Raw genomic sequence first — 576,716 nt, 5'->3', positions numbered from 1 at the left:
AGGTTTTTGCTTTGAAGCCTTTGAAACCATCCTTTGCTCGAGTCCAGCAACACTCCCAAAGAACTCATCCAATGACAAAGCATGCAGTCATTCCAATCTGTCAGCAGCAAGAATAGAATGTCAAAAGCGAGTTCCTGTGAGTTCCTTGGTGATAATAAATAAATAGCACCAGTGGGCGGGGGGGTGTGGGGGCCCAGCCTCTATGGTTTTGATTAACACATGCAAGTTTCTAGAATTGCCCTTTCAACATGGTGATGGGAAATTGTCAGAAGCAGACCTCCCATTATTTTTATCACCTTTGAGCTTTCATGGTGTTGAAACCACGAGCGATGCAGAGCCCAATCTCCCAACTAGAGAGTTTAATGAATGTCACAGGCACATACAGAGTTGCTGGTTGGCCTTCTAAGGCCACTTCCTCAAGGTTGCTTGGTGTCGAAAGACATTTAAAAAGCTATGCTTCTTATGAACATTTTTTTTGCAGTCTTTATCCTACGTCACTCCAAGCCCCATTCACACTTTGTCCCTGTGCTCCCCGACTCCCAATGGTCCACAGTCCAGTAATGCTTCATCTTTAACATTTTCCTCCTCCAGGGCCTTCGATCACTCCTCCATTGCCAGCCATGTCTTGAACTGCTTTGGCTTAAAGCTCTGCAATTCCTTCCCTAATCCTCTCTACTTTTCACTTCATCCTAAAGTCAGTCCTTCGAACCTACATATTTGACTAAGTGTTTGGCAATCTATCCTGGCACTATCTCCTTTGTCAAACTTTGATTGATAATACTCCTTTGGGACAATTTATTACATTAAAGATACAGTATCAATATATTTTGTTGTTGAAATAGACATGCCTGAAGTGCTTGGTCCAAATGAACAAGTCAGATTTTTAGGATTTCCTAAAATGTAACAGAGCGTGTAGCTGTGATAATTCTTCCGTCTTGTCTGTGCACCATTTCCCTGTGTGGGACATGCCTCCCATGCTGTGCACATCTGGTGAACAGGAGGCCTCATGTTTGATAATGTGGACCTCCCAAGCACAGTGTTTTGGGATCTCTCCAACATTTATAATCATATTATTGGTTGCAATAATATTTGGACAAATATTTGAAAAGAGTTGATACCTGGAATGTTCTGTTATATTTAACAAAGGATTTCACACATTGTCTAATCTGGTGGCTCAACAGGAAGGCCCAAATCCTACAGACGCAGCTCACTCCTGGGAAATATTAATGGACAATATTAAAACTGGGGATAAATGTGTAGTTTGTTAATTAAACAATCAAGATTTCCAGTATTGGACAAAGAAAAGCTTTTTTTTTGTTAGTCCCCAACGCTTAAAGCAGCAAAGAACAGCAAATATAAACCTGAGGTACAGTACCAAGGGGCCTGGGCAAAATTGCGATCAATACAGAGCAAGGGAAAATCCTCCAGTGTCTGGGGTTATATCTGACTCAAATGAAGAAGTTATTTGTTGAAGGATAATCTTTACATTCCCTGGAGCTCCTTGAGGCAATAACCTGAGGAAAAATGTTTACAGCTGTGAAATCAGCAGTGTACCTCCAGGATAAAGTCGGGGTGGAACTGTTCACTGATCAGTGTTCCACTCCATTCACAACTCCTTGATAATGAAAACAGCGCATGTCAGTCTACAGCAGGGCCATGGACAACTTGCAGGTCGAACTGGTAACTGACTGATAACATAGGCATCAAGTAATTAACCTGCAATGACTGGTCACAATATTAAAACGGCCCAACTAACTCTCCCTGACAGTCAAACACCCAACATTTGCCAGGTTCCTCCACCATCAATATCCTGGGTATCCCATTAACCAGAGGCTGAACTGAACCATCATTATCAGCAGAGTGGCTCACAAGAGCGGGGCGGTGGCTTGTGACTCCCTTCCTGATCTTTCCAACTCAAAATCAGTCTGTGACGGGACGTTCATCACTCTCTCGGATGGGTCCAGCTGCAGCAACACTCAAAAGTCACAGCACCTGTTTTAGACATGCAACAATTACATAATGAGATTAACAAGGCAACACTGACTTAAAAAGCGCAATTATCAGAATTCAGGCCTTCCTGTTGAGCCACCAGATTAGACAATGTTCGAAATCCTTTGCTAAACATCACAGAACATTCCAGGTATCAACTCTTTTCAAATATTTGTTATTTATTTATTATTGCAACCAATTGCTTGTTCCAGAATTTATCCAAATGATGATAAGCAGATCGGTTATTTTATGTTTGCCAGTGATAATAAGTGACAATCCTTCTGGCTTTATACAGAATATTTTCCAGCATTACATCTATTCAACACCAGAAATAAATGAGCGTTGTGTTCCTTTACAAAGTGGTAGATGGAATACAATGTGGGAAAGTGAGAGATTGGGCACTTTGGTAGGAAGGATAGAAGCATAGACTATTTTCGAAATGAGGAAAGGCTTCAGAAATCTGAAGCACGAAGGGACTTGGGAGTCCTGGTTCAGGACTCTCTTAAAGTTAACATTCAGGTTCAGTCAGCAGTTAGGAAGGCAAGTGCAATTTGAGGAGATGGAATACAAGAGCAGGGATGTACTTCTGAGGCTGTATAAGGCTCTGGTCAGAACCCATTTGGAATATTGTGAGCAGTATTGGGCCCCATACCTAAGGAAGGATGTGCTGGCCTTGGAGGGAGTCCAGAGGAGGTTCACAAGAATGATCCCAGGAATGAAGGGCTTGTCGTATGAGGAGCGGTTGAGGAGTCTGGGCCTGTACTCGATGGAGTTTAGAAAGATGAGCGGGGATATAATTGAAACTTACAGAATATGGAGAGCCCTGGATAGAGTGAACGTGGAGAGGACGTTTCCACTAGTGGGAGAGACTAGAACTCGAGGGCACAAGCTCAGAGTGAAGGGACGCTTCTTTAAAACTGAGATGAGGAGGAATTTCTTCAGCCAGAAGGTGGTGAATCTGTGGAACTCATTGCCACAGAGGGCCGTGGAGGCCAGGTCATTGAGTGTCTTTAAGACAGAGATAGATAGGTTCTTGATCAGTTAGGAGATCAAGGGTTACCGGGAGAAGGCAGGAGAATGGGGATAGGTTACCCATCTTTGGATGCTAAGGGGTAATTTGGCACGGCCAATCATCTAACCTGCACATATTTGATGAATCATTTCAGAAGAAACATTCAAAAAAGTTGATTCTGAAATTAGCAAGGTTAATTACACACCTCTTAAAATAAGTCTGTCTCATTTATTCCCACTTCCCTTCCCTCATGGCCGTTCTAATTAATATTTAGAGGAACAATTGCTGTCAAAATCATTCGAGTTTCAGACAATTATTCCACAAAATAACGGGGAAGGCAGAAGGGTAAGGACTTTAAACCATGAATTGTTCAAAGCAAAGGTAGCGAAAATGAGCAGCAATAGTTTGTACACTGATACCTTCCTTTTGAATTTAACATCATGACTCTCACAGAAGGCTACCCACTCCATTCTGTGCTTATCACTTTATAAAACATTTCCACGTATTGTTAGATGAAATACAGGAATTATAAATGACTCAAAACCATTTTGCCTGTCAACCAAATATGTTAATAAAAATGGATTCTATTGTCAGACTTTCCATTGCATATTCCAGAAGCTTTGCCGAGTATATTACATGCATATTAACAGCCACTTTCATACAGTAACATCACTATCATCGCTTTTAAATGTATAATTTTTACTGATGGTTCTTTGGTGCTGGAGCTGTTAATCATCTTGTGGGTGTGCTATTTTCCAACTTGACAATTCTACAGACCGTATCTATCCTTCATGAATATCTACATCTACTCTACACATTTGTGACTCCCACAGTCTGGGTTAAGGCTTTAGCGACAGTGAAAAGGTGTCAACATTGAGTTCAAATGGCCCAGCCTTTGTATTTAATAATTTGTATTATAATATTTTATTCTGAGAATTTTTTTCAGCTGACCTCCTGCACCTGGAGGACAGGAGGTTTTTTTGTGACTGTTCAGCTTTCATGTTCATGTCCAGCTTTTAAACTATGATCTGGATAGATAACCTCATTTCAGAATTATCCTATAAACTTTCCACTAATGCTAATCAAGAACCATCATGCAGCAATGTCGAAACGAGGGGATCAATCAAGTTTGGATTGCCGAGTGGAAGTGTAAGAGCTATGTTTGGGAAGACAAGTTTCACATTTCGGATGCAGGCCGATCACGCTAATCCGGCCCACTGAAATCTCCCAGCCAGCTGCATTAAAATATCAGCAGAGTGGGATGGGAGAATCGCACCCAAAACGTTTTGCACGATCCCAATATATGTGACAAGCAATCAAATCACGTCCCCTCTGAGGGGGAGAGTTGACTGGTCATGATTTTAAGCTGAGGGTCACTGCCCCAAAGGTGAGGGGCAAACATAGAAACATGGAAGATAGGAGCATTTGGCCCTTCACGTCTGCTCTGCCATTCATCACGATCATGGCTGATCGTCCAAATCAAAGAGATGAGGAGGAATTTCTTCAGCCAGAGACTGGTGAATCTGTGGAACTCTTTGCTGCAGAAGACTGTGGAGGCCAGGTCATTGAGTGTCTTTAAGACAGAGATAGGTAGGTTCTTGATTAATAAGGGATCAGGGGTTATGGGAAAACCGCAGGAGAATGGGGATGAGAAAAAAAAATCAGCCATGATTGAATGACGAGCAAACTCGATAGGCCAAGTGGCCTAACTCTGCTCCTACATCTTATGGTCTTATCCCTGCTCCTGTACTCGAAACCTCTCGCAATGAAGGTCAACATACCATTTGCCTTCTTTACCGCTGCACCTGCATGCTTACCTTCAGTGACTGGTGCACCCTGGTCCCGCTGCACACTCCCCTCTCCCAATTTACTGCAAGGTTGAGAATCATTAATAAAAAACTGTAAATAGCTGAGGCCCAACACTGACCTTTGCGCCAGTCTATTGGTTATAGAAAATGCACGATTTATGCCTACTCTCTACTTCCTGTCTGTTGGCCAATCCTTCAATTGTACTAACTTATATATTACCCCTAATTCTATTAGCCCGTATCTTGCGCACATCATGTCCAGTCTGGAAATTGGAAGTTTAAAGGTAAGGGGTCCGTCATTTAAGACAGAGATGAGGAGAAACAATTTTTGTAGAGGGTCATTAGTCTGTGGAATTCTCTTCTCCAGGGAGCAATGGAGGCTGGGCGAGTGAATATTGTAAAGGGTGAATTAGATAGAAGCTTGATTGACAAGGAAATCAAAGGGTATGGGGGTGGGGGTGGGGGTGGGTTATTGGGGTAGACAGGAAAGTGGAGTTGAGGCCACAACCAGATCAACCATGATCTTATTGAAAGGTGGGTAAGGCACGAGGGGCTGAATGGCCTGCTCCCAATTCGTATATTTAACTATATTCGGAAATATCAGATGTCGGGGTTATTTTTAGCTGGTCCACGCAACTTGCCACACACGGCACGGGAATAAACATAGAAGAAAGGAGCTGGAGGAGGCCATTTCACCTTTCGATCCTGCTCCACCATTAATTACGATCATGGCTGATCGTCCAACTCAATAGCCTAATCCTGCTTTCTCCCCATAACCTTTAATCCCATTCACCCCAAGTGCTATATCCAGCCGCCTCTTGAATACATTCAATAAAGCGCAGAATAGTGAAGATGATGATCTTTTGTAGCTATTCTAATTATCTTACTTCTATTGATCGAAAGAGTAAAGGTCTCTGAGTGTTCAGTGGGAGCACAAGCCGGATGATTGAGAAAGAAACGTCAACTATTAGATAGGAATTAAAGTTCATAATCTTTAATACATTGCTAATCTGTTTGGGAAAGGAAATGCTGCTTTTGACATTAAATGTTTTGTAAATAATTATTCCCAAACTGACCCCAGTATGGGCTTGTTGCTGCTTCTTGTCCTGGGTCACCTGTCCCCTCACTATCTCCGCATCATTTCACTTCAGTACTTTGGAAGGTGAAAGGTTTTGGGTGCAGACAGGGGTCGTACCGTCAACGGGACCAGAGAATCCCATCGGCATGAACAGCTAGAGAACTTCGGCCACAATATTTGGATCAACAGAACAATGTTTATGAGTGCTTTATGGTGTTTTGTCACTGTTTTATGTCTCAGCTACAAATGTATTTGTACAGGCATTCTAATGCTGTTGTATAATCCAGAAAAATCCCAAAATCCGGAATTGTCTTGGTCCCATGCATTCTGGACTGGAACAGTTACCATGCATCATCCTTTTATCTGACAGCTCATCGAATGACTTTAGGAATCTAGGTATGCTACATTGACTGATTCTCTCAGGAAACTAATACATTTGTAAAATAAAGTGCCCCTTTTGTTAAAGCATTCTGTCTCTTTCTGATCATACGATGATTTAGGTGCATTGTTAAGACTTCCTTAATTGTAGATTTTCCTGATGTCTGCTGTCGGGTTAACTGGCTTATAGTTCTTTATTTTCTCTCCTTTTTCTGTCTTGAACAGTAGTGTTAACCTTCAATTGCTACTTTTTGGGGTGGCACAATGGCACAATGGTTAGCAATGCTGCCTCACAGCGCCAGGAACCCGGGTCCGGTTACCCGGCTTGGGTAACTGTCTGTGCAGAGTCTGCATATTCTCCCAGTGTCCCCGTGTGGGTTTCCTCCGGGTGCTCCGGTTTCCTCCCACAGTCCGAAAGACATACTGGTTAGGTGGAATGGCCATGCTAAATTCTCCCTCAATGCACCCGAACAGCCGGAGTGTGGTGACTCAGGGATTTTTACAGTAACTACACTGCACTGTTAATATAAGCCTACTTGTGACACTGATAAATAACCTTTAAACCTTTACTTTCCAATCTGTTGGGTTCTGGAATCTTGGGAATTTTGTAAAGTCACAACCAGGACATACACCATCTCGACAGTCTAAGTGCACCATTTTCAAAAGAACATCCATCTGAAATCTCTTCAAATGCTTTGTAAATTAAAATAATCACAACAGGTATGGAGCCCATAGCCCATTATGAACAGGGTGATCAGTCAGGGCTAGGAATACAGGCTTCAATACTGTCTACAATAGCAGTGACTATACTTCAGAGAGAGTATGCTGATAGGGTTAGATAAAATACAGCTGGAAAAGTCTCTTGTGGTGCATCAGTAATGGCACAGATCATCTGAGTTGAATGGTATGCTTTTGCAGTGTAAATTCTCTGTCACTAATAGGGTAATACACTGCATTATGTTGAACTGTGACAAGCGGTATACAAATGTTAATATTGAACACATTTCTACAAAATTTTCAAGTCTAAATAGACAAAGGAACTATTTAATAAACAGCTCAATAATAATTTTGTTTCATTTCAATTAAGACACTAGCTTTTGTAAAGGATTGCCAGAAGTTATCTTCAAGAATTATAATTTGTTGGAACCTTGAATCTTAAACAGAACATCAGCAGCATTAACTTTCCTTGATTGTCGAAAATGTTTGTGTTGATAAATTATGTTTCAAAGAAGCGAGAAAATGGGACATATCTAATTATACAATATTGATGGTAATGAAAAATAGCTTATCCTTTACTGGTAGCAAGGCCAGCTGTCTGAACAATTTCATGCTGCTTCTACACCTTATAAGTCCTCTGTGTACAGTGTACATCCTCCTGGGTCCCTGTCAACAGCTCAAGGTGAAGGATTCATCTTCACATACAAGACACAGCAGCACCGATGGAAATTTATGGTAAGCTCAGGTTTTCTAATTTATTCAAGGTGTCTGAAGTATTTTTTTCTGTGACTGAAACTGTGAAGAAATTTAACTGCAGCAAATGGCCAATTCGGAGAATCGAAGCGTGCTTTGAGTGTAGCTCAGGTAAACTGCTAACTAAAACTATTGGTGCACACATTAATGGTTTTTTTTTGCAGCAAACAAGTATAATTGATTAATTTCGGGCCTGTAATTAATCCTTCAGCCGTACATTATGTTCAGTGAGAAGTTTTCAGTCATCACTTTTGTGGGGAAAATGCGTCGACTTTGCTTGAAGCTCAACTTTGCTTCCAACCTCTTTTAACATAGGTTGAAAGGGTTCATGGTTGGGATTGGAGAAACAATGCTGCCCATCTCATGATGTAAGAAACACATGACTAAGAGTTGAGAGGGAGAATGCCCATGACTTAGACTGAGTAATGTCTGGTCAAATCTATGTGGTAAGAGTTTTAACAACACCAGGTTAAAGTCCAACAGGTCTATTTGGTAGCAAATACCATTTGCTTTCGGAGCGCTGCTCCTTCGTCAGATGAAGGAGCAGCGCTCCGAAAGCTAACGGTATTTGCTACCAAATAGACCTGTTGGATTTTAACCTGGTGTTGTTAAAACTCTTACTGTGTTCACCCCAATCCAACGCCGGCATCTCCACATCAAATCTATGGGTTTTGTTATATCCAATAAACCAACCGTCGTTCAGATATACCGATGTCGCAAAAATCATTCTTTAGGCAGTCACAACCAGTATACAATAACATGTACTGCACATTGAGTGAATTTACTTGTCATTGCAATGGTCTTGTCTATGTCGTGAAAGCCAGTTGCAACCCCACCTTGGCCATTTCTGAATGTCCTCCAGTGGGATTAATCAAGGGCTTGACTGCCTGGGGGAGGCCCTGGAGCAGCAATCTCGGAAGAGAGGTCATAGGGAAGGCCCACAGATCCTGGCAAGTGGAGTTGAAAGGTCTGCTTGTTTAGTGCAGTTTTGATCAGGAAGATATCCACACCTCCACTTTGAGCTAGCAGAGAGACAGTCAGGGTATATCCTGTATGGCAACCGCCCCACTGTTGGTAGAATACCAGTAGCTGCAAATAATTGGCCATCATTGACCTTCCCCACTGACTTAATCATGAGGAGTTAGGAAGACAACGAGCTCTCCCCTGTCTCCCTGTTTCCACAGTCTCGTGTGTCTCCCAACCCATTCCCAGCGCGAGAGCTAAATGTTGGGCATCATTTTAAATTATTGCTCTTTTGATCAACACACACAAGAAAGTTCTTAACTGATCAGAACAGAAGCAAAGAGTTATTACTTTGTATTTTGATGTGCATATTTTACAACACTGCATTGACCACAGCGTTTAAAATAAAATCTTATTTAATTTTCTATGACTAAGTTGCACTGGCATAAAAAATATGCACACAATTTTTGTACTCAGCTGAGTAAAACTTTTCAGTTACACTTTGAAGTGCTAGGCTCATAAAAAAAAACACCGCATAAATATGGTCTAAATACTAGATGTTCCAGAACCCCTAAAAATCCACAAGAAGAGGGAATGTATTGGGATCATGGGTGCAAACCCACATCCTTACACTGAGTAGCATTACAATCCAGCAATATTGTTTTGATGATATGATTGCTCACTCCACAGCTTTGCTTTAGCTTGCTGAGGAACAAACTGGAAAACAGATTATTTTCAATCTAGCATTGTGCGATTAATAATTGCATTGTAAAGGATCTATTGGGGAAGTATGACCATAATATGGTAGAATTGTACATGAAGTTTAAAGTGATATAGTTCAATCTGAAACTAGGGTCTTTAATCTATACAGAGGAAACTACAAAGATATGAGGGGAAGGTTGGCTGTGGCAGATTGGGAAACTATGTCAAAAGCTATTATGGTGGCAGGGAATAGCTAATATTTACAGAATTAATACAACAAATTTACATTCCTTTATTTTTAAAAAACTCAGCAAGAGAAGCGATCCAACCATGAAGAAGATAAGGATTGTAGTAGACTGGTTCAATTGTCAAAAAAAATTATCTAGGTATCTAAAAAGGGAAAGATTAGCAAAGGCAAATGCAGACTTATTACAGGCAGAGACAGGAAAAGTTTCAATGGGGAAAAAGTGAACAAATACTTTGTGACTGGCTTCACAGAGATAAAATATCCTTTGAAACAAAGGGATGAGTGAGATTGAGGACCTAAAAGAAATTAGTTAAAAAAGTAGAAAGCAATGTTGATAAATCTCTTGAAACTGCTTATCTACATCCCAGAGTGTGAAACGAGGTGGCTATAAAGATAATGGATTATTAAGAAAACAAATATAATTTTAAGGAATTTATACTTGCTTTGGTAGACATTAGAAATAAGATATAGCTTTAAGTGTGCTTCATTTAATGTTTCTGTGCCTGGAAGGGCAAAACCTATAGTTAGATGGAAAAGTTCAAATTGTGGGATTTTCCAGTTCCGCTGATGTCTACAGGGCTTGGCATGCCCCATACCCTCTGCCACTGGAGATTGCCACCGGTGGGACTGGAAGATCCTGCCAATGGTGAGAAGTGTTGGAACATTTCGGCGCACATATAACATTTAAGTATCTTAGCCATGCCATAAATACCATTTGCCTGCTGCGTATTGTAAGTAACCCTATTATTTGGGGAAATATGGGATTTATATGAACAAGTGTACAGTTTTGGTCCCCTGACCTTAAAAAGAATACAGTCTTTGGAGGCTGTCCAAAGGAGATTCACCAGGCTAATTCCTGGGTTGAGAGGTTTGTCCTATCAAGACAGACGAAATAGTTTGGGACTGCATTCCTTGGGAGTTTAGAAGAGTGAGGGGTGACCTTAAACATCTAAGATCCTGAGGGGGTTTGACAAGGTGGATAGTGAGACATCTTCACTTGTGGAAGAGTCCCAAACAAGGGGATAAGGCTACAAGATAAAGGGCCGGTCATTTAAAACTGAGGTGTGTAGAAATTTCTTCTTGCAGAGGGTGGTGAATCTCTGGAATTCTCTGCCCCAAAGGGTAGTGGAGGCTGGATGATTAGTAGTATTCAAAGTGGAGATGGGTAAATATTTGATAGATTGAGGAATAGAGGGCAATGGGGAGTGGCACAGAAAGGAGCTGAGGCCGACATAGATCAGCCATGATGGTATTGAATGGCGGGGCAGGCCTGAAGGCCCTGGTGGTCAGACCTGTTTCTATTTCTTGTGTTCTTGTGCTCAGTAGTTTAGTGATCCTCATTCCAATTGTAATTCTCAATGATTTCACCATTACTCCTGAATTTTCTGCTGGCAGCGATTTGGGTTTTGTGATTTGGCAGATAAATTGGATGAATTTCTTTCCTCTTTGCATTGTGCTTCTGAAATATTCTCTGTCTACACTCTATACCCTTCTACACGTCCCGCTGCCTCGGCAAAGCAGCCAGCGTAATTAAGGACCCCACGCATCCCGGACATTCTCTCTTCCATCTCCTTCCTTCAGCGCACAGCAACAACACTGGTTGTGGAAAAAGATACAAAAGTCTGAGGTCACGTACCAACCGACTCAAGAACAGTTTCTTCCCTGCTGCTGTCAGACTTCTGAATGGAATTACCTTGCATGAAGTTGATCTTTCTCTACACCCTAGCTATGACTGTAACACTACATTCTGCACTCTCTTGTTTCCTTCTCTATGAATGTTATGTTTTGTCTGTATAGCGCGCAAAAAACAATACTTTTCACTGTGTTAATACATGTGACAATAATGAATCAAATCAAATTCATTTTTAATTTTGGGGGGGGGGGGGTGGCTGGAAGGGGATAGGCTCCCTGATCAAAGGCACTCAGTGACTGTTTGAAGAACTGGACAATGGAACGGGGTTTGCTGAGAGCCACCACCCCCCACCCACCCCCAAACTGGCTCCCAGCCCCCAGCATCCCCCATCCTAAAAACCACCCACCCCCCACTTTCCTGACCTGTAGCCTGGGTCGCTCTGTGATCGTGGGACTGTCTTTCTGGAAGCAGCCACAGTCTCACCAGTGTCATTGCTGAGCACTGAATGTCTGGCAGCTCTCACTGGGTGAGAATTCTGCCCACTGTGCCGCAATTCCTGGGAAAGGCCCAACATCTGGCCTGGATCACAAGGCCTTTCCAAAAAGTGGGAGCATGGATCTCTCTCTGGCTCTCCAGCTGACAAACAAGACCCTGACGGGCCGGAAGAAGATTTTGTCCAGTATTACAGCGTTAACTATGCTGAAAGTGATGAATCATTGACATCAGAATAAAAGTACAAAAATGTAATGCAGATCAGCTCACAATTTATTCCAATCAAAGCTTTCTCTATTTCTTGGTGTCAGTACTTGCACATTGACATTATAAATTACGTTGATGGATTTCATGGCACCTGGTAGCTGAACAACTATCAGCTGTATTAATGATGAAAGAGGCAACACTTTTTCATTATCAAACTGGCATAAATGAGATGTAAACTCATGCAGACTGTGCGTCCCCACTGCAAATTAGATCAAGTTTCACATTAGTATCGCACACCTTCCCAATTTGGATATCTAATTGCTTTTTCATGGAACTCCCAATCAGCAACATTGATGGAGAGCACCTGTACAAATACGCTTACCGCCTTCTCAATGACAAGACTTTTCTTGTGATCTTGATTTGATTTATTATTGTCACATGTATTTACAGTGAAAAGTATTGTTTCTTGCATGCTATGGAGACAAAGCATACTGTTCATAGAGAAGGAAACGTGAGTGTGCAGAATGTAGCATTACAGTCATAGCTAGGGTGCAGAGAAAGAGCAACTTAATGCAAGGTAGGTCCACAGTAGACTCCATTTCCCTGGCCAGGGTGGACAGAGTGGTGAAGAAGGCATTCGGCATGCTTGGTTTCATCGGTCAGAACATTGAATATAGGAGTTGGGACATCTTGTTGAAGTTGTACAAGACATTGGTAAGGCCACACTTGGAATACTGTGTGCAGTTCTGGTCACCCTATTATAGAAAGGATATTATTAAACTAGAAAGAGTGCAGAAAAGATTTACTAGGATGCTACCGGGACTTGATGGTTTGAGTTATAAGGAGAGGCTGGATAGACTGAGACTTTTTTCTCTGGAGCGTAGGAGGCTGAGGGGTGATCTTATAGAGGTCAATAAAATAATGAGAGGCACAGATCTGCTAGATAGTCAATATCTTTTCCCAAAGGTAGGGGAGTCTAAAACTAGAAGGCATAGGTTTAAGGTGAGAAGGGAGAGATACAAAAGTGTTCAGAGGGGCAATTTTTTCACACAGAGGGTGGTGAGTGTCTGGGACAAGCTGTCAGAGGCAGTAGTAGAGGCGGGTACAATTTTGTCTTTTAAAAATCATTTAGACAGTTACATGGGTAAGATGGGAATAAAGGGATATGGGCCAAATGCGGGCAATTGGGACGAGCTTAATGGTAAAAAAGGGTAGCATGGAAAAGTTGGGCTGAAGGACCTGTTTCCATGCTGTAAACCTCTGTGACTCAATGAGTAAAATCATCATAATCTTCAATTGTGACCTGATTAAACTGAAGAACATACATGGACACCAAATCTTGCCCTCATTAGTATTTCTTTTACAACCAATATGTGAACAGGCAATTGGATCCTTCAGGTTGATCCCGCTATTCTGAGATGCTATTCTGCTGGTACAACCCCACCAGCTAATCCATCACATCTTACAATCTCATTTGACAGTATCTGTTATAAAACAGTCATTTAATTTAATTGCTTTTGAACATCTTAACATGTTAGTATAGCCTCTGGTACAAGCTTGATTCAAATGTATGACAAGCATTTGATGTATTAAATTACACATTTTACACCAGACCTGTGTTGAGATTTGAGATTATGACCTCAAGAGGCTGGGAGGAAGTGTTCCTGTTGTTTTTAAGAAGCTGTGTTGGTTTTGGGTAAGATGTTCACACTGTGCCTGATGATGTGGATCAATTATTGAGCCATTCCATTGCCCGTCTAAATGGCGTGGGAGGAACAGAAGAAGGACACGGCCTATTTTATCTCATCGTAACAACCCAGCAATGATTCTCAAACATTATTAACATGGTGAGAAATGCAGTGTGGGAAAAAAATGAATCCCATTATGTAAAGTCTCTGTAATGCTGCCTGTTACATTAATGAGATTGAAAAGGCTCTTAGAGCGAGATAGGGGAAAATATTGATCAGTGGCAAGAACATTCTTTTTCACCCAATAAGAAATACACATTCTCAACTGGCATCAAGCTTACTAAGTTATTGACAGCTTGAACCCTAGCTGCTCATGAAGCTGCCTGTCACATTCATTACTAAATATTCCTGCCAGACACTATTATCCAAGATAAAAAGATAATAATGCAAAAAAAAACTGATGCAAATATCCGATTATCAGGAACAAGGCACTTAAGGAGCAATAAATAGTGATGCACAAAAAGTCAAACAACAAATTAACTGTACAAGTTAATACTTACAATATATGAAAAACTAATGTGAATGTTCATTTATTAGTCACAAGTCGGCTTACATTCACACTGTAATGAAGGTACTGTGAAAATCCCCAAGTCGCCACACTCCGGCACCTGTTCGGGTACACCGAGGGATAATTTACCATGGCCAAGTCACCCTAACCTGCACACCTTTGGACTGTGGGAGGAAACCGGAGCACCCGGAGGAAACCCACGCAGACGTGGGGAGAACAGATAGTGACCCAAGACGGGAATCGAACCCAGTTCCCTGGCACTGTGAGGCAGCAGTGCTAACCACTGTGCCCCTCATAAAGCCTTCCATTTATAAAGGCTAATGGAGAGCAATGCACGCTATAAACTGTTACAAGACACTTGTAACAAGTTTGCTGTTAGCAAGAAGCTAGATTGTGGATTGGAAAAAAAAAACATCCAAGGTATTTAATACATGTTTTCAGTGATGTGTGCGGCTGAGGTAAGTTTAACTCCTGTCCAAACAGCACTGTGTGAAGTGACAACACATTTACTGCAATGGATCACAAAGGCCTCACACCTCCACTAATTTGGGAGAATTAGCATCAAACAATAGATGCTGGTCTTGGCCGTGATGCTCACATTGATGAACAAATCATTTTGAAAATGGCTGTGCAGCAGACTGCTTTGGAATTGAAACAGGGATAAATGTGAAGGAGAAACAGTTCCTCTTTATTATTTTCTCAAATATCCGATATCTGTGAGGAATTCTTTCACATTCAAATCTAAAGCTGATAACCTCGCAATGAAATGAAATCCATGCCTATATTTTCCCTTGAAGAAAATTGGTATTTTATTACTTCAGGATGAATAATGGTCATCAATTAGTTATTTCTGTGCCCATTTTATTCCTCTGTTGGGATCATAATCTATTCCATAAATGCATTCAGCAGAAAGCAGACGAGCAGGTTGCATTTGCCGTGAGGCTAACTTTCTATTTTTACAGAGAAACATAGAAAATAGCAGCAGGAGGAGGCCACTCAGCCCTGCGAGCCTGTCCCACCATTCATTATGATCATGGCTGGTCATCCAACTCAATAGCCTGATCCTGCCTTCCCCCCATATCCTTTTATCTCCTGCGCCTCAAGTGCTGTATCTGACTCCTTCTTGAAAACATGCCATGGCTGGAATGTTATGGCCGTTCTTGCCAGTGGGATTTTCCCATCTCGCTGCAGTGAACAGAGAATTGGCTGGGTTCCAAATTCTCCAACTTCACTGCAACAGGAACGTGGTGTGAACGGCTGATAAAATCACACCACATGTTTTAAAAACATTGTTAACAATGAAAACATTTTAAAAATTGTATGTTTTGAAAACATACAGGGCGAGATTCTCTGGCTTCTCAGCTGTGTGTTGCCCGCTGGCGAGAGGTGGTGCGTTGTTTGCTAGCAGCAGGATTCTCTGGTCCCGCTGCTGTCAATGGGAATTCACACAGGCGGGGGGTGCGCTGCCTCGAAATTCTCGTGTGGTGAGAATCTGGCCACAATTTTTAAAACAATTGAACTGGTGGACAAGTGAGAAAATATGTACCTCCATGGTGGAGCTAACAAACTGGAAGGAGAGCGAGTTTGTACACTCTGATTGTCCAGATGTGAAATGCACAAAGAATTCCGATAATTTTTGTCGCCCACACCCAGCCAGCCAGAAGATGAAGCTTAATGTCTTCTGAAGCTCAAAGCTGTTATCGACATTCAGATCAAATTCCCAGCTTGAAGCAACAACGTGCATTTATAGAGTGCCTGTCACAACATCAGAATGTCCTAAAGCAGTTACAGTCAAAGTACATTTGAAGTGTAGCCACTGTTGATAATGCAGGAAACAGGCCAGCCACTTTGTACACAGCTAAGCCGCCAGTGAGATCCTACACAATGAAATGAAAAAAGTTACGACTGACTTTGGATTCTATTTCATTTCTATGCATGAGCTATTCATCCGTGTAATTCCTATGTTTCTGATAAGATAACACTTCAAAGTAACTTCTTCCTTTTCAGTGACAGATGACAAGTGAGTCACTCTGAAAGGAAGAGGACAACCATAAATGCTTTAGTTTCAAGAATACAGCAATGAGAATACTGATGGCACACTGTCCAAATTGGAAAATCATCCAATTGTAATGTCCTTACCAAACGTAGGTAAATTATGGGAACATTTATCTCACTCATGAATGACAGCTATATGAATAAATAGATCTGTCCATGTTTCAGGGCAATACACAATTTTTATATGTGATATTAAATGCACAGAAAGTCTTATCTGTTTAAAGTGTGAGTTTTTATAGTGAGTGCCAAGAAAAGTAAATTTTAATTGCAGATCAAACCAATTTGAATTATTTTATTCATCCAATACAGTGGCACAGTGGCTAGCATTGCTGCCTCACAGCGCCAGGGACCTGGGTTCAATTCCTGCCTTGGGTCACTGGCTGTGTGTGGAGTTTGCACGTTCTCTATGCATGGGTTTCCTCCGGGTACTCCAGTTTCCCCCCACAGTCCAAAAGATATGCAAGTTAGGTGGATCGGTCATGCTAAAAATTGTCCCTCAGTGTCCAAAGGTATGTAGGCTCGAGGAATTAGTGAGGTAAATATGTAGGGTTACAGGAATAGGGTTGGGGGGAGGCCTGGGTAAGAAGCTCTGTTAGAGAGTTGGTGCAAAATGGCCTCCTGCACTGTAAGGATTCTATGAAATCCCTCAGATGGAATGTGCAGTATTAGCAAAAACTTAATTTAAATTAAACATTTATTCCATCAAATTGTTTATTTTGATTATTTTAAATAATGATATAGGACTTCCAGGATTTGCCATTCCTAAAACAAGAATTTGTTTGTGCTATAAGTTCTTTGATCCCTCAAATACTCATAAAATTTTAAAAAGCAAATTAGGACAAAATAGAAATTTAGCAATACTACAAATATTAATGTGTACATTTTTATTTGCTGCACATATAACCTGCCATCTTAATTAAATAATCATTTGATTATAATTTATGCAGTTTTACCACAGGGAATGAAAGTTGAAAACTCTTCCTGATGTTTTAAACATTTAAAACAAGCAAATTACCATTAGTGCTTCTCCTGGCTGCGAGTGTTTCTCCATCACTGGACTGGAAGTGTGAGGAACAACACACTCTGTAAAACGAAGACAAAGCAGCCTTCTGAGAGCTCAAATCCATTGCCTCACTGAGCTAACAAAGCTGACTATAGTACCTCTGGTAAGTTCCATTAACTCAACTCCAAAGCTTTTAGTGATGCATCAGCCTCTCCGGGAGAAAAACGTGATTTATTTCAAATCCACAAAGTGCTGCATCGAATTAATTTATACCTGGTGCCCCAATATTGGCAAAAACTGATTTTCAGAACCATTCCTTATTCTGGATATCTAAGTTAAAACAACATAAAATTGAACTTCATCGTGTTTCCTGGTGCTTTTTATTAGTAGATCCTGCAGAAGTTTTGTTTCTAAATGGTGCTTTCATTGGTCATTGAAAATAGAGTCATAGAGGTTTACAGCATGGAAACAGGCCCTTCGGCCCAACTTGTCCATGCCGCCCTTTTTTTTAGAGCCCCTAAGCTAATCCCAATTGCCCGCATTTGGCCCATATCCCTCTATACCCATCGTACCCATGTAACTATCTAAATGCTTTTTAAAAGACAAAATTGTACCCGCCTCTACTACTACCTCTGGCAGCTTGTTCCAGACACTCACCACCCTCTGAAAAAATTGCCCCTCTGGACACTTTTGTATCTCTCCCCTCTCACGTTAAAGCTATGCCCTCTAGTTTTAGACTCCCCTATCTTTGGGAAAATAAATTTTATAGACCTCTATAAGGTCACCCCTCAGCCTCCTACGCTCCAGAGAAAAAAGTCCCAGTCTATTCAGCCTCACAAAGAACAAAGAATAGTACAGCACAGGAAACAGGCCCTTTGGCCCTCCAAGCCTGTGCCGCTCATTGGTCCAACTAGACCATTTGTTTGTATCCCTCCATTCCCAGGCTGCTCATGTATAACTCCTTATAACTCAATCTATCAAGTCCCGGTAGCATCCTAGTAAATCTTTTCTGTACTCTTTCTAGTTTAATAATATCCTTTTCATAATAGGGTAACCAGAATTGCACACAGTATTCCAACTGTGGCCTTACCAATGTCTTGTACAACTTCAACAAGACGTCCCAACTCCTGTATTCAATGTTCTGACCGATGAAACCAAGCATGCCGAATGCCTTCTTCACCACTCTGTCCACCTGTGACTCCACTTTCAAGGAGCTATGAACATGTACCCCTAGATCTTTTTGTTCTGTAACTCTCCCCAACGCCCTACCATTAACTGAGTAAGTCTTGCCCTGGTTCAATCTACCAAAATGCATCACCTCGCATTTGTCTAAATTAAACTCCATCTGCCATTCGTCAGCTCACTGGCCCAATTGATCAAGATCCCGCAGCAATTGGAGATAACTTTCTTCAAATGTTTTGACTCTAAGTTTAGAAAATGATCTTCATCCTGATTTTGATTGGTATATTGCCGATATTAGTCAATGCTCCCTGGGTGGGGTGTGTAAGTGGGCAAAGGCCTTTCTTGGGCAATTGTGGAACAACATTTGATGAAATATCGACATGTTGAACACAAATAGCTAATTTCCATTTTCCAGAATTTAGCTGGTCAGAGTCCTCAAGTTTTAAATGTTAGATTTTGTTTTATAATGTTGAAATTGCACTGTCCCAAACTTTGAAGGCCAGCTGAGTTTGGTGAACTGGTTGTGACATCACATTACTACTCTCTAGGAGGCCTGACATGATTACCACGCAGTCAGGCATTTGCCCACACAGCATCGGATGGATCCCCACCCCACCCCCCCACTCAATTAAACCCACAGTGAGGCAGAAATCCCACCCCAAGAGCTACCAGACAATCAGAGGCTAGCACCTCTGCCAGCATGGTCACTGCAGGTACGCTTTGGGCGGGGGGGGGAGGGAAGCGGGGAGTGTGACATGCAGGGCGGTTTTCTCTGTGTCTATAAGGTGCTGCAGATGCAAGAGAGAGCCAGTGAGGGTTTGGGAGAGGGCTAGCAAGCGAGAGGGAGGGGAGAGGGATGGTGTGGCGATCGTCTCTTTATGGGTCAATTTGCGGAGTAAGGGTCACATGACCTGGGGAACCAATTGAGGAGCAGGTTTGGGGAATCATTCTGGCAAGCAGGGGTTCCTGTTCCAGAACCTTCTCGGGAGCTGGCTGCAAGCCCCTGTACAGCCTTTCTCTGTAAATAAACATGTCGTAGATTTTCCTTCAACAGAAACAAAGTAGTTGGGAAAGAGGAAAGGGGTGGTGAGAGGTGGCAGGGGCAAAACACAGGGGCAGACAATCTTTTTGACTAAACAATTAAACAAAATCAAATTAACTGAGGGGCAAATTAAAAAAGGGCAACCCCCAAAAACAAGGGAGCCGCCCGAAACAAAAAACAAAACAGAAAGGAAACTTAAAACATCAAATTAAAATGTGATTAAAGGGATCGATAATACACCCCAGTCCCTGTGGTGCCCAATAAGCACAGAAGGCCTCGATGGTGCCCTTGGACACCGCATGCTCCCTCTCCAGGGTCTCCCAGCCGCAAATGTAGCCACGGACAAAGGGACAGACAGGGACAGTAATATTAAAGTGATCAACCCGATCACTGTGCAGTTCTGGTCACCTCATTATAAGAAGGATGTGGAAGCGCTGGAAAGAGTGCAGAGGAGATTTACCAGGATGCTGCCTGGTTTGGAGGGTAGGTCTTATGAGGAAAGGTTGAGGGAGCTAGGGCTGTTCTCTCTGGAGCGGAGGAGGCTGAGGGGAGACTTAATAGAGGTCTATAAAATGATGAAGGGGATAGATAGAGTGAATGTTCAAAGACTATTTCCTCGGGTGGATGGAGCTATTACAAGGGGGCATAACTATAGGGTTCGTGGTGGGAGATACAGGAAGGATATCAGAGGTAGGTTCTTTACGCAGAGAGTGCTTGGGGTGTGGAATGGACTGCTTGCAGTGATAGTGGAGTCAGACACTTTAGGAACATTTAAGCGGTTATTGGATAGGCACATGGAGCACACCAGGATGATAGGGAGTGGGATAGCTTGATCTTGGTTTCAGATAAAGCTCAGCACAACATCGTGGGCCGAAGGGCCTGTTCTGTGCTGTACTGTTCTTTGTTCTATGTTCTATGTTCTAACCCACTTCGTGTGAATTAATCAACACACTTCCTTTGGCTCGATCAATCCACTTCCTGTGAGTGGATCAACTGCTCCATCCCCCTATTTCACCTGGGTTAAAATTGAAAGTGATTAGGGTTTGAGGTTGGAAGCAGAATTAGTTCCTGACCAAGGCAGTTAGCATTTTAGCCTGACACATCCTGCAATCCATCCAGTTTTCAAAATTGAAATTCATCCATACTCAGACACGTATAAAAAGATATATAACGTGCATAAAAGAAAGCATAATTTATTTTTTTGTTGAGCTAAACTTCCAAATTAAATCCAGTCACAGCATTGTTAAATATCGAGGCACTTACTGGCTTGTTTCCATTTCAATTTGGGCATTGAATATCTGGGACAAATGGAGATTATTTAGTGATTTCCTGCAGTTGGAGACTATAAAACTTTAATGACAAAGCTCTGTGCAGTCTGACTGGACTAACACTCATTCGATTAAATATTCATTGCTGGAGATATTTGCATACCAGGAGAGAGAGGCTAGGGAGCGAGAACCGATGGAAAGGAGATTGAGAGAGAGGGGGAGGGGGCATCAGGGAAAGTTTTGGAGAGGTAAGGGGGGAGGAAAAGGGTCAAATGAAAAAGGAAGGAAGGATGGATTGGGAGACAGGAAAGGGAAGAGAAGGGAATGTGGGGATGAAGAAGGCACAGAGTAAAAGGAAGGGAAAGGGGAGAGGAGAGAAGGAAGGTAGGAAATGTTGTTGGAGATATAAAAGACATTGAATTCCATAACATCTACACCACAGAACCACAAGTGGTCTCTGCTGGAGTTTATTCTCCACATGAGGCTGTTCCTACCCCTCTTTATCTAACCCTATTAGCATATCTATCTATTCCTTTCTCTCTCATGTACTTCACTAATTTACCCTTGAAAGCATCCATACTATTCCTCTCTACCAGTTCCCCTGTGGGCAAGCTCCACACTGTCAGTACTTGCTGGGTAAGAAGCTTCTGGTGAATTCCCATTGAATTTATTGGTGACCTTACATGAATATGTCCTGAGTTTTGACCTGCCCCACATCTTCTCTTTGTCTATGCGACCAAATGCTTTAATAATTTTTTTAAAACTTGAATAGGTCATCTCTTAGTCTTTTCAAGAAAAAAGCAACAATCTGTCCAGCCTTTCTAGTTAAGTATCTCCTCTCAGGTCTGCTGTCATCCTTGTGAATCCTTTCCACACTTTCCCTCCTGTGCCTCTATATTCTTTTTATTACATTCATAGAAACCCTACAGTACAGAAAGAGGCCATTCGGCCCATCGAGTCTACACCGACCACAATCCCACCCAGGCCCTACCCCCATATCCCTACCTATTTTACCCACTAATCCCTCTAACTTACACATCTCAGGACACTAAGGGGCAATTTTAGCACGGCCAAACAACCTAACCCGCACATCTTTGGACTGTGGGAGGAAACCGGAGCACCCGGAGGAAACCCACACAGACACGAGGAGAATGTGCAAACTCCACACAGACAGTGACCTGAGCTGTGAAGCAGCAGTGCTAACCACTGTGCTACCGTGCCGCCCGACATGAACATATCAAGGTCCCATACAAGTTAAATATACAATTACTTGGTAGTCCATAACGTAAAGTGAAAAGAAGAAACATGCTGTGAAAACTTTTTGTCTTGCACTCATCAGGACAGGTGCAAGAAGGCCAAATGTCAAAGAGAACAACAATTTATACTGCATGTGAAAAAGTGTGTTGATTGGTTGGAAACTCAACTTTGAATGGTCACAAAGGCTCAGAAGCTCCATTCCCCGACTATCCCCCAAACCCTGACTGTCGTCCCGACCAACCGACCCCTCAACCCATCCAACCCCTTGACCCCATCCTATTCTCCTCCTCCCCCTCTTCCTACCCCCGTCTCCTCTGACTCAATTACCCTCCCTCATCCTACCCACTTACCTTACAGACTTACCTTCTCCACAATGGCTGGGACCTACAAACTGACCTGCTTCATAGCAGCAGTGCTGTAAAAAAGGGATGTGGCATCACTTACCCCGATGCTACAAAATGAACTTCTTGACAGAAGCCAGAGGGTGGTTGTCGAGAGTTGTTTTTCAAACTGGAGGCCTGTTACCAGCGGTGTGCCTCAGGGATCAGTGCTGGGCCCACTGTTATTTGTCATTTATATTAATGATTTGGATGAGAATATAGGGGGCATGGTTAGTAAGTTTGCAGATGACACCAAGATTGGTGGCATGGTGGACAGTGAGAAAGGTTATCTCCAATTGCAGCGGGATCTTGATCAATTGGGCCAGTGGGCTGACGAATGGCAGATGGAGTTTAATTTAGACAAATGCGAGGTAATGCCTTTGGTAGATTGAACCAGGGCAGGACTGACTCAGTTAATGGTAGGGCGTTGGGGAGAGTTACAGAACAAAGAGATCTAGGGGTAAATGTTCATAGCTCCTTGAAAGTGGAGTCACAGGTGGACAGAGTGGTGAAGAAGGCATTCGGCATGCTTGGTTTCATTGGTCAGAACATTGAATACAGGAGTTGGAATGTCTTGTTGAAGTTGTACAAGACATTGGTAAGGCCACACTTGGAATACTGTGTGCAATTCTGGTCACCCTATTATAGAAAGGATATTATTAAACTAGAAAGAGTGCAGAAAAGATTTACTAGGATGCTACCGGGATTTGATGGATTGAGTTATAAGGAGAGGCTGGATAGACTGGGACTTTTTTCTCTGGAGCGGAGGAGGCTGAGGGGTGACCTTATAGAGGTCTATAAAATAATGAGGGGCATAGACAAGGTAGACAGTCAATATCTTTTCCCAAATGTACGGGAGTCTAAAATTTGAGGGCATAGGTTTAAGGTGAGAGAGGAGATATACAAAAGTGTCCAGAGGGGCAATTTTTTCAGAGGGTGGTGAGTGGCTGGAACAAGATGCCAGAGGCAGTAGTAGAGGTGGGTACAATTTTATCTTTTAAAAAGCATTTAGACAGTTACATGGGTATGATGGGTATAGAGGGATATGGGCCAAATGCGGGCAATTGGGATTATCTTAGGGGTTTAAAATAAAAGGGCTGTGTGGAAAAGTTGGGCCGAAGGGCCTGTTTCCATGCTGTAAACCTCTATGACTCTATGACGCTCCGACACTGGATAGAATGCTTTGCTGCACTGTCCTTTTCTGCCGGACGATACAGCTCCCGACTATCGTGGGGCGTTGAGTGGCAATCCGTTTGTGATCACCACTCCTCGGATGAACTGGCCCAAAGTCTGCACTTACTGAGCAATACTGTGTGAGCTAAGAATGACACTGACAATCAATTTAAAATTTCAATCAGGTCTCAACGTGGCTGACTTATGCTTGTTAGAAGCAGCATCTATTCATACACGGAGTTGGCCTTGGCAAGCAGCATGTCCAAATATTGTGCCCTTTTTAAAAATAAATTTTTTAAAAAGCATGGGGATCAGTAGCTGACTGTTGCCTTCTCCTTGGCAACGTCTCAACCAATCAGAACTGATTGGCCAATCACCTTTTTCTCATGCAGAATAAATTGTTGTTCCCTTTGAAATTTGATATTCTTGCATCTGTCCTGAAGAATGCAAGACAGAAATCTTCAAACAACTCACCTCTCATTCACGGTGGCACTGCTGCCTCATAGCACCAGGGATCTGGGTTTGATTTGCAGCTTGGGTCACTATCACAGAAACGCTAGAATCACAGAATCCCTACAGTGCAGAAGGAAGCCATTCAGCCCATCAAGCCTGCACCGACAGCAATCCCACCCAGGCCCTACCCCCATAACCCCAGTATTTATCCTGCTAATCCCCCTGACACTCAGGAGCAATTTATCATGACCAATCAACTTAACCCGCACATCTTTGGACAGTGGGAAGAAAGCTGTGCACTTGGAGGAAACCCACGCAGATGCAGGGTAAATGTGCAAATTCCACACAGTCACTCAAGGCTGGAATTGAATCCGGGTCCCTGGTGCTGTGAGGCTGCAGTGCTAACCACTGTACCACTGTGACGCCCTGTCTGTATGGAGTCTGCACATTCTCCCCGTATCTGCGTGTATTTCCTCCGGGTGCGCCGGTTTCCTCCCACAGTCCGAAAGACGTGCTGGTTAGGTGCATTGGCCATGCTAAATTCTCCCTCAGTGTACCCAAACAGGTGCTGGAGTGTGGCAATTTGGAGATTTTCACAGTAACTTCATTGCAGTATTAATGTAAGCCTACTTGTGACAATAATAAATAAACTTTTAACTCATTCAGTAAAATACCCTTCAATATATCTTTGTTACTTTTCAATTCTACCCCCCCCGCCCCCCCAGCTTTATTTGCTTTAATTATGGCCTTATAAAGCAGCGTAAGTCCTTTTAGTGATTTGTGTATCAATACCCCGAGATCAGCTTTCTTCTCGGCTATTTTTGGACTCATTAATTTAAGCATTATGTGAAAACTACTTCATGTTTTCAGCTTAGTATTGCATCGTATTGCATTAATAATTAATTTAACTCTTTGACTCTGAAAAGGATTCTACTCTATTATGCTATTGAATTAGTTCACCTCCCTGACCCGGTAACGAATGAGACTTGGTGTTATATTAGGAACTTACTCAACTCTCTGACCCAGTAATGAATTATATTTGGTCTTCTATTATCCCATTACCTCAGCATTCTGACCCAAGTCATAAATTATGCTAGCTGTTGTTTTATTAGGACTGGTAAGCTGAGAGTTGGCTCACGTGTGGTTCAGAATGATGCTAACGGTAGACATGGGACCTGCTCTCCTGTCTTGCGCTGGAGTGTTGAAGGCAATGACGAACCATCACTGGCAAAAACTGCCAAGAGAAACAGCTCGGGATGACGCATCAACGGGCCAAGGATCTGCCTTTGGGCAGAGCAGAAGGAATGAACTGCTCTATTATAGAATTTCTTCTTAAAAAATTACCAGCAGCATAGCTTTCAGAAACAGATTGTGAAACATTTAAGAGGCCAAGTGGCCCAGAATGGAATACAAAAGCAGGTACAATCGGCTACAAATGGTGAAAACTGCTCAGAGCGAATAACAAGTCCGCAAGGTTGTGCACGACATTGGGAAGGAATCAGAATAGCCAGAGGAAGGTCAATTGGTTTGTGAGGCATTGCAACAGTGACTGAGAAAGAGGTGAAAGAAGCACTGACCAATCGGGAGAGGAGGGGAACGGAACGGACAAAGATTAAACAGTAACAATGTTGAACTTTGAAATATGAGAAACGAACAAAGACTGTTGGATAGACTCAGCAGGTCAGGCAGCATCTGTGGAGAGAAACAGAGTTCAGGGGCGCGATTCTCCGACCCTGCACAAATTGCGTTAGGGCCGGAGAATGGCAGGGAGAGGGACCATAGTGTCGTCAACGAGGGCGCAAACCAGATTGGCATATTTGAATATTAATATAAATATGCAGGGTTAGTTTGGAGCCGGATTCTCCCAATTCCAGCAATTCTCCGAGCCTGGGGCATGGCGGGAAACCAAAGGAAACCACAGTCATCGTGGCCACGTCATGGGGCTCAGAAATCATTGAAGCCCCCGGGTGGGTGGTGACCTCGTTCCATGTCAAAAGCGATCTTCAGCTATTCCAGGCTAGAAGGGGCAGTCGAGCTGTGAGAACCCCATTCCATGAGAGAGTGCTGAGGTCAACACTTTGACCCCAGCCTGAGCCTATCCAACCCCTTGCACCCTTGGAGAACCCTCTGTCTGCAGTGTGGCAGTGGCACACAGGCACTGGACTTAACTCCTTGACCCACTTCGGGGTCGAATGCTCCTGGCCAGGGTGTCACTGCTCAGCTGCCGGGGGCAGTGCACCTCCGAGGGGGGTGGGGGGGGGGGGGGGGGGGGGGGGGGTGGGGGGGGGGGGGGGACCTAAGGGGAGGGGGGTGGGGAGGGGTGGTGGTGTGGGTCACTCTCATGCCTGCATGGTGCTGGTGAGGGGTGGGGGGTAGGGTTGACCCGGGGTTTTTGGTGATGGGGATGGGAGGATGCCCCTCTTTGCTGAGGGAGTGCTCCTGCGGGGATGTGGAGCAGGGTGCGGGGGGGGGGGGGGGGGGGGGGGGGGGGGGCGGTGGGAGGGGGTGGTGGAAGGGAGTTATCATTTCCTATGCGTGGGCGAGGGGAGCCTATCAGAGATAAGGGTGCCGGATCTCTGAACAGCCAGGCTGGCAGGGAATGTTTCACTCTCTGCATCAATTTAAATAGATAATGGAATCCTACAGTGCAGAAAGAGGACATTCGGCCCATTGAGTCTGCACCAACAATAATCCCACCCAGGCCCTATCCCCATGTATTTACCCTGTTAATCCCTCCAACCTATCAGATCCTGGGACACTAAGGGTTAATTTAGCATGTCCAATCACTCTAACCCGCCCATCTTCGGACTGTGGGAGGGAACCGGAGCACCCGGAGGAAACCCACGCAGACATGGGGAGAACGTGCAAACTCCACACAGACAGTGACCCGAGTCAAGTCGGGAATCGAACCCTGGTCGCTGGAGCTGTGAGGCCGCAGTGCTAACCACTGCGCCACCGTGCTGCCCTGAAATGGTTAAGATGGGTGGATTCTCCCTCTCAGCCACTGCTAATACCAATGGGAAAACTCCAGGTTTCCCCCTGGCAATGGGCACTTAGAGGCCAATCGGGTGAATCGCGTCCTAGGTGTGTGTGAATTGAGGACTGGATTGCACCAAGCGGGAATCTCACCGATTTTCCTGCTGGAGATAACAGTTAAAAATTCTTTGGCAGAATTCCGCCCAAAGTTTCACGTTGAATCGTCCTTTAATTGAAACGGATTCAAATGCAGAAGCAAGGGAGGCAATGTCAGAGCTCCAACAGAAATCAACCAGTGAAGAGAATTATCTGTGAGAAGGGGGAAATAACAAATGGTTATGTATATAAATAAAATGTTCATAGAAATATTATCTGTATATACTCACCTTGCACAGCAGGAATCCAACATGAAAGTGATTTAAACAGTTTGATTCTCAGGAATATCACCCAGTAAAAAGGGACTGCAACTACACCCATATCCAACATAGCAAAGTGTATTATTTGATTTGATTTGACTTATTGTCACATGTAGTGGTATACAATGAAAAGTATTGTTTCTTGCGCACTATACAAAGCATTCCATACATAGAGAAGGAAACGAGAGGGTGCAGAATGTAGTGTTACAGTCATAGCTAGTGTGCAGAGAAAGATCAACTTAATGCAAAGTAGATCCATTCAAAAGTCTGACAGCAGCAGGGAAGAAGCTATTCTTGAGTTGGTTGATACGTGTCCTCAGACTTTTGTACCTTTATCCCGACGGAGGAAGGCGGAAGAGAGAATGTCCGGGGTGCGTGGGATCCTTAATTATGCTGGCTGCTTTGCAGAGGCAGCGGGAAGTGTAGACAGAGTCAATGAGTGGGAAGCTGCTCTGAGTGATGGACTGGACTTCGTTCATGACCCTTTGAAGTTTCTTGCAATCTTGGGCAGAGCAGGAGCCATAGCAAGCTGTGACATGACCAGGAAGAATGCTTTCTATGGTGCATCTATAAAAGTCGTAGTGGACATACCAACTTTCCTTGGTCTTCTGAGAAAGTAGAGGCATTGGTGGGCTTTTTTAACTATAGTGTCGGCATGGGGGGACCAGAACGGGTTGTTAGTGATCTGGACACCGAGAAACTTGAAGCTCTCGACCATTTCTACTTCATCCCATTGATGTAGACAGGGGCATGTTCTCCATTGTGCTTCCTGAAGTCAATGACAATCTCCTTCATTTTGTTGACATTGAGGGAGAGATTCACGCTTAATAGCTTCACAGTCCATCTGTTGAATGGGAAAATCCCATTAAAACTCTTACAAGGCAGACTACGCCAGAATAAGATGCTGGAAATACCATGGGCAGAATTCTGCAGGCCTTTGAGATGGCAACTTGAGACAATAAACACAAATTTAATGTTTAGATTCATCTCAGTTGCACAAACGCGTTGAATTAGCTGCAGTTAATTTATTGAACACAAACAATATTTCTGCTCCTTTGAATGCACTTTGAGTGCGCAGAAGAGGCAGAGGGTGAATCCAACATGATTGAGGTAGGAATACTGGAAAGATAAGAAACATCTCTTTAAAGACTTGTTATTTGACTTTATGTAAATTAATTAGATTTAACCTTTACAATTTCCATAATGAGCTATACTGCTACTATTAAAGAGTAGGTTTCAGAAAGGATTAGCAGAAACATTAATTAACCTTTTTGTATTCACTTTGGTTAAGTGGGCGCGGGCACCCATTTAATCTGAATGAAGACTAATTAAACAGAGGATGCTGACATTCAGCAACAGTTCACAGAACTCTTGCTTTTCAAGCACAGATTGTCTTTGACAATGTTCAGCTGCATACATATCTGCAATTACTAAGTATCTCTCAGTGTGAATCGCTCAATAGACCAGCAAACTGGAACTTAGCAGTGGTGTGGCCAACCAAAATCTCAGTATTTAAAATTATCTGTTGATATTGTAATGAGATTGTGGGAGATGGGATGCATTTGGTGGAAGCCAAAATATCTTGGCTTTATTGTGCGTGACTGCGCATCAGGATTAAACATCCTGGCCAGAGCTCCACCACCTCGTCTCCCCGGAATCGGAGCAAGCGAGGGTCCGGCACCGGAAATCTCCACTGTCCTCGGGCTGGAATTTCCGGTCTCGCCCGACTGAGGTTGTAAAATCCCACCCCCTGACTTTTGATCAAAATCAAAAGCTAGTAAAATAATCAGTCTCAGATAAACAATGCTAAAAACGAACCAGGTTCCCCAGCCGAGCTGAAATGATAACTAATGTGGCTCGCAAATTATGGCCGGTATTTTATGACCTTGCTTGGGCAAGGCTCGTAAGATCCCACCCGAGGCCAATGGAGAATTTTGTTCTGCGAGCCGCACCCACCCCGTTTCTGGGTGGGCGTGGCAGTAACATTCTGGCCTATATCTCGAATCAATATAGTTTGAAGTTTATTTATTAGTGTCACAAGTAGGCTTACATTAACACTGCAATGAAGTTACTGGGAAAATCCCCTAGACGCCACACTCCGGCGCCTGTTCGGGTACAGTGAGGGAGAATTTAGCACGGCCAATATACCTAACCAGCACGTCTTTAGGACTGTGGGAGGAAACTGGAAGAAACCCACGCAGACACGGGGAGAACGTGCAAATTCCGCCCAGACAGTGATCCAAGCTGGGAATTGAACTCGGATCCCTGACGCTGTGAGGCAGCAGTGCTAACCATTGGTAACCATAGTTACCAGTGGTAACTATGAAATAAAGTGTTAATATCAATGATTAAGAATTTTTTTCATCCGAAGGGAAGGTGGTACTTATTTAGGAATTGGAAGAGTAACTTACCTTTCACACATGGTACTGGCAAACCTGCTGAGGTTAGGTAGAGCATAAACAAGAAAGAAAATTATTTCCTTTTTGCCTCAGCTTTGGATCTTTACCTTCTGCCTCACTGGAAGCCAAAATTCCAAGTTTCATTTTTCATACCAGCTACCCTCATTAACACTCCAAGAGATAAATGGCATTGAAAGCTGAACTGTGCACTGGATTCATGCACACCTGGATTTCCAGAACCTTTTACAGCCCGTACCATTGTCAAAGAAATAAGATATACATTCCATTAATCATTCCATTTCCCAGAAATATGTGTGTTTACTATTCCAATCAGTTCCCTGTAATTATGTAAAATCTCCTGTGACATTGCTGACAGTAACGTGGGACCTGGAATGCACTTTTGATGTTTATCATGATCTCTCCACAATGTAAATGTGACAATACCCACCAGTGTAACACTGCAGATTTAGCAATGAATCATACATAACCAACATTACTTCAAAAATGAATGCTTATTTCAGCCAATCACTATACATCATGTGTGACAATCTGAAATACCATGGACTATAATGCCGCTGACAGGTATGGCATATGACGCACACACGTGACACGGAATCAGCTCACTACATTCAGAACAATGTTAGATAAACAACAACTTGATTTAACAAAAAATGTCAGAGAATCCCTACAGTGCAGAAGGAGGTAATTCGGCCCATCAGTAACAATTCCAACCAGGCCCTATCCCCATAACCCCACATATTTACCCCGCTAATCTACGTATCCCGGGACACAAGGGGCAATTTAGCATGGCTAATGCACCAAACCTGCACATCTTTGGAGTGTGGGAGGAAACCGGAGCACCCGGAGGAAACCCACGTCGATACGGGGAGAACGTGCAAACTCCACACAGACGATGACCTAAGCCAGGAATTGAACCCAGGTCTCTGGAGCTGTGAGGCAGCAGTGCTAACCACTGTGCCACCCACATGTAATGTCAAATAGCGAGGGTGGATCATTTTGAAAGATAATCTATCCCAGTTGTAACTCTGTATCTCAATGGGCAGTAAGAAGTTTCGCAACACCAGGTTAAAGTCCAACAGATTTATTTGGTAGCATAAGCTTTTGGAGTATCACTTGTACTACCAAATAAACCTGTTGGACTTTAACCTGGTGTTGTGAGACTTCTTACTGTGCTTATCCCAGTCCAACGCCGGCATCTCCACATCATTATCTCAATGGGGACAATAGATATGACTCGGTCTGGTTTTGGAAAGCAAGCTATTTTGACTGATCAGAAGAGAGAGCACAGGGAGTATTTTGTAAATACTAACTGACTTGTACAAGGCCAAAGCACTTGCGGTTACTGGAAGGAAATGCAAACACTGGAGCATGAAGCACTTTCATGTTTGATGATATGGGAATGACATTTTGAGGTGTCACATTTTAAAACAGGAATGATTTTTAAAGATGTTGAGACGTCACTGAGGCAGAGGCAGGTTTGACTTGCAAATGAACAAAACCATCTGAATTGTTCTTTGCAGTGACTGATGTCATTAAGCAATTAGTCATCTCGTTTCTGATGACCTAGCAAAATAAACACACCAATTATAAATCGGGATCATTCTGTTCCTGGGAGGCTTACGCGAGGAACCTGCTGAGAGCGTGCTCGTGGAAGAGATGGTAATTGGTATGCTTGACAGGCTTACTGGTGAGTTGCTGAATGTGGGAGAAGTTGAATGCACAGCAGTCTCACTTACTAGAACCACAAAGAGAAAAAAGTTACCACTGCAGGCAACAAGGTTTTCAACAACATAAGAAATAGGAACTGGAGTAGGCCATTCAGCCCCTCAGGCCTGCTCTGCCATTCAACAAGATCATGACTGGTCTGATTGTGCCCCGAGCTCCAGTTTCTTGCCTATACCCCTATAACTCTTATCTAACTCAGCATTGAATATATTCAATGACCCAGCCTCCAGTACTCTCTGGAATACAGAACACCACAGGCTAATGACCATCTGAGAGAAGAAGTTCCTTCTCATCACCATTTAAATTGGAAACTCCTTGGGCCTGATTTTACCAAAGCTTCGCGCCCAAAATCGCGGTAAAGTTGGGCGTCGAGCCTCTACCGCGATCTGCACCCGATTCCGAGCAGATCGCGGTTTTATCAACACCCGATTCAGGCGCGGATCTGGCGCGCGCCCGAATCGGTTGGCCCGATGATTTAAATGCATTTGCATACATTTAAACTGACTTAATGAACCGCGCGCCCAACCCTACCGCCAAATCCTACTTTACCTCTTCTTGCCCGTTCCACGTCCGTGCTGTTACCGACCTGCAAAATAAAAGTCTGAAGTCGCCGCTGCAGCCTCCGAAGAGCGGGGTCAGAGACTGCAACGGCTCTCTGACCCAGGTCATCCTCTGGTCGGGGTGGGAGGGGGGTGGGAGGAGAGGGGGTGTGATGTCTCATTCCCTGGTTGGGGGGGGGGGGGGTGGGGTGGGGTGGAGAGGGGGTGTGAGTGCAGAGGGGGTGTGACCGATCATCCCTGGGTGGGGGGGGGGGGGGGGGGGGGGGCGGTGTGGACAGGGGCTGTGACGTCTCATCCCCTTGGGGGAGGGGGGGGAGGGGGGGAGGAGAGGGGGTGTCATTCTCTGGTCAGGGGGGGGGTTCCGCTGCCTGTCTGTGGCCGATCACTCCTGGCACCATCACTGGTTCACTACCAGCCACAGATTCCTCTTCCCTGCAGGTGCGAGAGAGCGGGAGAGATGGCTGTGGCTGGTAGTGAACTAGTGATGGTGCCAGGAGGGATCGGCCGCAGAACCCTACCGACCAGGGGATGATACGTCACACCCCCTCTCCTCCCCCCAAACCCCCCCCCCGTCCGTCCGTCCGTCCCCGAGGATGATCAGTCACAACCCCCCCCCCTCCCCTCAGGGGATGATCGGTCACACCCCCCACCCCCTCCCCTCCCACCCCCCGACCAGAGGATGAACGTCAGAGATGAATTGCCCTCGAGAAGGTGGTGGTGAGCCGCCTCCTTGGATCACTGCAGTCCATTTGATGCAGGTACACCCAAAACTGCTGTTAGGAAGGGAGTTCCTGGATTTTGGCCCAGCGAAGTAATAGATTGGTGGTACATTTCCAAGTCTCGTTGGTGTGTGGCTTGGAGGCAAGTTCGCAGGTGATGGTGTTCCCTTGCATCTGTTGCACTTGTCCTTGTAGGTGGTAGAGGTCATGGGTTTGGAAGGTGCCACCAATGGAGCTTTGGTGAATTCCTGCAGTGCATCCTGTAGATGCCACACATAGCTGCTACTGTGTGTTGGTGGTGGTGGGAGCGAATGTTTAAGGTGGTGAATGGGGTGCCAATTAAGCACCTTAAATAAGGAGACCATTACTGTACACAGTACTCCAGATGATTGTGAGGTACAGGCCCATTCCAACAGATAAAAGTTAAAATGCAGGAGGTCAGTCCCTCGAGTTAGAAGTGGGCCTCCAAAAACAAACAAAGCAGCTCATGGGAAGGACAGCGCAATGATTTCATGTTTTCCTAATTGCTTTGAAAAAGAAAGAATCGAATCAGAAAAGACATTGGCCGGAACATCACCATCGTTCACACTGGCGGGATTTTCCCATCCCACCACAGTGAACGAGGATTTGGCTGGCTTCCAAACTCTCTGACTTTGCTGCAGCAGAAGCGTGGTGTGAATGGCTGGTTAGGTCGCGCCCAATGGAATTTATCTTATCCATTTCCTGTGTGTTAGCATGGTGTTTGGGCGGCATGGTGGCGCAGCGGTTAGCACTGCTGCCTCGCAGCACCAGGGACCTGGGTTTGAATCCCAGTTTGGGTCACTGTCTGTGCAGAGTTTGCACATTCTCCCCGTGTCTGCATGGTTTCCTCCGGGTGCTCCAGAAACCTCCCATACTCCGAAAGACGAGCTGGTTAGATGCATTGGCCATGCTAAATCCTCCCTCAGTGTACCCGAACAGGCGCCAGAGTATGGCGACTGGGGGATTTTCACAGTAACTTCATTGCAGTGTTAATGTAAGCCTACTTGTGACACCAATAAATTAAGGAAGTGTGCAAATGCCCCAACATTGCTGCCTCGTTTCAAACATATAACAGAGCGAGAGATCGTCTCCAGAGAGATTTTTTTACCAATTACTACAAAGAAAGAAATAATATTGTAGGTGTTCCTTTTCCATATTCATTTTCATAAAACAACTTTCAGATTTCACTCCAATATGCCAAACCACTTGACAGTGTCTGATGAATGGTAATTCTGCTGAGGGCAAATCTAGTGCAGCTTTTATCAGAGAACAATAACGCTCTTCACTCAAACATTCATTGTTGTAAGAAGAATGGAAAATCAGGCTCCTTAACTATTTAAATATTACCAAATAAAATATTTTCAACCTCATACTCAACTTTCGTGAAGATTTCAGGTCTCCTCTGAGAATCTTGATAACATTCACACTTTTCAATCTGTTACAAAACATCAATCTAACACAAAATAACCAGATGTTTTTTTGTCCTTGATGTTGGAATTCTTGAGCCTAATTTGATTTGATTTATTATTGTCACATGTATTAGCATACAGAGAAAAGTATTGTTTCTTGCGCGCTATACAAAGCATACCGTTCAAAGAGAAGGAAAGGAGTGCAGAATGTAGTGTTACAGTCATAGCTAGGATGTAGAGAAAGATCGACTTAATGCAAAGTAAGTCCATTCAAAAGTGTGACAGCAGCAGGGAAGAAGCTGTTCTTGAGTCAGTTTGGTACGTGACCTCAGACTTTTGTATCTTTTTCCTGATGGAAGAGAGTATGTCTAGGGTGTGCAGGGTCCTTGATTATGCTAGCTGCTTTTATGAGGCAATGGGAAGTGTAGACAATGTCAATGGAATGGAGGCTGGTTTGCGTGATGGATTGGACTACATTCACAGTCTTTTGTAGTTCCTTGCGGTCTTGGGCAGAGCAGGAGCCATACCAAGCTGTGATACAATCAGAAAGAATGCTTTCTATGGTGCATCTGTAAAAGTTGGAGAGAGTCGTGGCTGACACGCCAAATTTCCTTCGTCTTCTGAGAAAGTAGAGGCATTGGTGGGCTTTCTTAACTATAGTGTTGGCATGGGGGGTACTAGGACAGGTCATTGGTGATCTGAACACCTAAAATCTTGAAGCTCTCAACCCTTTCTACTTCGTCCCTGTTGATGTAGACAGGGGCATGTTCTCCTTTACGCTTCGTGAAGTCGATTACAATCTCCTTCATTTTGTTGACATTGAGGAAGAGATTATTGTTATCGCACCAGTTCACCAGATTCTCTGTCTCATCCCTGTACTCCATCTCGTCATTGTTTGAGATCCAGCCCATGACGGTGATGTCATCAGCAAACTTGAAAATCGAGTTGGAGGGGGGGAACTTGGCCACACGCTTAATTTATGTTAGTTTTTAATTCCCATCAATTATTCTTCAACTAATTTCATCATATCTGAGAGGCAAAGCAATAGATTAAGAAAAGCCTCAATTCTGATGATTGGACGAATCAAACATAACGCACATTTCTGGCTCTCTGAGCAGATAGGAGGAGGATTTTCAAAGTGTATTTGCCTTTCGAGATTGCAAGTGAACCTGCAGTTTCCTTTTAAAGAGTTCAAAAACGTCTTTCAACATGTTCAAATGCATTTCTGAAAGCTTGTTACTCCATCTTTCTATATGCATTATTCTAATGAGAAATATCCTGAGGTGAACCAGCTAATACATGAAACAGGTGAGGATTCAACTGATCATACAATGAGTTGAGCACTCAGAGTAGCAACAGCAAAACACATCAAAGTATAGCTAATACAGCAGTTAGAATATGCAGCACTCCGAAAGCTAGTGGATTTTGCTACCAAATAAACCTGTTGGACTTTAACCTGGTGTTGTGCGACTTCTTACTGCAGTTAGAATACACAGAGGAGGGCCCGATTCTCAGCCAAATCTCCATTCACAGGAACGTGTCCGGAGAATCCCAGCCATGGGTGAGATTGGAGAATTCTGGCCATTGTCTAATCAGTTATCCAGTCCATAAACCATTAAGTGCTGTGTTTGGCTTTTACAGGCCCAAATTTAACTCCAGGCAAGTGGAAGGGTTTTGATTGAGGGTCAACTGTGGGCCAAGACCAATGGAAGCCCGACCCACCCAACAGAAGCAGACTGGGTGGTTAACAGAACAGTTGAGGACTTCATGCTGTGTTCACAGTGTACTCAAGATTGGCAGCTACATTTAACCATTTCATTTTTGAGATCACTAAGGTGTCAACCAGAGGTAAATATGGCCTCATGAATATATGGAAATCTGGTCCAATTAATACAATTAGGCTGCAACAACACTTTAACTGCAAATCTCAGCTATCCAGCCCAATGCTCAAACCAACAGTCAAACTCTGTCAAAGCCCCAGAAGCTCTCAGTTGCTCTTTGGAAAGCCAGCAGAATTTCCAATGGTGCTGATCCCATGGCATTTAATGTACCAGTCTCAACTCAGCATTGTGAGTTTGCAGAGGATTATTATGAGCCATATCTGAAGGCAGTATCCCTCGATCCCCAACAGCAAGGGTTGCTGGGGACTGGTAGACAGCCACAGGATAAATGCGACAATGCAACTACCCTCATACCTTGCGGAAAATTGGTGTTCCTTTGACCTGACACTAGTCACAGTGATGAGGGCTACTTGCAGCAGTATGGTGGTACAGTAGTTAGCATTGCTATCTCACAACGCCAGGGACCCGGGTTCGATTCCTGGCTTGGGTCACTGTCTGTGCAAAGTTTGCACGTTCTCCCCGTGTCTGCGTGGGTTTCCTCCAGGTGCTCCGGTTTCCTCCCACAGTCCGAAAGATGTGCTGGTTAGGTATTGGCCATGCTAAATTCTCCTTCAGTGTACCCGAACAGGCACCGGAGTGAGGCGACTCAGGGATTTTCACAATAACTTCATTGCAATGTTAATTTAAGCCTGCTATGACACTAATAAATAAATTTTAAGCTTTGCTGGTATTCTGCTGTCCTGATGGCAGCATAATTGTGGAGGATGGTGCCTCAAATGAGGCAACGGGAAGCCTCGGAGCTCTTTTCTGTTGGTTGCTGTGTTGAGTGGAGAATGGAAGAAGTGAACAGGGTGTGTCAACGGGCTGCTTAATAGAACAGTACGCTGCGGGTTGGGTGATGGCAGATTGGCTGATATAGCTGATGTCCTTCATCACTGACAGAACGGAACTAAGGGACGAAGTCCAAAGATGTGCGAGTTAGGTTGATTGGCCGTGCTAAAATTGCCCCTTAGTGTCCTGAGATGTGTAGGTTAGAGGGATTAGTGGGTAAAATATGTGGGGATATGGGGGTAGGGCCTGGGTGGGGCTGTGGTCGGTGCAGACTTGATGGGCCGAATGGCCTCTTTCTGTACTGTAGGGTTTCTATGATTCTAAGGGCTGTGGGAAATGTTGCGCAATGGGCAAAGGATGGCCTACTGAGGGGATGGACGGACATCGACAACAACCTGCCTTGGGAAACTCAAACTTCTGCGATAAATCACAGGAAGTGACTCCTGACGTCCACATCCGATGTGCTGGGAATGGCTTCCTACGAGTTTTCCATCCTCGAAACTTTGTTCTATTTTTTCCAACCAAATTGACCTAACAATCGAGACATCTGTGCTAAATATAGAAAACTGTCAGGGGTTGGGGTGAGATGCTTGCAATGACAGAATGTCAATGAGTAGAATTCTCGGGCGGGATTCTACAGCATTACTCATCCCAAAACCGTAAAATCCTGCCCGAGGTCAACAGACCTCCCACTTCCTGACCCACACCTACTCCGATTCCTGTGGCAGGCGGTATGGTAAGATTCTGGCTATCGGGTCGTTAGAGGCACAGAAGGAGGCCATTCAGCTCATCGGGTTCATTCTGGATCGCCATAAAACAACTCACTCAGTTCCATAGCGCCCCCGTCCCCATTCTCTGCCTGTAACCAGACAGAGTTATTTTCCTCAACTGCTCATTCAGGTTCCTCTTGAACTCCATCATCTCTGCATTCACCACCCTCATGGTCAGTGAGTTCCAGTCCATTGCAACTCGCTTTCAAAGATTTTATTCCTTCCATCCCCTCTGCCCGATTAAACAAGAAGGCTGCAGAACATTCAACCTCACAACCTGAGAGGAAGTCCTGGGGCGCCGAGGCAGGCCTTGAAACCAGCTCACTCCAGCATTCGACAGCCTGTGTGACTGCCCTTCCAGGAGAACCGGTCCTGACTCCAGTAACACCCACACCCCAACTGGAGTGAGGATCAGGACACATTTTCCCCCTCGAGGCAAGTCTGGTGAGCCAGAAAATTTCTTGACTCTGCACACCATGGGCAGCACAGTGGCACAGTGGTTAGCACTGCTGCCTCATAGCGCCAGGGACCCGGGTTTGATTCCTGGCTTGGGTCACTGTCTGTGTGGAGTCTGCACATTCTCCCCGTGTCTACGTGGGTTTCCTCCGGGTGCTCCGGTTTCTTCCTACAGTCCTAAAGACATGCTGGTTAGGTGCATTGTGGGAGAACTTAGCATGGTCAATGTACCCAAACAGGCGCTGGAGTGTGGCGACTAGGGGATTTTCCACAGTAACTTCATTGCAGTGTTAATGTAAACCTACTTGCGACTCTAATAAATAAACTTAACTCATTTAAGCTACTTGTGGAGCAGAACCCCAGGTGTTTCTCTGCAGGGTTGTGTTGATCTGTGTTGAGAGAGACAGGGAGGAGAATGGTTAATTGCGGTGCAGCATGCATGCAGTGTAGGTGTCTGTGTTGCTCAACACTTGCTGATGCAGCCATTTTCTGGGCAACAATCCCGACCATGTGACTGTGATGTGGTGAAGCATTCAGCTCAACAGGCTCGATTAACAGCGCGTTCTGCAGAATTTTAACTGATGCTGAGGATAGGTGGCAAGCATTAAATTCTCCACGACAGTCCGTCTGCTCAAGAAGCAAACTGGAATTAATGGCCACTGACTTATTACTGTTTTAGTCGATTTAATTGGACTTTTAACATCATAATCTGTTGGCAGAATATTGCACCATTGCTGCTCCTTTTTATATCGTTTTGATTTCCTGCACTGTCCAACCGTATAATTTGAAAACGTTCTTTGCCTCTTCCTCCCTTTTCGACAGAGAGCCCGGCTGAAATCCTTCCTGACAGCCAAGGCGGCCGTTAGCCCGCCAATCATGGAATGAGATGTGCATAATAAAGAGCTTTGAATCACAGCACCTACGTGTCTGAGCAGGCAAATGAGGCAAGTGTCTGTCGCTGCCGAAATCCACGCCACAACGTAAACTGCACTGACGACAAAATCAATGGGGCCAAATTAGTTTTGCACATTATGGTTGGACAATAATCTGCCTCCAAAATCTCCATAAACACCATCAACCCCCCCCCCCCCCCACCCCATGTAAAACACAAAAGCTTCCAGGATTTTTTTCAGGCTACTTAACCCTCTTACTGAGGAAAGGAAGTAATCTGAATATTTGAAAATGTCAGTGCCCCGGGAAGCACAGAGCATTATTACTCTGCTGATGTCAGGGTAGAACAGGCGTGACAAATGATCGGCTCACGTCATGTTGAATGTACTTATTCAAGCATGCTGGGTGAATAATGATGGGTCAATGTCAAACTTCCCTGTTGCACCAAAATATTATTGAGCCAATTATTATAGTTTTATTTTTTTCTTTCCTGGAATGTGGGCCTCACTGGCAGCATCTGGTGCCTATCCCTAATTACCCTTCAACTGAGGAGAGGCTCACTAGGCCATTTCAGATGGCAGAGATTCAGACCCCGGGTCAGGTCAGGCCCGGGGGGGTGAGAGTGGGACTTAGCAGGTGGTAGGGAGGAGTCTTTGTGGGTGTAAGGAATCTCGTGGATTTTGGGGGGTGGGGGGGGGAGTAGTGGGTGTGGTTCCTGGGGGTAATGTGTGGGAGAGTCCTCTTGGGTGGGGTGTTACTCGGAAGGCTGGGGTAGACCTCTAGGCGTTGGCAGGTTTGGGGGTGTAGGTCTCGTTCCTCTATAATTTTTCACAGAAGTCGAAAGTTATTTTAATTCTTCAGACTATTCTGTGCTAGATATATTTATTCTACTCACACGTGCTCGACCATGACCATCTCCAACAAAGAGAAACTGCCTCTTCACATTCAAGGACATGACTGAATGCCCAACCATCAATATCTTGTGATTGGGCAGCAGGGGGGTGCGGTGTTACCACTGAACGGTGATGTAACAGGATGAAGGTCAGAGGTTGGGAATACTGCAGTGAGTATCTCACCTCTGACTCCCCAAAACCTCTCCACTACCTTCGTGGAGTGTGATGGAATACTCTCCACCTGCCTGGATGAGTGCAGCTCCAACAACACCCAAGAAACTGACAGGACAAAGCAGCTGGTTTGATCCCATTCACCACAACCTTAAACATTCATTCCCTCCACCTCTAGGGCACCTTAACTGCAGTGAGTAACATCTACAAGATGCAACTCACCAAGACTTTGTCCACAGAACGTTTATGACCATGACTTTGATCAGTTAGGACACCAACACTGCCAGTAATAATGGAAATAATCAGCAGGTCAGGCACCATCTGTCACTGGAGGAAAATTTGGCTTCAGGGCTGGATTTTCTTGCTCGGGACACAATTATGAAATCCATCTCAGTTCAAGGTTTGGAACAGAATTGGTTGTGGTAGAACATTGGATGCAATTTGCCAAGAGGCAGAAACTTTTGGAAACTCCATGCAAAGGACTGCAGGTGGACCAGAAAGGAGGAAGTTCAGTAAGAGGGAGCTGGACGTGGCCCTTGCGCCTAAAGGGATCTGGAGAGAAAGCGGGAATGGGATACTGTGTGATTAGCCGTGATCATACTGAATGGTGGTGCAGGCTCGAAGGGCTGATTGGCCTATTCCTGCACCTATTTTCTATGCATCTAATGCCCTTGTCCTTATAGGTTGTAGAGGTCACGTGTTTGGATGGTGTTGGGAAGGAGCGTGGTGAGTTGCTGTACTGCACCTTGTAGATGGTACAAATGGCTGCTACTGTGTTCCGCTGATGGAGAGTGAAAGTTGAAGGTAACAAAAACAGAAAATGCTGGAAAATCTCAACAGCTCTGACAGCATATATGGAGAGAGAATAGAGCCAATGTTGCGAGTCTGGATGACCCTTCATTAGAGCTGAAAGCATTCAAAGGATCATCCTCCGCCCACTCCAGCATGATGCCAAGTCTGAAAGGATTCCTGCCCAAAGAAGGGATTATGGAGACGAAGGCAGCAGAGGAAGAGTTCAGCATAGCCTTGAGCCCGAAATGGAGTGAGAAAGTGGGAAATATTTATACTGCAGGGGGAGGGAATGAAAGATGAGTCATAGCCACAGAAACCAGGAGAAAGGCTGTCAGACCTGCTGAGATTTTCCAGCAATTTCTCTTGGTTTCAGATTCCAGCATTCATAGTAATTTGCTTTTAAACAGTTTGAGTATCTCAATGCTAAAGTTGGACAGACCACTTTACATTTTTTTTCACATTTTTAAAAGGAATTGTTAGAACAGCTGATTACATTATTTTTCTGACGTGCGTGTGTGTGTGTAGAGGTGACAAGGGCAGAAAATGTGTCTGACTATGCTTATAGCTGGGATTCTGGAAATATATAGTCATCTCAGATAGAAATTGGAGCTAATGCACCCTGCAGAGGGAATAGATTAGAATGGAGAATCCTTCTCAGTAATGTTATGAAAATATAAGCTCTGTACGAAGGCAAGTCCTCCACTGAGTATGGCACGCTCAGCCTGAGAGGGGAAGGTCAGAGGATATGGTGAATAAGCAGCAAGGCTGGGGTTAGAAGGGATGGGATCTGAGGATCAGGAGGAGGTACAGGGTCCTGGATTGGTTGGTATCGATGAGTTATTGGAGCTTGTGTCCCTAAAACCTAAAAGGAAGACAAGAAGTTTCTTGCTGATGCATTGGAGGAGAGGAAGAATAAAGTGAAACTGGGACCAGGATAGCTCTGAGAAAGAGTGAGTCTGTGCTGCTGGAGAGAGACAGTGATTGAAGGAGGTGAATTGAAGCTGGTAGACTGAATGCCAATCAAGCAGGGCTGCTTTGTCTTGAATGGTGTTGAGCTTCCTGAGTGCTGTTGGAGCTTCACCCATCCAGGCAAGTGGAAAGTATTCCATCACACTCCTGACTCGTGCCTTGCAGATGTTGGACAAGCTTTGGGGAGGACAGTAGGCCACATAATTCCCAGGCTCTGATCTGCTCCTGTAGGCACAGTATTTATATCATAGAATCCCTACAGTGCAGAAGGAGACCATTCAGCTGATCAAGTCTGCACTGACTCTGTGACAGAGCATCTTATCCGGACCTCTCCCCCACACATTTCCAATGGTTAATCTAACCTAGATGTGGAGATGCCGGCGTTGGACTGGGGTGAACACAGTAAGAAGTCTCACAACACCAGGTTAAAGTTCAACAGGTTTATTTGGTAGCAAATACCATAAGCTTTCGGAGCGCTGCTCCTTCGTCAGATGGAGCGGAAATGTAATCTAACCTATGCATCTTGGACATTAAAGGACAATTTAGCATGGCAAATCTACCTAACCTGCACAGCTTTGGACTGTGGAAGGAAACCCACATGGGCACAGGGAGAATGAGCAAACTCCATACAGTCACCCAAGGCCAGAATTGAACCCGGCTCCCTGGTGCTGTGAGGCAGCCATGCTAACCAGGAGCCATGCAGTTTCTTGTCAATGGTTATCTCCAGGATGTTGATCATGCTAATGTCACTGAATATCAAGGGGAAATGGTTAGATTCTCTGTCATTGGAATTGGCCATTGCTTGGCACTTTTGACTTGAACGTTACTTGCCATTTATCTGCCCAAGGCTCAATATTGTCCAGCTCTTGGTGCATATGGACATGGACTGCTTCAGGATCTGAAGAATCCCAAATGGTGCTGAACATTGTGCAACCATCAGGGACCATCCCCACTTCTGACAGGCACGTGTGTAGCCAGCAAGTGAAAAAAGGGTAAAGCTGAACAGTAATTACTTCCATTGCCGAGTCGGATGCCAACATTCATCAAGGGGCAGGGTATGGGTGGCAGAGATCTGGGTGAGCTGGACTTACACAGATGATGGAGGTGAGAAGTGGATGATACCACTGAAGTAGAGGTTTGTGTTCCCGATTATAGATAGTCACCATTTCCTATCATGTTGCCTGAACAACTCTGTCAGGGGATATTAAATTAAAATCCTTAGATTTAGAGAGATGCTGAAACACTCGCTTTGCAGAACCAATTCCCCACTCACTTATGAAACAATTCAAGTCTTGCCTGGATAGACAGCCCAATTCATAACAAAAACAACTGGACATCCGCAGCATAGATGGACAGAGCTTATATTTCATTAACATTACTGAGAAGGATTCTCCATTCTAATCTATTCCCTCTGCAGGGTGCATTAGCTCCAATTTCTATCTGAGATTACTATATATTTCCAGAATCCCAGCTATAAGCATAGTCAGACACATTTTCTGCCCTTGTCACCTCTACACACGCACATCAGAAAAATAATGTAATCAGCTGTTCTAACAATTCCTTTTAAAAATGTGAAAAAGAATGTAAAGTGGTCTGTCCAACTTTAGCATTGAGATACTCAAACTGTTTAAAAGCAAATTACTATGAATGCTGGAATCTGAAACCAAGAGAAATTGCTGGAAAATCTCAGCATTTCTGGCAGCCTTTCCCCTGGTTTCTGTGGCTATGACTCATCTTTCATTCCCTCCCCCTGCAGTATAAATATCTCCCACTTTCTATGCCTTTTAGCTTTGACAGAGGGTCACCTGGACTCGAAACGTCAGCTCTTTTCTCTCCATACAGGTGCTGCCAGACCTGCTGAGATTTTCCAGCGTTTTCTCCTTTGATACTCAATTTGTTTGTTTGCAGGATTGCTTGGCGCATCTGAACACACACATCTGAAATGAGTGATAACAGTTAATGTTATTTTGTTGAGCAAAACCAGTTACAGGAAATTTGTCATAGCTTTGGGAATCACGTTGCAAGGTCGACAATAATGAGCAAAAATTTTACTTCATTCCAGTTTGTGCAAGATCCTTTCCCTGTGGAAAAAACAACTCATGGTTCATGTTAGATGTTACTCGTTAGCTTTCAGGTAAAACGTACAGCCAATAGTATAAACTAAATCATTCTTCGTCATCTGGCTCACTGATGATTATCAACCAAATAGTATGCCTCGAAGCTTTATTATGGGGCGACACGGTGACAGTGGTTAGCACTGCTGCCTCACAGCGCCAGGGTCCTGGGTTCGATTCCCAGCTTGGGTCACTGTCTGTGTGGAGTTTGCACATTCTCCCCATGTCTGCGGGGTTTCCTCCGGGTGCTCCAGTTTCCTCCCACAGTCCAAAGATGTGTGGGTTAGGTGGATTGGTCAGGGGGACTAGCTGGGGTAAATGCATGGGGATAGGGCCTTGGTGGGATTGTGGTCAGTGCAGACCTGATGGGCCGAATGGCCTCCTTCTGCACCGTAGGATTCTGTGGTTCTATTTTTAATCACCCGTGATTGACGACAACAACTCAAAAGTGTCATTGGAAAGGTTAGAAATACGTTGAAAATTCCACCAAATAGCTCGGTGACCCAAACTACTGAAATATAAGTAGTGAATTAGCGATAACTGCTTGTGTCAATTGAGTATACATCAGAGGCTGCCATCTACACAGAGGGAGTGTCAAAATCTGTATTTGTCCCTCACATTATGCAGAATACATCCTAAAGCAAGGGTAGCTCAAAAAAAAACTTGGCTGACAAAATATGCTGTTCGTCTCCGAGCCATCACTTTAATCAATAATTAATTGACATTTCTTCCCTAACAGAACTCGGTGGTAATCAAAAGGTTTGTTTTCTAAACTCTAGCCAAAGATTTGAAAAGTTTCCGAATTGAAAAATAAAATTGAGTTTACATTGTGCTGGGATTTTGAATACATTATACTTCAAAAAGTAACAACTTTGAGTGCGAATTGCTACTTTAATTTTTGAGTGCAGGATTAATTGCGGCATGGCGTAATGCAGCCATTATTTTGACTGCAACTGGTGTCGCAGCATGTGTCAAGAAAAGATAAAGGACAAGAATGGACAAGCTTCAGACGCAGCTGGAAAACTCTGCTGCAGCCATTAGTGCATAGGTAATACTTGATTTCAGATCCATTCTTCGAACAAGGCAGCATGCAGCCTTTTAGGTGTCTTTCATTTCAAAGCCTGCAGACTTTTAGTTGAGTAGGCATGAGATACATTTATGTAGCTTTGGTACTGCCGCATTTGAGAAACAGCCGGTAGATAGATCCATCAAGGCTCCATTAGCTGTACGAATCCTTGTAGAATTTTAATAAAACCTTGTGCCACCAGCAATAGGACATTCAATTATTACACAACCTGGATTCGCTAATACACATACATGCAGCTAGTCTACCGGGACTGTTCATTTTTATTCTGTCTCACTTCCTACCAAGTTAATTCATTGCATTTTATGGAATAAATAATACACTTTCCCTTAGTCATTTATGAATTATTCAGCGAATTCAGCAGAATTGATTAAGTGAAGGGCTTTTACAATTTGTGAAGTATGGCATATTAAAGTTTGTAAATCACAAACTGTCTTAGTCACCAGGAGTAGAGATCGAAGATCGCAATGATATCACTATGAGCACTAACTTACTTCCACTTTTCTGTTATTCATTCTTATTTGTGTTTAAATGCAACAGGTAATGTCCACCAATGAGCACTCACTTCAGAGTAAAGCAGATGATTGCTTCCTGCATTGGATATCCAAATAGATCATGATTTGGTTGATTATCTGAATTTCCTTTGTTAACCTGTTGACCACTTTGCAAATTTAAGTAACTGTTTTCAGAGGTGACAAATCTCAACAAGTTACCTGCAATAAGAATATATAATCGAACAAGCGGCATTCTGGCTCAGCAGAATTCACCCCCCATGAGCTTTACCTCTGACTAATCAGATCAGGAGTTGAAGCCTCAAAACTGCAACATTCTGAGGTAGATTTTAACATTTACCACTGGGTAAAAAACTGGCAATAGCAGATCATTCACTCAGTCTCCAACTCAGCCAACCTAAAGCTTGTTGGATGTACAATCAGTGACCAATCCGTTTACTGAGTTCACCACATGTTGGTAGAAATTAAAATTGTTCTGATTGCACCCACAGCTTAAGACAAAAACTACCTCCTCATCTTTAGATTAAGAGGCAAGAGTTGTTTAAAATTAACAAGGCTTAGTTACATCTATTTTGCATTTGAAATATATTACTGGCCAAGAATTTGCAGAAGTTGGGTATCTCATGCAATGCCTGGTTTCGCTCAACTTGCTCCTGAACCCTTCAGATCCAAAGCTTCTGTCCACAAGGTTACTGGGAGTGCAGGCTGAGGTAACAAGGTATGTGTGAATCTGGTGAACATCAAGACAAAAAGTGAATTTTCTTATCCAATGAGATTTAGAAATTGGGAAATGAAGGGCTGGGAATGAAGGTGAATTAAAATGGGTGAATTCAATGTCAGATCAGGTGGTGATGGTGTTCTGTTGCAGGAAAGCCGGGCTGCTGTGTCAACACACACCTCAACATGCGTGCTGTAACATGGAGCTACAGAGAGTGATGGCAGAGATCCAAGTTTCCTTCCATCATGTAGCTGACTTGGAATCTCTCCCACTCTTGGGGTGGCACAGTGGCTAGCAATGCTGCCTCACAGTGCCAGGGACCCGGGTTCAATTCCGGCCTCAGGCGACTGTGTGGAGTTTGCATGTTCTCCTCGTGTCTGCGTGGGTCCAAAAATGTGCTGGTTAGGTGGACGGGCCATGATAAATCACCTCTTACTGTCCCAAGATGTGTAGATTCAGAGTAAATGCATGAGGTTATGGAATGGGATAGGCCTGAGTAAGATGCTCTGTCAGAGAGTCGGTGCCGACTTGATGGGCTGAATGGCCTCCTTCTGTACTTTTGGGATTCTATGATTCTATAAAAATACATGTTCACAAAGCAGCTTTTTTATATTTTCCATTCAGAAAACAAAGCTCCCACTATTCAACCCATACACTTGTGGCATTGCTGATGCTAAGTGTAGAGTAGGATGTTCTGCATTATAAAACCGAAAACAATAGCCAGCACAATCAGTTGAACTTGATTAGGGTCAGTGATACTTAATACCTGTAAAGTAAACAGAAGATACTTGTAATAAAAAGCAAAATATGGTGGATGCTGGAATCTGAAACAGAAAATGCTGGAAAATCTCAGCAGGTCTGATCACGTCTGTGGGGAGAGAGTAGAGCCAATGTTGCGAGTCTGGGTGACCTTTCATCAGAAATACGTTGTAATTTTTACTGAGGGTGCTACATGCACAGATAGCAGGTTTGGGGTTAGAATCCCAGCCTTATTTATAATTCGGAGATTATCCATCTCACTGTGAACTTTTATATAATTTCATTTAATCCACCAGAAAGTAGGTTAAACACTATGTCCAGTAATTTTTTCCATTTCAAGCCAAAAGTTGGAATGACATGGAATATATATGGGCCATAGCGCACACATTGCCTAATCATCAATTTGTTACATTTGCATTAGTGAGCATGATCTGGCCTTTTGTTCCGTCGCTGCATTTCTTCCTCCCCCCTGAGAATGTTTCCAACAGTAGCTGAAACCTGAATGCACTGCCTGCCCCCCCCTACCCCTTTAAGAGGATGAGTGGACTTTAAGAAGTGCAAGTCACACTGCCCAATGGAAAGGTGTGACGACCCTGGAAACAACAGTGTAAAGCCATTCAGGAATATTTAAATTGATGGTAATCAGGTCCTCGCCTCCACTGGGCATGAACCTGAGCACATTGCCGCTGGGGGTTGGGGAGATCCCATTATGACCCTCTCAGGAGTTAGCAGCCAGAGCGGGATTTGTGCCCACAGTGAATGGGCCCAGGAAATTGCGGCCGTTGAGATATATGTCCGAGGTGGATACAGCGAGACCGCAGTCTACACTGACAATAATCCATCAAACTTGGTGAAAAAATTCAAAACTCAGAGCGAAAGGCTATTCCATATGAGTTGGTTTCTCCAACCACATGGGATTCCATATTCCACTGGGATTCGAACACCACATGTGGGGCGGCACGGTGGCACAGTGGTTAGCACTGCTGCCTCACAGCACCAAGGACCCAAGTTCAATTCCCAGCTTAGGTCACTGTCTGTGTGGAGTTTGCACGTTCTCCCCGTATCTGCGTGGGTTTCCTCTAGGTGCTCCAGTTTCCTCCCAGTCTAAAAGATCTGCTGGTTAGGTGGATTGGCCATGCTAAATTGCTCCTTAATGTCAGGGAACTAGCTCGGGTAAATGCATGGGATTGTGGGGATGGGACCTGGGTGGGGTTGTGGTCAGTGCAGACCCGATGAGCTGAATGGCCTCCTTCTTATTTATTTGTCACAAGTAAGGCTTACATTAACACTGCAATGAAGTTAGTGTGAAATTCCCCTAGTTGGCACACTCCGGCGCCTGTTCAGGTCAATGCACCTAACCAGCACGTCTTTCAGAATGTGGGAGGAAACTGGAGGAAACCCATGCAGACACGGGGAGAACGTGCAAACTCAACACAGACAGTGACCCAAGCTGGGAATCGAACCCGGGTCCCTGGTGCTGTGAAGCAGTAGTGCTAACCACTTCTGCACTGTAAGATTCTATGATTCACATCACCTCAACCTCACCCACATTGTCAGGAAATCAAATGTGATTGAAGATGCTGAATTTAGAAACCCTGTTAGAACTGAAGGAATAACACAGACCAAGGTTAAGAAAGCGCAGTGGTGAGTATGTTGCTTTATTTTGCTCTTTTTTTGTACCATGTAATGAAATGAAAGTGAATCTCATTTCATTTCTTATGATGCCGAGGTGTCACCAGGCTGTACTCCATTTTTGAAAATATGATTTTTTAACCTTCAACTGACTGGAAATTTTTCAACCCGAGTTGAGACGGGGCAAACCGATGACAGTCCAAGGTGAAGGTGAGAAACCAACCAACCAATCACCCTCAGGGGAGTGTGTGAGAGAGACGTTTCCTATCTGTGTTAGGAAGAGACATCAAAGTGCAAAGTACTGGTTGAAACAAAGGCTGCCACAGGCAGACTCACAAATGCTCTTGGAGATACACAATGGGTGGAATATTTCCCAGCCAGGCTGCAGCAACTGCAGGGATTTCAGAAACCTTTCCCTCAGAGGAAACAAGCTGAAAGTTGGGTTCGCTCCATCTCTCTGACTCTTTGAATTAATTACCTGCTTCAGAAGGCAACTTTTCCAGATATCAACCAATGAATCGAGATCTCAATAATTGTGACAGCGACATCTAACTGTATTCAAGAAACTAGCCAATACAAATCGACTGCAATGTTCAAAAATCTACACCTCCAGGACAATCAAATGACAACCAAACATTCTTCTAACTTGTTTCATTCAAATCTAAACTTCCCTTATTTCTAACACCAGTGTGTGGTGTGCTGCTTTATTATCTATCTTGCATTTAGTGATTAATATATTTGACTCAAGAAAATCTTGTTTGATTGCTTAGTGCTTATATAATTGAATATATTTGAATTTATTTATAGTCTATTTATTTGTCACAAGTAAGGCTTACATTAACACTGCAAAGAAGTTACTGTGAAATTCCCCTCGTCGCCACAGTCCGGCGACTGTTTGGGTCAATGCACCTAACCAGCACATCTTTCAGAATGTGGGAGGAAACCGGAGCACCGAGGTAACCCATGCAAACACGGGGAGAATGTGCAAACCCCACACAGACAGTGACCCAAGCTGGGATTTGAACCCAGGTCCCTGGCGCTGTGAGGTAGCAGTGCTGGCCACTGTGCCGCACCTTCCCTGTTGATTACAACGCATTTCTGACGTAGGGTCATCCAGACTCGAATCATTGGCTCTATTCTCTCCACACAGATGCTGTCAGAAAAGGCATGTCCTCATAAAAAAGATCAAACTTATACTTTTGTTGTGGCCAGTTGAGGAGGTTGAATAGAGAGGAGCCTATTCACCCCTTCCTATCTGGTCATTACAGTTGCAATGGATGAACTTACCAAGAACAAACAAGAAAGAAATGTACAGCACAGGAATAGGCCCCTTGGCCCTTCAAGATTGTCCCAATCAAAATGCCCTAACTAAACTAAAAAACCTGCTGCCCTTACTTGGTCCATATCCCTCTATTCCCTCCCCATTCATGTACCCATCCAGATGCCTCTTAAATGTTACAAATATGCCTGCTTCCACCACCTCTAGTAGCGCGTTCCTGGCACCCAGCACTGAAAAACCTTCCCCGCACATCTCCCTCAAACTTTCTTCCTCTCACCTTAAACCTGTGCCCCTATTTTGTTCAAACATGGCTGATGACTTTTTTCCCCTCAATACTAACATTGCTTTTCAATCAAGGATAACATTGTTATGGTTCAGGTCAGAAACTCCACAGTGTTTTATGAAGCCTGTCTGGATCATAAGTTTTTACATCTTGAATTTGGTTAGGATAAGCATATGTTTCATTTTAGGTATGATTCAAATAACCCATTATACAGCGTTTATCAAACAAAGTGTATTTAAGAATATAGTTAACATGCATGGAAAAAAATGAGCAATAACTTTTATTAACAAAGAAAACCACCAAGATAGTGTATAACCTTAAATATATCTAAAATGTTCCAATCAGACAAAACACTTGAAACAAGTTCAACACAGCAAAGACTAATACACACGTAATACTGGTTGGAGAATTGAAAACTCTTAATCTTCTAAGTTCCAGCAGCCCCCCTTGATACACCCAGCACAGCTTCCCAAAACACCAGGGAGACTATCTGGTTTAGTCATAAACAGCAGATTCTCCACTGAGGGAAGGCAAGAAACCTTGCATCCAATTAACAGCAAAAACTTTCCAAAACCAGGGAGAGAGAGAGCCACTTATTTTCAGGTTGATGCCCCTTCTAAAATTAAACAAAACAGCAACTCAAAACTGAAAACAAAAAAGAGCTCCTGTTATCTGATTTGCCAGCCAGTTTTTCTCCTAAAAGAGTCATAAACACCCCCATGAAAATAAGCAAACCCCCCGTTTAAGCAGCAATAAAAAAAAGGACATCCCCAGACAAGCCGGTGCTATAATGAAAAAAGCAACTGAAGCCAAAAGGCTTGATTACAACTGCAGAAAACTTGACGTGGAAAAAAATCTCTTAAAAGGTACACTATCACAATATGCAAGCATTTAATTCCTCAGCTCACTTTTACATTATTCCCAGCTTCATTCCCACACTCCATTCCTGAAGGCATCAACTCCAGCACCTTCAGTAGTTCAGCATGATATCTGAGCTCAGTATTGTCCTGAGCTGATAGCAAACACGTAGCAGTTGGCTGATGGATGTCAATAGTGAGAAGTTGTGACTACAATTCCCTCTGTTTAGGGTAGTTGTAGTGCCCCGAGCTCATAGGGACTCATGGAGCTTATTGACTTTCACAGTTGAACCATTCATTGGGGAAATGTGTTGAGACATTGCAGTGTCATAAAATGTTGCTCCAAATCTTCTGCTCGCCGGGTCATCAGGGACATATGGTGCTTGCCAGGGTCCCTCCAAAGTCACAGCACACTGACCTCCACGGGAATTGCTCAGGAAGTTTCAACTTCCAGTGGAACATTCTACTGCTCCCTCGCACGCTACACAAATCTGACACTAATCTGGAGTCAGAGGCTGCAGGCAGTTAAGCAGTACTCGCTTGGGTAGTTACCCAGGAAACATTAGGCAGATCAATCTTAGTCGAATACCTGGGTAACTACAGAGCTGTCCTCCCAAATCACTCCCACTGACCCACCCCAAACAAATACCCAGCTAATCCCTGGCCTAACTAGCCTTTGATCTGACTACCACTTTCAACCTGAACCCACCTACTGATAAGCACACCTAATTACCACGCTCCCCACAAAGCATCCTACCCACACACCCATCTCACACACCTACCACCTTATCTTGTCATTTCACCCAAGCTACCCACCTGCCCATTTACCTTATCCACCTACCCACCTCATTCATTAACCCATTCGCTAACATTCACCCTGCACATGCAAATTTATGACACAGCAGTCAGTACCATAAAAAGGAGGCATGTCCTGCCTTCCCCTGACTCGGAGAGTTGCTGCACTCTGCATTTCTGGGAAAGCCAGGCTTGAAGGCCCAACAAGAAATGTGAAGCAGGGTCGAGGCAGTGCAAAGTTCGAGCAGAGTAGCAATCCAATGACGATTGTGTTCCTTGGAAATTCCACTTGAGTAAATGAGCCCGGGGCTCAATCACTTAAGATTCCTTGATTTGTCTAAATCTTTAATGTGTCCGGAAGCGGGTGAAGTACTCGTCAAAATTAACAGACATATTCAGGTTAGAATTCTCTTGCACAATGTCCTTTAAAGAATAAATATCAAAACCGTTGTGGATGCTCATTCTTCAATGTGAAATTATGCTGTACCACCCAGCAAGAATTAAACTGCACCATTTGTATTGTTGCAATGCACAACTACGCTGAGATCTGAGCCCTCAGCAAGCCAACAGGAAAAACAATTAACAGCCCAGATACAACTATATTGTCACACTACTCCACCAGTAATCACTTTAATTGGTGCGCATTGTGTGTATAATAATTGTGGTTCCAGAAAAAAAAACTCAGCTCTCAGCTCTGCAATCTTGTTGCTTTGCAAAAATGTCAAATGTGATGCCGAACATACATCAGCCACGATGATGGGCTGACAAATTAGCAAGCGGAATCCCTTTGTTTCCAACCGAAAGTCCTTTTAGTTTCTCCTTAATTATATTACAATGATGAAATATTTCACTGTTGTGGACTCGCTCCGATAGGAGCTTCTCTCTTCATTAGCATTCTTGATAAAAATGAGAAAGCATGTCGCCTGTTTTTGTTCAGCCAGTAACAGTCATTTTCCTGGCTTCCTTTTATTCCCTTTTGTTGGTGTTGTTGAGACAAGGTCAAGGGTGGAGAGACAGCACAATCCATCATTCCTTTAGCCGAGGGGATGCCAGTTTTTGTTTACAGGCTTCAGGCAAATAGTCATGGGGAGGAACATTGCCACTATTCATCTTTATTGTTCCCCAGAGACTCACCGTGCTGATGATTATAAGGTAGGTGCCATGTGGTTGAAGGCCCTCTGGAAAGCTATTTGTGCTATTCAATGAATAACATTCATAGTTTTTTGCCATTATGCAAGCAAGGATTAATATCTAGCACAAAGGGACTGCAGGCCGAGAATTTAAATATTAATCTTGGGCCACAATGTTTCTACAAAGAATCCGACTCACTATAAATTATATTTATTACAGAGCAGTAATAACTGAAGGAAATGGTGAAAGATAATGTAGCCATAAGTCTCAATTGCCTAACATTACCATATACGTTATACACTGGGTAAACAGTTTACTAACCAGCTTTGGAGTGTAATTGGCCCAGCAAATTCGCATGCCAATTTTTCACTCTGCCTGACCCTCTCGACAGAAACTCAGGATTGTTCAGGTCCCAGTGTTCCTTTTATTTGATTGGAGATTAAAACTTTAGCGATATTTCCCAAGTTGATGGGGAAACAAATACTTATGGGGTGAAAAATCAGCTGCGTATTTCCTGGGGGCCCATGTCACATGACTGGCATGGAACAATTTCACCCTCATTATACTTAAGCCAAGACTAAATTATGTTGAAGTGGGAGATCAGTCACTGTGCATTGGGGGAGGCGATGGCCTAGTGGTATTATTGCCAGACTATTAATCCAGAAACTCAGCTAATGTTCTGGGGGATCTGAATTTGAATCCCGCCACAGCAGATGGTGGAATTTGAAATCAATTAAAAAAAAATCTGGAATTAAGAATCTACTGCTAACCATGAAAACATTGTTGATTGTCAAAAAATTCTGTCATTAATGTCCTTTAGGGAAGGAAATCTGCTGTCCTTACCTGGTCCGGCCTATATATAACTCCAGAGCCATAGCAATATGGTTGACTTAACTGCCCTCCAAGGTCAACTAGGAATGGGCAATAAATGGTGGTCAGGAAGTGATGCCCGTGTCCCATGAACGAATGAAAAATTAATCCAGAAACTCGGCTAATGCTCTGGGGACCCGGGTTCAAATCTCGCCATGGCAGATGGTAGAATTTGAATTCAATAAAAAACATCTGGAACGAAGAATCTACTAATGACCATGAAACCATTGTTGATTGTCACAAAAACCCATCTGGTTCACTAATGTCCTTTAGGGAAGGAAATCTGCTGTCCTTACCCAGACTGGCCTACATGTGACTCTAGACCCACAATAATGTGGTTGACACTCAGGCATCCTCCAAGGGCAACTAGGGATGGGCAATAAATCATAGAAATCATAGAAACCCTACAGTGCAGAAGGAGGCCATTCGGCCCATCGAGTCTGCACCGACCACAATCCCACCCAGGCCCTACCCCCACATATTTTACCCGCTAATCCCTCTAACCTACGCATCCCAGGACTCTAAGGGGCAATTTTTTTAACCTGGCCAATCAACCTAACCCGCACATCTTTGGATTGTGGGAGGAAACCGGAGCACCCGGAGGAAACCCACGCAGACACGAGGAGAATGTGCAAACTCCACACAGACAGTGACCCGAGCCGGGAATCGAACCCGGGACCCTGGAGCTGTGAAGCAGCAGTGCTAACCACTGTGCTACCATGCCGCCCTAAATGCTGGTCAATGCCCATTGCCCACAAATGAATAAACAAAAAGACATCTCAGGTGTAAATCTGGTGTCTAAAACTCTATGCAGTATTCTTGCGATTAAAAGTGACAGATGGAAGTCTACTAACATTCGCAGTAAATATAACTATACTCCCCTTATTTTGGATGCAGCCCAACGTAGAGTAATGAAACCAAATGCTTGGACAAACAGTGTAAATGTCAGTTCTGCGATGCAGCATCCTGACAGCCGATGGGGAGAATGAGATAACAGAATATAGGAAATCTAATGCTCATACCCTTCCTTCCCTTAAGCAGCCATTGTTTCACAAGGCCAAGATGGTAACAGCATTCTCTCTGGAGAATCTGTGAATCTGAGATACTTGACCTAATTTCTTGACTATTATTAGTTTTAATTTCCGACCAACCAATCCCAATTTTTCTCTCCGGATCCAGAGGAACCATTTGAATCACCACTATTGAATTTTCGCGGTAGCTCACTCAACACAAACCTGCTGATTAATGCAGCTCAAACAAAAGGCAACATCAAGCATAAACTTCCTTTTAAGAAAAAAAATAAATTGTTCTTTGCTGCCAAATGCTAGTGAATGCAATTTGATTTAAGATAAGGAGTATACATCTAAGGTACAAAAATAAGTACATGCCGAATTAAAGAAAAAAGAATTTCATTTGCACAACATCTTTCATATCCACAGGATAGCCCTTAACAATTCACAGCCAATTAAATACCATTGAAGGGCAGTCACTGTTGTGCTATTCACAAATATAACAGCAAGTCCTACCGTGTGAAACTGAGCTTTATATCAAAAAATTGTGATTGGAAACCCCAAACTGATTTTTTAAAGGCTAAAGCCACATTCCAGTGAGTGGAATCACAGTAAAAGATGGCTGCACATTTGCATCACAGCACTTTCTGCATTCCAAAACTATTGAAATGGAGACAACCTATCTGTAAACCCACATCAGGAACAAGTGCTCTGAAAGAGATGAATGGCACCCCCCCTCCTATCCCATTAGTAAAGCATCCAGACATTCATCTGGATGCTCAACTAGGTGCAGACAAACCATTAGACATGGGCGGCATGGTGGCACAATGGTTAGCATTGCTGCCTCACAGCTCCAGGGACCCAGGTTCCATTCCTGGCTTGGGTCACTGTCTGTGTGGAGTCTGCATATTCTCCCGCGTCTGCATGGGCTTCCTCCGGGTGCTCTGGTTTCCTCCCACAGTCCAAAGATGTGCGGGTTAGGTGCACTGGCCACTCCCTCAGTGTACCCAAACAGGCGCCGGAGTGTGGCAAATTGCCCCTTAGTGTCCCGGGATGTGTAGATTAGAGGAATTAGTGGGGTTATGGGGATAGGGCCGAGATGGGATTGTTGTTGGTGCAGACTCGATGGGCTGAATGGCCTCCTTCTGCACTGCAGGGATTTTATGATTCTATTCTATGATCACTTAGACAATGGGAGTCTGTCTGAGAGAACAATTCCCAGTCATGATCTAATCAAGGTGACTGGACTACAGTAGCAATGACCATATTTGTGCCATTGAGCAGTTGGAGAGAGAAGGCCATGTGACAAGACAATCCTGTGTGTGTTTAAACACCTCTGCAGAACAGAAACAACTGAGAGGCTGAAGGATAAGGCCATGAGTGGGTTCCTTGCCTCTCTCTCTCTCTATCTATCCAACTTGTAAGTGCCCCACAAGGCTGTGTTCTCAGCCCACTACTATACTCCTTATACACCTATGGCTGTGTGGCCAAATTCCCCTCCAATTCAATTTTCAAATTTGCTGACGACACCACCGTAGTGCGACAGATCTCAAACAATGATGAGACAGAGTACAGGAATGAGATAGAGAATCTGGTGAACTGGTGCGGCGACAATAATCTCTCCCTCAATATCAACAAAATGAAGGAGATTGTCATCGACGTCAGGAAGCGTAAAGGAGAACATGCCCCTGTCTACATCAACAGGGACGAAGTAGAAAGGGTCGAGAGCTTCACGTTTTCAGGTGTCCAGGTCACCAACAACCTGAGTTGATATCCCCATGCTGACACTACAGTTAAGAAAGCCCGCCAATGCCTTTACTTTCTCAGAAGACAAAGGAAATTTGGCAAGTCAGCTACGACTCTCACCAACGTTTACAGATGCACCATAGAAAGCATTCTTTCTGGTTGTATCACAGCTTGGTATGGCTCCTGCTCTGCCTAAGACCACAAGGAACTACAAAGGGTCATGAATGTCGCCCAATCCATCACACAAACCAGCCTCCCATCCATTGACTCTGTCTACACTTCCCACAGCCTCGGCAAAGCAGCCAGCATAATTAAGGACTCCACGCACCCCGGATATTCTCTCTTCCACCTTCTTCTGGCGGGAAAAAGATACAAAAGTCTGAGGTCACATACCAACCGATTCAAGAACAGCTTCCCTGCTGCCATCAGACTTTTTAATGGACTTACCTCGTATTAAGTTGATCTTTCTCTACACCCTAGCTCTGACTGTAACACTACATTCTGCACCCTCTCCTTTTCTTCTCTATGAATGGTAAATGGTATGCTTTGTCTGTATAGCACGCAAGAAACAATACTTTTCACTGTATGTTAATATATGTGACAATATTAAATCAAATCAACGTTGAAACTTGTCTGTTGATTTTGACTATCCAGGAAGCACAGAGCTTTTGAGGGGAACTTAACTCAGCTTTGTTGTCCCTGAGAACACCTACATCATCCATCTACATCGTTAAACCTTCTTGATGCTGAAAATACACAAAAGAGCTGTGTACACATTTAATTTTTAATGGACTCTAAATTGCTTAATCTATCCTCTCCACCTTGAGTGTGAGAGTGTGCCTATGTCTATGTTTGCTGAACATTGTCTATTCTGTTGCTTTCTGAAGGATAAATGTTGATCTCTAACCTGAGAGATCAACTGTGGCTTCAGTTTAATGATTCATACAAATGCTCGTCCTTCTATGGGTGCAGCAGTCCCTCGGAATGAATTCTCAGTTGGGAACATACAGTCAAGAGTTCAAGCACTGAGTCAGTGCAAGGACTGGCCATACCCTTCAAAAGTACTTCACTGGCTGGTAAAGTGCTTTTGGAATCTTGAGGTTATGAAAAGCTGTATATAAATATGAGTGTTTCTTCCTTTGTGTTGGTGACCTCATCAGGATACTAATAAACATGAGGTAGGAATTTGTAACGGTAATGTTTATCCATGAGCAGTTAACACACTCAAAATTTATAGAATTAGCACCTGTGCTCCAATCGCACTTACAGTCATGTGGTGCAAGTTGCTTTCCTTTGATTAGTCTTTAACATCAGTGTAATATCATCAGTGTAATGTTAACAATATCCTTCAATGCTGAGCTTTGTAATGTACACTTCAATGTGGCCCACAAGAAAGATGTCATGATAGTAAAACAACTCAGCAATCTCAGTGCAGTGTCTTAGAAACAGAATCAGGTCTTATTGGTGAAATCAAGCACAAATTAACATTTCAAAATTAGCAACATACAATCTCCATTCAGTGCAAATGTAGACATGTTTCAGTAATTCCTTTATATTTTATGGTCATCACTTTCACACAATTTATAGCACTGCTGTCTGACAGCACCAGGGGCTGAGGCTTGAGGACTTGTTTGTAAGAGTTACGATGCCACCATGGTGGCTTTGGCGGATTAAACAATGGAAAGAGCAGCCAAGAGGATTAGAATCATAGAGTCATAGAGGTTTACAGCATGGAAACAGGCCCTTCGGCCCAACTTGTCCATGCCGCTTCTTTTTAAACCCCGAAACTAGTCCCAATTGCCCGTATTTGGCCCATATCCCTCTATACCCATCGTACCCATGTAACTATCTAAATGCTTTTCAAAAGACAAAATTGTATCTGCCTCTACTACTACCCTCTGAAAAAATTGCCCCTCTGGACCCTTTTGTATCTCTCTCCTCTCACCTTAAACCTATGCCTTCTAGTTTTAGACTCCCCTACCTTTGGGAAAAGATGTTAACTATCTAGCTGATCTGTGCCCCTCATTATTTTATAGGCCTCTATAAGATCACCCCTCAGCCTTCTATGCTCCAGAGACAAAAGTCCCAGTCTATCCAACCTCTCTTATAACTCAAACCATCAAGTCCCAGAGGATTTGGGTAAGGGAAAAGACACAGATTTCAGTCAAAGACAGGGTGTGAATGGAATAATTGGCAATGAGATTGTGGATGGAAACGACCCTGTCCACATGTGAGCAGGAGAAATGTGGAAGGGGCAGTGACGTGTTATGTACTAGAAGGGTCTGTGGGATATTAGGTGAGCAAATGGGGCAGGAAGGAGACAGATGAGGTCAGCTAGGATGGTGGCAAGAGATGGACTTGGCTCAGTTGAGGTTCATGTTCATTAGTAATGGATAGGAGCCCCGTCAAGTGATAGATTTGACTTTTGAAGAGTGGGAGAGGCATTTGATGTCTCAAGCAGCAGTGGGCAAGAAAATTCTGAAAACATCATTGGAAATCTCTTTCCTGAATGTTATTGGCCTATTAATCAATCATTTACAGCGTAAGGCACACAAATAAACCACGCTAATGAATCAGCCTGCTGTGGACATCCAAGCCATGATGCTGGAGAACAATTATTTTATTCATAGCATGCAGAAAAACACTAGATAGTGAAAATCCAGCAAACATTTATGCCTCATCAGTTACACAAGTAGGCAAGTTTCTCAGCAATTATCAGTGACAGCTCACAGTCCAGAGAAACAATTCCAAGTAATTGGAGATCCCAGTTACAGATGCTGTAATGACGCCAATTCAATTCAACATTGCTTAGCAACATCACACGGATATATTGCTATACATTCCAAATATCAGATGGCTGCTCAGCACAATGCCATTTGGTTAATTATTGATTTCCTGAACACTGTTTTACATAATGCATCCCTAGAAATGAACAAAGTATTCACTACATCTTTAGTCATGGAAAATGTACAATTTCTGGACTGGACTAGTTGTGTGTATGTCCTGGTGCCCCTATTTACATCAGAACCACTGATAAGCAGACTAATTAAGCAGATAAAGCCCAAATTTTCAGAGAATGGGCACCATTGGTACAGGGTCGCAGACTGTCCTTCAACACTGGAAATTGGAAAATCATTCATGGTCCAACATCGGTTATGTCCACGTTACTTTGCTACAGTTTAGTGAAATGGGAAATTATACAAAGAGGGGAGGATGGTGTACACACCAGTGCGGGTTCCAAACGTGAAAGTAAGATGAGGGGGTCTTCATCATGCACAAAAAAACAGGTGCAAGGTCACTGAAGGCATTACAGGAATCCACCACCCTCTCAAAGGCAACTAGTGATGGACAATATAGGGGTGGTACGGTAGTACAGTGGTTAGCACTGTTGCTTCACAGCGCCAGGGACCAGGGTTCGATTCCCGGCTTGAGTCACTGTCTGTGTGGAGTTTGTACGTTCTCCCAGTGTCGGCATGGGTTTCCTCCAGGTGCTCTGGTTTCCTCCCACAGTCTGAAAGACGTACTGGTTAGGTGCATTGGCCATGCTAAATTCTCCCCCAGTGTACCCGAACAGGTGCTGTAGTGTGGCAACTAGGGGATTTTCACAGTAACTTCATTGCAGTGTTAACGTAAGCCGACCTGTGACAATAATAAACTTTTTTAAAAATGTAAACTTATGAATGCTGGACTAGCCAGCAATGCCCACATCAAGGATGAATAAAAAATAATCAGTGACCATGAGAACTACATCTGCAGTCTTCAGCTACTCAGTTCCAGAAGACAGGCTGCCACTGAGCTATCTGTTGTCAATCCGTGATAGGGATAGCTTCTTCCAAAGAGTTGAAGATAAGTATCGATGAAATGCACAGTTGAAACCATCCCCATCCTCACCCACACCCTCTTGGACAACCCGCCCCGCCACTCACAACCTATCTGGGAAGGTAACTTTAAAAGAAATTTATAGCTAGATTCATGTTAGACAAAGGTGTTTGTATGTGTGGGGGTTGATGTTTCAATTCCAGCCATTATTCTATTATGCTTAGGGAGGGTTATGACATGAAGAGTAAATAGATGCATGTCATTGCTTAGCAACAGGAGGCCACTTTCCTGAGGGAATGGCTTTTCCTCAGGAAAGCCCAGTTTTAACTGGAAGCCAGAGCAGTTGGAGACAGGACACTGAAGAGTGAACAGTTCTCAACTCTGCCAGGAGAAGCTGGACGGAACAATGGAGTTGCAAAGATGCAAGATACAGTCCAGATAACCAGGGAACTGGGATAGAAAGAATCTCTTAAGATGACTGAAGTTAAGACAACAGAGACTAAGGTGTTGTTCAGAAGAATTCAAGGAAAATTAAACAAATTGTTCTGAGTTAAAGAGACAATTGCAGTAGCTAGACTTAAAGTGGGACAGCAGATTTTGGTGGTAAATGGAGCGTTTGAGGTCATTTTAATACAGTCTGGGTATTGAGAGTTAAAGTAATTGTGAACAGTTTGCACAGCAATCAAAACAAAGAAATTGTAAAGGCGTTGGTGTACAATTCTGGACTGGATTCACTGTTAAAAGTAAAGTGGAAGCTATATTTTAAACTGACCCTTGGAAAACCTGGTCTGGATTTCGGAATGCAAACTGCTGCAGCGAAAATGTAATTAATTGAATCATGGAATCACTACAGTGCAGAAAGAAGCCATTCAGCCCATCCAGTTTGCATCAACTCTCTGAAGAGCATCTTTGCCAGACCCCACCCCCCATCTTATCCCTGGGCATTTACCATGGCTAATCTATCGAATCTGCATACCTTTTGACTGTAGAAGGAAACCGGAGCACCGGGAGGAAACATACACAGACACCGGGAGAATGTGCAAACTCCACATAGACAGTCCCCAAGGCTGGAATTGAACCCAGGTCCCGGCACTGAGGCAGCTGTGCCAACCACCGTGTCACCATGAGAGATTTTAAAGCATGTTTTTGGAAGTGGGGTTAAGAAACTCTCATGTGACAATCATTTGGGGAGATTCTGAGGAGAGATACACAGAAACTAAGAAGTGTGTATTTGACCACAGTCATCTTGTGGATTTAAAAGGAACCCTGTGTGAATGAGATCATTGTATTTTAAGATGTATTTTGTAATTCGTGTTCATCCTAAAACCCATGTGTAATCCTTAAGCTAAAGGGGGAGTAAAGGTGTACTGTATTATAACCCATTTTTCACATGTTTAGCAATTAGTTTTCTTGTTGTTGAAACTAATTAATGGTCTTGTGATTATGTTCCTCAACATTTTATAAAAACAGTTACGCCAGGGTTCCATATTGGATCTTCCCATCCAGTTATAGCATCAACTGGGATCAAAACACACCCTAATTGCCCTTGAACTGAGCGGCTTGCTAGGGCATTTCAGAGTCAACCACATTGCTGTGGATCTGGAGTCACATGTAGGTCAGACCAGATAAGGATGGCAGATTCCTTTATCTTAAGGACATTAGTGAACTAGATTTTTTTTTAGAACAATCAATGATAGTTATCAAGATCATCATTACAAAGACTGGCTTGGTTATATTCCATTTTGAACCCATAGGCCCTATTTTACCATTTTGATTCTAAGTGCTGGGCAGACTTGAAACTGGGAGTGTTTCAGATCCGACTTGTAGACCCGCTCAATGCCACTCCACCCCCCCGCCCCGCCCCCACACCGCTCCCCCCCCACCCCCGCCACCCCCATACGCCCTCTGCCTGAAAAAATATCAGCAATTCTGAATCACGCTGCACAAGCTTGTGGGCGGGGCTTAACGTGCCCGAAACCCTGCAGCTCCGATCGGCGCCTCCAACTGCGCATGCGCAGAAAAAAATGATAGCCTGCTGCTCTGCTGCCACATCGCTCCCGGGCTGGATAATGCCTCCCCCCCAGCCGCCACAGACATTACCACCCCCCCACAACATTATTGACCCCCTTATCCCCCCCACCACCCAGACTGATCGCAGGCCCCTCTCCCCCTCACCAATCTCAAGCAGAGTGATCTACCCTTCCCCCACTGATCTCAGGCAGAGTGGCAGCAGACCCCCCCCCCCCCCCCCCCCCGCTCCCCCACCGATCTCAAGCAGAGAGCCATTGGATGCTCGGCACTTACCTCCTCACTAACTGGAGCGCCCGAATCGGACTTTCATGGAGCATGTCTGTATCACGCCGATTCTGTTTAGGCGAACGCGATGGTAAAGTGGGAAGTGTGGGTAAAGTTGGGCGTGCAGCCCATTAAATCAATTTAAATGCATGCAAATTTAAATTTGCGCCCGTTTTGGGCACGGTCCCGATCATGACCATTTTCGGGCCTTGGTAAAGGGGGAACCGGCATGGAGGCGGGCGTGGATTGCGCTACTCGCCTCACGCCCAACTTTATCAAGTTTTCGCGCCTGAAAAGGGTGCAACGTGATGGTAAAATCTGGCCCCATGTCTCCACAGCATGAGCCTGGGCCTCTGCATTACTAGTCCAGTGACATTACCACCACAACACCAACTCCCCTACTATTACATTCATAAGGTGTTATATAAACACAAGTTGCTATTGTTATGAGTTGAGACCTTTAAATTACTGGTCAAGTAACATAAGCACTGAGTTACTGTAACCTGTAAGTAGCAGTGATAGAGTGCTGTGTTACGTAGTATCAACACAGTACGCATTATTGTTTTGTGTTATTCACTGGGGGAAAAGGTAAAAAAAAGACTACAAAACAGAACAAGGGCATCACTTGTCACCAAGTTATGCAAGAGAATGTTCTGTGCCATACTTTCAGTGCACATTATCCATCATGTTTTTCGATGCTGCCTTTGGCTTCAGAGGGTCTGCCATTGTATTTCAGTCAATCTCCTGAGATACTCGAGTTAATGGAGTCTCACTCACCAGTTAAAAGCGAGTGAAGTACATTTATTTCCTTCCAAAACATTTGCTGCAGTTTGAGTCTCAAAGACCTGGAAAAAGGAAAAAAAAATCCCTCAGCAAAAGTTGTGACTAACAATTTCAGCAAAGAGCACAAAATAAAACATTCTTTGAACTGACATATGTAAATTACACGAGAAAATAATGATCAGAAATTATTCTGAACAAAACAGAGACAGTCATAAAAATATTCATCCCCTTATTTTAGTATCACTGATTAGTTTCTGAACAATTTTGCCATTGAAACAATTCCTAAGGAAAAAGCTTATTTTCCTTACTTTAAAATCAATTTGTTTCCTGCTGTGTTTAACATCAACTATCATTTCAACAAGTATTTGAAATGCAGTAAAGGCATCTTCACTGCAGCACTGGGCTGAGTTCAATGAATGTCACCATCATCCCAGATGACCACGGGCTGCTCTCCCCTTTGAGGGGGAGGGCTGACTGGTGTTGATTTAACCTGAGGATCACCACACCTCAGATGGAGGGCAAGGTTGAGAAGACAGGGCCTTCATGAATAACCTCAGCTGGCACAGGAATTGAACCCACACTGTTGGTACTGCTAACCAGCTTTCTAACCAACTGAGCTAAACCGACCCCCGATAAGGAATGGATGGAACCTGTGAAAACAGCTTTGTTTGGAAATTATGGGCACAATTTTCCATACAGCGCGCCGTGTGTTTCATCGTGGTGGAGGTTGCCTGCCATTGGCTAGCAGCGGGATCAGAAGCTGGCAACAGGGTTTCCAGGTCTATGCTACCGGGATACTGTGGGATTTAACTGTGGTTTGCCCAGTTAAAAGGCTTGATTTTACTGTATTTCTGCTGAATGTAACTAATCATGCTTTGCTTTAAAGCGAATTTAAGTTAATCTGGACAAATTTTAAAACTCAGCTTGGAATTCTGGGTTCAGCATAGAACCAGCCTCCCATCCATTGACTCTGTCTACACTTCCCGCTGCATCGGCAAAGCAGTCAGCATAATCAAGGATCCCCACGCACCCCAGACATTCTCTCTTTCACCTTCTTCCTTCGGGAGAAAGATACAAAAGTCTGAGGTCACGGACCAACCGACTCAAGAACAGCTTCTTCCCTGCTGCTGTCAGACTTTTGAATGTACCTACCTTCAATTAAGTTGATCTTTCTTTACACCCTAGCTGTGACTGTAACACTACATTCTGCTCTCTCTCCTTTCCTTCTCTATGAATGGTATGCTTTGTCTGTACAGCGCGCAAGAAACAATACTTTTCACTCTGTTAATACATGTGACAATAATAAATCAAATCAAAAACTGGCTACATTCTTAGAAGGTACAACATAAGTTAAACAAGCTTTCATAGTCATACAGCTGTGAATTGTTTATGACGCTAAGACACGGTCTGTACCAGTAATTTCATAACACAAGAGATTAAGTTATGTTGTGGACACAGATCGATGTTTAGTTAGTTCAATCCAGACTATTATTTTTGAGTTTTTTGACCAGCACAATGCTGGCTGGCTTTTGCTGCTTTCACTATTTCTCTCTCTTAAGTAATCCGTATTTCGCTTTCTGGAAAATGCTAATTATCAAGGACACTTAATAAAAGAAGTTTCTATTTCAAACCAGTTGTTCGTCTATTCGGAAGGAATGAACGGATCCTCCAGATACCCATGGCAAGGATCGCCATGGCGCAACCAGACATTTCCAGCTGATTTTTCAAAAAGCACGCAAAAAAACATGAGATTAATATTCAAATCATCTTCACACCCACCTTATCAAAGGCTGTAAATGCTAACCGAGCCAACGATGCCCATACCCAGTAACCCAATAGGGAAAAGCAATTTGGATCAGTATCTTTATTTTCTAGTTTTTACTGTTTTTTCCTTTCTGGGACAGGAATTTTAAAAACGATAAGATTGAGATGAGGAGAATTTCCTTCTCCCAGTTGGTCTTTAGCGTTTGAAATGATCTTCCACAGAAAGCAGTGAAGACTGGGTCACACAGATATGTTCTGGGTTGACTTAGACAGATTTTCAATCAATAAAAATATGGGGGGAGTGGTGGTGGTGGCGCGGTCGCGTGCATGTGGGCGGCACGGTAGCACAGTGGTTAGCACTGCTGCTTCACAGCTCCAGGGTCCCGGGTTTGATTCCCGGCTTGGGTCACTGTCTGTGTGGAGTTTGCACATTCTCCTCGTGTCTGCGTGGGTTTCCTCCAAGTGCTCCGGTTTCCTCCCACAGTCCAAAGATGTGCGGGTTAGATTGATTGGCTATGCTAAAATTGCCCCTTAGTGTCCTGGGATGCGTAGGTTAGAGGGATTAGTGGGTAAATATGTAGGGATATGGGGGTAGGGCCTGGGTGGGATTGTGGTCGGTGCAGACTCGATGGGCCGAAGGGCCTCTTTCTGTACTGTAGGGATTCTATGACTTCTATGCAACAACTTCAGATTATTTGCTCTACCCCACCTCGGCTCTCTTTGTCTTCATTCTATTTTATTTAATTTTTTACTGTTCTCTACCTTTTATTTCTTTATTGTCTTTCTTCATTTTTCTTCCCCCCGACTCTTTGCACCTACTTCATCCCCTTCCCTTCCCTTGACACAGTTTATAGCTTCTCTGCCGTTTGGCCATTCACATCTTTTATTCCCTCTGTGGACAGCTATTAGCAGTCTTTTCCCCTGGTTTCTGTGGCTATGACTCATCTTTCATTCCCTCCCCCTGCAGTATAAATATTCCCCACTTTCTGTGCCTTTTATCTTTGACAAAGGGTCATCTGGACTCAAAGCATCAGCTCTTTTCTCTCCTTACAGATGCTGCCAGACCTGCTGAGATTTTCCAGCGTTTTCTCTTTTGGTTTCAGATTCCAGCATCCGCAGTAATTTGCTTTTATTCATTAGTTACTAATGCAGCCTGTTCCTATATAGAGGAGCACAGCTGAATCTCCAGTTAATACTCACCACCTGAATACAATTAAACACTCAATTAAAGTATGATTAACAAGCAATGGAGAAATGCTTAATGTTCAAAGGCTATGGAATTGAAAATTATTATAATATTAACAATGGATAGGTTTGTTACACTTGAAGCTTGTTAGAATCAATTAGGCACCTCAATTAGACATCTGTGAATGGTGTCTTAAGGCTCAACATTGTCCAAATGCTTGTTTCCAATGCCAGATAATGTCATGAATGCCTTTGACCATCTCCAAGGTCAATAATGGGAGATGCTATCACCCATTGATTGTTGTCAGTATAGAATGTGAAGATATGAGAGAGGGAGTGGTAAAGGTTCATGAGAGTGGTTCCAGGGATCAGTAACAAAAATTGGTTGAGAATCTGGGCCCATTCTCCTTTGGAAAATTGATGTTTAAGAGGAGCTTTGATCGAGGTGTGAGAAATCATGAAGGGAATGGATGGAGTGCATCAGGAGCAATTGTTCCTAGTGGTTGAGAGGATACTGATTTAAGGTGGTTGACAAATGGTGACAGACAGAAAAGCTGTTACGCAACAAGTGGTTACGACCTGGAATGCACTGCCTGAGAGCGTGGTGAAGACAAATTCAATCATGGCTTTCAAAAGGGAATTGGATCATTATATGTAATAACTTGAGGGAAAAGCTGGTTTTGTGCAGATAAACTTACATTTTATTGAGATCACATATTGCAACGCTTACACCCTTGTTGCCATTTTCCACTGGAAGCCACTCTCCCAGCAATGCCCCTGGAATGCAGCATGGTCCCCTTCTAAATGTGTGCACGTACATGGGTCCCCGACTTTGAACGTACGGGCGCAGCTATGTAGGTCGTGATTCAGTTTCTGAACATTTTGTTTCAGTTTCACCGCCCCCTCCAAATTGGGAAATTTGGGAATGATGGTGAAATATTGGGAGTACAGACATGTACTCAACCAGTGTTTCATCAACAGCTCTGACAGCGCAGAGCTAGCAGTAATCTGTGGCATTGTGCAGTAACCGGGAGAAATCTGCAAAGAGAAAACTGCAAAGTACCTCCAGACAACTTCTTCAATCTCTTAATTCTTTCTATTGGAAATCACTCCCTCAGTGCCACCTCGCTGGTGATTGAGGTGATCAAGGTGATCCTTGATTGACAGGAGGGAGGGACAACCTATCCAATTGCTACATTATCCAAAGACAGGAACTTTGCATGCCTATGGGAAAAATAGGTATGGGTATTAGATGAGTTGCTTTTACAGAGAGGTAGCATAGACAGAAATGACCTCAATCTGTGCTGTAACCATTCGATGATTCGATGATTCAATGCTGGTATTCTTCACTATAAATGTGGTTCCCAATGGAATGTCATCGAGGCCCACTCTCATTGAACTCACAGAAATCTCAAAGTATTTTTAGTAAAACTAAAAATGATTTAAATTTTCACAAGTTCAGTCTGCCAAAGCTCTTTACAGTCAAGAGGCACAGTCACAGTGACGATGGGAAAAACGTTCTGGGAGATGGTGGTGTAGCGGTGGTGTAGTGGTAATGAACTAGTAATCAGTGATGCACAGCTAATGATTTGGGGACACGGGTTCAAATCTCACCACAGTAACAGGTGGAATTTAAATTCAATTAATAAAGTCTGGAATCGAAAGCTAGTCTCAGTAATGGTGACCACTAAATGATCACTGATTGTTGTATAAACATCTTTTGATCACTAATGTCCTTTAGAGAAGGAAATCTGCCATCCTTGCCTGGTCTGGCCTACATCTGTGGCTGATTCTTAACTACTATCTGAGATGGCCCCAGTAAGCCACCCAATCAAGGACATTTAGGAAGGGATAAATATGCTGGCCTTGCCAGCGATGCCCACGTCCAATAAAATAATTCAGCAGAAAAAAAGAACGTGGCAGCCAATTTACACATGGCAAGCTCCCACAAACAGCAGTGAGATAGACAACCAGTAATCTGTTCATTAGTCATGTTCATGGAGACCAATATACAATGGGTAATGTCTCTTCACTTCTGAAAGCAGTCCCATGGGACCCTTTACACCCACCGACAGGGAAGATGGGACCCTGGTTTGACATCTCATCCAAAAGCTGAAACCTCTGGCCATGCAGCACTCCCACAGTGAGTGTCATCCTTGGACAAGCTCCTCAAGCCAAGATGGCCGAAAGCACAGGTGGTGCAAATAATTGACAAGATGCAGATTTCAGCATCAGATAAACAAACTCAGGTGATGCGCCAATAATATTTGTGATTTTTGTCATGAAGACAAGATCCAATCCCAGCTCTTCTGTGTTTTGAAGAAATCACAGCATTCAAGTTGGACATGATGCCAGCTTCCCCCCAAAAACAAAGAGAGCTTAAAGAAAAATAAATAAAGTGAGTGGCCTCGAATTTACACAATGTTACAGTGAAGTGAAGGATTAATAAACCTCTGCGTTTTAGCAACTGAGGGCAGCATGGTGGCACAATGGTTAGTGCTGCTGCCTCACAGCACCAGGGACCTGGATACAATTCGCGGCTTGGGTCACTGTCTGTATGGAGTTTGCACGTTCTCCCCGTGTCTGCGTGGGTTTCCTCCGGGTGCTCCGGTTTCCTCCCAAAGTCCCAAAGATGTGCTGGTTAGTTGCATTGACCATGCTAAATTAACAAAGGATCATCTGGACTCGAGACATCAGCTCTTTTCTCTCCTTACAGATGTTGCCAGATCTGCTGAGATTTTCCAGCGTTTCTCCTTTGATTTCAGATTCCAGCATCCGCAGTAATTTGCTTTTATGCTAAATTCTCCCTCAGTGTACCCGAACAGGCACTGCAGGGATTTTCACAGTAACTTCATTGCAGTGTTTATGTAAGCCTACTTGTGACACTAATAAATGAAATAAATAAACTGAAAACTAGCCAGTACATGAGAAACATGAAAAATACATTCAAAAAGAAAATACTGTCGGTTCTGGAAATCTCATTAATTGACTCTGTCTGCACTTCCCACTGCCTCAAAAAAGCAGCCAGCATAATTAAGGATCCCACGCACCCCGGACATTCTCTCTTCCGCCTTCTTCCAGTTGGAAAAAGATACAAAAGTCTGAGGTCACGTACCAACCGACTCAAGAGCAGCTTCTTCCCTGCCGCCATCAGACTTTTGAATGGACCTACCTCGCATTAAGTTGATCTTTCTCTGCACCCTAACTATGACTACAAACTACATTCTGCACTCGCTCCTTTTCTTCTCTATGAACGGTATGCTTTGTCTGTATAGCGCGCAAGAAACAATACTTTTCACTGTATACTAATACATGTGACAATAATAAATCAAATCTAATCAAATCAATTCTGAAGTACAATCTGAAAATGCTGGAAATACTCAATAGATCTGGCAGCATCTATGCAGAGAGAAACAGAGTTAATCGTTCACATCCATGTGACTTCTTCAGAGCTCTGAGTCTTGGTCCCGCTCGCTGTCACCAATTATCATCATACTAAAGATGCCATCTCCAGAACTTTAACGTCTGCCAGACCGGCCATTGTAACGCATGACTCGCATTATTCCTCGTTCACAGTAAATGAAGGAGTTCATCCACTGTGTCAGCATATACACAGTAATGTCTGCTGAAAACCACATTCGTTTTTTTACAAAACCAGCAGTACACAACACTTCAAAAGGAATTCTGCTTCACAAAGCAAAGGTTACATAACAGTGCATCACCGAATGCAATTCAACATATCTTCCTGCTGAAGACGGAATGATTAGAATGAGTACTCAGTTCTCTCCATGCATCAACAATTTGGCAACTGTGCGCAGATCCAATTTTTCTAGACCATTGAAATACTTGTAAAATATCCTCATTATCCACCTTCTGGGGTCCACTTACAACAAACTACCTGCATTTGCAGGACAACAACTGGTCTGTGTGAGCCTATAAAAACAAACATAAACAGCACTGGAAATCTCCTTGAACCAGCTTTCCACCAATCCCAAATAATTGTCACTCAGATGCAGCGCTATGAGATTCACAATGAACCTCATTAACTCCATTGTTAGCCTGACTGAATTGCTTTCTCACTGTCCTGGCTCACTGGGGCTCAATGGCGGGAAGTTGCCGTATTTGCATGGTCGATTTTTTTCTATTTATTCGGTGGGACGCAGCTGGAGCACTGTGTGCTGTTCTGGTCACCACATTATCAGAAGGATGTGAATGCACTGGAGGGTGCAGAGGAGATTCACCAGGATGCTGCCTGGGATGGAACATTTAAGTTATGAAGAGAGGTTGGATAGGCTTGGGTTGTTTTCGTTGGAGCAGAGAAGACTGAGGGGCGACCTGATCGAGGTGTACAAGATTGTGAGGGACATGGACAGTGGATGAGGAGCAGCTGTTCTCTTTAGATGAAGGGTCAGTCATGAGGATAGATTGGTTCAAGGTGAGGGGCAGGCGGTTTAAGAAGGTTGAGAGGGAAAGCTTTTCTACCCAGAGAGGGTGGCGGTCTGGAATGCGCTGCCTGGGAGGGTGGGGGGAGGCGGATTGCCTCACATCCTTTAAAAAGTACCTGGGTGAACACTTGGTACATTATAACATTCAAGGCTATGGGTCAAGTGTCGGTGAATGGGATTAGGTGTTCAGGTGCTTCCCACGTGTTGTTGCAGAGCCGATGGGCCGATGGGCTTCTTCTGCAATGTGTAATTCTATGATTCTAGTATCGTTGGCAAGGCCAGCATTTGTTGCCATCCCTAATTGCCAATGAGACGCTGGTAGTGATAGAAACAGAGAAACATAGAGAATAGGAGTAGGAGGAGGCCATTCAGCCTTTCGAGCCTTGACCACCACTCAATATGATCATGGCTGATCATGCACTTTCAGCATCCCACTCCCACTTTCTCTCCATACCCTTTGATCCCATTAGCTACAAGGGCCACGTCCAGCTCCCTCTTGAACATATTTAACAAACTGGCCCCAACAGCTTTCTATGGAGAATTCCGCAGGTTCACAACTCTCTGAGTGAAGAGGTTCTTCCTCATCTCAGTTCTGAATGGCTTGCCCCTTATTCTCAGACTGTGACCCCAGGTTCAGCACTTCCCCAACATTGGGAACATTCTTCCTGCATCTAGCCTGTTCAGTCTCATCAGGATTTCATATGTTTCAATGAGATCTCCTCTCATTCTTCTAAATTCCAGTGAGTACAAGCCCAGTCAGTCCAGTTTCTCTTCATATGTCAGTCCTGCCATTCCAGGAATCAGTCTGGTGAATCTTTGCTGGACTCTCCCAATAGCAAGAATGTCCTTTCTCAGACTCGGAGACCAAAACTGCACACAATACTCAAAGTGTGGCCTCACCAAGGCCCTGTACAACTGCAGCAAGACATCCTTACTCTTATACTCAAATCCTTTTGCTATGAAGGCCAGCATGCCATTAGCTTTCCTCACCGTCTGCTGTACCTGCATGCCAACCTTCAGTGACTGTTCCACCATGACACCCAGGTCACGTTGAACTTCCCGTTTTCCTAAACTGCCACCATTCAGGTAATAACCTTCCTTCCTGTTTTTGCCACAAAAGTAGATAACCTCACATTTATACACATTATATTGCATTTGCCAAGTATCTTCCCACTCAGCCAGCCTGTCCAAGTCACCCTGCAGCCTCTGAGTATCATCCTCACAGCACACACTGCCACCCAGCTTAGTGTCATCTACAAATTTGGGGATATTGCATTCAATTCAGGGCGGCATGGTAGCACAGTGGTTAGCACCGCTGCTTCACAGCTCCAGGGACCTGGGTTCGATTCCCGGCTTAGGTTACTGTCTGTGTGGCGTTTGCACATTCTCCTCATGTCTGCGTGGGTTTCCTCCGGGTGCTCCGGATTCCTCCCACAGTTCAAAGATGTGCGGGTTAGGTTGATTGGCCAGGTTAAAAATTGCCCCTTAGAGTCCTGAGATGCGTAGGTTAGAGGGATTCGCGGGTAAATATGTGGGGGTAGGGCCTGGGTGGGATTGTGGTCGGTGCAGACTCGATGGGCCAAATGCCCTCCTTCTGCACTGTAGGGTTTCTATGATTCTATGAATTCCTTCGTCCAACTCATTAATGTATATTGCGAATAGCTGGGGTCCCAGCACTGAACCCTGCGGTACCCCACTAGTCACTGCCTGCCACTCTGAAAAGGACCCGTTTATTCCCACTCTCAGCTTTCTGTCTGCCAACCAGTTCTCTACCCATGTCAATACATTACCCCCAATACCATCAGCTTTCATTTTGCTCACTAATCTCTTGTGCGGGACCTTGTCAAAAGCCTTTTGTAAGTCCAGATACACAACATCCACTGGTTCACCCTTGTCCACGCTGCTGGTCACATCCTCAAAAAATTCCAGAAGATTTGTCAAGCACGATTTCCCTTCAGTGAATCCATGCTGACTTGGACCAATCCTGTCACCACTTCCCAAATCTCAGTTATTGCATCCTTAATAATTGCCTCCCACATCTTCACCACTACATTTTGCATTCTCTCCTTTCCTTCTCGATGAATGGTATGCTTTGTCTGTATTGTGTAAGAAACAATACTTTTCACAGTATGCTAATACATTTGACAATAATAAATCAAATCAAATCAAATCAAATCACCACCGGTCTATAATTCCCCGTTTTCTCTCTCCCTCCTTTTTTAAAAAGTGGGGTTACACTAGTTCCCTTCCAATCCATTGGAACTCTTCCAGAGTATATAGAATGCTGGAAAGTAATCACAGTAAGAAGTTTAACAACACCAGGTTAAAGTCCAACAGGTTTATTTGGTAGCAAAAGCCACACAAGCTTTCGAGGCTCTGAGCCCCTTCTTCAGGTGAGTCATCATCAATGCATCCATTATTTCTAGGGCCACTTCCTTGAGTATTCTGGGATGCAGAGCATTAAGCCCTGGGGACCTATCGGGCTTTAATCCCAGCAATTTCCCCAATACAATTTCCTGACTCACAAGGATTTCCTTCAGTTCCCCCTTCATGTTTTATGATCCCCTTCTTAAACTGCTGCAGTCCATTTGGTGTACGCACACACAGAGTGCTATTGGACAGAGAGTTTGATGCAGCAATATAGTTCCAAGTGTGTGGCTGGGAAGGGAACTTGCAGGTGGTGGTGTCCCCATGAATCTGCTACCTATGTTCTTCAAAATGATAGAGGTAATAGCCTTGAAATGTGATGCTGAAGGAGTTTCAGTGAACTGCTGCAATGCTTTTCGTAGATTCAGCCATTTTGCTGGAATTAATTTTTATATAGTGGATGGTTGTTAACAGGGCAACAGGTCTCGGGGAGTCAGGAGTGAGGTTATGGTGAGGTAAGTGGAGCTGAGGCCACAAAAAGATCAGCCATGATCTTATTGAATGGCGGAGCAGGCTCGAGGGGCCAGATGGCCCACTCCTGCTCCCAGTTCTTATGCTTTTACGTTCAGTATCTGAGCGTTTACGAATGGTGCTGAAAATTGTGTAATCATCGACAAACATCCCCACTTCTAACTTGATGATCTGGGGAAAGACATTGATGAAGCAGCTCGGAATGTTTGGCCAGGGACATATCGACAATAAAGTGATGCAACACACGGCACAGTTTAATCTACCCACAGAGCATTCTTTATAGCATTTCACTTCTGAAGTAATAATTTATTCAGCACCCACGAGATGATTTCTCTGACGAGCTGTTCAATTCCTTTTTTAGTTCGAACATCTCCTAACATGCAATAATTATTTTGTGGTTTTCTTTTTGGGTGACTTACAAAACTAGTAAAAATTCTTTCAATTAATGCATAAAAGGCGAAGAGTAAATTATGCAGTAAACAGATAGTTGATGGAAAATGTACTAATCGGACACTAAAAAAGTAATTTTCACTTGAAAATGTTTCCAGGAGAATGAATGATGCCAATAGTATTCCACAGTGTCATCAATTCAATTCAAATTGTTTTCTCCTTTCATGTTTTAATGTTATGACAATACACAGGTGAGGATAAGAAACATCTGTGACACATTCTAGACCCCAGTTGGAGTTCTGTGCTCAGTTCTGGTCGCCTCATTACAGGAAGGATGTGGAAAAGATTGAAAGGGTGCAGAGGAGATTTACAAGGATGTTGCCTGGATTGAGTGGCATGCCTTATGAGGATAGGCTGAGGGAGCTCGGTCTTTTCTCCTTGGAGAGACGTAGGATGAGAAGAGACCTAATAGAGGTATATAAGATATTGAGAGGCATAGATCGGGTGGACTCCCAGAGGCTTTTTCCCAGGGTGGAAATGGCTGCTACGAGAGGACACAGGTTTAAGGTGCTGGGAGGTAGGTACAGGAAAATGTTAGGGGGAAGTTTTTCACACAGAGGGTAGTGGGCGAGTGGAATCGGCTGCCGTCAGTGGTGGTGGAGGCAAACTCAATAGGGTTTTTAAGAGACTCCTGGATGCGTACATGGGACCTAATAGGATGGAGGGTTATAGGTAGGTCTAGAAGGTAGGGATGTGTGGCCGAAGGGCCTGTTTGTGCTGTAGTTTTTCTATGTTCTATGTTCATTCAGTCATATTCAATAATCTCGTTCATGGACCACTGCCATTTCTAACTTCATACTGTGGGATGTACACAAATCAGAAACATCCGCTTTTTCTACAGAGGTAGTGACCAGTTCTCGATATTTTGTGATCCAGTTACTGATTTGTGACCTTACTCGTGTTGGTCATCAGACTGAAGCCTTCCAAAGCTGCCTTTGTTTCCCTTACAGTCCACTCCTGCCCTTCTCCCCACATACATTTTGCATCGTATTATAGAAAGGATATCATTAAACTAGAAAGAGTGCAGAAAAGATTTACCAGAATGCTACCAAGACTTGATGGTTTGAGTTATAAGGAGAGGCTGGATAGATTGGGACTTTTTTCTCTGGAACGTAGAAGGCTGAGGGGTGATCTTAAGGAGGTCTATAAGACCTCTTTAAGATCACATTAAGAAAGAGGATGTGTTGGAAATTTTGAATAGCATCAAGATAGATAAGTCGCCGGGACCGGATGGGATGTACCCCAGGTTGCTGTGGGAGGCGAGGGAAGAGATTGCAGAGCCTCTGGCAATGATCTTTGCGTCATCGATGGAGACGGGAGAGGTTCCGGAGGATTGGAGGACTGCGGATGTGGTTCCTATATTCAAGAAAGGGAATAGAGATAGCCCAGGAAATTACCGACCGGTGAGTCTAACCTCAGTGGTTGGTAAGTTGATGGAGAAGATCTTGAGGGACAGGATTTATGAACATTTAGACAAGTTTAGTATGCTCAAAAATAGTCAGCACGGCTTTGTCAAAGGCAAATCGTGCCTTACGAGCCTGGTGGAGTTCTTTGAAAATGTGACTCAACATATTGACGAAGGAAAAGCGGTAGATGTGGTTTACATGGACTTCAGCAAGGCGTTTGATAAGGTCCCTCATGCAAGACTTCTCAAGAAAGTGAGAGGGCATGAGATCCAAGGAGCTGTTGCCTTGTGGATTCAGAACTGGCTTGCCTGCAGAAGGCAGAGAGTGGTTATAGACGGGTCTTTTTCTGAATGGAGGTCGGTCACCAGTGGAGTGCCCCAGGGATCTGTTCTGGGACCCTTGCTGTTTGTCATTTTCATAAATGACCTGGATGAGGAAGTGGAGGGATGGGTTGGAAAGTTTGCCGACAACACGAAGGTTGGTGGTGTAGTGGATAGGTTGGAGGGATGTCAGAAGCTGCAGCGTGACATAGATAGGATGCAAGACTGGGCGGAGAAGTGGCAGATGGACTTCAACCCGGATAAATGTGTAGTGGTCCATTTTGGCAGGTCAAATGGGATGAAGGAGTATAATATCAAGGGTAAGACTCTTAGCAGTGTAGAGGATCAGAAGGACCTTGGGGTCCGGGCCCATAGGTCTCTTAAATCGGCCTCGCAGGTAGAGGAGGTGGTTAAGAAGGCGCATGGTGTGCTGGCCTTCATCAATCGAGGGATTGAGTTTAGGAGTCGGGAGATAATGATGCAGCTTTATAAGACCCTCGTCAGACCCCACTTGAAGTACTGTGCTCAGTTCTGGTCGCCTCATTACAGGAGGGATGTGGAAATGATTGAAAGGGTGCAGAGAAGATTTACAAGGATGTTGCCTGGATTGGGTGGCATGCCTTATGAGGATAGGTTGAGGGAGCTCGGTCTTTTCTCCTTGGAGAGACGAAGGATGAGAGGTGACCTGATAGAGGTGTACAAGATGTTGAGAGGTATAGATCGGGTGGATTCTCGGAGGCTTTTTCCCAGGGCTGAAATGGCTGCTACGAGAGGACACAGGTTTAAGGTGCTTCAGAGTAGGTACAGAGGAGATGTCAGGGGTAAGTTTTTCACTCAGAGGGTGGTGGGTGAGTGGAATCGGCTGCCGTCAGTGGTGGTGGAGGCAAACTCGATAGGGTCTTTTAAGAGACTTCTGGATGAGTACATGGGACTTAATGGGATTGAGGGTTATAAATAAGCCTATATATAAGCCTAGGTAGGTAGAGACATGACCGGCGCAACTTGTGGGCCGAAGGGCCTGTTTGTGCTGTATTTTTTCTATGTTCTAAAATAATGAGGGGCATAGATCAGTTAGATAGTCAATATCTTTTCCCAAAGGTAGGGGAGTCTAAAACTAGAGGGCAGAGGTTTAAGGTGAGAGGGGAGAGATACAAAAGGGTCCAGAGGAGCAATTCTTTCACACAGAGGGTGGTGAGTGTCTGGAATAAGCTGCCAGAGGTAGTAGGAGAGGCGGGTACAATTTTGTCTTTTAAAAAGCATTTAGACAGTTACATGTGTAAGATGGGTATAGAGGGATATGGACCAAATGGGGGCAATTGCGACTAGCTTAGGGATTTAAACAAAAAGGGCAACATGGACAAGTTGGGTCGAAGGGCTATCTTTGACTCTCTGACTCTAAACTGTTACCATGGCATTCAGTACCAATAAAGAAAGTGGTCTACTTCTGTGTGTGGCACAGTGGTTAGCACTGCTGCCTCACAGCACCAGGGACCCAGGTTCAATTCCCAGTTTGGGTCACTGACTGTGTGGAATTTGCATGTTCTCCCAGTGTCAGCGTGGGTTTCCTCTGGGTGCTCCGGTTTCCTCCTACAGTCTGAAAGACATGCTGGACACGCATTGACCCGAACAGGCACTGGAGTGTAGCGACTAGAGGAATTTCACAGCAACTTCATTGCAGTGCTAATGTAAGCCTTACTTGTGACTAATAAATTTACTTTACTTTACTGGTATTGATAATGTGGACCTACCTCCCCACCCTGCCACTAGAGTTGCCAACCCTCCAGGATTGGTCTGGAGTGTCCAGGAATTAAAGACCAATCTTCACTGGAATTTAGAAGAATGAGAGGGGATCTCATAGAAACAAATAAAATCCTGATGGGACTGAATAGGCTCGATGTGGGAAGAATGTTCCCAATGTTGGGGGAGTCCAGGACTAAGGGTCACAGTCTAAGAATAGGGGGTAAGCCATTCAGGACTGAGATGAGGAAGAACTTCTTCACTCAGAGAGTTGTGAACCTGTGGAATTCTCTCCCACAGAAAGCTGTTGGGGTCAGTTGTTAGACATGCTCAAGAAAGAGCTGGACGTGGCCCTTGCGGCTAAAGGGATCGAGGGATATGTAGACAAAGTGGGAGTGGGATACGGAAAGTGCATGATCAGCCATGATCATATTGAATAGTGGAGCAGGCTCGAAGGGCAGAATGGCCTCCTCCTGCCCCTATTTTCTATGCTTCTTTGGCACTGCTGTGTACAACCCTAGAGAAAAATTACAGGGCTATTAAAAATGTTGTTTTTTTGTCATTTTCTATGAACATTTCTCTAAAAATGTTGAAAATGGGACGAAGGAAAGGGCTGTATGCCTGACAGTCAAGCACCATCCCATTTAGGCAAAGAGTTTTTTTGCTTTTCAATTGGTGTAAAGGTACAGCCACCATAGTCCCAGAAGACCATAGGCTGACTGGTGGTGATTTAACCCGAGGATCACCACACCTCAGGTTAAGGGTAAGGTTGAGAAGGTGTGCTTGCTGAATAACCTTAGCTGGTACAGGATTTGAATGTACAGTGTTGGCATTGCTCTGCATCACTAACCAGTTGTCCAGCCAACTGAGCTAAACTCACCCAACCGGTAGTGAGAGGCAATGCATCACAAGGATAGATGTGTGTGCTAAAAGATGGAAAAAAGTGTGGAGACATGTCATGGGATGAAATCTCCAGGAATACATTTAATCGCAGTTGGAAACTCTAACCACCATACCACTATCAACGTTTGCTTTATTGTGAGAGTGAGGCTGAGAGTTAGCGACAAGAATAAAAGAAGCCAATACACAGACATTCATCCCAGCTACATTTCCTGGACCTCATAATATATCCGCCTGCTTTGTGCTGATTTTTCAATTACAATTACAGATGATAGAGAAGTTCTGGTTGTTATTGTATAATATTCTTGCGATGTTAGTATTTGAATTAACTTGTGTGTCACAAGTGCTGGAAGACTGATTAACAGCATCCATTGTATTTTAAACTCGATTCCTTCCCAAAGAATGAAAACTAATGAAGTAAAAACACAATGCAAATCCAAAGGATAGCAATCTTCTTGATCCCAGTTATTACTTCACGCTCACCTTTGCTTCAAATCAAGGTGGCAACCTGGTGCCTCACAATTATCACCATTATACTGCAATAATATTGAGAGCAGTGTAATGCGTTTATCTCAAATTTCTCTGGTGTGTTTCAGTGGAGCTATCAATCTATTTAAAATGGGTGAATACTCTAAGAGAGAGAGAGCGTTCAGTCAATCTGAACAAGTATGCATACATTAATATCCTCCAACATAACTTGAAATAATTTAATTCCATGGAAAAATAAACTCTGAATACTGTCCTTATTAACTTGGATTTCGTACTCATAGAACTATCAAATCGTTACAGTGCAGGAGGAGGCCATTCGGCCCATCAAGTCTGCACCGACTCTCTGAAAGATCATCTTATCCAGGCCCATGTCTGAGGGATCCATCTCACCAAGTTTCCCTGAATGCCATGTGCTTCAGCCTTCTCAGTCAACCTTCCATGTGGGACCTTGTCAAAGGTTATGCGAAAATTGATATAAACTGCATTTCCTTCATCCACACACTTGATCGCATTTCTGAAAAAGTCTATCAAATTTGTCAGGCATGACCTCCCTTTGAAAAGGCCATGTTGATTATCCCTAATTAACCCAGGCCTTTCCATTTGGAGATGAATTCTCTCCTTCAGAATTTTCTCCAATATTTTCCCCAATCATTGACATGAGATTCAGCGGCCTGTAATTTCCAGGTTCATCTCTGCACCCTTTTTGAAAAGTATTTGCATCCTGTTCATAAACATGATTAAGAATTTGCTAAGTTAATAAGGACAGTATTCAGAGTTCATTTTCCATGGAATTAAATCACTGGCCTTCAAATTATGTTGATGGATATTAATGTATGCATACCTATTCAGATTGAATGTTATCTCTCTGTTAGAGTATTCGCCCGTTTTAAAGAGATTGATGGCTCAACTGAAACACAAGAGAGAAATTTGAGATAAATTTATTATACTGCTCACAAGTTATCTGCGCCATAAATAAAATTTTTGGATCATTCTGGGATTTTTATTTATTTGGCTTGGAAGGGAGTTGGGTTTAATTTGGATGAGGTCAGGTTCAACTGGCAATGGGTAACCCTCAGAGACAAGCAATCAATTTAACATGCGGTTTTTCACTCCCTGCTGGACTATCAGATAGACTCGTCATCAAAGCTCTCATACTCGGTTTAGTTCCACATCAGCAGAGGCTGTAGCAGGCCATTCAACGCATCTTGATGCTGCAATGTGCTTTCATTCAAACTAACCAATAAGGAATTCCGCTAAACAGCTGCTGCAGTGTTTCTCATGAAGGGTGGTCCTTTTCCCTGTAAGTAATAACTCCAGCTGACCAATCCTAGTCACATAGGAACCTAAATATTTTATTGCCTTGTGGTGAGAAAAGCAATGGGAAATAGATGTGCTGCATTGGAAACTGGTATTCCCTTCATTCATGTTTTCATCGAAATTAAATATATCAATTTGTGAACATATACAAACATACATAGAAAATAGGAGCAGGAGGAGGCCATTCGGCCCTTCGAGCCTGCTCCACCTTTCATTATGAACATGGCTGATCATTCAATTCTATATCCTGGTCCCGCCTTCCCCCCATATCCCTTGATTCCTTTAGCCCCAAGAGCTAAAAAAGCAATGATCCGCTTTGGCTCATTTCACTGTGTTCTCGTGTACCTGACGAAAAGGGAGGAAAGCAACCAAAACAAAATCATAGTGATCATTATAATAAGAGGTCTATTGTTAGGATCCAACAAACATATAATGGAGCACTGGGCAGAAAATATACTCTGCAGACTGTGGCAGAAATGAGGCCCAGTTATAGGAGTGACGAATGGCATTGAACCCAAGAGAATATTTGGGGTGGCCCCAGGAATATTAGATATTTCTGTTGTTTTTTTAAATTCGGTAAGAAGTTTAACAACACCAGGTTAAAGTCCAACAGGTTTATTTGGTAGCAAAAGCCACACAAGCTTTTGAGGCTCTGAGGTGCTTCGAAAGCTTGTGTGGCTTTTGCTACCAAATAAACCTGTTGGACTTTAACCTGGTGTTGTTAAACTTCTTACTGTGTTTACCCCAGTCCAACGCCGGCATCTCCACATCATTTTTAAATTCGCTCAGGGGATGTGGGCATCACTGGCTGGGCCGACATTTATTTTCTATCCCTAGTTGTCCTTGAACTGAGTGGCTTGCTGGGCAATTTCAGAGGGCAGTTGAGAGTCACCAGGATCTGAAGCACATGTCGACCAGACCGGGTAAAGCAGATTTCCATTCATGAGCCAGGTGGGTTTTTAGAACAATTGACAATGGATTGATGGTCATCATTAGACTTTTAATTCCAGATTTTTATTGAATTTAAATCACCATCTGCCACAGTGGGATTTGAACCCAGGTACCTAAGGTTCACTACTCTAGGTCTCTGGATTACTACTGGAATGAACAAGAATTAATTGGCATTAACAAGGAACATTTTCTCTTCCTTTTCAGGTGTTAAGAAACACAAGTTTCAACCATTCATCAATAAGCAGCTCTGACGAAGGGTAATCCGGACTTAAAACATTGGCTCTATTCTCTCTCCACAGATCCTGTTAGACCTGCTGAGGTATTCTGGCATTTTCTGTTTTTGTCCCTGGATTACTAGTCCAGTGACAACACCACCTCCCATTATTGAATTCCTAGTTCCATCTTATATGAAAGTTAGAATAAAGAACATGCGTTTATATGGTACCTTTCATGCTGTCAGGTTGTTGTAAGTTGCTTCACACTGATGCATTTCTTTCAAATTCTGTCTAATATCTGCTTTCAGAACAAATGCAGCAGCCAGTTTGGACAAGGATCCAAAAGCATCATGTGAATGATCAGATCATTGGTAAGAAACGTTGACTAAGACACTGGCAGAACATTTACGTTTCGAGGCTGACAGGATCTTAAGAGGCAACCGCTCAGAAATGTCAGTTTAGATTATGGTCGGGATGTGAAGTCCCCAATTTGTGTGAAAATGGGAATAAATCCTGCTGGTTTTTTTAACATGTTTTTCGGAATGAATCTCCCACACTCCGTGCATCACAGAGTGCCCTCGCGTGATATGGGCTGCCTGCTGTGATAGTGAAGTCGGACACTCTAGGAACTTCCAAGCGGTTATTGGATAGGCACATGGAGCACACCAGAATGATAGGGAGTGGGATAGCTTGATCTTGGTTTCGGACAAAGCTCGGCACAACATCGAGGGCCGAAGGGCCTGCACTGTGCTGTACTGTTCTATGTTCTATGAAACGCATCTTCTTGTTGGCAGTAAGCGTCTATCTTGCATCCCTGGAGGCAGGCCTCACAGTCAACAAGGACACAAATTGCAAAGGTGGGGGTGGGGGAGTGGGGAGGGGAAAGAAAAGAAATGATTCTTCATCTGAAAGAAGAAGTGTTTCTGAACTCGATCTTGTGGATGTTCACTGCAGCGCTATCAGCCAGGGTGAATGAAATCAATTCTACAATGTTATCAGGCAACTGATTTGAAGCTTACAGTGACATTCCAAGCAGAAAAAAGTTAATGATTAATCAGCCTGAGTCTCACCTGAATTGGGAAGATAAAAGCTGAACACTCATTCCTATATCCACAGCTGATGATATAACTTCAGCATTCTCAATCTCCAGAATAACTTGTACCAAACCCCATTATAGTCTAAATTATTCCTAACACCCTCCAGCATTCTCACAAGCCATTGAACCTCCGTGCCTGCTCAAATGTTTATTCTCTTAGCAAGTTTGCTCGAAACGTAACAAACGTGATTGACACGGAAGAATCAACAGGCTTCCAGTTTAAAAAAATATCAGGTTTAAAGAGATCTTGTGCTTTTTTAATTTGGATACTTTAACTAAAAAAGACGCAGCTAAATAAAATTACCAAGCGTAAATGATAATATTTTTAAAAAGGGGACTGAAATCGCTCCAAAAAAATTCAGAAAAGAAAATTAATTGGGAGAGGTAACGTATATTCTGGATGGTAGCAACAGTGGATTCCGCTGAATGAAAACAAAAGCCATCAACTTCAAATATGGAAAAACTACAGAGTTTACATCTGTTCTGTCGGAGTAAACACAAAGCGATAGCAGTGGGACTGTAATGAATTACGAGTACTGCAAAACTCAGGCAGAATAAGACCAAAATAAGAAATGCATGCAAGCCACCAAGGAAATACAAGCCACGGCAGACACCAATGCTGTCAGTTATTAATATCCATAAATAAAAGGAAGCAGTCAATGGACCACAGAGGTAACGTCATCAGAAAGCAGTGTGCTACTTTCTTCACTAATAAATCTCCAGCAGAATCATTGTAAATCCTCCAAGCAGCATTCTCAAGAACATTTGTTGTTTGTGAGAAAGGGGGAGAGAGACAGGGCTGGATACGGAGTGTGTCAGGGGCAAGCTCCGAAACTCCAAGGTAATGCAGTTAACCTCGACCCCAACATTTTTTGATTTTGGCATTAGGGTGAATACAATAACTAGGAGTAGGTGATCTGGCCCCTCGAGCCTGCTCTGCCATTCAATAAGATCAAGGCTGATCTTTTTGTGGTCTCAATTCCACGCTCCACGGTGCATAGAAAGTCTTTTGCACCAGATATGATTTGATTGAACCACTAGGACTCCAGAGGCACAGCAATGTGGTTGACTCTCAACTGTCCTCGGGCAACTAGGAATGGGCAATAAATGCTGGCCAGCCAGCGACGCCCGTGTCCCATGAATGAATATCAAAAAACTAGGAAGCTTTTATCAAACCAAACTTTATTTAAGAACACAGTTAGAATATAACAAAAAGACTAAGCATAACTTTTACCAATTAAAACATGAGAAAGTATAATTCTTAATGACTAGCTATCTCTATAGTTCCAATGTAAGCAGTATCCCCATAGACATACAGTCTTCTTCAGAACCAGTTAGCACCAAGTATAGATATGCTCATGTGAATGCTAGATTTTCAGCCTTTTAACACTTCTGGAAAGAGATCCAGACAGACGCCTGTCTTCCGACCCTCATTCAGCAACCTCCAGGGAAAGACCCACCCCCAAATAGCCAAATCTCAGAGAAAGAGATTTATTCCCTGGCAGATCCCAGTCTCAAAATCCAGAGAGAAAAAGAGATACAGAGAAAGTGGGCTCTCTCAAAAGATCCCAAGCAACAAACTAAGTTTGATTTCTTTGTGTAAGCCTAGCTCCACCCAGCCACCTGATTTTTCTGTCAATCAACCTAATTGAGCCCTACTCTGCAAAACCCCAATGTAAAACAGAAAATGACAGAACAACATTAGTGGAGATTAAAACAAATATTCTAGCAATTAGAAGCTGTTAATGCTCCTGCAGTAACAGCAGAAGCTGCTGGTCACAGATCCAAAGGCACCGGTGTTAGAACAAATCAGGTAATAAAGATCCTGCACAGAAACATGACACAAATACATTTCTTAAAGGCACAGTATTTTTATAAGAGATACAAATAAAAGGTGCTGGAAACACCTCAGCAGGCACAGCAACATCGGTGGAGAAGAGGAAGTGAGTTTCACGTCCAGGATGATTCCCTTCAGGAAGGTGGAGATTGAATGGTTTTTATACCTTTGGAAGCGGGGGGGGGGGGGGGGGGAGAGGAATGAAGTTACAATAAAGAAACAAGGTAATTGCTCAGAGTGAGTGTTAATGGCAGAATAATGAACCGCTCCGTCTGGAAGCAAAAACATGAAAAATAAGATTCAGACCAGCACATGGCAAAAACACAGAATCAAAGTGGGGGACAGAGTTCAGGGTCTGAAGTTGTTGAACTCAGTGTTGAGCCCAGGAGGTTGTAAATTGCCGAATTGAAGATGTGTTGCTGTTCCTCAAGCTTGTGTTACGTTTCACTGGGGTACTGCAGCAGGACAAGGACAGAAGTGAGAGCATGAGAGCAAAGTTGGGAACTAAAATGGCAAGCAACCATAAGTTCAGAGTCATGTTTGTGAACTGAGCAGAGGTGGTCCGCAAAGGAGTCACCCAGTCTGTGTTTGGTCTTCCCACAAGGGGACCACAAAATGGGGAATAATGAAGGCCTGAAGCAAGATTCTCATCAAATGGCAGAATATTAATTTGAACTAACTTAGGTAAATGTTACTGCTCTCTGAAATCTGAGAAAATTGTGTTTTTTTAAAATGGAATGGTGCCCTCATCTGAAATGAAAGGAATCATAATTGGCCTTTGTTCCCCCTGTAATTCTGCAGTAGTCTGGGGGATGTAAAATCAAATTGATAAATGATGGTGTTTGATCCATTTTGAAGCAACAGTGAGACTTTTAGTTGGCAACAGCAGGCTGGTTTTCATAAGCACTGACCCTGGAAGCTGCCTGAAACTTGATTGAAAGAAGGACAGGAGCAGTGGCCGGCACTCTTGATTAGACAGCTCAGAGGCAACAAATTGCCCACAAGAGATTTGACTTTAACTTGACAAAGTAGCTCACTGCCATCATAACTGGAAAGAAAAAAAATGAAATACTATCCTCCAAAGATCTGGGAGGTTGATAATGCAGATCTTTCCTTTCAAAAGAAGCAATAAAGAGGTAATGATAGCTACCAGGCCGATTTGTGAATTTCTGGTAAGTTAATAATGTCATAACAGGTTAATCTCTGCTGTTCAATTAGCAATATCATCAATCTCTTTAAATTATCCTGGCTGCTTAACAAATGATAAATTGGAAGGATAGCAAGGCCAGGAATGCCGATTATTGAAACAAAAAAAACCTAAGCGCATCAGTGGTAATGCTCTGAGTGATTCAGAGAGCACACTCTCATAATGACTGGAACATTATCCCTTGTAATGCATAGGTAGGGAAGACTCTTTCTCAGCTAAAAGCAAACAATATAAATTCCTACTTCCAACATTCCTGTATTAAACACCATTTGGGAATAGGCACATACAGCAAGATCTAGATAATATTCAGGTTTGGGCTGACAAGTGGCAACTAACAGTCCCACACCACACAAAGGTTAGGCAATGACCATCTCCAACAAGAGAGGATCTAACCATCACTCCTTGACATTCAATGGCACTCCCATCACTGAATACCCCATTGTCAACATTTCAGAGGTAACTATTAACTGGAAATTCAACTGGACCTGCCATATAAATACTGTGGCTACAAGAGTGGGGCGGCACGGTGGCACAGTGGTTAGTTAGTGCTGCTGCCTCACAGTGCCAGGGACCCGGGTTAGATTCCTGTCTTGGGTCACTGTCTGCGTGAAGTTTGCATATTCTCCTTGTGTCTGCATGGGTTTCCTCCGGGTGCTCTGGTTTCCTCCCACAGTCCAAAGATGTGCAGGTTAGGTGGATTGGCCATGCTAAATTGTCCCTTAGTGTCGGGGGGACTAGTTAGGGTAAATGCATGGGGATATGGGCATAGGGCCTGTGTGGGATTGTGGTCAGTGCAGACTCGATGGGTCAAATGGCCTCCTTCTGCACTGCATGATTTTATGATTCTATCTCTGATTCTAAGAGTAGGTTAAATGCTGGGGATTTAGTGAGGAGTAAATCATCCGACTCCCAAAATCCTGTCCACCATCTACTAGGCACAGGTCAGCAGTGTGATGGAACACTCTCTACTTACCCCAATGAGTGTGACTCCAACAGCACTCAAGAAACTCAACACCATCCATGAAAAAGCAGCCGTGTGTACCATGGCATCCACGACATGCCATCCACTAATTTAAACATGCACTCTGTCCACCACCAGTACACTGTGGCAGTTGTGTGTACCATCTACAAGATGCACTGCAGCAACTCACCGAGGCTTCTTCGACAGCACCTTCCAAACACGTGACCTTTACCACTGAGAAGGAACGGGGCAGCAGGCACATGGGGACTTTCTTCAAATTCCCCTCCAAGCTACTCACCATCCTGACTTGGAAATATATATTCCTTCAACGTAGCTGGATCAAAATCCTGAAGCTCCCTTCCTAACAGCACTGTGGTTGTTGCACTAGATGGACTGCAACATGGCTCACCATCACCTCCTCAAGGGGAATTACGGATGGGCAACAAATGCTGGCACATCATGGAAGAATTTATTTTAAAAAAACGGTCCAGTAGCGAAACAATTGTGCTACCAAACTCCCATTTCTATTTAATTGTGTGTACAGGGAAAGAGTTCATAAATGATTGGTTCATCAGCTAGGTCAAGGTTCTCGCGTACACTGTCTCCTGAAAATCTATAGGCCTCTCAGTACACTCTCACTATAAGCAGCGTTCCCACAACTTTGGTCCATTGTTTTTCAGCCAAGATTCCTGTGAGGCCCATTTGGGATGGGACCTCTATTCTCACCAAACAATATTCCCTGCACTTTAGCAAGAATTGACAGGGGGAAGAGCCTTCAGGATCAATGGATTATTAGACCTAGCTTCCATGGTGATAGTTAACAGCCGCCCTCTGCAAGATACCCATCCTCTCTAAGCCGATGGGTATCAGTAAATGTCAGTGTTGATGAGGTGTATAAGTTGGTGAGGGGATCTATTTTTCAGGGAGACATGAACAGGCTGAAATATACACCAGTTCTTCTTACAAATATCAGTGCCCAGTTATTTTAACACACACTTCACAATAAGGCAAATTATAATAGAACATTCAAATTGTGAAAGTTTCAAGTTAATCTGAATGACTCAGCTGTGACCCACTATAGGTTACACTTTCTTCATTCTTCAGCCAGCACAGTCTCCAGCATACAATTAAGATTCAAGCCCATGATTAACCATCTAAAGGTTTAGTGCAGCATGGTGGCACAGTGGTTAGCATTGCTGCCTCACAGCACCAGGGACCCACGTTCAATTCCAGCCTTGGGTTACTGTCTGTGTGGAGTTTGCACGTTCTCCCTGTGTCTGCGGGGGTTTCCTCCCACACTCCAAAGATGTGCAGGTTAGGTGGATTGGCCATGATAAATGTATGGGGCTACGGGGATTGGGGGAGGGTAGAGAGTCAGTGCAGACTTGATGGGCTGAATGGCCTGCTTCTGCACTGTAGGGATTCTACTTAAAGGGTTGAATTGATTGGCAATGATGAAATAATAAAAATTAATCAGAGCTGAAGAGAAATGCATGATTTTTGGATTATTTCATTCCTCTCTCTGATGTGTTTTCTCAGTTTAAATCAATCTGGAGTTTGGATTCCACTCGCTGGTTGATTTAAGCGTGGCTAACTTAATCTGGTGGGAGAATAAAGTGCAGGCAGATAAAACTTCTAAAATGACATGCAAATTCTGTTACAAATCCTTTGTATTTAAGGAGAAGAAAAATATAGCCCCAGAGGCAAGTTACCTAGAAACTTTGATTTCTTTTTCTCTGAACATTTCGTATTAGACAGGTCATTTTTTTCTAAGGAGTAATTATCATCTGCTGATCTTCTGTGACTGTGGAATTAGTTACGGCTTTTCTGTCCAAAAGCAAATTAAAAAAACCCACAGCATTTTAATGTCATATATCAGGAAAAATCCTCAGGGATATAATTATTATATAAGCAGATACTGAACTCTATTGCCCTTGCAGAAAAAAAACATGGAGATTAAACGCTCAAAGTTCACACAACAATAATTACTGATTTCAATTGTGCACAAAACATGCAAAGAGATATATGCAAAACGGGTGGGGGGGGGGGGGAATTCTCTCAATAGGAAAATGCCTTTACTGAGCATTGCTCCTGTATGTGACACCATTGTAAGGCAAAGTCGCCATAGTCCCAGATGACCAGCACCTCTAGGACGAGAGGTCATAGTCTTCAGATAAGGGGTAGCAAATTCAAAACAGAGTTGAAGAGAAACTACTTCACCCAAAGGGTTGTGAATCTGTGGAATTCACTACCCCAAAGTGCGGTGGATGCTGGGACGGTGAGTAAATTTAAGGAGGTGTTAGACAGAGTTTTAATTGGTAATGGGTTGAAGGGTTATGGGGAGAAGGCAGGGAAATGGGGATGAGGAGCATAACGGCCATGATCGAATGGCAGAGTGGACTCGATGGGCCGAATTCTGCTCCTGTATCTTATGAACTTATGAACCTATGACCATAGGGGAGAGCTGACTGGTGGTAATTTTAATCAGAGGATCACACACCTCAGGCAAGGGGCAAGTTTGAGTAGGCAGAGGAGAAGAATAATCTCAGCCGGCACGGGAATTGAACCCTCGCTGTTGGCATTAATTTGCAAGATTAACAGATACCACGAAGTATAAACCACCATTATAAATGCCACGGTCATAAGAAGGAAAAGCAGATAAATATTGCGCAGCCCTAGTGCCATGCAACCTACCCAGCATGCTCCCCAACACTCTTGAGTACTTTAAGGATATAAAACCCAAACTATGGGAGGTTGCAGTCAACACGAATATGCAATGTCTGAGATTCGCCGACAACCACAAAGAAACTGATGTGGTCCAAAACCTATTGAATGTTGTATTTATTAATTGTTCATATTGATGATTTTAATTGTTAATGTTATGCTGTATTTCATTGCAGGAACCTCTGATGTAAATGGGAAGAATGTGTTGTGTGTTCGATGTTTGTTCCTCGTTTGGCACAAGGTCACTTTAAGGGACTGATCATAGAAACATAGAAACTAGAAGCAGCAGTAGGCCATTCGGCCCTCGAGCCTGCGGTGATCATGGCTGATCATTAAATTCAATATCCTGATCCCTCCCTTCCCCCCATATCCCTTGATCTCTTTAGCCCCAAGAGCTACATCTAATTTCTTCTTGAAATCAGACAACATTTTGACCTCAACTACATTCTACGATAGTGAGTTTCAAACATTCACCACCCTCTGGATGAAGAACTTTCTCCTTACCGTTCTAAAAGGTTTACCCCTTATCAAGTTCAAGATAAGGGGGGGAAAGGTTCATTGGAGATGTGCCAGGGAGGTTTTTTACACAGAGGGTGATGGTTGCCTGGAATGCACTGCCAAGTGAGGTGGTTGAGACAGACACATTAGCGAAATTTAAGACTTATCTAGATAGACACATGAACAGATGGGGAATAGAGGGATATAAGCAGTTGGTCTAGATAAGATAATGTGATCAGTGCAGGCTTGGAGGGCCGAAGGGCCTGTTCCTGTTCTGTACTGTTCTTTGTTCTTTGTATCCTCAAACTATGGCCCCTAGTTCTGGACACCCCCACCATTGGGAACATTCTTTCTGAATCTACCCTGTCTAACCCTGTTCGAATTTTACAAGTTTCTATGAGATTTCCTCTCACTCTTCTAAACTCCACAATGTCATCAACCTATGTCAGTAGTCGATCCTAACAGCCTGAAGAGTAAACATCTTTCCAATAAAGCTCTTGTGTGTTTGTATCTTCCTGGTCTGCAAGCCTATCCTTTAACAATATCACAGGCTCCTTCATCAGAACTTGAAAAAAAATTAAGGGACTTAATGGTAAATGCAGAGCTGGGGGTGAAATCGTGGATAGGGTGGTGGGGAGGGGGAGGGGGGGGGGTGAAGGAGGAACGACAGGGAAGAACAAAATGGAAAGCAGAGTACTGCAGGTACTGGAAATCAACCAGAAAATGCTGGAAATACTCCGCAGGTCAGACAGTATCGATGGAGAGAGAATCGGAACAGATGTTTCAGGTTGATGTTCTTTCGTGGAAACTGGAGAAAGTTGGAGATGTATCAGGTTTGAATCAACAAAAGAGGAAAGTTTGTTAATGTAAGGCAAAAGTGATTAAATGTCAAAAGGGTGCAGCAGTTGGTAATGGGGCAGGAAAGAAACAAGAAAATAATCCAGAGGAGGTTTAAATGGCAACAACAAAAAGCAAACAGCACTTGCTGTCTGTGAAAACGGGAGTGGCTATGATCTCAAACGATTAAACTCGCTGTTGGGAAGGTTGTCAAGAATCCAGTTGAAAGAGGGGCAGGATTTTCCAGCCATGCACACCCCAAGACCTGAAATTCCCGCCCGAGGTCAACGGACCTTTAACTGGTCCGCCAAATTTTCTGCCCCGCCTGCTACAATTCCCACAGCGGCTGAGGCAGGAAAATTGACTGAGAGGTGATTGTTTTGTCCTGGAGCTTCTGTCGCACTCCGAGGGAACATTGAACATTTGTGAGACTTCTTACTGTGCCTACCCCAGTCCAAGGCCGGCATCTCCACATCACAACATTGTCAACGTTCAAGGACAATGAGGTCAGAGCGGGAATGGGATGGAAAAAAGTTCAGGTTCACGTTTACAGATTCAGCTGAGGAATTCAGCAAAGCAATTGCTAAACCTGCACCTGCACTCCCCAAAATGCACTGTTATCAGCGAAAGCAGTGGCTGAATTGGAAAGATTAAACCAGTGGGTAGGAGTGTTTGGAGCCTTTACCGGTGGGAATGGAGGAGTTGGTTGGTGGCATATCTCTCCTGACCTTGCATGGGAAAGTGCCGATAGAATGGAGAGTGGCTGAAGGAGTTCATAAAAGAGTGGACCAGGATGTCACAAAGGGAATGACTCCTTCAGAATGCTGAAAGGGGAAGGGAATAGAAGGCGTGCATGGTGGTGAAAATGGCAGAGGATGATCTGTTGACCTGAGAGGCATGGGTTGGATAGGAGGTGAAATGTATGGTGTGTCAGAGGGGCAATGTCTGAGTGCAAAAATATGGAAATCGGACAAACCAGCCGAGGGTCCTGTTGAACACAATGGGGAGGAATCCCCAGATAAAGAGGAGAGTCGATGAGTCAGAAGGTCAGGTGTGGAAGATGTCATTGTCAAAACAGATGTGATAAAGACAGAAAATCAGAATGAATATTCAGATGGGTGGGAGGATTTGTCGTCAAGGTAACTGCTGGAACTGGCAGGCTTGTCGTAGATATTGGTGGAGAGCCTATCCCCAGAGATGGATTATTAACAAAGAGTACGTTTCCAAAGATAGACGTTGACATTCTATATGCCATTGTTTTCTTTCTTATTTTCTTTACTAACTGTCGGCCAGTGCTTGCTAGATTTTCATATCTGCCGATTATGTTTAAAAATAACTTGTTATATTCATAGCTGAATCAGAAAGCATAAGTATATTTAAAACCTGTGTGTAGGTTCACCCTCCAACCTGTTACTATAGCAACAGTGAGTACAAAATGTTTATAACTTATATATTGATGTAGGAAGGGACAGAACAGGTGTCTTTTTAAATTCTAGGGGTGATTTTAATCCTGCCCGATTGAAAAGCAGTTACAATCCATTGGAGATTTACCAGCTAAAGTTCTGCTTCATTCCTACTCTCTGCTAGAAAAGGTGACAATGGCATCCACCGGAAAATGTGGAGTCTTTCTCGGAATATGTTGATCGGGGTTTTGATGATCTGACTAGGCCGCAGTTGTAATGTCACTCTGTGCCTGAGTGCAGAGATCGTCTCCAGACAGGAGAACACCGTGGGAAGACAAGTCAAGATGAGGAGAGGTGCCGACAGACAAATCGGGTGGCACGGTGGCACAGTGATTAGCATTGCTGCCTCACAGCGCCAGGGACCCGGGTTCGATTCCCTCTTGGGTCACTGTCTGTGTGGAGTTTGCACGTTCTCCTCGTGTCTGCGTGGGTTTCCTCTGGGTGCTCCGGTTTCTTCCCACAGTCCAAAAATGTGTAGGTTGGATGGATTGGCCATGCTAAATTGCCCCTTTGTGTCCCAAAGTGTGTAGGTTAGAGGAATGATGTGGTAAATGTGTGGGGTTGTGGGATAGGGTGGAGCATGATCCGAGGTAAGATGCTCAGTTGGAGGGCCGGTGCAGACTCAATGGGCCGAATGGCCTTCTTCTGCACTGTAAGGATTTTATGATTCTTATTTTGTACACTTGCTTTAAATTTCTCTCGTCAAGCCAGGAGGAACACAGGGCTGGCATGTAAATTGAACATACAAACATATCAATCAGGAGCAGTAGGCCACTCAGTCCCTCCAGCGTGCTCGGCCATTCAACAAGATCATGGTTGATCTGCTTGTAACTTCAACCCCATGGTCCTGCCTACTCCAAATATCCTTTCACCCCAGTACTAACAGAGCTTAAGGTATCTATATGGGCACACTCACTTCCAAACTCTGTTTCGATCCAGACGCTGTCACATGTTCAGTCGGTTCTAAGCTGAATTTTGAAAATTTAAGTTTACCAACTCAAACCTTCTCAATGCCAGGAGACAGACCTTGTCGATCTCAAGCACAAAGAACATTGGTTTCACATCTATTGCAGCTGAATCAAAATTCAATGTCCAGGAACAAGAACATAAGAAATAGCGGCAAGATTTGACTACATGGTCCATCGAACCTCTCTGCCATTTAATACGATCATGACTGACCTTGGTATTCAACTCCATTTTCCCACCCACTCCCCAGATCCCTGAATTCCCCGAGAGACCAAAATGCTCCCCGGTTTATATTTCCTTGTTCCAATATGAGAAAATAATTTCACCCCCACATGTGAACTTGCAATAAAATTTCAGTTGTGAGTGGAGAATCTGTATAACGCTGTGTGGCACAGCTACAGAACAATATGCCTCCTTTGCTGCTTCCTCTGCAATCCCAATCCCCAGTCATTCTTTAAAGAAAGGAAAACGCCATCAGCAAAGTCTCTCCGTAGAACAGCAGCATATGGTTCAGAACATTAGACAGATGAAAAATTCATCAGGCCTTCAACACAGTGGAGCAGTTACAAGTCTACATTTCACAGCAGTGATTTGCACTTCAGTTAGACTGATCAAATCTGCCCGCTCTTGAGATGAAAGCCAACTTACCCAATGCTCCCTTTTCATTTAACATTTAAAAAAAAGTGGATAGATACTTCCTGCCAGACTCCATCTCCAATTCCCTCCAATGCTCCTTTCTACATTTCATCTTATCAGATCCTGTCTCCATAGAAACCATGGAATACCTACACTATAAAAGGAGGCCATTCGGCCCATCGAGTCTTCACCAAAAACAATCCCACCCAGGCCCTATTCCTGTAACCCCACATATTTACCCTGCTAAACCCCTGATACTAGGTTCAATTTAGCATGGCCAATCAACCTAACCCGCACATCTTTGGACTGTGGGAGGAAACCGGAGCACCCGGAGGAAACTCATGCAGACACAGGGAGAATGTACAATGAATGCGAACCATTCCAAGGTGCAACCTGTGACAGCATGTGGCGGGGAGAGGGGGAAGGAAATTGGATTAAACCCATTAGTGGGGATGAGAATGATGTGCGATTATCCCATTGCCCCGGGAAGTATTGCAGTCAGCGCACACACTCTACACTGCCTCCTCATCTCCATTATTGTGGTCAGTGATGAGCACCATGCTGAGTGGCTATATCTCAGCACTGCCTTCACATTCAGGCCAGATAAGCACCGATTAAGGCCAGCACACACTTTCCAAACCCAGCTTACCCCCCTTTAAGGAGAAAAGTGTGTTCTGGATGCAGCGGTCGCGAAGCAGTGGATGGGAAAGACTTTCTGAGCAGGACAGAGTTAGGCCAATGGGGCAAAGAGTTCGATAGAGGTATTGGAGACCTTGGGCTAAATCTTACCCAAAAGTGGCAGAGTGTTGGCTCCGGCAGGAAAAACAAAGTGTTTCCCTCTGATGGCATGTTTCAGGCCAAATCCTACGGGCTCATTAGTATTCATTTTTATTCCATGAGTCTGATGTCTGGTTCCCCACTTCAAATCCGACTCTTGCAGCTGCCTCTTTAACTCAGAGCATTTTCTTTCTGCCTTCTGGAACCATAGAAACCTGACAGTGCAGAAGGAGGCCATTTGGCCCATTCAATCTGTATTGACTCTCCAAAAGAGCACCCCACCAAGGTTCAACTTCCCCCCACCCCATCCTCACAACCCTGTGCATTTTTATCATGGCCAATCCACCTAACCTACACATCTTTCAACTGTCGGAGGAAACCGGAGCACCTGGAGGCCATTCAAGCAGACACGGGGAGAATGTACAAACTCCACTTGCATTCCAGTGAATTGCACCTTGTTCAAATTCCTTTTGTCCCTTTGACTTTAACCTTCCTGTAAACTATGTTTTAATTCCCTGGATTCTGGAACTTTCTGTTTTTTAGTTTCTGGGACTTGCTTTCTTCTCATTACTCCATCGTCCTGCTTCTACCCCTGACAGAACTGTAAAAGCTGTTTCCTCCCGAGCTGTTGATCTCCTGTTGCCTTATGTCAAATTAAAACTAAACTCAAAAGATCTTACTATTTTAAAGGTGGCTCCTGGTTGCTAAGCAACAACCCAGTCCCTCTCTAAGCTTTATTTTCTTTTCATGTTGCAAACTCTCTAATCACAATACAGACACAGTTTGAAATGAAACCAAAAGTCCCATAGATGCAAACATCTTTGTTTAACATGAACCTAACTAAAGTTTAAGCCTTTCTTACAGAGAAACACTAAATTAAACTCACTTAATGTGTACCTTGTTTCTAATATTCAACAGTACAAATATAGATCACATAAAACTATCTCTGATCCCTGAAAATTCTTCCTGCCAAAGTGGACACCTTCACATTGTTCCACATTATATTCTATCTGCCAAATTTTTGCCAACTCACTCAGCCTATCTATATCTGTCTGCAACCTCCTTATGTCCACTTCAGAACATACTTCCCTACATCTACTTGTGTTATCTGCAAATTTAGCTACCATGCCTTCACTCCCTCATCTAAGTCAGTGATATAAAATTGTAAAACATTTCAAGTTCCAGCACAGACCCCTGCAGGACTCCACTTGTTGCAATCTGCCAATCAGATAAAAGGACCCATTTACATACATGCACAGTTAGACAGCCCAATCTTCTATCCATACCGCCATGTTACCCTCTACACCATGAGCTTTTGTTTTCTGCAATAACCTTTGATGTGGCACCTTATCAAATAGCTCCTGGAGCACTAACACTCACTCTCTTTCCTCTCTACTGCAGGACAGGGAGGCCATAACGAGAGGAAGCAGCAAAGAGCTGACAGGACGTATGCACTGTAGCATGTCATCATCCTCTTAGAGAAGATTTATTTCAGTGATCATCCAAGATGGTAGATTGCTCCTGCCTAACGCACCTTCTCGAGTTCTCCCTCTCCATTCCGCAATCTGGTATGAAGTACAACTTTCAGATAGTGAGATTGTACACTCCCAGGTTCAGGTCCTTAAGGTCCAGAGCTACTCAAGCAATCTCATCTCCAATTCCCTCCCCATTGAAAGTCTGCAGCCTTCCATCAGCCATGCTGCAGCCACTGGGGCAGCACTGAATAGGAGCACTAGACTAGACTAAGGCTTCCACAGAGAGATGCCTCAGGGAATTTTCAAGGATGAATATTTCAATATTGAATGGAGTATTAGATGTGTTTCTGGATAGAGCTGGTATAGAATAGTTGTGCTGTGATGTGCTTTATTTCACAGTTTTGACGAAGAAGATGTAATGCTCTGTAACAAGACAGATGGAAATGGGGCTCTGGGGAATTTGCATGGGATTTTGAATTTGGTGAGTTGGTCACAGAGAGCCTAGCCGGAGTGATGAAGTGTTGGCTTCCTCCTCCCTTCCTCCTTGTCCTCCTCCTGCTGACGTAGTTAACAAAGCCCTGCTTGCATGGCCTCAGGACAGTCCTGTTGTGAAGGGAGCAGTAGGCTGCCACAAAAAGGAACAGACTCAGTGAGTGCTGAGGGGCTCTCCCTGAGCAATCGAGCCAACAGGATCGCTTCTTCAGAATGGCAATGGCCTGCTCCATGATATTCCTTGTTGCTATACAGTGTCATTGCAGCGGTGCATATTGTCAGATAAAGCATACAGTACAGACACGTACAGATGGGTAGTCAGTCCACATATAGTCAGGTGGTGGAGATGGGTCAGCAGACACATGTACAGTAGATAACCCTGGGGACCAAGAATCCATTCTCTGGCCTGAAGCATGAACGTACAAAGGGATCTGGGCATGTAGGTCTACACTTCCATGAAAGTGGCAACATGAGTGGATAAGGTGGTCACAGAGAAATATGGCATGCTTGCCTTCACCGAATGGGGCACAGCGTATAAAAATGATCAAGTCTGTATCGAACTTTAGTTTGGCCGCATTTGGGAAAACTGTACAGTTCTGGCTGCCACACTACTGAACACAGAGATTTGTTAATCATTGCCTCTCCCAGCGACTGCTGGCCTTTCCGTGCATACCTCACACCCCTCCACCGCTATTACCACCACCCTATCTCCTCCCACCCCTCCTCCCCCCCCCACCACTGCACCAGCCATCCTATCCCCCCATCCCCGTACGCAACCCCCCGGCCGCACTCCCCCCCCCCCCCCCCCCCGGCGCTGTCGCGGGACTCTGTGGCCAATCCCCCTCCCCCTGATCATGGTAGAAGATTGTGCAGCGCTCCCCCCGGTTGGCCCACCCCTTCAGGCCCCATCCCCTCCCAGTTGGCCCCTCTCTGCTCAGGTAAGATCATGGCCATAGCCTTTAGTAGCTTAATGTGATGTATGTTAAGGTTTGGGGTATGGAATGCCCCTTTAGGGGTGTGGGTCAGGTGACCCCCGGTTTAATTCCTCCCAGTCTGGGATCCTGTTGGGCAATCTTAATCTTGACTGTGGAACAGTGCACACCTTAAATGAAGAACTCCACTGATCAAGTCACTAAGCCTACCAACATCCACAAGATCCAAAATGACAGTTTAGGCACCAAATCAGAGTTAGGTAGAAACATAGAACATAGAAACATAGAAAAACTACAGCACAAACAGGCCCTTCGGCCCACAAGTTGTGCCGAACACATCCCTACCTTCTAGACCTACCTATAACCCTCCATCCTATTTAGCTCCATGTACTCATCCAGGAGTCTCTTAAAAGACCCTATTGAGTTCGCCTCCACCACCACTGACGGCAGCCGATTCCACTCGCCCACCACCCTCTGTTTGGAAAACTTACCCCTAACATCTCCCCTGTACCTACCCCCCAGCACCCTAAACCTGTGTCCTCTCGTAGCAGACATTTCCACCCTGGGAAAAAGCCTCTGAGAGTCCACCCGATCTATGCCTCTCAACATCTTATACACCTCTATTAGGTCTCCTCTCATCCTTCGTCTCTCCAAGGAGAAAAGACCGAGCTCCCTTAGCCTATCCTCATAAGGCATGCCACTCAATCCAGGCAACATCCTTGTAAATCTCCTCTGCACCCTTTCAACCTTTTCCACATCCTTCCTATAGTGAGGCGACCAGAACTGAGCACAGTACTCCAAGTGGGGTCTGACGAGGGTCTTATATAGCTGCATCATTATCCCAATGTCACAACTACACACTCTTCATGCTGTTGGTGCATAAATGGATCATGGGATGCCGGTGCTATCATCCAATGAGGTCGGCTGCAGCGGAATTCATTGGGAACAGATGACCCCTTCCACGTTTTTTGTCATCTGGTTCCCATAGCACCAAAAAACCTGATTTTTACAAGTTATAAACCTTCATAAGTCAAGACACAAATCTTGAAGATGATGCAAAAACAATGGAAGCTGGAAAAGTAATCAAGCCTCGCTTTAATGGGAATTTCCTGGCTTGGCTTTCATCACTCATTCAAGTTATAAAAGCAAATCTATTTGACTAAATTAAGTTATTTGCAATGCAGCTTTGTTACATTTCTGTCAGTTAGTACACTGGTAAAGACAGTGTGAATGTTATGGCTGCCTCAGTCCCTGTGGGGATGAAGATGTCGGTGACATAAAGTCGGACTTTCTTGGCAGGCTAAGTGTTGATGAAAAAGCTGGCTGAGACAGACAGAATTACTAACTGGCCGCCCTTTGGGAACTAAAAAGCCTGAAAATGTATTTGATCCTCCAGGAACATTCAACCACAACAACAGTTATGTTACTTCGGAATAAGCATCGAGCATAAGTGGATGAGCTCTGCTGGATTCCCCATTTAAACAGTCAGAGTCGACGGAGAGCTCAGCAGAAAGTTCAGAAATATTAGTATTAAAGGGAGTGATGAGCTGAAAGACTGCTGGATCTTCCCAGCACCGCACAGATTTGAACCTCAGTGACCCAAAAATAGCTGTGTTATTTAATAGAAAGATAGGCAAGAAAAATAACTGCAGCTTTAATCCAATCAAACACTGAGAGATTATCACATAATCTTTGAAAACTATGAATTCAGTTTGTTTTATGTCAAATCTCTTAATTCTCAATGACATGGAACAAGGTAAAAATTAACCGCACAATTTCCTCTTGTTCCTGAAAACCTCAAAGCGGTTTGAGATTTACTTTGATTTTGATTTATTATTGTCACATGTATTAACATGCAGTGAAAAGTATTGTTTCTTGCGCACTATACAGACAAAACATACCGTTCATAGAGAAGGAAATGAGAGAGTGCAGAATGTAGTGTTACCGTCATAGCTAGGGTGTAGAGAAAGATCAACTTAATGCAAGGTAGGTCCATTCAAAAGTCTGACAGCAGCAGGGAAGAAGCTGTTCTTGAGTCAGTTGGTACGTGGCCTCAGACTTTTGTATCTTTCTCCCGAACGAAGAAGGTGGAAGAGAAAATGTCCGAGGTGCGTGGGGTCCTTAATTACGCTGGCTGCTTTGCAGAGGCAGCGGGAAGTGTAGACAGAGTCAATGGATGGGAGGCTGGTTTATGTGATGGATTGAGCTACATTCATGACCTTTTGTAGTTCCTTGCGGTCTTGGGCAGAGCAGGAGCCGTACCAAGCTGTGACACAACCAGAAAAAATGCTTTCTATGGCGCATCTGTAAAAGTTGGTGAGAGTTGTAGCTGACACGCCAAAGTTCCTTAGTCTTCTGAGAAAGTAGAGAATGATTTAACTTCTGTAAGCCTTCAAACCAAGTAAAATACTGAATAAGTAGCAGTGTAGTGCTGAATACTGAGTGAGCCATAGCCACAACCCCTAAATACAGTGATTCACAACCAAAAAAATACTCTCCTCAAACATTTGATGTTTCCTACAATAGGTATGCTGATAAGATACACCAAGTGTGTCCACTTTAATTGATTCAGTGGTAGAACACTCCATTCTGGGTCAAAACCTGAGAACACCATCCAGGCTGAGGGAGTGCTGCATTGTCAGGAACTCTGAATTCCAGATGTGGTGCTAAGTGGAGGTCCCACTTCTCACCATAAATAGCCATCAAAGATCCTCATGCGTATTGAAAGAAAAAGTAAGAGAGTTCTCCTTATGTCCCAGTCATCACCGAACCGTCAACCATCAGTAGGAAATCAGATTGCTCTCATTGCTGTTTATTGATCTTCACAGAATCATAGAATAGAACCATAGAATCCCTACAGTGTCCCTACGGTCCATCGAGACTGCACTGACAACAATCCCACCAAAAGTCCTATCCCCATAACCCCACATATTACCTTCCTAATCGCTCCAACTAAGGGGCAATTTATCACACATATCTTTGGAGTGTGGGGGGGAAACAGGAGCACCCGAAGGAAACCCACACAGATCCCGGGGGGAACTCCACACAGTGACCCAAGGCTGGAATTGAGGTTGCCCTATGCAAATACGCTATCATGTTTCTCAACATTACAGCATTGACTCCAAAGGTCTATGGTGTGCTTTCCGTTATCTAAAGGCTGTAAAAGGTGCTATATGAATGCAATTCCTTCTTTCTATCATCTTTAATTTTATTTTTGTGACCTGCATTCTCATTAAGACTCATCATATAATTTCCTATTCCAAACTATTTTTCTCTGAAGTGTAGAGTTCTTTACCTCCTTAAATCTTTTGATTTGTAGGGTTTTAAAACCTGCTTGCCATTACCTGAGCACTGCTTATTGAACGTCCAATGAAGGGGAAGTGGCACGGGTGGCACTGCTGCCTCACAGCGCCAGGGACCTGGGCTCGATTCCCGGCTTGGGTCATTGTCTGTGTGGAGTTTGCACATTCTCCCCGTGTCTGCGTGGGTTTCCTCCGGTTTCCTCCCACAGTATGAAAGACGTGCTGGTTAGGTGCATTGACCCAAACAGACGCCAGACTGTGGCAACAAGGGGAATTTCACAGTAACTTAATTGTAGTGTTAATGTAAGCCTTACTTGTATTGAATAAATACATAAACTTTACTTTAAACACTCAAATTGTTTCCTCAAATGCTTATCGCGAGGAAATAAGCACACATTCTTAGCAATGTTGAACCCTGGGTTTTGTGTTTTAACAGCAGCCACCTTCATGAGGATAGCAGAGAAAACATTTCACATTTTTTGTGACCTTCTCCTGTTGAAGGGATGATATCGCTTCCTGCAAATGTTGATGATATTACTGAATATTTCAGGTTGAATAAGCTGGGAAGAAGATGGAAATGACAGGCTGAATGCTGGAAATGCACAGCAGGTCGCTATTTTCCACTGGTAATGTTTTATCAGTAAGAAGTCTCACAAGATCAGGTTAAAGTCCAACAGGTTTATTTGGAATCTTGAGCTTTCAGAGCGCTGCTGCTTCATCAGATGAGTGGAGAGGTAGGTTCACAAACATGGCATATATAGCAAACTGATAGCCAAGTTCTGCACGCGTGAGCGTGGCCTCAACCGGGATCTTGGGTTCATGTCACACTACATGTAACCCCCACCATACTGCCTGGGTTTACAAAATCCTACTAACTGTCCTGCCTTGAGACAATTCACACCTCTTTAACCTGTGATTATCCCTCTCTCCACTCGCACTGTCAGTACCTGTAAAGACTTGATTACCTGTAAGGACTCGCATTCCAACCATTCACATTCCAATCTGTAATTATCTTGACACTGAGTCTCTGTCTATATCTGCTGTGTTTGCGAAACCTACATCTCCACTCACCTGATGAAGGGGCAGCGCTCCGAAAGCTCGTGATTCCAAATAAACCTGTTGGACTTTAATCTGGTTGTGAGACTTCTAATTGTGCCCAACCCAGTCCTACGCCGGCATCTCCACACCAATGTTTTTTTCAGTCAGCAATATTCAAGCACTGGAGATTCTGCGAATATAACTTTGAAAATCCAAGGTGGAACAAATTTTTGGGATGTACAGCAGTTTTAAAATTGATGCAATATCGTCTGTAATTAACCCCTTTGGTTAATAAGTACCAAGGTGTCTAACAGATGACCAATTTGCTATGAGTGTGCCGTCACACTGGCTAGATTCTTGTTTCTATTATGCCAAGTTTTTTCTTATTAGTGTTGTGGTCATAGTGTGGGAACTTTGACTCTTCAGTGGAGTTGGGATGAGGGAGCAAACTTTAATATCCCTCACCTTTATTTGTCTCCTGCACTTGCAAAACACCTCATATATTTCAAGATACTCCTGTTTCTGGGAGAGATTGTTAGTTTGCCTTTCCTTTAAGCCCTGGGACTTAACTGTATAAAGTGCCAGTGTGATGCAGCTTCCAACTCCTATTCCAAACCCAACTCTCCTTCGCAAAGAGAGCAAAGTAGTTGCCTCAAGCCCGAAGCCATTTTCTTTCAAATGAAAGCAAAATCATTGCAATAGCACAATAGCGCACTTCTCCCACAAGCAACCTGTACAATGGTTTCATAAATATATAGGTGAAAGTATATCTGTGAGAATTAAAAATAAAATATGAAGGAAACCTTTCTAACTGGTCCACAAATACAAAACATAATACAGAAGCATGGGCAGAGAGATCAGTGTGGGCCTGGTAACATTTTATGCAGTTATTTTATACTATGGCAAAGTCATAGGTTTCTAATGCAATATTTATATAGGCCACACGATGACACAGTGGTGAGCACTGCTACCTCACAGTGCCAAGGGCCCAGGTTTAATTTTGGCCTTGGATGACTCTGTGTGGGGTTTACACATTCTCCCTATGTCCGTGTGAGTTTCCTCCAGGTGCTCCAGTTTCCTCCCACAGATTAGGTGGATTAGCCATGTTACATTGCCCCTTAGTATCCCAAGATGTGTAGGTTAGATCGATCAGCGGCATGGTGGCAGAGTGGTTAGCATTGCTGTCTCACAGCACCAGGGAACTGGAATCGATTCCAGCCTCGGGTCGCTGTTTGCATTTCTCCCCGTGTCTGCGTGGATTTCCTCCGGGTGCTCCGGTCTCTTCCCACAGTCCAAAGATGTGCGGGTTCGGTTGATTGGCCATGATAAATTGCCACTTAGTGTCAGGGGGACTAGGAGGGTAAATATGTGGGGTTACGGGGATACGGCCTGGGTGAGATTGTTGTCATTGCAGGCTCGATGGGCTAAATGGCCTCCATCTGTAGATTCTATGATTCTATGATTAGCCCTGGTAAATGTGTGGGGTTACGGGGATTGGGCGGTGGAGAGGGTGTGGGTAAGATGCTCTGTCAGAGGGTTGGTGCTGACTCGATGAGCCGAATGGCTTCCTGCTGCATTATAGGGATTCTGTGTTTGTAAGAGAATTGCAGAGTTGGTTTTTGTATGCGGGGAGCATACTTTCCCTATTTTGAATGACATGTTAGGCACAGTTGTAAAAATCAAAGTGGTACATTATCACAAGACCATAATCCAGCAGTTAAATCATTCTCATCCCATGGCACATGTCACTCTGCAGGTAATTTACTTCTGAAAAATTGTTGTGCATTAATAATGGGATATTCATACATATTATATTGCATCTCATGGCCAAATCCAAAGTGTCTTTCAAAATGCTCATCTGGGATTCCAGTCATGATGTTCCTCACTCAGAGGACTTTTTACTTGCAAGGGAGGGATGATTGAGCAGAAGGTTGCTGGGGAACCAACAATTTATGGTTTCTGAGGTTGAAGTGAGGGTAGGGGAAAGATGGCGGGTGTGGGAGGCGGGGAAACTGGGTTAGATACTGCGGACAGCTGATGTTTGAAGACTGGAGAATTCAGAGACATTGTGATTGGATCGCAGGCATTAGAGGGAAGATTTTTGGAGGATTTGGACAATTACAAGCCTCCCCAGGCAAGGCCCCTAGATACCAAAGGTAGGTGTAAAGGTACTTATCTCCTGAATCCACCATCAATGAAGAGGGTTCATTGATGCTCAGTTAACAAGACTTAAAGTCAAAAGCTTCATTGATTTATTATCATATTTAAAATTCCAGCCATGCCTTCTCGGATTGGTTTGGTTACCTATCAATCTCCGAGCTTCCATGAAAGCCTGAAGTGGAAGAATTGGAAGCGACATTTAGTTTGTGGAACCAATTGATCAGAAACTTCACAGCTGATCCAAACCTACCTGTTTCTAATGTTAAAATTCCGACCTCAAGAGGGAAAATAAAGACGGAACTGAAGGCAGTTGTTACTCCACACTTATTTCTTATGGTAACCCGTGACTAGAGATAGAATAATTTTATCCACATTAAGAAACATCTCAATAATAGTTCTAATCTTTCTAACATCAAGATATGAATGAAATGTTGGCCCATAATTTACTGTTCGCGTAAATCTAATGGCACCTGGCATCGATCGGACTTCCCTGTTTGCATGTTCAGGTTTGCAAGGCAAATTGCTGAACGTGCGATGAAAACATTGCAACAAGGAAAACAGGGGATCCGGGACCCAAATGAACAGAACAAACAATCACGGTATCGACTTAACCAGTCAGATTTATGGGTTGTGAAATAAACAATGCAGCGACTGAGAAGGAAGTGTAAATGGGAATGGGGGAATTCAATATCAAACTAGGCCAAAAATCGACAAGGACAGATTTGAATGAAGGAAAAAAGGGGGAGTGGTTTAATATTTTAGTTTTGGCATTTTTAAAAGAATCTCCAACAACGATTAATACCTGATGGAACCAGATACCTAATTTTTAAGGTCAGAGAAAATGGACTGACTTCATTTGTCAGTTCAAATGGCAAATTTGTCTTAAAGAAATTATCATGTCACATTTCTGAAAGGATGTTTAGATGGAAGTGAAAAGATTTCATTTTCTGTGGTGAGTTAAGTTTGTATTTATCTCACAATTTCAGGAATCTTACACGAAAATGTACATTTACATTGTGAGCCAGACAGTGAGATTGAGTTATTGTGAACTTAATTAACTAAAGAAGAAAGAATTTAAAAAATTACAGCACAGGAACAGGCCCTTCGGTCCTCCAAGCCTGCACCGACCATGCTGCCCGTCTGAACTAAAACCCCCTACCCTTCCGGGGACCCTATCATTCTATTCCCATCCCATTTGTCAAGACGTTCCTTAAAAGTCACTATTGTATCCGCTTCCACTACTTCCCCCGGCAGCGAGTTCCAGGCACCACCACCCTCTGTGTTAAAAATCTTGCCTCGTATATCTCCTTTAAACCTTACCATTTGCAACTTAAACCTACGCCCCTTGATAATTGACTCATCTACCCTGGGAAAAAGCTTCTGACTATCCACTCTGTCCATGCCTCTCATAAGCTTGCAGACTTTTATCAGGTCGTCCCTAAACCCCCGTTGTTCCAGTGAGAACAAACCAAGTTTCTCCAACCTCTCCTCATAGCTAAAGTCCTCCATACCAGGCAATATTCTGGTAAATCTCTTCTGAATCCTCTCCAAAGCCTCTTGAATATTTGTGGTTATATTTCCCATAAATAACAGTGAAAGTCGTTACCCCCACCAGTAATTTCCAAGCATTTTTTTTTCTGAAGATCATGTGGATATAGGCACTTAATTTTCTCACTACCCTTCCTTCTTGCAGGTGGTGACTCATTCTGCAATGCATTTCAGTAACAATGGTAACCACTCAGTATGATGGGGAGATGCCGGCGTTGGACTGGGGTAAACACAGTAAGAAGTCTCACAACACCAGGCTAAAGTCCAACAGGTGTATTTGGTAGCAAAATACTTTTGCCACCAAATAAACCTGCTGGACTTTAACCTGGTGTTGTGAGACTTCTTACTGTGTTAACCACTCAGTAACCAGAGCAAGGAGCTATTTTCCACAAGTCTGTCTGCTGAATTTGGGAAGGAGTTTTAGCTACAGAACTCTCACAGCCTCACCTAATTACCATTCAGGAATTTTAGGTCAGGATTGTGAGTCAGGACTCACCTAATGAAGGAGCAACGCTCCGAAAGCTCGTGCTACCAAATAAACCCAAATATGGGCGGCACAGTAGCACAGTGGTTAGCACTGCTGCTTCACAGCTCCAGTGACCTGGGTTCGATTCCCGGCTTGGGTCACTGTCTGTGTGGAGTTTGCACATTCTCCTCGTGTCTTCGTGGGTTTCCTCCGGGTGCTCTGGTTTCCTCCCACAGTCCAAAGATGTGCAGGTTAGGTTGATTGGCCATGCTAAAATTGCCCCTTAGTGTCCTGAGATGCATAGGTTAGAGGGATTAGTGGGTAAATATGTAGGGATAAGGGGGTAGGGCCTGGGTGGGATTGTGGTCGGTGCAGACTCGATGGGCCGAATGGTCTCTTTCTGCACTGTAGGGTTTCAACGATTCTATGATAACCCTGTTGGACTTTAACCTGGTGTTAAAGTGTTAATGGAGATGAGGAGGAATTCCTTCAGCCAGAGAGTGGTGAATCTGTGGAACTCTTTGCCACAGAAGGCTGTGGAGGCCAGGTCATTGAGTGTCTTTAAAACAGAGGTAGATGGGTTCTTGATTAATAAGGGGATCAGGGGTTAATGTGGAAAAGACAGGAGAATGGGGATGAGAAACAAATCAGCCATGATTGAATGGCGGAGCAGACTCGATGGACTGAGTGGCCTAATTCTGCTCCTATGTCTTATGGTCTTATGGTGTTGTGAGACTTCCTACTATACAGTAATTGTTCAATACATGATCACTCCGTAAAACTGGCTCATTAATTGTTTCTTCAGCTATTGTTCACAATTGCTGGCAGAATCTTTGTCACCCCCCCGCCCCCCCACCCCCCCATCACCACTCACCCTTTCCCCGCCTAATCCCCTACTCCTCACCCTAAACTGTACAGGATGAATCAACACTTACTAATCATACTGAGATTGCTGTTTTGCAAACTATCCAGCTTTAAAATGTCCTGGGTGAATTGTTGTTAAATGATGTGAAATCTGTGCTTGCATTTGAATCTACTGATGAAGTGGATTGAAGTAATCCCAAACCGTTCTACATGGGGCTGAGGGGATAGGGAATGAGATCATTCCTTTTAAGAAAAACCTGTCATCTAAATTGAGACAATTAATTCTAGATCCTCAAACTGTACAAGTAGTCAGAATATGGCAAGCTGTTTATAGTCACTCAGACAACAGGGTCTATTCTAGTGACAGTAACTAGTATATCAAAATCAAAGCTGTGAAGATAAGTGGAGCCGTTAACAATTTGCTTTTTACACCACATTTTTCGTGAAGGTTGATATTTTTCTCAATAATTTCAATGATGCTGGTAGAAAGGATCGTCACTAACCTTAATCTCCCCCAAAAACCTGCGCCGACTACTTCAGAATCTGCACAAACATCCCTCCCCATTCTCCATAATCCTTGCCAACACTTAATCTCCTCACAGACACCTGAATTCTGATTTCTTTACTGGATAATGATCAAATGTATCAAGGGAGAAATGAGCAAGACATCCCCATCTATCAGGTGATAATTTAGGCGTATTATGCTTGACATCTGGGATTTGAGACATTTTCAGCCGTTCCCTTGGCAATCGTGAGAATTGGGACGTGAGTGAATCGCTGTGATATTAATGGTCATCAAGGTAAAGTGATCATCTGTCAGGGCTTGCAAACCTGATGCCAGTTTCTGCTCTGGACGGAATGGGGCTGATGATTCTGCTTTCCATTAAAAGTGCAAAAAGCAACTTGCACCCTGGCACGAGTTTCACACTGGGATAAAGATCATCCGTGATCAAATAGTGGAGGAGATTTGAAGGGCTGAATGGCCTCTTGGAGTTCCTACAATATTGTCCTTGATTCGGATCATCAGAGTATTCATAAAATTGGTGAATCAGTTCATGACCCAGTGTATTTTTGGTCCTGAACTTATTAGCAGCACTTCCACCACACTCCTACCTAACCTACCGAGGGAGTGGAGAATTTTCAGACATTGTATCATTCGCTTATGAATGACAAACACGAACTGAGGCCATCAATATTAAATCATGTTGTAAGACTTTATTTAAGAAAATGCTATAAAGGCGCTGCCTTCTTTAAATATTCAAATTCCAGCCTAAACACAAGCTGACCAATGAGGGGGGATCTCACAGAGACTTATAAAATTCTAACAGGACCAGGCAGAGTAGATACAGGGAGGATATTCCCGATGGTAGGGGAGTCCAGAACCAGGGGTCACAGTCTGAGGTTTCGGGGAAGACCATTTAGGACGGAGGTGAGGAGACAATTCTTCACCAAAAGAGTGGTGAGCCTGTGGAATTCATTACCACAGGAAGTAGTTGATGCCAAAATATTGAATGTATTCAAGAGGCAGCTGGACATAGCACTTGGGGTCATAGACGAGTCATAGAGGTTTACAGCATGGAAACAGGCCCTTCAGCCCAACTTGTCCATGCCGCCCTTTTTTAAAAATCCCTCAATTAATCCCAATTGCCCGCATTTGGCCCATATCCCTCTATACCCATCGTACTCATGTAACTATCTAAATGCTTTTTAAAAGATAAAATTGTACCCGCCTCTACTACTACCTCTGGCAACTTGTTCCAGACACTCACCACCCTCTGTGTGAAAAATTGCCCCTCTGGACACTTTTGTATCTCTCCCCTCTCACCTTAAACCTATGGCCTCTAGTTTTAGACTCCCCTACCTTTGGGAAAAGATATTGACTATCCACCTTGTCTATGCCCCTCATTATTTTATAGACCTCTATAAGGTCACCCCTCAGCCTCCTACGCTCAAGAAAGAAAAGTCCCAGTCTATTCAGCCTCTGCTTATAACTCAATCCATCAAGTCCCGGTAGCATCCTAGTAAATATTTTCTGCACTCTTTTGAGTTTAATAATATCCTTTCTATAATAGGTGACCAGAATTGCACACAGTATTCCAAGTGTGGCCTTACCAATGTCTTGTCCAACTTCAACAAGACGTCCCAACTCCTGTATTCAGTGTTCTGACCGATGAAACCAAGCATGCCGAATGCCTTCTTTACCACTCTGTCCACCTGTGACTCCACTTTCAAGGAGCTATGAACATGTACCCCTAGATCTCTTTGGTCTGTAACTCTCCCCAATGCCCTACTATTAACTGAGTAAGTCCTGCCCTGGTTCAATCTACCAAAATGGCATCACCTCGCATTTGTCTAAATTAAACTCCATCTGCCATTCGTCAGCCCACTGGCCCAATTGATCAAGATCCAGTTGCAATTGGAGATAACTTTCTTCACTGTCCACTATGATACCAATCTTGGTGTCATCTGCAAACTTACTAACCATGCCTCCTATATTCTCATCCAAATCATTAATGTAAATGACAAATAAGAGTGGACCCAGCACTGATCCCTGAGGCACACTGTTGGTCATGATGTGGAGATGCCGGCGTTGGACTGGGGTAAATACAGTAAGAAGTTTCACAACACCAGGTTAAAGTCCAACAGGTTTATTTGGTAGCAAAATCCACTCGCTTTCAGAGCACTTGCTGCTCCTTCACAGCAAGCGCTCCGAAAGCCAGTGTATTTTGCTACCAAATAAACCTGTTGGACTTTAACCTGGTGTTGTGAGATTTCTTACACCGCTGGTCACAGGCCTCCAGTTTGAAAAACAACTCTCTACAACCACCCTCTGGCTTCTGTCAAGAAGCCAATTTTGTATCCATTTAGATACCTCACCCTGGATCGCATGAGATTTAACTTTATGCAACAACCTACCATGCGGTACCTTGTCAAAGGTCTTGCTAAAGTCCATGTAGACAACATCAACTGCACTGTTCTCATCTACTTTCTTGGTTACCCCTTCAAAAAACTCAATTAAATTTGTGAAACATGATTTTCCACTCACAAAGCCATGCTGACTGTTCCTATTCAGTCCTTGCATCTCAAAATGCCTGTAGATCCTGTCTCTCAAAATACCTTCCAACAATTTATGAATGGGATTGAAGGTAATGGGTAGAAAGCAGGATTAGGCTACTGAGTTGGATGATCAGCCATGATCATAATGAATGGCAGGGTCAGGCTCGCAGGGCCAAATGGCCTCCTCTTGCTCCTATCTTCTATGTTTCTATGTAACATATAAGGGAGATGACAATCTATTGATGGAACCTCAATTTCACTGCACACCTCAGCATTAACAGTGTTCCCCAGCTCTGCAATATGATTGCCAGTCATTACATATAATTTAGTAAAAATAATTTAATTTAGCAATAGCCAGGGAAAACCTAGCAAGGTACACAGTTACAAGGGCAATACTTATTGGGACTCATTGGATATCTGAGTCCAAAAGTGGAGGTCAGCTCAGAGATTGCCTTAAAGGAGGGGAGAGGGTGCTGCGCTTTGCAGAGAAATGTCGGCCTGAATTCTCCAGCCGTTCATGCCTGCGGGATTCTCAGGTCCCGCTGACACCTCATCCCTGCCATGGGTTTCCCGGCAGCGAGGGCTGGCTTCAGTGAGAAATCGCATTGACAGCGAGAATCCAGCAAATGGTACATCGCTTCCCGTTGCTGAGGAATATACAGCTGGGAAGCAGGAGAATCTCGCCCCTGGGGTCAGCGTTTCCCAAGCATGCAAAGCGACAAAGCCTATTCTCAGGCAGCTTTGGTAAAAACTTTGGCAGAATCGATTTGCAACCTGCACCTCTACCAGTGGGGTAACCAAAGAGAAAGGAAAATGCTTTGCCAAGAAGATTTTGATCAATAACTTGCGACAGATGGACACCAACACCTCTACTTTCTTAGAAGACTAAGGAAATTTGGCATGTCAACTACGACTCTCACCAACTTTTACAGATGCACCATAGAAAGCATTCTTTCTGGGTGTATCACAGCTTGGTATGGGCTCCTGCTCTGACCAAGACCACAAGGAACTACAAAGGGCCGTGAATGTAGCCCAATCCATCACGCAAACCAGCCTCCCATTCATTGACTCTGTCTACACTTTCTGCTGCCTCAGCAAAGCAGCCAGCATAATTAAGGACACCACGCACCCCGGACATTCTCTCTTCCACCTTCTTCTTTCGGGAAAAAGATACAAAAGTCTGAGGTTACGTACCAACAGACTCAAGAACAACTTCTTCCCTGCTGCTGTCAGACTTTTGAATGGACTTACCTTGCATTAAGTTGATCTTTCTCTACACCCTAGCTATCACTGTAACACTACACTCTGCACTCTCTCGTTTCCTTCTCTATGAATGGTATGCTTTGTCTGTATAGCGTGCAAGAAACAATACTCTTCACTGTATGTTAATACATGTGACAATAATAAATCAAATCAATTCAAATCAAAAATCTGTGGCACCATAACGGCTTATCTACAGATACAGTGTGATGATGCTGCACAAATTCGAATACAGAGTGATTGATGCTACACTTACGTTATTTTATCATGTGCCACATCCCGAGACCCTTCCTGAAAGGGTTAATATAAATCCCCCAAACTCTAACCTCATAAAAATCAAAGGCAATCATGAGTTTTCTGAAATAACACAACTTTGCTCACTGCTGACAAGCTGTTACTGAGGGGCCTGGTGGGTAACATACTGGTAAACTTCAAATCAGTAAAGTTTTTGCTTGACAGGTTGGATACATCTGATGAAGGGCTTCATTTCATCATACATTGCAGGTTTAATGTTGTCTTTAAAGGAGACCTGGACGGTAAGAGTTTTACTAACACATTTAGGAACTTCTCAAACCTCAGCTGAGTAATAAAGCAAGTTCTCTCACAGCCAGGCAAGTTTGAGACAGTTTACAAGAGAATCACTGCGAGATTAGTGTTCAAGATTCACCAGAATGACAGGCATGTCCTTTTCAAACTGAATACCACAACAGATCCACATCAGACAGAAGGACAGCATTATTTAACTGTACATCTGATGCTTAGGCAGAAACCCAGATAACTCCTTTGCACAAACTTGTGGAGAGGGAATCACAATTCAGAACAAATCACCTTCTGCATCCAAGAGCAAGATAAACATCAAATCCAATCCTGCAGAGGGAGTGTGATTGCTGCAGTTGCTTGGTTTTAAAAGATGAAGATTTCAATGAACAAAGCGAGTGTTAATGTCACCAGTAAACTGGGTGAAATTATTAATCTAATTTACTAATTAACTTTCAGGTGGCACAGTGGTTAGCACTGCTGCTTCTCAGCGCCAGGGACCAGGGTTCGATTCCCGGCTTGGGTCACTGTCTGTGTGGAGTTTCCACGTTCTCCTCGTGTCTGCGTGGGTTTCCTCCAGGTGCTCCGGTTTCCTCCCACAGTCTGAAAGACGTGCTGGTTAGCTGCATTGACCTGAGCAGGCGCTGGAGTGTGGCGACTCGGGGAATTTCAAAGTAACTTCATTGCAGTTGAATTTAAGGGGCGTCCTGGACAAATGCATGAAGAGGGTGGGGATAGAGGGATACGGTCCCCAGAAGGGTAGGGGGTTTTAGTTCAGTCGGGCGGCATGGTCAGTGCAGGCTTGGAGGGCCAAAGGGCCTGTTCCTGTGCGATAATTTTCTTTGTTCTTTGTTCTTTGTTAATGTAAGCCTTACTTGTGACTAATAAATGAACTTTAACTTTAGCTCAGGCAAAGGAGTTGTTCAAAATAGTCAGGTAGAAAACTGTACAAATGAGTTCACTCTACTTTTATGGAAATGTGTCTTGTTGCAACCCCCTGTGTTCAGTCTTGGCACATTGGATTTATTTTGGGCTTTGGCTGTGCGTACCATCACGCAACCAGCCTCCCATCCATTGACTCTGTCTACATTTCCTGCTGCCTCGGAAAAGCAGCCAGCCTAATTAAGGAGCCCATGCACCCCGGACATTCTCCCTTCCACCTTCTTCCGTCAGGTAAAAGATACAAAAGTCTTTTACTTTTGTAAAAAGTACCAACCGACTCAAGAACAGCTTCTTTCCTGCTGCCATCAGACTTTTGAATGAATCTACCTCGCATTAAGTTGATCATTCTCCACACCCTATCTTTGACTGTAACACTACATCCTGCACTCTCTCCTTTCCTTCTCTATGAACAGTATGCTTGTCTGTATAGCGTGCAAGAAACAATATTTTTCACTGTATGTTAATACATGTGACAATAATAAATCAAATCAAATCAAACCAAACCAATCCTGATTCACTGCAGATTGTTTAAGTGAGATCTCCAGCAGTCTTTGTCGTAAGTTCGCCTCTGATGAACTGGAGTTCAGCAGTTCAGCATGTTGGGCTGCACATGGCAGGTCAGAATCAGGAAAGAGCTGTCAGTGTTGCCCCCATCCCTCTGTGAAACCAGCAACAGCTGCTGGTCCCACACAAGCAGACACAGACACAGAAGACAAAGGGTTGGATTTTGTGGTGCCTATCAGGATGAGCAAGATGGTGGGCCTGATTTTACCAAAACTTCACGCCCGTTTTCGGGCGCGAAATGGCGGTAAAGTTGGGCGTCGGGCCTTTAATGCGATCTGCACCCGAATCCGAGCAGATCGTGCCTTTACCGACACCCGATTCGGGCGGCCCGATGATTTAAATGCATTTGCATGCATTTAAATCGACTTCATGAACCGCGCGCCCAACTCTCCCGCCAAATCCCACTTTACCGTCTTCCGGCCCAATCCGCGTCCACGCTGTAACCGACCTGCAAAATAAAAGTCTGAAGTCGCCGCTGCAGCCTCCAAAGAGCGGGGTCAGAGACTGCAACGGCTCCCTGACCCAGGTCATCCTCTGGGGGGGGTGGGAGGAGGGTGGGAGGAGGGTGGGAGGAGGAGAGGGGGCGTGACGTCTCATTCCCTGGGGGGGGGGGTGGTGGGTGGGGAGGGGGTGTGACCAATCATCCCCTGGGGGTGGGGGGGAGGAGAGGGCGTGTGATGTATCATCCCCTTGGGGGGGAGGGGGGGGGAGGGGGGGGGGAGAGAGGGGGTGTGACGTCTCATCGAAGAAAACCTGACAACGTGCCTGGGCACGAAAAAAAAAGCAGAAAGCGGAGAGAGCAGGTCTCTGACGTTCATCCTCTGGTCGGGGGGGGGGGGGGGGGGGGGCGGGGGGGTGGTGGAGGGGGGGGTGGGAGGGGGGGGGGGGTGCGGCGGGACCCAGATCACCCCTGGCGGGGGGTTGGAGAGGGGGTGTGATGTCTCATCCTCTGGTCGGGGGGGTTCCGCTGCCTGTCTGCGGCCGATCCCTCCTGGCACCATCACTGGTTCACTACCAGCCACAGCCATCTCTCCCACTCTCTCGTACCGGCAGGGAAGAGTAATCTGTGACTGGTAGCGAACCAGTGATGGTGCCAGGAGCGATCGGCCACAGACAGGCAGCGGAACCCCCCCGAGCAGAAGATGAGTCGTCACACCCCCTGTCCTCCCCCCCATCCAGAGGATGATCTGGGTCCCGCCGCTCCCCCCCCCCCTCCCGCCGCCCCCCCCCACTCCCTCACACCCCCCCCTCCCCCCGACCAGAGGATGACCGTCAGAGAGCCGCTCTCTCCGCTTTCTGCTTTTTCTGTCGCGCCTGGGCGCGCTGTCAGATTTTTTTCGAAATGCGCATGCGCAGTTCAGAGCTCCGATCGGTCCACCAGCGCTAAGCCCCGCCCACAGCGCGAATCGGGCCGGATCCGGCAAAACGCGTATGGGCGCGCTGGAAAGAGAATTCCAAGCGCGGATCTATTTGACGCCCAGATCCGGCACTTAGACTCAAAATGGTAAAATTCCCCCCGGCTCCTCGTATCACATGAGAGATCGTGCTTCAGAACCCGGGTGGCAGGAAAAAAGATTCCTGGTCATGTCAGCGGAGGGAGGGTGAGCGAGCAAGAAACTTACCTCGTATTGATTGGGAACTTCAAAAATGTTCAAAACAGACCACTTGCATGCAATTTAAATGTAATTTATTGGGACTTAATGCACTTTCCCGATCAAATAAAACTGATCGGAGTCTCCATTGCCTTCAATAATCCACCCAAGGGAAACTCGTCATCCTAAAACATGCTGGCCGTGATTCTGCCTTTGCAGTTGCATTTGCCAACAAATATTTTATTGTTCAAAATCTGTTCATGCTGTAAACATGTCAGGTCAGCGTTGAAACCATTAACTATAGAACATAGAACATAGAACATAGAACATTACAGCGCAGAACAGGCCCTTCGGCCCACGATGTTGCACCGACCAGTTAAAAAAAAAACTGTGACCCTCCAACCTAAACCAATTTCTTTTCGTCCATGAACCTATCTACGGATCTCTTAAACGCCCCCAAACTAGGCGCATTTACTACTGATGCTGGCAGGGCATTCCAATCCCTCACCACCCTCTGGGTAAAGAACCTACCCCTGACATCGGTTCTATAACTACCCCCCCTCAATTTAAAGCCATGCCCCCTCGTGCTGGATTTCTCCATCAGAGGAAAAAGGCTATCACTATCCACCCTATCTAAACCTCTAATCATCTTATATGTTTCAATAAGATCCCCTCTTAGCCGCCGCCTTTCCAGCGAAAACAATCCCAAATCCCTCAGCCTCTCCTCATAGGATCTCCCCTCCATACCAGGCAACATCCTGGTAAACCTCCTCTGCACCCTCTCCAAAGCCTCCACATCCTTCCTGTAATGTGGGGACCAGAACTGCACACAGTACTCCAAGTGCGGCCGCACCAGAGTTGTGTACAGTTGCAACATAACGCTACGACTCCTAAATTCAATCCCCCTACCAATAAACGCCAAGACACCATATGCCTTCTTAACAACCTTATCTACTTGATTCCCAACTTTCAGGGATCTATGCACACATACACCTAGATCCCTCTGCTCCTCCACACTATTCAAAGTCCTCCCGTTAGCCCTATACTCAACACATCTGTTATTCCTACCAAAGTGAATTACCTCACACTTCTCCGCATTAAACTCCATCCGCCACCTCTCGGCCCAACTTTGCAACCTGTCTAAGTCTTCCTGCAAACTACGACACCCTTCCTCACTGTCTACCACACCACCGACTTTGGTGTCATCAGCAAATTTGCTAATCCACCCAACTATACCCTCATCCAGATCATTAATAAATATTACAAACAGCAGTGGCCCCAAAACAGATCCCTGAGGTACACCACTTGTAACCGCACTCCATGATGAATATTTACTATCAACCACCACCCTCTGTTTCCTATCCGCTAGCCAATTCCTGATCCAATTTCCTAGATCACCCCCAATCCCATACATCTGCATTTTCTGCAGAAGCCTACCATGGTGAACCTTATCAAACGCCTTACTAAAATCCATATATACCACGTCCACTGCCTTGCCCCCATCCACCTCCTTGGTCACTTTCTCAAAAAACTCAATAAGGTTAGTAAGGCACGACCTACCTGCCACAAAACCATGCTGACTATCACCTATCAATTCATTACTCTCCAAATAACTATAAATCCTATCCCTTATAATTTTTTCCAACATCTTGCCGACAACAGAAGTGAGACTCACCGGTCTATAATTCCCGGGGAAGTCTCTGTTCCCCTTCTTAAACAATGGGACAACATTCGCTAACCTCCAATCTTCTGGTACTATACCAGAGGCCAACGACGACCTGAAGATCAGAGCCAGAGGCTCTGCAATCACTTCTCTTGCCTCCCAGAGAATCCTTGGATAAATCCCATCCGGACCAGGGGATTTATCTATTTTCAGACCCTCCAGAATATCCTGCACATCCTCCTTATCAACTGTAATACTGTCTATTCTACTCCCTTGCAACCCAGTGTCCTCCTCAGCTATATTCATGTCCCCTTGCGTGAACACCGAAGAGAAATATTGGTTCAATGCTTCACCAATCTCCTCCGGTTCCACACATAACTTCCCTCTGCCATCTATAACTGGCCCTAAACTTGCCCTAACCAACCTTCTGTTCTTGACATACCTATAGAACGCCTTAGGATTCTCTTTAACCCTATCCGCCAAAGTCTTCTCATGTCCCCTTTTAGCCCTTCTAAGCTCGCTCTTCAACTCCCTCTTAGCCAATCTAAAGCTTTCTAGTGCACTACCCGAGTGCTCACGTCTCATCCGAACATAAGCCTCCTTTTTCTTTTTAACCAACAAAGAAACTTTTTTGGTGCACCACGGTTCCCTAGCCCTACCAATTCCTCCTTGCCTGACAGGGACATACCTATCACAGACTCGCAGTAGCTGCTCCTTGAAAAAACTCCACATGTCGGACGTTCCCAGTCCCTGTAATCTCCTAGTCCAACCTATGTTTCCTAATTCTCTCCTAATAGCCTCATAATTACCCTTCCCCCAGCTAAAACCACTGGCCCGAGGTTCATGCCTATCCCTTTCCATCACTAAGGTGAACGTAACCGAATTGTGGTCACTATCACCAAAATGCACACCAACTTCCAAGTCTAGCACCTGGTCTGGCTCATTTCCCAGCACCAGATCCAATATAGCCTCACCTCTAGTTGGCCTGTCTACATACTGAGTCAAAAAACCTTCCTGCACGCTTTGAACAAAAACTGACCCCTCTAACGAGCTAGAGCTATAACAATTCCAGTCAATATTAGTCAAGTTAAAATCCCCCATAACAATTGCCCTATTACTTTCACTCCTAAGCAGGATTGACTCCGCAATCCTTTCCTCAACCTCTCTAGAACTTTTAGGAGGTCTATAAAAGACTCCCAACAGGGTGACCTCTCCTCTCCTATTTCTAATCTCCGCCCATACTACCTCAACAGATAAGTCCTCATCAAACCTCCTCTCTGACACTGTGATACAATCTCTGACCAATAATGCTACCCCTCCCCCTCTTCTACCTCCTTCCCTACTTCGACTAAAACATTTGAACCCCGGGACCTGCAGCATCCATTCCTGCCCCTGCTCTATCCATGTCTCTGAAATAGCCACAACATCGAAGTCCCAGGTACTGATCCACGCTGCAAGTTCACCCACTTTATTGCGAATACTCCTGGCATTGAAGTATACACATTTCAAACCCTGCTCCACCCCACCTCTGCAATGCCGTGCATTGCAGTCCCCATCCATGCATCCCTCACTTTCAGCCCCACTACTCAGGATCCCTCCCCCCCCCCGAATCAGTTTAAACTATGGAGGTAAGAGTCATAATACTTTTTCACCCACTTAGCCACTACCAGGACTTGATGGTTTGAGTTATCAGGAGAGGCTGGATAGATTGGGACTTTTTTCTCTGGAGCGTAGGAGGCTTAGGGGTGATCTTATAGAGGTCTATAAAATAATGAGGGGCACAGATCAGCTAGATAGTCAATATCTTTTCCCAAAGGCAGGGGAGTCTAAAACTAGAGGGCATAGTTTTAAGGTGAGAGGGGAGAGATACAAAAGGGTCCAGAGAGGCTATTTTTTCACTCAGAGGATGGTGAGTGTCTGGAACAAGCTGCTAGAGGTAGTAGTAGAGGCGGGTACAATTTTGTCTTTTAAAAAGTATTTAGACAGTAACGTGGGTAAGATGATGTGGAGTTGCCGGCATTGGACTGGGGTGGGCACAGTAAGAAGTCTCACAACATCAGGTTAAAGTCCAACATGTTTATTTGGTAGCACGAGCTTTCGGAGCACTTCTCCTTCATCGGGTGAGTGCAGAAGTTCATCACTCACCCGATGAAGGAGCAGCGTTCTGAAAGCTTGTGCTATCAAATAAACCTGTTGGACTTTAACCTCGTGTTGTGAGATTACTTAATGGGTGAGATGGGTTTCGAGGGATATGGGCCAAACACGGGCAGTTGGGACTTGCTTAGTGGTAAAAATTGGGCGGCATGGACAAGTTGGGCTGAAGGACCTGTTTCCATGCTGTACATCTCTACAACATAACAGGAGCTGCATGAACTTGGTTGATGGTCGACAGCAAACGTCAAGTCGGTTCTGAATTTAAAAACTTGTGGTAAGCATGACTTGGAAAACAGTTTCAACCAGCTTTTTTTCCATTAATTTGCTGCTACTAATATTGATGTCCAATGAAGGACTTTTCCCTAAAGCAGAAAAACAACTTAGCAAAGGTTCATTGAACCCTTTGTGTCACCATGCAGCCAAAAGCCAACCAGAAAGCTCCAGTGATCGCACGGCAGTCAGCACATTTGCCAAAGAACAATTGCAAACCATGAACATAATGGATGGAAACGCTCGCAGCACTCGGCACATTTATTTATTTATCTTTATTGACAAGATACTTTACTGGTGACCTTGTAACTTTTATTTCTGCTCCAATTTTCTCCCTTTCCAGATTGGACATGGGAGGCCGTGAGACTAATCCCAGAGGCAGTCAAGGCCCCTGCTGCTTTTCTGCTCGATTATTCCTCATGAGCGAGCCTCGATTGTGAATGCCAGCAGGGTATTCCACTGTGTGGTCAGCAGAGCTGAAAGTAATGACACCCGCCACTCATGCATGTACATTCATGATATTTATTCCGAGATACACAACGAGGAGGAGCGGCACGGACCAATGTGTGACTTCCTTTCCTTCGGAGCACCCGATAGCATCTTGAAAATTGACAATTTAGTCGGACCACAAACACATTGGGGACAATCTGAATTTCTTTGGTTCTGTATCAACAGCATAATTCACTCACCTAGTCAGTCTTTGCAAAGTGAGGCAGCATGTTAGATTTTTTTTTATTGATTAATGACCTGGCAAAAAAATAGTATTTGGAATTTGGCAATTGTCCAAATGAAAACTCTCGCTCACAGCAACATGTTGGAAACTCTTCCAGTCCAATAAAGTCAAACATATGGCTTGAAAGTTTGGGAAGAATACATTTTAAATTACCCTTTTTTAAAAAAGATTAAAGCCATTTATTTCTACCTGGAGTAAGATGACAATAATCTCTCCCTCAATGTCAACAAAATAAAGGAGATTGTCATCAAAATCAGGAAGCGTAAAGGAGAACATGCCCCTATCTACATCAATGGGGACAAAGTAGAAATGGTCGAGAGCTTCAAGTTTTTAGGGTCCAGGTTACCGACAACCTGTCCTGGTCCTTCTATGCAGACACTCTCGTTTAGAAAGCCCCCCAACGCCTCTACTTTCTCATGAGACTAAGGAAATTTGGCATGTCCATTCCAACTCCCACCAAATTCTGCAGATGCACCATAGAAAGCATTCTTTCTGGTTGTATCACAACTTGGTATGATCCCTGCTCTGCCCAAGGCCACGATAAACTACAAAGGGTCGTGAATGAAGCCCAGTCCATCACTCAAACCAGCCTCTCATCCATTGACTCTGTCTACACTTCCCACTGCCTCGGCAAAGCAGCCAGCATAATCAAGGACCCCACGCACCCCGGACATTCTCTCTTCCACCTTCTTCCGTCGGGAAAAAGATACAGAAGTCTGAGGTCACGTACCAACTGACTGAAGAACAGCTTCTTCCCTGCTGCCATCAGACTTTTGAATGGACCTGCCTCGCATTAAGTTGATCTTTCTCTACACCCTAGCTATAACTGTAACACTACAGTCTGCACTCTCTCCTTTCCTTCTCTATGAACAGTATGCTTTGTCTGAAAAGCGTGAAACAATACTTTTCATTGCATGCTAATACATGTGACAATAATAAATCAAATCAAAGATGTCATAGCTGTAGACGCTACAAGATAAATGAGAGGTGAACACTTTCAGTCTGTCAAATTTGCAGCAACATTGCACAGTCCACACAAAGTTCATTGTTCACAAAGGTGAATTTGGATGCCAAGCACTGATGGAAAAGGGGTAAGGTGGCCAAAGGCACATGCAGCAATATAGCTTTATTGTGCAATAGATTGCCAAGCTTACATTCACAGGTGCAATAGTTGTTGGACTGGAACTGGGTGAACAGCTCTCAACTCTGCCAGGAGAAGCTGGACAGGACAAGGGAATTGCAAAGATGCAAATTTCCTAAGAAACAAGATTCAGACCAGATAAGCAAAGAATAGGGACAGAAAGAATAAGATGACGGACGTTAAGTGAGCAGAAAGCAAAGTATTGTTCAGAAGAGTTCAAGGAAGAATAAACAAGGGACAGAATTTACCAAAAAAATGGCTAAGTGTCAGGTACTGGCTGAAAGCCAATGTGTTTCTGCCCAATAAAACAAGCAGGTTTCCTCTTTTTCTAATTCATTTGTGGGACATGGGTGTCGCTGGCTGGCCAACATTTATTGCTCATCCCTAGTTGTCCTTGATAGGGTGGTGGTGAGCTGCCTTATTGAATTGCTGCAGTCTACGTGCTGTGGGTTGATCCACAATGTTGTTAGGAAGGGAATTCCAGGATTTTGACCCAGCGACTGTGAAGGAACGGCGATATATTTCCAAGAATATGGAAATATGTGTGAGGATGTAACTACTATAGTTGACCAAGGAGAACCAGTGGATGTGGTTTATTAAGTCTTTCAGAGGGCTTTCGACAAGGTCTCACATAACAGACTACTATGTAAAGTTAAAGCACTTGAGATGCACAGAAAGCTGGTTAGCGAATAGGAAGCAAAGAGTTGGCATAATTAGTCTTTTTCCGATTAGCAGTCAGTGACTAGTGGGGTTCCGCAGGGATCTGTGCTGGGACCCCAACTGTTCACAATATACATTAATGATATGGAAGAGGGAACTGAATGCATTATCTCCAAATTTGCAGATGATACAAAGTTGGGTGGGAGGGTGAGCTGTGAGGATGATGCAGAGATGCTTCAGCGCGATTTGGACAGGCTGAGTGTGTGGGCATCTGCATGGCAGATGCAGTATAATGTGGATAAGTGTGAGGTTATCCACTTTGGTAGCAATACTAGGAAGACATATTATTACTTGAATGGGTGCAAACTGAGAGAGGTGGATACTCAACGAGACCTTGGAGTCCTCGTGCATCAGTCCCTGAAAGTAAGCGCGCAGGTACAGCAGGCAATAAACAAGACAAATAGTACGTTGGCCTTCATAGTGAGAGGATTTGAGTATAGGCATAGAGATGTTTTGCTGCAAATGTATAGGGCATTGGTGGGGCCACATCTGGAGTAGTGTGTGGAGTTTTGGTGCCCTTATCTGAGGAAGGATGTCCTTGGTGTAGATGAAGTACATAGAACATAGAACATCGAACAGTACAGCACAGAACAGGCCCTTCGGCCCACGATGTTGTGCCGACCTTCATCTGAAACCAAGATCAAGCTATCCCACTCCCTACCATCCTGGTGTGCTCCATGTGCCTATCCAATAACCGCTTAAATGTTCCTAAAGCGTCTGACTCCACTATCACTGCAGGCAGTCCATTCCACACCCCAACCACTCTCTGCGTGAAGAACCTACCTCTGATATCCTTCCTATATCTCCCACCATGAACCCTATAGTTATGCCCCCTTGTAATAGCTCCATCCACCCGAGGAAATAGTCTTTGAACGTTCACTCTATCTATCCCCTTCATCATTTTATAAACCTCTATTAAGTCTCCCCTCAGCCTCCTCCGCTCCAGAGAGAACAGCCCCAGTTCCCTCAACCTTTCCTCATAAGACCGACACTCCAAACCAGGCAACATCCTGGTAAATCTCCTCTGCACTCTTTCCAGCGCTTCCACATCCTTCTTATAGTGAGGTGACCAGGACTGCACGCAATATTCCAAATGTGGTCTCACCAAGGTCCTGTACAGTTGCAGCATAACCCCACGGCACTTAAACTCCAACCCCCTGTTAATAAAAGCTAACACACTATATGCCTTCTTCACAGCTCTATCCACTTGAGTGGCAACCTTTAGAGATCTGTGGATATGGACCCCAAGATCTCTCTGTTCCTCCACAGTCTTCAGAACCCTACCTTTGACCCTGTAATCCACATTTAAATTAGTCCTACCAAAATGAATCACCTCACATTTATCAGGGTTAAACTCCATTTGCCATTTTTCAGCCCAGCTTTGCATCCTATCTATGTCTCTTTGCAGCCTACAACAGCCCTCCACCTCATCCACTACTCCACCAATCTTGGTGTCATCAGCAAATTTACTGATCCACCCTTCAGCCCCCTCCTCTAAGTCATTAATAAAAATCACAAAGAGCAGAGGACCAAGCACCGATCCCTGCGGCACTCCGCTAGCAACCTGCCTCCAGCCCGAAAATTTTCCATCCACCACCACCCTCTGTCTTCGATCAGATAGCCAGTTACCTATCCAATCGGCCAACTTTCCCTCTATCCCACACCTCCTTACTTTCATCATAAGCCGACCATGGGGGACCTTATCAAACGCCTTACTAAAATCCATGTATATGACATCAACCGCCCTACCTTCATCAACACACCTAGTTACCTCCTCAAAAAATTCTATCAAATTTGTGAGGCACGATTTGCCCTTCACAAATCCGTGCTGACTATCCCTGATTAATCCGCATCTTTCTAAATGGTCGTAAATCCCATCCCTAAGGACCTTTTCCATCAATTTACCAACCACCGAAGTCAGACTAACCGGTCTATAATTACCAGGGTCATTTCTATTCCCTTTCTTAAACAGAGGAACAACATTTGCCACTCTCCAGTCCTCTGGCACCATCCCCGTGGACAGTGAGGACCCAAAGATCAAAGGCTCTGCAATCTCATCCCTCGCCTCCCAAAGAATCCTAGGATACATTTCATCAGGCCCAGGGGACTTATCGACCTTCAGTTTATTCAAAACTGCCAGTACATCCTCCCTCCGAACATCTATTTCCTCCAGCCTATTAGCCTGTAACACCTTCTCTTCCTGAAAAACATGGCCCCTCTCCTTGGTGGACACTGAAGAAAAGTATTCATTCATCACCTCGCCTATCTCTACTGATTCCATACACAAGTTCCCACCACTGTCCTTGACCGGCCCTAACCTCTCCCTGGTCATTCTTTTATTCCTCACATAAGAGTAAAAAGCCTTGGGGTTTTCCTTGATCCGACCCGCCAAGGACTTCTCATGTCCCCTCCTAGCTCTCCTCAGCCCCTTTTTCAGCTCATTCCTTGCTAACTTGTAACCCTCAATCGAGCCATCTGAACCTTGTTTCCTCATCCCTACATAAGCTTCCCTCTTCCTTTTCACAAGACATTCCACCTCTTTTGTGAACCACGGTTCCCTCACTCGGCCATTTCCTCCCTGCCTGACAGGGACATACCTATCAAGGACACCCAGTATTTGTTCCTTGAAAAAGTTCCACTTTTCATCAGTGCCTTTCCCTGACAGTTTCTGTTCCCATCTTATGCCCCCTAATTCTTGCCTAATCGCATCATAAATACCTCTCCCCCAATTGTAAGCCTTGCCCTGCCGTCCGGCCCTATCCCTCTCCATTGCAATAACAAAAGACACCGAATTGTGGTCACTATCTCCAAAGTTCTCTCCCACAACCAAATCTAACACTTGGCCCGGTTCATTTCCCAGTACCAAATCCAATGTGGCCTCACCCCTTGTCGGCCTATCCACATATTGTGTCAGGAAACCCTCCTGCACACACTGCACAAAAAGTGCCCCATCCAAACTATTCGACCTACAAAGGTTCCAATCAATATTTGGAAAGTTAAAGTCCCCCATGACAACTACCCTGTGACCCCCACACGTATCCATAATCTGCTTAGCAATTTCTTCCTCCACATCTCTATTACTATTTGGGGGCCTATAGTAAACTCCTAACAACGTGACCGCTCCTTTCCTGTTTCTAACTGCAGCCCATATTACCTCAGTGTGCATATCCTCCTCAAAGTGCTTTTCCGCAGCCGTTAAACTATCCTTGATTAACAATGCTACTCCTCCACCTCTTTTACCAGCTTCCCTACACTTACTGAAACATCTATACCCCGGAACGTCCAACAACCATTCCTGTCCTTGTTCTACCCACGTCTCCGTAATGGCCACAACATCGTAGTCCCAAGTAGCAATCCACGCCCCCAGTTCATCCACCTTGTTCCGGATGCTCCTTGCATTGAAGTAGACACACTTCAACCCACCTTCCTGTCTACCGGTACCCACCCTTGACCTTGATACCTTCCCCAATACCTCACCACCCTCAACACTGACTTCCGGACTACAACTCCTTTTCCCACTCCCCTGACAAATTAGTTTAAATCCCCCTGAAGAGCCGTAGCAAATTTCCCTCCCAGGATATTGGTGCCCCTCTGGTTCAGGTGCACCCCGTCCTGTTTGTAGAGGTCCCACCTTCCCCAGAACGTGTTCCAATTATCCACGTATCTGAAACCCTCCCTCCTGCACCATCCCTGCAACCACATGTTTAAGTGCACTCTCTCCCTGTTCCTCAACTCGCTATCACGTGGCACCGGTAGCGTACCAGAGATGACCACATGTTTTGTCTTTGCTCTCAGCTTCCAGCCCAGCTCCCGAAATTCCTGTTTTAAATCCCCGTCCCTTCTCCTACCTATGTCGTTGGTACCAATGTGTACCACGACTTGTGACTGTTTCCCCTCCCCCTTAAGAATCCGGAAAACACGGTCCGAGACGTCACGGACCCTGGCATCCGGTAGGCAACAAACCATCCTCGAGTCTCTTTTGCTGCCACAGAACCTCCTATCTATCCCTCTAACTAACGAGTCCCCAATAACTATTGCCCTCCCGCTCTCCTCCTTACCCTCCTGAGCCACAGGGACGGACTCAGTGCCGGAGATCCTCTCACTGCGGCTCACCACTGGTATGTCGTCCCCCTCAACCGTATCCAAAGCGGAATACTTATTGCTAAGGGGAACGACCACCGGGGATCCCTGCACCGACTGCTTCTTCCCAGCCCCTCTCACCGTCACCCATCTATTTTCATTCCGCGGAGTAACTGTATCCCTGAAGCTTCTGTCTATGGCCATCTCTGCATCCCTAATGATCCTAAGTTCCTCCAACTCCAGCTCCAGTTCCCTTACACGGTTTTGGAGGAGCTGCAGATGGATGCACTTCTCACAGGTATAATCAGCAGGGACACTGACGTCGTCCCTCACCTCGAACATAGTGCAAGAGGAACATTGCACTGCCTGCACACCCATCCTCTCTAGATACCTTGCCAGTACCAGGTAGAAACAGCAAAAAATGAATTAACTCACCCCTGCTCGCCCTTTCTGCCCAAGCCCTGTGAGCCAAAGCCCTACAGCTTTCACTCTGCCTCCTGCTCACTCTGCTGCCCGCTAACGACGCTGCCTGCTCAAAAGTGCGGCCTACTTTTAAACCCTCCAAAACCTTCCCAGACTCCTGCTGGGCCCACTTCCTGTTTTGAAAAAAAAACCTCCGATACAGCAAAGGTTTACCAGGCTGATTTCGAGGATGGCAAGTCTGTCATATGAGGAGAGACTAAGTCGGTTAGGATTATATTCACTGGAGTTTAGAAGAGTGAGAGGGGTCTCATAGAAACTCATAAAATTCTAATAGGGTTAGACAGGGTAGGTTCAGAAAGAATGTTCCCAATGGTGGGGGCGTCAGTACTAGAGGTCATAGTCTGAGGATAGAAGGTAAACCTTCTAGAACTAAGGTGAGGTGAAATTTCTTCACCCAGAGGATGGTGTATGTGTGGAATTCACTGCCACAGAAAGTAATTGTGGCCAAAATGGTGTTCTCTTTCACGAAGAAATTAGATATATCTCTTGGAGCTAAAGGGTTCATGGGATATGGAGGGAAGGGGGGATCAGGATATTGAATTCAATGATCAGTCGTGATCAAAGTGAACGGCAGAGCAGGCTCGAAGGGCCAAATGGCCGACTCCTGCTTCTAGTTTCTATGTTTCTCAGTCAGGGTGGTAAGTGGCTCCAATGGCAACTTGCATGCGGTGGTGTTCCCAAGTATCTGCTGCCCTTCTGGATGGAATCGGTTGTGGGTTTGGAAGGTGCAGTCTAAGGATCTTTGGTGAATTGCTGCAGTGCATCTTGTAGACAGTACACACTGCTGCTACTGAGCGATGATGGTGGAGGGAGTGGATGTTTGTGGATGTGGTGCCAATCAAGTGGGCTGCTTTGTCCTGGATGGTGTCAAGTTTATTGAGTGTTGTTGGAGCTGCGCCCTCTTGGGAGCCGGCAAGCTCACTTTTCATTGTATTTGTATTTGTGCACTGTACAATGACAATAAAGTTGAATCGAATTGAATTGAATTGAATTCAGGCAAGTGGGGAGTATTCCATCACATTCCTGACTTGTGCCTTATAGATGGTGGATAGGCTTTGAGGAGACAGGTGAGTTATTCACTGCAGTATTCCTAGCCTCTGACCTGCTCTTGTAACCACTGTGTTTATGTGGTGAGTCCAGTTGAGTTTCTGATCAATGATAACCCCAAGAATGTTGACAGTGGGGCATTCAGTGATGGTAACACCATTGAATGTCAAGGGTGGTAGTTAGAGTGTCTCTTATTGGTGATGGTCATTGCCTGGCATTTTTGTGGTGTGAATGTTACTTGCCACTTGTCTGCCCAAGCGTGGATATTGTCCAGATCTTGTTGCATTTGTACCTGGACTGCTTCAATATCTGAGGAGTCGCGAATGGTGCTGAACATTGTTCAATCATCAGCGAACACCGCCACTTCTCACCTTATGATGGAGGGAAGGTCATTGATGAAGCAGCTGAAGATGGTTGGGCCTAGGACACTACCCTGAGGGACTCCTGCAGAGATGTCGTGGAGCTCAGATGACTGACCCTCCACAACCACAACCATTTTCCTATGTACCAGGTATGACTCCAACCAGCCGAGAGTTTGCCCCCTGATACCCACTGATTCCAGTTTTGCTAGGTCCAGATATTCTGATACCTTGACAAAAAATAGCAGGGGAGCGTGTTTTGCAACATCACACCTGAGGGGCAGAACATAAATATGCTGGCAAGCCCAGTTCCACAGAGATCAGGGTGTCATTTTTAAAAGCCTCCCTTCTCCCCCCTCCCCCCCGCCACCTCCCCCACCCCCGCCTCCCATGTCACCCTCCTCTATGGACATTGGGAACCACTGCCAACCTCCGCCCACCACTGAAGGTTCAGGTCGTCCACCCTTCAAGCCACGCAGGCATCAGGGCGACCTACCCCACTTCGCCATCCACATTGACATTGGGTTTTTGGGGCATTGCCCTCTCCCCTTTGATGCCGGCATCGGGGCATTTTCCCCCACCCATCCGCACAATCACCCCTCATTATGGGTCCATCTGCTGACCCCAGGTTGGCACTGCCAGGGCATAAGGTACCATGTCCTTGTTCACCCAGGGGCTACACTGGCCTTCACATCCCTGGCATGATCATCTCGACTGCTGCAGAGCAGTCGCGATTCCTGCTGGTATTACATCACAACAGCGGGTGGGAACACCTGATGTTCCCAGAAGCCTTTAAGCTGCTTAATTTAAATTCATTCAAATCAGTTCACTGGCAGGGGGCAGGAAAGATCTCACTCTGAGATCAATTTGGTGCACATCTCGTTATGTTTCTCTTGTCAGAGTTTCCGGCCATATGGGGATTTGCACTCATGGCGGATCACCAAGAAAATCCCCGAAAGTGTTCTGAGTTTAAGAGACATTTGCAGTGATTAGATTTAAAGTGGGACAGCAGACTTCAAAGGTAGATGAAAGGTTTGATGCCCTTTTACTGAGAGTCTGGTAATCGCGAATTCAAGCAATTGAATTTGCACAGCAGTCAAGACAAAATGGTTGGTGTAAAGTCCTGGACTGGATTGTCTGTTAAAAGTGGAGCAGGAGCTTTGTTTAAAAGTGCCATTTGGAAAACCCAATCTGGATTACGGAATGCAAACTGCTGAGGGAAAGCATTACTGTGAGAGAAGATTTTACAGTGTGATTTTTGGGAGTGGAGTTTGGAAACTCTCAGGTGACAATTATCCAGGGGGATTCTGATGAGGCATCCACAGACACTAACTTGTGTTCAAAGATGAATGTGCATTTGACCACTGTCATCTTGTGTGCATCAAAGGGACTTTATGTGTTAATGAGATAATTGTAGCTTACAATATCCTTTGTATCCGTGTTAAACTTAAAATCTGTGTGTCTTCTTCAAGCTAAGGGGGGGAGTAATATAATGAGCCAAATTTTCATGTTTAATAATTTTTTTCTCGTTGTTAAAAGTAGTTTGGGGTTATGTGACTCTGTTCCTCTACGTTCTGTATAAAAAAAGTAAAAGTTATGATCTTTTGAGCCAAGGTCCCATCCTGGGATCTTCCCGTCCAGTTATAACATCAACTATGATCATGACACAATACATTCATGTATTTTGCATAATGTGCACCAAGGCATCCGTGAGGAACATTCAATACCTGAGCTCTATCAGGCAATGCTTCAAACTGCAATTTGACAGTTGTTCCTTGACTCAATGATGCCAACTTTCTTGGAGGATGGGAGTGAGAAGTTAAGTGAAGGTCTGATTGGGATCAAATCAGTTGGTATGCAGGTACAGCACGTAATAAAAACTGCAAATGGAATATTAGCATTTATTGCAAAAGGACTGGAGTATAAAAGTAAAGAAGTGTTGTTGCAAATTGTATTGGGTGTTGGTGAGACCCCATATCTGAGGTGTTGTGTCCAGTTTTGGTCTCCTTATTTGAGGAAGGATGTTGCGGCATTGGAGGCAGTTCAGAGGAGGTTCACCAGATTGATTCCAGGCATGAAAGGGTTGACGTATGAGGAGAGATTAAACAGTTTGGGCTTGTATTCGCTGGAGTTTAGAAGGATGAGAGGGGATCTGGTCAAGTTGTATAAAATACTAAAAGGGATTGATAGCGTAAATGTAGACCAAAGGTTTCTCCTTGTGGGACAATCTAGAACAAGAGGTCACAGGTACAGGTTGAGAGGCAGTAGATTTAAACCTCTTGCAGTGGGTGGTGAATTTGTGGAACTTGCTGCCACATAGCGTGGTATAGTCTGAATTATTAAATGGTTTCAAGAAGGAGATAGATACATTTCTAATAAAAATGGATTAAAGGCATATGGAAAATTGGAAAGCACTGTTCTCAATTTTCTGGGGCACTGGTGATGAGTGTTCAGCAGCCAGCTAGGATATCTATTGAAACTTAAGGCTCACGGCGCTTCGATTCTTCCCATTCTACATAATACTAATACCCTAATGAGCAAGTTGGCCTTGGCCCAAACAGCTAAATCTGTGCAGCTCTTCAGTGTTGAACATGCTGTGAATTGGTTGCTGGGGATTCAGAACTTTCAACATCATCTCAATAATGTGTTGAACTTTGGGCCAAGCAGGGCAGAAGAGAGAAAAGGAACAACCGATTATGATAATCAGAGCACAATCTCCGCTCTGTTAACAAGGAAGAAATCAGATCATCAGTGTTCCTGGCTCTTCTGGCTTTTGACCAGAGTTGGCACTGTGATGTGCCATTCTTCCAATCGATATCCCCAGCAAGCTGATTTGATGGATTTCTTGGCAGACGATGGGCACAGCAAGTTCCAACATGTGTCCTCCAGGACTTGGCTTTTCAGCTCACCCTTATCCCTTGTCAATGTCAAAGAGATCCCGACACCTGAATAAGGAATTAATGCTTCCTTAGATTTGCCAATGATATTGCCATTAGGTTATCAAACCATTAACTCAGGATTTTACTCCAGAATGCATAAACACTGGATCCACCTACTCTGGAAATACAACCATTCAATCAGCAGATTGCAAGGTAAAACACTCGACGTTTTTCTGACTGATTTTGTCTGAACAACTCCAAAGGAGGAAGGAGAAGGAGGCTTCTGAGAATCCAGCAGAGTTCCTGCACAAAGCAAGGGCTCACTCAAAGTAATGCGATGTAAAGAAAGAAGCAGAGCTAATCCTTAAGGTCGGTGACACTTTATTTAACACACTGACCTGAAATATTAACTCCGTTTCTCTTTTCACAAATGTTACCAGACTTATTGAGTACTTCCTGCATTTGTTAACTCACCATTGTCAGTGCTGATAGAGGAAGAAGCACAGAATGCAATCGACCTTTGCCTTGCTGTTAATATATAACGTTGCTCTTTTGTTCAGCCTTCATGGTGAAGATATCCATGTTCACCATCTGGCCTGTTTGGTGGTGGTCCGATGGGTATGTACGTGGATGCTGAGGCTGATCAGCACCCAGAAGTTTCTGCTACAAAAAGGGCGGGATACTGCACCCAGATAGCTGAGTTTTGGATGAGTTGCTGATTTGGGATTTCCTCCCCTTGAGCTTTCTCTCTGTCTCTGATAGGCACTTGGTTTCGAAGGAAGCCAAACCATTTCTGATTTGTTTGTGCCAGGTGCCATGACCCTGAGGAAGAGATGCTTTGGTTAGCACCTGGCGTTCTGCCTACCCGACCAGCCCAACTCAGCTGTGACTCTGCCGATATGGCATGGATCTTTAGTAGAATACAGACCTTGGTAACATTCATTGGAAGAATAAATTCTGCTGCAAGAGTCAGCTGGGTTAGTAGCACTGAAATTCTCATACTGATCCAGCACATCACATTCCAGAATGTCTGATATGAAAAGAATGTGACTAAGGTAACAAACCTTGGGACAACCTTCACAAACTTTCAGTGTTCTGAGTTAACTAAGTTCCTCTCTCGTAATGCTGTTTGAAACCCCATAAAATGTTATCTGAAAACTTATGGGGTGGGACTTTACGGCCTCGCTCGAGCGAGACCCGAAATTCCCGCCTGAGGTCAAATGGACATTTCCATTGTCCATCCCTCGCCCGCTCCGATTCCATGGCAGGTGGGCAGTAGAATTCCAGCCATGGTTCCAGGGTTGAGAAACCTCTGTTCTGAAGATAGATTGGAGAGGTTGGGACTGTTCTCCTTGGGGAGAAGAAACAGATTTGATAGAGATGTTCACAATCAGCAGGGGGCTGAACAGAGCAAATGGAGAGAAACTTCACAAAAGGATCAAGATCGAGAGGACACAGATTTAAAGTGATTTGCAAAAGAAGCAAATGTGATGTGAGAAAAAACTTCTTTCACACAGTGAGTGAAATGCACTGCCTGGGAGTGTGGTGGAGGCAGGTTCAATCGAGGCATGAGATCATTAATTGAATAGAAACAATGTGCAGGGGGTATGGGGAAAAGGCAGGGGAATGGCCTCAGACATGAAGCTCATTTGATTTGATTTGATTTGATTTATTATTGTCACATGTATTTACAGTGAAAAGTATTGTTTCTTGCGAGCTATACAAGCAAAGCATGCTGTTCATAGAGAAGGAAATGAGAGAGTACAGAATGTAGTGTTACAATCATAGCTAGGGTGTAGAGAAAGATCAACTTAATGCAAGGTAAGTCCATTCAAATGTCTGACAGCAGAGGTTAGAAGCTGTTCTTGAGTCAGTTGGTACATGACCTCAGACTTTTGTATCTTTTTCCCGAAAAAAGAAGGTGGAAGAGAGAATGTCCGGGGTGCATGTCCTTAATTATGCTGGCTGCTTTGCCGAGGCAGCGGGAAGTGTAGACAGAGTCAATGGATGGGAGGCTGGTTTGTGTGAAGGATTGGGCTACAATCACGACCTTCTGTGGTTCCTTGCGGTCTTGGGCAGAGCAGGAGCCATATCAAGCCATACCATTTGGAGAGCTGGTGCAGGCATGATGGGCCAAATGGCCTCCTTCTGCACTGTAACAATTGCGTGATTCTGTGATTCGCACAGTAATTTGCATTTGTGCTAATCGTGAAATTGCAGTCCGATTCAGAGAGATAAGTCAGGGTACGTTGATGAATTATCATCAAAAACCTCATAAATTCTGGACCAAAGTTCCTAAGCCTGATATCAGTCCAATCACTTTACTTTCTCTCACCTTGTGCAATGACACAGCAGCAATGGTGGCAATGAAAACTTGGATCAAAGTGACCTGGCTGTTCCAAGGTAAAAGAATATTTATAATTCCTCACTCAACGGGTGACAAAAATAGCTCTCCCTTTTTGAAAATCCTGCATTCTGAAAGTGAAATATCATTCTTCAAGCTCAGGAATAAACATATAGAATTGTCAGCAGCTCCATAATGTTGCACATTCCTGTGAGACAACCATTGCATTAACATTGCAAGTGACAACATATTTTACACAATATAATTATTCACCCAAACACTGCCAGTAGTGAACAGCTTAGAATTTCCGAGATTGTAAATGTACAATTGTTCAAATGTACAGAGACAGAGTACAGGAATGAGATAGAGAATCTGGTGAACTGGTGTGGCAACAATAATCTCTCCCTCAATGTCAACAAAACGAAGGAGATTGTCATCAACTTCAGGAAGTGTAAAGGAGAACATGCCCCTGTCTACATCAATGGGGACGAAGTAGAAAGGGTCGAGAGCTTCACGTTTTTAGGTGTCCAGATCACCAAAAACCTGTCCTGGTGCCTCCACGCCGACACTCTAGTCAAGAAAGCCCACCAACTTTCTCAGAAGACTAAGGAAATTTGGCATGTCAGCTACGACTCTCACCAACTTTTACAGATGCACCATGGAAAGCATTCTTTCTGGTTGCATCACAGCTTGGTATGGCTCCTGCTCTGCCCAAGACCGCAAGGAACTACAAAAGGTCATGAATGTAGCCCAATCCATCACGCAAACCAGCCTCCCATCCATTGACTCTGTCTACACTTCCCGCTGCCTCAGCAAAGCAGCCAGCAGAATTAAGGACCCCACGCACCCCGGACATTCTCTCTTCCACCTTCTTCCGTCGGGAAAAAGATACAAAAGTCTGATGTCACCTACCAACCAACTCAAGAACAGCTTCTTCCCTGCTGCCGTCAGAATTTTGAACAGACCTACCTCGCATTAAGTTGATCTTTCGCTACATCCTAGCTATGACTGTAACACTACATTCTGCACTCTCTCGTTTCTTTCCCTATGAACGGTATTCTTTGTCTGTATAGCGTGCAAGAAACAATACTTTTCACTGTATATTAATACATGTGACAATAATAAATCAAATCAAATAAAAAAAATCATAAAAATGTAAACTGTCCAGAGATATATCACTCACTGATACAGAAATAAGAAGCAAGAGTGTAAAATTGGCCTCTATTTGAACAGTTACTCTTCCTGAGCAAATTTGTTTACTATCCATTTGGATATGAAATTTTTGTGATTGCAGAACGCTGCTGGACAATCACCAATTTTGTATTGTCACTGGACTAGTAATCCAGAGGGGTAATACTCTGGGGAACCGGGTTCAAATCCCACCTTGGCAGATGGTGAAATTTGAATTTAATAATAAAATCTGGAATTAAAAGTCTAATGTCCACCATGAAACCATTGTCCATTGTCGTAAAAATATATCTGGTTCACTAATGTCCTTTGGGGAAGTAAATTTGCTGTCCTTACCTGGTCTGGCCTACATGTGATCCAGAGCAACAGCAATGCCCTCTGAAATGGAAGACAATTAGGGTTGGGTATTAAATGCTGACCCAGCCAGCGATGCCCTCATCCCGTAAAATGAATAAAAAAAAAAAAATACTTTCCTTGGTGGAAATGACCTTATTCTGAACTTTAAGAAAAGAACAACAACTGTGAGTGACAATGACCTGGAACGCATGAACCATTAGGGTGATGGAAACAGAGACAATGAAGGATTTCTTAAGGGATTTGAATGGGCACTTGAGGTAAATAAACATGCAGGTTTAGAATGGGATTGGGGAGGGGGCTTAGTGGGTTCTCCATGCAGGGCCAGCATGGATTCAATGGGCGGAAGGCCTCCTTGTGTGCCAGAAATGACTTTGTAACTATTCAATTCTTTTCAGACTTTTCCATTTAAACCTTCGACCAATAGGGCATGTGAATATGTTTGTTACATGGAGTGTGCACGGTGCTTCATATTTAAGCAAATTTGTTGCTGACCATCGGGGTATGCTGTTAAATAATCCATATTTGGGTGCCATCCTAAACAGCGACAATATCTAACTAGCGGCACGGTGGCACAGTAGTTAGCACTGCTGCCTCACAGCGCCAGAGGCCCAGGTTTAATTCCCGGCTTGGGAGTTTGCATGTTCTCCCCGTGTCTGCTCCGGTTTCCTCCGGGTGCTCCAGTTTCCTCCCACAATCCAAAGATGTGCAGGTTAGGTGGATTGGCCTTGTTAAATTGAACTTTAGTGTCAGGGGGACCAGTGAGGTAAATATGTGGGGTAACAGGAATAGGGCCTGGGTGGGATTATTGTCGGTTCAGGCTCGGTGGGCCAAATGGCCTTCTTCTGCACTGTAGGGATTCTATGATTCTACATTTATTATATGTCTGATTCTATTGGACGTTTCCTGTTTGTGCTATATGCTTACTTCAAAGTGAAATGTAACAAGAGTGAGATAATCGGTGAGATTCTCCAGTCTCCCTCAGCGTTACTCTTGGCAGGGGGAGACGGCACACCATTTGCTGCCAGTAGAGTCTTCTGGTCCCGCTGCTGTCAATGGGAATTCCCATTGGAGACACCCCACCCTGCTGGCAAACCCATAGCAGGGGGTGTGCCACTGGCAGGACCAGAGAATTCCTTCGGCATGAACAGTTGGACAATTCCAGCCATTATTTGAAGTGTACTGCACAGAGTCATAGAGGTTTACAGCATGGAAACAGGCCCTTCAATCCAACTCGTCCATGCCACCCTTTTTTTTAAACTCCTAAGCTAATCCCAATTGCCCGCATTTGGCCCATATCCCTCTATACCCATCGTACCCATGTAACTGTCTGAATGCTTTTTAAAAGACAAAATTGTACCCGCCTCTACTACTACCTCTGACAGCTTGTTCCAGACACTCACCGCCCTCTGTGTGAAGAAATTGCCCCTCTGGACCCTTTTGTATCTCTCACCTTAAACCTATGCCCTCTAGTTTTAGACTCCCCTAGCTTTGGGAAAAGATGTTGACTATCTAGCTGATCTGTGCACCTCATTATTTTATAGACCTTTATAAGATTATCCCTCAGCCTCCTACGCTCCAGAGAAAAAAGTCCCAGTCTATCCAGCCTCTCCTTATAATTGCATTGAGAAAACTACTCTGTGAACCTTTTGCACAATGAATTTCTCCTACATCTATCCTACGCTCATTTTCTACCCTGATCTTCTACCTCACTATTCTGCGCAGACATGTTTATACATATTCTCTGCTAAAGACATGTAAATTGATTTGAGAATTCTGGTGCAATGTTGTTTTGATGGATTAGATACTCTTTTGAAAGAATGGATCTGAAGAGCACAAGCAGAAGGGTGAATTGATAACTAATTTCCTGAATATTTCCCATAGGATCAACAAAAAATCAATCAACAAGACGGAAAAATCTTACTGTGAATTCAGTTTTATTGACTGGGTTGTATGTCTGATAATTTGATGTGACTATTCATCAACAAGCACAAAAACAAGTTTGTTTATGAGTCAATTTGAGAATAAGTTACCCCGACTCTGCTTGTGGATAATCTTCTGGCTGATCCACACACCAGCAATACTCTCAGTCCTTCAAAAAATTGAATTGCTATCATTGGCCGTTCTGATCTGATCTTCTCAAACTTTTTTTTACAAATACAACAATTCGACAGAGAACAGACCGGTCGGCATTGGCTGGAGCTCATTTTTGAAATTCTCACGCTTGAGTCCGGAGGTCAAGCCCCACAAGTTAAGAGACTTGTGTATATAAGTGAGGTTGACAGACAGAGGTTTGACAGAATACTGAGGGAATATGGCACAGTCAAAGTTACCACCTTTCAATGAGGTGGAATGCAAGTCCTTTCAGGAGGACATAAGAAGATTTCAAGATACTTTTTTCAGAGGTTGAAAAGCTTTCCTGATATCCTGGCCAACATGTATTCATCAACAAACATCACTCAACTAGTTATCTGTTTTTTTTAGCTGTACTTGCGCTATTGAAGAGTCTCTACAGATGCAAGTTCATTCTTTCTTACTGCATAATGAAGCATTATCGGATTATTGTATTTCAATTACTTTTCCAGCATGTAAATTATCGAGAGAAAGGTAGTGAGTGAGAGAGTGTCCCAAGGCACCTTGTCGTTAATTGGTAAACTTTGAGTAAATAGCTACTGACTGATATTTAAGTGGAACAAAAAATGATGACATTCTTTAGCTCCAATGCAGAAGAAATGGGTTTGGAAAAGGCAAAGTTCACAAAACTAAATAAATACTGCTAATCCAGGGATGACTAAACATCTGCAGAAGAAATGGGAGTGGGAATTGACGATACGGCGCATCCAGCCTGATCTGCCCGCCATTCAGTAAGACCATGGCTGATCGCCAGCTTTGTAATATTTGTGGGGTTTTGTAGGAATGATGACAAGAAGCTCAATTTCCCCAGCTGTTGCACACCATGCCCGTAGCCACGCTGGTGAGAACTCGCCCACAATCACCGCATCACATCTGGTGCACAGGTTATGTCAATATAGGCACGAATGCACATTCTACCTCATCCTCATATTAACTGGGCCAATCCATACTCCCATGCAAAGAACAATACTGAAATGGCAGTAACAAAGAACTTGGCTTGATTGTACAGAGCATGAGATTGAGCCAGAAGGCAAAGCCTAAATGTGTCTCTACTGAATACATCCCTTTCAGAAACAGCACATATACATATCTAAGTTCGTACATCGACCTTAAGTTTGGAGTTTGGTCTACTTAGCCGTCCAGAGCATGTAGTTGGGAGGCAGCCAGGTCATTCATAGAAACCACAGCGCAGAAGGAGGCCATTCGGCCCATCGAGTCTGCACTGACAACAATCTCACCCAGGCCCTATCCCTGTAACCCCACATTTTTGCCTGGCCAATCCCTCTAAACTACGCATCCCGGGTCACTAAAGGTCAATTTAGCGTGGCCAATGCACCTAACCCACACATCTTTGGATTGTGGGAGGAAACCGGAGCAACCGGAGGAAACCCATGCAGACAGGGGGAGAATGTGCAAACTCCACACAGACAGCGACCCAAGCCAGCAATCGAAACCCATTCCCTGGAGCTGTGAGGCAGCAGTGCTAACCACTGTGCCACCGCTGCCACTGTGCCACCATGCTGCCCCACTTGCCCACCGTCATTGCCCACTTGGCGGATGGAACAAGGTGAGCCTCTGGTAGGCATGGTGGCAGCAGGTATAGATGCATTGACAGCAGGAGGGGCCTCTACCTCGATTGGTGACAGTGGGTCATGGACTCAGTGTGTCACCCTCTCTGGCAGTTGGCGGTGCTGATTCGGGCACCTGTATTGGATGCCACCAAATCCTGACATACATGCACTATCTGAGATGAGCATGTAGCTATTGTGCTGGGGTGCATGGTCATGGACCACTGTCAGTTTGTCACAGCCATGTGTAGTTTGCATTCTGACTGTCTGGCCCGGTTCCAGAATCAGAATCTGGGAGCATTGCAATCACAGTATCACTGGCCTCTGTGTCACCACTTCACAAGTGCTCCCTTCATATTTGTTCACTTTAGGCTACAGCAGAGCCTTAGCAACAGAGATCATGGTTCTGCTACATCTGGAGAAACTCACCAACCTCATTCTCTGTGTTGGTGAGGGCAGACCCTCTCTTGGGAGATTATGTAGAGTAAAGAGAATGGCATAGAAGTTGGTCATCGAGTCATAGAGTCATAGAGGTTTACAGCATGGAAACAGGCCCTTCGGCCCAACTTGTCCATGCAGCCCTTTGTTTTTAAAACCCCTAAGCTAATCCCAATTGCCCGCATTTGGCCCATATCCCACTAAACCCATCGTACCCATGTAACTATCTAAATGCTTTTTAAAAGACAAAATTGTACCCACCTCTACTACTACCTCTGGCAGCTTGTTCCAGACACCCACCACCATCTGTGTGAAAAAATTGCCCCTCTGGACCCTTTTGTATCTCTCCCCTCGCACCTTAAATCTATGCCCTCTAGTTTTAGACTTCCCTACCTTTGGGAAAAGATATTGACTATCTAGCTGATCTATGTCCCTCGTTATTTTATAGACCTCTATAAGATTACCGCTCAGCCTTCTACACTCCAGAGAAAAAAGTCCCAGTCTATCCAGCCTCTCCTTATAAATCAATCCATCAAGTCCCAGTAACATCCCAGTAAATCTTTTCTGCACTCTTTCTAGTTTAATAATATATTTTCTATAATAGGCTGTCCAGAATTGCACACAGTATTCCAAGTGTGGCCTTACCAATGTCTTGTCCAACTTCAACAAGACGTCCCAACTCTTGTATTCAGTGTTCTGACCGATGAAACCAAGCATGCCGAATGCCTTCTTCATCACTCTGTCCACCTGTGACTCCACTTTCAAGGAGCTATGAACATGTACCCCTGGATCTCTTTGTTCTGTAACTCTCCCCAATGCCCCAATTAACTGAGTAAATCCTGCCCTGGTTCAATCTACCAAAATGCATCATCTCGCATTTGTCTAAATTAATCTGCCATTCGTCAGCCCACTGGCCCAATTGATCAAGATCCCGTTGCAATTGGAGATAACTTTCTTCACTGTCCACTATGCCACCAATCTTATTGTCATCTGCAAACTTACTAACCATGCCTCCTATATCCACATCCAAATCATTAATATAAATGACAAACAACAGTGGGCCCAGCACTGATCCCTGAGGCACACCGCTGGTCACAGGCCTCCAGTTTGAAAAACAACTTTCTACAACCACCCTCTGGCTTCTGTCAAGAAACCAATTTTGTATTCATTTAGATACCTCACCCTGGATCCCGTGAGATTTAACCTTATGCAACAGCCTACCATGCGGTACCTTGTCAAAGGCCTTGCTAAAGTCCATGTAGACAACATCAACTTCACTGCCCTCATCTACCTTCTTGGTTACCCCTTCAAAAAACTCAATCAAATTTGTGAGACATGATTTTCCACTCACAAAGCCACACTGACTGTCCCTAATCAGTCCATACGTCTCTAAATGCCTGTAGATCTTGTCTCTCAAAATACCTTCCAACAATTTACCCATTACAGATGTGAGGCTCACTGGCCTGTAGTACCCAGGCTTTTCCCTGCAGCCCTTTTTAAACAAAGGCACAACATTTGCCACTCTCCAATCTTCAGGCACCTAACCCATGACTATCGATGATTCAAATATCTCGGCTAGGGGACCCGGAATTTCCTCCCTAGCCTCCCACAATGTCCTGGGGTACACTTCATCAGGTCCCGGGGATTTATCTACCTTGATGCACTTTAAGACTTCCAGCACCTCCTTCTCTGTAATATGTACACTCCTCAAGACATCACTATTTATTTCCCCAAGTTCCCTAACATCCATGCTTTTCTCAACAGTAAATACTGATGAGAAATATTCATTTAGGATCTCACCCATCTCTTGTGGATCCGCACATAGATGACCTTGTTGATCCTTAAGAGGCCCTACTCTCTCCCTTGTTACTCTTTTGTCCTTTATGTATTTGTAGGAGCTCTTTGGATTCTCCTTTGCCTTATCTGCCAAAGCAATTTCATGTACCCTTTTTGCCCTCCTGATTTCTCTCTTAATTCTACTCCTACACCCCCTATACTCGTCAAGGGATTCACTTGACCCCAGCTGCCTATGCATGTCATGTGTCTCTTTCTGCTTCTTGACCAGGGCCTCAATATCCCGAGTCATCCAGGGTTCCCCACTGCTGCCAGCCTTGCCCTTCACTCTAAGAGGAATGTACTTAACCTGAACCCTGGTTAACACACTTTTGAAAGCCTCCCACTTACCAGACGTATCTTTGCCTTCCCACAGACTCCTCCAATTAACTTTTGAAAGTTCCTGCCTGATACCATCAAAATTGGCCTTGCCCCAATTTAGAATTTTAACTTTTGGGACAGACCTATCATTCTCCATAGCTATCTTAAAACCAATAGAATTATGGTCACTGGTCCCAAAGCGATCCCTCACTAACACTTCTGTCACCTGCCCTTCCTTATTTTCCAAGAGGAGGTCAAGTTTTGCCCCCTCTCTAGTCGGGCCATCCAAATACTGAATGAGAAATTCCTCCTGAATACACTCAATAAATTTCTCTCCATCCAACCCTCTAATACTATGACTGTCCCAGTCAATATTGGGAAAGTTAAAATCTCCGACTATTACCATCCTATTTTTCTTGGAGCTATCTGTCATCTCCTTACATATTTGCTCCTCAATTTCCCGCCGACTATTTGGGGGCCTACAGTACAACCCTATCAAAGTGATTTCCCCCTTCTTATTTCTCAGTTCTACCCATCTAGACTCAGTGGCCGAACCCTCGGATATATCCCTTCTCAGTACAGCCGTGATGCTTTCCCTAATCAAAAGTGCAACTCCCCCTCCTCTCTTACCTCCTGTTCTATTGTTCCTATAGCATCTGTTGGTTTTGTCATTGAGGTATTTACTGAGGAGGTGCTTTGCTGAACGTACTGCCCATTCTGCCATGTTATTTGATAGTGGCTATAGGAGCTGCGTGTATTATTCTCAAAGTCCCATGTCTGTGTAAAGTCCTTGAACTCCGTGGAGATAAACTGTTGGGCATTGTCCGTCATTGGCCTATGTGGAATGCCATGCGCAGCAAAGTGTCTCTTCAGCTTTCCAATCACTGTGTGCCCTTCATGTCGGGCAAGTAATCAACTTCATGCAACCCTGAGGATGAATCAACGAGGATCAGATGTTGTTGTACATTCTACTGAAATATATCTGCCGCAGTGAGTGAGCAAGGACAGTCTGGAACCTCATAGAGATGCAGGGGATCTTTGGTTCAATGATGTTTGAGCTGGTTAAATGGTGCACATCTGGACACTTCCCTCTCAATGGCATCGTATACTGGTTTCCTTTGCCCTACTCTTTGTTGTTTCCCACTCCTGGAACATCCTCCCTAACAGCACTGTGGGTGCACCTACATCCACATGGAATGCAGGGGGGATCAGGAAGGAAGTTCACTACCACCTTCTGAAGGACAACTCGGGATTGACAATAATTGTTGGCCTGGCCAGTGACACCCATGTCCCGTAAATAAATTTGAAAAAAATTACCAGCCGATCAGCACCCTATTCTCGTGCAATATAAATTGTTGTTCCCTTTGTAAGTTTGCATTCTTGCATTTGTCCTGATGAGTGCAGCATGAAAAGCTTTGACAGCATTTGTCTTTTCTTCAGCAATATTCAAATTTTGCATGACCTAGCAACAATTAATAAAATACATATTTTTTAAAAGTTTCATTGTAACTCTTCATGTATAAAGTCATTCTGCTTCTTGCTGTGAATTAAACCCTAAGCATTACTGAGGTGAAACCTGACTGCTTTTAATTTAAAAATGGATTCAAATTGCACCTTTGGTGTCATCTATCAATTAGGTTGGGGCGAAGGGCCTGTTTCCATGCTGTAAACCTCTATGGGGTCTTGAAACTAAATTTGAAACAAGCAATAACTGTTTTTATTTTCAAAATGCCTCACATAATAATGGGAAACCGCAGCTTCGCCCGACAGATTTAAAGACAATGTTTGCGCATCCGTTCAACGTTGAAAAGCCTTTTGTTTAAAGGATTCAACAGGTCATAGTAATTAAATTGCCATTATTAGCACATTCCAGGAATAGCGCATTGACGAGGGAAGACATATGAACAATTTGTTGAACCCAGAGGAAGGATGAAACTGTCAAATCTTCCGATGCCAGCTCGGTGTACCTGTTCGAATCAATACCTGCAATTACTCAGGGACAAAAAAACGATTGATCAAGGCTGGTGAACCATTGAGCAACTTCAAAGCCGTGTACCCACTGCACCCAAGTCCTGCCAAAAGAAACACCCAACTTTATTATCACAGATTAGATGCTCTAGGATTAGTTTTGTAACGTGTTTAGACTCTACTAATTTTGCCCTTTCTTCACAAACCTATTTCTCTCTGTCACTGGCCTTCATAAGGATTGAACAAATTGATCTGAAGTGTTTTCCAACTCCAAAATGAAATCAAATAGCTTGGTAATCACTTTACTGTGAAGCCATTGCTTGAATGCTGCTTTATACAAAGCTCAGCAAGGAGGAATAACAACAGGAAATGGTCGGAGGGTCAGGCAGCATTGGTGGGGAGAGGCAGAGTTAATCTTCAAAATAAGAACATAAGAACTAGGAGCAGGAGTCGGCCATCTGATCCCTTGAGCCTGCTCCGCCATTCAATAAGATCATGGCTGATCTTTTTGTGGACTCAGCTCCACTTACCCGCCCGCTCACCATAACCCTTAATTCCTTTACTGTTCAAAAATGTATCTATCCTTGCCTTAAAAACATTCAATGAGGTAGCCTCAACTGCTTCACCGGGCAGGGAATTCCACAGATTCACAACCCTTTGTTTGAAGAAGTTCCTCCTCAACTTAGTCCTAAATCTGCTCCCCCTTATTTTGAGGCCATGCCCCCTAGTTCTAGTTTCACCCGCCAGTGGAAACAATCTCCCTGCTTCTATCTTATCTATTCCCTTCACAATCTTATATGTTTCTATAAGATCTCCCCTCATTCTTCTGAATTCCAATGAGTATAGCCCCAGTCTACTCAGTCTGTCCTCATAAGCCAACCCTCTCAAGCTTGCTGGCATTGACGCCGGCGGGATCTTATGGTCCCGTCGATGGTACACCCCCGCAGTGGGTTTCCGGTGGTGAGTGGAGCATTCAATGAGAAACCCCGCTGACAGCGGTGGGACCATAACACCCCACTGCCAGTGAGCAGTGCACTGTCTCCTGCTGCCACCAAACACGCCGTGGTGCAGGGGAAGGAAAATCCCGCCCAACGGTTCTCGTCAATGACCTTTCAGCTGGAGAACACGGTCAGAAAATAAAACTTCAGTTTGCAGATTGTCACCGCCCCTCAGGATCGCAGCAAAGAGTCTCACTTTCATAGAATCATAGAGTCCCTACTGTGTGGAAGGAGGCCATTCGGCCCATCGAGTCTGCACCAACCACAATCTCACCCAGGTCCTATTTCCACAACCCCATGAATTTACCCTAGCTAGCCCCCCTGACACTAAGGGGCAATTTAGTATATCTTTGGAGTGTGGGAGGAAACCGGAGCACCCGGAGGAAACCCACGCAGACACTGGGAGAATGTGCAGACTCCACACAGACAGTGAGCCAAGCCGGGGCTGTGAGGCAGTAATGCTAACCACTGTGCCACCTTGCTGCCCACTGCTTTGTGTAACAGTTAGATTGCAAACCCTTCGGAAGTGATCCTGGCTCTGGCAGTGAGTATGTTGGTTTGGATTGCTGACGGCCGAAACCTCCTAACCAATGGGAAGCTTTTCTTGATAGTGAGTCCCTCCTGGTAGGTTGTTCAAGGCGAGTGCTGTAATTAGATCTTTGCTTTCTCATTGAGTTTCTGTTCTTTTTCCCATGTACTGTTCCCAAGGACAGGGTACACCAAGTGGATATTCCAGACTGCTATCAAAGTATAGAAAAGAAAGGAAAGGGCTTGTATTTATAAAACGCCTTTCACAGCCAGCTAATAAAGTGCTCTTAAAGTGGAGTCACTGTTGTGAGGGCAGGGGGCTGCAACCTTAAGCAGGATGGAACAAAATCTCCCATTCACTGCTCAACATCTCAGTGAATCGCAGCAAAGTGCTCTCCAGCTCTCGCCCAGCAGGGAAATGTAATTCCCTCATCTCTCCTAGCCCACTGGCACAGCTCCCCCAGCAGCCCCCTGGCCTGTTATCCCGGTCCACCCTCACACAGCTGCAGGTGGGAAGGTTCTGGCAGAGACTGCACAGGCTCCCAAAAGCAAAGAACATTGACCAAGAAAAGCATAGCTGTCAGAGCAGAGAGGAGCTGCCTGCCTCCAGCTCTGCTGCAACCGCAAATACTGTCATCATGAGTCAAGGTCTTGGGCTACAAGAAGACACAGCATTGTGGATGTACCTACACCCACATGGAATGCAGCGGCTTCAGGAAGGCAGCTCACCAACACCTTCTGAAGGAGAACTCGGGATTGACAATAAATGTTGGCCTGGCCAGTGACACCCATGTCCCGTAAATGAATTTGAAAAAAATTACCAGCCAATCAGCACCCTATTCTCATGCAATATAAATTGTTGTTCCCTTTGAAAGGCTGCTTGAACACGTGACAGGAAGGTTCTAAACACCAACCATCACATCGGGGAGTCATTCGCTGCAGACAGAGGAAAATGGCGACACCTCATGCAGCTGGTAGTAGCTACAGCAGCTCAGCAACAGGGACCAACACCAAAGACGATGACCCACACTGTGGGGGCGGTGTTCCCCTCCTGTTGTCAGCAGGCGGGAATGGTGGGGTGGATGGAGAATTGAGGGGGAGCCCCAAAAACAACTGTCAGGCCGGTGGGATTTTCCTGCTCGATTATCCCCATCCCCGTCATTGTCATGATGTGGAGATGCCGGCGTTGGACTGGGGTGGGCACAGTAAAAAGTTTCACGAAACCAGGGTAAAGTCCAACAGGTTTATTTGGTAGCACGAGCTTTCGGAGCCCTAATGAAGGAGCAGCACTCTGAAAGCTCATGGTTCCAAATAAACCTGTAGGACTTTAAACTTGTGTTGTGAGACTTCTAACTGTGCCCGTCATTGGTGTAATGATGGGAATCACATTTGAATTCATTTAAATATAATTAGCAGGTCTCCCTGCTGGAAAATCCCCCCCCCCCCCCCGGCCGCCACCATGTACGAAAGATTCCCCCTCCCCCACTCCCCGGCAGCAGGATGTCACATATCCCGAGTTCCCAACTTGTTTCCACAAATGGGGAACTGGCAAACGGAACCTGCTCAGGACAGACAATAAATACAAGTCCCAGGCTTGGGGGGGACAGGGGGGGAGGGCCAGGGGGGAGTGCCAGGGGGGGAGTGCTGGGGGAGTGCCGGGGGGGAGTGCCGGGGGGGAGTGCCGGGGGGGAGTGCTGGGGGAGTGCCGGGGGGGAGTGCCAGGGGGGAGTGCCGGGGGGGAGTGCCAGGGGGAAGTGCCAGGGGGGAGTGCCAGGGGGGAGTGCCGGGGGGGAGTGCCGGGGGGGAGTGCCGGGGGGGAGGGCCAGGGGGAGTGCCAGGGGGGAGTGCCAGGGGGGGAGTGCCAGGGGGGGAGTGCTGGGGGAGTGCCTGGGGGGGAAGTGCCAGGGGGGAGTGTGCCGGGGGACGTGCCGGGGGGGGAGTTCTGGGGGAGTGCCGGGGGGGAGGGCCAGGGGGGAGTGCCAGGGGGGAGTGCCAGGGGGGAGTGCTGGGGGAGTGCCGGGGGGGAGTGCTGGGGGAGTGCCAGGGGGGAGGGCCAGGGGGGAGGGCCAGGGGGGGTGCCAGGGGGGAGTGCCACGGGGGGAGTGCCAGGGGGGAGTGCTGGGGGAGTGCTGGGGGGGAGTGCTGGGGGAGTGCCGGGGGGGAGGGCCAGGGGGGAGTGCTGGGGGAGTGCCAGGGGGGAGTGCTGGGGGAGTGCCAGGGGGGAGTGCCTGGGGGAGTGCTGGGGGAGTGCCGGGGGGGAGTGCCTGGGGGAGTGCCGGGGGGGAGTGCTCGGGAAGTGCCAGGGGGGAGTGCCATGGGGGAGTGCTGGGGGAGTGCCAGGGGGGAGTGCCGGGGGGGAGTGCTGGGGGAGTGCCAGGGGGGAGTGCCTGGGGGGGTAGTGCCAGGGGGGAGTGCCGGGGGGGAGGGCCTGGGGGGAGTGCCTGGGGGGGGAGTGCCAGGGGGGAGTGCTGGGGGGGAGTGCCGGGGGGGAGGGCAAGGGGGGAGGGCAAGGGGGGAGTGCTGGGGGGGAGTGCTGGGGGAGTGCCTGGGGGGGAGTGCTGGGGGAGAGTGCCTGGGGGGGGAGTTCCAGGGGGGAGTGTGCCGGGGGACGTGCCGGGGGGGAGTGCTAGGGGGGAGTGCCAGGGGGGAGTGCCAGGGGGGAGTGCTGGGGGGGAGTGCTGGGGGGGAGTGCTAGGGGGGGGAGTGCCGGTGGGGAGTGCTGGGGGGGAGTGCCAGGGGGGGAGTGCCGGGGGGGAGTGCTGGGGGGGAGTGCCGGGGGGGAGTGCTGGGGGTGTGCTTGGGGGGGACAGGGGGGAGTGCCGGGGGGGGGGGGGGGAGTGCTGGGGGACTTCCATGGGCGATTGCGTTGTATGGGTGAGTGTTCCGTTGGTGAGTGTTCAGTTTGATGGGGAGTTGGGGGGGATGTTGGGGGGAGATCTGTCATGGGGTGGGTGTTCGGATAGGGGGGGGTTCCCATTTGGGGGGCTTCGGTTGTTGTGGGGGATGGGTTGGAGGTGTGTCATTTGAGTGGGTGTTCAGATCGCAGGGGGTGTTCAATCTTACATTTCTTGTATCACCTTGCCTTTAAAAAGATATATCCTGATCTTCTGAAAGCAAAGTTTCAGGTGGAGTTGGGCACATACAAATTCTACTAGTCACTGACTGCCGATCAGAAAATGGCCCATTTATGCCAACTCTTTGCTTCCTGTATGCTAACCAGCTTTCCATCCATCTCAAGACATTAATTGCAATTCCATGTGCTTTAACTTTACATAGTAGTCTGTTATGTGAGACCTTGTTGAAAGCTTTCTGAAGGTCTAAATAAATTACATCTACCAGTTCTCCTCAGTCAACTCTACTTGTCTTCGCAACCACGCTTTCATTTTTGTCAACTATGGGTTGAACAATAGAGGAGGGAAATCTGCCTTTGGGACTGACGGTGTTCTCGCCCTCTTTCCCACCCGCTGCGCCACTCTGCCTATCTTTGGGAAAATTTCACCCAGTAAATCTGAGAGATAAACACTTTGCTCAAATCAAACAAACACCCAACAAGACACAAGTCGCCAAGCGCTGTAAGGCATACTAATGGAAGGATGGGTTGAGAGCATTAAGGACACGCCTGTGGTCACAACAACATACTGGACATATCGAAATGAACTGAGAGCCCATGATGGCATCTTGTGCAAAGGAAATAGTGTCATCATCCCTAAAGGTATGAGAAGAGATGCTGAAGCTCACCATGCAAATCATCAAGCCTGAATTGAATTGAGTCTGAGGAAGGCAAGAGATGTTTTCTACTGGCCAAACACAAGCAATGGAATTAATGAGTGCATCAGCCATTGCAGTGTGTGTAACAAGTACCAGGCTAAACAAAGTAAAGAAGCGTTCATGATGTCTGACATCACAAACAGACCATGGGTGAAGCTAGGAGTAGATCTCTTCACTATAGCAGGACCTGATTATCATGTCATCATAGACCACTATTCTGACTACTGGCTGTATGACTGACTGATTTCAATGACAACAGGTTAAAGTCCAATCGGTTTATTTAGTAGCAAAGGAGCAGCGCTCCGAAAACTCGCGTTACCAAATAAACCTGTTGGACTTTAACCTGGTGTTGTAAGACTTCTTACTGTGCCCACCCCAGTCCTACACCGGCATCTCCACATCATGATTTCAATAACAACAGGAAAAATAGAAGTGAGAGCCCACTTCAGTCATGACAGCATTCCAGACATTGTGATGAGTGACAATGGCCCTCAGTTCAGTCACTGCACAAAGGTTTGGAAAGTTCAACAGCATGCATCATCTCCACAATATCCCAGTGAAATGGGAAGGCTGAGGTGGGAGTAAAAATGGCCAAAGGAATCATCGAGAAATCAAGCAAATCTAGCACTGATTTATACAAGATAGTCATTGAGTGGAGAAACACACTGACTGAAGGCATGGACACTGGTCCTGTCCAGAGACTGATGGCAGACTGGATGCAGAACTACACTTTACAATAGCAAAAACAACCACTGAAACCAGAAACAGTCACACCCGAGAATAAACAAACTCACAGTCAAACAACAGAAAGCAGAATTTCATTTTGACAAAGCTGTCAAAAAATTACCACAGCCGAACATTGAAGAGCCAGTCAGAGTACAAACCTTCAACGCTCTCAATGGCAGCCACTCACGAGGCAGTGGGCAACTTGCATCATGAAGTTCTGACCTCGATTGTACGTGGTAGAAATGAACAATCAAATTTACTACCGCAACCACAGACACGTCCGAACAGCGAGTGAAGCCGATACATCAGCGCAGTTCACCAGCGACACTGAGCACAGAACTACCATCAATCCCAGAGGTACACAGGCCCCCAACAACAGCAATGGAACAGCAACAGTTAGAATCATAGAATCATAGAAAGAATCATAGAATCCCTGCAGTGCAGAAAGAGGCCATCTGGCCCATCGAGTCTGCACCAACCACAATCCCACGCAGGCCCTATCCCCATATCCCTACATATTTACCCACTAATCCCTCTAACCTACACATCTCAGGACACTAAGGGGCAATTTTAGCATGGCCAATCAACCTAACCCACACATCTTTGGACTGTGGGAGGAAACTGGAGCACCCGGAGGAAACCCACGCAGACACGAGGAGAATGTGCAAACTCCACACAGTTTGTGTGGAGTTACAAGTTACAAGTGCCATGGAAACATAACTTCCAGACAAACAGCCAATTACGCACATGCATATCACTATGACACCTACAAGATTTAAAGACTTGTGGCAGAACTTTCTTATTAGTGCCGCACACAGGAAAATGGGGTGGAAGCCATTGTCCCCAAGAACAGCTTCCACTGCCATTTGTTTCAGCCACTTCCTCAAAATAAAGTTAAGGAATGGGTCCCACGAGATCTGGCTAGGTGGACTCTGATTTAGGTTTTTAAAAGGTTGGGCGCCATTTTTAAAAAAAAGGTAGACACCCCCAAAGCAATGCAACTGTTCTGACACAAACAGTCAGCCCATAATCTTCCTCAATTTTGATCTATGGTTGGCAAGTCTTAGCATCATATGGGTAATTCATTTGTGTAAAGAAAATAAAACTTCAAGTAAATTTACTGTGAAACATTATCAGATGACATAAATTAAATTTTCTTCCTACAATAAATGTAGTCTATTTTCATTAAATGGATTATTTTCTCCCACTTTATAACTATTTTGACAAGTTAACAAGACTCTGAGATTCAATACATCATCGCATTTTTATGTGTTTTACTTTGGAATAATTAACTCTCTGGCTCACGAGTTATTATTTTGCAGACGCTTTGCGATAAATCTTAGCGTACATGTTAATAGCAGAAAAAGGCCAACGCTATCTGAAAGCAAAACAGAAATGGAAACAAAGATACTGACTGGCACTTTGAAGGAAAAATAAAAATGGTGGAAAGAGTTCATCGTCTGAATTTGTTGAACTCAATGTTGAGTCGAGAAGGTTGTAAAGTGTCTAATTGGAAGATAAGGTTCTATTCCTGAATCTTGCATTGAGATTCATTGGAACATTGCAGGAGGCCAAGGACAGATATGGCAGCCTGAGAGCGAGATGCTGAGTTGAATTGGCAAGTGACAGAAAGGTCATGGCCATGCTGAATGAGGATGTTCCACAAAGCTGGCACCCAGTCTGTATTTACTCTGCCAGCTGTCGGAGAGCTCACACGGTGAGCAGCAAGGATAGTAGACTAAACTGAAAGAAATGGAAGGAAATTGTGCTTTCACCTGAAAGGAGTGTTTGGGGCCTTAGAGGGTGAGGAGCGAGGAGGTAAAGAGGAAGGAGTTACAACTCCTACAATTTCAGATGAAGGTGACATGGGAAGGGGATGAGTTGCTGGTGGAGTGGACCAGCATATCACAGAGGGAATGGTCCCTGCAGAATTCTGACAGGGAAGGTGAGGGGAAGATGTGTTTGTATCAGCAGAAATAACGAAGGATCATCCTTTGAACACGGAAGCTGGTGAGATGGAAAGTGCTTCTGGAGGGAAGGGAAATGGGTGAGGGCAGAAGTGCGGGAAATGAGTCTGACACGATTGAGGAATACTATCGTCACCACTCTCTTTATCTTGCGTTCCTGACAACATTGCCATTTAATCTCTCCAACCCTTTAAAATACCCCATACCTTCTATTTTGCTTCACATGCTTCTCCCACATTTATCAGCAGCATCTAACACGTACATCCTTTGGGTGTCCCCTGAGCCCCAGACAACAACTTATTTCTTGTTCCAAATCACTACCTTAGCCACCATATAATGCTTTCCACATCTGCATTGCCACCTCCCTCTCTGCTTTCACAAACCTCATTTAGAATGTTTCTTCAGCTAAGCCTTTGCTCTTTATCCTTTTTACCTCCTGCTGGGTGCGTAATATCCATGAAGGCAAATCAAATCCGACTGCAGCAGCTGCAGGAATTCAAATTCAATTAGTGAAATCCGGAATCGAAAGCTAATCTCAGCAATGGTGACCATGAAACTATCATCGATTGTTGGAAAAATCCATCTGGTTCATTCATGTCCTTGAGGGAAGGAAATCTGCCGTCCTAACCTGGTCTGGACTATATGTGACTCCAGAACCACAGCAATTGGGTTGAATCTTAGCTGCCCCTCTGAAATGGCCGAGCAAGCCACTTCTTTTTTTAGGAGGCTCAATGAAATCTGAGGTCAGAAATCATAGACGTTGTCACTCTGACCATGCTGCCACATGCTACTGTGGTCCCAGTGACAGACCGTTTCTTCCATCCTTGTACCACCTCTTCAACCTGATGCAAGCTGTTCCCAAACATTTTCCCACATGATTCCAAAGGAGTGCAGCATGGTAGCACAGTGGTTAGCACTGCTGCCTCACAGCACCAGGGACCCGGGTTCGATTCCCGGCTCGGGTCACTGTCTGTGCGAAGTTTGCACATTCTCCCCGTTTCTGCATGGGTTTCCTCCGGGTGCTCCGGTTTCCTCCCACAGTCCAAAGATGTGCAAGTTAGGTTGATTGGCCATGCTAAATTGCCACTTAGTGTCAGAGGGACTACCAGAGTAAATATATGGGGCTACAGGGATAGGGGCTGGGTGGGATTGTGATCAGGATTGGGATTATAGACTCGATGGCCTCCTTCTGCATGGTAAGGATTCAATGATTCTATGAATGGGCAGTGAAAGATTCTGTTCAAATGGCTTTAGCTTGTAAATTAGTGACTTTGGAATGACAGGTGGTTTCTGATCTCCGTGCCCATTTAGACTGGTGTGATGGTGTCATTGTCAACTCAACATCATCACTCCCTATTTTACATTCACATCGGGTTTATTTGAGGTGGTAAAATCCAGCCCTAGGAGTAGAGTTAAGGACAAAGGGAATATGGTACAAGGCTGCACTGAATTGTAACATTCCCTGAAACTCGAGAGCTCTCCTTTCCAAACACTGGGACAGATTAGAAAGTTGTGGCTTGCAGAAGGAGGTCTATTTGCTGGCATTTGAACCCTCTGTGTGCTTCAAAGCTGCAGGATTAATCCACGTACCTTACAGAGTTTTATGAGGCTTTCTACTCTGCGGGGTACATATCACCAATGCTCTCTATGCATGTAACTTTGAAAATTAAATGGAAAATTACCTTTGAAATGTGGAAACCCAGTAGGAGCCTAAGATTGACAGCGGGGAGGCAACTGCATGCTCTCTTCTTGTCAGCTACCTAGGTTAGTCAAACATGACTTTAATTAATGAGCTGCTGTTTAAGTGTTGAACTGTAATAGGATTTACTTTATACTGTACTTGATACTGAATTATTGAGATGCTTGTAGGATAACAAACAATAATTTTACCAGTGAAATGGAGTACAATTTAGGGAGGCTAGGCAATCCTAGAGTGTTTTGGAAAAACTGTACTTAGAAACCTTCAAAAGGTTTAACATTGGAAATCCAATGCTTGCAGCCTGACCAGGTTGTGGAGAGACACAGAGGGGGAAGTTTCCTTCCTCATGCACTAGCACCAGTGGTGTCCAGTATTGCATGGGGGATCTCAGGACTCTGAGGTTCCCTATCCAGGAACCAGACAGACAGACTGGCTTTTAGTCAAGCGGGAAACACCTCAAAAAGGTGATGGAATTGAATGGGTTCAATGTCTGACTCCAGTGGAAAGATGGTGGGGATGGAGGTGGGGAGAGGTTATATTGTGATTCCAAAGGAGCATTGCTCTGATCCTGAAGATAGGTCCAGTCCGAGGGGAGATCTGATTCCTGCACTTGGCATGGGAATGGTGCCTCCAATCCCATTGGACGTCCTAACTTCAACCCCGGAGTGTGGCGTGTCAGGGTGGCGTGGTCTGACTATGGCCCATCTTGGCAAAGAGTGGAAGTTGGAGATTGACAGCTAAATAATGTGTGAACAGCTTGCACAGCAGTCAAGACGAAGAAGTCGGAAAGTGGGTGGAGTAAAATCCTGGACAGGATTCACCGGACTGGAAGCTTTGTTTGAAAGAGAAATTTGGAAAACCTGGACTAGGATTTAGGATACAAACTGTGGCAGGGAAAGAATTATTGTGAGAGAAGATTTTAAAATTTGTAATTGGGAGCAAAGTTTGGAAGCTCTCATGTGACAATCATCTGGGGGGACTCTGAAGATAAATCCATAGACACTAACTTGGGTTCAGAATAGAGTGTGTGTATTTGACCACAGTCATCTTGTGTGCTTAGAAGGGACTTTATGCTACTGATAGCATCGTAGCTTAAGATGTACTTTGTACATGGTAAATGCATGGGGTTATGGAGATAGAGCAGAGGGGAGGGTGCTCTTTTGGTGCAGACTTGATGGGCCAAATGGCCTCTTTCTGCACTGTAGGGATACTATGATTCTGTGCACTTTTACCCTGAAATTAAATAAGTCTGTAATGTTATTAGGAACTGGGTATGTTTTTTATTTCCATGACTGGAGTTGATTAAAGACACATCATAACAATGTAATCTGTTAGCAGTTACTGGCATTATAAACCCTTATAAATGGAGGTGTGCAAATCTGCCATTGATTGAACCTTCCCTTTGCCGTCAATTCAATGTACTGAGACAGATCTGTGCATTTCCATTTTCAGTCAATCAGGTAATTGTAGAAACTCAGCGCAGCTACCGAAACGCCCAGTGCCAAGTGTGAAGAGGGAGAGTGGTGATTGGAGATCACCATTTCTGCACAAGGGCAAGCCCTTCCCGTTTCCAACTGAAAACATTACAGTAAATCTATACTCACCGCAAATTGTGCCAGCCTATTCCAGAAATCAATGTCTCTGCAATTGTAAGCAAGCCTTTTGGTTTCATTGTGGCACCGGCTGTCTGCTAGAGGTCCTTTTATTGCTGCTGGGGTTTTGTTTATTTTTACTCTGAGGCCTCAGGTACTTTCTGGGATTTTTTCTGACCTTGCATCGTGAGAGGGAAGATTGATCGACAAGTCAAAGTCAGGTGGTTCCTCCCCAGAAAAATCAAATAATTCATTTTCTATTTTAGTTTAGATGGGGTGTGGACATGAGATTGGAAAGCAGTGTTTCTTACTCTCTCCCTGGTATTGGAAATTCTGCTGGCTGGCTGGATGCAAGGCTTCCTGGAGTGAAAATTCTGCTGTTGGTGGGTTGCTACTTCATACCTAGAGCCTCTCTCTCTTCCTGGTGTTTTGGGAAGCTGTTCTGACTCCAAACTTGTCTGTGTGTGCCTCAAGAGAGCTGCAGCATTCAACCAAAGGACTAAGTTCCAGCATCACGCGAGCATTTGTAGTTTCTGTGCTAAACCTGTGGCAAGGGTTTTGTAAAGGGAAGCTTATTTGATTGGAACGTTTCCCATTAAATGTTACACAATATCATGGTTGTGTTTTTTTTCTGTTTGTAATTGGTAAAGGTTCTTGCTAATTTTCTTTCTATGCATGCTAACGATATTCTTAAATAAACTTTATTTGATAAAAGCTCCCTAGTGGGTTATTTGAATCAAACCTGAAGTGAAGCATCTCATGCTTACCCTGGCCAAATTCAAGAGGCAAAGCTTACAATCCAGGCAGACTTCATAAAACACTTTGGAGTTTCTGTCCTGAATTATAACACCTGAGAGTATCTTACAACTTATGGCTTTAGAAACTAGGTATTAATCTAAACCTACTTTGCAGAACTGTAGCAAGCTCCAAGAAATGCATCTTCTCAGCAAAGTCCAAAGAATTTGATTTTCTGAAATGCTCTCAACATAACACAACATGTGAATGTGAATGTCTCCAGTGTTACAGAGAGGGGTGAGAGAGAACTGAAACTCTTGTCCCCTTACCTTAATTAGTATGTTTTTGAGAAGCAAAGTGTGTATTTCATAGCTCCTGGCTGCGTAAAAATTTAAATAATCACTAGCAAGCACTTTATGGGTTTAAATAATAAGGATTATTTATTCACATGTTCACCTTGAAAACCTAACGCTGCTTTATTTACTAAACCACTCACACTCAATCACACAGACGCTTCTAAACTACACACACACTCGCACACATAAAAACACACACACACTCACACTCGTGCATGCACACACTTACTCCCACACTGATACATTCACACACTCGCTAAATCACACAAACTCACTCACACAGATGTTCACTAAACTACACACACACGCACTCACATGCACACACATACAAACACACACAAACACATACACACACACGCATGCATGCGCACACAGGCACATATATGAGGAATTATGCTGTTTCAAAAGACATAAATTAAAGAATATTTCATAATTAGTGTGATTGGCTCATCTGCAAAACAACACACTTTGCAGGTCTAGTAAGGAAGATAGTTTCACCCTGAACAGTAGTTGAGATGGATTCAAAGCCAGAATTGGAGATTAGAATTGTTCCCTCAAAGAGATGGATTTGAGCAGGTTACAAAGTTAGTTACTTTAGTCGTGTTCCTAGGGGATTGGCTTTCTCTGCTGGTGAACATGTAACTGAACAGACTTGGAGACCTCATAAAGTTGTAACCTCCAGAACCAGGATTTTATGCTGCTTGGCCAGGTGTTTGTCCGAAGCACATGAAATTACCTCGATCCCGAACAGTTCACCCACCGCCACAACAGGTCCACAGCAGGTGCCACCTCCCTGGCCCTACACTCAATCCTGCAACATCTAGATAACAGAGACATCTATGTCAGACTCCTATTAATTGACTACAGCTCAGCCTTCAACATCATTATCCCCACGAAACTCATCTCCAAACTCCGTGGCCTGGGCCTCGGCTCTTCCCTCTGCGACTGGATCCTGAACTTCCTAACTCACAGATCACAATCAATAAGGATAGGCAACAACAGCTCCTCCACGATCATCCTCAATGCCGGTGCCCCACAAGGCTGTGTTCTCAGCCCCTTACCATACTCCTTATACACCTATGACTGTGTGGCCAAATTCCCCTCCAATTCAATTTTCAAGTTTGCTGACGACACCACCGTAGTGGGTCGGATCTCAAACAATGATGAGATGGAGCACAGGAAAGAGAGAATCTGGTGAACTGGTGCGACATCGCTCCCTCAATGTCAACATAACGAAGGAGATAGCAATCGACTTCAGGAAGCTTAGTGGAGGACATGTTCCTGTCTACATCAATGGGGACAAAGTAGAAATGGTCGAGAGCTTCAAGTTTTAGGTGTCCAGATCACCAACAACCTGTCCTGGTCCCTCCAGGTCAACACTATATTTAAGAAAGTCCACCAATGCCTCTGCTTTCTCAGGAGACTAAGGAAATTTGGCATCTCTGCTACAGCTCTCACCAACTTTTACAGATGCACCCATAGAAAGGGGTTGTATCACAGCTTGGTATGGCTCCTGCTCTGCGCAATAAACCACAAAGGGTCGTTAACAAAACTCAGTCCATCACGCAAACCAGCCACCCATCCATTGACTCTGTCTACACTTCCTGCTGCCTCGGAAAAGCAGCCAGCATAATTAAGGACTCCACGCACCCCGGACATTCTCTCTTCCACCTTCTTCTGTCGGGAAAAAGATACAAAAGTCTGAGGTCATGTACCAACCGACTCAAGAACAGCTTCTTCCCTGCTGCTGTCAGACTTTTGAATGGACTTACCTTGCATTAAGTTGATCTTTCTCTACACCCTGGCTATGACTGTAACTCTCTCCTTTCCTTAGAATCATAGAATCATAGAAACCCTACAGTACAGAAAGAGGCCATTCGGCCCATCAAGTCTGCACCGACCACAAACCCACCCAGGCCCTACGCCCATATCCCTACACATTTACCCACTAATCCCTCTAACCTACTCACCTCAGGACACTAAGGGCAATTTTTTAGCATGGCCAATCAACCTAACCCGCACATCTTTGGACTTTGGCTTCTCTATGAACGGTATGCTTGTATAGCGCGCAAGAAACAATACTTTTCACTGTATGCTAATACATGTGACAATAATAAATCAAATCAAATCAAAAACAAATAGCAAGAGAAGACATCATGCACACGTTCCGACATCGTCACACACTCACGCGATATTACGGTTTGCGAGCGTGCACGACAGTCAGAAGCGCACCCAATAAAAATCAAACAGGCAACGTAATACCATAAGACCATAGAGTCATTGAGTCATAGAGTCAGAGAGTGATAGAGTCATACAGTGATAGAGTCATAGAGTCATAGAGAGACATAGAGTCATAGAGAGTCTTGGAGTGATAGAGAGTCATCGAGTCATAGAGACATAGAGTCGTAGAGATATAGAGACATAGAGTCATAGAGTCACAGAGGTTTACAGCATGGAAACAGGCCCTTCGGCCCAACTTGTCCATGCCGCCCTTATTTTTAAAACCCCAAAGCTAATCCCAATTGCCCGCATTTGGCCCATATCCCTCTATACCCATCGTACCCATGTATCTATCTAAATGTTTTTTAAAAGATAAAATTGTATCCGCCTCTACTACTGCCTCTGGCAGCTTGTTCCAGACACTCACCACCCTCTGTGTGAAAAGATTGCCCATAAGACATAGGAGCAGAATTAGGCCACTCGGCCCATCGAGTCTGCTCTGCCATTCAATCATGGCTGATATTTTTCTCATCCCCATTCTCCTGCCTTTTCCCCCATAACCCCTGATCCCTTTATCAACCAAGAACCTATCTATCTCTGTCTTAAAGACACTCAATGACCTGGCCTCCACAGCCTTCTGCGGCAAACAGTTCCACAGATTCACCACTCTCTCGCTGAAGAAATTCCTCCTCATCTCTGTTTTAAAAGATTGTCCCTTTAGCCTGAGTTTGTGCCCTCTGGTTCTAGCTTTTCCTCCGAGTGGAAACATCCTCTCCACGTCCACTCTATCCAGGCCTCGCAGTACCCTGGAAGTTTCAATGTTTTGTACAGACTGTGTTTGCACAGATCGTGTTTGCACAGATCGTGTTTGCAGATCGTGTTTGCACAGACCGTGTTTGCACAGACCGTGTTTGCACAGACCGTGTATGCACCGACCGTGTATGCACCAACCTTGTTTGCACAGATCGTGTTTGCACAGATCGTGTTTGCAGCGACCGTGTTTGCACCGATCGTGTTTGCACAGTTTTCCCATCGTGATTTATTTTTCACGGGTCTGCAGCTGCCTGAGACATCTCCACAGCACCTGACTCCCTGCACATCTTTGGAGTGTGGAAGGAAACCGGAGCACCCGGAGGAAACCCACGCAGATACAGAGAGAATGTGCAAACTCCACACAGACAATGACCAAGCCGGGAATCGAACCCAGGTCCCTGGCGCTGTGAGGCAGTGATGCTAACCACTGTGCTACCATGGCATTTTTCTCAGCCTTGTCTCAGCATATAAGTATTGACAATACTTTGTCTGGGAGATATCCTTTTGCCTTTTCCAGTCACTGAGGGAGTTTAAATCCACAAATTGAGTCAGGTGACACCGGGTGGCCACCTTCTGCAGCAACTTAAACTTTAAAAGCAATGTTCCGGAAGTTTCTGGGCTGATGACAGTTCTTGTTTTAAAATTTATAGATAGGACATGTCTCTACTGGGCAGGGTGAGATTTATTTGGCTCCCACTGAATTTAGCTTCATGTATAAAAGCTATTGTACTCATTTCTGAAATTAGTCAGACCAGTTAATTGCCAAAGACGGGATATAATTCATAGAAAGACAAGTCAGTTGAATCGGCAGCAGAGAAGGAGGCGCAGAATAATGTATATTTTTGACTCAATTATTTCTATCGAGGGAAATCTATTTGAATTGCACTAAGCTGAGCTGGTATCGTGTAGGTAAATCATTGTTATGTGTATATGTTGTGATATTACACAAATAGTAACTCAGTCGTTAATGCTTCATTTTACTGAGTGATAGTCTGGCCTTTGCTTCAATACATTGATGAAAGATTGCAACAAAACTGACAATGTTGCCTCAAAAACCACTGTGGAGTCCCAGCAACACGATTCAAATACCCCTCCAATTCCCCTTTCAAATCACCTCGGCTTCCACTACTCTCATGGTCAGGAAGTTCGAGGTCATTACAACTCACTGCATAAAATATTTCATCCTCACCTTCCCATACAGTGCGGAAGGAGGCCATTCAGTCGAACCGAGTCTGCACCAACAACAATCCCACCCAGGCCCTATCCCCACAACCCCATGTATTTACCCTGCTAGTCCCCTTGACACTAAGGAGCACTTTAGCATGGCTAATCCACCTAACTCGCACATCTTTGGACTGTGGGAGGAAACCGGAGCACCCGGAGGAAACCCATGCAGACACGGGGAGAATGTGCAGACTCCACACAGACAGTGACCCAAGCCGGGAATGGAACCCGGGTCCCTGGCGCTGTGAGGCAGCAGTGCTAACAATTGTGCCACCGTGCTGCCCTGCCTTAAGCCATTTTTTTTCACCTGACACTGATCCTCCTTTTCTATGAACCACAATGTCATCAAACAGCATTTTATGTGGTACTTCTTCAAACACCTTCTTGAAATCCATTTGGACAATGGCTGGGATTTTCCTCCCTCTCTGCTGTGTTTTGTTGTGGCGGGAGTTGTGCACTGCTCATTGACAGCGGAATCTTATAGTCCCGCCATTCTCAACGGGATTTCCCATTGAACCCACCTCTTACCACCAGGGAACCCGCAGCAGGGAACCCACGGCAGGGAACCCGCGGCAGGGAGCGTAAGGTCCCGTCGGCGTAAAAGCCAGCAAAATATTTGTTGCATACTTCAAGTTTCTCTGTTACTTTATATAAAAAAGAATCACTAGATGTTAGGAAGGCAACAACTTGTGTTATTATTGTGTCTTTAACTTATTAAAACATCCTGAGGTGCTTTACAGAAACTTTATCAAGCTAAAATTGAAACTGAACCACACAACAAGATGTGAGAATAGGGAGAGGTAATTTTTAAGAAGTGCCTTACAGCAGGACAGAGGAAAAGAGGGTTAGGCTGTGAGTCTCAGAGCTTAGAAGCCAGGTAGCATGGGGAACAGGCACCAATACTGGAAAATAAGGAATGTGCAAGAAGCCAGAATTGGAGGAATGCAGACATCTTGCGCAGTTGTAGGGGAGGAGAAAGTTACAGAAAGATTGAGGTCATGTCAGGAAGGGATTTAAAAACTAGAATGAAAACTTTTAAAATTGAGGCCTTGCCACATGGGAGCCAACAAGCACAGGGTTAAATGGGACGCAGTGTGATTTCAGATATGGGCAGCAGGGGTTTAGATCAGTTCATGTTTATCCATGCTATTTTGCCAAAGGAAGACCTATTTCAAATGGGCACCTGTCTCATTTTCCAATGGATAAAGAATCAATGTAGAACCCACTGTCTTCTGTCATCAAGCTAATTTTGTCTCCAATTGACAATCTCACCCTGGATCCTGTGAGATTTAACCTTAGGCAACAACCTACCCTGCAGTACCTTGTTAAAGGCCTTGCTAAAGTCCATGGAGATGACATCAACTGCATTGCTCTCATCTACCTTCATGGTTACCCCTTCAAAAAACTCAATCAAATTCATGAGACGTGATTTTCCACTCACAAAGCCATGCTGACTGTCCCTAATCAGTCCTTGCTTCTATAAATGCTTGTAGATCCTGTCTCTCAAAATACCTTCCAACAACTTACCCACCACAAATGTGAGGCTCACCGGCCTGTAGTTCCCAGGCTTTTCCCTGCAGCCCTTCTGAACCAAAGACACAACATTCTCCACCCTCCAATCTTCAATGATTCAAATATCTCTTCTAGGGGACCCACAACTTCCTCCCTAGCCTCCCACAATGTCCTGGGATACACTTCATCAGATCCCGGGGATTTATCTACCTTGATGCACTTGAAGACTTCCAGCACCTCCTTCTCTGTAATATGTACACTCCTCAAGACATCACTATAGTTTCCCCAAGTTCTGTGCCTTCCTCGGCAATAAATACAGATGAGAAATATTCATTTAGGATCTCATCCAACCTCGCATTGTTGATCTTGTTGATCCTTAACAGGCCCTATCCTCTCCCGAGTTACTCTTTTGCCCTTTATGTATTTGTAGAAGCTCTCTGTATTCTCCTTTGCCTTATCTGCCTTGAGTATTGCTGAAAAAAGAGATGCTGTTGTAGTTTTTCATCTTGCACTCATCAGGATAGATACAAGAATGCCAAATTTCAAAGGGAGCATCAATCTATGCTGCATGGGAAAAGAGTGCTGAGGCGGCACAGTGGTGAGCACTGCTGCCTCACAGCGCCAGGGACCCGGGTTTGATTCCTGGCTTGGATCACTGTCTGTGTGGAGTTTGCATGTTCTCCCCGTGTCTGCGTGGGTTTCCTCCGGGTGCTCGGGTTTCCTCCCACCGTCCAAAGACGTGCTGGTTAGGTGCATTGACCCGAACAGGCACCAGAGTGTGGCGACTGGGGGATTTTCACAGTAACTTCATTGCAGTGTGAATGTAAGCCTCACTTGTGACACTAATAAATAACCTTGAATTTTACTTGCTGGTTTCCACCCAATTGGCTTGTCAACCAATCAAAATCCTTTTCTCATGTTCTATAAATTGTTATTCCTTTGAAATTTGGCATTCTTGCATCTGTCCTGATGAAATGCAAGCTGAAAGGCATTAACAAGATGTCTATTTATTTAAATGGAAATTGAAGAATGTGCTTCATTCCAGGATCTTTTGACGACTTAAAAATTTTGTTTTTAAACAAAAACAAAATTTGTTTTGACATTAAAAATTTGAAAAAAACCCTTCACTTTAAATACTATGGGCAGAATTTTCCCGTCCCACTCACCACAGGAATCATAGCGGGTGGGACACAGGCCATACAAAGGTCCGTTGACCTTGGGTGTGATTTTCTGGCTTTTTGTAAGGTAATGCCACTCGATGGCCAGAATTGTCCCGTCCCGCCCGCCACAGGAATTGTAGCGGGTGGGTGGGGGGAGGGGGGAGGGGGGTGGGGGGAGGGGGGAGAGGCGGACCATGCAAAGGAGGCCCATTGACCTCGGGCGGGATGTTGAGGCGAGCGCAGCCGGAGAATCCTGCCCGAGGTTTTAAAACAGTCAATTTGTCCAAGTTAAAAAAGGGATCTGGAACAGGAATGTTGACAGAACTTTCAAAGATGTTACAGGGTTAACTTTGTTGCTTCCTTCTAGACTGTCAGCAAACCAGATCTGAAAGAGATCTCAAAATTGAAGAACCCACTGAATAACATTTATTTCTCCACAGACAATGCTTGACCTGAATACTTCCAGGCTTTTCTGTTTTTGCTCAGGTTTCCTGTACTACGTTCATTTTAATTTAAACAATTAATTTGTTTACCTCAATAATTAATAAATAATTCATGCCCAGTCCAATGTGAATTTAGAACTCCTATTCCAGCTACAAATAGTAAGGGAATAAAACAGAGTAAGATACGGGGGGGTTGGGGGGGGGGGGGGGGGGGTGCGGCTTTGGAACAGGAATGTTGCAAGAGCTTTCAAAGAGGCAAAGGACAAGTCAAGGATGAAATCATCCACACAACTTGCATTTAAATAGCGCTTTTTACGCTGTAACAGGTGCTTTATTAAACAAAACTGTAAGCTTGTGGATGATACAAAGCTGTGTGTTCTCCGAGAAGGATAGATTACAAGCAAATCTCGATGCAACATGGGAAGGAGCTTGCGGCAAACTTTAATATTGATAAATATGTTATGGACATCAGTTGAGTCAACACTGACCACATACACAACACACAGCATTCCATGCTCAACGTTGATGAGTGGGCGAGTGACCTCAACATTGGGTATTGCATGAAACTTTGCAAACCCCCAACCAGTGTAGCAAGGCTGGACAACTAAATGTATGAGAAGAAACGATGCACTGTTATTGAGAAAGGTCTTTGTTGGACCTCAATTAAAATCCTGCACCTAGTTGCCAAAGATGATGACGAAATAAAAGACTCAGAGGAGAGCGACTGGATTCAGATCGCATTTGAGCTTCAGCCTCCACAGTTAACATCGGTTTCGAAGGCTTGGGAATTTCATTTGAGAAAATGTAAATTTTAAAGAGATTAGTTTGAGATTCCCAAAGTAATGAACAGAATTGATTTAGACAATGTGATTGGCCATTCTAATTGAGGAAAGAGCTGGGGATTTGAGTGTAATTCAGAAATATAGAATTTGTTTGATGTTAAGAGGAACTTTTTTTTATTCATTCATCGGACATGGGCGTCTCTGGCTGGCCAGCATTTACTGCACATCCCTAGTTGCCTGAGGGCAGTTGAGAGTCAACCACATTGCTGTGGCTCTGAAGTCACATTCAGGCCAGACCAGGTAAGGACGGCAGATTTCCTTCCCTAAAGGACATTAGTGAACCAGATGGGTTTTTCTGACAATCGTCAATGGTTTCATGGTCAGCAGTAGATTCTTAATTAAGCCTCCATTCCTCCTTCCAAAGTGTATAACCTCACACTTTTCCACACTGTATTCCATCTGCCACTTCTTTGTCCACTCTCCTAACCTGTCCAAGTCCTTCTGCAGCCCCCCTGCTTCCTCAATACTACCTGTCCCTCTACATATCTTTGTATTATCTGCCAACTTAGCAACAGTGCCTTCAGATCCTTCCACCAAATCGTTAATGTATATTGTGAAAAGTTGTGATCCCAGCACTGACCCCGAGGCACACCATTAGTCACTGGCTGCCATTCTGAAAAAGACCCCTTTATCCCCACTCTCTGCCTTCTGACAGTCAGCCAATCCTCTATCCATCTTACCCTTAACACCATGGGCTCTTAACTTATTTAACAGTCTCTTATGTGGCATCTTGTCAAAGGCCTTCTGGAAATCTAAATAAATTACATCCACTCGTTCTCCTTTATCTAACTTCCTTGTTACCTCCTCAAAGAACTCTAACAGATTTGTCAGACATGACCTCCCCTTGACAAAGCCGTGCTGACTCAGTCCTATTTTATCATGCACTCCAAGTACTCCGCGATCGCATCTTTAATAATGGACTCTAAAATCTTGCCAATGACCGAAGTCAGCCTAACCAGCCTATAATTTCCCATCTGCTGCCTCCCTCCCTTCTTAAACAGTGGTCCTCTGGGACCCTCCCTGCGTCCAGTGATTCCTGAAAGATTCCTGGCCACATTATGAACTTTGAACATCAAGTCCTGGGGAGGGGCTTTGATCGTGGAGTTTCTGGCTCAGAACCTCAGAACCTGGCAGGGTTGCTACCCACCACTCCACCAGATCTCTCTGGTTATCGATGACACTGCACAGTAAACGGAAAGATGGTCACACAATTTCAGACACAAATTTCAATTCTCTCCATTGGTTGAAACATTGCCATGTTAGCCAAATCAGCAAGGCATCAGTATCAATCTGGGGTCAATGCTGACTTACTGGCCTTAGCTGCAGTGACAGTGCGAAGGGCTGTAGCCGGCTTCACTAACATCTGCCTTGTCCCCCGTACCCGGATGGCCAACATTCTTGCTGCCTCTGATGGAGTGCCTGCAGCTATTCCTACAAGTGAATCTTGCCCAAGGCTATGCTGAGGGCAACATCAGACTCAGGTATCACCTGCAGCCTAATCGCCAAGTGAAACTACAGTGTGGGCTCACGGCAGGATCGAGAGGCAGCATGTTTGTTCATCTGAACCAATTCCTCTGAGCGTCTAAACTCATGGAGCAACCCTCACCATTGATCCTGCAGGATTTCTTTAATTTTCCCCCAGCTGTGCACCTTGAGGGGAGTAGGCAAGGCAGGGAAAGCACCGGTGGGAAAATAGGAAAGAAAAACAAGGACCGATTTAGTCACATCCTCACCATAGTAACACTGTGCTTTGACTCATCTTCAATCTGTCACCAATATGTTTGTCAGGGCTCAGGCTCAGGGCAATGAGTCTAAGCTTCTAAATCATTCTCACTCTTACGCCCACCCCTGTGTTTTTCATGGAATTTGCTGCTGCAACTCGAGATTACAAATTTCACGCTGCCTTTGTGCTAAATTTAAACTGCAGGAAGACGGGTTAACCAATGGAAAGGCAGTTTCTGGGACTTTGTATTATCAAAGGTATTCGACTCTTTCATGGTTTAAATTTTCTCTGTGGTTTCCAAGAACAAAGAGACATGGGTAAAAATCAAATATAAAATCATAGAATTCCAACAGTGCAGAAGGAGGTCATTCGGCCCATCGAGTCTGCACCAACTCTCTGCAGAGCATCTTATCCAGGCCTTATCCCCGTAACCCCACACATTCATCATGGCCAATCCACCTAATGAATGGTGGCACAGTGGTTAGCACTGCTGCCTCACAGTGCTAGGGGCCCGGGTTTGATTCCCGGTTGGGTCACTGTCTGTGTGGAGTTTGCACGTTCTCCCCGTGTCTGCGTGGGTTTCCTCAGGGTGCTCCGGTTTCCTCCCACAGTCCGAATGATGTGCTGGTTAGGTGTATTGGCCATGCCACATTCTCCCTCAGTGTACCTGAACAGGTGTCGGAGTGTGGCGACTCGGGGAATTTCACAGTAACTTCATTGCAGTGTTAATGTAAGCCTACTTGTGACTAATAAATTAACTTTAGACCTTAACCTCCACATTTTTGGACATTAAGGTGCAATTTAGCATGGCCAATCTACCTAACTTGCACATCTTGTTTGTCAGATGTCTCCTAGCAATGCAAATGATAAAAGGACTCTTCCCACTTGTAAAAATGAAGGAAACCATAACATGGTGAGAATTTACATTAATCTGCAGTACAATTTACACCAACCAGGCAGATGCAAAGAGCAGCCTGTCAATGTCCCTGATTGTAATTTGGAGGGAATTTGGAGTGCTGCGGAGATTACTGAACCAGGTACGAAGAGTATTTGATGAGCAGATATTTCTGGATGAAGATCTGCTCTCGAAGAATTTGGATGAAAGTAGGCTGTCATGGAGAATGAGAAGCCCCTTTGCTCAATATTACTGCTGGGTTCATTCAAGGGAAACGCTACAATCTCTCAGATACAGGACAAATGGTTCCTGAACTCATCTGCGCCTTTCTCTACAAGAACTTTTAACCGGAGTTTGACATGTCGATGAGGATATGTACTCAGAGTGGCACTCGCTGACTGATTATTTTAATGCACTGGAATAATTTTTAATACTTGTTTTAATGAAAGTTAAACTCTGTGAAAGGGTAATTTTCTTTAATTTATTGTTACCATCCATGTATCTGCGAGTTGGTTTAGCTCAATTGGCTTGATGACGAGTTAGTAATGCAGAGTGACGCTAACACTCTGGGTTCAATTCCCGTACCAGCTGAGGTTGTTCATGAAGGCCCCGCCTTCTCAACCTTGCTCTTCGCCTGAGGTGTGGTGATGTTCAGGTTAAATCACCACCATTCACCTTGCCCCCTCAAAGGGGGTGAACAGCCTAAGATTATCTGGGACTATGGCGACTTTACCTTTTGTTCATGTGTATGTATTTAATTAAGGAATGAGCGAAGTACCCAAAAAGAGCTTCCACCTGGTTAATGAAGCGAGAATTGAATTGAATTCTTCATCTCTCATCAGTTTGACATTTGAAGTTAAGGTGACTTTCCTGTGCATTTGCTCTGTAAGTAGAAAGTCATATTTTGGTTCAGGGTATAATCTAATGCCTCCAAGCAACTCAACTTATAACCAGTGTCATCAACAACTGGACTGATCTGCAAGGTTGTAATAATATGAATGGAGCTAAATGAAGTTGCAGCCAAGACTGGAAAATATTGGCCTCTTTATGAAGTTCATTGCTCAATTAAATCTAACCTTGTATTCGCTATAGATTTTGCATTAAGAGTGCCCATGTCAGTTTTGTCGGTTGATCTATCAAGCTGATTCAGACAACTTGATGTATTCTTCTCATAACTATATAATATTTTGACTGGTCACATCCAATCAGTCGTTTGGTGGTACAGAACTTGAATATGGATGAAAAGGGAGACATGCTGCTGAAACTTTTTATCCTGCACTCATCAGGACAAATGGAAGCATTCCAAATTTCAAGCGAACAGAGCAATTTTTACTCCAGGGGAAAAGTGTGCTGATTGGTTGACAAATTGACTCTGTTAACAAGACTAAAAGGTTTTGACAGCATGCCTGTCTTTTCAACAATAAACTTTCTAGCTGTGAGTGAGTGATCATCTTACCCACCTTACCCCCCTCGCACCACCCCCCCCCCCCGCCCCCCCCAGTAACCCCACACATTTACCATAACCAATCCCACCTACCCCATCTTTGCACACTAAGGGGCAATTTTAGCATCCCACCTAACCTGCAACATCTTTGAACTGTGGGAGGAAACCGGAGAACCCGAGGAAACCCACGCAGACACGGGGAGAAAGTCCAAACTCCACACAGAGTTAAACCCAAGGCTGGAATCAAACCTGGATCGCTGGCGCAGTAAGACATCAGTGCTAACCACTGCCATCGTGCTGCCCATTTCCGGAGTACTTTCACCACAAAAACTGCAGCAGTTCAAGGTGATGACCATGGCCACCTTCTCAAGGTGGCTCTGGCAGCAATGGCTATATCCTGAGAACGAACTATAAAGAAAAGCAGTCTTTTATTTTCATGGTAATGTATTACGGAGCAACATTTCATTGGGGGATAAATTAATGTTAGAAAATAGATGCTTACAAAAAAATCACAAGAAAACTGAAGGGGTAATGAAGATGATGAAGGTGTAATAACTTCAATCAGGCCATTGAGGTTGGCCTGTTGGAATATGAACTCCTGAATTAAGGAGTGAATTGATGGGCCAACCAGGGAGTCTTTTCCTTGTATTTAACTGGGAGTGTCAGTTCCTCAGGCACTCCCGAAGGTAGAATGCTGACTGATAGCACTCGGTGTACCGCTGTTGGAATTGTAAATGAAGGGATTTTGGTGAAGGGACTTCCGCCTCTGAAGATTTATGACAAGGGGCACAAGTCAAATGATATATTCTATTCATATGATGCGCATCCTGTGCATTGCCAGGCCCCGAGTTATTCAAATAAACTATTTATTCGTAAGAAAACAGTTGCTGCAATTCTATATCTTTGGTGCATTCTCCATCGTAAAGTTTGGAGCTTTTGTTTCATTTGCAAAGCATATTTACGCCTCTATTCTGAATTCTTTACCAAATCTTCCATGAAATCTGAACTGCACATTGTAATCCCACACAAACAGTAACAGATGTTATCCGCTGATGGGACAATTAACTTCAAAGCTCAAGATCAGCAACAATGAAAAAGTTTTCTCGGAAAATCCTTCCAGCCTGAGGTATTGAAGTAGAAGTACTATTTGTATCCGACAGTCTATCCAAACAGATAGACTAGCTTTTCAATAAACCTGTCAGTCATCAGGATTTTGTATGATTATTTCATTTCCTCGTCTTTAGGTAGAATTGTGTTCAGCTCACCAGCACAAAGAGGAAGCTTCAATATTAACCAAGCACATGCCTCATTCTACACCCCAGGATTGCAAAGCCTGAATGGTGCGGTCAGGAAGTGAACCAGTTGAAGTCACAAGAGTCAATATTGAATGTCAGTGGTACAATGTAGTTAGTATGTCCTTCACCAGAGACATTCAAAGTTAAATGTTGTCCATAGACAACAAACCAGTCTGACACCCAATAATCCTTTACTTTTTCTCTAGATTTGGAAGATGACTAATTTCTCTTTGTCCATGGAAAGCTTTTGTTTTAATAGTCACGAGTGACATGGAGTCATGTAAATTTCACCTGTTGTCGCGATGAATTCGGAAATGGCTTTGTTAATTCGTTCATGGGAACTGGTTGGCTCTGAAGGCCATCATTTATTGCCCATCCTTAATTACCCTAAGAGAAGGCCTGGTCATTTCCATGTGCAGTAGTTTCTGATTGCTGTCTGTGCTCACATACACACCTTCCAGGGAATGTTACATGTGCCATCAAAAAGGAACTTTAATCTCAAGAATTTTGACCATTGAATTCCAGAATTGATGTGAGGTTAAAACCAAGACAATGGGGGAGCTCTCCGGCCGCCCAGCTGCGTGCTGCTCGGCAGCGGGAGGTGGTGCGGTATTCACTGGCGGTGGGATACTTTGGTCCCACTGCTGTCAATGGGAATTTCACTTGATATCAGCCCATACCGCTGTAAATCCTGTGGGGCGACAGGGGACGGGGGGACGTGGGGGGGGGCGGCGGGGGGGGGGGGGGGGGGGGGGGTGGAGGAGCGGGTGGAGGAAGGGGGGATGCACTGCTGGCGGACTGGAGAATCCTGCCGGAGTGAAGGGCCGGAGAATTGCCTCCATAGTGACTGACTCTTTAACATCCATTATTTCACTGTAGTGATTCTCTGCTATCATATTTATCAACGCGGTGTCTCACAGAGCAGCAATGACTCACACTGTTTTGAAGTTCTGGGACCTCACAGAGACAGGAGTAAGAAATGCTGGTTTGACATCAAAGGAAAAATATTCACTCTAATTTTGATATTCTCGATCTCACTCCGGTCTGGGCTTCTCCCGCCCAGCAGTGAATGAAGTTTTGGCTGAGCGCCAAATTCTTCATCCTCACTGGCAGTGGTGACGGGGCAAACAAGTTTAAAGATTTCCAGCCTTTGTAGGAGGTATTGTTAATGAAGGTAACACATCATTATCACAGATGTTTGCTGTACCTTTCTTATGAACATCTGAGCATGAGGTGTCAGCAGGATTGATAACAATGCTTCTCAATCTTTGCTGCACTGTGATAGGCGGATTGTCTGGAGAGATATCCAAATAATAGCAAGTAATTGGAAAGAAAATGAGAATCCAAGCTGGATGGTATAATTTTAAAGTGGCGCAAGGATAGAGAGACCAGGGTGCCGTGGGCAAACACTTGAAGTTGGTAGAAGAAGTAACAAAGCTGTCAACAAAACTTATGAGATCCTGGGCTATACAAAGTGAGGTGAGATTCCCTGACCCCGTCTGGCACTGGGATTATCCGGTCCCATCGAAAGACAATGAACTTGACTGGGCATCCTCTCACAGCGGATCCTGCCATAACTGGGCCACATAATCCTGGCTATAGAGTACAAACATAGAAAATAGAAGCAGGAGTAGGTCATTCAACCTTTCAAGCCTGTTTTGCCATTTATTTTGATCATGGCTGATCATCGAATTTAATATCCTGATCCCCCCTTCCTCCCATATCCCTTGATCCCTTTCGCCCCAAGATCTACATTTAATTTCTTCTTGAAATCAGACAATGTTTTGGCCTCAACTACATTCTGTGATAGTGAATTCCACACATTCACCACTCTCTGGGTGAAGACATTTCTCCTCACCTCAGTTCTAAAAGGTCTACCCTTTACCTTCAAACTATGACCCCCTAATTCTGGACTCCCCCACCATTGGGAACATTCTTTCTGAATCTACCCTGTCTAAACCTGTTAGAATTTTATAAGTTTCTATGTGACCCCTCTCATTCTTCTAAACTCCAGTGAATATAATCCTAATCGACTTAGTCTCTCCTCATATGACAGACCTATCATCCCAGGAGTCTGCCTGGTAAACCTTCGCTGCGCTCCCTCTGTAGCAAGGACATCCTTCCTCAGATAAGGACAGCAAAACTGCACACAATATTCCAGATGTGGCCTCACCAATGCCCTACACAATTGTAGCAAAACATCCCTATCCCTATAATTAAATCCTTCCACTATGAAGGTCAACATACCACTTGCCTTCTATACTGCCTGCTATACTTGTGCGCTTACTTTCAGCGACTGATGCACGAGCACTCCAAGGTCTCGCTGAGTATCCACCTCTTTCAATTTACACCCATTCAAATAATAATCTCCCTTTCTATTATTGCTCCCAAAGTGGATAACCTGATATTTATCCACATTATACTGCATCTGCCATGAAGATGCCCACACACTCAGCCTGTCCAAATCACGCTGAAGCATCTCTACATCCTCCTCACAGTTCACCCTCCCACCCAACTTTGTATAATCTGCAAATTTGGATGCTCCAAAAAAATTCTAATTGTCAAATTCACATAGAAACTGTAGTAAATCCCATTGGTTTATTCAGTGAAGTCAGTGTCACTGACTGCCAATCAGAAAATGACCCATTTATGCCAACTCTTTGCTTCCTATCTGCTAACCAGCTTTCTATCCATCTCAAGACATTACCTGCAATCCCATGTGATTTAACTTTATATTGTAATCTGTGATGTGAGACCTTGTCGAAAGCCTTCTGAAAGTCTAAATAATCCAGATCCACTGGTTCTCCTCGGTCAACTCTACGAGTTACATCCTCAAAGAATTCCAATAGATTCGTTAAGCATGATTTCCCTTTTGTAAATCCATGCTGTCTCTTTGTCCGATTATACCACTGCCTTCCAAATGCTGAAATGAAATCCTAGATAATGGACTCTAGCAACTTCCCCAGTACCAATGTTAGGCTCACTGGTCTATAATTCCCTCTGTTCTCTCTACCTCCCTTTTTGAATAGCGGGCTTACATTAGGAGCCAGTCCAGAATCCAAAGAATTTTGGAAAATAACCACCAATGGATCTACTATTTCCTGAAGTACTCTGGGATGAAGGTTATCAGGACCTAGAGATTTATCTATGTTCAATCACATCAATTTCTACAAAACCATTTCTCTACTAATGCTGATTTCCTACAGCTCCTCACTGCCATTTTCCATAAAACTGGTTAGAATTTGGGCTGGGAAGAGATTCAATGGTATCATAGAATCATAAAAATCACAGATTACCTAAATCAATATTTCCCTTCCATTCAATTCCCTCCAAAAGGGGAACTCAATGGGCTGAATGATCTCTTTGTGTGTGTACCATTCTAGGATTCCAAGATATAGCTTGACAATCTTAAATACATTTTATGAAATAATTGGAGTCAAGTTTTTCTCGAGAAATCTTTCAGTGGGACGCAATATTGTACAATTTCTATTTAGGCTTGAAATGAATAATTATCTCATTTAAAAAATATTATGTACAGGCTATTGTAGATCATACTTGTGTGATTGCAGGAAAAATGTACTGAACAGATGGATAAACATGAAACTCCATTATAAATCACTCTTGCTAAACCCAATTAAACTGAGGGGAAAGGCACATCTGTATTTAAAACTGCTTCTCAAAAGGTGTCTTTGTGTTTTGAAATATCGCTTTGGAAATCTGACTGCAAATTTCTAAAGAAAATGCATCAAACACTAGTGTGGTACAAAAATGCAGCCCTGTGGCATTATAGAAAGTCTAACAGCATGGATCGGAAGTTAGTTGATGGAAAGGAAGCAAAGGGTTGGGAATAATGGATGTTGCTTCGGCTCGAAAACAGTTGGACGCACTCAAACCCCAGGTATCCAATTTCTGTTGATAATTTGAACTTAGAGATCTGGCGTACAATATGAAACTTACAGATGAAAAACAATGAGAGATACTGCAAAACACATTGAAAAAGGATATCATTTCACTAGAAGCCATTCTGGGGAGAGATGGTTGGAAGAGGGGGCTGGGGGGCAGGGTGGACAGGGTTGGGGGAAAGGTTAGGGAGGTTAGAGAGGGATTTGGATGAAGTTGGGGGTTGTTGGAGAAAGGTTGGATGGGAGGGGAGGATCGGGGGAAGGTTGGCGGGGGTTTGCAAGGAGGATCGGTTAGTGGAGGTTCAGAGGATGTCGTGCAGGGTATTGGGGGAGATAAATTGCAGAGTTGCAATTTTTTAAAAATGTACACCGGATTCTCTGACCATGCCCGGGGCTGGGATTCTCCAACCTCATCAGCAGCTGGGATTCTCTGGTCCCGCTGCAGTTAATGGAGATTTGGCTGATTGCCAAATTCTGTGCTCTCGCTCACAGCAGCAGCTGAATGGCTGGAGAATTTGAACGGTAATGATTTTTTTATAGCCACGTTCCCAAAATTTGGTGTTTGCTCTGTGATTAATTATCCTTTGAGAATCAGCATTGGACCTCCAATATCACCGTTATTACAGTAAGGAGTCCCACAACACCAGGTTAAAGTCCAGCAGGTTTATTTGGAATCACGAGCTTTCGGAGCGCTGCTCCTTCATCAGGTGAGTGGAGAGGTCTGAAAATGCAATCAATGTCAGAAACTCCATTACGTCACTGGGGGGGAGATGACAGAAACAATCGTGACAGGATTTCCCACTGATATGTAATGTGATATGGGCCTCTCGCGCGACTTTGCATTCCCATCACCATTCACAGCCGCTGAAAACGGGAGCACAAAATCCCAGCCATCGTCTTGTGTCATCAACAAAAGGCTGAACCTTCTGTATATGCGGCGGCACGGTGGCACAGTGGTCAGCATTGCTGCCTTACCATATTAGGGACCTCGGTTTGATCCTGGCTTTGGATGACTGTGCAGAGTCTGCATGTTTTCCCCGTGTCTGCATAGGTTTCCTCCGGGTGCTCTGGTTTCCTCCCATAGCCCAAAGATGTGCAGGTTTGGGGGATTGGCCATGCTAAATTGTCTATTAGTGTCCCAAGGTGTGTAAGTTAGTGGGATTTGCCACGGGAAATGTGAGGGGTTACAGGGATAGGGCAGGGGAGAGGGCCTGAGTAAGGTACTCTGTCAGAGAGTCGGTGTGGACTCGATGGGCTGAATGGTCTCCTGTAGGGATTCAATGATTATATTGGAATTAGTACTATTAAATCACTTCCAGAAATACTACACATAGGACTTAAAAATTAGCAGGGCTCTTGGAAGGACTAATTGTCAGACAAAAAGGTATAATGGATTCTATTGGCCATAATTTCTGCAGGATACAGGTGGGAAATGTGTAATCTATGAATTTTATTGATACTGCCAGGCCGGTATAGACATGGTGCCAACCTGGCAGTGCCAAACTGTGCCAGTGGGCAGTGCCTGGGACATTGCCAGGCCAATGCCTAAGCAGGTTCCTCTCCCCTGGGGGCTATTCTCATCTTCACACCCCCAAGGGGATCCCCATAACAGGCTCACGTCTGGGTGAACCTGTTGTAAACCGCACCGATGTGATGTCATGTGGGTATGGTGTGAATATATGGAGAGGTGGTGAAAGGGCTGGGGGGGGGGGGGGGGGGGCGGAGGCAGGGGCTGGGGTTAATATACGCCAAGGGGGTGCATGAATAATATTCAAATCTATTAAAATCTGTAAAAATCAGGTTCTCATCCACTGTTTTTAAAGTTTATTATTATTAATTAGTCACAAGTAGGCTTACAGTAACACTGCAATGAAGGTACTGTGAGAGTCTCCTAGTCACCACACTCCGGCGCCTGTTCGGGTACACTTAGTGAGAATTTAGCATGGCCAATGCACCTAACCAGCATGTCTTTTGTACTGAGGGAGGAAACCGGAGCACCCGGAGGAAACCCACACAGACACAGGGAGAATGTGCAAACTCCGCACAGACAGTGACCCAAACCAGGAATGAACCCGGGTCCCTGGCGCTGTGAGGCAGCAGTGCTAACCACTGTGCCACCGTGCAGCCATGTACCTGATAATGTTGTCAATGAGGGATGGCAAAAATCAGAAGTCGCGATCTCGCCGGCATGATTTGCGAATCCTGTCTTTCGATTTTGGGACCCCTCTGTCGATCCCGCAAGACGGCGAATGCAGGCTCAAGGTCCCACCCAACGTTTAAAGTCTGGATGACTCTTCATCAGAACATGCAGAGAACGTAGACCTCAACATCCTAAGCCCTAAATGCTCGGCCAAACTCTCGCATCAGCACACGCTGGGAAGAATACATACAGAATGATCAAAGTACAAAGCTACTGACAGCAGAGTCTCTGTAAACCAAATATTGTAAATGAATCCTTCGAGGAATTTATGTGAAACTGTTGGAAATGGTTGCGATACCTGCCTGCTAATTCCAGTTCCAACACTGTGCACAAACTGTCTGTAAATTGTGAAATCTCAATATCTTTAAAACATTGGATATATGCTACATGCTGGGCACAAAATTAAGTGAAGTGATGTTGTGTGACTTCAGTTAACTTATCATCACACAGTGACAATTTATCTGCTCCACTCTATCACAGTTAAGGTTATTAAATAAAAACAGCAAATGCTGGTGAAACTCAACAAGTCTGGCAGCATCTTTGGAGAGAGAAAGAGAGTTAAAGTTTTAAGTCCAATGTGACTCTTTTGAACTCTGGAGCAGTAAGGTTCTTGCTCCCTTCACTGACTTCCCATTCACAGCAAGTCTATTCCGTCATAAGCAGATGATGGCGGCATTCCATTACTGCAGCACTAACTAAGTTTGTGATTTGATTTGATTCATTATTGTCACATGTATTAACATGCAGTGAAAAGTATTGCTTGTTGTGCGCTATACAGACAAAGCATACCATTCATAGAGAAGGGAAGGAGAGAGTGCAGAATGTAGTGTTACAGTCATAGCTAGGGTGTAGAGAAAGATCAACTTAATGAGAGAGTTTAAAAGAGTTAGAATGAAGTTTTAGAAGCATAGAACGAGAGTAAAAGATAGAATTAGAAGGTATGCTGACCACAGCTTGCAAGAAGTCGCCTCACAAAGATCGATGAACCTTTTACCATCCCCTGTTCTGTATTCGGGATGGTTCTGTGGTAAACAGAGACCAATGGAAGGGAGGAATTATATTTTCTCACAAAGGTACCAATTATCTTGTACAATTCTATACTTCTGTCCTCACAGTTTTCTCATAACTATTCCAGCTATTTTGTTTGACATAAAAAGAGCCATTGGTTTCAGCTTCAATATCTGAAAGATGAGTTTTAGACAAGAACAGCTTAGCTTGAGTCGCGATCTTAACTCTTTCATGCTTTAGGTTTTCCATGCAATGTGGCAGGTTTGGGTAATCGCAGCCAGTCATAGTCACAGTCATAGAGGTTTACAGCATGGAAATAGACCCTTCGGCCCAACTTGCCCTTGCCTTTTTTTAACGCCTAAGCTCGTCCCAATTGCCCACATTTGGCACATATCCCTCTATACCCATCTTACCCATGTATCTGTCTGAACGCTTTTTAAAAGACAAAATTGTACCTGCCTCTACTACGACCTCAGGCAGCTTGTTCCAGACACTCACCACCCTCTGTGTGAAAAAATTGCCCCTCTGGACTGTTTTGTATCTCTCCCCTCTCACCTTAAACCTATGCCCTCTAGTTTTAGACTCCCCTACCTTTGGGAAAAGATATTGACTATCCAGCTGATCTATGCCCCTCATTATTTTATAGACCTCTATAAGTTCACCCCTCAGCCTCCTACGCTCCAGAGAAAAAAGTCCCAGTCTATCCAGCCTCTCCTTACAACTCAAACCATCAAGTCCCGGTAACATCCTAGTAAATCTTTTCTGCACTCTTTCCAGTTTAATAATATCCTTTCTATAGCCAGATTAATGTTAAAGTTGGGGAAGTTGAAAAACAAGTTCACATAACTTAGAATAAACTTGGAGTAAATTGACCAAGAAACAACAACAACATGCATTTGTAAAGTTTCTTTAGCACAGCAGAATATATTTATTATGGCAAAGTTGTCATGGTATCAGTGAGGATGCGAAAATCAGAGAATCATAGAATCCCTACAGTGCAGATGAGGCCAATCGACTCATTGAGTCTGTACCGTCAACAGTCCCACCCAGTCCTCATCCCTGTAACCCTGCTAATCACCCTAACCTACGCATCCCATGACACTAAGGGGCAATTTTAGCATGGCCAAAGCACCAAACCGCACATCTTTGGACTGTGGCAGGAACCGGAGCACCCGGAGGAAACCCACGCAGACACGAGGAGAATGTGCAAACTCCACACAGTCACCTGAACTGGGAATTGAACCCGGGTTCCTGACACTGTGAGGCAGTGGTGCTAACTACAGTACCACTGTGCTGCCATGATCAAAACGTTGGTGTTGCTGAAATGTTAGACCAATGGATGCGAGAGTCAACAAAACACATGTTGAATGTTTTTGCTTAAAGCGACTGTGGCAGAGATTTCACTCAGAGCTCAAGCTTCTGACCAGCATATCCAACACGCAGCATCCTTTCTGCTCATTTGCTCAAGCAGGGATAACCTTGAAAACAATGCTTCAAAAGACAGGTGAACATGCAGACACCCATCAGGTTTTACAGTGAAGATAAGGTCAACAAATTGAATGGAATGAGAACCAAACAAATAAAGCATAAGCACAGAATTATTAGTCATCACTAATTTGATAACCGTAACGATTTCTGGAGAACGGAATTTCATAGAATCATAGAATCTCTACAGTGCAGGAGGAGGTCATTCGGCCCATCGAGTCTGCACCGACCGCAATCCCACCCAGGCCCTATCTCCGTAACCCCATTATTTACCCTGCCAATCTCTCTAACACGAATGGTCAATTTAGCATGGCCAATCCATCCCTCTTTGGACTGTGGGAGGAAACCGGAGCACCCGAAGGAAACCCATGCAAACACAGGGAGGATGTGCAAGCTCCACACAGACCCGAGGCTGGAATTGAACCTCGGTTTCTGGCACCATGAGGCATATATAGACACAGACGCAATTTACAAGATAATGGTTGGAATGCGAGTCTTTACAGGTAATCAAGACTTGATTACCTGTGAAGACTCGCATTGCAACCATTATCTTGTAAATTGAGTCTATTTCTATATGTGCCCTGTTTGTGAACACAACTCTTCACTTACCTGAATAAGGAGCAAGACTCCGAAAGCTTGTGCTACCAAATAAACTTGTTGGACTTTAACCTGGCGTTGTGAGACTACTTACTGTGCTTACCCCAGACCAACGCCGGCATCTCCACACTATGAGGCAGCAGTGCTAACCACTGTGCTATTGTGCCGCCAATTAACTCTCTGTAGAACTCTTGGTATTTTGTTCAGGGGTGAAACTGGATAGACAATTCTGGTGGAATAAATTGCAGCATAAACTAAACACCATTATGACATGGGGAGAACATACAACCTCTGCACAGACCGTGACCCAAGCCGGGAGTCGATATTCAGGGAGATCTAGGTGTCCTCATGCATAAATCGCGAAACGTTAGTATATAGGTTCAGCAATTAATTAAGAAAGTTAATAGAATGTTATTTGTTTATTGTGAGGTGAATTGATTACAAAGTAGGGAGGTTATGGTTCAGTACAGGGCATTGGTGAGGTCACATCTAGAGAACAGTGTACAGTATTGGTGTCCTTATTCAGGGAAAGATGTCATTGCATTGGAAGCAATTCAGAGAAGGTTTACTCAACTAACACCTGGAATGGTGAGTTGTCTTATAAGGAAAGTTGGCACTGGTTTAGATTTGTATCAGCTGGAGTTTCGAAGAATAATACGCGACTTGATTGAAATCTTTAAGATCCTGAGGGTTCTGGACAGAGTGTAGGAGGAGAGGATGTTATCTCATGCAGGAGAATCTAAAACCAGGGGGTCACTGTTTAAAAATAAGGGGTCGACACTTGCTTGAAACAAAGATGGGGAGATTTTGTTTATTTCAGAATGTTGATAGTCTTTGCAAATCTTATCCTTAAAATGCAGTAGAAGCAGTCTTAGAATATTTTTAAGGCAGAGGCTGATAGATTCTTGACTAACAAGGGGGTAAAGGTTATAAGGAGTAGGCAGGAATGTGAGGCAGCAGCTATGATCTTATTGAATAGCAGAGCAGGCTTGAGGGGCCAAGTGGCCTACTCCTGCCCCCAACTGTTTTTGTCATTATTTGTTTCATGGCTTGTGGGCATCACTAGCAAGGGCAGCATTTGTTGCCCATCCCTCATTGCTCTTGTGCTGAATTACTTGCTCGGCTGCTTCAGAGGACAGTGAAGCGTCACCCACATTACTTTTTTTTATTCATTCATGGGATATAGGTATTACTGGCTGACCAGCATGTGATGCCCATCTCTAGTTGGCCTTGGAGGGCATTTGAGAGTCAACCACATTGCTATAGCTCTGGAGTCACATGTAGGCCAGACCGGGTAAGGATGGCAGATTTCCTTCCCTAAAGGCATTCGTGAACCAGATGGATTTTTCTGGCAAGCGACAATGGTTTCATGGTCATCAGTAAATTCTTAATTCCACATATCTTTTATCAAATTCAAATTCCATCATCTGCCTTGGTGGGATTCGAACCCAGGTCCCCAGAACATGAGCTGAGTTTAACTAGAAACTGATAAACTGGAAAGAGTGCAGAAGAGATTTACCAGGATGCTACCAGGACTTGATAGTTTGAGTTATAAGGAGAGACTGAATAGACTGGGACTTTTTTCTCTGGAGCATAGGAGGCTGAGGGGTGATCTTATAGAGGTCTATAAAATAATGAGGGGCATAGATCAGCTAGATAGTCAATATCGTTTCCGAAAGGTAGGGGAGTCTAAAACTAGAGGGCATAGGTTTAAGGTGAGAGGGGAGAGATACACAAGTGTCCAGAGGGGCAATTTTTTCACACAGAGGGTGGTGAGTGTCTGGAATGAGTTGCCAGAGGTAGTAGTAGAGGCAAGTACAATTTTGTCTTGTAAAAAGCGTTTAGACAATTACATGGGTAGAATGGGAATAGAGCGATATGGCCAAATGTGGGCAATTGGGACGAGCTTAGGAGTTAAAAAAAAGGCTGGCATGGACAAGTTGGGCCGAAGGGCCTGTTTCCATGCTGTAAACCTCGATGACTCCATGACTCTAACACCACTAAGCCATCAACTTCCCCTAAATTTACCCAGAGAATGAAGTTATCTGGGCCTCTGGAGTATTAGCCGAGTGGCAAAACAAGCTCAAGGGGCTGAATGATCTACTCCTGTTCCCATGTTCCATTACTGGGAAGAATAATTAGGCTTTGCTTTAAATTTCTCACATTTATTTCATATCATTGTTGGAATTCCAGTCTCAGTCTCCCTCCTCAATAAATCAGTCAGAGAAAAACAGGTAAAGTGGTGGTGCCCATGTTTCCAAAGCCCAGCCCTACCTGTTTGACTCCAACTGAGGTTTATTTCCTATTATTGAAATCAAATGTTAACTGAGAACTGAGCTACAATAATCAGGTTCAGTCTCCTTCCCCAGGCATATTATGACATTAAAACTGACAATTCCGCATTTAAATAAAAAATTAATCCACGGAGTGTGAATTTGAAAAATGGCCGCAATAATTTTTTTTAACGAAAAGCAGGTTGTGATGAATCAATGTAATTGATAGCACGACGACGCAAGGGATGGGTCTAACTCCACTTAACAAAGCGTGTATCAATTAGAAGCATATTTTCACCAAGGCCCCAATGATTTGCTCTTCAAGCGGTTTTAATTAGTCAACACTTCCACCAGATGGTTTAGTTCTGCTTTTGAAAAGCTGTGTGTGTTATTGGATTATTCAATGACTTTTTCTATGGATTCATGAAGCTGTTGTGATACCCATGACATTCATCCAACAATTCCAGTTTAATTGGGTCATTTCTTTTCTGTACAATGCTACGTGCAATATTTCAGCAGTTCCCAGAACACTCCGCCCATCAAATCCAGCCATGTCTGAAAGCATTGCGGTGAACAGTTACAAGAGAAGTAAGTTAGTGAGTTGAATCTGTCAGGGCTGATCTGAATAGACCACACACAAGCAGAAACACTCTTCACTTATTTTGTTTACAAACTTGATCATAAAAAATCCTGGGAAAAAATAACAAGAAAATCAAAGGATATAGTGGCACGGCGGCACAGTGGTTAGCACTGCTGCCTCACAACCCCAGGGACCCGGGATGACTGTGTGGAGTTTGCACGTTCTCCCCTGGTCTGCGTGGGTTTCCTCCGGGTGCTCCGGTTTCCTCCCACAGTACAAAGATGTGCAGTTAAGGTCGATCGGCCATGTTAAATTGCCCCTTAGTGCCCCGGGATGTGGGGACTCAGGGGATTAGTGGGGTAAATACGTGGGGTTATGGGTTTGGGCCTGGGTAGGATGCTCTGTCGGGGAGTCAGTGCAGACTCGATGGGCTGAATGGCCTCCATCTGCACTATAGGGATTCTATGATTCTATGATTTGATGACATTACCACTATGGCTTCCTCTCTTGACATGAAATGCATATACATTTGAAACGATTCCATAGGTTGCTGCAATACAAGATTGTCCCACAGCAGCTCATTGCTTTCTGTGGTTGAAGCTTTGCTTGAGAATGCGGCAAATACTAAAAGATCCTCATGAGCATAACTCACCACAAAATGATCGAGCGCATTACTAATCACCAGGCAAATGGCCTGCATGATCTCACAGTACACACCACAAGCATCAAATAACAGAAAAATAATATGTCCCATTTCCCAGCCACAATATTCCGTAAAGTCAATGAGCATAAAAATTCACCAAGAACAACATTACAAAGATGTTGAACATTTCAGTCCAGTGATCATGCTACTTCAAATAAAAGCGATCTCACACAGAACGCACCTGAATTGGCCTGATTGCCACTCCCCCATCCATCATTCCAAATATTATCTAGAAGGCTGTGGCCTGAGAAGTAACCTGAAAAAATGCTTGGAAAACGTAAGAGGTCTCACAGCATCTGTGGAGGGAAAAACAGAGTTAACAATTTGACTTTGTCAATTGGACTCGAAATGTTAACTCTGTTTCTTGCTGCACAGACGCTGTCAGACCTACTGAGTTTTCCCAGCACTTTCTGTTTTTATTTCAGATCTCCAGCATCTGCAATGTTTTACTTCTATTTTAGTCTGATAAGCCAACTTCAGGCTCAAATGTCTTAGAGAATACACCCTCCTAAGCGCATACCACGCTGTTTATTTAGGCGGACAAACTTGTAGCAGTTCACTAATGTCCTTGAGGGAAGGAAATCTGCCGTCTTTACCTGGTCTGGCCTACATGTGACTCCAGACCCACAGCAATGTGGTTGACTCTCAACTGCCCTCTGAACAAGGTCAACTAGGGATGGGCAATAAATGCTGGCCTAGCCAACGACACCCATGTCCCATGAATGAATAAATAATGAATAAATCAAAAAATAGTTTTCCTGCAGCAGGGTTGCTGGTTTATCTCATTAAAACACTCACTCAACATCTGTTTAAATATATTCTTTACTGATATACATAAAACTATTGGGAGAAATTGCTCTTTTGGTTTAATAAAAGTTGGCAAATGCTGTGACCAGTTTTCTGACTGTGGTTAGCTGTGACCAATACTCACCTGGTGCCCCTGAGAGGATGCACAGGGGATTCACCAGGATATTTACCTGGGCTGGAAGCGTTTCAGCTATGAAGAGAGGCTGCTTAGGCTGGGGTTGTTCTCCTCAGAGCAGAGAAGGTTGAGGGGGACCCTGACTGAAGTGTCCAAAACGAGGAGACACATGGATAGTAAGAAAGTTTTCCCCTGATTAGACGGGTCAATAACAAAGGGGCATAGATTTAAGTTAAGGGGCAGGCGATTTAGATGGGATTTGAGGGTAAGGTTTTTCACCCAAAGGGTGGTGGGAATCTGGAACTCACTGCCAGGAAGGGTGGTCGACACTCACAACTATTAAAACAAAGAACTAAGAAGGCACAGCACAGGAACAGGCCTTTCAGCCCACCAAGACTGCACCAACACATGATGGATTTGATTTGATTTATTACTGTCACATGTATTAACATACAGTGAAAAGGGCCTGTTTCCATGCGTAAACCTCGATGACTCTATGACTCTATGACCAGAATGCATCACCTCGCATTTATCTAAGTTGGATTCTATCCGCCATTCGTCAGCCCACTGGCCCAATTGATCAGGATCTCGCTGCAGTCCTAGATAACCTTTTTCACTACCAATCAGAAAACATTTGATGCCACATTTTGGCTTGGTTCCTTTTTTCAATTACCAGTTGGAGAGGTTGGAAAAATTTGGTTTGTTCTCACTGGAATGACGGAGGTTGAGGGGTGACCTAACAGAAGTCCACAAGATTGTGAGGGTCATGGACAGAGTGGATAGTCAGAAGCTTTTTCCCAGGGTGGAAGAGTCAATTACTAAGGGGCATAGGTTTAAGGTGCGAGGGGCAAGGTTTAAAGGAGGTGTACAAGGCAAGTTTTTTACACAGAGGGTGGTGGGTGCCTGGAACTCACTGCCGGGGGAGGTAGTGGAAGCGGATACAGTAGTGACTTTTAAGGGGCATCTTGACAAATACCTGAATAGGATGTGAATGGAGGGATATGGTCCTCGGAAGGGTAGAGGGTTTTAGTTAAGTCGGACAGCATGGTCCGTGCAGGCTTGGAGGGCCGAAGGGCCTGTTCCTGTGCTGTAATTTTCTTTGTTCTTTGAAAAGTATTGTTTCTTGCATGCTACGCAGACAAAGCATACTGCTCATAGAGAAGGAAATGAAAGAGTGCAGAATGTAGTGTTACAGTCATAGCTAGGGTTTAGAGAAAGATCGACTTAATACAAGGTAGGTCCATTCAAAAATCTGACAGCAGCAGGGAAGAAGCTGTTCTTGAGTCGGTTGGTACGTGACCTCAGACTTTTGTATCTTTTTCCCGACGGAAGAAGGTGGAAGAGAAAATGTCTGGAGTGCGTGGGGTCCTTAATTATGCTGACTGCTTTTCCAAGGCAGCGGGAAGTATAGACAGAGTCAATGGATGGGAGGCTGGTTGGCGTGATGGGTTAGGTTACATTCACGACCTGTTGTAGTTTCTAAACTGCTTTCTAAACTAAAGACCTTTCACCTCTATGTAATTCGTATCCCTCTATTCTCAGCCTATTCATGTTTCTGTCAAGATGCCTCATAGATATTGCTGTTGTATCTGCTACACCTCCTCTGGCAGTGCATTCCAGGTACTTACCACCCTCCGTGTAAAAAACTTGCCTTTCACAACTCCTTTAAACTTTCCCCCTTTTACCTTAAACCTATGTCCCCGAGTAATTGACATTTCTACCCTGGGATAAAGGCTCCAGCTATCCATTTGGGTGACCTCTTGAAATGCCACAGTATACAAGGCTACAGACCAAGTGCTAGAAAATGGGATTAAAATAGATAGGTGCTTGATGACCAGCACAGACATGATGGGTTGAAGGGCCTCTTTTTGCGCTGTCTGACTCTCTGGCTCTTCTCCTCCAGTAACGTAACATCACATTTATATTTCAGGAGCAAACTCACAGTGATCTGTGAGGGGGAAAGGAAAAGGTTTGATTTGTGTGGTTCCACGAGGGAACTGAAAGCTTTTGCAGATTAACTTGAATTGATCTCAGCTCGGAGGTAGAAATGCTCTCACCAATGTACCCTGCCAATAACAAGACTGAGGAAATCAATGACTGAGGAGAAGTAAGTTCCTTCAGTTAATAAGTAGAAGGAACGATTTGAATGATCATCAGCGATACCATCAAGCATATTCTCTCAGGAAGGGATCCTGAAGATATTTCTCTCTTCAAATCCCAGTGACAGATATTGAAGTACATTGTAAATGTCTCGGGGAATTGTGGGAAGGTTTCCTGACGCACAAAGGCTGAATAACCAAGTACCCCAGCAATCATTGTTGCGTTTAAGCTTCTAATAATGGACGGTGACAGTGGAATCATAGAATTGTGTTGTATCCTTTGCTCTCTCTTAATTACCTCCTTGTAAAGAGCAACAGAAGTTTAACACAATCTCTGAAGTTGACCGTCTGCCATTTGCTCCTGCAGTCCCTTCATTTTTATTTTCTCCTTCTGCAGCTCACGATTGCCACCATTCCTGCACAAGGAAATATTAAATGGTGTGTTTCCAATTTACATCCTGGAGTTTAATTACAACAGCTCGTGAGGAGCAACTAACAAACAAGGAAGCAAAGTTTTTCACTGCACGCAATATAAATGTCAGAAAAAAACACTAAAACGGCAAGAATAATGTCCCCCCATCCACAGAGATTGAAAATCACAACTATAATTCTCAGCAGGGCAGAAGGACAACAGATGACAGAGTTCCACTGAAGATAATAAAGAGCTGGGTGACCTGCGATAGGCCGCTCTGGATATTTCTGTACCTGTTCATCCAAAATTGGACAATTCAGCACAGAAAGATCAAAGATTTTTTTTAAATATTCGTTCATGGGACATAGGCATCACTGGCTTGGCCAGCATTTATTGCCCATCCCTAATTGCCCTTCAGCTGTGAGTATTTAAGAGTCAACCACATTGCTGTAGGTCTGGAGTCACATGTAGGCCAGATCAGGCAAGGACGACAGATTTCCTTCCCTGAAGGACATTGGTGAACCAGTTGGGTTTTTCTGACAATCGGCAATGGTTTCATGGTCATCGGTAAATTCTTAATTCCAGTTTTTTATGGAATTCAAATTTCACCATCTACTGTGGTGGGATTCAAACCCAGGTCCCCAGAGCAGTACCCTAGGTCTCTGAATTATTGCTCCAGTGACAATGCCACTACGTCACTGCCACATTTCAAGTGTGAATTTCACACATGTACATTTCATGTTTCTGCAATCTTCTGGCTTGGTTTAAAAAACACCAATCTTGATGCTGGTGCCAGCCACACAGCTGGCCAGGCCCCCAGACTGAAGAGCAAGTTTTCACTAATTGTGTTTATGTGTGATCCTTCAGAATGAATCCTTAAAATGTACCTGTTTTCTTTTAGTTGCAAGTTCATAGAATCCCTACAGTGCAGAAGGAGGCCATTCAGCCCATCGAATCTGCACCGACAACAATCCCACCCTGACCCTATCCCCACAACCCCATGTATTTGCTCTGCTAACTCCGCTGACACGAAGGGGCAATTTAGCATGGCCAATCCACCTAACCTGCACATCTTTGGAGTGTGGGAGCAAACTGGAGCACCCGGAGGAAACCCACACAGACACGGGGACAATGTGCAGACTCCACATAGACAGTGACCTGAGGCCAGAATTGAACCTGGGACCCTGGTGTCGTGAGGCAGCAGTGCTAAACACTGTTCAGTAATAGGCACATTTAATAAAACTTGTAACAGTTAAAAAAAAAATTGAATTTACCAAGAAATGTATAATTTCACCCCAGTGAAAGCAGCAGATATCTTGGTACAGGTTTTTAAAACCATTTTCAGTTTATTTACAATCAGGTCACTCACAGCAAGTGGATTAAAGATGACTTCAAATTGTTTACATTTTGTGATAAACTCCATGTTCAGCTGCTCTGGTGAAACATTGTCTCATTTAAGTATGATGTGGAGATGCCGGCGTTGGACTGGGGTAAGCACAGTAAGATAGTCACTTAAATATAACAAGGAATGGGAACAAAAGGTAATTGCATTAGAACATGCTGCTCGATTGCCCCAGGATCATGGAAGGTTTTACACGTCATTATGCAAATGAGTCTGAGCAGAAACTTAAACAATAAAATCAATTCAGAAACCCTACTCCCGACTGCCTGAAAACCTCCTCCCTTCTCAAACAGCCAGGTAAATGGATGTCACGGATACAAAGGGTGGAACGTTCCAGAATAATTCGCTTACAAATAAGCAGATTGTCAATTGGCTTGAACCAGAGACTTTTGCTGAGGCTTTGCCTCTGACCCACAGTGTTATCATCCCACTTGAACGTTCAACAAGGACGATTGGGCTAATGCACAAATCATCCCATAAAGGATCTCTATTCAAAGGAACCACTCCAACAGGGCTCAGAATGGCAGCACTGAGTGAAGCCCTGAATGTAGCAAGGACAAAACCACCCAGGATGGAGGTAAGACACATGAACATATGGATGACAATGCAAACTAGGAGCAGGGGCAAGCTATTTGGCAGCTCAAGCCAGCTCATCATTTGATAAAAACATGGTTGGGCGGCATGGTGGCACAGTGGTCAGCACTGTTGCCTCACAGCTCCAGGGATCTGGGTTCAATTCCAGCCTCGGGTCTGTGTGGAGTTTGAACATTCTCCCCGTATCTGTGTGGGTTTCCTCCAGATGCTCCGGTTTGCCCCCACAGTCTGAAAGATGTGCGGGTTAGGTTGATTGGCCATGCTAAATTGCCCCTAGTGTCAGGATGATTAGCAGGGTAAATATGTGGGGTTACAGGAATAGGGCCTCGGTGGGATTGTGGTCTGTGAGGACTTGATGGACCGAATGGCCTCCTTCTGCACTGTAGGGATTCTATGATTCTATGGTTGATACGATTGTAGCCTCAACCTGTCCTAGTCCCCCCATGCCGGCACTATAATTAAGAAAGCCCACCAACGCCTTGACTTTCTCAGAAGACTAAGGAAATTTGGTATGTCCACTACGACTCTCACCAACTTTTACAGATACACCATAGAAAGCATTCTTTCTGGTTATATCACAGCTTGGTATGGCTCCTGCTCTGCCCAAGACCGCAAGAAACTACAAAAGGTCGTGAATGTAGCCCAATCCGTCATGCAAACCAGCCTCCCATACATTGACTCTGTCTACACCTCCCGCTGCCTCAGAAAGGAGCCAGCATAATTAAGGACCTCATGTACTCAAGAATGGCCATCTTCTTGAAGATAGGGATCTCAGATTATCATTTTGGAATCCTCCCTCAGATTAGGGACCTCCAAGATAGTCATGTTGGAATCTTCCCCACAGGTAACAAGGCAAACAACAACACACTGCCAAGCCAGCCAGGCATCAAGCAATGAATAAATGGATGAAATTAACCCAAACAGCAGCTTAACCTTCAAACCAACAACAAGAACAAGCAACAGCAGAAGATCCACTTTCCCGACAGTACGGCAAAAAAGACGTGGGAGGGTTATAAAGCCTCCAGACAGTCAGCTTGAGGAGTTTAGCATCAAATTAAAAAGCAAAACCTCAAAGGTAATAATCTCTGGATCGTGAAGCATTGGCACAGGAACTGGGAAAGGTGGAATCTGTACCATTGGGAACCCTGCAGGGAAAAGTGTTTTAACGAGCCATATTACTAGAAAAGTAGAGAGGAATGTAAACCAAATAGTGGGGCAAGGGGCCAAATTTGGGAGAGGTGGGGTGGAGTTCCCCGGCTGCGCTGGTCTAAAAGCTGGAAATTACTGCCTGACTGTCAATGGGTCCTCACATTGTCCGCAACCCGCCCACTACAATTGCAGTGGTGGGTGGGGTGGGAAAATTCTGGCCATGGTAAATCAATGAGTAGACACAAGGCAACAGAGAAAGGCACTCATATGGAAAGGATAAACAGACAATGACAGGAAGAAATAGAGAGTATAAATCTAAGAGAAAATCAACAGATAAGACAAGTGGCTACAAAAATAATAAACAGATAAAACCAAAGTGGACAGCACAGTGGCACAGTGGTTAGCACTGGTGCCTCACAGTGCCAGGGACCCGGGTTTGATTTGGGCCTCGGACGACTCTGTGAAATTTGCACTTTCTTCTCGTGTCTGCGTGGGTTTCCTCCGGGTGCTGCGGTTTCCTCCCACAGTCCAAACATGTGCAGGTTAGGTGGATTGCCGTGATAAATTGTCCCTTCATGTCCCAATATTTATAGGTTAGGGGGATTAGCAGGTTGAATATGTGGGTTTATAGAAATAAGACCTGGGCAAGATGCTCTGTCAGAGAGTTGGTGCAGACCTGATGGGCCGAATGACCTCCTTGTGCACTGTAGGTATTGGATGAAAGGTTCTGTATCTGAATGCACATAGCACTCAAAACAAAACAAATAAACTGACAGTGCAAATTGGAATAAATAGATATGCTCTGTTAGCCATTACAGAGACATGGCTATCGGATGACAATGACTATGACCGGAATATTGAAGGGTACATGACATTTAGGAAGGACAGGAAGTTAGAAATAAGTGGAAGGGTGGCCCTGTTAATTAATAATGGTATTAGCACAGTAGAGAGGGATGGGGCAAGTTCAGGAAACTAGAATGTCAAAGTGTTTTGGGTAGAGATGTAACAAGCGAGGTAGATAATGGGGATCCTGTAGATATAGTATATCTGGACTTCCAGGAGGCCTTTTTTTTAATCCCTGCAGTGCAGAAGGAGGCCATTCAGCCCATTGAGTCTGCGCTGACAACAATCCCACCCAGGCCCCATCCCCGTAGCCCCACATATTTACCTCACCAATCCCTCTAACCTATGCTCCCGGGACACTAAGTGTCTTCTGCTGTTGCTTGTTCTTGTTGTTGGTTTGAAGGTTGAGCTGCTGTTTGGGTTAATTTCATCCATTTATTCATTGCTCAATGCCTGGCTGGCTTGGCAGTGTATGGTTGTTGTTTGCCTTGTTACCTGTGGAGAGGATTCCAAGATGACTAACTTGGAGGTCCCTAATCTGAGGGAGGATTCCAAAATGACAATCTGAGGTCCCTATCTGCTTCAAGAAGACGATCATCATCCCGTTCTTGATTATGTGGGGTCCTTGATTATGCTGGCTCCTTTCTGAGGCAGCGGAAGTGTAGACAGAGTCAATGAATGGGAGGCTGGTTTGTGTGATGGATTGGGCTACATTCACGTCCGTTTGTAGTTTCTTACGGTCTTGGGCAGAGCAGGCGCCATACCAAGCTGTGATACAACCAGAAAGAATGCTTTCTATGGTGCATCTGTAAACTTTAGCATGGCCAATCAACCTAACCCGCACATCTTTGGACTGTGGGAGGAAGCCGGAGCACCCGGAGGGAACACACGCAGACACGGGGAGAATGTGCAAACTCCACACAGAAAGTGACCCAAGCCGGCAATTGAACCCAGGTCCCTGGTGCTGTGAGGCAGCAGTGCTAACCACTGTGCCACCATGCCGCCCGCATTTGAAAAGGTACCATTTGAAAGGTTAATACAGAAGGTTCGTTCACATGGGATTGGGGTAATTTTTTAGCATGGATAGAGGACCAGCAGAAAGCAAAGAGTCAGGATAAATGTTTTTTTTTCTGGTTGGAATGACGCAACTAGTGGGGTGCCACAGGGTTCGGTCCTCGGGCCCCAACTATTTACAATCTATATTAATGAGTTGGATGCAGGGAGAGTGATACCACAGCCAAATTTGCAGATGACACTAAAAGGTGGGATAGTAAGTTGTGATAATGAAATTAGAAATTTACAAATGGATATGGATAGGTTCGGTGAATGGGGCAAAATTTGGCAGATGGGGTTTAATTTGGATAAGTGTGAGATTATTCATTTCGGTTGGAAAAATATAAAGGCAAATTATTATCTAAATGGGGAGAAACTTTGGAGTGCTTCGGTGCAGAGGGATCTGGGTGTCCTTGTGTACGAATTGCAGAAAGCTGGTATGCAGGTACAGCAGCTAACAAGGAAGGCAATTGGAATCTTGGCATTTATTGCTAAAGGAACAGAATAGAAAAGCAGTGAAATGTTGCTGCTACTGTACGAAGCATTTGTGAGACTTCGAATATTTGTGTACAATTTTGGTCCCCTTACATGAGGAAGGAGGTAGTTGTATTGGAGGCAGTTCAGAGGAGGTTCAGTAGATTGATTCCAGAGATGAGAGGTTTGTCTTACGAAGCGAGATTAGGCAGTTTAGGCCGATACTCGCTGGAGTTTAGAAGAACGAGAGGAGATCTAATTGAGGTGTACAAGATGATGAGAGGGATTGACAATGTAGACATGGAGAGGATGTTTCCTCTTGTGGGGCAATCTAGAGCAAGAGGTCACAGTTTTAGGATAAGGGGCAGCAAACTTAAAACAGAGATGAGGAGAAATTACTTCTCTCAGAGGGTCGGTGAGTCTGGAATTCACTACCCAGATCATGGTGGATGTCGGGACTTTGAGTAAGTTTAAGAAGGAGATAGACAGATTTTTAATTAGTAATGGGTTTGGAGGGTTATGGTGAACGGGCAGGAAAGTGGAGTTGAGGCTGAGATGAGATCAGCCATGATTGTGTTAAAAGGCAGAGCAGGCTCGAGGAGCTGAATTGCTGCTTCTGCTCCAGCTCCTAGTTCTTATGATTCTTAATAGATTAGGAATTACAAAGACAAGGAGTCACTGGTGGGAGGCGTCCAGGTTCATTAACAGTACCCACATGTTAGGACAGTGTACAAAGGAAGAAATAATGGGAGCTGGTCAAAAAGGAACGGTGATAGTCGTGGGCAATTTTAACTTGCATATAGTCTGGAAAAATCATATGGACAAAGGTATCCTAGATGAAGAGTACGAGGAATATTTTCAGAACAGTTTCTTAGAGCTGCATGCTCTGGAGCCAACCAGAGAGCAGACAATACTTGACCGGATATTGTGCAATGAGATAGGATTAAGTGAGGGCGGCGCGGTGGCACAAAGGGTGGCACAATCGCAGAGTGGTTAACACTGCTGCCTCACAGCGCCAGGGGCCCAGCTTCGATTCCCGGCTTGGGTCACTGTCTGTGTGGAGTTTGCACGTTCTCCCTGTGTCTGCATCGATTTCCTCCGGGTGCTCCGGTTTCCTCCCACACTCCAAAAATGTGCGGGTTGGGTTGAGTGAACAAAAGAACAAAGGACAAAGAAAATTACAACACAGAAACAGGCCCTTCGGCCCTCCAAGCCTGCACTGACTATGCTACCCAACTGAACTAAAGCCCCCTATCCTTTCGGGGACCATATCCCTCTATTCCCATCCTATTTATGTATTTGTCAAGACACCCCTTAAAAGTCACTATCGCATCTGCTTCCACTATCTCCCCTGGCAGCGAGTTCCAGGCACCCATCACCCTCTGTGTAAAAAACTTGCCTCGTACATCTCCTTTAAACCTTGCCCCTCATGCCTTAAACCTATGCCCCTTAGTAATTATCTCTTCCACCCTGGGAAAAAGCTCCTGACTATCCATTCTGTCCATGCCCCTCATAATCTTGTAGACTTCTATCAGGTCGTCCCTCAACCTGTGTCATTCCAGTGAGAACAAACCAAGTTTCTCCAACCTCTCCTCATAGCTAATGCCCTCCATGCCAGGCAACATCCTGGTAAATCTTTTCTGTACCCTCTCCAAAGCCTCCACATCCTTCCGGTAGTCTGGCGACCAGAATTGAACACTATAGTACGGCCTAACTAAGGTCCTATAAAGCTGCAACATGACTTGCCAATTTTTAAACTCAATGCTTTGGCCGATGAAGGCAAGCATGCCGTATGCCTTCTTCACTACCTTCTCCACCTGCATTGCCACTTTCAGTGACCTGTGTACCTGCACATCCAGATCCCTCTGCCTATCAACACTCTTAAGGGTTCTGCCATTTACTGTATATTTCCTATCTGTATTAGACCTTCCAAAATGCATTACTTCACATTTGTCCAGATTAAACTCCATCTGTCATTTCTCCGCCCAAGTCTCCAACTGATCTATATCCTGCTGTATCCTCTGATGGTCCTCATCGCTATTCACAAATGCACCAACCTTTGTGTCATCAGCGAACTTACTAATCAATCCAGTTACATTTTCCTCCAAATTATTTATATATATTACAAACAGCAAAGATCCCAGCACTGATCCCTAAGGAACACCACTTGTCACAGCCCTCCATTCAAAAATGCACCCTTCCACTGCTACCCTCTGTCTTCTATGTCCGAGCCAGTTTTGTATCCACCTTGCCAGCTCACCTCTGATCCCAGCCTGCCATGAGGGACCTTGTCAAAGACCTTACTGAAGTCTATGTGGACAACATCCACTGCCCTACCCTCATCAATCATCTTCATCACTTCCTCAAAAAACTCAATCAAGTTAGTGACACATAACCTCCCCTTCACAAAACCATGTTGCCTCTCGCTAATACATCCACTTACTGGTCATGCTAAATTGCCCCTTACTGTCAGGGGGACTATCTCGGGTAAATGCACGGGGTTACGGGGATAGGGCCTGGGTGGGATTGTGGTCAGTGCAGACTCAATGGGCCAAATGGTCTCCTTCTGCACTCTAGGAATTCTATGATTCTATGATTAATCACTTCATTGTGGAGGTGCCCCGAGGTAGCAGCAATCATAATATGATTGAATTTTACATGAAGTTTGAGGGAGAAAAGAGTGGGCCTAGAACTAGTGCTTTAAACTTATGTAAGGGAAATTATGAAAGCAGAGCTAGCTAAAGTGAACTGGAAAATTATGTGAAGAGATAAGCCAAGTGAGATGAAGGCAGACATTTAAGGGGAATTTCAGAATATACAGAATAGATACATTCCAAGAAGAGAAATATTCCAAGGGGAGGCGCCACCATCCAGGATTAACTAAACGAGTTAAAGATAGCATCAAACTTAAAGAAAAATTATACAATTCTCAAGGATGGGTGGCAGCCCAGAACATTAGACAGAATAATAAAAGGGCGGTGGCCAACTGAAGGATTAATAAGGAGGGAAACATTATAAAGTACCAGGGAAAACTATTTAGAAATGCAAAAGCAAACAGTAAGAGTTCCTATAGATATTTGAAAAAGCAGAGTTAACAAAGTGAGTCCAATAGAGAGGGTGTCTGGAAAACTAATAATGGAAAATAAGGAGATGGCAGTGAATTGAACAAGTATTTTGCCTTGGACTTCACTATAGAGAACATAAGTAGCATCCCGGAAATAGCTGCAACTTAGGACATGGAAGGGAGGGCGGAACTTGAGAAAATGACAATTATCAACAAAGTGGGTTGTTGGAGCAGCGGCTGAGCAGTCCCTGATTCCAGATGGACTTCATCTTTAGGTCTTGAAAGAAGTAGTTCGTGAGACAGTTGATGCAATGTCTTTAATTTCCCAAAATTCCCTATATTCGGAAAAGGTTCCACCAGCTTAGAAATGTAACTCCTTTATTCAAAAAGGGAGGGAGATAGAAAGCAGGAACCGACAGGCCAGTCAGCGTAACATCTGTCATAGGGAAAATGTTCGAATCTATTATTAAAGATGTTACCGCAGAAGCTTAGATGAATTTAGGGTAATTAGGCAGAGTCAACATGGTTTTGTGAAAGGGAAATCATGTTTATCCAATCTATTTGGTTCTTGAAAGAGTCACATGTGCTCGGATAAAGGGAAACCGGTGGATATACTGTACTTAGATCTCCAGAAGGCATTTGATAAGATGCCACAATAAAGGTTACTGCCGAAAATAAAATCTCATTGTGTAAGGGTAACATATTAGCAAGGATTGATGATTGACTAGCTAAAGGAAACTGAGAGTTGATATAAATGGGTCTTTTCTGGTTGGCAAGATGTAATGAGTGGTGTGCCACAGGGATCAGTGCTGGGACCTCAACTATTTACAATTTAAATAAATTATTTGGATCAAGGGACCGAAGATTTAGCAACCTTCGGTCCCTTGGATCAAGGGACCGAAGGTTGCTAAACTTGCTGATGACACGAAGGTAGGTAGAAAAGTAAATTAAGAAAAGGAATAAGGAGGTTACAAAGGGACAGAGACATATTTAAGTGAGCGGGGAAAAATCTGGCAAGTTGAGCATAATGTTGGGAAATGTGAAATTGCCTGCTTTGGCAGGAAAAATAAAAAAGAGCATTTTATCCAAATGGTGCGTGATTGCGGATGCAGAGAGAGCGAGCTGTCCTCATGCATGAATCCCAAGAGGTTTGTATGTCAGTTCAGCAAGTAATCCGGAGAGCTAATAGAATGTTATCATGTATTGTGAAGGGTATTGGATACAAAGGTATGTGTCAGTTATACAGGGCACTGGTGAGACCATATCTGGAATTTTATGTATCGTATTGGCCTCCTTCCTTGGGTCAGGATGTAGATGCATTAGAAGTAGTCCAGGGAAGGTTTACCAACTAATAGCTGGAATAGGCTGATGTGGAAAGGTTGGACAAGCTAGACTTGTATATGCTGGTGTTTTGGAGAGTGAGCAGTAACTTGGTAGACACACATCAGGCCCTGAGGGGTCTTGACAGGGTGGATGTGGAAGGGTAGTTTCTCCCTTTAGGAGAAACTAGAACTTGGAGACACTGTTTAAAAATGAAGGCTTGCCCATTTAAGACCGAGATGAGAGACAGGAGAATTCTTTTTCTCACAGAATATAATGAGTCTTTGGAACTCTTCCTCAAAAAGCATTGGAAGCAGAGTCTCTGGATACTTTTAAGGCAGAACTAGATAGATTCTTGCTAAGTAAATGTGTTCCACTGGAGCAAGAAGAGAGAGAGCGATTCGTGTCAGGAGTGCTGAGGGGAAGAGAGATTGATTTTTTTTACCTTACTTTTTAGCGGAGTTTTTTTTCAGTTAAACAGGAAACCTGAAGTAGGCCGCAGAGAGGCCTGGGAAAGTTTATTGCCCAATAAATTTGAACGGGGAGGAAACCCGAGACTCTACACGTGTTAGTGTCTCCCACCCTCCCCCCTTTTCTAACCTAAAAAAAAAGACTCGGAGTGAGAGCAGGTAAGCATTTTTTTTCTCTCTTTCATTTCTTAGTTCGGGAAGTAGCAGGGATGTCAGTGCAGGCAGTGCAATGTTCCTCCTGTGGGATGTTTGAGATGAGGGACACCAGTGTCCCGGCTGAGTGCACCTGCAGGAAGTGCACCCAATTCTCACTGGAAAGACGGAGGATGAGGGGTGACCTAATAGAGGTGTATAAAATTATGAAAGTCATAGATAGGGTGAACGGTGGGAAGCTTTTTCCCAGGTCGGTGGTGATGTTTATGAGGGGTCATAGGTTCAAGGTGAGGGGGGGGGAGGTTTAACACGGATATCAAAAGGACGTATTTTACACAGAGGGTGGTGGGGGCCTGGAATGCGCTGCCAGGCAAGGTGGTGGAGGCGGACACACTGGGAACGTTTAAGACTTATCGAGATAGCCACATGAACGGAGTGGGAATGGAGGGATACAAAAGAATGGTCTAGTTTGGACCAGGGAGCGGCGCGGGCTTGGAGGGCTGAAGGGCCTGTTCCTGTGCTGTATTGTTCTTTGATCTTTGTATATTCGGTGTAAAGATGGGACCACAAGGGCTGTGCAATGATCACCATTCAATAAGGTGTGATTGCCAACTCTGTCGTGGACAGATGCGTCTGCAACAGCTGGACTGGTGGGGACGAGGTCTTGTAGATTATTTCCCTCTTGTCAGTTCCCTCACCATCTGCCGCAGGCCCAGTCAGCAGCCAGGTCCTTCAGTGTTCAACCACTTAGACCAGCAGTGGGGTCATTTTTGGTGATGGGCAGTGAAATACCCCATCAGGAATACATTCTGTGCCCTTGTTGCCCTCTGTGCTTCTTCCTAGTGCTGTTCCTTGTGGAGGAATACTGATTCAAGAACTGGGGGTGGGGGTGCAGCTTGTAATCAGCGCAGTGGTTAGCCTGCTGCCTCACAGTGCCAGGGACCCAGGTTTGATTCCCAGCTTGGGTCACTGCCTTTGCAGAGTCTGCGCGTTCTCCCCGTGTCCGCATGGGTTTCCTCCGGGTGCTCCGGTTTCCTCCCATAGTCCAAAGACGTGCTGGTTCAGTGCATTGGCCATGCTAAATTCTCCCTCAGTGTACCCAAACAGGCGCCGGAGTGTGGAGACTCAGGGATTTTCACAGTAACTTCATTGCAGTATTACTGTACGACTACTTGTGACTAATAAATAAAACTTTAAACTTTAGGTGTCCTTGCCCATGTTTGACCGAATGCCATGACATTTTGGGGATTCCCAGGACCACTCAATCTTGATTATCTACTGCTGCGTCACCATCTCTGAGGGAGTCTGGAACATTGTTTGGATGGTATGATTCACTGATGTGGAGATGCCAGCGTTGGACTGGGGTAAACACAGTAAGATGTTTAACAACACCAGGTTAAAGTCCAACAGGTTTATTTGGTAGCAAAAGCCACACAAGCTTTCGGAGCTCTTAGCCCCTTCTTCAGGTGAGTGGGAATTCTGTTCACAAACAGAGTTTATAAAGACACAGACTCAATTTACATGAATAATGGTTGGAATGCGAATACTTACAACTAATCAAGTCTTTAAGAAACGAAACAATGTGAGTGGAGAGAGCATCAAGACAGGCTAAAAAGATGTGTATTGTCTCCAGACAAGACAGCCAGTGAAACTCTGCAGGTCCACGCAACTGTGGGAGTTACAAATAGTGTGCCATGAACCCAATATCCCGGTTGAGGCCGTCCTCATGTGTGCGGAACTTGGCTATCAGTTTCTGCTCAGCGACTCTGTGCTGTCGTGTGTCGCGAAGGCCGCCTTGGAGAACGCTTACCCAAATATCAGAGGCCGAATGCCCGTGACCGCTGAAGTGCTCCCCAACAGGAAGAGAACAGTCTTGCCTGGTGATTGTCAAGCGATGTTCATTCATCCGTTGTCGCAGCGTCTGCATAGTTTCCCCAATGTACCATGCTATGGGAAACTATGCAGACGCTGCGACAACGGATGAATGAACACCGCTCGACAATCACCAGGCAAGACTATTCTCTTCCTGTTGGGGAACACTTCAGCGGTCACGGGCATTCGGCCTCTGATATTCGGGTAAGCGTTCTCCAAGGCGGCCTTCGCGACACACGACAGCACAGAGTCGCTGAGCAGAAACTGATAGCCAAGTTCCGCACACACGAGGATGGCCTCAACCGGGATATTGGGTTCATGGCACACTATTTGTAACTCCCACAGTTGCGTGGACCTGCAGAGTCTCACTGGCTGTCTTGTCTGGAGACAATACACATCTTTTTAGCCTGTCTTGATGCTCTCTCCACTCACATTGTTTCGTTTCTTAAAGACTTGATTAGTTGTAAGTATTCGCATTCCAACCATTATTCATGTAAATTGAGTCTGTGTCTTTATAAGCTCTGTTTGTGAACAGAATTCCCACTCACCTGAAGAAGGGGCTAAGAGCTCCGAAAGCTTGTGTGGCTTTTGCTACCAAATAAACCTGTTGGACTTTAACCTGGTGTTGTTAAACGTCTTACTATGATTCACTGAGTCAGGCTTCAGCTGTTTGCATGGTACAGCTCTCTCAATTTTGACACCAGTCCCCAGATATGCATTAGTCGCTGAAAGTAAGTGTGCAGGTACAGCAGGCAGTAACGAAGGCAAGTGGTATGTTGGCCTTCATAGCGAGAGGATTTGAGTATCAGGATAGGGATGTTTTGCTGCAATTGTACAGGGCAGTGATGAGGCCACACCTGAAATATTGTGTGCAGTTTTGATGACGTTATCTGAGGAAGGATGTCCTTGCTATAGAGGGAGTACAGTGAAGGTTTACCAGGCTGATTCCTGGGACGGCAGGTCTGTAACATGAGGAGAGACTAAGTTGGTCAGTATTATATTCACTGGAGTTTAGAGAGTGAGAGGGGATCTCAGAGAAATTTATAAAATTCTAACAGGACCAAACAGGGCAGTTTCAGAAAGAATGTTCCGGATGATGGGGGCATCCAGAACTAGGGGTCATAGTTCGAGGATAAGGGGTAAACCTTTTAGAACTGAGGTGAGGAGAAATTTCTTCACCCAGCTAGTGGTGAATGTGTGAAATTCACTACCACAGAACGTAGCTGAGGCCAAAACACTGTTTGATTTCAAGAAGAAATTAGATAAAGCCCGTGGGGCTAAAGGGATCAAGAAATATGGGGGGAAGAGGGGATCAGGATATTGAATTCTATGATCAGCCATGATTAAAATGAATGTTGGAACAAGCTCAAAGGGCTGAATGGCCTCCTCCTGCTTGTGGTTTCTGTTTGTCTATGTTAGTGAGGAGAATGTTGCAGAGTTGTCTGGGCAGGATCTGCCTTTGTCATTTCAGGTCCCTGAATCAATGCTGAGTGGGAATTTACACATTCAATATTTCTGCAGTGTTTTAATGCTTGCCAGTCCATTTCAGAGGCAGTTAAGTCAACCACATTGACGTGGGTCTGGAGTCACATGTAGGCCAGACCGGGTAAGGATGGCAGATTTCCTTCCCAAAAAGGCATTAGTGAACTGGATGGGGTTTTATGGCAATCTAGCTGATTCATGACCATGAATCAAATACATCTTAAAACTGGCAGAACCAAGCTGTTCAGCTTCCTCAGAATGCAAGCCAACACCTGAATACAAGCATCTTATGAGGCACTTATGCCATTAATCTCAATTAGGTGTATTACTATGGTAACCAGCAGCTAGATTTCCCTGTGCTCAAACTTACCTCAATTCATGCCGTAAATCTTGAGAAACAACACGACTTCCGTGGTTTATGAACTATGGAGATAAAGCTTCGCACATTACAGAGCCGTAGCCATGGAAACTCATTTCAATATTCAGCCCCATTACTAATTCAGGGCTGACAACTGGAAAGATTTCACCAAAGTTCAATCATTCAGTTGAGCTAGTTTCTGCATTGTCGTACCGAGATACAGACTGCAGTGAACCATCACTGAAATTATAAATAGCATTTAAAGCATTTTATTATGAATTTAACACAGAATGTAGAAAGATATCCACAGCTAGCTAATACTGAGGTCTGTGGAGCTGTGTCAACCAATTACTTCTTTCATACAAATTATGTTACTGTTCTGTATGTATCTGTTTAAGTAAGTAGTGCAGAATATACCTCAAAGTTCACAAACAATACTGAGCAAATACATGTTCAAGAATGAGCAGAAGGCAAGTTACACCAGGAATACGAAAACATGTGCACTTGAAATGGATTAAGTCCCTTTTAAGCATTTAATACAACCGCTACAGCACGGTTGCACAGTGGTTAGCACTGCTGCCTCACAGTGCCGGGGACCCGGGTTTGATTCCAGCCTTGGGTGACTGTGTGGAGTCTGCACGTTCTCCCCGTGTCTGTGTGGGTTTCTTCCCACAGTCCAAAGATATGCAGGTTAGGTAGACTGACCATGCTAAATTGCCCCTTAGTGTCCCAGGATATGTCGGTTCAGTGGATAGGCTAAAGGTGTAGGGTTACAGGAATAGGGTGGATGGGTGGACCTCGGTGAGAAGATCTTTCAGAGAATCGGTCAGATTCGATGGACTGAATGGCCACCTTCTGCACCGTGAGATTTCTATGGTACAGTACTTAGTTTTATTAAACAAATGGAATGGACTGAAATTAATGGTCCTACCTGAGGACTGACCTGAATCAAGCTCATTGTAAAAAAAGTGAAACCAGTACCCTCTTTCTTTGCTCAAAGTTTTGCAAAACAGTCTGTAAGCACCACATGAAACAGCCTTCCCTTTGTTCACATTACTTATCTTGTCCCTCAAGGCAGGATACAAGACAGCATCCCAGTTTATAATAATGATATATATAAATATGTCAAAGTTGCTTTGATGTGACAATGTTCGCACGTTACTTCACAATAGGGCCTGAATAATACTTTCACCTTGTGCATGGCACGCACCTTCATTCACAGTAGCCAGGCTGACAGCAAGATGAATAACAAATTAAAGTTTAGAAAAAGAACAAAATCTTCAATAAAAAGCAGATGTAAAATGTACAATTCACTATCAATCCAACATGGATTTAGAAGTGAATCATTTTGAAATCTATTTACAGCGCAATTGCTTTAACTTTAACTAATTCATTAATTTTTCCTGATCTGCTGAATGGTTTTTTATAATGATTCTCCCATCGCTATAATTTTAATCATTTGTGATCCGATTTCTGGCCCTTCTCTCCACTTACAGAACGGCATCAATATCCGGGGCACAAAGTCATTTCCCCATCAATTGTGTTTTTCTATAATTCTATGGTGGGGATGGTGCCAGAGGACTGGAGAATGGCAAATGTTGTTCCTCTGTTTAAGAAAGGGAATAGAAATGACCCTGGTAATTATAGACCGGTTAGTCTTACTTCGGTGCTTGGTAAATTGATGGAAAAGGTCCTTAGAGATGGGATTTACAACCATTTAGAAAGATGTGGATTAATCCGGGATAGTCAGCACGGATTCGTGAAGGGCAAGTCGTGCCTCACAAATTTGATAGAATTTTTTGAGGAGGTAACTAAGTGTGTTGATGAAGGTAGGGCAGTTGATGTCATGTACATGGATTTTAGTAAGGCGTTTGATAAGGTCCCCCATGGTCAGCTTATGATGAAAGTGAGGAGGTATGGGATAGAGGGAAAGTTGGCCGATTGGATAGGTAACTGGCTGTCTGGTCGAAGACAGAGGGTGGTGGTCGATGGAAAATTTTCGGATTGGAGGCAGGTTTCTAGCGGAGTGCCGCAGGGATCAGCGCTTGGTCCTCTGCTCTTTGTGATTTTTATTGATGACTTAGAGGAGGGGGCTGAAGGGTGGATCAGTAAATTTGCTGATGACACCAAGATTGGTGGAGTAGTGGATGAGGTGGAGGGCTGTTGTAGGCTGCAAAGAGACATAGATAGGATGCAAAGCTGGGCTGAAAAATGGCAAATGGAGTTTAACCCTGATAAATGTGAGGTGATTCATTTTGGTAGGACTAATTTCAATGTGGATTACAGGGTCAAAGGTAGGGTTCTGAAGACTGTGGAGGAACAGAGAGATCTTGGGGTTCATATCCACAGATCTCTAAAGGTTGCCACTCAAGTGGATAGAGCTGTGAAGAAGGCCTTTAGTGTGTTAGCTTTTATTAACAGGGGGTTGGAGTTTAAGAGCCGTGGGGTTATGCTGCAACTGTACAGGACCTTGGTGAGACCGCATTTGGAATATTGTGTGCAGTTCTGGTCACCTCACTGTAAGAAGGATGTGGAAGCGCTGGAAAGAGTGCAGAGGAGATTTACCAGGATGCTGCCTGGTTTGGAGGGTAGGTCTTATGAGGAAAGGTTGAGGGAGCTAGGGCTGTTCTCTCTGGAGTGGAGGAGGCTGAGGGGAGACTTAATAGAGGTTTATAAAATGATGAAGGGGATAGATAGAGTGAACGTTCAAAGACTATTTCCTCGGGTGGATGGAGCTATTACAAGGGGGCATAACCATAGGGTTCGTGGTGGGAGATACAGGAAGGATATCAGAGGTAGGTTCTTTACGCAGAGAGTGGTTGGGGTGTGGAATGGACTGCCTGCTGTGATAGTGGAGTCAGACACTTTAGGAACATTTAAGTGGTTATTGGATAGGCACATGGGGCACACCAGGATGATAGGGAGTGGGATAGCTTGATCTTGGTTTCAGATAAAGCTCGGCACAACATCGTGGGCCGAAGGGCCTGTTCTGTGCTGTACTGTTCTATGTTCTATGAATATCAGGACCACTATTGGACAGTGACAGCATTTATAACTGAATAATTTCCATGAAAGAACCTCATCATATTTCTGATATTTTTATTGAAATTTGCCGAAAGCAATTTCTGCTCCAACAAATCTGTAAATACATAAACTGCCCATGGCCCATGGAGCACAGTGTGTCCTTTTGAATGGAACTGGGAAGCTCTCCTTAACTCCAGCACAACCAACTAAAATTAGCTCTCACAGACACGCACAAGAATATTAGCTGCACTGTCCAGGAAGAATGAAATTGTGACTAAATAGTTTTGTGGCCTTAACCATTTTGTGCCAAAGACAGTGAAAATTATAGAATAGAATCCCAACAGCGCAGAAAGAGGCCATTTGGCCCATCGAGTCTGCACTGGCTCTCCGACAGAGGAGTCCACCCATGCACTTTCCCACAATCACCCTCTCTCCACTCACATTGTCTGTACCTTTAAGACTTGATTACCTGTAAAGACTCGCATTCCAACCATTATTTTGTAAATTGAGTTTATGTCTTTATATGCCCTGTTTGTGAACTGAAATCCCACTCACCTGATGAAGGGGCAGTGCTCTGAAAGCTAGTGGCTTGTGCTACCAAATAAACCTGTTGGACTTTAACCTGGTGTTGTGAGACTTCTTACTGTGTTTACCCCAGTCCAACGCCGGCATCTCCACATCATCTTTCCCATAACCCCAGGTATTTACCCTGCTAATTCCCCTAACCTACAGATCTTTGGACTGTTGTAGATTGTATCAAGTTTCTGACAAGGCCCACTGCTAATCCACAACAGTGTCAAGTTAAACTGACAGCAGCGGGAGAAATCATCGGAACCCTGATGCTGAGTGATGCACTATCAATCGAGTCGAGACTAGTTGTGAGCAAGGCAAATAGGCTTTTATTAGCAAGAACTTGGAGCCATCCCTGTCGGTGATCTGGTCTGAACTGGAGGCAAGGGGGGAGGAGCCACCGCCTTTATACCCAGACCAGGGGGAGGAGACTTGGGCGGAACCGACAGGGATGTGCCACATATACAGGTACTGAGAAATACTCACTACGGTGGTTAACCACTACAGATAACAGATAACAGTGGTTTACCACATTCACCCCCTGTTTAAAAAAAGAGTCCGTCGGGGGTGAGGCAGAGTGAACAATATTTACAGATTTAGTCTATCCGGAGGCTTGCTCTTCCGCTGCGATCGCCGAGTGCCGCTTCCGACGTGGTTTCAGGTCGCGGTGTCGTTTCAAGCGCCGGAACGTAGCTGTCATCCGTGGTCTCATCCACCCATCGGGTGCGTGGTGACGACTCCTGGGGCTCAGGCGAGCTGTACACGGGGGCGAGAGGAGTGAGTAGTTGTTCTGACATGGTAGGGGCAAAGTCGGGGGTTGGGGGTGAGGGGTTGGGGGCTATAGAGGTCCCTGAGTCACCTGCGGGCGCTAGGTCACGGATAGCGACTGTGTCCTCCCGCCCGTCGGGGTACAGCACGTAGGCGTACTGGGGGTTGGCGTGGAGGAGTTGTACCCTCTCGACCAGGGGGTCAGACTTACGGGTCCTGGCATGCTTCCGAAGCAGGACAGGGCCCGGGAATGCCAGCCATGACGGTAGTGAAGTCCCTGAGGAAGACTTCCTGGGGAACACGAACATCCGTTCGTGGGGGGTGGCATTAGTTGCTGTGCATAGGAGGGACCTAATGGAGGGTAGTGCCTCCGGTAGGACCTCTGGCCAGCGGGTGACTGGAAGGCCTTTAGACCGTAACACTAGTAAAACGGTCTTCCAGACAGCGGCGTTCTCTCTCTCCACCTGTCCGTTACCCCGGGGGTTGTAGCTAGTAGTCCTACTTGAGGCTATGCCTTCGGAGAGCAGGTACTGTCGCAGTTCCTCACCCATGAAGGAGGATCCCCGGTCGCTATGGATATAGCTGGGGTAACCAAACAGAGTGAAGAGGCTGCGCAGGGCCCTAATGACAGTGGCCGAGGACATATCTGGGCAGGGAATTGCAAAGGGGAAACGTGAGTACTCGTCAATGACATTGAGGAAATATATGTTGTGATCAGATGAGAGGAGGGGGCCTTTGAAGTCAATGCTTAGGCGTTCAAAGGGGCGGGTGGCTTTTATGAGGTGTGCCCTGTGTCTGGCCGGTAGAAGTGCGGCTTGCATTCCGCGCAGACCTGGCAGTTCCGAGTTATGGATCTGACATCCTCAACTGAGTAGGGCAGGTTTCGGGTTCTAATGAAATGGAAAAACCTGGTGACCCCCGGGTGGCAGAGGTCGTTGTGGAGAGCCTGTAACCGGTCCACCTGTGCACTGGCGATATGTTCCACGGGACAGGGCGTCAGGTGGCTCATTGAGCTTCCCGGGCCGATACAAGATATCGTAATTGTAGGTGGAGAGTTCGATCCTCCACCGTAATATCTTGTCGTTCTTGATCTTGCCGTGCTGCGTGTTGTTGAACATGAAAGCAACGGATCGTTGGTCCATGAGTAGGGTGAACCGTTTACCCGCTAAATAGTGGCGCCAGTGCCGCACAGCTTCCGCTATGGCTTGGGCCTTCTTTTCGACAGAGGAGTGTCGAGTTTCGGGGCCTTGGAGGGTTCGTGAAAAGAAGGCCACGGGTCTGCCCGCCTGGTTAAGGGTGGCGGCTAGGGCGAAGTCAGACGCATCGCTCTCCACCTGGAACGGGATGGATTCGTCTATAGCGTGCATCGTGGCCTTCGCGATGTCTGCTTTGATGCGGTCGAAGACCAGGCGGGCCTCCGCCGTCAAGGGGAAAAGGGTGGATTTTATGAGCGGACGGGCTTTATCCGCATAGTTGGGGACCCACTGTGCATAGTACAAGAAGAAACCCAGGCATCTTCTCAGTGCTTTGAGGCAAGTGGGGAGGGGAAGTTCCAGGAGGGGACGCATACGGTTGGGATCGGGGCCGATGACCCCATTCTCCACAACGTACCCGAGGATGGCGAGACGGCGTGTACTGAACACGCACTTCTCCTTATTGTAGGTTAGGTTAAGGAGACTAGCCGTGTGCAGGAATCTGTGGAGGTTGGCATCGTGGTCCTGCTGGTCATGGCCGCAGATGGTGACGTTATCCAGGTACGGGAAGGTAGCCCGCAGCCCGTTCTGGTCTACCATTTGGTCCATTTCGCGCTGGAAGACCGAGACCCCGTTGGTGACGCCAAAGGGGACACTGAGGAAGTGGTAAAGGTGACCATCCGCCTCGAACGCCGTATATTGGCGGTCCTCCGGGCGGATTGGGAGTTGGTGGTACGCCGATTTCAAGTCAATGGTGGAGAACACCCGATATTGCGCAATCTTGTTGACCATATCAGATATGCGGGGAAGGGGGTACGCGTCCAGCTGCGTATATCGGTTAATGATCTGACTGTCGTCAATGACCATTCTGTGTTTCTCCCTGGACTTAACGACTACCACTTGTGCTCTCCAGGGGCTGGTACTGGCTTCGATGATCCCTTCTCTGAGGAACCGCTGGACTTCGGACTTGATAAAGGCCCTGTCTCCAGCACTATACCGCCTGCTCTTGGTGGCGATGGGCTTGCAGTCGGGAGTGAGATTCGCAAACAAGGAGGGAGGGGCGATCTTAAGAGTCGAGAGGCTGCAGGTGGTGCGTGGTGGGCAATTTAGATGCTGCTGATTGCAGACGGAGAGCGGGGAAAAAGGCCCATTCTCCTGTATAGTGACACTCTTCAGATGGGTCATGAAGTCGAGCCCCAGGAGTACGGAAGTACAGAGGTATGGCAACATGAGGAGCCTGAAGTTATCATATACCGTGCCCCGCACCTTCAGGGTCACCACGCAGCAGCCGAGGACATTTACAGAGCGGGATTGCGATGCCATGGAGATCGTCTGCTTGACGGGCCGCACGGAAAAGGCATATCGGCGCACCGTATCAGGGTGAATGAAGCTCTCCGTACTCCCACTGTCAAACAAACAATGCTCCCTGTGCCCATTTACCTCAATGTCCATCACGGACTTGGCGAGATGATGAGGCTTCGTCTGGTCCAGGGTAACAGATGCCACTGTTGAATCCTGCAGATAGCCGTAGGGGGCTGATGAGGTAGGAGATGGCGGCCCCTGCTGGTCACCCGCGGCCGTTGTCGTCCAAGATGGCGGCCCCTGCGGGTCGCACACGGCTGGGGTCGTCCAAGATGGCGGCCCCCGTGGGTCACACACAGCGCTCGTGGTTTTGGGGGTAGACTTACGGCAGGCCTTGGCGTAGTGCCCCTTCTTTCCACATGCGGAGCAGAACGACTCCCTCGCCGGGCAGCGTTGTCGGGGGTGCTTACCCAGGCCGCAGAAGTAGCATTTCGGGCCTCCAGAGGTTGCTGCAGTGGTCAGGTCACCGGTGAGACGTGGGTTGGTGTAGGGCTGTGGTCCTCCCAGTAGCGACGGCTGCGGTGTCCACGATGGGGGGGCTTCTTCACGCAGAGACTGGTGGGAGTGTGGAATGAGCTGCCGGATAAAGTGGTAAATGCGGGGTCACTTTTAACATTTAAGAAAAACTTGGACGGGTTCACGGATGAGAGGGGTGTGGAGGGATATGGTCCAAGTGCAGGTCAGTGGGACTAGGCAAAAAATAGTTCGGCACAGCCAAGAAGGGCCAAAAGGCCTGTTTCTGAGCTGTAATTTTCTATGGTTCTATGATGCGCCCACGTGGTCAGGTGAGTAGGCTTCGAGGTATTGTGAGGTCACCTCCAAGGATTCAGCCAGTTGCACAGTTTTCTTTAAGTCCAGCGCACCCTGTTCCAGCAGCCGTTGCCGGATATAAGTAATTCCGGTGCCCGTGACAAAGGCATCCCAGATTAAGTCGTCTGTATGTTGGGTGGCAGTCACAGACCTACAGTTACAGTCCCGGGCAAGCAGACGCAACGCGCGCAGGAACTGGTCGACTGATTCACCTGGCTGCCGTCTGCGCGTAGCGAGGAAGTGTCTCGCATAGACTTCGTTAGGCCGTTTATTAGACAGGCCCTTTAACAGTTCGATAGCGGTCGTGTAATTTTCCGCGTCTCGGATCGTAGCATATACTACGTCGCTTACCCGGCCGCGGAGCACCCGTAGTTTGTCAGCATCTGTACTGACGGCAGCGGAGGCTTCGATGTAATCCTTGAAGCATTGCAGCCAGTGGTCAAACGTGTTTGACGCTCCAGCAGTTTGCGGGTCCAGATTCAGCCTTTTGGGTTTCAGTAACTGCTCCATTCTTCAAAAAAAACTTGCTAATAAAATTGATGCACGATCAATCAAAGAACAAGAACAAAGAACAAAGAACAAAGAACAATACAGCACAGGAACAGGCCCTTCGGCCCTCCAAGCCCGCGCCGCTCCCCGGTCCAGGATTGAATCCTGAATCCAGGATCCCCGCCCAATTTTCCAGCCTATCTACATACCAATATCCTATCCACCGAGCTGTCCCTCACAGCTACGATGCTTTGTTCATTACAACCTATTAACTTACCCCCACCCCCCCATTCCAGACCATGTGATCTCCAGGGAGAGGCGAAAACCCAGAGTGAAAAACCCCAGGGCCAATATGGGGAAAAAAAAATCTGGGAAATTCCTCTCCGACCCCCTGAGGCGATCGAAACGAGTTCAGGAGATCACAATGGCCCTGATCGGGAAATGCTTCCCAACCCTAGTCGAGACTAGTTGTGAGCAAGACAAATAGGCTTTTATTAGCAAGAACTTGGAGCCATCCCTGTCGGAGATCTGGTCTGAACTGGAAGCAAGGGGGAGGAGCCACTGCCTTTATACCCGGACCAGGGGGAGGAGACGTGGGCGGAACCGACAGGGATGTGCCACATATACAGGTACTGAGAAATACTAACTACGCTGGTTAACCACCACAGATAACATATAACAGTGCTTTACCACACTGAGATAAGCAGGTTTTGGTTCAACTTGCCTTGTCAGGGTTTGGAGCCAGCTGGTATCTTTTGAGCTTTCACCTTATACCGAACCAGTCACGGCAATAAGCTTGTGGAATCAAATAATTGAAATTGGGGGATAGTCTTTAATTAATGGCATGCAGAATACTTTCTTCTTTAATAGTCAGGGCTGAGCTCCCTCCGTTACAGCAATCTTTATCTGCTGGTGAATTGCAGGAGCCTGAGATTGGGTTACACTGGATTCTCCATAGTTTGAAGCTTCATTGCTTCATAATGGAACTTTATTTAATATTTAATTACAATATTGCTTGTTGTATGTACACATTATCTGACAAAGAAAATAGATCTGGTCTGACGCTTGGTTATATCCAAGTGCTCAGAAAGAAAGGGGCATTTTCTAGAAATTTAGACAGAATGGAGAGAATGGTTCAGATGTTCCTTTTTCCCACCCAGCCACTCAAAGCTTCAGCACCCAGAGCTGGGACAACAACCAATCCCCAGATTTAACCTTCCAGAGTCCAGGACCAGGGAATGTGGGTGGTCTCACAGTGGGGACAGGAAATGAGGCCCGAAGGGGATGGAGCCTTGATTGAGAGGCTGGGGAGGACAGGGGGAGGGAGCACCCAAAGGGGGCAGCGGGGAGGGGGCTGAAAGTAGAGCTTGTGGGAGGCATGTCCAATATATAAAAGAAGCCATTGAAGAAAGCACACCACCCTTCCTACCCAAGACTCGAGTGGGATGACTTTCAAGGTGAACTCTTCCTGCCAATCATTGAATGACGTCAATTGGAGCATGAGGGGGAGGGCCAGCTTCCCCCTGCCCCATCCCACCACAATATTACAGACAGTCCAGTGTGAGCGGTGGTGGGTGGTGGTGGAAAGGCCACGGAGGGAACTTTACAGGCCATCCTGTCTGGTGGGGAGTGTAAAATTCAGCCTCATATTTTTATCACCCAAGTCAGTTCAAGTGCAGACTGAAACAAAAAAGCCCTTCAGCCTGAGTTCTTGCTCCTGGGTTGGGGACATATGATTGGGGCAATTCCCAACTCTGCAAACCTGACCCGGGAAGCGTGCACAGGAGGGTCAGATTTTTCAGTCCAGGGAACTGGGAAAAGGGAGTTGTGGGAGGTGTCTCTGGGAAAAGGTTGAAGACTGGCAGTTACGCAGGTGAGCTGGGTGAAAGGCTGGCCTCAGAACTATGACACCTTGTCAACACTCTGACAATAAAATACAAATTAAAACTTTTAAACTTTATTTATTTGTCACAAATAAGGCTTACATGAACACTGCAATTAGGTTACTGTGAAATTCTTCTAGTCACCACAGTCTGGCACCTGTTCGGGTCAATGCACCTAACCAGCACGTCTTTCAGACTGTGGGAAGAAACCAGAGCACCCAGGGGAAAGCCACACAGACACGGGGAGAATGTGCAAACTCCGCACAGTGACCCAAGCCAGGAATCGAACCCGGGCCCCTGGCACTGTGAAGCAGCAGTGCTAACCACTGTGCTACCGTGCTGCCCTCACCCCTTATACCCCCTCACTTTCGCACCCCCCACACCCTATCCATGCCTGGGATGTGCGAAGGTGAGGGGTTATGTGAGGTGAGGGCTGTTTTTAGTTTATGGTTTATTTTTATAGTGTTGACAAGGTGCCATAGCTCTGAGGCCAACCTTTCACCCAGCTCACCTGCCAAACTGCCAGTCTTCAACCTTTTCCCAGAGTCGCCTCCCACAACTCGCCTTTTCACAGTTCCCTGGACGGAAAAACCTGACCCTCCTGCGCACGCTTCCCGGGTCAGGTTTGCAGAGTTGGGAATTGTCCCAATCATATGTCCCCAACCCAGGAGCAAGGACTCAGGCCGAAGGGTTTTTTTTGTGTCAGTCTGCACTTGAACTGACTTGAGTGATCAAGATATGAGGCTGAAGGACTAGAATGGGTAGATGCAGGAAGAATGTTCCCAATGGTGGGGGTGTCCAGAACCAGGGGTCACAGTCTAAGGATACAGGGTAGACCATTTAGGACAGAGATGTGGAGACGTTTCTTCACCCAGAGAATGGTCAGACTGTGGAATTCGCTACCACAGAAAGCAGTTGAGGCCAAAACATTGTATGTTTTCAAGAAGCAGTTAAAGCACCTGGGGCAAAGGGGATCAAATAATATGGGGGGAAGGCAGGATCAGGCTATTGAGTTGGATGATGAACCATGGTCAGAATGAATGGCAGAGCAGGCTTGAAGGGCCAAACAACCTTCTCCTGCTCCTATCTTCTATGTTTCCATGTACCATTTCATGCCTCCATTCACCCCCATGGCCCCTCATACTATCCATGCCAACCTGCGCCCCTCCACCCAACCCCACAGTCCTTCCTTGCCCCGATGGAAATTTATTTCCAACTCATGACAACCTATGAACATTGTCCACGGTGTCCATAATGTTCTGATATCGATTGCTGGTGGGCAGAGGTTTCTGCGCTCCCAGTCAACGTGAGCATGGGCTACTGGTGACAGAGAGTGTATGGGTCAGTGGGAGACATGAAAAGGCCGAGGAAAATACACTCAGAGATTCAAAGATCCCAGTGGAAAATTTAATAATTATTTCCCCTTCATTCCTTTTTTTTTAAAGAGACTGCAAATGATGAGAGCAATATCAGAATCCAGTGTCACGACTGAACCTGTTCATTGGAAAGAGTTAAGTGCCTGGGATGGAATGAAGAGCACCGAATGTAAAAGATTCTTTCTATTTTTATCCTCCACATAGAAGTTGGAATGAAAGAAATAACAAATGGATGATGCTGTATTTATTTAGCACCTGATGCTAAATGCTGATGCCATACAGCTGTCACTGGGTACCTTACAGGCATTAGGAGATTCAGAAAAATCCTCAGATTAATTCCACTCTCACACTCAAGGGAATATGTCAAGTAGTTAATCCACTGAACCCAGAGACAGCTTCAGTCAACAGGAGACTCTGCTGAATCAATAATCCTGCAACGGGACAGTGTTTGTTGATGCCCTTGAAGAAATCTGTCCACAGAGATTTAGAGGGCTCCCTGGTGTCAATATCTTCTATTACAATGCCAATGTTACTGCAGTGTCATCAGAAGGGAAGCTCTGGTGTCCATGAGCTATTACAGGCTGAGCAACCAATCAGATTGAAGACTTCTCAGACATTCAATCCGGAGAGTATAAAACGCTGATTATCCTTCAGTGTTTAATCAATTTACAGAGAGTTAAATAAAGATGGGCAATATACGTTCGCATCTGTACTTTCGACAAAAATAAAAATGAATTTTGGTTATTTCTGAAAATCTACAGGATTTATTTCATGAAATTTATATCAAGCGGGAGTGGGATAGTGAGAGTGAGTGATCAACCGTTACCATATTGAACGGTGGTTCAGGCCCGAAGGACTGAATAAGACCATAAGATATAGGAGCAGAATTAGGCCATTTGGCCCATCGAGTCTGCTCCATCATTCAATCATGGCTAATATGATTCTCATCCCCATTCTCCTGCCTTCCTACCATAACCCTTGATCCCCTTATTGATCTATCTTTGTCTTAAAGGCACTCAATGACCTGGCCTCCAAAGTCCTCTGTGGCAATGAGTTCCACAGATTCACGACCCTTTGGCTGAAGAAATTCCTTCTCATCTCAGTTTTAAAGGATCGTCCCTTTAGCCTGAGGTTGTTTCTTGTTCTAGTCTCTCCCACTCGTGGAAACATCCTCTCCATGTCCACTCTATCTAGGCCTCTCAGTATTCTGTAAGTTTCAATTAGAACCCACCTCATCCTTCCAAACTCATAGAACATAGAACATAGAACAGTACAGCACAGTACAGGCCCTTCGGCCCACGACGTTGTGCCGAACCTTTTCCGAAACCAAGATCAAGCTATCCCACTCCCTATCATTCCAGTGTGCTCCATGTGCCTATCCAATAACCGCTTGAAAGTTCCAAAAGTGTCCGACTCCACTATCACAGCAGGCAGTCCATTCCACACCCCAACCACTCTCTGAGTAAAAAACCGACCCCGGACATCCTTCCTATATCTTCCACCACGAACCTTATAGTTATGCCCCCTAGTAACAGCTACATCCACCCGAGGAAATAGTCTCTGAACGTCCACTCTATCAATCCCCCTCATCATCTTATAAACCTCTATTCAGTCGCCTCTCAACCTCCTCCGCTCTAAAGAGAAAAACTCTAGCTCCCTCAACCTTTCCTCATAAGACCTACCCTCCAAACCAGGCAGCATCCTGGTAAATCTCCTCTGCACTCTTCCCAGTGCTTCACATCCTTCTCATAGTGAACTGCACACAATATTCCAAATGTGGTCTCACCAAGGTCCTGTACAGTTGCAGCATAACCCCATGGCTCTTAAACCCCAACCCCCTGTTAATAAACGCTAACACACTATAGGGCTTCTTCACGGCTCTACCCACTTGAGTGGCAACCTTCAGAGATCTGTGGATATGAACCCAAAGATCTCTCTGTTCCTCCACATTTCTCAGAACCCTACCTTTGACCCTGTAATCCGCATTCAAATTTGTCCTACCAAAATAAATCACCTTGCACTTATCAGGGTTAAACTCCATCTGCCATTTTTCGGCCCAGCTCTGCATCCTATCAATGTCTCTTTGCAGCCTACAACAGCCCTCCACATCATCCACTACTCCACCAATCTTGGTGTCATCAGCAAATTTACTGATCCACCCTTCAGTCCCCTCCTCCAAGTCATTGATAAAAATCACAAATAGCAGAGGACCCAGTACTGATCCTTGTGGTACACCGCTGGTAACTGGTCTCCAGTCAGAAAATTTTCCATCCAGCACCACCCTCTGTCTTCTATGAGATAGTCATGATGTGGAGATGCCGGCGTTGGACTGGGGTAAGCACAGTAAGAAGTCTCACAACACCAGGTTAAAGTCCAACAGGTTTATTTGGTAGCAAATACCATAAGCTTTCGGAGCAATGCTCCTTCGTCAGATGGAGTGGTCTCTGTTCTCAAACAGGGCACAGACACAGAAATCAAATTACAGAATACTGATTAGAATGCAAATCTCTACAGCCAGCCAGGTCTTAAATGCACAGACAATGTGGGTGGAGGGAGCATTCAACACAGGTTAAAGAGATGTGTATTGTCTCCAGACAGTACAGCTTGTGAAATTGTGCAAGTCCAGGAGTCAAGCTGTGGGGGTTACTGATAATGTGACATAAATCCAACATCCCGGTTTAGACCGTCCTCATGTGTGCGGAACTTGGCTATCAGTTTCTGCTCAGTGACTCTGCGCTGTCGTGTGTCGTGAAGGCCGCCTTGGAGAACGCTTACCTGAAGATCCAAGGCTGAATGTCCAAGTCATTCTGCAGCCTCCCTACTTCCTCAACACTACCAGTCACTCTACATATCTTTGTATCATCCGCAAATTTAACAGCCATGTCCTTAGTTCCATCTTCCAGATCATTAATGTATATAGAGAGAACATTTTAGTCCTAACACTGACCCCTGTGGAGCCCCACTAGTCACCGGTTGCCATCCTGAAAAGGACCCACTTATCCCCACTCTCTGCCTTCTTTCTGCCTGTCAACCAATCTTCTATCCATGCCAGTACCTTGCCTCTAACACCATTGGCTCTTAACTTATTTTGCAGCCTCCTGCAAGACACCTTGTCGAAGGCTTTCTGGAAATCCAAATAAATCACGTCCACTGGTTCTCCTTTGTCTACTCCTGCACATATTTTCTATGTTCTATGTTTCTATGAATTCAATGATTAGTTTTTCAGTCAGAGATGTTCTCCGGTAGTGATTATGGCTTACTGCACCTTTAATAACTCATTGAATTGCACCTCATTCAACAAGGTTTCATTTTTTGAATGGTTTTTACAAAGATAATAGCGAGTTAAAAAAATGAAGGGGGATTTTGAGCCTGTACTCTCTCAGCATGGGATCACCGGCAGAGGTGAATATAGCCCCCAGGGGGAGAGGGACATGCTGGTCATTGCCCTGGCACTGTCCCCTGGCACAGTTTGGCCTTCGCAAGTTGGAACTGTCAGGCATCCGATGAAGAGGGTTTCATTTGTGTGTGCTGGAGAGCGCGATAGGGGGAATGGGAACACAGCGGATGATTGTGGGGGAAGGTGGGAAGCCCCCGATAGCTCTGAGGTTGTGGGGCGGAGAGGGGTGGGTGCTAACTTTTTATTCCAATTGGGGTTCCTTTAAAAGGTGAGATCTCTGCTGAGTGGGTCTTGCCAGCTCTGTAAGGTCCCGCCCCGTCGCAGTGACAGTGTAAACCACACCCACTCATTTTCTTTACATTATGAAGCTCAAAATCTGAAGATAAAACTGGTCGGTGGCACTGGACAGCTTCACGCTGACATTTGGTTAAGATTCCCCCTGAGGTTTAGAGCAGAATCTCAGTTTCTGAGCTGACTGTATCTGCAAGATGGCACTCACATAGGCTGTGGAGAAGCAGGCTATGGCTGACAGCTACTGACTGAACAACACCTTTAATTGCTCCTGTACAAGCACGAGGGTCTGAATTTTCAGGGTGCCCAGGGATCAGCAACCACACATCCTCGCTCACTCCAGCAGAGCAGACACTATATTAAGCTCTGGCGAACACTGATCGGCATAACGGGAGTCTTGGAAGAACTCCAGCCTTTGAGAGCTGCAGGCCAATCATATCGGTTGGCAGCCCTCCATCCATCCAGGCACAGCGCTGCAGTGGCCGGAAAAGGCATTACAGGCAGCTGCTTGGCATTAGGTCCTGGGAGCCAGAGGACAAGGCAAGTGGCAGGGGTCTCAGTACAAAAGCAGGGATGTGTTGCTGAGGTTTTATAAGGCTCTGGTCAGACCACATTTGGAATATTGTGAGCAATTTTGTGCCCCGAATCTAAGGAAGGATGTGCTGGCCCTGCAGAGGCTAGTGGAAATCTGGAATTGTCTTCGCAAAAGAGTGTGGAAGCCATATTTTCACAGATTTTTGTTTGGTTAAGGATATCAAGGGCTGTGGAGAAAAGGCAGGCAAAGTGGCTGAAGTGCGAGTCATGAGCTATCTCAATGATTTGATTTGATTTGATTTATTATTGTCACGTATTAATATACAGTGAAAAGTATTGTTTCTTGCGCACTATACAAACAAAGCATACTGTACATAGAGAAGGAAAGGAGAGAGTGCAGAATTGTAGTGTTACAGTTGTAGCTAGGGTGTAGAGAAATATCAACTTAATAGGAGGTAGATCCATTCAAAAGTCTGATGGCAGCAAGGAAGAAGTTGTTCTTGAGTCGGTTAGTACGTCCTCAGACTTTTGCATCTTTTTCCCGATGGAAGAAGGTGGAAGAGAGAATGTCCGGCGTGTGTGGGGTCCTCAATTATGTTGGCTGCTGTTCCAAGGCAGCGGGAAGTGTAGACAGTTTCAATGGATGAGAGGCTGGTTTGCGTGATAGATTGGGCTACATTCACGACCTTTTGTAGTTTCTTGCCGTCTTGAGCAGAGCAAGGGCCATACCAAGCTGTGATACAACCAGAAAGGATGCTTTCCATGGCGCATCTGTAAAAGTTGGTGAGAGTTGTAGCGGACATGCCAAATTTCCTTGGTCTTCTGAGAAAATTGATGGGTTTTCTTAACTATAGTGTTGGTGGAATAAGCCTGAGGGTTTGAGTTACCTACCACTGTTTTCAAGTTCACATCCGTAACCGAGATGATGCTCAAGATGCATTTTCAGAATATCAGTTTTGGCAGCATTGCCCATTCCTAGTTGCCGAGGTGACCGTGATGCACTCTTCATTATCCAATCAATGAAGTGGACGCTTGATTGGGGCACAGTTGCTGCCGATTCATTGATAGCCATTACACACTAACGTTCAATGATAAATCTATGCCCAAGTTGTTCAAAGGTACATTGAAAATGGAACAAAATACACAGGCATGCCATTTATCACAGTTTATTATTTAATAGCTGCGGTGATTTACTTTACAACAGTTGAATGTGAAGGTGAACAGATTTCAGTGTATTATGTCCTGGGGCCTCGATCTACTCTAACACATTTACCATCTTCAAGACAAACAACTCTGCATTATGAGAATGTGTTCGATATATTTTGCCTGCAGCAGAAAAAAAGATAAGCTTTCAAAAATGTTATGAAACTCAGAGAAAAACCACCAATCTTTTTTTTAAGTGTGGCTAATATTTAGATTCATGTTCAGCAGCATTTGATTTTATTACTTGCTGTTATTGAGGTGGAAATCACTAATCTGAATATTTCTTACTGTAATAGCTGCTTGGTCGTACAGAACTTGAGTATCCCTGAGAAAAGGGCATGCTGTTGAAACTTTTCATCTTGTACTCATCAGGACAGATTCGCAAGAATACCAAATCTCAAAGGGAACAACCATTTATACTACATGCAAGGAGGGTGCTGGTTGATGGGCAAGTGGACTCTGATTGATTGAGATGTTGTGAAGGCAAAAATAAACACCAGAGGGAACAGTTAACTGCCAAGCTTTGTTTAAATTAAAATCAGGCAGGTCAACTGTGATTGATCAAGGTATTGACATGGGGAATGTACCAGGGAATGTTTGCCCTCCAAGATTTTGTTTAGTTGAAAAAGGTGCAACACATGGTCATGTGCAGGGTCCTATGTATGGATATATGTAGCTTCTCGCATAGAAACATAGAAAACTACAGCTCAAAACAGGCCCTTCGGCCCCACAAGTTGTGCCGAACATATCCCTACCATTTAGGCCTATCTATAACCCTCCATCCTATTAAGTCCCATGTACTCATCCAGGAGTTTCTTAAAAGACCCTATTGAGTTTGCCTCCAGCACCACTGACGGCAGCCGATTCCACTCGCCCACCACCCTCTGTGTGAAAAACTTCCCCCTAACATTTCCCCTGTACCTACCCCCCAGCATCTTAAACCTGTGTCCTCTCGTAGCAGCCATTTCCATCCTGGGAAAAAGCCTCTGAGAGTCCACCCGATCTATGCCTCTCAACATCTTATATACCTCTATTAGGTCTCCTCTCATCCTATGTCTCTCCAAGGAGAAAAGACCAAGCTCCCTCAGCCTATCCTCATAAGGCATGCCACTCAATCCAGGCAACATCCTTGTAAATCGCCTCTGCACCCTTTCAATCTTTTCCACATCCTTCCTGTAATGAGGCAACCAGAACTGAGCACAGTACTCCAAGTGGGGTCTGACGAGGGTCTTATATAGCTGCATCATTATCCCCGGACTCCGAAACTCAATCCCTCGATTGATAAAGGCCAGCACACCATACGCCTTCTTAACCACCTCCTCCACCTGCGGGGCCGATTTTAGAGTCCTATGGACCCGGACCCCAAGGTCCTTCTGATCCTCCACTGTACTTAGAGTCTTTCCCTTAATATTGTACTCCTTCATCCCATTTGACCTGCCAAAATGGACCACTACGCATTTATCTGGGTTGAAGTCCATCTGCCACTTCTCCGCCCAGTCTTGCATCCTATCTATGTCCCTCTGTAACTTCTGACATCCCTCCAGACTATCCACAACCCCACCAACCTTCGTGTCGTTGGCAAACTTACCAACCCATCCCTCCACTTCCTCATCCAGGTCATTTATGAAAATGACAAACAGCAAGGGTCCCAGAATAGATCCCTGGGGCACACCACTGGTGACTGACCTCCATTTAGAAAAAGACCCATCTGTACCCACTCTCTGCCTCCTTTGGGCAAGCCAGTTCTGAATCCACAGGGCAGCAGCCCCTTGGATCCCATGCCCTCTCACTTTTTGTAGAAGCCTTGCATGGGGGACTTTATCAAACGCCATGCTAGAATCCATATAAACCACATCTACCGCTTTCCCTTCGTCAATGTGTTTAGTCACATTTTCGAAGAACTCCACCAGGCTCGTAAGGCACGATCTGCCTTTGACAAAGCCATGCTGAGTATTCTTGAGCATACTAAACCTCTCCAAATGCTCATAAATCTTGTCCCTCAGGATCTTCTCAATCAGCTTACCAACCACTGAGGTTAGACTCACCGGTCGGTAATTTCCTGGGCTATCCCTATTCCCCTTCTTGAAAATAGGAACCACATCCGCAATTCTCCAATCCTCCGGCACACCTAAGTTTTGTGTATGGGTTTTTTGTCTCTTTAAGGCAGTACAGTAGAAGTGGGTCACCTGACTGAAAAAACCAATGTGGTAATGAGAGTGAGTGATCACCCCAGAGGGTGCAGTGCTCTCTCAGGCAGAATTATCAAGCCATGTTGTAAGCATGTAAAGACTGAGGCTCTGCTCCAGGACATCCCACAGCTGCAAACCTCTTGTACCAAGTTTAGCTTATCAATAAATACCTTTTGTTCCCAGCAAAGCCTGAAATCTCTTGACGGCGCCATAACAGTAAGCGATTTTTAAAATGTATTCATACACAGGATGTGGGTGCGGCTGGCTAAGCCAGCATTTATTGCCCATCCTGAATTGTCATTGAGAAGGTGGTGGTGAGCTGCCTTCTTGAACCGCTCCAGACTGAAGGTACATCCACAGTGCTATTAGGAAGCATGTTTCACTATTTTAACCCAATTACTTCCCCAACACAGGCTGGGATTCCATTAGTGCCAGGGGCTTGGACAGGGCAGAGTTTGTTCAGTGTGTCCAAGAGTGCTTCTTAAGGCAATATGTAGATCGTCCAACTCGGGAAGGGCTATCTTAGACCTGGTTATGGGAAACGAGCCCAGACAGGTGACTGATGTCTCAGTGGGAGACCATTTTGGAAACAGGGATCACAATTCTATAATTTTCAAGATACTTGTAGAAAAGGATAGAAGTGTTTGCCTTTTCCCAGAGTGAAAGTACTAAACTGGGGGAAGGCAAACTACGACAGTATTAGGCAGGAGCTAGGGAATGTAGGCTGCGGGCAGCTGTTTGAAGGCAAATCCACATCCGATATGTGGGAGTCTTTTAAAAGTCAGTTGTTAACAATTCAGGATAAGTATGTCCCTGTAAAAATGAAGGATAAAGATGGCAAGATTCGGGAACCCTGGATGACGAGAGATTGTGAGCTTAGTGAAAAAGAAGAAGGAGGCATACATAAATTTCAGGAAATGGAAAATGGATAAGGCTCCTGAGGAATACAAAGATAGCAGGAAAAAGCTTAAACAGGGATCGAGGAGGACTAAAAGGGGCCATGAAATGTCCTTGGCAGGCAGGATTAAGGAGAATCCCAAGGCTTTTTATGTGTATATAAGGTGGAAGAGAGTAGCTAAGGAAAGGGTAGGTCCACTCAAGGACAGTGGAGGGAATTTGTGTGTGGAGCCAGATGAGGTGATAAGGTCCTTAACGAGTACTTTGTATCAGTATTCACAAAGGTGAAGAATGTGGTGCATGGTGAGTGTAGAAAGGAGAATGTTGATATTCTACGACATATTGAGATAAACAGGGTATTGGAGGTTTTGAAAAACATTAACATGGACAAGTCCCCAGGACGAGAGAGGGTCTATCCCAGAACACTGAGAAAGATGAGGGAAGAAATTGCTGACGTCTTGGCCAAAATCAGTAGTAAGGAATTTATTGGAGAAGATTCTTAGGGACAGGATGTACTCACATCTGGACGAGAGTAGTCTTACTAATGATAGGCAGTATGGTTTTGTGAAGGGGAGGTCGTGTCTCACAAACTTGATTGAGTTCTTTGAGGGATTGACAAGAAAAATTGACCAGGGCAAGACAGTGGACGTTTAGTAAAGCCTTCAGTAAGGTTCCTCATGGCAGGCTGATACAGAAGGTCCGAGGTGAGCTGGTAAGATGGATACAAAACTGGCTTGGGCATAGAAAGAAGTTTAACAACACCAGGTTAAAGTCCAACAGGTTTATTTGGTAGCAAAAGCCACACAAGCTTTCGAAGCTCTAAGCCCCTTCTGGAAAGTCTACTGCAGAAGGAAAGTATACAGTAAATGGTAGAGCCCTTAGAAATATTAGCATACAGAGGGATCTAGACGTGCAGAAGGGGCTTAGAGCTTCGAAAGCTTGTGTGGCTTTTGCTACCAAATAAACCTGTTGGACTTTAACCTGGTGTTGTTAAACTTCTTACTGTGTTTACCCCAATTGGGCATAGAAAGCAGAGAGTAGCAGTGGAAGGGTACTTTTCTAACTGGAGGTCCACAAGGATCAGTGCTGGAACCTCTGTTGTTTGTAATATATATAAATGATTTGGAGGAAAATGTAGGTGGTCTGATTAGTGAATTTGCAGATGATACAAAAATTGGGGGAGTAGCAGATAGTGAGGATTGTCAGAGGATACAGCAGGATATAAATCGCCTGGAGACCTGGGTCAAATGATGGCAGATGGAATTTAACCCAGACAAATGTGAGGTGATACGATTTGGAAAGTCTACTGCAGAAGGAAAGTATACAGTAAATGGTAGAGCCCTTAGAAATATTAGCATACAGAGGGATCTAGACGTGCAGATCCACAGTTCCCTGAAAGTGGCAATTCAGGTGCACAAGGTGGTCAAGAAGGCGTATGGCATGCTGGCCTTCATTGGTTGGGGCATTGAGTATAGGAATTGGAAAATCATGTTGCAGCTTATAAGATTTTGGTTAGGCCACATTTGGAGTATTGTGGACAATTCTGGTCGCCACACTAGAAATCATAGAAAAGAAATCATAGAAATCATAGAAACCCTACAGTGCAGAAGGAGGCCATTCGGCCCATCGAGTCTGCACCGACCACAATCCCACCCAGGCCCTACCCCCCACATATTTTACCCGCTAATCCCTCTAACCTACGCATCCCAGGACTCTAAGGGGCAATTTTTTTAACCTGGCCAATCAACCTAACCCGCACATCTTTGGACTGTGGGAGGAAACCGGAGCACCCGGAGAAAACCCACGCAGACACGGGGAGAATGTGCAAACTTCACTTCTCAAGTTTGCTGACGGCATTACCGTAATGGGTCGGATCTCAAACAATGACGAGACAGAGTACAGGAATGAGATAGAGAATCTGGTGAACTGGTGCGGCAACAATAATCTCTCCCTCAATGTCAACAAAACGAAGGAGATTGTCATTGACTTCAGGAAGTGTAAAGGAGAACATGCCCCTGTCTACATCTAGGAGAAGAAGTAGAAAAGGTCGAGAGCTTCACGTTTTTAGGTGTCCAGATCACCAACAACCTGCCCTGGTCCCCCCATGCCGACACTATAGTTAAGAAAGCCCACCAACACCTCTACTTTCTCAGAAGACTAAGGAAATTTGGCAAGTCAGCTACGACTCTCACCAACGTTTACAGATGCACCAGAGAAAGCATTCTTTCTGGTTGCATCACAGCTTGGTATGGCTCCTGCTCTGCCCAAGACCGCAAGGAACTACAAAAGGTCATGAATGTAGCCCAATCCATCACGCAAACCAGCCTCCCATCCATTGACTCTGTCTACACTTCCCGCTGCCTCGGCAAAGCAGCCGGCATAATTAAGGACCCCACGCACCCCGGACATTCTCTCTTCTACCTTCTTCCTTCGGGAAAAAATACAAAAGTCTGAGGTCACGTACCAACCGACTCAAGAACAGCTTCTTCCCAGCTGCCGTCAGACTTTTGAATGGACTTACCTCGCATTAAGTTAATCTTTCTCTACACCCTAGCTATGACTGTAACACTACATTCTGCACCCTCTCATTTCCTTCTCTATGAACGGCATGTTTTGTCTGTATAGCGCCCAAGAAATAATACTTTTCACTGTATGTTAATACATGTGACAATAATAAATAAATCAAATCAAATCAAATCGTCCATTCTGACCAGGTTTTCTAAACTGAACTAGTCCCATTTTCCTGCCTTTGGCCGATTTCCCTCTGAACCTTTCCCATCCATGTACCTGCCCAAATGTTTTTTCAGTGTTGTCATTGTATCTGCCTCTACCACCTTCTCTGGCAGTTCATTCCATGCATGCACCACCCTCTGTGTGAAAAAGATGCTCCCCTCCGGTCCTTTTAAACCTTTCCCCTTTCACCTTAAAGCTATACCCTCTAGTTTTGGACTCCCCTACCCTGGGGAAAAGATCTCGGCTATTCACCTTTTCTATGCACCTCATATGGCCCTGATGATGGACAGGACACCTTCCGAAAACTCGCCAGAAACCTGTGGCCATGTTGAGGATTATGGGATGGAGTTTTGAATAACCGCTCAGGTGTAAAACCCATTTTGTACGTCAGCTGCCTGTTAGAATAAGTGCGTTATTTTGAATTGAAAGCGGGCACAAGGATGAGTGGCAGACCCAAAACAGTAAGTTGACGCTCTGCCCGACATCATATGTATTTAAGCAAAACTATAATTAGAAAAAAAAGGAAGATAGCAACCAAGGGAAATTTCAATTTCCCCAGTGAATGTGAACATACATCAAACACCCACACTGTGTGTGAATGACAGTCAGGAGATCAAAATCAACGCTGTGCACAACAATATCCCAGAAAAAAAACATTTGTGAATGATCTGGTGTAACAATGATTCCAATGCATATTTCAGCATTCATTACAGGAAATCGACAGCCAATTCAAGCATTTTGTTGAACCTCATGCTTTGATCCAATGTCCCCTGTAGCTCAAACCCAGCTCAAGATACATTGGAATGTTCATTGTCAATATATTAATAGATAAGCTAAATTATGTAACGGGCCAAGACCCTTCGCATTAATTCTCAATTGAGGTCCTCATTCCAAAAACATTTATTAGTTGCCAATAATAATAAACATTTACGCTCCAAAGGGGGAAAGAATTATTCACAGCTTACAGTTCTATATTCCAACAGTAACACAAACTTACCATACTTGGTCACTCATGACTACATTGCTGGGATGGTGGCATTGATTGCAAATGTTAAGCCTTAAAGTTTATTTATTAGTCACAAGTAAGGGTTACATTAACACTGCAATGAAGTTACTGTGAAATTCCCCTAGTCGCCACAGTCTGGTGCCTATTCGGGTCTATGCAACTGACCAGCGTGTCTTTCAGAATGTGGGAGGAAACCGGAGCACCCGGAGGAAACCCACGCAGACACAGGGAAAATGTGCCAACTCCACACAGACAGTGAGCCAAGCCCGGAATCGAACCCAGGTCCTTGGCGCTGTGAAGCAGCAGTGCTAACCACTGTGCTACCGTGCTGCCCAGAAAATTACAATATTTAGAATTATTAGAAAAGCAACAAACATTTCATATTCCAGTTGTATTTGAATAAACAATGACAATGACATGTCTTCTAGGCACAGTTGGCTATTTCGCTTTTCACACTCGGTCCTGTACTTCCTGAGTTATTCATCTGTAATTATGTAAAAATAATTTATGAGGACGTCCCAGCGACGATTCTTTATCTGTCCCTACCAGTTCCCCTGGTCGAAGCTCTTGCTGCAGACAATGGAATACATGTGAGCAAGAGGAGAGTTGCCACCAACTCAAGAAAATGGTCCGTCCCTTCAAACTTCACCGAGACAGAGGATTTTACTCAAGGTTGGTTGAAGAAGCAATGATTTTCAGAAGAAACAATAATTTTGGTCATATATTTGTGAACTGGTGCTTTGCAATTTAGAACTTCAGGTTTTAAATTCAGTACAAATTACACAGCCACAGATTTGTTTTCTATAATGGTAGCCATCTTGAAATGAACAGGTCCGTGTAGAGAGGGTAATGGAGGATTAAACTCCAGGGTAAGATGGAGAGAGTGTTGCACTGTTGCAGGTGCCGTTTCCCATTTGAGACATTAAACTGAGGCCATATACACCCTTACAGGTAAAGATTCCAGAACACTATTTTAAAAAGCAGATGTGTTCTCCCCAGTCTTGTGGTCAATGCTTAGCCCTCAACTAATGTCACTAAAATAAACCATCAAGTTATCATCACATTGCTGTTTGTGGGAGCTAGCTATAGCTAATTACCTGCTGTGTTTCTAACATTATGATGTGGAGATGCCGGCGTTGGACTGGGGTAAACATAGTGAGCTTCCTGTGGGGGAGCATTTCAGCGGTCACGGGCATTCAGCCTCTGATCTTTGGGAAAGCGTTCTCTAAGGTGGCCTTCATGACGCACGACAGCGCAGAGTCGCTGAGCAGAAACTGATAGCCAAGTTCCGCACACATGAGGACAGCCTAAACCGGGATCTTGGGTTTATGTCACACTATCAGTAACCCCCACAACTTGCCTCCTGGACTTGCAGAATCTCAGGCTGTCCTGTCTGGAGACAATACACATCCTTTTAACCTGTGCGTAATGCTCCCTCCACTCACATTGTCTCTATCTTTAAGACCTGGTTGGCTGTAGAGATTCGCATTCTAATCAGTATTCTGTAACTTGATTTTGTGTCTCTGTGCCCTGTTTGAGAGCAGATTTCCACTCCATCTGATGAAGGAGCAGCGCTCTGAAAGCTAATGGCATTTGCTACCAAATAAACCTGTTGGACTTTAACCTGGTGTTGTTAAAACTCTTACTGTGTTTCTAACATTATAACAGCGACTATATTTCAAATGGCTGTGAGCCCCTTCAGAAAATCCTGAGATTATGGAAAGAGCTGCATTAAAACAAGTCTTTATTATTGCCTTGTCCTGTACTGGGATGAAGGTGTTGTATATTTGGGTGGCACAATGGTTAGCACTGCTGCTTCACTGCACCAGGGACCCAGGTTCAATTCCAACCTTGGTCACTGTCTGTGCGGAGTATGCACTTTCTCCTCGTGTCTGTGTGGGTTTCCTTCGGGTGCTCTGGTTTCCTCCCACAGTCCAAAGATGTGCGGGTTAGGTTGATTGGCCATGCTAAAATTGACCATCGTGTCAGGGAGATTAGCAGGGTAAATGTGTTGGGTTACAGGAATAGGGTCTGGGTCAAATTGTGGTTGGTGCAGACTCGATGGGCCGAATGGCCTCCTTCTGCACTGGAGGATTTGGGCACAAGTTCAAGGTAAGGGGGGAAAGGTTCAGTAGGGATGTGCCAGGAAGGTTTTTTACACAAAGGGAGATGGTTGCCTGGAATGCACTGCCAAGTGAGGTGGTTGAGGCAGACACATGAGCGAAATTTAAGACTTACCTGGATAGACACATGAACAGATGGGGAATAGAGGGATACAGGCGATTGATCCAGGTCGGACAATGTGATCGGTGCAGGCTTGGAAGGCCGAAGGGTCTGTTCCTGTGCTGTACTGTTCTTTGTTCTCTCATCCATGGCATCCAACAAACCAGTGCGGGCCCCCTCTGTGAAGAGAGGAGCAGGTTTCTTTGCTGCCATCTTCCTGGCTTGACTGAAAGAAAATACTATGGAGTTGTCTAAATGCAGCATCCCCTTGATAAAGCTGAACAAATGACCCCTGGGGTGGGTGAATCAGATGCCTTGTACCACAAGCACAGCATTTTTCACGTCGGGAAAATTTTTCTTCTTATGTGCCAAATTGTGGTCCAGATCACCCAGATGGGGCCAGCAGGATTCTCACTGGGCTTTGCGTCAAGATTGACACTTAGCCTAATTTTGGGAAAATTCCACCCACTGTCTATAGATTCTTCACATGGGTGTGATGCTGTGTTGCTATCCATCGTGACAGATGAGCCCAAATTCACAAGGTCTTCAGTTGATGGCTTATATCTCCAGACTTTCTCCATGGAACAGAGTCAGTCATGAGAAATAAAATAATGAACAGTGTATTCTTGCAAACCGGGATGAAAGTGAGAAATATTAGCCATGGATCAGTGTTACACACTTGCCTCGAGGTGAGAAGGTTGTGGGTTTAAGCCCCACTCCAGAGTCGAGAATACAAAATCCAGGCTGATCCCTTGGTGCTGCGCTGAGGGAGTGCTGCATTGTTTGAGCTGCATTCTTTAAGTTGGGATAGCAAACCAAGCCCAGCATTAGGTGGATGTACAAAATTCCACAACACGACCATGAGGAAAAGCATGGGGAATTCCATCCAGTGTCCTGGCCAAGTGACATCACTCAAACCGCACCAATCAAACAGGTCATTCCCCAGCTGCTGTACACAGACTGGCTGCCATACCTGCCTGTATTGCAAGTGACTGCCCGAGAACAAAATGTCATTGGTCATTAAGCACTTGATGCCATCCTGAGGTCCATAAAAAATGCGAGGTAAAAGTGCCAGTTTTTTCTCTTATGAAACATTAGGGGCGGGATTTCCCTGCTGCGCTCGCCCCAAAACTGGAAAATCCCACCTGAGGTCAAAAAACCATTTGGCCCATTGACCCTGCACCGACAAAAAGCACACCCAGGCCCCATTTCCATATCCCCATGTATTTAACCTGTTAATCCCCCAGCACTAAGGGGCAATTTAGCATGGCCAATCCACCTAACCTGGCTACACAGTATCACTAATTTTACCAAGTTCCAAACAACTATTTTTTTGCACGATCTTTGGAGCTAATTCTCCCCAAATGTTTTTTTTAACTATAACAGAAACAAATCCAGCAATAGTTACCACACATGGCAGCTATATCTCTTTGAAAGTTGCTTCAGAGGTAAATGAGGTAACTGGCTTCTCAAGATAGATTGTCTTCACAGAAACGGCTTGCTGGGAGTTAAGCAGCTATCCCTGCTGTAGCTGAGGCCTGAAGGAGCTACCCTTGCAGAACCAAACTGCCCCTGCCTTCAGCAGCTTATATTTTCCAATTGTTTAGAACGGAGATGAGGAGACATTTCTTCACCCAAAGAGTGGTGAGCCTGTGGAATTCATTACCACAGGAAGTAGTTGATGCCAAAACATTGAATGTATTCAAGAGGTGGCTGGATATAGCACTTGGGGCAAATGGGATCAAAGGTTATGGGGATAAAGCAGGATTAGGCTATTGAGTTGGATGATCAGCCATGATCATAATGAATGGTGGAGCAGGCTCGCAGGACCAAATGGCCTCCTCCTGCTCCTGTCTTCTATGTTCCTATGTTTTTAAAAATACATAAGCAGGAGAAAACATACCAATTGATTGGATGTCCCTGACATTTTCATGTCATCATTATATTTTCCTGACTCTCCTGCCTGATATTTCCGAGTAAGAAGTCTCACAACACCAGGTTAAAGTCCAACAGGTTTATTTGGTAGCACAAGCCACTAGCTTTCGAAGCGCTGCTCCTTCATCAGATGAGTGGGAGTTCTGTGGGAGAACTCCCACTTACCTGATGAAGGAGCAGCGCTCCGAAAGCTAGTGGCTTGTGCTACCAAATAAACCTGTTGGACTTTAACCTGGTGTTGTGAGACTTCTTATTGTGTTTACCCCAGTCCTACGCCGGCATCTCCACATCATGATATTTCCAAACCAGCAGTCAAATGAGTGATTCAGCCCATTTTCTACCCACAAGTACCCAGGACAGGAGAATTAATCTCCCCTTCAACCCCCCCAACATCCTGAATTCAAAACTGCTGAGCAGTTTAATGCAATGATTAGGCAATCTATTATCAAGAAGCTCTTGGGGGTAAAGGAATCAAGAGATATAGGAGGAAGGGGGGGATCAGAATATTGAATTTGATGATCAGCCTTGATCAAAATGAATGGTGGAGCAGACTCGAAGGGCTGAATGGCCTATTCATGCTTCTAGTTTCTGTGTTTCTATTGTACTTATGAAGCAATGTCAGTATTTTTCTGGCTTTTTGTCATTTTTGATCAATTTTATTTTGAAAAGTTCACATCAATGACTAGTTGGAAGTGGAACTAGGGATTATTAATTTGAGGCTGGGGTGTAGTGGGCTTTCGGAATGAATAATATCAACTCTACAGAATACATTTTAAGATTGAACTCTGCTAGTTCAGTGCTTCATGCAACACAGCGCGTAATAGGAATTTGTGTATGGAGGTTAACTAGCCGTTGGTGCATTTGGAAGATTTTCCAATCTGTCGAGAGAGCTAAATCACAGCTCTTGTCCCCTGGTGAAGGAAGTGGAAAGGTTTTCCAACAAAATATCAAAGACTGGAATACAGTCAGCCTCTGTGGAAACAGAGAGAGAGTTAATGCTTCAGGTTGATTACCTTCCAATTCACAATGTTACTTCCATCAGCTGAAATGAACACAATGATCAGATCATTAAAGGGAAAACAAGTTTCATTGGATGAGCAAACAGAGAGCGGAGGAAGGCATTCTAGTATTCCTTATATCTGACTTGCATCAAAATGTTCTACACTGATCTTGCCGAGGACAATTGATGCCAAAGTTCCTGAGAATCTCATTGGCATATGCCCGAACATTAGAAACTGGCATGAAGCCAGCAGAAACCAACAGGAATAATTGGAGCCTGAGGAAAGCATGGAACATCTGCCATTTATCTCTGTTAAGTCTTTGTTTGTCATGTTTTGAACATTTTAACGTTTGAAGCTATTAAACCGATGCATCCTGAACAACTTTCTGCCATAACCCCATTTTAATGCTTACGAAATAGGAGCTTTTGGAGCGCTGCTCTTTCACCAGGTGACTCAGGTGCTACCAAATAAATCTGTTTAACCTGGTGTTGTGAGACTATTTACTGTGCCCACCCCAGTCCAACGCCGGCATCTCCACATCATTACAAAACAGGAGTGAGAGAGTTGGTGGGTGGGTGGGGTGAGGGGGCAGGGGGGGGGGTGTTGCATTGTGGGGTGGTGGGGCCAAGGGGCATGCCTGTAATGGAGCCTTGCCACTGATCCCAGCACTGTCCCATGAGAGACTCCACTTCCCAGCCATTATTGCTGCCTCTGCGTTCATGACCTCAGATGATCAACCTTTGACCCCACTGGGGGTTATGACCCACGGTTTGGGAAGACCTGCAGTGAATCACTATATATGCACATTAAGCAGCTTTAAGACAATACAAGTGTGGGTGTCTTTCTTTCTTCAATGGAACATATTCTGATGTCATTTAATAAAGTATTGGAGATGTAAGGTCATAAACTGTGCAGGTTGGATTTTGCAGTCCGGTTTAGGGACCGCACAGAGCTGGAAGTTAGAAAATAAATACCCACTGAGTGGTGAATACAGAAGTTCCTCTTCCTGTCTGTCCCCAGCTATTTTCAGTGGCCTGGGACAGGGGCTGCATTAGGAAGTCCACATGTTGCTGCTTAGAAGTTACCGGCACCATTCTGGAAAGGGACATTTCTGAACTTCTGCAATTTCCAGCAAGTCGCCAGCATTTTAACAACTTTCTAAATCACCCTGCAACTGGAGGCCTGAACCATGGATTAGAGGTTTGGAGAGCATCAAAGGGGAATGAAAATGGTGCTTTTTCTTTCACAGTTCATCACAAAATGCTGGAACCTGAGTTCTATCTGTGTTCACTAAAGTGAGTGATGACAGTGCAGTGATTGCAAAGAGTAAATATCCATTAAATAATGCATCTGCCATGTTGTTACTTCCAACAGCTGGCCAACTGTCCAGTGAAAGAACAGGATTATAAAAATAGAAAAGTAATCAGATGCATTAGAATAGATTGTCTGGTGGACAAAGTGTATTCTGCATTGTACCGTATTGAAAAGCTCACGCAGTGTGAGGACTGACAATTTACACTCTTTCAATTGTTTTCTTCCATTCTTTGTACATCAGCTAAATTATCTGTTTGGCTGTTTGAAAGCTTTGACATATGAATGGTCTTTTGGGTCTCTCATGTCCTGTAGAGCTTACTTATGCAGATATCTTGGGGGATGTGAATTTGATGGTTTTGATAGACGTAAGAGCTCCTAAAAATGGTGGTGGCTTCTGAGGTGCCTTTCACCTCTTGCTTGTTTATTTTGAAGATTTACACATTTCTGAAGTGGGTAATAGGTTTGAAATTCAAATGGTGTTTGTTTGTTTTGACAGCTTTCCTTTAACCAATTCATACTGTTTAATTTATCTTTTCTCTATGAAATTCAAGCAATCACATTTCTATTCCTTTTATTCTTTATTTCAATTCTAGCTTTTTAATTTATTTTTCTTTTCCCCTTCTCAAACTGCTTCACTGCAAGTAAATTCTCACTAACCCAGCTGAATTGCTATCTGAATTAACTTTTGCTTCTTCCAGTCCCAGGTGCCTTGCTATTATCTCAATTATTTCTTAGTTATATCTTCGCCCCTGTTTTATCTCTAACTCTTTTGCTTTTGTGATTAACCTTGTCTAATTGCTGCAAATCACTCAGGAATAAATCTCCCCTTTCCAGAGAAGGTGTAGTAATTGACGATTCCATTGTCTTTTTCTGTCGGTACAATAAACTTCGCTATGAAAATCTCATTCACCGTAACCTCAGGAGGTATCAGCACTTGCATTTGTCTGTGAATTTGAAACCCAGATGACCCGCCAAACCAGACCCCCAAGTTTTTGCAAGATTTGGTTCAGGATTAATAATGTATTGTTTCATGTGGACAAACTTTGAGATTAAAGAGACTGGCTAAGATAATAAAATAATATGATCCAACAGGTTTAAATAGACAAAAATAAACCTTCCTGGACAAGGTTAGGAAGACAAAACTATTTACAATATCTAGCTTATACTCTAACATTCAGTTTGACTATGAGGTCTGTGTGAATTAATAGGCAAACTAAATGACAAATGAAACCAAAGAAGACGCCATGAATGCAACCAAAGCAGGTCAAAGGCTAGGAATCCTGCAGCGAGTAACTCAACTTCTGACTTCCCAAAGCTTGTCCACTATCTACAAGCCACAAGTGAAGACTGTAATGGAATGCTCTCCACTTGCCTGGATGAGTGCAATTCCAACAACATTCAAGATTGCACTCCTTCCATAGACATTCAATCCCTCTGCCACCAATGGACAATGGACAACTGCCGGCTCCAAGTGGAGAGGATCTCCAAGAAGATCGCGCATATCGACACAGACATCAAGTAAACTTCTTACCAATGGACAATAGCAGTAGTGTGTACCATCTACAAGATGCACTGCAAGAACTTATCAAGGTTTCTGAGAGAGCACCTTCCAAACCCACAGCCACTATCATCTAGAAGGACAAAAGCAGCAAATACCTGGGAACACCACCACCTGGAGGTTCCCCTCCAAGTCACTCACCATCTTGACTTAGAAATATCTTGTTGTTCCTTCGCTGTTGCTGGGTCAAAGTAATGTAATTCCCTTTCTAAAGCAGTCTGGATCTATCTGCACCCCAGGGACTTCAGCAGTTCAAGAAGTCAGCTTACCACCACCTTCTCAAGGGCAACTAAGGATGGGCAATGAATGCCAGCCAAGCCAGCGATGCCCAATCTGTTTTTATTTTAGTCTCAACAATCCACTCAGATGTCAGTAAACACTATAGGGCAATCTTACTCTCTCACCCCATAGACCAATTGAATCTGCACATGCGCAATGGCATCCTCTGCTGCTATCAGCTGGCTTTCAGTCCATTTAGGCCTCACCCACTCCCCTGGCTGATGGAAATCAGCTTGATCTTTTTGACAAAGTCAGGCAAGATTCAATTTTCAAGTTGCCCCAAAAAAAGGTGTGAATTTCTCTGGTTTTCATGCTCGTTCAGCACCTTGAATTTATTTGGTAGGATCGTCCCGTGAGTTAACCTCTGTTTTCACCTTCTAAAATCTAACCAGGGAATACTTTCCAAATGTCATTCCATCCCAGATAATGTCAATGACAGCCCTCCTCGTGGGGTTTTAATCTTGTCTCTTGGAATTCCATTCTCTGGATTCTCAGATGTACAGTCAGGCACTAATTCATAAGGCCATACAAAGCTTGCTCCATTAGCCCATAGCATGGGGTCTCCAATCCTTTGCTGCCTTCTTGAATCGTCTTCATGAGCCCTTTTCAATTATCATGACTTATCCGGGGCTCTCTCTGAACACCAGGATCTCGCTTGATCCCACTTCACTTTGAGTGAGATCTTTTGCTTTGCTCTGCCTATCCCTTCTCACTTTGGGTCCTCTCCTTGTCCCGTCTCCTGTACCGTGCCTGGGACATTTATCTTCAATGATGCTCTGCTCCCAGCCACACGTCCTGTCCTGACTTTTTGCATCATTTCTTTCTCCATGGCACAGGTGTACTAGAATTTGGCTTCTGCGGTCATGGGCATTTGGCCTCTGATATTCGGGTAAGCGTTCTCCAAGGCGGCCTTCACGACACACAACGACACAGAGTCACTGAGCAGAAACTGATAGCCAAGTTCCGCACACATGAGGACGGCCTCAACCGGGATATTGGGTTCATGTCACACTATTTGTAATCCCCACAGCTTGCCTGGACCTGCAGAGTCTCACTGGCTGTCCTGTCTGGAGACAATACACATCTCTTTAGCCTGTCTTGATGCTCTCTCCACTCACATTGTTTCTATCTTGAAGACTTGATGAGCTGTAAGTATTCGCATTCCAACCATTATTCTGTAAATTGAGTTTGTGTCTTTATATGCCCTGTTTGTGAACAGAATACTGACTCACCTGACGAAGGGGCTTAAGGCTCTGAAAGCTTGTGTGGCTTTTGCTACCAAATAAACCTGTTGGACTTTAACCCGGTGTTGTTAAACTTCTTACAGGTGTGCTAGGCCAGTCCTTAACCCAAAGAACTTACAAATCATAGGTCTGCACTGATGCAATCCGCCCCCTGGCCTGTACAAACATGGAAATTCTGATGTCTGTCAGGACTTGGTGTTTCTGATCTCCCACGCTCCGACAAGAAAAGTGTAACTTTCAGAACTTCCATCGTCCAAAATAACGGGAAAATTCCCAAATCCCGCTTCAAAAAGAAATGGGGTACAGCTCTTGGGGCTAAAGGGATCAAGGGCTCTGGGGGGAAGGGGGAAATCAGAATATTGAATTCAATGATCAGCCATGATCAAAATGAATGGTGGAGCAGGCTCCAAGGGCCGAATAGCCTACTCTTGCTTCTATGTTTCTATGTTTCTATGACGACAAAAAAACATGATGAAACATCAGAAGGATTAATTAGACAATCGATTGTGATGTTTTTTCAGGAAGAGTACTGGATGTACAGTAGTGCCCCTCATTCAACCAAGATTAATTTGGTTAAGGCTCATCACTGTAGTACAGAAAGAAACGTGGCACATTTTTGTTATTGCTTTATCTGAATTGAAACTACAAAGTGTGACAAATGAACCATTTCTTCAACGTTTATTCCATTTCTTGATAATTCATGCACAAAAAATCCTTCTGTACCATTTTGAACCTATTAGTTATAACTCTATAGATGTAAAGTGCATACAGCAATAGCTCATCAAATCATTTGCAATGCAGTTGTGCAAAATGACATGATTTTCTACAGCAGAATCACCAAAGTATGAATAAAATTTGCAACACATTAAGCTAACAAATTAATTTAGTTTGCCCTTGAAAATTACAAAATATTTTTATTCATTAGACAAAGAACATTGAGGTGTTTTTTTTCCCGGAGTCTCTGCACATCAGGAAATATGGTTTTTGTGGCAGAACAGATGCAATTTTGTGGCCGCATGGTGGCAAAGTGGTTAGCGCCACCATGGGTTCAATTCCCAGCTTGGGTCACTGTCTGTGTGGAGTTTGCACGTTCTCCCGGTGTCTGCGTGGGTTTCCTCCGGGTGCTCCAGTTTCCTCCCACAGTCCTAAGATGTGCAAGTTCGGTGCATTGGCCATGCTAAATTGTTCCTTATCATCCCAGGATGTGTTGGTTAGGGGGATCAGTCATGGCAAATGTGGGTGGTTACAGGGAAAGGGCTTGGGTGGTTTGCTCTGTTGGAGGGTTGGTGTAGACTCAATGGTCTTCTTCTGCACTGTAAGGATTCTACTATTTTTTTTGGAAACTTGTTTTAAATATCCCTTCAATTTTTGCATTTCTGCATTAGTGAGACTTTATGCTTCCTCAGAAGTAGAAAGGGTCAAGAGCTTCAAGTTTTAAGTGTCCAAATCACCAACAACCTGTCCTGGTCCCCCCATGCCGACACTATAGTTAAGAAAGCCCACCAACGCTTCTACTTTCTCAGAAGACTAAGGAAATTTGGTACGTCAGCTACGACTCTCACCAACATTTACAGATGCACCCTGGAAAGCATTCTTTCTGGTTGTATCATAGCTTGGTATGGCTCCTGCTCTGCCCAAGACCACAAGGAACTACAAAAGGTCATGAATGTAGCCCAATCCATCACGCAAACCAGCCTCCCATCCATTGACTCTGTCCACTGCCTCAGCAAGGCAGCCAACATAATTAAGGACCACACACACCCTGGGCATTCTCTCTTCCACCTTCTTCCTTTGGAAAAAGATACAAAAGTCTGAGGACACATACCAACCGACTCAAGAACAGCTTCTTCCCTGCTGCTCTCAGACTTTTGAATGGACCTCCCTTGCATTAAGTTGATCTTTCTCTACACCCTAGCTATGACTGTAACACTACATTCTGCACTCTCTCCTTTCCTTCTCTATGACTGGTATGCTTTGTCTGTATAGCACGCAAGACACAATACTTTTCACTGTATGTTAATACATGTGACAATAATGAATCAAATCATATCAAAAAGATGTGAGAATGATTAGTTGTGTGCTGAGTTATGGTGGAGTATTATCAGTCCACTGTTAGAAATGCCTGAGTGATGATCAAAATTGAGCATTCATTCAACCATTCCTCATCACCAGATGACAATGTAGAATTTGGATTGTAGGACTCCATGTTGTGAATCATAAACATCTCTCTAATTGGTTGATATCAGATGATAAGATGTAAAAAAAAACTTTATCAGCTGATTTGGATTAGTTCTGTATGTGAAAAGCAATGTCAAACATCAACATTAACTGACATGACAACTTGTACACCTCATAGGATATACAGACAATGTATGCCTGACCAACTGTATCATGTTCCCATTCAATCCTGCTTTTTTATTTATCCATTGTTCCCAATCTCTATTGGCTCCTGTTAATTGACTTTTCCTTGTGCACCACTCCCCAAACTCCACCTCACACTCGTAAGTGCTTTCCCCGACACTTCAGGACAAATTTTCCACTTGGCTTACAGAAACCTGATCTGCACACTTCTATGGCTCGCAAACTGCATGTGTAACTTCACGCACCGCGTGTAACCTCACACACCGTGAGTAATCTCACACACTGCGTGTAACCTCACACACCGCATGTAACCTCACACACTGCGTGTAATCTCACACACCGCCTGTAACTTCACACACCATTTTTGACTTTTCGCACTGTGGTCAGATTCAGTGTAGTTTGTGAGCCACGTTGGAGTTTGTGAGGACTGTGAGTATATAGATGGGCCAGTTCGAAAATCTATTCTCAAAAAATAGTGCTCTGCTCCCAACATAGAGTCATAGATGTTTACAGCATGGAAACGGGTCCTTCGGCCCAACTTGTCCATGCCGCCTTTTTTTTTAAAACCCCTGAGCTAATCCCAATTGCCCGCATTTGGCCCATATCCCTCTATACCCATTTTACCCATGTAACTATCTAAATGCTTTTTAAAAGATAAAATTGTACCTGCCTCTACTAATACCTCTGGCAGCTTGTTCCAGGCACTCACCACCCTCTGTGTGAAAAAGTTGCCCCTCTGGAAACTTTTTGCCCCTCTGGACAACAGTTTTTAAAGGCTCACCTTCCCTTCTCCTATCCACTCCCATGTTGCTCCATGCCCTCTCAGGTCACCCATGGCACCCCATGACATCACTACATCTCCATGTATTCCCCGTAACCACACAATGAGTATGCACCATGCACAATTCTCAGATTCAATACCCGATATCAGTGGAAAATATTTTACATCCTTGGAAAAAAAACATAAACACCTTATCAGCTAGTAAAAGCTTCCATATCATTGATACTCTGAAAAATAATTGCACCATGTGAAATAAACCTTGCAATGCTTAAATTAGCCTGTATCAACAAATCAGAAACCACATCAGAGGGACATGCTATTATTGCAACCCTTTGAAACTATGATTCATTCTCAGAGGAATGGAAGACCTATTGTGCTGAAACCCATTATCATATGTTACTCAGCTAAACATTGATAATGACCATAGCTGTCCTAGCAATAGACAATTCTCTGGGAAGGAAATAACAGAAGATACTAATTTCAATTCAGAAGCAGAGTGCCCGGCAAACAAAGCCAAGTTGGCTTTTTCCAAATGTAGACTTTTTTCAAGTTTCAAATTGTAATATCAAGGAACAGCTGGTTAGATTGGGTTCAAGTGTCAGAGCCAGCTTTGGTTTAGCAGACATAGCCATTTAAATCGCAGTGGAAAAGATGACAGCAGAGGCTGACAGGAAATTGTGTGACATTTTCACTGCATTATGTTGCTTCCTCCATTGGAAAAGCATTGTAGTCCACGTGAACTATATCAAGTTCAATTTAATTTTGCCAGATCCCTATGATGAATAGCCACATTAAATACACACCTGCATAACAGTGTACCACCTTACAGTGACATCTGAAGATGTGAAAACCCTTCACATTCCCCTTTTGCAATGTGTCAGACTCCTCAACAGACTTTTAATTTTCTTCATGACCTCTCAGACCTGATGAATTTTATCGTGCTTCAGAAACCCCATGCCACTGGATAAAAATGATGTGCGGAGGAAATCTGATTCTCATCTCCTGGTTCGATGAGCAACCCAACCTCAGCAGGGCCAGGTGTGCATTTTGCATGGGGGGCATTCCCAAGCTACAAAATTTCCAGAGAAAAATTATGTGGGACCCGAATGTGGAGGAAAATCAGATATTCTCTAATAGGAAACTTTAAGTGTGGCCTGTCACATATCTAAATGCCGCTCTGCAACCCTGTTACAAATTGTCCCTTTGTGTCTTCCTATCTCTCCTCTCCCTCCAAACCTCTTCACTGCCTCCTTGAGACCAGGGTATCAGTCTCTTCTCTAATTAAGCTGCTGCTATTGGTTCACATCCTTTCTCTTTAACATCTCTGATGAGATGTTTTACTGGGTTAAAGAATCATGTGTTCTATGCTATGTTGGACAAGTTGCAAGTTTCACCGTTGCATAGCCACTCTGGTGGAGAATATGACGTGGAGATGCCGGCGTTGGACTGGGGTGAACACAGTAAGAAGTCTCACAACACCAGGTTAAAGTCCAACAAGTTTATTTGGTAGCAAATACCATTAAAATACCATTTGCTACCAAATAAACCTGTTGGACTTTAACCTGGTGTTGTGAGACTTCTTACTGTGAGAATATGACTCCATTGTTCAAACAAACTCCATTCTCCAACTTCTGTAAACTTGAGCTCATTCAAACCTCCGAACGTCCTTCCCTAAACCTCTTTATTTTGCTCATGCTGTCCTCGTTTGCTCAGGCTTCAATCTTCTGAGCCCCACCTCCATCCTTTGTTCTGACCACGAGTTATCAGGAGGAGCAGTTGGCAACACAAAGGGACGTTTTCACGCTGGAGAGACGGAGCGTCCTTGATGGTTAATGGTCCCTGTGAAACACCCATTATTCTGGTCTTTAGCAGAGATACCAGCCCTCTCTGGCTTTTCACAGAATTTCAATGAGGTTACGTTTGACCTTGTTTCCCATACACAGCTAGCCCTGCGCTGCCCCATGTTCTCACTGCTGGCTGACATTCAACTTTTGCCAAACTATTCACAGCTTGTGATTTTAATGTATCAGTCTGTCTCTTCCCGAGCCTGTATTGTGTTCTGAAAGTCACTGACAGTAGATAGTGGGTCATGAAGTTGCGTACAGTGCAGGCACTGTCTTCTGATACAGTAACATTGCATACAATATAAGATAATGCAATTTTAGTTTATCATTTATAATTTTATTATTAATTAATGTAAGACACGGTATACTGAGTGCAATATATACACATAAGTTAGTGGTCAGAGTAAGTTTTCGGCCCCTGGACTGTGCTCCATTATTTGATAAAGATCATGGCTGGCCTGACTGTGGCCTCATCTCGACTTCTCTGTCTACCCTCCTATAATCTTTGACTCCCTTGCATCTCTCCAAACATTTAGTGACCTTGCCTCCACTGCTCTCTGGGGAAAGGAACTTCACACACTAAAGACCCCGACAAAAAAAATACTCCTCATCTCTGTCTAAAATGGAAAATCGCTGATTTTAATCACAGAATAGAATCATAGAATCCCGACAGTGCAGAAGGAGGCCATTCGGCCCATTGAGTCTGCACTGATCACAATCCCACCCAGGTCCTATCCCCATAACCCCATGCATTTACCCTAGCTAGTCCCCCTGACATTAAGGGGCAATTTAGTATGGCCAATCCACCTAACCCGCACATCTTTGGAGTGTGGGAGGAAACCGGAGCACCCGGAGGAAACCCACACAGACACAGGGAGAATGTGCAGACTCCACACAGACAGTGACCCAAGATAGGAATCGAACCCGGGCCCCTGATGCTGTGAGGCAGCAGTGCTAACCACTGTGCTGCCCTGATCTGTGTCTCCTAGTTCTAGTCTCTCTCATGAGGGAAGCATATTTTCTGCATCCACTCTATACCATGGAACTTTAACAGCATTTTACAATTAGTGTCTTCCCACGACACTAAGGCATCTCACAATTATATGAAGATGGGTCACATTGGACTCGAAACGTTAACTGTTTCCCACTCCACAGATGCTGCAAAACCAAATGAGTATTTCCAGCACTTCTGCTTTAATCACAAATATACCGAATAGATTAATTTTCAATACGGTCCATTTGCGTACCCAGGTCCTTATTGAGCTTTCCTCATTGTGTGGACATAGTCAGTCCTGCAATATGTAAATATGATTGTTGGCAACTTTGTCTTCTACGCTTGCATTTGCCTGACATTCTGAAGTTGCAGTCAGTTTCAGAGGGGTAGTGGCAATGTACGCTGGCAGTTCACCATCAGCCATGCTTCCCAATACCACCAGTAAAATGTAAATCCTCAAAATATTGCTAAATTGACATTCTGGAGATTGGAAGAGTGAAGTAAAACTACAATGGAATTCCTTTTTCCAGAAAGTAAAGAATGAAAAGGAAAGCCTGTGCAATGAGACCTGGCCAAGGGGCCAGACATCCATTACTCTTAAAACAGCTGTACCCCAAAGAACACATTGTTCGATTAACAGTTCAGGCTCAGTGATCACTGTGATTAATTTCACAAAGTTTATTTACACAACGTTAAATGGTTTCAAAGATTATTAACACTTTAATTGCCTTCCAGTGGAATGACATTTTCTAACATAGGAGAAGGTTGTGAATGAATCGCTTTTTAAAAAGGCTTGTTTTACACATCCTACTGTCACTATGATGTCCATTGGTTCCGTACGATGTAATGTGGGTCACTGGGGTTGGGAATTACCTCGCTTGGCATTGTGGGTATGGTGGAAAGTTATGTTAGACATTCGGGTCATGAAAAGCATGGCGATTGGGAGACAGTTGGGGGGGGGGTGATATTTATCTCAGCATGGAGAGCATGAGGACGGCCTTTTGAACTCAGATTTCAAAAGGTCCTCTGAGGAGACGAGAGTTCACAGTTCCTCTGAGGGGCCGTGAACCACAGCGCCTTAAAAACCTGACCCAACTCCATAAAAAGTTGTGGAAGAGTTGGACCTGCCTGTCCCTGCAATGGAGTCAGCCAGGTCAGGAGCGCAGGGTGCAGAGTTCTAACAGGAACTAGCTTACACCCTTTTAAAGACAGTCCGGAAAATCAGACAGCTGGGGATTCTGGAATTGTGACCCATCACCACATTTAAAGGGCTGTCATCTCATTCATTCCAATGCAGTGCAAATCCCGGCTGAAATGTACAAAATTGAAACATTATGGGGTGATTTCCCAGTCCACCCTGCTGCTCTAGCAGTGCAATAGGCTGGGAGACATAAGCAGAGTCTGCTTCATGGGGCTCCCCGCTGGGCGCTATGGCCTCCATGTGTCTCTGGGCCCCAGATTTCCACAGTAAGAAGTCTAACAACACCAGGTTAAAGTCCAACAGGTTTATTTGGTAGCAACACCAGGTTAGGTGCCAGATCATTGACACGGATGCCATCATCTCACGCGAGAACACCATCTACCAGGTACATGGTACATACTCTTGCAACTCGGCCAACATTGTCGACCTGTTACGCTGCAGGAAAGGATGTCCCGAGGCATGGTACATTGGGGAGACCATGCAGACGCTACGACAACGGATGAATGAACACCGCTCGACAATCACCAGGCAAGACTGTTCTCTTCCTGTTGGGGAGCACTTCAGCGGTCACGGGCATTCAGTCTCTGACCTCCGGGTAAGCGTTCTCCAAGGTGGCCTTCACGACACACGACGGCGCAGAGTCGCTGAGCAGAGACTGATAGCCAAGTTCCGCACACATGAGGACGGCCTCAACCGCGATATTGGGTTCATGTCACACTATCTGTAACCCCCACAACTTGCCTGGATGTGCAAAATCTCACCAGCTGTCCTGTCTGGAGACAATACACATCTCTGTGGCCTGTGCTTAATGCTCCCTCCACTCACATTGTCTGTACCTTTAAGACTTGATTAGCTGTAAAGACTCACATTCCAATCATTATTCATGTAAATTGAGTTTGTGTCTTTGTGCCCTGTTTGTGATCAGAACTCCCACCCACCTGACGAAGGAACAGCCTGTTCCGAAAGCTGGTGGCTTTTGCTACCAATAAACCTGGTGGACTTTAACCTGGTGTTGTTAAACTTCTTACTGTGTTTACCCCAGTCCAACGCCGGCATCTCTGCATCATGACAACCCCGGATTTCCGACAGCATCAGCTCCACACCAGAAATTGGCTTTAAATATTTAAATGTTGATTTCAATCACATTAGTGGGCCCAGGACTGAAGTCTCTGGGTCCACCAGCCTCTCCCGCCCCCAGTCAGGAGTGGTTCACTCCAGCAGGATTTACAACAACTCCCCACTAGCGGGGAGCTGGTGGCCCGAACCTGCTGGAGTGAAGGGAGGCCATGGAGATCCCTCCAGGAGGTTCGGGGTGTAAGGGGGGTGCCTCCTGGGCATTGCTAGGCTGGCAGTGCCAGCCTGGTCCCCGTCACTGCCCAAGGGGCACCTTGGCACTGCCCAAAGGGCATCAGGCAGCACCAAGGGGGCAGGGCCGGCAGGGCGGGGTCTATAAGAGGCAGGGCCTGTGCACTCAAGGCCCATGGGGGGGAGAGATCATAGGGGTGGAGGTCCCACTGCCACTCTGCCTTTGGGATCAGTGACAGAGGGAGGGAGGACAGTGATCGGAGCTGGCAGTCGATGGGGGTGGGGGCAGTGGGTGTTGGCCTGTTGGGGGAGCCGGGGCTGCGGAAGAGGAGGGTCAGAGCTGTCGGTGGCAGGGGGGGTGGACATTGAGAGATTTCGGAACTGCTTGGGGGAGGTTGGGCGGAGATCAAAATGGGCCAGGGGTTTGGGGGGGTTGTCAGGGCTGGCCCAGAGAAGTCCGGGAGGCCAAGCCAGTGATTGGGGTTTGTGGGGGAGGTCGCACGGCCAGCAATCAGGAGGTCAGCAGTGCGGGGCTATTGCGCATGCTCTGATCTCGGCGCTGACAGATCGGTACATGCACAGTGGCCCACTCAGCGCTATGCTGCCGGCCTCTCCAGCGGGAATAGACCCCACCACAGCTTCATATCGAGATTCACGCCAGGGCAATCTGCGATGCACAGAGTGTGGGAGATTCATTTTGAAAATCCTGCTGAGAAAAACAGCGGGAGTTACTCCAGGTTTTATCCGAATCCGGCACTTTGAATTTTTTTGGGAGAATCCCGGACTATTACTCTGGGAGCCAATAGGCCAGCGAGAACACGGCTTAAAGATGAATATGACTTGGTGTGGCAGCAGAGTTTTGGATGAACTTTTAACTTCTGATTTTGAACTGGGATAACTGGAATTTTGGTGTCATCACTTGATACAAAAGAAGACCCGACCCAAGGCCAATCGCGCCTTTACCAACGGCCGATCTGGGCCCCGATCCGGCCCGCGCCCGAATCGGCCAGCGGGCTGATTTAAATTTATTTGCATACATTTAAATCGGCATAATGAAGCCCGCGCCCAACTTACCCAAGGATTCCCACTTTACGAGGCTCCGATCCGATCGGCGCCCACGCATTTACTGTGTTGCTGAATTCAAGTCCGATCGGGCTTCAACTCAGCAACTGAACCGCCGAATCGCCCCCGACCACCCTTCGCAGACCGCCCCCGCGAACCACCCCGGCAGCCCACACCACCCCCCGCCCCCCCGATTGGACCACCCTGGGAGGCAGGCCCCGCCAGCAGCCCACACCACCCCCCCCCCCCCGATTGGACCACCCTGGGACGCAGGCCCCGCCAGCAGCCCCCCCCCCCCCCCCCGCCCCCTGGGATCGGACCCCCCAGGTCCCCGACCTACTTTGATCGCTGGTGTCCGTCGAAAGCATCTTGCGATCCTGGATCCTGGCCTTGCTCCGGGGGTCCTGATGGGTAGGATGATGTCTCTTCACGGGGGGCGGGGGGGGGGGGGGGGGGGCGGGGGGGGGGGGGGTAGGGGGGGGATGTGATATCTCTTCCCTGAGGGGTGGGGGGGTAGGGGGGGGATGTGATATCTCTTCCCTGGGCGGGGGGGGGGGGGGGGGCGGTAGGGGGGATGTGACGTCTCTTCCCTGAGGGGGAGGGGTGGGGGAGGATGTGACGTCTCTGCCCCTGGGGGGGCAGCGCTGCCTTTGACTTTCGTGCTCGGGCGCGCTGAGTGAACTGCGCATGCGCAGGTCGGTGCTCCGACAGATGCAAATGCGCTAGGCCCCGCCCACTGGACCCATGCCGAAAAAAGGCGTATGGGGGCGCTGGAGCGCGGCTGCCGGGCGCGGGTCTGATTTACGGCCGCACCCGGCACTTAGAGCCGATTTGGTAAAATCGGCCCCATAATCCCAGTCAGACCTTGTGTAAACACAACCTTGGACCTCATACCTGAATTTCTGGAACATAATGGCCTGTACCTAACTCAAACAGCAATAGTGCGCACACAGCACGTCATTGCGCAAAGTAGCCTTTGGACCAAATATCACCCAGGAAAATACTGCTATCTATCTGCTAGACTGTAGAAAGAAGGAGACACATGGAGCTTGAAGAGTATTACGCAGCAGAGAGCTGTGCAGCACACATACTTGTTCCAGAGAAACATTCAGTTGATGAGGTGTCGTGATAGATTGCTTAACTTCTCAAATAAGTCCACATTTTTGATTGTCAAAACACTGATTCACATGGAGAACAATTAATTGCTTAGCATTAAAAACACCAGACATGCACAAACCTCTCTACTCATTGCTCCCTTTCTTGTTGCTCATGTCAATTTCCCTTCCAGTATAACAGAACTTTGTTTTTTTTTATGAGTGTCACAAGTAGGCTTACATTAACACTGCAATGAAGTTACTGTGAAAATCCCCGAGTCGCCACACTCGGCTGTAAAATTAAACAAAGCGTGTTTTCAATTGTTGCACTCTGGAACAGTCTTTCTCATGACTGTTGACAGTCCACCCTTAACAAATGGATGTGTGAATTTCATAAAGGACTGTGATTGACCATATTTTAATTAGGTATTTGCTTGAGTTTCAGGACTGCGTGGAGCTGAATACGGCCAAGTCTCATGATATGCCACAGCCATCTTAAGCAGGTTTTAAATAGTCCACTTCATAAAATTTAGAATCATTGTAATTGTCATTTCTGTCCTGGGAAAAAGCTTCCAACTGTTCACCCTATCCGTACCCCTCATAATTTTATAAACTTCTATCAGGTCGCCCTTAGCCTCCGTCTTTCCAGGGAGAACAATCCCAGTTTATTCAACCTCTCCTCATAGCTAATACCCTCCATACCAGCACCATTCTGGTAAACCTTTTCTGTACTCCCTCTAAAGCCTCCATGTCCTTCTGGTAGTGTGATGACCAGAATTGGACACAGTATTCCAAATGTGGCCTAACCAACATTGTATATAACTGCAACATAATTTGCCAACTTTTATACTCGATGCCCCGGCCGATGAAGGCAAGCGTGCCATATGCTTTCTTCACCAGCTTTTCTACCTGTGTTGCCATTTTTAAGGATCTGTGGACCTGTACTCCCAGATCTCTGTGTGTCTACGCTCCTGATGGCTCTGCCATTTATTTTATAGCGTGTCGACACACAACAGCACAGAGTCGCTGAGCAGAAACTGATAGCCAAGTTCCGCACACATGAGGACAGCCTAAACTGGGATGTTGGATTTATGTCACATTATCAGTAATCCCCACAGCTTGCCTCCTGGACTTGCAGGCAGTCCTGTCTGGAGACAATACGCATCTCTTTAACCTGTGCTTAATGCTCCCTCCACCCACATTGTCTGTATCTTTAAGATCTGGCTGGTTGTAGGGATTCGCATTCTAATCAGTATTCTGTAACTTGATTTTGTGTCTCTGCATCCTGTTTGAGAGCAGATTTCCACTCCATCTGACGAAGGAGCAGCGCTCCGAAAGATAATGGTATTTGCTACCAAATAAACCTGTTGGACTTTAACCTGGTGTTGTTAAAACTCTTACTGTGTTCACCCCAGTCCAATGCCGGCATCTCCACATCATCACAGGGAAGAGCCATGGCTGTCATAAATGCCACCATCAGAATTAGATTCACAACTTTGGAACTTTTGAAATTCTTGAAAGAACTACAGTCAGTGTCCTCCGATCCGTCAGAAAATGTGAAGGTTTAACGTATCAGCCCAGCCTCAGTTGGTAGCACATTTACCTTTGAGTTTGAAGGTTGTGAGTTTAATCCCATTCCAGAACTTGAACAGAGAAAAAAATCAAAGATTTTTGATTTGATTTACTGTTGTCGCATGTATCAATATACAGCAAAATTTATTGTTTCTTGCGTGCTATACAGACAAAGCATACTGTTCACAGAGAAGGAAACAAGAGAGTGCAGAATGTAGTGTTACAGTCATAACCAGGGTGTAGAGAAAGATCAAGTTAATGCGAGATAGGTCCATTCAAAAGTCTGACGGCAGCAGGGAAGAAGCTGTTCTTGAGTCGGTTGGTACGTGATCTCAGACTTTTGTATCTTTTTCCTGAAGGAAGAAGATGGAAGAGAGAATGTCCGGGGTCCATGGGGTCCTTAATTGGGCTGGGTGCTTTTCTGAGGCAGCGGGAAATGTAGAAAGAATCAATGGACGGGAGGCTGGTTTGCTTGATGGACTGGGCTTCGTTCATGACCTTTTGTAGTTTTTTGCGGTCTTGGGCAGAGATAACACTCCAGTATAGTACTGAGGGAGTGCTGCATTGTTGGAAGTGCTGGTTTCTAGATGCAATGTAAAAAGAACTCATGGGTCATTTTGGACAAGTGCGTCACCCCTGGTGTTCTGGCCAATGTTTGTTCCTTAAATAGCATCACAGGAACAGATTATCTGGTTAGTATCACAATGTCACGTCTCTTACATTACAAAAGTGACTACACTTCAAAAGTACTTAATTAGCTGCAGATTGCTCTGGAACATTACCAACACAAATCCTTTTTGTCGTATCTTTTGTTCCACCAAACATAGCAGCCTCGCAGAGGTACCCGTGCAAAGCCAACTGCTAGATAGTGCAGAGGATCCCAAATAGCAGTCCAAAAGGATCCTAAAACAATGAACATTTGCATGCAGCAGTCACTCTGTAGTACACAGGCTGTGTGATGGGCTGGTGAGGTACACAGAAGCAATCTAACATATACACACCCTCCAGACTCAGTCTTTAAGAGCCCCCCCTTGCAGCATTCAGGTCGCATCATCTACAGCTCTTGGTGACAGGGACACTGGGTGAGGAGCAGATCCCTGCTGTGAGCCTTCCTCACTCACACATTATCCCCTTTGCCGCTCCTCTTCGTTTTTCCCAGTGGCAGCCAAGCACAAAGGAATTCCCAATGGGCAAAGATCCAAATGTTTACAAGGCAGACTGTCACAAAGCAGAAGGTAAACCTTCATCTGGCAGTAAAAAAATAGAGTATCCAAAAATAAAACAACATATTGAGGACTTTTCCCGCAGAGTTAATTCACAATTTCTAAACCTTTGTGACGTGTACAATTTTGATTTCTCTGCAGTGACAATTAGTGTTCCTTGCAATAATGTGCAGGGGAGGTGCTAAATTGCCTCTTAGTGTCCCAAGATGTGTGTGGGGATTAGCGGGTAAAGTGTGGGGTTATGGGAATAGAGTGGGGGAGAGGGCCTGGGTCAGATGCTCTGTCAGTGAGTTGGTGCAGACTCGATGGGCCAAATGGCCTCCTTCTGCACCGTAGAGATTCTATGATTCCATGATTTTAACAGGCACATGTCCGCCTGTGGGGGAGTCTAGAACGAGGGGTCACTGTTTGAAAACAAGGGGTCGCTCATTTAAGACGGAGATGGGGAGGGATATTTTCTCTCAGAACGTTGTGAGTCTCTGGAACTCTCCTCTTCACAGGCAGTGGAAACAGAGTGAATATTTTCAAGACAAAGCGAGATAGATTATCGATAAACAATGGAGTGAAAGGTTATTGGGGTTCAGCAGGAGTGTGGGGTTGAGTTTACAATCAGATCAGCCCTGAACTTGTTGAATGGTGGGACAAGCACGATGGGCTGAGTGGCCGATTCCTGTTCCTTGTTTATATCTTTCCATGTGAGCTCGTAAATGAATGTGTCACATGACATCACCACATCATTATGGGGTGGCATGGTGGTACAGAGGTTAGCACTGCTTCCTCACAGAGCCAGGGATGCGGGTTCGATTCCCGACTTAGGTCACTGTCTGTGCGGAGCCTGCATGTTTTCCCCGTGTCTGTGTGGGTTTCCTCCAGCTGTTCCAGTTCCCTCCCACACTCCAAAGATGTGCGGGTTAGGTGGATTGGCTACGCCAAATTGCCTCTTAGTGTCAGGGGGACGAGCTAGAGTAAATGCATGGGGTTATGGGGGTAGGGGCTGGGTGAGATTGCAGTCAGTGCAGACTCAATGGGCTAAATGGCCTTTTATCTGCACTGTAAGATTCTATGATTCAATGCATTAATCTAAATATTTGGTATTTAGGTGCATTGTTCCTTCTGGCAGAGAACCAACATTAAGGACAGAGACAAGGTCCCAAAACCAGCGAGGGGAGAGAGAGGAGAGCGAGGGCAAGAGGCTGTGCTGGATTTTGAATGTTGCGGATTTCCGGCCAGACGGTTTAGGCCGTGCACGGTTCAGGCTCAGCCGGGTGGGGTGGAGACAAGTGTTGCTCAAACACAGGAGTAGGTTGGCATGCAAGCAGCAAAGGGAATAGTTGGTCTGGTGCTGCACCCTGCCAATGCAGTGTCTCGCCAAATTGTCCAGCTAAGATTCTCATTATTCTGCTCAATTGAAATTGATGCCTGGAGCATTCTAAAACAACCCGGCTTTGGGATATGCTTGGAATTGAGGCACTGCACCTGCGGAAATCGGCAGGAGGACTTCAGAACATGTCGAAATGCCAGTTCCTACACTGGCTGACCCAACCAGTCACTATGGAGAGAGATTTAGCTTATCGTGTCTGACCATTCATTAAATAAGAGGAAAGAGTAATTCCTCTGCTCTCCCAATTAGAAGGAATGTGATACGGTTATTGTTGAGTTTTGTACTGTCAGCTCACATCCACTGCCAATCCAGGACCTTCGAGACAAGGCAGCTTGTAAGCTTGTGTTGAAATTAAGGCCAGCTTTCAGAGGTGAAGGGACAGAAGTGGCCCTTATTTCTGTGTCAGCCTTGACAATGAGTGTGAGAAAGTATTTGATTAGAAGCAGGCCTCACCACTGACCCAAATCCTGTCTTGGTCAGATGAAGAATGAATAAACCCTCCATCAGGATACTGCTCAGAAACAAAGGTCCGGGGGTAAATCCTTCCCAGAAATAAGGATTTCTGAGGCCAATTATAATTCTCTCCTGCTCCAACAGTGAAACCCAACACCAAGTGGAGACCTATCTAATTTGTGTATCTCAGCAACTTGCGAGATAAATTCACCGACTTATTGCTGGGAGAGCAGGCAAGAAGGGGTGGCACAGTGGCACAGTGGTTAGCACTGTTGCCTCACAGCTCCAGGGAGCCAGGTTCGATTCTCAGCTCAGGTCATTGTCTGTGTGGAGTTTGCACGTTCTCCCCGTGTCTGTGTGGATTTCCTCCAGGTGCTCCGGATTCCTCCCACAGCCCAAAGATGTGCGGGTTAGGTGGATTGGCCATGATAAATTGACTCTTCGGGCCCAATTTGACCAAACATTCGCGCCCAAAAACGGGCGCAAAATCACGGTAAAGTCAGGCATCGGGCCTATACCGCGATCTGCACCCAAATCTGAGCAGATCGTGGCTTTACTGACACCCGATTCGGGCGCGGGTCCGGTGCGTGCCCGAACTGGGCGGCCCGACGATTTAAATGCATTTGCATGTATTTAAATCGACTAAATGAACCACGCGCCCAACCCTACCGCCAAATCCCACTTTACCACCGCGTGGCCCAATCCAGATCCGAGTTTTTAACGAGCTGCAGAATAAAAGTCCGAACTGGATTTCTATTCTGCAGGGGAATCTCCGAAGCCCATCCTCCCTGACCATCCTTCGCGGACCCCCCCCCGCTAACCACCCTGGCAGACCACCCCCACCCCCCGCGCCGGGATCGGACACCCCTGGGAGGCAGGCCCCCCCGGCAGACCACCCCCTCCCACCCCCGGGATCAGACCCCCCTGGGAGGCAGGCCCCCCTCGGCAGAGCACACCCCCCAACCTACCTCGATTGCGGGTCTCCCTCCACCATCCTTCTGACCTGCAGTCCTTCGAGAGCCTGCAGCACCTTCCTGGCCTTCCACTGGTGTCCGCTGGAGGGGGGGGGGGGGGGGGGGGGGGGGGGGGGGGGAGGAGGGGGCACGGGCTCAAATGGATCTCTGGTGGGGGGGGTGGGGAGGATGGACTTGGGAGAATCTAGCAAACTGCAAATAATGTAGCATCTTCTTTGTGCTGCCTAATTATCTATGGGAAAGGTAATTAAACTACAGTGTCCTAGTGAGCAATTAGTGACCTGTATAATACATTTGTGATCTGTAACTGGATTGTTGATGTCCCTGTAGCCATGAGCCAGGTGCTCAAATGTTCAGAGTCATGTGGTGAACTTGGAAGAATTGTCCCCGTGGTGGAACTTGGTTGTAAATAAGATTCAAGGAGATTACTAAATCTTGTTTTCATCTGAACATTGCACAGAATTAGAGGAATCCCCTCTGGAAGGTAATGTCAAAATTATCATCGCAGGAACTAAAAACCTGACAGTCAAAAATTTGGGAAAATATTTCAAAATGTATATCCCCCCATCCATATTTTGAAATATTTTCCCAAATTTTTGACTGTCAGGTTTTTAGTTCCTGCGATTATAACTTTGACATCATCTTCCAAAGGGGATTCCTCTAATTCTGTGCAATGTTCAGATGAAAACAAGATTTAGTAATCTCCTTGAATCTTATTTACAACCAAGTTCCACCACGGGGACAATTCTTCCAAGTTCAGCACAGGACTCTGAACATTTGAGCATCAACAATCCAGTTACAGATCACAAATGTATTATACAGGTCACTAATTGCTCACTAGGACACTGTAGTTTAATTACCTTTCCCATAGATAATTAGGCAGCACAAAGAAGATGCTACATTATTTGCAGTTTGCAAGATTCTCCCAAGTCCATCCTCCTCCCCCCCTGCTCTCTCTGCTGTTTTTTCTTTCGCGCCTGGGCGCGCTGCTTCGGATTTTTTTTGAACAGCGCATGCGCAGTTCAGAGCTCCGATCGGTCTTGCAGCGCTAAGCCCCGCCCACAGCGCAGTTCGGACTGGAGCCGGCAAAACGCGTATGGGCGCGCTGCAAAGAGGATTCCAGGCTCAGATCTATTTGACGCCCAGTTTTGGCACTTAGACTCAAAATGGTAAAATCAGGCCCTGAGTGTCAGGGTAAATGCATGGGGATAGGGCCTGGGTGGGATTGTGGTCGGTGCAGACTTGATGAGCTGAATGGCCTCCTTCTGCACTGTAGGCTTCTGGAAGAAAGCTTTATTCAATCTAAACAGAGTGAGGCTCTAGTCCCTGAATTTTCCGATAGTTTGTTGGTATACCCAAATGCTGAAATAAAGGCGAGAATTTAACCAGTTTGCCAGCAGACCTATCTGATGTTGGGATCAAAAGCAGCTCCCCGGGCCCATGCAGATGGGTTGTGAGACCACGGGCTTATTTTACCTGCGATGGCCAATTACAAGGTCACTGTCTGAACTGCTGACCACTTAAGGATGACGGCCCACCAGCTACTGGTCCAGTCAGAGCATCAACAGCTCTGCAGCGCCATCGAGAGAGGTGGCCATATCTGAGGCTGCAAGGGGAAAGATACAACACCTTCACACTGAGGCACCCTCACAGGTAGGTGCAAAATGTTTTAAATAGGGGGCCAGGTCAACTGTGGCAATGTGAGGAGTGAAAACTCCAGCTGTGGCGTCGGGGTTGTGGGGCAGGCCAGTGCCCTTCTGAACCACAGGGGCAGCGGAGTTCAAGAAGACAGCTCATCACCACCATCTCAAGGACAATGAGGGATGGGCGATAAATGCTGGCCCAGGCAGCAATGCCCTCATCCCGTGCACGAATAAAGAGAAATGCTGCAAAGATCATGGGGGCGATGCTCGCAAAAAAATTCTAATGTCGAATTTGCATAAAAACTGGAGTAAATCCCGCTGTTTTTTTTAGCGGGAATTTCAAAAGGAATCTCCCATACTCTGTACACTGATTGCCTCAGCGTGAATCACGTGAAAAATCAGGGGGAGAGGTTGGAGCGGCCGGCAGCATAGTGCTGAGCAGGCACTGCCCACCAATGCCTGGTAGCTGGTGCCAAGGTGCCTCCTGGGCATTGGCACTTGACCCCTGGGGCAGTGCCAGGGGGCCCAGGCTGGCTCTGCCAAGGTGGCAATGCCCAGGGGCCCACCCCACCCCCTGGTGCCTGGCCTTCTGGAGGGGCCTCAATTGCCCCCCGCTTCACTCCAGCAGGGTTGGGCCGCCAGCTTTCCGCAAGCTATACTAAACCCCGCTGGAGTGAACCACTCATGGCAGGGGAGGGGGGTGGCTAGCAAGCTCGGAGATTTCGATCCCGGGCCCACTAATGATATTTAAATCGAATGCAAATCAGGATTTAAATAATTTATGCAGCTCCACGCCGATTTCTGGCATGGAGCTGACAATGCCAGAAATCTGGTTGCCAGAGACGCGTGGAGGCCATGGTGCCCAGCGGATCGCCTGCGAAACAACCTCTACGGGATCCAAGGTGAGGTATCTGGGATCCAGGGTGAGGTATCTAAATGGATACAAAATTGGCTTCTTGACAGAAGACAGAGGGCGGTTGCAGAGAGCTGTTTTTCAAACTAGAGGCCTGTGACCAGCGGTGTGCATCAGGGATCAGTGCTGGGTCCAGTGTTATTTGTCATTTATATTAATGATTTGGATGAGAATATAGGAGGCATGGTTAGTAAGTTTGCAGATGACACCAAGATTGGTGGCATAGTGGACAGTGAAGAAAGTTATCTCCAATTGCAACGGGATCTTGATCAATTGGGCCAGTGGGCTGATGAATGGCAGATGGAGTTTAATTTAGACAAATGCAAGGTGATGCATTTTAGTAGATTGAACCAGGGCAGGACTTACTCAGTTAATGGTAGGGCGCTAGGGAGAGTTACAGAACAAAGAGATCTCAGGGTACATGTTCATAGCTCCTTGAAAGTGGAGTCACAGGTGGACAGAATGGTGAAGAAGGCATTCGGCATGCTTGGTTTTATCGGTCAGAACATTGAATACAGGAGTTGGAATGTCTTGTTGAAGTTGTACAAGACATTGGTGGAGCCACACTTGGAATACTGTGTGCAATTCTGGTCACCCTATTATAGAAAGGATATTATTAAACTAGAAAGAGTGCAGAAAATATTTACTAGGATGCTACCGGGATTTGAATGATTGAGTTATAAGGAGAGGCTGAATAGACTGGGACTTTTTTCTCTGGAGTGTAGGAGGCTGAGGGGTGACCTTACAGAGGTCCATAAAATAATGAGGAGCATAAACAAGGTAGATAGTCAATATCTTTTCCCAAAGGTGGGGGAGTCGAAAACTCGAGGGCATAGGTTTAAGGTGAGAGGGGAGAGATACAAAAGTGTCCAGGGGGCAATTTTTTCACACCGAGGGTGGTGAGTGTCTGGAATAAACTGCCAGAGGTAGTAGTAGAGGCGGGTACAATTTTATCTTTTAAAAAGCATTTAGATAGTTACATGGGTACGATGGGTACAGAGGGATATGGGCCAAATGTGGGCAATTGGGATTAGTTTAGGGGCTTTTAAAAAAAAGGGGCGGCATGGACAAGTTGGGCTGAAGGGCCTGTTTCCATGCTGTAAGCCTCTATGACTCTATGACTAGAGTCTCCCAGCCCGCTGCACAATAAAAGCAGCACAGCGGGATGGATGAATCCCCCCCCGTATCGCAAGGTTGGCACAAAAAGATGCAAACCCAATTTTAATTCCTTTGATGATCACCGCTGAAGACTGTATTCCACTTATTTTCTTTCATGAATGTGAAAGAAAAGGTCACAGTGCCCTGAATTAAATTACTTTTGGCAAACTCGATTCAAGTCTTTGTGGTTACAGGGCCGCAAACAGCATTAAATGTGATCTTTAATTTGATCAAACCTAACTCCAGCAAGCCAAGGACAAAGACTGGGGCATATGTTTAGCGAGGACGAAGGTCGGTCCATTAAGGTGGAGACAGGAGAATTTATAACAGAGAATCAGGAAATGGCAAAGAAACTAAACAATTAGTTTGTGTCTGACTTCACAGAGGATGATATGGAAAATCTCCCAGAGATATGAGAGAACCAAAAGGTTTGTGAAAATGAGGAACAGAAAGAAATCAGTATTAAAAGAGATGTCGTACTCAGAAAATTAATTGGTTTGAAGTTTGATAAACCCTTGGACCTGATGAGCTATATCCCAGAGTACTAAAGGAGGTGGTTACAGAGATAATGGGTGTATTGGTAGTTTGCTTTCAAAATTCTACAAATTCTGGAAATGTTCCTGCAAACTCAAACATTGCAAAAAAACCCCACTTCTTAAGAAGGGAGGGAGAGAACTATAAAGGACTATGAGTCACAGAAAATTAGCATGCAGGTACAGCAGATAATAAAGAAAGCGAATGGAATGTTGGCATTTATAGCTAAAAGAATAGAATATAAAGGTAAGGAAGTATTGTTGCAACTATACAAGGCATTGGTGAGGCCGCACCTGGAGTATTGTGCACAGTTCTGGTCCCCTTATTTGAGGAAAGATGTAGTGGCATTGGAGGCAGTTCAGAGGAGGTTCACTAGATTGATTCCAGAGATGAGGGGTTTGTCGTATGAAGAGAGAGATTGAACAGTTTAGACTGATACTCTCTGGAATTGAGAAGAATGAGGAGAGATCAAATTGAGGTATTCAAGATGATAAAAGATATGGATAACATAGACATGGAGCGGATGCTTCCGCTGGTGGGGCATTCTTGGATGAGAGATCACAGTCTTAGGATAAGGTAAAATAAAGCAAAATGAAAGTAAAATTTATTTATTAGTCATAAGTAGGCTTACATTCACACTGCAATGAAGTTACTGTGAAAATCCTCTGGGGGTAGCAAATTTAAAGCAGAGTTGAGGAGAAACTACTTCTCCCAAAGGGTTGTGGATCTATGGAATTCGCTGCCCCAAAGTGCAGGGAATGCTGGGACAGTGAGTAAATTTAAGGAGGAGTTGGACAGATTTTTAATTGGGAATGGGTTGAAGGGTTATGGGGAGAAGGCAGGAAAATGGGGATGAGGAGCATATCAGCCATGATCGAATGGTGGAACGGACTCGATGGACCGAATGGTCTAATTCTGCTCCTATATCTTATGAACTTATAAAGCTGTTAGTTTGACCTCAGTCGGAGTTTATTGCAAAGGGATTTGAATGCAGGAGTAGTGAGGTTTTGTTTCAGATATACAGGACAACGGTGAGAGAACACCTGGAGCACTGTGAAAATCTTAGAATCTATTATAAAGATGAGATAACTGGACACATACGATATGATTGGACAGAGTCAACATGGATTTATGAATGGGAAATCATATTTGACAAAACTGTTGGGGTTTTTTTGAGAATGTTACTTGGAGCATTGATAAAGGAGAACCAGTTGATGTCATGTATTTGGATTTTCAGATGATATTTGATAAGGCCTCTTACAGCAGGTTTTAGAGCACGTGATTGGGGGAAAGATACTGGTTTGGACTGATAATTGGTTAACAGACAGAAAGCAGAGAGTGGGAATAAATAGGTGATTCTCCAGATGGCAGGCTGTTACTAATGGGATACTGCATGGATCAGTGCTGGGACCACAACTGTTCACAATCTATGCAAATGATTTGGATGTGGGGACCAGATGAAATGTTTCCAAAGTTGCTGATGGTAAGTTTGAGTTTATTTATTAGTGCCACAAGCAGGCTTACATTACTATTGCAATGATGTTACTGTGTAAATCCCCTACTCGCCACACTCCAGCGCCTCTTCGGGTACACTGAGGGAGAATTTTTAGCATGGCCAATGCATCTGACCAACACGTCTTTCGGACACAGTGGGAAGAAAGGGGAGCACCCAAAGGAAACCCACACAGACACGGGGAGGACAAGCAAATTCCACACAGGCAGTGACCCAAGCCAGGGGAATCGAACCCAGGTCCCTGGTGCTGTGAGGCAACAGTGCTAACCACTGTGCTACCATGTCGTCCCATATAAAACTAAGTAGGAAAGTGAGTCGTGAGAAGGATGCAAGGAGGCTTCATGGGGATTTGGATAGGCTGAGTGAATTGGCAAGAACATGGCAGTTGGAATATAATGTGGGTAAGTGTGAAGTTATCTACTTTGGTAGGAAAAACAGAAAGGCAGAGTATTTCATAAATAGCGAGGTGTTGCAAGTGTTGGACCTGGGTGTCCTTGTTCATGAATCATGAAGAGTTAGCAGGCAGGTGCAGCAAGCAATTAGGAAGACAAATGTTTTATTGGCCTTCATCGCAAGAGAATTTGAGTAAAGGAGCAAAGATGTCTTGCTGCAATTGTATAGCATCATGCTGAGACCACACCTGGAGTACTATGTACAGTTTTGGTTTCTTTTTTCAAGGAAGTATAAACTTATGGAGAGAGCGCAACTAGGTTCACTAGACATCAAGGGATATGAGGATAGTGCAAGAAAGTGGTGTTGATGATCGAACTGAATAGCGGAACAGGCTCGACAGACCAAATGGCCATCTCCTGATCTTAGGTTCCTATATCGATATTGGTTTCCAACAGAGAATTTCTCTGAAGTTATGGAGGTGCCTTGTGAGACATGACTTATCTTTGTAACAGTACACTGGGCAGCCTCTCCTACATTCATAAGATCAAACATTGCTGCTTGCTTCAGTTTAAATGAGTGTGCGCATCTAAGTGATACAATCAAATTTTCCTTACTGCTGCCAACAGAAGGACTTGCATTCTGTAATGTCTGTGTCCAGTATTACAGTTAGCCTAGGTTCTATATAGAGGCTTGACAACCTGAGATATATCTGAAGAAATTATTAAATTTGAATTGATTACTATGATAGGAAAAGCATGACTCTACTTGCTCCTTGATGCTAAAATGAAATGAATTTGCAGTTTCGATCTAATGGATTTAAATTGTTAGCACCAAAAATGCTGTTCTTTAAAATTTTACACACATTTTCACTTACACTGAAATTAATATAAAGTGATTCCCTTTGGAAATGACTTTGAGTTTCAGTCAACTGGTTGAACAATGTGCACTGAAATCTAAATCATTGTGACAGTCATTAAGTATCCTTTCTAAAAGGATTGTAGGGTTTTGGCAATTTCATTTAGAAAAATAATTCAAGGAATATAGTATTCAGCAAGATAAGTACTCTAAACGTTTGAGTTGGGTTCGTGAGGCAGAGCACACAGGAAACGGGTAACAACATGTCTTATAATGACGGAAAACAGAATATTCATTGGATAATTCAAATGGAAAGATTTTGGAATTTCCTGCAACAAAATTAACATTGGTACCTTCATTACATTAAGGCATCAACGACATCAGGTCCAGTAGTCCAGGGTTTCTCAGTGGCCTTCAGGGTCAATGTACACAACACAAAAGCAGGACAGAGAGCAAGGGAAGTCCAGATTAAACTGCATTTATTTCAATGCAAGAGGCCTGACGGGCAAGGCAGATGAACTTAGGGCATGGATGGGTACATGGGACTGGGATATTATAGCAATTACTGAAACATGGCTAAGGGAGGGACAGGACTGGCAGCTCAATGTTCCAGGGTATAGATGCTATAGGAAAGATAGAACAAGAGGTAAGAGAGGAGGGGGAGTTGCACTTTTGATTAGGAAAAGCATCACGGCCGTACTGAGAGGGGATATAACCGAAGGTTCGGCCACTGAGTCTATATGGGTAAAACTGAGAACTGAGAGGCCCATGACATGCATAGGCAGCTGGGATCAAGTGAATCCCTTGAAGAGTATAGCGAGTGTCGGAGTAGAGTTAAAAGCGAAATCAGGAGGGCAAAAAGGGGACACGAGATTGTTTTGGCAGATAAGGCAAAGGAGAATCCAAAGAGCTTCTACAAATACATAAAGGGCAAAAGAGTAACAAGGAAGAAAGAAGGGCCTCTTAAGGAACAACAAGGTCATCTATGTGCGGATCCACAAGAGATGGGTGAGATCCTAAATGAATATTTCTCATCAGTATGTACTGTTGAGAAAAGCATGGAGGTTAGGGAACTTGGGGAAATAAATAGTGATGTCTTGAGGAGTGTACATATTACAGAGAAGGAGGTGCTGGAAGTCTTAAAGCGCATCAAGGTAGATAAATCCCCGGCACCCGATGAAGCGTATCCCAAGACATTGTGGGAGGCTAGGGAGGAAATTGCGGGTCCCCTAGCCGAGATATTTGAATAATCGATTGTCACGGGTGAGGTGCCTGACGATTGGAGAGTGGCAAATGTTGTGCCTTTGTTTAAAAAGGGCTGCAGGGAAAAGCCTGGGAACTACAGGCCAGTGAGCCTCACATCTGTGGTGGGTAAATTGTTGGAAGGTATTTTGAGAAACAGGATCTACAGGCATTTAGAGACGCAAGTACTGATTAGGGACAAGCATGGCTTTGTGAGTGGAAAATCATATCTCACAAATTTAATTGAGTTTTTTGAAGGGGTAACCAAGAAGGTAGATGGAGCAGTGCAGTTGATGTTGTCTGCATGGACTTTAGCAAGGCCTTTGACAAGGTACCGCATGGTAGGCTGTTGCATAAGGTCAAATCTCACAGGATCCAGGGTGAGGTATCTAAATGGATACAAAATTGGCTTCTTGACAGAAACCAGTGGGTGGTTGTAGAGAATTGTTTTTCAAACTGGAGGCCTGTGACCAGCGGTGTGCCTCAGGGATCAGTGCTGGGGCCACTGTTATTTGTCATTTATATTAATGATTTGGATGAGAATATAGGAGGCATGGTTAGTAAGTTTGCAGATGACACTAAGATTGGTGGCATAGTGGACAGTGAAGAAAATTATCTCCAATTGCAACGGGATCTTGATCAATTGGGCCAGTGGGCTGACGAATGGCAGATGGAGTTTAATTTAGACAAATGCGAGGTGATGCATTTTGGTAGATTGAACCAGGGCAGGACTTACTCAGTTAATGGTAGGGCATTGGGGAGAGTTACAGAACAAAGAGCTCTAGGGGTACACATTCATAGCTCCTTGAAAGAGGAGTCACAGGTGGACAGAATGGTTTCATCGGTCAGAACACTGAATACAGGAGTTGGAATGTCTTGTTGAAGTTGTACAAGACATTGGTAAGGCCACACTTGGAATACTGTGTGCAATTCTGTTCACCCTATTATAGAAAGGATATTATTAAACTAGAGAGAATGCAGAAAAGATTTACTAGGATGCTACTGGGACTTGATGGATTGAGTTATAAGGAGAGGCTGGATAGACTGGGACTTTTTTCTCTGGAGCGTAGGAGGCTGAGGGGTGATCTTATAGAGGTCTATAAAATAATGAGGGGCATAGACAAGCTAGACAGTCAATATCTTTTCCCAAAGGTAGGGGGGTCTAAAACTAAGGTGAGGGGGAGACATACAAACTTGTCCAGAGGGGCAATTGTTTCACACAGAGGGTGGTGAGTGTCTGGAACAAGCTGCCAGAGGTAGTAGTAGAGGCGGGTACAATTTTATCTTTTAAAAAGCATTTAGATGGTTACATGGGTACGATGGGTATAGAGGGATATGGGCCAAATGCGGGCAATTGGGATTAGTTTCGAGTTTTTTTGAAAAAAAGGGCTGCATGGACAAGTTGTGCCGAAGGGCCTGTTTCCATGCCGTAAACCTCTATGACTCTAAGAATATAAGAACTAGGAGCAGGAGTAGGCCATCTGACCCCTCGAGCCTGCTCCGCCATTCAATAAGATAATGGCTGATCTTTTTGTGGATTCAGCTCCACTTACCATAACGCTTAATTCCTTTACTGTTCAAGAATTTATCTATCCTTGCTTTAAAAACATTCAATGAGGTAGCCTCAACTGCTTCACTGGGCAGGGAATTCCACAGATTCACAACCCTTAGGGTGAAGAAGTTCCTCCTCAACTCAGTCCTAAATCTGCTTCCCCTTATTTTGAGGCTATGCCCCCTAGTTCTAGTTTCACCCACCAGTGGAAACAACTTCCCTGCTTCTATCTTATCTATTCCCTTCATAATTTTATATGTTTCTATAAGATCTCCCCTCATTCTTCTGAATTTCAAAGAGTGTAGCCCCAGTCTACTCAGTCTCTCCTCATAAGCCAACCCTCTCAACTCCGGAATCAACCGAGTGAATCTCCTCTGCGCCCCCTCCAGTGCCAGTATATCCTTTTTCAAGTGAGGAGACCAAAACTGTACACAGTACTCCAGGTGTGGCCTCACCAGCATCTTATACAGCTGCAACATAACCTCGCTGTTTTTAAACTCCATCCCTCTAGCAATAAGATATGTCAAAGGGATATTTTCAAAATATCCACAAAACTCTGCAGTTTGAACTGGGATGCAATTGATCTGCTATCCAAATTGAAAATGTTTAAGCAGCATAAAGAGCTATGGTCTCGTGATTCAGGCATGCCTGAATCAAGCCATAAAAAATTGCTCAGCGATTGGAATGGATTGAAACCTGTAAGATCCTGAGGGGGATTAACAGGGTGGATGTGGAGAAGATGTTTCCTCTTGTGGAGAAATCTAGAACAGGGACAGGGGGGTTGTCACTGTTTAAAAATAAGGAGTCATTCATTTCAGACAGAGATGAGGAGAAATGTTTTCTCTCAGAGGATCGTGTGTCCAGCCAGACTTCGATAAATTTGTTATTGAAAAGGGGAGGGTGAAAGGTTACCATGGGTAATGTAGGGATGAGGTTACAATCGGCCATGGTGCTATTGGGTGGTAGGGGAGGCCTGAAGGGCCGAGTTGCCTCTTTATGCTCCTAATTCTTATTTATATATGATCGCATGATTGAAGACAACGCGCAGGCTGAACGTGTCAGGATAAACAGCAGAAGAGCTAAAACAAAACCTAAAAGATATGGACTACATTGGAAGAGCGGTTCAGAGTCAGGTGAAAGATCTGAATTCATCGATTACACTTCATATTGTTTCAACAGCAGCCTGCAGAATTCACTTTGTCAGCAGGTGCAGAGAAAAGGGTATCACCGTCACTTTTAAAATGCAGAGCTGGTGAACAGAAGTGTTGAGTTGGTGATCACATCCACTCTCATGGGCGCATTCTGGAAAGATCTGCTAAACAAACCCAAAATGTATATCATCGAAGAGCTATTCGAGGATCATAGAAATCATAGAAACCCTACAGTGCAGAAGGAGGCCATTCGGCCCATCGAGTCTGCACCGACCACAATCCCACCCAGGCCCTACCCCCACATATTTTACCCGCTAATCCCTCTAACCTATGCATCTCAGGACTCTAAGGGGCAATTTTTAACCTGGCCAATCAACCTAACCCGCACATCTTTGGACTGTGGGAGGAAACCGGAGCACCCGGAGGAAACCCACGCAGACACGAGGAGAATGTGCAAACTCCACACAGACAGTGACCCGAGCCGGGAATCGAATCCGGGACCCTGGAGCTGTGAAGCAGCAGTGCTAACCACTGTGCTACCGTGCCGCCCCTGGATGGATGTAAGTACGAAGCAATCCTTGCAAATCGACAAAGTTTGCAGGTCCCAAGTGCAATCCCAATTACTGGAACACCCAAACTCAGCAAGACATGTGGAAGGAGTTGCCTTCTGCAAGCATCAAGAAAATGCCCAGATTCCCAACAAGTCTTCAAGCTATGTGGCAGTAAAAGCAATTGGGACTGGCGATGCAATAGAGAAAAGGTTGGTGTAGCTACAAAGAGCCGTACGCTGATCCAAGCAGACAGTGCACAGTGGCTAAGCAATAAGAATCACAATTTAGTATCCCATCAGAAAAATACAAATGTGGTGATTGACAAACCAGAGAAGGATGATGTTCACAATGTCACTCAGAGTAGTGAACACATGCCTCACACCATCAATTTTGTGGAAAACAGAGATGCAATCATAGAATCCCTACAGTGCAGAAGGAGACACTTGGACTATCACAACATCCAAAGTGACTGCAAAGATTCAAATTATCTGCCCTCAGAAAGTCCGTAACGATTTGTTATTGGCCAAGATTGACACAGAGGTGAGTGGCAACATCCTCTTCTGCGAATTCTAAAAGACACATATCCACAGAATAGAAGGCTATGGCGAAACCTACTGCTAGCAAACATTCAGCGTACAACAGTTCACTAATTCTATGTGTAGGATGCATTGTCCGAAAGTGCAAGTACAATCAATTCTCCTCCGTGTCACAGATAGTCTACACTGTGCAGACTAAAGGCCCAAAAATTATCGGTCTGTTGTCAATAGTCCATGGAATCAGTCAGACATCACAAGGCAGATCAGCCTCAGAAGCTATTGGATCCCCTTAGTTTATGACATGGCATCAGAAAATCCAGAATGTTTCCACAAAATATCACACTTGCAGGAGAATGCAAGTCCATCAATTGATCTCCCACGTAAATGCAGCATTCAGATACAAGACAAATTGAAGGACTAGCTAGAAATAATGGAAAAGAAATGCATCATCAGGAAAATATAAGAGCACACAGATTGTTGCAGCTCAATAAGCTGTCATAAAGAAGGCCGAATAATTAAGAATATGCCTCAATCCATGCCATTTAAACATAGTTTCACAATGTTGTCCTTACAAAATACCCTCATTAGAAGAGTTAAAGACAAGATTTGTTGGTGCAAAATTCTTCTCAAAGCTTTCTTCTTGATGCCAATCATAGTTACTGGTCAGTACATCTTGCAGAGATGTCCCAAGAGCTTACTACATTTTGTACCCTGTTCGGACAATATTATTTTCAGTGACTTCCTTTTGGGCTATCTGTTGGCGAGAATCTCTTTTAAGCTCAAATGGACCACATTGTCTGTTTTCTTTTACCAGAATGTGTCTATATCACAGATGACACAGCTACTGTGGGAAGAACAAAGTAAGAACATGACCATAACCTGCACTAATTGATGCAAGTGGCATGGGATGATGGATTGGTGTTCAACAGTCTGAAATGCAACAGCAATGTGCAGCAGATCAATTTCCCCTGTTCTATTTATTCCAGTGCTGGCATATGCCCCAATCCAAGGTAAATGGAGGACAGTAAGACATGGCAACTCCTCACAATAAGGATGATCTTCAAATATATCTCGGCCTTTTAAAATTTTTGTCTCCATATGTTCCCAATTTTGCACAAAAGTTTTCAGTGCTGAGGAACTTGTTGAGGATGGGTGTACCTCTCCTTGGGCACAAAAGCTGCCAATACCTTGGAGGCACTAAAACAGCCACAAGCATCGACATTGCAATTTTGTCAGGCATTCTGAAATCCATTTGCAACCCAGATCCAGATTAAGGGGAGTAAGCAAACCCTTAATACAAAGCAAACCTCATTGTCCAGTTAGTGGAATGGCACAGAAACAGGGACAGTCTCGGCCAATGGAAGCCGTTCCCTTAAAACGATCAGGATTGCAACCATGCCAGCGCTGTGCAGCAGAGAGCCCCCAGAGGGGTGCTTCTCAATGTAACCACATAGGACACCTCAGGTTAGCTGCGCAAAGTCAAAACATCAAACTGCACAGAAGATCCCTAGAGGATTCACGAGGTCGAGGCAACACAGCAAGGGGACACACAACCTTGATTTTTGAATGTGGTGCCATATCCTATATTTTAGTTTCGGAATGTGGGCATCTTGGTTAATGGCCATCTCACAAAGTGGGCGCAGGAGCCAGTGTTGAAGTCCTGTCAGACACTGAACCATGGCTGAGATGGCTTCAAACAACCCACCCAGCTCTCCATGAGCCTGGAGGAATCTGACTTCTGGTCTTAGGCATGATTCCGGAGGTAGGAAGGTATGGTGGCAAACAAATTTTTTTGGGCTGATTCACTCTTTCACATCAGGACTATTGGAAACATGAAATTCTCACCCTAGAAAAGTTGTGGGCCAATTCAAGATCCCAAGGTTAAAATGGATAGATTTTTATTCAGTAAATGTTTCATGGAATATGGCTCAAAAGCAGGTAAATTACATTAAAGTACAGATCAGCTCTGATCTATAGGACAACAATGACTATACGTTAAGAGGCTGTACAATGTTTCACTGCCTGTTAATCATTTTCAAAATATAAACACATCTCAAAGTAGCACAAACTGCAATGAGATGTGTAGAATGTGTATTCATGTATATTTGCCATGACCTGTAGTCAAGAAGTGATGTGTCGGTAGCGTAGCGGTTCTCATCAGTGTGGCTACAGGCATGGCGTGTGGGAGCTGCTGAAGATCTTTCTAATAAACTGTTGAAGTTGTAGGCCAGTGTCATCATTCCTACACGCCCAGTAACTTTACAAGATTAATGCCAGGATAAGCTGATTTTGTGATGCAGTTTGAGGGATTAATGCTTGGCAGAACATTGAGAACTTCATAATTATAGAATCATAGGATCCCTACAGTGCAGAAGGAGACCATTCGGCCCATCAAGTCTGCACCGACTCTCCGACAGAACAACTCACCCAGGCCCTATCCCCGTAACCCAACAAATGACTCCACTAATGCCCCTAACCTACACATCTTTGGACACTGAGGGGAAATATAGCATGGCCAATTCACCTAACCTGCACATCTTTCGACTGTGGGAGGAAACCGGAGCACCCGGAGGAAACCCACGCAGCCAGGCGGGGAACATGCAAACTCTGCCCAGACAGTGACCCGAGGCTGGAATTGAACCAGGGTCCCTGGTGCTGTGAGGCAGCAGTGATAACCACTGTGCAAGACAGAGTCGAAACCTTAAGTCTATTTCTCTCTCCACAGATGCTGCCAGACCTGCTGATATTTTTCCAGTATCTTCTGTTTTTATTTCAGATTTCCAGCATCCACTGTATTTGGGGCTTTTATTTAATTGAGAACTCCCTGCTCTTCGTAAAATAGGATGTAAACAAAAAAAAAAGTTAATTTAGTCAGCTTAATTCCTCATCCAGGACCTTCAACAATTCAACTCTGCTCTCCGAACAAGAAAAACATCTGTAAAATGTTCAAATAAAATCATTAGCAATCTTGAGTAACAAATTTTATAAAAAGACAGGACTAATCAATATGCCATCACATTCCCAATCAAAATGTACAAAATTCTCAGCCTCCAATAATGTTACAGGTTGCATTTAGTGAGCTTGGTGCACAATGCTGTGTTTCTAATTTCACATTCCTGGCTCGCTCACACAATGACCCATGCCAGAGACTCATGACCCCGAGATGCCCTCATCCTCAAATTGAGAGACAACCGAAGCTGGTGAAAAAAGCACAGCATCACTGGTACAAAAAACAGATGATATTCTCCATTCTTCAGTTTGATTTACCCATCATTGCAGCTGTAACTTGGAAGCAATCCAGGTCAGTAGTGACAATCAAGCCGGGACTAGGGATGAGACAGCACACGCTCACGACTCAACGATTTGTACCAGGAGGAAGAATTATGAGGTGGAAAATGCAAGGAAATATAAAAGAGTAAAAATGAAAAGCTGGATGTAAAAATTACTTGGCTTTGTCATTCTTAAATAGTGGAGTTAATAGTCAGATAATTTAGAACTCATTTTAATATTATAGTGTCCCTGAACAGGATTTAACTTTTAAAATATACTTCAAATCTCTCAAATTTGCTTTTTTTCTCTAACTCTCCATGTGGATAGAGAATTGACTGAGTGCGCTCAGGGGAGGCAAAGTGCAAAACCTAAAATGAAATAGTCATTAAGTGTCATTTTGGTCTCTATCTCCCTGATTTCCAAAAATGAGCAGAGATCAAGTCATCATTTTGAAGATACAGCAGAAAAGACCAAGCTACTTAGTGCATCAAATTAGATGATATGAAAAAGCTAAATATATGATTGTCAGAATATTACTAATATATCCAGTCAGAGCACAAGTTGGTCCCACCTTCCATTAACCTCTGCAGATATTGTTCATTAGCGCACTCATAGAATTGCAGCTCACCCGTTTACATTTTGCTCTTCCTTCCCTTCACCTAACTCTCTCCAATGCTGAATGTTGGAACAGTTTGTAAATCTACCATTACAAGACTATTAACAGTGACACCTGAACATTGTGAATGCAATGTTACAGAATGTTCAATGTCAATCATTCCGTTGTCTTGAGCCACATTCTGCCCCAAAATGTCTCCAACTGACCTTGTCAAAAAGGGTGGGGTCCAATTGTTACAGAATGCCAAAAGGTGCAAGCCTCAGCTCAAGTCAACTCATTATTTTACTTTCACTATTCAGGTTGCATGACAAAAAGGGTGGGCAATTTATTGCAGGGTATATAGGAGCAAAATATCTTGAAAGAAATCCCCTTTATTGATTTTGTTGGCACTGCTCAAGTAAGTTTAGACTTTGATGAACTAACTTTGTATGGAATGTGTTTCCAGAGGTGAATCATAATTTTGTAAGAAGGGAATCTTCTAATAAATTGAAATAAATCAGCCAAGAACATCCTTGTATCCGCTTGCTCGCTGCATCACAACTATATCAGAAACAGGGTAAAATCCTCATTTTCTGAAATATCTCAGATTCATTAAGATGCTTCATTTCAATCTGCATCAGTGATACACCGGGGGGTTAACCCAGCACACAGGGAGGGAGGAACAGAAAATCAAAGATAACCTGGCCGAGGATTCCACGAGTAACAGATACCGTCACGAAAGAGTTACGTTAGGCGCTGCTTTAATACCTCAAGGCGATTTGCTTCCATTGATTGTCTACAATCTTTAAAATGCAATAATCTAAAATAATCTATCAAATATTAATTTTAACAGTGGAAGTGTTTATTTTACAGATTCACCTTACTTTATACGCTGCAGCACACAACATTAAATTGTTTAAAATGTGCTTCTGAGCCGCATATGGGCTTACTACAAAATGTATATTTGAGAACAAATCATCTCGACTGCAATTATCCTGTGACAGTCGGTAGTTTCACAACACATTTTAATTTCAAAAGCCACTGGTATCCTTTTTTGTTGTAATAAGGAAATCAACTCCAAGCAATTTTCAGCCAGTATGCTGGTAATGTTATATTCTGATTTCCACACTCCATACATTCAAATGCTAAAGGCCTCTACACTCCTTAACCTTTCCTCCTGGTTGTTACAAGTAAACATGTGCACCAAATTGCACACTGCTTAACCTTCAGAACTGATGCATTACACAATTTGACATTTGATCAATCACTACAGAACTCCATTTATGCTGAACTTATTTTTCTCACTCACCCCCTGTGACTTGTTAAAATGATAGAAAACAAAGTTAAAACTCATGTCCAATGCTGAAAAAGCTAATTCAGGTTGTGTACATACAAGGGAATAAGTCTGGGCTAAATCAATATTTTCGTGTTGTTTGAGGTGAAGTTAATGGAGAACTAAATTTTCCAGCAACACCACATAGAACAGCTTTTCAAATGCTTCAGAAGGATGTTGTTCATCCATGGCACGGTTGGCACCCGAGTGCCTTCCCCAGACGGCAGAAGACAACTTAAAAAAATGTAGAGCTTTATAAAATAATGCAATTCAATGCAGATATAAATAGAAACAATAGTAAGGAGACTTGCTCACTTAGCTCAGTTGGCTGGACAGCTGGTTTGTGATGCAGAGACACCAACACAGCAGGTTCAATTCCCTTACCGGCTGAGTTAATTCATGAACATTGCCCTGAGGTTATTCTCAACCTTGCCCCTTGCCTGAGGTGTGGTGGTCCTCAGGTTAAATCACCACCAGTCACCTCTCCCTCTCAAAAGGGGAGAGCAGCCAATGGTCATCTGAGGCAATGGCGAATACAGTGCAGAAGGAGGCCATTCGGCCCATCAAGCCTGCATCGACAATAATCCCACCCTGGCTCCACCACCGCAACCCCACACATTTGCCCTACTAATCCCCCTGACATCCCCCGAACACTAAGGAGCAATTTAGCGTGGCCAATCAAGCTAACTTAATCCACACATTTTTGGAGTATGGGAGGAAACTGGAGCACCGGAAGAAACCCACGCAGGAGGTGGACACATGCAAACTCCACACAGTTACTTTACATATGAGCCAATATAATGTGGAGGCAAAATTCATGGGATTTCACAAGGGGGAGTATAAATCTATATGGGTCCGTTTCCATGACGGTATACAAGTTATTACTCTGAGGATAAGAGTGCAATGTGAAGTTAAAAAGATCAGGACTGGTCACCATACTGAGTTCAGTAATTGCATGTGAGGTCACTCAGCCTAACAAATCGCAATGTCCTGGCTGATTATAAACCCCCTTAATAAATCTGTAAACAAAACACTACCGTTATCGACATATATCTACAGCTTCGAGTTCCTGGCAGAGGCACCCTTCAGTATGGCTTTTCATAGCCATTTGTGGATTTGCAATGAAGCAGTCTCTGGTCCAAATTCTTCAATGTTGCTCGCCTCGTCGCCACTGCCAGCGAGAACGGAGAATTTGGCACTCAGCCAAATCTCCATTCACAGCAGCGGGACCGGAAAATCACAGCCACGGGCTGTGAGTTCCTTCCTCTATCTGACGAATGACAATTCAATTATAAGGTTCATCAGTGGCCTCGAGATCAATATTTATCTGTTCCATCGCTGCTATTCAGTTGCAAGTTGGACTCATGATAGACAGATCTCTGTCTCGCCAGAAACGGCAGCAGGTGGCCTTTTGCAACAGCATTTCCAGCTGAGGATATAACAGGTGAGATCAATGCTGAATTCTTTTGAATTCTGTTGCATTAACGGTGAAACCTGGAGCCTCAAAGGTGAATTTGAACTGAATGCTGAGGAAAATGTAATGGTCACATCTGTAGCTGCACTTGTCCCATAATCCTCCTATAATATTAGTAATGGTATTCTCATTACTGCTGTGAATTCTGTGTTCCAAGTCAAAAACTTGCTCTTGTTGGTAAAATCATTCTATTTGCATGACATGACAGCAGAATTTTTCATGCACCATGATGTGAAACTTAGTATTCTCTGAAAGCACATTTTCTTTTACTTTACCTGTTATAAATACAACACTCATCTGACTACTTCCATGAATTATGTTACGCTTTTTAATATTCCCTACTGAATGCCTGCGCCGTATTTAGTTTTATAAATTTCTCACTGTCTCCTGATGCTACAGTGGGGATGGTGCTGGAATCCAGGCTCCAAAGAGTAATCACTACATTTTGGAATAAAAGCAAATTACTGCGGATGCTGGAATCTGAAACCAAAAGAGAAAACGCTGGAAAATCTCAGCAGGTCTGGCAGCATCTGTGAGGAGAGAAAAGAACTGATGTTTTGAGTCCAGATGACCCTTTGTCAAAGCCCATCTCTTTTCTCTCCTTACATTTTGGAATAGCTTGCTTCGTTTGGTAGCTCTGGATTTTCTCTCGGCTCGTGCTGGGCTTTGAGATTGTCACTGAACCCAACAATAGTGAGCAGATATGCTGCTGTTAGAGATAAGAGGTCCCCCAATCAGATGTTGCTGCCAGTTGGTGATTATTAAAAGAATCAGCAACAATATTTGTTGCTCTGGTCAGCGTGATTCACTGAACCAATGCCCACAACACATTCATCGATAATTTAAAATAAATGCTGGAAAATCTCAGCAGGTCTGGCAGCATCTGCGGGAAGAAAAATGGAGTTAATGTCTTGGGTCCAACAAAAGAGTCATATTGGACTCAAAACAGTGGGGGGCACGGGGGTGGGGCGGCTCCCACTCCCATTTTCCCGGGAGTGAAAATGGCACAGGGGATGGGGAATTGAGCGGGAGTTTCAAACCAGCTTTTACAGCAGCGGGATTTTCCTGATCGATTTCCCCCACCCCACCTCCCCGCACCACCAATCCCACCAGTGACATGAAGAGGATTATGACTTTAAAAATAGCGATCCCTATTTACATCGACTCCGGAATTTTACCTCCTCGCCCGGCACAGGAATCAGAGCGGGCGAGGGGTGGACAATGGGAAGGTCTCTTGACCTGAGGTTGGATTTTACGATTTTGGGATGAGCGGGGCTGTAAAATCCCACCCCTAATTACCAATGCAGATCAAGCTTTGCCCCCCATGTTGGATTATCCATTCACACACTGACACGAATCACAACAGCCCCCCCCCCCCCCCCCCCCACTCCCCCGGACATGCACCTGGTGAACGGAACTCACTGGAGGCACAGAGGTGAGCCCAGTCCCCTCAGGGGGGAGAGGGTCATGCCCGAGCAGTACATTGGCACTGCCCCTGTTTAAAAAGGCACCCCAATCTTTCATAAAAGCAAAACATTGCAGATGCTGGAATCTGAAACAAAAACGGAAAATGCTGGAAAATCTCAGCAGGTCTGACAGCATCTGTGGAGAGAGAATAGAGCCAATGTTTTGAGATGTGTTGGCGTGTGAATGGCATCGGCGTGTGAATGGATAGTCCTACATGGGCGCACTGCTTGATCTGTATTGGTAAGTAGATGTAAATGAGGCTTCCTATCTTTAAAATGTTGGCCCCAATCTTTCAAGAGTCTAGGTGGCTGTCCCGCCAGCATGATGTCATGGGGTCCGTAGCTTTAACTTTTTCCCCCTCCCAAAGTATTTAACGAAACGGTGGGAAAAGCTGGCAACAGAGCCAGTGGACAATACTCTGCTTTCCTCGTCTGATCTGACACTCTGAGCTGGATTCTCCAACCTCGCACACAGCTGGGATTCTCTGATCCCCCTGCAGTGAGCGAAGAGGTGGCTGAGCGCCAAATGCTCCATCCTTGCTGGCAGCAGCCGCAGGGTGTGAACGGCCAGAGAATTCCAGCCTCTGAAACAAAAGGGTAAAATTCCAGCCACCAACTCTGCTTCTCTCTCCACAGATGCTGCCAGACCTGCTGAGTGTTTCCAGCACTTTCTGTTTTTATTTCAGCATGCACAGTATTTTGCTTTGATTTAATTAATAACTTGGTTCACTGCTCATTGACAGAGCAGAGTAGTTTCCACATTTGGCTGCATAGAATGCGGTTGCTCGTAAATTGCTAGAATTACAATAATGAGCTTTCAGGGTAGTAGTTCAGATCTTCCATATGCTGATACTATTTCATGCCAACCATTTCTAGTAGCAGTAATAAAAGCTCACAAATGTAATTCTTGTTCCTTGCTACTTCCTAGGCATTCACGGTAAGGATCTTAGACCTGGACTCATGAGGTAGATACTTAACATTCCCACAAATTGCAATTATTCTTGAGGCTTGCGGAAGCTGATATTTTTTTCAGCTACACAAATTATTTTCCTTCATGCTGTTGCATTCATTTACAATGTTTATGCTCAAGTGTCCATAATGTGTCCATGTAACTTTCCCGCTGCTAACCAGTGGTCAATAGCCAGACGTGTGATGAATGGGAATTTCAGTAGGCGAGGAGTTGATCCAGGAGTCTCCGACAGATAAGCTGGCATTGACGGTCATACTGCTTAAAAAAAGATGCAACAAAATGTCTATAAAAGGTTGTTCATCTGGGTCTTCAGTAATAATTAATGGAAATATATTTTTATATCATTTGTAAAGCAGAATTTATTTTCAGATATTCCAAAGCAAATTTGGCACTGTGATAAAATTCTGTCATAGGAATAAATGACCAGTTGTACCTTCATTTCTTCTTGGTTGTACTGTAATAGACAAGGGTCATTTAATCTGTGCAATATGCATTTATGGTGTGACCATAGAGCATTGACTTACAAATAGGTTACAACCACCTTCCTGGCTAGAAATCACACAGAATCTAAGAACACCTCATGTCCGAGGGCAAGGTAATGTTTGGAATACTTCAACCAGTGACAATGATGAGACAAACCACAATGAAGGTCATCAAGCTGTGATGATTTAGCTTCAGGATTTTAAATAAGAATTACCACAACTGCGTGATTAGTGGGTACTGGATTTCCAAAATGTCTTTGTGCTATAGTTATGTATCAATCAGTGCAAGAAGCTTAGTGTTTAAAGTCTATTAGTATTAGTCTCAATATTAGTCTTAGTATTTATAAAGTCACATGGCAAGGGTCCTATGGGGAGGAGATGGCCTAGTGGTATTATCGCTAGACTATTAATTCAGAAACTCAGCTAATATTCTGGGGACCCAGGTTTGAATCCCACCACGACAGCTGGCTGAATTTGAATTCAATAAAAAATACCTGGAATTAAGAGTCAACTGATGACCAAGAAAGTACTGTCACTTGTCGGGAAAACCCATCTGGTTCACTACCGTCCTTTAGGGAAGGAAATCTGCCATCCTTACTTGGTCTCGCCTACATGTGACTCCAAAACCACAGCAATGTGGTTGACTCTCAACTGCCTTCAGGCAACTAGGAATGGGCAATAAATGTTGGCTAGCCAGCGACATCCATGTCCCACGAATGAATAAAAAGTCAGAACGCAAAAACAACCGCAGCAATGGAGGGAAATACATGGGGATATTGCTAATGACATTTAAATTTACTTAATGTATTTATTTTTTTAACAATGTTATATCAATCCAGTAATATTGCCACCTTGGTTTGAAAACAGGTTAAAGGGACATAGATAAGGTAAATAGTCAACATCTTTTCCCAAAGGTAAGGGAGTCTAAAGGTTTAAGGTGAGGGGGAAAGATACAAAAGGGTCCAGAGGGGCAATATTTTCACACAGAGGGTGGTGAGTATCTGGAACGAGCTGCCTGAGGTAGTAGAGGCGGGTACAATTTTGTCTTTTAAAAAGCATTTAGACAGTTATACCGTAAGATGAGTATAGAGGGATATGGGCCAAATGCGACCAATTGGAACTAGCTTAGTGTTAAAAACTGGGCGGCATGGACAACTTGGGCCGAAGGGCGTTTTTCAATGTTGTAAACCTCTGTGACTCTATAAAGGTGAAAGGAAGGCAAGAAATACTCAGAAAAAGAATAAACTGTCAGCTTATTTCCAAGTGAGTTCTTAGCAAACAAAGATGATTTTTCTCCATCCTGTTATGGATGTCAAAGGATCCATAGCACCATTCAAAAAACCAACAGTCAGCTTTCTGTATGTCCTGGCAATATTCCTCCCTCAACAAACATCACCAAAATAAAAAATCAACTGGTCCCTCATTCCAATTGTTGACTGTGGGATCTTGCTATACTCTAACTGGTTCAAGAGTGACTGCACTTCACAAGTAATTTATTGTAGATTAAGTGTTTCGGGATGTCATGAGGATATGATATGGCAAAATACACATAAAAAATCCCTTATTTTTTATTGATTGAGGGAACGTGTGTTGCTGGCTGGGCCAACATTCATTGCCCATTCCTTACTGCTATCTATTTCAGAGGGCATTTGACAGACTATGACATTGCTGTGGATCTGAAGTCACATGTCGATCGGACTGGGTATGGATGGCAAATTTCCTACCCTAAAGGACATGAGTAAACCAGATGGGTTTTTAATGACAATAGTTTCATGGTCATTATTAGACTTTTACTTTCAGATGTTTTATTGAGATTTTTAAAAAATTCCACCATGCTGTGATGGGATTCGAATCCAAGTCCCCAGATCTTGCCCTAGGCCACTACTCAAGTGACAATACCACCAGCTCCCCATCTTTTAAAGTACCACATGGTAGATTGTCATTCGTTGTCGTAGCGTCTGCATGGTTTCCCCAATGTACCATGCCTCGGGACATCCTTTCCTGCAGCGTATCAGGTAGACAACGTTGGCCGAGTTGCAAGAGTATGTACCGTGTACCTGGTAGATGCTGTTCTCACGTGAGATGATGGCATCCGTGTCGATGATCCGGCACGTCTTGCAGAGGTTGCTGTGGCAGGGTTGTATGGTGTCGTGGTCACTGTACTCCTGAAGGCTGAACAGTGACCACGACACCACACAACCCTGCCACAGCAACCTCTGCAAGACGTGCTGGATCATCGGCACGGATGCCATCATCTCACGTGAGAACACCATCTACCAGGTACACGGTACCTACTCTTGCAACTCGGCCAACATTGTCTACCTGATACGCTGCAGGAAAGGATGTCCCGAGGCATGGTACATTGGGGAAACCATGCAGATGCTACGACAACGGGTGAATGAACACCGCTCGACAATCACCAGGCAAGACAGTTTTCTTCCTGTCGGGGAGCACTTCAGCGGTCACGGGCATTCAGCCTCTATTCTTCGGATAAGCGTTCTCCAAGGCGGCCTTCACGACGCACGACAGCGCAGAGTCGCTGAGCAGAAACTGATAGCCAAGTTCTGCACACATGAGGGCGGCCTAAACCAGGATCTTGGGTTCATGTCACACTATCGGTTACCCCCACAGCTTGCCTCCTGGACTTGCAGAATCTCACTGGCTATCCTGTCTGGAGACAATACACATTTCTTTAACCTGTGCCTAATGCTCCCTCCACTCACATTGTCTGTATCTTTAAGACCTGATTAGCTGTAGAGATTCGCATTCTAATCAGAATTCTGTAACTTGATTTTGTGTCTCTGTATGCCCTGTTTGAGAGCAGATGTCCACTCCATCTGACGAAGGAGCAGCACTCCGAAAGCTAATGGCATTTGCTACCAAATATACCTGTTGGACTTTAACCTGTGTTTACCCCAGTCCAACGCCGGCATCTCCACTTCTTGACAGAAGCCAGAGGGTGGTTGTAGAAGGTTGTTTTTCAAACTGGAGGCCTGTGCCAGCGATGTTCCTCAGCGATCAGTGCTGGGTCCACTGTTAATTGCCATTTATATTAATGATTTGGATGAAAATATAGGAGGCATCGTTGGTAAGTTTGCAGATGACACCAAGATTGGTGGCATAGTGGACAGTGAAGAAAGTTATCTCCGATTGCAACGGGATCTTGATCAATTGGGCCAATGGGCTGACGAATGGCAGATGGAGTTTAATTTAGATAAATGCGAGGTGATGCATTTTGGTAGATTGAACCAGGACAGGACTTACTCAGTTAATGGTAGAGCATTGGGGAGAGTTACAGAACAAAGAGATCCAGGGGTACATGTTTATAGCTCCTTGAAAGTGGAGTCGCAGGTGGACATAGTGGTGAAGAAAGCATTCAGCATGCTTGGTTTCATCGGTCAGAACATTGAATACGGGAGTTGGGACGTCTTGTTGAAGTTGTACAAGACATTGGTAAGGCCACACTTGGAATACTGTGTACAGTTCTGGTCACCCTATTATAGAAAGGATATTATTAAACTAGAGAGAGTGCAGAAACGATTTACTAGGATGCTCCCGAGACTTGATAGTTTGAGTTATAAGGAGAGGCTGGATAGACTGGAACTTTTTTCTCTGGAGTGTAGGAGGCTGAGGGGTGATCTTATAGAGGTCTATAAAATAATGAGAGGCATAGATCAGCTAGATAGTCAATATATTTTCCCAAAGGTAGGGGAGTCTAAAACTAGGTTTAAGGTTTAAGGGGAGAGATACAAAAGTGTTCAGAGGGGCAATTTTTTCACACAGAGGGTGGTGAGTGTCTGGAACAAGCTGCCAGAGGTAGTAGTAGAGGTGGGTACAATTTTGTCTTTTAAAAAGCATTTAGACAGTTACATGGGTAAGATGGGTATAGAGGGATATGGGCCAAATGCGGGCAATTGGGATTAGTTTAGGGGTTTAAAAAAGGGCGATATGGACAAGTTGGGCTGAAGGGCCTGTTTCCACGCTGTAAACCTCTATGACTCTATGACATTAGTGAACCAGATGGGCTGTGCGACAATCGGAAATGGTTTTATGGTCATCATTCGACATTTAATTCCAGATTTTTTTTATTGAATTCAAATATCACCATCTGCTGTGGCAGGATTCGAACCTGTGTTCTCCAGATCTTGTGAAGGGCCCCTGAACTACAAGTCTAGTGACAATCCCATTACAGCACTGCCTCCCCTTATATTAAAATTGAATCATAAGCTGTAGTCCCAAATCTCACAGTTCCTGGGAGTAAACATTAAAGTTTATTCATCAGTCACAAGAAAGCTTACTTTCACACGACCATGAAGTTACTGCGAAAATCCCCAAGTGGCCACACTCCGGCACCTGTTCGGGTACACTGAGGGAGAATTTAGCATGGCCAATGCACCTAACCAGCACGTCTTTCGGACTGTGGGAGAAAACCAGAACACCCGGAGGAAACCCACGCAGACACAGGGAGAATGTGCAGACTCCGCACAGACAGCGACCCAAGCCAGGAATTGAACCTGGGTCCCTAGCGCTGTGAGGCTGCAGTGCTAACCACTGTGTCACCCTGCCGCCCATGGACATTGAGTAAACACTTGAATAATTTCTCGATTTGCAATCTGCAAAACATTGCATTTTCAGTTCCACTCAACCAGGTTAAGATATAATCATGAGCACAGTACGGTAACTAGATAAATAAAGCTGTTGGAAATGAGAAAGAGAAAACGAGAGAGAGAAAGAAAGAGGAAGAGAAAGGAACCAGTCATTTGATGATATGGTGCATTCCATACCATTAGAACGGAATCATTCGGGATTATGTGTCTACTATGCACCTCAACACAAACATATTTGAGATGAGTCATGAGTTGTTAATGCAGTCTATTTAGAAAGCACATAATCTTTCCATTGTCCGAGTAACCTTTTCTAAGTGCCCTAATGCAATGCGCCATTCCCTGAACAGCAGGGTGGGCAGGTGACCTGGCCTCTGGCCAATGCTGCTGTTTTAGCAGCTGTTGGCATTGGCACAGACACAGCTGAAGTTGACTTGTCCTTCAAGCTTTCCACTTGCCTTGCCTCCAGTCAGCATCTGACATCCTGTCTAAGCCCAGTCCCACTGCGTGGGATATCATAAAACTAAATTATTGATTTCAGACTCCATAGCACAGTTCATTAGTACTCCAAAATGTTTTGCCACTGGGGCATTCAGTTTATTCAAGGCTTTTATTTCAAGATAAGTGTAGCTGAAAAGTCTTAAAAACAAGTTCCCAAGTTGTAATGAAATACTGACTAAAATTCATGACTGCAATTAAATTGTGACAACTGTAGCGAATAGGTTGCTGAATGTAGGAACTGTTTAAGTTCCCCAGAATATTGCAGCTGTTTTTTTTAAAGAATACATTGATTAAGGCCAAAAAACAAAATTGGGAAATAAGTGTTATACAACCCTTTTACTTTCAAAAAAATTCATCATATATGTTAGCAAACCAAAGGTTTAGGATTTAGTATGAATAATCATCAAAAATAAGGTATGGTTTTGGGTGAGTTTCCTTTAATGTTTCTGTGCCTGGAAGAAACCTATAGTTTGATTCATGCTGGACAAAGGCATTAATATGTATGAGGGTTGGTTTCAATTGACACTCGGATTCTATTGTGCTTAGAGAGGTATACGGCATGGAGAATAAATAATAATTGTGGTGCTGCTTAGCAACAGGAGGCCCACTTCCCAAAGGGGAAAAAATGCTTTATTTGTTTTTAGTTTTAGTTGAAAGATAGAGCAGCTGGAGACAGTTCAGGGAGGGCTGAACAAGTCTCTCAACTCAGCTAGGAGAAACGAGACAGAACCAGAGAGTTGCAAAAATGTTGGTGACCTAAGAGAAAAGATATAGTCCAGATAACCAGGGAACTGGGACAGAACGAAAGTTTCAGACAAATAGAGTTAAGAGAACAGAGACCAAGATATTGTTCAGAAGGAATTAAGGAATATTAAACAAAGGGCTCTGAGTTAAAGAGACAATTGCATTTAACTAGATTTAAAGTGGGGCAGCGGGCATTCAAAGGTAGCTAAGCATTTGACGTTATTTTAATCGGAATTTGAGAATTGGAATTTAAAGCAATTGTAGCTTTTTGGACAGCAGTCAGGATAATTAAATCCTAAAGGGGTTGGTGAAAAACCCTGCAAATGTGGAATGGAAGCTTTGTTTAAAAGTGTCATTTGTAAAATCTGGATTGAATTCTACGATGCAAATCGCTAAGTGAAAGTATTACTATGAGAGATGGTTTTAAAGCATGTTTTGGGGTTGGAGTTTGGAAGTCTCAGATGACAGTCATCTGGGAAGTTTCTGAGGAGAAATCCACAGACACTAACTTGGGTCCAGAGAGGAGTGTGTGTATTTGACCACAATCATCTTGTGTGCACCAAAGGGACTTTGTGAGCTAATGAGACTATTGCAGCTTCAAATGTTCTACATCATCCATGTTTATCTTTAAACCTGTTGTATTTGTTAAGCTAAGGGGGAATAAAGGAGTATTGTATTACAATCCAATTTGTGATGTTTAATAACTTTTTTTCTTGTTGTTAAAACTAATTAGCAGTCCTGTGACTCTGTTCCTTTATGGTTGATTTAAAAAGTAAAAGTTATGGTCTTTAAGCCTGGGTTCCATTCTGGGATCTTCTCGTCCAGTTATAACATCAACTGGGATCATAACATGTATTCCTCTTCTATTGAACTTACTAAAACATTGCAAGGATGAGTTCAAATAATTTCTCAAACCAAAACTAATTGCCAATGCTTTTGTTGCAGTCCCAGTTTGAATGCTTTTGCCTCCATTACACTTGCTGTTGGATCATCCTAAACATTCCCTCGGAATAAAGAGTTTGTTAAAATCGCTCGACCATATGGGGAGATTGCTAGATTTCCTCTCACACCATTAACAAAACTTCAGTCAAGAGCTCAATTTAAATAATCTTGCAGCTCAAAGCCATTGTGCTAAATTCCCATTGTGCGATTTATGTCACTTTGTTTAGCTTACTGAATAATTACAATAAATGAAATAAAATCAGCTTTGAATTATCAGGAATTCAGTGAACTACTACAGCTAAACTTTGGATTCTATTTTACCATTTTGATTCTAAGCGCTGGGCAGACTTGAATCTGGGAGTGTTTCAGATCCGGCTTTTAAACCCATTCTGAGGCACCCCCATACACACTCTGCCTGAAAAAGTATCAGCAATTCCGAATTGCGCTGCAGAAGCCTGTGGGCGGGGCTTACCATGCCCGAAATCCTGCAGCTCCGATCGGCGCCTCCAACTGCGCATGTGCAGAAAAAAAATGATAGAAAGCTGCTCCCCTGTCACATCCCTTCCGGGCCGGATAATGCCTCCCCCTGGCCCCCACAGACATTTCCCCACTCCCACAACATTACTGACCCCCTTATTTCCCCACCTCCCCACCAGCCAGACCGATTGCGGGCCCCTCACCCCTTCCCCCCACCGATCTCAGGCAGAGTGGCAGCAGACCCCCCCTTCCCCCTCACTGATCTCAGGCAGAGTGGCAGCGAGCTCCCCTTCCCCTCTCCCCACCAATCTCAAGCGGAGAGCCGTCGGACACTCGGCACTTATCTCCTCACTAACTGGAGTGCCCAATTCGGACCTTTGCGGACCATGTCTGTTTCGCACCGATTCCGGATGGGCGAACGCAGTGGTAAAGGGGGAAGTGCTGGTAAAGTTGGGCGTGCAGCCCATTAAGTCAATTGAAATGCATGAAAATGCATTTAAATGGCCGTCGTGCCCGGTCCCAATTGCGGCCATTTTCGGGTCTTTGGTAAAGAAGGAACTGGCGCGGAGGCACGTGCGACCACATAACTCGCCTCATGCCCGACTTTACCAAGTTTTTGCTCCTGAAAATGGGCTCAACCTGATGGTAAAATCGGGCCCTTTGTGTTCTGTCGTGTCCTTCAAGTGCTGGGAGACATGTCCAGGAGCTGCATGGGGTTTGATCCCTGATCTAGGCTGGAGTGGATCAGGGACCTTCCTCTGACTCTTACCTGTGGTGCCTTGGGTTGGACCTGCCTCCAGCAGGAGAATTGAGGAAGATGATGAGGTTGTTATGTCTGAGGACAATGTGTTTATTTTAGGGTAAAATTAACAGGGTGATGCAATGACCTGTGCTGAGGTCTGGATGGTTTGATTGTTGAAGGGGCCCCGTGTTTTTTTTTACTGGGAAGAAGATGTAAGGTGTTTACCCTCGGAGACAATGACAACAGCTTGTGTGCTAACAGTGGATAGCGTGGGGTGGGTGGAAGGGCCTAGATTGGCATGTGAGGCCACAGGGGTGGATGGGGGGTCATAGTTTGGCACAGGGAGCATAGAACATAGAACATGACAGCACTAGGAGGACATTTGATTTCACCCTTTAAAAGGCACCATCAGTGGACTAGTGTCCATGATTCCTCTGAAGGGCCGTGAACCACAGCTTTTTAAAATCCTGGACTGACTCCAGGAGAACGGCAGAGGAGCAGGACATGGCTACCTCCACAGTGGAGCCAGCCAGGCTGTGAGTGCCATTCTGGTCTTTGACCAGAACCAGCCTGCAATCATCAAAGGCACTCCTGAAAATCACACAATCTGGAAATGGGGTCCATAATCCCGGAACTGGGACAAACCCAAACACCCTGACTCGGTGAAAATCCAGGCCATTGTCTGAAAGATATCAGGGGAGGAGACGTGGGTGCGATTCTCCCCCAAAAATTCTAAGTGTCGAATTCACATAAAAACTGGAGTGAATCACGTTGGTTTTTTCAGCGGGATTTTCAAAATGAATCTCCCACACTCTGTGCACTGCAGAGTGCATTAGCATAAATCACGCTGAAAATGGGGAGGCAGGGCCTATTCCCGCTGGAGAGGCCGGCAGCATAGTGCTGAGCGGGCCACTGCGCATGCGTCGGCCTGTCTGCGCCGAGAATACTCCCCGCATATGCAGTGACTCTGCTCTGCCACCCCCCCGATCGCTGGTCAGTCCCATGACCCTGCATTGCTGCCCCTCCAACCCCTCCACAGCCCGAACCCGGCCCCCCCGAACATGTCCGGGCCGGCCTTCGCACCACACCTCCCGGCACCTCTGATCTCCTGACTCCCAGCCCCTGGGCATTGGACATTGGCACTTTGCCTCTTGGGCCAGGGGGTCAGGCTGGCACTGCCAAGGTGGCAATGCCCAGCGGGCAACCCCCTACCTCCAACCCTCTTGGGGGGGGGAGGGGCTTGATGGCGTCCCTTCACTCCAGCATGGTCGGGCCACAAGCTCCCCGCAAGAGGAGATTCTAGCAAGCCCGGAGACTTCAGTCCTGGGCCTGCTAATGATATGTAAAATATATTTAAATTGTCATTTACATAAACTATACAGCTCCATACCGATTTCTGGTTAGGATTTGATGGCGCCAGAGGTCTGGCGGCCGGAGACTTGTGGAAGTCGTGCACCCGGCGGGGAACCCATAAAACGGCCTCCGCTTGAGTCTCCCGGCCGGCTGCGCTGGGAAAATCGCCCCCAAAATTCTGTGAGTACAATTATTCCAGTCTGTTGCTTGGCTAGTCTGGCGCACAAGTTCCTGAATGTTAACGAGGAGAACTTTGCAGGATCAATTTGGATTGCATTTGTTGTGTCTCCTGCCTAAGTCAATGCCAGGTGGGTCAGAGTCACTTCATTCTTATTCAATTTCTCTGTCGCAGTTCCTGATAATGAAATGGCTTTGCTCGGCTATTTCAGAGGGCAGCTAAGACTCAATCATATTGCCGTGGGCTTTAGGTGTGGGCCAGAATGCTTCAGCACAGTAAACTTCCTTCCCTGACGGGTCTGAGTGAATCAGATGAGATTTTGCAATAATCCAGTGGCTTTACTGAGTCTAGTCTTTTAGTTTTAGTTGCAGATTAATTTGGTTAACTCAATTTAAATTCTCCAGATGCCATGATGGGATTTGAACTCCAATAACATAGCTGCAGTGCTGCCATTGGATGTCTTGGTCATGTTGCCATTGTTAGTAATTTACTCAGATATTTTCCATATGTTCAACCACTGCACCTTAGATGTAATTCAGTTGAAGTAAAGCTAAGTACTTAGAAATAATATTCCATGGAGTATTCTTCAAAAGCGTGAACCATAGCAATGCACTGACTATTTTAATGGGTTTGCAGTATTCTCTCAAACCCAATTACAAACAGCAGATAATACAGTCGAGAAGAATGGCTAATTTGGTCATTTACATCCATGAAAATAAGAAGTAGGAAGATGGGACTTGGGAGCGATTCTCTCAGCTCACTGCGCTGTTCTAGCAGCGCAACGGGCCAGGAGACATCAGCGGAGGCTATTTAGCGGGCTCCCGCCGGCATCTCCACATCATAGCGGGCTCCCCGCAGGGCACCACGGCCTCCTTGTGTCTCTGGGGGCAGGATTCCGGAGTCACAGCTCCGCACCCGAAATCAGCAGGGAGCTGATGTAAATGGTTAAAGTCTCATTTAAATCCTATTAGCAGGCCCGGGACTGAATTCTCCGGGCCCACGAATAAGATTTAAAACATCCCTTCTTGTCTTCCAGAAAAACTGACTTCAATATTCTCAGTCAACTTCTCAGAATTGACTTTCAAACCCAATTTCTCTTCCCGTGTGTTTTTGCAAGCACACTGTGCTCAACTAAATCTCGGCTTCACACCCGTTCTCAACTCACTCAGCTCCAACACACAGAAGGATAATCTTCTGGACGTACGTTCTACTATTTTTTCTTAGAACTACTTTGGCTTTTCTACTGAGCTGCCTGTCTTCATTCGGCCTCCTAAAGAATCTTCCAGTGGCCTGGGACTTCCATCCTTTCCCTTCCACTGTCTATTTACTCTCTGCTTCAGTGCCTCATAAAGCACTCAGGGATTTCTTTTATGAGACAAACTCTATATAAATGCAAATTGTTATGATTGCTATTAAAATAATAAGCTTTGTGATGCACACTGGCTGGCTTATTAACTGTACCTCAACAATTGTTGCTTCAGTTCGATGTTGACCTTGATAATTCTTCATTGTGATTTCCCTGTTGACAAAGCATTTAAAGGGACGCTGCCTTCAAAAGAGGAATCTTCCTTTCACTTGTAAACAAATAACATGTGACAAATTATGCCGACGTACACTAAATTGCTATTTGCAAGTGTCAGCATTGTAACCAAGATGATGGGTAACTCTTCTCTCTTTACGAACCATCGAATCCCCTTCTATGTAGAAGGAGGCCATTCAGCCCATCAAGTCGGCACCGACTCTCCAAAAGAGCATACCACCCATGTCCAATCCGCCTCACCGGCTCATCTTTGAACTGTGGAAGGAAACTGGAGCACCCGGAGGAAACCCATGCAGACACGGGGATAACGTGCAAACTCTACACAGACCATCACCCAAGGCTGGAATTGAACCTTGGCCCTTGGTGCTGTGAGGCAGCAGTGCTAACTATGGTGCCACCCTTAATAAGAGCAATATATTAGCAAATATTTTCCCAAGAGTACAATCGGAAAGACATTGAAGGAGATTGTCATCGACTTCAGGAAGCGTAAAGGAGAACATGCCCGTGTCTAAATCAATAGGGACGAAGTAGAAAGGGTCGAGAACTTCAAGTTTTTAGGTGTTCAGGTCACCAACAACCTATCCTGGTCCCCCCATGCCGACACTATATTTAAGAAAGCCCACCAACGCCCCTATTTTCTCAGAAGACTAAGGAAATTTGGCATGTCAGCTACGACTCTCACCAACCTTTACAGATGCATCATAGGGTCTATAGGGTATTTTAAGAGACTCCTGGATGAGGACATGGGACTTAATAAGATGGAGGGTTACAGGTAGGCCTAAAAGGTAGGGATATGTTCGGCACAACTTGTGGGGCCGAAGGGCCTGTTTTGTGCTGTAGTTTTTCTATGTTTCTATATTTCTATCATAAAAAGCATTCTTTCTGGTTGTATCACAGCTTGGTATGGCTCCTACTCTGACCAAGACTGCAAGGAACTACAAAAGTTTGTGAATGTAGCCTAATCTATCACACAAACCAGCCTCCCATCCATTGACTCTGCACTTCCCGCTGCCTCAGCAAAGCAGCCAGCATAACTATAGACCCCATGCACCCTGGACATCCTCTCTTCCACCTTCTTCTGTCGGGAAAAGGATTCAAAAGTCTGAGGTCAAGTACCAACCGATTCAAGAACAGCTTCTTCCCTGCTGCTGTCAGACTTTTGAATGGACTTACCTTGCATTAATTTGATCTTTCTCTACGCCCTAGCTATGACTGTAACACTACATTCTGCACTCTCTCATTTCCTTCTCTGTGAACGGTATGCCTTTTCTGTACAGCGTGCAAGAAACAATACTTTTCACTGTACGTTAATACATGTGACAATAATAAATCAAATCAAATCAAATTGTGACATAGACACCAGTGTGGGTGAGAGATGGGATTACAACATTGTGATGCCAACATGAAGCCAATGTATCTATACCAGTCCCAACACACAAGGAATAAAGCCTCACAATTCTCTACCTTAAATACTCTACATCAAGGCATTCGGAAGGAATAATAGATAAGTAAAGAAAAACAAAAAAGCAAAAGGATTGTTTGTTTTGTGGATAATTTTCTGGCAATGGTTTAATGTATTTTTACGGATTAAAGAGTGATTGTATTGTCTCTTTGAATGGGTTTGATTTAAGTTAATTCACCATAAACAAGTCTCTCTGTGCAAACGACCAGAGCTACCCGATAGGAAGACAATCAACAGGAGAATCAGAAGATGACCTCTGTAGAATCAGTGACCTGATCCTCGACAAGATGGGTAGAAGCAAGGAAAAGTGATGCAAAATACTGGCCATGGAAAGCTAAACAGTTTATTCAACATGATTGTTGTTGCCCCAAACACATCTGGATATTCAAATTTTGTGCACAAACTCTTTATCTGTCCTGCCATCCATGAATAGGTTAATTGTAGGAAGGGAAATCAATGAATTACCTTAGTTGTTTTCAGCATTCGAAATGTTAAGCAGCCGCTGGCAATTCCGTTCCGCACACCTGCTCCTGGAGAGCATCAGTCGGTAAAATCTAAACACAAATTAAAAAGAAAATGATTAAAGCAAAGCAAGTGGGAATTTGTAAGAATGCAACATTACTTCAAAGACTATTAAAAAGAAGCCAGTAAGTATTCACACATAATGTAAATGACCTGCGAACATGTCTCTGCCGAATGCTATTCCTGAGCTGACAATTCAGCCAGCCAGTGCTACATACACAATTAGAACGGTCACCATCTGACATCTGCTGGGAAATACTGCTAACCACCTATGAGACCTCAAACTGTAGCTGGAAAAAATAGCATGAATTTAGCAGTGAATCAAGCAATAGCAGCTACATGAAATAGAAAAAAGATCACTGATTCGAACAAACACATTAGCCTATTGAAGACACAATTATGAAATAAATCATAGAATCATAGAATCATACAGTGCAGAAGAGGCCCTTCAGCCCATCGAGTCTGCATCGGCACATTAGAAGCACCTGAACTCCCACCTAATCCCATCTGCCAGCAGTTGTCGCATAGCCCTGAATGTTATATGATGTGCCAAGTGCTCATCCAGATACTTTTTAAAGGATGTGAGGCAACCCGCCTTTACCACCCTCCTAGGAAGCACATAAAATAAAGTTTCCTTTCTCTGGGAGAAGAATGACCTGTTAGCAGTAAGAACAAAGGTAGCACGGTGGCACAGTGGTTAGCACTGCTGCCTCACAGCACGAGGGACCCGGGTTCAATTCCCGGCTTGGGTCACTGTCTGTAGTTTGCACGTTCTTCCGATGTCTGCATGGCTTTCCTCCGGGTGCTCTGGTTTCCTCCCACAGTCTGAAAGACGTGCTAGTTAGGTGCATTGGCCATACTTAATTCTCCCTCAGTGTACCCGAACAGGTGCCGGAGTGTGGCGACTAGCGGATTTTCACAGTATCTTCATTGCAGTCTTAATGTAAGCCTACTTGTGACACTAATAAATAAACTTTAACAAAGAGTTATATCGTATCTCTAGTGGGAAATGTGTCAAAGTGCTTCACAGAAGCAAAATTAGGCAAACAAAAATCACTGTTACTCTGAATATATCCTTCAATAGCCCAAAGAATCTTGTCAACAACGTAATCTTTAAGGAGGATCTTAAAGGAACAGAGAGAGGTTTGGGGAGGCACTGTCTTCTCGAACTCAGGAGCCAGATAGCTGAAGGCCTGGCAGCCAAGGCTGGCCTAATGGGAATGGGGGTCAAATTTGGAGGAGCACAGAACTCAGTGTATGATAGGCTAGAGATAGCAGAAACCAAAAGAGAAAATGTTGGAAAATCTCAGCAGGTCTGGCAGCATCTGTAAGGAGAGGAAAAAAGAGCTGATGTTTCTAGTCCAGATGACCCTTTGTCAAAGCTTTCTCTTCTGGTTTAAGATTCCAGCATCCACAGTAATTTGCTTTTATCGAGGGATAGCAGACTCTGAGAATGAACTGAAACTTATGCAGGAATAAGGATGGGACGCCAACATCGAAATAGACCAGCTTGGAGCATTTCAGTGACGGAGGTAGGGGTGTAGACAGTGATCTGGTAAAGGCAGGGTGTTGTGGGGTTGAAAGCTTAACTTGGGCTTGAACTTTTGCAAATTCACAAGCACTCTGTGCCGAAGCTAAAATGGTGTCAGAACCCAATTCTGGAGGTGCCACCTAAGAACCTGACACATATGGGAGTGGGATGTATTTCCCCATTGACTCTGTCTACACTTCCCGCTGCCTCAGCAAAACAACCAGCATAATTAAGGACCCCACGCACCCCGGACATTCTCTCTTCCACCTTCGTCCGTCGGGAAAAAGACACAAAAGTCTGAGGTCACGAACCAACCGACTCAAGAACAGCTTCTTCCCTGCTGCTGTCAGACTTTTGAATGGACTTACCTTGCATTAAGTTGATCTTTCTCTGCACCCTAGCTATGACTGTAACACTACATTCTGCACTCTCTCCTTTCTTTCACTATGAATGGTATGCCTTGTCTGTATAGCGCACAAGAAACAATACTTTTCACTGTATGTTAATACATGTGACAATAATAAATCAAATCAAATCAAAGATGCAGCTGTCTTCATAACGAAGCAATTTCTCATGACTTCAATTTCTAAAAGCCGACTTGTGGGCTTTAGCCATTTGAGGGAGTTAGTTCGTGAGTTTAATTATTAGTCACAAGTAAGGCTTACATTAACATTGCAATGAAGTTACTGTGAAATTCCCCTTGTCACCACACTCCGGCGCCTGTTCGGGTCAATGTACCTAACCAGCACGTCTTTCAGACTGTGGGAGGAAACCGGAGCACCCGGAGGAAACCCACGCAGACATGGGGAGAACATGCAAATTCCACAAAGGCAGTGACCCAAGCCAGGAATCAAACCCGGGACCCTGGCGCTGTGAGGCAGCAGTGCTAACCACCTGTGCCACTGTGCTGGAAAGTGTGGAACCAAGTGTAGTTCTTTGGAAAGATACACTTTTGGGAGAATGAGTTTCTCTTTTGACAACTGTCAAGTTGTCAACTCATTTAAATCCCCAGGCCCTTTAAATCGTTGCAATAAAATCATCCGGCCTGTTGAAGTTGAAATAAATTAGTGCATGCTATTTCACTGTTTGTTGACACAAGGGTCAGTGCTGCTTTTGCAACTTTCATTGTTACAGTGGGGGTGGAGAGGTTGTAAAATGATGGATCAAAGTGGTTAAGTCATTATGAAGGGATTAGATGACTTTGATATGGGACGATGAATGCAAATGCTTGTGTTTATAAGGGATTAAGTATTTGAGCATATTGAAAGAGTGTTCACCAATGAGTGTTTTTTTAATTGTAAAATCTGTCGTACATATTTAGAAATCTACTATATTCCAACTCACTGTGGCTTCTGAGATCTACCTTTGTGCATCCTGGGGGAGTTGGCATAAAGGTTATGAGACGCCATGGGGAGGATCGAGGAGCATAGGTTATCATAGAGGACATGTGGCATGATGAGGATTGCGTTAGGGGCATGATGTGGCATGAGTTGGTTGCCTTTGCATTTTATTTTGGAGACACCATTAGTGCCCACCGGAAATCCAGAAATGAAAGCACAAACATTCGGATCATTTTTTCCTGAGTTGAGTTTATGCTGTCACCTGCTCTGGACACATCTGTTGTTTCTGTTTCTTTTCTTGCTCATCACTATTGCCTTCACACTTTTAAAAAATTCATTCCTGGGACATGGGTGTCTCTGGCTGGCCACCATTTATGCCCATCTCTAGTTGGCCTAACAGCAGTTGAGAGTCAACCACCTTATGGTGGGTCTGGAGTCACATGTCAGCCAGACCGGGTAAGGATGGCAGATTTCCTTCCCTAAAGGACATTAATGAACCAGATGGGTTTTTCCGACAACCGACAATGGTTTCATGGTCATCAGTAGATTCTTAATTCCAGACATTCTTTATTGAATCCCATGGCAAGTTCGAATCCAGGTCCTCAGAACATTAGCTGGGTTTCTGGATTAATAGCCCATTGATCACCTCCTCAGGCTAATTCTTTTGCCACTGAATCGCTCCTGACTTTCACCCAAACGCAGGCCTTCCTTTTGTCCTTGCCCCTGACACACACCATCCCTCCCCTCACCCCCACAACTCCACTTTGCTCAAAACCTATCAAATTCTCTACCAAAGATAAAAGCAAATGCTGTGGCGAAGGGTCACCCTGACTCAAAACTTTGGCTGTATTCTCTTTCTCCACAGATGCTGTCGGACCTGCTGAGATTTTCCAGTATTCCCTGTTTCTGGTTCAGAATGTCTTAGTTACTCTACTTCTGATGAAAGGTCAGGTCTGAAATATTGACTCTGTCTCTCCACAGATCCTGCCATAACTAAGGGTCCGATTTTACCATCAGGTTGCGCCCTTTTTTGGGCGCAAAAACTTGGTAAAGTCGGGCATGAGGTGAGTAGCGCGATCCGCGCCCGCCTCCTCGCCGGTTCCCCCTTTAACAAGGCCCGAAAATGGCCATGATCGGGTCTGCACCCGAAACAGGCACTACATCCATTTAAATGTATTTGCATGCATTTAAATTGACTTAATGGGCTGCACGCCCAACCAAGGCACATCCCCCTTTACCGCTGCGTTTGCCCATCCAGAATTGGGGCGAAACAGACATACTCCACAAAAGTCCGATTCAGGCGCTCCAGTTAGTGAGGAGGTAAGTGCCGAGTGTCCGATGGCTCTCTGCTTGAGATCGATGTTGTGGGGGTGGGGCAATGTCTGTGGGGGCCGGGGGAGGTATTATCCGGCCCAGGAGGGATGTGGCAGGGGGCTGTTATTCCATCATTTTTTTTCTGCACATGCACAGTTGGAGGCCGATCAGAGCTGCAGGATTTTGGGTGCATTAAGCCCCATCCACAGGCTTGGGCAGCACGATTCGGAATTGCTGATATCTTTTCAGGCAGAGTGCGTATGGGGCACCTGAGGACGGGTCTAAAAGTCGGATCTGGAACATTCCCAGTTTCAAGTCGCCCAGCACTTAGAATCAAAATGATAAAATAGGGCCCCAAGAGTGAGATGGTGCTATCGTGGTAACATCACTGGACTAGTAATTCAGCATGTGGAGATGCCGGCATTGGACTAATGGCATTTGCTACCAAATAAACCTGTTGGACTTTAACCTGGTGTTGTTAAAACTCTTACCAGTAATTCAGCCCCGGGATAACGCCCTGGGGACATGGGTTCAAATCTCACGATGACAGCTGGTGGAATTTCAATTTAATCTTTGAAAATATATCTGGAATATAAGGCCAGTCTCAGTAATGATGACCATGAAACTATCATTGATTGTTGTCAAATCCATCTGGTTCACTCATGTCTTTCCAGGAGGGAAATCTGCCGTCTTTACCTGGTTTGGCCTACACGTGACTCCAGACCCACATCAATGATAATGATTCTTAATTGCCCTCTGAAATAGCCCAGCCAGTCATTCAGTTCAAGGGCAATTGGGGATGGACAAGAAACCATACAATCATAGAATCCTGCAGTGTAGAAGGAGGTCATTCGGCCCATTGAATCTGCACCAAACATAATCCCACCCAGGCCCTATTCCCATAACTCCATACTTTTACCCTGCCAATCCCCCTGATACTCGGGTCAATTTAGCCTGGCCAATCAACCTAACCCGCACATCTTTGGACTGTGGGAGGAAACCGGAGCACCCGGAGGAAACCCACGCAGACACGGGGAGTGACCTAAGCAGGGAATCAAACCGGGTATCTGGCGCTGTGTGGCAGCTGTGCTAACCACTGTGCCACTGGGCCTTGCCGGCGACACCCACCTGGCATCAAATGATAAAAAAGTTTGATTGTTTCCAGCATTATCTGTTTTTATTACAGTAACATATCCTTATTGATTCATAAATATGGGCATCGCTGGTAAAGGCCACCAATTATTATTCATCCCCAGTTAATCTAAGGTGGGGCTGGGTAGCAACTTCATTCAACTGGGTATGCCAATCGGCCACATCAGAGGGTTATTGAAAATCATCCATATTGCTATTAGACTGCAGGCAACAAATGTCAAAACTGGGTAAGGATGGAAGCTTTCTTTCCTTATCTGACATTAGTGAAGCAGTTGGGGCGGCACAGTGGCACAGTGGTTAGCACTGTTGCCTCACAGTGCCAGGGACCCGGGTTCGATTCTGGCCCCAGGTCACTGTCTGTGTGGAGTCTGCATGTTCTCCCCATGTCTGTGTGGGTTTCCTCTGCGTGTCCCGGTTTCCTCCCATAGTCCAAAGATGTGCGGGTTAGGTTGACTGGCCATGCTAAATTGACCCGAGTGTCAGGGGGATTGGCAGGGTAAATATGTGGGGTTACGGGAATAGGGCCTGGGTGGGATTGCAGTCGGTGCAGACTTGATGAGCCAAATGGCCTCCTTCTGCACTGTAGGGATTCTACGATTCGATGGGTTTTTTTTCACAACAATCTCACAGTTCCATGGTGGACGTGGAGAGGATGTTTCCACTAGTAGCAAAAAACTAGGACCAGAGGGCACAACCTCAGGCTAAAGGGATGATCCTTTAAAACAGAGATGAGGAGGAATTTCTTCAGCGAGAGAGTGGTGAATCTGTGGAACTCTTTACCACAGAAGGCTGTGGAGGTCAGGTCATTGAGTGTCCTTGAGACAGAGACAGATAGGTTCTTGATTAATAAGGGGATCAGGGGTTATGGGGAAAAGGCAGGAGAGTGGGGATAATAAAAATATCAGCCATGATTGAATGGCAGAGCAGACTCGATGGGCCGAGTGGCCTAATTCTGCTCCTTTGTCTTATGGTCTTATGGTTTAATTTCACTGACAATAACTCATCTCCAGATTTTCAAAACTAAATTCAAATTCTCAAGCTGCTGTGGTGAAACTCACATTACTCCCAGCTTTTCACCTGGGAAGCTTTTGGGAAACATTAGTGATTAAACTGGATAATAATGTGACAAAATCACCGCTAATTACATAAAATAATGAGAAATTATTGCTTCTAATGAGATAGCAACGAACAAAAATTTAGGATGAATGGGTTGTCTACTCCGATGTGTCAATGTACAGACAGTCAATAATAACTCAGCTGATACACAATACCTGAGCATCAGAAATCCCCCGAGGAAAGACACAAATGTGGAAATCTCAAAACATTTAACCGGCTCAGAGATAGATACCAAATTAATCTGAAGAATTGTAAAATGATATATTCTGTTTGAAAAAAATACCAAATTGATTTCCAAATAAAGAGGCATGATTAATGAAGGTCAATCAGAAACAAAGGGGGTGATCTTAGAAATAAATTCTATGTGCCAAACAAACGTGACAACGAGAAAGAAACATGCTGTTTTTTGGGGTAAGTTAAGAATGGAATCTTGCCTCACTGTCAAAAAAGAATGAAGTAGGATCTGTTTTCCACCAGTAGGGGGAGGGGTAGGGTCAAAGCCCACCCGGCAGTTGGCAGCAGAGGGCACCATTGCGCATGTGCAGATTTCTGTATTCTGTGAACACAGAGATCTGTCATTCACTGCCTCCCGCAGTTATAACTGGCCTTCATGGCTGATTTCCTCCCCCTCCCTCCCCCCCCCCAGCTAACGCGGGGCTCTGTGGCCGACCCCCCCTGGCCGAACCAATCGACCCCCAACCTGGACCAATCACCACCTGCCCGCCACCCCCTTTCCTCACGTTCCCCCCCCCCACTCTACACCCCGTATGGGCCATCCGATCCCCCCATCCCTGCACTGGGCACCCACACTACTGCAGGGCTCTGGGTCAGACCCTCCTCCCCCACCCATTCCACACACAGACCGGACGGTCGCCAGTTCCAGAGTGTGCAGCACGACGCCCCCTCCCCCCCATCTAATATCCGGGGGTTTGGGGATGTAGGAGGAATCCTGGGGGCGAGGTGTGCATGGTTGTGGGTCTATGCACATAATTACCCAGAAGTTGGAGGCATAGATCGGGTGGACTCTCAGAGGCTTTTTCCCAGGGTGGAAATGTCTGCTACGAGAGGACACGGGTTTAGGGTGCTGGGGGGTAGGTACAGGGGAGATGTTAGGGGTAAGCTTTTCACACAGAGGGTGGTGGGCGAGTGGAATCGGCTACCGTCAGTGATGGTGGATAGGGTCTTTTAAGAGACTCCTGGATGAGTACATGGAGCGTAATAGGATGGAGGGTTATAGGTAGGTCTAGAAGGTAGGGATGTGTACGGCACAACTTGTGGACCAAAGGGCCTGTTTGTGCTGTAGTTTTTCTATGTTCTATGTTCTAATATTGTAGCTTCCTCAAGAAAAACTCTTTTAAAATAAAGAAAGACTGACGGGGAGAAATCCAATGACCTTGGGAACTACTGTGGACCTTACAGGGCAGGTGAGGACCAGACACTTTGTAAGTCTGGGCCAAAGGGTAAAAATTGTGTTACTTTGTGTGCCGCCAACGGAACAGCAATAAACAAAGGGACATAAACAAGTTGAACGCAATCACCTGTCATTCCCATCCCATCTGTTAATAAAAGAATTGTGCGATATTTCTGTGCACATACTTGGATGCGAGGCATGAATAATTGATCACTCACCCTGTACTGCTTCCCTGTAGCTGCTGTCATGAACAGGTGTAATCGTATGGGCATAAAATGTTCTGCATACAGATTATGAAGCTCATTAGAGGCCTGAGTCTGGCATTTACATCTTTGGTGATCAGGAACAGAACATTTAACATATGTTAACAGGTTATTTTTTAACTTTAAACAGCATGCTCAACTTGCCAATATAACTCATTCCAAAATGATTATTTTTGTTAATATTTTCCAGGATGTCCCCAGAATGAAATGGAGGGAACATTATTGCTCATTATTTTACCATGGGCTATCAGTGGAACATTAGATTCTTGTGATTATCTTACAGGATATTACAGCATTTGAAGGATTCCAATTATACTATGAACCATGAGGCTGAAAATTTAAATGGTTCATTAATGTCATCTGATCTATTACAATGAACGTGAAGTATTAGCAACACATTGGTTTTAAATAATGCATACTATTCCCTTTCAAATCTATTATTGAAAAGAGAGAATTGGAGAATATTGCAGACGATATAATCCCCAAAAGCAAACTGAGTAAATGGGTTTGAGTTCACTGTACCCCCCCCAACATTTTATTTTCCTTTATTTGGCAGCCACTGGCAGAATGAATGCCAAATGTCACCATGTTCCATGTCCTGGTGCTCCACAGCGTTCACATAAGAGGATTATCAACGGTGGAGTCATTACTGAGAATGAATTACCAGGGCAATTCCATATCCTGCATCAACAGATGCAGAATACAGGATTGCAACAAAAAGAAGACCATTCAACTCATCAAGGTAACATTTCAGGATCTCTTGTTTATTTTTCAACCAACTGGTTCCCAAAACCCATGTTGCATTTACCTCTTCCTGAATCAGGACTCAAGTTAATTCCCACTGGCTTCGACCAAGCTTGCGTATGAGGAACGGTTGAGGATTCTGGGTCTGTACTAGTTGGAGTTTAGAAGGATGAGGGGGGATCTTATTGAAACTTACAGGATACTGCGAGGCTTGGATAGAGTGGACGTGGAGAGGGTGTTTCCACTAGTAGGAAAAACTAGAACCAGAGGGCACAACCTCAGGCTAAAGGGACGATCCTTTAAAACAGAGATGAGGAGGAATTTCTTCAGCCAAAGAGTGGTGAATCTGTGGAACTCTTTGCCGCAGAAGGCTGTGGAGGTCAGGTCATTGAGTGTCTTTAAGACAGAGATAGATGGGTTTTTGATTGATAAGGGGATCAGGGGTTATGGGGAAAAGGCAGGAGAATGGGGATGAGAAAAAAAATCAGCTACGGTTGAATGGCGGAGCAGACTCGATGGGCCGAGTGGCCTAATTCTGCTGCTATGTCTTAAGGTCTTATGGTCAAATGCAATCAACAGCATTGACTTTGTGTTCAAAAGATGTGTGGGTTAGCTGGATTAGCCATGGAAAATGCCCGGGGTTATGGGGATAAAGCAAGGGTTGGGCCTGGCTAAGATGCTCTTTCAGAGGGTCGGTGTAAATCTGATGGGCTGAACGGCCTCCTTCTGCATTGATTCTAAACTCCCCATCATCAAGATAGAAATGGATCAATGTATAAAGTCATTATTCAGAAAGATCCAGCCTTTGCTTATTCAATAAAGTAATATCTCACTTTGTTTAGTAATCTCCTTCTCATGATACAATGACTAAGATACTGGTTTCACAGTTCAACTGAGGAGAAATCTGACAACTACCAAATCTCTTAGAGCCCTCACCAACATTCGGGAAATATTGGATATGTCATCCCGAAGCTCAGACAGCAAACCAGTGGCAGGAGAAAAGAAAATCTTCCCTGATTATCATTCACTTAGCGTCTCTTGGTTTCAGCCAGAATCTCTTTCAATAGTTTAAAGTTTATTTATCAGTCACAAGTAAGACTTACATTAACACTGCAATGAAGTTACTGTGAAATTCCCCTAGTCGCCACACTCCAGCACCTGTTCGGGTCAATGCACCCTAACCAGCACGTCTTTCAGACTGTGGGAGGAAATTGGAGCACCCGGAGGAAACCCACGCAGACATGGGGAGAACGTGCAGACTCCACACAGAAAGTGAACCCGGGACCCTGGCGCTGTGAGGCAGCAGTGCTAACCACTCTACCACCATGCTTTCCCTCTGAAAAGGTCCACAATTACTCTTTTACTCCGAGTTCATTTCTATTCTTCTGTGCATCTTAAATATTTTCACTCTTTCCTTTTGGTTTGCTGCTGTTCTTAACTCCGGGATAACTATTTCAGTTCAAGTTCCAATGATGTAAATTGCTAATGGTGTCTCATGGAGCGTGCAGGCTGGAAAATCAGAGCCTCAATTTTGTGTGCGCATCATCAGCAGGCCCGGAATGGCCGCAATTTCCATTTCTGGCTACAGTTCAATGTTGGTGCACTAATTCAGAGCCCCCATTGTGAAACGCAGCCAGACACAGGCTCAGCACTGCTGGCAGGGCAGGAGCTTGCCGGGAACAAATTGGGGGATTTAAATCGAGCAGAGATAGCTCCCCGAAAGCTGACAGGAATCAGTGAGGAGCCTCAAGGAGCTATCCAGGAGAAAATCGAACATTCAGCAGCAGTTACAGTCTCAGCGCCCACTGGGGCATGCCAACCAAGAGGGTCATGCCCCTGCCACTCGGATTCTAGTGTGGAGGCAGTGAGTGCCAGGCAGGACATCCTGATGCCATGGGATGACAAGAGGAGGTCACTCCATCAAACTAAGAAGGCCTGGGCAGAGGTGGCAGCAGAGGTCAGCGGGCACAACGTGGTGTCATGCATCTTGGTACGGTGCCAGTAAAGGGTTCAATAATCTTCTGCAGCCCCCTGTGACTGAGCTCCCCCTACAGCTCTCTTCCTGTGATGTTGCCTGTGGAAGCCTGGCCTCCTCGCCCTTCAATCCCTCTCTCACCCCACAGAGATTCCACACCCGCCCCACAAACCCCACATTTGTTGAAGTGTAGTTGGCACTGCCCCGTGCATGAAGGCTGTGATGGGCAAAAAATGCCCCAACAGTGTGGTAAAACCAAAAGGGTCCTCAGAACAAATCTAACAAATACTTGAGAAGAAACCACAGGCAAAGGAACAAAACCTGAGCAATATTGCAGCAACAAACTCTCACCTGAACTCCAAACAACTGAAACAACCAATGTTCCTACCAACTTTTATCCTGCCCTTGGGATGTGAAATGTAAAAGTATTGGGCTGATCCATGTTGCCAAGGGCTAAATCGCAGGGGCAACATAAAATTGGAGTTAGGTTGCTGATGGGCTTAATTGTCCCTTTAACAGTTGGCAGACAAGCTTCCAACTCCAGCGTGTGTCCATCGACAATAATATCATGGGAGTGCGTGATGATTACAGGATACGCGCTCGGTGTCTACTCATGATACTTTACACTGTTTCAGGTCAGGTACACACCTGCTACCGCCACTAAAACTCTGGCCCATGTCTGTGACCTTCAGAACTGCATTCTTTCAGTGCCCCTCCAATGATGTTCTTAGATTTATGAAAGGGAAATCATGCCTGACGAATCTACTGAAATTCTTTGAGGATGTAACCAGTCGAGTTCACCAAGGAGAACCAGTGGATGTGAGCAAAGAACAAAGAACAAGGAAAATTACAGCACAGGAACAGGCCCTTCGGCCCTCCAAGCCTGCACCGACCGTGCTGCCTGACTTAACTAAAACCCCCAACCTTTCCGGGGACCATATCCCTCTATTCCCATCCTATTCATGTATTTGTCAAGATGCCCCTTAAAAGTCACTATCGTATCCGCTTCCACTACCTCCCCCAGCAACGAGTTCCAGGCACCCACTACTCTCGGTGTAAAAAATTTGCCTCGTACATCTCCTTTAAACCTTGCCCCTCGCACCTTAAACCTGTGCCCCCTAGTAATTGATTCTTCCACCCTGGAAAAAATGCTTCTGACTATCCACTCTGTCCATGCCTCTCATAATCTTGTAGACTTCTATCAGGTTGCCCCTCAACCTCTGTTGTTTCAGTGAGAATAAACCAAGTTTCTCCAACCTCTCCTCATAGCTAATGCCTTCCATACCAGGCAACATCCTGGTAAATCTTTTCTGTACCCTCTCCAAAGCCTCTACATCCTTCTGGTAGTGTGGCAACCAGAATTGAACACTATATTCCAAGTGCAGCCTAACTAAGGTTCTATAAAGCTGCAACATGACTTGCCAATTTTTAAACTCAATGCCCTGGTTGATGAAGGCAAGCATGCCGTATGCCATATGTGGTTTATTTAGACTTTCAGAAGGCTTTTGACAAGGTCTCACATAACAGACTACTATGTAAAGTTAAAGCACATGGGATTGTAGATAATGCCTTGAGATGGATAGAAAGCTGGTTAGCAGATAAAAAGCAAAGAGTTGGCATAAATGGGTCTTTTTCTAATTGGCAGTCAGTGACTAGTGGGGTTGCGCAGGGATCTGTGCTAGGACCCCAACTGTTCACAATATACATTAATGATTTGGAAGAGGGAACTGAATGTATTATCTCCAAATTTGCAGATGATACAAAGTTGGGTGGGAGGAGGATGCAGAGATGCTTCAGCATGATTTGGACAGGGTGAGTGTGTGGGCATCTGCATGGCAGGTGCAGTATAATGTGGATAAATGTGAGGTTATCCACTTTAGTAGCAATAATAGGAATACGGATTATCATTTGCATGGGTGTAAATTGAGAGAAGTCGATACTCAGCAAGACCTTGGAGTCCCTGTGTATCAGTTGCTGAAAGTAAGCGTGCAGGTGCAGCAGGCAGTAAGGAAGGCAAATGGCATGTTGGCCTTCATAGCGAGAGGATTTGAGTATAGGGATAGGGATGTTTTGCTGCAATTGTATAGGGTGTTGGTGAGGCCACATCTGGAGTATTGTGTGCAGCTTTGGTGTCCTTATCTGAGAAAGGGTGTCCTTGCTACAGAGGGAGTAAAGCAAAGGTTTTGCAGGCTGATTCCTAGGATGGCAGGTCTGTCATATGAGGAGAGACTAAGTCAGTTAGAATTATTTTCACTGGAGTTTAGAAGAATGAGAGGGGTCTCATAGAAACTTATAAAATTCTAACAGGGTTAGACAGGTTAGATTCAGAAAGAATGTTCCCGATGGTGGGGGAGTCCAGAACTAGGGGTTATTGTCTGAGGATAAAGGGTAAACATTTTAGAACTGAGGTGAGGAGAAATTTCTTCACCCTGATAGTGGTGAATGTGTGGAATTCACTCCTGCAGAATGTAGTTGAGGCCAAAACATTGTCTGATTTCAAGAAGATTAGATATAGCTCTTGGGCTAAAGGGATTTAAAAAAAATTCATTCATGGGACATGGGTGTCGCTGGCTGACCAGAATTTATTGCCCATCCCTAGTTGCCCGAGGGCAGTTGAAAGTCAACTACATTGCTTTGGCTCTGGAGTCACATGTAGGCCAGACCAGTAAAGACAGCAGATTTCCTTCCCTAAAGGACATTAGTGAACGAGATGGTTTTTTGTGACAATTGGCAATGGTTTCATGGTCACCTGTAGATTCTTAATTTCAGATATTTTTTATTGAATTCAGATTCCACCATCTGCTTTGGATGGATTTGAACCCGGGTCCCCAGAACATTAGCTCAGTTTCTGGATTAATAGTATGGCGATAATACCACTAGACCATCACTTCCTAGACCAAGGGATATTATTGAAATCGGTGATCAGCCATGATCAAAATGAATGACAGAGCAGGCTCGAAGGGCCGAATGGCCTCCTCCTGTTTCTAGTTTTGATGTTTCTGAAAAAGATGCAGCTGGAACAAACTTCATTTTCTTTCAAAGTGAAAAATGTGCAGTTGTCTCTTCCATCAAATTCTCTGACATTAAGCCAGGCTTCACCCAAAATACATGCTTTCCCCGTGAAAACTGACTGGTGAATATTTAACAGTGAAGTGGGCTCAGTCAACCTTTCAGCTTTTCAGTGCATTCAGTTACCCTTTTCCACACGTTTCTCCATGCTTCAGATGATTTTGTCACATAAGCCACGAAGTTTGGATTTCAGATGTTGTGCCCCTTAATCTTCATTATTTTGTTTTTACTGGCTTCAACACTTCAAGGAAAGAAAAGGACATTAATTCAATGCAACACCTTGCCTGATGAAAGGATGTCCCAAAGTCGCGTACAGCCAATATAAGCTCTTCAAGTATAGTCACTGCTGTAATGTAGGAAATACGGAAGTCAATTTGAACACAGCAAGTTTCCGTAAACAGCAATGTGATATTGACGAGATAATCAGTTTTCTGGTGATGTTGGGAATGGAGAAATATTGCCATTAGAACGTAAGGAGATCTCACTGCACTTCTTTCCAGTATTGCCAACAGATATTTGACATGACTCAAGGGGACAGATGGAGCTTTGATTTGCCATCTTATCCAAGGGATTGCATCTCCGTCAGCACTGCAATCCATCAGTGTGGTCCTGAAGTGCCAACCGAGATTATGTACTGGAATGGGGTTTGAAACTTCTGCCTTATGATTCCAAAGACAATTGTGCCACCACCTATAAAGAAATGAGAATGTCTGTGGAACAGGATGGTGCTCCAAATGGTTCCTGCACAAGAACCATAGATTCGTACAGCGCAGAAGAGGCCTTTAGCCCATTGAGTCTGCACTGACAGTAACTGCCACTAAAGTCACACTAATCCCATTTTCCAACACTTATCCCATATCCTTGAATGCCATGATATTTCAAGTGCTCATCCAGATATTTTTTTAAAAGCTGTAAGGTTCCCGGCCTCCACTACATTCCCAGGCAGCGCATTCCAGATTCCCACCACCCTCTGAGTAAAAAAGCTTTTTCTCAAATCCCCTCTGAAGCACCTGCTCCTCACCCTAAAACCGTGCCCCTTCATCATTGACCCTCAACCAAGGGGAACAGCTGCTTCCTACTCACCCTGTTCACATCCTTCATAATCTTATACACCTCAATCATGTCATCCCTCAGCCTCCTCTGTTCTAAAGAAAAAAATCCAAGTCTATCCACTCTCTCCTTGTTGCTCAAATGTTCCATCCCAGGCAGCATCCTGGTGAATCTCCTCTGCACTCCCGCCAGTGCAATCACACCCTTCCTATAGTGAGGTAACCAGAACTGCACACAGTACTCCAGCTGTGGCCTCACCAATGTTTTGTGCAACTCCAACATTATCTCCTTGTTCTTATACTCTATGCTACGACTGATAAAAGAAGTGTTCAATATACCTTCTGAACTGCCATATTCACCTGATATACCGCCTTCAGGGATCTGTGAATAATAACCCCAAGATCTATCTGTTCCTCGGAGCTTTCTGGTGTCCTGCCATTCACTAAATAAGAACATAAAAACATAAGAAGTAGGAGCAGGAGTAGGCCATCTAGCCCCTCGAGCCTGCCCCGCCATTCAATAAGATCATGGCTGATCTGACGTGGATCAGTACCACTTACCCGCCTGATGCCCATAACCCTTAATTCTCTTACCGATCAGGAATCCATCCATCCGCGCTTTAAACATATTCAGCGAGGTAGCCTCCACCACCTCAGTGGGCAGAGAATTCCAGAGATTCACCACCCTCTGGGAGAAGAAGTTCCTCCTCAACTCTGTCTTAAACCGACCCCCCTTTATTTTGAGGCTGTGTCCTCTAGTTTTAACTTCCTGACTAAGTGGAAAGAATCTCTCCGCCTCCACCCTATCCAGCCCCCGCATTATCTTATAAGTCTCCATAAGATCCCCCCTCATCCTTCTAAACTCCAACGAGTACAAACCCAATCTCCTCAGCCTCTCCTCATAATCCAAACCCCTCATCTCCGGTATCAACCTGGTGAACCTTCTCTGCACTCCCTCCAATGCCAATATCTCCTTCCTCATATAAGGGGACCAATACTGCACACAGTATTCCAGCTGCGGCCTCACCAATGCCCTGTACAGGTGCATCAAGACATCCCTGCTTTTATATTCTATCCCCCTCGCGATATAGGCCAACATCCCATTTGCCTTCTTGATCACCTGTTGTACCTGCAGACTGGGCTTTTGCGTCTCATGCACAAGGACCCCCAGGTCCCTTTGCACGGTAGCATGATTTAATTTGTTTCCATTGAGATAGTAATCCCATTTGTTATTATTTCCTCCAAAGTGTATAACTTCGCATTTATCAACGTTATACTCCATTTGCCATATCCTCGCCCACTCACTCAGCCTGTCCAAATCTCTCTGCAGATCTTCTCCGTCCTCCCTTGTCTTGTTCCTTCTTCCAAAGTGCATCACCTCGCACTTATTAGGGTTAAATACCATCTGCCATCAAGAGCAGTGAGAGTTGCCATCTAGCGGGCATCTGGATTCCTCTTCAGGCTTGTATTTTCTATTTCAAACCCTTAATTCACTGAAACCAACTTCTGTGATTGAAACTTAGCTCCCTCTGCCTCTCCTTCTCACAGCTCCGCACGATGGCCGGTTTCAATGGCAACCAGGTTGGGTAGCATTGGGTAAGAGAGCAGTAGTGTTCCTCCCTGCACCCGCTCCACCCCCAACCCTCTGGGCATAGTTCCCAGGATAAGTCAATGTGATTGGCTACCCAGTAACAGAGACAACTTCCCACAGAATCATAAATTGTCAACTACCAGGTACCCTGGGGTCAGTCAGTGAGAAATCAGTCAGGGAACTATTCTCGTCTTTGGCTCTCAGTCAAAAGCTACAGGACGATTCTGTATTGAGGTCCATTGCAGCCACAACAGAAATGATTCAGCTGCAGAGCAATTACATCCACGTTTCTAAAGAAAATTGTAACTTTGTAATTTATATTATTGAGGAACAGGGAGAAATATCTCATGATTTTAAGGCGTATGAATGAACAGTACGCAGTTTCTATAAACAAAGTCGTTAATTGAAGAAGGCATTCAGAATGCTTGGCTTCATTGGTCAGAACATTGAATACAGGAGTTGGGACGTCTTGTTGAAGTTGTACAAGACATTAGTAAGGCCACACTTGGAATACTGTGTGCAGTTCTGGTCACCCTATTATAGAAAGGATATTATTAAACTAGAAAGAGTACAGAAGAGATTTACTAGGATGCTACCAGGACTTGATGGTTTGAGTTATAAGGAGAGGCTGGATAGACTGGGACTTTTTTCTCTGGAGCACAGAAGGCTGAGGGATGATCTTGTAGAGATCTATAAAATAATGAGGGGCATAGATCAGCTAGATAGTCAATATCTTTTCCCAAAGGTAGGGGAGTCTAAAACTAGAGGTTTAAGGTTTAAGGGGAGAGATACAAAAGTGTCCAGAGGGGCAATTTTTTCATACAGAGGGTGGTGAATGTCTGGAACAAGCTGCCAGAGATAGTAGTAGAGGCGGGTACAATTTTGTCTTTTAAAAAGCATTTAGACAGTTACATGGGTAAGATTGGTATCGAGGGATATGGGCCAAATACAGGCAATTGGGATTAGCTTAGGGGTTTAAAAAAAAGGGCAACATGGACAAGTTGGGTCAAAGGGCCTGTTTCCATGCTGTAAACCTCTGTGACTCTATAATTGAGTCAAAGCCTATAGGTGGGATTTTAAGACCTCACTCGACCTGAAACCAGAAAATCCATTGAAAATCCAATTTCCATTGTCCACCCCTCACCTGCCCAGATTCCCTGGTGGGCAGGGTGGTAGAATTCCGGCGTATGAATCACGAAAGTTACTGAGTCCATCATTTTCAAACAGATGAGAATACACACAGTGACACGTTGCAGTAACCAATGGCAATTTCTGTGTCACGCTGCTGTTTACTGTCCGTTGAGGGGGTAATGCATACATTTGAATTGTAAAAGATGCACAGTCTGCTTAGGGAAGTCTTGCTGAAACCCAGAAATCTCTGTCACAATAAGTCATAAACATGACATTAATGTGACATAACAAATATGTCTTACGGTTCTGATGGGAATTGAAAATTTTTAACTTCTTGTAGAGAGAGGTTAACACTTAAATGAGCACATTGACAGACTGTTAAATGAAAAGTTGATTTTCTGTGTAAATCTAATGAAAGATAGTCCATCTTTCTTTATTCATTCATGGGATGAGGGTGTCGCTGGCTGGGCCAGCATTTATTACCCATCATTAATTGCCCTTGAATGGAATGGCTTGTTCAGCCATTTCAGAGGATTGTTAAGAGTCCCTTATGAGTCATTGCCTAATCTTTCTGCCCCAGAACCTGGTGTATGTTTTAGTCCTCCCCTGATTATTAAGCAACAGTTGGTTCAGTTCTCAAGAGCTACAGTAACTTATACATATACATGTGTATGCATGTGTGCGCGCGCGTGTGTTCTTTTAATTGTTAATTACAAGAGTAAGTTGATCGAGTAACAATCCCACTGAAGTCTAGCGCCTAGCATTCTGGCAGCGCAACTAAGTATCCACCTAGTTTTGGCAAAACGATAGAAAAATACCTTTGATATTAGAGTGCTTTACAGTCTCCCAACTGCAATTTGAACATTAAGGTGGAAAAATATCCCAATAGGTAAGAAAAACGGTGTGATTTTTTGTGCTCACCTATCAGTGCCCCCATTATGGGGCAAATTGGATAGCAACTTCTGGTGTCAGCACATGCACAGTTAAAAACAGAATCAGGAAGTTACTACCTGATTTACTCGAGGCCGTAATATTGTTATAATATTCAGATGTCTTTGACCGAAGCATCTGAGTGTTGGACAGGAGCGCTCACTCTGCTTTCAAACAGTTGCTGACAAGTTGTACTGATGAGGTTGAAGATCAAGTATGCACCAAATCTTCCAGCAATACAGCTTGGTCCAGCATTAATAACTCTCGGCAGGAAAACTGAAATAGCACCTTCAATTTATCAAATGGTGGGTCATAATGAGGTCACCAACTTTCAACACAGGTAGGATGCCAACTTCACTGCCTATGTTCATTAAAAATCTTTAAATGGCATCTATCTGGAATGTTTACATAATGTCATATCAGAAAAAGATTATAATAGATTGTCAACGCTTGTGCTGACACACAAGAATAAACTGTCAGAGTAGCAGTCTTAGAATCTAGAATCAGCCCATCAAACCCGCACCGACGCATTACAAACACCTGAACTCCCACCTAATCCCATCTGCCAGCACTTGGCCCATAGCCCTGAATGTTATGATGTGCCAAGTGCTTAACCACATACTTCAGAAAGGATGTGAGGCAACTCGCCTCTATTACCCTCCCAGGCAGCGCATTCCAGACCATCACCTCTCTCTGAGTAAAAGGTTTTTCCTCACATCCCCCCTAAGCTTCCTGCCCCTCACCCTGAACCTATGTCCCCTTGTGACTGACCCTTCAACTAAGGGGAACAACTGCTCCTTATCCACTCTGTCCACATCCCTCATAATCTTGAACACCTCGATCAGGTCACCCCCCTCAGTCTTCTCTGCTCCAGTGGAACAACCCAAGCCTACCCAACCTCTCCTCATAACTTAAATGTTCCATCCCAGGCAGCATCCTGGTGAATCCCCTCCGCACCCCCCTCCAGTGCAATCACATCCTTACATCTTGGGTATCACTGTTATCCTAACTGAGGAGAGGCAGTGGGGCAGCGGTACTGCTGTTCGACTATTTCTCCAGAGACCCAGGGCAATGCTCTGGAAACCTGAGCATCCCACCACGCGGATGGTGAAATTTGAATTCAGTAAAAATCTAGGAATTTAAAGTCTCGTGATGACTATGAATCCATGTGGTAAAAACCCATCTGGTTCAACAATGTCCTTCAGGGAGGGAAATCTGCCATCCTTACTTGGCCTGGCCTCCAGATCCACAACAATGTGGCTGACTCTTAAATGTCCTTACGGATGGGCAACAAATGCTGGCCCAGCCAGTGACCCACATCCCATGAATGAATTAAAAAAAACAGAACCTTAGGTGTTTTATGAAGCTCACATAAGATGGCTGAGAGAAAGAGAGCAATGAGTATTCATAGGAAGACAATTTCCCAACACACAATCTTCTGATAGGGTGACATTCAGATTCGAAACGTTGGCTCTATTCTCTCTCCACAGATGCTGCCAGATCTGCTGAGATTTTCCAGCATTTTCTGTTTTTGTTTCCGATTCCAGCGGCATTTATATTCCATTTTTATATTCAATCTTCTAAGCCTTATTGAAGAGCTGGCCATGCAAATCCCAAGGAGAGAAGGTTAAATGAGATTAAGATGACTTTCTCTGGCTCAAGGGACATACAAAATTGCTCTTCTTCCTTCTCATTCGCTTCTCCCATTCACTCACTTGCAACGGTAAAGCTGTCATGAAGGATTTTAGCTCACAATACACTGAGGCCACTTTATTCACTCTATTTCACTGAACGTTGCAATGAGTAACCAGTCCGCCTCTCCTCTTCTCCCTAAGTGTGTCAGAAAAGGCTGAGCCAGGTTTACTGCAATGAGGCTGGGAATATTGCATGGCAGATTCCACCCAATCTCTCTCCCCCAACTCAGAATCCTGCATGCTGGGCACTTATTGAATGGGTGACAGCATTGTCCACAGGAAATTATCCTGACACCAGAGGGAGGACTGAGATCTTCCGCCCACATTGTGGTGCATCTTGGTCGATGGGTTCTGAAACATAAATTTTAATAGGAGCTGTTTATAAAGTAAGTATGCTTGCTGAGCATCCTCCATTACTATGACCTCTGAGGACCATACTGCAAATAGGTTTGATTGTGGCTGCAGTGGCTCTTAGTCTTGTGTGAGCAGTTTTAATATGATGGATTCACAGGTCAGAGTGCGTTGCAGAGCATTACAAAGACACTGAGTGATATTTAGTGGAGGCAGTGTGGGGGTCTCGCCTGCTTGCTAGGGGGCCAGCAAGATTCCCCCATCGCCTCCTCTGGGGAAGGCATTAAGCGCCAATCTGGGATTTTACAGGACAGTGCTGGGCCTTCCCAATATCAATGATCTTGGGGGTAGAAGCCCCACCCACCGACAACACTGGTCAGTCAGAGACTGGAAGCTATGCTTTGCCCAGCAGTGCCAACCAAGAAGGCAATGGCTGCTGTTGGCAATTACCCGAGGATCGCTAATGGGCCCAAGCCGGAGGTGATCGATGGTTGGGGTGGTGGGTGACACAGGGGGCGGCGGGCTCAGCAGCATGAGCTGGCACTGATTCTCAGCATGTCCTCCCGTCCCAATGCCAGGCCTCTTGATTGAACAAGGGGCCCCCTTCCCTCACCCTCCTCCCCACGGAAAGGTGCAGGATATGTTTTACTGACTTTCCACATGATAAGATCACAGCTCACCATCCACAAGTCTTCCCACTTCAGACCGAACTAGGGCAAAGGGTGGAATGCGGCAGGAGCTCGACCCACCACTCTCTCCATGCCCACCACTGGGGGCATACCCACAGTGACAGAATGAGACACTGAAGTGGGCCTCAACAGCAATGGGCAGGAAGATTTTCGCAGGATTTCCCAGCATGGATTGAATTGAGGCAGAGGAGGGGAAGGCAGTGCGGCCTCCACCCACCACCCTCCTGTCCAATTAAATCCCCCGCCCCCAAATACACCTCGGGAGAGGGCATTAAATTCCACCCTAAGAGCAAATAAACCCCTTGGTCAGCTCCCATCCCCATCATGATAAAAGCCCTTGCTTGGATTGTATATAAATATCTGGTGGTTTGGATCGCAATGTTTTTAATTTTAATCAGCAAAATTCATGGGGCAAAGTTTTGCAACCCTGTGAAACCAGGTCAGACAGGCGGATCCTTCAGACAAATCCTCTGCATTAGATCAGCCTTCCTGGCAATCGGAACCCTGTTCCTGAAACCACTTTCCAAAGTTCCAGAGTGTTTTATTTCAGTCGAAGAAGAGGAGAACAAATGATTTATGTTAAAGGTTAATAATGTACAATAAAATTATATTGCATACAAGATCCTGAGGGGTATTGAGAGGGTGAATGTGGAGAGGATGTTTCTTCTTGTGGGAGAATCGAGAACTTGGAGGGGGTGGTGGGGGGGAGGGGGGGGGTTTCACTATTTAAAAATAAGGGGTCGCCCACTTAAAACGGAGATGAGGCAAAACTTTTCTCTCAGAGGGTGGTAAATCCAGAACCCTCTTCCTGAAAAGGCAGCGGAAGCAGAGGCTTTGAATGTTTTTAAAGCAGAGGTGGACAGGATTCTTGGAAAGTGAGGGGGTGAAAGGTTATCGGGGATAGAGGGCATGCAGATTTGAGATTACTATCAGACCAACCAAGATCTTATTGAATGGCGAAGCAGGCTCGAGGGGCTGAATGGCCTACTCCTGCTCCTTGTTCATAGGTACTTTCCAGAATTTCCACTGCACTAAAGGTAGAAGTAGTTGTATTTACATAGCAGCTTTCACATCCTTAGGATATTCCAAAAGTGTTTCACAGCTAATAATGTATCATTAATGTGGAAAACTTCAGCAACTAATTTGCACACAGCGAAGGTCCCATAAATAACAATGAGGTAGATTTTCTGTTCCCCTGGTATTGGTTGAGCACAGTTCACCTGGAAACTTCCTTTCACTGAAACTGAGGTTCCCTGCAGGCACCTGAACAGGTCATAGGCTCTCAGCTGAAGGATTTGCCCAGAAGACAGTGTTTCTATGATGTAGGATTCCTTCAAATACTCGAATGCAGTGTCAGCCAAAATCAGTCATTCCCAAACTGGGGTCCAAAAAGGCCTTTTAATGGGCTTGCAATGCAGGGATGGCCCCAGGGATAGGCAGCAGTCCAAGGCACCTTGGTCAAGAGTAAGTGAGTGAATGGTGGCTGGAGCTGTACTCGGTCCTGCCTGTGCGATTTTCCCCATCCCTCAGTTCCATCTTTGTCACTTCTCTCTGTGCACTCTCCAAGTGCTTCCTCAGTGCTTTGCTCTTACCCGGGCCTGAGCTAACTCTGCTCCTCCCAATCTCTGCAGTGCGAAGGTAATTCACATATTTTTTGTCGGTATTCACACTGGAGACGGACAGTGTTGTTGAGGGGAGTACTGAGATGCAGGCTGTTGGACTGGATGGGATTGATGTTCATAAGGAAGAGGTGTTAGCAATTCTGGAAAGGGTAAAAATAGATAAGTCCCCTGGGCCGGATGGGATTTATCCTAGGATTCTCTGGGAGGCTAGAGAGGAGATTGCAGAGCCTTTGGCTTTGATCTTTGTGTCGTCATTGTCTACAGGAACACTGCCGGAAGACTGGAGGATAGCAAATGTTGTCCCCTTGTTCAAGAAGTGGGATAGGGACAACCCTGGTAATTATAGACCGGTGAGCCTTACTTCTGTTGTGGGCAAAGTATTGGAAAGGATTATAAGAGATAGGATTTATAATCACCTAGAAAGGAATAATTTGATTAGGGATAGTCAGCACGGTTTTGTGAAGGGTAGGTTGTGCCTCACAAACCTTATTGAGTTCTTTGAGAAGGTGACCAAAGAGGTGGATGAGGGTAAAGCAGTTGATGTGGTGTATATGGATTTCAGCAAAGCGTTTGATAAGGTTCCCCATGGTAAGCTTTTGCAGAAAATACGGACACATGGGATTGAGGGTGATTTAGTGGTTTGGATCAAGAATTGGCGTGCTGTAAGAAAACAAAGGGTGGTGGTTGATGGGAAATATTCATCCTGGAGTTCAGTTACAAGTGGTGTGCCGCAGGGACCTGTTTTGGGGCCACTGCTGTTTGTCATTTTTATTAATGACCTGGATGAGGGCGTGGAAGGATGGATTAGTAAATTTGCAGATGACACTAAAGTCGGTGGAGTTGTAGACAGTGCGGAGGGAAGTGGCAGGTTACAGAGGGACATAGATAAGCTGCAGAGCTGGGCTGAGAGGTGGCAAATGGAGTTTAATGCGGGTAAATGTGAGGTGATTCACTTTGGAAGGAGTAACAGGAATACAGAGTACTGGGCTAATGGTAAGATACTTGGTAGGGTGGATGAACAGAGGGATCTGGGTGTCCATGTGCATAGATCCCTGAAAGTTGGCACCCAGGTTGATAGGGTTGTTAAGAAGGCGTACGGTGTGTTAGCTCTTATTGGTAGAGGGATTGAGTTTTGGAGCCAGGAGGTCATGTTGCAACTGTACAAAACTCTGGTGCAGCCGCATTTGGAGTTTTGCGTACAGTTCTGGTCGCCGTATTATAGGAAAGATATGGAAGTGTTGGAAAGGGTGCAGAGGAGATTTACCAGGATGTTGCCTGGTATGGTGGGAAAATCGTATGAGGAAAGGCTGAGGGGCTTGAGGTTGTTTTCATTAGAGAGAAGAAGGTTAAGAGGTGACTTAATAGAGGCATACAAGATGATCAGAGGATTAGATAGGGTGGATAGTGAGAGCCTTTTTCCTCGGATGGTGTTGGCTAGCACGAGGGGACATAGCTTTAAATTGAGGGGTGAGAGATATAGGACAGATGTTAGAGGTAGGTTCTTTACTCAGAGAGTAGTAAGGGCATGGAATGCCCTGCCTGCAGCAGTAGTGGACTCATCAACATTAAGAGCATTCAAACGGTTATTGGATAAACATATCGATGGTATTGGAATAGTGTAGATTAGAGGGGCTTTAGATTGGTTCCACTGGTCGGCGCAACATCGAGGGCTGAAGGGCCTGTACTGCGCTGTAATGTTCTATGTTCTATATCTCACTGATGTGGAAATGCCGGCGTTGGACTTGGATGGGCACAGTAAAAAGTCTCACAGCATCAGGTTAAAGTTGAACAGGTTTATTTGGAATCACGAGCTTTCAGAGCGCTGCTCTTTCATCAAGTGAGTGGAGAGGTAAGTTCACAAAAACACACTGATCTCTATAAAGACAGCCATTTTGATATAATATTAAATATAATAAAATAAACACATTATTTAAAACACCCTTTACATTCTGCAATTTCATATTTCGATTTTATGTGGTATTTTATAATTTAGGTATTATAGGAGGAGGTCCATAATTACTAATCTATTTGAATAGGGCTCTTTCAATCAAGACTGTGTGAGAACCATTGCTTTAATGGCCTGAGTCACTGAGATTTTGGGCAGATTTTTATGGTTCCTTTGGCCACCAGGATTTTCCAGTCCCGCTGAAGTCAATGGACTGCAGGACAGTTCACGTCTCCAACCCCACCACCACCACCTCCGGTGATGGGAGCATAAAATTCCACCCAACGCTGCCACTGAGCCTAGCTGACACCTGATAATTAAACAATTCACTAATTCACAGCTGCCAAATAAACAACAGAAGCAAAATACTGTGGGTGCTGGAAAACTGCGATCAAAACAGAAAGTGCTGGAAAAACGCAGCAGGTCTGGCAGGGTCTGTGGAGAGAGAAGCTGAGTTAATGTTTCGAGTCCGTGTGACTCTTCTTCAGAACCAAAGGCAGTCTTCTCTTTCTGCTCAACATTTTCTGAAGGCAACCTTGGTGTAAACATGTCTGGAAACACTCTGCAGATTGGCACTGAAGCTTATTTCACCTGTAATGCCACCTTCAGGGCAGAACGATGTTGTATGTAGTCAGTCAGTTCATACCATTTTGGATGATGAAGAATCCATCCTGCTTGTGGTAAGGGATTTATCACAATATTCCCCCCGCCCCGGTCAGCACTTCCCTCCCCTCCCTCTGCTCACAATCCCGATGCAGAGTGACAGCAGGGCCCCCCCCCCCCACCCCCACTGATCTCCCTCCAAAGGCCCTGCCCCCTCTGGCCCCACCCCCTTAAGTACATCTCCTTGGCACTGCCCGATGCCCGGTGGGCAGTGCCAAGGTGCCTGCTGGGCATTGCCACTTTGCCCCTTGGGCAGTGCCAGGGTGCCAGACTGACACTGCCCAGGGGGCATCACCCTCCTGGGGGGCCTCCAGGGCCCCCTTCACTCTATTGGGGTCCGGCCACCAGCTCCCCGTTCATAGTGAGCTCTTGTAAATCCTGCTGGCGTGAAACACTCCTGGGGGTGGAGGGGGGAGGGAGGCTAGCGGACCTGGAAACTTCAGATCCGGACCCACTAATGAGATTAAAATTAAAATTTAAACATTTGGAATTGCGGCAACCAGAGGCACGTGCAGACCCCCCAATCTTTTTTGAATATCCAAATAGCTGGTTCTGAATTTAATACAACACACAATAAGGTCTGTCGGCTCACCTTCTCCACTCTACCTCCCCTCCCCTCCCCATTCCACTCATGAAGACTTTTGCTGGGCTGACTATCCTTCAATACCTCAAACTGTCTGTTATTCATGCAGCATGTACAATAGTGAAAATTAGAAACAGGAACCTGAGTTAATTTATCTTCCCTAATTTAAAAGCGGGGGGAGGTTTTGTGGTGAAGTGGGCAGCATCTCTGCTTCTGTGTCACAATCTCCAGATTCAAGTCCCACTCCAGGACTCCAGAAAGTGAGTTCACGATGTGTTCACACAGTTTGATTACCAGTGTCGGAAAACAGAGGCAGTTTAATCGATATTTGTATTTGTGGGTATTAGAAATAGGGTCTGGCTGTAAGTAAGTTTAATTTTGTGTTTCTCTATCAGAGAGGGTTAAAACCCTAGTTTGCTTCATGTTGAACAAGTGTGCCTGATTGGCTGTGGATTTTAAACTGTGCCTGCATTGTAATTAAGGGTTTGCAGCATGAAAGTAAACAGGGTTTAAAGAAAAACTAAGTTGTTTCTTAGCAGCCGAGGTACCCTATGTTGGAAATAACAGGAAATGTGGGAGCAGTCTTCCCAACAGAACAAAGGAAAGTCCAGAAATCAGGGAGTTCAGTGCAAAAAGTGCCAGAAAAAACAGTTAAAGGAACAAAGAAAAAGAAGTTGAACAAGGTCCTGATCAGGGAAATTCAAGCGAGAAGCAGAGAAAATGTTCTGAGTTAAAGAAAAAGCTACAAAAACCCGATTTCAAGTCAGCTGGGTGAGCAACCAGACGCCCAAGGGTACATCATAAAGTTTTGGGAAGCCTTATACAGCCTGTGAAGCAGTAGTGTTCTATTGGTTGGTTATCTGAAAACCTAAATGCACATGGCAATCCAAGGCAGGGGAATATTTGATTTGATTTATTATTGTCACATGTATTATCATACAGTGAAAAGTATTGTTTCTTGCGCACGATACAGACAAAGCGTACCATTCATAGAGAAGGAAACGAGAGAGTGTAGAATGTAATGATACAGTCATAGCTAGGGTGTAGAAAAAGATCAACTTCATGCAAGGTAGGACCATTCAAAAGTCTGACGGCAGCAGGGAAGAAGCTGTTCTTGAGTCAGTTGGTACATGATCTCAGACTTTTGTATATTTTTCCTGATGGAAGAAGGTGGAACAGAGAATGTCTGGGAAATTATGAGAGATTGAAATCCTGGAAGTGGATCCTTGGTGAAGGCATCTGAGAGAAAGTGTGGTTTGGGAGAAAATTCTAAGGGGTGTTGTTTTTGCGAGAACGAAGGTTATGAATACTTGTGTGGAAGTCAGGGTTCCAGTGCAACCAATTGGCTCACAGTGTGATAAACATCTGAAGAATTTGATGAGAAATCTATAGAAGTTCTATTGAGTAGAATCTGTCATAGAATTGTAGAATCCCTACAGTGCAGAAGGTGGTCTTTCAGTCCATCAAGCCTGCAGTGACAACAATCCCACCTAGGACCTATCCTTGTATCCCCACATATTTACCCTACTAATCCCCCTCACACTAAGGGGCAATTTAACGTGGCCAATCCACCTAACCTTTGGTTTCAGAATGTGGTGTGTCTGACCACAGGTTACTTGTTGATTTACATGGACTGCGCACATACTGAAAACATTCGGGAATAAGATATATTTTTGTCATTTGTGTAATCTTGGTAAATCTATACACACCTGTAAAGATTTAAGTGGGGTGAAGGTATATTGTATTGTAATTAATATTTTCTTGTTTAATTAATGTTGTATTCTTTTATTAAAAGTTAATCAGCAGACTTGTGATTCTATTCATCCACATCTCTACATAAAAAAAGTTATGATCTATTGAGGCAGGGCTCCATTCTGGGACCTGACTGTCCAGTAGTAACGTCAGCTGAGATTGTAAGATCAGCCTGTAAATCCTTCCAATATGGCAGGTGGTACGAGTGGGAGAGTCTCCTCATGAAACATGCTTGATGTTGAATGGTGTCCTTCATCCATAGCCTTTGATGACAGCCTGGCAATGTGCTCAAGGGAAAACATGCCTCAAAGAGATATAAGCAAGTGCTTTGTCTGTTTCATACAGTGGAAGGGATCTGAAGATGCTGGGTCCAATTTTAGTCCTGACAAGAATCAGCGGATTCAGCAGAGACTGGGAATTAAGTGTGGGAGATTCCTGATCCACAGAACTCAGTGGAAAACTAGTTAAACTCTCTGAGTCACTGGGAGAAATCCAGTAAGTAGCTTTCACGGTATTTATAGCAAACCATTTCATGGGATGCCAAAACATCTTAATCAAATGCGCCACAATATTTATGCTATGGTTTCAGGATCTATTCATTTTCTGCTTACTGCAATATTGGAATTTTATGCTCCTCCTCAAACCAGCTCTCACCAGAAACCTCCAACTTCACCTGCGGCTGGGATTCTCCAATCCTGCTGCAGTGAAAGGAGTTTTGGCTGAGGGCTAAATTGTCCATTCTCACTGGCAGCAGTGACAGGGAGGGTGAGATTGGAGAATCCCAGCCCTCTCTCTCTCTTGTGGGTCCTTCAAATTTATTGTTTTACTTGTATCCTTTTTCAAATGTGGGTAGTACAATGTGAGTGGCACGGTAGCACAGTGGTTAGCACTGCTGCTTCACAGTGCCAGGGGCCTGGGTTCGATTCCCGGCTTGGGTCACTGTCTGTGTGGAGTCTGCAGGTTCTCCCTGTGTCTGCGTGGGTTTCCTTCAGATGCTCCAGTTTCCTTCCACAGTCTGAAAGACGTGCTGGTTAGGGTACACTGACCTAAACAGGTGCCGAAGTATGGCGACTAGGGGATTTTCACAGTAACTTAATTGCAGTGTTAATGTAAGCCTTACTTGTGACTAATAAATAAACTTTAAATTTAAACTGGCATATCCAATGTTGCCTCAATTATACCCCAGGAAACAGAACCCTGTGGGGCTAAAGGGATTAAGGGATATGGGGGGGGGGATCAGGATATTAAATTCAATGATCAGCTATGATCAAGATGAATGGTGGAGCAGGCTCGAAGGGCTGAATGGCCTCCTCCTGCTTCTAATTTCTATGTTTCTATGCAAACCCCAAGGTGCTCAAGTGTTGAAGACACAGGATTGATTTTCGAGAGATGTGGGGTACATTCCACACTAGCCCCCAGAAATCCATGGCCCTAATGTTCAGACAGGGGCCAAAGCGATTCTCCAGTTAGATAGCTATACAGAGCACTTGCCCACTCTTTGACCCCGCTTATTCTGTTTTTGTGTTCTTTGACAGTTGGGATTCTGCCAACATTGATTTTCACAAAATCCTCTGTCATCAAGATTGCACAGCTCTCCTTGAGGACTCTGTGAGCTGCCATGCCTCAGCCCTGCCATTCAGCTTCAAACTAATCTATTCCAGTTTAAAGTGCTCATCACTCACCTCCTGCTCGCTTTCTGGACTGTGCTCTGTTACACTGCTGCTTTCTCAGCAGAACGCTGCTATTCTGCTTCCTTGGCAGGACTGCACTCTCTCCCATGCCACAATTCCCATTTTTTTCTGGGATTTCTACAATTTACTTTCACCTTCACTTTTACCATCCCTTGTTGTAGACACCTGGGGGGTTGGGGGAGGAGGGGGGGGGGGGGGGGGTGACCTTACCAAAAAATTCTAAGTACTGAACGAGCATCACAATGGGAGAGTTTTAGACCCGTTTTCTCAGCGAGAGAAAAATTAAAATCTTATGCCTCTCCTGCCAGCAGATCGGGGCTGGTAAGATCGCAAGCAGCAAGGAACTGGGCACGAACCTGCTTTCTCGCCTCTCTTACGATCTTACCGGCTCACCAGGCCGATCAACCAGCGAGACAAACCGGTAAGATCACCCTGTTGGAACTTCACTGCTCAGAAACTTTGTCAAATTGTAAGCCTGGTTCAATGTTAATCTTCCCAGCGGCTGCTCGTTCCAAAATCTTCCCAAGAATCTAACCAGCAGAGACTAAACTAAACAACATAAAACAAACAGAAATCAAAAAGCAGAATACAGATGCTGGAATGGAAACAGAAAATGCTGGAAGTACTCAGCAGACCAGGCAGCAACTGTGGGGAGAGAACCAGAGTTAACTATTGAAATCTTAACCTTGTTCTTTCTTTGTAAAACAAGCAGAAATCAGTGTAGATAGTCAGCGTCTGAGGATAGTGCAGAGCATCGGCCATCCTCCTTTAGATCCATCTCCCACTTATGTTTTCAAAGTAGTCAGAAGTTTGTAGTTATTAAACTGTTAATACACATTTAGCATAGCATAAGAACGGTAGAATCCTTAGAATCCCCACATTGCAGAAGGAGGCCACTTGGCCCATTGAGTCTGCACCGACTCACTGACAGAGCATCTTACCCAGCACTATTCCACACCCCCTCCCCCACTGCACCCCCCACCCTGTCCCCATAACCCCATGCATTCAGCATGGCCAATCCACCTAACCTGCACATCTTTGGACACCAAGGGGCAATGTAGCATGACCAATCCACCCAACCTACACATTCTGGGATACTAGGGGGCAATGTGGCATGGCCAATCCACATATCCTACACATTTTTGGAGGAAACCGGAGCACCCAGAGGAAACCCCCACAGACACGGGGAGAACGTGCAGACTTCACACAGACAGTGACCCAAGGCCGGAATTGAACTCGGGTCTCTAGCGCTGGGAGGCAGCCGTGCTAACCACTATGCTTCCCTCAGAAAATGCAAGTGCAAAAGCTTTTGTCATTTTGATGTAATAGGACTCTAATGTTGTGTTCTTACAATTCTTATATACTTCCCAATAAATTCCTGACCTATATTTTGTGTTGAAGTGCCATTATTCCACCGCCTGGCCACCTTGTGGGCTCAGGTTTTCTGTATACCCATTGTGACTTTTCACTCTGCAATGGGCGACTCCAATCTGCCCAACTATTCCCGCCCCATCCTGGACATCACTACTCTCGAATTTGCTGCAAATCATCTCCTTCCCAGGGTTCCTCACTCCGCTCCTCTCATCCTTCGAAACTTCAATACTCTTCATGGACGGGTTGCAGCAGGTCCTCATGTAACACCTCCCCAATTTGTGGGCTCCTCAATTCCTATTGCTAAGACCAGTCTCCTCCACCTGCACTGATACCATGGATGTATCCAGGCTTTTTGTCCCACTTTGTTGTTTCCTGCCCTTGGTGTCTGGGTGTTATTGATATTTCTCCTCATTGCTATTCCAGCAGATCATCTGGTGAGAGGTACCAACACCTGGGGGCACAATGTGGACTGAAGTTTCAGCTTTGGGCACAATCGACAAACTGGGAGCAAATTCCATTAGCTGTCAGCAGTGAAGTCACTTTCTGCCCAAACTCATTTGCTTGTTGGTGAACAAGAGACTTCCCGTGAAGCAAGTTTTATTTAAGTTTTTTTTATTAGTGTGACAAGTAGACTTACATTAACACGGCAATGAAGTTACCGTGAAAATCCCACAGTCACCACACTCAGGCGCGTGTTCGGGTACACGGAGGGAGAATTTAGCATGGTCAATCCACCTAACCAGCATGTCTTTCAGACTGTGGGAGGAAACCACAGCAGCCAGAGGAAACCCACGCAGACATGGGGAGAACGTGCAGACTCCACCCAGACAGTGACCCAAGCCAGAATTGAACCCAGGTCTGTGGCGTTGTGAGGCAGCAGAGCTAACCACTGTGCCACCGTGCCATCCATATAACACAACATCGTGTTTGTTCAGCAAGAAGAAGCAGCGATAATGGGTCCTCAAGTATCTGGAGCTGAATTATATCAAAATCACTGTGAAAATGTTACCATTAGGGGGAGGGCTGAAGAGGAAAAGTAAAAAACATCCCTTTCCTCCTGAAAAGAAATGCCGTGTTGCCTGGCATTCCTGACAGATCGAATGCAAAGCAGTTGTGAATGATTTCAATCTGAACATTATGCAGAATGAGTTAAGGAACTGCATTGATCGGGTTGCTTGATTTAATTTTAATCAATTTTAATTAATTTTAATCATGCCAAAGTTTCAAGAGCAATGATAGGCATTTCCAATCTGAGTCGTGTGCAGCTTGATTTAAGGAACAGCAATGGATCGGATTGATTTTAAATTAATAATGCAAAGTTTTAGGAGCAATGACAGAGTTTGCAATCTGAGCAGTGTGCAAATTGATGTTAAAAACTGCATTCATCTAATTGAATGATTGAAATTAATTTTAACTTTGGAACAGTTTACCAAACAGTCTGATAGTATTGTGCCATTTCATTCCCCCTCGGGCTGTCGACTGATTCACAGAAACATTGTGATGCTTGCAGGAGGTCCCAGCAGGCCACCGTGCACAAAGATGTGAAGGAGCCTGGCTATGTTGTCTGGGGCACATCCCTGTAGTTCAGTGAGGAGGCATGTGAGGGAGATGGCAGAGGCGATCAGCGCAAGTATGTTAGCCCCCAAGGTGGCAAACCAGTGCTCTGAGGAATTCAATCATAGAATTCTACAGTACAGAAGGAGGCCATTTGGGCCATCAAGTCTGCACCTACCACAATCAACCCGGATAAATGTGTAGTGGTACATTTTTGCAGGTCAAATGGGATGAAGGAGTATAATATCAAGGGTAAGACTCTTAGCAGTGTAGAGGATCAGAAGGGCCTTGGGGTCCGGGTCCATAGGACTCTTAAATCGGCCTCGCAGGTAGAGGAGGTGGTTAAGAAGGCGCATGGTGTGCTGGCCTTCATCAATCGAGGGATTGAGTTTCGGAGTTGGGAGATAATGATGCAGCTATATAAGACCCTCGTCAGACCCCACTTAGAGTACTGTGCTCAGTTCTGGTCGCCTCATTACAGGAAGGATGTGGAAATTATTGAAAGGGTGTAGAGAAGATTTACAAGGATGTTGCCTGGATTGGGTGGCATGCCTTATGAGGATAGGTTGAGGGAGCTCGGTCTTTTCTCCTTGGAGAGACGAAGGATGAGAGGTGACCTGAAAGAGGTGTACAAGATGTTGAGAGGTATAGATCGGGTGGATTCTCAGAGGCTTTTTCCCAGGGCTGAAATGGCTGCTACGAGAGGACACAGGTTTAAGGTGCTGGGGAGTAGGTACAGAGGAGATGTCAGGGATAAGTTTTTCACTCAGAGCGTGGTGGGTGAGTGGAATCGGCTGCCGTCAATGGTGGTGGAGGCAAACTCGATAGGGTCTTTTAAGAGACTTCTGGATGAGTACATGAGACTTAATAGGATTGAGGGTTATAGGTAAGCCTATATATAGGCCTAGGTAGGTAGGGACATGACCGGCGCAACTTGTGGGCCGAAGGGCCTGTTTGTGCTGTAGTTTTTCTATGTTCTATGTTCTAATCCCACCCAGGCCCTATCCCCGTCCATCTGACACGAAGAGGCAATTTAGCACAGCAAATCCACCTAACCCGCACATCTTTGGACTGTGGGAGGAAACCAGATCACTCGGAGGAGACGCACGCAGACACGGGGAGAATGTGCAAACTCCACACAGTCAGTGACCCAAGCTGGGATTGAACTCAGGTCCCTGGTGCTGTGAGACAGCAGTGCTAACCACTGTGCTACCGTGCCAGGTCAGGTCAGGTGAGAAATTTGGTGACAATTGGGTGCTCCGCAGAAGGGTCAGATTGGATTCGAAATATTGGCCGGAATGCTCTGGCAATTCGCCCTTAGCTGCCGCTGCCAGGGGGGATGGAGAATTTGATGCTTGGCCTAATCTCCATTCACTGCAGCGAGACCAGAGAACCCCAGTAGCGGGCGAGTTTGGGAAATCTTATGAGTTAACATTCCACCCACTGCCATCACACCACCCCGAAGATCAGCCTTGCAGCAGCTGGCACGTTGCCAGCTGTGTATCGCTGGTTGCACCAAGCCACTCGGGATCTCGAGCCTGGGACAGAGGCAGCAACATCTCTGAGAAAGGCACAGGTTTCAAACTTGTGGCTTGTCGGACCTTCATCCTTCCACCACACTGCAGGTAGGCTGTGCAGAGTGTTGGTAACAAGTTGAAAAGTCCTTTCTCTTCATAGATAGATACCCTATAGTTCAGAAAGAGGCCATTTGGCCCATTGAGTCTGCACTGACCACAATCCCACCCAGGCCCTACATATTTACCCACTAATCCCTCTAACCTACACGTCTCAGGACACTGAAGGGCAATTTTAGCATGGCCAATCAGCCTAACCCGCACATCTTTGGACTGTGGGAGGAAACCGGAGCACTCGGAGGAAACCCACGCAGACACGAGGAGAATGTGCAAACTCCATACAGACAGTGACCCAAGCTGAGAATCGAACCCAGGTCCCTGGAGCTGTGAGCAGCAGTGCTAATCAGTGTGCTACCGTGCCGCTCATGTTTGTCTGCGAGTTCCCACCAGTAACTTTCATTTCCCCATGAGAGCCACTGATTATTCAAAGAACCCTTGGGAAGCAGCAATTCTTTAATGCTCCAAAAACCTCTGCCACTGCTCAGTGAATATTGCATAAAGTCTCATGAAGTCATTGGCCCGACAGAACAGAGCATCTGATATAAAAAACCTGCCCCTTTGCTGAATACATTGAGGTCCCCCATCAATGTCTGGAACAGGACACATCAACACTGTAAAAGGTTAAAGCTTTTATGAGCTTCACCTCTGCACTGATTGCTGCGTTGGTTGACAATTGAGGGTTCAGATCCACACTCAGTAAATCACACGTCTGGTCGATTTGCAGCCTTGCCGAAACATAGACAGCACATGATCCCTTTCTCCCATTGCTCAAGAGGGGCCTAACAATACAAATGGAGCAACTTTGCGGATATATCGCACTGCAGTGCAAACTCAGCATCTCTGTCCAAGTGTGTGAACTGTAAACCTCCATAACCCCTTCCCCTCCTTCTTCCACCCCCTCCCCCCTCCCCAATATTATGAAGCCGAGAGGGATAGGAGACATATGTGTCCTTTAAAACTTTTAACTATAATTAAAAAAAGGAGGTAATAATATAAATAAGATGTATTGAACTATTTTTAAGTATAGCTATAGGGTGGTAAGGTGGCACACTGGTTGGCACTGCTGCCTCACAGCGCCAAGGACCTGGGTTTGATTCCAGCCTCGGGTCACTGTCTGTGTGGAGTTTGCACATTCTCCCCGTATCTGCATGGGTTTCCTCCGGGTGCTCCGGTTTCCTCCCACACACCAAAGATGCGTGGATTAGTTGGATTGGCCATGCTAAATTGACCCTAAGTGTCCAAAGATGTGTAGGTTAGATGGAATAGTTGCATCCAAGTCAATATCTCAATTTGGAACTTACCACAATCCTCAAGGAACCAAATATTAAAGTGGGTGCTTGGAAGAGGATGCAACTGCCGTGATATTTCTGAACTCTCTGCCTGTCAGAGAGAGTCTGGTTTAATTGGTTACCTGGCAGTACATCCTTCCAACAAACATCCAACCTTTGACACAGACCACCTCCATTGCCCCTCCCCCCCCTCCCCCAAATCCCCACCCACCCCCAACCACCATTGATCAGGAGAACAAAATTATCACTTGTTACTTGTCCGGAGATAATGAAAATATAAGAAAAAAACGGGACCACAACGCGGTTTCAAGAGCTGCTTAATTACAAATGAGAAATTCCAGCATAAAACAGGAACGCGCTCCCAGTGGAGGCGATGGAAGCAGGCACATTGGCAACAGTTAACAGGCAACTGGATGGGTACACGAATAGGAAGGCAATAGAGGGATACGATCCAAGTAAGGGCAATAAGTTTTTTAATTTAGTTTAATTAGAGCAACATGGTCAGCATGGGCTTGGAGGGCCGAAGGGCTGTTCCTGTGCTGTACTTTTCTTTGTTCTCTTTGGAAATGTATTGTTGCAAATAATGACGTGAATTATCATTGAATTGATTGGTACTTGATGCTTTGGGCTTCCCCGAAAAGAAGCAGCCCGGGCATTCTCTAACTCTCAGACCGCTGGTAAACGTCGCATTGCCGATATTAAATTCTGTCCAAAGTTTCCATGTTGGATGCACATGACCGCAGTCAGGACTGCAACAGGTAGCTCAATCCATCACGCAAACCAGCCTCCCATCCATTGACTCTGTCTACACTTCCCGCTGCCTCGGCAAAGCAGCCAGGATAATTAAGGACCCCACGCACCCCGGGCATTCTCTCTTCCACCTTCTTCTGTCGGGAAAAAGATATCAAAGTCTGAGGTCATGTACCAACCGACTCAAGAACAGCTTCTTCCCTGCTGCCGCCAGACTTCTGAATGGACTTACCTTGCATTAAGTTGATCTTTCTCTACACCCTAACTATGACTGTAACACCACATTCTGCACTCTCTCGTTTCCTTCTTTATGAACGGTATGCCTTGTCTGTATAGCGCGCAAGAAACAATACTTTTCACTGTATACTAATACATGTGACAATAATAAATCAAATCAAAATCATCGGAGAAGGGCTTTTTTCACCTTCACCTGATTTGGCCTACATGACCCCGGACCCACAGCAATGTGGTAGACTCTTAAATGCCCTTTGAAAGTTTCCCATACCGGCTGAAGTTATTCACAAAGGCCCTGATTTCTCAAGCTGCTTGCCCAGGGTGTGGTGACCCTCAGGTGAAATCACCACTAGCCAGCTCTCCCCATCAAAGGGCACAGCCACTGTCTGTGTGGAATTTGCATGCTCTCCCCGTGTCTGCGTGGGGTTTCCTCCGGGTGCTCCGGTTTCCTCCCACAGTCCGAAAGCCGTGCTGGTTAGGTGCATTGACCCGAACAGGTGCCGTAGTGTGGCGACTAGGGGAATTTCACAGTAACTTCATTGCAATGTTAATGTAAGCCCGCTTGTGACTAATAAATAATAAATAAACTTCAAGATCAGCCTATGGTCATCAGGGACTATGGCAACTTTACCTTGATAATAATATGTATGATTTTAAAATTAATTTACGGGGTGTGGGCACCGCTGGCGAGGCCAGCATTTATTGCCCATTCCTCAGACTGAGTGGCTTGCTCAAACATTTCAGAGGGCATATAAGAGTCAACAATGATCAAGATGAATGGCGTAGCAGGCTCGAAGGGCTGAATGGCCTACTCCTGCTTCTAGTTTCTTTGTTTCTATGACACTACCATTGCGCTACCCCCTCCCCTCCCCCCAAAAAATGCAGCAAAAGGAGGAGCAAGGCCAGTTAGAGACCAAAAAGATGATTTACACCTGGAGTCACAGGGCAAGGCTGAGGCGCTAAATAAATACTTTACACTCATGTTTACCAAGGCAGAAGATACATCAGTTGGAGAATTGTGTCCATCTCTGATCACCGTACTTCAGGAAGGAAGTGAAGGCATTGGAGAGGGTACATAAATGATTTGCCAGACTGATTAAATAGATGAGATGTTTCATTTACAGGGTTAGGTTAAGATTAAGAAATACTAATTAATTTCAATCTAATATATCATTTGTCAGCTCTTGCCAAATTCGGTTTAAATTATCCCCTTATAGAATCACAGAATATTTACATCACAAAATGAGACCATTCGGCCCACAGTATCTGTACTGGGGTTGCTCCCAGAGAAGGGAGGTTGGATAGAAGTGTTCAAAATCATGAGTTGAGGAAAGGGTCAAGAATCAAAGGTCACTGACTTAAAGTGACTGGCAAAGGGACAAAGATAATATGAGGAGAAACCTTTTCACGCAGCGAGTGATTACAATCTGGAATGCACTGCCTGAGAGTGGGGGCAAGTTTAATCAAGGAATTTCAAGAGAGAACTGGATAATTAATTGAAGAGAAAAAAAACTGCAAGGCTGTGGGGGAAAGGTGGGGAAGTGAGGCCAGCGGAGTTACTCCTAAAGAGAGCTGGCACATACACTGTGGGCTGAATGGCCTCGTTCTGTGCTGTACCCATTCTCGAATTCTATAAAACAGTGGTTCCCAAAGGGTGTGGCGCGCCACACTGGTGCGGCAAGTGAGGATGGCAAGTGTGGCGGGAAGATTCAAGGACAATCAAAGAAACATTTAAACATGGATAGATATTTTTCCAAAGTGATTGTTTTATACTTTCTGGATGTCCCATGATCATATTATAAAGTAGTTGTGTTCTATGTTATGAATCAAGCACTGCTAGGAGTTGTATCTTTTGTTTTTGAAGGTATTTCTTATCAATAAAAAATTCAGTGTGGCGCGAGCAAATTCTTATTCTGAAAGTGCGGCCCAGTGAAAAAAGTTTGGGAACCACTGCTATAAAAGGATAGCTCAAACCTAATTTGGAAAGTGCCAACAAATGACGTATTAGCTTGAAATTAATTCATCTTTCTTAATTCTTATCTGACAAGAACACATTGGGAAGAAAGTTGATCTTCATAAGTAACCAGCATTGATACTTTTCTATTTCTGTTCCATCCCCAGGATAATTGTCGCCCACAATATTGGAATGAATTCTGATGTTTTAGTTAATGTACTCTTGGTAAATATATGACTGGAGCCCATTGTATTGAACTGGAGTGCTATTCTTCGATAATATTTGACCCAAGCACATCATGCGAAGTGAAGTTGGATTGAATGAACTCAAGAGTGATAATATTACTGTGGAATATGTGACCTCTTCAGGTGCGTTCAACAATACGAAACAGCCACATCGGCTGATTATGCTGCCCTCGTAAAGAGACTGCGAACTACAAATCATACTGGGCAATTCTGACAGAAATGCCATCTCCATCTGAGCTTATGAAATGAGGGATAGACTGCTTCATTCAGAAAGAATAAAGAGTTTAACCAATTCTGCGTGGGCAGTTTCCTTCTGACTCACCCAGGTTTCAGATGGAAAGTGCGCAGTCTTTTCCAACACTGTGCAGCTACACAGCCTTGGCTTGGAGGATACGGGAACATTTATCCATCATCATACTGCATTGCTGTACAGGCTGGCAGTGATTATGTGAACAAAAATCAGTTACCAAAATTCTTACTTTCTTATTTATGACCTTTCTCCCACTCCAGCGCAGGTCAGGGAGTGGTTATTGAGCCAAGTGACTATCGACAACAGGAAAGCGTGCTGCTATTCAATGTGCCCAGTGAATTAACATATAATTCCTGCAGTGCAGATGGGGCCATTCGGCCCATCGACTGCACCAACTTTCCAACAGAATATCCTACTCAAGCCCCCTCTCCTGCCCTATCCCTGTAACCCCACACATTTCTCATGGCTAATCTGCCTAACCTGCACATCTTCAGACTCTGGGAGAAACCGGAGCACCCAGAGGAAACCCACATAACATAAACATAAAGCAGGGGAGGCACCAAATGCTTCTTCTCAGTTGATACTTTTAGTTTAAACAGCTGCTTTCTGTTATGTTCCAAGCTCACGTCACCTTCAATGCCGTAAATGTTTGAAGTACCTGGAAACCATCTCATTCCCAATTACCTTCCAATTCTCATCTCCAAGAAGAAGATTTCTCCCTTTGTTTTGCTCCGCACATCAGTTCCCTTTGCCTGAAAGCTGGGTGAACAGTCTCCGACTGCATCTCTTAAAACATCATTCCAGTTCATCAGCCAAGTGGATGAATGTGCAGTCTCGGAGCCATTGATTTCTCTCAATATTATATTACCATTCAATCACCAACCTCCCATAAAAAGTATGGCTGGAACAAGCAGTTTAACAATGGATGGGTCATAAGGCTGCTTTTATTTCTCTATTCATTCATGTGAACATCGCTGGCTGGGCCAGCATTTATTGCCCATCCCTAATTGCCCTCAAAGAGCACGTTGCTGTGGGTCTGGAGTCACATGTAGGCCAGACCAGGTAACGATGCCAGATTTCCTTCCCTAAAGAACCAGATGGGTTTTTACGACAATCAACAATGTTTCATGGTCAGAGAGATCTATAGCACAGAAATGGCCCTTCAGCCCATCGTTTCTGTGCTGGCCAAAAACAACCACCTAACTATTTTAATCCCTGGTCATCACTAGGCTTTTAACTGCAGAACTTCAATATTGTGTCAGGCAGTACATTTCAATAATTAATGTTTGATGTCAGCATTTGCATCTTTCCTCAAGTCGTGGCTAAAATACAACTTTAAACAACTGTGGCATTTGGCAAAAGCAGCCAGAAATTTATTCTAGACTTGACTATGCCAACATTCTCTAGGTCTGCCTCTAATCTTCCACCTCGCCCATAATCGTAGTTCATTTAAAACACTGCTGCTGACATCCTAACTCATTCCAGGTACACCTACCCCCCCCCCCCCCCTCTGTATTTGCAAATCTACAATGGCTCCTTGTCCTTCAATGCCTCAATGTTACAATTCTCGTCCTTCTTTCCAAACCACGCTGTGCCCTTACCTCTCCATACCATGGTAACGTCCTCCAGCTCCACAACGGCACTCCTCCAATTCTGGCCTTATTGCAAGCCCACCATTTGAATCGCTCCACCATTGGCAGCCGACTTTGACCCATTAAGGGCTCCAGTTCAGGAATCTCCTTCCCAAACCTCTTGCCTTTTCGATCTCTCTGTCTCTCCTGATGATCTTTGAAGCCTAAATCATTCATCCAGTTTTTGATCATTGTCCTAATCTCTGCTCAGTATGAAATTCTTGGGGCGTTTTACGATATTCACAATGATACAGAAGTTGTTTTCGTTGTTGACCTTTCCTTGTTTCGTTAGACATCTGCATTGCAGAGAAATAATGCTTCCAACCGCAGCTTAATGTCACAGTGATATCTGCAAACGACAAGCTTCTAGCAAAATCCAATGGATTGAGGCTGGAGCTTTTGGTACTATTGTACACGCTCTTTCAGAAAAGAAAGATGCAGAGAACAGGGGCTCACGATGAAATCAGTTATCATCATTGTGGGTCTTAGATGGGGCAGTTCTATTTCTGCATTTACTGGAGGCAAGGCTATTAGTAAAGTTTACTCTATATTTAATGTTTTACTAAGTATGCCCAGTATAGGCTTAGCACGAGGCTCTACATACCACTATCTCTCAGCATTGTCTGCTGCTACGTGATTTAATATCACTGATGATGTGATCTATATATTTAATAATTAACATGAACCCTTCATACTGCAGGAAGGGCCATGAAATCTTGTGACCTTGCAGATTTGATGTAGGCCAATCTACAAGTTCTGGAGTGAGACAGGAGTGAAGCTTCCTCAAGCCAGAATGCTCTTTGCTCTGTAGTTTGTCTTATACAATAAGCACATGTTCATACAAGCACACATTGTAGAATCACACAATCACCATTTATGGCCATTTGATCCTCTTCTGTTTCAACAGACAGCCCTCTAGCCACCAGTCCAGTGTTGTGCTATCAATAATGCAACAGGAACTGGAGTTGGCCATTCAGCCTTTAGAACCTGTTCCACCATTGAAAGAGATCATAGCTGCCTTGTACCTCAACTCCATTCACCAGTCTCAGCTCCGGAGAAGTATCATATCCCTTGATACCCCTACCTAACAGAAATCTATCAATCTCAAGTCTTGAATATTTCAGTTGACTCAGGATCCAGTCTTTTGAGAAAATGCATTACAGATTTTCAGTACCTTTCTAAAATGTGCATCTGGATTTCATTCTGAAAAGGCTAGCCTAGCTCTTGCAGATTGTACAGCAGTTAGAAATCTAGCAGTTAAACTGCAAAGGAAAATGACACAGTGAAGATATCTACCCGTCAGACATCTTCCCAAAATATCAGAATGAGTTCTTCCATCACTGGTGAAGAAGGCGAGAGAGTCACAAAGGAGGTTTTCCCACACTGGAACAAGGGAATAGATACAGCTTCAACAACAACAACAGAAAATGCTGGAAAATCTCAGCAGGTCTGACAGCATCTGTGGAGAGAGAATAGAGCCAACGTTCTAGTCTGGATGATCTTTCATCAGTGCTCTGATGCCTTGATGAAGTCATGATGTGGAGATGCCGGCGTTGGACTGGGGTGAACACAGTAAGAGTTTTAACAACACCAGGTTAAAGTCCAACAGGTTTATTTGGTAGCAAATGCCATTAGCTTTCGGAGCGCTGCTCCTTCGTCAGATAGAGTGGATATGTGCTCTCAAACAGGGCACAGAGACACAAAAATCAAGTTACAGAATACAGATCTTAAAGATACAGACAATGTGGGTGGACTTCACCCACAATGTGGGAGCACTTCAGCAGTCACGGGCATTCAGCCTCTGATCTTCAGGTAAGCATTCTCCAAGGCGGCCTTCATGACACACGACAGCGCAGAGTCGCTGAGCAGAAACTGATAGCCAAGTTCCGCACACATGAGGACGGCCTAAACCGGGATGTTGGATTCATGTCACATTATCAGTAACCCCCATAGCTTGTCTCCTGGACTTGCAGGCTGTCCTGTCTGGAGACAATACACACCTCTTTAACCTGTGCTTAATGCTCCCTCCACCCACATTGTCTGTATCTTTAAGATCTGGCTGGCTGTAGGGATTCGCATTCTAATCAGTATTCTGTAACTTGATTTTTGTGTCTCTGTGCCCTGTTTGAGAGCACATTTCCACTCCATCTGACGAAGGAGCAGCGCTCCGAAAGCTAATGGTGTTTGCTACCAAATAAACCTGTTGGACTTTAACCTGGTGTTGTTAAAACTCTTACTGCCTTGATGAAGCTCAGCTCTGCCGAAGGGTCATCCAGACTCGAAACGTTGGCTCTATTCTCTCTCCACAGATGCTGTCAGACCTGCTGAGATTTTCCAGCATTTTCTGTTTTTGTTTCAGATTCCAGCATCCGCAGTATTTTGCCCTTATTTTAATGGACAGAGTTTGATTTAAATGCACTCTCAATCTAAAGCTGAAGGTCTTGTCAGAGAGGTACCTCAGATGGGGAGGTGGGAGAAGAAGCTTTTAATCTTGAACAATCCATAGAGGAAATCAGCAATCTGTATTTTCGCCTGATTTCCAGTTCCTTATTCACCTGCGCTGCACTGATATGAATTAGCTTCCGAGGCTAGAGGATTAATTACCACCCTTACTAAAATAACTATCCAGATTCACTAAACATAGATTCTGCAGGAGCCCATAAATGAGCAAACCTTTCGAAAGGCTGCCATATTAGACAATAATATTTCTAAAATGATCTTTACATGGTTTCAACTGTCATTCATGTCTGGTTTTACGGAAAATTTAGCGTAAAATGCATTTAGAATATAATGAAGCCATGGTTTATCTACTGTTTTTACTAAATTCTTTGTTTTTTTCTGAAGCTGACCTGTGTCGTAATAAGCCTAGGACTCACTTTACCCTCCATCCCTGTGCCTCAATTCTTTTCACTTGTCCTTTTCTTCTTTTTCTTTTCAAATACACCAAAGGCCTGGATAGTGTGGACGTGGAGAGGATGTTTCCACTAATAGGAAAAGCTAGAACCAGAGGGCACAACCTCAGGCTAAAGGGACAATCCTTTAAAACAGAGATGAGGAGGAATTTCTTCAGCCAGAGAGTGGTGAATCTGTGGAACTCTTTGCCGCAGAAGGCTGTGGAGGTCAGGTCATTGAATGTCTTTAAGACAGAGATAGATATGTTCTTGATTATTAAGGGGATCAGGGGTTATGGGGAAAAGGCAGGAGAATGGGGATGAGAAAAATATCAGCCATGATTGAATGACGGAGCAGACTTGATAGGCTGAGTGGCCCTAATTCTGCCCCAAGTCTTATAGTCTTATGGTATTGCATGCGTTCCAGGCATTCCATCCCTGCCATTCTATTCCCGGCACTCCATTCCAGGCATTCCATTCCCTGGCGCTCCATTCCCTGCCACACACAATTTGACATTCCCTTCCCACACACCTGGAATGGGAGAGCTACAAAATGCAACAAGAATGAAAACCAGGAGAGATGGTAAAGATGAACGAGGCATCGAGTTCAACACGAAGAAAATGAGGCCAAACCTTTGAGAAATCATAGGGCAAATATGAGGCTTGGAATTTTCTGGCTGTTCACACTGGTGGGATTTTCTGGTCCCGCTGCAGTGAATGACAATTTGGCTGAGCGCCAAATCCTCCGTCCTCGCTGGCAGCGGCGATGGTGCATGCAGCCATGGTGTTGTATTGTGTCCAGTTCTGGGGATCTCCTTATTAGGAAGAAGACGGGGTGAGGGTGGGATTTTCCAGCCCAGTCCATGGCATGTTTTCCTGCGGAGGAGGGAGTTCACTATTGGCTGCTAGTGGGATATTCTGGACCCGCCACTGCTGACGGGGTTTTACTTGGCTCACCCATCCTGCTGCCAGGAAAACCATCAGCGGGCAAGTCTGGAATATCTCACCAAGGGCATTAGACAGGGATTGTGGGGAGGTGGTGGTGATAATGTCATGTGTATGGTAATCCAGATGTCCAGGCTAATGCTCTGGGGACATGGATTCAAATTTCACTGCGGCAAATGGAGGAACTTAAATTCAATTAATAAATTTGGAACTTCAAAAAGTTAGTTGTGATCATAGTGGCCATGAAACCATCAATGTTTGTCATAAAAACTCATCTGGCTCACTGGAAATCTGCCATCTTTACCTGGTCTGGTCTACATGTGACTCCAGAACCACTGCAATGTGGTTGACTCTCAACATTTGTATCAGGGCTGATGCAAATGCTTCTGATCTTTGTGGTATCAGCTATTTAAAGTGAAGCTTATATTTTTATTTGAGTCTTTATCTGGTCATTCATGTGTAATTTACTTTGGTTTGTGTTACATCAATAAGCAAACAGTCACATAATCAAACAAAGAACAATTCTAAACTATAATAAGCCAACTCTCCATCCCACAATCAGCCCAGTAAAGCTTCTCCAAACAAAGTTTAAAGTTTATTTATTAGTGTCATAAGAAGGCTTACATTAACACTGCAATGACGTTACTGTGGAAATCCCCTAGTCGCCACACTCCGGCACTTGTTCAGTTACACTGAAGGAAAATTTAGCATGGCCAATGCACATAACCAGCATGTCTTTCGGACTGTGGGAGGAAACCGGAGCACCCGGAGGAAACCCACGCAGACACGGGGAGAACATACAAACTCCACACAGACAGTGACCCAAGCCCGGAATCGAACCCAGGTCCCTGGTGCTGTGAGGCAGCAGCGCTAACCACTGTGCTTCCAATCCAAATATAGACCTCCTTAAGGAGACCAAAACTGCACACAGTTCTCCAGGTGCTGTCTCACAAATTTCCTGCACAGCTGTAGTATACTGACTTGTAAACTTCATTCTCCTTGCAATAAGGGCCCACATTCCATTTGCCTTCCCAATTACTTGCTGTACCTGCACGCTAACGTTTTGTGATTCATGTACAAGGGAACACAGATCCCGCTTTGATGCGGTAACCTCTCTCTGTTTAATTGAGGTTCTGGCCAGAATTTTCCAGCCATTCACGTCCCACTGCCGCTGCCAGCGAGAATGGAGAATCTGGCGCTCAGCCAAAATTTCCACTCACTGCAGCGGGACTGGATAATCCAGCTGCGGGCGAGGTTGGAGAATATATTGTGGGGAAATGAAGTTGCCCATGTGTGCAACTTCATTTCCCCACAATATATTCCAAATGCCAAATTTTGCCCGCTCATTTAACCTATCCAGCTATAATCTCAGCAACAGACTCTCAAAACTGGTTATTAATTCTCCAAAAAGCCACGTATCCCTCAGGGGCTGGTTTGATTTCAGTGAGACCGTTAGAAACTGCCAGCTTGATTTATTTTGAATGTTGTAGAATAAAGTTGGGCTTTAGAACTGCAGTTGTACGTCCCCCACAGTCCCTGTGCCCCCACATTGAGCAAACATCGTGAAAATGACACAGCAAATTAACCACCCCACACTGTAAGAGACACTACGTCCTCCGGCTGTATTAATATTTCATAAAAAAAGAACTATTTCTGAGAGAGAGACCTTGCTTTTTGCAAAATCCTTTGCCTGAACAATGAAAAACACAACAGCATGCAGCCAGAGGTATGCTGAGAGGAACACTGCTGATACACAGCGATACAAAGCATTGGACAGAAAGGAACCTCCTCAAATGATAGCAGGGGCTGGAGCAAACAATTATTTTTTTCTATCAGTTATTGGGGATTTGAATGCACTCAGCCACCTAAAAGAGATGCCACTTCCTGGCTGCACAATGGCACGTTGACGCCTGTTGAATGACTGAATCAATTTTTCAGCTGGTTGGAATCCAAATTGCCCAACTAACAAACTAAACACAGAAATGTCACTCCAGTGTTTGCTGCTTTGCCACGAAAACAACATCAGCAGTCAGCTGTAGAAACACATCGAGGCGACTGATGTGATGAGCGTACTGCTCTGTGCCATGGACTAATTGGGATGATCGCCAAGCCATCGAGTCCACTTTCTATCAGTTTTAGCTTTGTTTCAAAAGGAAAGCAAGGTTCGTGAGCTGGATAAAAACTGAAAGGAACACAGGAAAACCTCAGCGGGCCCGGCAGCATCTCTGGAGAGGAAAAGAGAGTTAATTGCCGGGATTCCCCGATCTCTCCCATCCCATCACCGCTGCCAGCAAGAATTTGATACTCAGCCAAAATTTCATTCACTGCAGCGGGACTGGAGAGTCCCAGCCGCGGGCGAGGTCGGAGAATTCCTGCCAACGTTTTGAGTCTGTACGACTCAAGGCACGGTGGCACAGTGGTTAGCACTGCTGCCTCACGGCGCCAGGGACCCGGGTTCAATTCCAGCCTCGGGTCACTGTCTGTGCAGAGTTTGCACATTCTGCCCGTGTCTGCGTGGGTTTCCTCCCGGTGCTCCGGTTTCCTCTCACACTCCAAAGATGTACAAGTTAGGTTGATTGGCCATGCTAAATTAACCCTAATGTCAGGGGGACGAGCAGGGTAAATAAGGGTTACGGGAATAGGGCCTGGGTGGGACTGTGGTCACTCGATGGGCCAAATAGCCTCCTTCTGTACTGTAGGGAATTCTATGATTCTTCAGTTATTGACTCGAAACTTTGACCGGAATTCTCCGGCTATTCACGCCGGCACGAATCTCCAGTCCAGCAGCGTACCCCTGCCCGTGGGTTTCCTGCCAGCGTGGGGTGATGTCAACGGGAATTCCCATTGACAGCTGCGGGACCAGAGAATCCCACCGCTAGCGAACAAACGCCACCCCCCGCCGGAGGGAAAGACACAGCTGGGAGGCTGGAGAATCTTGCCTCTGAACTCTGTTTATCCTCTATCAGATGCTGCCAGACGTGCTGGATTTTCCCAGCATTTTCTGCTTTTATATCAGATTCCTCAGTGTTCTACTTTCACTTCAGTGAGTGAGATGTTGTAACCAGATAAAACCCTGGGATCTTCCACAATTTAAAAAAACCAAACTGCAGTGACAATGCAACAGGACCTGCAATGATTCAAGAAGGCAGCTCACCACCTGGTCTCATCAGCCACATCTTGTGAAAAGAAAGACTTGGTTCATAGCTCCACTCAGCCCTGCTTCAGGTTTAAGAACTTTATCAGTATTGGTACTGAGCTTTATCACATCTCTACAGTGTCAAAAATACCATCATCTTCAGCAGGGAGAATGATAAAACTGATTCAAAGTAGTCTGGCTGTGCAGTAAGCACACCTTCAATCAGCCAAGAGAATGCTTCAGCCAACCAATCAGTGCAGATATTGTGCTCTCGCCACAGATCTTCAGAAAACACAGAAAGATTCCTTATTCCTTCAGGACTAGGGACAGTGACATGCATTTTGAAATTGTACTCTCGGATTCCCCAACTTCTGACTTTCTATTTATAGGAAAACTACAGTGTGTAAAAGTAAAGTTTATTTATCAGTCACAGGTAGGCTTACATTAACACTGCAACAAAGTTGCTGTGAAAATCCTCTAGTCGTCACAGTCCGGCACCTGTTCGGGTACGCTGAGGGAGAATTTAGCATGGTCAATTCACCTAACCAGCACATCTTTCAGACTGTGGGAGGAAACCGGAGCACGCGGGGGAGACCCACGCAGACACGGGGAGAACGCGCAAACTCCGCATAGATGGTGACCTAAGCCAGGAATCGAACCCAGGTCCCTGGCGCTGTGAGGCAGCAGTGCTTACCACTGTGCCACCGTGCCGCCCCAAAACAATATGGAAATGCAACCCGACAGTTTGTGTTCAATGATTTAAGCTGAGACATTTCAAGGCATTTTGGGCTGGCTCATAATTTTTGGAACAAACATGTGTGAGAACATTTCTTCAAAGCTACCAATAATGGTTCCCTGGGATAAGGATCAGTTATATTGTTGATGGAGTACCGCCTGTTCCAAAACATTTTGTGTCACTGCACTTAGTCATAGTCAAAGAACATAACAATTCCCAGCCAATAAACTGTCATGTCAGTTTATTTCCCAGCATAATAATGCACCTTTCAAAAAGTTAGCATTTAATCCTCTTTGTTCGTTCAAAGACTTGAAGAAGGAAATCAAGAAAAAATGTTTAATAATATAATTGTTTCATTGAATTGTACTAATCTTTTTTTTCTGTTTTTTGAAGGTTTGGATTTCCCATTCTACAGAAACAAAACACTCATTCTTTTCAACATTTCTAAAAAGAAAACCTTCTTTTCAATATCCTGACACATCTCAGAAAATGATAATCTGAACCCAGAAGCAAGTCTGTTGTTGAGTTGAAAATGAAGGTCAGAACATTAAAGCAGTTACTGTTTTTCTCTGTTGCTAAGTAGCTTTTCTGTTCTCATGAAACAGTTGTCTAAAGGGAAGATCTGTATGATACAGATTGTCACTGATTACTCATCTTTATCAATTTAAGCTATTCCTGAATTTATTTCATTGCTTATTTGCTAACCTCACCTTCAAGTCACCATTGTTCCAGATGACCATCGGCTGCTCTCCCCCTCTCCCCTTTGAGGGGGAGAGCTGACTGGTGGTGATTTTAACCTGAGGATCACCACACCTCAGGTGAGGAGCAAGGTTGAGAAGGCGGGGCCTTTATCAATAACCTCAGCTGCTACAGGAATTGAACATGCATTGCTGGCATTCCTCCACACCACAAACCAGCTCTCAAGCCAACTGAGCTAAACCAACTCCCAATTCTTTACTACTGACTGCCGTGAGACCACAACTTATTGCGTTTTAGCAGCTTAATATTTCCTTACACCCTTTTTCATTCTTGACCAATAAAACTCACATGCCAACTTTTTATTTTACGAAAATTACTCTGCCCAGAATATTATTTTTTGGGATGGCAGACCCAGAACATCACTGTCTCTGCAATTCAAGTTTCTGTGACTGGGGGACATGTAAAGACAATTAAACAACTTACAAACATTGCAATGTTGATAAAGGACTGAGCACAGTAGATGTGTCAGAAAGTTTGCCTTGTTTGGAGAAAGGATCAAGGTCACCTCAGAGGAGAGGTTGGGACTGTTCTCCTTGGAGAGAATAAGGCCAAGTAAGGTTACAGTCATAGCTAGGGTGTAGAGAAAGATCAACTTAATACAAGGTAGGTCCATTGAAAAGTCTGACAGCAGCAGGGAAGAAGCTGTTCTTGAGTCGGTTGGTACGTGACCTCAGACTTTTGTATCTTTTCCCAACAGAAGAAGGTGGAAGACAGAATGTCCGGGGTGCGTGGAGTCCTTAATTATGTTGGCTGCTTTGCCGAGGCAGCGGGAAGTGTAGACAGAGTCAATGGATGGGAGGCTGGTTTGCCTGATGGACTGGGCTTTCTTCACCAGCTTTTGTAATTTCTTGCGGTCTTGGGTAGAGCAGGAACCATACCAAACTGTGATACAACCAGAAAGAATGCTTCCTCTGGTGCATCTGTAAAAGTTGATGAGAGTTGGAGCGTACATGCCAAATTTCCTTAGTCTCCTGAGAAAATAGAGGCGTGAGGATGTGAGAATAGAGAAGAGGATGTGAATACAGGTTTACCACAGTCTGACAGATATCACACCCAGTGCAGGTACAAATGAGGGAAAAATAGAAGCGATCCAGACCACCCCTGAAGTAAACTCAGGTTTTTGTGGAGGCGTGGGAATTCTGCTCCTTGGCCAAAATGGCAGCGGGACCTGGATCTGTAAGTCCCCCTCTCCAGCTCCCCCACCCCCACTTCTGACAGATCCTACTTTTGCTGGGGGTGGGATGTAAGCCTGAACTCAGCAGGGAGATATAACCTCAATGCTGAGTTCAAACTGACCCCATTAATGCTGGAACAAGGACCATTTTGCTCGGTGTGTACCTTCTGATATTTTGGAGTAAACATGAATGTGTTTAAAAGGTGGATTCATTCATTTTAGGCACAGCCCACTAAGGACAAAAAGGCATCTTTCACCATCAAAGAGAGACAATTGGCTATAGAATTAAGAACCACCACTCTGCAAACATGGGGCAAGATGAGGAGACAGACCTCTATGAACTACTGCAGGCAATACGGGGATTGAACCCACACCATTGGCATCATACTCAAGCCATATAGTCAACTCAACTAACAGACTCCACCTCCATCCCCCTCCGCCCCCCCCCCTCCCCCTGCCCTTCCACCCTCCCCCCAACTCATAGATAAGGTCTGTGGAACTGCCAAGCTGTCAAGTTATTTAAATCCCCTGCTCTGTAAACTTTGGGGAAAAACACAGCCTGCTGTGTCTCCAATGTGAAAAATTTTGGTGATTGTAATTTCAATACCTGTGTGTTAACATAAGGCTGTGTGTTATCATTATAGTATCATTACTACTTCCAGAACATATCATTGTCACAGTGGGGTCCCTGTAGGATCATAGTTTTATTGATGGTTCTAAGAGCTTATTAAAGAGTTAGCCATCTTTAGCACCGGGATTTGAATACAAATGTTTGTTTTAAAAGGGGATTAAGTACTTGAAGGAATATAAATATGTTGAATGGGTATTTTATACACGGTGAAGTATGTAGTAGATACATATAATTTATTTTATTTCATCTTAGCATGGCTCCTGATGTCTGCCATGGTGGATACCGGCTGAGTTGATGTGGAGAGTGTAAGGGCTAAGGATGGTGGATGGGGGGCTGGGTTGGCATAAGTTGGCCCTAAGTTGGCATGGGGCTGAAATGGTCAAGGTGATGAGTAGGCGAAATGATACATTTACATGAGTTGGCATGAAATGTGTATGGGGGTGGTGGATGGATGGGTACAGATGTGCATCGAATGCATGAGGAGCCACTGAGGATTGGTGGAGGCATGAGTTGGCATGATTGGGACATGGGGAGTGGGTGGTGGGCTGAGGAGATGAGAGGAGTGAGGGCTAGAGGGCCGAACTATTTGAATTACAACTGTGACAAAGTTCTGTATTTCAATATCCAAGTCACTTTTACAAATTTAAGAACAATAGTCCTGGCACTGACCCAAGTTAGCACCTATAGTTGCCACTCTTTAGTCTGAACCATTTGCTATGACGTGTACTTGTTTAATTTGGATGATAGAAGAGTGCTGTCCTTACACTGGTTCTGTCAATCCATATTTCAAAAATAATATGGGTGTATGATTCCATTGTCTAAATAAGAGGGTGTCTTTTCTTTTATTCATTCGTGGAACATGGGCATCGCTGGCTGGCCAGCATTTATTGCCCATCCCTAGTTGCCCTTGGAAAGCAGTTGAGAGTCAACCACATTGCTGTGGCTCTGTAATCACATGTAGATCAGATCAAATAAAGACGGCAGATTTCCTTCCCTATGGCTTTTCCAACAATTGACAATGGTTTCATGGTCATCAGTAGATTCTTAATTCAATATTTAAAATTCAAATGCCACCACCTGTTGTGGTGGGATTCGAACCCGGGTCCCCAGAATATTAGCTGAGTTCCTGGATTAATTGTCTAGCAATGATACCATTAAACCATCATCTCCCCCTTTTAGCAATATAAAAAGGTAAACTGGTGCATGAACATCACTTTCCTACAATCTTTATTCAAAAAACATCAAATGTAAAAGTACCTTTAATGGCCAATTAACTCCCATGCTTAATTGCCAAAATATTACTGCCTATCTCCTTACAGGTGGAAAATCTACTGAGCAATTGAATTATATTTAGCTGCGCAGTAAAAATAAAATTGGTTCATTTATTATATTCAGCAAAATCCATTCCAACAATTTGGGTTCGCATCAAATCATTTTTGATAGCTGATTAAAAATCTATCTGTGCCTGCAGGCAATAAGGTAAAATACATTGCATCATAAAGTATCTGCCTATAGTTGGGGAGACTGGAAACATTAACTCCGTCTCCCTCTAAACATGCTGCCTGACCTGCTGAGTATTTTCTGTAGCCAAGTGTAAATGCCAGTGTTTCTGGCAGTTACATTGACTGCACTCCTGCCTTTGGTTCGGTTACCACCCGAGCTGACACAGGTGCTCCGGGTTTGCTCCAATAGGTTTTTTTTAAAAAAGTGTTCTTTAAAAAAAGTTTTTAAAAGTTTATTTATTAGTGTCACAAGTAGGCTTGCATTAAGTTCTGCACTCTCTCCTTTCCTTCTCCCCTATGTACTCTATGAATGTTATGCTTTGACTGTGCGGCACGCAAGAAACAATGGCAGGAATTCTCCCATCCCACCCACCACTGGAATTTTAGCGGGTGGGTTGCGGACAATATGAAACTCCATTGACAGTTGGGTGGGAATTTCCAGCTTTTAGACCAGCATGGTCGGAGAATTCCGCCCAATATTTTCCACTGTATCGCAATGCAATAGTAAATCAAATCAAATCAAATCATGCCAGCGGAGGAGTTACACTGACACATCAAAAGGAATCTTTGAGAGGTTGGACAAGGGAGCTGGTTGGCCCATTTGGCTAATATGTGCATCGGTGTAACACCAGCAACACGGGGCCAATTCCTAATCTGGCCGAGCTAGACTACCTCCTCCCCTGCTGGTGCTAACAGAAGGTGAAATGTACTGATTATGGTGAGAGGTCTACCCAGATTCTGGTCTATCCAACCTTCCAACGTGAAAACAAAGCAAATAAAAGGAGACAATTTACTGAAGGAAAATGAGGCAGATTGCCTTGAACCATTTTCTGCAATCTTGCAAAATTCTTAATCACAAAAGCTTTTTAAAAATCTGTCCATGCCTCCCTCCCCACTACCAGTGCCTTTGAGTCATAGTGACACGGAAGACAACATTCGTACCATATGTATAAAGAAATGTTGCAGTTAAACCACATCTCTGAGGATTGAGCGAGCTTTTTCTATGCCTCTTGAGTGAGCAGAGGGTTAATAAAACATCAGTAAGCTGGCAAACAAATTTGTTGCATGACAATAAATCCGAACTCTATGCTCCATAACAATTAAGCTATAACCTCATTGCCTGTGTGGTTACATCTAAATATATCATACCTGGCATGACACTGCAACAATTTCACAGATTACATCATTAATCAGGATGTCAAGTAAGGGCATGAAACACATTTCTTACAGTGGCCTTGTCACTGTGAGAACAGAAAGCGTTTTGAAGAGGAAAAGTCAAAGAAAGGCTTTGCAGCAAAGAAATGCTGTGGTAAGCACTAATCCCTGACAACATTCTTGCCATTCAGGATAAGCATAGCATGAAGTGCCACAGAAAATATGAGGATTAACATTTGAGAAACAGGCTGACGAAGCCGTTTGGCCAAATCTATTGCTCTTTGCCGTAAGTTGCATTAAAGTCAAAACGCCAAATGTCAAGCAAAAAGCTAGCAAGATATATTCCTCCTGGGCTTCTCAAACAGGAGAAAATTGACCGAGGAGAACTACCTAAAGGGTAGAAAAATCAGGGTTTCAACATTACTTAATCATTATTAATGAAGAAGCCTCACAACACCAGGTTAAAGTCCAACATGTTTATTTGGAATCCTTCAAGGAGTAGCGCTCCAAAAGCTCGTGATTCCAAATAAACCTGCTGGACTTTAACCTGGTGTTTTGAGACTTCTTACTGTGCCCACCCCAGTCCAATGCCGGCATCTCCACATCATTATTAATTAATTTAGAGAAAGTAATGGTGTTATTTTTGGCTTGTGTGTTGTCTACTAACATGCTGCTGGAAACCTGGTTTCCAAGGGTCCAAAGGAGCACCCTCCAGACCCAAAGAGAACTGACATTTGTTTGTGTTTTTATTTTCTGTTGGTTGTCTGTTCGTTGAGAAAGGAAGAAGGGAGACATCAGAATTGAGGCGATTGGGAAAGGGGGGTCGGGGGGGGAAAGAAAATTAAAGTCTATCTTCATGGTTCTCAAACACCAGTTCACAGAGACTTTCCAGGTTTACAAGGCAGGACTGACCCACGGACAGGCAATATGGTTGACCACCAAAGGTACCATGTTGATGAGTAAGAAAGCGAGCAGTAATCAGAGTAATGTTCAACTATCAAGCTGTCAAGACATTTAAATCTCCAGCCTTTTTAAATCTTTGAAGAAAACTGTTTGGGAGTGTTACAAAAATGCTTGCGATTTCATTCTGTTTACATAGGCTGGGGGGGTGGGATATCATTACTGGATTGGTGCTGCATGACTGATTTCACAACCTTCCATTATCACAGTAGGGTGCTTACCATTTCACAGTTTGAATGACGGCTCCAAGTGGTTAGGATGTTTTGAATTCTATTATTTATTTTGATAAGAAAGTGAGCACTTGTTCTTATAGGGGATTATGTAGTTGAAGAAATGTAAACGCAGTCAATGGGTTTTTTATGCATTAGAGTGTTTTAATTAAAACATAAAAAAGCCTGCAATGGACATTTGTGATTTTATATTATTTAATCTCAGCATTGGTCCTGAGGTCTACCAGTGGTGGGTACTAAATGAATTGGCACAGTTGGTGCAAGGGAAAAGGGTGGGGGCATACTTTGACATGGAAGATATGAGGGATTATGGGGTGTGGATGGATGGTATAGATTCACATGGAGGACCATGGGTGTGGATGGGGATGGGTTGTTTTAGCGGGGCATTTGGACTGTGTGTTCAAGTTGAGGGGATGCGATGGATGAGGGATGGAGGACTGCATTTGCTTTATGAGGGAAAAAATTCTGTGGAGTGGTGATGACAGTTGGATTGTCACTCCAGACCTATTTACACCAAAATGCAGCCACACATTTCTCGACCAACTTTCCGATGGGAGCCAGGTGTAAAATGTGCAGTGCACTGCACCAAAACCGGAGGATGTGAAAAAAAACCCACTGTTTTGCAGCACTAACTCTTGTAATGGCCACAGCAGTTGTCAATAACTCAACAAGCGAAATCCCAGAGGGAAACCTGGCTTACGGGCCACAGCCTTTTTTTTTGTATTCTGAAATCGAGAAAGAAACATACTCATCTCAGCAGCCAGAAGTCCAGGGATTTTGGATTAAAAGAATAAAAAGTAAAAGGTTTATTAACAAGAAGAAAATTTAAGCACAAAGTTTACAATTAAACAGTTAAATTTAGTCTTAAAAAACATCCCCTTCCAAAAGGCTCCCTACTGTTTAAGAAAGGAAGCAGGGATAATCCAGCAAATTATAAGTCGGTGAGCCTGACATCAGTGGTGGGGAAGTTTTTGGAGAGAACACTGAGGGACAGAATATATGCACATTTGGAAGAAAGTGGACTAATTAGTGACAGGTAGCATGGTCTTGTACGGGGAAGGTCATGTCTCACCAACTTGATTGAGTTTTTGAAGAGGTGACAAAGAAAATTGATGAGGGAAGGACTCTGGATGTAGCTTATTCAACCTCTCCTCATAGCCAATACCCTTGAGAACATTCTGGTATACCTTCTTTGCACTCTTTCCAAAGCTTCCACGTCCTTCTGATAATATGGTGACCAGAACGGCACACAATACACCTAATGCAGCCTAACCAAGGTTTTATATAGCTGCAACATGATTTCCCAACTCCTGTACTCAGAGGCATCTGAATGGGTTCATAAATAGGGAGGAATTGAGGGATATGGACTGAGTAAGGGCAGGTTTTTTTTAAAGTTAGGGCACCATGATTGGCTTGGAGGGCTGAAGGGCCTGTTCTTGTGCTGTACCTTTCTTTGCTCTTTGTACTTGGTCAGACCGACAAGTAAACACTTTTCAAGAAATGCTCCCTTACAAATTCAGTAATATTACCCAAGGCAAAACTGTTGCCGCTTTAATAAGGTATACCACACAACCTTTCAAACTCATTTCCACTCTGCTATGGAATTCCAAGAAACTTCTGAACAACACTGCTTTTGGCAGCCTAAGATCTTTCTGGCATAACTGATTGATTCGAACTGCACCTTCTCCCAGATAAGACCTATTTCCAGGTCTTCTACACACAAATCATCTCAACATCACTCCTCACATATCCTTTTTCCCTTTCATCTTCAATTCCATTGTTCTCAGCATTCTTTTGAACTTCACTTTTCCAAAGTATAAAAATCTTTCATGTCTTTTCTTACTGCTGCCACTTTTTTGGGTTAAATAAAAGGTAATAACCTTCCCTCAGTTACTTCTGAAACCTTTACAAACTGTAAACAACTTTCACTCACCTTTGAAATATAACAGATGAAATGAGTTACATTCCTCGCTCTCTCCAAATCCAAAGGGTAGTACGTGGCACAATGGTTAGCACTACTGCCTCACGGCGCCAGAGACCCGGGTTCGATTCCCGGCTTGGGTCACTGTCTGTGTGGAGTTTGCACATTCTCTCAGTGTTTGCGTGGGTTTCCTCCGGATGCTCCGGTTTCCTCCCACAGTCCACAAGATGTGTGGATTAGATGGATTGACCATGCTAAATTACCCCTTAGTGTCAGGGGAGATGAGCAGGGTTCATTTGTGGGATTCCATACACTCACACACACATGAAAAGCAGGGAGGTTTAAGTGTGTAAGGTAAGTGAGCAGGATGGCAGGGTGAGTGCTCAGTAAACAGCATTCGGGTGGTCAGTGGGGAATCGGATACTCAGTGGAGGGGTAGTTGGTCTACCAACACATCTTTGCGTTACTCCCCTGATACGACCCAGAGAATGAGTGTTATGGGTCACCATTTTGTTAAAACCTTCCGCACTGTGTTGATACACTGAGGTGTGCTCCATACCCAGCAGCCTTTTCGATTCCAACCTTGGGTCACTGTCTGTGTAGAGCCTGCATATTCTCCCCGTGTCTGCATGGGTTTCCTCTGGGTGCACTGATTTCCTCTTTCAGAGGGTTGGTGCAGACGCGAATGGCTTCCTTCTGCACTGTAAGGATTTTATGATTCTATGAATTTCAAACAAAATCCTGCAACCTCAGTTTTTACAAGGAAGTAGTACTTTTGCAATGTTGACACTTTTTGCAATGTTGAGATTTCCAAACATTGTTCTCCGATAGGGAATGCACACTGCAAACTATTTCATATGCAGAATATTGAATTATGGCGTTGTGAGGCTATAGCAATCAGCATCTTCAGTGAGACATGAAGCCATTTTAAGATTGACTGAGCAGTACATTTTTATGTTTGTTCAGTATATTTTTTTCTCTTCACTCTCTGAGGCATTGGTTCCATTGCAATGATGCAGTTCGAAGGTGGCAGGTAGCCTTTAATCCTCGTTCAAATGCCATAACAGATGATGTAACTGTAGCAGCCACAATGAGGTCACAGTTAAATTAGCTCAGAACCCAGATGTACTTCCATACCAACAAAACCTCACCGTTTAAGCTAAAGATATTGTTCGTGTGAAGTTGGTGCCAACACAACAGAATCAATACAGTGCAGAAGGAGGCCATTTGGCCCATCAAGCCTGCACTGACAACGATCCCACCCAGTCCCTATCCACATAACCCCACGTATATTCCCTGCTAACCCCCTTGAAACTAAGGGTCAATTTAGCATGGCCAATCAACCTAACCTGCACATCTTTGGACTGTGGGAGGAAACCGGAGCACCCGCAGACACGGGGAGAATGTACAGACAGTGACCTGAGGCCGGGAATCGAACCCGGGTCCCTGGATAGGAGCAGTGAATTCAAAAGCCTGAATGCTGACCCCACACTGGAACGTAGAGAGCGTGCTCAAACTTCTCCATCTGATTAACATTAATATTGGCACGAAGCTATTCCGACTTCGGACCAATGCTAAATTGGTCGGGGTGAAATTAGCCAAGAGCGATAGGCTGAAATGTTTTTAGCGAATCGGCCGACAGTTTTACACCACTTCCAAATTCCTTAATCGTGAAGAAATTTGTCTGAGAGATGAAACTGACCACCAATTTACCAGAAACACTTTGCATACCACTGGCAGGTCCCAATACCAGCCCTGTGGAGTGTGAATTCAACACGGCTGTAATATATTCCCAAACAGGAAGAGTAATGCGCAGGGTTAGCCCTCATTTAGCAGAGACAATTTAATAAACCATTCTGTTCCCCTTAGATTCAGATTTATTCCTTCCCACTCTAATATCCTTTGGTTATTCATCATTTTTCAGTGTCTTTTATTGCCATCACTTAGCATTCTACCGTGTGTTATTCCATGTTATTTGGCACACGGGCACGTGTTCCTAAATATCTGAAAGTACCGCTCTGTGACTGGTCACACACAGCTGCTTCAGTTCACTCTTTGTGTAAAAATTCCAAACAGTGGGGGGCGATTGTACCAGAATTTGGCCGAGTGTTGGTCCAGTGTGTTTCTCTCCAGATCTTACCGCACTTCATCACAAAAAAACAGCTGGGCGAGTTTCACGCCGTCATGCAAGTGTGCGGGGCCTAAGCACACTGGCAAAGCTGGCAAAGCACTCAATCGGGGACCATGTTTAAAGGGCACCCCCGAACAGAACATAAATAGATTCTGCCTCCCCTGCCGGGCACAGAGATCTCACTGCCTCCCCACTGCGCCCCCCCCCCCCCCCCCCCACTGCCCCCTGCCTCCCCAACAGTCCCCCTCCACACCCCACACTGTTCGAAGTCGGAACCGGCACTTTTTCCGCCCCCTCCACCCCCGCCACCCCGCGAACAGTCAGTGAAAGCAGTCCCACCCTGCCCCCAAACATTGGACCCTCGCCCCCCCCCCCCCCCCCCCCCACCACCACCAAGAATTCAGAGCCAGCAGCCCCCCATCTTTTCCCCAGATTCCTTTTCCCACTGACCTCCACACACACAGTCAATGCCCGCAACCCTGCCTCCAAATAGCCATTGATGGCACCCACAGCTCCCATGTCTGCTCCGGGCACCACCACATGCAAGTGAATTCCACCCACCCTCCCATGAGGTTCCCACTGGGCTCTGCTCCTGGCACTTCCCCCGGCACAGGTTGGCACCACCAGGTTAGTACTGCAAGGTTTGCACTGCCAGGTTGGCATGGGCGAGGTGCCAACCTGTGCCACAGGCCTGTACCAGGCAGCATTACCAGGCCTCTGCCTGACCAGTTCCCTCTACCCCGGGGGCAATGCTTAACTTTACTCCCCTGGTTGGGGGCGGGATACCCACGACAGGTTCACGTCTCGGTGAATCTATTGGAAACCGCACCAGTGTGACATCAGGTTGGCGCGGTATGAACGTCTGGTGCAGGGGTCAGTATACAGCGAGAGGGGATGTTAATCATATTGAAATACATGGAAATGTATAAACCAGCTTCACACCCATTCCAGCCCTGAACCAAAATACACCGCTGGCAAGGGGCAGCGAAATTCGGAAGTCGCAACCTTGCCGGCAAGATCCCCGACTTCCAGGTTTCACCGCACCTCGAGCCCCCGCCGGCAATCTCGTGGACAGCGAGAGTGGACTCAAGATCCCACCCAATGCCTGCAAATAAACATCCTGCCCCCCAAATACTGGCAAATTAAATCACAAAACCATCCATTTACACTTAAGATCTGTTTTTCTTTTAAATTTCTTTTTTCACAGGATGTTGGACATCACAGGCTAGGCCAGTGCTTATTGTCCATCCCTAATTGCCCTTGCGAAGATGATGGTGAACTGCCTTCTTGAACCACTGCTGTCCCTGAAGTGTAGGTGCACCCACAGTGCTGTTAGGGAGGGAGATCCAGGGTTTTGACCGAAAGACAGCGAATGAACGGCGATATATTTCCAAGTCCAGCTGACATGTGGTTTGGAGGGGCGCCCCCAGGTTGAGGGTGTCCTCCAGCATCTGCTGCCATTGTCCTTGTAGATGGTAGAGGTGGTGGATTTGGAAGGTGATGTTGAAGGAGCCTTGGTGAGTTGCTGCAGTGCATTTGCAGTGCAGTGTCTAAGTCTCGAACAGCAATCACACCTCAATGAGCAGGAACCAGATTACGTCGGGAGCGGTGGCTGAGGGGATCACAACGGGGTGGAACTGAACGCACTGGACCCTTCCCCCATGATTCTCTGACCCCACTCTGCTCCAATGCAATCTGTACCCGGCACAATGTAGTCAGAAAATCACAGCCTGTATCTAAAAAGCAGAACTTGGAATGCCAAGTATTGTAAAGTTACAGATCAGATATTCTATAACTGTGGAAAAATCTCACTTGTTGGGTTAATAGTCCAGTGACAATATCACTGCTCCTCGAGAGCTTCTTCAGCATTGTGGGAACTGCAGTCAGACAGGCAAGATAATATAATGGGCAGTACGGCGGCACAGTGGTTAACACTGCTGCCTCACAGCGACAGGGACCCAGGTTCAATTCCGGCCTTGGGTGACTGTGTGGAGTTTGCATGTTCTTCCCGTGTCTACCTGGGATTCCTTCAGGTGTTCTGGTTTCTTCTCACAGTCCAAAGATGTGTAGATTAGGTGCATTGGCAATGCTAAATTGCCCCTGTGTCCAAAGATGTGCAAGTTAGACTATGAGACATAGGAGCAGAATTAGGCCACTCAGTCTGCTCCACCATTCAATCATGGCTGATATTTTTCTCATCCCCATTCTCCTGCCTTTTCCCCATAACCCCTGATCCCCTTATCCCTTGAACCTATCTATCTCTGTCTTAAAGACACTCAATGACCCGGCCTCCACAGCCTTCTGTGGCAAAGAGTTCCACAGATTCACCACTCTCTGGCTGAAGAAATTCCTCCTCATCTCTGTTTTAAAGCATCGTCCCTTTAGTCTGAGGTTGTGCCCACTGGTTCTAGTTTTTCCAACTGGTGGAAACATCCTCTCCACATCCACTCTATCCGGGCCTCGCAGTTTCCTGTAAGTTTCAATAAGATCCCCAGTTAGAGGATTAGCGGGGTAAATATGTGGGGTTATGAGGGTTGGGGGGAGTGCTGGGTGAGATGCTCTGTCAGAGAGTTGGAACAGACTCGATAGGCCAAATGGATTCCTTCTGCAAAATAGACATTCTATGGATCTATGAATACTTAATCACATTTTTGACTTGTATTTTGTAGATGTGACTTGTCCAGTTCAGCTTCTGGTCAATGGACCCTGAGGCTGCTGACTGTGGGCAATTCAGCAACGGTAATGCTTGAATGTCCAGACAAATGCTTAGATTCTCTCTTCCTGGAATTGTTCACCGCCTTGCACCTCTGCGCCAATTCTTAGAAATCATCTCCTCAAAACTGGGAACTTTATGCAACTGGATTAAAAACATTCCTAATAGAAATATTTCTTGTGCAAAAGTGGTCAGCACGGTGGCACAGTGGTTAGCACTGCTGCCTCACAGCACCAAGGACCGGGGTTCGATTCCAGCCTTGAGTCACTGTCTGTGCGGAGTCTGCACGTTCTCCCCGTGTCTGCTTGGGTTTCCTCCGGGTGCTCTGGTTTCCTCCCACAGTCCAAAGATGTGCAGGTTAGGTGGATTGGCTGTGCTAAATTGCCCCTTGGTGCCCCAGGATGTGTAGGTTAGGGGATTAGCCATGGTAAATACACGGGCTCACGGAGGTAGGGCGAGTCTGGGTAAGATGCTCTCTCAGGGAGTTGTTGCAGACTCAACGGACCAAGTGGCCTCTTTCTGCATTGTAGGTAAGTCACCCCACTAGAAGATTTGCTTGTCCATGGTATTTGTCAGTCTACAGCTCCATGCCTCTTACATGTCATGCCCAAGATTCACACAGTGTGCACATTTTAAATTAAATAATTTTAATGATAAATAGGAGTTTTTGGTTTTTTCACAATAAATCATCATCCAAATTCTGCTCATTCAAATGTTTCTCCTGGTCAGTCATTCTTTATATTCGTCACATTTTTTAAAAATATAAAAAATGAGTAAAAGCAGTTAGATACTGGGAATGGAGAAGAAACTCAACTATTAAGAACATATTGGGGGCTATTCTCTCAAAAATATTCTGTCGAATTTGCGTAAAAACGGGAGTAAATCACGTTGGCTTTTTCAGCGGGATTTTTAAAATGAATCTCCCACATTCTGTGCACTGCAGGGTGCACTAGGGAAAATCTCGCTAAAACTCAGTGGGCGGGACCTATTCCCGCTGGAGAGGCCGGCAGCACTGAGCGGGCACTGCACATGCACTGATCTGTCAGAGTCGAGATCGGCACATGCGCAGTAGCCCCGCACTGCTGGCCTTCCAATCACTGCTCAACTCGATCGCTGGCCAGTCCCATGACCCCCGCATCACGGCCTCACCGATCCCCCCACAGCCTGATTGCTGGCCAGCCTCGCAGCGGGCTGGGAGAATCGCCCTTATTAATTGTTAAATTAACAAATGCTAGCACTGCTGCCTCACAGCGCTAGGTGCCCGGGTTCAATTCCCGGCTTGGGTGACTGTCTGTGCAGAGTTTGCACGTTCTCCCCGTGTCTGCGTGGGTTTCCTCCGGGTGCTCCGGTTTCCTCCCACAGTCTGAAAGACGTGCTGGTTAGGTGTATTGGCCACTAAATCCTTCCGCAGTGAATCCGAACAGGTGCCGGAATGTGGCGACTACGGGATTTCCACAGTAACTTCATTGCAGTGTAAATGTAAGCCTACTTGTGACTAATAAATAAAAATAAAATAAATAAAAAATAATAAAGATCTCTCTATCCATCAAACAAAGCCTTATCATTAAAATTATTTAATTTAAAATGTGCACCCTGTGTGAATCTTGGGCATGACATGTAAGAGGCATGAAGCTATTGACTGAACAATCAGGCTGAACGTCAAAGTGTAATTTCTATCAATGTTTATTCGCCAGCAGTTAGGCCCTGTGACCTCTGAGGGGGGCAGTTTTACCTCAGCATTATCACCAATTTATAATTACACAGTCTGAGTTCCCATTACCCAAAATCCTCGGGGCCAACTGTGTATCGGGAAAGGAAATCTGCCTTCCTCACCTGATACGGCCTACATGTGACTCCACACTCATAGCAATATAGTTGCCTCTTAACTGCCCTCTGAAATAGCCTAACAACCCACTCAGTTCAAGGGCAATTAGGGATGGGCAACAAATGCTGGCCTTCCTAGCGATTCCCACATCCCATGAAAGAATAATTTCCAAAACTGTAATAATGTATTCCAGCCTTTTCTGGATGACTTGATGCCAACAGGTCTCTGTGGCAGAGCTGATAAGGTTTTTGGATAGTCAAGGGCGTCAAGGAATACGAAGCAATTGTAGCTAAATGGAGTTTATCTATTTATCAGTGGAGTGACATGACTTAATTCCATCCCCAAACAGGCTCAATGCATCAGGCTGTTTTTGTGTTTTAATTTTATTGACCTGTCGCCTGTGTTTTTCAGAATAAATGGTGGAATTCTGCAGCAGTGGTTTTAGGGAAGTGCAAGGATTCAAAATTGAGATGATCGCCTTTTGAGTGCACATTTAGACTGCTTGGCAGTCACAGTGAAATCACCACAGTATGAAGACACAGCTGTGCTATACATATTAAATGGGAAGCCAGCTTTCAAAAGAAGCAAAAGCGTGGCATTCCAACAGAATCTCTCTCCACAGATGCTGCCAGACGCGTTGGCTTTATCCAGTATTTTCTGGGGTTTTTTTCAGTATTTTATTACAGGTTGCATGCTTGCGCCAAACTTATATTTAAATGAATCCAAAAATAAATAATTCCTGTACTTTAAGATCAGACTGTAAGCCATCTCTCATTGGGTTGTAGTTAAGCTTATTAAAACAAAATGGAGGATTGAGCCAAATCCTACCCTCTAATCCTCCTCAAAGCCAACACTTACTTTGTGCATCACTTTAAGATGTTCTTTCCAGCATTGAAAGCACACCGTACAAGTTATAGTGGCTGCTGTAACTGTACCCTTCTCTACAATAAGTTCGCTCTCATTCAGAATTATAGGCACTTGTAGTACTGCATCAGGGAGGTTGCCCGATACAATACTACCTCAGAGATCCAGGAGAGTTAGCAAGCATAACTCACACTTCATTAGGTGAGTTCCAAGAGACTACTCTCCGAGAACATAAGTCTTGTTCTTTACACTCTGATCTGTGAGTACAGGGAAGCAATGGTTTCCCTGTTACATTGACGTGAAGCAAAGGTATTGAGTATCTACTGGTCACCATCTCCAAACGCAAAGAACAGAATTCAAACCCAATAAGTTTCAGGAAATAGGAGTCATTTTCTGGTGCATCGATGTATCTAGTGTATAGCATCGGTTGAAGGTCTACTCACATTGTTTGTATCTTAAAGACTTGATTAGCTGTAAGTATTTGCATTCCGGCGTTGGACTCGGGTAAACACAGTAAGAAGTTTAACAACACCAGGTTAAAGTCCAATAGATTTATTTGGTAGCAAAAGCCACAAGCTTTCGGAGCCTTAAGCTCCTTCTTCAGATGAGTGGGAATTCTGTTCACAAACTGGGCATATAAAGACACAAACTCAATTTACAGAATAATGGTTGGAATGTGAATACTTACAGCTAATCAAGTCTTTAAGGTACAAACGATGTGAGTGGAGAGCGCATTAAGACAGGTTAAAGAGATGTGTATTGTCTCCAGACAGGACAGTCAGTGAGACCCTGCAGGTCCAGGCAAGCTGTGGGGATTACAGATAGTGTGACATGAACCCAACATCCCGGTTTAGGCCGTCCTCATGTGTGCGGAACTTGGCTATCAGTTTCTGCTCAGCGACTCTGCGCCGTCATGTGTCGTGAAGGCCGCCTTGGAGAACGCTTACCCGAATATCAGAGGCCGAATGCCCGTGACCGCTGAAGTGCTCCCCCACAGGAAGAGAACAGTCTTGCCTGGTGATTGTCGAGCGGTGTTCATTCATCCGTTGTCGCAGTGTCTGCATGGTTTCCCCAATGTACCATGCCTCGGGACATCCTTTCCTGCAGCGTATCAGGTAGACAACATTGGCCGAGTTGCAAGAGTATGTACCGTGTACCTGGTGGATGGTGTTCTCACATGAGATGATGGCATCTGTGTCTATGATCCGGTACGTCTTGCAGAGGTTGCTGTGGCAGGGTTGTGTGGTGTCGTGGTCACTGTTCTCCTGAAGGCTGGGTAGCTTGCTGCGGACAATGGTCTGTTTGAGGTTGAGCGGTTGTTTGAAGGCAAGGAGTGGGGGTGTGGGGATGGCCTTGGCGAGATGTTCGTCTTCATCAATGACATGTTGAAGGCTCCGGAGGAGATGCCGTAGCTTCTCCGCTCCGGGGAAGTACTGGACGACGTAGGGTACTCTGTCCACTGTGTCCCATGTTTGTCTTCTGAGGAGGTCGGTGTGGTTTTTCGCTGTGGCGCGTCGGAGCTGTCGATCGATGAGTCGAGTGCTATATCCTGTTCTTATGAGGGCATCTCTCAGCGTCTGGAGGTGTCTGTTGGGATCCTCCTCATCCGAGCAGATCCTGTGGATACGGAGGGCTTGTCTGTAGGGGATGGCTTCTTTAACGTGTTTAGGGTGGAAGCTGGAGAAGTGGAGCATCGTGAGGTTATCCGTGGGCTTGCGGTACAGTGAGGTGCTGAGGTGACCGTCCTTAATGAAGATGCATGTGTCCAAGAATGCAACCGATTCCGGAGAGTAGTCCATGGTGAGTCTGATGGTGGGGTGGAACTTGTCATCATATAGTTGTTTCAGTGATTGTTCACCATGAGTCCAAAGGAAGAAAATGTCATCGATGTATCTAGTGTATAGCATCGGTTGAAGGTCTACTCACATTGTTTGTATCTTAAAGGCTTGATTAGCTGTAAGTATTTGCATTCCAACCATTATTCTGTAAATTGAGTTTGTGTCTTTATATGCCCTGTTTGTGAACAGAATTCCCACTCACCTGAAGAAGGAGCTTAAGGCTCTGAAAGCTTTTGGCTTTTGCTACCAAATAAACCTGTTGGACTTTAACCTGGCGTTGTTAAACTTCTTACTGTGCAAATCTTGATTCCATCCTATCTCTGGTTGGTAGTTGCTAAGACTACAATACAAACTCAGTTTAAAAATAAAATACGTCCAAAACTACAAAGCCATAAGGTGATTGACTTTGCACATTCCTGCATTTTTATCTCTATTTAACAGTCACAAGCAATGGTGAGCATTCTCACAGACAATATCATCGATTTTCCATCGATATTCTGCAATTACTCTTTAGTGAGCATGATTTCTCAAATTTACTCTAAATGAACAATGTAGACCAAAAACATTCAGGCCGTACAAAGCTACACAAATAACAGAGCGCAGCCGCAGAGGGCATCTGGGACTGATACTGTTGGAGTTTACAAAGTCAACGTAAGGTCACAAGTTAAATATCTGAAGCAACTAAGCATGCCACTCGCAATAACCTCCACCGGAGGCTGGTAATCTCATTGGTGAGTCAACCCTGAAAAAAAACACAATGGTCTCCGTTTTTGAGAATGTTGAAGGTATTTAGCCCACTACTCCCCTTAACCTGCACATCAGGAAGCATCAGCTATAGCTGCACCAAAGAAAGCATTCTTTCTGGTTGTATCGCAGCTCCTGCTCTGTCCAAGTCTGCAAGAATCTACAAAGGGTCATAAATTAAGCCCAGTCCATCCATTGACTCTGTCTACACTTCCCACTGCCTCAGCAAAGCAGCCAGCATAATTAAGGACTCCACACACCCCGGACATTCTCTCTTTCACCTTGTTTCATCGAGAAAAAGATACAAAAGTCTGAGGTCATGTACCAACCGACTCAAGAACAGCTTCTTCCCTGCTGCCATCAGACTTTTGAATGGACTTACCTTGTATTAAGTTGATCTTTCTCTATGCCCTAGCTATGACTGTAACACTACATTCGACACTCTCTCCTTTCCTTCTCTATGAACGGTATGTTCTGTCTGTATAGCGTGCAAGAAACAATACTTTTCACTGTATCCTAATACGTGCGACAATAATAAATCAAATCAAATTTTTCGACTGAGGGAGGAAACCTGAGCACCCGGAGGAAACCCACGCAGACATGGGGAGAACGTGCAAACTCCACACAGACAGTCATCCAAGGCTGGAATTAAACCGGGGTCCCTGGCGCTGTGAGGCAGCAGTGCTAACCACTGTGTCACCATACTGCAGTTCAAGAAGGCGGTTCATCACCACCTTCTCAAGGGCAATTAAAGATGAGTAACAAATACTGGCCCAGGCAGCAGCACTCACATATCATGAATCGAAAAAACTACAATCTATAAAAGCAAACTGTGCCAACATTTGTGCTGTTCTTAAATTTCAGGGCAATGAGAACTCCAATTCAGCAGAGTACACAATGAGTTCTGCTTGCGCAGATCTTCACCTGTAATCAAGCTCTCCTTCCTAAAGTTAAAGTTTATTTATTAGTCACAAGTAAGGCTTACATTAACACTGCAGTGAAGTTACTGTGAAATTCCCCTAGTCGCCACAGTCTGGCATCTGTTCGGGTCAATCCGCCTAACTGGCACGTCTTTCAGACTGTGGGAGGAAACCAGAGCACCCGGAGGAAACCCACGCAGACACGGGGAGAACGTGCAAACTCCACACAGACAGTGACCCAAGCCAGGAATCAAACCCAGGTCCCTGGTGTTGTGAAGCAGCAGTGCTAACTACTGCGCCACCGTGCTGCCCATTCCTGACAGCTTTGCCCCGATTCCTATCCTCAGCTGAAGAATAAATTGCAAAATTATTCTGTTTTATTTAAAATACTGAGAAACGAAGGAAACAACAAAATCTGGGGTCCATGATGGTGAAACGGGATGTGTCACAGTTAACATGCTCCACAAGGGTGTTAATTCGAGTTTTGGGTTAAGCACTCCTGCACTCCCAGTGCGATAAGTCTCAAAGAGAATGTGTGTTGAAGGATTAGAGCTCTAATGTTGAAGCACTGAAACCAATGTTATGTACAGTTTTCCCAATGAGAGCCCGGGACTCAATGAACACACCCTCACATTTGAGAAATCAGTGCTTTCTGAGCTGTAGATATTACCAAACTGCCAATACCAGCATTCTGACTCTGGTTAGAAATTCAGCCTCTGAGATAGAGGGGAATAAAAACCTGAAAAAAGCTGCCTCACATTGCACTTTGGATTCACTTTGGATGATGCTTCTGTTCAGAAAACTAGATTTTGGAAACATTCAGCGAAATTATAAGGTGGATTATTGGTGACTTTTGCTGAGAATGCGTTTGATATTTGTAAACAGAGAGACTTGCAATTCTATAGCATTTCCACCACCTGATGTCACAAGCACTTTATGGCCACAGCAGAACATGTTGGAAATGTAGTCGCTGCTGTCGTGTAAGAATCATGGCGGCAAATTTACACACAGCAAGCTGCCACAAACAGCAATGCCACCATGTCCAGAATAATCTGTTTTTGTGATTATAGATGGAGGGATAAATATTGGCGAGGACATTTGGGATAACTCAGCCGCTCTCCTTGGAAATAGCGCCATGGGATCTTGTACGTCCACCCGAGCAGGCCATTGGGTTGTAAGTTTAAAGCTGGCTGCTCCAGCAGTGCAGCCATCCCTCAGAACTGCACTGGAGCGTCAACCTTGAACTTTGTGCTCAAGGCCCAGAGTGAGATTTGAACCAGAAACTTTGTGACACAGAGGTTGGAGTGTGAGCTGACAGCTGCTTGCACTGAGGCCAAATCAAAATCACTTCCATGATGAGTAAAAAATGTTCATTTTTTAACTATTCTCGACTGTCTAATAAAGATACTGAGTGGGAGACTTCCAGGGAAGAAAAATAATAAATACTGAAAATATCCATTGGGACTGACCACATTTGCACTGGACCTATTTCTGCATTTCTACCTCTTGAACATCTGCAGGCTATTTCTTTGTGAAAGTCATTGCAACGGAACCTGTATTTGCTTTCACCCCACTTGTACACATCAGGCAGGGAGTTCTAGATTGTCATTATGAGCAGGAATTCTGACTAATTTCACCCTTTGTAATTCAGACTCTCTCACCATCAATAATCTGTTTGGCACCTTGGGCTCAGACTGAACCAGTCACTTCATCGACAAGCACAGGACAAGTTAAAGGCCGTTCTGTTCTCGGGTTCTGCTTCTGTTTAATTGGCTCATGTTGTGTCTTCGGTCATTGGTTCCATCTACAGCTGACTTGAGTGTCTTTCAATTACTTCCCGTAACTTTGAAAACCTGTAAAAGGAAGTTGACATTCCAAATAGTCCTTCTAAATAAAATGTTTAATCTTTAATAAAACATGTTGTGATTTCTTGTTGAGATTTTGTGAGGTTTAGAGTCCTTGTGATCTCCAAATGTGGAAATATGAACTTAGAATTCCTGCAGTCCATGTGACTCCAGACCCACAGCCTCTTAGTTTTATGAATGATTCTCTCATTGCTCTCACATGACTTTTATTTCATAGAATCCCTACAGTGCAGAAGGAACCTGCACCGACTCTCTGACAGACCATCTAACCCTGGCCCTATTCCCGTAACCCCATGTATTTATCCCACTAATCCCCCTAACCTGCACATCTTGGGACATACTAAGGGGAAATTTAGCATGACCAATCAACCTAACCTGCACACCTTTGGACTATGGGGGGAAACCGGAGCACCCGGAGGACACGAGGAAAATGTGCAAACTCCACACACACACAGTCACCCAAGGCCAGAATCGAAACTGGGTCCCTGGCAATGTGGGACATTTCCAACAAGTTCTCCTGTGGCCATAAAGTGCTTGTGACATCAGGTGGTGGAAATGCTATAGAATTGCTAGTCTCTCCATTTACAAATATCAAACACATTCTTAGCAAAAGTCACCAATGTTAAACAATCCATTTTATAATTTCGCTGAATGTTTCCAAAATCCAGTTTTCTGAACAGAAGCATTATCCAAAGTGAATCAACAAATTTACGATGAAAGTTGAACAGACTGAACCACTGATCTGCAGGGTGATTGTTTTTAAATAGTAAATGTCAACACTCCAAAATTCAAATAAATATTGTAAAGGACAGCAGGGTGGCACAGTGGTTAGCACTGCTGCCTCACAGCGCCCAGACCCGGGTTCAATTCCCGGCTTGGGTCACTGTCTGCCTGGAGTTTGCACATTCTCCCCGTGTCTGTGTGGGTTTCCTGTGGCTGCCCCGGTTTCCTTCCACAGTCCAAAGATGTGTGGGTTAGGTGGATTGGCCGTGTAAATTGCCCCTTAGTGTTGGGGGACTAGCAGGGTAAATACGTGAAGCTATGGGGATAGGTACTGGGTGTGATTGTGGTCGGTGCAGACTCGATGGGCCGAATTGCCTCCTTCTGCACTGTAGGGATTCTATGATATAACCTGTCTGCCCTCCTTGATCTACAGTTCAACATCAGGGCAGATGAGGTCCACAAGAGTTCTCATCATGTTCAATGCAGGGCTTGCTATAAAGTTTCTCCTGCTGTATTGATGGGACAACTTTCCTGAGATCTTGTTTTCACCTTTTAAAATCTTTTACTCCATCCTTAAAGTTAAAGTTACAGGGACTGATTTTACCAAAACTTCGCGCCCGAACTTAATGAACCGCGCGCCCAACTCTCCCGCCAAATCCCACTTTATTGTCTTGTGGCCCAATCCGCTTCCGCACTGTTACCGACCTGCAAAATAAAAGTCTGAAGTCGCCGCTGCAGACTCCGAAGAGCGGGGTCAGAGACTGCAACAACTCCCTGACCCAGGTCATCCTCGGGGTCGGGGGGGGAGGGGGTGGGAGGAGAGGGGGTGTGACGTCTCATCCCCTGAGCGGGTGGAGGAGAGGGGGTGTGACGTATCATCCCCTGGGGGGCGGGGTGGGGGGGGGGGGGGGGGGGGGGGGGGGGGGGGGAGGAGAGGGGGTGTGACGTCTCATCCTCTGGTCGGGGGGGGTTCCGCTGCCTGTCTGTGGCCGATCCCTCCTGGCACCATCACTGGTTCACTACCAGCCACAGATTACTCTTCCCTGGAGGTGCAAGAGAGCAGCAGAGATGGCTGTGGCTGGTAGTGAACCAGTGATGGTGCCAGGAGGGATCAGCCACAGACAAGCAGCGGAACCCCCCCGACCAGAGGATGAACATCAGAGAGCCGCTCTCTCCGCTTTCTGCTTTTTCTTTCGCGCCCGGGCGTACGCTGTCAGATTTTTTTTGAACTGCGCCTGCATTGCCGACACCTCCCCCACCCCCTCACCCCCCCCACCCCCTCCACCCCCTCCACACCCCCCCCCCCTCCATCCCCCCCCCCCCCCCCCCCCCCCCCACCCCCACAATCCTGTGCTTGATCTGATGCTTGATCTTCGCCAAAAGGCCGACATTCTTGAGATCTTCTTTCTCTCAGAGGCACATCGATGTGCAAGAAAGCAAGAGATTCAGCCATCCCAAAGGAGGAGAAGTGACGGCCTAGTGGTATTATCGCTTGACTATTGATCCAGAGACTCAGCTAATGTTCTGGGGACCCGGGTTCAAATCCCACCACAGCAGATGGTGGAATTTGCATTCAATAAAAAATATCTGGAATTAAGAATCCACTGCTGACCATGAAACAATTGTCGATTGTCGGAAAAACCCATCTGGTTCACCAATGTCCTTTAGGGAAGAAAAGCTGCTGCCCTTACCCGGTCTGGCCCACGTGTGACTCCAGAGCCACAACAATGTGGTTGACTCTCAATTGCCTTTGGGCAACTGGGGATGGCCAATGAATACTGGCCAGCCAGCAACGCCCACATCCCACGAAATAATTTTTAAAATATTCTGAACACAAGGCAACATAAAGAAGCAATGGCAATTTCAAATCCAAAATTTCATGTAAATAAAAGCAAAATGCTGAGGATGCTGGAATCTGAAATAAAAACAGAAAATGCCGGGAAAACTCAGCAGGTACATTGGCCTTTATAAATCGGTGTATCGAGTATAAAAGTTGGAGTGTTATGGTAAGGTTATATAAGGCATTGGTGAGGCCGAATTTAGAGTATTGTGTACAGTTTTGGTCACCTAGTTACAGGAAGGATGTAAATAAGGTTGAAAGAGTGCAGAGAAGGTTCATAAGGATGTTGCCGGGACTTGAGAAGATGAGTTACAGAGAGAGATTGAATAGGTTGGGACTTTATTCCCTGGAGCGTAGAAGATTGAGGGGAGATTTGATAGAGGTGTATAAGATTTTGATGGGTATAGATAGAGTGAATGCAAGCAGGCTTTTTCCGCTGAGGCTAGGGGAGAAAAAAACCAGAGGGCATGGGTTAAGGGTGAAAGGAGAAAAGTTTAAAGGGAATATTAGGGGGGGCTTCTTCACGCAGAGAGTGGTGGGAGTGTGGAATGAGCTGCCGGATAAAGTGGTAAATGTTTAACATTTAAGAAAAACTTGGACGGGTTCATGGATGAGAGGGATGTGGAGGGATATGGTCCAAGTGCAGGTCAGTGGGACTAGGCAAAAAATAGTTCGGCAGACAAGAAGGGCCAAAAGGCCTTTTTCTGAGCTGTAATTTTCTATGGTTCTATGGTCTGTACAGAGAGAGAAAACAGAGTTAACGCTTTGAATCGCTATGTAGAGGAGTCACATGGACGTGAAACGTCAGCTCTGTTTCTCTCTCCACAGATTCTGCCGGACCTGCTGAGTTTATCCAGCATATTATGTTTTTATTCCAAGTTAAACCGTCAGCGACTTGGTTCAAACAAAAAAATGACCAGTTGAGATGTCAGGCAATGACCAATTCTGTCGAAGTGCACCCACATCAAGATCATAAGGGAGAGAAAAGCGTTCAGGAATAATGACGTGCACAGTCTGTTGGCATGAAAATGTAACTACTGACTTCATATCTTCCCTGCTGTGCAGGTAGATTGCAGAAAAGATACCTCATACCCTGTTAAAGCTGTACACATCACTTCCCTGTTCTTGGCGATCAATTCTCGGGAACCTGCGCCATTTACATCTCATGACAGATTGCAGCATGCTCACAACAACACAGCAAAAATAAAACTTCCATTTTCTGGCCATGGACCTTCCCTGCCAGCTAGAGGGCGTGCAGAAGGGCCAGCAAGTGGAAAAGTATATTGTTCGCCTGTGTGAGTGGGATCAGAGCTCATACCTCCCACAGCCAGAATATAATGGCGCCTGGCAGAGTGTTGTGGTGTGAATGCTGCCTCTCTGGCATTGTTGCCAGAGTCTGGGCTGTTGGCAGTGCCAGCTTTGCAATGTGAGTGTAGCAAATGCCATACATCACTGAAGACACAATCTGTTGCATTTGCCGAACAGACTGTGCTCCAAATACCTTTAACATGCTTCATCATGTTTGTAATGTCATGTTAGATCGCTATAAATGGATAACAATAGGATGATACATCCTCTTTGGACTCATTTGACCATTTGCCACCAGAATCATTGTTTTTTTTTTTAAAACAACCTGTACAGTCTGCTGGGCTGGCATTCTGTGAAGCTCCCTGACATGGTTATGCAAAGTCAATTGCCAGTCTTTCTACAGAAAATCAATTCTGCTCCAGTTACACACCCTGGTCGACATTCTCCATCCTCGATCGCAGTTGGGATTCTCCGGTGCTGCTGAAAGTGAATGGACTTGTGGCTGGAACACCAAATTCTCCGTTCTCACTTGCAGCAGGATGGGCACGGACAAGATCGGAGAATCCCTCCCCTTTTTTTTCCGCGGTTGGCAGCACTGAGGGCAATCGCAGCATCCTTATGGTCACACTGATTGCTTCAGTACCATGTTGCAAACTGAAGCCGGCACTTTCCTGATCTATTTTCTGGTACCTGGCTATTTACAAGTCTGCACCGGTTAAATAATTGAGTGATAGAATCCCTACAGTACAGAAGCAGGCCGTTTGGCCCACTGAGTCTGCACTGACCACCCCGGCCCCATCCCTGTAGCCCCACACATTTATCCCACTAATCCCCTAACCTACGAATTTTGGGTCAGTAAAAAGCAATTTTCCAAGGCCAATCCATTTAACCTGCACATCTTGAATCAATAAGGGGCAATTTAGCACATGCAATCCAATTAACCAGCATGTCTTTCGGACTGCAGGAGGAAACCAGAGCACTCAGAGGACTCGGGCGTCACGGTAGCACAGTGGTTAGCACTGCTGCTTCACAGCTCCAGGGCCCCAGGTTCGATTCCCGGCTTGGGTCACTGTCTGTGTGGAGTTTGCACATTCTCCTCGTGTCTGCGTGGGTTTTCTCCAGGTGCTCCGGTTTCCTCCCACAGTCCAAAGATGTGCGGGTTAGGTTGATTGGCCAGGTTAAAAATTGCCCCTTAGAGTCCTGGGATGCGTAGGTTAGAGGGATTAGCGGGTAAATATGTGGGGGTAGGGCCTGGGTGGGATTGTGGTCGGTGCGGACTCGATGGGCCGAATGGCCTCCTTCTGCACTGTAGGGTTTCTATGAAACCCACACAGACACGGAGAACATGCAAACTCCACACAGACAGTGACCCAACCATGGATTGAACCCAGGTCCCTGGCGCTGTGAGGCAGCAGTGCTAACCACTGTACCACCATGATCTCACTATGTTAGTTGAAGAGTTTAATGGTTCAGTCCCTTTTCAGAGGTTACCTGCCATGAATAGATGAATATGCGGCACGGAATTAGGGCGGCACGGTAGCGCAGTGGTTAGCACTGCTGCTTCACAGCTCCAGGGTCCTGGGTTCGATTCCCAGCTTGGGTCACTGTCTGTATGGAGTTTGCACATTCTCCTCGTGTCTGCGTGGGTTTCCTCCGGGTGCTCTGGTTTCCTCCCACAGTCCAAAGATGTGCGGGTTAGGTTGATTGGCCATGCTAAAATTGCCCCTTAGTGTCCTGAGATGCGTAGGTTAGAGGGATTAGTGGGTAAAATATGTAGGGATATGGCCTGGGTGGGATTGTGGTTGGTGCAGACTCGATGGGCCGAATGGCCTCCTTCTGCACTGTAGGATTTCTATGGCCACATTTAGCAAAACAGTTGCTGTCTCTTTTTGCAACAGTCATTTATAAATCAAACAAAAAAAAAGGGAGTTGTCAGAACAAATAATAATCCAAATTGTGATACTCACAGGTTGGTTAGAAACATTTAAAGATTGTTTTAGAGTTTCAGGCCTGTGGAAATTTTTGTTGATTGGACAGATCCAGTTCATTTGATTCTTGGCCCACATTCTGTTATAAAAGCCTCATTAGGAAGATGGAATGAGGTGCTGATAGCACAGGAACTAATACATAAAAAACAGCAGTTGATGTAGACAAGTTCACAATTATTGCATGTTCCAAGGGGAAATGGTGACGGTGTGGTAGATTCACTCGACAAGAAAACCTGGGCACTTGGGTTTAAATTCAATTAATATTTCTGGAGCTACAGAGCTGGTCTCATAAGTGGTGACCACAAAACTGTCATAAAAAACCCATCTAGTTCACAAAGGTCCTCCTGGGAGGGAAGGGAATCTGCCATCTTTACCCAGCCTGCTCGATACGTGACTCCAGATCCACCGCAATGACTCTTCGCTGCCCTCTGAAATGGCCTGGCATGTGACTCAATTCAAGGGGAACAAATACTGGCCTTCCCAGCGATGCCCACATTCCATGAAAAGATAAAGAAAAAAAACAAAAGTTGCCCTGAGCAGCTGACTGCCCTCTCCTTGAACCACTGCAGTCTCTAAGGTGAGAACACTACCTCAAGCCATGAACTAGAATGTTTCCCATGTGATATCAATATATTTATAGACAAAACACATTCATTATTGATTTTCTTATTATGAGTGCACCATGACCTACTCTTACTTCCCTCAGATGAAATAAGCCAAGCCAAATAAATGACTTCAGAGAAGTAATATTCTGCTGAAAACATAACTCTGGATCATTTGTACCAGGGGTTTACCTATATTGGATTTCAGCACAAAAAGAGTAATGTGCAAGGTGTATCTCTGGAGGTCAGCGCTGTCAGTTACAACATTTCTGAACCTAAAGTAACAAAGGATATTACAAGGGGAGCCGATAGCCTAGTGGTATCATCGCTATTAATCCAGAAACTCAGCTAATGTTCTGGGGACCCGGGTTCAAATCCCGCCACGGCAGATGGTGGAATTTGAATTCGATTTTAAAAAATCTGAAATTAAGAATCTAATGATGGCCATGAAACCATTGTCGATGGTCAGGAAAAAACCCACCTGGTTTGCTAATGTCCTTTAGGGAAGGAAATCTACTGTCCTTACCTGGTCTGGCCTACATGTGACTCCAGAACCATGTGGTTGACTCTCAACTGTCCTCCAAGGGCAACTGGGGATGGGCAATAAGTGCTGGCCAGCCAGCGACACCTATGTCCCACGAATGAATTTTTAAGAACCTCTCATAATTCAAAACTAAAAGCCTTGAATTAGTTGATTCATTGTGTTTCTGTGCTGCCAGAGGAATTGTGGTGGACCCCGTTTGTGTCAGATTTAAAGCTGTTATTGATTACAGCTCATCACGAGTTGGGTCTGGATATTTCTGAGCGATGTGTGTGTGCAGGGCTTGGAAATGAGCACAGCATAAGGCCTGGAATGGTGTGAAGTGCCCAAATCCACTGTATGGTACCCAGCAACACCCCCTCCCCCCGCTTTGCAACAAGGCACTTCATACTGAAATAAGAGAGACATATTTGTAACTTGCATTAATTAACTTTAACAGGAGGATCCACAGACTGGACAACATTGGGGGTGGCACAGTGGTTAGCACTGCTGCCTCACAGCGCCAGGGATCTGGGTTCAATTCCCGGCCTGGGTCACTGTCCATGTGGAGTTTGCACACTCTCCCCGTGTCTCCATGGGTTTCCTCCGGGTGCTCCGGATTCCCCCCACAGTCCAAAAGATGTGCAGGTTAGGTGTATTGGCCATGCTAAATTCTCCCTCAGCGTACCCAAACAGGAGCCGAAGTGTGGCGACTATCACAGTAACTTCATTGCAGTGTTAATGTAAGCCTTCTCGTGACACTAATAAATAAGACTTCTGCATGGCAATGACCCACCGTAAGTCATAGATTCAGTCATAGGGATGTACAGCACATAAAAAGGCCCTTCAGCCCTTCACGTCTGTGCTGGTCAAAGGTAAGCCATCTAACTGTGGCTGAGAGGCAGTACACAGATTTCGACTATCCTGTTCACCACCATCTCTGGAATTGCAGTTAAGGGTTATACATTTTTACCACAGCATAGACGAATGCTCACGTGATACTGGGATCGAGGCCGTTAGTTGAATTCTCCAGTGAAATGCTCGAGACTCAGAACAGTTTGAAGTGCTTCCCAAAACACCAGACACACTCTGGTCCAGCCCCCAACAACAGGAGATTTTCAACCTGCAGGAAAACAAGATCTTGTTTTCAGCTAACCAATAGAATGTTCAAAACAACAGAGAGGGGAAACGCTCCTTTTTAGCTTGAAGACCTTTCTAAAACTAAAAACTCAAACCTGCAGCTCCAAAATGAAAATGAAAATGAACCCCTGTCACCTGACCTGTCCACAGTTTGTTTCTCCTCCCAACGATGACATCACCGAAGGCAGTGAGCATGAATTTAAAAAACTCTTAAAGGTACACTAACATCACAGTATTTCTGTGCTCGCTTGGACCTGACACTGGGAAGTAATCCAAAGATTGCAACCCAAGAGGTCCTGCTTTTGAGTCTACAGCCGAGCTCCTTGAAATCTTGATGCAAGACCTCATCCCTCTTCCTATCTTTCATCAGTACCAGCATGTACCATGACCTCTGCCTCATCACCCTGCCCCCTTCACGATGCCCAGCAGCCGTTCAGTGATATTCCAGACCCTGCCACCATCCTGGAGTCATGTTGATGAACACAGTACGTATCTATACCCCTAACTGTAGAATCCCTTATTACTATTTCTGTACCTCCCTTCCTGTACAGACAGGCTGCTTGTGGTGCCAGAAGCTTCGCTCTGTCTGCACTCCCTGGAGGAACAAACGCCCTCATCAGCCTCCAAAATGGAATACCAATTTGCGAGCAAGACCCCAGGTGACTCTGAACTGCCTGCCTATTTATCTTGGGTACCTGGTGGTCACTCATTATCTTCCTTCCTTAAGCCCCTCTGGTGTGAACCGCTCCCTAAAAGTACTGTCCATGAATCTCGCAGATTCGCAGACGTTCCATGGTCTCCCCAGCTGCCATTCCAGCTTTGAAACATGAGCTTCCAGGAGCTACAGCTGGACACACTTCCTGCACACATGCTGGTCCCGGACACTGTGTATGGCTTCCCACATAGAGCAGGAGGAGCAAACCACACCTTTAAGCTTTCCTGCCATGAATAAACCCCAAAGTCTTTTGGAAATAGCAAGGTCCCTTAGTTCACGCGGCCATGTTGACATTCTGAAGTTGGTAGATGGTACCCTGTGTTCCCCTTTATCAATGTAAGTGTTTATAAAGAACCGTGATATGATCCGGAACGAAGCAGGAAGGTGTGGGGGCGAGGGTGGGGGTGGCAGGGAGGAGGGAATTTGTGTACATGGTGGTAACCACTCTGATAGTTGGGTATCTGTTCTGTATCCATCAGAAAGGTTTGCATCAATGATTCTAGGTAAGCTGCCAGGCCCCAGAAAGTGGGCTGATTGCAAAGTGTTCAGACACAGGGTTGGGGACCTGGTAACCTTTCAGTGTTCCTGTGGGTTGTACGAGGGGGGGGGGAGGAGGAAGGCCGGGGGAAGTGTTTCCGAACACTTTGACTCAAGAGCAGAATGCTGCTGTCACAAGCGACTGACCTCAGCACGCTCTGTACCGAGTGTTTGTCCACGCTCTGGGATCAGTCAGCCAATCTCAACTGCCATGGCTCTTGTACATTTTTCTGTCCAATTAGTTAATGCAGCATATCTAAAATGTTGCTTATTAATAAAATCTTTTAAAATTACTTACAAACGGTCGACTGCCTATCTCAGATATCCGGGGGCCCGAATCCAAAAATTTTATAAACTGATGTCAGAATACTCTGGATATCATTGGTTTAAAATATGAGAAGCAACAGTCTGAGATTGTAGCCAAACGCTTGGAGCGATTATGAAGTGAAACCGGGAGTCATTATGGTACTGGTCACTGCTAGAATGTGACCGATGGGGAGTTTGATTGGGAAAATAAGCAAGCCTGGAGTGAGTGATGTACCAGGATTTATAGGAGAGTGTGATGGAGATCACAGGCATAGTTTTGATAAGCTTTCCAACAAGGTTCAGAAAGGAAAGATTAAGTTGAAAAAAGTCAAGTATAATTTGGTCCAGGGCGGACATGCGTTTGACTGACAGCTCAATAAACAGCATAAGCAGTCCAGGGAACAGGTCAGTAAGTTCCAAGAGAGATTGACCTATTCAATCAGTTCTGCCGCACAGCTCAGAAGGAGGCGGGAAATCCCACCCTTTACCGCTCAGAAACTTGGCTTTAAACATTCAGGCCATTTGTCACTATCTGTTATCATTGAGACATGTTTGAATACAAGAAATATAGAAACCATCAGTAAAATTATTGCAAACGTTTTGGTCTCCAATGCCAAACCAGCACCGAGCCTGTTTTTCAAAATAGTTATTAATAAAACTACACTTGACATGGGTTAATCTTTCAAACATTGAAAGACATTTAAAGGGATAAACACATTTTATTTCCCCCGCCCCCGAGAAAAGCCAATGGAAAAACAGTCTGAGATGGTTTCTCACTGTCAAAAAAGAGATTTATTTGTGGAAGAAATAAAACAAAACCTGTCAGCCCTCACAACAGAACGATTTTAACACAATCCAAGGCAGGTTTTGTCCAGCCAGTTTACCCGGGGTGGGAGGAGGGAGACACAGACATCTCTGTGAACAAGCTGCAGATCAAAAGACTAGCACAGTGGTTAGCACCGCTGTCTCACAGCGCCAGGGACCTGGGTTCGATTTGATTTGATTTGATTTATTATTGTCACATGTATTAACATTAAGTGAAAAATATTGTTTCTTGCGCGCTATCCAGAAAAAACATACCATTCATAGAGAAGGAAACGAGAGAATGCAGAATGTAGTGTTACAGTCATAGCTCGGGTGCAGAGAAAGATCAAGTTAATGCAAGGTAGGTCCATTCAAAAGTCTGACAGCAGCAGGGAAGAAGCTGTTCTAGAGTCGATTGGTACGTGACCTCAGACTTTTGTATCTTTTTCCTGAAGGGAGAAGGTGGAAGAGAGAATCTCCGGGATGCGTGGGGTCATTAATTATGCTGGTTGCTTTGCCGAGGCAGTGGAAAGTGTAGACAGAGTCAATGGATGGGAGGCCTGGTTTGCGTGATGGATTGGGCTACATTCACGACCTTTTGTAGTTCCTTGCGGTCTTGGGCAGAGCAGGAGCCATACCAAGCTGTGATACATCCATAAAGAATGCTTTCTATGGTGCAGGTGTAAAAGTTGGTGAAAGTTGTAGCTGACATGCCAAATTTCCTTAGTCTTCTGAGAAAGTAGAGGCGTTGGTGGGCTTTCTTAACTATAGTGTCGGCATGGAGGGGGACCAGGACAGATTGTTGGTGATCTGGACACCTAAAAACTTGAAGTTCTCGACCCTTTCTACTTCGTCCCCATTGATGTAGACAGGGGCATGTTCTCCTTTACGCTTCCTGAAGTCAATGATAATCTCCTTCATTTTGTTGACACTGAGGGAGAGATTATTGTTGCCGCACCAGTTCACCAGATTCTCTATCTCATTCCTCTACTCTGTCTCTGTACTCTTGATTGAGATCCGACCCATTACGGTGGTGTCGTCAGCCAACTTGAAAATCGAATTGGAGGGGAATTTGGCCGCACATTCATAGGTGTGTAAGGAGTATAGTAGGGGGCTGAGAACACCGTGTGGGGCACCGGTGTTGAGAATGATCATGGAGGAGGTGTTGTTGCCTATCCTTACTGATGGTGGTCTGTGCATTAGGAAGTTCATGGTCCAGGTGCAGAGGGAGGTGCCGAGGCCCAGGCCACGGCATTTGGAGATGAGTTTCGTAGGAATAATAGTGTTGAAGGCTGAGCTGTCGTCAATAAATAGGAGTCTGACATAGGTGTCCTTGTTATCTAGGTGTTCCAGGGTTGAGTACAGGGCCAGGGAAATGGCGTCTACTGGGGACCTGTTGCTGCGGTAGGCAAACTGTAGTGGATCCAGGTAGTCCGGGAGGCTGGAATTGATTCGTGCCATGACTAGTCTTTCGAAGCACTTCATAATGATGGATGTCAGAGCCACCGGACGATAGCCATTAAGGCACGCTGCTTGGTTTTTCTTAGGTACCGGGATGATGGTCGTCTTCTTGAATCAGATAGGGACCTCAGGTTGTTGTAAAGTGAGGTTGAAGATGTCTGTGAATACCCCCGCCAGCTGATCTGCGCAGGATCTGAGCGCACGTCCGGGTACCCCATCCGGGCCAGTTGCTTTCTGTGGGTTGACCTTCAAGAAAGCTGCTTTGACATCTGCAGTGGTGACCCCAGATACAGGTTCATCAATTCGATTCCCAGCTTGGGTCACTGTCTGTGCGGAGTCTGCACATTCTCCCCGTGTCTGCGTGGGTTTCCTCCAGATGTTCCGGTTTCCTCCCACAGTCCAAAAGACGCGCTGGTTAGGCAAATTGGCCACGCTAAATTGCTCGTTAGTGTGCCCGAACAGGCACCGGAGTGTGGCGATTAGGGGATTTTCACAGTAACTTCATTGCAATGTTAATGTAAACCTACTTGTGACGCTAATAAATAAACTTTAAACTTAATTTATTGCCTCACCGTCACTGTGCATTGAGCACTAATTCAGAGAGACAGTTTTAACTTGTCTTTGCCTGCCATATGTAGCCACGCTCTTGATGTGGAATTAAGGGTTATGGTGAGCGGGCGGGTAAGTGGAGCTGAGACCACGAAAAAATCAGCCATGATCTTATTGAATGGCGGAGCAGGCTCGAGGGGCCAGATGGCCGACTCCTGCTCTTAGTTCTGATGTTTATGTTCTTATGTGGTGCTGTGACGCAACCCAAACTCAATGCTATCTGTCAGCCCATGAAGATCCTTCCCCCCTGATTTACTGTATCAGGTCCCTGCCCAAGGCCTGAATGGGGGAGGCAGTGGTGCAGTGGTATTGTCACTGGATCAGTATCAGAGATCCAGGATAATGCTCTGACAACCCGGGTTCGAATCCCACCACAGCGGATGGTGAAATTAGAATTCAATAAAGATCTGGAATTAAGAATCTACTGATGACCATGAGACCATGTTCTTTAGGGAAGGGATTCTGCCATCCTTTCCTGGTCAAGCCTACATGTGACTCCAGAGCCACAGCAATGTGGTTGACTATTAAATGCTCTCAGGAATGGACAATAAATGCTGGCCCAGCCAGCGATGTCCCGTGAACAAATCGATTAAGTAAAATCTCCCCTCCCCTCTTATCTTCGCCAATCTCGATACATTGGTCAGTGAAATAAGTTTCCCCATTTTCCTCCTTCTCCCACTGAGCTCTGTTCCAGTAAAAGGAGACCCAATTTCGTCCAATTCCCTCGAAAACTCTCAGATTGCCTTCATGCACTTTAGATACGTTCTTAAAGCCTTTTTTTTATTTGTTCCTGGGATATGGGTCTCACTGGCTCGGCCAGCACTTAGTGCTCACCACTAAATGTCCTCGAGAAGGTGGTGGGGAGCTGCCTTCTTGAATCGCTGCAGTCCACGCGGTATAGGTAAACCCACAGTGCTGTTCGGGAGGGAGTTCATGATTTTGACTCCAGCGACAGTGAAGGAATGGTGATATATTTCCATGTCAGGATGGTGTATGGTTTGGAGGGAAATGTTAGGCAGTGGTGTTCCCATGTATCTGCTGTCCTTGCCCTTTGAGAATGGTAGAGATCGCAGTTTGGAAAGTGCTGTTGAAGGAGCCTTGGTGAGTTGCTGCAAACATCTTGTTGATGGTGCACACTGTTGGCACTATGCACTGGAGATGGAGGGAGAGAATGGTTATGCTGATGGACTTAGTTTTACTCCAACAGGTTGCTTAGTTCTGAATGGTACTGAGATTCTTGAGTGTTGTTGGAGCTGTGGGGATTAGCAGTGGTGGCACTTCTGCAGATTTCTTATCAACCTCTGCACCCCATCCCTCTCGCCCCCACTCTGTCACTCTGTGAGACAACTAGTCTCACTGGAACTCTGACTTCCCACAAGGGTGTCACAAGCCCAGCTGATTTCTGGTTCCGTTCCAGCCTGATGAGGCCTTGTTCAGACTTGCTCAAAACAATGAATCCGGAAAACACACAACCTTTTGTCAGGAATTACAGGTAGTTTTAAATAATTTGTATTTGTTTCCATGGATGTTAAATATAAGCAATGGCTTTAAGAAAGCTTAATTTTATGTTTCTGTATTTTTGGTACGGAAACAGATTAATAACTTAAGTTTGGTGCAGATGCTTGTATTATAATGATGGTTTTATGATGTTAAAGCTAATAGGGTTTAAAGAAAAAAAACGAAGCTTTTGCTGAGTAACCAGGATACCTCTTTAAGGTGTTTTTATCTCACTTCCTCAGCTTTACTGATTCGCTCTTGCATTGGGATCCACCTTTGTGTAAAACGCTCTCATGATGTTCCTACACGAGGAACACTCGAGAAGTTGTAATTGAATACTGAATTAATTAAAATTCTTACACAGATTGGGCAAGACCTTTCACATTTATTCAGGTTTCTCGCTATGGAACATGATCTAAGAGGATTGCCAAATTTCATACCAATTGTTCAATATTAAATAGTTAGATTCAAACAATTATGACACTCCGACATCAATTAAAAACTGCAGATTAGAATTTCCTTTTCATTCGGTTGTGTTTATTATTCATCTGGGGAACCAAAATCCAGCGGTAGCTTTTATTCCATTTCATCCCAGCAATGATACAGAGAGAAAGCTCACATTTAATTTAGAACGTTTGAACCACAGAGGTACAGCAAAGGAGGCCGTTCCCACCACTGGCTGGGATTTTCCACCTGGCCAAGGAGTAGCGGGTTTCTCCATGGAAGATGTGGTGATCCATTGGCTGCTGGCTGGATCTTCCGGCCCCACCGAGGTCAAGGAGTTTTTATGTGGCTCAGCTAACCTTCTGACGGGACAACTGCCGTGGGGAAAGGATTTCGGCAGGACCGCAAAATCCCGCCGGCAGGGAGTGCCAGAAAATCCTGCCCACTGAAATTCAACTCTGCAAAAACAATACAGAACTCATCTCATCGCACAATTTACTCTCTCAGCCTAGAGACTGGTTCCATTTTGGCTCAGGTGAAACCCATCCCTTCTGAACAGCTTTCTCCTTTCCCAGAAGTGATCCCAATGTCTCAAAAATCTAAACCCCATCACTCAAGCCATGCATTTACCTCCCTGATCTGCCTCTGCCTAAATGGGACACGTGGCTCGTATTTCTGAGATTACTACCCCGGAGGCCCTGTGATTCAACCTATTCCCTAACTCCTGAAAATGGTCCTGCAAGACTTCCAGGCTGTCCCTCCCTATGTTTGTTGGTTCCTGCATGAACAACGACCTCTGGTTGTTCACCCTCTCTTTCCAGAAGTTTGTCCGAATCAATCCATTATGTCCCGAACCCTTGAACCCAGGAGGCAACAGACCATACGGGACTCACGATCTCTGCTATGAGCTAGGCTGTCTATCGCTCCAACTATGGCGACACCCACTCCTACCACCTTTTTAATCTGCATACCAGCCTCCTTCCCTTTTGCCAGAGTATCCTTGGGCACCATGACACACTGTGGTTTTCTTTTGAGTTATCTACCTCTGACTCAGTCACGTCACTTACTCCACAGGCATCTAAAATTGCATATCTATTAGACAGCTCCAAGAAGTCCTGGCTCCCTGGACCTGCTGTCTTTCTTTTCAACAAATGGACACCCACTTTCCTGGACCCCTCCTTGCCTGCTTATCATGATGTGGAGTGACCATCCTCTGGTACGACTGTTCCAGAAATCTCTCCCATGTTCCAGATACACTGAGGCCTTCAGGAATGAGCATTTGGATTTCTTACAGCAGGTGCTGTATTTTTCCAGAACCCTGCCTAGGTTCTCTAACTGAGATGGGTGGTATTTCCTGGTGATGAACATGTTGCCATGGAAGCAGATGAAACCAAGGAGACCCATGGACTGGTGGAATAATGTTGGTGATGACTTGATTCTGAATGGAAGCCGTTTGTAATGATAGACCTCTGCGTGTGCTGATGGTCATACACTTCCTGGAATCTTCACTCAGCCGCATTTGCAAAGATGCCTGCGATAGAGTGGTGAGTCCGTGGAATTTTCCTTACCACAGGAAGTTGTTGATGCCATAACATTGAATGTATTGAAGAGGCGGCTAGATACTTGGAGAAAGCAAAGAACAAAGAAAATTACAGCACAGGAACAGGCCCTTCGGCCCTCCAAGTCTGCACCGACCATGCTGCCCGACTTAACTAAAACCTTCCCGGGACCATATCCCTCCATTCCCATCCTATTCATGCATTTGTCCAGACGCTCCTTAAAAGTCACTATCGTATCTCCTTCTACTACCTCCCCCGGCAGCGAGTTCCAGGCACCCACCACCCTGTGTGTAAAAAACCTGCCTTGTACATCTATAGGTCAAGCTTTGTGAATAATTCACCTCCATACAGAGCAGCGATCAGGACCTCAGTTTTCAGTAGCAGGTACTGAAGTCCTTCCAGGAAAGAATTACTGGTGATTTAATTTCACCACATATTCTGATAGACTTATCACCCTTCACTGGGACTATGAGAGCTGTCCACTCAACACAATCAACTTCCTCGATGACCTGAAAGTTTTCAATTCGCTCTAGTTGCTGCTCGATTTTCTGTCACATTGAATAAGGAACTGGATGTAGTTTGAAGAACCTCGGAGAAACTTTAGCAAGTCTGGCTTCAATACCTTTAAAAACTCTAAGACATACTTTGAAGAGATTGGCATGTTTGTTGAACAAGGTCTGCGAGATTGGGTCGTCGTGTACTTTGATTTATTTTACTCCAGTCCATTCAAATTTCTCTTAGCCAATTTTTGCCCCAAAGTGATCACATTTCGCCATGATAAATGGCAGTTTTGTCATTTGATCCCATGTTTAGCTTGAACTGATATTTTTGCGAGTGTATTCACAGGTTGACCAGTGTCTGTGGAGGAGGGTTTGCTCCAGTGGGCATTTCTTGAAAATATTTGCTCCAGGGTCAACCTCCCTTTCAGCCATTTTACCATTTAAGACAATGTCAACTTTTAGACCTTCATCGCGTTTCAGTTCAGACAGAGTGCAGTACAATTGCTCCCCTGTATCATCGCTGCTAATTTCACTTTCTGTCTCATCCCGTCTTGCATTGCTTTTGAATTTTGTTTGCAAGTAATGCGTCTTCTTCAACTGCCTGTTTATTTTCATGTAGGACTTGTCTCTGCGCTCCTTGCGCTGCCCTTTGCCTGGTGGGACAGTTTTACGGTAATCAGCCATTGATCTACATGCACGCTGTGGGTGTCCCTTTTTCTCACAGCAGCTGCAATCAGCCATCTTCCACTTACAGGTTTCTGCATTTTGCCCTTTTCCATTACAGCAGTGACCTGTTTTGAAGACAGGGTTCCTTGGCTTTACTATTTCTCTTCAGCACTGTCAGAGCCTGCTTTCTAATCTCCAGCTAGCTTCTCTCTCATTTCTATGTTTGCACAATCTCAAACGCTTTCTTCAGTGTCAGTTCTTGCTCTATGTAATAAGTCTTTGGAGGCAGAAGTCCCTTCACCAAACCCTTTATTTACAATTCCAACAGCAGTACACAGAGTGCTATCAGTCAGCAGTCTACCTTCAGGGGTGTCAGAGGAACTGACACTCCCGGTTAAATACAAGGCAAAGATTCCCTGATTGGCCATCAATTGGATCCTTAATCAGGGAACTCTTTTTGTGTTCAAACCAAATAAACAAAATCAAACTAACTCAGGGACAACTCAAAAAGGGCAGCTCCCTAAAGGAGGGGAACCGCCCGAAACAAGACAAAGCAGAAAGGAAACTTAAAACATCAAATTAAAATGTGATTAAAGGGGTCAATAATCCCTGCGGTGCCCAGCGGGCACGGAAGAGATCCTTAATCAGGGAGTTCATACTCCAATAGGCCAATCTCTATTGCCTGATTAAAGTCATTACACTCGACTAACAGTCTACGCTGAATTCTTTCATGACTTAACCCATAAACCAGGTGATCCTGCAAAGCTTCTTCCAAGTAACATTTAAAGTCACAATGTTCCACTCATTTTCTCAACTCAGTCGTGAACTGGGAGATTGACTCACCCTCGTGCTGTTCTCCAATGAAACTTGAATCTCTTGGCAATAGCTGCTGGCCTGGAATCAGAGTGCTTTCTCAAAATGTCCACAACCTCTTTACAGCTTTTATCTGCTGGCTTGTCAGGGGCAATGAGATTCTTCAATGAAGTGGCATTTTGCATCCTGGTGACTATAAGGAACACCAAGGCCTTCAACCTCATTCGCAATGAAAAGCTTTTCCATTTGTTCGACATAAACTGCAAAGTCCATTGGAGCTGGATCAGTTAAAGCCCTGAATGTTGATGATTCCATCCTTGTCACCATTTGAAGTGTTTTGTCACTTCTAAACAATTAAGAATTCAAACATGTATGCACGCGCACACACACGCGCACACACGCACACACACACACGTGCACACATGCACGCACACACACGTACGCACACATGCACGCACATGCACACACGCACGCACACACACGCGCACACACACGCGCACACACACACGCACGCACACACACACACACACACGTACGCACACACGCGCACACATGCGCACACACATAGATACAGACACACGTACACACACAGGCACATGCACACACACACGCGCACACACACAGACACACGTACACACACACGCACACACACGCACACACACACACACACACGCGCACACACACGCGCACACACACGCGCACACACACACGTGCACACACACACACGCACACACACACACGCACACACACGTGTGCACACACACGCACACACACGTACGCACACACGCACACACACGCGCACACACACGCGCACACACATAGACACAGACACACGTACACACACAGACACATGCACACACACGCACACACACGCGCACACACACAGACACAGAAACACGTACACACACGCACACACACGCGCACGCACACACACACGCACACACGCACACACACACACGCACACACACTCACGCACACACACAGACACAGACACACGCACACACGCCCCTGAATTGACTGCCCACCAAAACAGGAAGGGCCCTTTTATTCTTCCCTACACAAAGGAGAAATACATCCAACACTCGGCCTCCAGCGCACCCTACCTATATAGCAGTTCTTTTTAACTAAAATGTCATAGAATCATAGAATGTACAGTGCAGAAGGAGGCCATTCAGCCCATCGAGCCTGCACCGACAACAATCCCACCCAGGTCCTATCCCCATAACCCTATATATTTACCCTCCTAATCCCCCTGACACTAAAGGGCTATTGAGCATGGCAAATCAACCCGCATATCTTTGGACTGTGGGAGGAAACCGGAGCACCCGGAGGAAACCCATGCAGACATGAGGAGAACGTGCAAACTCTACACAGTCACCTGAGGCCAGAATTGAACCCAAGTCCTTGGTGCTGTGAGGCAACAGTGCTAACCACTGTGCCACCCCAAATGTCCTTTTACAAAAGCAATAACTTTGGACACAAACATCACAATCTCCCTTATTCCTTTTCATTTAACAGAACCCATCTGAAGTTGTTCCATAGCTTCTATATCAGTGAGAAAAGAACCAAACGTAATTTTCAATCACAAAATGGTGTTCTATATCATACATTAAATAATTTCATTAATACAACATAAATTCCGATTTGTTCTCTTCATGGGTTCTTGACAATTTTCACAAACGTTTAGAAGGTTCTGAACATTACCACATGCCAGTTATATGTCATGTAAAGTCCTGCTTCTGCCCAAATGCAGCAGACCCCCTTATCGAGGCTAAATTCCCATTGAACAGAGTTTGGTCTATTCCACAATGCATCTCAGCCTGCTCGCAGAGATTTGTTCCCCTCCATGAACACACATGCACGCACGCACGCAAGTACACACGCACATTCACTTCATAATTACAAACATATAGATATTTCCTGCAACATATATATTTAATTTATTGATGAAAATAGATTAAAGCAGTGTCCCTCACACCAAGCGCCGTGGTACATCACTGGGAATAAACTTCAAAGCAGACCTGTAGCCATCGATAACAGAAATACCGACAGAAATATAACAAATTTTCAATCCATTCTAACAATTTACAATTTATCCCATAAAATTCAATTTTGTAGCATAACCTATTGAGTAGTATCTTATCTGAAAAACCAAGCAGTCACTTCTTCCAGAAAATTAATAAGATACCACCTTTTGTTTTCCAGAAGCCAGGTTATGCTTCCTGATCTGTCGTTATCTGGATGATCATAAAGAACAGGAAATGGTCAATGATCAGACAGGTTGATCTCTCAGGCGAGAGTAGTAAAATTATTTGTGGGACATGGGTGTTGCTGACTGGCCAGCATTTATTACCCATCCTTAGTTGCCCTTGGAGAGCAGTTGAGAGTCACCATATTGTGATGCCTCTGGAGTGACATATAGGCCAGACCAGGTAAGGACGGCAGATTTCCTTCCCTAAAGGGCATTAGTGAACCAGATGGGTTTTTCTGACAAGCGACAATAGTTTCATAGTCATCAGTAAATTCTCACTTACAGATTTTTACTGAATTCAAATTCCATCATCTGCCATGACGGGATTCGAGACCAGATCCCCCAGAACATTAGCTGAGCTTCTGGATTAATCATCTAGCGATAATACCACTGGGCCATTGTCTCCCTTTAATGTTCAGGGTAGCCAATGACATCAAACCGCAGTGTCACGTGATGCAATTTTTCAAAGACATCTCGGCCTTTGGGCTAAGATGAAGATTTGGACTGAGCTCAAGATGGGGTGCAATGCCTCATCCTGTTACCTTGGCTCTTGTTTATCGCTCTGATGGTGATGAACTGGAATCAGTTTGAATTTAGCTTTTAGGATGGAAATTTTTTTTTCAAAAAGAGCATTACTTGTGACTCTTTCAAGTACCTCAGCTATAATTATTACCCGACCAATGAGCCAGCAGCTTCCTGGATCCACCTTGCCATCCTTTTTGAAAATAGGAACCACATAACTATCCTTCCAATCTGAGGGATGAATCCAGATTCAAACAACCTGTTGGATATGTGGGCAATTGGTTTACAAAGCACATGTTCCCTCTCTCTTTAATCACCTTCAGGTGGATGTCACTGGCCCAGCAACTCGATTTACACAAAAGGTTCCTTGTTCTTTGTAGGATGATTTTTAAAATTTTTTTGCTTTATTCTCACACCACGAGTGTCATTGGCAAGGCCAGCATTTGTCGCCCATCTTTAATTCCCCTTGGCACGGTAAAGAATGTGTATCACGCTGATGTACACTGTCAGAATAATTCCATTACGCAAATGGCAGAGGTGTTAAATTGCTACTCCATTACCATGCCCCAGTGGGCCACACGGTGGCACAGTGGTTAACACTATTCCTCACAGTGTCAGAGACCCAGGTTCAATTCAAATCTGGGGACTCCGGTTTCCTCCCACAGTCCAAAGATGTGCAGGTTCAGCTGATTGGCCAAGTTAAATTGCCCCTTTGCGTCACGGGGACTAGCAGGGTCAATACATACGGTTACCGGGAGAGGGCCTGAATGAGATTGTTGTCAGTGCAAGCTCGATGGGCCGAACAGTCTCCTTCTGCACTGCAGTGATTCTAAGATTCTATTCAGCCAATTGGAAAACAACCAATTCATGAACTTCTCCTCCACCCCTGTCCAGATGTTTGGTGAGCCGCAACTATTTTAATTTTGACTAATTTCTTAAATACAGTACAGCCCATAACTGGTGACTGAGCATCATCCATTGTTGTGAAGACTGAGACGAAGTAATCATTTCACATCTCAGTCTTAACTTGGGACTGACCCGAGGCATTTATCAGCAGTGCTGTGTATTCTTTAATGTTACTCTGTCATCTCCTCGCATTAACACAGACTGGTGAATCTCATTTCAACGTTCATTTCTTTCCAATATAATTGCAATAATAGTTGGGGGGGGGAGCATAATGACTAAGGCAATAAACAAGTTCAGTGCAAAGTTATGTGAGTTGCGCACACAATAGTTAATCTCAGCAACAATACTGAAAATGTTCCAATTACTTTTTTAAAATGCCAATTAATGTGATTGGTAATGGAATACCTGTCTTTCCTCACTACCTTTTTATTCAGTCCTGGCAATTTGCTCTTGATTGAATTTTACGTGTATTGATTTTAAAAATAGGGTAATGATGTTTTTATTCCACCTTGTCACGGCCCATTTTGGCAATTATAAACAGGACTGACGTCTGAGCTGCTTCTATATATGTGAACTGGCCTGATGTAATGTTTTACAATCCTCCCCAATTCAGAAGTGACGAAACACCATTCTGGAATTTGAGTTAATGGGCCGGGTTCTCACCACGAAGATGGACTCACCTCAGTAAAGGATGCACCAAAACGTGCAAATCTAGCTCCTTGGGGAGTGGGTCCCGGTTACAGTCTGGTGCACTGATGCTGGAAGCAGAGCGCAGGTGGTCACCGGGGAGAGTGAGTGCCAACTCTGGTTCTTTGGAACTTCAGTGTTAGGCCTTCTAGCCTTGACCACTCAATTCCCCCACCCTATCAAAAAGAAAGCTTTCAACACTCTAATACCCTCTGATATACAAACACAGAAAATGCTGGAAAATCTCAGCAGGTCTGACAGCATTTTTGGAGAGAGTAGAGCCAGAAACCAGCCTCCCATCCATTGACTCTGTCGACACTTTCCGCTGCCTCGTCAAAGCAGCCAGCATAATTAAGGACCCCACGCACCCCAGACATTCTCTCTTCCACCTTCTTCCGTCGGGAAAAAGATACAAAAGTCTGAGGTCACGTACCAACCGACTCAAGAACAGCTTCCTCCCTGCTGCTGTCAGACTTTTGAATGGACCTACCTCGCATTAAGTTGATCTTTCTCTACATCCTAGCTATGACTGTAACACTACATTCTGCACTCTCTCGCTTCCTTCTCTATGAACAGTATGCTTTGTCTGTATAGCGCGCAAGAGACAATACTTTTCACTGTATGTTAATTCATGTGACAATAATAAATCAAATCAAATAAAAAATGTTTCGAGGCTGGATGACCCTTCATCAGAGCCTTTGTCAAGTCATCCAAAATCGAAACGTTGGCTCTATTCTCTTCCCACAGATGCTGTCAGACCTGCTGAGATTTTCCAGCATTTTCTGTCTTTGTTTCAGATTCCAGCATCCGCAGCATTCTGCTTTTCACTCTCTGATAAATGTTTGATAGTGAAAAAAAACTCCCATCCATGAAATCCATTCAAAGCTTTTAAATCTCCACAACTTGTTGATCTCTTACAAAACCAAATTCCTGTTCAGACCCGACATCAAAGGCAACTTATCCTTTAATAGGCACTTGATATTGTCAATCAAACTATTAACTTCCAACTGGGGTGGCGCGGGGTGGGGGGGGGTGGGGGGGGGGGCGACATGGTGGCACAGTGGGTTAGCACTGCTGCCTCACAGCGCCAGGGGCCCGGGTTCAATTCCCAGCTTGGGTCACTGTTTGTGTGGAGTCTGCACATTCTTCCCGTTTCTGCGTGGGTTCCCTCCGGGTGCTCTGGTTTCCTCCCACAGTCTGAAAGACATGCTGGTTAGGGTGCATTGGCCGTGCTAAATTCTCCCTCAATGCACCCGAACAGGTGCTGGGGAGTGGCGACTGGGGGATTTTCACAGTAACTTCATTGCAGTGTTAATGCAAGCCTACTTGTGACTAATAAATAAATAAACTTTAAAGCTTTAAAACTCCATGCTCCCTCCTGAGATGCTGGTAGCTTGTGAAACTCAACCAAGCATTCACAATGACATAACAGCCCTTTGGGAAATGTCACTCGAGAGCTCTATTAAAATTGCACAAACAGACACGAGCAATTTCTGCTAACCAATACCAAATGGCCAGTCAATCAAAGTAGTTCAACAGTAGTATTGTGATTCTCAAATTCTTGAATGTCTGGAGGTAGCTTTCAATAGGTATCAGATTGGGGGTATTTAGAATTGTTAGCTAAATCCTCAATTCCACAAAAAGATTCAATGGAAAGATCCAATCCGCAACACTTTGAGCAATGAACTCCAGCAATCTGAAATAGAAGGATGAGATGATGGCAGTGAGAAAGAAAGCTAAGCCAAGGGAATGTACATTTAAACAAAAATTCCAGGGGTCAATTAAGTTCTAAAAAGTTTTTGGACAAAAAAACTGGGAATGGGGTAGGCCATTCGGCCCCTTGAGCAGATCATAGCCTCAACTCCAATTTCCTGCCTACCTCCATGACCCTCAACTCTCTTATCAATCAAAAATCTGTCTACCTCAGTTTGAATATATTCAATGAGCCAGCCTCTTTGGGGAAGAGAATTCCACAGAGTAACAATCCTCTGAGAGAAAAATAAACTCCCCTCAACTTAGCTTTAAATGAGAGACCACTCATTGTTAAATTACATTCCCTCGGCTTCCCCATAGGGGAAAACCCTTCTCAGTATCTACTCTGCCAAGCCCCTTAAGGGTCTTATATATTTCACTTTTCATTCTTCTAAACTGAAATGAGAAGAGGTGCAACCTACTCCTGACAAGATGAAGGTTAGATGTCAGTCCACGTTCCATGGCAGTATTTAGAATGATAACTGTTAATATAAGTTAACTACATCCAATTGTCAAGTTATAGCACCTCATAAACTCTAAAAACAAATAAGATACAGTAAGACCAAAATGATGGCAAGCAACTTATCACAAAACTTTACACTTACTTGTACAGATGAGGACCATCAAACCATAGAATTCCTATAACGTGGAAGGAGGCCATTTGGGCCATCGAGTCTGCACTGACTCACCCAGAGAGCATCTTACGCAGGCCCACCCCTCCGTCCTATCCCTGTAACCCCCGCACATTTTCCATGGCTATTCCAACTAACCTACACATTCTTGGACACGAAGAGACAATTTAGCATGGCCAATCCACCTAACCGGCACATTTTAAAAAAAGTTTCTATTTTATTAATGTCACAAGTAGGCTTACATTAACACTGCAATAAAGTGACTGTGAAAATCCCCTAGTCACCACACTCCAGTGCCTGTTTTGGTACACTGAGGGAGAATTTAGCACGTCCAATGCACCTAACCAGCATGTCTATCAGACTGTGGGGGGAAACCGGAGCACCCGGAGGAAACCCACGCAGACACAGGGAGTGTGTGCAAACTCCACACAGTCACCAAGGCTGGAATCCCTGGCGCTGTGAGGCAGCAGTGCTTACCACTGTGCCACCCTAGCATACATTTCATTAAATGTAAAGAATAAATGATTTGATGAGTATATTCGCGATAATTTTTAAAAGTTTGCAGTAGAAATAACGTGTGTTTGAATTCCAGGAAAAATTAGCATTCAGGCCACCATCCGCACTGACTGAACCGGGTCGATTGCTTGGCTGCATTGTAAAAATCTGCAGTTTGATTTGGACACAGGGTTTGGGCACTCTCACTATTGTCACAATAATAATCTGCTTCTTTATCGGTATTTGATCAAAATAATTATGTGGGATGAACTGTTTTTCTGGTCTTTATTAGGATCATTATGGTAAAGTAGACAGTGAGTGCTGGAGATCATGCTGAGAATACTGAGAAAGGCTGTTTGGCTATCAGATGTCTGTCTGGTCTATAAATAAACATCGGGGAGACTTGAGCCTTTCAGTTTGGGAAGGACATGGTGGGCAGAAGCATTTTTACTGTCACCGGTTAGTTGGAACAGAGCATGTGAACAGTTAAAATGGAGTGGTTCAATTTTTCATTGTGATTTTAATGTGCATGATTTTGATTGCAGAGGAGGCATCTACCATGCTCAGCCATGCATCGCTGCTAATTGAGATGATCTGATGTCAATAGACCCCCCCCATCCCACCCTCCTCCGCTCTCCTCCCCCTCCTCCGTTCCCTTCCTCCATTCCCCCTCCTGCCCCCCACTCCAACTCCTCCCCCTCACTACTTAATGCCTTTGAATGGGGATAGAAACATAGGAACTCGAAGCAGGAGTAGGCCATTCGGCCCATCAAGCCTGCCCCGCCATTCATTTTGATCACGGCTGATCATCGAATTCAAAATCCTGATCTCCCATTCTCCCTCATGAGCAGGGAAAACTGCAACAGGTCAGTGGATAGTGGGAAGGTTGAGGGTGGTTTACAAATATGTGGGAAACAGCTCTCCAAGGTCCATAAGGAAAATAATGTCCATCTTGTCTTATAATCCCAGCCCCCCTTCCAGCCCTCCACCATCTCTCCACTGTCCCCAATCCCCATTTTTAATCACACAAGGTTCCCCCTTCCAAATTGGAAAACTGACTTGGAAGCCCTTGGTCTTCTTCTGTAGCCTTTTCCCATCCATTCTGCATTCGTCCCATCCAGGATCTGCTCATTGCATTAAAATCAATCTTAGAGAGAGAGATGACAATAAACCAGATGGAAAGAAAAGTAATCTGGACTAACACTTCATTTCAAGCTGTCGGAGTATAGCAGATGAAAATTAGTAAGAGACTTTTTTCACACCAAAATCAAGATTTCCACAAGACATCAAAGTTCAAAAAAGAACAAAGAACAAAGAACAATACAGCACAGGAACAGGCCCTTCGTCCCTCCAAGCCCGTGCCGCTCCCTGGTCCAAACTAGACCAAAACAACTAGATGCCGTACTGAAGAGACTTTAGCATCATTCAGAGTGGATCAATGCTGGGATCTCTGTTGTTTATAGTATACATAAATGGCTTGGAAGAAAATGTAGCTGGTTTGATTAGCAAGTTTGCAGATGATACGAAGATTTGCAGAGTTGCGGATAGTGACGAAGATTGGCAGAGAATACAGCAGGATTTAGATAGGCTGGAAAATTGGGCAGAGAAATGGCAGATGGAACTTAATCTGGACAAATGGGCGGTGATGCATATTGGTAGAACCAATTCAGGTGGGAGCGATAAAATAAATGGCAGAACCATCAGGAGCATCGACACACAGAGAGATCTGGGAGTACAGGTCCACAGATCCTTAAAAGTGGAAGCACAGGTGGAAAAGGTGGTGAAGAAAGCATATGGCACGCTTGCCTTCATCGACCGGGGCATCGAGTTTGAAAGTTGGCAAATTATGTACAGTTATATAAAACATTGGTTAGGCCACATTTGGAATACTGTGTCCAATTCTGGTCACCACACCACCATAAAGAGGTGGAGGCTTTGGAGAGGGTACAGAAAAGGTTTACCAGGATGTTGCCTGGTATGGAGGGTATTAGCTATGAGGAGAGATTGAATAAACTGGGATTGTTCTCCCTGGAAAGACGGAGGCTGATGGGTGACCTGATAGAAGTTTATAAAGTTATGAGGGGCATAGATAAGGTGAACAGTTGGAAGCTTTTTCCTAGGGCAGAAATGACAATTACAAGGGGGCACAAATTCAAGATAAGGGGGGAAAGGTTCAGTGGAGATGTGTGGGGAGAGTTTTTTTTTACACAGAGGGTGGTGGGGGCCTGGGATGCATTGCCAAGTGAGGTGGTTGAGGCAGCTGCGTTAGTGACATTTGAGACTTATCTGGATAGACACATGAACCGGCAGGGAATAGAGGGATACAGGCGTTTGGTCTTGATAGGAAACGTGATCAGTGCAGGCTTGGTGGGCCGAAGGGCCTGTTCCTGTGCTGTACTGTTTTTGTTCTTTGTGTGAAACAATTTCCCCATCGTTAACCATCTTCTAATCTTGTGCTTTCTTGAAGTTTGTGCGTTTGTGACTTTCACACAGAAGCAATGATCCAGAGAGGGAGAAAACTGACAAATCCAATTCAAAAAATGGGAACGTGGACTGATTGATGAAACTTTGGAATGGTTGTAATTTGTGTCTCTGGACAATAAGGACATCTCTTCGGAGCGCTGAATTATTTGTGCTGTCATTTCAGTTGATGAGCAGCTTGCACTGAACGCCACAATGGGTCCAGCATTAACAATGGCCCTTTCCTGTACAACACCATTCATCATGCTTCAGAGCTGGCAGGAAATCATCAACTTGATAACCACCAGAGTGAATGAGAAGCATTTGTTAATCCTTTTAACAGCGCAGACCTGCTGCTCATTTGTAATCATAGCCAAAACAATGGGCAGAGCTGTGTGGCTGCCAACTGCACACATAGGGTGGGATTGTACTCCCCCCTCCCCCCATGACATATTTTCCAGTGGCAGAGACAGCTACAAGCCCCCAGTGGGATCATCCAGTGGCCACTGATGTGCCGATACATGGCTCGGGGGCCGGGTGGGGGAGAACATAGAACAGTACAGCACAGAACAGGCCCTTCGGCCCACGATGTTGTGCCGAGCTTTATCTGAAACCAAGATCAAGCTATCCCACTCCCTATCATCCTGGTGTGCTCCATGTGCCTATCCAATAACCGCTTAAATGTTTCTAAAGTGTCTGACTCCACTATCACTGCAGGCAGTCCATTCCACACCCCAACCACTCTCTGCGTAAAGAACCTACCTCTGATATCCGTCCTGTATCTCCCACCACGAACCCTATAGTTATGCCCCCTTGTAATAGCTCCATCCACCCGAGGAAATAGTCTTTGAACGTTCACTCTATCTATCCCCTTCATCATTTTATACACCTCTATTAAGTCTCCCCTCAGCCTCCTCCGCTCCAGAGAGAACAGCCCTAGCTCCCTCAACCTTTCCTCATATGACCTACCCTCCAAACCAGGCAGCATCCTGGTAAATCTCCTCTGCACTCCTTCCAGCGCTTCCACATCCTTCCTATAGTGAGGTGACCAGAACTGCACACAATATTCCAAATGTGGTCTCACCAAGGTCCTGTACAGTTGCAGCATAACCCCACGGCTCTTAAACTCCAACCCCCTGTTAATAAAAGCTAACACACTATAGGCCTTCTTCACAGCTCTATCCACTTGACTGGCAACCTTTAGAGATCTGTGGATATGGACCCCAACATCTCTCTGTTCCTCCACAGTCTTCAGAACCCTACCTTTGACCCTGTAATCCACATTTAAATTTGTCCTACCAAAATGAATCACCTCACATTTATCAGGGTTAAACTCCATTTGCCATTTTTCAGCCCAGCTTTGCATCCTATCTATGTCTCTTTGCAGCCTACAACAGCCCTCCACCTCATCCACTACTCCACCAATCTTGGTGTCATCAGCAAATTTACTGATCCACCCTTCAGCCCCCTCCTCTAAGTCATTAATAAAAATCACAAAGAGCAGAGGACCAAGCACTGATCCCTGCGGCACACCGCTAGCAACCTGCCTCCAATCCGAAAATTTTCCATCGACCACCACCCTCTGTCTTCGGTCAGACAGCCAGTTACCTATCCAATCGGCCAACTTTCCCTCTATCCCACACCTCCTCACTTTCATCATAAGCCGACCATGGGGGACCTTATCAAACGCCTTACTAAAATCCATGTATATGACATCAACTGCCCTACCTTCATCAACACACTTAGTTACCTCCTCAAAAAATTTAATCAAATTTGTGAGGCACGACTTGCCCTTCACGAATCCGTGCTGACTATCTCGGATTAATCCGCATCTTTCTAAATGGTCGTAAATCCCATCCCTAAGGACCCTTTCCATCAATTTACCAACCACCGAAGTAAGACTAACCGGTCTATAATTACCAGGGTCATTTCTATTCCCTTTCTTAAACAGAGGAACAACATTCGCCATTCTCCAGTCCTCTGGCACCATCCCCGTGGACAGCGAGGACCCAAAGATCAACGCCAAGGTGTCGCCTTTGACAGGATCTGAAAATCCTGTCGACGGGATGGGCTGGAAAATCCCACCCTTCGTTTATTTTATGGAATCCTTCCCTACTGGAGGAACCTAAACCCTAGCCTCTGAATGGGAAATCAACTCCGGACACCCACTTGCTTGTTATCAATCGCACAGACTTCAATACCACAGAAACATGGGTAAAATTCTGAAATCTCGTATATTAAATAGGAATTGAATTTTTAAATTCAGCTATAGACAGAGGCCATTCCAAGAGATTAATAGTTACACTACTGTAATTGAAGAAAATTAAAAGTACAACAATGATTGCTGTATCATCATGGAAAATGATGATATATTGCAGTCGGTGCAAACTCGATGGGTCGAATGGCCTCCTTCTGCACTGCAGGAATTCTATGAATCGATTTGTTCTGTTAAGGAGGGGTGATTCGAATCTGAACATGGGGAGGCAGTGGTGTCATGGTATAGTCACTGGACTAGTGATCCAGAGACCCAGGGCAAGATCTGGGGACCCGGTTCAAATCCTGCAATGGCAGATGGTGAAATTTGAATTCAACAAAAATCTGGAATCAAGAATCTACTGAGGACCCTGAAACCGTTGTTGATTGTTGTAAAAACCCATCTGGTTCACTCATGCCCTTTAGGGAAGGAAATCTGCCGTCCTTTACACGTGACTCCAGCTCCACAGCAATGTGGTTGACTCTGAAACTGATGACAGTTTGGGATGGACATGAAACGCTGGCCCAGCCAGTGATGCTCACATCTCAAAAAAAACATCCCCACTCCCACCTCCTCCACGATGCAACCCAAAGACAGAAGACAATCTGAGTGAATTCCTTTTCACTATATTTAGAACAGCTGAGTTCTGCTTGTCTGAAATACTATAAAACCTTCTGTGGCTGGGACAAAAATGCTGCCTGCACCATCTGGATTGACAGACAGGTTACGTGTGAGTAATGCAGAGGAAATGGAAATTGGAGGAGGAGGATTACAATGCCCATTGTTGCCTTATAATCGTGCACAATTTGTGACTAATCATTTGCACAGGAGAGAAACATAAGTCAGGATGAGTAGGAATTTTGTGCAAGCTTTGGAATCCACTGTAATGATTCTGGGCTTCAGTTGGAGTAGGTTTTTGCAATCAGGCATTAGTTCTTGAAAATCAGGGTGTTCTCGAAAATTTATATTGTGTGGAGGAGCTCACTCCATCTGCTTGATACTGGCAAGCACGAAGGGAATGTAATTAGCTCACATTGAAAATCAAACCTGCTCTGAGGAAATGATTTGCTAATACGGGTGTTGGATAAATTTCAAGGGACATGGCCATCAAATGGAATAAAATTGCTGCTCACAACTGGAAAAGGCTGTTCATAAGTTGGATAAATCGATGCTTTATTATTTGCAGAGATTGTCTGATGAAAGATGTCTAATGAACACTACGACCCAGCACTATCAACAATGAGGCAGAATACTGAGGCTCTGATGGAGGAATGGGGCAGCACACTCGATATGAGATGGCTGATGAAGTAGACAATTGCAGCACAGTTAGGAGGGGACAGAGTAATAGGATCCAAGGGCACAGCTGACTGTTTGGAACAATGGCAGCATTGGCCCTTATGATGCAAGTACACGACAGCTAACTTGCAGTTTAGCATCTAACTGTCTGCTCATCCAGAACGTATGCAATCAACATGGTCCACATTTGCCTGTAAATGTGGGGAAAGGGGTTTCTTCAGCACAATGCAATCTGCCTCTGCTACAGCATGATCTTCCTGACAATTTTTCAACATGTATCGATAAGAAGAAAAGAATAAATAGAGTAACCGAAGTCAAGCTTCAAATTGGGACTCCCTTTGGAGCTATTTTCTTGGTGACTGGCAGCAGGAACAGCTGCAATCGCTGAACTGATAACCCAAAGAAAAAGTAACAGGGAAATTAATTTCAGGATATTGCAGGATTCCCTTCTCTGATCTCCTAACTGAAAGTGGTTGGTTAACAGTCCAAAAAAGCCCATGTGCCCCTGAAAAGTGATGGCAAGAATTGTAGAATCATAGAATCATAGAATCCCTACAGTGCAAAAGTAGACCATTCAGCCCATCGAGTCTGCACTGACAATAATCCCACCGAAGCCCTACCCCGTAAACCCACATATTTACTCTGCTAATCCCCCTGATTTTAAGTGGAAATTTGGCATGGCCAATCCACCTACCCTGCACAAGTTTGGACTGTGGGAGGAAAGCAGAACACCCAGAACACACAGACAAAGGGTGAATGTGCGAATTCCACACAGACAGTCACCCAAGGCCAGGATTGAACCTGGGTCCCTGGCTCTGCGAGGCAGCAGTGCTAACCACTGTGCCACCGTGCCGCCCAGAAGGTTAACAAAACTACTTCTGTGAAATTGATTGAAATGACTGCTCCTGGACTAAATCTACGATGGATCTCGGTGTTCCTCTACATATCTACCCTCCCACCCCTCTGCCCCCACCCCCCACCACCACCACCACCCCGGATTCTTAGCGTTTGCCTGTTAACCAGCCAACCTAGACTATTGCTCCCTACGTCTAGATGGTTCAGTCTTCAGCCAGGTCTTCTAGGCAGAAAGCTGTGTCAGGGCATCCTTCAATCAACAGCCTTTTACCAGTCATGTTGCAGGCGCTGGGTCAGCACTGATTAGGGGTGTTGTGGACAATAAGAGAATGTACAAGAGCACCCACTCTGCTGGGTAGAGCCAGGCAGCAGAAGTGCCATTTGTCTGCCCTCCCATGTGTGACTGCATGGCTTCCACTCTATACAACATTTACATACATGTGGGATGTAATTGGGGTCATTGTTAACATCAAATATTAGTATATAATGAAGGATTAACATATCGACATGTATTTTACCTTCAACAAGTTTATTTTGCATCCAGCTCAACATACAAACTCCTTATGGTTTCCCCCAGCAACTATTCCAGCTGTCTCTATTTATATTCTATTGGAGTTTGGGCCAATAACCATTACCTGCCTTTAATAAAACAATTAGCTTCACAAAGTAATTGTCACGGCATTGCTGATACATTGACAGATTCCCCTCTCTTTCGGGGTGATTCTCCCATCCCGCTGCACTAAGTTTTTAGCACAGCGGGCCGGGAGAATCGCGTGTCAGCCGATTCACGGGATTCCCGCAAATGTTTGCGCCACGCTTGCATCTCCCAGGCCCGGATTTCCGGCGGCATCTGTGCTGTGCTGGAAATCGGCTGGGAGGCGGGACTCACAGTTAAATAGTATTAGCGGGCCCGGGACTGAATTCCTGCAAATTCGACACTTAGAATTTGTTTGGGAGAATCACCCCCGTTCTCTTAAAGTGAAGCCGTAGAAGAGCAAAGAAATTCAAGAACACATTTTTCAATCCAAACAATTAAAACAAAGTTATGTGCTTTAACATTACAGATCCCACATGTTCTTTACTGTATTTATATACTCATAATTACAAAGCAAAAAATAGCTTTCCGTTTATTATTATAATACAACTCGCCCGTCTTCCAATACATTTAGCAATTTCCTGGAGCAGGTATTTCTTTTCACAAAACAGTCTCATAATTGGTGATATGTCAACCCATCATATCTTAGAAATATCCCTTCTTTCTAAACTTTATTTCATGCTCACTAGGTCCATTCTTAACCTTTTTCCTCGACACTTTTCATTGAATGGACATTGTCTGACAGGAATCAGTTATCAATATAGCATTCTATGGGCAGATGTTTCTCACTTTGCCCCCTGTACAATGTTTCTGTCAGTATGTTGGATAAATAAACCCCCGTATCTCTTCCTTCAATCAGTGCCGGGATTTCTGCGGCTAAGGTGCTTTTCACTACCCTTTGAAATTTCTTGGCTTCCCAAACCAGAGGGCGGCATGTATCATTCTTTCCTACCAAAAATATGATGGACCCTGCAGTGGGTGAAACCTATCCAGAAGAATGCATACAAAGCATCGCTAAAGATGTCCATTCTCATATCATATGGTTCAGCCAGGGCTGCAGATTTTAGTATGCATTTCTCCAAGTTTAGTTTCCCCTCAAAACTTCCTCTGTCACGGCATACTTCAGCATGGTACTCAGCTCCAACATGCATCAGGTCTAGTCTGAGTACATAACCAGCTCAATTGCCCAATTAAACTTCTTACTTAGACTTGAAGCAAGGTATGGCTTTGGTTTTATCATCACCAGCATAGGGCACAATGATACTTGGAATCACACCGATAACATCGATTAACCATTCTCCATTCCTTTCTCGGGTTTCAACATCTGTGGTCACATCCCAGATCCACTTTTTGTCTCAATTCTCAAATTTATTAAAAGTACGGCCATCTTCAGATGCCTATAAATAACCCCACTTGTGTACTGAAACCTGCATCGCACATTTTGTTGATCTTGAAACTTGGCCACCATTCAACCTTCCACCTTTTGCTTTTACCAGTTGCCCGTATTCGATTGGGAGGTAGTGGGAAATGACTGTCTTACTTGAATTTTTTTTCGGGCAGCAATCATTTCGTCTGAAAGATAGCCTTTGCTTCAGAATTGAATCTCTGTCAATACTAAAAGTCTATCAGCAGGGGAGTTGCATGCAGAATCATGTAACTTAATTCCAATACAGACTCCAGAATGTCAAGTTAAAATCTCTTCAGTCTCTTATACCATCTATCAAAGTCCATGATATATTCCCTCATGGACTGATCATCTGCTTTCTTCAATCTATCAAAGGCTATCCGGGCTTCATATGCTTCCAATAAATCTTCCTTCGTTTTGAATTTATCCAAAAACTGTAACAGAAGGTTCAGTCCCTCTCCATTATCCAAATCATTCATGTTACACTCTGAAAACACTTTATTCCTAATTTCACTCTTTGCTGGTGATGATAAAGCCAAAGCCATAACTTGCTTCTTTGAGGGGAATGAAGTAACCCATATCTCACAGGTATGAGATAGAGAATCTGGTGAACTGGTGCAAAGACAATAACCTCTCCCTCAATGTCAACAAAACGAAGGAGATTGTCATCGACTTTAGGAAGCGTAAAGGAGAATATGCCCCCATCTACATCAACAGGGATGATGTAGAAAGAGTCAAGAGCTTCAAGCTTTTAGGTGTCCAGATCACCAACAACCTGTCCTGGTCCCCCAATGCCAACACTATAGTTAAGAAAGCCCACCAACGCCTCTACTTTCTCAGGAGGCTAAGAAAATTTGGCATGTCAGCTACAACTCTCACAAACTTTACAGATGTACCATAGAAAGCATTCTTTCTGGTTGTATCACAATTTGGTATGGCTCCTGCTCTGACCAAGACCGCAAGGAACTACAAAAGGTCATGGATGCAGCCCAATCCATCACACAAACCAGCCTCCCATCCATTGACTCTGTCTACACTTCCTGCTGCCTCGGCAAAGCAGCCAACAGAATTAAGGACCCCACACACCCCGGACATTCTCTCTTCCACCTTCTTCCTTTGGGAAAAAGATACAAAAGTCTGAGGCCACATACCAACTGACTGAAGAACAGCTTCTTCCCTGCTGCCATCAGACTTTTGAATGGACTTACCTTGCATTAAGTTGATCTTTCTCTACACCCTAGCTATGACTGTAACACTACATTTTGCACCCTCTCCTTTCCTTCTCTATGAACGGTATGCTTAGTCTGTATAGCGTGCAAGAAACAATACTTTTCACTGTATGTTAATACATGTGACAATAATAAATCAAATCAAAACAAATCAGTTTTCCACTGCTCATATGGCTTCACCTCTGAGGAAATTGGTAGTTAACCAAAGCTTGATATTTTGCATTTCCTTCTGCTATCTTGAAACGTAACTTTGTCAGAAACAGTATATACATCTTTTCCTTCCGAAGGTGAAGACACAAATCCTCTTTTGCAGCAGCCAATCACTGAAGCTTAATGTTCATCCCCTGCCAACATGTTAATATCAGATGTTAATCTATGACGGAGGAACAACGCAGCAGCTTGGATTTTACCTTCAGCAAGTTTATTCTCCATTCAGCTCGGCAGAGATAGAAACTCCTTATGGCTCCCCCACCCCAGACACTCTTCCAGCTGTGTCCATTTATACTCTTCTGGGGGTTGAGCCAATAACTATTGCTCAATACATAGAAACATACATAGAAACTAGAAGCAGGGGTAGGCCATTTGGCCCTTCGAGCCTGTTCTGCCTTTCATTAAGATCATGGCTGATCATCAAATTCAATATCCTAATGGCTCACTCATGTCCTTTAGGGAAGGAAATCTGCCATTCTTACCTGGTCTGGCCAACATGTGACTCCCAAGCCACAGCAATGTGGTTGCCACTCAATTGCCCTCAAAGAGCAATTAGGGATGGGCAATAAATGCTGGCCCAGCCAGCAACGGCCATGTCCCACAAATGAATTTTTTAAAATCCCACTATCCCCCCATATCCCTTGATCCTTTTAGCCACAAGAACTATATCAAATTTCTTCTTGAAATCAGACAATGTTTTGGCCTCACCTACTTTCTGTGATAGTGCCTCCCTGTCTTTAATGTGGCAATTAGCTTCACAGTGTAATTGTTAAAGCATAGACTGGCTGAAATCTTGACAACAAATAGCCCTTGTCACTGAGTAGTCAGTCATTGGTTTGTCGCAATGGTTCACAGGTAGCTGACTTAACGGAATGTTACATAAAGTATAATGACTGTTACTAGGATACAGGGCATTGAGCTACCTGAATCTCTGCCTATGGCCTGCACAATCAGAGGATGCATAGGGACTCCCTTCCTGTTCTCACGTGGCAGAACTTGTATGTGATACTCGCTAAGCAATGTGCTTGGTAAGCTGCACAATGGTTAAGCCTAAAAGCCAAGAAAGCAGCCGGTTCGCTCTGCCTGCCGGTCACACAGAGAGTGAAATGTAGCGTGCTCTCAATGAATAGAGTTTTAGTGACCTCCCTGATGTTATAGTGGATAGAAAACTGTGAAATGTTCAGCTCCAGCCTGAAAGAACCAGGTACATAAAGATCACCATCACAGTCACCAATGGCAATGCATTCCTTGCTTTGTTCTGAGGTTACAGTTGTAGTGACACATTTCAGCGATGATGACCCTACATATGTCCCACAAATAATTCTCCTAAATGGACCTCAGAGTTCCCCTCAGCACCCTGGGTGTATATTGACCTGTTGCTAACAGTCCTTCTCCTAATCCTCCCTCTTCCATCAGTTTGTCCTGCTCCACATGGTCTTGATTTATTCTCCACGTCATTCTGTATTACAAGGTGAATGCCTGCACACACCCATGTGTGAGGGCAACTGGTTAATGCACTGACGTTCTTCAGCGCCTGCAAGTTAAAATGATTATGGAAAGTACCAATTACTTGTAGAAATATATCAACAGCTAGAAGAAATTAACCAAAGGCTACCCTCTAAATAGTTACGTTTCTTGAAATAGTCCTTCTGCTGTTGAACACCTGTTCAACTGGGCAAATATAAGGGAGGGCATTAACTGGAGTGCTGAACTTCAAGAAAGCACCACTGGTCTCAAATTGACATTGCATTATCGCTGACGGTCACTGACACACTTTCACTGTGTAAATGCTCTTACTAACATTGTGCCTGGTGTGATTCACCCCAGGAATGTGCATCACAGATACCACTCTGGAATTCAAAATGTTTAAAGTTTATTTATTAGTGTCACAAGCAGGCTCACATTAACACTGCAATAAAGTTACTGTGAAAATCCCCTCGTCGCCACACTCCGGTGCCTATTCGGCTACACTGAGGGAGAATTTACCATGGCCAATGCACCAAACCAGCACATCTTTTGGACTGTGGGGGTAAACCGGAGCACCCGGAGGAAACTCATGGAGACATGGGAAGAACGTGCAGACTCTGCACAGACAGTGACCCAAACCAGGAATCAAATCCGGGTCCCTGGAGCTATGAGGCAGTAGTGCTACTGTGCCACCATAGTCACAGCTAAAAACAAACATATGCTGTTAGGAAATTTAAGGTAGTTTTAGGGGATTTATATTTGTATTGGTGAACATTAGAAATAAAGTATAGTTTTAGCTGAGTTCGATTCAATGTTTCTGTGCCTGGAAGGGACCTATAGTTGGATTCATGCTGGACAAAGGTTTTTGCATGTGTGGAGTTGGTTTCAATTCCAACTGATACTCCATTGGGCTTAGAGAGGGCTGCAGCATGAAGAATAAAGAATAAATATAATTACAGGTGACCTTGCTTAACAACTAGATGCCCTTGTTAAAAAAAGCTTTCCCTTGTTCTTAGTTTAACTGGAAGCTCGAGCAGTTGCAGATAGGAAGCCGGGGAGGGAACAGCTCCCACAGCACTGCTGAAATCAGTGGCTTTAAAAGGTTAGAGAGTGGACATCACTCTCAGCTTTTCCATAAGAAAAAACATACAATGGAGGAATGGTTATGTAAAGAGCAGCTGGTTATGGAAACTAGACAAGTGAAGAGACATCTCCAGGTGGTCTGAGGAAAGGTATGAGGGATGTTCAGTAAAGACAGACAGAGTGTGGAAGAAGGCTGAGATGCCAGAAAGACATCTGAAATAATCTTGTGAGACTTTAGTACTGCCTGGAAAATGTGACTTGAACTTTTGGTGGCTGGAGCTCAACTGTGTAAAAGCAGTCAAGACAAAGAAATCCAAAAGGGTTTGGTGTAAAATACTGGACAGGATTCACTACTAAAAGCGGAGCTTTGTGTAAAAGAGTCAATGATAAAACCTGGACTGGATTTCATAATGCAACCTGCTAATGGAAAACATTTTCCTGAGGCAAGGTTTTAAAGCGTGTTTTTGGGAGTGGTATTTGGAAAATTTTATATGACAATCTTTTGGGGGAAATCTGAGGAGAAAACCACAGACACTAACTTGGATGCAGAGAGGAGTTTGTATTTGACCACAGTCATCTTGTGTAAATTAAAAGGACTTTGTGTGTTAATGAGGTCATTGTAATTTTAGATGCACTTTGTAATCTGTGTTAATCTTAAAACCTTTGTGGTTTTGTTAAACTAAGGGGGAGCCAAACAGTATTGCATTATAATCCAAATTTTCCATAATTAATGTTAATATTTTTTTTCTTATTTAAACTAATTAACAGCCCTGTGACTCTATTCCTCCACATTTGATTAAAAAAGGAACAGTTATGGGCCGGGATTTTACGACCTTGCTCGGGCGAGGCTTACAAAACCCCACCCAAGGCCAACGGAGCATTCTGTTCTGCGAGTTTCACCCCGATTCTGGGATGGGAGAGGCGGTAAAATTTTGGCCATGGTCTTTTGAGCCAGAGTTCCATTCTGGGATCTTTCCGTCCAGTTATATCAACTGGGATTGTGAGAATGCTAATGAACCCAATTTCTCGCCTCTGCTGCATCGGGTCTCTGTCACTTTCTCTTGTGCCTTTCAGACATTAAGCACAGGAAAATTGTATCTATGGTCCCACTATTATGGGCACATCAAAATGAACAGCAGTGCCAGACTGGTTGGCACACAGTTGTCTGACCAATTAAGCAGAAAGGGAAAAGGAGTGGAGAGATGTTGAAATGTTACTTCTGTCTGCTTCTATAAGTCTTACAGCTCAGCCAAATGACATTGGAGCCAATGTTAATGGGCAAAGCGATGACTGAGTGCTGAACCAGTGTAAACAATGCAAATTCATGCGGATATCCAAATAATACCATTTGGGAGCAATTTTAATAAATTGCATTGGCACCGGTACAAAACCTTACTGGAAAATTGGATAGGGCATTAAGTGGGCAGTAATCTGTCAGAACAGATCTTTGTCCACATTCCAATCTTTTGTGTTTACTTTACACATGTTGATTGGGCATAGCCAATTAAAAAATCTTCCCCAATTAGTAATATTTACACTTTGGCAGAATGGGATTAAACGCATCTTCCCTGCCTTTGTCTTTGCCACAATAACTCGTTTTCTCTGCTGATACGTTGGCCAGCTTGCAATTTTTCCAATCACACAAATGAATGGAGGGAAATCACAGACCAATGAGTGTTTGAGAAGTTCGATCGACTGATTTCAAAAATGAAAAACAGCAAGCTTGTTAATCTGGAGTTACGGTCCAGCCGCTGACAACTGGCACTGTTACCAGGAGGCCTGAAAAATACAATGGTCCATAAATCGCTGTCAAAATAAGGCTGCAGTACACTATTATTTACTTCGAAATGTTCCAGCAACTATACACAAACATAGATATACAATTAACAGCTGAAATCCAGAAAGGTGCTATCTGAGGTGTGTCATTCCACTATTATCGTCATCAAAATGGCATCTTGCTGGCTGGTTCTTCACTAAAACCCTTTAGCTCAGTCGGGCAGCATGGTCGGTGCAGGCTTGGAGGGCCGGAGGGCCTCTTCCTGTGCTGTAATTTTCTTTGTTCTTTGAATATTGTATAACATTTCCATCTCTTTCTTTCACTCTCCCTGGCCTTTGAATTCAGAAGAAAAGTCTTCATAGGATAAAAGCAAATTACTGCGGATGCTAGAATCTGAAACCAAAAGGGAAAATGCTGGAAAATCTCAGCAGGGTCTGGCAGCATCTGTAAGGAGAGAAAAGAGCTGATGTTTCAAGTCCGGGTGACCTTTTGTCAAAGCTTTGAGATTCTTCAGCATTTTCTCTTTTGGTAAAAGTCTTCATAGAATCCCCACAATGCAGAAGGAGGCCATTCGGCCCATTGAGTCTGCACCGACCACAATCACATCCAGGCCCTATTCCTGTCACCCCACATATTTACCCTACTAATTCCCTGACACTAGGGTCAATTTATCATGGCCAATGCATCTATCCTGCATATCTTTGGACTGTGGGAGGAAACCGGAGCACCCGAAGGAAACCCACACAGACACAGGAAGAATGTGCAAACTCCACACAGACAGTGACCCGAGGCTGGAATCAACCCCGAGTCCCTGTCAGGCAGCAGTGCTAACTACTGGGCCGCCCCATTCTTCCTCTTTCTGCAGATGGGCAGGAGTCACATTCAGGAAAATACAACTGGTTCTGCTCCATTTCTTGAATGGGGTTTTCCAGCCCTGGCCACCGGTTGGATCTTCCAGTCCTGCTAAAGGCGACCAGTCCTGCTAAAGTTCCTCAGCAGCAGGGTGAGTAAGTAATGTCAATGGCCATCGATTTCATTGGGACTGATAGATCCCACCTCTGCCAATGGAATACCCTCCCGGGGGTGGGCGGCGGGGGAGGGGGGGGGCTGGAAAATCATGGCCCTCATCATTCTCAATGACATGCTGTAGAGCTTTAACCTGGTATTTCCTTTGCTTATACCACCTATGTTCCAAACAGGTTAACTCCCTGTGAGGTGGCAACCGTTTTACTTTAGCACATCTTCACACCCACGCTGCTTTTCTCTTTGGATTCCTGAGCTGATTATCAGTTCATTAAAACCAATGTTAAGAAAGCTCCTTCGACGGCCAACAGGTCCTGGCTTTGGATCATGATAGGCAGATTGTAACTGCTGACAAGAAAGCACTGTTTTGACTTCAGCAATGGCAAGATCATATCAGGAACAGTTTTCTCATCCCTATCGTGTCGGGAATATCTGTTTGGCACTTTGCAGTTCACTCGCATGCCGTGAATGAGGCTGCTACTTCATAACTGCATGTCCTCTTTAACTGACATGTCCTGATGGTCAGTTACCCAAATGACAATCCACCACTGTCTCTTCTGTCTGTGAAATATTGATTGGAATACTCTCCTTTGCACAAAACAGTTCAAGCTTGGTAAGGACCAATTCATTAGGTGAATTAACCAATGCCCCTGTAATAAGGATAGACATCACTTGCTGGATTAGGTTTACAAGGACAGATATTGCAGGAAATCGCTGCACAATGGTGCACTGTTGCAATTCTTTTCCCAGTTATAAAGATTAGCTATCTTGAGAGAAAATTGTGCTTTGCTTATTGTAATTATTTGTGGTTAGAAGAAAACAGCACAAGCACAATTGTAAACCTGATTAAATGCTATGAGTAGGTTTTACAACATAATCACACCCCATCAATACATTCATTGATTGGAGATGCCAGCATAGGACTGGGGTGGACACGATAAGAAGTCTCACACCACCAGGTTAAAATCCAACAGGCTTATCTGGAATCACGAGCTTTCAGAGAGCCGCTCTTTCATCAATACATTGAACAAAGAACAAAAGAATAAAGAAAATTACAGCACAGGAATAAGCCCTTCAGCCCTCCAAACCTGCACCGACCATGCTGCCCAACTGAACTAAAACCCCCTACCCTTCCGGGGACCATATCCCTTTATTCCCATCCTATTCATGTATTTGTCAAGCCACCACTTAAAAGTCACTACTGTATCCGCTTCCACTACCTCCCCCGGCAACGAGTTCCAGGCACCCACTACTCTCTGTGTGAAAAATCTGCCTCATATATCTCCTTTAAACCTTGCCCCTCGCACCTTAAACCTATGCCCCCTATGCCCCCTAGACTCTTCCATCCTGGGAAAAAAGCTTCTGACTATCTACTCTGTCCATGCCTCTCATAATCTTGTTGACTTCTATCAGGTCTCCCCTCAACCTCGGTCGCTCTAGTGAGAACAAACCAAGTTTCTCCAACCTCTCCTCATAGCTAATGCCCTCCATACCAGGCAACATCCTGGTAAATCTTTTCTGTACCCTCTCCAAAGTCTCCACATCTGTTTGGCACTGTGGCGACCAGAACTGAACACTATATTCCAAGTGCGGCCTAACTAAGGTTCTATAAAGCTGCAACATGACTTGTCAATTTTTAAACTCAATATCCCGGCCGATGAAGGCAAACATGCCGTATGCCTTCTTGACTACCTTCTCCACCTGCATTGCCACTTTCAGTGACCTGTGTACCTGAACTGAATTGGTCTGGACTTTCATCCTCACATTGGGTGCACAGTCGGCAGAACGCACAGTTCCAAAAAATTGACTTCTATTTGCCCAAATGTCTGATTTTCAGTCCAGGTTGGGGTGTGGGGGAAGGGGGGTTGTGGGGGAAGGGAGAGGTGTTTGGGGGAAGGGAACGGTGAGGGGAACTATAGTAGGAGTTGAGCTGGTGACCCCCGGATGGGGTCAGAGGCGGACTTGCACCGGTTTGGCGCCTTGGTCACCTCCCCCCCCCCCACCCCCCACCCACCCCCCCCCCCCCCCACCCCCCACCCCCCTGCCTGTGAAACTGGTAGGTTCCAAGTTCAAGGGGGAGGAATGCCCCATTTCCAGGCTTGCCCGCCATTTTTGTAACAAAATCCATTGCACCAGCACCTAACAAAAAAAATAATCAATTTTTACAAACCATCTTATTATTTTGGGTTTCCATTCTGAATCGCTGGATTGAATTTCCTGTAACTTATGACCTTGTGTCTTGTGTCCCTTACGTGAAGCATGTTTTTTGGAACAGTGGCCATCCAGACTGTTTGACAGACACAATGGTGGCGATAAGATAAATGATGTTTGCTGCGAAGGTTGTACAGCCTGATACCACACCGTTAAAGAAGTACAATAAAGAATACATTTATAAGACTGAAATTGCTATTGATTTGACATTTATTGCTTCTTTGTACAAGTAGTTGAAAAGGCAGAACCAATCAAACTATGCATATTTTTTGTAAGTGATATGAGGCATTTCATTAACAGAAAATACCATCTGATTACTCTTCCAGTTGGGTAATAATGAACAAGAGGAGAGAGAGAAGGGAATGCTTTGCACCCATCTCTGAAACTAGCTTATGAAATTACAAGAACGTCTGAAGTATTCATAGTGTTGGGAAACGAGTTCTGGCAATTTTTGTAATTCGTAGCTTTCTGAGGGGTGGGGATCCAATTCCAATCAGCAGCAGTTTATGATTGTGGAAAGATTTCCTCTGTTTGCCATGGTGCAAAAAAAATATGCACCATAGAAAGCATTCTTTCTGGTTGTATCACAGCTTGGTATGGCTCCTGCTCTGACCAAGACCGCAAGGAACTACAAAAGGTCTTGAATGCAGCCCAATCCATCACGCAAACCAGCCTCCCATCCATTGACTCTGTCTACACTTCCCGCTGCCTCGGCAAAGCCGCCAGGATAATTAAGGACCCCATGCACCCCGGACATTCTCTCTTCCACCTTCTTCTGTCGGGAAAAAGATACAAAAGTCTGAGGTCACGTACCAACTGACTCAAGAACAGCTACTTTCCTGCTGCCAACTGACTTTTGAATGGACCTACCTTGTACTAAGTTGATCTTTCTTTACACACTAGCTATGACTGTAATTAACATTCTGCACCATCTCCTCTCCTTCTCTATGAACGGTATGCTTTGTCTGTATAGCGCGCAAGAAACAATACTTTTCACTGTATACTAATACATGTGGCAATAATAAATCAAATCAAAAAATTAAATTACAACATACTCTGAGTTTTTAAGTTAGAAAGACATCGAGTGACCAACAAAAATTCCATTCATGATGTGATTTCATAGTTCAAGCATAATTTAATATCCAGAATCATCTATTGGGAAAACAACTGTCACTTATCATGGATAGAAAGTAGAAATATCCTGATGAGGAGAGGGGGCTTTGACAATTTACTGCTTGTATCTGGACGAATAAAGGTGGACCTTACAACTTTGCATCAAAACTAATCCACTGGGGAGACGAAGGGGAGAAAGTGGTGAAATCACTGAACTAATAATTCAGATGTAAAAGCAAAATACTGCAGATGCTGAAATCTGAAACACAAAGAGAAAATGCTGGAAAATCACAACAGGTCTGGCAGCATCTGTGAACAGAGAACAGAGCTAATGTTGTGAGTCAGGATCACCCTTCGAAACATTAGCTCTAATTTTCTCTTCACAGACTTGTTGAGATTCTCCAGCATTTTCTGTTTCTGCAATAATCCAGAGGACCAGGCTAATGCTCTCGTGAGACATGTTCACATCCCACCACAACACCTGGCGGAATTTAAATTCTGTCACTAAAATCTGGAGTGCAAAGTTCGTCTCAGTAATTCTCATCGATTGTGGTAAATGCCCCTGTATCACTGTGCCCTTCAGGGAAGAAGATTTTAATTTGATTTGTCACATGTATTGGTATACAACGATAAGTATTGTTTCTTGCGCGCTATACTGACAAAGCATATCGTGCATAGAGAAGGAAAGGAGTGGATGCAGAATGTAGTGTTACAGTCATTGCTCGAGTGTCGAGAAAGATCAACTTAATATAAATTCAAAAGCCTGATGGCAGCAGGGAACAAGCTGTTCTTGAACTGGCTGGTACATGATCTCAGACTTTTGTATCTTTTTCCCAAAGGGGAAGAAGGTGGAAGAGTGTGTGTCCGGGGTGCTTGTTTATGCTGGCTGCTTTCCTCTACCATCCTCACCTGGACCGACTCCTACAGCAATGCAGTTGGCTCTTCACTGCCATCTGAAATGGTCCGGTGAATCACTCAATTAGAAGGGCAATTAGAGATGGGCAGCAGATGTTGGCCTTGCCAGGGACAGCCACATCCCATGAATGAATAAATTATTAAGGATATAATTGAGTAGTAAAGCAAATCTCGCCAAACTGAGTGGACAATGCAGTCCAGTTATACCTGAAAGAAATGTTCAAGGAAATAGCACTGAGAAGTCTAATAATACTAATAACTCTACAACAATACAACAAAAGAAACTATATTCAAATCAAACGCAGAGGGTCAATAAAACATTGAATAGCAAATATTCCACTAAATATGAACAAGGCACAATCTAATTTGTTTCATGTGACAAAGGCATTATGGCCTAAGTGAAGCTTAATACTGAGCCGTGAGCCTTATTTACACAAGGCCTTTGAAGTGTCGATGCCTGATGAATGCCCTGTTGGTGCAGTTTGGGGTGCAAAGTGGGTACAATTGTCAGTGGGGTTGGGTGGGAGGGGTGGGGGCTGTAACTGGGAGAAGGGCAGAGATTGCACAATATTTGAAATGAATCATTGGAAAGTTGTACATGACGTCACAATGAAGGGTTGGCCAGAATCCTCAAGGGAGCTTCCCCACGAGCTCCACACATTCTTCACCTTCAGGGATGAGCTAACCGTACAGGATGGACCGAAACTGTGCGGTCCGTGATTTGTTATCCTTGCTGCTCTTCAGAGGTACCACACCCAACAACTTCACCGGGGCACCCTGGTTTGGAAGCATCCAGATATAGGGTCAAGGAATCCCAGTACTGTCCCTCCACAGACACGTGGAGGGATGTGTCCAGATGTGCACTGTGCAATGCACTAAAGCCGCATCAAGCAAAAGGCCCGCTGCATTTACATGAGGTTCTAGCTCTCGCAAGGTGAATCACAGCAGCTGATGTCTTAGAATGGAATGGGAAACGACCTTCGTCTTTGTCGACTTATATTCCGGGGGGTTTGAACACAACTACCTGCCAAACGTGATGAGAAACAAAGTCATCATTAAGCTCATGAGGAACATCACCACACATGACAGCCCTCAGAGAATCACGATAGACAACACTCGCCAATTCGTCTCAAATGAATTTTGAAACTGCACACATGGGATTTTGAGTGTCTTGCTCGGCCATTTCAGAGGGCAGTTAAGAGTCAACCACATTGCTGTAGGTCTGGAGTCACATATGAGGACAGCAGATTTCCTTTCCTAAAGGACATTAGTGAACCAGATAAGTGTTCATGTCAATCAATGATAGTTTCACTGTCATGATTACTGGGATTGATTTTCAAATCCAGATTTTAGTAATTGAATTGAATTTAAATTCCAACAGTGGGATTTGAACCCGGGTCTCCCCAGATCATTAGCCTGGGCCTCTGGATTACTAATCCAGAGATATTACCACCACTCCTCCATCTCCCTTACTAGTCTGGTTGAAATGTTTTGTGGAGGTCACTAACATAAAGGAGGGAAACAAGATATGATGTTGTCTGGTCAGACTTCCAGAAAGTACTTACTAAAGTTCCGCACAAGAGATTATCAGCAAGATAAAGGCACACAAAATTGGAGGTAAATGAGTGATGTGATATTTGTTTATGCAGTAGAACAAAAGGGAATAGTAGTCTGGTTGTTGAGATGTCACAAAAGATTAGGTGTTCCCCAGAGGACTGCACTGGTGCCTCAGATTTTCCCCTTGTTTATCAATGATATTGATGAATGATTAACAAACAGCTGAAGATAGCAGCTTTAACTGCTGCATTATAGTCACCATTGTAAATTATGTGTATTTAATAACTGAAGGCATCAAATATAAATTATTCAACATGTTACAAAACAGACTACCAGAGTGGCTCAACTGATGTTCTTTCCACATCATTTGCAGCACATGCTGGAAGAAAAATGACATTACCATTCAACGGGATCTCCCCCACTCCCTGCCCCCGACAATGACCTCCTACCGTGGTTTCCCAGCAACGGAAAAATGGGAAACCGCATTCACAGCAGCGGGATCGTAAAATCCCATTGTCGGCCAGTGGGGGTGGGGAGGAGGTTATCTCTGCTGCCCCAAAACAGGCCGTGGGGGGGGGGGGGGATTCCCCACCCATTGAGGAAGGGTCCGCAATCAGGGGTGAACTCTCAATAGCAGAGTGCAGGTCGTGGAATCAGCCTTTTCATTTTGTAACCCTGCTTCTGTCTAGAGAGGCTCCATACACTCAGTGAAATCTCGCAATTCTTTAAAAACATTCATGAACGAGATGTGGGCTCGGCCAGCACTGATTGCCCATCCCTAACCGCCTCTGTGGCTTCACTGAAATGGTTCCAGAGATAATGAAAGTAAGGTGAGATCAGCTGTATCAGTGTACAAGGTTATGAAGGGGATAGATAGGGTGAACGGTGGGAAGCTTTTTCCCAGATCAGAAGTGACGATCACGAGGGGTCACGGGCTCCAGGTAAGAGGGGCGAAGTATAACTCAGATATTAGAGGGACGTTTTTTACACAGAGGGTGGTGGGGGCCTGGAATGCGCTGCCAAGTAGGGTGGTGGAGGCAGACACGCTGACATTGTTTAAGATTTACCTGGATAGTCACACGAGCAGCCTGGGAATGGAGGGATACAAACAATTGGTCTAGTTGGACCAAGGAGCAGCACAGGCTTCGAGGGCCGAAGGGCCTGTTTCCTGTGCTGTACTGTTCTTTGTTCTTTGTATTGGCACAACTCAAGATGACAAGTAAAATGGCATTGATCACGGCGAGGTTCCCACCCAGGGGAACATATCCTAGATCTTCAAATATTAGCTTTCAATTTAGCACTTTCTATAAAAACCTACATCTGATATAATTAATATCTTGGTGGAAACACTTGATGGTTCATTCTTACAAATTGCTTTGAAATCAATCTTCAGAAGGAGGATCGGTTTTATGAAGCGTAGCAGGCTGCCTTTTGATACTTTGGTTAAACACTTGGGACATATGAAATATCTATATATTTTACAGCAAAGAGCACAAAGGACTTGGTTCCTCTTTTGTGGATTGTAATGATTTGTTATCAGCGAAGCTGGAAGTGAACATTTACTACAACCCAATTCTATCACTTTCCCTCATAACTCCACAGCATAAATTAATATGTAAATACAAACCCAGCGGACCTAATGCATTGCAACAGCCTCTGCTAATGAGATGTGTTACCCGTTTAATGTGAAAGCCCTTATATGAAGTTGCAGGAGGAAGCTTCTTAATTGGTCTTGATTCCTTTGTAAGTTGCAAACCTTTAATAGAGATAAGGTCAGATGACATGTGCGACATCTCTCTGCCTCCTCTCCCTGTCACTGACATCAACACAAGTCACAGTTGGCCATCTGCTCCACCAGGACACAGAACAAGCTGTCAATCTCAACAGTCAGTTACTGTCAACTGAAGGAGATCCAGCCCAATGATTCATTTTCAAAGGAAAGATTTTCCATTTTTTGATAACCACATGGACTCCCAAACGTCAGAAGAGACGTTGCAACTGTCATAAATTTAGTCTATTCTGATCAGAAGCCTGAAGTAAAACAGTCACCCGCTGTTAAAAGTAGCAGGAGATTCTGTCTTTCTAAACTGCCAGGCACCACAGATGGAGCACAATCACTGCTTCACCGGAAAATTAGGGAAAATTTTACCAAAAAAATGGCAGAATGCGGGTTCCGGTGTGAAAAACAGAGGTTACAATTCTCCCACTGGACCCTCTCGCTCACCCCTCGCACCCTCAACCCTTTCTCTCACTCAGCCACCTTGGCATTTGTCAACACCGGGCACCAGGTTCCCCCCTCACTCCCACAATCACCATATTCCCCCAATAGCTTCTATGCTCCTCACATGCCAGCTGCCACCCAAGCCCCACACCTGCCACACCGCATTGCCATCTTAATTATCACACCACTCCCACCTATACTCGTCCTCTCTGTGTCTTTACAGGACGAACTCAACCACAACTGGCTCAATCTTCATGTCCCAGTTGATTGTCTGTTTCCTATCAAGATGGCGGCACTCACAGATGCAGCGGCTTTGTGTCTCCCAAGACAATGCTATCTATTTATTATTTTTACATTAATTCTAAGTCTGTTCACTCAGAGAGGATGGGCAAACATATTCTACAGCCATCAGGCACTGACTGTTGGCACTACTTTGTAATGACTACTTGCATTTGCTTTCTTACTTTGTATCTTGGGAGCCTGCAAGCTCACTTATCCATTGTGCACGAAACAATGGCAATAAAGTTGAATTGAATTGAATTGAATTGTGAGTGGGCGCAGCCAGCTGGAGTTCTGTCCCAGCTGAGAAACTCTCACATTTCAAGAAGCAATATCTCAAACTTAAAAATCAAATCTGAAAACCTTCAACCACACAACCAACCAACCCCTTGCACCATTTGTTTCTTCAATAGTCAGAGGCAGAGTAAAATAGCCTCTTTGTGATATTGTTAGCTTTTTCAACCAATGATGGGAATCATTGCAAAGAAGCATCCACAAAATGTGGCTAAGGAGAACATGTTTCTTTCTCATTGAGACAGGATTACTTGTGATATACATGAAGCATACAGAGAAGCATAGAATCCCAACAGTGCAATCAGAGGCCATTTGGCCCATTGAGATCTGACCTACACATCTTTGGACACCAAGGGGCAATTTTCAACATGACCAATCCAATTAACCTGCAGATCTTTGGACTGTTTTAAAGTTTATTTATTAGTGTCACGAGTAGGCTTACATTAACACAGCAATGAAGCGACTGTGAAAAGCCCCTCGTCGCCCCACTCCGGCGCCTGTTTGGGTACACTGAGGTAGAATTTAGCATTGTCAATACACCTAACCAGCTCGTCTTTCAGACTGTGGGTGGAAACCGGAGCACCCGGAGGAAACCCACGGAGACACGGGGAGAATGTGCAGACTCCGCACAGACAGTCACCTGAGGCTGGAATTGAACCCAGGTCCCTACCGCTGTGAAGCAGCAGTGCTAACCACTGTGCCGCCCTATGTAAACACAGAGTAAACACAGTGCAAATACAGTGTTATCCAGTTTTGAGCATCTTGGATGGAATTCAATCCAAGGCGCAGACCATGATTTTTGTTTTTACTTGGGACCTGAGCTTGATTTATTGATGGAATGTGAGTTTTATACACAGCTTCAGGCATCATGGTGGGATGTCCAAATAAATTAGAACAGTTAAGCATAAATTTGCATAATTCACACAACATTCCAACAGCAGCATGTGTTTTATCAGGAAAGTGAACCTAATGTCACTTGCTCGAAGGTCTTGTGGAACCTCAATCGAAGGCCATTTACATGCTGCATTGCTTCTCTCCATACAGAAAACAATCTGACAACTCTTTCTGATCATGGAGGGCAAATGTCAAGAAGACCCCGGTACTCTTTACATTCTAAAAATTCAATGATGCAAGTGACATACGGTGAATTTCGACAGAACAACACCAGGAAGCCAGCATAGACCAATTGACACTTAAAAAGGCACTTAAAAAGGACCCGGAAAAGCAAAGTTAGTGTTTGGGTAATGCAGGCAAGTCCTAACAATTAATAAATAATTTAGATTTAAACCTCTGACTTCCTACAGCTACTTGTCTATGCAGCCATCCACATCAATAGAAAAGTTGAAATATTGGGTATATATATACACACACATATGTGTGTGTGTTTTTTATGTTTACAGATTCAGGTCTATTCTACAGGCAGTCGGTATGTCTGGAAAACATTCATCTCAGATGCTGGGAAAACAGGATAATTACTCATTTTAGGAATGTAGTGGTTTATTTAGCATAGAGTTTGTGGATTTTTGTTTATAGATGAAGATTTCCCCTGGGGTTTTTGATTAGATTGATTGACAAGGTCATGTGATAATATGGTTAATGGGAGGAGCTAGGCCTGTTGGAGAGAAAACAGCTTTTGAGTTTTTAGCTGGGAATTGCTTGAGGACTGTGTCTGCGTGGGTTTCCTCCGGGTGCTCCGGTTTCCTCCCACCGTCCAAAGATGTGCAGCAAAAACAGAAAACGCCGGAAAATCTCAGCAGGTCTCACAGCATCTGAGAGAGAGAGAATAGAGCCAACATTTTGAGACTAGATGACCCTTTGTCAGAGCTGCAGTGCAGATTAGGTTGATTGGCCATGCTAAATTGTCCCTTGGTGTCCCAAGATGTCAGAGAGTCAGAGGTTTGCAGCATGGAAACAGGCTCTTCAGCCCAAATTGTCCATGCCACCTCTTTTTTTAACCTCTAAGCTAGTCCCAATTGCCCGCATTTGGCCCATATCCCTCTGTACCCAACTTGCCCATGCAACTGTCCAAACGCTTTTTAAAAGACAAAATTGTACCCGCCTCTACTACTACATCTGGCAGCTTGTTCCAGACACCCATCACCGTCTGTGTGAAATAATTGCCCCTCTGGACCCTTTTTGTATCTCTCCCCTCTCGCCTTAAACCTATGCCCTCTAGTTTTAGACTCCCCTATCTTTGGGAAAAGATATTGACAATCTGGCTGATCTATGTCCTCATTATTTTTTAGACCTCTATAAGATCACCCCTCAGCCTCCTACGTTCCAGAGAAAAAAGTCCCAGTCTATCCAACCTCTTCTTATAACTCAAACAATCAAGTCCCGGCAGCATCCGAGTAAATCTTTTCTGCACTCTTTCGAGTTTAATAATATTCTTTCTATAATAGGGTGACCAGAACTGTACACAGTATTCCAAGTGTGACCTTACCAATGTCTAGCAAAACTTCAACAAGACGTCCCAACTCCTGTATTCAATGTTCTGACCGATGAAACCAAGCATGTTGAATGCCTTCTTCACCATTCTGTCCAACTGTGACTTCACTTTCAAGGAGCTATGAACATATACCCCCAGATCTCTTTGTTCTGTAACTCTCCCCGATGCACTACCATTAACTGAGTAAGTCCTGCCCTGGCTCAATATCCTACTATTAACTGAGTTCAGTCTGGTTCAATCAATCAAAATGCATCATTTCGCATTTATCTAAATTAAACTCCATCTGCCATTCATCAGCCCACTGGCCCAATTGATCAAGATCCCGTTGCAATCCTAGATAACCTTCTTCACTGTCTACTATACCGCCAATCTTGGTGTCATCTGCAAACCTACCAACCGTGCCTCCTACATTCTCATACAAATCACTAATATAAATGACAAATAACAGGGGATCCAGCTCTGATCCCTGAGGCATACTACTGGTTACAGGGCTCCAGTTTGAAAAACAACCCTCCACAACCACCTTCTGTCTTCTGTCATCAAGCCAATTTTGTATCCATTTGTCTACCTCACCCTGATCCGTGAGATTTAACCTAATGTGTAGGTTGGGGATTAGCCATGTCAAATTGCTCCTTAGTGTCAGGGGGATTAGAACATAAGAACACAAGAACTAGGAGCAGGAGTAGGCCATCTTTCCCATTGAGCCTGCTCCGCCATTCAATAAGATCATGGCTGATCTTTTTGTGGACTCAACTCCACTTACCCGCCCTCTCACCATAACCCTTAATTCATTTACTGTTCAAAAACTTATCTATCCTTGCCTTAAAAACATTCAATGAAGTAGCCTCAACTGCTTCACTGAGCAGGGAATTCCACAGATTCACAACCCTTTGTGTGAAGAAGTTCCTCCTCAACTCAGTCCTAAATCTGTTTCCCCTTATTTTGAGGCTATGTCCCCTAGTTTTAGTTTCACTTGCCAGTGGAAACAACTTCCCTGCTTCTATCTTATCTATTCCCTTCATAATTTTATATGTTTCTATAAGATCTCCCCTCATTCTTCTGAATTCCAATGAGTATAGTCCCAGTCTACTCATAAGCCAACCCTCTCAACTCTGGAATCAACCTAGTGAATCTTCTCTGCACCCCATCCAGTGACAGAATATCCTTTCTCAAGTAAGGAGACCAAAACTGTACACAGTACTCCAGGTGTGGCCTCACCAGAATCTTATACAGTTGCAACATAATCTCGCTGTTTTTAAACTCCATCCCTCTGGCAATGAAGGAGAAAAGTCAATTTGCCTTCTTAATTACCTGCTGCACCTGCAAACCAACTCCTTGAGATTCCTGCACAAAGACACCCAGGTTCCTCTGCACAGCAGCATGCTGCAATGTTTTACCATTTAAATAATAGTCCATTTTGCTGTTATTCCTACCAAAATGGATGACCTCACATTTACCAACATTGTACTCCATCTGCCAGACTCTCGCCCACTCACTTAGATTATCTATATCCCTTTGCAGACTTTCAGCGCACACTTTGCTCTTCCACCCATCTTAGTGTCATCTGCGAATTTTGACACACTACACTTGGTCCCCAACTCCAAATCATCTATGTAAATCGTAAACAATTGCAGTCCCAACACTGATCCCTGAGGCACACCACTAGTCACAGATCACCAACCAGAAAAACATCCTTTTACACCCACTCTTTGCTTTCTGATAGTTAACCAATCCTCTATCCATGCTAATACATTACCCGTAACACTGTGCACCTTTATCTTATGTAGCAGTCTTTGGTGCGGCACCTTGTCAAATGCCTTCTGGAAATCCACATCCCCAGGTTCCCCGTTGTCCACTGCACATGTAATGTTCTCAAAGAATTCCACCAAATTAGTCAAACATGACCTGCCCTTCATGAACCCATGCTGTATCTTACCAATGGGACAATTTATATCCAGATGTCTCGCTATTTCTTCCTTGATGATAGATTCAAGCATTTTCCCTCCTACAGAAGTTAAGCTAACCAGTCTATAGTTACCTGCCTTTTGTCTACCTCCTTTTTTAAACAGTGGCATCACATTTGCTGTTTTCCAATCTGCGGGAACCACCCTGAGTCCAGTGAATTTTGGTAAATTATCACTAGTGCATTTGCTATTTCTCCCGCCATCTCTTTTAGTACCCTGGGATGCATTCCATCAGGACCAGGAGACTTGTCTACCTTTAGGCCCATTAACTTGCCCAACACTACCTCTTTCGTGATAATGATAGTTTCTAGGTTCTCACCTGCCATAGCCTTCCTGTCATCAATTTTTGGCATGTTATTTGTGTCTTCCACTGTGAAGACCGACACAAAATACCTGTTCAATTAATAGAGTTAATACGTAGGGTTCGAGGGTAGGGCCTGGGTGGGATTGTTGTCAGTGCAGGCTCGACGGGCCAAATGGCCTCCTTGTGCATTGTAGGGATTCTATGATTCTATGACAGATGCTTCTATAAGCGGTTCTGAAACAGCTTTTGCAGAAGGCAGTTAAGTTGTAGTTGAAGCCTGATTGAAGTCAAAAGGATTTTGTAGGCTTCTGGAACTCAATCGCACTCAGAGCTTCGAGACTGTTTAACACCTATTATAGCAAGACTGGGTTTACTAACTGTACCTATTTGAAAGTGGCTTTGATCTATGGAGGAATGGGGCTTATTTGGGACTGGGACAGTTATAAGCTATAAAGTTGTATCCTTCCATTTTTAATTATTGTTTAACTGTTAATGGTGACACTGATTCATTTATTCGAGTTATATTTAAATTGTGCCATTAAATTAAGTTTGTTTTGCCATAAAAGATCCATATTTTACCAGTGGAATTACTCCTGGAGCAAAACAGCCTTTCAAAGAACAAAGAACAAAGAACAGTACAGCACAGGAAACAGGCCCTTCGGCCCTCCAAGCCTGTGCCGCTCCTTGGTCCAACTAGACCAATCGTTTGTATCCCTCCATTCCCAGGCTGCTCATGTGACTATCCAGGTAAGTCTTAAACGATGTCAGCGTGCCTGCCTCCACCACCCTACTTGGCAGTGCATTCCAGGCCCCCACCACCCTCTGTGTAAAAAACGTCCCTCTGATGTCTGAGTTATACTTCGCCCCTCTCAGCTTGAGCCCGTGACCCCTCGTGATCGTCACCTCCGACCTGGGAAAAAGCTTTCCTCATAGTTATACCAAAACAGAAAAATTGTTGGTATCTAATCTGGCTTCATAATCAACCTTGGGGTCCTGGTGTAACAGATATAGCAAGAAGACATGTTGTTCGATGTTAATCGAATATTGTAATATGAATTGAATGCCTATCCATAAATACTATGATGGCTTTCTCTGGGGTTTCTCTTGGATGGTTTTCGTCACTATTCACCATGATGTACGTTGTCTTCTTCCTTCTCCTCTGCCAAAGATGTCTTGAGGAGTGTACATATTACAGAGAAAGAGGTGCTGGAAGTCTTAAAAGCGCATCAAGGTAGATAAATTCCCGGGACCTGATGAAGTGTATCCCAGGACATTGTGGGAGGCTAGGGAGGAAATTGCAGGTCCACTCGCCAAGATATTTGAATCATCGATAGTCATGGGTGAGGTGCCTAAAGACGAGAGTGGCAAATGTTGTGCCTTTGTTTAAAAAGGACTGCAGGGAAAAGCCTGGGAATTACAGGCCAGTGAGCCTCACATCTGTGGTGGGTAAATTGTTGGAAGGTATTTGAGAGACAGGATCTACAGGCATTTAGAGATGCAAGGACTGATTAGGGACAGTCAGCATGGCTTTGTGAGTGGAAAATCATGTCTCACAAATTTGCTTGAGTTTTTTGAAGGAGTAACCAAGAACGTAGATGAGGGCAGTGCAGTTGATGTTGTCTACATGGACTTTAGCAAGGCCTTTGACAAGGTACCGCCTGGTAAGCTGTTGCATAAGGTTAAATCTCACGGGATCCAGGGTGAGGTATCTAAATGGATGCAAAATTGGCTTCCTGACAGAAGCCAGAGGGTGGTTGGAGAGGGTTGTTTTTCAAACTGGAGGCCTGTGACCAGCAGTGTGCCTCAGGGATCAGTGCTGGGTCCACTGTTATTTGTCATTTATATTAATGATTTGGATGAGAATATAGGAGGCATGGTTAGTAAGTTTGCAGATGACACCAAGATTGGTGGCATAGTGGACAGTGAAGAAAGTTATCTCCGATTGCAACAGGATCTTGATCAATTGGGCCAGCGGGCTAACGAATGGCAGATGGAGTTTAATTTAGATAAATGCGAGGTGATGCATTTTGGTAGATTGAGCCAGGGCAGGACTTACTCAGTTAATGGCAGGGCATCGGGGAGAGTTACAGAACAAATAGATCTAGGGGTACATGTTCATAGCTCCTTGAAAGCGGAGTCACAGGTGGACAGAATGGTGAAGAAGGCATTCAACATGCTTGGTTTCATCGGTCAGAACATTGAATACAGGAGTTGGGACATCTTGTTGAAGTTGTACAAGACATTGGCAAGGCCACACTTGGAATGCTGTGGACAGTTCTGGTCACCCTATTATAGAAAGGATATCATTAAACTAGAAAGAGTGCAGAAAATAGACTGTAACCTTTTTCCCTGGAGCATAGAAGGCTGAAGGGTGGTCTTATAGAGGTCTATAAAATAATGAGGGGCACAGATCAACTTGATAGTCAATATCTTTTCCCAAAGGTAGGGGAGTCTCAAACTAGAGGGCAGAGGTTGAAGGTGAGAAGGGAGAGATACAAAAGTGTCCAGAGGGGCAATTTTTTTCACACAGAGGGTGGTGAGTGTCTGAAACAAGCTGCCAGAAGTAATAGTAGAGGCGGGTACAATTTTGTCTTTTAAAAAGTGATTAGACAGTTACATGGGTAAGATGGGTATAGAGGGATATGGGCCAAATGTGGGCAATTGGGATTAGCTTCGGGGTTTTAAAAAAAAGGGGCGGCATGGTCAAGTTTGGCCGAAAGGTCAATTCCCATGCTGTAAACCTCTATGACTCTATGTGTTCTGCTCCTCTGCATCTTTGTCCTCAAGGTTCAGACACCTCTGGAAGGCCACAATGTGCAGAGCACAGCATGATGCCACCATGTGATAACCCCTTGAGGGAACGTATTGCAGGATGCTGCTCAGACTCGGCAAGGCAGGGGACCATATCTTCAGGAGTTCAATGGCCTGCTCAACGGCTAGGTGTTGAGTTTGCAGCAGTTTTAGCAACCTGTGCCTCCATTGTAGTGTTTCACACAGGTATCAGCAGCTATTTCTTCAATGGATAATCCTTGTACCATGAGCAGCTATCCCCATGGTCTCTCTGATGACATGAACGATGGCAGTCCCTGCAATTGTCTCAGGGTGAAGGTACCGTGGTCACTGCCAGAAACCTTGCACACAACAGCAGAAATGCCAACTTATCAAAGACATCAGCCATCAGATGAGCCAGAAGGCCATCTTTTCAACCTGTTTTAAATGTTCCATTGAATTCAGCTTCAGAGCCTTTGTTGACACAGCTATGTAATGTAACTCTATTATGGTTGTTTAGTTGAACTCCAAACCCATTAATGTATACAGCTCAGTGGAGGACTATTCACACAGCTGTGAAAGAACTATTTAGCTTTGTTCGACAGTTTTATGAGCATTTCAAAGATTTGCCTTGTTATAGTGCAGTGCTATCTTTGGGCGAATTGGTTCTGTACCTAATGGATATAAGAATGTTCAGACATCAGGACATTAAATCAATGTGAAAAAAATGCTGATGCCCTACACACGTCCTTCACTGGATGAGGTACTCTCATGCATCTGAACATTTCACAATGTTGACAAATTTAATGTCAGTTACCTTTTTTGCATAAAGCACTTCCATCAGTCACCGCATTAAAACATACTTAAGTTATTGACACTAGCTAATATGCTATGTGAGGTTTGCAAAACTTTTCAAAATTGCCTATCAAGAGGTTTCTGACTCCACCCCAGGCATCCCCAGAGGGGTTGCGAACCACATCTCCCAAAAGTCTGTCCAATTCCATCCAAGTTGAGAGTGCAGGAGGGTCTGAAATGCCTAGTTCCGCAATGGTTGAGACAATGTAAGGATTCCTGTCTGTGGGCTCACTTTCTGCACCATTACCCAAAGCCTACAGAAATCCCACAAGACAGGAATGGGGCAGGAAGCCTGGATACAGCTCCTGCCGACTATTTTTAAATTCCCTGCCTCCGTTTTGATATTGATAGAGGTCGCTGGTGTGTGAACTTTGAATGTGCATAAACCCCCGTCATAAACTGGGTGGAAGCAAATAGGTAGCTTGTTGTTAACATCTCCCTCATACAAACAACCCCCTCGCCACCATATCCTCCTCCCACCCCGCTCCATCCACCCCCGTACTCCTCCCCCTCCCCACCTCTCCCCATCCCGCTGCTCTTTGACCAGAGTGTATAATGTAGCCAGTCACTGCAATATTAGTGAACAAAGTGTTTCATTCTAATAAATAATTCACCGTCTAGTGTTTAGATGGTCGTAATTTGTGCCACTGTTTCTGTTGTTGAGCATACTTAACCGTGTGAATACGGAAGGCACAGATTAAAATGCTACTTGTTATTAATTATGTATTGAAAGGGGATTTTTTGCAAGCTGCTTTGGTTATATTTAGCATCCCGCCAGATCAAACCCCGCAGAACTAACCTTCACCAGTACATCTAACAACACATTTTGTAAAGGTGGTTTACCCACTGACTGGGAGCGGGCACTGATGGGTGTGGAGAGAGACTACAATGTGATGCTGCACAAACTTCTTATATTCCCCGGGTTTTTGTCTCTCCTGTTATTTTGCCTAGATGCGGGATAGCCATTTACATGAAAAAACATCTCTTCCATTTAATTGCTAATAACAGCTTGTTTTGTGCAATCTTCTAATTAAGAAAGCATTATGTTGACATTCTAGTCTCCCATGCCTTAAACAAGAATGGTACAATTTTCCAGCAAAACACTGCTGCAAATCCCTGCACAGCTATCAATACCTGGCTGCAATAAGCAGAAAATATTACATTTGCAAATTGTCTGCAGAGAGGATATATTTTAAAAAATACTTCAATCAGGTATTTAAGAAGCATTTTAACCATCGTATAAGAATTGGTTGTCTGAAAAAATACATAAACATCAAAAGAATTGTTTCCAACATGTCAGTGGAAAAGGAAGAACTCACAATCATTAAGATAAAATTACAGTTAAAAGGCAATTGATGGAAATAGGTCTTCGAGAAACATACATTACTGGACGACAGCCCCAGTAACCCCAATTTGGTCAGAATTCTCCAGTCTCGTGCGCCCTGCTACTGCTGCCAGCAAGAACTTTGGCACAGTGGTTAGCACTGCAGCCTCATCGCACCAGAGACCCGGGTTCGATTCCCAGCTTGGGTCACTGTCTGTGCAGAGTCTGTACATTCTCCCCATGTCTGCATGGGTTTCCTCCGGATGCTCTGGTTTCCTCCCACAGTCCCAAGGACGTGTTGGTTAGGGTGCATTGGCCGTGCTAAATTCTCCCTCAGTGTACCCAAACAGGTGGCGGAGTGTGGCAACTAGGGGATTTTCACAGTAACTTCATTGCAATGTTAATGCAAGCCTACTCGTGACACTAATAAATAAACCTTAAAAAAAAACTTAAAGAGCGGAGAATTTGGCGCTCGGCCTAATCTCCGTTCACTGCAGCGGGACTGGAGAATCCCAGCCGCGGGTGAGGTCGGAGAAATCTGGCCTTTGTCCCAATTACATGCCTGAAGATTCTTAATTCCAGTCAGGTTTCTATATACAAGACCCGATTAACTTTCTCACATTTTAAATCAGCACATTTCACTTTCGCACAGAGTATGTACCAGGAGATAGTGGAAACTCCAGCACAAAGAGCGAAGGTTGAAAGTGCAGCCCTCTATCCTGAGAAAATATATATTTGCAATACACAGACATGAAGAGTCATACGATCCAACAGAAATGCAGACAAGCACTTTGCACTTTAATTCTTCCTCCACTTGATTCTCTTCGCTCTCTACAGGCCCCTTGGTACCACATACCCTCCTTAAGCTAGGAAATGAAAAACGGCCTGAGCTTTGGGCATCACCTCAATCAACATTTGTGACACACCGATACACAACTGTCCAGAGATGTGACTCAGACCCAGTGTGACAAGTGGAGACATTTCCTTCCTCACCGGCAACTACCACTCAGCCGTTCCCTTGTGACAATCACTGCATGATTTAATAATCAGTTTGACCTTAAGTATTTTCATATTCATCACCACTTAAGCAAAACCTTATCAAAAGCGGTAAACGTTAAAAGATTGACAGATATATTCCTGTCCTCATCAATATTCTAAACACAGGAGTGCTGCAGAATGAGTAAAGGTCTCCAATAAAGAACACATCACTAATTCAATGCAATTGATGCACCAATACCTGATTCCCCTTTAGATTTTAAGAAATTAGGTACAGAGCTTGCTTTAAGGCCTCAGCAATGCGGTCTGTTTTACTCAGCTTCAGTCGATAATGTTGCTAAATAGATTAGGCTATTTGACATAGCTGACAGCAGTTCCCCCAAGAGGATAGGCAACACACTTCACAATAGGGCACTCGGGTGAATGACTGCCATCACTCAACCCGGTAGGATGTACATCGGTGATGGTTACACACTGCAAACAATAAAAGGTGATGTGATTCCTCATTCCTTTTCAGCCGACCCAATTTCCATTGATGGCTACTTTATGTCAGAGAAGTTATTGAAATGCCTTCTCCAGAATTCACGGTACCCTGTACCAATACTCTAAGGCTAAGGCACACAGTAGAGTTCCACAAACTCTCCCCCTTCCGATATTGAAAGAGGAATTCAAAGGTGCCTGATGAGTTTAACAAATTACTCTGGTGGCTGCTGTGTGAGTGGGGCTGATATTAGTCTTTGCAAGGAAGGTGGTTCCCTGTCTGCTATACTCTAATGTATTCTACTGACAGGAAAGAGATTTCACAGAAGGATCTTTTGCTGCTCACAGGAGTCCATTCTGCCAGTTGCCATGAAATGGTGTTTATGATAACATGGCCTCTGCATGACCTCTGTGACCCCTGTATTTCCAGGTTTTCTAGCTCCTTCCTTCTTGTCTCCCCATTAATATGGGTGCTACCCTTCCTGCTTTCATTCAAAACTGAATTTTTGGTTGAAGGAATGTTTAATAGTGAAAGCAGGCAAAGCCACTTTCAGGAAACTGGACAAGGAGGAAGGCTAGCTGGAGGGGTAGAGAAGGCAAATGGATTGAGCGTGCAGGGCCATCAGTTCACAGTGTGCAGGATAAGGGAACCATTGCCTTTGCAGCATCTCACACACACACACACTTCTTGACATCACATGGATTGGATTGAATTGGCTGAAGCTAGCATCTGTGATGGTGGGAACCATAGAAGGAAGCCAGGTTGATTCAGCTCGCCAGTGCTCCTGGCTGGAGAAAGCTGCAAACACTTCAGCCTTGTGTATTTTGCACTTGTCCTGGGCTCTACTATTACTGAGGACCGGGATGTACATAGCGTTTAACTCTTCCATTAGTTGTGGAGATGCCGGCATTGGATTGGGGTGGACAAGATGAGAGGTCACACAGGTTATAGTCCAGCAGGTTCATTTGAAATCACAAGCTTTCAGAGCTCGTGCTGCTCCTTCCTCAGGTCACTTCACTTATTAAACTAAAAAGAGTGCAGAAAAGATTTACCAGGATGCTACCGGGACTTGATGGTTTGAATTATAAGGAAGGGCTGGATAGACTGGGACTTTTTTCTCTGGAGCGCAGAAGGCTGAGGGGTGATCTTATTGAAGTCTATAAAATAATGAGGGGCATAGATCAGATAGATAGTCAATATCTTTTCTCAAAGGTAGGGGAGTTTAAAACTAGAGGGCATAGATTTAAGGTGAGAGGGGAAAGATACAAAAGTGTCCAGAGGGGCAATTTTTTCACACAGAGGGTGGTGAGTGTCTGGAGCAAGCTGTCAGAGGTAGTAATAGAGGTGGATGCAATTTTGTCTTTTAAAAAGCATTTAGACAGTTACATGGGTAAGATGGTTATAGAAGGATATGGGCCAAATGCGGGCAATTGGGACGAGCTTAAGGGTTTTTTAAAAAGGCAGCGTGGACAGGTTGGGCTTGTTTCCATGCTGTAAACCTCTATGCTCTATGATTCTATGACCTGGAGCAGCGTTCCGAAAGCTTGTGATTTTAAATAAACCTGTTGGACTATAACCTGGTGTCATGTGACCTCATCTTGTCCTTCCATTTAGTTGTTTAATTGCCAACAAACAATCAACCTGGATCTGCCCAGAAGACTGAACTTTGATCTGATGCAATGCTTTTGGAATCTCTCGGCTCTGTGTACAGTGTGCTGTGTCTGCTGTTTAGCATGCATGAGATCCTGCCAATTGGCACCAGGTTTTCAGTTTGCCTGCTGCTGCTCCTGTCATGATCTTCAACACAGCTCACTGTGCTGCCACTTGAATGTGTCTGTCCTGCTGTGGGACAGGACGTACCCAAGGCTGGTGATGGAGGTGTCTGGAATGATGGCTGACAGCCCTACTCACAAAATCATTCTGATGTCAGGCTACCCCCCTCATCTGTGGGACAGTTCTCTGAACTTCAGCACAACTCCTCAAATGTTAATGAGGAGGACTTTACAGCTCCGCTGAGCTAGATGTGCATTTGTTGTACCTGAATCATCATAGAATCCCTACAGTGCAGAAGGAGGCCATTCAGCCCATCCACACAGCACCGACTCTCTAACAAGGTATCTTACCCAGCCCTTCTTCCCCACCCTACCCTCACAGCCCCACAAATTTACCATCTAACTTAGACATCTTGGGACACTAAGGGGCAATTTAGCATGGCCAATCCACCTAACCCGCACATCTTTGGAGAGGAAACGGGAGCACCCAGAGGAAACCCATGCAGATATGGGAAGAACGTGCAAACTCCACACAGACAGTGACCCAAGGCCAGATTTGAACCCGGGTCCCTGGAGCTGTGAGGCAGTTGTGCTAACCACTGTGCCACCATGCCATCCTTCTAATCTGTTGCCTTAGTCAAAGCAGTGTTCCTTTGTTTTTATTCATATTATACATTTTGGATACAACCGAGTCGTATACTTGGCTATTTCAGAGGACAGTTAAGATTCAACCATACTGGTGTTGATCACATGGGCAGATGGGTAAGAATCATTAATTGCCTTCCTAAAAGGACATTAGTGAACCAACTGAGTTTTTATAACAATCCCATCATTTCAGGGTCACCATTACTCACGTTAGCTTTTCATTCCAGATTTATTAAATTGTTTTGTTGCAAATTCACATCCTATCAGTGAATTTGTAACCCAAATCTCCAATTATTAGTCCATATCTTCTGACTAATAATCCACAAAAATAACCACAACACCAGCATACACTCATGGCCATATTCTTCAGTTCACCAAGTGCAGTGGTACAGGAGATTAAACTATAATAGAATCATAGAATCCCTCCAGCACACAAGTAAGCCATTCGGCCCATCAACCCTGTGCCAGCAACAAAACTCAGCCAGGCCCTAATCCCCCTGACACTAAGGGGCAATTTAGCGTGGCTAATGCACCTAACCCTGCACACCTATGGAGTGTGGGAGGAAACCAGAGCACCCGGAAGAAACCCACACAGACACAGGGAGAATGCACAGACTCCACACAGACAGTCATCTGAGACCAGAATTGAACCTGGGTCCCTGGCGCTGTGAGGCAACAGTGCCTCCCAGTTATCATAAAATGTTTTTTAAAATCCTACAACTGTGAATGCCTCCGATATAAAGGGAAGAGCTTTGACAATGATGTCAAATGGCTGTTCTGGCTGATTTGTAGCTTGTTTTAGTAATTTGGCTTGAGCATGCTCACTGAAGACTTGTAGCAATCGCTCACCTCTGAACCTGTACTCAACAACAAAAGGGACAACCTTCCCTCAACCCCACTACACACCACTAGCACTGGTTAAAGGGTCAGCCATGATGTGGAGATGCCGGCGTTGGACTGGGGTAAACACAGTAAGAAGTTTACAAACATCAGGTTAAAGTCCAACAGGTTTACTTGGTAGCAAAAGCCACACAAGCTTTTGGAGCCTTTAGCCCCTTCTTAAGGCTCTGAAAGCTTGTGTGGCTTTTGCTACCAAATAAACCTGTTGGACTTTAACCTGGTGTTGTTAAACTTCTTACAAGGGTCAGCCACCAGCTTGCAGGTGGACTTAATTTGGCAGAGGCAACTTTGAGTGAAATCTTTGGATTGTGTTTGGAGCTGTTGGAGAACTGCTGCACACATTTGTGTTTGGTGACTGAGCGAGCCCTGCATTCGGCAGATGTGATTACTGTGTGGCTGGGTCTCAAACATAACCGGCAAGTCGAGCGGCCTTGGATTTTTATGCAACTGGACCCTCCATGGTGGCATTTCCAATCTCCCCCAGGGTGCCATTTGTCGATGCTTCCAGGAGGGGATGGATAACAAATGTGTTGCTTTCTCTCCTCACAGGGAAGAGCAGAATGAGCGAGCGCATAGATTCACCAGGATAGCAGCACATAGATTCACCAGGATAGCAGCACATAGATTCACCAGGATAGCAGCACATAGATTCATCAGGATAGCAGGATTTCTGATGGCACAGGGAGCCACACTGCAATGCATTGATTTTGCAGGACACCCATGCACACAGGGAGGAATAGGAATTGTGTATTATCATTGTGCAGTTGGTGGGTGACCATGTTCAATGCATCATGTCAGTGAGTCCCCACTACCCTGGCTGTAGCCACAGTGTTCCAGAATGAAGGCAATCTACCACCACCGCCCCCCCCCCCCCCCCCCCCCCGCCCTCCCGCCCTCCCCTCCCCCCCCCACTCTTCAGCCCTGCTTGGAGAACCAGAGTATGGTTTCTTGGAGATGAATGTCTCCTCCTATATGCATGATTCATGAACTCCTTCGCCACCTGATGATGACACTTACATAACGGATTGTGGAACATACCATTGGCAATGCTTCCGATGCCGAGTCTACTTGAGAGATTGAGGAAGGTCCTCCAGTGGACAGTAGGGTGGGTGGTTACATTTGTGGTTGTCTCCTACGTCTTCCATTCCATCGTCATGGGGACATAGCCACTGCCATGAAAAATCCAGGGGTCACCTCAGGAGGAGGAGGCAGGCAGGATATAACATGGACTCCTTTGTTTCAGATAGACTATCTCTTCACACTGCTCGCTCATATTCCAGTTTCCTTGAGACTACTTCCCTTTACCTCCATGGATCTATTATTGCTGATCGTAACATTCATCTGGGACAGGCCATCAGTGTCCTATTGACTCATTCTCTTATTATAACAGCAACTCAAAAATGTTTTCATTAACAACATATTCACATTTAGGGGAGGCAGTGTCGTGGTGGTATTATCACTGGACAAGTAATCTAGACACCCAGGGTAATGCTCTGGGGACCCAGGTCCAAATCCCACCCCAGCAGATGGTGAAATTTGAATAGAAATCGGGAATTAAAAGTCTAATGATCGCCATTAAACCATAAAAACCAATCTGTTTCACTAATCTGTTGCTTAGGGAAGGAAATCTGCCATTCTTACCTGGTCTGGCCTGTATGTGGCTCCAGACCCAGAGTAATGTGGTTGACTCATTAAAGAAATGCCCTCTGAAATAGTCAAGAAGCAACCCACTCAGTTCAAGGGCAATTAGGGATGGGCAACAAATGCTGGCCCAGCCAGCGATGCCCACATCTCATGAATGAATAAAAAAAGTTTTACAAACAGAATTGACTTATTCACCTCTGTGCGTTCCCTTCAGGTCTGCCTTGTAGGATCCTTTGCCTGGCCTATTGCTCTGACAGTGTTATGCCAGTGGCTGGGTTATGGCAGGAGGGGGTAGGCTGCTGCCTTTCAAGGTGTTCAGGCACCCTGCCCTATCCTATGGGCCTCGTAATTTCCCAGCAACAGGTTCAGTTTCTGTGGTTCTTTCTAATCTGCAGCAACTGGGTTCCCTTCACTCTGCACATTAATTGGTCGCAACAAACACATTCTGGATCTGTATCTTCTCTATAATATGTGATCAAAGTCTTGTCTAGATACTACTCCCTAACCCTTATGTGTTGAACGGCCTCCAACCCGTCCCAGCCCCATCCCCCTATCCAGTCATTGAAAGCCTCCTGGCTCCAATGCAGAAACAGGCTCACTTCTGTTGACCTCTATGACCGAGGCCTCTAGTGGGGGCGGCACAGTGGCACAGTGGTTAGCACTGTTGCCTCACAGCTCCAGGGACCTGGGTTCGATTCCCAGTTTGGGTCACTGTCTGTATGGAGTTTGCACATTCTCCCCATTTCTGCGTGGGTTTCCTCCAGGTGCGCCGGTTTCCTCCCACAGTCCGAAAGACGTGCTGGTTAGGTGTATTGGCCATGCTAAATTCTCCCTCAGTGTACCCAAACAGGCGCCAGAGTGTAGTGACTGGGGGATTTTCACAGTAACTTCACTGCAGTGTTAATGTACGCCTACTTGTGACTAATAAATAAACTTTAAAAACAGTGTTGTATCTGTGAACGGCGAAGCCATCTCTGCTTGATTCCCATTCTCTTGACTTGCATCAGTGACGGTCAGCAGTTGCCTTCTTTAACCCAGCCCAACTTCTCTTTGAGGAAAGACAGACTGCCTTTAGGAGATGCAGGCTAGTTGGGAACACATGCTAACCCCACACTGTGTTCAGCCCCACGTGGTACATGTGGCTAACCAGCAGACGCGAGTCACGCTAGACTGCCGGCTAACATCATGGAGAGGAGTAGGCAGCACACAATTTGCAAGCTGCCTGTCTCAGCAGGAACTGGTGCAGGCAGATTGTGAATCATGACCTCTTTGCCCACAAACTGGTCTTTGCAAACACTTGTCCCTGCAGCACTATGCTTCTTATATGCAGGCAAAGCCATGAACAGGATAAGATCAGGCAAGTATCCTCTCCCTGCAGGCAACATGAATCTGAGAATTATCATCAAAATCCAAGTTCTAGTCTGCTAAAGCAGGACTGCCAACATCAAGCACGAATGTATTAATGATATACCCAGCATTAAAACTGCAGACAGACAGACAGACATCAATTACACAAATATGCAATTCACCTCCCGAACATTGTCCCGTCCAGAGGTTAAATGGACAACAATTTTCAGTATTAAGTGGTGATCTATTTCTCCTGAATTCCCAGAAGATGCACCTCTAATGAATGCAGTGGGGGGGAGGAAGACAAGTTGAAACCAAAAATTATTGCCTTTTGTCATTTGGCGTGGATAATGACCCTATGAAATGAGGAGCGATAATGTCAAGTATGAACTGATTCACTGCTGCCTGGTAAAAACAGTGGCATGTGTGCGTGGAATTTTAAACAGTCCCTTCAAATACCAGGGGTCAACTTTAATAAAATCTATTCCAATGCTTGAAACCATGAATGCCGCAATGAGTGTAGCGTGTGTGTGTGTGTGCGTGCGTGTGTCCCGCCCCTATTACTAATAAAAGGTCTCTGCAATTCAAGTCATTCTGTGAAGAAATACACCATCGACAGTTTTAACTGTATCGTGAAAAATCTCACCCAACAACTGAGAGCTTGATTGCCATACAAATCCCAATGTGACATCTAGATACCCCACAAATAAATTCATTCCTGTCCTGCTCATTTATTTTCTAAACACTGGAAATCTCTCAAAAGGTCAAGATTATTAGAAGCAAAGAAGGAACTCGTAATTGTAACAAAATTGCAGTCACTCGTCAACCCTTGCTGTGCGGTTCAAAATATCACATCCACCGTCTTGAGAAGAGAGTGACCTTTCTGTGGCTTTCCATAAATTGTGCTTAGATTGAGGTTTACATAACTTGTGAAAAGCTGAGCACTCTACCCTCAGAAAGATTTTCTGAATGTAACCCTTTCTGAGCAGTTGACTGCAAACCTTACAGTAAAGCTTTGCCTCCAAGTATCAGGTGATGCCCCTTTTGTTCTTGTTAAAGCACTCGCTTTGTTCGCTTCTAGGATTGTTAACGGGCAAATTTTCTTGGAGCTGCTCCCTCTCCACTTTTCCCCCACAGCAGGTTGTGGAACTATGGAGCTGTCTTTCCCTAGTTGCTGAGGAAGCTCGGTCAATTTGGATTTTCAAACTCCAACATTCCCAGGTTTCAAATTGGCATGGGGATCAAGGGCTATAGGTCAAAGGTGGATCAGCAGCGTTGAGGTACGGACCAGCCATGATGTAATTGTATATCAGACCAAGCCCAGAGGCTGAATGTCCCCTGTTCCTATGTTCTTCTGCAGTTAAGTTAAATACTCCAGAGTTTCAAACATACTGGAAAAAGCAAAACTCTGCAGCCCTAATTAATTTATTCAAGAGGCGGCTGGATATGGCACTTGGGGCGAATGGGATCAAACGTTATGGGGAAAAAAGCAGGATTAGGCTATTGATTTGGACGATCAGCCATGATCGTAATGAATGGCACAGCAGGGTCAAAGGGCCAAATAGCCTCCTTCTGCTCCTATCTTCTATGTTTCTATGTTTCTAATTCTGCAACTTCCTTTGCGGAACTACTCAATGTATGGTATTTCCCCTCTACCTTCTCGATATGTCGAAAGGTGATATTTTACAGAACAATGTGCAGCTTCACACTGTGTGAAGTTCATTATGCTCTAGAATACCTGTAATGTGAATCATTAGCTTAACAACCAGTAGCTGTTCATCTTCTTCTGTTTCTCTTTAAGTAAGTTACATGAACACATAACAAGGTCTAGCTCTGCCTCTCTTAATTTCCAACTCGGGTTTTAAAGTAGATCTTTAGAAGACAATAGACTCACCATTTGACCCTGTCTGAATATGTGATCTTAAGTTTCTTACTTGAAGTGCAGAATGTTTTGTTGCGCTGGTATTTTCATGCAGTGATCTGCTGATCACTTCCATTTGATTTGGCAGGATTTTAATAAAATAATTAATTTATTTTAAGGACTCAGTTGGGATTTCTCCCTCAAGTGTTCTCTCATTTCTGTCCAGGTTTTTAGCGAGTCCAGCGTTCAGTCGTCCGGACCCGCTTGCCATTATGGCCTCATCGGGAGAGGTTCTCTCTGGCGAGGAAAACATCTGCTCCCCACCAATGGGGAACAGTCCTGTTGGCCTCGCCGGTGGAACTGGAGGCCATTGAGGCACCCCTGGGAGGCCAAGAGCAAGAGGGGGGTGACCCTTGAGCAGTGCCAGCCTGGCACCTTGGAACTGCCACCTGGGCAATGCCCAGCAGGCACCTTGACACTGCGCATCAGGCAGTGCGGGGGGCATGGCCTATGCGGACATGGCATGGCCTGTGGGGAAAGGGTGGCCCGATCCAGCGGGGGGGAAGGGGGGGAGGGAGCGAAGAGGGGAGCCCTCTGCCACTCTGCGGTTGCGATCGGATCAGGGGGAAAATAGAACAAACATAAACAAAATAAAATCATCTGCCTTGAATAATTTTCAGCATTCCTGAAATTCTAACACATCTCACTTCCCTCTGGTCATCACATCAGGTCATGCTGGCTTACTGAGGCAAGCCATTTTTAGATGATCATAGATCAAAATGTTCATTGCATAATCTGAGTTTTTATACAGTTCAAAAGTAGGAAACAGAGACGAGTCATTGTTAACAAACATGATTCTGCGGAACAAATAAAGATTAGGGAGAATCCTATGAGGAATGCTTTCATGTGAAGAATGATGAAGCCAAGGCAATATCTGGAATCTTACTGTTTCAGCATTGCAAACAAGCTCCAGGCTAAAAACATTGCAAGGGCTACTTTGTTCCAAAGACATGTGGATGTTAACAGCTGAATACTGCTCTTTAAAAAGTACTTGTTTTGTGCTGTTTGATTAACAAAATACATGGACAGTTGAAGAGAGTATCTGGGTTCGTTTCCCTTTTACACAATGTATACTTGACACTGTACTCCCAGCTCTCATCTCACACTCGATTTTCAGCAGGTATAATTACTTGGAGAGATTGGTAAATAGATATCAGCACTGTGGCGATCAGAATGTGCTCCCTGCACTGTGGGATATGGCAGTATACAAAATGAGTTGTGCTTATGGGTAACAATGTAATGTAATCTGGAGGTGAATGATTTCAAAAAATATACCCTGACAGTTTGAGCAAGTTCCACACACAATTTAAAGAATCCTTATTTGTACACATGATGGTGCCTCAGCATATCAAGGAAAGCTGAAAGCACGGCTGAAAGTTATATGTCTGAAGCTCGCGCAATGTTTGAGGTAGCTCATTCCAGAACCGAGCATCGAGGTCCATCTTTTCATCTCTGGGTCAGGTTAGCCACATTGGATGAACCGCACATTTAAAAATGTCCATCACCATGTGGGATTTTCGGTCAGGTTGTGGGGGCAACAATGCTGGGGGCAAGAGTTAATGTCGGAATCTGGGCGAGTGAGACCCTGCAGCAAATCGGCCTGCTACGAGATGAGGAGGTGGACCGAGTGCAAGGCCTGCCTCTGTGCTTAAATAAATAATAATAAAACAAAAGGCATCCCTCCAGCGCTCAACAACCCACACACCCCCATACAGATCCTCTGCCCCAGAGGCAACTTATGTCATGCACCATCGCCCTCCCCATGGCCTCTCTTAAAGTTACTGTCTTTACACCTACTCCCATCTTCTCCATAGCCCAGATGCCAACTTAGTGCCACTTTACCCATTCCATTGCCCCATTAACTCTATGCTAAATTAGTTTCCGTCTACTCACTCCCATTGCCCCATATCCCCATGCCAACTTAGTGCAAACCCATGCCAATGCATATTCCCCACCCACCACTCTTTACCCTTAGCCCCCTCCATGTTAACTCACCTAGTATCCTTGGACAGTTCCTTGACACATTTGACACTTCCCGGACAGCATCAGCATACACAGTTCTTTAAAGTTCCTTGATAGTAGGATAGCTCTTTGATATTTCCAAACAGTTGTGCATAAATTTTTTTTGTTCATTTTTAACAATCCCAGAGAGTGCCTCTCTGAAGGGTGTCACGTGACCCTATCTAATGTGGTACATTATCTCTCCTGGCTATCCAAATGCGACCATCCAGGCCGGTCCTCCTCTTACCTGTTCTAATCTGCACAATCCACGTTCCACATTCCTGGCTTTCCAAAATCCCACCTCAGCGAGGGCAGCCGGTGATTTAAATGACCGGCTTCTGCCGTGAACCACACATGCCTGCCTGAAGTTAGGCCCAACTCTAGCCCCATCCCCACTAAGATGGGAAATGCTGTGTCAGTCATTTCTGGGACGTTTGACCCAATGGACAGTCTCTATTATGATGAAAATACGGGCCTCAATTAAGCTGTGGTTTTCCTGCAGAGAGACAACATACAGATTCCTCCCCGACCCCCCAACTTAATTGATAATTCCATCATTCATGCATCACTTCATCTTCATGAGGTTAGCAGTAAAATAAGTTCAATCTATAATTTTCAGAGTTCATCAGATTCAGTGCGTCAATTGTAAAATGTATCGAGAGCTTGACACGGAATTTCGAACGGTCCCCAAAATAACGTGAATGCAGAAACCCTCCTTGTGAGGCTGCCATTACATACAGGAAGGAACATTCCCCCCCCCCCAACATGAAGCACCAATCCAAAAACTAATAGATAGGCTGTGCAAGAGGGAAGATAAAATCCATTTTCTATTCACCGTGTGCTCCAACTGTGTGTTGCCGGGAACACCTGCTCAGAATTTACTCAGATAAGAAAGAAACCTTCACTTACAACATCATGAAGCAATTACCATTTTATTACCACTGCATTCTCAGTGTCTTTCCGAAGGAAATAGCACAATAACATATTGAATTGAAATAAATCTTGCACTGTTGGAATACCATACAAACTTACCACTGCACTATATTGCGGGTAAATGAACTTTATGCTCATTAAGATTAATAAATTAGGTAGGATTGTAATTGCGAATTAACTGAAACCAATCTTTTCACTGCACTGTATATATATTTTTTTGCTATTCTAATACTCTTGCTAATTTATTCTTGAAATAATCCAATTGTTTCATTGTTAAGGCTTTGAGCTTGCAAGGGCCTTTTCATTCCAGGCAAAATCTAAACGAATGTCAAGGCTCCCAGTTTGAATTTTCCTCCTTGGAATACTTTCCTCTTCACCGCCCCATGGCCAAATTCTAAACCAAACACATGTCAGTCCTCAGTGAGATAATATTACCCAAAACGCTAAGCAGCAAACTATCGTGATAGCGATCGGGGGGTTCCGAGATGGGTCTTGCCACAGAATTAAGATACAGGAGAAAAAGAACACAGGAAATAAAGGAAGGGGACATTTTGTGCGGATATAATTAAGTGACCCGCTTCTTCATGTGGTTTAGGTCCTTTTCTTACACAAAAGTGTCACTCAAAATCCTCATGAGCCGAGTGGATTGTACTTCTTCAGGTTACCATGGTTACCTTAGGCATAATAGTGTTGCCTTTGTAAACAGACTGGGCAAAGACAACATCGTCAACAAAGAAGGAAAAATAAAGGTGGGATTGTCATTGGATTTAAAGCATCGCAGCTTTTACAAGAGATATTTTGCAAGCAGACAAAGTCAGGCAGCTACCATAGTAACACTGACGGTAAATTCTGGAAAATTTCACATGCAAAAAATTCAACACTTTCAAGTGGCCATTATTATTAGCTTTTCAAGACAAGCACAAAAATATAGCTGGATTCACTCATCGCTTCTTCACACAGGAGTACTCTGCAATGAAAGGTGAATTGTCAACAGAAAAAGAATGTCACTCATGCAGGATTAACTGTAAATGCTGGAAAATCCCAGCAGGTCTGACAGCACCTGTGGGAAGAGAATAGAGCCAATGTTTCGAGTCTAAATGACCCTTTGTCAGAGCTGTGCCCACTGGTTGATGAAGGGTCAACTAAACTCGGAATGCTGGCTCTATTCTCTCCCGATTTTCTTTCGATTTTGTGTCTGTTTGCACTGTTTGAGAGCACATTTCCACTCCATCTGACGAAGGAGCAGTGCTCTGAACGCTTATGGTATTTGCTACCAAATAAACCTGTTGGACTTTAACCTGGTGATGTGAGACTTCTTACTCTATTCTCTCCCCACAGATGCTGTCAGACCTGCTGAGATTTTCCAGAATTTTCTGTTTTTGTTTCAGATCCCAGCATCCGCAGTATTTTGCTTTTATGCAGGGTTAACTAACTGGCTTATCCTAAGAATGTGCCTTAAGTTCTTGTGAACATATTTCTAAAAATATTTCATATTTCGTGATTTCTAAAAAAAATAGAAAAAAACATTGTTGCGCATAAAGCAATAGGCAGCCACCTACTGAACAATCCTGAGTGTGCAAATAGCTATACTAACAACAAATTTAGAATAATCAGTCAAGCTCATAACGTTGTTTATTTAAAGCCACAAACATTCATACACAGAGACCAATTCTCTGCAAATAAATGGAATATTGGTAGATAGATAGATAGATAGATAGATAGATAGATAGATAGATAGATAGATAGATAGATAGATAGATAGATAGATAGATAGATAGATAGATAGAACAGTACAGCACAGAACAGGCCCTTCGGCCCACGATGTTGTGCCGAGCTTTATCTGAAACCAAGATCAAGCTATCCCACTCCCTATCATCCTGGTGTGCTCCATGTGCCTATCCAACAACCGCTTAAATGTTCCTACAGTGTCTGACTCCACTATCACTGCAGGCAGTCCATTCCACACCCCAACCACTCTCTGCGTAAAGAACCTACCTCTGATATCCTTCCTATATCTCCCACCATGAACCCTATAGTTATGCCCCCTTGTAATAGCTCCATCCACCCGAGGAAATAGTTTTTGAACGTTCACTCTATCTATCCCCTTCATCATTTTATAAACCTCTATTAAGTCTCCCCTCAGCCTCCTCCACTCCAGAGAGAACAGCCCTAGCTCCCTCAACCTTTCCTCATAAGACCTACCCTCCAAACCAGGCAGCATCCTGGTAAATCTCCTCTGCACTCTTTCCAGCGCTTCCACATCCTTCTTATAGTGAGGTGACCAGAATTGCACACAATATTCCAAATGTGGTCTCACCAAGGTCCTGTACAGTTGCAGCATAACCCCACAGCTCTTAAACTCCAACCCCCTGTTAATAAAAGCTAACACACTATAGGCATTCTTCACAGCTCTATCCACTTGAGTGGCAACCTTTAGAGATCTGTGGATATGGACCCCAACATCTCTCTGTTCCTCCACAGTCTTCAGAACCCTAACTTTAACCCTGTAATCCACATTTAAATTTGTCCTACCAAAATGAATCACCTCACATGTATCAGGGTTAAACTCCATTTGCCATTTTTCAGCCCAGCTTTGCACCCTATCTATGTCTCTTTGCAGCCTACAACAGCTCTCCACCTCATCCACTACTCCACCAATCTTGGTGTTAGCAGCAAATTTACTGATCCACCCTTCAGCCCCCTCCTCTAAGTCATTAATAAAAATCACAAAGAGCAGAGAACCAAGCACTGATCCCTGTGGCACTCCGCTAGCAACCTGCCTCCAGTCCGAAAATTTTCCATCCACCACCACCCTCTGTCTTCGATCAGATAGCCAGTTACCTATCCAATCAGCCAACTTTCCCTCTATCCCACACCTCCTTAATTTCATCATAAGCTGACCATGGGGGACCTTGTCAAAAGCCTTACTAAAATCCATGTATAAGACATCAACTGCCCTACCTTCATCAACACACTTAGTTACCTCCTCAAAAAATTCAATCAAATTTGTGAGGCACGACTTGCCCTTCACGAATCCGTGCTGACTATCCCGGATTAATCTGCATCTTTCTAAATGGTCGTAAATCCCATCCCGAAGGACCTTTTCCATCAATTTACCAACCACGAAGTAAGACTAACCGGTCTATAATTACCAGGGTCATTTCTATTCCCTTTCTTAAACAGAGGAACAACATTCGCCACTCTCCAGTCCTCTGGCACCATCCCGTGTACCTTCTTGAATTATCTGGGAGCATGTTGAGTCTATAATTCACTGTTGCTTTCTCCATGGCAAAACCTTGACCAATCAGAGTCGAATTGCCAACCAATCAGCACCTTTTCTCATGATTATTTGAAATTTGGCATTCTTGCCTTTGTCCTGATGAGTGCACGATGACAGGTTTTGGCAACATGTCTTCCTTTTCAGCAAAAAAAGCATGATACTCAATTCAAATGATGACCATTATCTCAAGTGTATGTTAATAGGCAAATTCAGGCCTCTTTTAAAAGATGATGCATTCCACACTCATGCAAATGTGTATGAATAAACATCTCATGGTTTCACTTCAACTGGATTGCTTCTAATTTTAAAATCAAATCCCCTCATTGTGGATTCCGACAGGTGGGGACAACCTTTCGTTTTTCTTTTGACTCTGTTCATCCCAATTTTTCTTTAATGTACCAATCCACATGCAAAACACCTTCACCAACCAGCACCATCAGCCAAATTTACACAGTCTCTCAGCATAGTCTGTATAAAGGCAATTTGCATTGCTTAAAGTTCATATAAAATACACAACTCCGTTAAAATCAGCAGATCAGCACAGTGGTTAACACCGCTTCCTCACAACACAAGGGATTAGATTCTGACCTCGGGGTCATTGTCTGTGTGGAGTTTGCACATTCTCCCCATGTCTGCGTGGGTTTCCTCCAGGTGCTCTGGTTTCCTCCCATAGTCCAAAGATGCACAGGTTAGGTGACTTAGCCGTGCTGAATTGCCCCTTAGTGTCCAAAGGTGTATAGGTTAGGTAGATTAGCCATGGTATATTGGTGGGTTTATTGGGATGTGGAGGGTGAGCCTGGGTAAGATGCTCTTCTAAAGAGTCAGTGCAGACTTGATGGGCTGAATAGCCTCCTTTTGCACTGCAGGGATTGGAACAAATGATATAAAATAGGGAAACTTGAATTATTGTACCAGACTGGAAAAGAACAAATAATAAGGCATGCTCAGCATAGATTGAAGACAAATCATGAATGACTGACCTGATTCACTTCCTCCAGGAGTTAGGGGAGAGGGCTAATGGATTAGTACATTTGTACTTTCCATAAACAATTCATACAGTGCCACATAACAGCCTTGTTTGGGACACAGAAGCACACAGCAATAAAAAGATGATGGGAAATGATGATTGCGGAGGGGAATGGTGAGCAGATGTTGTTCTGACTGGAGAGAATTCTGCAGTGGCATTTTCCAGTGGTCATTAAACCATTAAGTTCTTTGTTATATTTAAATTACTTAGACTTGGGAAAAGGGAGTACCATTTCAAACTTTGTGTGTGATATAAAGCTTGGTAGTATAATAAGTAGCAAGCAGAATAATCAGAGCTCAGGGGAACCTTGCTAAGCAGGAGACATGAACAGATAGCGGATGACAAATAATGTGGATAAGTGTGAAGTGCTGCACTTTTCCTAGTCATAATCAGTCAAAGAGTTTTACAGCACAAAAAGAGGCCCGTTAGTCCATCCTGTCTATGCCAGTCATAGAATCATAGAATCCCTACAGTGCAGAAGAGGCTATTCGGCCCATTAAGCCTGCACTGACCACAATTCCACCCAGGCCCTATCCCCATAACCACATGCATTTACCCGAGCTAGTCCCCCGACACTAAGGGGCAATTTAGAATGGCCAATCCACCTAACCCGCAAATCTTTGGGCTGTGGGAGGAAACCGGAGCACCCGGAGGAAACCCACGCAGACATGGGGAGAACGTACAAACTCCACACGGACAGTGACCCACGCTGGGAATCAAACCTGGGTCCCTAGCGCTGTGAGGCAGTAATGCTAACCACTGTGCCACCGTGCCGCCCATCCAACACCTATTTATTCTCATCCCATTTTCCAGCACTTGGTCCAGAGCCTTGTACGCTATGGCATTTCAAGCGATTATTTGAATGGTTCTTCAATGGTGTGAGGGCTCCCACATCTACCACCTTCTCAGGCAGTGAGTTTTAAGTTTCCTGCCCCTTACCTTAAATCTATTTGGGAGGAATAACACACGAGGGGCAGTGTAATTCAAATGGTACTATATCATAGGAAGTGCAAGGTACACTTTCTCATCCACCCTGCAAACCTGTCTTGCCACTTCCACAGAATAGTGAGGAGGTACTCTCAGATCCCTCCACGCTGGCATCTCACTCAAACTGATTCGATTTAAATCAAATAGCCTCCCCATGTTGCTTAATTACAACTGCTGGGTGACCTCACTGCATATTTCTTTCAGTCTGTTCACCATTCCTCTGCCAATATCATTTACTACCAACTCTTTAATCCCCCAGGCTTCTATTTTACCAATAATGTTAAACCCAAAGTGGGCGTCACTGAGCAAGTTATTGCTGAGCAGGTGCTGCCTGATAGCACTCATTAACACTGCTATCAAGCAGCAGTTACTCAGCAATAACCCGCTCAGTGACGCCGAGTTTGGGTTTCGCCAGGGTCACTCAGCTCCTGACCTCATTACAGCCTTGGTTCAAACATGGACAAAAGAGCTGAATTGCAGAGGTGAGGTGAGAGTGACAGCCCTTGACATCAAGGCTGTATTCGACCGAGTGTGGCATCAAGGAGCCCCAGCAAAACTAGAATCAATGGGTATCGGGGGCAAACACTCTACTGGTTGGAGTCAAACCTGGTACATAGGAAGATGGTTGTGATTGTGGAGGGTCAGTCATCTCAGCCTATCTCATGCAGGAGTCCCTCAGGGTAGTGTCCTAGGCCCAACCATCTTCAGTTACTTCATCAATGACCTTCCCACTGTCATAAGGTCAGAAGTGGGGATGTTTGTCGATGATTGCACAATGTTCAGCACCATTCGCGACTCCTCAGGCACTGAAGCAGTCCATGTTCAAATGCAACAAGGTCTGGACAATATCCAGGCTTGGGCTGACAAGTGGCAAGTAATATTCATAGAAACATAGAAACATAGAACAGTACAGCACAGAACAGGCCCTTCGGCCCACGATGTTGTGCCAAGCTTTATCTGAAACCAAGATCAAGCTATCCCACTCCCTATCATCCTGGTGTGCCCCATGTGCCTATCCAATAACCGCTTAAATGTTCCTAAAGCGTCTGACTCCACTATCACTGCAGGCAGTCCATTCCACACCCCAACCACTCTCTGCGTAAAGAACCTACCTCTAATATCCTTCCTATATCTCCCACCATGAACCCTATAGTTATGCCCCCTTGTAATAGCTCCATCCACCCGAGGAAATAGTCTTTGAACGTTCACTCTATCTATCCCCTTCATCATTTTATAAACCTCGATTAAGTCTCCCCTCAGCCTCCTCCACTCCAGAGAGAACAGCCCTAGCTCTCTCAACCTTTCCTCATAAGACCTACCCTCCAAACCAGGCAGCATCCTGGTAAATCTCCTCTGCACTCTTTCCAGCGCTTCCACATCCTTCTTATAGTGAGGTGACCAGAACTGCACACAATATTCCAAATGTGGTCTCACCAAGGTCCTGTACAGTTGCAGCATAACCCCACGGCTCTTAAACTCCAACCCCCTGTTAATATTCGCGCCACACAAATGCCAAGCAATGACCATCACCAATAAGAGACACTCAAACCACCACCCCTTCACATTCAATGGTGTAACCATCACTGAATCCTCCACTGTCAACATCCTTGGGGTTATCATTGACCAGAAACTCAACTGGACTCAATACATAACCACAGTGGCAGGTCAGAGGCGAGGAATACTGCGTCGAGTAACTCACCTCCTGACTCCCCAAAGCCGATCCACCACCTGCAAGGTACAAGTCAGGAGTGTGATGGAATACTCCCCGCTTGCCTGGATGGGTGCAGCTCTAACAATAGTCAAGAAGCTTGACACCATCCAGGACAAAGGAGACTTGACTGGCACAACATCTACAAACGTCCACTCCCTCCACCACCGACGCTCAGTAGCAGCAGTGTATACTGTCTACAAGATGCACTACAGTAATTCACCCAAGATCCTTAGCCAGCACCTTCCAAACCCACAACCATATCCATCTAGAAGGACAAAGGCAGCAGATACATGGGAACACCATCACCTGCAAGTTCCCCTCAAAGACACTCACCATCCTGACTTGGAAATATATCGCTGTTCCTTCACAGTCGCTGGGTCAAAATCCTGGAATTCCCTCCTTAACGACATTGTCCCACGAATGAATGAAAAAATACAGTGCTTTATCAAACACTTTTTAAAAGTGTGTATGTACATTGTTTATTATTCATTTGTGGGGCCTGGGCATCGCTGGCTGGCCAACACTTATTGTCCATCCCTAGTTGCCCTTGAGTAGGTGGTGGTGAGCTGCCTTCTTGAATCGCTGCAGTCCACGTGCTGTGGGTTGACCCACAATGCTGTTCGGGAGGGAATTCCAGGATTTTGATCCAGTGACTGCGAAGGGACGGTGATATATTTCCAAGTCAGGACGGTGAGTGGCTTGGAGGGGAACTTGCAGGAAGTAGTGTTCCTATGTATCTGCTGCCGCTATCATTCTAGATGGAAGTAGTCGTGTGTTTGGAAGGTGCTGCCTAAGGGTCTTTGGTGAAATGCTACATTTATTATACTGCCTTCATAGAACTGAGTTCATCACCTGTTGGGTCAAAATAGTCTTATTAACGGATGCTCCATAGTTCAAATACAATGACCAGAATTCCCTGACCTCGCTCACAGCTTGGATTCTCCAGTCCCTCTGCAGTAAATGGAGATTTGGCTAAGCGCCAAATTCTCCCTACTCGCTGGCAGCAGTGACAGGGACTGTGAGCCTGGAGAATTCCGGCCTTTATCATTTCAGTGACTTCGTGTTTCATCGTGTTATGTTCCTGAATTGTGGTTAGAGGAAGCCTGGGCTGTAAATATTGTGGGCAGGAGTTTACTGCCTCGCTCATCCCAAAACCGTAAAATCCCACCCAAGGCCAATGGACCTTTCCATTGTCTGCCCTCGCCCGCTCCGATTCCTGCGGCAGGCGGGGCAGTAACAGGATGTGTCGAATCTCTTCCGCAGACAGCATCATGCTCCATGTATGGACATCACCAACTGGCATCGCGCAGTGTAGATATATTTCAACCTCCGTTATAGAGGCCAATTTACTGCAAAACTACCAGTCAGCAACTTACTTATCCTGCCAAGTATACAGTCTATTTGCAAGGTGTCTCGCACATTGTAGCCTCTTGGAATCGTGCCAAAGAGAGTGTCCAACTGCTCGCCAACTGTCAATTGTGAAATCCTTGTTCTCCATCAATGGACATGGCTGTGTTACTTAAACTGGCTGCACCTTCAAGAACCTCAGTAAGAATTGTGACACACACACACACACCAATATAGATAAGCTTCCAGGGTTTGGAGCATTACTGTCACCCCCACTACAAAATTAGGTTCTGAATAAAGAAAACAAGCAGTTGACATGACAGGCTGTGACTGATGTACTGAGTAAGATATTGGGAAGAGTGTGGACATTGATTTATGCTGTTGCTCTGTCCAATCCATATTTCTGATATCAATTACAACTGCAGTCTCAATAAAACAGCACTTGGGGCTGATAAATTAGAATAAATACATTTCCCTTGATTAGAAATGTGTTTTTTGTCCTCAGGTTTGAAAGCAGAATCTATCCCTTACTGTCTGAAGCTGATTTAAAGAGCCAATGAAACATTTTAATCGCACAGCGTAATTTCAAATGAAATCAAACTTAATATTTATGAAATGAACGATTGATTTAAAAAAAAACATAATTTTGGTATTCAAAGGATTCTTTATCAAAGCATTGCAGGATTATTTCAGCCTTCTGACCAATCTGCACAAAGAGTGTACTCAGTAACACCTTACCACAAATAACATCCAAATTAATTAAATCTATTTCATCGAAGAGCAGAATCAACTTTTGAGGAATTTGGGGCTGGTATTAATAAAAGCAATTTAATGAACAGGAAAATCCTTCAGCGAACAGTCACAGGCATTATTTGGGACCTTTGTCAAAAGGAAATATTTCGATAAGCTTCTGCAGCAATGGCACTGTGGCACAGGCGGCACGGTGGCACAGTGGTTAGCACAGCTGTCTCACAGCTGCAGGGACCCTGGCTCTATTCCAGCCTTGGGTCACTGTCTGTGTGGAGTTTGCACGTTCTTCCTGTGTCTGCGTGGGTTTCCTCCGGGGGCTCCGGTTTCCTCCCACAGTCCAGACATGTGCAGGTTTGGTGGATTGGCCATGCCAAATTGCTCCTTAGTGTTCCAAAGATGTGTAGCCATGTGCAAGATTATGAGGATAGGGCTGGGGAGAGGGCCTGAGTAAGATGCTCTGTCAGAGAGTCGGTGCAAACTTGATGGGCTAAAGGACCTCCTTCTGTTTTGTACGTATTCTATGATTCTAACCATAGCTGTTTCTTCCTCGTTGACTCTGTCTACACTTCCCGCTGCCTCGGAAAAGTAGCCAGCATAATTAAGGACCTCACGCAGCCTGAACATTCTCTCTTCCACCTTACTCTGTTGGGAAAAAGATACTCAAGTCTGAGGTCACGTACCAACCAACTCAAGAACAGCTTCTTCCCTGCTGCTGTCAGACTTTTGAATGGACCTACCTCGCATTTAGTTGATCTTTCTCTACACCCTAGCTAAAACTGTAACACTACATTCTGCACTCTCTCCTTTCTTTATCAATGAACGGTATGCTTTGTCTGTATAGCATGCAAGAAACAATACTTTTCACTGTATACTAATACATGTGACAATAAATCAAATCAAATCAAAACCAATTCAGGGTAAACATTTGGAAAGTTGAGTTAAAAGCGTGTCAGGCAGCTTCCCAGAACAATTCTCAGCATTAAGTTCAGACGTCCAATTCAAAATTATTTGCAGCAACTGGAATTGAGCCAATTTCCCTCCACAACATGGACAAGCTTACTGCATGAACTGCAAAGAGCTTTCCTCGATGGTTATGGGAGAAACCATTATCACTGCTGCGCTCCCCACACCCAGCATGCTGATTCATCACCGCTGGCCACATCAACGTTTTGGCTGCTGGAATAGGTCAAAGGCTGCTGAATCCCTGGTGACTGGCTCACTTCCTGAATACCCACCACCTACAAAGGTAGAAGTCAGGAGCGTGATGGAATAATCAAGAAGCTGGACACCATCCAGGACAAAGCAAGTTGCTTGATCAGCACCCCACGTACTCATATAAGCATCCACTCTCTTTCGTGTAAAACCTGCAGCAGTTCAAGCAAATAGTCCACTGCCAACTTAGGAATGGCCAATACATAAATATAGGCAAACTACATGTTGGTCTTGTCAGCAATGCCCACATCCCAAAAGAATTATATGGAATCTTCAGAATGTACAAAAATGCAGTGACCTGTACAATAACGGTATAAAGTTTATTTATTAGTGTCACAAGTAGGCTTACATTAACATGCAATGAGGTTACTGTGAAAATTCCCTAGTTGCGACACTCTGGTGCCTGTTCACGTTCAATGAGGGAAAATTTAGCATAGCTAATGCACCTAACCAACACGCCATTCAGATTGTGGGAGGAAACCAGAGCACCTGGAGGAAACCCACGCAGACATGGGGAGAATGTGCAGACTCGGTACAATGACCCAAGCCAGGAATCGAACTCAGGTCCCTGACACTGTGAGGCTGCAGTGCTAACCACTGTGCCACGGTGCCACCCCAGTTGCCATAAAACTGTGACAATCTGGTCATATCAAGTTTAGAAATATGCTACAATATTAGTTCTTCCACCAGGGGAAGAGTTGGCCAAGCATGGACAGTTTGTGTCAATTTTTGTGCATCTTTTCTCGTTGCCACCCAGCTTTTGCCACTTAAGCAAGACGTCATAAACAGATCCTCAGACCTTTCACCATCGAAAGCAGTAAACTTATTTTCTGGCATCTCCTACTTCGTGAGCTGGTTTTTATTCACTAACGCTGTCAATAATATCTTCACTTTGGGAGCAGGTTCGGTTCCATTAGTTCAGCTCAATGATTGATCGCTGTAATGTGGCACGTGTAAACTTCTTCCAAGCTTTAATTTAAAGCAATAAATGTTCATTAAAAACGTACTTACACATTTTGAGGTAAACAGATTTTATTTACAAATGCCAGAGGCTTTCTTGAAAAAATATTTCTATTTCTCCTTTGTTAGAAAGATTTAAACAGTCATTTCAAACTGGGAATCTTGACAAGTATGAAATAAAAGAAATAAGGGGATGGCACGGTGGCAAGCATTGTTGTCTCACAGCGCCGGGGACCTGGGTTCAATTCCTTGCCACTGTCTGTGTGGAGTTTGCATGTTCCCCCGGTGAATGCATTGGGTTTCCTCCGGGTGCTCCAGTTTCCTCCCACACTCCAAAGATTGGACATGGTAAATTGTCCCTTAGCATCAAGGGGATTGCTAACAAACAGTAATATCTCACAGCATGCAGTGCTACCATGAACGGTGTGTTTTCACACACACTGGAAAGATAGAGGATGGTCATACATACCCCGGCCGTGCTTCCTCCCATGCTGATTAACCATTGACGGTTGTGGCTAGGGAGGAAATTGCAGGTCCCCGAGCAGAGATATTTGAATCATCGATAGTAACAGGTGAGATGCCTGAAGGTTGGAGGATGGCAAATGTTGTGCCTTTGTTTAAAAAGGGCTGCAGGGAAAAGCCTGAGAACTACAGGCCAATGAGCCTCACATCTGTAGAGGAGGAAGTTGTTAGAAGATATTTTGAGAGACAGGATCTACAGGCATTTAGAAACGCAAGGATTGATTAGGGACAGTCAGCATGGCTTTGTGAGTGGAAAATCATGTCTCACAAATTTGATTGAGTTTTTTGAAGGGGTAACCAAGAAGGTAGATGAGGTCAGTGCAGTTGATGTTGTCTACATGGACTTTAGCAAGGCCTTTGACAAGGTACCGCATGGTAGGTTGTTGCATAAGGTTAAATCTCACAGGATCCAGGGTGAGGTATCCAAATGGATACAAAATTGGCTTGATGGCAGAAGACAAAGGATGATTTTAGAGGGTTGTTTTTTCAAACTGGAGGCCTGTGACCAGTGGTGTGCCTCAGAGATCGGTGCTGGGTCCACTGTTATTTGTCATTTGTTTTAATGATTTGGATGAGAATTTAGTAGGCATGATTAGTAAGTTTGCAGATGACACCAAGATTGGTGGCATAGTGGACAGTGAAGAATGATATCTCAGATTGTAACAGGATTTTGATCAATTGGGCCAGCGGGCTGACGAATGGCAGATGGAGTTTAATTTAGATAAATGCGAGGTGATGCATTTTGGTAGATTGAACCAGGGCAGGACTTACTCAGTTAATGGTAGGGCATCGGGGAGAGTTAGAGAACAAAGAGATCTAGGGGTACATGTTCATAGCTCCTTGAAAGTGGAGTCACAGGTGGACAAACTGTTGAAGAAGGCATTCGGCATGCTTGGCTTCATTGGTCAGAACACTGAATACAGGAGTTGGGATGTCTTGTTGAAGTTGTACAAGACATTGGAATACTGTGTACAGTTCTGGTCACCCTATTATGGAAAGGATATTATTAAACTAGAAAGAGTGCAGAAAAGATTTACTAGGATGCTACCGAGACTTAATGGTTTGAGTTATGAGAGGCTGGATAGACTGGGACTTTTTTCTCTGGAGCGTAGGAGGCTTTGGGGTGATCTTAGAAATCTATAAAATAATGAGGGGCAATGATCAGCTCGATGGTCAATATCTTTTCCCAAAGGTCGGGGAGTCTAAAACTAGAGGGCATAGGTTTAAGTGAGAGGGGAGAGATACAAGAGCGTCCAGAGGGGCAATGTTTTCCACACAGAGGGTGATGAGTGTCTGGAACAAGCTGCCAGAGGTAGTAGTAGAGGCAGGTACAATTTTGTCTTTTAAAAAGCATTTAGATAGTTACATGGGTATGATGGATATAGAGGGATATGGGCCAAACGCGGGCAATTGGGACTAGCGTAGGGGTTTTAAAAAAGGGGCGGCATGGACCAGTTGGGCCGAAGGGTCTGTTTCCATGCTGTAAACCTCTATGATTCTATGACTCACTTTAGAAATAATTGAATGTTGTGATGGATGGCAGCAAACTGAGTCTTTCTGGGTGAATTTACTCATCCACACTCAGCCTGTGAGGAGGCAATAGCCGCAGTGGTATTGTCGCTGGGCTATTAATCCAGAAACTCAACTAATATTCTGGGGACCTGGGTTCGAATCCCACCAGGGAAGATGGTGGAATTTGAATTCAATAAAAAAATATCTGGAAGTAAGAATCTACTGATGACCATGAAACCATTGTCAATTGTCAGAAAAGCCCATCTGGTTCACTAATGTCCTTTAGGGAAGGAAATCTGCCATCCTTACCCGGTCTGGCCTACATGTGACTCCAGAGCCACAGCAATGTGGTTGACTCTCAATTGCTCTCAGGCAACTAGGGATAAATAAATGCTGGCCAGCCAGCGACACCCCATGTCCCACAAATGAATAATAAAAAAATCCGTGTCCTGGCGAGTATTAGTCAATGAAGCTCGATCATTCAGTGCTTGGGTACAGCGTCAGCAATGCTGGCAATGGGGCTGCCAGTTCAGTTAGGCAGCGATGGCAGTATAGAAGGGTTTGGTGAGCTGAAGTGTGATGGTCTATGCCTGCAAAGCTTTGTGGCAGAATCAAAAAATCAAAAAATGAATTCCTGTCCCACTTGGTGACTTGCATCACTTGCATGGATTCACTAATTCACTAATTGCCTACGTGTATACTGAAGGTAGGAGAGGTTGTTGGGTTGCATCACAGCTAAAATTCAAGTCATGAACAATATAGTTCATACTTGGGGATGAGTGACCAAAATATGATAAAATTCCTTGTCAAGGTGGATAGTGATGTAGTTGATTCTGAAACCAGGGTCCTGAATCTCAATAAAGGGAACTCAGATGGTATGAGGCTGGAGTTGGCCATGATGGACTGGGAAGTATTACCGAAAGGAAAATCAGTGGACAGGCAATAGCAGGAATTTAAGGAACGAATAGGTGAGCTCCAGAAGTTGTTTATTCCTGTTTGGCGTAAGAGTGGAAAGGGAATTGTGGCCAAACCATGACTTACAAGGGAAATTAAGGATAGTGTTGGATTCAAAAAAGAAACATACAAATTGGCAAGAAAAAGCAATGGACTTGAAGATTGGGAGCAGTTTGAAATTCAGCAAAGGAGGACTAAAATATTGATTATGAAGGGGAAAGTAAGCTAGTGGGGAATATAATAACTGACTGTATAAATTTCTACAGGCATGTAAAGAGAAAAGGATTGACAAAAACTAATGTGGGCCCCTTACAGTCAGAAACAGGAGAATTCATAACAGGGAACAAATAAATAGCTGAGGAATTAAATTTGTACTTTGCTTCAGGCTTCGCAAAGGAAGGAATAATGTACTAAAAGTTCTGAGAGAAAAAGTTTTAGTGAGGAGCTGAAGGAAATCAGTATTAGTAGAGAAATGGTTTTGGAGAAATGTCTCAAACCAGGACAGTTAGTAAGATTTTGCAAGCCCAGGCAAGTCATGAGGGTTATAGATAACTCATGTGACTCAGTCAATGTTGTCTACGCTGCAGGAAAGAATGTCCCAAGGCGTGGTACATTGCAGTCTTTCACCATTTAAATAATATTCCTAGAATCCCTACAGTGCAGAAGAGGTCATTCTACAACACCTGCCACCAGCTCAAACCCCTTCTCAGTCTTATCCAAGTTACATTCTTTGAGTATCTTTTCAAAATATAGAACTTAAGCCCTGGGAATGAACCATCCTCATTGCATCAAAGTCCTTTCAAAGTCACGTGACTCCAAATTACATCTATTTGATCCAGTAGTGACCTTGGTATTCTGTTGTCACAGGGCTGCAGTATGTTTCAACTTCAAATCAAATGTTGATGCTTTATACTTTTGACAGGGATTTTAACTGAATAGCCATTAATCCCAATACTTTCCAGTTTATCATGAATCCACTGTTGCAATTAACATGCAACATGCATAAGATGGTCACTACTTCACTCTTCACCTTATTAAAATTGGTCTGTGATTAGATTGTCCATCAATTTAATTTATCTATTGTCCTCTGAGTGTTATCAACATTTGTCATCAAACTATAGAGCTTGATATGATTCACAAGTATTTAGCATTGTGAAGAGTATCTTCCTCCATATAACTGATGGATAGTGGAAGTTCAACAATCATCGCTCACATTAATATAGTGCCTTCAGCAAATAGGTATGTTCCAAAGTCCTTCACAAAGGCATGACGAACTGATTAGAGCTTAAAGTTTATTTATTACTGTCACAAGTAGGTTTACAGCAACACTTGCATGAAGCTACTGTGAAAGTCCCCTCGTCGCCACACTCTGGCACCTGTTCGGGTACACTGAGGGAGAATTTAGCATGGCCAATGCATCTAAGCAGCATGTCTTTCGGACTGTGGAAGGAAACTGGAGCACCCGAAGGAAACCCACACAGACACGGGGAGAATGTGCAGACTCCACACAGACAGTGACCCAAGCTAGGAATTGAACCCAGGTCCCTGGTGCTGTGAGGCAGCAATGTTAACCACTGTGCCACCGTGCCACCTTAAAGTTGAGACGAGAGGACAAGTATTGACAAAATGCTCAACCAATGAGATGGCTATTTAGGGGCTTTTATAAAGGTAGAGGGAGGTAGAAAGATGGAAATATTGAGGTAGGTATTTCAGAGAATGGGAAATATGAAAGCACAGATGTTATTGATAGAACAAAGAAGGGAGATAGATAAATGGTCAGAGTCTGAGGGAGGAAGCTGGACTGCTGGCAAAGGTAGTAATTAGCCTCAATTTTTCAGCCCACAAATGTATGTTTTAATTACCAGCACTTTCTAACTGGGAGCAAGGGATCAGACGGATGATACAGGCTGTGTTGTGAAGATGAGTGGGAGTTTAAGATACACCAACACAGAGCAGACCCTACATGGCAAATGATAAAGGTGGTGACCACCCACATCCACATCCACGCTAACCATTTACATTCATAATTAAGTTAGCCCCGTTTGTTGAAGGATTTTTGAGGGCTTCAAAGTTTGACTTATATGGCGACACCTAATTGTCGACTGAAAATAAATAAAACTGTGACCAGTAGGTAGTACTCACAGCTACTCTATCAACAATTAACATTGAATTAGTAAGACATGACCCAGGTTTCGAAAACTATGCTAAATAAGCCTCATGCTCGATGCTTAGGACAATTGCTCCATCAGCTAAATATTTTCTATGTCTTTAGTATCAGGTCAACTTGTATAAATTTATTGATTGATGACTCCCTTTCATTTGAGTGGCATGAATTTGCACCCTGCCCTTCAAACCACATGCACAATGGGAAACTCCTCAAAATATAACCTTCTATCGTCTCTCAGATTTTTGAATGCCATAGCTTGAATCTTACCTGGTCCAAACATTATGCATGCATTTGATTCTTTTAACTTTACGATCAAATTTATATCCCTCCATCCTGTACAATGACAAGGCCACCATGGGTTCTTGCTTCACAGCTACTCCAGATTCAGCATCGTCACTGCTTGTCTGTATCATTCTTATATCAGTCATTGATATCTCATGATTCTTGCTTTCGTGTAAAGTAGTAACTAAAGGAGTGATTTTGAAGCCGTTCTCTCCGTCTGCAGGAATGACAGCACGCGTTCAAAATCCAGAAAGCGCGATTCACGCTGATGAGTTTTCGATATCTTCCTGACCCCTCGCTGGCAGAGTGGCGTGAAACACATCATGGGACCGCAGAAATCCAATTTCAATACATTAATGAGCACTCTTTCCGGGACTTTCCCCCTCGCCGGATATTCCGTGGGTGCCGGTGTGACACTAGCGCCATTTACAACAGCTCCACATAACCGTGAACCTGGCGCCTCCGGGAGGGATTTTGTGGATGAGCGCTCAAGCAGACTAGTGCCCTCCGCGGTGTGCACTGTTCAGAGGGCACCGGGGAGGACTCGGGGGATACGGAAATGTTCAACACAGGCCGAGGGATGGGGGTCCCCGAATCACCATTTCGGGGAGAGGGGTCACCAGGGGTCACTCGTAGGCCACATTTTCCCTTTATGTCGGGGCACCCTTTGCACTAAAGTGGTTGTGAAGGCTGGAATGCGGGCAGCGCTTCCTGTGTCCTCTTTCTTGGGTTCCTGTCCATTTCACAGCTTAGGGAATGCCCTTCCTTAGTGGGACCTGCACGGTAAGAAGTCTCACAACATCAGGTGAGTCACCTGAAGAAGGAGCAGCACTCTGGAAGCTCATGATTCCAAATAGACCTGTTGGACTTTAACCTGGTGTCACGAGGCTTCTTACTGTGCCCGCCCCAATCCAACGCCGGCATCTCCACATTAGTGGGGGCTGGCAAGAGGATGGGAGGGACATAGCACAGCCATTCTCACATTCCACAGGGAAGAGGCAGCGGGTGAGCACAGTGGTACCCCCAAGCATGAACAGACAGGATGCAGGCTCTGGGGGTGAACAAAGTGAAATTAATTGCCAACCTTAAAAACAAAATGGCAACCTATCTCCACTAGTGCCAATGTTTGCCTGTGCCCACTTGGTGCCCACAGTTTCTTAATCTTCCTGACCCACTACAATTAGGTTTATCCCCAGGACCCACAGCTGAGGTTGAGGCAGCCTGCTGGCTTGCATATCCTATTGCCTGGGATGACCTTGGCGGGTGTCCCTGGGGGGCCAGGACTAGAGGGTCCAGGCCTGCTTTCGGACAGCACGGATATTTGACTGGTTCCCTCTTCGGTGTCAGGGGCTGGAGGCATGTCACTCAGAGGGAGGTGGGGTGTCAGATAGGCTGGAGATGCCTAGGGTCCTCTGGCTGCCGATCCTCTTCCCTCTGGGTTCTTGGGGGCTCCTGTGCTTCTCCGTGGGATGGAGGGGCAGCTGGAATGAGATCCAGAAGCCCCACTATCCCCTGGCACTGACACTCATGGATTCCCACCAGTGCCTGCACCATGCAGTCGAAGCCCTGCACCATGGTGCTCATGCATTGAACCATGGTGCAGATATCTCCTGCCATGGAGTGCACATTCATGGGAATAAAAATGATTCCTAATGAGGCATAAGCTGTTTCAGTAAGTGTGGGGAAGCTGGTAAAAGAGGTGGAGGAGCAGCATTGTTAATCAAGGATAGTTTAACGGCTGCGGAAAGGCACTTCGTGGGGGATCTGCACACTGAGGTAATATGGGCTGAAGTTAGAAATAGGAAAGGAGCGGTCACGTTGATAGGAGTTTACTATAGGCCCCCAAATAGTAATAGAGATGTGGAGGAAGAAATTGCTAAGCAGATTATGGATATGTGTGGGGGTCACAGGGTAGTTGTCATGGGGGACTTTAACTTTCCAAATATTGATTGGAACCTTTGTAGGTCGAATAGTTCGGATGGGCAGTTTTTGTGCAGTGTGTGCGGGAGGGTTTCCTGACACAATATGTGGATAGGCCGACAAGAGGTGGGGCCACATTGGATTTGGTACTGGGAAATGAACCGGGCCAAGTGTTAGATTTGGTTGTGGGAGAGCACTTAGGAGATAATGACCACAATTTGGTGTCTTTTGTTATTGCAATGGAGAGGGATAGGGCCGTACAGCAGGGCAAGGTTTACAATTGGGGGAGAGGTAATTATGATGCGATTAGGCAAGAATTAGGGGGCATAAGATGGGAACAGAAACTGTCAGGGAAAGGCACTAATGAAAAGTGGAACTTTTTCAAGGAACAAATGCTGTGTGTCCTTGATAGGTATGTCTCTGTCAGGCAGGGAGGAAATGGCCGAGTGAGGGAACCATGGTTCACAAAAGAGGTTGAATGTCTTGTAAAAAGGAAGAGGGAAGCTTAAGTTATGATGAGGTAATAAGGTTCAGATGGCTCGATTGAGGGTTACAAGTTAGCAAGGAATGAGCTGAAAAAGGGGCTCAGGAGAGCTAGGAGGGGACATGAGAAGACTTTGGTGGGTCGGATCAAAGAAAACCCCCAAGGCTTTTTACTCTTATGTGAGGAATAAAAGAATGACCAGGGTGAGGTTAGGGCCGGTCAAGGACAGTCGTGGGAACTTGTGTATGGAGTTAGTAGAGATAGGAGAGGTGATGAATGAATACTTTTCGTCAGTGTTCACCAAGGAGAGGGGCCATGTTTTTGAGGAAGAGAAGGGGTTACAGGCTAATAGGCTGGAGGAAGTAGATGTTCGGAGGGAGGATGTACTAGCAGTTTTGAACAAACTGAAGGTCGATAAGTCCCCTGGGCCTGATGAAATATATCCGAGGATTCTTTGGGAGGCAAGGGATGAGATTGCAGAGCCTTTGGCTTTGATCTTTGGGTCCTCACTGTCCACGGGGATGCTGCCAGAGGACTGGAGAGTGGCGAATGTTGTTCCTCTGTTTAAGAAAGGGAATAGAAATGACCCTGGTAATTATAGACTGGTTAGTCTCACTTCGGTGGTTGGTAAATTGATGGAAAAGGTCCTTCGGGATGGGATTTACGACCATTTAGAAAGATGCGGATTAATCCGGGATAGTCAGCACGGATTCGTGAAGGGCAAGTCGTACCTCACAAATTTGATTGAATTTTTTGAGGAGGTAACTAAGTGTGTTGATGAAGGTAGGGCAGTTGATGTCATATACATGGATTTTAGTAAGGCGTTTGATAAGGTCCCCCATGGTCGGCTTATGATGAAGGTAAGGAGGTGTGGGATAGAGGGAAAGTTGACCGATTGGATAGGTAACTGGCTGTCTGATCGAAGACAGAGGGTGGTGGTGGATGGAATATTTTCGGACTGGAGGCAGGTTGCGAGCGGAGTGCCACAGGGATCAGTGCTTGGTCCTCTGCTCTTTGTGATTTCTATTGATGACTTAGAGGAGGCGGCTGAAGGGTGGATCAGTAAATTTTCTGATGACACCAAGATTGGTGGAGTAGTGGATGAGGTGGCGGGCTGTTGTAGACTGGAAAGAGACATAGGTAGGATGCAAAGCTGGGCTGAAAAATGGCAAATGGAGTTTAACCCTGATACATGTGAGGTGATTCATTTTGGTAGGACAAATTTAAATGTTGATTACAGGGTCAAAGGTAGGGTTCTAAAGACTGTGGAGGAACAGAGAGATCTTGGGGTCCATATCCACAGATCTCTGAAGGTTGCCACTCAAGTGGATAGAGCTGTGAAGAAGGCCTATAGTGTGTTAGCTTTTATTAACAGGGGGTTGGAGTTTAAGAGCCATGGGGTTATGCTGCAACTGTACAGGACCTTGGTGAGACCACATTTGGAATATTGTGTGCAGTTCTGGTCACCTCACTATAAGAAGGATGTGGAAGCGCTGGAAAGAGTGCAGAGGAGATTTACCAGGATGCTGCCTGGTTTGGAGGGTAGGTCTTATGAGGAAAGGTTGAGGGAGCTAGGGCTGTTCTCTCTGGAGTGGAGGAGGTTGAGGGGAGACTTAATAGAGGTTTATAAAATGATGAAGGGGATAGATAGAGTGAACGTTCAAAGACTATTTCCTCGGGTGGATGGAGCTATTACAAGGGGGCATAACTATAGGGTTCATGGTGGGAGATATAGGAAGGATATCAGAGGTAGGTTCTTTACTCAGAGAGTGGTTGGGGTGTGGAATGGACTGCCTGCAGTAATAGTGGAGTCAGACACTTTAGGAACATTTAAGCGGTTATTGGATAGGCACATGGAGCACACCAGGATGATAGGGAGTTGGATAGCTTGATCTTGGTTTCAGATAAAGCTCGGCACAACATCGTGGGCCGAAGGGCCTGTTCTGTGCTGTACTGTTCTATGTTCTATGTTCTATAAGATTTGACCTGAAAACACGCCGGTGACTTTGATGGGAATCAGTCCATTTTTCACGCCAAGACCAGCACTTTGCCATTTATTTGTGAAGACTTCACCTTTTTTTTACCTCCAAGAATCATTTTATGTTTTGGTACATTTTTTTCTGCTCTTTGGCAAGTAATCATCATTTGCTCATCTACGCATGAGAACAATTGGTTCCTTATATTGCACACTGCTGAACCAGCTACAATTACACAACGTGATCCAATTGCAAGGCCCCAAACGGCATCATCAGCCACAAAGCTGAAGTTTTATATTTGCATCTGGAAGCCAAGAAACAATTGCTGTTGGGAATTTTCTTCAGGCACAGGTGGCCTTTTGCAATGTGCATTCTGCCTTTTACAGCTGAATGTCTATGCTGTGTTGGAATCTGTTCCTAACACTGTCAGCAGGCACATAGGAGCTAATGGGATATCAGTATTAGGGCCTGTGTTGCCCATTATTATGAGACTCTTTTTGTTGGTAACTGTTTATGCAATTTAAATACCGGTCACACGGCCATAACTTACACTATTTATGGTACAGTTTAATTTTGCAGGCTAGATTTTATTGATTGCTTCCTTTTAATGAAGCATTTTCAGTGTGAGGGTCAGGTGCTCTTTATTCAGCAGGGGGCAGAACAACTGCAATTTCTCTTCTTTAAACATGCAACATCCACAAGGGATACATCCACTGTTTATATTGAAATGAAATAAACTCACGCTGCTAAAGGCTTTCTGAGCTGTACATGGTGCAGTTAAAGGAGCTGGCTGAAAATAAAGAATAAACTGTCTCTAATGGCAAACCATCTACCTATCAGCTGCAGTTAGAAATATGAATTGAGCAATTTACCTTAATCTGGCTGCAGGGTCAATGCACTTTATTAGAAACTGCCATCTGATGGTTTGGCGCATGGAGTGAGTGGTTTTGACCTGAAGCTTGATATCTACAAGTATGGAAAAGCAATAATTTCAACAGGAAATCGGATAGTCACTTGAGGAAAAGAAACTTGCGTGGGTTACGAGGTTAGAGCTGGGAATGGGGCGGCCTGCATTGCTCAACAGAGAACTAGCATGGAATCAATGGGCCAAATGGCCTCAATCAATGATGTTCTGAGTCTATGATGGAAACAGCAACTGGGTGAAGATTGTAAATATGCTTGTGTTGCCCCCAGAAACTGCTCTCCCAAAACAGTGCTGCAAAGTAAAAGCACTTCTACTTATAACCAAATGTTCGGGTATAGTAGGCAATCGCATGTGGATATAATTCCATTTTCACCTCTGCAGATGTTATGCGATTGAAGATATCACTTAGCTTGATTAAAACACAACAGAAATAGTCAAAACCTTTGCTCAGGGAATCGATTAACAGTCCTGTTGATGTAATCTTATAGGCATGGGACAACATCACTGATCACCTCTGTCAGTTAACATTCTCGCGTCAAAGTTTAATGGAGTTGCAATGAAGTCACACAGGCTTTTCATTTCTTATTTCACACTTCTCTAATGCTGTAGGTGCCATTGTCTAGTCATACAATATGGTGCAGGCCGGTGAGCCTGACCTCAGTGGTGGGGAAGCTTTTCCAGAAGATACTGAGGGACAGGATATTTGCACATTTGGAAGAAAATGAACTAGTTAGTGACAGGCACCTTGGTTTTGTACGGGGAAGGTCATGTCTCACAAATTTGATTGATTTTTTTTGAAGTGGTGAAAAAGATGATTGATGAGGGAAGGGCTGTGGATGTAGTTCATATGGACTTTAGTAAGGTATTTGACAAAGCACCATTAGCAGACTGGTACAAAAGCTAAAATTACATGGGATTCGGGGTGGGCTGGCGAGATAGAATCAGAACTGGCTTGATCATAGGAAGAAGTTTAACAACACCAGGTTAAAGTCCAACAGGTTTATTTGGTAGTAAAAGCCACACAAGCTTTCGGAGCTCCAAGCCCCTTCTTCAGGTGACTCACCTGAAGAAGGGGTTGGAGCTCCGAAAGCTTGTGTGGCTTTTGCTACCAAATAAACCTGTTGGACTTTAACCTGGTGTTGTTAAACTTCTTACTGTGTTTACCCCAATCCAACTCTGGCATCTCCACATCATGACTACCATTGATCACAGGTGACAGAGAGTTGTGATGGAAAGGTGTTTTTCAGAATGAAGATCTGTAGCTGGTGGTGTTCCGCATGGATCAGAGCTGTATTTTTATTTGCTCAGTAGCACAATATAGGTCAGGAGCTCTTACATCACCATCTAAATGTCCAATCCTCCCATGAATATACAACACTGGGACCATCAGACTCACTCCAGAAACTTTGTTCTCATGTACCTGACTGAATTACCTCATGACAATACAGTCTTGTGGAAAGCTTAAAAAACAACATGTGGTTAATTCAATAATGACCATTGGAAAACCTTCCATTACTCTCTAAGGCAGGTTGGCATTAGAATGCAATGTCACAGTGAAAATAAGAGAAAGACTTACATTTACATAGTGCCATGTTTAAGTATTTTAACTAATAAAAGTTATGCTAATTCTTTGTTATATTCTAACTGTGTTCTTAAATAAAGTTTGTCTTGATAAAAGTTTCCTAGTGGGCCACTTGAATCATACCTGGAGCAAAACACCTTATGCTCACCCTCATGCCAAAATCAAAAGAAAAAGTTGGGGTCGAGGCGAACTTCATACAAAACCTTGGAGTTTCTGATCTGGTCCCTAACACTATCTCCATCCTTTACATTGGAAAAACTTCAATATTGCCCTCTTTAAGTCTGCATTCCTCCAATTGGGGTATGGAAAGCGTGAGTAGGGAGCATTTGTTCCCCTTGCTGGAGGGGTCAATCATGATTGGGGCATAGATTTAGGGTAAGGGACAGGAGATTCAGAGGGGATTTGAGAAAAAAATCTTTTCACTCAGAGGGTGGTGAGAATCTGGAATGCACTGCCTGGGAAGGTAATAGAGGCTGGAAACCTCACAACTTTGATAAATATTTGGATGAGTACTTGAAATATCATAACATCTAAGGATATGGGACAAGTGCTGGAAAATGGGATTAGAGTGATTTTAGTGGTAGATACTGTCAGTGAAAACTCATTGGGCAAAAGCGCCTTTACTGCGCTGTAAGAATCTAAGACAAATTAAATAAATCTTGATACCCATTCTGATAACTAAGAACCCAGAGACTGGATATAATTTTGTTTGCCCTCATCTGCACCTTCTCCATACCCTGTACTGTTTTTAGACATTAAAACTAGAGAAGTTAGAATTGAAAATTGTTGTGGGAAGAGGGATATAATTTATAATCAGAAGGGATATAATTCACTTGTCACTTGGCACGAGGCCCGGTAAAGGCTGGAGCCTCAGACAATCCCAAGGGTAAAAGCATAAAAGCAGGCGTGGGAGATTTGAACCCATAACATTGTGACCAAAGAGCACCACTCCCAGGCTGAGTATTCCCATATCGCTGGATTAGCCTGTTGACTAGAAACACATATGAGCGGGATTTTACGGCCACGCTCGCCCCAAAACTGGAAAATTCCACCCGAGGTCAACAGACCTTAGCATGGTCTGCCCCCGCCCGCTACAATTCCCGTGGTGGGCTGGAGGGGAAAATTCCCCCCATATATGGGTGGCACGGTGGCACAGTGATTAACACTGCTGCCTCACAGCACCAGGGACACAGGTTCGATTCCAGCCTTGGTCATTGTGCAAACTCCACACAGACATTCTCCCCGTGTGTGCGTGGATTTCCTCCCACAATCCAAAGATGTGTGGGTTAGGTTGATTGGGCATCCCAAAATTGACCATCGTGTCAGGGGGATTAGCAGGGTAAATGTGTGGGGTTACGGGAATAGGGCCTAGGTGGGATTGTGGTTGGTACAGACTTGATGGGCCAAATGGCCTCCTTCTGCACTGTAGGGAATCTATTCTATGATTCTATATAAGTCTCGAAGTGGGACCATCTTGGATCTTTGGCCTCAATTGGATCCTGAACCTTTAAAGTATGAAGAAATTTGTCATATTTGTTTCATCTCTCTTTCAAAGGCGGTTGAGGGGTTCCTGTGTCTATTATCCTCAATGGAAAACTTGGCACTTCCTTAGACCTACCCTTCGACAGAGGTGTGCCCAGGTGCACCCTGTGGTGTAAGCACTCAATCACTTTAAGTCATTCCCCTAACCCCATAAACTGGATGGGCATTTATATCCTGGCATTTATGTTGAGCCTGTGGGTTTTCCTGCTGAATATTCTGTGTGAATATACTAAACTTTATTTCACCAAAGTGATTGTGCCCTTGTGAGCTCAGTGGTCTTAGCAATACAAATTAAAAGACTATTGGCTTTCCCTAAAGCCACATCACATTGTGTGAGTACTTTAATGGGCTTTTAGCTCCTGGATCATTTTTAGCTGATACTCCTACATTGCACCATTGGCGTTTACTGTCGGAAATGCATGGCACTGCAATTGTACAGATTGAAGCATATCTACCATAAGTGGACATATTGCCCTCACTAATCTAAATTGGACAGCAACCAATTGATTTAGTTTAAATTGCTAACCCCTGTGCACATTTTTGTGTTACTTGCAAATTTATCATGTTTTCGCTAATGCCTTACCCAAAGTCATTAATGAAATTCATTCACGATAACAGTCCCAACATAGAGCGCAGCAGGACATCGATTCATAACTAAGACCCATTCAGCTCCTCTCCCATTAATAATAGCTCTCTGCCCAAGATATTTTTTATGTTTGTCAATCTAGTATAAGCTCTCCTATAATCACAATAAATTTGATTTTTCTTCCCCCTGTAGCCCTCTACGTGGCATTTTATCGAAGGCCTTTTCGCATATATATTGACAGGGCTGTCATCATCCACAATTCTAGTCACTTCCTTAAAGAATTTAATCAGGTTATTGAGGCAGGACCAATGTTTCCTGCAGCCACACAAGGAATTCCTAATAACTGCAGAGCTCCCTGAGCGAACATAAATTACATCCTGTACAATGTTTTGCAGCAAGATACAAATTTAACAGTCAACGTCTGCAAGTTATTCAACCAGACGAGCTTAAGCAGTAGCAAATTCCGTTCCACTCACATCAAAGAAACAGATAAATACACAGAGAGAGGGAGAGAGGGGAATGATTCAGGTGAAGGGAGACTTAGAAATCTAGAGAGGAATGTTGAGATATACGAACGGTACAATGATGTGGGTAAAGACAAGCAGTGAGGGTCAGGAAGGGACAGAGATATTAACAAAAAAAATATACATCAGTGAATAAAGTCACTTCAGAGAATAGAAGTGAAAAAATGAAATTAATAGTTCTTTATTTGAAAGTGTGGAGCATCTGCAATAACATCGATGAATTAGTGGCACAAATAAACATAGAACATAGAACATTACAGCGCAGTACAGGCCCTTCGGCCCTCGATGTTGCGCCGACCAGTGGTACCAATCTAAAGCCCCTCTAATCTACACTATTCCAATATCATCCATATGTTTATCCAATAACCATTTGAACGCTCTCAACGTTGACGAGTCCACCACTGCTGCAGGCAGGGCATTCCACGCCCTTACTACTCTCTGAGTAAAGAACCTACCTCTAACATCTGTCCTATATCTATCACCCCTCAATTTAAAGCTATGTCCCCTCGTGCTAGCCAACACCATCCGAGGAAAAAGGCTCTCACTATCCACCCTATCTAATCCTCTGATCATCTTGTATGCCTCTATTAAGTCACCTCTTAACCTTCTTCTCTCTAACGAAAACAACCTCAAGCCCCTCAGCCTTTCCTCATACGATTTTCCCACCATACCAGGCAACATCCTGGTAAATCTCCTCTGCACCCTTTCCAACACTTCCACATCCTTCCTATAATACGGCGACCAGAACTGTACGCAATTCTCCAAATGCGGCCGCACCAGAGTTTTGTACAGTTGCAGCATGACCTCCTGGCTCCGAAACTCAATCCCCCTACCAATAAAAGCTAACACACCATACGCCTTCTTAACAACCCTATCAACCTAGGTGCCAACTTTCAGGGATCTATGCACATGGACACCCAGATCCTTCTGTTCATCCACACTACCAAGTATCTTACCATTAGCCCAGTACTCTGTATTCCTGTTACTCCTTCCAAAGTGAATCACCTCACACTTTTCCGCATTAAACTCCATTTGCCACCTCTCAGCCCAGCTCTGCAGCTTATCTATATCCCTCTGTAACCTGCCACTTCCCTCCGCACTGTCTACAACTCCACCGACTTTAGTGTCATCCGCAAATTTACTAATCCATCGTTCCACGCCCTCATCCAAGTCATTAATAAAAATGACAAACAGCAGTGGCCCCAAAACAGATCCTTGCGGTACACCACTAGTAACTGAACTCCAGGATGAATATTTCCCATCAACCACCACCCTTTGTTTTCTTACAGCTAGCCAATTCCTGATCCAAACCACTAAATCACCCTCAATCCCATGTGTCCGTATTTTCTGCAAAAGCTTACCATGGGGAACCTTATCAAACGCTTTGCTGAAATCCATATACACCACATCAACCACTTTACCCTCATCTACCTCTTTGGTCACCTTCTCAAAGAACTCAATAAGGTTTGTGAGGCACGACCTACCCTTCACAAAACCGTGCTGACTATCCCTAATCAAATTATTCCTTTCTAGGTGATTATAAATCCTATCTCTTATAATCCTTTCCAATACTTTGCCCACAACAGAAGTAAGGCTCACCGGTCTATAATTACCAGGGTTGTCCCTACTCCCCTTTTTGAACATGGGGACAACATTTGCTATCCTCCAGTCTTCTGGCACTGTTCCTGTAGACAATGATGACACAAAGATCAAAGCCAAAGGCTCTGCAATCTCCTCTCTAGCCTCCCAGAGAATCCTAGGAAATATCCCATTCGGCCCAGGGGACTTATCTATTTTTACCCTTTCCAGAATTGCTAACACCTCCTCCTTATGAACATCAATACCATCCAGTCCAACAGCCTGCATCTCAGTACTCCCCTCAACAACACTGTCCCTCTCCAGTGTGAATACCGATGAAAAATATTCATTTAATGCCTCTCCTATCTCTTCAGACTCCCCGCACAACTTCCCACTCCTGTCCTTGACTGGCCCTACTCTTACCCTAGTCATTCTTTTACTCCTGACATACCTATAGAAAGCTTTAGGGTTTTCCTTGATCCTACCCGCCAAAGACTTCTCATGTCCCCTCCTGGCTCTTCTTAACTCTTTCTTTAGGTCCTTCCTGGCTAACTTGTAACTCTCAAGTGCCCTAACTGAGCCTTCACGTCTCATCTTAACATAAGTCTCCTTCTTCCTCTTCACAAGAGATTGAACCTCCTTAGTAAACCACGGTTCTCTCACACGTCTGCTTCCTCCCTGCCTGACAGGTACATATTTATCAAGGACGCGTAGTAGCTGTTCCTTGAACAAGTTCCACATTACAATTGTGCCCATCCCCTGCAGTTTCCTTCCCCAACCTATGCCAGCTAAATCTCGCCTAATCGCATCATAAAGGTAAATGATAATTAATTAATTAATTAATTAATTAAGGTAAATGATTTAGATCTATTCACCAAGACAGAAACATGGTCACAAGGTGATCAAAGTTGGAAAATAAATATTTCATGGGACCCAATATTTCAGATAAACAGATGGCAAAGGAAATGGGGCAGCCCTTACAGCAAATTATGACATTAGCGAGAAAGGATCTAGCCTCTGAACATCATGAAGTAGAATCTGTAGTGGTGAAGGTTAGGAATAGCAAGGGTCAGCAAACACTGGTGTGGGTAGTTTGTGGCCCCCCCAAACTTGTAGTCATACCATTTAACCAAACATTAAACAAGAAGTTATTGGAGGCTGGAAGAAAGGCAATGTAATAATTGTGGGGGACCTTCATCTTCATATGGACAGGGACAATCAAATTGGCAAGAAAGGTCCAGGAGATGAGTTTGTAGAATGTTTTCAGGACAGTTTCTTGGAGCAGTTAGTTTGGAACCAACTCAGGATAAAGCTATCTTCGGTCTAGTATTGTGTAATGAAGCAAGGATAATTAGTAATATCATAGCAAAAGATCACTGGGAAATAGTGATCATAATGCCATTCAATTCCATGTTAAGTTTGAAAGTGATATAATCCAATTACAAACACAAATCTTAAACTTAAACACAGTCAGTTACATAAGTATGGAGGAGAGCTGTCTAACGTTAATTGGTTAAATAGATTAAAAGATATGGAGGTAAATGAATAGTGGGAAAATATTTTAATAAACAATACAACATGTTTAACAAAAATACATTCTATTGAAGAACAAAACCTTAGCATGAGGGATGCATCCATGGCTCGCTCAGCGTGTTAAAGATAGTATTAGATTGAAAGATGAGGCTTACAATGTAGCAAAAAAAAGAGGATTGGGAATGTTATAGAAACCAGCAAAGAGTTACCAAAAATTTGATAAAAAGGGAAGAAATAGAATGAGGGCAAACTAGCCAGAAATATAAAAACAGATTGTAAGAGCTTTTATAATTATATGAAAAGGAAGAGAGTAGCTAAAGTAAATATTAGCCCTATTGAAGCAGTGACAGGGGAAACGAAGAAATGGAAGAGACATTGAACAAATATTTTGGGTTGGACTTCACTGTAGAAGACACAAGTTCCGTACCAGGAATAGACAATAACGTGGGGGCTAAAGAGAGTGAGGAAGTCAACGTAATTAATATCAGCATGGAAAAAGTATTAGAGAATCTTAAGGGACTAAAATCTGACAAATTCCCAGGGCCCAATGGCCTACACCATAGGGTTCTAAAAAAGATAGCTACAGAGATACTGAATGTGCTAGCTACGATATCCCAAAATTTATTAGATTCAGGAATAGCCCAACTAGACTGGAAGTTGGCAAATGTTACGCTGGCTTTCAAGAGAGGTGGAGGGAAGACAATGACCTACAGGCCTGTTAAGAAATCCCTTGTTAGAAAAATGTTGGACTCAATTATTAAGAAAGTCTCAACGATACACTTAGAAAATCAGAGATTAAAACAAGTAACGATGTTTTTACTAAAGGGAAATCCTGCTTGACAAATTTATTTGAGGTTTTAGAGGTTGTATCTAGTAGAGTAAAGTGTGATGAGGCTGATTTACCCAATTAACAATAGACAGCTGTCCCCCATACCTACATAATTGACTGTGTTTAAGTTTCAGATCTTTGTTTGTAATTGGAATACGTCACTTTCAAACTTAACATGGAATTCAATGGCATTATGATCACTATTTCCCACTGATCTTTCGAGGTTAGGTCGATTGGCCATGCTAAATTGACCCTAGTGTCAGGGGGATTAGCATGGTAAATACATGGAGTTACGGGAATAGGAGCTGGGTGAGATTGTGGTCAGTGCAGACCCGGTGGGCCACATGGCCTCCTTCTGTACTATAGGGATTCTATGATCTACGATACTGCGCCTTTAGGAAATGTATTTTAATCATGTCAATGTGCAGGTTTTTCCAGGCAGCTCCGTGCATTTTATTGTTACTGAGATGTCTGGAAGCGGTGACCTCTAATTGTTGCGGAAGCAATATATTGGACTCCATGCTTATTTTAATCTGGGCCAATGCAGTGCCCTGGGATTCTAATGATCGCTTGGAATTGCTGACTGGGGCTTGATTTGGGAATAATTTGACAGATCAGGTTTTTTTCCCCCGCAACAGACCAGTCCAAGTTTTAGTTTCATTTTTCTTAGAAGCTGTTTGGATAGAAAGCAGTGTCTCTTGTTCCCCTCTCTCCACAGTTGGGAATTCTGCTGTCTGTGAGTTGCTGGTAGAAGCTGGTGGAGGTAGGCAGTGTCTCTGTCCCTCTCCAGAGGTGTGCTGAAAGTTCCAAGTCTGGGAAGCCTCAGGGTTTTAATTCTACATTTGAAAGGATCAATTCACAGCAGGTGTTAAGAAGCTGCAAAATCCAGCATCACGTGAGCAAGACTAGTTTTATGTGCCAAGTCTGGGAAGGGGTTCATGTTTATGAAATGTAGTTTGACTTAGAACATCATAGTTTGCTGTCTGTTAAGGTTTATATTGTATTATTCTTTAAACTTGTAATTGGTAGAAGTTCTGCTAAAGATTTTTTTTAAACTGTGTTCTTAAATAAACTTTGGTTGATAAAAGTTTCCGAGTGGATCACCTGAATCATATCTGGACTGAAACACCTTGCGCTCACCCGTGCCAAGCTCAAAGTGCAAAACTTAGGGTCTAGGCTCACTTCAAAATATACCTTGGAGTTTCTGGCGTGTCTCATAACAAAAGGGAACCAGTAGATGTAGTATACATAGATTTCCAGCAAGTTTTAAGAAAAGATTTAGGAGCAGAATTAGGCCATTCGGCCCATCGAGTCCGCTCTGCCATTCGATCATGGCTGATATGCTCCTCATCCCCATTTTCCTGCCTTCTCCCCATAACCAATTAAAAATCTGTCTAACTCCTCCTTAAATTTACTCACTGTCTCAGCATCCACCGCACTTTGTGGTAGCGAATTCCACAATAGGCACTGGATAAGATGTCGCACAAAAGGTTAATAGGCAAAGTAAGAGCTAAAGGTTTTGGGGGTAATATATTAGCATGGACAGAGAATTGACCAATGGATAGAAAAAAAGAGAGTGGGCATGAACAGGGCTTTTTCAAGTTGGCAGGCACCAAACACTGGAGTGCTGCAAGGATCAGTGCTGGGTCCACAGCTATCTATAAGTTATATTAATGATTTAGACGAAAGAGACAGAGTGATGCATCCAAGTTTACTGATGATACCAAACTAGCTAAGCTGTGGGGAGGACACAGAGAGGGCTGCAGAGACATATAGAAAGGTTATGTGAGTGGGAAACAAAGTGACAAGTGGATTATGATAATAGGGAAATGTGAAGTTTTTCACTTTGGTGACAAGAATTATAAAGCAAATGTTGTTTAATGTGAAAATCCTGTAAATGTTGAAGAGAGTTGGTTCTGTTGGTACAAAGAACACAAAGTTAGCAAACAGGTGTCCAAACAAGTGGCATGAGGAGAATGGGCTCCTTGACCATTCTAGGAAGCTTCTCCTAGTAGCTAAGCTAACTTTGTGTTGCACACCCAAGTTGGAGAGGCCAGACACCGTCATTGTCTCGCTTCATATGGCAGCTGTTCAGGATCCCCATGTCCCAAAGGAACTCGACGGGGACACCTTGGTGTAGGGCGACCCTCAGTGGATGGCAAGGTACAAGGTGTCCCCGTCGAGTTCCTTTGGGACACAGGGATCCTGCACTACCCCTTAACACATCCAAATTTATTGAACCATCGTGGCGTACTAATGGTACAATCTGAGTGGATTCACTGGTCACTTGCAAGAGGGACTTAGTACATAACCATTAGAATTTTGATTGGGGAATGTTGTTTGTTACCACCCTGCAAGTTTAGTAGATCTTTCCCCGATGGTGGAGCACATTTTGGGCTTTGACTTAATGACAAAGTGTAACCTTACTTTTGACCCAGTTAACTGTTGTATTTGGCAAATGGCTGATGGAGATGAAGCTCCGGCAGAAGCAACTGTGGGGTCTTACACAGAGAATTTGCACAGTGGGTGAATTTTGGTTTAATCCCGAGACTATGTCTGATGATGCCGATATGCAAAAGACTATAGACAAACACAAGGCTGGGTTTGTGCAGCACAAACGTTGATTGTGGAAATCAAGGTTGAAAGGCCAGATCCGAAACCACAGAAACAATATGCTTTCCCTAAGCAGGCTGAAGGTGAGGTTGCGAAAGGTGATTGATAGTCTGCTACAGCAGGCAGTGCCGCGTCCAGTGGCTTCTACTAACAATTCTCTGATTTGGCCAGTTAGAAGGCCCGATGGTTCTTGGCGTTTAACGTTAGATTATAGAATGTTCAACAGGGTTATTCCATTAACAGCATCAACTGTCGCCACTAGTCCAACTACGTTGTTAAAACAAATTTCACAGGCTAAATATTTTACTGTGCTGGATATGAGTAATGGGGTTTTGGTCTATTCCATTAAATCGGCAGTGTCAGTATAAGTTTGCTTTTACGTTTACTGGCCAACAATATTCTTGGACTTGTTTACCTCGGGTTTCATAATTCTTTCATCGTCGGTTGGCTACAGGATTAGAGGGGTTTTCACAATCTGAATGTTTAGTTCAGTAGGTTGATGATGATTTGTTACAAACTGAAACTAAATCGGAACATCTCCAGTTGTTAGATGAATTGCTTACCCTCCTCACTAATTTAGGTTGTAAAGTTAACCCTAAGAAAGCTCAACTCATGCCATCTCGTGTGGTTTATTTGGGTACTGGTGTTACTCAAGGTGAATGAGAGATTGAACAAAAACGAATTGATTCTATCTTACAATTGCCTCTCCCGAAGGGTGTTGGTGCTCTTCGATCTTTCCTTGGTTCAGCGGGATACTGCAGAAATCACATTGATGGGTTTGCAACTAAAGCTGCTCCATTGTCAGAGTTACTGAGTGAAAATGCTCCATGGCTGTGGACTGAGCAGCACACACAGGCAGCATCTGATTTAACGCGTGCTTTGGCTTCAGCACCAGCATTATGGGTGCCAGATCCTGATCTCCCGTTTGGAGTGGAAGTGGCGACAACCGACTTAACTCTCTCAGCTGTTCTTTTACAGGAAAGACACAACAAACTGGGACCTGTGGCTTACACCTCTCGACTCCCTACTCCAGTGGAACAAGGGTTTACTGAGTGAGTGCCAACCTTTAGTAGTGTTTTGGGCAGTACAATTTTTCACATATATAATTGGCTTTAACCCCTTAACAATTTTAACAGAACACACACCACTACAGCTTTTGTTGGATGGTCGAGTCAAAGATGGCTCTGTTAGTCAAGTTTGTTTAACGCGGTGGGCTCTTTTGCTCCAAGGCAAGGATAACACAGTTAAACGTACCAGAACGTCCACTTTTCCAGCTGATAATCTTCAATATGGGGGTGAACCTCATGAATGCCAAGTCGTGGCAGCTAATGATCCCCAGGGACCATTTGTGCCAAAACAACAGGGGGAACGACCATTCGCTGTCTAGGAAGAGAATGTACAGCAAATACGACATGTTTATATTGATGGATCTTTAAGAGTGGAGGATGGTGTCAGACAGACGGGCTGTGGGATATATGTAGAGGACCAGCAAGGAAATTTACTCCTGGAATTGGCTTTAAAATTGCCCAGTAACGTGAGTGTTCAGATGGCCAAATTAGCAGCTATAACCTATATAGTAAGCCATCCTGATATATTCCCATCTCCTGTGGACATTTACTCTGATAGCATGTATGTTTGTAGCTTAACTGGTTTTCTGCCACAATGGGAGGCTCGTGGTTTTGTATCTGTGGATGGAAAACGATTACTATCTGCAGCCTTGTTAAAATGTATTCTCCGAAAGGTTGATGGTAGGACGTTTGGCATTATTAAAGTTAAGGGCCACCATAAAACTTCACCAAGTGGTAATGTCAGGGCTGATGAGTTAGCGAAACAAGGGGCTCGTTCAGAGATTTTTGGCAGCCTCCAATTGTGGATCGGATTGATGCTGTTACAGTCAGACTAATATTGAAGATTAAAAATTGGCTCAGAGTGGAGATACTATTTAAAACAAATCCAGCAACGGGTATATCCAGCTCCCTCTGACAGATGGAAGGATAAATTACAACTGAAAGATGGGGTGATGCTTAAAGAGGGACAGTATGTAGTACCAAAGCAGGATAGGAATCAAATTATTTATCAGTATCATGATGGACATGTCATCAAGGCATAGATACCACAGTAGAACGGATTAAGAGATTGTGTTGGTGGCCTAATCTCAGTGATGGTGTGAGGCATTACGTTGAAAACTGTTTGAACAATCCCGATGGGTATGCACAAAAGGAGATATTACAACATACTCGGCCTGTAGAGGGACCTTGGACTAATCTTCAAATTGATTATATTGGTCCACTACCACCATGCACGGGGGGGGGGGGGGGGGGGGGGGGGGGGGGTTACACGTATGTCCTGGTTATCATTGACACCTTTACAAAATGGAATGAGGCATTTCCTGTGCGATCTAATACCGCTGAAGCCACTGCTCAAATTTTGGTCCAGCAGGTTTTTACAAGATGGGGGTTACCGCGGAGTGGAGAATCAGACCAGGGTGCACATTTTACTGGGCAGGTAATGCAAATTGTTAAGAAAATGTTTGGAATTATTTAGAAATTCCACATTGCGTATCATCCTCAATCTAGTGGGATAGCGGAACGAATGAACCGTACTTTGAAGAGTATGATTAAGAAGATGGTACATCAAAACAATTCTACCTGGGACAGTGTTGCCTATTGTTCTGATGATAAAACAAAACACTGTCTCTAGTTCCACTGGGCATACACTTCACATGCTAATGACTGGGCATCCTATGAGGTGTTGACTATCTTTTGGGGTTAGATGCCTCAGAACCAGTACTTACGGCTCTTAATCATGAAAAGGTAATGCAGCAGTTGTTAAAGACTCTACAAGCTGCACATATGGCAGCAGCTGTCAAGATGGGACAGAAGAAACAACAGTGCAAGGCCTATTTTGACAGCAAGGTAAATCCAGTTGAGTATGCTGTGGGGCAGAAGCTGATGCTTCGTCTTTACAATTCTAGTACATTTTTCTCTCCCAGAATTTTAGGTCCGTATCTCATAATTGACAAAGCTAGCCCGTCTGTGTACAAAGCGTTATTAGACACTGGGAAAACTGGTTGGTACCATGTTAACCAACTGAAATTATATGGGGCACAAAGTAATCATCAATATCACATGATGTTGGTAGCCTACGACTGATGATTTTTCCTTAGGTGATTCAGATTCTGAAAACATTCTGAGTCCATTTATTTCCCAATCTAGTTCAGAGGAACCTCCTTTAGATGCTTCTGTAACAAATGAGGTTAGACCAAAATTATCTGCAGATATTATGGAGGAATTACGGGCATTAGATACATTGGGACGGACAGAATTAGTAAATACTTCTGATCATGAGGTGATAGAATCTTTTGGCAAAGGGGAGTCTAGTATTCCAAAGTTACAAGGCCCGAAATCAGATGTGACAGCTACTAATGACGATAATCAGGGGTCAGTGATGAGTCAGTGTAAGGGTTGGCACAGGGAAGAACAGCAACAATTAGTTAGACAGAATGCTTCTGATCAAAATGCTGTTGGAGCTAGTGATAAGCTACAAAGTGAGCTCCTAGGTAGACAGGATAAAGTTCAAATGAAGAAACGTGTGCCTCCAGATAGACCTAGTAAACTTCCTGTGCTTAAACGAGTTCCCAAATGATGAAATGAATCTTGATTGCCATGGTGCTCAAGGCGAACATTTCTGAGGGTACTTGTTACATAGAGCACAGTTCATCTTGACACTTTGCGTTTTGACACTGTGTTTCTTATGTCATCCAGGTTTTCTCTAACTCTTCTTGGATGGATCTTCTCCAGTTTTGTCTTATCAATATTTTCCTATTGCTTCTTCTCCCCAGAATTGGTTCCTACCTTTCCTTTTCATTGTGGGATATTTTATCATCCAATAGAGATGATAATACTCCGGGTGGTAAAACACATCATCTGAAGTAGTTATCAATTTTTCACTGTAAAGGGTTGGGTTCTTTTCTATTTAAACCAAATTTGTTCCAACAGGAAGATGAATCCATTAGTTTCTAAATAAGAACAGGAGCTAATATAAACTGTACATAACATCAGGTACTACCTTGATCTATTGCAGGGGAAATGACTCCATGGGAATTGTTCTTCTGACTTTGCTGAATGATGTGGGGTCGTCACAATCGGTATCTCACAACAGACATAACGAAGGACAACTGGGAGATTTATGGTTTACTCCTTGGAATGCAGCTCAGTGTGAAGATGAACATCTATGGGTGAATCCAGATGCAACAGTTATGTTTGGATGTCTATACATGTTTAAGTATGAGTTTGCTATGCAATGGGATAATCAAACCCATTGTGCCATGTTTTGGTTTATAAGAGGTTTAATTATGTCACGGCGTGTAACATCTTTTAATGACAACTGTGTACGATTTACAATGTTACGTAGAACCTATATACCCCGAGATGAGATTGATAGAATTCAAATTCCAATAGAAATTCCTGGTAAGTACGAGCGTGATGTTTGCAAAGGGCTTCATTTTGCAGATAAGGATCATCTTAAATATCAAGTACTTTGGAGAGTTAAACCTACCCCTTCAGTACCTTCTTTACTACAGAGTACGCCTGAATTTGAATCTGAATGTTACTCAACTACCTCATTTCCACCAATGGTATTCTTGTCCTATGAATACTCTTGGACCTTAAAATGGTTTAGCAATAACAGATACTGTAAGAAATATTAGTGATGAATTGGTAACAGTTGTATTGGATTTCACTAAAATACATTTACCTAATTGGTGTTCCTCTCAACTTTGGGAGTTATATTTTTATTTAACACAGAGGTTGTTAAATCAAGAAGTGACAAATGAAGAGCAAGAATGGTTTAGTGATTCTAAAGGTCGCCAGAGGAGGAAGTTATTTAATGATTTGGCAACTGCTGACAGTACAGGAGTGTCCATGGTTAACACTCTTGATTTAGCAAATCTGGACATCAAACTTCAAATATTGACGCAGCAGGTTAAGCAAGTAATGGCTGAAGTAAATAACTAATCAGAATGCTGCATCAGGATCATTGTTCCGACAATGTGCTAATAAATATATGGTGACTGTGTTAGAAGGGCATGGTAAAACTATTAATCAAATTATTAAAGACAAGGCAATTGATGACGAGAGACAGCAGAATAGAACCTTATGGGAATTGATGTTCGAGCAACTTAGGGAGAATTTGGAACAAGCTAATCAGGGGAAGGTTCCTTCCTGGATGAGTAATGTACAGTTAGATTATCTGAACCATGGATGATGCTTCCCAATATCAATTTCGACAATTAGCTAAGCTTTGGTTTGAGGATAATTGCGATGGAAAGTTACATAAAGCTTTCGGATTAATGGTGGGGATTCCAATGGCTCCAATGGACTCAGTGGGATGGAAAATATCAGAGGTTCAGAGCATTGGTATCATTATGGATGGTACGTGGATGGGATATGATAACATTTTACTTTTTATAGAAAGAGGGAAATTTGGTGGGTACTACTTTAAGGGAACGCCAACAATCGGAAAGAGTAATTGTTTGTCCATATCTCATATATTCAAATGAACAGGCTTCGTGTGGGTTTGAAGTTGATGACAATCTAAATTGTACAATGGAAGTTGCATGTCTAGATACAGACATTACTGAAGTAGCTTACAGAGGAAAGGGTGAATATTGCATTACTTCCTCATTAGACTATTATCAGTTTGGAGCTTTGGTTTGTAATATCGCTCACTCTAGTTTTTGTGTTACTTCACAAATACCAGCAAGAATAGGCTATAATGAATAGGTTGAAATACATCAAAGACAAGAATCAATATTAAATGTAACAGATGAACTACGAGACACTTGAGGTGAATATTTTGAGCAATATAATACTACTGTCAACCTACTACCTGAACATTTGGAGTACATTAGAACACTGCCTCTCAAATTTTCATTCAAGTGAAACAAGCTGCTAAAACTATTGATCAGGATATCAACAATATAAAGGAAATGAGTTGGTGGGATGATTTCTGGAATTGCGGTTCCAACATACAAATTCATCTTTGGGTCCAATTAACGTCTCATGGTGTTGTATTATTAATCTTGTGTACTTTGTTGTATTTGTGTTAACAATAAGATTTATCAAGTGGGGAGGCGATGGCCCAGTGGTATTATCGCTAGACTATTAATCCAGAAACTCAGCTAATGTTCTGGGGGCCAGGGTTTGAAACCCGCCACGGTAGATGGTGGAATTTGAATTCAATAGAAAATATCTGGAATTAAGAATCTACTAATGACCATCTGGTTCACTAATGTCCTTTAGGGAAGGAAATCTGCCGTCCTTACCTGATCTGGCCGACATGTGACTCCAGAGCCACAGCAATGTGATTGACTCTCAACTGCCCTCAGGTAACTAGGGATGGGCAATAAATGCGACACTTACGTCCCACAAATGAATTTTTAAAAACAAGATTTATCAAGTGGAATAAAGAGATAATCAAATGGTTGAATGAGGAAATATGGTGGCATAAGAATGTCGTGTGTAATATCTTAAGTGATGTATGTAATATAACATTGATATGGTGTAACATGAATTAATTTAGTTGATTGGCTTGAGGTTTGAGTTTCATTTGCATGTGAACTGGGTCATGGTCTGTGATCCATTTTGCTGTATGCTCCAGGATCAAGAGAAGGGACGGGGCTGAATGGAGTTTTAACTTTTAATCTTCTGAAAGATCTTCAATCAAGCAAATTGGATTTTTTATTTAAAGCTGTTTTTTTCACTATGCTGGATTTTCCATGTGGCCAGTGGCCTGGAATTTGTCAAAGGACAGAAGGAGTCAGATTCAACAGCTTGTCCTTGGCAGGGATGAGTTGTGAACAGACTCTTGGAGCCAGTGTTCCTTCGCTGGGCATTGGAATGTAAACAATATACACTTAGATGATGAGGCCTGAAGTGACCAATGTTACTGTGGTTGGATTTGATTGGCCTAATCGAACAAAGTCATTGGGGTTTTGATCAATTCATTGGCTTATTGCCAAGGAACTTTTGGAGTTTTAACTCTGCTAACACAAAGAGCTTGTTTCGAAAGGCAGTGTGAAGAACCCAGGAACCCGGCTCACAAGGAGGGATAACATCTGGAAGGAGAAGAGAACAAAGAACTGATTCCATTTGACAACAAAATCCTGGCCAGGTTTTAATTGCAAGGGGAAATCAACCTTAAGTAAAGTAACGGATAGTATTTGGTTTATTCATTGCAAATATTTACTGTTGTTTAAGTAGTTGCAGAATAAAGGAAATTTGTGTTATAGAGTCATAGAGGTTTACAGCATGGAAACAGGTCCTTCAGCCCAACTTGTCCATGCCGCCATTATTTTTTTTAAAACCCCTAAGCTAGTCCAAATTGCCCGCATTTGGCCCATATCCCTCTATACCCATCGTACCCATGTAACTATCTAAATCTTTTTTAAAAATAAAATTGTACCCGCCTCTACTACTACCTCTGGCAGCTTGTTCCAGATACTCACCACCCTCTGTGTGAAACAATTGCCCCTCTGGACATTTTTGTATCTCTCCCCTCTCACCTTAAACCTACACCCTCTAGTTTTAGACTCCCCTACCTTTGGGAAAAGATATTAACTATCTACCTTGTCTATGCCCCTCATTATTTTATAGACCTCTATAAGGTCTCCTCTCAGCCTCCTACGCTCCAGAGAGAAAAGTCCCAGTCTATTCAGCCTCTCCTTATAACTCCATCCATCAAGTCCCAGTAGCATCATAGTAAATCTTTTCTGCACTCTTTCTAGTTTAATAATATCCTTTCTATAATAGGGTGACCAGAATTGCACACAGTATTCCAAGTGTGGCCTTACCAATGTCTTGTACAACTTCAACAAGACGTCCCAACTCCTGTATTCAATGTTCTGACCGATGAAACCAAGCATGCCGAATGCCTTCTTCACCACTCTGTCCACCTGTGACTCCACTTTCAAGGAACTATGAACATGTACCCCTAGATCTCTTTGTTCTGTAACTCTCCCCAACACCCTACCATTAACTGAGTAAGTCCTGCCCTGGTTCAATCTACCAAAATGCATTGCCTCACATTTGTCTAAATTAAACTCCATCTGCCATTTGTCAGCCCACTGGCCCAATTGATCAAGATCCCGCTGCAATTGGAGATAACCTTCCTCACTGTCCACCATGCCACCAATCTTGGTGTCATCTGCAAACTTACTAACCATGCCCCCTATATTCTCATCCAAATCATTAATATAAATGACAAATAACAATGGGCCCAGCACTGATCCCTGAGGCTGGTCACAGGCTTCCAGTTTGAAAAACAACTCTCTACAACCACCCTCTGGCTTCTGTCAAGAAGCCAATTTTGTATCCATTTAGATGTCTCACCCTGGATCCCGTGAGATTTAACTTTATGCAACAACCTACCATGCGGTACCTTGTCAAAGGCCTTGCTAAAGTCCATGTAGACAACATCAACTGCACTACCCTCATCTACCTTCGTGGTTACCCCTTCAAAAAACTCAATTAAATTTGTGAGACATGATTTTCCACTCACAAAGCCATGCTGACTGTCCATAATCAGTCCTTGTGTCTCTAAATGTCTGTAGATCCTGTCTCTTAAAATACCTCCCACCACAGATGTGAGGCTAACTGGCCTGTAGTTCCCAGGCTTTTCCCTGCAGCCCTTTTTAAACAAAGGCACAACAACACCAAATATTGGTGTTGAAGTATTTAAAGTCGACTTTGTGTCTCTATTCGCTGCAGAGATTGAGGCACACAGGTTTGGACAACAACTGTGGCTAAAGAGAAATTAGCTTCATCACCACCTGGTTCTGATGGAGCACTAAAATCTTCGATGATAAAAAGACTTCAAAGAACCACATGCCAGTTCAGATTTGACCCAAGACAGCGATGAAGCTTAACAAAATTCCTGAGTTGGGACGTAACTGAAAGGCTTGTTTAAGCATTGACTACACCATGTCCACAGTGACGTGCGTGAGTCTGAATCTGTCAGACTGCATCGGGATGCATGCTTTGAAAAATACAAAGAACAAAAATAACAAGCTGTGGCATCCTTTAATAAAAACCCATAACTCAAAGCCTGGGCAGGACACAATGCCGAGATGCTCTGCTTACAAGAGTGAATGCCTTTTGACTTCTAAAAAAACTAGGACAAAATGACAACATTACCCATGCACCACTCAGCCACATAAGTATGTATGTGACAGCAACCTAAAAAGAGACAGCAGATGATGGATGGCATTGAAGAGAACAGCATTGGCAGTCTATATACTGTCCTGCAACACGCACAGCACAAGCCCTGAATCACAGTGATCCTCCAGTTAAATTAATAATTCCGCTAAATACCATTAAAAACAGCAAAAGCTGCTTCTGCTTTGAACCAGTTTCCTCAAGGTTGTGTCCAAATATTGGTGTGCACAAGAACAATATCACACACTGCAGGTTTTGCCTCCCGCCGTGCCAACTTGGTTTAAATTTAGACAAACAATGAAGGCGGTGATAACAACATGTGGAGCATTCTGCGAGAGTTATCAGTGGACAGGTTTTGTCAGTATTTTAGCTGCTTGGGAACAGAGGTGAGGTGATTCAAATCACTGATCTTGGAATTTCTATGAATTGCAAACCAAAACTTCCAACTTACAAATCTTTGTACTTCAGCCCATTCAATAATTCAGTAGTTCTAACTCTGTGTCAAGCCTGGGAACGGGGTAGATCACTCTTGTTCTAAAATGAAGGTCTCTTCAGGTAATATTTATGAATGAACTGTGTTTAACAGGTTGAGTTAAGGCCAGTAAATTATCAAATTAAAAGCTGTGCTCCTGGCCAAATACAGAGTTTTCCTGAATGGGCAGTGGGTTGATCCACCAGCATTCCACCTTTAAGCAGAGTCATTATTATTTCTTCATTTTAATACAACATACAAAATGTATGAAATGGTGAACTGTTCCCATTGGTAGAAGGGTTGAGAGGGCACAGGTAAGTGGCAAAAGAAACCATGGCGACACGGGGAAAGACTTCTCATGCAGCAAGTGGCTTGAGTCTGGAATTCATTGCCTGAGAAGTGTGGTCAAACCAGAATCAATCATGGCTTTCAAAGAAAAATTGGACCATTATCTGAAGAAATATTTATGGGCTATGAGGAAAAGGTGGGTGAGTGGCACGAGCACCTTCTGTGCTGTGATTCTATGATTCTGTGTGGTAATTCGACACAGTAAGAAGTCTCACAACACCAGGTTAAACCTGTTGGACTTTAACCTGGTGTTGTGAGACTTCTTACCGTGCTTACCCCAGTCCAACTCCGGCATCTCCACATCATGGTAATTAGACAGCCATGGTTACCTCAGTGTCCTAAGATTTGAATTAACACGCAACAGATCTCATTGAAGAGCTGCTCCCTGCCCTGCATCAAGTACAAAACTGAAAGTAAAACAGCAACCTGAGCACACCAACAGTGACCCAAGCCAGGAATCGAATCTGGGTCCTTGACGCTGTGAAGCAGCAGTGCTAACCACTGTGCCACCATCGCCATGCAATCAGCTCTTAAAGCAACCTGCACCCTTTTAAATGTTATCAAATTGAAGAAAGTTGAGTTTTCACATCCATATTTTAATGTGTTCTTCCACCTGTCCATAATCCAACGTCAGTGTAGAGGGCGGCATGGTGGCACAGTGGTTAGCACTGCTGCTTCACAGCGTCAAGGACCCAGATTCGATTCCTGGCTTGGGTCACTGTTGGTGTGGAGTTTGCACATTCTCCCAGTGTCTGCGTGGGTTTTCTCCGGGTGCTCTGGCTTCCTCCCACAGTCCGAAAGACATGCTGGTAAGGGTGCATTGACCCGAACAGGCGCCAGGCTGTGGCGACTAGGGGAATTTCACAGTAATGTCATTACAGTGTTGATGTAAGCCTTACTTGTGACTAATTAACAAACTTAACTTTTTACAGTATGTTGCATCCTTACAAGGAGGCTGACAAACAGCAATGTGTAGGGTTAGTTATGTAAGGCCACCTTTTCCAGGAGGCCTGACTGCCAATAAATAGAAAACTCCCACTTTGCCAGAAGAACAATTATGAAAGTACAAATGACTTTCTAAATATCATAGCAAATGCAACCAAATGATTTTCATTAGCTAAAAGCTACTTTACTGCAGCTCGTAACAATGGGATACATTACACTGTCCAAATCAATCTGACCAGCACATTTTTAATAGTTGAATTGATGTTTCATTTTAAGCTTCAATGTCACAACATATCTTGTATCTGCAATATTATAATTGCAACACTAAGGCAATAACATAACATCCCAATTTGATTCATAATTGGTTCATGTTAATATTACATCCATCTAATCATGTCATTAGAAAAAGAAATCAACTAGTTTTCATTAATCATAACAATGCCCCACAGTGTTCCCCTGTTAAATACACTATCCCAAACATTTACCCACTGTGCCCCTGGTCTCTGCCCTGTTCTCACTCACATCTGAGGCTTCTGTTCCACTCCGACAAGCTTCTGTGAGTGTTCTCGCTCTGTTATCTCACCTGGGCAGCTTTGGCTCTGCGCCCACTATCCCATCAAAATTCATCTTTCGCCCCCCTCAGTGCTCTTCCCTCACACCCACTGAGATTTCTTGAAAATTACAACACAATATTCTTGCTCCTTCTCATCAGAGTCCGCTTTGCATACCTGCAATACCTTACAAACACTTGCTTGCTGAAAAGAGGCATGCTGCTGAAGCTTTTCATCCTGCACTCACCAGGACAAACACAAGAGTTTAAGTTTATTTACTAGTGTCACAAGTAGGCTTACATTAACACTGCAATGAAGTTACTGTGAAAATCCCCCAGTCGTCACACTCCGGCATCTGTTCGGATATATCGAGAGATAATTTAGCATGGTCAATGCACCTAACCAGCACATCTTTCAGACTGTGGGAGGAAACCGGAGCACCCGGAGGAAACCCACACAGACAAGGGGAGAACGTGCAAACTCCGCACAGACAGTGACCCAAATCCGGGAATCGAACCCAGGTCCCTGGCACTATGAGGCAGCAGCGCTAACCACTGTGCCTGAATGCCAAATTTCAAACAATTTAAAATACAGGGGAAAAGAGGTGCTGATAATTTTACATTTGTTCTGACAAAAGCAGGACAAAATACGTCTTTCTTTTCAGTAATATTAAGCAACACTATCTGCTTTTACAGCTTCAGGCTCAGTTTCTTTCTCTTTCCTCGGTACCATGCTCCACATAATGCATTCAGACTTTGCTCGCTGGGCTGTCTCCCTGCTTACTGATCTAATGCTACTTCACACTTGGTCCTGCCACTCTCATAGTAGCTCCACTACATTCCCGTCAAGACAGGGTGTATCACGGTTCATTGCCTACTGTGTCAAACCTATTTGCATCACTTTCCAATCACCCCTGTTACCATCCAGAAGTTCCAGTGCACCCCCAAACTCTGCAATCCACATTGATCCCAGCAAGTATTAATTAGGCAAAATGGACTATTATTTAAATGGTAAAAAATTGCAGCAGAGGGACCTGGGCGTCCTTGTGCATGAATCACAAAAAGTTGGTTTGCAGGTGCAGCAGGTAATTAAGGCGGCAAATGGAATTTTGTCCTTCATTGCTAGAGGGATGGAGTTTAAAAACAGGGAGGTTATGTTGCAGCTGTATGAGGTGCTGGTGAGGCCACATATCTCCTTATTTGAGAAAGGATATACTCCTTACTTAAGAAAAGCACTTGGAGGGGGTGCAGAGGAGATTCACTTGGTTGATTCCGGAGTTGAGGGGGTTGGCTTATGAGGAAAGACTGAGTAGACTGGGGCTATACTCATTGGAATTCAGAAATGAGGGGAGATCTTACAGAAACATAAGATTATGAAGGGAATAGATAAGATAGAAGCAGGGAGGTTGTTTCCATTGGCAGGTGAAACCAGAACTAGGGGGTATAGCCTCAAAGTAAGAGGGTGCAGATTTAGGACTGAGTTGAGGAGGAACTTCTTCACCCAAAGGGTTGTGAATCTGTGGAATTCCCTGCCTAGTTGAGCAGTTAAGGCTACCTCATTGAATGTTTTTAAGGCAAAGGTAGATTTTTGAACAGCAAAGGGATTAAGGGTTATGGTGAGCGGGCGGGTAAGTGGAGTTGAGTCCACGAAAAGATCAGCCATGATCTTATCGAATGGCAGAGCAGGCTCGAGGGTTCAGATGGCCTACTCCTGCTCCTGGTTATGTTCTTAAGTCAAATCATTGACCCACGCATGTTTCAGCATGAAGTGGTCAAGGAAACAGAAAGAAACTGGACAGAGAACCATAGAAATGTTACAGTGCAGAAAGATACTTTTTTGCCCATTGTGTCTGCGCTGCTCAAAAAGGAGAGAAAAGGGAAATTAGCCACTGATTTTAATCCCACTTTTAAACACCTGGTCCATTTCCTTGCAGGTTCCAGCACTTCAGAACTGATCCAGGTACCTTTATAAATGAGTATTTCATCTTAACCACCACCCTGATTGACTCTGCCTACACTTCCCACTGCCTCAGCAAAGCAGCCAGCATAATTAAGGACCCTACGCACCCTGGACATTCTCTCTTCCACCTTCTTCCATCAGGAAAAAGATACAAAAGTCTGAGGTCACGTACCAACCAACTCAAGAACAGCCTCTTCCCTGCTGCCGTCAGACTTTTGAATGGACCTACCTTGCATTAAGTTGATCTTTCTCTACATCCTAGCTATGACTGTAACACTACATTCTGCACTCTCTCGTTTCCTTCTCTATGAATGTTATGTTTTGTCTGTATAGTGCACAAGAAACTGTATACTAATACATGTGACAAAAATAAATCAAATCAAAATCAAAATCAAATCTTCGCCAATGAATCCCAGACTCCCAACACCCTCTGGGCGTAAAGTATTTTCCTCATGTCCCCTCTAATCCTTCTACCACTCACCTTAAGTCTGGGCCCCTCTGGTAACTGGTCCCTCTGCTAGGGAATCAGATCTTTCCAGTTTCCCTTTACTGGGTTCCTCATAATTTTATACACCTCAATTAGATCACCCGTTAGCCTCCTCCGTTCTAAGGAAAACGATGGTATATATAAAGGTGGAGATGCCGGCGTTGGACTAGGGTGGGCAGAGTAAGAAGTCTCACAACATCAGGTTAAAATCCAACAGGTTTATTTGGAATCACGAGCTTTCGGAGCGCTGCTCCTTCATCAGGTGAGTCGCCTGATAAAGGAGCAGCACTCCAAAAGCTCGTGCTAACAAATAAACCTGTTGGATTTTAACCTGGTGTTGTGAGACTTCTTATTAAGATAAACAACCCAAGCCTATCCAATCTCTCCTCATAACTGCAATTTTCAAGCCCTGGCAGCATGCTGGGAAAAGCAGCAGTTGGTGCTTTGAACCATATTAATATTACTGAAAAGAGAGACATGTTGTCAAAACTTTTTGTCTTGCAGTCATCAGGGTAAATATAAGAACCTCAAATTATCAGCACTCTTTTCTCCTGCAGTATAAATTATTGTGATTGTTTGAACTTTGGCTTTCTTGTGTTTGTCCTGGTGAGTGCAAGATGAAAAACTTCAGCAACTTCTTTTCATCAATATTCAAGCTTTTTCACTAATCGCTCCAGCACAGGGGTTACGAGGTGGCACGGTGCAAAGTGACAAAGAGGCAGAGACAGAGAGGCTAATTTTCATACAGAATACACATTGCTGAATAAATATTGCACAGAGTAATTACGTTCAACCAGAAACACTGCTCAAGCCACATTAAGACAAATAGCACTACCAGTGATACTGGGATCTGACAACTGTCATACAGCCCTCAATTTGCCTCCTACCTGTCCTGGACAGATAGGCTAGCCACGCATTTCAGGGCAACACAGTGGTTAGCACTGCTGCCTCACAGCGCCAGGGACCTGGGTTCGATTCCCGGCTTGGGTCAATGTCTGTGCAGAGTCTGCATGTTCTCCCCGTGACTGCGTGGGTTTCCTCCGGGTGCTCCAGTTTCCTCCCACAGTCCAAAAACGTGCTGGTTAAGTGCATTGGCCGTGCTAAATTCTCCCTCAGTGTACCCGAACAGGCGCCGGAGTGTGGCGACTAGGAGATTTTCACAGTAAGTTCATTGCAGTGTTAATGTCAGCCTACTTGTGGCACTAATAAATAAACTTAAACTTTAAAGGTTTGCTTGAAAATTAAATGTGGCAGCCACTGACTGGGAGCTTTTAAAGAGAATAGGCTTGCCGACCAGCTATGTTTTCAGCATGGCTAGGGCAGAAGCAGATGAAAATCACCCGCAGAGATACAGAGATGACAAGAACAAATGGAACCAACTTACTCTTTTTACCAGTCCTGTTACTGTTTTCCGCTTCATCCTCTTAGCTGGAAGGGCCACAATTAATCAAATTGTCCACAAGTCATAGTCATAACTTAAATCAACCCCTTGTTGTACAATTACCTAAATTCATCCTTCGGCCTTCCTCCAAGATTCTGGTTGGCAACTTGGCCTGAATACAATTCGCTCTACCCTCGTCACTCTGATCAAATAAAACATCAACACTCCAAATAGTGAGGTGATCTGGCGTAATTTATCTCAGGGATAAAACGTTTCAAGCAATTTTTACTGAAATCTTACTACAAACTGCTGTTGTGAAAGCTCTTTGAAATCAAAAATCTAACTATCTGTGCACTCAATGAGAAGAGCAGAAGTACCCTAAGGTTAAGTTCATAAGATATAGGAGCAGAATTAGACCATTCAGCCCATCAAGTCTGCTCCACCATTCGATCATCGCTGATATGTTCCTCATCCCCATTTTTCTGCCTTTTCCCCATAACCTTTCAACTCATTACCAATTAAAAATCTGTCTCACCCCTCCTTAAATTTACTCACCGTCCCAGCATCTTTGGGATAGTGAATTCCACAGATTCACAACCCTTTGGGAGAAGTAGTTTCTCCTCAACTCTGTTTTAAATCTGCGACCCTATTTGAACTATAGGATCTCCCTAAGATACTTTCAGGCCAAGTGTAATGTTTGTGAAGATTGGCCAACGAGTGCCTTCTCTTAAAAAGGTGATGAGATGGTTAGCAAACAGAAAATCAATGCAACAAAATATGCACATTTTCAAAAGGAAAATAAACTGGCTCCGTAAAAGGACATCAGCTGCTTGGAAAAATAACTGTTTAGTCAGCCTTTCACTCATTTGTGAAATAGAAGGCATAATCAAATCAAAGAATCGTAACCAATAGATAATGCGTTATTATGGAATATGTTTTCAGCTGGCTGCTAACTTCACTGGGTTTATATTCATTTAATTTTTCACTAAAATTGACAAATGGTATAACTCATCCAAGGGGTAATTTTGTGAAATAGTGCATCTGGCTGACCAGGAATTCAAATGTAATCTACCCACAATATTCCCTCTGCACACTGCCCACACCCAAATTCCCGTTCGCAATCGTTTTTCTGCCTCGTGCTACCACCGGGAGGCCTCGCCTCCTGGGAGCACATATCTGAAATTTAAAGCACATTTGCGAATTACTTTCGGGCCATATCGCACGGACTCCTGAATTTCCGATATACATCGCCGAGGCTCCCAATTCTACAAAACTACCCTTTTCACATTGTCACGAAAATTGACACACAATACTTTGTTACCTGCTCCATAACATTTACAAGCTTTTTTTACTCTTTCTTTGCAACCATTAACAAAAATTGTACTCAACATTTCAGACTTGCAGAATTTCCTGTTGAATATTGCTGCTCAGTCAAGTTGAAGGTGAAGGACACTGGATAATAGAACTCACTAAACACCTACGCCAGAATTCTACTGCCCCACCCGCCACGGAATCGGAGCGGGCGAGGACAGGACAATGGAAATGCCCATTGACCTCGGCGAGATTTTCCGGTCTCATTCGAGTAAGGCCGCAATACCCTCCACCCCTCAAACCCCACCTGTACCAGTAACAGTGTGATACAATTTCCAGCTAACCACAAAATTGACAAGCTGTGCAGTCAACTTCTTTCTCCATTATCCTGACAACCTGAAACCAAACTTTAATTAGTCATAGAGTTTTACAGCTCAGCAAGAGGCCCTTTGGCCCATCATGTCTGTGCTGGCCATCGAGCATTTATCTATTCCAATTCCATTTTCCAGCACTTGGTCCACAGCCTTGGATCTTTTGGCATTCCACGTGCTCACTTAAATGCTTTTTAAATGCTGTGAAGGTTCCCACCTCTAACACCCTTTTAGGCCGCGAGTTCCAAATTCCTATTATGTCCCTCATAATCTTGTGTCTCTCCATCATGTCCCCCATCAGCCTTCTCTGCTCTAAGGAAATCAACCCCAGCCTAACCAGCCTCTCTTCATAGCTGAAACGCTCCAGCCCAGGCAACATCCTGGTGAATCTCCTCTGCATCTTTTCTGGTAAAATCACATTCATCCTATAGTGTGGTGACCAGAACTGAACACAGTACTCTAGCTGTGGCCTAATGAACATTTTATACAGATCCATCATAACCTCCCTGCTCTTATTGTCTCTGCAAGGCAAGTATCCCAGATGCCTTTGAGCAGCCGTTGCCTCCGAAGTATGGCCCTTCCATAGTTGAGTCAGATTACACAAACGTGAAGGCAGCTGAAGGAGCCGCTGAAGGTTCTCACACCCCAGTTACTGCATTGACAGTATCTAAATTCAATTAATTTAATAGCCAGACACTCATCCACTGGGTCTAATTGAAGTAGATACACAAAGAGGTGAACAAGGTTGTTTCACTAAAATGTACCACTCAGTTACTAATGGGCAAACGTAAGTTCAGTCCTGCAGAAACCTCCTCATTTTCTCTCATGTTGTAGCTAAAACATCCACATCAATGACTGTCTGTACATTTTTTACATCTAAAGGAGTTTTCAATGGATGATAGAAATCATTCTAGTGGTTCTTAGTCCAGGTGCCTGGCTGTTTCTGTAGTTAAACATCAACTCGCGAGTTTATCTAATTGATTATTTGACCAGCAATTGTCTCGTACTGCGTGTCAGCCTTGACTCAGTGGGTTCAAGTTTCACTCCAAGGATCTGTGCGCATAATCCACGCTGAGAGAAAACTGCAGTGTCAGAGCTATTGTCTTTTGAGTGAGATGTTAATCCAATGTCTACCCTCTCAGGTGGAGGCCTCAATGAGCTCAGCACAGGAATTCTCCCCCCCCCCCCCCCGCCCCTTGCCCCACCCCACACCCCCCCCCACCCCCAGAGAGCTGTCAGCCAATCTGATTGGCCACCAGCTCTAGCAGTCTCAGCAGTGCCACAACTCAGTAGTGGGCGTTGCCGGGATTGCAAGCAGGCCCAGGAAAAAGGAGCCTAAATACCGGACTCCGTTAAGCCGGGACTGTCGAGTGGGGAGGGATTGAGCACTCTCGGGAGGGAGCAGGTAATAAGGAAGGCAATTGGAATGTTGGCACTCATCGCTAAAGGAATAGAGGATAAAAGTAGGGAAGTTGCTGTTGCAACTGTATAGGGCATTGGTGAGATCGCATCTGGATACTGCGCACAGTTTTGGTCCCCTTACTCGAAGAAGGATATAAATGGACTAGAGGCGGTTTCAGTGAAGGTTCACTACATTGATTCCAGAAATGAAGGACTTGTCTTATGAAGAGAGACAGAGCAGTTAAAACCTAGTCTTGCTGGAGTTTAGAAGAATGAGAGATCTAATTGAGGGATGTGAGATGCTAAAGGGGATTGACGGGGTAGATGTAGAGCACATGCTTTCCCTTTTTGGACATTCAAGAATTAAAGGCCATAGTTTTAGGATAAGGCATGGCAGGTTTAAAACAGGAATGAGGAGGAATTACTTCACTTAAAGGGTGGTAAATCTGTGAAATTCTCTATCCCAGAGTGCAGTGGACACCAGAACATTAAACAAATTTAAGGAGATAGTGGGTTTTTAATTAGTAACGGAATGGAAGGTTATGGAGAATGGGCAGGAAGGTGGAGATGAGGCCGAGATGAGATCAGCCAAGATCGTACTGAATGGTGGAACAGGCTTCAGCGGCTGAATTGCATACTCCTGCTCCTAGTTCTTCTGTTTTTATGTTGGATGGGAGAAGATGGGGTGTCAGGTTTTGAAGGCCAGATGCCTGGCAGGAGGGGAAATATGCACAAGCATATCGTGTGCGTACGCGATGACCCCAACGCACACAGAACACCTCACAAAGGAGGTACACCCTCTTCCTTCCCCGTCTTTCACCGGAGTTGGTGAGAAAGTGGCCAGCCCACTCAACGGTCTATAACTGCCATCAGTATTAGGGCAGCGGAGGTGGAATTCGGCCCTCAATTGCCCCATGATTGGTCAGTTAAGGGCCCCAATAGGCCTAAGGGTGTGCAGGCAAAAGCATGCTTTACTCACTGACCATATTTTTGGAAACGGGTTGGTGTTGGCGGGAAGGTGATGGGCTAACCCAGTACTCTCCACCCCAGCCACAAATACATCCTGCAGAGGGCGGTAGAGTCCAACCTGCTGACTCCAGTTCAGAGAAGAGGAGGGCACTTTTCCTGCTGAACAAACCAATACATATCCCTCAACCAACAAATTATCACATTGTTGCTGATGGGCTCTTGCTGTGAGAAAATTAGCTGCAGAATTTCCTACATTACAACAGTGACAACATTTCAACACACACTTAATAGGCTGAAAAGCACTCTCAGGGGTCCTGTGGATGTGCTAAGTCCTACGCAAAGTCTTTCATTCCTTTTGTCCACAGGATTATTCTTTCACATTAGTCCCGCACTCGCACTCTGACCATAACTGTGGGAAATAAAAGACAAGGTGACGTGAGAATACAGAATTAGAAGTGAGATGACCCAGGTATGAGAAATATGAGCTGTCCCTTCCACCTCACAATAGTTTCAGATGATGGTGGGGATAAACAGAACCAAAGGAGTGTTTTATTATGCAGCCTTTACTCTCCCCTATAAATTTTGAGGAATAAAATATATTTAAAAATGAAATGTCAGGTATATCTTTCCAAGTGCATCTAACAAGTAAGTATTCTGGCCATTTAATGAAAAGGAAGAAGTTAGTCCTTGCACATTCTTTTCAAACTGGAAATCCAGTCATTTGTTCTCAGTAACATTGAGCTTCATCACTGAAAATGATTTCCATTCAATGAAGAAAAAATTCCATTTGCTTTTGTGAAAATAGAACATTGATATCCTATTCAACTCATACTTTCCTTTTTTTTCATGGGATGCGGTTGCCGCTGACTCAGCCAGCATCTATTGTCCATCCTTAATTACCCTTGAGAAGGTGGTGGTAAGCCACCTTCTTGAACCACTGTAGTCCATGCGGTGTAGTTACACCCGCAGTGCTGTTCGGGAGGGAGTCCCTGGATTTTAACCCAGCGACAGTGAAGGAATGGCAATATAACTCCAGGTTAGGATGGTGAGTGACTTGGAGGGGGAGCCTCCAGCTGATGGTTCCCAGGTATCTGCTGCCCTTGTCCATCTAGATGGTAGTGGTTTCACATTGGACAGATGTTGTTGCAGGCGGCTTGATGAGTTGCTACGGTGAATCTTATACGTGGTACACACTGCGGCCACTATGCATTAGTAGTGGAGGGAGCCAGTGTTTCAGGTGATGGATGAGGTGTTGAGTTTCTTGAGTGATATTGGAGCTGCACTCATGCAGGAATGTGAAGAGTATTCCATCATACTCCTGATTTGTGCCTTGTTTGATTTGATTTGATTTATTATTGTCACATGTATTAGTACACAGTGAAAAGTATTGTTTCTTGCGTGCTATACAAAGCATACCGTTCATAGAGAAGGAAAGGAGAGAGTGCAGAATGCAGTGTTACAGTCATAGCTAGGATGTAGAGAAAGATCAACTTAATGCAAGGTAGGTCCATTCAAAATCTGATGGCAGCAGGGAAGGAGCTGTTCTTGAGTCGGTTGGTACGTGACCTCAGACTTTTGTATCTTTTTCTCGATGAAAGAAGGTGGAAGAGAGCATGTCCGAGGTGTGTGGGGTCCTTGATTAGTAGTCAAGTGACAGGCTTTGTAGGGTCAGGGGATGAGTTACTCACTGCAGAAGCCCCAGCTTTTGACATGATCTTATAACCACAGTACTTATATGGCTGGTTCATTTAAGTTTCTGGTCAATGGTAACCCCCAGGATATTGAAAGTGGGAGATTCAGGAATGGCAAGGCCATTGAATGTTGAGGGTGGATGAACAGATTCTCTCTTATTGGAGATGGTCATTGTTAGAGTGGCACTTGTGTGGCACGAATGTCACTTGCTAGTTATCAACACAAGCCTGAATGTTATCCAGGTCTTGCTGCTTATTGACATGGACTGCTTCAGTATGTTTGAAGATGTAACTAGACACATAGACGAGGGAAGAGGGGTAGATGCAGTTTATATGGATTTCAGCAAGGCGTTTGATAAGGTGCCCCATGTGAGGGCTTACTGAGGAAGTGAAGGGGCATGGGATACAAGGGGACATTGCTTTGTGGATTCAGAACTGGCTTGCCCACAGAAGGCAGAGAGTGGTTGTAGATGGGTCTTTTTCAGCATGGAGGCCAGTCACCAGTGGAGTGCCCCAGGGATCTGTTCTGGGATCCTTGCTCTTTGTGATTTTTATAAATGACCTGGATGAGGAAGTGGAAGGATGGGTTGGCAAGTTTGCTGATGACATAAAGGTTGGTGGTGTTGTGGATAGTGTAGAGGGATGTCAGCAGTTGCAACGAGACATAGATAAGATGCAAGACTGGGCGGAGAAGTGGCAGATGGACTTCAACCCAGATAAGTGTGTGGTGGCTCATTTTGGCAGGTCGAATAGGATGGAAGAATACAATATTAAGGGTAAGACGCTTGGCAGTGTGGAAGATCAGAAGGATCTTGAGGTCTGGGTTCATAGGACGCTCAAAGCAGCATTGCAGGTAGAGGCTGTGGTTAAGAAGGCGTATGGAATACTGGCCTTCATCAATAGAGGAATTGAGTTTAGAAATCGGGAGATAATGCTGCAGCTGTATAGGACCCTGGTCAAACCCCACCTGGACTACTGTGCCCAGTTCTGGTCGCCTCATTACAGAAAGGATGTGGAAGCCATAGAAAGGGTGCAGAGGAGATTTACAAGGATGTTGCCTGGATTAGGTGGCATGCCTTATGAGGATAGGTTGAGAGAGCTAGGTCTTTTCTCCTTGGAGAAGCGAAGGATGAGAGGTGACCTGATAGAGGTGTATAAGATGTTGAGAGGGATTAATAGAGTGGATTCTCAGAGGCTTTTACCCAGGATTGAAATGGTTGCCACGAGAGGTCACAGGTTTAGGGTGCTGGGGAGTAGGTACAGAGGAGATGTTTGGGGTAAGTTTTTCACTCAGAGGGTGGTGGGTGCGTGGAATCGGCTGCCAGTAGTGGTGGTGGAGGCGGATTCGATAGGGTCTTTTAAGAGACTTTTGGATAAGTTCATGGAAGTTAGTAAGATAGAGGGTTATAGGTAAGCCTACATGTTCGGCGCAACTTGTGGGCCGAAGGGCCTGTTTGTGCTGTAGCTTTTCTATGTTCTATCTGAGGAGTCGTGAATGGTGCTGAACATTGTACAATCATCAGTAAACATCCCCACTCTGTCCTTCCGATGGAAGGAAGGTCGTTGATGAAGCAGCTGAAGATGGTTGGGCCTAGAATACCAACCTGAGAAATTCCTGCAATGACATCCTGGGAACAACCAACAACCATAATCGTATTCCTTTGTGCCGGTATGACTCCAACCAGTGGAGAATTTTCCTCTGATTCCCATTGACTCCAGTTCTGATGCCAAACTGGGTCAAATGCTGCCTTCAGGTCAGGAGCAGTCATTCTCTACTTACCCTTTAAATTCACCCCTTTCTTCCATGTTTGGACCAAGGCTGTAATTCTATCCTCTTTTATTTCTATTGTTATTTGTTACAGTGGAAGAGATCTCAAATATGGTGATAAAAACACTTAAAGCAGCACAAGTGGAACCAGGTATTTCGAGAAAGTTATTCTTTTTCTCATGAATGTTTTTCACGGAATCAAGATTGTTGTTCTCAGTTACTAGACACTTCTTGGTAATTAATAACTGTGCTTTAGAAATGACAAATCACAAAAGCCTGGCAGTTACTTCAAGCAATTAATTTCTTGGACTCCCAACTTGGTGGTCCCAAACTCAAGTTCTCTCTGGCTTCCTGCCGCTCACCCTCACTCACTCACTCCATTGATAAATTCTGTCAGTTCTCCACTAGGTGGAGAGCAAACTCTGGACAAAACCGAGAATTCTAACTTGAGGGTGGGAGGGGAAATAAATCTGTGATTGTCCGACTTACCCTCCCGCCCCACTCCACACGTACCCCTCGTCAACCAGCCACAGAGCAGTGGAAAGGGCAGATATCGTCCACCCACACTCGTGTCCTTCCAGCTGGAGTTTGCACAGAGCTTTCAGGGGTGAAATACAGGATGTTTTGTCTGAACTCATTGGAGACTTAGAACGTGGAATCTTCACAAAGTTTCTGGCTGTATTGTTAGGGTCAGACTTACGTCCTTACTTCTCCCAATCAGTACTTACTGTTAACAAAATTAAACCATGTGTCAGATTACCTGTCAAATGTGCTGTGCATTTAAATATTATACACATAGGCCAAAACCTTGCTGGAGTTTACGCCGGTGAGATCTTGCAGTCCCACCAGAGACGCACCCCCACCGTGGGTTTCCAGTTGCGAAGGAACCCTGTTGACAACAGCGGGACCATAAAATCGTGCCACCAGAGAGCAGAGCACTGCCTCCCCCAACCATGAAACACACAGTGGAGGGGGGACGGGGGGAGCGGGAAATCCCACCCATTACTTTCAGAACAGTCACACTATTTCAGTACAGAGCCAAAATTTCATTTTCAATGGATACATACTAACGAATAGAAACAGGATGCTGAAAATCTGGTTATAACAGGCACGGCATTATGTTATGTACTGCCAGGCGACACTCTACACCTTCAGCTGGGCTTGCTTAGAACACAATTGGATATTGTCTTGTGTCCCGAGTACTGTCTTTGGAAATTACTGAAATGTCTGGGCTACAGATAGTTCAGATGACAAGGAAGGAGTGGCAATCCCAGCGGTACACAGAGTGCTATCAGTCAGCAGTCTACCTTTGGGAGTGCCAGAGGAACTGACACTCCTGGTTAAATACAAGAAAAAGACTCCCTGATTGGCCCATCAATTGACTCCTTAATCAGGGACTTGTTCCAATTATGAAGTGTCCAAATCTGAATTTATCATATATGCTTGGCAACAACTATAACTCCTTAATCAGGGAGTTCATATTCCAATTGGCCAACGTCAATGGCCTGATTGAGGTTATTATAATCCCCCCTCCCCCTTTCTTCCATTACAGCATTTTTAAAGAAAAATGATAAGAACATTCCAAGTATCCTCACTAATACTTCTCATTTTTCACAGTCTGGAAACGATTTAAGAATAATGAAAGAAAGGTTTATGGTCTAATTAGCCTAACATCCACTGCCAGGCAATGACTCCTGTCTACAATTAACAACAACTTAGATTTGTACAGACAGCATCTTTTACATAATAAAATGTCCCGAAGCTCTTTAAGGAGTATTATGAAACAATATATGAGATCAGGCCACATACAGAGATATTAGGTTACATTCAGTCAGATGGTCAAAAGAGTGATCAGAGAGGTAGGTCTTAAAGGAGGGAAGTGTGAAAGAGAGGCAGAGAGGCAACTGAAGGCATAGCAACCAATGGCGGAGCAAGTAAAATTGCTCAAGAGGCCAGAATTAGATGCATTCAGCTATCTGGAGGGTTTTGGGGCTTGAGGAGATTATAGATATATCAGCAGGGTGGGCGGGGCGGAGGGGGGAAGAAGCAGGTTGGGGGCTGTGTGGGAGAGGCCGTCTTTGCATATGATAACAAGGATCAGAATTTTTAAATCAGGTTGCTGCTTGAGCAGGAGACATCGTAGCTTCATAGGTTAGCAAGTACAAGGGAGTACAAGGCTGAATCGGATTGGCGCAAGTTCAGTCATGGGATGCTGAATTTTAGATGACCTTAAGTTTATAGAAGGTTGAATGTGGGAGCCAGCCAGAAGTGTATTGGAATAGTCGAATCTATAGGTAATGGAGGCACAAAAGAACATTTCAGCAGCTGATGAGTTGAGACAGGGGCAAAGCAATAATCTCTCCCTCAATGTCAACAAAGCAAAGGAGATTGTCATCGCCTTCAGGAAGCGTAAAGGAGAACATGCCCCTGTCTACATCAATGGGCACGAAGTAGAAAGGGTCGAGAGCTTCAAGCTTTTAGGTGTCCAGATCACCAACAACCTGTCCTGGTCCCCCATGCTGACACTATAGTTAAGAAAGCCCCACCAACACCTCTACTTTCTCAGAAGACTAAGAAAATTTGGCATGTCAGCTACAACTCTCACCAACCTTTACAGATGCACCATAGAAAGCATTCTTTCTGTTTGTATCACAGCTTGGTATGGCTCCTGCTCTGCCCAAAACCGCAAGAGACTACAAAAGGTCATGAATGTGGCCCAATCCATCACGCAAAAACCAGCCTCCCATCCCATTGACTCTGTCTACACTTCCTGCTGCCTCGGCAAAGCAGCCAGCATAATTAAGGACCCCACGCACCCCGAATATTCTCTCTTCCACCTTCTTCCGTCGGGAAAAAGATACAAATGTCTGAGGTCACGTACCAACCGACTCAAGAACAGCTTCTTCCCTGCTGCTGTCAGACGTTTGAATGGACCTACCTCGCATTAAGTTGATCTTTCTCTACACCCTAGCTATGACTGTAGCACTACATTCTGCACTCTCTCCTTTCCTTCTCTATGAATGGTATGTTTCGTCTATATAATGCGCAAGAAACAATACTTTTCACTGTATGTTAATACATGTGACAATAATAAATCAAATCAAATCAAATCAAATCAAGCTGGATGACGTACAGAGGTGGAAGTTGATAGAGGCCTGATAATTTAGCAATGGCGGAGGAGTCCAAAGAGATGGCGATAGGGTAGAGTTGGGTGTCATCAATCTACACGACAAAACCAACGCTGTGCTTTCAGATGATGTTGTTAAGGGGCAGCACCTTGATGAAGCATTGGAGGAGGCAAAGGCTATATTGCATGGGCACACCTGAGGCAATAGTGTGGGAGTGGGAAGAGAAACTATTGCAAGTGATTTTATGGCTATGATTAGATAGATAAGAATGGAACCCTAATCTGACGGATTCAAACACGAAGCTCCAGGAATGATGGGTATATATTTAGGAGGTAAAAATATGTTCACTTTTCCAAGGAAAGAGAGGTTGAAGATGGGAGAACACTTTGCAAGGATGGTGGGGTCATGGAGAGAGGGGATAATGGAGTTGTAAAGGAGAGAGAGAGAGAGACAGTACCTGAAAAGTAGGGAACTGTTAATTATATTGGCCAACATGAGGATCGGATGAGAAAGTTGGGGGATCAACAATTTATTGGAAATAGGGATGAGTGGGTGGGAGATGGGTGTCATGGCCAAGCGGAGCTCTGAGAAGACATGAGGGAAGATAGGAGAGAAACTCGGGAAAGTTGAGGGCTAGGGCTGGGGGAGCATGACAGAACATTTGGCCTGGTGGATGAGTGGATGTGAGGGATGCAGCAGAGGCAGCTGATCAAATGTCTCAAAGATTTCCTTGCACTTATTTTTGGAGTGGGGGGTGGAGGGATGGGGGGAGAATTCTTTGAGAAGATGGTTTGCGGTTAAGGAAAGAAGCAGGTAGTTATGTTTGCATTCGAGTCTGAACCCGGAGAGTGAGCAGTTTTCACAGGCAAGGGCAGGACTCAGTAGAGTTTTATTTAGTCCGGCCAGATCTACTGGTGGACGGTTACACCAGCTATCCACTACATCCTTTCTTGTCTGTGTCCTCTGGACTTAAGGAAGTGGAGATGAAGGCTTTACCCAAGGAATGGCCAAGTAATTATTTTATTAAAGAAAGAATGATTGGCCACTTTTTATTTTTTTTTCTGCTCATCAGAGCGAGCACAGATAAATGTGCATAGGGCATGTCATGTCTGATGAACCTCTGTGACATTTCTGAAGTGGAGACTACGGCAGACGACTGGGGAGAGTCTATGGAGCTTTCAGCAGACAGTTTGTTCAAACCCTCATGAGGAATTGTTACCTCAAGCTGAAGTGCAGGGAACTGAAGGCAAATTATTAACCTGGGGATTGTTGTATGGCAGGAGGAAGTGAGTGGAGATTAATTGGTAGACTGGGGCTGGCAGAATCTGTGTTGAGGCCTCAACTATTCACTATATTAACAACTTAGATGATGGGATAAATAGTCACACACCCAAATATGCCAATAACAAAATGCTGGGGGGGGCATTGTAAACAGTGTAGATGGAGGCATAAAATTATAAAGAAATATTAAAAGGTTATGCTAATGAATTTCAATGTGGCCAAATGTGAGGTTATCCACTTTAGAATTTTCGAAATGGTGAAAAGCTAGAAATCAGTGGATGGCCAAGATAGATGGAGGTACAAGTACATGAATCATTAATATCTCCCAGGCGAGTGCAAAAAATGATTACAAAAGCCAATAAACTGTCTGTTGTAATAAAAGCAAAATACTGCGGATGCTGGAATCTGAAACAAAAACGTAAAATGCTGAAAAATCTCAGCAGGTCAGACAGCATCTGTGGGAAGAGAATAAAGCCTACGTTTCAAGTCCAGATGACCCTACGTCAGAGCTGGCTGTTATATTTGGGGGATTAGAATATAGTGGGGTAGAAATCATGCTTCAGCAATGCAAAAAATGGGTCACACCTGGGGTGGGATTTTCTAGACCCTCCCACCAATGTCCATGGGGAGATTTAGGGGGTCTCCCAGGGCATTGTGAAATCGGGGCGCCATTCCAAAATGACGCCTGGCCACTTTGCATCAACTCATCGCTCTCCCAAAAAATGATTGAGTGTGGGATAATTGCAGCCCAGACCACACCTGAGAGACTGGCATGGATCACTCTGTTTTTCTCATATTCTGACAGTTTTTTGGAGGGAAAATTCTGCCCACAATTTCTGCTCGATGGGGAGGTGCGGATTAGAACATAGAACATAGAACAGTACAGCACAGAACAGGCCCTTCAGCACACGATGTTGTGCTGAGTTTTATCTGAAACCAAGATCAAGCTATCCCACTCCGTATCATCCTGGTGTGCTCCATGTGCCTATCCAATAACCGCTTAAATGTTCCTAAAGTGTCTGACTCCACTATCACTGCAGGCAGTCCATTCCACACCCCAACTACTCTCTGCGTAAAGAACCTACCTCTGATATCCTTCCTATATCTCCCAGCACGAACCCTATAGTTATGCCCCCTTGTAATAGCTCCATCCACCCGAGGAAATAGTCTTTGAACGTTCACTCTATCTATCCCCTTTATCATTTTATAAACCTCGATTAAGTCTCCCCTCAGCCTCCTCCGCTCCAGAGAGAACAGCCCTAGCTCCCTCAACCTTTCCTCATAAGACCTACCCTCCAAACCAGGCAGCATCCTGGTAAATCTCCTCTGCACTCTTTCCAGCGCTTCCACATCCTTCTTATAGTGAGGTGACCAGAACTGCACACAATAATCCAAATGTGGTCTCACCAAGGTCCTGTACAGTTGCAGCATAACCCCACGGCTCTTAAACTCCAACCCCCTGTTAATAAAAGCTAACACACTATAGGCCTTCTTCACAGCTCTATCCACTTGAGTGGCAACCTTTAGAGATCTATGGATATGGACCCCAAGATCTCTCTGTTCCTCCACAGTCTTCAGAACCCTACCTTTGACCCTGTAATCCACATTTAAATTAGTCCTACCAAAATGAATCACCTCACATTTATAGGGTTAAACTCCATCTGCCATTTTTCAGCCCAGCTTTGCATCCCATCTATGTCTCTTTGCACTCTACAACAGCCCGCCACCTCATCCACTACTCCACCAATCTTGGTGTCATCAGCAAATTTACTGATCCACCCTTCAGCCCCCTCCTCTAAGTCATTAATAAAAATCACAAAGAGCAGAGGACCAAGCACTGATCCCTGTGGCACTCCGCTAGCAACGTGCCTCCAGTCCGAAAATGTTCCATCCACCACCACCCTGTCTTCGATCAGATAGCGAGTTACCTATCCAATCGGCCAACTTTCCCTCTATCCCACACCTCCTTACTTTCATCATAAGCCGACCATGGGGTACCTTATCAAACGTCCATGTATATGACATCAAATGCCCTACCTTCATCAACATACTTAGTTACCTCCTCAAAAAATTCTATCAAATTTGTGAGGCATGACTTGCCCTTCACGAATCCGTGCTGACTATCCTGGATTAATCCGCATCTTTCTAAATGGTCATAAATCCCATCCCTAAGGACCTTTTCCATCAATTTACCAACCACCGAAGTAAGACTAACCGGTCTATAATTACCAGGGTCATTTCTATTCCCTTTCTTAAAGAGAAGAACAACATTCACCACTCTCCAGTCCTCTGGCACCATCCCCGTTGACAGTGAGGACCAAAGATCAAAGCCAAAGTCTCTGCAATCTCATCCCTTGCCTCCCAAAGAATCCTCGGATATATTTCATCAGGCCCAGGGGACTTATTGACCTTCAGTTTATTCAAAACTGCCAGTACATCCTCTCGCCGAATATCTATTTCCTCCAGCCTATTAGCCTGTAACCCATTCTCTTCCTCAAAAACATGGCCCCTCTCCTTGGTGAACACTGAAGAAAAGTATTCATTCATCACCTCGCCTATCTCTACTGACTCCATACACAAGTTCCCACGACTGTCCTTGACCGGCCCTAACCTCACCCTGGTCATTCTTTCATTCCTTACATAAGAGTAAAAAGCCTTGGGGGTTTTCTTTGATCCGACCCACCAAGGACTTCTCATGCCCCCTCCTAGCTCTCCTGAGCCCCTTTTTCAGCTCATTCCTTGCTAACTTGTAACCCTCAATCGAGCCATCTGAACCTTGTTTCCTCATCCCTACATAAGCTTCCCTCTTCCTTTTCACAAGACATTCCAACCTCTTTCGTGAACCATGGTTCCCTCACTCGGCCATTTCCTCCCTGCCTGACAGGGACATACCTACCAAGGACACCCAGTATTTGTTTCTTGAAAAAGTTCCACTTTTCATAAGTGCCTTTCCCTGACAGTTTCTGTTCCCATCTTATGCCCCCTAATTCTTGCCTAATCGCATCATAATTACCTCTCCTCCAATTGTAAACCTTGCCCTGCTGTACTGCCCTATCCCTCTCCATTGCAATAACAAAAGACACCGAATTGTGGTCACTATCTCCAAAGTGCTCTCCCACAACCAAATCTAAGACTTGGCCCGGTTCATTTCCCAGTACCAAATCCAATGTGGCCTCACCTCTTGTCAGATTAGGAGTGCTTTGTTTAAATATTGGAGGTGGATCTCTCAGGAGTGAGATTTGGAAACACTTCAACAGCTGCGAGAATTTTGAACTATTTTCTGCAAACAGTATTTGATGTTGGGTCTATCTGAGATTCCTTTCATTTTTTAACCAAAGTTTTTATAGGATTATAGAGCAATGATGGGTATATGGCGCTAGGTCACAGATCAAACAAGATCTTATTAAATGGATGAACAAACTAGAAAGGCTAAAATGTTCCTATTTTTCTTCCTACTTTCCTATAAAAAAACTCATGCTTTATATTTTCCAAGAGTATTATCTATAATTCACATATTATTACAATTTGTTCCTATTCACTTTAATTTGCATGTATTTTCTGACTCATTAATTTACAGGCGGCACAGTGGCACAGTAGTTAACACTGCTGCCTCACAGCTCCAGGGACCCGGGTTCGATTCTCGGCTCGGGTCACTGTCTGTGTGAAGTTTGCACATTCTCCCCGTGTCTGCCTGGGTTTCCTCCAGGTGCTCCGGTTTCCTCCCACAGTCCAAAGATGTGCGGGTTAGGTTGATTGGGCATGCTAAATTGCCCCTTAGTGTCCTGGGATGCATAGGTGAGAGGAATTAGCGGGATAAATATGTGGGGTTGCGGGAATAGGGCCTGGGTGGGATTGTGGGCGGTGCAGACCTGATGGGCCGAATGGCCTCCTTCTGTACTGTACAGATTCTACGATAATAACAACGAATTGCACAGGAATTTTCCATGGCATCTGGAACTCTCCAAACTCCAAATTAAAGTTAGAAACTTTGGATGGATCGAACTTACATTGCAGAATATTTACCCAGGACACATTAGAAGGATCAAAACTACTTCCATTTCATGGGTAACTATATTACTGACCCTCTGACTCCCCATTGGAACCTCTACCCCTCCCCCAACTATCCCCCTCACCCCTGACTACCCCTGACCCCTCCCACTCCACTCCCACTCTCTAACTACCTCCCCCACAATCACCCAAACACCCTTATCCTACCTTAGCCCCTCGCTCACCTATCTTATACATGTTACAGGATCATAGAATCATTGCAGCGTGGATGGAGACCATTTGGCCCATCATGTCTGCACTGGCTCTTCAAACATACCTTCTCTCCTAGCTTGTCAAAGTGGTAATTAAACTTTCAGGAATACAGCAGAAGTGCCATGAAAAAAGGGAGTGTGGTTTTGATCCCCCCCCCCCAACCGCCCCCAACCCCCCCCACCCCCCCCTCAAAAACCGCCCCCAACCCACCCCCCTCCCCCCCCCCCCCCCAAACGCTCTTGCATTAAACTGAAGGACTCCAGGAAATCCAACAGTACTTGTCGTTCCATGGAATATTCGGCCCATTTATTTAAGTGTGGTTTTAATTAGATAACGTACTAACATGCACAGTCCTTCCCCCTTTTTAAAAAATCACCAAAGGTCTTACAGCTGCATACTTCAAAACCATTCCTGGACAATTTGCATACAGCTGGATCGGGACTCTGCTGCACACTCTATGTGTCCTATCACAAAGACTGGAGACCAATCTCTTTTCAGACCTCTTTTGACAGACTAAGCAATATGAAGTTCTCTGAACCAAATGATGTGTACTCACAGATATCTCTTTGTGATTCAGACAGACTTGCTGTTACCATTTCATGCATGCTGTACATGAGTTCACATGATCCAAGAGCAAACACTTCAATGAAAATCCATTACATTTCCAGAAATAATGGGATGCATCAAATGAAAATATTCCAATGGTTTTAAAATAAAACACTGAATACATTTATCTTTACTCTGCAATAAATAACTATTAGATTGATTACATTCGCATTTTGTGTATAATCAATCTAATTAAATCGCTACAAAAAGCTTCAAAAATGTTTTGAATTCTGCACCAAAAATAATTAAAAATGTAGTTATCCATAAAATTTTATTGACAATTATGTTGATGCAAAATAGACACAAAGATGATGTATACAAATACATTGTGACACAGTCTAACTTATTCATACCTAAATTAACCATGTTCTCATCTTTAAGCTGAAGTACATAATTATAGATTGAGTCATGGAGATAGAGAGTGAGGAAGCTAAAATCTATCCTTACATTTCAAATGGCAAGCACCACAAACAAAATTTCAAATGGCTCATCTCATCTGATTTTGTTAACTCTATCATGGGATGTGGGAGAGTTGCTGGCTAGGCCAGCATTGGTTGTGCATCCCAAATTGCCTTTGAAATGGCAGTGACATCTTGAACCAGTGCAGTCCATCTAGTGTAGATAGACCCATAGCGCGACTGGAAAGGGAGTTCCAAGATTTTGACCCAGTGACAGACATGGTATTGTGTGGCTTGGAATGGAACTTGCAGGTGATGGAGTTCCCATGAGTCTGCTGCTCTTGTCCTGCTAGGTGGTAGAAGTCACAGATTTGGAAGGCGCTGTCAAAGAAGTCTTATTGAGTTGCTGCAGTGCATCTTGCAGATAGTACACACTGCTGCCACTGTGCATTAGTGGTGGAGGCAGTAAATGCTTTAGGTTGTGGATGTGATGCCAATCAAACTGCCTGCTTTGTCCTGGATGGTGTTGAGCTTCTTGAGTATTGTTGGATCTGCACTCATCCAGGCAAGTGGAGAGTATTCCACCACAATCCTGACTTGTACCTTGTACATGGTGGACAGGTTGGAAGAGTCAGGAGGTGAGTTACCTGCAACAGAATTCCCAGTCTCTTGTTCTTGTAGCTGCAGTATTTATAAGAATGGTCAAATTCAGTTTCTGGTCAATGGTAACTCCCAAAGAAAAACAGTGAAGAGTGTACCCTCTCCACCTCCGCCCAATTCCCACTTAATTCAATTTTTCCAGGGTTCCTTGGTGTCACACTCAGCCGAATGCTGCCTTGGTGTTAAGAGCAGTCACTCCTTTTTGAATTCAGCTCGTTTTTTCATCTTTGGACCAAGGCTGTAATAAGGTTAGGAGCCGAGTGGCCCTGGTTGAACCCAAACTGAGCGTCAGTGACCAGGTTATTGCTGAGTAAGTGCCACTTAATAGTACTGTCATCAACACCTTCCCATCTTCCATCACGGTGTTGACGATCGAGAGCAGACTGGCGGGGTGGTAAGTCGCTGGGTTGGATTTGTTCTGATTTTGCTGACAGTACATACCTAGGTGATTTTCCACATTGTCCAGTAAATGTCAATGCAGCTGCTATGCTGGGACAACTCGGCTAGGGCCACAGCTAGCTCTGGAGCACAAGTCTTCAGTAATATTGCCCAGATTAAATACTTGATGCCCCGTTACAAATCACATATTCTCCAGTCACAACATGAGGAATGCTAGTCCAAAGGAAAACTAAAATTATGCTGAGTAAAGGCACAGGAGTTATTGCGATGTTGTCACTGCAGAATGGTACTGACAGGATGATTCCCAGGAGGGTATAAAATGGGAATTCTTTACAACCCTAACCTGGAGTTATAAAGGAATTAACAGTCAGTTGTTTGTGTTTAAAAATGAGCATGTTAATAAATGGTGCATTCACCAAGCAGCAAACGCAAAGGTCCATCATAATTATCAGTGAGCAGGGCTTTTTACTGCAATGCTGACACTGGATCACTACCACTAAGAATTGCTTTGCCACTATGTGGCTTTGACACTATCACAGTTACTAGGACTGAAAAATCACTATGCCAGTGGTGCGTTTACCATGGCTTCTACATCTCATGATGCACTTGAATTTGTGTATCACCAGATCATTACATTACTGACTATTAACCTGTCGGCAGTTAGCTGGAAAGGTGTCTGAACTACAAGTAAATCTGTTGTTGATGTTGTTCACTGGCTACGTTATCAGCATTTCGGATTATCGGTAGTTATATACCAGCAGAAAGGACTGGAATCCGAAAGTAATCCCAAGGATGTACAGACTCTGCTTACAATCAACAAAGAAATTTTAAAAAGCATTGGACTTAACCAACCACTATAAATTGATCATTTAAATATTGCAGAGCAGCATTAGCCATCTTGAGGATTGCAGCTTTTTATTTGGATACTAAGAGAGATTTAGTTGCTTTATTCAATGTTCCTTTATTATGCAGCCTTTGATTGGATGCTTTGAATTTAACAATTTGATACTGATGGGTGATAGAAATGATAAATCGGTAGCACATTCACACAGAAAAACGCCTCGTGTCCCAGACAAGCTCTAATTTTGATTGAGAGTTGCACAAAACAATCACGTGCATTTTGTACATTCTTTTAGACAAAACTATATTTTAATTAAATAAGGGAAACAGATTAGAATATTTAAGGACTGCAAAACTTTACAGAGATGAGTGCAATTTAAGTGGGGAATGATTTGCCAATATCATCAGGATAACAAAAAAACATGTAGACTGTGCCTCATCCCAGAGACAAAACATCCCAGAGCTCAGCACGCAATGAATTTCAGTGCAGTGACCATTATTTAAAAATCTGATGTTACTCAACATGACATCAGCAAACCAAAACAAAATCCAAAAACATTAAATCCAAACTTATTTTGATGGCCCATCACACCCTAATATGGTCATCCAATTCCAAAACCGTACCATCAGCTATACAAACATACAACATGCTTGTTGATTCTTCAGGGTAACATTGTCATTGCTTTCTCTTCCAATGTGTACATCTTCACATCATGGTTAGAACCGTAAGTACAAGTTAGAAAATGTGCTCATGTTAAACACAACATTGTCAGGTTTTTTTTAAAGTGGTGTTAATCTTAATCTGGTCAGCCCCTCTTGGATAAAATCTGTTCTGGCAACACAGAATCAATCCCATTTAATGTCAGTTCATTCAGCACAACAACACCACGGACATACTTACCATTCCAAAATTCAGCTAACCAGAATCAATATATTGCTTCAGATCACAAGCCTGTTCTATTCAGTAATGCCAGGGACAGGAACCAGAGAAAACAAATTGAAGACAATTGCCAAAAGAGCCGCTGATTTTTTTTTACCCAGCGGTTTGTTGTGGGAAGGTCTGCCTGAAAGGCTGGAGGAAGGAGGTCCCATGATGACTTTGGAGAGGGACCTGGATTAATACTCAAAGAGAAACAAATACAAGAGTGTGTGGACTGAGGAAGAAAATGGAATCAATTGGAAAGCACTTCCGAAGAGCTGGTACAGACAAGGACTCGGAAAAAATAGCTACCTATAAATCCCTATAGTGCAGAGGGAGACAATTTGGCCCATCGAGCCGACACCAACTCTCTGACAGAGCATCTTACCCAGGCCGTATCCCTGTCACTCCACATATCTGCCCTGGCTAATCCCCACACCTATGCTAAACGGCTATTCAACGTGGCTAATCCTCTAACCTGTACATTTTTGGAGTGTGGGAGGAAACGGGAGCATTCGAGGAAAACCCACACAGGCACAGGGAGAACGTGCAAACTCCACACAGAGGGAGAGCTGAATAGCTTGCTGTGTTGTATGACTCTTTGATTCTGGGAAGTTACTGCCTGGGGATATCTGTGGAGTGACTGTAATGAAGCTGTGGAGGGTGGATAGCGGTTCATTGAGCAGGCAATTCTGAAAACACGGCTTCAGATATGGAGCCAGCAGTGCAGTGGTGAAATCCTCAGTTCGAGAATCTGAGGCACTGCTCAAACTGCCTCTCTCCTTCTTCCCCACACTCAGCAGTCAGAGAGGGGAAATGCTCAGAGAAAAGCGCCGCTTGTTTCCTGCACATTCTCCACTAGGGACTGCCAAGCTCTGTCTGAGAGAGTTCAGCACCGCAAGAGGCAGACAGCAACTCAGACTAGTGACCTCCAGTCACTGAGCAAAGCAACAGCCCACACAGCAGCTGGCAGGACCTGGGGACCTGGCTGCAATCTCGGCATGGGGAGGGGGGCTTGTTCCCTGTATCCCCCTCCCTCCGTCCCTCCCTCCCAATATGGATGGCACTCCACAGATCTCTGCAATTCTCACCCTGGCTTTGCAGGTGGCAACATCCAATGTGCTTCCTCTGAATAAAGCCGGCCTTTGGCTGGACTCGTCCCCGGCAGAAAGCAGTGAAGCCCCCCCACCCCCACCCCATTCCCCTCAGTGAATACATCCAACCAGATTCCCGAGTTATTCCTGCCAATGCCACCCCCCTCCCCCCCCAAGCCAGATATTCCTCCCAGCTCACACACACAGACTTGACTTTGGCAACAGGAATAAAACTAAGTGCAGACTGCAAATGGGGATTGATTCTCAACCCAGTCCACACAGCCAGGAGTGAATGATCCATCCGGAGTCATCCCCCCCCCCCCCGAACAAAAATAATAATAAATAAATCCAAAAAGGAAAGTTTCCTGATGACACAGCACCCCAGCTATTCTGTTCCCCGAATGAATAGAGCTCCAATCAGCCCCAATTAATTGTCTGGGATTTGAGCCTGAGTTTAGCACCACATTATCTCTCCAGAGCCCAAAAAGAGGCATTATCTCTCCAGATGAGAGTCCAGCACTGACTGGCTTTCCAATGTGAATATTGATACTTCACTGAGTTAAAACACTTCCACTGTACAGCAGCCACACATTCTCAAACTTACCACTCCAGTCGGTCATCCTGAATCTTCGCCCCAGACATTAAACACAAGAACCCTCCCTCTTCCAAAAAAGAATCAGACTGCCTCCTCCTCCTCTCTCTGTGCCTCCTGAGGGATCAAATCGCGGGATGAAATCAGAGAGCAGTTGAGGCTTTGTGAAGTTAGGTGGCTGAGCTGTCTGGCTGGGGTGCCCACTCTTTGTACAGCCCCTTCCAATGCTGCAGATGGTCACATCTTCTCTCTCCCGGGAATGGAGAAGGGGAGAAGGGGTGGGTGGGGAGGGGGGGGGGGGGTTCAAAAATACAAACACCACCGGGCGACTGTCACAGTGTTGGCATTGCAATCCAAATCTCCCCTGGCACCAGTCCCGCTCCTTTGCACAGGGGAGGTGCTGGGTGCAGGAAGAGCGGGGGTGATCCAGGTCTCTCTCTCTGCTCTGGGACTCGCTGCAGTCAAAGCCGTGAATCTGCCTCCTGCTCTCTCTCTCTCTGTGTCCACATCCAAACCCCGGCTCCGAGTGCTGGGGGATTAGTCTCTCTGTCTTTGCACCGTGCTCTGCCCCGCTGCCTCCAGTCCAACTTCACTGGGGTGAGAGCGGGGGGGGGGGGGGGGGGAGGCTGGAACAGCAATGTGAGTGAGTGTCAGCTCAGTGGAAGTCTCCCCTCTCACTGTGAAAGCTGCAAACACACAACCCAGTTTGCTGCTCTTACACTCTGGACGCCTGCGCATTGAAGGGATGGAATTATTGGGCAATTTACAAGCATCCTGATTTTTTTCCCTCTCAATCCCAATAATTCACCAGCAAACCCAAAACTGGCTGCTGTTTGCAAGTTCCAGCTTTAAAAATAAAAGCACATCGATTGGAAATTGAAACTTGTGTCATTTTCAGCCTTTATTGTATAAATTGGACATTCCATGCTGAATAGTTACGCCAATAACACCCCAGCCTTTCCGCAGGTGATTGATTTAGCTTTGCAAATACATCCAGAAAGTATTTTAACTTAATAAACAGGTCTTTTTAAAAGACGGTGATGTGGGGGGAGCTGATGGAATTAACTTGTGTGTCGCTGCAAGGCAGGGGTTGAATCTGAGTCTGCCTCATTCTAATTCCACTCTGCAATACAAGACCATTGGCTGTCCCGGGAGAATGTCCAGTGATACTCCGACCACACACAGCCAGGAGACGAGGAGCTCTGAGCAGCCCAGGTGAGTGTCTCCTGCTCCAAAACACAAGCGTTCTTGCTGAAAGGACCTGAATTTGAATAGCAAAAGGGGGGAAAAATTGCCCTCTTGGCCCCAGAAAGCTGGTACCCAAGTTAAACCAGCGCACACACATATTGAGACTGATTCTGCTGGAGCTAGCTATCCTCAATACAATCCCAAATCTGCCACAACTTTTGAGGACCCCCCCTGATTCTGAATGTTGCTGCTTTCGCAGATCAAGAAGGTCCTCTGGCTCTCCTTTGCACCGGGATCTTAAATCCTGACTTATGTGTGTCACGTCTCCCTGTTAAAGGAGCAGTTTATATGTGCTGTGGGGACATATTCAATCGTGTGGAACTATTTGTTCGTGACTTGTGCCTCACAGATGGGGATGTTACATTTGGGTTGAGGAAAAACGGAGCTGATAATGCTGGCGTGCCTTTGTTACAGAGTGGGTGTTCCCAATGTCTGAGGGAACACACATTTATATATATATATATATTTAACAAGTCACTTTACTGTGTCCAAAAGAGAAAATGCTGGAAAATCTCAGCGGGTCTGGCAGCATCTGTAAGGAGACAAAAGAGAAATGAGTTTCGAGTCCAGATGACCCTTTGTCAAAGCTAAAAGGCATAGAAAGTGGGAGATATTTATACTGCAGGGTGAGGGAATGAAAGATGAGTCATTGCCACAAAGTCAAGGGGAAAGGCTAAGAGTGCTATCCACTTTACTGTGCCCCTGGGTCAACACATTAAAACCACAAATGTCTGATATTTTCACTTAGATGTGGGTTTTCCATTCAAAGCGTATAAAACACGGGCTTATGCCCAGAAGGATCAGCCATTTCTGCTGGGTAATAAACTTGTTCAATACATTGCCAGGTTAGAGTGTTTTATTCTGGTGTCACTCACTGCCAGCATATTTACCACAGGAAAATGTGACAAATTCCTGACATCCAAAGTCATTGCCAACATTTGCCTCACATTCCAATATATTTCAACCCACACTGCATTTATTTCATTCATTTGTTCTGGAAGTTTATTAGCAAACACAAGGGAGGCAGTGGTGTCTTGGTATTGTGACTAGACTAGTAATCCAGAGACCCAGGGTAAAGCTCTGGGGACCCAGGTTCAAATCCCACCATGGCAGGTGGTGAAATGGGAATTCAATAAAAATCTGGAATTAAAAGCCTAATGATGACCATTGTCGTAAAACCCACCCAGTTCACTAATGTTCTTTAAATTCATTTAATAGTCAAAAGTAGTCTTACATTAACACTGCAATGAAGTTACTGTGAAAATCCCCGAGTTGCCACACTCTGGCGCCTGTTTGGGTACACTGAGGGAGAATTTAGCATTGCCAATACACCTAACCAGCACGTCTTTCGGACTGTGGGAGGAAACCAGAGCACCCGGTGGAAACCCATGCAGACACGGGGAGAATGTGCAAACTCTATACAGACAGTGACCCAAGCCAGGAATTGAACCCGGGTCCCTGGCGCTGTGAGGCAACGTGCCACCCCTTAGCAAAGGAAATCTGTTGTCCTTACCTGGTCAGGCCTACATGTGACTCCAGATCCACAGCAATGACCCTCAGGGATGGGCAATAATTGACACCCACATCCCATAAATAGATTTTTAAAATATATACATATGGTAGTGGTATGTTACATTTCATACACAGAGTCAGAGCTGCTACCGCAACATGTATGTTTATAGCCTGTATGTTGTTGTTTGGAGCTATGGGTAGTGATGTTCGAGGCTTCAACTACCTTTCCATTAGATGTCTGACCAGGAATCTCTCCCACTCTTACTGCCTGCTATTGATGTGCGTTGGAAACATAAAAACATCAAAAATAGGAGCAGGAGGAGGCCATTTGGCCCTACGAGCTTGCTCCGCCATTCATTATGATCATGGCTGATCATCCAACTCAACTCCCTCCTTCCCCCCTATCCTTTGATCCCCTTGACCACAAGAGCTGGATTTAACTGCTTCTTAAAAGCATTCAATGTTTTGGCCTCAACTGCTTTCTGAGGGTAGTGAATTCCATAGGCTGACCACTCTCTGGGTGAAGAAATTTCTCCTCATCTCTGTCCTAAACAGTCTATCCTGTATCCTCAGACTGTGACTCCTGGTTCTGGGCATGCCCACCACAAGGAACATCCTTCTTGCATCTATCTGTCCAGCCCTGTTAGAATTTTATAGGTTTCTATGAGATCGCTCCTCATTCTTAACTCCAGTGAATGGAATCTAAACTGACTCAATCTCCCCTCATACATTAGTCCTGCCATCCCAGGAATCAGCCTGGTAAACTTGGATGTGCAGGTTGATTTGCAACCTGTTTGGCCACATTATAAATCACCTTCCTTGACCATCAAGTCCTGCGGGGGGGGAAACAAATTTGGAGCTCCTGGTTCAGGGGGAGGAATGCAACCATCGCATCACAAGATCTCCTTGTAATATAACATAGCTGCAGAAATGTAAGCAAAGGCAAAGAAATCCAAAATTGTTCGCAAAATTGGTCAACTGCTGTCAGAAATACAAGTTCTAAGATTTATTCTGAGGCTCTGTTAATGACCTAGGTGACCATTCTTGGCCTTTCTTGAATTGCACAACACAACCCCGGCCCAATGCTTCCGTTAACTCCCTGCTTCATCCACAGCAATCCATCCTGTGGTCATGTGCGAGTCACGAGGCTCTCCCTAATTGTACTCTCATACAGAGTGCCTGGAACGTGCTGCCAGAGGAGGTGGTGGAAGCAGGCACATTAGCAACATTTAAGAGGCATCTGGATGGATACAAGAATAGAGAGAGAATAGAAGGATACGGATCGAGTAAGGGCAGAAGGATTTTTTTTTAGTTTAGTTAGGGCATCATGATCGGCACAGATTGTAGGGCCGAAGGGTCTGTTCCTGTGCTGTATTTTTCTTTCTTTTTTGTTCTCTTTGTTCTAATACTGTTTCAAAAGAAAAGTGAAATAGAGAGGGAACGAGAATGGGATTAAGAAAGAGATAGAAAAGGGACCAAAAGAAAAAAGTTAAAATAAGTTTCCATTTTGTTCAAAGTCTCAAACAATAATTTTAGTGATTCCAAATAAACCTGTTGGACTTTAACCTGGTATTGTGAGACTTCTTACAATAATTTTCAAGGCCAGGGAGGTTGTTTGGGAGTAATTAAACCTATCACCATTAAGAAGTTACTTATACCAGAAACTCTATGGATAATGATATGTACAGAAATTTTGCACCTTTCGTAAATTTTAATGTCAAATCAATCAGTGATGCAAAGCGAGCAGAGGAGGAACAGGATAGATCGGAATATCGGAAAGCAAATTCCAGATTTTCTAACTGCATGTGTCTGGATATCTGAAATTTCTCTCTAATTTGCTCCATAATAACAATGATTTCAGATAACTGCGTTATTGTTTCTGGCATAAAATCCAGGCAAATTTTTACTCCCTCGGAAAAGGACACCACTTCTACTTCAGCCTGTTCTGTGTTGCAACTGCCCTCTGATTCTATGTGATTCTACTTAGCATACCAGTTGCCTGTCAATAGATGCCTTTTAAAAATATGTGGGAATGCACATTATAAGGTTTGGTCAGACCTCATTTGGTGTATTGGGAGCAATTTTGGGTCCCATATCTAAGTAAGGATGTACTGGTCTTGGAAAGGGTCGAGAGGAGGTTCACAAGAATGATCACAGGAATGAAAGGTTTGGTGTATGAGGAGTGTTTGAGAACTCTGAGTCTGTACTCAATGGAGTTTAGAAGGATGAGGGGGGATCTCTTTGAAACTTACAGAATACTGAGTAGCATGGAAGTGGAGAAGATGTTTCCATTAGTCGGGGAGACCAGGATCCGAGGGCACAGCCTCAGAGTAAAGGGACGACCCTTTAGAACTGAGATGAGGAGGAATTTCTTCAGCCAGAGGGTGGTAAATCTGTGGAATTCATTGCCACAGAAGGCTGTGGAGGCCAGGTCATTGAGTATATTTAAGACAGAGATCGATAGGTTCTTGATTGGTAAGGGGATCAAAAGTTATGGGGAAAAGGCGGGAGAATGGGATTGAGAAACACATCAGCCATGATTGGGTGGCGGAGCAGACTCGATGGGCTGAATGGCCTGGTCTGCTCCTGTATCTTATGGCCTATGGTCTAAAAGCTGGAACAAGATAATTAAAAGTAATTTAGAAAAAGAACTGAAAAATCTTAAACAGCAACAATTAAAGCACGTCTTACATGTTTCTGATAATCTTTATTATCTTCGCTTTGAAATTCACATTTTTCCCATAAAATCATTTACAGTTTTGGCAAGATGAATTAAAATGCTGTATGCTAAATTTTTCACCGTGTGTCAGTCAAATATGTTTTAAGTGGCACACTTAATCAGATTATTGTGATTATTTTGTAATTTTTATGTTGGCCATGCTACAAACAAATTTCAGGCATCACAACTTCCAGTTACAATGCTCATTTCTGTAGATTAAAGTCCAACAGGTTTATTTGGTAGCAAATACCATAAGCTTTCGGAGCAGAGCTCCTTCGTCCATCTGACGAAGGAGCTCTGCTCCAAAAGCTTATGGTATTTGCTACCAAATAAACCTGTTGGACTTTAACCTGGTGTTGTGAGACTTCTTACTGTGCTTACTCCAGTCCAACGCCGGCATCTCCACATCATTTCTGTAGACCCAGTTCACCCACTTCTCCAAGTCTTTAGAAAGATTGCCACCTCTCTCGACAACACATTTCTGCACTTAGTCAGCAATGCCATGGAAGATTCACTTCCCACTAAAACACCATGGAAGTTAAATTGGGCAGCCCCTAAAAATGGACACAGGAATTGGGATGTGTGTTTAAATCGTGCTGGTTGACTGAACTGCATACACGGTGTGGGTGTGGAGCCCCCTGTTAATGTCCACAATTGATTTGATTTGATTTGATTTATTATTGTCACATGTATTAACACACAGTGAAAAGTATTGTTTCTTGCACGCTATACAGACAAAACATAGTGTTCATAGAGAAGGAAACGAGAGAATAGTGTTACAGTCATAGCTAGGGTGTAGAGAAAGGTAAACTTAATACAAGGTAAGTCCATTCAAAAGTCTGACAGCAGCATGGAAGAAGCTGTTCTTGAGATGGTTCGTATGTGACCTCAGACCTTTGTATCTTTTTCCCGACAGAAGAAGGTGGAAGAGAGAATGTCTGGGGTGCGTGGAGTCCTTGATTATGCTGGCTGCTTTGCCGAGGCAGCGGGAAGTGTAGACAGAGTCAATGGATGGGAGGCTGGTTTGCATGATGGATTGGGCTACATTAGAATCATAGAAATAGAATCATAGAAACCCTACAGTGCAGAAGGAGGCCATTCGGCCCATCGAGTCTGCACCGACCACAATCCCACCCAGGCCCTACCCCCACATATTTACCCGCTAATCCCTCTAACCTACGCATCTTAGGATTCTAAGGGGCAATTTTTAACCTGGCCAATCAACCTAACCCGCACATCTTTGGACTGTGGGAGGAAACCGGAGCACCCGGAGGAAACCCACGCAGACACGAGGAGAATGTGCAAACTCCACACAGACAGTGACCCGAGCCGGGAATCGAACCCGGGACCCTGGAGCTGTGAAGCAGCAGTGCTAACCACTGTGCTACCGTGCCGCCCTTGACTTAGAAGAATCATAGAAACCCTACAGTGCAGAAGGAGGCCATTTGGCCCATCGAGTCTGCACCGACCACAATCCCACCCAGGCCCTACTCCCGCATATTTACCCGCTTACCCCTCTAACCTACACAACCTTTAGTAGTTCCTTGCAGTCTTGGGCAGGGCAGGAATAATACCAAGCTGTGATACAACCAGAAAAAAATGCTTTCTATGGTGTATCTGTAAAAGTAGGTGAGAGTCATAGCTGACATGCCAACTTTCTTTAGTTTTCTGAGAAAGTAGAGGTGTTGGTGGGCTTTCTTAACTATAGTGTCAGCATGGGGGGACCAGGATAGGTTGTTGGTGATCTGGACACCTAAAAACTTGAAACTCACGACCCTTTCTACTTCATCCCCTTGTTGTATGCAGTCAGCATTCCCATACTGTTCATTGGTACCACAAATCCACAGAGAGACAAGTCTTGTGTATGTATAACACAGCTTAAAGCTAGCCTGCCATTTCCCTTCTAGAGGAGCAGTGTGATAGCTATTGGTGCTGAAATCATTCAGAATATTGTGCTGTGGAATATCCAGCTATTGTTGAGCAAGGAAGAGATGCACGCACCAAAATTTTCAGAGGCTGCACTGGAGGTCTTGGTGTAACTGGTGGTAAGAAGGAGAGACGGCACGGTGGCACAGTGGTTAGCACTGCTGCCTCACAGCACCACGGACCCGGGTTCGATTCCCGGCTTGGGTCACTGTTTGTGTGGAGTTTGCACGTTTTCCCCATATCTGAGTGGGTTTCCTCCGAATGCTCCACGGTTTCCTCCCATAGTCCAAGGATGTGCAGGTTAGGTGGATCGGCTGTGCTAAATTGCTCCTTAGTGTCGCAAGGTGTGTAGGTAAGATGGATTAGCCAGGGTAAATGTGTGGTTGTGGAGTTACAGGGATAGGGAGGGAAGAGGGCCTGAGTAAGATACTCAGTCAAAGAGTCAGTGCAGACATGACGGACCGAATAGCCTCTCTGTAATGTAGGGATTCTATGATTCTATGATGTCCTGTATGATGAAAATGGGGGAGGGTAAGCTGGGTGGGCTGAAGCACTCCACACACACTCAGAGGTAATGGCAAGAGGTACCGGTGTAGGTCAAAGCCAATAGTGCAAGCCCAGGAACTGGATGCAGTGCAGCAAGACGTTATTGACTCACATGAGTGGTCAATGTTAGTGAATGCATCTTTAAATGCCATATCCTACCAACTGCACCATCAGCCACATCCAGTGCTTAACTCGCAACACCCCAACCCAGATCCTAATCAACAATTACTGTCAGTCATTCCTGATATTTACTTGCTTTGGCTCACAGTCATACAATTAGCGCTGCCGTACTGTAGCAAGTCCTGCACCCATTTCTCACAGCTTGCATACATTGGCAGCTAATCAAACATGACAGTTACACCATCTAAACATATTGCTCAACACTTCCCTTCTTCTTAAAGGAGACAGTGATAAGTCTCACAACACCAGGTTAAAGTCCAACACGTTTATTTGGAATCACAAGCTTTCGGAGTACTGCTCCTTCATCAGGTGAGTGGAGAGGTAGGTTTCATAAACACGGCATATATAGATAAAGACATAATTGCAAGATAATGGTTGGAATGCGAGTCTTTATCTATATATGCCGTGTTTGTGAAACCTACCTCTCCACTCACCTGATGAAGGAGCAGCGCTCCGAAAGCTCGTGATTCCAAATAAACCTGTTGGACTTTAACCTGGTGTTGTGAGACTTCTTACTCTGCCCACCCCATTCCAACGCCAGCATCTCCACATCTTAAAAGAGAAGCATGACAAAACCTGGCAGGAATTACAGGACTGTGGGTGGACTGGTGCCACAGGAGCAAGGCATGTCTGCATGATTTAATTTCCATGATGGAGATGAGGCTCACCTTTGTGGAAGGACCGCTGTTGAGAGCCATTCTCCCTCCTCCTCCTCCCTGTTCCAGCAGCTCATCCTGCTCTGTGTGACCTCAGCTCATTCTCACTCAATGCCTTGAAGAAGCCCTACTGGGCGAGCCATGGCAGTAAATAACTAACTGATTTGTGCACAAGTCCTAAGTCAACAAAAAAAAAACACTTCAGGATTAGTCAAAGCACTCCTTGTAGAATACTGAAACTTTAAACAATGATGGGAATGCATCCAAACTCTGCAGGATTGCAGAAACTGCCAGAAGAAACAACGCACCAACTAACCTCAAAGCAGTTAGTGATTTCTTTAAAATCACTGGTGAGGTAGGGGAGGGTGAGTGTGGGTGGGATGGAAGGAGGATCCTTCATGTCAATGAATGCGTGCTCAGCTTTGTGAAGTTGAGCGAGGCATGAGCTGCTGCCTCCAAAGTGAGAGCACTTTCGTCAAATCGGTGTTACCTGGTGATTGACCTCACAACCTGGCTGCTCTGCTGGTGGTCATTAGGTTACCGCATGGAGACCCCTTTACAATATGGCATCTGGTGATACTCTCATTGGAAATATGCAGGTTCCTTTGGGATGCCATTCTGATATTTTACAAAGCCTTGTTATGCCCCCAGAAAAGGAGGTTACAGAACCCATCACCCACCGCCCCCCCGCCCCACACACATGCACACATGGCAGGTTTTCTGGAGTCTCACTCTCATCTGCAGAGAAATCGTCAGTTGTTGTTGTATGTTGTTTCCAGCACTTTGTACAAAACGTTCCAAATGAACCAAAAATGTTTGGATAAATGAACGTTCAAAGTCCAATTCCTGTTTGATGTAATCCCTGTATTAGCCCCCAAAAGGAGAATGAAAGAAATAAAGAATACTGTTGGGAACCGGGGCGATGCAATATTTATATAGCAAGTGCATATCATTATGTAACATGAACAACATTTTTTCTTATGTTTTGTGAGTGGTTGGATCCACAAATCACAATTTGAAGTGTATTATTTATTGAGGGAAGGGGCAGGGAGACGTCAATATCTTCACCACATGAAAAAATTCTCCCCCATCTTTCTTTTATAATTTAAAATTTAAGTGTGACAACAGTTCACTCCTACGAATTAAAAGTTAATATGTTGCAATTAATAAATTCAAAAGATCCAACATGTGCTTCTTCTATTTACTTTGCAAACAAAATGTTCATTTATTACTTAATCTCGGGTCTTGATCAATGCTGGATGGCTCGGCCGGCATTTATTACCTGTCCCTGTTTGCACTGTAAGAAGTTTAACAACACCAGGTTAAAGTCCAACAGAAACTTCTTACTGTGTTTACCCCAGTCCAACGCCGGCATCTCCAGATCCTGTTTGCACTGGCAGGCTGCGGTCGGCTTGCTTCCTGTAGCACTGCAGTCAATGTTACCTGGAGTGGCTTGATACTGAGTCATTTTTTAGGTCTGAATCTGGAGTCACATATAAATCAAACTAGATAAAAATGACTGACTTCCTCCTAGGCAGCGCGTTCCAGACCGTCACAACCATCTGGGTAAAAAAGCTTTTCCTCACATCCCCCTAAACCTCCCACCTCTCACTTTGAACCTCTGCCCCTTCGTAACTGACCCTTCAACTAAGGGGAACAGCTGCTCCTTATCCACTCTGTCCACGTCCTTCATAATCTTGTACACCTCGATCAAGTCGCCCCTCAGTCTTCTCTGCTCCAACGAAAACAACCCAAGCCTACCCAATCTCTCTTCATAACTTAAAGGTTTCATCCCAGGCAGCATCCTGGTGAATCTCCTCTGCACCCCCTCCAGTGCAATCACATCCTTCCTGTAATGTGGTGACCAGAACTGCACACAGTACTCTAGCTGTGGCCTCACCCAAGTTCTGTATAATTCCAACATGGCTTCCTTGCTTTTGTAATCTGTGTCTTGAATTGATAAAGGCAAGTGTCCCATACACCTTTTTCGCCACCCTACTAACATGTCATTCTGCCGTCAGAGATCTGTGGACAAACACGCCAAGGTCCCTTTGTTCCACAGAACTTCCTAGTGTCCTACCATTCATTGAATACTTTCTTGTCAATTACTCCTTCCATCATAGGTCTATATAAGAAAGGGCCTTTTTAAAGTGCAAGATCAGCAAGGGACGACGGTCAGTGAGAGAGGAGACTTCGGCCTGAGTGAGACAGGGACCAAATCATAATATTTAGGAATTTGGTTCAAAGTGGGAGTTTGGTGCATTGGGGGAAAGAGGTGCTTTAGCTAGGGTTTATTGCAAGAAGCATGTCTTAAAATAGAATGCTTCAAGTAGGATAATTAAGCAAGTTAAAGAAGGATGGGAAATATGTGCTCTTTTGGTCTTTGCTTTCTAGTTTGTCCAGTCTTCAGGAAGTTGTCTTCCTCTGCTACAGGAACAGAAGCTACTTATTTGATGAGCAAATAAGTAAGTGACTAAGGTTTAATCTATTTCTAAGGTTCAATGTAGCCTATGTAGCTGGTCAATGAAATGTTATTAAAATCTAGAAAGACAAAAGTAAAATATATAATTGAAAAAAAATAATTACATAGTTAGGTGGGTGGCACAGTGGTTAGGGTGCTGTCTCACAGCTGCAGGGACCTGGGTTCAATTCCAGCCTTGGGTAACTGTCTGTGTGGAGTTTGCACGTTCTCCCCATGGGTTTCCGGATGCCCCGGTTTCCACCGACAGTCCGGTAAACATGCTGGATAGGGGGAATTGGCCGTGGTGAATTGTTTGTCTGTGTGTGTGTGTGTGTGTGTGTGTGTGTGTGTGTGTGTGTGCCCTGTGATGGACTGGCATCCGCTCCTGGGTGCCTCCGGCCTAACGCACAGTGTCTGTTGGAATAGACTCCCCCCCCCCCCCCCCCCCCCACAACACTGAATTTGGGTAAGCGATGAAGTGAAGAAGTGAATAGTTAATGAGAACACTGTGAGGATTGCAGGACAGGGTGTGTGTACAGCTGTGGCATGTCGGAGCTCCTGGGTGTCAGTTTGACCTGCAGTAATTGTTTCAAGGTCGAGCAGCTTTGTCTCAGAGTTTATGAAGCCAAAAGAGAAAACGCTGGAAAATCTCAGCAGGTCTGGCAGAATCTGTAAGGAGAGAAAAGAGCTGATGCTTCAAGTCCAGACAACTCTTTGTCAAAGCTAATAGAAAGTGGGAGATATTTAAAGTGCAGGGTGAGGGAATGAAAGATGAGTCATAGCCACTGAAACCAAGAGAAAAGACTGTTAATAGCTGTCCACAGAGAGAATAAAAGGTGTGAACGGCCAAACGGCAGAGAAGCTGTGAGCTGTGACAAATGAAGATGTTGGGGGAGGTGGAGGGAAAAGATGGGACAGAGGTAGAATGTAGAAAAGGGGAAGCGGGGGCGGGGGGGTGAAGTAGAGGGAAAGAGTGGGGAGGAAGAAAAATGAAGAAAGGCAATAAAGAAATAAAAAGTAGAGAACATAAGAACATAAGAAATAGGAGCAGGAGTAGGCCATCTAGCCCCTCGAGCCTGCCCCGCCATTCAATAAGATCATGGCTGATCTGACGTGGATCAGTACCACTTACCCGCCTGATCCCCATAACCCTTAATTCCCTTACCGATCAGGAATCCATCCATCCGCGCTTTAAACATATTCAGCGAGGTAGCCTCCACCACCTCAGTGGGCAGAGAATTCCAGAGATTCACCACCCTCTGGGAGAAAAAGTTCCTCCTCAACTCTGTCTTAAACCGACCCCCCTTTATTTTGAGGCTGTGTCCTCTAGTTTTAACTTCCTTACTAAGTGGAAACAGTAAAAAAATTAAATAAAATAGAATGAAAACAAAAGGGGCCAAAGTCCTTCCTCAGAGTTTATGAGCGAGACACTGAATTACAGACACATCAGGGAGGGGGAATGTTATCTGGATTCTTTGTACCAGGAGGCAGTCACACCTCTTAGGCCAGGGTCTTCTGATTTGAGTGGTCAGGGACAGGAGAGTGTGACTGAGTGAGGCAGGTCAGAGGAGTACAGGAGACTCCGCCTTTACAATTGTCTAATAGGGTTGAGGTTCTCTCAGCTTATTTGGATGAGAGTGGGGCTGCCGGGTGGATGAGCTAACTGACCACGACACCATGGCACAGGAAGCCATTCCACTGAGGGGAGCAAAAGGAATGTAATCATATTAGTGAACAGCATAGTCAGAGGGATTGACACTGTTCTCTGCATTAAAGAGTGTGAGTCTAGACGGCTGTGTTGCCTGCCCAGTGCCTGGCTTCAGGGCATCTGCTTGGGGCTGGGGAGGAACTTGCAGTGGGAGATGGAGAACCCAGCCATATTGTACCATGTAGGTACCAATGTCATAGGCAGGACAAAAGAAGGAGGTTCTGCATCGTCAGTATGAGGATCTTGGCACCAAATTAAGCAGCGGAACCTCAAAGGTCATAATCTGGATTAATCAGTACAAACTGAATTAGGGAGACAAATGCATGGCTCAAAGACTGGTGAGGGGCCCTGGCACCAGTACCAGGAAAGCGGCATCTGTACCGTTGGCACATTTACATTCAAACGGTGCTGAGACCAGTGTTCTTGGAAAACTTTGAAAATAGAGAGGGTTTTAAACTGAACAATGGAGGTAAGGATCACATTTGGGAAGTTGTGGTAAATCAAAAAGCAGAAACGAGGCAAAGGAGAAAGGTAATATTCCAGGAAATGAAAAGACATCTGTCGCAGGGAGGGATAGAGAATACAAATCTAACAGGCAAATCAACAGATGAGACTTCAGGTTATAAATAGAATGAAAGAATAAAACTAAAACCTGCATGTAACATTTGAAATAAAACAGGTGAACTGAGAGCGCACATGGAAACAAGTATGTTTGATGTGATAATCATTATGGATCCATGGCTGCAAGAAAACATGAATTGGGACTTGAACATTCAAGGGTGCAGGCTACTGAGGAAGGACAGGAAGTGAGGAAGGGGTGACTCTGTTAGTTAATGATAGTATTAGCACAATAGAGAGGGATGCGTAAATGGTTTGGGTGGAGTTGAGAAATGGTAGAAACAAGAAGTCACTGGTGGGAGATGTGCACAGGTCCCTTAACAGTAATTACATGGTCAGGTGGAGCATAAAGGGAGAAATAATTGGAGCTTGCCAGCCAATGCACGGCAATAATCATGGGAGACCTTCATTTACATATAGACTGAAAAAGTCAGATGAACATGGATGAAAAGTTACTTCAATGTTTTTGGGATAGATTCTTAAAATAGCACATTCTGGAGCCAACCAGAGAGTATTGTGCAACAGGATAGGAGCAATTAATGATCACATCGTGAAGGTGACCCCTAGCTAGCGCTGACCATGATATGATTGAATTTTAGATTCAGTTTGAAGGTGAGCCAAGTGGGTCTGAGGCTGTGGGCAGAATTTTCCCATCCCGCCCACCACGAGAATCATAAGGGGCGGGGGGCAGACCATGCAATGGTCCATTGACCTCGGGGCGGGAGTTTCTGGTTTTGGGGCGAGCGCGGCCGGAAAATCCCACCCTATGTTTCTAATCTTAAACAAGGGCAATTATGAGGACATGGGTTGGCTGAGTTGGCTAAAGAGACTTAGAAAATGAGGTTAAAGACTCTGTCAATAGAAATGGCAGTGGCAAACATTTAAGGAGATACTTCAAAATGCACAGAGTAGATTCCAATGAGAAAGTAAAGTTACAAGAAACTGATGCAGCATCTATGATTAACTAGAAAGGTTAAAGACAGGATCAAACTTAAAGAAAAAAGCACAGAGTTTACAATTGGCTCCAGTGATCCCAATGGAATACAGCAGGCCAGTTAAGGGGTTGGGAAAGGGAGATCAATCAAAATGTCTTTCAGTATGTGTCCTCCAAGTGTCTAAATGGGGTTGAGGAACAAAGAGATCTTGGGTGCAGCTGTACAGGCCATCGAAAGTAGCAGTGCCATTCAACATATTAAAAAAACACAGCACTGAAGGAATTGACAGGCAGAAAAATAATACTAAACTAGGTCGGACCACATCTGAAATACTGTGAACATTTCTGGTCTCTGCATTGTGAAAAGAAGGTAAAGACACTGGAGAAGATGCTATAATAAGTTTCTGCAATTATACCAGAACAGAGAAGGTTTTCAAAGAATCATTCTTGGGATTGTGTGCGCATCACTGTCTAGGCCAGCAGTTATTGTCCGTCCCTAATTGCCCTTGAGAAGATGTTGGTGAGCTGTCTTCTTGAACCGCTGCAGTTCATGTCATGCAGGTAAACCCACAGGGCTTTGGGAAGGGAGTTCTGTGATAAAGTTTCCTGGGATTTAATAGGCCTTTCTGACTATCGTGAAAATTAGTGATAATCCTTTGATACATTTTACACTTTTCTGAATTACAGTCAGAAAATGTATCTTTCATGAAGCTGTTTCTTCTGTATTCTTAATCAGTTGAGGTTTAAAGTCAACACTGTTAGCCTGAACATTGTTCATTCTGGCAGTGCTGTGCAAAAACGATATGCAGCATGTTTCTATTTCATAGACTACAAGATGTAATACATGTTTCCAATCCCCTCAATGTCTATATCGTCATGTCATTTCTTTTTACAATTACAGGGCTCGTGTCAATATTAATCAATTGATATTAATGACTTAGACAAAGAGACAGGGAGTAATGTGTCAAATTGCACTGATGATACAAGGTAGAAAATTCCAAAGATTCACCATCCTCTGAGTGAAGAAATGCCTCCTCGTCTCATTCCTAAATAGTCTACCCATTACTTTGAAATTGTATCCTCTGGCAAAACATCCTGTTGACATCTACCTGATATACCAATTAAAATCTTTATAAGTTTCAATGAGATCATCTCTCGTTCTTCGGAACTCACTTTCCACAGTCTCTCGTCATAAAACAATCCCACCATCCCAGCGATCAGTCTGGTGAACCTCCATTTCACTCCCTCTGTGGCAAGTATATCCTTCCTGAGATAAAGAGACCCAAAACTGTACACAATACTCCAGGTTTTTGGCGATCACTATCCAGCACATTTTGGTTTCAATTCATGCAACCACAAACCGTGGTTAGTATACCAAGTTTCTATTCAATTGCGGCAAGACATCTTTACTCCATCTTCAAGTCCTCTAGCAATGAAGGTCAACATACTATTTGCCTTCTTAATTGTTTGCTGTACCTGTGTGCTAATTATTAGTGACTCATGGACAAGGACACTCAGGTCTTTTTTGACATCAGCACTTCCCAACCTCACACCTTCTACCAAAAGTGGGTAACTTCATTCTGTCATGTTCTAGCCCATTCAGTCAGTCTGTCTAAATGCTCCAGTCTGTATATAAATTGAAGTTGCCCATTATTAATGTATTACTCACAAACCTGCATCTCTAATTTCCTGATTTATACCATGCCCAATATTAGCACTGCTGTTTGGTGGCCCATTAACAATTCCCCCTTGTGTCTGCTGCCCCTTGCTGTTTGTTAGGTCCACCCAAACTGATTCTATATCTGGATCCTTTGATTTGAGATCCTCTCTCAATAATGTACTGACCTCATCATTTATAGAACAAACATAAACATTCCCCCCAAGATGCAGACATGCCAAGTATTGAGGCCATGCTAATCTCAAATCAGCTGAGATGAACAGGACATTTCATCAGGATGCCCACCAAAAGCTTGCCCAAACACATGCCCTACCCAGAGTTACGCCAGGGAGCCTGTTCAGAAAGGAACCAAAGAAAACATTTCAAAGACAATCCCACACTCTCTGAGGGTTGGCTTTATTAAGATCAACACAGTGGAAGCAGATGACCAAACACGATTAAAATGGCAGACTATCATCAAGGATGATGTCAAGACTATTGGGCTGAGCTTAGGGGTTTAAAAGAAAGGGCGGCATGGACAAATTAGGCCGAAGGGCCTGTTTTCATGCTGTAAACCTCCAGGACTCAATGACTATGAATCTATGACTGTACAATCAACAAGAGCAGCTACTGAGAGAAAACAGTGAGAGAGACAGAAAGAGAGGGCAGCTGCTTGAACCAGCAAACCACCATTTACTCCATCGATGTCCTCTCTGTGGGAGAGCCTACAAGGCTAAGATGGGGCTGATAAACCATCTGCGAGCCCTCAGTCAACACTGACACCTCACATCCACTCCGCCGACTGCAGGGAGGGTCACCCTCATCATGTGGGGTTGTCAATGATGATGATAAGAAGTTTAACAACACCAGGTTAAAGTCCAACAGGTTTATTTGGTAGCAAAAGCCACACAAGCTTTCCGAAAGGACTACAGATCACGAACCCACTCAGGTCAACCTATAACACAGACTACGCTGAGAGATTAACCTGGTGTTGTTAAACTTCTTACTGTGTTTACCCCAGTCCAACGCCGGCATCTCCACACAATGATGATGATTGCAGTGATATTTAAAGTGACGCTCATCTGCTCTCAGTTAAAATGATTCAAAAGTTTGGCTGACATTTTGCTGATAATGAGATATCTATTTGGTCATTCTACAATTTTGAAGTGACCATAATATCTCCTGAAATCTTAAGGGGCTTTCGGCAACACATTGGGCGGGATTTTCTGGCTGTGTTCACCGGGAAATCCCGCCCAAGGTTAATGGACCTTTGCATGTCCCTCGCCTGCTACAATTCCCGTGGTGGGCGGGACAGGAAAATTCCGCCCGTTATCTTCTCACACCAAAATTATTCCAGCAAGCCTCTCAATTTTTTAGATGTCAGCTTTTTGCTATTCCTTCCTGGGATGTGGCTGTCACTAACAAGGCCAGCCTTTGTTGCCCATCCATAATTGCCCTTGAATTGAATGGCTCGACAGGTTATTTGAGGGCAGTTAAGAGTAAACCACATTGCTGTGGATCTGGGGTCACACGGGGCCAGACCAGGTAAGGACGGCAGATTTCCTTCCCTAAAGGACATTAGTGAACCAGATGGGTTTTTACAACAACCAATGGTAGTCGTCATGGTCACTGGTACTGAGACCAGCTTTCAAATCCAGAGTTTATTCATTGAATTTAAATTCCACCAGCTGCCATGGTGGATTTTGAAAATTTGTCCCCCATTAGTCTGGGCCTCAGGTTTACTAGCCCAGTGATATTCCCACTACTCCGCCATCTTTCTGATTGTTCGGGAGTACTGGGAGTGGGTTAATTTGTGCCCTCTGAAAGGATTGTGAAGATGTTTGAGGCAGTCTGCAAGCTGAGAGGAAGAAGCAGTAAATGTGGCCAATAGGGGGCAGGAGTTGTGAGGACAGTAAGAGAGATCTGCCAGAATTTTACCAGCTGGCCTGCCACAGGAATCAGAGCGGGCTAGGGGCGGATCATGGAAAGGTTTGTTGACCTTGGGCAGGATTTTACGGTTTTGGGACGAGCAAGACTATAAAATCCCATCCATCAAGCATACAAGTGCAACTAGAATGTTCTGTTGACACTGAGAGGCTTGTGAAGTAAAGGAGGGATAGAGTTTCAATTCCAATTCTCTTCCCACACACAGTGCACTAAGACAGGCTTTTGTCTGTTTCCATTGCAAGTAATTCCTGAAACAGGTCACTCGTCTGTCGCTAGAGGCTTATAGCTTGAGGGGTGTCACTTCACATCAAGCATGGCTGACCAGAAGTCTCTCCTACTCTTACCGCCAGCCATTGGCATGTTGGAAGGATTTGCAGTTTGACACTCACTTGACCCTGTTATAAATGCACTTTCCTTGATCATCAAGTCCTGGACTGGGAATTGAACCTGGAGCTTCTGGCTCAGAGGCAGGGATGCTCACCTTCCAGAGATGGAGCGATAGTGCTGAATTAATGGCTGCCGTTATGGTCAGCTTGATCATCAACAGTTAACATTGCACCATGGAACACCGTTACCATCAAATCTTCAACATACATTCAAACTTCATCCTCCATAAAAGGTAATGAGTGGTGAATGATTATTTTTTTTTAGATTTTCTTTCTCCCGGGGGGAGTCATGAATGATTGCTCTTTCTCTCGGACCTAACTGCAGAGATCCACATTTACATTGGGGTCTAAGATTTGCAATTTGCATCTGTAACCACCAGGTGGTGGGGTTACACAGTGCGGCCCTATATCACTGTGATCTGCTTTCAACCCTATTTCTGTAGCTGCTTAACATTTGCAGTGAAAATAATGGCATGAAAACGCATACTGGTGTACCTCAGCAAATGATTTCCTCATAGCAGACATTACTGCTCTTTTTACCTGAAAGTAGGAAACATTGAGACTCGAATCATTCCTTGCTGAAGTTGGATAATACAGACAATAGCAATGCGCTCCTGTGGATGGGAAGAAATTGATAGTTCAGGCAGAAAGCCTTTCTGGGTGAAATCTTCTGTATACTTGTTCTCACAGTCATGAATCACAAATGTTGCTTGTTTTAGTTTAAAAAACTGAGGTATACGTCATTAGATAGTGGGTCAATTAATGTGGACCAGGGTGGGGCAGTGAAGATATAAGCGGATAAAAAATATTTATTTATTAGTCACAAGTAGGCTTACATTCACACTGCAATGAAGTTACTATGAAAATCCTCTAGTTGCCACATTCCAGCACCTATTTGGGTACATTGAGGGAGAATTTGGCATGGCCAATTCACCTAACCTGCACATCTTTGGACTGTGGGAGAAAACCAGAGCACCCGGAGGAAACAAACGCAGACACCGGGAAAATGTGCGAACTCCACACAGACAGGAAGGATGTGGAAAAGATTGAAAGGGTACACAGGCGATTTACAAGGATGTTGCCTGGATTGAGTGGCATGCCTTATGAGGATACGCTGAGGGAGCTCGGTATTTTCTCCTTGGAGAGACATAGGATGAGAGGAGACCTAATAGAGGTATATAAGATGTTGAGAGGCATAGATCGGGTGGACTCTCAGAGGCTTTTTCCCAGGGTGGAAATGGCTGCTACGAGAGGACACAGGTTTAAGGTGCTGGGGGGTAGGTACAGGGGAAATGTTAGGGGGAAGTTTTTCACACAGAGGGTGGTGGGCGAGTGGAATCGGCTGCCGTCAGTGGTGGTGGAGGCAAGCTCAATAGGGTCTTTTAAGAGACTCCTGGATGAGTACATGGGACTTAATAGGATGGAGGGATATAGGTAGGCCTAAAAGGTAGGGAGGGATATGTTTGGCACAACTTGTGGGGCCGAAGGGCCTGTTTTGTGCTGTAGTTTTCTATGCTTCTATGTTTCTATGTTTCTAAGCCAGGAAGCGAGCCTGGGTCCCTGGTGCTGTGAGGCAGCAGTGCTCACCGCTGTGCCACCGTGCCACACAGTTGACAAATCTAGATTTAAGTGAACAGAGAACTAGAGACAGGAGAAATCTACCTAACAAAGAGTTGAGGGGCTGTGGAATTCAAAACTGGATTAATTATTGAACCATAAACAATGCCAACCTTTCAAGAGAAGATTGGGTAGGTGACAGATGCTAAAGGGAAATAAAGGGTTATGGAACAGGGGAGGTAAGCATGATTTGAAACATCATGTGTGAAGAGAAAACACCAACTAAGTGGCCCATTTTTATCTTGTCATTTTGATGTATTTCTATTAGTTTTGCCTATGCATAAAATCATGGTGAATATAAAACTGACTCCCAACTGAGTCAAAGAAGTTGATTAATAATGAATTATCTGACAACATCCGCATTGTAGCCTCCGTCAGCAAATATTCGGAATATTATTTATTGAATGCATATTCACATAAAAACACAACTTTCCTCACTGCTCTATATCAGATGATCACATCCTGAAATTCTCTCTCCCTAGTTTGAAATTTCAGGAATAGTTGGAACTCAATGCTTCATTCAACCAGACATCAGAATTTCTGTGAAACAAAACAACCCACTCAATCTGCATTCAGCTCCATAAGCATATCAAAAGCATCTCAGGTTGACAGAAACCTAGAACTTGATGCATATTAATTGACCTTCACCTGCCTGAATGAAATATTAATCCTTTGTAACTCTCAGCAACAGCCAACAGAAACCACAACTGACCTTGTACGTCCTGTTGTGGTAGCGAGACTTCATTTCAATTCAAATGTTTTCTTGTCAGTCACAGGATATCATCAAAAATTCTAAAATTCTTTCAGAAAACGGCCAAAATATATCACAGGTTCCTTTTGGTAGATTTTGTGTAGGATGGAGGAGCAAAGTGGTAAATGAAGTTGAGAATGTGAATGGCAGCTGACACAACAGTGCAATACCTGACAATCCGCTCAAGGGTTCAAGGGGTGGCACGGTGGTACAGTGGTTAGCAGGGCTGCCTCACAGTGCCAGTGACACGGGTTCTATTCCAACCTTGGGTGACTGCCTGTGTGGAGTTTGCACATTCTCCCCCTGTTTGCATGGGTTTCCTTTGGGTATATTCAATGGATCTGTGTTGAATGAGATGCTTCCACTCATCCTGCCCTGAACAGGATGACTGGTAAGTGAATTCACCATAATGCCTTGCATTGGGGGCAACATCTGTGTCACCTCTCCGTTATGTAGAGATGTGTGTAAGTTTTGGAATTCAATGTTTGGGGACTCAGATTCCAAACAGTTAACTATTGGGTGCCAATTACATTGCAATACTGACCACATTGGCACAATTGACTCATCATGGAACTGTCAGGGAGTTGGTTAAGCAACTGGCTTCTCCCTGTGGCAGGTGAGGCACACCTGATGTGAAGACAGCAATTTACAGTCAACATCATCCTAAGATGGCATCTTTATTGCTCTCATGGGCTGTGGAATAAACGAGCTGTTCCCCCCCACCACATCCCCCCATGTGAGTGTTTTCTGCCCTCTTGAAGTGGTAACTCCAATAGTCCCTCATTCTGCCCATGCAGCCTGGCATCTCACGAGACCCCACCCAGGAACCTTACAGTCACTCCCTGTATTGACATTATGGATTCAGCTGCTCTCACCCACTTCCAGCTGCCACTTTAGAATGGCAATCCCTCAGCAGTGATATCGACACCAGGCAAGCAAGGAGGACATGGGAAGCACTAACTGCAAACCAGACCCCATCAAATCTAAAGGCTCATGGCTGCTAAAGCTTGTGAATGACCCCTACCTCCAAGACTCCGAGTTGCATTTACCTCGGTCTCCCGTGACCTTTCCAGTGCTCCCTCTGCAATTATCATCCTGGAGGGCAACCTGAGCACTCATCCCCGATATCCCCTTTCCAGGTGAGGTCACCAGGTTCTCATCTTTATACAGCTGTTGTAAATCACGCCAGCGGACAATGAATATTCAGTGAGGGTGGAAGTCCCAGCGAGAGAGCTGGCTATTGAGATGTTATATCATGTAAAGGAGGTTCCCGACATTCCATAGTGGGAACCTCATCATGTCCGAGTAACATCAGAATCAGCCTTACTCCAAAGATGAATGGCTCAGATTGAAAGTGGTATTTCTAGTGTACAATGTTCACCGCATGGTATTCAAATTACAAGGTCCAGTTAACAAGAGCACTTGAATAATTTAGAAGCAGCATTGAAATATCTTCAGTCACATGGTCTGCATATCAAGAAAGAAAAGTGTGACTTTTTCCAGACCAGTATTTGGGCCTCACGATTGATAGAAAGGACCTACATAAAGCACCTAAAAAGCTGGAAGCTATATTAGAAGCAGCATGTCTGACGAATGTGGCACAATTGAGGTCTTTTCTCAGATTAGTAAATTATTATGGCAAATTTGTTCCTAAATTAGCTACATTATTGAAGCTATTGCATAATTTACTATGTGTAAAGCAGTCATGGGACTGGACAGCAAATGTGACAAGATGTCAAAGATGATTTACAGAAATCTGAAATATTGGTTCATTTTAATATGAAGCTACCATTACTGTTTGCTTGCAAGGCTTCACGTTATGGAGTAGGGGGCAATCTTTTCAGATATTATGCCTATGGGAGAAGAATTACCAATATCCTTTTCTTCATGTACATAGGAATTAGGAGTGAGAGTAGGCAATTCAGCTCTTCGAGCCCACTCCGCCATTCTATATGATCATGGCTGATCTCCATCTCATCCGAGCTCCACTTCTCTGCCTTTTCCCCATAGCCCTTTATCCCACTTTTGATCAAATATTTATCTGTCTCTTTCTTGAGTCCATTGATTGATTCTGCATCCATTGCACTCTTCCATTTTCCTTCCTCATAACATTCTGCACCTGCATACTCACTTTCTGAGACTCATGCACAAAGACACCCAGATCCCTCTGCACAGACACTTTTGAATTTGTTTCCCATTTAAATAGGAATTTGCCCTTTGATTTTTCCTGCCAAAATGGATAACCTCGCATTTATCCACATTAAACTCCAGCTGCCAGATTCTGGCCCATTCTCCTAACCTGCCAATATCCATTGTAAACTTTTTATCTCTTTCACAGCCTGCTTTCCCACCTATTTTTGTGCAGTCAGTAAATTTTGTCATGTTTCACTCTACCCCTGCTTGTAGATCATTGATATAGATTGTAAATAGTTGAGGTCCACGAACTGAACCCTGTGGGACCCCACTAGTTACAGATCGCCAACTGGAGAAGGACCCATTTATCCCAATCCTCTTCTTTCAATCAGTCAACCAATCCTCAATCCAAGCCATTGCACTACCCCCAACCCCTTTGATTTAATTTGATTACTGTCAAAGTATTAGCATACAATGAAAAGTATTGTTTCTTGCGCGCTACACAGACAAAGCATACCGTTCATAGAGAAGGAAACAAGAGAGTGCAGAATATAGTGTTACAGTCATAGCTGGGTGTAGAGAAAGATCAACTTAATGCAAGGTACGTCCATTCAAAACTGGACTCTCAGAGGCTTTTTCCCAGGGTGGAAATGGCTGCTACGAGAGGACACAGGTTTAAGGTGCTGGGGGGTAGGTACAGGGGAAATGCAAGGGGGAAGTTTTTCACACGGAGGGTGGTGGGCGAGTGGAATCGGCTGCCATCAGTGGTGGTGGAGGCAAACTCAATAGGGTCTTTTAAGAGACTCCTGGATGAGTACATGGGACTTAATAGGATGGAGGGTTATAGGTAGGCCTAAAAGGTAGGGATATGTTCGGCACGACTTGTGGGGCCGAAGGGCCTGGTTTGTGCTGTAGCTTTTCTATGTTTCTATGTTTCTAAAAGTCTGACAGCGGCAGGGAAGAAGCTGTTCTTGAGTGAGTTGGTACGCGACTTCAGACTTTTATATCTTTTTCCCACCGGAAGAAGGTAGAAGAAAGAATGTCCGGGGTGTGTGGGTTCCTTAATTATGCTGGCTGCTTTGCTGAGGCAGCGGGACATGTAGACAGAGTCAATGGATGGGAGGCGTGATGGATTGGGCTACATTCACGACCTTTTGTAGTTCCTTGCTGTCTTGGGCAGAGCAGGAGCCATACCAAGCTGTGATACAACCAAAAAGAATGCTTTCTATGGTGCATCTGTAAAAGTTGGTGAGAGTCGTAGCTGACATGCCAAATTTTCTTATTCTTCTGAGAAAGTAGAGGCGTTGGTGGGGCTTTCTTAACTATAGCGTCGGCATGGGGTGGACCAAGAGAGATTGTTGGAATCTAATCTTCTGTATCAGTCTCTTGTGTGGCACCTGATCAAATGCCTCCTGGAAGTCCAGATAGATCACATCCACAGGATCCCCATTATCTACCTTGCTGGTTACATCCTCAAAGAGCTCCAGCAGGTTTGTGAAACCGGACTGACACTGGTGAGTTGAGCTTTGCTTTTCCAGACACTCAGTCATCTCCCCCTTAATGATCGACTCCAGCAACTTCCCCACCACAGAGGCCAAGCTGACTGGTCGACAGTTTCCCACTTTTTCCCTCTCTCCTTTCTTGAATAAGGGCGTCACATTAGCATGTTTCCAGTTCACTGGTGGCTTTCCGGAATCCAGGGAATTTTGGAATATCAGAACTAATGAATCCACTGTCTCTGCTGCCACCTCCTTTGACACCCTATGGTGTAGGCCATCAGGCTCTGGGGACTTATCTACTTTTAAACCCTTCTGTTTACTGAGTACCTTCTCCCTGGTTATAGGAATTTCACCAAGTTCCATTGTATTAACTGCAGTTTTTGGGACAAAATTATTATTTTCTACTGTGAAGACACAGACAAAGTATTGGTTTAGTGTCTCTGCCAACTCTGAGTTTCCCATTGTTACCCCACCATTTCCATCCTCTAAAGGGCCAACATCTATTTTCACTTTTCTCTTCCTCTTTATATACTTGTAGAAACTTTTGGTGTCAGTGTTTATGTTTTCAGTCAGCTTCCTTTCATACTCCATTTTAGTGTTTTTGATGTTGTATTTAGTCACCTTTTGTTGACGTTTGAAGTTCTCCCAATCCTCCACACTGCCACTAATGTTTGCAGTATTATATGCTCTCATTTTTGCCCTTATGTTACCCTTGGTTTCCTTATGAAGCCATGGATGATTTTTCACTCTTCTGCAATTCGTTTTCCTCTCAGGAATGTACCTGAGTTGGGATGCCTTTAATAACTCCCTGAACAACTGCCACTGTTCTTCTACCATCTTCCCCTTTAACACTCCTGCCCAGTCCACTTGGACCAACTCTTTATTGAGGCCTGCATAATTACCCTTGTCCAATGTTAAAACTCGAGGATGTGATTCTGTCCTCTCACTTCCAACCTGAGTTTGAAATTCTATCATGCTGTGATCACTCATTCCAAGTGGATCCTTAACTACAAGGTCATTATTCAATCCTTCCTCATTCGATAATGCCAGATATAAATTAGCCAGTTCTCTGGTTGGCTCCATAACATGCTGCTCTAAGAAACAGCCCCTTATACACCTTATGAACTCTTCCTGAAGGTTACCCTTGCCAAGTTGGTTAATCTAGTGCTCTAACTGGTGCTGAATCTAACCATGCTCAGCTCAAAAAAGAAGCATTGGTTATAATTTTTGGCATACGAATGTTTCATCATTATTCATATGGTTTTCACTTCACATTATTGACTGATGATCGAACCTTAACTTACTATTTTTGGGCCATATAAAAGCATACCATCGTGAGCTGTTAGCCAATTGCAAAGATGGTCACTGATTGTATCTGCACACTCCTACGATTTCAAGTATCATTGATCAGTGTGTTATGTTAATGCTGATGCATTATCACACTTAACTTTACTTATTAAACAGATGTCCCCAAGTAGTTTTGCTGATATCCTTTGTTTTTTGTTTGTAGATCATTTGCCTGTGATAGTTTCTACAGTTCAAAGACATACCAGGATTTATACCATGATGAGGAAGGTGATAGAACAAAGAACAAAGAACAGTACAGCACAGGAAACAGGCCCTTCGGCCCTCCAAACCTGTGCCGCTCCTTGGTCCAACTAGACCAATCGTTTGTATCCCTCCATTCCCAGGCTGCTCATGTGACTATCCAGGTAAGTCTTAAACGATGTCAGCGTGTCTGCCTCCACCACCCTACTTGGCAGCGCATTCCAGGCCCCCACCACCCTCTGTGTAAAAAACGTCCCTCTGATGTCTGAGTTATACTTCGCCCCTCTCAGCTTGAGCCCGTGATCCCTCGTGATCGTCACCTCCGACCTGGGAAAAAGCTTCCCACTGTTCACCCTATCTATACCCTTCATAATCTTGTATACCTCTATTAGATCTCCCCTCATTCTCCGTCTTTCCAAGGAGAACAACCCCAGTCTACCCAATCTCTCCTCATAGCTAAGACCCTCCATACCAGGCAACATCCTGGTAAACCTTCTCTGCACTCTCTCCAATGCCTCCACGTCCTTCTGGTAGTGCGGCGACCAGAACTGGACGCAGTACTCCAAATGTGGCCTAACCAGCGTTCTATACAGCTGCATCATCAGACTCCAGCTTTTATACTCTATGGATGTGGTATTGAAAGGAAACAGTAGCTGGCACGCATTGTGCACATCCTGATTTGAAATCGTACATGTCAAATCAGTTTGAGTTGACTGTCCAAGGTGGCTGTCCATTGTGGGGAATCTGAATGATCATTCCTCCGAGTCTGTGTGGAAGAGTTCTTGTTTAAGTTTATTTATTAGTGTCACAAGTAGGTTTACATTAACACTGCATTGAAGTTATTGTGAAAACCCCCTAGTCGCCTGTTTGGGTAGACTGAGGGAGAATTTAGCATGGTCAATGCACCTAACAGCACGTCTTTCAGACTGTGGGAGGAAACCGGAGCACCCAGAGGAAACCCACGCTGACACGTGATTTATATGCACTCAAAATCTCGTGATTTATACGCACTCAAAGTGGACAGAAGTTTGAAGTTTACAGTTTAATTATTAGTGTCACAAGTGGGCTTACATTAACATGCAATGAAGTTACTGTGAAACCCCCCTAGTCGCCATACTCTGGTGCCTGTTGATCGGAGAATTTAGCATGGCCAATGCACCTAAACAGTTCGTCTTTTGGAGTGTGGGAGGAAACCGGAGCACCTGAAGGAAACCCACGCAGACAAAGGGAGAACGTGCATACTCCACACAGTGAGCCAAACCGGGAATCAAACCCGGTTCCCAGACGCTGTGAGGCAGCAGTGCTAACCGCTGTGCCTCCGTGCCACCCTAATTTGTTATCATGAATTCTACTCCAACTGAACAAACCATTAAAAAACTTGAAATGCTTGTAAGATTTGCTAAACCAGAACCGATTGTTAGCGATAATGGTTCACAGTTTACTCCACAAGAGTTTGAGGATTATTTCAAAAGTAAATGACATTCAGCATATAAAATCCACACTTTTATCATCCATCAACTGATGGATTCACTGAAAGATTTATATAATCCTCGAAACATTTCTCAAAAGCTTCAAGAGTGCAAGGGTCATTATTGTCCTGTGTGAATAACTTTTCTATGAAATAGGCATCTTATGGAAACACTGCTTATGTACCGACCAAAAGTTTACCTGCATTACTACTCTTAGAGAGTTGAGAATTACATTTGACTTGTTATTACCTCCAGAAACTGCAGAGGTAGTAAAGCGTCAACAACAAGCTCAAGTTGCAAGATGAGAAGTGGGGGCAAAACAAAACTCATTCCAACAAGTGTCAGTGCGTAATTATATCATGAGTGAGAAATGGATACCAGACATAATTTTAGCAAAAACAGGTCCAATTTCTTACACGGTTCAAACTGAAGATTAACTAGTTTGATGGTGCCATGCTGACTAATTGTTATCATCTCAAAAAAGTTTCCCTGAATTATCTCCAGTAGTACCAATTTCTTGAGTCCGTAGTGTTGTGAATAATACTTAGCTGAATCTCAGTTGCCTGATGGTTGTGTCTTTGCTACTATACCACGTGAGAATGATGCAGAATTAATTCCTAGAGAAGAGCAAAACCAAGAGTAAAACCAGCCTCCCATCCATTGACTCTGCCTGCACTTCCCGCTGCCTCGGCAAAGCAGCCAGCATAATTAAGGACCTCACACACCCCGGACATTCTCTCTTCCATCTTCTTCTATCGGGAAAAGGATACAAAAGTCTGAGGTCATGTACCAACCGACTTAAGAACAGCTTCTTCCCTGTTGCCAACAGACTTTTGAATGGACTTACTTTGCGTTAAGTTGATCTTTCTCTACACCCTAGCTATGACTGTAACACCACATTCTGCACTCCCTCCTTTCCTTCTCTATGAACGGTATGTTTTGTCTGTGTAGTGCGCAAGAAACAATACTTTTCACTGTATGTTAATACATGTGACAATAATAAATCAAATCAAATCAAATCAAGAAGTGTCTACTGAAGTTCCAAATCATACTTCTAACGTCAAGATCAGCCAAATTCTAGAATGCCGTATATAACCAAAGGGGAATAGAAGTCGTGCAGGTTGACTGTTTTATTGCCTGTATATAATGATTGATGATGCACAGTACCATGTCTAGAGTATTACTGATCCTCTGTGTAACATCGTAGTAATTTGATGTCATGACCACAGAAGTAAAGGGGGAGATAAGTGGTTGCATGATTGCTTTAAGTTCTAGTCACATGATTTAATGGTGTTGTCGTTGGGGTTTTCACAAGCTCCTGGTTTAGTTTTATTTTCTGCTCCATACTGGTAATGGCTTCTCAATAAACCCTTGTTGTTGTTATTTTGAATCGACATGTGCAAATCACATTTTTTTTTTGTGTAAAACCTACAACCCCTAACATAGTGGGGGCATCACAGAAATGAAACTTGTAAGGGATAGCAACATCAGTATAATTTTCTTTCACAACTATATTTGGAAAATATGGTTGTCAGCAGCAATGTGTGCCAGTTGAAAACTGGTAACGATGATATTGCCAGTGAGAATCAGGAAAAGGCAGACACAGTTTTCTGAAAGTGAAATCCAATTTATTGGAATTCTTTGAAGAAATAACATGTTCTGTGGATAAAGGGGAACCAGTGGATGTACTGTACCAGAAAACATTTAATAAGATGCCACATCAAAGGTTATTACAGAAAATAAAAGCTCATGGCGTAGGGATTAACATATTGGTATGAATTGAAGATCGGCTTGCTAACAGAAAACAGAGAGTTGGCATAAATGGGTCATTTTCTGGTTGGAAGGATGTGATGATTTGTGTGTCACAGGGATTAGTGCTGGGACCTCAACTCTTTACAATTTATATCAATGACTTGGATGAAGGGATTTGAAGGTATGGTTGATAAATTTACTGCTGACACAAAGATACAGAAGCCATTGGCCTAGTGGTAGTATCGCTAGACTATCCAAAAACTCAGATAATGTTCTAAGGACCGGGTTCGAATCCCACGACAGCACATGGTGGAATTTAAATTCAATAAAAATGTCTGGAATTAAAAATCTACTGATGACCATGAAACCATTGGCGATTGCCAGAAAAACTCATCTGGTTCTCTAGGGAAGGAAATCTGCAGTCCTTATCTGTTCTGGCCTACATGTAGAAGGAGGCCATTGAGCCTGCACTGACAACAATCCCACCCAGGCCCTTTCCCGTAACCTCACATATTTGCTCCTGTAATCCCCCTGACAGTAAGGGGCAATTTAGCATGGCCAATCAACCTAATATCTTTGGACTGTGGTAAGAAACTGAAGCACCCAGAGGAAACCCACATGGACACGGGGAGAACGTGCAAACTCCACACAGACAGTCACCTGAGGCCAGAGTCGAACCCGGGTCACTGGGGCTGTGAGGCAGCAGTGCTAACCAGGACTGGGAGATGAATATCCAGGGGTATCAGGCGTTCAGGAAGAATAGACAGGAAGGAAAAGGTGGTGGGGTCGCGCTATTAATAAGAGATAATATCAGGGTAGTACTGAGGGATGACATAGGCTCTGAGGAACAAAACGTGGAATCATTATGGGTAGAGATGAGGAATAGTAGAGGGAGAAAGACATTAGTAGGTGTGGTATATAGGCCCCCAAATAATAATGTTGAGGTAGGGAGGGCTGTAAACAAGCAGATAAGGGATGCGTGTAAAAACGGAACGGCAATAATCATGGGGGACTTCAACATGCACATTGACTGGCAGACTCAAGTCGGTAAGGGTGGAATGGAGGAAGAGTTCTTAGAATGCTGTCGGGATAGTTTCCTTGAACAGCATGTTACGGAACCGACGAGGGAACGAGCTATTTTGGATCTGGTATTGTGTAACGAGGTAGGTAGAATTAAGGATCTTATTGTGAAGGACCCTCTTGGGTCTAGTGACCACAATATGGTCGAATTTCTGATTCAGATGGAAGAGGAGAAAGTTTGGTCTCAAACCAGTGTCCTCTGTTTGAACAGAGGGAAATATGATAGGATGAGGGATGAATTGGCTAAGGTAGACTGGGAGAGCAGGCTGGCAGGTAGGATAGCTGAGGAACAGTGGAGGATTTTTAAGGAGATCCTTTTCAGTTCTCAGCAAAAATATATTCCAGCAAAAAACAAGGATTGTAAGAAAAGGGAGAACCAGCCGTGGATAACGAAGGAAATAAAGGAGAGTATTAAAATAAAAACAGCTGCGTACAGAGTGGCCAAAAATAGTGGAGAAACAAGTGATTGGGAAAAATTTAAGAAACAACAAAGAGAGACTAAGAAAGCGATAAAGAAAGGAAGGATAGACTATGAAGCTAGGCTAGCAATTAATATAAAAAATGATAGTAAAAGTTTTTATAAATATATAAAAAGGAATAGAGTGGCTAGAGTGAATGTTGGACCCTTGGAGGACGAGAGGGGGGAGTTAATAGTGGGAAATGAGGATATGGCTGAGTCTTTAAATAAGTTTTTTGTGTCGGTCTTCACGGTGGAGGACACAAATAGTTTGCCAAATATTAACGATAGAGGGTTGGCAGCAGGAGAAATACTTAATACGATTAATGTTACCAGAGAGGCAGTGCTGGGTAGACTAATGGGACTGAAGGTGGACAAGTCCCCGGGTCCGGATGGAATACATCCCAGGGTATTGAAAGAAATGTCAGAGGTAATAGTGGATGCGTTAGTGATTATTTATCAAAACTCGTTGCATGCTGGGGTAGTGCCGGTTGATTGGAAAACGGCTAATGTTACGCCGCTGTTTAAAAAAGGAAGGAGACAAAAGGCGGGTAACTATAGGCCGGTCAGCTTAACGTCTGTAGTAGAGAAAATGCTGGAATCCATTATTAAAGAGGAGATAGCAGGGCATCTGGATAGAAATGGTTCGATCAATCAGACGCAGCATGGATTCATGAGGGGAAAGTCGTGCTTGACGAACATGTTGGATTTTTATGAAGATGTGACTAGGGCGGTTGATGGAGGAGAACCGGTGGATGCGGTGTTTTTGGATTTCCAAAAGGCGTTTGATAAGGTGCCCCATAAAAGGCTGCTGAAGAAGATTAGGGCACACGGAGTTGGGGGTAGTGTGTTAAAGTGGATTGGGGACTGGCTATCTGACAGGAAGCAAAGAGTCGGAATAAATGGGTGTTTTTCCGGTTGGAGGAAAGTAACTAGTGGCGTGCCGCAGGGATCGGTACTCGGGCCGCAACTGTTTACCATTTATATAGATGATCTGGAGGAGGGGACGGAGTGTAGGGTAATGAAGTTTGCAGACGACACAAAGATAAGTGGAAAAGTGAATCATGTGGAGGACGGAGAAGATCTGCAGAGAGATTTGGACAGGCTGAGTGAGTGGGCGAGGATATGGCAAATGGAGTATAACGTTGAGAAATGCGAGGTTATACACTTTGGAGGAAATAATAACAAATGGGATTACTATCTCAATGGAAACAAATTAAAACATGCTACCGTGCAAAGGGACCTGGGGGTCCTTGTGCATGAGACGCAAAAGCCCAGTCTGCAGGTACAACAGGTGATCAAGAAGGCAAATGGGATGTTGGCCTATATTGCGAGGGGGATAGAATATAAAAGCAGGGATGTCTTGATGCACCTGTACAGGGCATTGGTGAGGCCGCAGCTGGAATACTGTGTGCAGTATTGGTCCCCTTATATGAGGAAGGATATATTGGCATTGGAGGGAGTGCAGAGAAGGTTCACCAGGTTGATACCGGAGATGAGGGGTTTGGATTATGAGGAGAGGCTGAGGAGATTGGGTTTGTACTCGTTGGAGTTTAGAAGGATGAGGGGGGATCTTATGGAGACTTATAAGATAATGCGGGAGCTGGATAGAGTGGAGGCGGAGAGATTCTTTCCACTTAGTAAGGAAGTTAAAACTAGAGGACACAGCCTCAAAATAAAGGGGGGTCAGTTTAAGACAGAGTTGAGGAGGAACTTCTTCTCCCAGAGGGTGGTGAATCTCTGGAATTCTCTGCCCACTGAGGTGGTGGAGGCTACCTCACTGAATATGTTTAAGGCGCGGATGGATGGATTCCTGATCAGTAAGGGAATTAAGGGTTATGGGGATCAGGCGGGTAAGTGGTACTGATCCACGTCAGATCAGCCATGATCTTATTGAATGGCGGGGCAGGCTCGAGGGGCTAGATGGCCTACTCCTGCTCCTATTTCTTATGTTCTTATGTTCTTAACCACTGTGCCACCGTGCCGCCACAGCAATGTCATTGACTCTCAGTTCGAGGGCAGCTAAGGATGGGCAGTAAATGCCGGCCAGCCAATGACGCCCATGTCCCACGATTGAATAAAAAAAAGATCCTGAGGGGTATTGACAGGGTGATGCGGAGAGGATGTTTCCCCATATAGAAGAATCTAGGACTCGAGGTCACTGTTTTGAAACAAGCGGTTGCTTATCTAAGACAGATGAGAAGAAATTATTTTCTCTCAGAAGACTGTGAGTCTCTGGAACACCCTTCCTCAAAATGCAGTGGAAGCAGAGTCTTTGAATATTTTTAAGGCAAAGCGAGATAGACTCTTGATTAACAAGTTGGGTGAAATGTTATCGGGGATTGGCAGAAATGTGGGGTTAAATTTGACATCAGATCAGCCATAATCTTGTGAAGTTGTTTCCATTAGCAGGGGAGACTAGGACGCGGGGGCACAGCCTTAGAATAAAAGGGAGTCACTTTAGAACAGAGATGAGGAGAAATTTCTTCAGCCAGAGAGTGGTAGGTCTGTGGAATTCATTGCCACAGAGGGCTGTGGAGGCTGAGACGTTGAGCGTCTTCAAGACAGAAATTGATAAATTCTTGATTTCTCGAGGAATTAAGGGCTATGGGGAGAGAGCGGGTAAATGGAGTTGAAATCAACCATGATTGAATGGTGGAGTGGACTCGATGGGCCGAATGGCCTTACTTCCGCTCCTATGTCTTATGGTCTTATGGTCTAATCTTATTGAATGGCAGCGCAGGCTCACGGGGCCAAGTGGCCTACTCCTGCTCCTAATACGTATGTTCAAATATTGAATAACAAACTTGAGTCGTTATGTACAGGAAAGGGTGTGGTCAGCATGCTGGAAATCTCCAACAAAATAACACTGAGTCAGGGCCAGTGAGGCATCAAAATTCAAGTCAACAAAATAAAAGTTGTGGAGAAAAGAATTGCAGCAAAATGTCACGAATTCCCAGCACCAGATGGTTTCCATCCCAAGGGGCTTTGAAGGGACTGGGTGAGAATATTATTTTGACTTAGGAAATGTTCCTTAGGATTAGAAAATTGTGCATGTCACTCCACCATTTAACAAAGGTGACAGAGGAAAAGTTGGCAATTACGGAGCAGCTAGCATCAAGGCTGTTGTCAGGAAATTGCTGGTGTCTATAATTCTGGAGAGAGTGAGTGAATAACTTGAAAATGTTCAACTGATAAGGGGAAGTCAGCATGGATTTGAAAAGGGTAGGTTAGGAATAAACCTTTTGAAGAGGTCTCTAAGGTATGGGACTGTAGAATCTCTATAGATATTAAAATCCCTCATAGGGGAGTGTCAGCTGAAGTTGAAACCGATGAAACTGAAGGCCCAAACTGGTTCGGAAATTAGTTGAGCAGCAGGAGACAGAGAATAGGAACAATGACCAAGGCCTCTTAGTGCTGGATATAACAAGCAGTGTCCCACAGGAATATGTGTTGGGACCTCAACTATTGACAGTATTTATTAATGATTAGATGTTGGAATAGAAAGCTACACATTCAAATTTGTTAATGACACAATGATAGCATTTGAAGCAATGTAAATCATAGAACCCCGACAGGTCAGAAGAAAGCCATTCAGCCCATCGAGTCTGCACCAATTCTCTGAAAGAGCATCCTACCCAGGCCCTCCTCTCCACCCTATCCCTGTAACCCTGTGCATTTACCGTGACTTACCCACCTAACCTACACACCTTTGGACACTAAGGGGAAATTTACTGTGGTCAATTCACCTAACATACACATTTTTGTGACACTACGGGGCAATTTAGCATGGCCAATCCACCTAACCTGCACATCTTTGGACTGTGGGAGGAAACCGGAGCACCCGGTGGAAACCCACGCAGACACGGGAAGAATGTGCAAACTCCACACCCAAAGCCATAATTGAACCCGGGTCCCTGGTGCCGTGAGGCAGCAGTGCTAACCACTGTGTCACCGTAATGCCCGGTAAATGGAATATGAACTAAAACATAAAATTACAAAACGATATTGGTAGATTAAGTGAATGGAAATGAAATGAAATGGAAATGGAAAAGAGAAGTCATCCACTTTGGACAATGGACAAACAAATGACAGAACAAGGTCCTTTCTAAATGGTGAACAGCTAGAAACAGAGGAGACCCAAGGAGACATGGGGGTCCAGGTATGTGGATCATTGAAGTGCTGTGAACTGGTACAGAAGGTCATCAGAAAGATTGAAGCAACACTGCTCTTTATATGTATAGGAGCAGAGTATAAGAGGGTAGAAGTCAAACTCAGCTATTCAAAGCCCCTACTAAACCATACCTGCAGAGCTGTGAGAGGTTCTGGGCCCCGCACCAAAGGAAAGCTTCATCGGTCGCCACAAGAGCACAGCATAGATTTACCAGAATGAACTGGGACTTCAAGGGTTAAGTTACAAGAAATGATTACAGAAACTGGGACAGTAATCAGTGAAGTTCAGAAGGTTAAGCAGTGATTTGATTGAAGTGTGCAATGTATTAAGGGGAACAGAGAGGGTTGATAGAGAGAAACTATTTCTACTGTTTGGCAATTGTAGGACTAGGGGCTTTGAGCTGAACCATTCAGGTGTGAAATAAGGAAACGCTAACAGGTGATAATCTTCCACAAACAAATGATCAGTTGTAAAGTTTAAACCTGGTATTGATAATTCTTTGTTATCCCAAGGTATTAAGATATGTATGGGTGACACAGTGGCACAGTGCCAGGGACTCGGGTTCAAATCCCAGCTTGGGTCACTATCTGTGCAGAGTCAGCACATTCTCCTCATATCTGCGTGGGTTTCCTCTGGGAGCTCCGGTTTCCTCCCACAGTCTGAAAGACATGCTGGCGAGGTGTATTGGCCATGCTAAATTCTCCCTCAGTGCACCCGAACTGGTGCCGGAGTGTGGCAACTAGGGGATTTTCACAGTAACTTCATCTCAGTGTTAATCATCGCATCCTACTGTGCAGAATGAGGCCATTTGGCCCATCGAGTCTGCACCGACCACAATACCACCCAGGCCCTATCCCCATACATTTACCCTAGCGAGTTCCCCTGGTGCTAAGGGACAATTTAGCATGGCCAATCCACCTAACCTGCACATCTTTGACTGCGGGAGGAAACCGGAGCACCGGGAGAAAACCCACGCAGACACGGGGCGAATGTGCAAACTCCACACAGACAGTCACCCAAGGCCGGAATTGAACCCGGGTGTCTGGTGCTGTGAAGCAGCAGTGTGGCACCACTGTGCCATCATGCTGCCTGTGATAAAGCATTCTGCAGGAGGAAATTAAGTTGAAGAAAACAAAACCTAACACACTATAGGGCATATCAGGAGATCCAACTGCCAGTAAGAAGCTGCGCATGACAGCATGGGGTGCCAAAACTCTCTGCCACATCTCTGAGCTTGCCTCTTGACAAGTGCACAATACAGGTAATAGTTTGCCCCAGGGAATCAAGTTCTGTCTGTGGAACGCCATCAGAAATGGAACTAAAGGAACAGATTTCTCTCCCTTGTATTTTGACATGAGTCTTGCCTATGAAATAAAAGTGCATATATTCCGCTTGTCCAGTCATATCTTGAACTATATTCCTGTTAGTGTGATTTCTGGTCTTGTTGCTCTTTGTTGTTCATGACATCGAAAAAGAAGCAGGGATTAATGTATCTAAATTTGCTGCTGTTACAAAGCAAGGTGGAAACATAAACTGTGAGGACACAGCAAGATATAGACAGCTTAAATAAGTGGGCATCAAGATGACAAATGGAATGGAATGTGAGGAAGAATGAAGTTATTTACTTTTGATACGAGAATAGAAAAGCAGGATATTTTTTAAATTGTGTGAAACTTGTAAATGTTCATGTTCAGGGAGATTAGACTGCGCTCATCCAAGTAACTCAGAAAGTTAACATGCAGATGCAGCAAGCAGTCAGGAAGGCAAATGGCATGTTGGCCTTTATTGCAAGGGGATTGCAGTATAACTGCAGGGATCAGGACCTTGTTCAGATTTCTGTTCTTTGTTCCTTTGACTTCACACTTTTCCTAGAATTCTCTTCTGTCCCATTTCCCGGCTTTTGGGACTTTCTGTTCCTTGGATTAGGATTGGTTTTCTGTCCCTGTCCATTGCTCTGCCTGTTTTCTTATTTCTGAGAAAGTTGCTTACTCCTGGGTAACCTTCTTTCAATCATACTAACTGCTTTTCGCTTTTCTAAGCAACAGCCTAGTTGTTTTTAATCCTGTATTTGCTTTAACGTCATGAAACCTCATTAAAACACAAACATCTCAATCGACCTTCAGACTTGCAGACAGCTTGCTTTAAGTCTTAACCCTTTCTTCACCCAAAAATACAGAAACACAAATTAAACTTAAACCTAAAGCTACACCTTATTTCCAATACCTGCAAGATAAATATAAATCACTTTAACTAACTCTGCTTCCTAACATTGCCTGGTGCTTTGTTTAAATCGTACCTGGAGCATTGTGTGGAGTTTTGGTCTCCATATCTAATGTATGATATATTTACTTTGGAGACTGCACAGAAACGTTTCACTAAATTGGTTCCTGTGAGGAGATTGTTTACCTGTGATAAGAGGCTGAGTAAATTGGGCCTGTATTCTCTGGAGTTTAAAGGAATGGGAGGCGATCTCATGAAAGATTTTAGATTCTGAAGCAGCTGGATAGAGTCAACACTGAGAAGCTGTTTCCATTGGCTCGTAAATCTAAAACAGAGTGGCACAGACACAGGATAAGGGGACCAACATTTAGGACTGAGATGCTGTTGTGTTCTACTACATTTATGTAGCACCTTGATGAGGCTACACCTGGACTGCTGTATACAGATTTGGTTATGTTGTGGGGAAATTTCAAGAGGTGGCCAATTGTGTCTTAAAACTAAGAAAGTTCAAAACTTGCAAGGCAAATGTCTCTGTGCAAAAGACTTAACAAATTTATTTAACACAAAACATAAGACAAAACAATGCAAATGTACAGCTGACCGGAGTCTGACAAAGGGTTAGATAGCTCGATGGATAGAGTGACAGAACCACTCTGAAAGAACTGGATTACAAAGTCAAATACAAATCAATTATACTTTTTCATAATCAATCATTCCACCTTTCATTAGCTTAAAATCAATTCCATTTAACATTTAGACATCAATACAAATCTCATTCATGTTCCTCAGCCAACCATAACATACTTAATAGCATGGTGATATCTTATTTGTCCAACTGATTCTGAAAGTAGTCTCACTTTTTGGCACAACCCTCTGCCTGTCGCTTGGTAACAGCGGACGATACCGCAAGGTCAAAATGGACGTTCCCACCGGCTCACTGCCAAGTTGAATAGACGTGTGTTCCTGCATCCAGGTTCATATCTATCCAGTGTCTGGGCAATGAATACATCTATTCATAATATTGCATAATACGTAACCTCTTAGGAATGCCACCCGATAAGACTTGCTGACTAACCGGTTCCCAGACCTTTGGCTTTAAACTATTGACTACTACCATCATGCCTTTCGGTAACTTAGCTTGACCAAAGTGAACAATGCATCTGAAATACGTTTAAAATATCAGCATATATGTTTTAAAATCATAACTATTTGTTTTGACTCATTTACTGCATCCACATATGTATAAGCTGTTTGTGTTAGCTTGCCCAATTATCATTTAACTCTTTACTGATTTCTTGTCCTCTGAAAGACTGCATTCTGCCTATAAATCTAATTAGCTGGTTAGGAATCCCCTTCCACAGGTTCCCTTACCTATGGAAACATATACTTGCTTTAGAAGGAGTGCAGTGAAGGTGACTGGACTGATTCCTGGGATGAGGAAATTGTCCAATGTGGAGAGATTGAGTAAACCAGCCTTACATTCTCTAGATTGAGAATGATAGGAGCTAATTTTATTCAAGCATATAAAGGGGTTTGATAAGGTGGATGCTGGGGCAGTATTTTACCTGCGTGGGAAGACTAAGATGAGGGGTCCTTTCTCAGAATAAGAGGTCAGCCATTTAGGACTGAGGTTTAAGATCATAAGAAATAGGAGCAGTAGGCCATTCAGCCCATCAAGCCTGTTTGATCATAGGCCTTAACTTCGCTTTCTTGCCATTGGCAATGAGAATCTCACGTCCTGACTCCCCAAAACCCGTCCATCATCAACAAGGCATAAGTCAGGAATTTGATGGAATACTCTCCACCATCCTGGATGAGTTCAGCTCCAACAACCTTCAATAATTTTCACACCATCCAGGACAAAGCAGCCTGCGTGGCTGGGACCCCATCAGCACCTTAGACATTCACTTATTCCATGGGGGGTACACCATGGCTGCAGTATGAGGCATCTTCAAGAAACTACTCTCCAAGGCTCCCTTGACAGCACCTTCCAAAACCTGTAACTTCTACAACCCAAAAGGACAAATATGTCAGGTGTATGTTTCCATACAAGCCAACACCACCCTGACATGGAAATGCATCCCCATTTCTTCAGCATCACTGGGTCAAATATCCTGGAACTCCTTTCTGAGCAGCACTAGCTGTGGCTGCACATACGCTACCAGGAATGCAAAGGCTCAAGAAGGCCTTCCTACCTTCTCCAGGGCAATTAGGGATGGGCAAGAAATGTTGATCTTGTCAGTAACGCTCACATCCCATGAAAAAATAAAAAAATATTCTGCAGACTGATGAAAGATTTATGTCACATTAGGATCCAACAATGGGTGGTCTAAAATGAAAAAAAGAAATACATCAATATATAGTTTTTAAAAAAATTAAATGCCTAACTGCGATTGAATTTTCATTGGTGATACAATGAGGAGAGGGAAGAGAACATTCACATTAAAAATACTGCAGGTACATGTCATGAATATTGTAGTTTAGTGCCATCAAATCATATTGTTCATGAATGTCTACAAGTGAAATCAATTACATTTAACAGCAAACTGCAAACCACATTACTGGCGAGAGAGCCACAGAGCAACTTAAAAATAGGATTTGGGCTGAGTCCCGCCATCTATCTTTCCCCAATCAGACAGTTCCGTCTGAACTACATGAAAGATAGTCCTGCTGTAATGAAGCTGTCTGCAGCAATCTAACATCTGTGCTGTAGGACCTGCAGCTCTAAGTCACCAGTGACTTTACAAGAATTATCATTGATCCAGCACATTCTCACAGCAGCGCTGTATGTGCACACTTAAGCAAGAATGTCATTGTTTGGCACATTGTCAAGGCAAGTGGTTTAAAGTGAAATTATAACTTCATAATCGCATCCAGAAAGGAAGATTATATTGTGGATTTTCCTTTGCTGTCGAAGAGGGTATTCTCCAGAGTAAGGTATTACAATTTAATTTTTCTCTTCATGCTGATGATGTACGCTTGTTGTGAAATTCCTCTTGGAAATATTTCCTGTTCCAAATTCCATCACCCCCAAATTGTCAGAAACAAACTTCACTGAAGGCTTTTCCAACATCTTAGAGAGTGCGGTATGATGCATCTATCTTAAAACACAAATGATTTCGACCACATATAATTTCCAGGACTCACAACTTTTCAAAGTTAAAATAAATTAATACCAGTAAAAGGAATTGCAAACAGTGAAGACCAGCCAGTCATTGAACTTAAAGTTCCTGTTGAGTTGTTGAGTGGTCAATGACACTGGATTAAGGCACAGGCAGCACGGTGGCACAATGGTTAGCACTGCTGCCTCACAGCATCAGGGATCTGTATTCAATTCTGGTCTGGGTTCACTGTCTGTGGAGTCATGGAGTCATAGAGGTTTACAGCATGGAAACGGGCCCTTCGGCCCAACTTGTCCATGCCACCCTTTTTTTTAAAACCCCTAAACTAATCCCAATTGCCCACATTTGGCCCATATCGCTCTAAACCCATCATACCCATATAAATATCTAAATGCTTTTTCAAAGATAAAATTGTACTCGCCTCTGCTACTACCTCTGGCAGCTTGTTCCAGACACTCACCATCCTCTGTGTCCTCTGGACACTTTTGTATCTCTCCCCTCTCACCTTAAACCTATGCCCTCTAGTTTTAGACTCCCCTACCTTTGGGAAAAGATATTGACTAACTACCTTGTCTATGCCCCTCATTATTTTATAGACCTCTATAAGGTCACCCCTCAGCCTCCTACGCTTCAGAGAAAAAAGTCCCAGTCTATTCAACCTCTCCTTATAACTCAAAAAACAAAAAGAACAAAGAACAAAGAACAATACAGCACAGGAACAGGCCCTTCAGCCCTCCAAGCCCGTGCCGCTCCCTGGTCCAAACTAGACCATTCTTTTGTATCCCTCCATTCCCACTCCGTTCATGGGGCGATCTAGATAAGTCTTAAACGTTCCCAGTGTGTCCGCCTCCACCACCTTGCCTGGCAGTGTATTCCAGGCCCCCACCACCCTCTGTGTAAAATATGTCCTTCTGATATCTGTGTTAAACCTCCCCCCCTTCACCTTGAACCTATGACCCCTTGTGAACGTCACCACCGACCTGGGGAAAAACTTCCCACCGTTCACCCTATCTATGCCTTTCATAATTTTATACACCTCGATTAAGTGTCCCCTCATCCTCTGTCTTTCCAGGGAGAACAACCCCAGTTTACCCAATCTCTCCTCATAACTAAGCACCTCCATACCAGGCAACATCCTGGTAAACCTCTTCTGTACTCTCTCCAAAGCCTCCACGTCCTTCTGGTAGTGCGGCGACCAGAACTGGACGCAGTATTCCAAATGCGGCCGAACTAACGTTCTATACATCTGCAACATCAGATCCCAACTTCTATACTCTATGCCCCGTCCTATAAAGGCAAGCATCCCATATGCCTTCTTCACCACCTTCTCCACCTGTGACGTCACCTTCAAGGATCTGTGGACTTGCACACCCAGGTCCCTCTGCGTATCTACACCCTTTATGGTTCTGCCATTTATCGTATAGCTCCCCCCTACATTAGTTCTACCAAAATGCATCACTTCGCATTTATCAGGATTGAACTCCATCTGCCATTTCTTTGCCCAAATTTCCAGCCTATCTATATCCTTCTGTAGCCTCTGACAATGCTCCTCACTATCTGCAAGTCCTGCCAATTTTGTGTCGTCCGCAAACTTACTGATCACCCCAGTTGCACCTTCTTCCAGATCGTTTATATAAATCACAAACAGCAGAGGTCCCAATACAGAGCCCTGCGGAACACCACTAGTCACAGGCCTCCAGCCGGAAAAAGACCCTTCCACTACCACCCTCTGTCTTCTGTGACCAAGCCAGTTCTCCACCCATCGAGCCACCTCCCCCTTTATCCCCTTTAACTCAATCCATCAAGTCCCGGTAGCATCCTAGTAAATCTTTTCTGCACTCTTTCTAGTTCAATAATATCCTTTCTATAATCGGGTGACCAGAATTGCACACAGTATTCCAAGTGTGGAGTTTGCACATTCTCCCCGTGTCTGCGTGCGTTTCCTCCGGGTTCTCCAATTTCCTCCCCACAGTCAAAAGATGTGTGGGTTAGGTTGATTGGCAATGGTAAATTGCCCCTCAGTGTCCCGACACGCATAGGTTAGAGGGATTAGTGGGGTAAATGCGTGGGGTTACAGAGATAGGGCCTGATAGGATTGTGGTTGGTGCAGACATGATGGGTCGAATGGCCTCCTGCTGCACTGTAGGGATTCCATGATCATTCTATGAAGCCACCTGGCTGGAAAGTAGGTTTGCATTGCTTGGTTATCAGTATTTTATTTGCCATAGTAATAGCAGCTCCAATAATCAGGTGTAGGCGGGCAGTTCTGCTGGCACCAATGTGAGTTCCTGATGTCTCCTTATGCTAGGGTGACGCCCGAAAGGGTCATTTTGGAACATTTGGAACAAAGGAACATTTTGCACAGAGCAAGGAAAGATCCAGAAAGTTATTGGCCATGATGGAACCAACGATGAATGTTGAAGTCCTGTGATTAGAGGTTAAGGAGCTCGAGGAGAAGTCAACAAGCAGCACCTCTGAGGCAATTAGCTCTCAATTCCATCCAGCGAGAATATAATTAGGAGGATATGGCCAAATAATGTTGTACTAGAAACATGGTGAAAGAGGGAGGGAATCCTATTCCTGGGATTAATTCTGTAACAGGAAGAAGTCGATAAATCTGGAGAGTTACACATGAGCAGTGTTAGAACGGATTTTCTCATGGATGCATTAACCAGCGCTGTGGCGGTGAATTTAAACTACCTTGGTAAGATGTAGTATTAAAAATAAAGAAACAGGGTACACAGAGGATTGGATAGGTAGTAACAGTTATGAATACATTAAGTGAATTAAGTACTACCAAATTACCTACAGAGAAAACCCGGCATCACGCAAAACTGAACCTCCGAGAGAGGGTTCGCTCAGCTCATTCCTCTGATGAGGGGCTTATCCTATGAAGAAAGATCAAACTGGCTGGGCCAATTGGAGTTTAGAAGAATGAGAGGTGATCGTAATCTTGCCGCCAAATTCTCTGATCTCACTGTAGTGGGAGTGCGGCGTGAACCGCAGGTAAGATCTCACCCATAAGATTCTGATGGGACTTGATTGGGGGAATACCTGGTGGGTGTTTCCACTCAGGGGAGAGACTAGAACTAAGGGACACAGTTTAAAAATGAGCGGTCTCCCTTTTCAGACAGAGATGAAGACAATTGTTCCCCATCAGAGCGTTGTTAGAAAGTTGAATTCTCTTTCACAGAGAGCAGTGGAGGCTGGGTCAGATAGGAATGTGCAGTGAACACCACAACTTAACCAGCCATGATCCTGTTGAGATGTGGAGTAGGCTCGAAGGGCAGAATGAGTTCTGCTGCTCCTAAGTCAGTGGTTAGCACTGCTGCCTCACAGCGCCAGGGACCCGGGTTCCATTCCCGGCTTGGGTAACTGTCTGTGCGGGGTTTGCACATTTTCCCCGTGTCTGCATGGGTTTCCTCCGGGTGCTCCAGTTTCCTCTCCCAGTCCAAATGACGTGCTGGTTAGGTGCACTGGCCGTGCTAAATTCTCCCTCAGTGTACCCGAACAGGCGTCGGAGGGCGGTGACTCAGGGACGAAGCTGTGAATCGAACCCGGGTCCCTGGTTCTGTGAGGCAGCAGTGCTAACCACTGTGCCACCGTGCTGCCCCAGGTGTGCTGCCAGATCTGCTGACATCCTCCCAGCAGTCTGTGTTTTCCGATCCAGTCTCCAGTATTCTCAGTATCCTGTTTTTATTCTTATGCAGTCCCATCCTGCATTGTTCATCTTGCTGTTTGACGATGGTATTAAAATGCCGATGATCATCAAGAAACCCCTCAGCTGAACCATTCCATCTCCTTTGATGGAAGAGAATGTTTGCTCATCAGTAAACAGGAGCACTTGAAAAGGCAACACAAAGAAATAAGTCAGACGCCATGCATTATAGCATTATTCCAATTCCCCCCTGAGGCATTAATAGAAACATAGAAACTAGAAACAGGAGGAGGTCATTTGGCCTTTTGAGCCTGCTCCGCCATTCATCTTGATCATGGCTGATCATCAAACTCAGTATCCTGATTCCCCTCCTTCCCCTCATATCCCCTGATCCCCAAGAGCCATATCTATTTTCTTCTTGAAATCAGACATTTTGTCCTCAACTACTTTCTGTGGGAGAGAATTCCACACATTCACCACCCTCTAGGTGAAGAAATTTCTCCTCACCTCGGTCCTAAAAGGTTTACCCCTTATCCTCAGACTATGACCCTCTAGTTTTGGACTCCCCCACCATTGGGAACATTCTTTCTGAATCTACCCTGTCTAACCCTGTTAGAATTTTATAAGTTTCTATGAGATTTCCTCTCACTCTACTAAACTCCAGTGAATATAATCCTAACCGACTTAGTCTCTCCTCGTATGACAGAACTGACATCCCAGGAAACAGCCTGGTAAATTTTCGCTGAACTCTCTCTATAGCAAGGACATCCTTCCTCAGATACGGACACCAAGACTGCACACAATACTTCAGGTGTGTCCTCACCAACACCCTATACAATTGCAGCAAAATGTCCCTATCCCGATACTCAAATCCTCTCGCTATGAAGGCCAACATACCATTTGCCTTCTTTACTGCCTGCTGTACCTGCGCAGTTACTTTCAGCGACTGATGCACAAGGTCTCCAAGGTCTCGCTGAGTATCTACTTCTCTCAATTTACACCCATTCAAGTAATAATCTGTCTTCTCAAGACATTACCTGCAATCCTATATGCTTTAACTTTACAGAATGTTAACTATTTTCTAATATCTCACACAATAACAACAACACAGATTGGATGAATGCAGGCTGGTTTGCTCACAGTTGAACAAATCTGTACAAATTCTGATGCATTTGAATAGCTTAGAAAATGAATATTCAATCATCATGCATTCAGCGTCTTACCCTCTGAAATGGGGTGCTAGTTACATATCCAACTCCCTGATGATCTTGGTGATCTTGGCAACAAAGATGGACTGGATTGTTTGTCCATCATTTTGCGTTTGATCCTGAATAATATAGCACTTGGGGCGAATGGGATCTAAGGTTATGGGAAGAAGGCAGGATTAGGCTATTGCCGAATGAACCAGGCCATGATCGTGATGAATGGCGGAGCGGGTTCGAAGGACCGAATAGCCTCCTCCTGCTGCTTTCTTCTATATTTGTACGTTTCTAATCCAACTTATCTCATCTGCTGGTCATCCAAGAAACAAAACCGTAATCCATATATGTCTAAGAAATGTCGATATTTTCCTGCAGGCTCCATGGAGCCTGGTTCATCCACTCACACCATCAGGAACAGTCTTTAAAGATACCATTACTTACAGTCTTTTCAAAAGGTTTATCGAATTTGCCCTGTGATTATTTTAGCCATGCAGGTATGAAAGGATCCAGTTCTGAACATCAGTCTGTTCTGAGATAACCCACCTCATTTGGAGCACTAAATTTTGTCTCAGTGCCTTCGGATTGGCAGGAATGGGAATGTGATTTTGATTTGATTTGATTTATTATTGTCACATGTATTAACATACAGTGAAAAGTATTGTTTCTTACGCGCTATACAGACAAAGCATACCGTTCATGGAGAAGGAAACGAGAGGGTGCAAAATGTAGTGTTACAGTCATAGCTAGGGTGTAGAAAAAGATCAACTTATCTTGCATTAAGTCCATTCAAAAGTCTGATGGCAGCAGGGAAGAAGCTGTTCTTGAGTTGGTTGGTATGTGACCTCAGACTTTTGTATCTTTTTCCCGACGGAAGAAGGTGGAAGAGAGAATGTCCGGGGTGTGTGAGGTCCTTAATTATGCCGGCTGCTTTTCCCGAGGCAGCGGGAAGTGTAGACAGAGTCAATGGATGGGAGGCTGGTTTGCGTGATGGATAGGGTACATTCATGACCTTTTGTAGCTCCTTGCGGTCTTGGGCAGAGCAGGAGCCATACCAAGCTGTGATACAACCAGAAAGAATGCTTTCTATGGTGCATCTGTAAAAGTTGGTGAGAGTCGTAGCTGACATGCCAAATTTCCTTAGTCCTCTGAGAAAGTAGAGGCGTTGATGAGCTTTCTTAACTATAGTGTTGGCATGGGGGGGACCAGGGCAGGTTGTTGGTGATCTGGACACCTAAAAGCTTGAAGCTCTCGACCCTTTCTACTTCATCCCCGTTGATGTAGACAGGGGCATGTTCTCCTTTACACTTCCTGAAGTCGATGACAATCTCCTTCATTTTGTTGACATTGAGGGAGAGATTATTGTTGCCGCACCAGTTCACCAGATTCTCTGTCTCATTCCTGTACTCTGTCTCGTCATTGTTTGTGGGTGGGGGGTGGGGGGTGTTTGGCAGTGTAGAGACACTCAGCCTCATCCACGCAGGGATCTAATTTAATTATCAGCTGCTGTAACATTCTGGACTTGCCCCAAACCCTCTACATGGGTGCTAATTTACCTCACTATGATGTTCAGATCAAGAGCCAAAATCAGCATGAGTCTATTATGCACCTAGTAAAGGCTTAATTATAGTGATAAAAGCAGCTGTTCCCTCTGAATCAAAGCACAGAAACAATGCTCACAATGGCAGCTGCCCAGATACTGAAATCCAGTCTTTGCTGACCACACTGTAACTGTACTTGCAGAAGAATCATAGAATCCCAACAGTGCAGAAGGAGGCCATTTGGCCCATCATGTCTACATCAACCCTCTGACAGAGCACTCACCCAGGTCCATCCATTACCCTATCCCCGTAACCCCATCTGCTTACCTCATTCATGGCTCTAACCGACACATCTTGGGACACTAAGGGGCAATTTAGCATGGCCAATTCACCTAACCTGCACATCTTTAGACTGTGGGAGGAGACCGGAGCACCCGGACGAAACCCATGTGGACATGGGTCACCCTACGTTTTACAGAAATGGAAAAGCTTCAGATTTTGTTCAACCTTTCTGGTTAGATGAACTCTGTTACTCTTAGCACTGCTGATTAATGTGGTACGCCGTAAGGAAAACAGAGTGGAGCTATCATCTCAACGCCTCATAAAGAGCTTGGTTCAACATTAACGGATGAATGAGCCAATAAACTGCTCCATGGCCTACTCAATTAACTGATGTGGAAAGTATCGTATTCTCAACGACTGAGCTATGGGGAAAGCACATTTGGGATGTGGTCACACCAAAGATTAGGGGAGTGCAGTGCAGGCAAAGAAGGAGCGGGTAACCATTCCATGGGTAACTACAGGTGGGGTAGAGATTAGCTCTACCCCACCTCGGCTCCCTTTGTTTTCATTCTATTTTATTTAATTTTTTACTGTTCCCTACCTTTTATTTCTTTATTGTCTTTCTTCATTTTTCTTCCCCCCCACTCTTTGCCCCACTTCATCCCCTTCCCTTCCCTTTTCTCCCCCCGTTTCCCCTTTTCTACATTCTACCTCTGTCCCATCTTTTCCAACTCCCTCCCCAACCCCTCCCCCAACAGCTTCATCTGTCACAGTTTACAGCTTCTCCGCCATTTGGCCATTCACGCCCTTTATTCTCTTTGTGGACAGCCTTTCCCCTGGTTTCTGTGGCTATGACTCATCTTTCATTCCCTCCCCCTGCAGTATAAATATCTCCCACTTTCTATGCCTTTTAGCTTTGACAAAGGGTCATCTGGACTCGAAACATCAGTTCTTTTCTCTCCTTACAGATGCTGCCAGACCTGCTGAGATTTTCCAACATTTTCCCTTTTGGGAATGGGTAACTGTCAGGCAGTCTAAGAGCACCAGACAGTTAGTGCAGAAGTCCACTGAGTCTATCTTGTTTGCTAATTGATTTTCCCTTTTGGTTTTGGTGAGGGTTAAGGTTCCTTGTGAAAGAGCAGCCAATGCCAAGCCTGTGGCACCACAGATGGTTCAGAAGCTTGAGAGGGGAGGAAGAAGAGTGGATGAACAATAATGATTGGTGACTCAACCTGGGATTAGGCAGGTGTCTCTGTGGCTGTAAATGTGACTCCAGGAATGTGTGTTGCCTCCCTGAGGCCAGTGTCAATGTTGCAAGAAAGCAGTTACAGGACATCCTTCTGGGGGAGGGGTGCTCCTGTTTCCTCCCACCGTCTGAAAGAGGTGCAGGTTAGGTGCATTGACCCGAACAGGTGCCAAAGTGTGACGACTAGGGGAATTTCACAGTAATTTCATTGCAGTGTTAATGTAAGCCTTACTTGTGACTAATAAATAAACTAACTTTATTTGCTTTCTTTACCGCCTGCTGCACCTGCATGCTTACCTTCAGCGACTGGTGCACAAGGACACCCAGGTCCCACTGCACACTCCCCTCTCCCAATTTATAGCCATTCAGGTAGTAATCTGCCTTCTTGTTTCTGCTTCCAAAGTGAAGAACCTCACATTTATTCAAATTATACTGCATCTGCCATTGATTCGCCCACACACCCAACCTGTCCAGATCATTCATTACGAAAACATGGCTGCAGAGTGACTGAGCCTGGGACTGAATGTCAAGGATATTTGACATTTAGGAAGGACAGACACAAAGGAAAAGGAGGTGCAGATGGGCCGGTAATAAGAGATGGGATCAAAACATGTGCAAGGGAGGATCGCAGATCGGAAGAACAGAATGTGGAATCTGTTTAGGTGAAACTCAGAAACAGTAGGGCCCAGCAAACATTGAAATGAGTTGTTGATAGGCCGCCAAATAGTCAGGCAATGTAGGGTATGGTATTAAGCCAAAGATTAGAGAAGCATTTGGCATGGGTAATACAGTAATCATTGGTGACTTCAACCCGAATACAGGCTGGGGAAACTGAATGAGCACTAATGCTGTGGAAGACATGTTTCTGGAGTGGGTTAGGGATGGTTCACAAGAGCAATATGATGAGGAACTGACTAGAGATGGTGCTATTTTAGATCAAGTATTATACAGCAAAAAAGGGCTCATTAACAATCAGGGTGTAAAGTAATCTTTAGGGATGAGTGATCACAATATGATAGAATTTTACATGATGTTTGAAAGTTGTTACAATCCCAGTTGGTGTTATAATTGGATAGAAAGATCTCAGATTGAACCATGGCTCAAAAGACCGTGGGGCAGGGGAGGGGGGTGTGTGGTGATCTTACCAAAAATATTCTAAGTGCCAAACGAGTGTGAAAATCAGAGAGAGCTGGACTTCTTTTTGCACAAGTTAAAAATGGAATCTTACTTCACTCTGTTGAAAAAGGAGCAAAATCTGGTTTCCGCCAACAGGGGGAGGGAATAGGGCCTGGGCTTGCCCGAAAACAGGGAGATAGCAGCAGAGGGCACCATTGTGCATGCTCAGATCTCTATGTTCTGTGAACATAGAGATCTGTCATTCATTAACTCCCGCAGCTACTGTAGCTCTCTGCGGCTGATTGCTCCCCACCCCCAGCGACCGCAGTCCTCCGCGGTCGAACCCCACCCTTCCCCGACCGATCACTGCGCCCTCCCAAACGGGCTGTCCGAGCAGCCGAGCTCCCCCCACCATCACACCCCACCGTGCATGGACCAGCCGATCGCCAGTTGCAGAGTGCGTAGCGTGTGTCCCCCCTGCACACACACAACACCTCCCCCCCCCCCCCCCCCACCCTCCCCTCCAATGAAAGGATATGGGGTTGGAAGAAGGAATCAGACTATTGAGTTGGATGATCAGCCATGATCATAATGAATGGTGGAACAGACTTGAAGGGCCGAATGGCCTACACTCCTGCTTCTAGTTTCTGTGTTCCTATGTTTCTATGAGTAGCATACTCCTGCTATTTCTTACGATTTTATAATTATTCTGGATATATGACATTGTTTGAAACATTGCTTTAACTTTTATTTAAGAAGATGAAGCAAACACTTTTACAGCGTATAAATCTAATTAACTCTACCTTAAAGCTATTATGCAGAGACTACAGGCTGTGGTTGCAGCCACTCTGAAATTTAATGATAATATTCATCATCTAAAATTCTATTTCATTAAACTTGAGTCACTTTCTGATTGGTTGTGTGGAGATGCTGTCAAGTCATAGAGTCATCGAGGTTTACAGCATGGAAATAGGCCCATTGGTCAACTTGTCCATGCTGCCCTTTTTTAACCCCTAAGCTAGTCCCAATTGCCCGAGTTTGGCCCATATCCCTCTATACCCATCTTATCCATGTAACTGTCTGAACGCTTTTTAAAAGACAAAATTACACCCACCTCTACTACCTCTGGCAGCTTGTTCCAGACACTCACCACCCTCTGTGTGAAAAAATTACCCTTCTGGATCCCTTTGTATCTTTCCCCCCTCACCTTAAACCTATAGTTGGGTGGATTAGCAAATTTGCTGATGACACCAAAGTCGGTGGTGTAGTAGACAGTGAGGAAGGGTGTCGTAGTTTGCAGGAAGACTTAGACAGGTTGCAAAGTTGGGCCGAGAGGTGGCGGATGGAGTTTAATGCGGAGAAGTGTGAGGTAATTCACTTTGGTAGGAATAACAGATGTGTTGAGTATAGGGCTAACGGGAGGACTTTGAATAGTGTGGAGGAGCAGAGGGATCTAGGTGTATGTGTGCATAGATCCCTGAAAGTTGGGAATCAAGTAGATAAGGTTGTTAAGAAGGCATATGGTGTCTTGGCGTTTATTGGTAGGGGGATTGAATTTAGGAGTCGTAGCGTTATGTTGCAACTGTACACAACTCTGGTGCGGCCGCACTTGGAGTACTGTGTGCAGTTCTGGTCCCCACATTACAGGAAGGATGTGGAGGCTTTGGAGAGGGTGCAGAGGAGGTTTACCAGGATGTTGCCTGGTATGGAGGGGAGATCCTATGAGGAGAGGCTGAGGGATTTGGGATTGTTTTCGCTGGAAAGGCGGCGGCTAAGAGGGGATCTTATTGAAACATATAAGATGATTAGAGGTTTAGATAGGGTGGATAGTGATAGCCTTTTTCCTCTGATGGAGAAATCCAGCACGAGGGGGCATGGCTTTAAATTGAGGGGGGGTAGTTATAGAACCGATGTCAGGGGTAGGTTCTTTACCCAGAGGGTGGTGAGGGATTGGAATGCCCTGCCAGCATCAGTAGTAAATGCGCCTAGTTTGGGGGCGTTTAAGAGATCCGTAGATAGGTTCATGGACGAAAAGAAATTGGTTTAGGTTGGAGGGTCACAGTTTTTTTTTTTTTAACTGGTCGGTGCAACATCGTGGGCCGAAGGGCCTGTTCTGCGCTGTAATGTTCTATGTTCTATGTTCTATGTTCTATGCCCTCTAGTTTTAGACTCCCCTACCTTTAGGAAAAGATATTGACTATCTCGCTGATCTATGCCCCTCATTATTTTATATGCCTCTATAAGATCACCTCTATAAGATTAATAGATCAAAGTCTATGAATGCAAATGGATCACAAATGTTGCACTTACCGAAAACAAAATAATGTTTAAAACTGAAAAAAAGCAAAACCAAACCACGGTGAGGTGAAAGTTGCTGTCGGTAATCTTTTGCTGGTGTTTTTATAAAGCATCATCTACATCCATTAAAATAGATTTGACAGCAAAGTTGCCAACACTCTTAACCAGGCTGTAATTTGATGGGAAACTCCAGAGCCACCTCAGACACTGGAAAATAAAAGTTTGATTTGATTTATTATTGTCACATGTATTGTCACAGTGAAAATTATTGTTTCTTGTGCACCATACAGACTGAAACATACCATAGAGGCAAAGGAAAGGAGGGTTTTAAAGTTTATTTATTAGTCACAAGTAGGCTTACATTAACACTGCAATGAAGTTACTGTGAAAATCCCCTAGTCGCCACACTCCGGCGCCTGTTCGGGCACACTGAGGGAGAATTTAACATGGCCAATTCACCTAACCTGCACTTCTTTCAGACTGTGGGAGGAAACTGGAGCACCCAGAGAAACCCACACAGACACAGGGAGAACGTGCAAACTCTACACAGACAGTGACCCAAGCCAGGAATCGAACCCAGGTCCCTGGCGCTGTGAGGCAGCAATGTTAACCACTGTGCCACTGTGCCGGATGCAAAATATAGTGTTACAGTCATAACTAAGATCTAGAGAATGATCAACTGAATTTGATTTGATTTATTATTGTCACATGTATTAGCATACAGTGAAAAGTATTGTTGCATGCTTTACAGACAAGGCATACTGTACATAGAGACAGAAAGGAAAGTTTGCAGGACGTAGTGTTACAGTCATAGCTGGGGTATAGAGAAACATCAGCTTAATGTGAGGTATGTCCATTCCAAAGCCTGAAGGCAGCAGGGAAGAAGCTGTTTGTGACTCGGTTGGTACGTGTTCTCAGAATTTTGTATCTTTTTCCCAATGGAAATATAGGAACACAATAGCAGGAGTAGCCAAATGGCTCTCACACCTGCTCCACCATTCAATAAGACCACGGCTGATCTCGGATACCCATTCCTCTTTCTTCCCAGATCCTCAAATCCCTAATTCTCTGGAGTCCAAAATCTATCAATCTCAGCCATGAATACATTCAATGACTGTGCATCTCAGAGAATTCCAAAGATTCGCAACACTCTTGATGAAGGAATACCTCCTCATTTAAGTCTTAAATGATTGATCCCTGATGTAATACCATGCTTTATGTTAAAACAAAAACGTTGAATCTGTTGGCCGGAAACCCATGTTCCTTTCAAAACGAAAAAGACCCAAACCACATTTCAGTGACTTTGGGTCACAGTCAAAGCTGGCTGCACATTTGCATCATTCTATATTCATCGTTCAAAAAATATTGAAATGGAGTCAACAGCTGGGATTTTGCGCCCCCAATTGCCAATTGTATGAATGGCACTCAGAAAGGGCGTGAACCTGATTTCCGTGCATCTTAATATATCAACATGTAATTACCTGGCTTGATATCGTAGCGTCCACCCCCATGATGCATCCCCCCCGCCCCGCCCCCCAAGCGGCGTGACATCATGCTGGCACCAATCTGCAAAAAGTCTACGCAGGCAGAAGTCCCTTCACCAAAATCCTCCAGGGGAAGTGACACGCCCGATTACCGGGCAAAGACTCCCTGATTGGCCCATCAATTGGATCCTTAATCAGAGAGTTCATACTCCAACCGACCAACCTCAATGGCCTGATTGAAGTCATTGTAGAATCAAAAGTGAAAACCAAACCAGTTGTCATGACCATGTCTGTAGCCCTTGTGGGTTGAGGGACATTGATTTGATTTTGATTTGATTTATTATTGTCACATGTATTAGTATACAGTGAAATGTATTGTTTCTTGCACACTACACAGACAAAGCATACCGTTCATAGAGAAGGAAAGGAGAGAGTGCAGAATGTAGTGATGTAGCCATAACTAGGGTGTAGAGAAAGCTCAACTTAGTGTCGAAGGATTGCCAAATCTGTAAGAGATTGAATTAAAGCATTGTTAGAGAGTTTAAAAGAGTCAGAATGAAGTTTTAGAAGCGTAGAACGAGAGTAAAAGATAGAATTAGAAGGTAAGCTGGGCACAGCTTGCAAGAAGTCGCCTCACTCCGGCTCTATCTTGAGAAAAAAAACCCATCTATTGCTCCCAGCAACCTGGCAGTGCCCGGGGGCAATATCATGCGGGCAATGCCAGGATGCACTGGCATGGAATGATTACCCTCGTCCGTTTGGGCGTTCCTCTCTGTATCTGAGGGGTTTTCCCCTTATCCACCAGGGGTGAAGGGCCCAATGTCCATGAGCGGGATCCTTCAATTTAACTTAAAAAGGGCGCCCCGATCTCAGATTCCCGGGCTTGCCAGTGGCTGTTTGATCCTCACCAGCATTCTGACTGCTGTTAATCAGATCAGAAAATGTATCTGTGAAGCCAACGAGTTTCACACAGCATCCTGGAGTTCAGTTACTAGTGGCGTACTGCAAGGATCTGTTTTGGGGCCACTGCTGTTTGTCATTTTTATTAATGACCTGGATGAGGGCGTGGAAGGATGGATTAGTAAATTTGCGGATGACACTAAAGTCGGTGGAGTTGTAGACAGTGCGGAGGGAAGTGGCAGGTTACAGAGGGACATAGATAAGCTGCAGAGCTGGGCTGAGAGGTGGCAAATGGAGTTTAATGCGGGTAAATGTGAGGTGATTCACTTTGGAAGGAGTAACAGGAATACAGAGTACTGGGCTAATGGTAAGACACTTGGTAGTGTGGATGAACAGAGGGATCTGGATGTCCATGTGCATAGATCCCTGAAAATTGTCACCCAGGTTGATAGGGTTGTTAAGAAGGCGTACGGTGGGTTAGCTTTTATTGGTAGGGGGATTGAATTTCGGAGCCAGGAGGTCATGCTGCAACTGTACAAAACTCTGGTGCGGCCGCATTTGGAGAATTGCGTACAGTTCTGGTCGCCGCATTATAGGAAAGATGTGGAAGTGTTGGAAAGGATGCAGAGGAGATTTACCAGGATGTTGCCTGGTATGGTGGGAAAATCGTATGAGGAAAGGCTGAGGGGCTTGAGGTTGTTTTCGTTGGAGAGAAGAAGGTTAAGAGGTGACTTAATAGTGGCATACAAGGTGATCAGAGGATGAGATAGGGTAGATAGTGAGAGCCTTTTTCCTCGGATGGTGATGGCTAGCACGAGGGGACATAGCTTTAAATTGAGGGGTGAGAGATATAGGACAGATGTTAGAGGTAGGTTCTTTACTCAGAGAGTAGTAAGGGCGTGGAATGCACTGCCTGCAGCAGTAGTGGACTCGTCAACATTAAGAGCATTCAAATGGTTATTGGATAAACATATGGATGATATTGGAATAGTGTAGATTAGAGAGGCTTTAGATTGGTTCCACTGGTCGGCGCAACATCGAGGGCCGAAGGGCCTGTACTGCGCTGTAATGTTCTATGTTCTATGTTTTCTCACCTGATCTAATTTTGGGACAAAAATATCCTCTGGATCAATCTCGCGAGCCTCTGCTGCACCACATCCAAGGCAGTCATCTTTCCTCTGATAAGGAGACCAAATCTACACACACTACTCCAGATGTGATCATATCTACACCTTGCCTCATTTTAGAAAGACTCCTTGTAATCCAGCCCCCTTTCTAATTACTTACTGTACCTCCACGCTAACTTCCGATGTTTTCTGAGCAAGTCACCCAAATCTCTCTGAAAAAATAACATTTCGAAGCTTCTCATCATTTCAAAATATTCCCACTCAACGGAATAACCACACATTTCCCCATGTTATTCTTCATTCACCTTTGGATGTTATCCTCAAAATTTACTGTCCCATTCCGTACAGAGAATACAGATTTCAGAATTAAGTTGCAGCAGGTAACTTCAGCGATGAACCTGTAATTATGAATTTTATTGTAACAAATGACATAATTTAAGGACAAAACTAAACTATGACCTTCACCTTGTGTCTTGTTGCTTGCTCTTAGTTTTCTCTGACTCCAATCTGCTTATCCATATGAAAGGGCCAATAATCACACAAGTTTAAACATTACATAAGCTGCTCGACTGAGAAAACCACCAAGCAAGAATCAAGAACCATTCAACTGAGCAATGTACAGCTGTAGCTCCTGTGTATCCATTAGAACAAGGGGCAATAGAAATGGAAGGACAATAGCAATCATTGCTTGATGATATTATAATTAGGTAGACGTGCACAAGTTGTACTTGGATAGCTATACCCTTCTGTAAACCTCGTCGATAGTTGTGAATGGATAAAGATATAACTTTATAGCAAATTTACTTCTTTTGATTGGTATATACTAATGTTTTGTAACTGGATCTTAAATATAAATGATTGTTTAATTCCTGGATCGAGACTTTCCCTGGTGAACCATCAGTTGGGACACTGGGGTCAGCCTATTAGATTGTAATAAAGGCCTTGCCTGAAACTTCGAGAGTCTTTGTCTGGTTTTCTCAAGAGACAGGGAGAGAGGGAGAAAGGGCGAAGTATACCACAGCCAAATTTTTCTCCCTAACACCATATTATTTCAATACTTTTAAATTTTGAACAAATCTGTGCAAAGATGTACTTCAGAGTTCAGTGTTAAAAATGTATTGCTAAAAATTCAAATTGAAATTTAATTTAGGACACATTCTGAATCTTAAAAGGAAATAAGAATCAATGGGCCCAATTCTCCCATCGCGATGCGCTAATTTTTTGGCGCGTTGGGTTGGGAGATGCGCATGTCGGCCATTTCCTGGGATTCGCAGGTGCGTTCCTGATGCATGCGCCTTTCCCACCACCAGAGAGCCACCGCGTGTGAGATCAGGCTGGAAATTGGCAGGAAGACCAGGTTAGTGATTTTAGTCTATTTGTGATGTAATTTAAATGTCATTATTGGGCCCGGGACTGAATTCTCCGGGCCCCATAGCATCTCCCATCCGGCCAGGAGTGTTTCACCCTGACAGGGCTTAGAGTAGCTCCCCACTTTCAGGGAACTGGCGAGAGACCCCACTGGAGTGAAGGGGGACAATTGGATCCCCTCAGGGGATCGGACGGCGGGGGGTGGTGCCTCGGGCATGGGCACCCTGGCACTGCCCAAGGGGCAAAGTGACCATGCCCAGGGCGCACCTTGGCACTGCCCACCGGGCACAGGCAGTGCCAAAGGAGGGCGGGGCCTATTGTGGGCAGGGCTTAGGGATGATCGATGTAGGTGGGGGACCCTGCTGCCACTCTGCATGGGGATCAGTCGGGGCTGGAGGGGGGCCAGTGATCGGTGCGGGCTGGGGTGGGGGATGGTGGTCTGCTGAGGGGGTCTGCCTCCCGCGGGGGGAGGGGGATCTGCGATGGGAAGTAGAGGGATCATCACTGCTGGGGGGTGGGGGTGCTGGCGATTGGGGCGCGCCGGGACGGGGTCAGTTCTGTGCATGCACAGAGGCCTGGAACTGTCAGACTCCAGTGTGAATAGGCCCCACTCTCCCAAGCTTTTAATGATGTTCCCGATTGTGACCTCTGCAATGCACAGAGTGTGGGAGATTCAAGTCTGAACTCCCACCGAGAAAACAATTGTGATTTACACCATTTTCCCCACCAATACAGTACTTAGACTTTTTTTGGGAGAATCGCCCCCAATATCTTTGAGATTGGAAGCAAGTATTCTAACCAAGATGACAATTTATAGCTTTTTGTTTATATTCCATTGAACTGGAAGGAACATTGAGTAGAATTATTTAGCCCTGAGTGTTAATTGCTAATTTTGCACAATCATAGAACCATAAAATAGTGTTATAGAACCATAGAATCCCTACAGTGCAGAAGGAGAAGGTTTAAGTTCATTGAGTCTGCATCGACTCTCCAGCAGAGCATCTGACCCAGGACCTATCCCTGTAACCCCACATATTTACACCACTAATTCCCCTAAGCTGCACACCTTTGAACACTAAGGGGCAGTTCAACATGGCTGATCCATCAAACATACACATCTTTGAACTGTGGGAGGAAACTGGAGGAAACCCATGCAGACACAACGAGAATGTGCAAACTCCTCACAGGCAGACGCCCAAGGCTAGAATTGAACCCTTGCACTCTGAGGCATCAGTGGTAACCGTTGTGCCACCGTGCCGTTATGATTAGAACCACCTGAATTAAGATGTGAAACAACAGAGTTTAAGAATTTTTCAATTCCATATCCTATCTGTACAATGAACAAATTCTAATGTGTGCTGGTCTTTGAATGTTGATAATATAAAGACCCTGATCTGATGATTAGTACATTATTTTACTTTGTGTTTTCTGCCACCTTCTGTGTATTCTATTTTGCTTGGAATGATTGATTGTACAGCTAGCCTTAATTCAGACCTTGGTCGCAACAGGAATTGATTTTCAAATAAATAAACCCCTAATTAGGAATAAATTGAAAATAATTTAGTAATTTATAGCAACGCCGGTAGAAATGTCTTTGCCAGTGCAAAAGTTACAAGAGTGGGTTCCACAAAATAAATATGATTGGGTGGCACAGAGGTTAGCACTGCTACCTCACAGTGCCAGGGACCAGGTTCAGTTCCTGCCTTGGATGTCTGTGTGGAGTCTGCACATTCCCCCCATGTCTGTGTTTCCTCCGGATGCTTCAGTTTCCTCCCACAGCCCAGGGGTGAGCCAGTTGAGTGGATTGGCCAATTGTCCCATAGTGTCATGGGCACTAGCAGGGTAAATATATGAGGTTATATGAGGCCTGAATGCACGAAGCATTCGAAACAAAGTAAATGAGTTGATGGCACAAATCCATACAAATGAATATGATCTAGTGTCCATCACAGAAACGTGGTTGCAGGGTGACCGGGACTGGGAACTGAATATACAGGGTTATCAGGCATTTAGGAAGGATAGACAGGTAGAAAAAGGAGGTGGGGTAGCTTTGTTAATAAAGGATAATATCAGGACGGTAGTGAGAGACGACATAGGCTCTAAGGAGCAAAACGTGGAATCGTTGTGGGGAGAAAGACACTGGTAGGCGTGGTCTATAGGCCCCCAAATAATAACTTAGAGGTGGGGAGGGCTATAAACAAGCAAATAATGGATGCGTGCAAAAGTGGAACGGCAATAATCATGGGGGATTTTAACCTACATATTGATTGGTCGACTCAAATTGGACGTGGAGGGCTTGAGGAAGAGTTCTTGGAATGCTGTCGGGATTGTTTCATTGAACAGTATGTTACAGAACCTACGAGAGAGCGAGCTATCTTGGATCTGGTTCTGTGCAATGAGACAGGTAGGATTAAGGATCTTCTTGTGAAGGATCCTCTTGGGATGAGTGATCATAATATGGTGGAATTTCTGATACAGATGGAGGGTGAGAAAGTAGGGTCCCAAACCAGTGTCCTCTGCTTGAACAGAGGGGAGTACGATAGGATGAGGGTGGAATTGGCGAATGTGGACTGGGCGAGCAGACTGGTAGGTAGGACAGCTGAGGAACAGTGGAGGAATTTTAAGGAGATTTTTTTAAGTACTCAGCAAAAATATATTCCGGTGATAAAGAAGGACTGTAAGAAAAAGGATAACCGGACGTGGATAACGAAGGAAATAAAGGAGAGTATTAAAATAAAATCAGATGCGTACAGAGTGGCCAAAAATAGTGGAGAATTAGTGGATTGGAAAAGCTTTAAAAAACAACAAAGAATGACTAAGAAAGCGATTAAGAAAGGAAAGATAGATTATGAAACTAAACTAGCTCAAAATATAAAAAATGATAGTAAAAGTTTTTACAAGTATATAAAAAGGAATAGAGTGGCGAGAGTGAATGTTGGACCCTTGGAAGATGAGAGGGGGGATTTAATAGTGGAAAACGAGGAAATGGCTTAGACTTTAAATAAGTTCTTTGTGTCGGTCTTCACGGTGGAAGACACAAATAGTTTGCCGAATATTAGAGATCGAGAGTTGGTGGGAGGGGAGGTCCTTAATACAATTACTGTTACTAAGGAGGTGGTGCTTGGTAGACTAATAGGACTGAAGGTAGACAAGTCCCCGGGCCCGGATGGAATGCATCCCAGGGTACTGAAAGAAATGGCTGAGGTAATAGCAGATGCGTTAGTAGTAATTTATCAAAATTCGCTGGACTCTGGGGTAGTGCCAGCTGACTGGAAAACAGCTACTGTTACGCCGCTGTTTAAAAAAGGAAGTAGACAAAAGGCGGGTAACTACAGGCTGGTTAGCTTAACGTCCGTAGTTGGGAAGATGCTAGAGTCCATTATTAAAGAGGAAATAACAGAGCACCTGAATAAGAATGGTTCGATCAAGCAGACGCAGCATGGATTCATGAAGGGAAAGTCGTGTTTGACGAATCTACTGGACTTTTATGAAGATGTCACTAGTGCGGTTGACAGAGGGGAACCGGTGGATGTGGTGTTTTTAGATTTCCAGAAGGCGTTCGATAAGGTGCCTCACAAAAGGTTGCTGCAGAAGATTGGGGTACACGGAGTTAGGGGTAAGGTGCTGGCGTGGATTGGGGATTGGCTATCTAACAGGAAGCAGAGAGTTGGGATAAATGGGTGCTTTTCTGGTTGGCAGTTGGTGACCAGTGGCGTGCCGCAGGGATCAGTGCTGGGGCCTCAATTGTTTACCATTTACATAGATGATCTGGAGGAGGGGACTGAATGTAGGGTATTCAAGTTTGCTGATGACACGAAGGTGAGTGGGAAAGCGAATTGCGTGGAGGACGCGGAAAGTCTGCAGAGAGATTTGGATAGGCTGAGTGAGTGGGCGAGGATCTGGCAGATGGAATATAATGTTAGCAAATGTGAGGTTATCCACTTTGGAAGAAATAATAGTAAATTGGAATATTATTTAAATGGAGAAAAATTACATCGTGCGACTGTGCAGAGGGACCTGGGGGTACTTGTGCACGAATCGCAAAAACTCAGTCTGCAGGTGCAGCAGGTGATCAAGAAGGCAAATGGAATGTTGGCCTTTATCGCGAGGGGGATAGAATATAAAAGCAGGGAGGTCTTGCTGCAACTGTACAAGGCACTGGTGAGGCCGCAACTGGAGTACTGTGTGCAGTTTTGGTCCCCTTATTTGCGAAAGGATATATTGGCCTTGGAGGGAGTGCAGAGAAGGTTCACCAGGTTGATACCGGAGATGAGGGGTGTAGCTTATGAGGAGAGATTAAACAGATTGGGTCTGTACTCGTTGGAGTTTAGAAGGATGAGGGGTGATCTTATAGAGACATATAAGATAATGAAGGGGCTGGATAGGGTAGAGGTGGAGAGATTCTTTCCACTTAGAAGGGAAACCAGAACTAGAGGGCACAGCCTCAAAATAAGGGGGGGCCGGTTCAGAACAGAGTTGAGGGGGAACTTCTTCTCTCAGAGGGTAGTGAATCTCTGGAATTCTCTGCCCATTGAAGTGGTGGAGGCTTCCTCGTTGAATATGTTTAAATCACGGGTAGATAGTTTTCTGATCGATAAGGGAATTAGGGGATATGGGGAGCAGGCGGGTAAGTGGAACGCCATGATCTTGTTGAATGGCGGGGCAGGCTCGAAGGGCCAGATGGCCTACTCCTGCTCCTATTTCTTATGTTCTTATGTTATGGTGATAGGGCCTGGATGGGATTGCTGTCAGTGCAGTCTCGATGGGCCGAATGGCCTAATCCTGCACTGGGGATTCTATGTTGTCAGTGCAGTCTCAATGGGGCGAATAACCTAATCCTATCATTCCATGACTGAAGGCCAGTTGGTCCATTTTAGCTCTTTTTTTCAGAAAAACCTTGCAGCTCATTCTGGAACTCATTGGCCTGGATTTTGTGGTCAACAGTGAAATAAGGGTATTCACCACTGGGCCCAAGGTGAGTCTCACTGAGAGAGCTGTGGGGTGACAATCAACGTTCTACAGCTGACTGCAGCATCTTTATTGGAGTTTCCCAGCATCGAGCTACAGAGCTGTCAGTGAACTGTTCAAGCTGTTAGTTAGGTTCAAGGATTTTCACAAGCACTCAACTCGGAAACAAAAAACACTAAAATCAACTCATGTTGAAACATTTTCACATAGCACCAATTGAAGACTGGAATATACACATGTGGAGAAAGTAAAAAGGTAACATATCGAGGGTAATTTTGAGCCAGTGTTAGTGGTGATTAGCAACGCGGGTGGAAATTCATAGAATCATAGAATCCCTACAGTGCAGAAGGAGGCCATTCGGCCCATTGAGTTTGCTTCGCTCACAATCCCACCCAATCCCTATCCCCATAACCCCATGCATTTACCCTAGTTAGTCCCCCTAAACAATAAGGGGCAATTTAGCGTGGCCAATCCACCTAACCCTTTGGAATGTCTGAGGAAACCAGAGCACCCAGAGGAAACCCACGCCCAAAATCTAGAGGCAGATCAGGAAATGGGATTGTCACTGGCAGGTCATGTTTTCTGACTTTTCACGCTCCTCACTGATGATGTCACGAGGATCATGCCCACAAATGGATTTGAATGTATTTTAATTTCTATAAGCCACATGATCCCACCGCCACCCCCCTCACTGAATATTCAAACCTCGCTGACACGATTATGCCAATCTGCCAGTGCCAACCAGTGGTGTGCTCGGCAGCCCCGTGGGAGGGGTTCCCCTTATGTGTGAAAAAGCGAGTCAAACACTTTTTCGTCCCCCTTCTGTGTGTTGGGGAGGGTTGATGTATTTGAGGGAATGGGGTGAGTGTGGGGGTGGGGGGGGTTGGTGAGAAGGGGTCACCCTGATGCCAGTGATAGGAGAGGGGTGGTGCCCTGGTGATGTTGGAGTTGGGGCTGGGGGGAACAGTGAGAGCCCCATTGTTTGTGCTATGGCGGTGGGGAGAAGGGTTGGGAGCCCCTAATGTGTGTGAAAGTGGTCCAAATGTGCACAAGGCCTGAGGGCTGGGACCATCAGTTTCTGTGTTGATCGAGGCACCGTTGTTAAAGGATGGCCCATGTTACCAAAGTGCCAGTATAACCCTGTCCACTGACTTTTTTTCTCTCAGAGAGATACCAAGATCTGGAGTAAAACTTGACTCACCTGATGAAAGAGCAGTGCTCCGAAAACTTGTGGTACCAAATAAACCTGTTGGACTTTAACCTGGTGATTGTGAGACTTCTTACTGGAGTAAAACCTGATGTGGAGATGCCGGCGTTGGACTGGGGTAAGCACAGTAAGAATTCTCACAACACCAGGTTAAAGTCCAACAGGTTTATTTGGTCGCAAAGCTTTCGGAGCGTTGCCCCTTCTTCAGGTGAGTGAAGAGTTTTTACAAGATAATGATTGGAATGCGAGTCTTTACAGGTAATCAAATCTTTACAGGTACAGACAATGCGAGTAGAGAGAGGGTTAAACACAGGGTTAAGCTTGTGCTACTGTTGGACTTTAACCTGGAGTAAAGTTTGGCAGTACAGCTGGAGGGTTACACGTCGGATTTCTGTCAGAGCCTAACACTAAAATTCCACTCAGCCTAAAATACATTTATTGACAAAAGTTAATTTTTTAAAAAGCTTAAAATTGTACTAATTATTCATTTAACAGACTTCCATGAGTATAACATTATGCTTTCAGTACCAGTTCTATAGTTCAACAAATTTTATGAAATGCACAGAGTTAAAAACCCAGTTCCATCTGATTTATAGGAGCCAGGATTCTCCGATCTCGTACACCCCGACACTGCTGCCAGTGAGAATGGAGAATTTGGCACTTAGCCAAAACTCCACTCACTGCAACAGGACCGGAAAATCCGAGCCACGGGCGAGGCTGGAGAATTCTCACCAGGATTTCTAACAATATGACAAAAGTGGGCAAGTTGAAGTTATTGATGATTATCAGCTCAGGGGGAATCCACACACAGCCCATGCCAGAGCAATGAGTGACAGTCCACAATCGCAAGATTTCTACATTAAACTGCGTGTTCCCAAGTTGTGGTCAGCTCCAGGGAGATGATGACTGTTAATACTGACAAATCGCCATCAACACACTCCCGCCCCAACAAAATCTGGCCTGTCTTAGGCACCTTGGCCAGAATCTTCCAACCATTCACACCAGCGGGATTCTCTGCACCCACTGCAGTGAATGGAAATTTAGAATCATAGGATCATAGAATCCCTATTGTACAGAAGTAGGCCATTTGGCCCATCTAGCCTGCACCGACAACAATCCCACCTGGACCCTATCCCTGTCACCCCATATATTTACCCCACTAATCCCCCCCAAACTAAGGTCAATTTATCATGGCCAATCAACCTAACCCGCACATCTTTGGATTGTGGGAGGAAACGGGAGCACCCATGGGGAGAACGTGCAAACTCCACACAGACAGTGACCCAAGCCGGGAATCGAACCCGGGTCCTTGGCGCTGTGAGGCAGCAGTGCTAACCCACTGTGCCACCGTGCTGCCTAATTTGGCTGAGTGCCAAATTCTCCGTCCTCACTTTCAGCAGCAACGGGAGGTGAATGGCCAGAAATTTCCACCCAACAAATCTCTTAAATGATCGGCGAGTGTTAACTTCTACTGCTCTGCCATAAAACTCTGTCTTATCATTGAGAGTGAGCCGCACAATTCTTTCCCAATCGTGGTGCATTTCAGGGTGAATAATACTTAATCGCATATTTTTTGAAATTGTAGCATTATCAATGGTTAAAATTTCTGCTGCTTCAATTAACCGAAGCTGAGCCAGTTCTACAATTTTAAAAAAATATTACAAATTAGGTTCACGTTGGCAAGAATTGCAGAAGTGAGGAATGATGAGATATCTAATGTAATTGAGGGGAGTTGATTGAATGCTGCATTATTACCATTATTATCAAGGTTAAAATATACCAAGTTCCCTTTTCATTCTGCGTTGCCTACTGAACTAGGTGTGACAAGGTAATGTGATTAATGCAACGTGCCTGACTGTTCAAGCAAAAGGCTTCTTGATAAGAATAATGTGCAAAAAAATAATTAATTTAGAGAGTCCTGCAAATAAAATGTGGCCCAACAGCACTTTTATGTAAACATGCACGGGCGGCACGGTGGCACAGTGGTTAGCACTACTGCCTCACAGCTCCAGGGACCCGGGTTCGATTCCCGGCTCGGGTCACTGTCTGTGTGGAGTTTGCATATTCTCCCCGTGTCTGTGTGGGTTTCCTTCGGCTGCTCCGGTTTCCTCCCACAGTCCAAAAATATGTGGGTTGGTTGATTGGCCATGCTAAATTGCCCCTTCGTGTCCCAGGATGAGTAGATTAGCGGGTAAATGTGTGGGGTTGTGGGGATAGGGTCTGGGGTAGGATTGTTGTCGGTGCAGACTCGATGGGCTGAATGGCCTCTTTCTGCACTGTAGGGTTTCTATGATGCACTTTTTGACAGTGGTCGTTTCCAGCATGGGTTTAAAGAAAAAACTTTAAACATTTCAGAAATGTCACTGTCAAACTGGGTACCCATGTTTAATCATGAAAGCCAGGCTGCAGGAATCTGGGGTCTAAAAATCGATAGCCACCGCCACCCTGCCCCCCCCCCGCACCTCTCCCCCCCTGCCCCTGCCCCCACCCCCGCCGACAGGCATGGAGATCAGAATGTGAGCTTACTCTGTGTCTGTTGCTTCCAATGCAGGCAGCAATCCAACAACGCGTTACCTACTAATTAACATGATTATAACCTGCAGCCACAGGTTGGAGGTGGCAAATTGCACTGTTGAGTGGCTGCATGCCTCAGTAGTTGGCACAGAATTTTTGAGAGGTTAGTGCCAGTTAAAGTTAAAGTTTCCTTGCAGTCCTTAAAGGGAAAGTGCTTAATGATTTGAGCAGGTTCCGGAAGACATCATGGGACACTTTCAATGTGTTCTAAAATTTCATATGCTGTACTTGAACGTGGAGATGAAGAGGAGGAGAGATACACCTTATCCATGGAGAGTGACAATGCTGCCTGTGACTGTCTGTGTGGAGTTTGTACGTTCTCCCCGTGTCTGCGTGGGTTTTCTCCGGGTGCTCCGGTTTCCTCCCACACTCAAATGATTTGCAAGTTAGTTGGATTGACCATGCTAAATTTCGATTTAGTGTCCCAAGATATGTAGGTTAGATGGATTGACCATACTAAGTTGCCCCTTCGTGTCCAAAGATGTACAGGTTAGATGGATTGGCCATGTTAAATTGCCCCTTAGTATCCAAAGATATCTAGGTTAGGTGCATTGGCCGCACTAAATTGCCCTTTAGTGTCCCAAGATGTGTAGGTTAGGTGGATTAGCTATGGAAAATGCACAGAGTTATGGGGATACGATGGGGGCTGTAGGCCTGGGTAAAATGCTCTTCGGAGAGTCGGTGCAGACTCATTGGGCTGAATGGCCTCCTTCTGCACTGACAGGATTGTGTTTTAAGAATTTGCCTCAGTCTATGAAAGGGTTAAAAATTTAACTGAAATGAAACACAGCAAAAAAAAATCCTTGAGAAACTCACACACGCACACACACATATACACACATACAGACACACACATACAGATACAAAGGCCTTGAGAACCTGCTTTACCACTGTGGTGAACCATCGTTGGTTCCCACTGGATAGTACTGAGCCAGGGTCTGGCCAGTATTACAAGGATGTACATATGTTACTGTTGGGTTGTGCTACTTGTTGCTGTTGGGGTTAGGGTGGGGTTGTTACACCTTTGTACTGTAGTGTTGTGGTACATCCCAGTCGGGCTCTGCCTCCTGGGAGAGGTATAAAGGTCCCTGCTCTGGCTGGGACCCCTCAGTCTGGGATCGTGTATATAATTATTGGCTGCTTCATTACAGTAAATAAAAGCCTTTATTTCCCGAGCGTCTAGCCTCGTGTTTGATAACGCGCATCAATTTTATTTACTGTTGTTAAACTCTCGTCGAGGAAAAAAAAAGAGAGTATGGAGCAGATACTGAAGCCGGAACGCCTTACACTAGATCCACGTGCGGTGGGCACCTCTAACACCTTCGACCACTGGCTGAAGTGCTTCGAAGACTACCTGGCAGCCTCCGCAGCGGTCACCACAGATGATGACAGACTCCGGATCCTCCATGCGAGGGTAAGCAACACTGTCTACCTCGCGATCCGTGCGGCCACCGATGACACAAAGGCCCTCGAGCTTCTGAAGAAGCGTTATATCAAACCGCCCAATGAAATACACGCTCGTTACCTCTTAGCCACTCGACGACGGCAGTCTGGCGAAACGATGGAGGAATATGCAAACGAGCTCCTACAGCTAGCCAGGGGCTGTAACTGCAAAGCTGTGTCGGCTGAGCAGAGCATGAACGACCTTGCCCGAGATGCGTTTGTGGCGGGAGTCGGATCGTCGTACATTCGACTTAAACTATTGGAGAAAGGTAACCTTGACCTTACCCAGGCAATCGAGCTAGCAGAGATGCTGGAGATGGCCTCCAAAAGCTTAGTATTGTATTCGGAAGACCACGTGGAGACAACATGGCAGGAGCAGTCGCCTATCCCTCCTCGTCCCTCGGGTTCGAAATGCTGCGTAATGGCGTGCTCACACTCAGGCCAGACGACGGCAGCAGCTCCGGGCGGCCCGCGGTGTTACTTCTGTGGGGGAGCGAAGCATACTCGGCAACAGTGTCCTGCTAAGGCTGTGTTGTGCTCCGCCTGCGGTAAGAAAGGGGACTATTCGAAAGTGTGCCGATCTAAATCTAGGAACGGCAGTGCGGCCTGCGATTCTTCAGAGCTCGGCTCTTCGTCGTCAAAATCATCGAGGGGTTCGTCCACGTGCGAGGCCAGGACGACGCCATTACGGTCGATGGAGTCGGAGGTGTGTGACCACCAGGGATCACTGAGTTTGGCGCCATCACTCACGTGCGACCTATGGGAGCGGCCATGTTGGTCGGCACCGACCGCGAACGACCAGCAGGGATCCTCCTTGTCGATTTCAGCTGCCTGCAGTGGCGCTCATGAACCAACGGTGGCGTCGATCATCCTGGACCAGGCCAAGCCTCATAGACTTGACAAATCTATGATGAACATCCAGGTAAATGACCACGTGATTTATTGTCTGTTTGACAGCGGGAGCACTGAGAGCTTTATCCACCCAGACACTGTGAAGCGGTGTGGACTCCGGATTCAACCTGCCAAACAGACAATCTCTATGGCATCGAGGTCCCGGTCTGTCACCGTGCTAGGGAGTTGCGTGGTAACTTTGACGGTGCAAGGCACAGTTTACGAGCGTTTCAAGCTCCTAGTGTTGCCGTACCTTTGCGCGCCAATACTTCTCGGACTAAACTTCATGGTCCACTTGAGGAGTGTAACCCTACAGTACGGTGGGCCACTCCCTTCACTGGCAGTGGGAAAACAGCAGCAGCCTCCAAATTGCCCAACGCGCCCCACCTGTAGCCTCTCGACGCTGAAGATCACCACACCCTCCCAGAATCTTGTGCCAGGCTGCAAGCCCATTGCGACTAAAAGTAGGCGTTACAGCGCTGAGGATCGGATCTTCATTCGATCTGAGGTTCAGCGGCTCCTCAAAGAAAGGATCATACAACCCAGCGCTAGTCCGTGGAGAGCGCAGGTCGTGGTGGCCAAGAGCGGGAACAAACCTCGGATGGTCATTGACTATCGTCAGACCATTAATCGATATACGCAGCTGGATGCGTATCCTCTCCCGCGCATATCTGATATGGTCAATCAGGGGACATGAGAAGACTTTGGCGGATAGGGTTAAAGAGAATCCTAAGGCGTTCTATAGGTATGTCAAGAACAGAAGGTTGGTTAGGGCAAGTTTAGGGCCAGTTATAGATGGCAGAGGGAAGTTATGTGTGGAACCGGAGGAGATTGGTGAAGCATTGAACCAATATTTCTCTTCGGTGTTCACGCAAGGGGACATGAATATAGCTGAGGAGGACACTGGGTTGCAAGGGAGTAGAATAGACAGTATTACAGTTGATAAGGAGGATGTGCAGGATATTCTGGAGGGTCTGAAAATAGATAAATCCCCTGGTCCGGATGGGATTTATCCAAGGATTCTCTGGGAGGCAAGAGAAGTGATTGCAGAGCCTCTGGCTCTGATCTTCAGGTCGTTGTTGGCCTCTGGTATAGTACCAGAAGATTGGAGGTTAGCGAATGTTGTCCCATTGTTTAAGAAGGGGAACAGAGACTTCCCCGGGAATTATAGACCGGTGAGTCTCACTTCTGTTGTCGGCAAGATGTTGGAAAAAATTATAAGGGATAGGATTTATAGTTATTTGGAGAGTAATGAATTGATAGGTGATAGTCAGCATGGTTTTGTGGCAGGTAGGTCGTGCCTTACTAACCTTATTGAGTTTTTTGAGAAAGTGACCAAGGAGGTGGATGGGGGCAAGGCAGTGGACGTGGTATATATGGATTTTAGTAAGGCGTTTGATAAGGTTCACCATGGTAGGCTTCTGCAGAAAATGCAGATGTATGGGATTGGGGGTGATCTAGGAAATTGGATCAGGAATTGGCTAGCGGATAGGAAACAGAGGGTGGTGGTTGATAGTAAATATTCATCATGGAGTGCGGTTACAAGTGGTGTACCTCAGGGATCTGTTTTGGGGCCACTGCTGTTTGTAATATTTATTAATGATCTGGATGAGGGTATAGTTGGGTGGATTAGCAAATTTGCTGATGACACCAAAGTCGGTGGTGTGGTAGACAGTGAGGAAGGGTGTCGTAGTTTGCAGGAAGACTTAGACAGGTTGCAAAGTTGGGCCGAGAGGTGGCGGATGGAGTTTAATGCGGAGAAGTGTGAGGTAATTCACTTTGGTAGGAATAACAGATGTGTTGAGTATAGGGCTAACGGGAGGACTTTGAATAGTGTGGAGGAGCAGAGGGATCTAGGTGTATGTGTGCATAGATCCCTGACAGTTGGGAATCAAGTAGATAAGGTTGTTAAGAAGGCATATGGTGTCTTGGCGTTTATTGGTAGGGGGATTGAATTTAGGAGTCGTAGCGTTATGTTGCAACTGTACACAACTCTGGTGCGGCCGCACTTGGAGTACTGTGTGCAGTTCTGGTCCCCACATTACAGGAAGGATGTGGAGGCTTTGGAGAGGGTGCAGAGGAGGTTTACCAGGATGTTGCCTGGTATGGAGGGGAGATCCTATGAGGAGAGGCTGAGGGATTTGGGATTGTTTTCGCTGGAAAGGCGGCGGCTAAGAGGGGATCTTATTGAAACATATAAGATGATTAGAGGTTTAGATAGGGTGGATAGTGATAGCCTTTTTCCTCTGATGGAGAAATCCAGCACGAGGGGGCATGGCTTTAAATTGAGGGGGGGTAGTTATAGAACCGATGTCAGGGGTAGGTTCTTTACCCAGAGGGTGGTGAGGGATTGGAATGCCCTGCCAGCATCAGTAGTAAATGCGCCTAGTTTGGGGGCGTTTAAGAGATCCGTAGATAGGTTCATGGACGAAAAGAAATTGGTTTAGGTTGGAGGGTCACAGTTTTTTTTTAACTGGTCGGTGCAACATCGTGGGCCGAAGGGCCTGTTCTGCGCTGTAATGTTCTATGTTCTATGTTCTATGATTGCGCAGTACCGGGTGTTCTCCACCATAGACCTCAAGTCTGCCTACCACCAACTCCCCATTCGCCCAGAGGACCGACAATACATGGCTTTTGAGGCGGATGGTCGCTTGTATCACTTTCTCAGGGTTCCCTTTGGTGTCACCAATGGGGTCTCGGTCTTACAGCGTGCTATGGACTGAATGGTGGACCAGAACGGGCTGCGGGCTACCTTCCTGGACCTGGATAATGTCACCATCTGCGGCCATGACCAGCAGGACCACGACACGAATCTCCTGAATTTCCTACGCACTGCATCTCGCCTGAACTTGACCTACAACAGGGAGAAGTGTGTGTTTCGTACGCGCCGTTTAGCCATCCTAGGATACGTGGTGGAAAATGGGGTCATTGGCCCTGATCCAGACCGTATGCGCCCCCTTTCTGAACTTCCCTTGCCTGCTAGTGCAAAAGCACTGAGAAGATGCTTAGGCTTCTTCTCTTATTATGCGCAGTGGGTTCCCAATTACGCGGACAAAGCCCGTCCGCTCATTAAGTCCACGACTTTTCCCCTAACGCCAGAGGCCCGATTGGCCTTCGATAAATTAAAAGCCGACTTCGCGAAAGCTACAATGCACGCTGTTGACGAGTCCATCCCCTTTCAGGTGGAGAGCGATGCATCTGATTTCGCCCTGGCCGCCACACTTAACCAGGCGGGCAGGCCCATCGCATTTTTTTCCCGCACCCTCCAAGGCCCCGAAATCCGGCATTCAGTGGTGGAAAAGGAGGCCCAGGCCATTGTGGAGGCCGTCAGGCACTGGCGCCATTACTTGGTGGGAAAACGGTTCACCCTGATCACGGACCAGTGGTCCGTGGTGTTCATGTTTAATAACACGCAGAGGGGCAAGATCAAGAATGACAAGGTCTTGCGGTGGAGAATTGAACTCTCCACCTATAACTACGACATCATGTACCGTCCAGGGAAACTCAATGAGCCCTCGGATGCCCTCTCGCGTGGAACATGCGCCAGTATACAGGAGGACCGTTTGCAGGCTCTCCATAATGACCTATGCCATCCTGGGGTCACTCGGCTCTACCACTTTATAAAAGCCCGCAACCTGCCCTACTCGGTGGAGGACGTCAGGTCTGTAAAAGAAGCTGTCGGGTTTGCGCGGAATGCAAACCGCACTTTTACCGACCTGACCGGGCACATTTAGTCAAGGCCACTCGTCCCTTCGAGAGACTGAGTGTCGATTTTAAGGGCCCCCTTCCCTCAACAGATCGGAATGTGTACTTCCTCAATATCATTGACGAGTACTCTAGGTTCCCTTTTGTTGTTCCCTGCTCTGATACATCCGCTGCCACGGTTATCAAGGCATTCCGTGATCTCTTTACCCTGTTCGGGTACCCCGGCTACATTCACAGTGACAGGGGCTCGTCGTTCATGAGCGATGACTTGAGGCAATTCCTGCTCTCATACGGGATTGCCTCTAGTAGAACCACAAGCTACAACCCTTGGGGTAACGGACAGGTGGAACGTGAGAATGCTACAGTCTGGAAGGCTGTCTTACTGTCGTTGAAGTCAAAAAGTCTTCCAGTCTCCCGTTGGCAAGAGGTGCTCCCTGATGCGCTCCATTCTATTCGCTCCCTCCTGTGTACGGCAACCAATGCTACTCCCCATGAGAGGATGTTTTCATTCCCTCGGAAGTCTTCCTCGGGGACCTCATTACCGTCTTGGTTGACGTACTCAGGACCCGTCCTCCTGCGGCGACATGTAAGGGCCCGCAAGTCCGACCCGTTGGTCGAACAGGTCCATCTCCTCCATGCCAACCCTCAGTATGCCTATGTGGCATACCCTGACGGGCGAGAGGACACGGTCTCGATCTGAGACCTGGCGCCAGCAGGGGACGTAGCAACCCCTGTCGCTCCCATACCCCCTGTTACAAACCCCTTAACTCTTGTTTCTCCCCCGGACACGGCGCGGGCAGCATCGGGACCATTGCTTAACCCTTTTACTCCCATGTACAGCTTGCCTGAGTCCAGAGGATGGTCGCCACTGCAGGGCGTGTCAGGACCCCATGGACTACCGTCACCTCAGGGTCAACTGGCCTGTGAGTCCGTGGAAGAACAGCTGGACGCCACCTTGGGGAGAACGCCACCTTGGGGAGAACGCCACCGCAAGTGCCTACTCCGGTGTCACCGCCGGTATTGAGGAGGTCACAACGACGGTGCGGTCCCCCTGACCGTCTGAACTTATAGACTGATGACACTTTATTCTGTTTTTTTGTACCCCGCCGGCCTTTGTTCTCAAAGGAGGGGTGAATGTGGTGAACCATCGTTGGTTCCCACTAGATAGTACTGAGCCAGGGTCTGGCCAGTACTACAAGGATGTACATATGTTACTGTTGGGTTGTGCTACTTGTTGCTGTTGGGGTTAGGGTGGGGTTGTTACACCATTGTACTGTAGTGTTGTGGTACATCCCAGTTGGGCTCCGCCTCCTGGGAGAGGTATAAAGGTTCCTGCTCTGGCTGGGACCCCTCAGTCTGGGATCGTGTATATAATTGTTGGCTGCTTCATTACAGTAAATAAAAGCCTTTATTTCCCGAGTATCTAGCCTCGTGTTTGATAACGCGCATCAACCACGCAGGGAGCCATGCTTCAACTGTTCGTGTTGCACCTGCTTTTAGAAAAGACACGTTGGGGCGAATTTTACTGTCCCTCCCCCCCATGGGAATTGGATGGGTGAGGGGCGCACTATCGACAGGTTCACAAACCTCGGGCAGGATTTTCTAGATTTGGTGCGAGCGAGTCTGGAAATCCCACCCGTTGTTTTGCTTCTCATCAATCAGGACAAACATGTCTAACAGCGAAACGTACAGTCGTCCCGCTATTCAAATATTACAGACTTTCTTATATCACAGACTGAAGTAAACAAGTTCAGCCAGATTTTGTGGGAACATCATTGAATCAAGATCTTAAAAAAGATTTCCTCATGTCTGAGACAGACAGCAGAAACTGTGCTTTATATGTTTGATTATAAGACTAGCTTCTTTATTTATTTGAATATCCTCCTCTTGTTTTCTAAGTGGAATTGAAGTTTGCATTTACTATATTCAGGTGAATAAGTTTGCACATTGCTGTCATGTAATCCATGATTGAAGCTTTTAATAAAGTTTGTATAGTAACAATTTTAAAAGGTTGTCTCGAAACCTCATGAACCAGAACTCCTCCAGAATTCTTAATTATAAGATTCTAAGTTCTAAGATAGATGACTCTCTAACGGGAGAGATAACTTTGCTGTCATGCACTGCATATGTTTTATTCCGACTTATCTCTGTTTAGCATAAATACCCCTGGAAGGAAGAATATTTTATATTGGGAACACGTGAATGACTAGCACAGCTGATTAAGCTCCTATGGTGATTTAAAATTTCTTTCATTTGAGGAATGAGACCAACGATAATTTTAACGGGAGAACTTTTCCTTGCAAGGGAGTAGAGTGAAGATAGCAGAACCCGAACAACAACACCCTCCAGGCAAATTGTCAGATGGCTGTGGGACAGAGAGCACTGGAGACTAATGGCAGGAGTCAACACCTGAGGACCTGGGTACCATACTACGAGAAACATGGAAAATAGGAGCAGTAGACCATTTAGCCCTTCAATCCTGCTCCGCCAAAACAGAAAGTAAAGTTTATTAATTAGTCACAAGTAAGGCTTACATTAACATTGCAATGAAGTACTGTGAACCTCCCCTAGTTGCTAGACTCTGGCACCTGTCCAGGTCAATGCACCTAACCAGCACATCTATCGGACTGTGGGAGGAGACCGGAGCACCCAGAGGAAACCCACGCAGACACGGGGAGAACGTGCAAACTCCACACAGACAGTGACCCAAGCTGGGAATGGAACCCAGGTCCTTGGCGCTATCAGGCAGCAGTGCTAACCACTGTGCGATGGCATTGAATGTATTCAAGAGGCGGCTGAATATAGGACTTGGGGTGAATGGGATCAAAGGTTATGGGGAGAAAGCAGGATGAGGCTATTGAGTTGGATGATCAGCCATGATCATAATGAATGGCAGAGCAGGCTCGAAGGGCCAAATGGCCTCCTCTTGCCCCTATCTTCTCTGTTTCCTATGTTTGTATTATAATCATGGTTGATCATCCAAATCAACTGCCTTTTGTGTGAATTCCATAGGCTGACCCCTCTCTGGGTGAAGACATTTCTCTTCACCTCAATCCTAAAAGGTTCATCCCAAATCCATAGACAATGATCCCTAGTTTTGGATGACCCCATCATCAGGAACATTCTTCCTGCATCTACCCTGTCTAGTCCAGTTAGAACTTTACGGGTTTCTGTGAGATTCCCCCTCATGCTTCTGAACTCCAGTGAATACAATCCTAACAGACTCAATCTCTCCTCAAACATCAGTCCCGCCGTCCCAGGAATCAGTCTGGTAAACCTTTTCTGCACTCTCTCTATAGCAAGAATGTCCTTCCTCGGGTAAGGAGACCAAAACTTCACACAATATTCCACATGTGGTCTCACCAAGGACCTATATAATTTCAGTAAGACATCCTCACGTGCAGCTGGGATTCTCTGGTCCCGCTGCTGTGTATGGAGATTTAGCTGAGCCCAAATTCTCCATTCTGATTGGCAGCTTGGCAAGGCGAACGAGATTGGAGAATCCCAGCCCGTTGATTTTGGATGAGACGTGAAACCAAGGCCTCACTTGATGGCTGGGTGGGATGTTAAAGATTCCAAAGCATTATTCTGAAGAGGAGCAGCAGTGGAATTCCACTTTCTTGGCCAATATGTATCCTTACTGGTTGGCGTAACATCGAGGGCCGAAGGGCCTGTACTGCGCTGTAATGTTCTATGTTCAGTCAACATCACAAAAAACAAATGATCTGACCATTAACACACTGCTGTTTGGGAGAGCTTTCTGTGTACAAATTTCCTACATTACAATACTGACTAAAATTCCAAAATAATTCATCAATTGTAAAATGATATGAAACTTTTTGTGTTAATGAAGTACACTTATAAATACAAGCTTTTCTTTCTTTGATTTGCAACGTTTTCCTTTGAGCAAAATGTAATGAATATTTTTCTCAATAAAGTGGGAAAGGTGTTAGTTACCTCTGAGCTCCCATTTAATCCAAAACAATCACAGCAACATAACTGCAATGAAACAATTATATAATTATCTCAGTAATTTGGGGTGACATGGGGGCACAGAGGTTAGCACTGCTGACTCACAGCATCAGAGACCTGGGTTCGATTCCCGGCTTGGCTCACTGTCTGTGCGGAGTCTGCACGCTCTCCCCATGTCTGCATGGGTTTCCTCCAGGTGCTCCAGTTTCCTCCCAGTCCGAAAGATGTGCTGGTTAGGTGCATTGGCCGTGCTAAATTCTGCCTCAGTGTACCCGAGCAGGAGCCGGAGTGTGGCGACTGGAGGATTTTCACAGTAACTTCATTGCAGTGTTAATGTAAGCCTTACTTGTGACTAATAAATAAATGTTAACTTCTTTAATCTACATTTTAGTAGTGTGTTACTCCCTGTGAGACTTACCCTGTGAACGGATCACTAGAACTTTCTAAGTAAACAGATGTATTTAAAACACACAGTAAGGCAAAGACTCACGGGGCATGATCTTATCGGACATGCCGCTGCAAGCAAGTGCAGAGAATTTTGCGCTCAGCCAAATCTCCCTCCACTGCAGCAGGACCAGAAAATCCCGCTGGCGTGAACGGCTGGAAAATCCCACCCATGTGCCAGAGGTTTACCGCCTGGCCCGCCCGAGTATTGTAAGATCCCACCTGAGGCCAAAAGAGAATGCTATCCTGCGAACCTTATCTCCCCCGATTCTGGGGCAGGCATGCCAGTAAAATTCCAGCCATAAAGTCTAACGGGTCCAAATTTCTTTATAGTTGCCTTCTTTTTGGTTCAGACTTCATACTTTCCTCCAATCAAATGTTGGGTGAAGCAACTTGTAATGTTAACTTTTGTAAAACAGTTGATTTGAAGGACATATTTTAAAATATACCAAAACTGGAACTTAATCAGCAACATGGAAACCAGCCGTAAATTAAATTAAATTAAATTAAATTGCAATATTGTGGTTATTTGTGTGGGCACATATGAGATAACTGTGTTTAATTTCTGGCAATGTGTTTGATGTCCAAAATATTAATCTTCTGTTCTATTCTGATGGAAGTTATTGGAAGATTTTTGAAAGGTGCAGAGATTAATTGCTGTCTAATAGATATCAGTGGAGCCAGACATATTTCCCATTAACTGTGGTAAACACATTCAATGTTCTTGCTTCGAGGTAACTGAGATATATCTAGAGCATGCAGATGAGACTGCAGACCATTAATTTTAGTTAACACACAATACGTTGGATGTCTCTCACCTGGGTTGCCTGGATCGAAACACATGGAGAGACAATGGGGAAATTCTCCGGCCATACACGCCAGCGGGATTCTCCGGTCCCGCTGTCGGCGCACCCCCTCCTGCAGGATTCCCAGCGATGTGGGGTGAAATCAATGGGAAACACCAAGGGCAGTGGTGGGACCAGAGAATCCCGCCGCCAGCAAAGGGCACGCCACCTCCCACCACCGAGGGATATGTGGATCGGAGGCCAGAGAATTCCCCGCAATATCACCAACAAAGAAGTTCAATGGAAAACCCGGTCAGAAATACTTGTGGGACATCGCGACAGCGGGATGTCTAAGGCTGGTGGGACACATGATTCGTCTCCCAGACGTACACCCCACCTGAGTGACGATAGAATGGGCACCACCAGATGGAGGAAGAAGATGGGGTCAGCCAGTGAAGACCTGGGGAAGTCCATTTAAGGAGGACCTTCAACAGCAGAACACAACCTGGGATAAAGTGAAAGAAATTGCATTGGACTGGAGCTAATGGTGGATTCTTGCTGTCCATTATCCCACGTGAGACCGGAGAAACTAAGTCTACATGAAAGTAAGTAACACGCTAATTGCACATTGATGCACTATCAATTACGATACGAAGACTCCAGTGAGTGAGTGAAATTAACAGGCTTTTATTCACAAAGAACAGGAGCACACCCTTGTAGCTGACCTGGCCTAGACTGAGGCAAGGAGGAGGAACCATCACCTTTATACCCCACTCTGGGTGGAAAGGAAGGAGTCTCAGGTGGAAAGGGAGGGGTCTAGGGCCAGGTGCAGCATGGGTGTGTCCAGGCATACACATGTAGTTACAGTGGTTCACCACACACGTCAAAACTTCAGATCTGAGACAGAACGTTTTAATGTTTATCTATTAGTCACAAGTGAGGCTTACATTAACACGGCAATGAAGTTTCTGTGAAATTCCTCTCATCACCACACTGCGGCGCCTGTTCGGGCCAATGCACCTAATCAGCACGTCTTTCAGACTGTGGGAGGAAACCGGAGCACCCGGAGGAAACCCACGTAGACACTGGGAGAGCATGCAAACTCCACACAGACAGCTACCCAAGCCGGGAATCGAACCTGGGTCCCTGGTGCTGTGAGGCAGCAGTGCTAACCACTGTGCCACCGTGCCGCCCTTTTTGCTCTGGACAAAAGCAATTTGTTTAAATTCTAATTTATATTTCAATATGATATTTTGTTTGTGGAAGAAAAGTCACTCAATAGCAGAAGTTCAGTTAACCAGATGATTAATATCCCAAGATGTTCATGCTTAATATTTCGATAGAATATATATCAAGCTGTGGGGAATGAAGCTACGCAGAGGTACAAAGCGCCATAAATTTGAATCACATTCTTCGATGCAAATGTGCTTCAAATCTTGCACAGCGGACTCGGAATTTGCAACCTGAATGTTTAGGCTCACAATTATATATGATAAGTTCTGATGCAATTGGTTTCTGTCAGATGATGATCCAGTCTTTAACAGTAATACATGAATATAAATGATAGAATAATATGGGCAAAAGGTACTGTCACAGAAATGTTGCTGTTTACATCAGAATTGAACCTGACTAAAACTATTATGCAAACCAGCCTCCCATCCATTGACTCTGTCAACACTTCCCGCTGCCTCAGAAAAGCAGCCAGCATAATTAAGACCCCACGCACCCCAGACATTCTCTCTTCCACCTTCATCCATCGGGAGAAAGATACTAAAGTCTAAGAACACATAGCAACTGACTCAAGCACAGCTTCTTCCCTGCTATCGTCAGATCTTTGAAAGGTCCTGTCATATATTAAGCTGATCTTTCTCTACACCCTGTCTGTAACTGCAACATTATATTCTGCACCCGATCCTTTCCTTCTCCCCTATGTTTTTTTTTAATTCACTGTGGGACATGTGCATTGCTGACTGGCCAACATTTATTGCCCATCCCTAGTTGCCCTTGGAGAGTCAACCACCTTGCTGTGCCTCTGGAGTCCCATGTAGGCCAGACCAGATAAGGACAGCAGATTTCCCTCCCTAAACGGCATTCGTGAACCAGATGGGTTTTTCTGGCAATCAATTCATGGTCATCAGTAGATTCATAATTCCAGATAGTTTTATTGAATTCAAATTCCACCATCTGCTGTGGCAAGATTCGAACCCGAGTCCCCAGAACATTAGCTGAATCTCTGCATTTATAATCTAGTATAAAGGCCAATGCCTCTCCTTGTACTCAATGAACGGTATGTTTTGTCTGTATAGTGTTCAAGAAACAATACTGTATCCCAATACATGTGACAAGAATAAATCAAGTTAAATCAGATCAAACTAAGCGTGGAGAAAAGATCCCCCAACTGGGATCCTGGGTTCATGTCACACTGTCTGTAACCCCCATGACTTGCCTGGGCTTGCAAAATCTCACTAACTGTCCTGGCTGGAGACAATTCACACCTCTTTAACCTGTGCTTAACACTCTCTCCACTCACATTGTCTGCACCTGTAAAGACTTGATTACCTGTAAAGACTCGCATTCCAACCATTATCTTGTAATTGAGTTTGTGTCTGTATATGCCCTGTTTGTGAAACAAATCCTGCACTCACCTGATGAAGGGGCAGCGCTCCGAAAGCTCATGCTTCCAAATAAACCTATTGGACTTTAACCTCATGTTGTGAGACTTCCTACTGAAGAAAAGAAGGGTACATTGCTTGTCTGATAGGCCAAGGCAGGAAATGTTTCTCAACATCTTCTCTGTCTGAAGGTTTTATTTAGAAAAAAACCTTTCCTCAGCTGAACAACTGCAACTTCCTTCTAGTATTTTCAGACAGGGAGGGCGGAACTTCCCTATGATTTGTCAGCGTGGCAGGCTCTGACTGAAAACCGCTGGGTGTTTCTCCAGAAGCACGGTCGAGTTTTCAGGCTAGATTCTGACGTTGCAGTCCGACCGACACTCACTATGGAAAGCCATGTTTGCATACCTTGCCAGCTTGATGGAATTTCAAATGTCTGCCCCACAAACACTGGGCTCCAGAGTCTATCCACCACGGATCAAAAGACATGTTATAGCCCCCTCGAGCTTCGATTCCTGACAGTGACTTTTGAGATTGGAAGGATTGAACAATCCATGAAGCTGAAGGCATTTGAACTGTGTATCGTTGATTCGTTGCATGCTGATAAGAATGTGAATATGCTCCTGCCAAGGCCAGTCTGAGTCAGCCTGAGTGACCATATTAAAGTGGAAATTTATTTATCAGTGTCACAAGTAGGCTTACATTAACACTGCAATGAAGTTACTGTGAAAATCCCCTAGTTGCCACACTCCGGTGCCTGTTCGGGTACACTGAGGGAGAATTTAGCATGGCCAACGCACCTAAGCAGCACATCTTTCAGACCATGGGAGGAAACCGGAGCATCCAGAGGAAACCCACGCAGACACGGGGAGAACGTGCAAACTCCACACAGACAATGACCCAAGCTGAGAATCAAACTCGGGTCCCTGGCACTGTGAGGCAGCAGTGCTCACCACTGTGCCACCGTGCCACACTAAAATATTCAAATATTCAAAACTGGTAGAGGAAACACTGATTGTTATCATACTTGTCTTCTCCATGTGGAATATAAGCATGTGTCCGTCCCTGTTCAAACCAGCCTTCTTCAAAATGATGGGGAGATTAGAGATATTGAGAGTTATTCCCTAACATATTTGAAGCCAGTTGCTAATCATGAAAATATCCGAGGCTTCTAAGCCCGTGTTGAGATAGTTTGTGTTTGAAGAGCTGGCCAAAAATAGTAAAAACAATAGAGCTTACACAGCAGGATACAACATCATCTGCTGTTTATTTCTCCCAGACAGATTATAACATTGTCTGAACCTTTGATTAGTGAGAGGGTTTGAGTACAGGGATAGGGACGTTTTGCTGCAATTGTATAGGGTGTTGGTGAGGCCTGTGACGTTAGTGTACCTTGAAGAAATGCTTTTTTAAAATCATGTTCTCTGCAGTGTTCACAGCTTCAGTGTTTTTCATTGCTGCCGGGCTGTCTGGAGAAATCCTTTTATTGCTGCTTCAATGGCTTAAATTGGGCTCTGTTTATTTTTACTCTGGGCCTCAGGTGCTTTCTGGAATTTGTTGTATGACCCTGCCTTGTTAGGGGGAAGACTGGCTGACAGGTCAGCTGACAGGAGCTCTTTGGTTTTCAGTTTTGAGCTGTTGTTTTAGTTTAGAAGTGGGTGACCATCAGACTGGAAAGCAGTGTTTCTCTCTCTCTCTCTCCCCCTGGTTTTAGAAATTCTGCTGTTAACTGGAAGCAAAGTTCCTGGACTTCCTGGAGTAGAAAATCTGCTGTTGGTGATTGGCTTGACTAGAATCTCTCTCCCTGCTGTTTTGAAAGCTGTTCTGACTCCAAGCTTGTCTGTGTGTGCCTCAAGAGAACTGCAGCATTCAACCAAAGGGCTGAGTTCCACTATCACGTGAGCATTAGTCTTTGCTGCATTAAACCTGTGGAAAGGGTTTTGTTTATGGGATTGGTTTGATTGGGATATTTCCTATATTCATTAAGGATTATACAATATCATAGAATCATCATAGAATTCCTACAGTGCAGAAGGAAGCCATTCGGCCTATCGAGTCTGCACTGACCACAATCCCACCCAGGCCCTATATCTGTAACCCCATATATTTACCCTGCTAATCCCCTGACACTAGGGTCAATTTAGCATGGCCAATCAACTTAACCTGTACATCTTTGTGGGATGAAACTGGAACACCTAGAGGAAACCCACACAGACACAAGGAGAACATGCAAACTCCACACAGACAGAATCAAACCGGGGTTCCTGGCACAATGAGGCAGCAGTGCTAACCATTATGCCACCAATAGTGAAAAAGGTTGGATCTCATGGGATAAAGGGGGAGGTGGCTAGATGGGTGGAGAACTGGCTTGGTCATAGAAGTCATGATGTGGAGATGCCGGCGTTGGACTGGGGTAAACACAGTAAAAAGTTTAACAACACCAGGTTAAAGTCCAACAGGTTTATTTGGTAGCAAAAGCCACACAAGCTTTCGAGGCCTAAGGGGCTCAGAGCCTCGAAAGCTTGTGTGGCTTTTGCTACCAAATAAACCTGTTGGACTTTAACCTGGTGTTGTTAAACTTCTTACTTGGTCATAGAAGACAGAGGGTGGTAGTGGAAGGGTCTTTTTCCGGCTGGAGGCCTGTGACTAGTGGTGTACCGCAGGGCTCTGTATTGGGACCTCTGCTGTTTGTGATTTATATAAATGATCTGGAAGAAGGAGTAACTGGGGTGATCAGTAAGTTTGCGGACGACACAAAACTGGCAGGACTTGCAGATAGTGAGGAACATTGTCAGAGGCTACAGAAGGATATAGATAGGCTGGAAATTTGGGCAAGGAAATGGCAGATGGAGTTCAATCCTGATAAATGCGAAGTGATGCATTTTGGTGGGAATAATGTAGGGAGGAGCTACACGATAAATGGAAGAACCATAAAGGGTGTAGAGACGCAGAGGGACCTGGGTGTGCAAGTCCACAGATCTTTGAAGGTGACGTCACAGGTGGAGAAGGTGGTGAAGAAGGCATATGGCATGCTTGCCTTTATAGGACGGGGCATAGAGTATAAAAGTTGGGGTCTGATGTTGCAGATGTATAGAACGTTGGTTCGGCCGCATTTGGAATACTGCGTCCAGTTCTGGTCGCCACACTACCAGAAGGACGTGGTGGCTTTGGAGAGCGTACAGAGGAGGTTTACCAGGATGTTGCCTGGTATGGAGGGGCTTGGTTATGAGGAGAGATTGGGGAAACTGGGGTTGTTCTCCTTGGAAAGACGGAGGATGAGGGGAGA

General features: G+C 44.6%; 1 long non-coding RNA gene across 1 annotated transcript; it reads right to left on the bottom strand.

The window, feature by feature from the left end:
- Positions 1-181,522: 181,522 nt before the first annotated feature.
- On the bottom strand, positions 181,523-494,788 carry LOC144499210 (uncharacterized). Its single transcript, XR_013498794.1, has 3 exons — positions 494,303-494,788; positions 283,098-283,186; positions 181,523-181,563 (listed from the first exon to the last, which is right to left on the bottom strand). It is a non-coding gene; the product is annotated as an uncharacterized LOC144499210 (long non-coding RNA).
- Between the last annotated feature and the right edge of the window lie 81,928 nt (positions 494,789-576,716).

The sequence above is a fragment of the Mustelus asterias genome, chromosome 9, assembly GCF_964213995.1.
Source record: "Mustelus asterias chromosome 9, sMusAst1.hap1.1, whole genome shotgun sequence".
Lineage (NCBI taxonomy): Eukaryota > Metazoa > Chordata > Chondrichthyes > Carcharhiniformes > Triakidae > Mustelus > Mustelus asterias.
The sequence above is the reverse complement of the archived record's forward strand: the minus strand, read 5'-3'. Positions and strand labels throughout refer to the sequence as shown.